Source organism: Emydura macquarii, unplaced genomic scaffold (genome assembly GCF_026122565.2).
Source record: "Emydura macquarii macquarii isolate MOO-44397 ecotype Brisbane River unplaced genomic scaffold, CSIRO-AGI_Emac_v2 contig_1451, whole genome shotgun sequence".
Classification (NCBI taxonomy): Eukaryota; Metazoa; Chordata; order Testudines; family Chelidae; genus Emydura; species Emydura macquarii.
Genome location: NW_027131588.1, coordinates 9,991,561 through 10,568,276, shown reverse-complemented (window position 1 = coordinate 10,568,276; position 576,716 = coordinate 9,991,561). Strand labels below are relative to the sequence as shown.

The following is a 576,716-nucleotide window of genomic DNA, read 5'->3' as shown; positions in this document are numbered from 1 at the left end:
ACACAGGCCATAGACTATCACCCACTAACTCTTGCAGTGGAGAGAACTGTGCTTCCCTTTTGCATAAATGAATACAATGAACCCAGTGACTTGTAGCTAAATAAGATCTCACAGCCCACTCATACAATGAGCTAGTCACTAGACATTTTTCTACTCCTAATGTTTTTCTGCTGTATGTAGCTCTATGTAGCTGCCAGAGACAGCCCTGGATCTGTTAAATATACTGATTTTGTTATGTTATCTATGAAATCATTTTCATTCCCATTGTCCATAAACTAAGGAATAAAGCCCTCTTTAGTAAGTATGTCTAGAGACCTGATCTATCCGAGGATTAAGCCTGAGGTTTTCAAAAGAACCAGAGGATGTTTGTTCCTATGGGATTTGGGCACCTAACTTCCTTAGGTCTTTTTGAAAATCCCAGTCTAAGTATTCACGCACTGTGGCTGTATATTTAGGGCTTTCTTCCCATATTATATTTTGTTATACTGGGCACTTTGCTACTACAGATCTCCATCAGTTGGGCAGGAGTTTTTCAAAATCGAAGGTAGTAAGTGAAATCCTGGTCCCACTGAAGTCAATGGCAAAATTCTCCATGACTTCAGTGGGGCCAGGATTTCACCCAGCATTCTGTATGAATCAGACTATAGAGCTTGACTTTCTCTTATATTGGTACGAGTGTTTATTTTGTAGGTGTAATGATAGATTCTATCTTCTTTAGGGAAAAGGAGAAGAGAACAGATGCCTGATCTAGAACGTGTCTTGTCTGAATGTACCAGAGTCAGACAAACAATACAGGTCACTCTTGCTCACTCAATGGTTAGAATTTAGCTTTTAGAGCTAGGATTCACAATTTTTTAAATCTTACTTTTGTCACGAGTGGTATCTAGGCTTCTACTGGAGTGCAACACCAGTGGGCCCAGGCATAATTCCAGCACCTTTAGGCAAAATTCCCCACATATTTATCTCTTGTTCCTTATGCAAAAATCTTATGGAAATTACATGCACAGAATGAATACAAATACAACAGATCTGCACTGATCAGAGAAGAATTTTGTCTTTAGCTTTTCAAATTAATATACTGAATTAAACTTCTCACCTGACTCGGGTGCATAAGTCTATATGCTTTTCGTCTCTAAAGTATCTATTACCATCATGCTTAGGTACTCTTAATCCAAAAATTGGGGTTTTGGCCTCATTTAAAATAGACATTAGTAATACTTCTGGAGCTTAACAACCTTAGTTAGAGAAGGGAAGATCTTTCTGATAATAGATCACTCTTTAGTCTAGCAGAAAAAGTCATAACAAGATCCAATGGCTGGAAGCTGAAGTTACACAAATTCAGATTAGAAATACATTGTAATTTTTTAACAGGGTGCGTAATTAACCACAAAAACACTTTACCTAGGAATGTACTGAGCTCTCCATCACATATTTAAATCAAGTTATGAGCTTGATGCAGGAATTACTGGATGAAATTTTATCATCTGTGTATGCAGGAAGTCAGATGGGATGGTCATAATAGTCCCTTCTGGCCTTAAAATCTATGAATCATTTAGTAATCTCCAGAATAATATAAAACACTCTGGTAACCAGAATTAGATTCAGATGTTTATAGTTATTTTATCCCCAGGGAAATCTGTTCCTTCAGGTTAGGGGTGGTAGTAGTATGGGAATGGTCGTTTTCACTCCTCCTTTCTGAACTAACATCTCTTTTGGTAAAGAGGATTATAGCATACAGGGATGGAAGAAGCCCACCAGAGTATGAGGTCCATCTCCTTGCAAATGCAGGAAGCCATAATACGCTGACAGAGAATAGATTTCTAACTGCTGTACACACCATCTAAGCCTAGCTGACATTATTGGACTTCTACTGTTACCCATGCTTTAACATTCATAACATAGAACTCCCTCCCCACCTGTGAAATATGCACCCATTCATTAACACCAATGCTTTCAATGGAACTAAATGAAAAACAATAAGCCGTGTGTCTCCTTTAATGTAAATTTAAAATAGAAATAAATTAAATGACCAGAATATTAAAGTCTGTAACCTTCTATTCCAAAGGCATCTATCCTGTCCCATTCAGCCAGTTAGCAAAAGGAGCATAGAGCTTTAATAATGAGAGAGTGTACATATGAGTTGTTGTGTTGCAGGATGCCTTAACGCACAAGGCTTAAGGTCACCAAGAAAATAAATGGTGCAGTTTTTTTTTTCCTGACCATAACTTTAATGGCTGTGTGCCAAATGAATAAGGGTTATTACTCCTTTGGAAGCACTCTTGGAATTTATTTCAAAGGCTCAGATTGGCCAAACATGCATATTGACCCATTCTTTGCCTTATTTCCTGTTTTAATTGAGTGTCAAAGGTTATACATTGCTATTAGAGTAAGACATGAGTGGCAGCAGGGGTCAGGGACTCTGTGGCATTCTATTAGAGCCATAAAAACAAAATAGAATGATAATTTCACCTGTTCTAACCCCAATTTTTTCCAGGATGGGATAGACATTGACCTTATTGTTTGACTGCCATTGACTATGTAAACGGCAGCCACCTTAATTCTGCTTACTAAACAATAAACGTGCCCTTCACGACCAGGATGGAAAATAAAACAATAAAAAATACACATAGCTGACTTGAGAGAGACTAATCCGGGTGATGGAAAATGATAAAATAACATCTCCTTTATTTGGGGGTCACGTGCTCTGTTTGACTTGTTTACCACAATAGCTATTTCCCCTCCCAACTGTCAATTTCATCTTTTTGCAAAACATCTTTTGGCCTCCTCTATATGTTCAGGCACGGGTAATGAATCTAACATACTAGCTAAATCCCATTTATGCCATTTCAAAGGTTCAAAGGTTTATGTATCTCTGCCAAAAGTGTGCTTTGGTTTCTTTTTTATTATTATTATTAAGGGAAAACTTTTCGCTGAAGTGCAGACAGCTTTTCAAAGATATTACTCCCCGACAAAAGATTTAAACTGGGCAGAACGAAGGGCATGAGAACCAAAAATCAGTAATTGCATTAGGAAATAAGATAAGGTCCTCATTTATTTTTTAGAATAATTTATTCATTGTCATACATTTACACCTTTTAATGTTTGCTGTGAGATTATAGCTTTAACTGTGGCCAGATCCAAAGCCTACTGAAGTTAGTACAAAAACTCGCGTTGACTTCAGTAGATTTTGAACCAGGCCTCTTGTGAAAGAAATTTTGGACAGAAATCTGAAATTCCATTCTCTCCTAGTCTAAAACTCTAGGGCCAAATCGCAGTGGCTTTATTCAGCCAAACAGTCACATTTACTCCAACTGGACTGCTTGTAGTAAGGTGAACAAGATTTGTGCCCAACTTCATTAGTAATTACTAGGGACGAGTGATATTCAGAAGGTTCTGAGGTTCATTCTGGATTTTACTTTTTCAGTTTTGACAGTTCTGCTCCTGGTCCTGACAGAGGCATGTGAAAATTAAAATGAGAAGGGGTATCAAGTTATCAAAGCTGACTGCGAAGAATTACAAAGTTATCTCACAAAACTGAAAGACTGGGTGACAAAATGGAAGATGAAATTCAATGTTGATAGCTACAAAATAACGCACGTTGGAAAACATAATCCCAAGTATACATACAAAATGATGGGATCTAAATTAGCTCTTACCAGTCAAGAAAGAGATCTTGAAGTCATCATGAATAGTTCTCTGAAAACATCTAGTCAAGGTGCAGGAGCTAACAATGTTAGGAACATTAGTGGCTAAAAGCTAACAATGTTAGGAACCATTAGGAAAGGGATACATAATAAAACAGAAAATATCACAATGCCACTATATAAATCCATGTAAATGTCCACACCTTGACTATTATGTGGAGTTCTGGTCTTCCCATCTCAAAAATAGATATATTAAATTTGGACGAAGTACAGATAAGGACAACAAAAATGATTAAGGGTATGGAACAGCTTCCAAATGAGGAGAGATTAAAAGGACTGGGACTGTTCAGCTAGGAAAAGAGACTTCTAACTGAGGTCTATAAAATTGTGAACAGTGTGCAGGAAGTGGATACGGGAAGTGTTATTTACCTCTTCTCATAACACAAGAACCGGGGGTCACTCAATGAAATTAATAGGCAGCAGGTTTAAAACAAACAAAGGAAGTATTTCTTCTTACAACACATAGTCAACCGGTGGAACTCCTTGCCAGGGAATGTTATGAAGGAAAATAGTAACTTGGGTTGAAAAAAAAATTAGTACGTTTATAGAGGACAGGTCCATCAATGGCTATTAGCCAAGATGATCAGGAACTCAATCCCCATGTTATGGGTGTACCTAAACCTGTGACTGCAAGAAGCTTGGACTGAGCAACGGGATGGATTAGTCAGTAATTGCCCTATTCTATTCATTCTCTCTGAAGCATCAGGCACCAACAACTGTCAGAAGACAGGATACTGGGCTAGAAATATCATTAGTTTGATACAGTATGGCCGGTCTGTTCTTATATGAAGTATACCAAAGCTCAGAAAAGTGTCAGTCCCAGTTTGAGTGATATTTTGTGTTGGTGTGTATTCTGTCTGACTCAGTTCACTCATCCCTATACATTTTCTCTGTATAGACTGCAGAATTATTAACCTCCTTCCACCTTTTCCTCTCCCCCGCAAAGAAATGGAAAGAAAATGACAACAACATCATCTATAAATTATGCTATAGCAACAGTTGGGAACCCCAGTGGGTCAGAAAAGAGGACAGGCCTCTTTCATCCTCCACTGATGCTAGTATCCATGGAAACCCCTTTTAGTAATATCTACATCAGGCTGGGAAAACAGGTAGGCTCTCTTCTAAAAGTGAGTGCGTTAAAAGAATACAATCCTTTGCAAAGAAGGTCGACTCTTGAAAGCAATGAAAAGCTTCCTTAGCTGAGCAAGCTGAAAGACTGTAAATCCTTAGTTTCTTGGCTAAGAAGCTCAGCCCCTGAGAATCACATCAGTGCTCTCTAACTCAGAGAGAGGAAAGTAAAGCCTTTGTTCCCTTCCTAAAATGTTGCACTCTTGAGAACTCACTTCCTTGACTAAGAGAATATACAGTAGAGAGGATTACGTGAACCTAGAGATTAATTATGAATAGAAGTGGATGGGAAAAGACTGACATAAATATATGTACTGTATGTTTTTTTAAAAAAAAAAAAGACTGACTTGCGAAAATGCCAGATGGCAAGTGCCTGTAGAACAAGAACATGTACAAGGAAATATTATTCACATGGTAACATTTTGAAAATATTTGTAATCTCAGCATTTTTCCTGTGATAAATATGTGGAAAAAACCAGCCCCATCTCCCTTTCCCAATTGGGTTATTCAGTAAGCTATTTGAGTGTAAAAACAAAGGTTAGTGTGCCTTTAAATCACAACAGTAGCAAGCCATCTGAGTCTCCCACTTCCCAAACCCTCAACAAAATTAGCACTAAGCATGACTTTGAATAAGAAAAGGCCACAGCTTTTATTGCTGCACAGATCATTTACAAATAACTGCAAGGCGCCGAGATAGTACTTAGTAGGCCGTATCTATTAATTGCTTTTTAAACCAAACTGAAATATTTGTTTAGTTTTTAAAAAGTATAATGAAATATGCAGTGGGCCTCCCGCAAAATGCATTGACGTCTGTGGGAATCTTTCTATTGGCTTCAATGGCTTTGGATCAGGACCTGTTGTATGAGTCCATATATGTAGCAATAAGCAGATGAAAAGAGAGAGAGAGAGAGAGAGAGATGGACATTTGGCAAAGGGCTGGAAAAGAGAATGAAATAAAAGCTTTTTGAGACACATGGCACATGCTTTACATGTTTCGATTCTCGTCAGTTCTCCTAATGGTCAGTTCAATTTTTTCCACTCTTTAGATCTACGTCACAAAAAACATGAAGTGAGTTTAGCCTCCATGAGCACTTGCTTGACTGGCAAGGTTTGATGGACTAAAGATGGTGTTTTCTGGCAGCATTGTGCTGTCCATATTTTAATCAAGGCTCCCACAAAAACATTCTTGCTTAGTTTGTGATAAATTGGTTCATACCAGGAGTGTGCATGCTTTAGGAAAGGATGGGTAAGGTATTGGGGGGGTCTATTAATTTGTTTTTGTTGTTTAACCAAAAATGTTTTCTCGCTACTAAGGAGGGAGGTGACATCTCTTGACAAACATACTCGCATTAACCTCACTTTGCCTGAAATATTTGTATATTGTTTTCCTGAAAAAAATACTGTTGCAGATCTGTGGGTAGCGTACACTGGGATAGACCCATTGACTTTAATGGAGCTACCACACTTTACACTAGCTGAAGATCTGATCCAGTAAGTATATTATAGCACAGTACCCAGTTTAATTTGAGTTATTTGAATGACTGGGGAAGCTTCTTTTAGAATACACTTGACATTTGAGTGCAAAACAAAATTTACCATGCATTCATAAATACAATACGGATCAGGAGGCTGGGAAATCACGTACCCCAAATCTCCCTGTAATTAATTCATTAATTGATTTTGGTACTGAAGCCTTGTCCAGCACATCACTAGTTTCTGGAATTAAGAGGGTTTAGGGCCATTTTAAACCAAGATGAACTACAACTCCTTTCTCCAGTATGGACCCTTCTCATGGAGGAGAAATTCATACAAAGGTAGGGCAGGTGCCTTCTCTTTGGGTTTGTGCAAGAAGAAGGCAGTTTAATTCTTTTTAGGGAACTCCTAAGGCTTGCCCTGTCCTGGACAACACTACCACCTTTAGGGGTTATACTGGCTCCTATTTGTCCTCTGACAGAGTGGCATTAATAGACCTATTTCCACCATAACAAATTCCTTCTCCTCTTGCAGAATGTCCACTGTTAGTTATCCATGAAGATCCACACTGGGAGAAATCAGTGGAGACCCTATATGTTCACCTCTGTGTGGGTGCTGTTTCTTTGTCATAATTATGTTGTATAACACCACCATATGAAAGAAAAATATTTGAGCTCGCCAGATGAGTCAGTAGTTCCTAGAATAATATAAAGATTGCCTATTCCTCATAACACAAACTGCAAAGAAAACAACGTGAGGTCTAATATGATACCTTAATCATACCATGGGAGTATTTGTGTTTTTTTAAATAGAAGATTTTATAAATTTAAACAATGTACCTTTGGAGCATGTTCTAGAGGAAGATTCCTGGATATGAAATAAATCCAATGAAGAGTGTCCAAACTTTGCAGTGCTATGGGTTGCAATGACAGTTTATCAGGAGCCTGGGTGCAATTCACCTATATATGTGTTAACATGGTATTTTTTAAATAAATGCACATAACCATAATATTTGCTTATATTTACGTCACTGATAGAGGGATAGTGATTGAAGAAAAGCAAGGTATTCACGGGACCGTAAAAGAACCACCAAGTTGGGTTTTAGCTTATTAAATTTATTGGACTAGATTTGTCCATGGAGTTACCCCAGGGATGAATCTGGACCATAGTCTATTTGAGCCACAACTCCATCTCTCAGATCCTGGGGCGGATGTAAGCCATGACTTTCAGCCCTTCAACCTTTCTCTGTGGGTGAAATCTGGGCCTCACTGAAGTCAAAAAGAGTGTTGCTATTGACTTCATCAGGGCTGGGATTACACCATAGAAGTTCCTGATATTTCTATTTTATACTCCGTAGTTTTAGTGCAATTTGCTTTTCAGAAATCTTTTATAATTGCTCTGTTCACTAATCTACATCAAATGCAGCCGTTCTGTTCACTAATGTGCACCAAATTTAAGGGACGAGTTATTGTGACTAAATAACTTGAAACTGACCGTTACTCCCACAAACACTTTTGCCAATTGTATTATTAACTGAAATATCTCAGATAGTTCTAATTTTGCAGTTAAGCTCCTGTCTTATTTCGTATGATTTCCAGAGTCTTCATTAATAATTACATACTTTCTTTACGATGACCACCTGGGCAAGGATTTATCTGGAAAACTTTGTCCAGTCCTTGAAAAGACCTGTTCACCCCTCCCCATCACACATACATACTGTTTGTACAAATATTATGGGATATCTAACATTTATCAAAAGTAAAAGAGTTTCTGTAACACACTTCTTTTGTTTTAACTGAAATTAAAAACAAAAATCAAAACCAGTTATTATTTAGAGTCAAATATAAAAATAAAATAGCAAGATCTTTTGGGTAATTTCCCTTTTATGCCTCACATATATTGGTCTCTTACAGGGAGATCTGAATGGTTTTGGGTTTTGTGAAAATCTGAAATTGATACATAGATCTGAGTGAAACTCATAATTTCTGTCAGGAAAATGAGGGGAGAAAATTTTGGGGGAAGATCAGCGTAGCCCCCCTCCCCTACAAACCAGAAATGTAAGGCAGGCTGTGAAATGTATTTCACAATGGCAGCAATATTAGGAGATCTAGATTCTGGCAAGGCATCATAGCAAATAAGGGGACATATAAACAATACCATTTCTACAAGACAGAGAGAGACCTGGAAGTATCCATGTTTTGCTGATGTCCAGGCCTTCCAGGAAAGACCAAGTAAACACTGTTTCTTTTATTTGTATAATCCTTTGCTCTGATCATGATGGGATGAACATCTTTTGAAGAACGTCTGAAACAAAATGGGAGTGTGTTTATATGTGTATATTCTTGGCCTGTATTATACAGGAGGTCACTAGATAATCTAATAGTCCTTTCTGACCTTTAAAATCTATGAATATGAATGTTCTTTTTACTGCCTGTGAGCCAGGTTAAAATAAAGACCTCCAGATAGGGAGAATCTCCTTCTTATAAATTCCAATGATGTGTCTTTTTGTTGTTCAGCCTAGCAAGGTCTCTATTTTACAATGTAAAGCAAGAAAAAGTTACTAACACCTACCTTAAGGTGTCCTAAATTGATTTACAACACAAGTATGAAAACCCCCGTCCAGAGCTTGTCATCTTACTCCTATATCACCTACAGAGGTAACCTGAGTTCTATAATTAGAGAGCCATGTCTATGAGAAAATATTTTGATGAAGCTAACGCCACTGCAACCCTGCAACGTAACATGAGAAGTGCTTGCATTGGAGTGCAAATAATCATACCACCCTGCGATTGCACTTGCATTATGCAAGACCCAAGTACCATGAGTTCCACCATATCACCCTGCACTGTTCCAGTACCAATGCTGACATTGCGTTAGTGTGGCAGTTACAATGGTTAGTTTGTCCTCCCCATGTAATGCCACAGTGAGAGCTTTACAGTCCACAATATTTTGGGTTCTTTCTGTTTGCATTCCTTCCCTTTACGCCCTACTGTATATCTACTTTAGCTTGCAGAGGTGCTTCTTTATCCACACAGCCATTATGCTCCTACACCAAGCTGGTATAGTGGTGTAGATGCAATAGTCCACAAGCCCTGCAATGTTTGCATGGAGCACTGTGTCTGAATACACAGCACTGTGCACATCCAAAACAGAATGGTTGTCACACTGGTGCATCTTGCAATGGAAACATTCTGTAGTCTAGGTGAGACTGAAGAGGCCCCCTTTGATTGTGCAAACCACCTCTCTTCATAGGAGATGATTAATGATAACCCTCTATCTAAAATAATAATAATAATAATTTTATTTATTAATGATGTGTGTGGTGATAGCACAATGGGGTCCCATTGTACTAGGTGTTGGACAAATATACAACCAAAAAAAATGGTCCTAGCCCCAAAGAGCTTACAGTCTCTTCCTCTTCAGCCTCCTTTCCTTACTAAAATCAAAAGAGCTGCAAACAGATCAGAAAACTCAACTTTATCATCACTCTTTAATACAAAAATTCCCTGAATAAATTTACATTTTTCAATGTAGAAAAAACCAGGTCTGCAACTAAGTACCCCAAGTTTTTGAACTACATTTCCCATAACACCATGAGGCTGAGGTGAACAATCACATCACCTGTTGGGGTATCAGGAGCCCCAACTTCTAGCTACACCACTATTACATGGCGCTTTATGTTGCAAGGAGGATATCTGGTAGGTCGTATTTTCCCATGTAACTGGCCACATTATTGTATTAGCCGAGGCACAATTTACAAACCACCAGTATCAAAACAATGTTTCATAGACAATTTATAATCGTTACATTGTAAATCAAATATCTTTGGACCACATAGTATAATGGTAATATAATTATTATGATCTGTTACCATTCATCTTTAATTTGCTTGCCTTCATGCCATTTCAAGATGTGTAGCTAGCACAGGATGCTCGCATGCTGTACCAGTTAATAATAATGCAAAATGAGGGACTGGAAGACGTTGTGTAGCATTATGCTCAACAGTGCACCCCAGTGCCAGTGTTCTGTGATCTCTAGTATTTACCAATTTGGATCACTGGCGGATCCTTTCAGCTATTGCGCAGGTGCTGGTGTAATTTGTCCAGCGTGATGTTTGTGTGAGTCCATGCAGTAAATTCTGAGAAGTCTATTAAGGGATGGCATGCATACAGTTTGTGAATCATCTTGACTAAGTCTCCATTGTAAAAGTTAAACTTACTCTAAATGGGGGGGGAGGGGGGGGCAATAATCTGTTATTTTTCAGTCCTGTCTCCATTAAGTGACTGACTATATTTATTGTGGAGTGTCTTTCATAGCATTTAGTGGCTTCAGCTGATATTCCGTTGTTCGACAGTAGGATCCAAAAGCTAGTACTGGATGAACTGTAAGCCGTGTGGAGATTCAGTTCAGTCACCTGACCCTGATTCGTTCTGTCTTTAAGATGCACCCTAGCCCCATATCAACACATCATGCCTGCCTCATACCTTTGTCTATGGTGTCCCTCCACCTGTACTTGTATCCTGCTAGCCTGTTCCTCCACTGCACTGCCTTGGGGAGGCAGGATCTTTGTCCTACCTCTGTCAGCCTAGCAGAGCTCCGCTTGAGGGAACAACCTTACTTCGACTGTAGGCTAGTTAGGGTAGGGACCATCCCTTTGATATGTGTTTTGTTCAGTGCTTAGTGCAATGGAGCCCTGGCCCATGATTCCTCAGGAGCCATAAGGCTTTTAGGTGCTAGTGCAATACAAATAATAATAATAGTCTACTTCTGTCTTACTCCACTACTTCAGATTAAAGAGCCCTTCTCCAGGAGAGCTGCTCTGCCTGCTTTTTCTTCTGGTGCAGCAGGACCCACTAATCTTCCTCCTCAGCCTTAATAACATCACATGAGACTATCAATTTATGTTGAAGGGTGATGGTAGATCTGTGTTGGTCCTGAACCAAACTTGCCTGAACCTCAGAAATACTTGGGATCCACTTTGGCTTTGAAGATGACCAAAAAGCAGAGTCAGGGTTTATTTTAACCAATCTTGTTCACCCATTCCTAATAGCAAATCTAGGCATTTGCACACCCTCTTTGCCACCCTCAAATCAGATATTAACTTTATCTGTACTGACTTCTATAGATCACAAATTAATGTTTTAATTTTTGAAACATACAGAAGGATAATGCTATGAGCAGCTGAGATCAGAGAGACTGAAGATATGATATAGTCTATGACCTCAAGCCTAATTAATGTAATAAAAACAAGAGATTTGCAGGAACCGCTTTGGAATATTTTTTGCCAATAATAAAGCTTATATGCTGCTGTCGAAGCCTGACCTGCTAATTACTTGTACAAAATCGCATGCAGTCTATGTTCCCATTTATTAACACATGTCTATGGAAGATGGAGAGGCAGCCATTTAGGAATGAATGAATATATAAATAAATAAACCCCTGGCTTTCTGGCACAGTGGACTAGCCCTGCCCGGCATCCCCAATCTTGCGGGAAGAAGTCATCATTGTGTCAGCCACTATTTTATGTTAGCTATTTAACCTTTTGTATCACATCAAATTCAAATCCCGCTGTTCCTGTTACGACTCTTGCTAATAACAACAAAATCTGATTTCATAATGTTCCCCAGTACCACATTAACCTTGTATCAGATTAGCAAGTATATCAGCGAAAACAATGACTAATGCAGCAGAATGTGATACATTTTGATAGGCGGGAGCAGCAGAAACATGAGTCAATGGAGTAGAAATCTGTTTAAGGGCTAACCTTGTTGCATGAAAACAGATGTTCCATTAACAGTTTATTGCTGAAGAAAGGCTTTACTGACGCTTTTTTTCCTAAACATATTTTGGTTTGGTATATGGGGGAAATTAATATTAATTTAACCTTTTGGGGCACTCAAAGTTTCTTTTAATGAGTTTATTCCTACTTAGATCATAGTCACGACAGGTTTCATGCAATATGGAACTTCTCTGTGTTTTCCCTCTGCCTCCAGCTACCACAAAGCAGCACGTGCTCACCTCCTGATAAAGTTAAACTTTAACATTTTCAGCCTGTCTTCTGGTTTCCAGGGGACCCATCTGTTCTTTGCAACACTGGGTATTTTACAGCAAATAGCACTCTTGGTATATAGTTATTTCTCCTTTTTTTTTTTCTCTTTCCTTTTACTCTTTCCTTTGTTGATGTTAGGAGACTAAACTACCTAGCCTTCTGCAGGAAAAATGTGCAGGAGGGAAAAAGGCATGTTTGATGGCACAGAAATAGTAATGCATTGTCCCTTGTGGGGCACAGTTTATCAGGGGCATGGACACTAAACACTGGATCTGCAAGAAATCCAGATGCAACTGAATGGATTGCAGGTCACTTGTGCAGAGTTCCACTCCATTCTTTCACAATTACCTGACCTTAGCAACATATCGAACTGAGTGGCTGTGTTGTGACTGGCTCTCCACCAGCAGTTGTGTGCTACCTTGCTATTTCAGGGTGCTAAAAGCTAGAGAATGGATTTAATGCTACAAGGAATTGAACTGAATTGTGTGGCAATTTGCCCCATACTTTTGTAAGGAGTTGCTGACAAAGCATGTGACATAGAAGGGAGGCAGTCCCAGCCAGTAGATGGGATATAGCTTTGCCACTGACTTACTGTGTAGGTTTGGGCAACTCACTTCATCTTTGTCCATCAGCTTCCCAATCTGTAAAAATGTGATGTTGATACTTACTCAGCTTTCTAAAGTGCTCTCAGATCTGCAGATGAAAAGTGATAAGTTATATGCTAGTGGGGCCTCTATCTTCCTGGCCTGTCGCCTCTCTTCACCCATCCTACCAAACCTCAGATGTTAATATAGGCATCATTGCTACACAGGGACTGCTGGCAGCTGAGCAACAACAGGTACCTTACACTAAAGCTCCTATCCTTGGCCTCGTTATATTGGAATAGCATGCCTTTGTTCCTTCCATAATGACTATCTGAAAAGAAGAGCTGCAGAATTTTGCTATGTTTTATTGGAAAGAAAAAGCTGATTTAAGCATATGTACATGCAGTATAAATTGTGGCAGGTTGCATATAATGTATCCTTATGGTGCTATTTAGTTTCTTCAATAATACATGAGAAAAAATGTGTATTTCTTTATCAGGTAACAGGGATCCACTGTTTCCCTGTATGTTTTTCCATTTATGGAACAGAACATGTATAAAAATAGGTTTATTTCTTTCTGGGAGTTCCCTTGAATGGGTTCAGCTGAGAGATTTAGCTATCCACATCCCCTCAAAGGTTATGTCTGTCCTGGAAAAAATAAAAACAACAACATGGTAGTGAGTGTCAGAGCCCAGCTCTACAGACTTAGACTCAGGCTCCCCGCCTCTCCCCTCCCCCAACCAGAGTCAAAATGTCTACATGGCTATTTTTAGTGCTGTAGTGGAACCTGAAGAGCTGGGCGCTTTTTTTTTTTTTTTTTTTTTTTTTTTTTTTTTTGCAGTCTAGATATGCAGACAGTTCCCACTTTTTTTCAGGAATGCAAGGCAGTCCTTAGTGTTATTTGAGGACATTTGGTTATTATTGTTGTGGTTTTTTTTTTTAATGTTAAGGTTATTGTCTCAGAACCCTAACAAAATAGTACCTTGAATAGAAGAAAACTCCAAAGCCAAATCAAGTCAATGAAAGACCCCATTGGGCTTTTGGATCATGCTTTCAAGAAAGAGATAAGCAAACTGTCTACTGAAAGGTAGAATTAGTCAGCTCCAAATGGAAGTAGTTGGGAGTCAGTGGGGTGCCATAGTTTTGGAGTAGTTTGGTAAATTTTTAATTAGGACTGAAAACTTTCAGCCATCAGATTTGTAGGTTTAATGAACTAACCCATGCACTGAACTATTGTGCTGATTTCTACCAATTTATTTCTAATTTATAGGCATTTTTTAATTATATCCAGGGCCTCTTTTTATACTGTCTAGCATAAAAAAATATTGTTAAAATTAAATGAGCAGCATTTTTATCAGTTCTGTTCAAACCACAGATGCTAGGTTTGATTTTATTTCTAATGCTGAGATTGAAATTCTATTTTAATATGCAGAACTACAGTCTAGGGAGTCATAAAATACAGAGTGTTTTCATTAGATGATGGCCCTGCACCTCTAGTTAACAAGAAAGCTGATTCATCAAACAGTAGTGATCAAGACACTAAGACCTGGAATGAAAACAGACCATGGGGGAAGGATGAGGGGGAGTGAGGGTTAGAGGGTGAAGGAGAATATTACCTGTTTTTCAATTTATAATTGTTAAAACTAAGGGATTTAACCAAAAATCATCATTAAAACTTTGCTTTAGAGATATATCCCTTTGCCTTCATGTTGAGAAGGTTGAGACACAGATTACTTTGTCATTTTAGAGGATATTAGCTCTGGATTTTTGATAGCTGATTTTGAATAGGCATTCAACCTGGCCACTCTTTTGGTGCCTCACAACAGATGTCTTCTGAGCATTTAAGGTCTTGATTGTTCCTGAAAATCTGATACTTAGACTTTGAAAAGTTGTGCCTGCCCAAAACTGAAGGTGCAAATTTGTTCCTGCAAATTTCAGGTAAAAAAAGAAGATGGTTTTGCAGAATCTGTTCATTGTCTTCCTATGGCTTAGAGAATTCAGAAATATATAATCATCACATAAGCCAAGTTCACCAGCTGAATGAAACACTGCATTCTAGTAACAGTTAATGGCAGCCTGAGTTCCTGGTTGCCGTACAATTTGTTAATAATGGAGATAGGTTTGGTCAATGTTTTCAGTCTTCATTGAAACTGGTGGTGTGAAATGGTCATTCCAAAATCCCTTTATGTTATAGAGAAAGTACAGATGTTCTGGTTCTCTATTTTGGGTTGGGTTTGAGAGGATGAAAATTCTGTCTTTGTCATGACTGGAGCGTCACTTCCTGCTATTTGATGTTAGGGAACATTTCTGCTTCCCAGCAGAGGACTATTGTTCTGACCCCCCCAAAAATGATGAACTTTCAAAGAGAATCTGTAAGTGAGAATTGTCAGCTACTGATGGTGTAGTCTGTCAAGGGCCTACTAGAACACTGATTGTCTTATTTTCTTTTACCATCAATATGGTGGCTCCCAAGTGTTGTCTTCTGCTATTTTCATGGATCAAGATGACCAGTTGGTTAGCTAATCCATTTTATGTACTTTTAAGGCCCCCATTACCATAGTATTTGAACTGTGACAGATGAAATGTCTGAAGTAAAATGTCAATAGTGGAACTGGTGCTCAGAGCCCAGTCTACAACGTCACAGAGAGATTTTAAAGTTCTATATGGTAGCTGTGATGAAGCACAGCTCATTTATTAAGCATTTAAACTCACTGTTCATCATGGGGCCAGTGAGGCCACTCAAGTTTGCAATGATGAGCAAATCTCCCAGTTATGAAAGGCAGCAACTTTGAGTCAGCTTGAGTTCTGAATAACATGTTGACCAGATCTTGAGCAATTCTGAGCACCCCCTATCCCTCAGCAGGAGTTGTGGCTGCTCAGCTCAGCTTAGTTAGGAACCAGAAAGGCTACCTAGATGAGAAAGTCCACATGAATTAAACATGTTTTAATGTTGCATTTGCATTATATAGCATTGTAACTATTTTACTCCATAAACTGTGGTGGGATATAATTTGCATCCATATAATTTGTTAAAAGTAGCACCTGATCCCACAAAAACCTTTCTGCAAAGTAGGGATCATCAAAATATTTCATTTGAAACTTTTTTGGGGTCAAAAATGGCCTTTTTTGAAAATTTTTGTAGATTTATTTGGGGGGGGGGGGGGGGTGTATTTATTTATTTATTTTTAATTTTCAACAAAAATCCAAACCCTCCCAATTTTTCCAGGTTTCGGTTTTGTCCTCTTGCAGTATGCATGTTTTAAAACAGAAACAGTGATGCTAACCGTAGACATTTTTTTCAGTGTTGTGCTTATACCATAAATTCTTCATCTAACTAATGAAGAGAGCCAAATTTTTAAAAACAACTTCTAAACACCCATCCACAGATATTTGTGCACATACAACCCTGTGGTTTCGTTCACAGACTACATGTGCATGCCATTGGTAAGGTGTGTGCTGGTTCTTTAAAACAAGCTCCAGCATTACTCTGTGGCTTGTTTTAGTCCAGACCAGAGCAATGCCTTTCTTAAAGGGCCAGCACTCCCTGTTATAATGCCCAAATCAAGCAGGAGTAGCCATTTTGAAAATGTAGCATATAATGTCTTATACATGTCACCTCTCTTTTCTTCCTTTTTTAAAAAAGTATTTATACAAAATTACTTAGTTACTACTACATTTTTCATTTATTTCATTTTACTTCCTCCAAGAAAACCATGAGTACATGCTGCATCGTGAATTGAGGCTACACATGTCCAGATTTGCAGTTTCCCTGCAGCAATTTATCAGCAATTATATTTTAATTGATCCCTACAGTATAAGCCAATTTAGGATGATATCAACTAGGCAACATCATTTGAAAATCCTTTGAAGTGATGAACGCTTGTGTTCATATTCTCTCCTTCTGCATGCATTTGTTTATAAATGAAAAAAGATACCATTTCTGTGATTCACTCCCCAAATGGCAATACAATCCTTTGATTTCTCCCACAGTTTCAAAATATGAGATAAATGATAACTCTTTCCAATTAGAATTTTCTTAAACAAACAAACAAACAAAAAAAATTCTTCTGAGCACAGATCTGAGCCCGTCCTTCAGATTGCATAGGTATTGTCTGGTAACCTATCCCTGTATTGTTGAATCAGAAGACAATTAAAAATATTTTTCAGCTCTTAACAATAATTTGCTGAAATCAATCTGGGGCCTAATCTTTTTAAATTGATCGAAAGGTGTCCAATCACTTCACTGGGATTCAATGGAACGTTTTAGAATCCTTGATGACTTCTGTTTTAAAGGAAACATAAAACTAATGTAAATGGCTAGAATGTGTGTGAGAATCCCATGGCGCTGTTTTCCACTGTTTATTTTTATGCTAGTGTAAATCCATTGATTTCAATATAGTTATGCTGACATGAACCTGGTTTAGGGGAGTGGAGATGTAAACCATATGTATCCAAATCCCCCATTCATTCCATTCAGCTAACCAGAGTTCTAGTGTCACAAGGCAGGTTCAAAGTATTTACAAAAATTAACTATAATCACAGAGCAAAACTAAATGTAAAAAACCTAATTTTTCTGAGATTAGATGAACTAATTCAGGTAGATGTATCTAGGGAAGTTTGTTGATTCTGGAACTATTAAATGTATGCAAGAATTAACACAATATTCAGTATGTTCAAAAAGGTGTCAAAGGAGCTGAACATGGAGACAGGCTGATTTCAAAGTTTGGCTCTGGATTCAGATAAGACTCTGTATTTACTCCACTTCCATGTCTGTGTGTGTGAATCAAGTTCAGTTCAAAACAACTTCTGATGTTCAAAGTGGAAGAAAGAGTTTAGAATGGATTTGTCTCCATCTTAAAGATTCCTTTCCCCCCTTCGGTGTCACTAATGCTTTATGTATGGTAGGTAATAATTCAGCTGAGTCACAATAGTAGCACCAACTTCAGGGTCAGAACCTAGTCTCCATTCTTGTACTTGCAAATACAGTTTTCCCACCCACAATTATTTATGCTTGAATCATGTAGAATCAGTAGCACTTCCACTTCTAGATTCACAAGAACAAATACTGCATAACTTGTGGGATGAACCTGCGCACCCCAATAAAACATACCCAGCCATGCAGTTTCAAGGAAAATACACCACTCTAAACTACAGTGTCTTGGCAGCTCCAGTACCAGAGCTGTAGTGAGCAGATGGCTACCCCCAACAAATAGTGAAAACAAAGAAACAGGTTCTCTCCTACATTCAGCTTCCACACAGAAGAATGGGGTGGCTGTCAGAGAACTAGTTACAGTTCCTCAGTGTAGGTTAGCACAATCTAGGGCCTAATCTAATTTGTGCCAGCATGTCCCCTAGATACTATGTGCCAGCTGGGAGCTACTGGAGTGCATCGCACTGCAGTCACTCCCCTGACACACCCCTCCGTTTCTGCCAGCTCTACTCCTCCATGGAACACCCCCATGATAGCACAGCCCCTAGTAAGGGACTCCTGGGTAAGTTCTGCTGCTTTTGTGCCACCTGAGCAATGCAAAGAAATGGCCCGAGTGATTCCCTCTTGAAAGTCCCAAAAGCTAGGTTTCATACTGCCCCTGGTTTCCATTCACCCACCATCTAGTCAACCTAGTGAAGTCAATTGGCACCAGAGGTGGTGGAGAAGGAGCAGCAGAAACCTGTGCCCATATCAATGAAGAGGCATTTTAAAATGAGCATCCCCAGTGAATTTTATGATCACGAATTTTGCTTTTTGCTTCTGAGCTTCACTAGGTTTTATTTTTCCCTGCTAACCCGAATTGGTGATGTGGCACTCATTGTTCAAACAGTGCGATTAGCGGAACTAAAAATTCAGTGGCTTCCACTGGAAATATGTTAAGAGCGTTGTTAATTCATTCCAAAGAGTGGGAGACACATTGTGAATTACTGATTTTTGCCAATTAGCTAGCAAGAGAACAAACCCTAATGTATATATAATATATAAAATCAAGGATAATGTATCACTAGATGTACTTTGTTCATTCAGTTGACAAATGTAATTTGATTTAAATTATTTATAATACAGCACTTCATAGTGTACTAGTAAATGTTCAGGAGTACAATTTGTGAAAGTAAGGGAGCTGGTAGTAGGAGATGTCTGCTTTTAACAAATTCCTGAAACAAGGGGAAATGTTGCTGGGATTAGTGTGTATGTTATTGGGGGTGTGGTTTAGTGAGGTACTACTACTGTACCTGCTCTCTGGGTGCAGTCTAGAGTTCATTCCTTCTGCTCTCATTATTTTCACTCTGGACCTCGCCTTATATGTTAGTTATCAGCTTGCTTTGCTGTATTTGTGCCTACCTGGCAACTCTCTCTTCCAGCATGGAAGGATCTACTTCTCTTGTCTGGAACAGAGAACCCAAGGCAATGAAAACAGAACTTCCAACAATATCTTTGTATGCAGAACATATTTGCTTTGTGGACTGTGAGACTATAAGATTGGACAATGTAGCTCTGTCTGGTGGGTCTATTCCTAAGGGCATTTACCACAAATTCTCAATGTCTGACCCATTCCTAAAGAACATAGGTCACTTTTAAATAATGGGGGGATTGGATGTTTTTCTAAGAGATATGCTCTAGGAATTATTTTGGGGACGTTTTATGGCCTGGGCTATATAGGATGTCAAACTAGATGATCACAGTGGTCCATGCTGGCCTTAAACTGTGTGAATCTATGTCTGGGTGGCCAAACTTACTGACTCCCTGAACCCTTCTCCCTGCTGGGCAGAATCTTCTAGCCTGCATAATGCTGGGCCCCACCACCCTGCTGCAGGGCAGAAGCTTCGAACTCCCCACCCCAGCTTGGTAGGTGGAGAATGTGAGGGACATAGGGTCTTTGCAAGTCACACTTTAAGGCTCATGAGCCACAGTTTGTCCACCCCGATCTATGTCATGCTGTGAATCAATAAGAGTGTTTTTAATGTATTGGTGGTATTCAATAATTTAGGAGCACAAATCACATTGACTTCCAATGCTCCTAAATGACTTAAATCTTTTGAAAAAACAACGAGAGACCTGTAGCATTTTAAAGACTAACACATTTAATTTCTGCAGGCATAAGCTTTCGTGGGCTGCAACCCACTTTGTCAGATGCCCATGAAAGCTTATGCCTGCAGAAATTAAATGTGTTAGTCTTTAAAGTGCAACAGGACTCTCGTTGTTTTTGCTGTACACAGACTAACACGGCTACCCATCTGGAACTTTAAATCTTTTGAAAATCCCACCCTATAATATAATAGGTGCAATGAAAATGGTAAACAAACCCTAGGCCTAACTTTCAACACGAGTCAGGTGCAGTTGCTCACGTGCACAAATGAATTTCTAACTTACGGAAATATCCAATCTGCATGCACATCCAATATTTGCAACAATTCACAGCAGGTATTTTGCACAAACAAATTAAGTGAACACTATTGTATGCAGCTGTCTATGCTTAATTTTTTTTTTTTTTTAAATCAGGCCTCTTAAGCTCAGTGAAAGATTGCATGACTGGGGAACTAATAGGAAAATAACATAGGCCTCCTGGAGTTTTCATTTGAGCATTATGTAGGTCAGGGATGGCCTACTTAAAGTAGATGAGAGCCACAAAATCTACTCAAACTCTTGGGTGGGCCAAGGGTGAGACATGGGGGGAGAGGGATCCCTGTGGGGAGAGTGAGTCTGCCCGCCCCATTCTCTACCCCACAGTGGTGGGTTCTGTCCTGAGCCCAGTTCCCTGCTCCAGCCCTTTGGCTCTGCCCATAGCATCAGATGACAGGTGGGGTTCTCCCCCAAGTACCCCACGTCGTTCCTGGCCCTTTCATCACTTGATTGCCTGCAGCAAGGCCGTCTGTAGTGGGCCAAATAAAATGACCTGGCAGGACATATGAGAGTCCTGGGCTGCCACTTGCCTGTCCCTGAGGTGGGTTAATATTGTACAGAACATGTTAACCCATAGTGTATGACACCAAACCTCTCTCCACCCCCCAATTCTAAAGAATTCCCTTATACTAACTGCAGAATTTCAGAAACCTTGACTCTATTCCATAGCTGTCTGCATATGGGGGCACACTGAGTTCATGTGTCTACTGAAAGTAACACAATGGGCCCCAGATTTAGGTTAGTTTTAATATTATGTACATCTTCCCCTTCAGTATCGGAAAACCTAAAGGGTGCAGCAATGTATGAAGGCGTGAGAACAAGGAATGTGAAACTGGCTGTAAAGAAACTAGCTTAGTTTCACTGTCTGGGTTTGCTGAAGGGGAAAAAGGAAACTTCATCAATTTATCTGGGCCTGCAGTACCTGAGAATCTCCCAATCATTTATGGATTTTATCCTGTCAACTCCCTTGTGAGACAGGGAAGCACTATCCCTATTTTACAGATCTGAGGCATAGAATAGATTAAATGACTCACCAAGGTAACCCAGGAGAGCCTGTGGCTGAATCAGGAAATGGACCCAAGTGTCATGAGTCCCAATCCAGCACTGTTCCATACATGCTGAAATGTACATTCATTTTTACATGTGTTTAATAATCTCTGCCCTGATCCTGTAAATAGATCCAAATAGGTGCAGCTCTATGGATGTAATGGGTTCAGAGAACCACACCCATGGCTGTGATTACAGAGTTGGGGCCCAAAAGTGTAAGCAAGATTTTTTTTTTTTTAATATAGGATTTCTCTCTCTACAGCAGTCCTTTTAATAAATGACTAAATAGAAATTCTGGATTGGAAATGACGTAAATCAGAATCTCTGTAAAAACAATATAATAATGGTGTTAACCAGTTTATTAGAAAGATTAAGATGTATAAGGTTGACACTGTTCACACTGATTCTTCATCACAGTGTCTTGCATCTTACATTGGCAAATTCTGCCTTTTCTTCAAAGATGGTGCTATGATTGTTGTCTATGGGTCAAAATGCAGGTTTCTGAAATCAGCAGGAAAGACGGGGGTCCGGGGAGAGAATTACGAGAGACAATCTGAGTAAAGATTGTGGTTTGTTCAACTGCTCTTTCTAAAATTGCCTGTATTTGCAACATTACGAATAGGTAATAGAGCAGGCCTATAACTCTGGCACTTAAAAATCCATTTTATCATCAATATTGTGTTTGCTTTATGTTCTCTTCTCCCAGAGAAGCAGAAAAGATGCTAAATAGTGTTTGTGGCGAACAGTGCTTACTGCAGAAAAAGCTGGAGTGATGCAAGAGAGTTTGGAGCTAAAGAGGATTCGGATGTGAAAAATATATTTTAGAAGAATCAAAGTAACCTGATTGACTAATTTGGCCCTTTGATCTGTACAGAATCTCACAGACTTGCCTTGCAATGCACAAAACTTTAATTCACACTGAAGTAACCCACCACTTGCTTTTATAGTTGCCGGAGAAGAAGAAGAAAGCAGAACTACCTCTATTACCACTCAGTGCATGTAGGACTTGGAGAGAGCAAAGAAAGAGACTAAATCAAACACTTAGCTGGAGAGGAGGCAAAGAAGGCAAACAAAAAAGAATCCAATTACTTTATGTTTATTTTGCTAAATGGTTTTTCTGTAAAAGAGTTGGGAGGAAAAATATTTTCAGCTTGTTTTTCCTCTGTATTATACTGCTGGGAGCAGACAGTACCGTAGGACTAACTGTACGTTGCAGCTGATAGTTCTGCTAATGCCAATTAACCTCTTGCTACAAATATCAACAAAGCACAGCCTGGGCTTTGTTGGCGTGTGACTTTTTTTTTCAAAGGCCTAACCAAACAAATCTTTCCCGATCCCATTTCCTTTCTTCCTCAGTTGAAATGCTTCATTGGCTGAAGGGGAACCCTCTTCACCTCCACCAAATGTTTAACCAGTTCTTTTTATCAACACAAAGGAAAGTTTGCAGCTGGGGTTCAAAGAGCAGAAATTCTCTAGGCTTTGGGCCTTCTGCTGCTAAAGACCTTGGGTAAAATATTTGAGGGCCTGATCCTGTGAGGTGCCGAGGGCCTGCAAACTGCCCCTGGATCCCAAAGGGAGTTGTGAATGTTCATTACCTCTGTCAGGCCTTCACTCCTTTTGATTCATCTTCTTTTGAACCATCAGGGTGCATCAGAACAGACAGAATACACTGACGTGTCCTAATGATAAGCAACACACTTCAGACGTAGAAGCTCTAACGTAGAGGTATATTCCAGTGGGAAGTTTTAAAAGTTAAATGAAATAGTAACTGTTGTGTGGCAATGGAGGCAGAATCAGAATGGGGGTTTTTGCTTCAGTTCTGAACTCCTTAGCCTGGGAGGGCTGTAAGAACACCTGGGATCTGATTTCTTTTTTTTTCCCCCAGGAGCAGTGATACAGGAGTGGTGCAGGGTAGCAACCAGACACTGGCAGTAGTATTTGAATCCAGGACCTTCAGTGTGGGAGTACAGACTTTTAGCACTTGAGCTAAAGAACTAAGAGCCAGATCTAAAGCCCACTGAAATCAGTGGCATGACCTCAACTAAGTTCAATAGGCTTCATATCAGGCCTTGAGTCCATTAGCTGAGAGAGAGAGGTTCCTAATTGTAGGTCAGCTACAGACGAAAGAGATGTAACACAAACTGAAACATAGATAACATAAGCATCTAGAAAGGCAGCCACTCAATCAGGCAGCGGCACAGGAGCCAGCAAAAAGAGCTGAAAACAGGGGAGTTTGAGTGGGAGTTTGGGGAGGGAGTGTGTGGTGTTCTGGTATTGTTGGGGTGCTCATTGGCTCATTTTGGTGGGGTTTTTTGTTTTTATGTCTCTCATTGACAGGAAGTAGGGGGAAAGGCTATGACAGATATAGAGGCAGTAGTGGTAGTCACTCAAGCAGTGGAAGAGACAATGAAGATGACTGGATGTGGAAGCTGTTGGATGTACATGATACTGGAGGGGGTACCTCAAAAGAGCTACGTTTGTATGAAGTGCTGCCTCCTAGAGCTGATGGAAGAGAAGATTCGAGGGTTGGAGATGCAATTGGAAACTCTGGTTGAGTTTAGGAGGAGATTCGAGTAGATGATGGAGCAAAGGAATGAGGAGGCTGAAGAGAAAATCCCAGACCTGCAGATGGAAGCAGGACCAACAAACTCCGAGGGGAGAATGCTGGGTGAGGAAAGTGGCCAGTGGAAGCATGTGACTGCGAGAACCCGGCAAAGGAAAAGACGGGCTAGTGAAGGAGAAATAGAGCTTAGAAACAGGTTTGCGGAGTTAGAAAATGAATAAGGGGCACAGCAGGTGGTTGCTGAAGGTGAGAGGGCAAGGAAGAAGAGAAGAGCAGCTAGTACTATACAAAAAGCGGATAAGACAATGGAGATAGCACCAAATAAGAGATGCAGGAGGATACAGGAATGGTTGCAGAGGATTGCAAAGGAGAATAGTAGATGAGATGACTTGCAGCCAGAAAGAACAGGGGATAGGCCAGAGAATCACACAGTTACTAGGAAAAGGCAGGTCTATATGATTGGGGACTCCCTGCTGAGAAGAACAGACAGTCCTGTAACCAGGGCTGATCCAGAGAACAGAAGGGTGTGCTGTCTGGTGGGTGCTAAGATACAGGATGTGGACCTGAGGCTGAAGAGGATCCTAACAGGAGTGGGAAAGAATCTTCTGATTGTCCTTCGTGTGGGTACAAATGATACCTAGATTCTCTCTGGAATGTATCACAGGAGACAGTGCCAGACTGGGGAAGACTCTTAAGGAAATCGAGGCTCGGGTGATCTTCAGTGGGATTCTGCCTGTCCCTAGAGGATGACAACAAAGGTGTGGCAAGATTCTGATGATCAACAGATGGCTCAGGCAGTGGTGCTATAAGGAGGGCTTTGGGATGTATGGTCACTGGGAGGCATTCATGGACAGAGGACTGTTCTCTTGCGATGGACTTCACCTGAGTAGGGAAGGAAACACACTTCTAGAATGGCGGCTGGCACAACTGATTAAGAGAGCTTTAAACTAGGGAGCTGGGGAAGATGGTTGGGAGATGCCCAGGTAATCTGCTCACCTGATTGTAGCACTGAGAGGGAGGAAAATGAAGTAAGAAAGGACACAGCAGAATGGACATTAAGAGGAAGGGTAGTGTAGATACCAGTCTAATAGGCGATATTGGCAGTAGAATGACTGTGCCAAATCAGGTAAGGAACGTGATTGAAGCCAAACAGCAAAAATTAAGATGTTTGTACACCAGTGCGAGGAGTCTGGGTAACAAAATGGAGGAACTAGAGCTACTGGTAGAGGAAGTGAAACCAGATATTAAAGGGATAACAGAAACATGGTGGAATAGTAGTCATGACTAGTGTACAAGTATTGAAGGGTATGTGCTGTTTAGGAAAGACATATAAAGGCAAAGGTGATGGAGTAGCATTGTATATCAGTGATGAGGTAGACAGTAAAGAAATTAGAAGTGATGGAATTGATAAGACAGTCTGTCTGGGTAAAAATCACATTGGGGAAGAAAACTACTAGAGTTTCTCCTAGGTTAGTTCTTGGGGTGTGTTACAGGCCACCAGGATCTGATCTGGACATGGATAGAGACCTCTTTAAGGCTTTTAATGAAGTAAATACTACTGGAAATGGTGATTATGGGAGACTTTAACTTCCCAAATATAGACTGGAGGACAAGTGCTAGTAGTAATTAATAGGGCCCAGATTTTCCTGGATGTGATAGCTGACAGATTCTTTCACCAAATAGTTACTGAACCAACAAGAAGGGATGCCATTTTAGATTTGGTATTGGTGAGTAAGGAGGACCTCATAGAAGAACTGGTTGTACGGGAGAACCTTGGTTCGAGTGACCATGAGCTAATTCAGTTCAAACTAAATGGAAGGATAAACAAAAATAGATTTGTGACTAGGGTCTTTGACTTCAAAAGGGCTAACTTAAAAAAATTAAGAGAATTAGTTGGAGAAGTGGAAGTGGGTGGCAGAAGTGGGTGGCAACCTAGGCAGCAGTGACCATGAGATGGTCGAGTTCAGGATCCTGACAAAAGGAAGAAAGGAGAACAGCAGGATATGGACCATAGACTTCAGAAAAGCAGATTTTGATGGGTAGGATCCCCTGGGAGGCTAATTTGAGGGGGAAAGGAATCCAAGAGAGCTGGCTGTATTTTATAGAAACCTTATTGAGGGCGCAGGAACAAACCATCCCGATGTGCAGAAAGAAGAGCAAATATGGTAGGCGCCCAGCTTGGCTAAACAAAGAAGTCTTTGGTGAACTTGAACACAAAAAAGAAGCTTACAAGAAGTGGAAGCTTGATCAGATGACTGGGGAGGATTATAAAAATACTGCTCAAACATGCAGGAATTAAATCAGGAAGGCCAAAGCGCAATTGGAGTTGCAGCTAGCAAGGGACGTGAAAGGGAACAAGAAGGGTTTCTACAGATATGTTACCAACAAGAGGAAAATCAGGGAAAGTGTGGGCCCCTTACAGAACAGGGGAGGCAACTTAGTGACAGAGGATGTGGAGAAAGCTGAGGTACTCAATCCCTTTTTTTGCCTCTGTATTCACAGACAAGGTCAGCTCCCAGACTACTGCACTGGGCAGCACAGAATGGGGAGGAGATGAACATCCCCTCAGTGCTGAAGGAACAGGTTCAGGACTATTTAGAAAGATTAGACATACACAAGTCTATGGGGCCAGATGCAATCCGAGGCTGCTGAGGGAGTTGGCTGATGTGATTTCAGAGCCATTGGCTATTATCTTTGAAAGCTCATGGCAATTGGGGGACGTCCCTGATGATTGGAAAAAGGCAAATATAGTGCCCATCTTAAAGAAAGGGAAGAAAGAGGATCCAGGGAACTACAGACCGGTCAGCCTCACCTCAATCCCTGGAAAAATCATGGAGCAGGTCCTCAAGGAATCCATTTTAAGGCATTTGGAAGAGAGGAAGGTGATCAGGAAGAGTCAACATGGATTCACCAAGGGCAAGTCATGCCTGACCAACCTGATTGCCTTCTATGAAGAGGTGACTGGCTCTGTGAATATGGGGAAAGCTGTGGATGTGATATACCTTGACTTTAGCAAAGCTTTTGATACAGTCTCCCACAGTATTCTTATCAGCAAGTTAAAGAAGTATAGGTTAGATGAATGGACTATAAAAAGGATAGAGAGCTGGCTAGAGCATAGGGCTCAATGAGTAGTGATCAATGGCTCCATGTCTAGCTGGCAGCTGGTCACAAGTGGCGTGCCCCAGGGGTCGGTCTTGGGGCTGGTTTTATTCAACATCTTCATTAATGATCTGGAGTAGATTGCACCCTCAGCAAGTTTGCAGATGACACTAAGCTGGGGGGAGTGGTAGATACCCTGGAAGGTAGGGATAGGATACAGAGGGACCTAGACAAATTGGAGAATTGGGCCAAAAGAAATCTGATGAGGTTCAACAAGGACAAGTGCAGAGTCCTCCACTTATGACGGAAGAATCCCATGCACAGCTACAGACTGGGGACCGACGAGCAAGGCAGCAGTTCTGCAGAAAAGGATCTGGGGGTTACCGTGGATAAGAAGCTGGATATGAGTCAGCGGTGTGACCTGGTTGCCAAGAAGGCTAATGACATATTGGGCTGCATTAGTAGGAGCATTGCCAGCAGATTGAGGGAAGTGATTATTGCCCTCTATTCGGCATTGTTGAGACCGCATTTGGAGTATTGTGTCCAGTTTTGGGCCTCCCACTACAAAAAGGATGTGGACAACTTGGAGAGAGTCCAGCAGCAAAAATGATTAGGGGGCTGGAGCACAAGACTTGTGAGGAGAGGCTGAGGGAACTAGACTTATTTAGTCTGCAAAAGAGAAGAATGAGGGGGGATTTGACAACAACCTTTAATTACCTGAAAGGGGGTTCCAGGGAGGATGGAGATAGGCTGTTCTCAATGGTAGTAGATGACAGAACAAGGAGCAATGGTCTCAAGTTGCAGTGTGGGAGGTCTAGGTTGGATATTAGGAAAAAAATTTTCACTAGGAGGGTGGTGAAGCACTGGAATGGGTTACCTAGGGAGGTGGTGGAATCTCCATCTTTAGAGGTTTTTAAGCTGCGGCTTGACAAAGCCCTGGCTGGGATGATTTAGCTGAGGTTAATCCTGCTTTGAGCAGGGGCTGGGCTAGATGACCTCCTGAGGTCCCTTCCAAGTCTAATATTCTATGATTCTAAGTGGATTGGACTGAAAAATTCATAAATCTAAAGGTGGAGGAGGCTTCGAATTACTTCAAATCAAAGGTGCAGGAACTATCTGAGGTCTGCATCCCAAGGAAGGGGAAAAAATTCATAGGCAAGAGTTGTAGGCTAAGCTGGATGAGTAAGCATCTCGGACAGGCGTTTAAGAGAAAGCAGAAAGCCTACAAAGAGTGGAAGGTGGGAGGGCTCAGCAATGAAAGCTACCTCTTGGAGGTCAGAACATGTAAAGATAAAATGAGAGAGGCCAAAAGATGACAAGTGGAGTTGGACCTTGCAAAGGGAGTTAAAACCAATAATAAAAGGTTCTTTAGCCATACAAACAGGAAGAAAACAAAGAAAGAAGAAGTGGGACCACTAAGCACTGAGGATGGGTTGGAGGTTAAGGATAATCTAGGCATGTCCAAATATCTAAACAAATACTTTGCCAATGATTAGCTTGGGGATAGTGGTAGGGTGGCTAATGGGAATGAGGATATGGAGGTAGAAATTACTACATCCGAGGTAGAAGCCAAACTCTAACATTTTAATGGGACTAAACTGGGGGAGGCCGGATAATCTCCATTCAAGGATATTAAACTAGCACATGAAATTGCAAGCCCATTAGCAAGGATTTGTAATGAATGTGTAAACTCAGGGGCTGTACCATATGACTGGAGAATTGCTAATATAGTTCCTATTTTTAAGAAAGAATAAAAAAGTGATCCGGGTGACTATAGGCCTGTTAGTTTGATCTCAGTAGTATGCAAGGTCTTGGAAAATTTTTTGAAAGAGGAAGTAGTTAAGTACATCGAGGTTAACGGTAATTGGGATAAAATACAACATGACTTTACAAAAGGTAGATCGTGCCAGACCAACCTGATCTCTCTTTTTTTGAAAAGATAAGATTTTTTTAGACAAAGAGAATGCAGTGGATCTAATTTACCTAGATTTCAGTAAGTCATTTGATACGGTTCCACATGGGGAATTATTAGTTAAATTGGAAAAGAGGGGGATTAATATGAACATTGAAAGGTGGATAAGGAAGTGGTTAAAGAGAAGACTGCAACTGAAAGGTGAACTGTCAGGTTGGAGGGAGGTTACTAGTGGAGTTCCTCAGGGATCGGTCTTGGAAACAGTATTATTTAACCTTTTTATTACTGACCTTGGCACAAAAAATGGGAATGCGCCAATAAATATTGCGGATGACACAAAGTTGGGAGGTATTACCAATACAGAGGAGGATCGGGATATCATACAGAAAGATCTGAATGACCTTGAAAACTGGAGGAATAGCAATAGGATGAAATTTAATAGTGGAAAGTGCAAGGTCATGAATTTAGGGACTAATAACAAGAATTTCTGCTATAAGCTGGGGACGCATCAATTGGAAGTGATAGAGAAGGAGAAGGACCTGGGCATATTGGTTGATCACAGGATGATTATGATCCGCCAATGTGATGTGGCCGTGAAAAAAGCTAATGAAGTCTGTGGGGGTGCTGAGAGCCATTGAACCAAACTATAAGCCCTGTATATAATAAAAACCACTTCAAGTCAGCACCCCTACTTCCAGCACCTATGCTGCTGTGTGTCTCAAAGCAGGACTCCATGTTTTCAGGTGACCTAAAAAGACAAAAAGATGGGCTTGTTGACCAACAGAGTTGAAACAAAAGGTGATTTTTAAACCAAATTAATTAAACTGATGCAGAAGGCGGTGGGGACATTTTCAGATTGGTTTAAATCATGCTTATTTTTACAGCTGGCAGGAAACCAGAATTTCTATTTGTTGAGAAATTCTGGCATTAAAAAAAAAAAAACAAAAAAACAATCTGTATTGGAGTGAAAAGCTGAAATTTTCCCTGGAATGAAGATTATGAAAAACCTGATTTGGAATCATCAAATAATAGAGTAAAAATGTTTTGACTTTGTCATTTTGATCAATGTCATTTGACTCTTACTCCTTAAATATTAAATATATTGAAACCAGTTTTTAACATAAAGGTTGAAATTGATCCATGGTAAAATCAAAACAAAGTTTTGACTTGTTGAAAATGTTATCAAACACACTCCTGTGAAATGTTGGTTTGAAACTTCATTTTTGACAGAAAATTGTTCAATCAATTTTCAACCAGCTCTACTAATTTTGATTTAGTTTAATTCGATCAAGAAAAGGTTTAATCTTTATCGGAGACTAGATATTAGGAAATCTAGGTTCAATTCTGGCTCTGCTGCTGACAGTGAGAAATAAAAATGGGACCATAAATGACTTTCAGTTTCTCCATCTGTAAGACAGAGATAATTGGGGGATTTTATTCATTAACATTTATAAAGTGTACTATGACTCTCAGATGGAAGATACTGGAGAAATATAAAGTTGTTTCAGTTCTTGCAGATCACAGTTATAACTGTTTGGCTTGAAAGTGGTATTAGCACAAAATGGTGTCCAATGTTCAGATGTACCTGCCTCAGAGTCATCGTTTTGTTTTGCAGAGAAGGCGATTATGTGAAACCAAAGCAACCTCAGCTTTTATTAGCTAGCAGTAAATTATTCCATATCTTGTGCTAGGGTAGGAAATACAGCCCAAATAGTATTTTTCATTTAAAGTAAATATTTTCTGTAACAACCAAAAACTCAAACTATCTTGAGATGATGTGAAAATAAAACCTGTTCAGAAACTTAATATGGCACAATATGTATAATACTGTGTGTTCATTTAGTTTCTACCTTAGTATAAAGATCTCCATATGCATTATCTTCATACCTGTCTCATTTTCATGAACTGAGAATTTGAACAGTAGTATCTTCCACAGAAGTTAATTCTTCAAAATATCTTTTTAGGTGCCTGATGCTTTACATTCAGCACAACCAGACATAGTAGAGAAATCTCTCTACCTTTGTCTTGTAAGATTTGGTGTCAAGCTGTATCTTTTAGCTTGCTAGCAAGAACTCATATGGGGCAAAATGTCAATTTATCAATCTTAGTTCTTTCTCACAGCCAGAATCTGCATTCTGCTTTCAGCTATCAGAATTAATTACCACAATTCTTATACTCTGTGTCTGCTTCCTGGTACTCATTTATTCAGAAATAAACTTTTGATTTAGAAGTGGTTCTGGCTGAAAGAAAGAAACAATGCAATAAAATCAAACATGAATAATTCCTTTTTGCACCTCCTGTGAAATTAAGGACCATTCTATTCCTCTGTTTTAGTAATAACAATACATAGTGCTTATGTTGTGCTTTTACAATGTTCTTTGAAGTTAAACATGAGCTTGTTAATTCTCCTAACATCCATGTGATTGAGGTGAATATTATGATACCCATTTTACAGATTGGAAAGTGAAGGGGGAGGGAGGCAAATTCAGCCATGATGTGTAAATTACATGGTGGTCTAATTTGGGGCTTATCTACACTTAAAATTTTTGATGCATTAACTATACCAGCATAGTTAAGGTGGCAAAAATGCTCCCAACATAGGGGCATTGTACCGAAATAGCTTATTTTTGGTCTGGGAACAAAAAAAAGCTATGGTGCTATATAAAGCAACTATATACTGGTATTACTGAGTCAATACTAGGGTTATCAATATGAACAGTAGAGGGAAAAAACAACAACAAAAAGAGTCCCCAACCCAGGATAGTTTATGTCTATACAAGTTTCACAGAGTAAACCAGCCCCTGTTATCTTATGTGCTGAGGAGTCAAAGGCAGTTGTAAATTACACCAATTTAAATTCCCTTCTTTATCCTCAAATCTGAATGCATCCCAGGATGGGAAGAGCCTATATTATCAATCTGTTTTGTGTGTCCAACTTGAAACACCCACCAGTAAGGTCTGATTTCCAGAGGTGCTGAGCCTTGCTGATGAGTTGGATGGGGCTCATGGTGACCTTTTGTTAATGGAACCAGCCTTTGGTCCCCAAGAGGAGAATCTCAGTATTCATTTGAATAGTCTTAGCCTTCCGCCCCACCCCACCCATTAAACTATCCTTGGAAATATAAACCAATGTGTATAAGTCAGCTGTTGTAATGGAAGGCTGCTGGTTGTGGCCGGAAAGCTAAAAGAGTCACTTTTCTGCATAGAAATGCAGAGCTCTGGTTGCTGATCAGAACAGAGAAATTCCTGATGAAGCTAGGAGCAGGCTCTGATTTTTGTGCTGCTGGGTTGAGGTACAGTGAAGCATAAAAGAATGTATTTGTTTCACACAATGTGTGTTCTCCACAAACAGAAAATCTAGAACAGTTGCTGATGCTTAAAGGCACCAAGGGCAGGGCTCTATTTCTGCAGCAGAAAGCTGGGGAATGGACAGAACTAAAGAACCTCTCCCAACCCCACACTTTAAATACAATAATTCAGTTACGTTTGGGGTGTAACCACAAAACCTGAGAAGTATTCCTTCCAGTCCTTAGCTGGTCCTGTGCATAGTCAAGTCATAAGGATGGGCAGACTCAATTTACCAGTGCCTTTCAAGCCTCAGCCTAGAGATTGAAGAGAAAGTAATACAATGGACACACCCAAAAGTCGTGAACACTTTTGCAAATTTAGGCTCGAATTATTTGCCCAAGGCAGGAAGGAAAAGTGACTTTCAGATCCTAGATCAGAGTTCAGGAGTTACTTTTCCCCAGGCTGTTCTCACATCATCTGATCTAATCAGGATCTGAGTGGTTTTCTTTGATCAGTGACAGAGCAATTTGGGTAGAGTATTCTGGCTGCTGATCAATCGGAATAAAGATATATGATAGTGCTACCTCTAGTCCAAGCTCTAGCAACAGTCCTATCATTTAGCAGAGAATGACTGCATTTAGTCATGCATTTAGTAGAGCCTGACTGTCCATTTCTGTCACTTCTTCAGATATGATCTACGATTTCCATTAACTTTAGGGAAAAGATGGTAGTTTTTGCCAGTTAACCATCAGTGGAGTCAATTGGTTGCAACTGAGATGGGTTTTGCATTGTGGACATTTGTCAACAAGGAAGTGGACTAAGACTATACGGTAACTTTGTTTGTACCACGGTGCAATGATTAGATACTGACAAATTCCAATCGCTTTTATCCTAGGATGGATTCAATGTGGTGGCCTAAACTTCATAGTCCTCTAAGTGTATCTGGTCCCTCGATTTTATGTATATTCAAAGGGGTGATTGTGACCTCAGCAGCTATTATTAGCAGTAATCTCGGCAGTAACCTGAGCAAATACAGCTATAGAATATTAAAACAAAAACTCAGATTTCAATGCAAAATCTACTCTAATGTTATGACCTAAAGTCTGGGCTTTTAAAATCTAGAGATGCTGGGCATTGGCAGCTCACACTGATTTTAACTGGAGTTCTGGGTCCTTAGCATCTTTGAAAAATCAGTTCCTAAAGCACTAATTCAGCACAGTATTTAGCTGACATGGTTAACATTAAGCATATTCTTGTTTGCCTGACACTGAGACTTACATGCCTGAAGTCATGTGCAGCGTTGTTGACCTGAAGAAGAGCTCTGAGTAGGCTCAAAAGTTGGTTCAATAAGAGAGATTACCTTACCCATCTTGCCTCTCTAATATGTCTAAAGTTAGGCACATGCTTGAATACCTTGCTGAACAAGGGGCCTAAATGCCTAAAGTCGAGGGGATTCTTCCGAACCCCAGTGTAACTTGTAAATCATTCCTTTTGCATGTAGGTAGTATTCTTTTTAAAATACTGCATAGTATATAGTTTGAACTTTAATACTTTTGTACATGCATTATAGCAGAGGTACAATTGCTGTGGAAGTCGTCATTTAGAATTTTCTCTTGGACATTTAAAATCTTAACCACAACATTACGCTAACATATTTGCATTCACGTTTCCTTAAAAGAAAATCTAAGCCAAAAAAAAAAAAAAAAAAGATCATTATGTAGCACTAATATCATGCTCTATAAATTGTAGCTAATTAACCCCCTCAACACCTCTCCACACAAAACCCAATTACTTGGGTTTTGTGCAGGGAGGAATGAATTTCACCCTTAAGGATTAAATGCCTAATTAAATTGTTTAATAAAACTTAATGTTGATAATTCATTCTCTTCTGAGTGAAAAAGGAAACTGAGAGTGTTTGCCCATAGTGATGCTTTTCAAGTAGTAAAATATCTGAACAGTTCATTTCTTATCTGGATTATATAGAATGATTTGTCTGATACGTTAGCATTTTATGTACATACTCTGCCTGTTTTGCTTTGCATAGTGTGGTGAGCACTTGACAGCCTCTATCCCAGTTCATTCGGGAACATCTTGAAGTGTTATGGTATGCCAACAAAAATCATCATCAGGGCTTTATATCAAGGTGCAGCATGCACAGTTAAAATAAAGGCAGACTTGAGCAAATGGTTTAACATAGACTCAGATGCCAAAAAAGGATGCATTATTTCACCTCTCTGGTTTGGCATTGCCATTGATTTTATTATGAGAAAGTGGAGGTGGAGACAATTGTACACTAGAATATTTAAATTTTTCTGATGATGTAGCGCTTGTAAGTGATAGCTTAACCAACGTGCAAGTAAAGACAAAGACTGTCCAGCATTGCAAAAGAGACAGGACTAATAATTTGTTATGAAAAAAATCCTAATGAAAACTCCAGCAACTCCCAACTCATTACATTAGAAGACGAGAGAATGCAAGAGGTGAGTCAATTCATATATTTTGGCAGTAATGTGCAAGCCAATGGGGATTTCTAGAAGGAAATAGTGTCACAAGTTGACAAGCTGGCAGCTGTGTTTACCAGCTTAACCAAGATATGGTCATCGAAAAATCTACAGCTTAAAGACCAAACTACAAATCTTCAACTCAGGTGTTGTTTCCTCATTAACTTATGGATATGAAAGCTGGAAATCCACCAAAGGTATAGACATGTAAGTGCCTTTGAAAACAAATGCCTGAGGAAAATACTACATATTAAATGGAGTGATTTTTAACAAATACAATGATTTACCAGAGTTCAACAATTCCTTATCTCCAAAGTTATTCAGAAAAGAAGATGGAAATATTTGGGACATATTAAGAATGAAGCCAGCATGTCTCCCCTGGCAGGCATGCCAGTGGGCAGCTAGAGGAACACAAAGGGGCTGACTGAAAATATCCCTCCATTGAATAGAGAGGGTCTTAACATTGAGCACATGCAAAGTGTGGTTCAGGAGAGACAGCAGTGGTGGAGTTTTGTTTAATGGCACAGGAAGTGCTCAGGTTCCGATAACGATGATGTATATTTAAAACATTTCAGTTTATAACCACACCTACTCAGTGTGGTGCTTTGTCACCCTCTAGTGGTGGTTGTGCCACCCAGCAGTTGAGGAGTCTCTACTACCTGATCTAAATGGTAAGTTGTGAAAATATAACTAGGGCAGGTGTGTGTTTTACTGCCTTCTTCGGCATTTTAACCCTGTATTTCAGTAAATGTTTTCATTAATTTTTGTTGTATAAACAGCAATTTGCAGTGATTAAAAATTGGAGATTTTAAAAAAACCTGATTTTTTTTGCCACAGTATCTTTCAGACATATTTCTCCTATTTGCATTTGTGACATCCTCTTCATTTATTGGGCCAAATTGAACTATTTTACTCCAATGTAAATTCAGAATAACTCCACTGCCTACATTACGATTTCAGTGGAGTAACTCTGGATGTACCACATGTAACAGAATTTGGCCCAATGCGGATGCACATGAGTTTGTTTAGAGTAGAGTTTGACCAATTAACGCTATATTTTTAGTTAAACCCATGTGTAGATTCTGACAAAATCAACTTTTGTACAGCTTCAGGCCTTGTTTGAATAACATTTTTGATTTATTGTATTAAATTACTTTCTGTATATTTTGTGAAGTGCCCAGCATTCAACATGGGGACAACTAATACTTTTGAATAAATAATTACATTTTTTAAATGACTAGCTTCTTTAGAGCATGGTATTCGTCTTGATCTGTTTTATAAAGAGCCTTGCGCGCACCTATGGTGCCATAAAAATTAGTATTAAAAGACTTCATTTATACACAAACAGGCATTTGTGAGCTCAGAACCTCTTGCTTGCCTAAGTGCTCAATTCCATGCCGGCAAAATGGAAGCCCTTTGAAAGTTTGGTCTCAAGTGGCTACATGGAGCCCAATACCAGTGGTAGGGAAGTGCAGAGGAAGGCAAGGAAGAAAAGCACAGAAAATAACCAATAGTTTTCTTTCTTATTAAAGATGTTTATTGTGGTAGTGCCTAGACCCCAACTGAAAATGGGACGCCATTGTACTGAACAAACCTAGAATAAAAGTTCCTACCCCAAGAACTTAAATAGTCCAGATAGTCACAAGTGGGGGAGGGGCAGAGGGCTGTACCATAAGCAGTGTGAACAATGCAATGGTGGCAAATATCATGTTAATTTTGGAGGGGTTTTCTTGGTTCCTTATTATTTAAATCCCTTCAGTGGGGTTATGTTGGGAGGGGGTAAGCAGAAAGCAGTCTGAAGACATCATCATCTGTTAGTCCCTGCTTGAACTGTTTTCTGAAGTAGCAGTTCTGCCTTCAATCTTTGCCTGACTCATCCCTTCAGTTTCTTTTCTACAAAGCCACATGGTTATGAGGGAGAGTTGCCCCCAGGCAGTACGTGACCAGCCAAGGAGTCCTCTACTTATCTGAGACTTATCTGTCCTGTGGTAGTGCTAGCTGTAGCATCCTGGTCACATAGGTAATTGCATAACAGAAGATTACAGCCTTAATTGGAAGCAGTTAACTGGTGAGGTGGAGATTGGTGACACTTGGGGGCAATGATTGAGGTAATGAGCTCAATAAGGGAAGATATACAGGTGGCAGGAACGGAAAGTAAGGGGGAGCTCAAAGCTTGACCTGCATGTGGTAGAGAAAGCTGAGTGGAAGGCTCCTTCGGACACAGATGTGCAGTATGTTCTGTGATACTGGGAATCTAAAGATTAAAGATACACCTGGGAAAAAAAGAAACCAGACGTGTGTGTGGGGAGCCAGGCAGAGGGCAGATATGGTAAGAGATCACCCAAACAGGCCAGGCAGACAGTGCAGTACATGGTTTAGCTGAGGGAGTGTGCTATAACTTGTCTTAACATTTTTCACCTGTGACATTTAAAAACAAATGCCAGACTGGACTTCTGAACCCATCAGAATGGATTTTTTTTATAGGAACCTGGTCCTGTGTTCTTTGAACTCCTATCAATTAGAATAAAAGCTATAAGGGATATAAACAGTCATGCTTCATTCAAGACATAAGCAAACCATTAACTGCCTGGGGATAGAACAAAACTTTCCCAATGACCAAGTATGACAGATGATAACGAGGGTTATACTTTCCTTGAAGCATTTGGTAGTGGCTATTGCCAGAGAAAGTATGTATGACAATTGGCCTGATCTGCTAGTATGATTCCTATGATGCATTCACTTCAACAGGTGCTTGGGGTGTACAAGGAATAAAGAGGTGGGGCTCCGGTGGATGTTGTAGTCCATTTAGCTCCACTCCCTTGGTTTTTTCTGGTGCCCGTATTGCTTTGCCATTTGCTGCAATACTTGTTAATATTTACAAATAGTAAATTTAAATTAAAATGTTTTTATCGAATAGATTGCAACAGAGGCAAAACTGAACTCTGGCTCCCCAAAAGCAAAGGGTTTTACTTATTTCCTATATTCTTTTTCCTTCTCCTCCAACAGTGTACTTGGGAACTACCAACATAACACACACAGTCAAAGGGACTGCTCATTTTCTTTAAACAACACAGTGTACTGAATATATTAGTGATGAACAAACTTTAAATTTCAAACCCACTTAAGCAACGCATTGTGGTTTGTTTCAAGTCCAATAAATTAATGGGATGTAAGATGCAGTTGGTTGGATAGAGCTGTTCCTACCACTTACCAAAAATAGTATATTCTGTGTTTGTGTGTTAAAAGAAAACAACATAAATAAATCACTGAATTCAACATTTCTATATGGGATTGAAGTTCTAAGGGGATTGTGATTTATAGGTTACTTTAGGAGGACTGGCTAGAATTTGAGTGATAGTAGAATCACCCTCCTCTTCCTCAAGCCAGCCATTCAGAAGTTTTATTTAATTTGATTTTGATGTTTTCATTTTCAAATATGTAGTCCTTTCAGGCTCTGGGGATGTTTACAAATGCTCCAACAGAGTACATATAAAACAAAACTCAAGAAACAATAATGGAATCATAGAAAGGTAAGGATGGATGGGACCTCAAGAGGTCATGTAGTCCATTTCCTCCGCACCCCTCCACTGAGGCAGGCAGGATTAAGTACATGATGACTTGTCATGTCACTCAAACTCTACCTCTTCCCAACACTTAGTCACCTCTCACAGGAGGAGCCTTGGAGAAAGAATAGGCCTTGTAGCAGGATCTGAAGGTCAACTAACATGGGCTCTGGCAAAAGGAGGTGGAGAGTGAATTCCACAGTGGTAAACCCCTCACTAAAATGCTTACCCTGTCCTGCCCCTGTGTGATTGAATGGAGGGCTGTTGGCATAGGAGAGGTCTCCCTTGATACTCAAACACAGGAGATGGTAATATCACCTTAATAGCCTCCATCTCCATTTCAGTCCCAAAGTGCAGATCCTAGCTAGATGAAAGCAATAACCATCAGAGAGTCTCCTAAGATGTCAAGGGGCCATGAAATTCTGAGTTGGTCCCAAATAATAATTTAATTTACCCAGAGCAATACATCTCAGTGACTCTAGAGGCGTAGTGGTGATGAACACAATCGGCTTAGCAAGGAATTGGTGGTGAAATCGCAGGGCCTCAGACACCAAAACTAGTCCCTTTCTTTTCTCCATCTTGGGAATGTCATTATCTAATCTCATTTTGGATTGGGAAACCTCCTGTGTTTTAATGTTAGAATCAACCATCCTATCTCTCCAGTTATCTTGCCAGGGGGACTGAATAGAATACCCTGAACAACAATGCAGTGAGAAGCATCCAGAAAAAAGAGAAGAGGGAATGCAACTGAGGAGCAGAATACAGGGTGTGAATTAACACTACAAAGTTGTTTCCTTCCTGTCCTCCTATATGGTTCCTGTAATAGTCTTCTGGGCAGGCAAGCACAATACTTCTTTCATTGTTGGAGAAGCATGCCTGACTTAGCGTGGGTGTCACCTTTGTAAGAATGGTGTAACATGTTTCCTCCACATGAGGTTAGGTTCTCACTGTGGAGAAGGGGGTGGAGTCATAACTACCAGGCACCCACTGTAATACATTTTTCTTCCTTTCTCCTTCTCTGATCCTAAGCTAAAGGAAGCCATTTGATTTAGGGAATTTATACCTCCACCTGAAATCAATGCTCTTGATAAGAGTTTTCATTCATTCCTTTGTACCCTCTTGCTCTCCAATATGTATTACCCATCACTGGTTGCTAAACTACTGTGGAAATTTACTGTCCCTATGCACTAGGTATTCATTGCTAATGTGCTTTATTATAGTATTTTTTTAAAAACAAGAATGGTGTAAGAAGCCATGGTATCAGGCTCTTTTCTGTAACCAAAGGGTCTGAGTGGAACTTGAAAGCATGACCAATGTGTCTGTCCTACACTGGATTATTTTGAAAGCGTCTCTTCAGAGGCATAAAGCAAGACTTTACACGGCTTGACTTTGCTTAAAGCATACTCATGAAGAGCAGTATACTGTACTGCAAATTGGGTACCAGCAGTCATTACTGGATTTCGGATACTCAGAAGCAGGGAATGATGGCTTTAAGGCCAGAGTGCATGCTGAGAATCTGAGGTAGCAGATGGAAATATATTTTATAGTGAAATGCATACCACACTGAAAGGGGATTCTCTGTTCACCACTGCGGTGCTATCTTGTGGCTGCATCTGAGGAATAGCTTTGCCTGGTCTGATGCCCCCTTCTAATTCTCATTTGCATCCCCTCTCATTGTCCAGGAATTGCAGCGCTTCTCTTTGTGAGACAAGATGCTCTCTCTCTGTGGCTTGCCTTTCCGGACAGACCACTATAGCTTTTCCCTTTTGGGATATCAAAGCCTCATTGGGCTGGGTGACCGTATAGTTGCCAGCAGTCCTCCAACTCAAAGCTATGGCACTTCCTCAGTGGCTGATGGAGTAGTGGATGGGCCTGGGTTTCCCTAAGTTCCAGCTCAGGGACCCTTGAATCAGCAGCCAAGGTCTGCATCATCCCAAACTTTGCTGCCATTGCCTATTCCACCTCTGTCAGGTTTCTGCTCTACCACTCTTCCAGGGTCAGGATTCCAGGGCTTTTGCTCTCCTCCTTTGCCTCTCTAAGTCCAGAGAGTGACTGCAGGCTTCCACACCACAGCCCCCTCCTGTCCTTGCTTCCTGGCCTTATACCATCCCCACCTGTTCCTGCCCAGCTGGATCCATCCTCAGTCAGTGCTTGTCAAGCCTAATTCTCCCTCAAATGTGATTTATCAGGTTCTTAACCTCCTGTGAGCCATATTAACCCTTTTCAGGCTAGTGTGGGGTGAACACCCCATAACACTTACATAAAGGATCTGATCCTGCATTCCTTACTCAGGCATATGGTCCCGTTGGCCATATTCTCTGGTCTGCTAAGGCCCTTTGTCATGTGTCCCAGCTCATCAATGACAAGTGGGTCATTACTGTTAATGTTTGAGTTCCCTAGTTCCCTGAGTAGGAGAACTCTTTGCTGGTGTAGCCACTTTCTGTGCCAGGCGCTTTCCACCACCTCTGGTATGGGGGAGAGGGGAAGTGTTCTGGGGTGGGAAAGAAGCAGAATGGAGCTCTGCTCTGCCCAATTTCCCATTGACGTTAGGTGCCTGAAGGATCTTATGCCAGTGGTGTAAGTTATGGCTGCTCCAGTGCCGCTCTCACTTGTACTTGAGCTTCATGAGTCTGGATTGGGGTGTTGCACTGGCTCCCAGAGACCTCCCTCCCCAGCTCCTCTCCATCTGAGTGAAGCTTGCATGGAATGGAGAACTGAAACCATTGCCTTTAAGAGGAGTTGTGGGTCTTCATAAAATGTGTGTTCAGTCCTAGAGTGACCAGTGCATCTATACCAGAACACACATACACACTAGTGAGTATCTGAGTCTCTCTGCTCTTGGTAGTTATAAAACACTAGATATTAAAAATCATAGCATGCAGTGCAGTAGTAACAATTCTGAAGACTCAAGTGACAGCAGATTTGTTGCAATACAACACAAAAATGAAGGCATTAAACAAGGGATCATTTCATTAGAAGAATGTTGGAGAAGTTGAACGGATGGTTAGTCTTGTGGCAGGGTATCATCAGTAAATTACATGTTGTTATTTTGCATGTAGTTGCATTTATACATTTCAGGGACTGGACTCTTACAGCATGTTTGTTTTTTTCTGTTGTACTGTTCCATCTCTTCAGCACTAATTTATATTATTCTCTACTCATTTTAATTGTCAAAAAAATCAGTTTCCATCTGTATCTTCCAAAAGAAGATGGCAGAATGATGGAATCAACAGCAAACTCTACCTGATAAGCAATGCTAGCTATCATAAATGCTTTGCAAAATAATCTTAACTATTTTAGGACCTGTTCCAATACCCACTTAAGCCTCTAGGAGACTTTCCCTTGACTTTAGTTGGGTATTTGATCAAGCCACTAGTGTATGTTTATGAGGTGATTAGGTTGGAAAAATAACTTTTCAATCTGGTTAACATTATGTGGTATAAATTCATTATTAATACAAATACATTAAGAGGATGTAAAAGGTATTTATTGTCCCATCTTGCCCTATGAATATATCTATGTACAATCTATTATTTGCATGCATGCGCATGTACAAAAACATTTACTTGTTTGGGTGGGGGAGTGTTTGTCTCCTATGTTTTCTGGACAGGTCATTAAAAACCATGATGTACTTAAAATGCAGGGTAATTCCACATGCCACCCCCCTCAACAAAATATATTGTACCAAAATACCAATTGACACTACCAAAATATATTGTATTAAGAGCTATAAATGGATATCCTTAGAACCATATAGTTAATCCTCCATCTTTGTCAGAATTGCAAGTATTTCATAGTTCATAACACTTGCTATCAAATATTAAAATCAAACACAAGAAAATCAATAAAAATTGTGTTTAAAAATGTGCACAAAACTTTTACAGTTTCATAGTAAGGGGTCTCTTCTCTCTCTGAAACAGGAAATGCAGAGTCATCATGCAACTGCTATGTACCCTGTATACAGGATGGAGTAGGAAGAAGATTCCATCCCTCTGAATCTATGCATGTGTTTCCATGCAATGTCTATTTTCTTGGGGATGAAAATTTGAGCTGGATTTTCAAAGGAGACAAAAGGAGTTACATGCACTGAAATTCAGTGGGAGTTGGGCACTTAACTCCCTTAAATCCCTTTGAAAATGCAAGCCTTGGTCCTTAGTATGTTGGCATATCAAAAATATTGAACATACCTCTTTGGGGTCGCTTCCTTGCTTTGTGTGCAGACATAACTCCCATTGCAGCCACTGAGCTTTAGTAGTAGGTGTGATACGCTCTCCTTTCTCTCTCTAAATATAATGTTTTGGCCAGAGGATCTCTGCAGTTCAGACTCGATGCCTTTTCTTTGGCATCTCCACCACACCTGGTTCCATGAAGAGAGCCACATTGCTGTGGCATGTGGTGCTGCTTCATGCTTTTCCTAGAAGGATGGATAGGTTTATGCACCTAGGCTGTACTTTGCTGGAAATGCTCAACCTCTCTCAAACTTTTTCTAAATTTTGCAGTTTTCAAGTAACTTTATTTTCAGCAAACAAATGCACTGAGAAGAAATTGCAAGTGAGAAGGGGTATGATATGCCAGTGAACTAGCCACTCAGAAGTAATCCTTCCCTGATTGGTAGACCCAGTGGAGCATCACTGAAACTGAAGAATTATCTCAGGTCACCAGAAATGATTGACATGGTAGGCAGTAGCCTATCATCTCCTGGCAAAGTGAGTTCATAGTGCTAGTTTGCCCAGGAGATTTTCTATAAGTTGTCTGTTGTAATTTAAAAATGAACGTTTAGGCGCTAGGGCGCCATGATTGCTGTGCAAAACTGCAAATACCATCCGTACTACACAGATTGGGGTGTTTTGTGCAAACAGATGGAAGAAGTTTTTTTTGGGGGGGGAGGGGATGTTCCAAAACCTTTGAGGACTGGCCTTATTCCAGCCCATTGAAGTGAAACCCACATTGACTTCAGTTGGGAGCTGAGTTAGAGCTAGGCCAATACTGAGCACTAATAAGAAGAACATTGAGTATAATGGCAGGGTTAAATCAGCATCACAAAAAACAGCTATGTTGCACGATCACTTCTAAACATTAATTCCATGAAACAGTTGTTTCTTATAAAAAAAAAATTCTCCAGCTTTCCCTTTGGAACTTTTAATTACATTAATAATAGACCTTCTTTGTATGATATGTTCATCAGTCTTTTTCACTTAATGTGTTTTGTTCATATAGTCATGCTGTGTGGATCAAAATATAGTGATTATTCAGGCCAGGCGTACACTACAAAGTGGTGTTGGCACAGCTGTGTTCATTAGGCGTGCCACACCCTTAACCAACATAGCTATACCAGAAAAAATCCCTGTGCGGACACCGCTTATGTCAGCAAAAGAGACCTTTTTATGTCATTTGTGGAGATGGTTTAACTATTCAAGCAAAAGAACTTCTTTTGCTGGTATAAGCTGTGTGTCCACTAGGGGGCTTTGCCAGTATAGCTATAGTGATGCAGCCTTTGTAATGTATACTCGCCCTCAAAGCTTTTGTATCTACATGATGGAATCCTTGCTATATAACTGAAAGTGAATCTAAGGATGATCACATTTTGTGCTATTTGTGTGTTGAGATTACATTTAAATGGGAAGAACAGAAAATACAGTGAAAATGACATTAATTTTCAGAAACAATTGTGGAAAACATCCGTTTCGACTGGATGATACAATAGATGGGGAGATACTTTATATATATTTATATGCACTATATATAAACTATGTTTTTAGTTTAATTTACTATGTAAACAACGGTATATCTCTTTTAGATAGTTCATCTAATACTGCAAGCTTTAAGGGGATATTTTTTCCCCTCACTTTTTTCTTTGAAAACACAGAAATATTACTCTAATTGATAAAATGTAAGTGCTACCAAAGCAAAAGAATTGAGGCAGAATAAGTAATTCTTGCTGCTTGATTATCCAAAATGCTGTACAATTAGATTTGGTCTCTTCCTGGTTTAATTTAGTTTATCCCCTTAGGAGAGATCCATTCACCATATTTAATTTAGCTGTAATGCAATGTAGTAAATATTTTCCAAAAAGGAAAGCTTAATGGGTTGAAGACATGCATGAAAAGCTTCTTATTTTTGTTCCTACCTTTTTTTTTTAAGCTACTTTATTTCAGTTGCATTAAAACTACTTAAGGGGAAAATTAGGCCTCCCAAAATAATCTTGGTTATGTGTCCTTAGTGCAGAGAGTCTGTTAATAGACATTGCTGGTCACAAGGGGCCCTGATGCAAGCAATGCTGAAGTCATTGGAGTCTTTCCATTGACTTCCATGGGCTTTGGATAAAGTCTCCAAAATCTAAGAACTACAATTGTCAGAATCACCTGCAGCAAGTAGTTCTGCTCAGGTGAGGGAACACAGAGATTGTCCCAGCCGGGCTTGTAAGGTGGAGAGGCTTTTTGTACTCTCTGCACCCAAGCAAGGGCTGGATAGAACACAGCCCTAAATTGGCATCAAGCATGTATGCACTTTTATTTAAGGATCCATTCTGGATGTGTTCACTATTGCCATCCCCAAGCATACAAAGGCCATGAGATTTAAATAAATAAATGGTATGTGTCTGTGTGGGGGGGGGTATATTTGTATTTGTCTCCTGGTTTTTGAGACGTTCCGGTATAATTTCAGTCTTTTCTCTTCAATAATAACTTACTTTTTAATGGAAGTTGAGAGGCTCATATAATCACATGACTCCAGAAACTAAGGCCTTATTAAAAACAAGAACAAAAGAAATTTCAAGAATGAAAAAATTGTAAGAGTTGTCAATACTGTATGGGAAATTTTGGTCCCAGTGAAGTCAATTGGAGTTTTGCCACTTGGGCCAACATTTTATATTGTCTCTTTTTTCAGTTCTTACTCAGGCAAATGTTCCACTGAAATCAACGGGAATTTTTCCAAAGCAGGATCCTGTGCACACAATTTTCAGCTACTGTTGAGGCAGTATTTGTCTTAGACACATGTCAATGAGCTATGACACTGAGCCTGTTTCTTTTCTTTCATTTCCAATCGTAGCTCTTTGTTCTTTTCTCTTTTTTTTTTAAGGTGTCAGAAGTGACCTTCATGCATCACTAAGGTTGCACCATTACAATTTTAAGCCATCAGGAATGCAAAAGTTAAGGGGGGAGATCTTCAGGTGATACAAAGTCTCCATGGAAGCCAATTTCTACAGCAGTGTTAACTGAACTGCATTGTACACATATAATAATTTTTATTCCTGTTTTCCCTTTTAAATGCATAGCTTAATAAACTACTGTGAAGTCAATACTATCAAGAAAATATGATGTGAAATGTGGTCATGTCAGCATTGCTGTTACAGCTATAACTTTTGCATTTTCTGTTTGTTTTTTTCTTTAATTTTAATTGTGCAAGCTTATTGTTGCTGGGCCATAGTTGTTATTTTTACTTTTAATATCTTTTGCCAGACTGATGACACAATTGCCTTTGTCAAGAGTAGATGCCGAGATTGATGCATTGGGACCAATGACTCAGGCACTGCCTCGCTTGAGCAGAAATGTAGCAGTCTATAGTTTTGATCTCGTTCAGCTAGAAAGGGAACACATTATAAAAACATTAGCACTTAAGCAAAGCTTTAGGCTAGGCAAATGTGAGAACAGTAGGAGAGGATAGCTGCTGAAATTCAATCATATATCCTAGTAAAGGTGTTTTATAGCCCCAGTTATTCTATCAGTGGACCTCACAGGTGTGCAGTTGTCTCACATGTAAAGGTGAACTCACGTAGAAACAGGATCACTTTGACAAACTGCTCACTGCAGTATTGTATCCATCATCATTAATGAAACACTTTACAGAGCCTCTTGCTGGCCACCAGTGTTATGGTGAGACCTGTAGATGATGTGGAAATGTTTGGGGTCATGGGGGCCAGATCAGGTCTGTTGATCCCAAGAAAGCAGAGTCAGGGCCGAGGAGGAAAAAACAGAAATGAATGTGAGGAGAGTTGGGGACAGTGCTGATTCGGAGGGTTTGACTAGACTAGGATTTAAAGGTGTGATATTAGGTGTTAGCTAAGAGATTCTAAAACTGTAATGTAGTCAAGCAGTATAGGTGTTAACATGTGCAAATCGGGTTGAAGCTTAGGCATTTGACAACACATCTTTAAATCTGAGTCAAGACAGCAAAAGGTAGAGGGCTAGTCAGATATTGGGGCAGTAGCTGTGGGAGGTCTAGGAAGGCAGAAGGTATTGGATTGGATCTTCGATTCCTATCTCACTTCACTAGTCAATAAATGGAATTCTTCATTCCTGCTAGCATTGACCTTCTCACTTGTCTATTTACATAGGGATGTGGTGTCACAGTTCTTGAAATTAAGCTTCCAAGAGTGATGAATGACCTCTGAGGATGTTGTGGTTTGGGTCAGATATTCATCTAGATTTATAGACTCTTATTTGAATTTTATCATAACTTCATTAATCTAGTAAATCTGTAAATCTGTAAATCTTGCATGTGGCATTTCTGTTTTCTGACCTGACTTGAAGAAGGGCTTGCAGATGTAGAATTACTTGGAAAATAATGGAGGGAAGATTTACACCAGTTTCTACTTCTTTTTCATTCTGAGCTCCTTGGAAGAGGAATGTGGGAAGGGAGAAAGGGAGGATTCACATTCTTCTGAGCCCAGCAGGTAAGGCCTTGTGGACATAGTGCAACTTTCTTATTTTTTAACTTAAATAGTTTTTGAAATGCATTTAGTGATACTGGTGTAGATACCTTATCTTTGTTTGAGTGATTTATTTGATTTTACTTATATTAATTCCTTAGGCTTGGTATATAGTTAAAAGTCTTACCAGTATAGCTAAGTCAATTAGAACGTAATTTAAAAAACAAAACAGAATAAAACCTGATATAATTTTAGTGGTACAAACCCTAGTGTGGACACCAGTATAAATATGACATACTGATATTGGTTACTCCCCTTCCTGTACTGGAATAGCTATGCCAGTATAAGCATCTTTATACCAGTATATCTGTGTCCATGCTAAGAGAAAAGTACCACTTTAAGAACTCTGGGATAGTGAAAGTGGTGCCATTTTCTAGTGTAGACAATGCCTAATCAATTGAAGCTAAACTGCAGTAAGCCTGGTTTAAACCAAAGTAAGAGTGTTCACAACATTTTGAACTGCTTTAACTAAATAGGTTTAAAATCTCAGCCTTAGTTAAACTGTCACAACTTTCGTATGTAGACAAACCACAAGGGGCTGATACTGCCCCTTTGAAGTCAATAGCAAAATTCCCATTGATTTTAGTGGGACAGGATTGGACCCTCAGTACTTGGGCAGTCCCTTTGTTTAAATTGCCGTAGTACTGTTTGCAGCTAGAGGGCCATACACTGATGAGTTCCCCACTCTGCCCATGATTACTGTGGGTGGACTTCCAGTCCTCCTGGTTCAGACAGAAAGGATTAGTAAATCTCCAGTAAATCAACTGGAGACAATTTGTGATAAGAGGTGTGTGGAACACTTATAAGGAAACCTTACATCTGGTAAAGCTTGAATCTAAAAACTTTTTAAAAAGGCCCTATTCTAGCCCTAAACCTAGGAACCCCAACCCTAAGGCACGGATCCCTATTCATTGTAACCCTAACCCTAGCCCCCAATCCCCTACCATAGGAACCCTAACCCTAAGCTGGGACCTTTACTTATAGGAACCGTAATTCTAGGGCAGGGACCCTTACATGTTGGAACCCTAACTCTAGCCCTAAATCCCCTAACCATAGGAACCTTAATGCCAGGGCGGGGACCCTTACCCATTGGAACCCTTACCTTAGCCCCAGGTCCACTATCCTGAGCCGGGACCCTTACCCTTAAGAATCCTAACCCTATAGTGTGGACCCTTAACCCTAGACGCAGGTTCCCAGCCAGTTGGAACCCTAACCACAGAGAGGTGACACCTAACCATAGGAACCTTAACCCTATCACCACGACCACTAACCTTAGAGACCCTTACCCATAGGAACCCAAACCCTCTGGAGGGGGCCTTTACCTGAAGGTACCCAAACTCTATCCCCAAGTCCCCTATCTGTAGAAACCCAACCCCTAGCCCTTGGTCCACTACTCATAGGGACCCTGACCCTAGGGTGGGGACCCTTATCCATAGAAACCCTTACGCTAGCCCACGCTCCGCTACCCACAGGAACCCAAATCCTAGGGCAGGGACCCTTACCATTGGAATCCTTTACCTAGCCCCAAGTCCCCTATCCATAGGAACCTTAACTCTAGCCACAGTTCCTTAATCATAGGAACCCTAATTCTAGGGTGAGGACCCTTACCCATAGGAACACTAACCCTAGAGTTAGGACCTCTGTCCATTGGAACCGTAACCCTGGGGCAGGGCCCTTAGCCATTGAAACACTCACCCTAGCACCAGGTCCCCTACTCATAGTGTGGGGACCCCTACCCATAGGAACCCTAACCCTAGGGTGGGGACCCTTACACATTGGAATCCAAAGTCTAGCCCCAAGTCGCCTACCCATTGGAACTCTAACCCTAGGACAGAGACCCTTACTTATAAGAACCCTAACCCTTGGACGGGGAACTTTACACATTGGAACCCTGACCATGGGGTGGGGACCAAACCATAGGGAGAGAAGAGATGCCACTGAAGAGCTTACAATATATATATAGACATTACTGAAAGGGAAACAGAGGCCTAGGGAGAGAAAGTGATCAGGATTACAGAGCGAGTCATGGCATAGTTAGGAATAAAACCTAGATTTCCTGACTCTCAGGATAGTGTCCTGCTGTGATATTTTGGGGAGCACTCAGACCAGTAAGTGGTTCTGTCACCAGTTGCCCTGCAACCCTGGGGACCTTTGTGATGTCCAGCTATAGTTCAGATCCCTGACTCTAGTAGGCAGCCCACATGCCTAAGGTCTCAGCCTGGCTCTCATCAGCCCTTCCAGTCCTGAGTCTCCCCAAATCTATCCACCCTGAATTCTTAACTACTTGACCTTCAGATGGTCCCCCTCTGGTTTGTCATCCCCGCAGTCATGAAACCAGCTCTCCAGTTGTCACCTCACTTTAGCATGCATACTCCACACAGTCTGTACACCAGAGGCCTGCTTGTGGTGAAAATAAATGAAAAATGTAGTGAGTAGAAAAACCGCAGATTCAAAGATGAAATAGTACAGGGAAGCAAACATATAGACGCTACACAGAAAATATACATAAAGATGCAACCTCAGGATTTTCACTTCCATGTTAGATAGAATCCCTTTTCCAGTGATTGTTAGCTATTGCCTCAAAACCGTTTCCCAGTGTATCCCCTAGCTATAGAAGGGATCCAGCGTTCATGGGCAGCCTCATGCCTTGAGACTGTTCCCCACGTTTGGATAAAAAAAACCTCAGTTCCAACTTCCAAGCCTGCTTTTAAAAGAGTTTTTCCTTTTTTTCCCCTTTCAGTCCATGGTGACTTAATCAGAATGGGGAAACTCCCTTCTGACTTGATGTTCTGGAGCTAGGATGCGCTTTTCAGTGTTGAGTTGTCTCAGTATGTTTCCATTAACTCCAATGGCCCACCATTGTCTTTTCTGGGCTGGTCAAGGGATAGTTACTTCAAGCGAGTTCCATGTAAACAACTGGTTTGGGAGGTCCCCTTCCCTGCTTGACTGCTCACCACTCTGCTGTGAGGTGCAGCTGAAGTTGCACCACAGATTAGGAGCGCCATTTTCTATATTCACAAATGCATAAATTCATAACCACAGTCTGGTATATATACCTCATAATGGCCATCAAGCTCAAAACATTCCAAGCTTCCATAAAAGATCTTACTCGATATATTTTTATAGTGCAATAACATAGTATGCAATCAGTTGGTTTAATTGCTTATTTTGGGGGCTTAAACCTTCTGTTTTCTCCTTGGGGGTGTCTGGACCCTGATTATCATAATTGTCCACTACAGCACACTGCCTCTCAATGCATAATGCATATACCATACTATACATTATAAATAAACATGCAGAGCTAAATATCTTTGTCCTTTTGGCTTATTAGATCAAAATAAATAAAATTGACAAAACATTTTAATTTGTGTGATCTCTGCTTTTGAAACGAGCCTCCTAATACTAATCCTGACAGATTAATTAGTTTTTCACATCCATGAACTCAGAAAACCCACTGGAAACATCTCTGTCACTGAAGCAGGCTGCACACTCCTCCATGAATTTCACAATATATCCTCTTCCCGCAGTATCTGCAGATGCAAAAGCTGCAACAGGGGAATTTAAAAAGGTCTTTGCTGTACTATGCAGTTCTGAAGGTGTAATGCTATAAAGCTAATTCATTTATAAATTAACGTCCTCTTGTTGTATTGTTAATGAGAAATGTTCTTTTAGCAATCAGGGGCTAATGCAGTTGTAGAGTTTTACTGGAATGAAATTGAAGAAAACAAATTGTGAACTCATGCACAGGTATTCATGGAAAGCAATTTTTAAACATGGTAATAAACAAACAAGGAGATTAACATACCGTCCATAACCAGAGCTGAACATACAATTACTTCATGTCAGTGGCTGCAGAAATTTAGAGACCAGCAAATGAAATATCCTAGGAATATTCCATGCAGAATGGGGAACTGCTTGACACAACAGGAGTCCATCAACCCCTTGCTAGTGTTCTGACACAGCGGCAATTAATTGATGCAGCAAGGAGCTCACCACACCTTTCATAGCCAGAACTGCCAACATAATTACTTTGTGCGAATGAGAGAAATTTAAATGTAACTTCTGCATCCAGCCAATGCATGTCACAGGTCCCTCATTTTTCTAGCGATGATGCCACAAGCAAGGTATGAGGGGCTTAAAAAGGAAAAGATTAGAGCTCTTCACCCATGTCTGGGCTACACAAGAAAATTACATAGGCTTAATTGGGTTGCTCAGGTGTGAGAAATCCACACCCCTGAGGGGTGTAATTCAGCCAAACTAACTCCCAGTGTAGATAGCACTAGGTCGATGGAAGAATTCTTCTATTGATCTAGCTACCGCTTCTCGGGGAAATGGCTTACCTATGTCAATGGAAGAACTCCTCCCATTGTTATAAGCCCAGTCTACACTCAGGCATTTCAGCAGCACAGCTGCAGCAGCATTTCAAATGTAGACAACCACCCAGTAGCTCCCATTGAGGACAAAGGGGACTGAGTGCTTTAGAAAATCTGGACATTCAGCTTCCACTTAGATACCAAAATGAGTCTTCCGAAAATAAAGCCCCATAATTTTTAGTGGCTTCTGTGAACACCGTTTCCAAACTTTTTGAGGTTCATCTAATAAGACTAGAATAAATACATTTAGATGCAAGAAAAATATGTCACATTATCTTCTGTTGCTTCCCATTTGAACATGCAACATTCTAGAATCTCTCTGTAATCTGACCTATGAGGAAAGATTCACAAATAAAGACAAAAGAAACAAATACTTCCAATTAAAGTTTTACCATCTACAATTTTTCTTAGATTTAGAGACCAAGATTTTTCAAAAGTAACTAGTGATTTTGCATACTCAAATTGCAACCCGTTAAAGAGGCCTGGTTTTCAGAGAGTTTGTGCTATGCAGTTTCTTCTGCCCATCCACAGCTTTTCTGAATCTCTTTGCTTTGGAAATTATTCAGAAGGTGTCTTTCTCAGGAGACTATCAGTACTACTAGCTTTGGGTTTAGCTGGAAATACCACAGGATGAGAATTTCAATATATCCAATCCAATTTACAGAGAGAAAGTTCAGATCTCTGGCTATGTAGACAAACAAACACACATGCTTGTCTTGCCTTTTAATTTTAATGACTACCGGAAGAGTTGGTACCCTCTTACAACTCTCCTTTCATTTCCCCCTTGTCTTCTAAGTTAATGTTTATAATGACTTTGTATTGGTTCCAGTTAATACCACTGAATAACGTGTATGCAAAAGGTGAAAATCCATATGGTAAGAATTCCCTAGAGGGTGGGGATTATTGCTGTGATGTTGAATGAAATGTGAGTGTCTTGTAAATCGGGTGCTGAAGCAAGTCTTCCAAATAGTGTGTCCACAGATAGACTTTTATTAATGACCTGTAATATCACAAAGCAGTTTGAAAAATGACTAACATGCTTCCATTATTGTTTAGCTCACTTTATAGTCAGTGAAGGTTGTCAGTGAAAAATGCAGGAGATTAAGTAGAGGGAAATGGCTGCCAAAGAAAGCCATGGCAATTGTGGGAGCACTGGACCTAGAGGTGAAACAGGGGCTGGCTGGCTTTGGGGGCAGCCTGGTGGGAAAGGGGAGCAGGTGCTAGGGCTGTGAACACAATTCTTCTGCCCAGCTCCATGCAAGTTCTTTAAAAATGAGGCTGTTCTTTCGTGGGTTTGGTTAGGACCCAGTTTTGGAAGGGTTCTTGGCTGTAAGTAACCAAACGTTTTAAATATCCCTGCTCACCTCGTATTTCAGCAACAATGTTATTCCTGTCGACTGTATATTTCACTTGGGTTGTCCAGTCCAGAATGCACATCTTTCTCTCTTCTGAGTGCTACTGCATGAAAATAATTTCCTTTGGACTTTCCTATGAGGTGCTTCCGGTAATCCTTACTCACACTCTTTGTGTTTTATTTTTATCTTGGTTTTTCTTTGAGACTGCATCTCGATCGGATTTCCTTGATAAATCCATTGCATTGATAACCCAGTTTAACTGGACTATCATTGTCTTCTCCATGTTTCTCTTTTAGAGAGAGGAAATCCACTTTCATGGGAATTTTTCTCTCACTGGCCACCAACTCAGGGGCTTCCATGTGTGGGTAGTATCAGTTATGTAATAATAACTTGCTTTTGGTGGGAAAATGAGTTATACTTCCCAAAATAATAAGTTACCAAATGGATGGAGGACTACATGGTTCAGGAGATTGGTTGTAAGATATGAAATCTTTCACTCCTAGGCATTTGGTTAAAATTCAGCCCAGTTCAGTAAGAGCCAATGTAATTATCATCTGAGCACTTTTGCCACTAATGCGAAAAGTGTAGGTGGTTCATTCCAGTTTCAAGAGGAATATTGTGGCTCAGATTCACCCTGCACAAGTGAATTTCCACCCCTATGTGCCCACGTTACAGAAACGCCAACACAGTTAGCACAGAATAACACTAATGTCAGCAAGGAGATGAAGGACCAAATAAGCATGGAGACTGAATTGCTCTCTCCTCCCTAGCATTGGTACGTCCAGGTCAGAGTGGAGGCACATTAACGGGGGACCAGATGGAAGCTTACACTGCCATTGCCCATGCAGTAAATCAGTTCCCAGAGCTGTCAGGCTGGTACCTTCTGCCCGAATTAAATTTCCTTTAAAAAGATAAAAGCCACTGTGCTCAGAGTATTTATAGCAGTCTATTAAATAGCCTTAGATCCCTTAAATATTATCTAACCATTTTCCAGTAATTTTGGTCAAAATATTTTGATATTTCATCAGGGAAAAGAAAATTATTTCTGAACTGAGTTGACTGTAACAGATGAAAGAAAATTGTAGTGAATATATGAGGATTTATACTTGCAAATATGGTGATTCATTTGAAATAACTTCCAATACTTCAAAAATTTGATGCATATCTTTAAAAGAGACATTCTAAACTGAGCATATTTATCGTATAATAGAAGAGTACAATCTCACTGTTATTGATTGGCTACTTAAAAAAAACAACTTTTTCTTAGAAACATACTTGAACTTTCTAGTATTGACCAATCTTATTCATAACCCATGTTTATTACCTTTTTTTTTATGACTCATTTGTGCTTTGGTCCTCTAACCATTGTTTTTGTATTTATTTTGTTCAAATTCAAAAAATGGAAACCATATATTATAAAATCTACTCAATCCATATTTTCTTTTTGTAGTTGAGCTACTGTATGTATTCTATCACAACTGCTTTCCCCTAGTTGCCAAGGCATATTTGTGGGATGGACTTTTTGGTCTTCTTGGATTGAGATCCTATTCATTTTACTTTTAAATATGTTCTGCTTAGCATTACACTTGTCTGACTGTTGTGACCAATGTGCAATGCTTTACATTTGTCAGCAGTATTTCTCATTTGTTCAATGTCAATTCCATCCCCAGAAGATCCAAACCCTTTTGAATTAATGGATGCTCACTGTGTGTTTTTATTATAGCTGTTTTCTTTTCTTCTTCATCAGCAAATTTTAATTTACCTACTGTCATGCTATTGTTTTATAATTGTGAGTCTGCTGACTTACTATTAACAGAAAACCAGAAAGAGAAGCTGAAAATATTGGTGGTTGTTGTAAGAAAAAGAGGCAAAAAATCCCCGATGCCTTGACTTTTTTTAATACAGTAAAAAGGCGATCTAATTTAATTATTACCCTGTCATTGTGCTAATGACTATTTAGCCCTTACAGATGAGAATCTACACTAAACCATACAGTTGACCCATGCTTTTAAAACTAGATCCATTTTTCTCTTTTGTGCTAATTTCAATCAGAAGGGAAAATTGTATGTAATGTTATTACTTAGATTGATTACAGTCATATATAAAGATCTTTCAAGCTCTATGCATTATATCATTGAAATGGGGTATTTTTGAGAGAACATGGAGGATTTCTGTTCATGGTTTCATCAGGAAAGATTGTAAATGTATTTAAAAATGGGAAGTTGAACTAAAACTCTCTAAACACTATATTCCACAGCATCAGTATGTGCTGAATTAACACCAAATAAGGACTAAAACACTGAATTCTTGAAGCAGAATCATAGCAGCATTAGGTGCAATAGCATCACAAATATTTCCTTTTATATATGTAGAACAGCGACCAAAAATTATTTTAAAAACAGTCATCGATCCAGATTCTCATTTACACAGAGGGAACTTTACGCCTCTGGAGCAGTGTATAAGGGTCTTCAGTGGGTGAAAATTACTTTTAAGCCAAATAATTATGAATTTTATTTTAAATGAGATGCCGGCACATACAGTTCACACAGATAACAAAAAACAGGCCATACTCTGGTTTGAATATGCAAACATGTATTACATATCAGAATGGAGCAGGCTTCGGCTAAGGCACTATTTGGTTCTTTAGCTAAACAGGTTCATCCACTCCCATTATAAGCCTATGCATATTGTGTGGTCACAACCTTGTGATGTCTCAAAACAGGGAGCACTTCTGCTGTGCATTTATTCTAGTTGTAACACGTTAACCACCTGCAAGGGCTCTTTTGTTGCTGCACCACAAAAGACGCCATCACAAGTCCCAAAATCTCAGTGAGACAGACAGCTGTAACCCACCACCGTAAACTGTGTTTCTGAATGAGCGTCTCTGTTAGAGTGAGATGCCACCTTTGACCAAAAGCATGGAAATTCACGTTAGTGATTTAAAGGCCTCATTGTCTATCTCTCATTGAGCTGAACATGTGTTTCCAAACCTGGACCGATTTTTTATTTTAGGGTGAAACTTGCTTTTACTTTTCTAATCTATACACTCAGCTGCCCGCCCAGAGCAAGCCACCCAGGGTAATGAAGAAACTGAGTACAGGCCTTCATTAAAAGGGATGATGGTCACAACAGGAGAATATTTTAAAAGTTCATGAGGGTGTGGGGAGAAAGGGGATGCTAATCTATAGTAGTTCTAAATTCTAACAGATAGCCTCAAACATCTTAGTGCCTTATTAATCTGCTGGTTTTGTGCTGTCTTTGAATGTGCAGAGGGGGCAAAAATGTGATAGATGTGCTGCAGGATATGCACTTTTTGCATTTCTGTTAACTATAAAACAAGAACCATTTTAATTAAGTTGCTTCCAACTTCAGGTGCTCTATAAAAATATAATGAAGCAATTAAGATGTGTTACAAGTGACTGAGATAGCCTTTTCACTTGGAAATGTTAAAGTGGAAGTCAAAGAGGCTATTTATTTATTTATTTTAACAAGTGACCCAGTCTCCAGGGTGAGGAAGGATGGAGTGGATTGAGATAATAGCTTGTTAGAAGTAAATGACAGTTTTAAAAATAATTTGTGTACTAAAGAGATCAGGAAAATGGTTAAAAGATCTCGCCTCTTTGTTTTATTGTTTCTGAGTGTGACAGGTGTTGTTAATAGCTATAAAGTGAGTCTCTTTTGGGAGCCAGCACCCCCTGAGCACTTAGAACATGCAGGGCACTGCATAGCTAGAGTAGAAGGGAATCAGGTAGTCTGATTGGGTTTGGGGGTTAGTGCAGATCACTTGCACCTGTAGGGAATCTAATGAGCTAATGAGGTAATTAGCTCACCAGCTGGTATAGCTGAGGAAAAAGAAGCAATGGAAAAAGCTGAGCTAGGGAGCAGAGCTCTTCTTTCTATTGCTCCATGGCATTGTAGCTGGAGCATAAGGTAAGAAATAATAATAAAATGATGAAGATACATTGTTGAATGTGTGTATTGTTTGATCACCAGGAGGGCTTCCTAGTGAAGGTTTCCAGGGCTGAAGGAGGAATCTGTTACAGTGAGGTAATAAGGACATTATTCCTTGTAAAAAGAAAGCCTTGTGTGTCTACCTATGTATAACATTGTAAAAGGACTTTATGTGCAAGGTCACCTATGTTCAAGTGAGTATAGTCCATTGTGTGTGCAGGTGATATAACACACGTATGTAAATCTTCCCTGAACAAATCGGCTTTTTGTGCACAAAAAGCCCATCCCCTACCTATATGTGGACTTAACAATGCCCCCAAATTGTTCTCTAAAGTTGTGCCTGTGCAGCTAAAGGCCCGTTGGAGCCTCCACAGACAGTGAGGCCTTTAAATCACTAAAGTGAATTTCTGTGCTTTTGGTCAAAGGTGGTGTCTCACTCTAACAGAGACGCTCATTCAGAAACACAGTTTACGATAGTGGGTTACAGCTGTTTGTCTCACTGAGATTTTGGGACTTGTGATGGTGTCTTTTGTCGTGCAGCAACAAAAGAGCCCTTGCAGGTGGTTAATGTGTTACAACTAGAATAAATGCACAGCAGAAGTGCTCCCTGTTTTGAGACATCACAAGGTTGTGACCACACAATATGCATAGGCTTATAATAGGAGTGGATGAACCTGTTTAGCTAAAGAACCAAATAGCGCCTTAGCCGAAGCCTGCTCCATTCTGATAAGTGGTATGTTTCCCCTTCCCACCAGTGTTCTCCTCTCTGATATTTAGCTGATAAAACTCAGTCTGGAGTTGTGCTTGGGAGTTTTTGTTTAGTTGTAGTCAGCTCTCTTTTGGGCAATGGTCCTAAATACAAAACAGAATGATCTGGTGTGCTATGTACTATGGGAATCTGCACTATGTAAAACCTTTGGGAACGTGCAGTTTACAGGCTGGGCAACCAGAATAAAAGCTGTCCTATGCCTCAACTCATTTGAAATTGGAAGTGCTGAGGCATAAGAGGTGTTACAGCTTCTGTCCTTTGAAGACCATGGAAGCTGTGCATGTATTTCCAAAACTAGAATAATTTGTAGGGAGAGTCTGCTGCCCTTGTAATTTTATTAAATAAAGCTAAGGGGGAAGGTGGAATGCCTTAAAGCAGTGGCTTTCAACCTTTCCAGGAGTCTGATTTGTGTTTCACTTCACTTAAAAGCTAGTTGCTTACAAAATCAGACACAAAAATACAGACCTGTCACAGCACATTACTGAAAAATGGCATACTTTCTCATTTTGACCATATAATTATAAAATAAATTGGAATATAAATATTTTACACTGAAATGTAAGTATAGCATATAGAGCAGTATAAACAAGTCATTGTCGGTATGAAATTTTAGTTTGCACTGACTGCGCTAGTGCTTTTTATGTACTCCGTTGTAAAACTAGGCAAATATCCAAATGAGTTGATGGAAGGCCTCTGCATGCCCCCAGAAGTAGACAAACCCCTGATCGAGAACCACTGCCTTAGAGCTTGTGGCAAAGGGGGGTTGGAGCCAGTTCCACACATGAGACCTGGGGTGCCACAGGAGATTGGAATTCTTTGTTTGGGAAAGCCAGTCAAGGGCATAAGGGGGAGAGACTATTCAAAAAGTGTGCTGCAGGATCCTGAGAATTGTGTGGATCAGCATAAGGGCTGTGGGGTGCCAGTTTGGATAAAAACCCAAAGTTTTCAGTGCCCCCTTGAAACTAACTAAATTGCAATATTGTTTGAGTTTTTCCCTTGGCTAGTTTATATTCCAAAATTTCTGCATATCTGACTAAAGCTTCCTAGAGAAACTGAAATCTCTGGAGCAGAGCAACACAGCAGTCAGGATTCTACTGGAACAGATGTGTGAATGTTCTTATGGCCAGTTCCAAACTGGATGTGTGAATATCTGACCTGGGTGTATTTGTGTTTTCACAATCAAATTTTCTCTGCCTAGTGCAAACAGATTTCCCGTAAGATGATGATGTGCCTATTAATAATGTAAACACTTCTCATTGCAGCTGGTCCTATTAAAGTCATGCACTATGCCTGGTAGTAATGGCAAAATCAGGCCTTATGTGAAGTTCTGAAATTTCCTTCTATATCCAACCCATCAGAAGCTTACAACAAACCTTCTCTGTGGGTATTTGTGTCCAAGGTTCTCATGTAGTTCACCAACTTCCTGCTGCAGCTACTGGGAAGTCCCATTTTGTTCTTTCTGCCAGTGACCTACTGCGAATGGAGCAGTGTAGTGTACTGCACTATAGTTCTCAACAGACTAGACTGAGGCAGCCTCAGTAACATATAATTCTATTGAGGCTGCATTAGGTGCCATTGAGAAACTTAGATTGAGCTCTCTAGGAAAATGCACTAAAACATTCCCAAGATAAGATCCTGGATAGCAAAGGACCCCTCTCTGGGAATTGCAGATGAGACCAGGTTAAAGGGTTGATGGTGGGTGGGTGAGTGAGTGAGAGAGAGAGAGAGAGAGGGGCGGGCATAACTGAAAGGCCATGAGCTTGCTCTCCTGTTCATACATATGTTTTGCTGAGATGTTTAAGGGTCTCTAAATCTCTTTGGTCCCTGGGCTCCACACTCTCTGAACCTGGCATTGCCTGCAGAGAGAGGGGTTGGGGAGGGAGATGGGAAGTGGTGTTTTTGAAACACGGCTGTGTGGTATATTGTAAATTCACTCACCATTGCAATCCCAGTCAGATTTGTAATGAAGAATGAACTTGGGCAAAGCAAGCAAGTTTGTTGCTGGATTGGGAAAAAAGGCCTCCTGCTTTAGTGTTGCATTTCAATTCTAAGCTCTTCACTATCGTTGTTCAGTTGTTTGTGAGTGCATCTCATTCATTAAGAGATGCACACAACAGTTATTCAGCACAGTGGAGTCTTGGGACTTCTCACTGAGTTAATATCGAATGGGCAGACTAAACAGTGAGTTTCTGGAAACCCACAGTATTTCCAGTCCATTAAGTTGTTTCAAGTTCTTCTTTCTTACAAAGTAACTTGAAAAACATGCACAAAGTATTATAATGAAAGTAAAAGCACCATGGGGCTTAAAATAGTGGAAATTGAAAATTTCCAGTGTGGGTCTTACTCACTGTATTTATAAATTAATTGTGACTTGCTCTCCATGCCTTTGGGTTCTGGTCTGGCCAATGTTATTGTACAGTGGATCTAAAGAGCTGAAAATTTGATATTAATCTGTTAATTTCTCTATTCTAATTTTTAGGAGATTAATTTAAAAGGGATATTGAAAATCTTAAATTCATAGGGTTCAATTAAAAAAAAAACCAACCAGCTTTTAATTTTTGAGCTGCAATTTCACAGGCATGAATGATCACTGTAGACATCTATCTACCAAATATCAGCTGCTAATCCAGCAATTAGGTTTCAAAATACTGTCAGTTGCACCTGGAATTGCTTGGACCCACAGGTGATTGAGGACACAAAATTGCAAGCAATTAGAGGTTGGATTGAGGTCCCTGTTAAACATGTGGGCCATACTATGAAATATTTAGTCTGCCAAAAATAGTAATTATGACTAGCATAATAGGTGACATCCATTAAGTCACCTTTCTATAACTCCCATTATGAAGAACAGCAAGAATTGCAAGTGTGTTCATTTTGGAGATATATCTTTAGAAGTCAAGATAACTTCCCTCAGAAGTTCTTGACCCCCCTTATAATACTATTTCTGTTCTGTTCTGTCAGCATCACCAATGAATGTAGCTACTGTACTGTATAAAATAATTGTATTATATGGCAGATAAAAAAAGGGATATGCATCAGATTATAAATAATTTAATTTTATAAAGAAATTTTACATCTTAATCTGCTGGACTATCACTTTCACTTAAACTCTGAAACCAAATTAAGTTGTTTTATTCCTTGATATAATTTAATAACTCACCCATAAGGAAATGTCAGGTCACATTTGTGACAATCCAGGGGCCATTAAGCTAGATTGGAAGGTCATTCTGTATGAGCATTGTAAATGAACCTGTCCAACAAAGTTTTGGTTAGGGACAGCCAAGGACTCATCATGTAGTCAATTTACCCAACCACCAGTAAAAAGCAATGCCCCGGCAGTTACAGTGTGTCCTTTGAAATGAACTGTAGCCTATAGGAACTTACGCATTTTTGAGCCTAGAAAAAAATTCTATTTTGAAAAAAAATCTTTGTATAAGCCCTTCCGTATAGCACTGCAAGCAATATTAGGGAAGTTAAATACATTGCTAAAGTATGACAAGTTGTATGTCAATACCTTGACAATTGCATGCATTGATATATTTGTTCTCAGACAGGACTGTCTGTAAATACCAAAGAAAATACAAACAAACATTGGACTGATTTGCCACTGCACCACTCTAGTTTTACATCAGTGTTATTCCATTGCTTTCAGTGGCATTACACCTGTTTACAACTGGAATTACATAGTGGTGAATCATACACAGGGTTTGAAAACTCGGCGTCTGATCTTCACGTTACTCAAAATGTGTGCGTCTTCCATACCAGAGATTTGTAGTGATGTGTTACTTTTTCTGAAACTCCAGTGTTACAAAGATTAATGTCCTATAAAGTTGTCATTAAATTGGAGTCTGTGTTGTAATGGTAGTCTTTGCAGCACATCTGTTACTCACCCTTATTGCGCACATGTGTATTCACAATACACCCCTCAAATCCTGAAGATTGTTCATACTATTCTAGCACTACTAAATAACTTCTGTTGACCAGTGTTAAGACTGTGAACTAGGAACAACTGAGTTCTAATTGTGCTCTGACAGTGATTCTCATTAGCTGGGCTTGGACAAGTCACTGATTCTTCTATCTCAGGTTCCCCAAATGTGAAAAGAGGAGAATAATTAGAACTCACTGAACATTGGAGTGGGAGATGGGACTTAGCAGAGATTCAATTAAAGTTTGCAAAATAAATATTATGTCACTGGACATCTCTTAAATGGTATTTCTCAGGGTGGCGGAAAAACACTAAGTCTCTTCCGAATGTCACTATGAATAGGCCAGATACTTTGAAATACTCACTGGCAAACTGGGTCAAAGTATTTCAGTGCCTTTCTTTTACTAATTGTTTGTAACAGTCCACATTCTCTATCTGCTTAATGGATTTTAGCATGTTGATGTCGATGTATGTATAGGATAGAGAATTTGCACTTTTTGGTTACCATGTCGTTTTTAAAAAAAAGTGTAATTGCTGCGCTGTGACTCTGCCACATTCATGTACTCAGTTGCTTGTGACTAGAGCTGGTTATAAAATGGTGACAAATCCTGGAAAGTGTGTTTTTTTTTTTTTGTTTTGTTTTTTTTTTTAAAAACACAAGCTTACATCTGGGAAAATAGTGTGGTGAATTTTCAAATCTGTGACTGTTTGCCAGAAAGAACTGTCCTTTCAATTGCTATATTTGTGATGGTGTGCAGTGGGAGAATCCCAATCTGACCAGCTCTATTTAGCTTTGGGACACAAGGTAAGTAACCTTACCAGGAGAGGACCTGTAAGGAAGGAGGAAGGAAAATAGTTTCTCCTTCAGCAGTTTCACAGTCCATTTTGAACTTTTTTTGGAGTGGGGGTGTGGGGAGAGGGCAGATACTCAGCTGGTATAAATTGGTGCAGCTGCATGGACTTCATTTGATATGAACTGATTTATGCTAGCCAAGGATCTGACCATTCTCTTTCCTTTATCTTCTTACAAATTTAATTTTCACTATGACCAGTTTCAGTATGACAACATGAACATGGTCCCAGCTAGCTCATCAAGAACCATATGCTAAGCTAACAAGTCCCTTCAGTCTTGGAATTTATTCAGACTGGAGTATAACACAGAACCCCGGAGTTATTCTGATAAACTGTTGCTCTCCTAGGAGGAAAGTGCAGTTTACTCATATTGCCAACAGAATTTTATTTTTCTAAAGAAAACTGCCCTTTCCCTTCCTCCCCTACCGATAAATAGGGTAATGTTAAAAACCTGCCCTTTCCCCCTCACTCCAGCCACTCAAGTTTCTGATTTGTGAGCACTGGACTTCTTTCACTTTTTTAGAAATTGCTGCCTTCCAGGGTGGAAATCCCTCAAGTCACATGTATGATTGTGCAGTAAAGTGTGATAGATTTGGTTCCCTGCACAGCAGGGTGCTATGAGGTTCTCTAAGGAAATCAAGCATCGTGCAGCAGCTGGTAATGTTTAGTGATCCTCTGCCCCACCAGTTTATTTGACACTTTAATGGGTTTTTTTTCCCCCATCTTAGTCTATGAGAAGGTACAACAACAGACAAGGTAGAATGCCAACGAGGCAGCAGCTGACGTGCAGTCTGTCTCTTCCCAAACTGGCAGCAAAGCCTTGGCATGGCAGTTTTCCCTGGTGAATGTCGTGTGTTGCTTATGTATTTTGGGATTGAAATTCTCACAGCTTTCAGAGGTGCCCGTACCTCTTTGATCACTGTGATCTACTGCCATTAACGTTAATAAGTAACGTGAAACAAGCTACTGTAATACTCTGAGGCAGATCCTCCGCTGATGTAGCGGGCCCACACTCCACTAGAACCTAGGTCTCTAGCTGAGGTTCTGCCGCTTTAACTTTTCTCCGTAGCCTTTAATGAGAGAGTGTTGATGCAGAAGCACCAACTTGTATCACTTTTCCACCTTTAAAAGGAGCAACAGTTATATTTTGTTGCTTTGGATCCCTCCTTTCCCTCTACCATTTAATATTTTTAAAGTTCATGTATTTTGTTATATTGTAGGGTCAGATTTTGCTCTAAGATGTGTGCACCTCACGTGTGAAGTCAGAGCAACCTTTCCTGAGGTCTGTGCACCTATCTGACCCTCTCTGTGGCTGGCAGGAGTGCGTGGAAGGCTTCCTTGCTATCCTTTCTTGCCACTTTCCAGAGGCACTGTTACTATATCTCCAGTGGTTGGCGTACAGGGGAGGATGAAATACTTTAGCACTCCCATGCCTGTCTGAAACTGAGGTGGCTCCAGAAGAAAACTAGTTTAAAATCTCGTGGCCTGTGATGGCATTAAGTCCCTGCAGGCTTAGCTGAGTGTAAAACAACACTTGGTACTTTCCTTAAGCAATAAGAATACCCAAGTGTATGCCTCAGGCAGGACTGTCAGGCGTACGGCTGACAGCCAAAGGACTGTAACCACCCTGGAAGTATAATCCTCTCCCAGAAACATACTGATCGAAGTGTCGTCTTTTCATTGCAAAACATTAAGTACAAAATAGAGGGAGCAGTTAATGGTGCATTTACTGGTCATATCTAACACAAATACAGCATGGTTTAGTCAGAAAACTTCCTAATTTCTGTACAGTTCTGTAGTCGTTTTACAATTAAGCAAGAAGACACAACAACTGCTACATTTCAGGCCAATTATTACAAGCTTCATAGGATGTTATGTAGGATTGGGCCAAAGGCCAATCAGCCAGCTCTGTAGGTGTCCAGGTATCAGAAGCCATTTCATAATTCCCTGTGGGCTGTAATAGCAGTTAACATGTGGCAGTTTCATTGAGGTAGCATATAACCTGGGTATCATATTAATTTAAAAAAGTAAACTCTGCACCTGCCTGAGATCCACTTGCATTCCTGGTTGCAAACCAATTGTATTGCAAATGTTCTGCGGCTTCCAGCCTTTTTTCTGCATGATAAAATTTTGGATTCCTTGTGCATAGGTTTTTTTTGGGTTCTTTTACTAAATCAGTCCCTGCATTTGACATTTTGCAAACTAAAAACAAAGTGAGCTGAATCCCTAGTTAACGTCTATTTATTAAAGATGATCTTTCATGTATAGTATTACCAGGACATTTGCACTGATTTACTATACTAACATTTCCAACTTGGCTCTGAATAGGCAGCTCTGCTAGTAATGCTGTACCCTATGGTGAAATAGTGCCTAATCAGTATTTATGAATAGGGTTTTGAAGTCACTAAAGAGCAAAGCTTTCACAATGGAGCTGGGGAAGAGGTTTTACCTTCTTAAAACACAAATATTGCTGAGCTTTGGGAATCTGTATGGCACATTAGGATTGAATAGCTTTCATTTCTTAAACTGCGGTTAAAAATGTGTAATGTGATACTGTCAGTAATTTAAATGGAGTGTTCCTCTTTCTTCCAGACATTAATGCTATTTGTTAAACTTTAATTACTATGCAAATGAACTGCTGCACTTAAAAAATGGCAGTGCAGTGAGTACAACAGCAAAAAACAATTTGAAATTCAAACAAATACAAAGAAGCTTCTTAAAAAAAAAAAAAAAAAAAAAAAAAAAGTTTTGGGTGTCTCTTCCCCACTCACCTGAAGATTGCATTTTGACAGCAAAACAGTACTGAATGAAGATTTGCAAGGTAATTCTATACACCCATAGGGCTCTAAACCCACGGGATTGGGTCCTATCCTCCAGAATCTGTAGGGAGAGACTGATGGGGCCCTCACTCCACAGAGTTTTTAGGGATCTGGGCTCTACAACTTCTAAGTTCAGTTCTCTCATAGACATTGTAGTCAAATAGAGCCAGATCATGCCTCCAATCCATAGGTACAGCTCAGTGTCCTCAATGGGGAGTGGGTGAGGGGTATGTGTCAAGGTTATCATATAACACAGAGTGCCGCAATATGCATGCAACTGAGCGTGGAAGTTGATGAGTTTCACTGCACTGGGCTAAAAGATAGGAGGCAGTGGTGGCTGCGTGTGAACCTGCCTATAGGGGGCTGATGCAGTAGGTGAGGTATGAGCACACTGACCTGCGGGTCCTGCTCTGATGACTTAGGTGGAACAATGCTTCTCTTCTTCTAGCTTAGGCATCATTTCAGAGATTGGGCATCTGAATGCCTGGCATGAGGCTGCAGTGTTCTTGCTCAGAGGCAGATGTCTAAATTAGCTTAGCTTCTAGGTATCTACAGCAGTTGGGGGAGTTGAGTGAAGGCTTTTTGAATCCCAGTGTGGTCTGATTCTGGGATTTAGGCACTGAAGTCCTTTTGTGACTCTAGTCCTAGGTGCCTAGGGACTTTTGAAAATCCCATTGGGTTGCCTAGTTGCATCTTTAGAAGCTTGCATACCTTTAGAAATCTGGTTCTAAGACCCCTTTAGACTATTCTGGCAAGGGGCCTTCATATAGCTGAGAACTCTGGCCTTGTATAAACATTTATCCCCATGCAAAAGTTACTACTTTACAGTTTACGTCCACCTTGCATTCATTTTGCACAGGTGTACATAGTTACATGAGGTGCAATGAGAATCCAGCCAATGTTCTTGATTTACACTGGTGAAGGAGACAGAAGTATCAGACCCTGCATATATTCGTTGCACAGAGAATCAGACCTCCTATATATGCATGGCATTAAATAACAGTAAAAAACCAGACCAAACTACAGTTCTTCACAAAAACATTTAAAATAAATAAATGGGATCAGTCTTATTTCTGAAATATGATTATTAAATGGGACTTTGTGTAAGGAATAATAATGTGAGAGATCTGAAACCGGGAAGAATGGAGAGGAGAAAAATCAAAACCAAAATGTAACTTTTCAGGGAGCACATATTTTGTTTATCCATATGTGCACAGAGCTATGGAACTGTGTTCAAACTCTTTTTAAAGCCTAAATTGTTTCTAGTTCAGTTTGAGTACTTGTCTTTTAGCTTTTTCAGATAAAGCTGCCTGCTGGGTAAGTGGCAAATGGAAAATCAATCATCAGTGCAGAGCTGCGCATATGCCAATGCTGTCATCTGCACAACCTGCTCCATGACCACTGGTCTGAGGGTGGACTGCACCAAAGAGGCCACAGTATATTTCAGGACCACTTTTTTTCTTATCACATCTCCTTTCAAAAAGGCAGTGGTGGTATTTTTGGCTACTATTTTATTCCAGAAAATTACTGGCAAAGTTGTGCAGCTTCTTAATATTTGTGCCAGACTACAGCAATTCATAGTGACTCAGCGCTATGACTGAATGAAAAGACCCCCCATGATCCACTATTCTCTGCCAACGTCTCCCTGATCTATTCATAGAACGGCCAGTTCAACAGTTTGTCGTCTATCATTGTTGAGGTAGCTTGGTTCACCTCTTAAAAACAAAAAAAGAGAGACTGCAGAATCCTGTCTTATTTATGCCATGCACACACTGCTGTGGGCTGATGTGACTATTAAAGGCCGGAATGAGATCACATGACTAATTTCTCTATACTTCTGTCCTGCTGGCTCTTGAAAGTTATGACTCCAACATGAGCTTAATTCAACTCACGGTAAGAAATTGTTATCACGCAACCAAGGAACACATCCATTATACCACACAGTCCATTATACCACTCAGTTCCTCACCTTGTTACTATATTGAACACTCTCACAAATCATGTGTCTTATTTAAATATTTTCTTGCACTAGCCCATAGTGCTGTAAAGGTCGTAGTTAAAGGCCTGAAAGGAAATACAAAACATGTATAAATCTGTGCGCTGTGCCTTACGTTGTATGTGATATACAATTTTGTATTTATCTTTAATGATCTTATAGTGACCTTTCCTGCTCTGCAGCCTAATGCAAGTGAAACACTGGGGAAAATGACACCATTTGTATCCGCAATAACTGGACTATATAAAAGGCTTTATGCACTTGTTAGATGCTTCTGACATCTTAGTAATCACGAACGTGCAGTCTTCATTGCTCCTATCTGTCAAACCAAAACTCAATGAAGTATTACTAAGCTTCTTTAAAGGAAGTTGGCTATGGTTTCCAGGTTAAAAGTGCTGGGATGTGCCAACCTGGTTAGAGTTCTGCTTAAACCATCACTTTCGCTTTGCAAAGACTATATGAGATTAGTATAAAAACTGTCAAATATTCTGTAGCCAGACTTCACTCTTCCTCCCCAACCCTGCTCTCTGGAAAGGGCTAAATTTGACTTCCATGACACTTCACTCAGCCTGCTCAGTTCAAACACTGAGCTTTGGAACAAATGGAGAAACAAAATACCTTCTCTTGGGAACCGAGCCCTCACGTCTGAGTCTCTTGTTGCGCTTTTAAGTTCCAAATTCTTGTTGTTGGTTTTAGAACGTCCCACAGGGCATGTCAGTGCTGCAATTAGACATCCATGCCTGGCCTTTGGCAGCTGATTGGGGCTCAGACTCTCAAGGGCTGTTTAACTGGGGTGTAGATGTTCAGGCTCGGGCTACCGCCTGAATTCTGGCACCCTGAGAGGTGGAAGGGTCCCAGTAGTTGGGCTGCATTTCAAGCCCAGTGTCTATACAGCAGTTAAACAGCCCCTTGCTTAGTCTTAGCCCCAGTCAGCTGGTACAGGCCAGCCACAGGTTTTTAATGTCCTGGCTGGTGCCTAGGTCTGTCTGAACTTTTTTTCCTAGAAACCACTAGTGTTGCTTGGAACTTGGGTTAAATTTCTTTAGACATCTTTTAAGCAAAAGATTCAGCTAAACTCAAGAGACGTGAGTTTTCCCTGCTGTGTGTGAAGGTATTTCCCCCTGGCCAATCTGGACATCACTAAAAAATATTTTTCTGGAAGTGTCAATGTGCAAAGATGGCACAACTTAACCAGTAAGGATGTCATACCAGTCCTTAATTAGTCCCTCCATAAGCTGGTTTATTAATTCAGTACACTTGTTTTAGTCTAGTCATTTTCTTATCAAATAGGAACAGTGATCTAAATTTTTAGGTTAATTTTCTCGTGCATGCACCAAGGCATAAAGGATGAGAATACTCTTTTATCATCGTCACAGACGTTCTGCACAGAGTTCACCAATAATTCTATTCAGTGCTCATTTAGTTAAGCATGTTGTACTGGCATGTTTGCCCCACGCCAGCTTGGAAAGAGTTAATGTGGCTGAGGGGGTTAGGTAACCTGATAGTCCATGCTTGATGGAGAGTGAGGCTTGCTAGGCGAGCACTGATTGAGGATGGAGCAGGCTGGGCGAGTATGAGGCCAGGAAGCAAGAACAGAAGGAGGCTGCAGTGTGGAAGCCTGCAGTCACTCTTGGGGGGAGGAGGAAACCCAGGGAGAGAGTAGATGCCCTGGGATCCTGGCCCTGAAGTAGGAGTTTACCCATGGGTGGGGGAGAGGGACAGGAGAGAGGTAAAGCAGGAAAGAGCCCAGGGGAGTGACAGCAAGGTTTGGGAGAGTACAGACTTTGGCTGCTGATTCAAGGGTCCGTAAACTGAAACCCAGAGTAGAGGGAGGCCCTAGGTTCCTCTACCGGCTACTGGGGAAGTGGGATGGCCTTGAATTGGCGACTGTTGGGAACTCTACCTGGTCAACCACTCCACTGAGACTTTGGTACCCCAGAAGGGGAAAACTTTCGTGACCCTGGAGGGTCAAGCCATGAAGAAACAGGGCTTGCTCTTTGAGTCAGGATGCTCTAACTCCTGGAGCATGAGGGGGAAGGGGGGTGTCAGGCCAGGTGGAGCTATTCCCCGGATGAAGCCACCAGGGGCATCCCAGAAGTGAGTAAACCCCTGACGCATGTACAAAAAGAACTCGGTAGAAGAATTTCATTAAAATATGCTTTGGGAACTTATTGATTGGCATTCACCCAACCAAAAATATCCATTAACTTGTAAGATTTATGCCTTGTGTCTTACCTACCTACTACTACTCTTTGTTTGGTTTTAGTCAGAAGGGTGACTCTGTAAATGGGGCCTGGTATTTCAGCTCCATATGTGTAAAAAGCCTACCCTTACTTAGTTTGTGGGTGCAAGGTGAATTGCAGAGTTTGCTATGCAGATGTTCTCAGAGCTAGGGATGGCAAAGGGGACCTAGTACAGGAAGGGATGTATTGGGTAGCACGATATATTACTTCTATGGAGATGGTGAGCACGTCCCTTTAGCATGTGCTGCAGGAAGTGTCATAGTGCAGGGTTGACTGGCTATGCTGAGGGGTGATATATCAACAAGGATGTTAAACTAGAGAAGTCCCCCTCTTGTTGGAAGTAGGAGGAGGGTATCCTGCCATGTTGGGGTTGAGAATAGACACCTTGCATTCTCTCCCTGGTACTGCACCTGTAACAACAAAGTAAAAAAAAACCAAGTGCAAGTGCTTGTAACCTCTCCCCTGCTCAAAAAAAAAAAAAATTTGCCACTCCAAAACAAAAAGAATTTAAAACCATTCCAGAGCGAAGAGGATGTACCACGACATCATCCCTACTACCTCAAAAAAAAAAATAGACAATTTTATACCTTATTGCTACTTTACAGTTAGCTACATCTTATCTATCAAGGCTACATAGCTTGCTTAATTCAGCCGAGGCTTATCTCCTTCTGCGTTCCTCTCCTGTATTCCAGCAAACTTTCCATGATCCTTGTACAGAGTGGAACAGCCTGGCCTGCCTCTAAAAACAAAGGGGCTAGCTAAAATGGAGTAACTGTGGTCAAGCAACTAAAAATCAGCTTACAGTACACATCTGCACCCCCATTCCCCAAAGGGTAGGAATTGGCTTTGTGCCCTTAAGTCATATTTCTTTACTTTTATGGAAAATAGCACCTGAAGGGTGCTGATACACTGTGCACCCTCAATTCCCGTGGAAGACTGTGGGAGCTGAGGTCATTCTGCACAACCCCCATGTTTAGTTCTGCAGTGACAGCATGGTTATAGGAGAGCAGGATTTCATTCTGCCTCCATCATTGACAGCTAAGTTTTTACTGCAGGATTTTTCTGATTGGTGATAAGACAGAACACAGTTTGATTTTTTGAGATCCCAACTTCAGTCTGCAGTCTGGATGACTGGTAATTGGACACTGTGGAGGAGGCAATCAGTCAGAAAATAAACTCACTCTCAGACAGTCCTACAATGTCATTTTCAATAAGGTTTATCTTCTCTTGAAATGAATGTTTAAAACCCACTTAATCTTTGTTTTTTCTACAAATTTTTTAATGGTTTCTCAAAGATCCCAAATATTAGTAACCATGAGCAACTTTACAAACATCAGACCACTGTCCAGGCCTTTCAAGAAAATAAATGAGAAGTTTGTTTCAAGAGTTCAATGGATTATTATAATACTTGAGATAAATTTAGTTTTCAAATTGGAAATAAAAATGCTGTCCTTGTAAGACTGATAAAAATGTACAAAAACCTGTAAATATGCAGTTAGGGATAAAACCTCTAACGCAGAGACTTAAATGTATGCAGCAGGGTAGCTGTAACCTTTGTGTCCTCTATCAAGGCATTTGTGTCATGCCCATCTGAGCACCTTTGTAGTACAAGTGCCTTATATCTAGTATTCTACATCCATCACTATAGGGCCCGAGTGCCTTTTAACTGACACCATCCTATCCCAGTCCTCCTCAGTTTATTACTGGAGTTTTCATCCTTTTGCTCTACTTCCTTGGTTTTGTGTGACGTCTCCACTAGAGTGTGGTGAAACTTGGAGTTTTTGATGGCAATTTTCAGGCCATTCAACCAGCTCTCTAACTTTGTCCTTAGATCTGTTTCTTGAGTCTAGTTCTTGAGGAAGGCATCAGATGAAAGTCCTCTGTGCAGCCACAGAAAATGTATATTTTAAGCTCTTTGGAGCATCGACCATCTTCTTTTTCTGTTTGTTCAGCACCTAGCACTGTGGAGCCTAGGTCTATGACTGGGACTTCTTGGTGCTATCTCAATACCACTACTAACAACTGGCAGTACAAGGTTCTCAAGCTGTCCTGCCTGAAGGTTAGGGTTGAGGAAGGGTGGCACTATCTTTGATGAGGGTAGTTCTATCTGCATGGCTAGTCATCCTTGGTCTTACTGTCAAACCTGCCAACAAAGTTAACAGATACTGTCCAATTTGTGTATGTCCATAATGTGAATGCTTGCTATTTAAGAATGTGATCGAGCCCACCAAACTGATTCCACATAAGCCACTGAATGCTGCTATTAATTAATATTTGTTAAGGTAGCAGCTAGAGGCTCCAACAAAATTGGGATTTCCATTGCACAAGGATTTCTTCAGACATATAATAAAAGACATTTCCTGCCCCAAAGAGCTTACAATCTGAGCTCCAAATGATGCCTCTTCCCTGCCATCTTGGGAGGGATTTGAATGAGCCTATCAGCTTTTTTAAAGGGAAATTTTCACTCCTATTCAGTTAGACAATGTAAGTTCAGAGGCAAGAAGCATGGGGAAAAATCCCTAAATGTGGGCATGTATCTGCAACGTATTGATGTGCTATGTGTTAACCGCAATTGGCATTTATGAGCCTCCTACTGGCAGAGGCCATCTTGCTGAGACATGACACTGATGCCACTTGTGGTGCATGTCACAGACTGTAAACCAGTTTCCAACCTGCTGTAATACTGGTTTAACATTAAAAAGAAAATGTCATCTTTAATATTTAACCAATTGTTTAATTATTAAACATGTTCGTTTTATTATTGTTCATCCAGCATTAAAGGAAAATGGAGACTTCCCCCCCTCACAGCCTTTGACATGGGGTCTTATATTGTTTGACATTCTGTATGCTGAAAGGGGAATTTACTTACTTACTTATCTATCAGTTTGCCACCGTGAGAGAGAGAAGCGTTAATAGAATTCATTGATACGTATTCAAAATAAGTGACTATTGTATTGTCTCTCTTGGAGAGGAGCCCATGAAAGGAGAGAAAAAAATCCCTTGTACAGTATCCCTTTCAGGGTAAGTTGTTCATTGCTTTAACCAGGTCAATGTGCAATTTCATTCCACCCTTAAGAAATACTGAACATTTCCTGCTCTCCCTTTGTTAATGAAGATCTCATGGTGGCTTGATTCAATGCCGACTGAAGCCAATAGAAAGATCCTCATGGAGGGGGCTGGATCAGACCAAAGGGCTTTAGTGGCAGTGCCTTCAGGTCACTTTGACCCTCTTTGTGCCCAGAGCCACTGGTCTTTCTGAGGCACTGCTCTGGAAGAAGACCACAGCCTTCTCCTATGCCTCTGACTGTTGCATGGGCAGTCATCTGCAGTTTTCTCTTCCTCCCTTGTGAGTTCAGCATTCTGTTTCCATCAAGAATACCAGCACATAACCAGCTCCAGACAAAGTACAGTTAAATCCCAGTTCACTTCATGTTAACTAGCATTTTATTTTTCTGTTCTGCTAATTGCCATTAAGTTATTAAACAATAGTTATGCTATCTCTATTGTCTGCAGATCTAGTCCAGAATCTTTGCTATCAGCTGAGAATGGGGCCCTACCTTTGGGGAAGGGGGGGATCTCATTTTGTGGCTGTATCCCATACAATGGAGACCATAGGAGGTATACTGCAGCGTTCTTTGATTAAAAAAGGGCAGGCTGCACCAACAACAGATTGGTGCAATGCTGGCCTTGCTAGGTAGTGCTACCCTCACCACGCTGCTCATCTGTGCACAGTCCAGGTGTAGCACGGAGAAAGAGCTTAGAGACCAGAAAGGCAGGCATAGCCAGATGGAACCTCTTCCCCCGCCCATCTCCTAACAATGCCCAGAAGTACAATGTGTAAATTAAAGCTGTCAGTGGCCCCGTTAATATGTGCAGGTGGCAGCATACACTACTCTGCCAGTGTCTGAAACCAGGGACACGGTTCAGGTCTGAGCACAATGCAAATGAGTAGCAGAAGTATTTGATTCCAGTTGTAAGTATCATGCAGTAACAGTCCTGGTCCCAACTGGGGTGCAGGATGGGGCCTAGTGGGGAGATTCATAAAGAGGATTAATAGAGGATTATGTTTGGATGGTTTTTGGGGGGGTGAGAGAGACAGACAACACTATATGCACAACTCTTCTATTGCAACATCCCAATGTGCTTCTGCTCAGTAACACAGCGCTCATATCAGCCATGTGCTCCCTGCAACAAGGAGTTGTCCTCCTTACACTAGACTGCAGCTAAGCATCCAGGGCTACGTTCTGGTCCTTGGCCTGGAGCAGTTTGTGATCCCTGGTGTCCTGCTAAACCTCAGGCTCTAAGTGAGATCTGGGGGAACATGGTGATATTAATTTATCCCTAGGCATAATAATATCTATTGTGACAGAGCCATCTATAGGAGAGTGTTGGAGGGTATATATATTCGCCCCAGTATCAACAAATCCTTGTTCCCTGGGTGATTCAGCTGGGGTTACTCCAGGGCCAGCTGAGGCCAATTAAGGAACTTGCCCCAGCAGTTAAAAGCCTCCCTGTCAGGCAGATGGAGGCAGCTGAAAGGGAGTTGAGAGGAGGAGCGGAGCAGAGCTGCTACAGAGCTTGGAGTGATTGCTGTTGCTACCACAACACAAGGTACAGGAGTTAAGGAGAAGCCTGTCTGTGCAGGGCCAAGGGTCATAGGCACAGAGGCCTGAAGGAGGACCCGGCTGCCCAGACAACTGAGTAACGGAGTTGAGGTGGAGTGACCTCACCCAAACGGGAGGTTCATAGGGACAGAGAGACCTATAGCATGGGGGGGAACCTCTCCCCAGTTCCAGGAAGTGGACCATAAGCAGTGGGGTTAAGGACAGGTGACCCAAGGAAGGTAGTAGCTCTCACAAACTAAACAGTTTGAGGCTACTCCTCACAGGGTCCCTGGGCTGGGGCCTGGGGTAGAGGGTGGGACTGCGCACTTCCCCCCTTCCACCCCCCCCCACTCCCACCCAGCCATACCACCAGCATAGCTGAAAAGAGTGCAGGACCCGCAGAGGGGCAGAACAGGCCGCCCTCGCCACACTACTTACTCTACTTGGTCTGTGCATTTGCTGTTTTGTATGGCAAGAGAGCTGTCTGTCTGTCTGTCCCTCCCACCCCAAAGTGTCAGCAATGCTTCTGTAACATGTAGCAGGCTATTCCTTGTACACATCCTCTCTGCTTACCCATCCTATGTGTTTGGGCTCATACCATTTCCAGTGGTCATGCCTGGGACAAAATGACTAAGAACAAGTGTCTGTGGCCAGCTGGCTTCTGTTCTCAACCGTATTTGCCACTGCTTTTGTGGCTGTCCTTTTTTAAAAAAAGGGGGGGGGGGGGGAAGCATAGCAATGTTTGTTAGGGTGGGAGGCACCAGGTGGTGACAGCAAATAACAGCACTCTGAGCCTTGTATATTTGGGAAAATGTCTGTGCCTATTACACTCTACTCGAGCCATTCATTTTCAGCTGTGTGTGTGTTACACGGTCATATTTTGGGACAAGCTGGACCAGAAAAAAATTGCCTCAAGTTTTGCCTTGGAAGCCTGACTCTCTCCCTTTCCTAAATAGCTGGGCATTTTGCTGAGCTGGAGGTATCCCTCCAACAATCTTTCGCTCTACTCCCAGCCCTTCCTAACTGGCGTTTTAGCTCTAAGCATACAGCTCTGCAGTGGTGCAGCTATACCGATGCATCCGCTGAAGAGGCTCTCTGCTGATGGGGGAGAATTCTCCTGTCGGCATAGTGAAACCCCTGCATGGGTGGGAGAAGCTCTCCCACTGCCATAGTGCTGTCCACACTGGCACCCATGTCACTGGAGGAGGGGTGTTATTCAGCCGCCTGAGCAATGCAAATTATGCTGACATAAACTGTTGTGTAGCCATCGTCCCAAATCCTGGGACTCTGTTGGAACCTGCTCACTCCTAGCCGCCTCTGCTCTCCCTGATCATACAAACCTCCCTCACTGCAGCTTCCAGCTGCTCTTCAGAGGGGAATCACCAGACCCCTCGCCAATGTGCCTCTGCATTGTTGGCTAATCCCAGGAAATCCAGTCTTTACAGGGCAAGATGCCATGTTACATTACACCTTAGAACCAGCTTCTCACATTCTAGTTTCCTTATAAGCACAGCCAGCAGGGCCGTGTTGCTATAATTTCCTCTGTGCACTTGTGGCTTTCATTTCCCTCCATTCCTGCCACTTTTCATAGACAACAGGCTTTTCATAAGGAGCCATCCTATCCACACCTTAGCCAAAGAGTGTCGTCCTGCCCCATGTCTTTTTCATACCTTTCACAAAGCATTATCACAGAAGATTAGGGTTGGAAGGGACCTCAGGAGGTCAACTAGTCCACCCCCTGCTCAAATCAGGATCCACCCCAACTAAATCAACCCATTCCAGCCTGGATTCCCTGTAACCTTCCTGCTTCTCACCAGAGGTCAGAAGTATAACTTCCCCTTCTTTGAGACTGGCCTTTAGTTGTTGCTCCAAGTTATAATACCAAAATGATCTTAAAATTGAGAGGAACACCAAAGTGAGCAGCATAAAAACCCTGCTGAGTTCAAGATCTTGCTGACAGTCTCACTAGGCAAGCTAAATCTTGTAGTGAGAATGGATTTATGTGGAAGTACAACTTACACGTGTAGTTTGTCTGTGCTGTCCCTGTCCTATGACTGTCAGCCTCCCTCTGTTAGCAGCTGAGTTACAACTTCCTCTGCAGTGAAGCCCTACTTCTCCCTCACAGTTGGCATCTGTCTGTGTGACATGCTCTTGTTGTTGGACGGGCTGGCAGAAAAGAGCTTCTTTTTCTCGTGCTCTTCTTTATACTGTTCAGGTCACCGTAATAACCTCTCATGTTACCACTTCAGACATGAAATTATCTGTTGGAGTCATATATGGGTAATGAGATGTTCTCAGTTACAATACCCTGAAGTAAGCTTATTGCTCTCTCTCTTCTGGCACCCAGACCCACTGTATCCAACTCAACATCACTAGAAGATAGGCTACTCTTTTCTTTCATTGTGTGTGTGTGGTACTTCAGAGGCACTCTTTGAACTGAGAGAGAGGTCTGACTGTAGAGACACTTAACCTTTCTATATACCACTAACTTACTATCTCCTGGAAGATGTCTTGGTTAGGATAAAGTCTATTAGCAGCCTGATAGTTCTTTCACCCCAGGAAATTGCTTGCTGTCTCTGCCTGAATGACCAGGCATAATGCAAAAATGAAAAACCCTTCCTTATCATATGAGTTATCATATTCTCTTAATTTCAATTTGCATCCTATATGACTTGACTTGGACAGTACCTGGTTCATTGCACAGGCACAAAAACTGACATTCTTACTTAACTTTTACTTCTTCCTTATAGGAAAAAGAAATAAAACAAAAGGACCTAGTTTATAATTGTGATCTAAGTCAGTGAATTTGGTGCCCAAGAAAATGGAGGGGACAGTGCGCTACCCACTCTAGTGCCAAAGAGATGTATTATAAAATGGAATCATGCGCCGTTCCTGTTAGTGCTCTAACAAGAAGCCTGCCTTGTAACCTGTACCACCTTTGCTATTCCATTCCAAAATCTTTCTTCATCTGAGTCTCCCAGTCATGCACACAGAGACTAATAGACAGACAAATCCATTTACCCTGTCACATGCCCCAGAATGTGAACCCTAGCCACCATAGGTAGGTCTACTGTATCGGGGCCCTTATGAAATGCAATGATATGGAGGTGTATTTGAATTTTTTGACAGACACTAACAATGTAGGAAGATGCACGCTGAGGACTGTATTCTACCCTTTGATGTGTGCTGGCTCCCACTGATGATATCCTGACTACCTTGTTCTGTTGCTAATGACAGAAGGGCTGCTCATATCAAGCTCCCTTCTAATGGAGGGCAAGAGCCGCCAAAAATTTGGGCACTGCTAGGGAGGAAGGGAACATGACTAAGGCATTTCACTAGGGAGTGAAGTGTTTCTATATAATTCCCTCATCAGGGCAGCTGAAGGACTTCCCAAGTATTTGTGAATTTAGCCTTACAACACTCCTGCATGGTAGGGAACTATTGTCTACATATGACACTTTGAGGTATCTGAGCCCCACAGTCAGATTGTGTGACTAAGGATAAATCACAGTCTTCAGCAGAAATGGGAAATGAACCCATATTTCCTGAGTCTCCATCTTAAACAGAAGACCATCCTTCCCTGCTCAGTGGCTCCAACCAATGGAATTTACACAGTGCCTTGTCCTGCACCCTTCAGATCAATGGGAGCTATGAAGAGTGGTTGTTTCTTGGGTTAAGTCTTGCTGTCACCTCCTTGAGAATGCATCAGCATGAGAGTTAGAATAGAGAGAGTCCTGATCAGTGAACTTCAGATTTCTTTCTGGATCTGAACTTCCTCAAAGCTTGTGAGTGAAAGTATCTGGCATTGGCTTTGTCATCAGTGGTGGTCAGTTTTATTTTCCTGTCCCCAATGCATTATGGGCGGGGCTGGTAGCACTATCTATTAATAGGTTGCCTGCTACTTTCCATTATAAGACCCTGTTTTCAGTTGCTTATAACTTTTTGCCAAACTTTAACCATTCAGGCTGACCTTTTCCATGCCAGATGTCTGCCTCAAGCTGAATTTTTTTGTTAAACTTCAACAAAAATGGTTTATCCACTCTTAAATTTGTATTTTATTGGGGAAAAATCCCCCCAAATGAGGGGAGAACTTGGTGAAGATGAAGGGAGAGATGGGGAGGGGGAGTGACCTCTTGTCTTCCATCCACTAGAAATTATTCAAAGGTTTCTAAAGAGTTAGACCAAATTTGTCAGAGGTCCCTCGTCTCTGAAACGTTACCTGCTCTTTAGCAGATTGCACAGCAACTTGGCTGACCAAGCTTCTGTCTCTGGAGACAGCCTGCTCTTCTATATAAGTCATTTGGCCGTAGCACTACTCTAGAGAAATAAGCATGCCATGAATTGGAGAGTTTCCACTATGATGGGAGATATTCCAAAACGCAGTTCTGGGAAGTCATTTTTAAGGCTCCATTATCTCATTAATTCTCCCACTTTTACTTCTAGCCAAAAGGATTGTATCCTGGGATGGTCCCAAAACACGTGAGCCAGCGTTGCTCTCGGAGACCCACATCTCCAGCAGCCATTTGTTTTGGCAAGGCCTCGGCCCTGTAACCTATGTGAGAACCAGTGTGAATGAAATTTCCTGCTGTAGCAGCTGTAGATAATCAGTAGAATTTTTGTAATGTTTTACGAGGCACTTCCCCGCTGGCTAGTGTTCAAGGATGTGCACAAATCTTTGTTCCAGGCCTGATGCAGGGAATCTAAATTAGGGAGTGTCTTTTGGGCCAGGAAATCATAGCAGACAACTGCTAGCTGGGTAATCGTATGGAATACTCTCCACATCAACAGCAATTCTGGATTTGCTGGTGCAGCTGTTTCTGAGAATGAGGATGGGGGGGGGGGAGGAATACATAGCTTTGCCCATGTTAAAAATGCTGGTGACCTTTTCTGAAAAAATCTTTTACCTATGTGGGTTGGAGCAGGAACCTGGAGCAGGAGGGTGTACTTTGTCAGATATGTGCCTGGTCATACCTGTGAAAATCTACCTGAATTTGACCAATTTATAAGCCTTTGGGGGAAAAAAATCCAAATTTTCACATGCTGAATAGAGAGGCTTAGAATTTTTAGCTGTGAAAGTCTACTAAAGATTCTTTTTACTGAATATGCTCTGGCTGTGAGCATTCACAGCTGCAACTGAAGTGAATACAAGCTGTGTTTTGAAGATATTAAGCGCTACATAATGCTAAGCACTCTGAAAAATCAGGTTCTAGATGTCTCAAATAGGGCACCAAATATTAGTGGATAATTTTGACCTTAATCTCCTGGTGTTTTAGCTCCCAGTCTGTAAAATAGGGACACTAATACCATCATCTGTCAGGAGTGTTATGAAAATAGATCAGTTAAAGTTCTTGAAGCATTCAGATGCTAAAATAAGCACCATGGAAAAGTCTATGAGGAAATTAATAATTCTGTGTTTAGAGCAGGGTTTGAATAGTGTGTAGTAAACAAGGCCTAACTACATGTTGAGGAGAAAACAAAATATTGAATTGTTACTGATTAAGTGACCGTGCATTGAATGAGGTAGCAGTCCTGTGGAAAAAGTAGATTGTAATCATGTAATTAAAGAACATCATAATACAGACCATACGTAATACATGCAGAAAGGGAGTGAATTAAAGTTCCACGGGGTAGCCTCTATTCTAGCATTCTTGACTTCTGAGTGCTTGCCTTTGGAATGCTAATGTTGATAATTATATTTGTATTGAAAACTATGTAACACACAGATTGTGTTATGCTATAATATTAGCCTGGAAATGGGCTAGTTATATTTGCATGGGAAATGAAGTATCCTTTCCAAGAGATGTTCAAAACAGAAGCTAATATTTTATATTGGTCATTTGGTCACCTTTCCCGTTAAACACTTTTTTGTCAGAAATGGAGTTACTGTTTTTATACACTAATGGTACAATAAATAAGAAGCTAGCAGAATGCAATGGTCAGATTCATCCTTTGATACAGTTATTGCCCCCCTCCGTGGACACAGCAGCCCTGTTTAGTTTGGGGCATTTACCCCTTGGCTAAGTAAGTTGATGTTTTTACTATTTGCTGTTGATTCTAGTAGTTGAAGGCAGCTTTGATTGCTCCTGTGGACTCCACAAGCACTGCAGTAGCACAGGCTGTAACGGGATGTGCTGGATCAGTTCATTCCCATTCAGTTGCCTTACAAATGTGCCCCTACATGGCAGTCAAGGGGAATTTGTCCCAATTAAGGACTGTAGGATTATATACAGTTTATAGGGTGGGATGGATGTCCATATCCCTGTTTGTTTTTTTTGGTACAGAATTTCTAAACAGTGTTTAAAATCTCATTCCCAAACCCACATTTGCTGCTGCTGGTCGTATCACTCTTTAGTATAATTTGATTTATCACAATAAGGATATCTTTAAAGGATTAAGGCTATGGTTGATGCAACCTTAATTCTGCTTCCTTGTGTGTTTTGAAAATATTGTCTTTAATTACAGGTTCACATACGATTTTTTTCCATATCCCTCCCTTATTTATGCACAGACTGGATGCAAAAGGAGGCAGAATTAAGGTTGCATGGAGTGCGTGCAAGTGTGTGTAATCTATTATAAAAAAAATTCTCTTGAAACATTTTTAAAATTTTTGTCCCTTGATTTTTTTAGATAACCATAGTAAACAGTAGTGAATCACTGTAACAAAAATAATACTAAAACAATATTACAAATGCTAGTTAACTTCCCAATAAAGAGGTGAGACTGTCCTCTTATCCTTAACCGACCCAGCTCTACATAAATATTCTAACACATTATGCATTAGTAATGTGATGTGCACTATATTCTAAAAGCCTTACAATAAACCATAAGCATAACCGAATGAAAAATAGGAAAGATTTGCAATATTAGAGCAAGTCTATGACATAAAATTAAGACAACCTAAGTTAAACTGATGTACAGCCAATGCAGTAATTGGATCAGTTTTACATGTCCACACTACACTCCTTGTCTCAGCACTCCTCATGAGGAGTGATTTAACTGCAAGTGTGGGGCATTGTGGAATGGTTTCTGAAAGGCAGCAACAGTCAATGTAAGCAATGCAGTGTCTACACTGACACTGTGTTGACCTAACTAGATCGACATAAACGCTATGCCTCTCGCAGAGGTGGAGTTAAGTCAGGCCTGCTCTACACTGACAGTGGAGGTGGACGTAACGCAGCTTACGTCGACCACCTAAAGTATGTGTGTCTACTGGCATGTCAGTTCCGCTGACCTAAATCGTGGTAAAAGTCAGCCTAATGAAACCACCTCTGCAAATGGCATGGCACTGAAGTTGAATTGTATGGGTTGAATGAGCGTCCGTGTAGGAAGAGCACAATGTAAATTGATGTCATTGGCCTCTGGGAGGTATCCCATAATACTGTGTTGTGACTACTCTGGACATTTGCACTCTCCTGCACTGTGGCCATGTAAACAGGAAATAGCTCCTCCCCTCAAGCCCTGGGAAATTTTGAATTCCCATTGCTTGTTTGTTCAGCTTGGAGAGAGCTATGTAGCTGAACTGCTCATGGTGCCTGCATGACCCAAACACACTCCAGCTTGGAGTCGACCTGAGGTGTTTCATCTTATCAGCCTGTGGGGCGAAGAGTCTGTTCTGGCTCGGCTCCGAGCCAGCAAAAGAGATGTAGATATCTACAAGAAGATATCAGTGGTATGGTAGAGAGAGGCCACAACGGGTCGCACAGCAGTGCTGCATTAAAATCAGAGCTGAGGCAGGCGAACAGTCATTCTGGCTCATCATTGAAGACGTGCTGTTTTTATGATGAGCTGCATGCGATTCTTGGCAGTGACCCCACCACTGTGCCACCACGCAGCATTGATACCTTCGAAGAATCCCAGTCCAGGATGTTTGAGGAGAACTCTGTGGACGAGGACGCTCTTCTCATCGAGAGCGAGGTATCCATTCTCTCAGACAGCCAGGACCTGTTCGTTACCCCAGAGCAGCACAACCAGGCACAGGACAGCATTCCAGACTTAACTGCCGAGGAAGGCGCATCTGGTGAGTGTGTATAGCAAATCGCATTTCTGTGGTTACGTCTCCAGTCCAGCTTCTTATTTTCTTGTGTTTTTGTGGGGATGGGCTTCCTGGGGGTAAACGTCAGCAGAGGATTACTCCGGAACAGACTATTTATGGGCACAGGGATGCTCTGAGAATCCTCTGTGGATATCTCCAGGAAACTTTCATGTAGGCACTCTGCAATCCTTTGCAGAAGGTTTCTGGGGAGGGCAGCCTTATTTCTTCTGCCACGATAGGACACTTTTCCCTGTCACTCTGCTATTAGATGAACAGGCATCATTGCGGAGCACAGCATAAGGGCCAGGCCTGTACCCTGATGCTTGCAGGAAATCTTCCCTTTTCATCTGCGTTATCCTCAGGAGACTGATATTACACATAGTCACGTAGGGAAGATGGCGCCAGTTTACAGTACACAACCAATATAGTCACTGTGTATTATTCACCTGCTATGGATGGTGTCCCTGTGCCCCTACACAGACCATTCCTAGCTATGATATTGTTGGCATGGGCGTTATGCGTCTGGGAACTGTTGCCCCTTTTTTTCCTTCAGCGACACTTCACCCGCACCATCCTCCAATCCCTTTTGACCACCTCCTCCCAAACCAGTCTTTGGGAGAGTAAAGGGGAGCCCAATGATCCTTCTCCTTGGTTAAGTGTGGATTGGGGAGTTTAGTGCTATACAAACTTCCCTGTAATGGATGCAAGGGCCCCTTACTTACTATGTCTGGAATGCCATTCTGACCCATGCAATAAGTACAGATTGGTATGCGGGTCTGGCTTTGCTTTGTGAATATGAAAGGGAGTTCTTTTTACATTGTAACATGTCTTTTACTCCATGGGGTCAGCTAACAATGGCAGCTTTGTCATTGCTTGCCTCACAGTGGACACCTCGGCCTTCACTCCATCTTCTACTCCCAGAGTGCCTTTCCCAGATTGGGAAGTGGGGGGGAGAGGAGAAACCTCAGGATGACATGTTCAACAAAGTAATGAACGCCTCCGTGGCTGCTGAGAGAGCTCACAGCCTGGAGGATATCCTTGTCAGAAAAACTAAACATGGAACACTGAAAATCGGAAAGAAAGAAAACCAGAAAGAGCAGCGGCAGGACAGACTTTCTCTGCAGCCCCTCCAAAATGCTCAACCAACAAGCACTTTCTTACCAGCCTCCACCCCCAAGCACTCTAGAAGGAGGTTGAGCAGGATGCAGCATGTGCTTCACTCCACACTGGTGGACGGGAGTGGAAAGAGGCAGCAGCCCATTTAAGAACTGGGAATGTGCATGCTTTGCTGTTTGCACAGTCACACTTTGCTCTGGATGACTAAGCAGCTTGATGAGAATGTTAAATTATTTTCCTTACCCCCTCCGCCCCCCCTCACTGAAACGGGTCACAAATACAACTGTACTGCTTTTAATGGAATAGAGATTTTTAAAAGAGCTTGGGGATTGTCAGCAAGGAAAGAAGGGGAGGGGCCGGGCCGATGGTGCGTGGGTGGGAGATGGGAAGGGAAGGCACAGCACTGACAGACGTACATCACTGCGGTTCATTCCAAAAATAGGTTTTCAATGCTTCCCTGAGGGGCAGTGCTCCACGGTTGTCTTAGCGTAGCACTGAAATCTGGCTGCTCAAAAGGGCAATCAGCCTCCATGATCCAACCCTGGGGGAACTTCCCCCTTTGTTTCACACACACTATGGAGCACACAGCAGGCAGAGATAACAGCTGGGATGTTGCATTCACTGAGGTCTAACCTAGTGAGCAAGCTGTGCCGTCTTGCCTTTAAGTGGCCAAATGCATATTCCACCGCCATTCTGCACTTGCTGAGCCTGTTCTTGAAACACTTCTCCTTGCTCTCCAGGTATATGGCTTCATTAGATGGGGAGCAGGCAGTAGGCAGGATCCCCCAGGATCACTATTGGCTTTTCAACATCACCAATGTTTATTTTTTGGTCAGGGAAGAAAGTGCCCGCCTGCATCTTTTTTTAAAACAGACCTGAGTTCCTAAAGAGAGCTCATCATGAACCTTTCCACCCCCACCCCACATTGATGTTGGTGAAATGTCCCTTGTGATCCACAAGGGCCTGCAACACCATTGAGAAGTATCCCTCCCGGTTTATGTATTCTGTGGCAAGGTGGTCCGGTGCTAAGATAGCTCCCCCGCCACAGTTTGGGAACCCCATTGCAGCAAACCCGTCCACTATGTGCTGCATGTTTCCCAAAGTCACTACCCTTCTTAGCAGAAGTCTATTAATGGTCTGGCACACTTGCATCACAGCAGCTCCCATGGTGGATTTACTGCCTCTGAATTGATTTCCAGCTGACCAGTAGCAGTCTGGGGTTGCCAGCTTCCCCAGAGCGATGGCCACTTGCTTCTCCACTGTCAGAGCAGGTCTCAAGCGAGTATTCGTACACTTCAGGGCTGGGGAAAGCTCTGTGCAAATTTCAAGGAAAGTGACCTTTCGCATATGAAAGTTCTGCAGCCACTGCTCATCATCCCACATCTTCATAATGATGTGGTCCCACCAGTCTATGCTTGTTTCCTGAGAGCAGATCCGGCGCGCCACCAACTGAAGATGCTGCGTGACAGCATGCAGCAAATGGGAATTGTTTCGCCCTATGGCTTGTAGCAGGGTGGCCTCAGTAACATCGCAATTTTCCGTGCTGCGGCTCCTGTCTCGGCCTTGAAAGTGCTGCGGGATAAGTCTTGAGGTGTTTGTGATGCTCACAATAGTGCAGAGCTGAGCGGGCTCCATGCCTGTCCTGCAATGGCGTACGTGTGGCAGAGACTGAAGGGTTTAGAAAAACGGCACAAAAAATCATTTGTCCATTTTGTTTGGGGCAAGAAGGGAGCGGGAGGGAGCACGTTGCGTCATGGGAGTACGACAGCCTTCCCGAAAGCCTCTGCACATAGTTGCACTGTGGGATAGCTACCCCCGGTGCACTGCTTTGATTGTTGACCCAGACACGGCTACACATGATTTACATGGGTGGGAGCAACACTGTAGTGTAGACGCTTATAGAATTAGGCTGACGTAAGCTGCCTTGGCCTTAGCTTTGTATTTCAAATAGCAGATTTTACAATATTTGAATGCAGGTTTTCTTCTGCCCGGTATGTTTAAAAACATTTTGACAATTCTAACAAGATTAGTGGGCCTGGTGTCACCCCTTTGACTTCAGTGAAAGGATATTTTTGGTCTACTTTAGTTTAAAAAACAATCACGTTTTGCATGTGCGAATAAATGAGGGTAAATCTTTAATACACCTTTTCTGAGCAGGTAGTATGTCAGGGTTTAATTTGTTGCAGGCCAGAAAGTAATCAAACATCAGAGAGATTTTGCCGAGAGGTATGATTGTTCATAGAGTTCACTGTGAGAGAATATTAAATATGGTGGATAATTAGTAAATCAAAGACAAATATAGTTTCATTATAAATCCAACTAACAGTTGCAGTTGTCAATCCTGGATTTCAGTATGATGATTTATTATAGTATTAGGGTTGTGGAAGTGTCTACAGGTCCAAGTCAGGGATCCAGGGCCCTTTTTGTTCGTGTGTGTGCGTGTGTGTGCGCGCGCGCGGGAGCACAAGGTAAGTGAGACAGTTACAATTAGTGTAATAAGCAATATTGTCTTCTTTCAATGTCAAGTCACCCAGTCTGTGTGTATTGTCTTTTATAATATTGGTAGGTTTGAGGCCATTATAAATTATAAGATGTTCATCTTTGGAGAGCCCAAAAGTGGGCTAAGGCACTACATAGAAACAAGCAAAGACTGTTCTTCCTTTGAAGAGTTTAAAACCTAAGCTCTGTATTGACAGCAGTAGTGAGGGTCCTAGATGGAAAATACAAATGCCTAGAGGAGAAGATTGAAAATTACAAGGGTAAGGTTGTGCAGTTAGTCAGGCATTGTGCACATTTTGGCATTTCCATTACATTCAATTTTTTTTTAACCTCACTTTTCATAAGTAGCACAACAGAAGCGCTTTCTCTCTTCCTTCCTTCCTTCCTTCCCCCCTCCCCCCCAAAAGTGAGCCCCTGATCCACAGGCCAGTGAAGTTGATTGTCTTGGAGGAGGCCCTACATGACATTATGGAGGTGGCTTGGTGAATAATGTTTGGGGAGGTAGAGAACTAGAGACTGGGTATGTTGTATGCATATGGACAAAGAAGTGGGAGAGGGTGAAGAAAACTAGGAATGGTTATTTGTGGTGATCCTTCTTATCTCTGAGTTGGGTTGACCTCATTCCTATCCTGTACGTTTGGGTTGATATAACGTTGTCTGGCCAGATGAGACCCAGAAAAAATGCAATACAAGCCCAGTGACAAGGCTCTCTGAGGTAGCAGAGTACACACAGATATAATACAAAGCATATTACTTTTCAGAGCATGGCTGCTTTCTCTCAGGCCATGTGCGTGTGGTGTGCTGCTCTCCTGGGATGAATGTGTCCCTCTGCCTCTGCATTAGTTTTAGCCAAAATCTCTTTGAAGACTTTGAGAATTCATGAAGGGACAACTTGATGCAATATTCATATTGACCTTTCTTTACAATGTTTTCTATCCCATTAAAAAAGCTTCCTTAGCAAGCGTTGCTAGCTCTTGTCAATGTAAGGGAGATATAATAATTTGTTTTCTGTGTATTGCACTTTTAAATGTAGGAGGCCAGATTTATCTCTGTTCTCGTGTAGGGACCAAGGAAGAGCATTTTGCGTCTGCCCTTATCAGCATCTCTGGGGGCCAGCGTGGCCCTTGCACACTGAGGGTTGCTTTGATTTGCACTGCTATGACCAGTATGGGCCACTGCAGGGTGCAGAAGTAGCAAGACTAGGTTTGCCCAGGCCATTGCCCCTGTTCTTCCTCTCTGGGCATCCAGGGCTCCTTTGGAGGTAGTGCAAAAGTGGGGAGCCAGCTCTGCAATAAGTTCAGGGGCTCCCTGTGCGGGCAGTATTCTTGCTTGGGTTTCTGCCTATCTTGTGGTGCAAATGGCCAAGAACAAGTAAGGCCCTAGTTTAAAAAGAGTTTCATGTCTGTTTTCACTGTAATAGCACTGCCCCACAGAATAGTACACTGTGCGTGCATGCATGAGTGTAAGTGCTCTTATGACAGTTTATATTTGTTTTTCCTCAACTGCAAATAAGTCATTCAGACTGAAAGTACATGTTTTCCTCTTTTGTATATGAAAATCATAACACTTAGGAATGTGCAGGATCAGGTCCCAATTTACACAAGTTATTTTCATGACCATAGGTCCATTTAAAGCAAGGTCTTTGGTAGTCTCAGACTTGTACATGGTTTTTCTCTCTTGCCCTATTTGGGTTTGTATATTTTACCAGTTCCTAGAATCCTTATTCTTTCTGAATTCTCTCCTTTTCCTTGGTGGACTTCATGTCCCTTCATTTTAGAAGGGACTTCTGGCTACGATAGAAGGCTGGTGTGGCTGGGGAGGCGACCTCTCTTATGGGATGCAGTATGGCTGAGTGGCTAGTGCACTGGACTGGATTCAGGAGAGCTGATTTCTAGTCCCAGGTCTGCCACTGGCCTGTAGGGAGTCCTTGAGCAAGTCACTTGACGTCTTTCTCAGTTTGCCCATCTGTAAAATGGGGATGACACGTCTCTCTTATTTAAAGCACTTAAAGATCTGATGCACTGATGAAAAACACTATATAAGTGCTAGGTATTATTATTAAATGTGATAAGACTATAAATGTGATAATCTCAATAATGGCTAGGAAGCTGATGTTTTGTGACTTTGCTTATCGCTCTGATCATGTCTCGTTTATGTCCTTCTCCCCATATCTGTTTGTTGCATCCACATATTGTCTGTCATCTTCTATTTAGATAATTTTACAGTCTGACTATGGTACTTATTTGGCCTTAAGTAATGTAATATATGAGCACTTTACAATCTTTGTATTGATGTCTCTGTGAGGTAGGGCAGTGCTAGAATCCCCCTTTTACAGATGGAAATGAAACACAAGTTAAGTGACTCGCCTAAGATCACACAAGCTGTCTGTGGTAGAGGAAGGAATTGAACCTGGCTCTCCCAAGTTCCAGACGAACACTCTAATCATTGGACCATCTTTCCTCTGCCCGTTTGGTCAGCAACCTCTTCTTATTCTTGTACAGTGCCTGGCACAATGGGATTCTGGCCATTTTATAATAAATCAGTTAGTCTTACAGTTCTGTTCTGTGCATTTAAGGATGAACTTCACACCATTGAGGAGAGCTGATGTAAGGTGCTCCTCCCACCTTAAGCTGGAATATAAAAGAGGCGGGACACGTCAGCACACTTGGGGGTGAATTCCATCTTTCCCCATCTCCACTAGGCCCCTGAACAAATGCCAGGCAATCAGTCTTTGAATAGGAAGTTCCAGAGGGTTTATTGCAAGACCGATTCTAATATGACAAATAAGTTCTTTAAAAATGATGTTTTAGTTTGAACAAGACGTCTTTGCCACAGTCCAGTTTGCTGGTTTCACAAGTTTTGACTCCATCATGAATGCCACGGGGAGGCTTTAGGGTCTCTGAGCATCAGGCTTGAAACATGTACTCTTCCTCAAACAGATTTGAATCACAGCAGCAACAGCAGCTCTGCCTTTTATCTTTGCTGATTCAATTCAATGAGACTTTATTGGCATGCCAATACAACTGCTGCCAGTGTGCAAGAGGAAAGAGACAGGTTTCCCCCCTCGTGTCCGTGAGAGGCATGTATGACCCATCCAGAAGGCGTTACACATTGCTTTTGGAGTTTGAGCACCCGTGCCCATTTGTCACTATTAGCCATTACTGATTTGGTGGCAATTTGCTACATAATATAATGCCATTTCTGTCGTGTCTCTTTGTTCTCCAATAGTTAGGTCTAACCCTGGAATTACATACTTCATGTGGCTTTCAGGTGACTTTTTAAATAGTCAAGCTATGCTTGTTCTGCTGGAATACCAAAGTTCTCATAGCACTCTGTGAGAGAGAGGATTTACCAAGGTGTCCATTCAAAAAATTCTTACCCTTGTTCATGTAGCTGCCAACCTCCATTCCAAATATGACTGTACATCAATGGTACTGTATATACAAGATATAGTTTGTAATGTGCTTTGGGATGAAATGTGCAATATAAGTGCAAGGTATTTTTATTATTGTATTATGCAATTTATTACAGATGTCAGTCAAACTGCTTTTGCTTAGAATAGCAATCTTGCAGTAACCATCAAAGGGAGTAGGTACAGGATGTCTGTATAATAATTGCTTCATTAAATACCTCAACTTTTTAAACAATATATTCATAATGTGGAAATTGCAAATGTAGATTGCCCTTGAAAATAAGGGTCCCAAGCATTTCCAGTGGTGTGAAGGTGCATAAAGACGGGCACTGTGAAGTGGTGCAAAGAATGACACACTTCTCTACAGTGTGTGATGGAGTACTACAGATTACACTCAGGGTGGAGTTCAGTAGGACTTGGGTATCTATTTATTGTGAAGCATCGTCGGGGTCCTAGGGCACTTTAGGTGCATAAGAAGACTAAGACTGATTTTCAAAACTGACTAGAGATTTTGGGTGCCTGATTTCAGGGGCTATAAAGGGGTTTAATTTTTCTCATGGCAAGTGTACAGCACTTTGAGACAATCCAAACCCCTGAATGTGTCTCAAATCAGGCATCCAAGTCATTGGTGAGATTTGAAAATCCTGACCTTGGCCTTTTTCCCCCAGGAGCCTACAGTCCAGTTGTAGATTAAAAAACCAACCGTGTGTCCAAGAGAATATACCATAAAAGCAAGCAGGTGGCTCGCAAGGATATCACAGAGAGGTTTCTTTCACTGTACCTGTAGGAAACACCTGAAGATGATATATTCATTGTTACCCATCACTAGCCATCCAACAGCTAACCTGGATGGCAAGAGAGGGCAAAAAAGCAGAGCTATTAAATTATTTTCTTTAGGTAATGGATGAATTAAAGGTATCCATGCTGTTTTGTTTGATCCCTAAGCTGTGTTTGAAAGCAATGGTTATTGTCCTGACAGGGTGAACTTGATTGCTATAGAGGAGTTCAGTTCTTTCCTTCAGGGATGGTTTTATTTGGTGGTGATGGAGAGCGTCATTTCTGCCTTGAAGGCCCTTGTTCAGGGAGCCCCCTTATCTATCAATGCTGTTCAATGGGCAAGTGAAGGCAGCCAGATGATAATAGATCAATAAACTATGATGAGCTGTGCATTAATAATGCATTGGCTCACACCTTGGCTGAGTTGAAGTAAAAGGTTGAAATGCCTTCAGCCGACCGGAGTGTGTACCACAGCCTCATAATACATACCTTTGATATTGTTTGCCCTTCAAGTAAGGGACTTGTTAACTAGGTATATAATATTTTTTTTAAAAACCCTTCTTTAAAATCCAGGTAGGTTTTTCTTCTTTCAATCTAGCCTTCCAACATGAAACAGAATTCCTAATAAAAGGATGAGAAAAATAACGGGAAAGGGGTGTGCTGCCACTGGACCGGAGGGGCCTGGCTTTCTCATTTCCTTCCTCCTCCATATTCTGTTTAGAATATCACACTTCTCACATTTTTTGTCTGAAAAAATTGCCTTTTTGAGGTCTAATTCATACACTGATATTTAAATTACTTTTATCCTTGCACCCAGTTAGAGTGACTCTATCTTAAGGACTGTCACTTTCTGCCTGGCTGAAATCCCCAGAGAGCCAGCTGGCTGAAGCTCAACCCAGATGAAAAGGTCTCTGTGTGTGCAGGATCTTGCTTATTGCTCTGGCTGCCATCTTTGTCAGTGAGGTATGCCCAGGTGGCTTTGCAAGGATTATTGACGTTGGCTATCTTTGACTATAAACCTGAACATGGATAACTAGTCTTCAGGGGTGTAGTCAAAATTGAATTTATTCATCTCCAAAATATTTTGAAGTTTTATAAACTTCCAGGTGCAGTTAGTAAGGTTACAGAAATAAGAGATCATGTGATTACTCAACTTAAGAATGTGCACGTGTTACTTAAGGCAACTAGTGGTTCTGGCTCCCTAAGGGAGACGGGGGCTCAGGACAAAAGGCATTTGGTAAGATCCAGCTCCTGTGGGAAGAGAAGATAGGACAAAATACATGGCTGACTCAAATGACTCTGGTGTCGGTTATACAGTGACTCACTAACGTGCCGCTTAGGGAGCTACTGTATAACTGACTGAGCTCACTGTAGTCCGTTTCATTACGGGTCTTAATGAAATCTGAAAGGGTTAGATTTAGCCACAGTGGGAAAAGACTTAAAGGATTTTAAAAAGTAAAACTCACAGGCTGAATTTTAAAAAATAGACTAGTATTTCAACCAGGTAAAGAAATAGCATAGTTAGATTTGTGAGTTTGATGTTTATTTTGATAGGGGACAAATAGCATTGAACAACATTTTTAAAAAAATTATGCAACTAACTAATTTAGAGCAGTGAGTGCAAGAAAGCCATACACTCTGACTTTGTATTTTATTTATTTTTATTTTACTCTCCGCTCTCTGTAATAGCTTCCTTTTCCATCATGGCACAGCTACTCCTTCCTGAGTTGGAAACCATAATGGATCTCTATATCATACAGAGTTTGGAGGACTTATTCATTTTTCCTGCAAAACTTAAATAAAGTGCAAAACTTTCAGCCCATCAATCCTTTAGCAAGCTGTCCAAGGTGACATTTCATTAGCACATTTTGTCAGTGGATAAATCGTACAGCATGCACTGAAGAGAAGGTGGAAAACATCCAGTCCTTTTTCATTAGATCCATCCAACGCTGAACCACTGGAGATTACATACAAAAAGCACACGAGACAGAGGAAGCGCTATCCTGTCTATAAACTGCATTAATCATTCATTCTTTTCCCAGTGCCTTAAGTCAGTCCCATGTCTCTGGTTAGGCCCAAAACTGGCTATTCAATTTTGAGCTGCATGACAGATACATTTCAAGGAAAATCACAGACATAACGACTCCTGCCAGGCTTGATAAAGTCCTCATTCATCAATTAAGAAGTTTCCAATAAAGTGAGATGGATACAGCACAATAAGGCAGATCACATGGTAATATGTACTGGTTTTTTGTTTCCCCCTCACCCCCCGTACACACATGCTCTTGCTTGCTCACTCTCTCTTGGAACTTTTGCTGATCTTGAGAAGAGAAATAAGGATGTCAGCAGGGAGCTTTGATTCACTAGGATGCACTAATTACCTAAGGGACTGGGACTACTTTGCTACTCCACCTACACTAAGTGACAAAGGGCTAAAGGAAGATAACAAATACCATAGGGGTCTTCCATTTACTGAGGTGTGGAAATGCTGATTTTTCACTTAGTAAAGTTTTCTGTGGTCAAGCTGAAAATATTTTGTGCCAACCAAAGGGGATCTGTACAACCAGAAACAGCGCTGTGGAATTGGGTGAACTTCTATAAAATATACCATGCTAGAGTTACTAGCACACGCTGGGATAGATTGGTGAATAGTTTTAAACGTGAGAGAAGCCAATTAAAAGGACACTGTCTGGTAAAAATCATGGGCCACTTAGTAGTTCTAAATGACCAGCTGGGGTATTGGGTAGTGAGGGGCCATGCTGCAGTTAGAAATTCCTGGAGAAATTCTACCAGCATTTCTTCTGGGTCTCCAGGGGACAAGGGGGTGGAACATGGTCTTGGCTTGCTCTCACCCTGTCCCCACCCCATTGGGGCTTGCTAGCAGCAGATTTAGCTTAGCAGAGTGCTTACTACTAACTACCAGGAATGTGGCTGGCCTTTCTGAAGGCTCCTTGTGCCTTCTGTCCCCTCAGGCATCTACACAGGCCTAGTCACAATCTGGTCTCATGTAGGCTAACATCCAATAATCCATTCTTATTTAGACTATTATACAAATTAAGGGGCAGTTTTCCATTGACCCCTGAGAAGTGTAAAGGGGATCAAGAAATCCCCTAGGGAGCCCAGTGCAACAGCTGGCTTCTTGCAATGACTCTATGCTATCCCTGCTCCCGCCTTCTGCCCAGCCCTTGATGTGCATGGGAGGCTTCAAAGGAAAAGGAGGGCATGGTCAGAGTTCTGACAAGTCTCTCCTTCCTGCAGCCCATTGGAAGCAGAGTGTAAGTTAGAGCGGCCATAGAGCTGCTGTAGTTGATGCTGGGGTCTTATGTTTTCCTCCACCCCATTCTTCTGCTCAGCTCAGGAATAAAGGAATAGATCATTGTGTCTCTAGTTTTCACTGTTTATATAGTCTCTAGTTTTCACTGTTTATAAAATGACACACATTAGATTTACTTTTATTTGTAATCCCTGTCACTTTGTGTTCTTCTAGCACCATATTTCAATATATGGGTTGTGCTGGCTTCAGGGTTGCTGCCTAAAAATAGTTTCAAATACAACTTTAAAAGAAAAAAACAATTACTTGGTTTAGAAAGACCTCTCTCACCCTTCCCTCCCTCGCCACGCTCCCCCCTCCCCAAAATATAAAATAAATGTTGATCTCTTAAGAGTAGATTTTTCCTCTTCTAAGTTTTTCTTACTCATGTGATTGAATAAAGATAAATCAGGCATTTGGAATTTTTTCCCCCAAGTTCCCAGAAATAACAAAATAGAATTGTGACATTGTTTCAGTTTTCAGCCTTCCTTCAGAATGTCTCAGAACTACTTGACTGCTCCGATATTGATGTCTGTATTTTGGGCAGCAGGACCTTTTCATTTTATACAGCTACATTAGGGAATTACATTAGATTCTGGCAGCTGGAGGCTCTCGAGGTGTGTGGCAGGGAGAAATGCATCTTGCTTTAAAGAGATTTTCACACTGGAATAAACTCAGTCTATATTTTCTGGGTTCCTTTTTCTATTGCTTCTGAAATTGATTTTTCTAGCACCTTCTCCACAATCTCTGATGTTACAGCCTACATTTATGACACGACAATCCATTATTATTACATTCCTCTTGCACCTCTTTTGGTGCACAGGGTGGAAACTAGACTCTTGGATCCCTCTCTGTCATCAGCAACTGCTTTCTTCCATTCAGTGGAGTTGAGATCGACTATCCTGCTCTCCTGCTAAGGGTTCTTTTTCCCATGGGTGTCCTACTTTCTTCACACTAGTTGGTTTTCACTTTACAACTTCATGTGGCAGTCTGGCTGTTGTCATCCAGAGTACATGCCCCAGATATGTCCAATACTTCCTTCTGATTCAAGTGGAAACGAACTGCTGGATGGCAATTTCTCAGTTCTTAGTTGGTGGTAAAGTTTCTCCGTCCAATGCCCAGAATCTTTCATAGACACTTATTTTCAAAAGCATCTAGTTTTTTTTATCTAACACTTGAATAGGTCTCGGGCTCTTGCAGACGTATGTTAGCATTAGGGTTACATTTGAATTGAAAATTCTCAGCTTTGGGGTCTGGTGCAATATATTGCTGATTTCCATACATTGTTTATTGGATGGCTTTCCTACCATTGATTTCACTTCTTCCTTACAGTTTCTGTTACTGTGGAAATAATTGTGCTTTCCTACCTATGTAGGTTCAAATAGGTGCATGAAATACTCTACTTCACAGCCTATCTTTTTTTTATTCCCTGAGGTAGCTTTTGATAAATAACAAATGTTTCAAAAGTTACAGAAATGATCTGAAAAGAAAAGGATTTGATTTAATTGATTATAGTTTTCCTGTTTTAAAGAAAGTACCTGTTGAAAACTCACCCAATTTAATCTGTAATATGTAATCTCTGTCCTGGAGACTCTCTCTAGAAGAGTGAAGTTACTGTGCAGGACCCTGGGTGTTCCAAGGGTGTGAATAAAGGACTAATATTTAACTGGTCGGAGTATTTATTTTTTTTATTGTTTTAGTTCAGGTTTGTCACAATGATAAAACTGCATTGCATTAAATTGAATTGCACTGAAAAGACTGGTAGGAAAGCACCAATGCCAATAAAGTTACTGAAGCAGCAATCTAGGTGTGCAACTGCGTGGACGAGAGGGCTTCATTCTCAGGAAAAAAAATTGGTCTTAAAGGTCTCCTGTGTATAGTCTCAAAAATCATTGGAGGAGCAGTTCTCATTGGGTAGCTAGAGCCACTAAATATTGCTACTGCTCATTCAGCAGTGCGACTGATGTCCCATTTTTTGAAGTATAATTCTCCCGTGCCCCAGAGCTTTTTTTCCCTCATAAAATTATATTTGGATTATACATATTGTAATAAAACCATGGTAACTATACAAATGCTAATATAAAATTATGACCCAACATGTTTTACCTCAGTAAGATCTTTGTTACTCTGGTAACGACAGGTTTATTATAGTTATAAATACAAATAAACTATACTGTAGTTTTATCTTAGTATCTCTATTATAACCCAAATTTGCTTCAAGAGCAGTGGCTTTTGTCACCGTTCTTTGCAATAAAAGCAATCGTTTTCTTTTGTCGTTGCTCAGATCTCATTCCTCTGTTCATGTGGCAGATAGCACTTACAAAGATATTAACAAAGTTGGGGGCAGGGAGGAGGCAGGTTTCTTTATAAGGTAGAAACCATCTTAAATGTTTATCATTTTGCATTGCAGGGCCCACTAATTCACTGATGTTTGTATAGCATTTTGAAATCCTTGATGATGTATACGTGCCACTATACTATATGCAAAAATATTATTTATATTATGGTTGAATCTTGATATTATGATTGAGCTTTTTCTTTATCTAACTCTAACAACTAAGAGTCAGTGGGTACTGCTTCCTTTCATGTGACAGTGGTATTAGCTTTTGGAACCCATACCTGTGTCGGGTCCTTATTATAGCCAGGTTTGATACAAGAGTCTTTCATGATGATAGATGCTGGTTTTCACTAGCGTTGGTGGAAAATTTTCCATCAATTTTTTTTTGGACGGGTCATTGGTTTTATGACCAAATGAAAACTTTCCATAAATGTCTACTTTCCCCTAAAGATTTTGATTCCCCCCCCCCCCCACTGGAAAATTGAAAACCTTAAATCTATTCAGTTTTCAGAAGAAAAGTTTTTCACTGTCTCGAGGCTGTTGGGATTTTAAAAGGAAAGGGATGGATGGCATAGCCAGAACATGCTTTTACTAGCGATGCTGTTTAAAACCAGGGTGAATTGATTTAAATAATTGATTTAAGTCAAGTTTCCCACTGATACTTTTTCACATATTTCTTAAACAATGGTGCAAATCTGATGACTAAAACATGTTAATTTATAACTCAATACACCATTTTACAACAGCCTGGAGGGTATACTTTGTGTAATTTTTTTAGATAAATTAATAAAAATCAAGTTAGGAAATAGTACATAATACTCATTACCTGTGTCAAGCTGCAGATGCAGCAGCAGTACGTTAGAAATGGTAAGACCCAAATCAAACACAAACATAGTAGCTTAATAAAATAAGTGCTGAATCTTAAATGTTACATAAATGTTTCACATTTGCAATTGCAGTAGTCTCCTGAGTTGCTGGCTGACAGCTGTCCTTAAAATTAAAAAAAAAAAAATTTAAAATTTTATTAACTCTAACAGACAAGTCATCACAACACTGAATGTACACTGTCCTTAAAACTTCTACAACTAACTCGCATCTTCCCCCTCACTCCCACTGTCATTTTTATTGATAGACTGAAACAGAAATACAAGTTTTCCTGTTTTTTCAACTCCCAGTCGATTCCTTAGCTTTCAGTGAATAATACCAAACGATGAAAATATTCTCTCTGTGCCTCCATAGGAAGCTACTGCTGTGAAAAGTTGGCTTAGCAACTGAATGAACTCTGTTTCAAGGCTAATGATGTCCAGCAATTCAGGGGAGTGACTTTGTTCAAATCATCATCAGTAAACATGTACTGTTTAAATGGTTCTCCTCCAGTCCTGAAATTTATTATGAGTGGCATAACTAAGGAGTGATTTTGAGATGCCCATGCCATGGCAGCAGCATCTTCTTCAGAAGATAGGCATCCACTTTTATATCTGGGGTCAAGAATGTTTGCAAAAAAATGAGGTGGAGTTAGTGCTTGCTCCATTCGCTTCTTTATTGCCTGCAGTTTAACTTTCTGGTGGGGTATTTCTTTCTTCAATGTCTCTGGAAGTGCCTTCCAAATTTTGACAGCATCAGCAATGCACCAACAATTTATCTGAAGTTTGTTTAAGGCTATGGATGTAGGATTCAGTATACTGAGCATATCCTCTACATTCCTCTTTAATCCAATGTTAGATACTTTGGATGAGATACTTCCATCTATTTTATCATGGTTTTCTTCACAAAGAATTGTTTAGAGCAGCGGTCCTCAAACTTTTTTTCCCCGAGTACCACTCGGGGGGAGGGGAGAAAAAAGGATGGGGGGACTTTTGGCGGCGGCGGGCCGGGACTTTCGGCGGCGGCAGGGTTTCACAGCGGGCTCCATGTCGGGAACATTGCCCTCCGCCGAAACCGTTCCACCGTTTTCCCCTTTTTGGCAGCACACTTTCGCAAGGGTGGGCAGGAGGGCCCTTCCCGCTGTGGCACATTCGGTGGTGCGGTACGCCTTGCGTACCACCCAGCTTTCTTCCGCGTACCACCAGTTGAGAACTGCTGGTTTAGAGAATAGGTCAGTTCTTAATAAATGGCTCAAAACAATCAACCACAGAATTCCATTGAACATCTTGAGGGAGAATTAGTTTGGATCCTTCTACTCTTTTCAGTGAAGCTGAAGTAAAATGGTTGTTAGGGAAGTATTTTGTAACTTCAACAACATTTTCTTTTATTCCTGGAGAAGACGTACTGAAGTCTTTGGCTAAAAGATGCATTAAATGGGCACTGCAGCCATATGTTAAGGAGCATCCTTCTGTTTCTTCTTCAAGTATCTTCTCATCTTTGCCACGTTTGCAGCATTGTCTGTGGTAAAACTGCGCACGTGACAGTTGAATTTTTGTTCAGTTTATTACAGCTTTCACTGCCATGTCTTTTAAATATTCTGTTGTGTGGGCATTTCCTGTATCTATTGTTTCTGAAAGATATGCAACCCCATCTTCTGTTGTCACACAGGCACATATTACTGGATCATTGTGTACACTGCTCCACCCATCAAGGCTTAAATTAGCAAATTTCCCCTCAGTATTTCTTGCACACTGTTCAAGTTCCTTCTCGTACACTGTATCCAGCGACCTTCCACCAATGTCTGCTCTACCAGGTGGAATGGAGCCTAGTCATAAGGACTCAACTATGTCAATGAAGTGTTTATTGCGAACAATGTGAAAAGGAGAATTTGTGGCATGAATGAACCGAGCAATCTTCATCTATGGTGTCTTGTTGGTATTTGCTGGTCCCTACTGAAAACGCATCCATGGTGGTGGTTTTACTGGATGATTGAAATCTTTGGCTTGCTACTGATACTTTGTCTGAAGTACATTTAGTTGAAGCACTGCTGCTAAAAGTACCAATGGTTGACTCTGAAATTGTTGCAGATAGACAGTCACAGTCAGTCTCTTATGCTTAAATGGGATCCTGAAATAAAATTTAGTATTTTATTGATTTAAAAAAAATTGAATTGAATAAACCAATTTTTTTACAAATCCAGAAGAAAACATGCATTTTCATTCTTTTTCCAATTGATAGAATTTTTTCTCCACAGCTCTGATGTATAATGAGTCATTCATGTCTGTAGATGGATATTGGTGATGGGCTGATCTCAAGAGGTTCAGAGACCGGTGTTGTTTCAGTTTGGTACACTCAAGCACTAGATAACCATTGAAACCCACCTAACACTTTTAGCCACAAATTTTGTAAGCCTGAAAATCTCACAAAAAATAAATGTTGACATCACTATGACTTCCTTCTTCTGGTTGGACCAGAAATACTACAAAACCAGCCTCTTTTCTGGTATTCCAGCATTTGGGTCTCATCTGCAGCACAGAGATGTATGAATGTGAAATACAATGCAGGGGGAGCGAGAAACCTAGGTTGAAGTTTAGCTTGGTTAAAATTTGGTGTGGGTTTCTAGTGCAAATGGGAATGTTAATTTTTCTAAACTGTTCGGCTACACAATTCTTACATATCAACTAAAGGTGAAGATGGCACATCATAAAAGCATAATAGCAGGTCTCAAAGCTGTAATACAAAAGGTTAAATTAATCAGATATTTTTTAATAAAAGCTCTAACAACTCTCCATGTAAACCACATAGAACTAAACTTTGATTTTTAAAATGTTAAATTGCAATATTGGGGGACACCTGGGATATTTTCATGTCTGGGCACAAGGGCAGGTTTCTTCTTATAACTAACAGAGTAGTTTTTTGTTCTCTCTCTTTCTTACATTTTATACTACAGTCCAATTAGCTGTGTTGCACACTACCATGTGGTAAGCGAGAACTTTGCCTTCATTATGTTTTCATTACATTTCCAATAGTCTCTGATGCAACAGAGATGTGGTTTATAATATGATCAAAAGCCTTAATGTGCCACCTGGTCTGTGCCATAATACTTACCCTGTTTAATGGAATAAAGGTCGTAGTAGGAATTCCTTTAACCATCCAAGGAAAAGAATTAAAAAAGATAATACTGTGTGCTGTGGAATATGAGACACCCACACTATATATTCTATTTACTCCTTTTCTTTTTGTGCTTTTTATCCTTTATTTCAATCTCTGAGAGAGAATGGTAATGTTTTTAAACCTAAGTTTGGCACAAAAAGATCTATTATTGACAAAGGTGGGTTTTTCTTTTTCTTGAAGATTGTTGCACAATGCTGCATAGGAACAAGAACAACCTTGAAAAGTTCTTTACGTTCCAAAGCAGTTTACAACTTCTCACATAATTTGTTTTATGAGGTAAAGCAAGGTATAGGATACTTTGACCATAGGTCTTGATTGACTGCTCTGTGACTTACTAATACTTGATGGTAAGTGACCCAATTTAGAAGCAAAAAGAAAATGACAAGCAGGAGAAACTTTTTTTTTTCTGAAAGTAATTACCGCTCTTCTATAGCTAGATTACAAGGCAACCTCAGATGTAAACAGAAGTTATTAAAAATAAGTTATTAAAATAACTTCTACATTAAAATGTCTGTGTGACTAATAGTAAGCAAGCAAATGTGTCTGTATATAACTGAGAAAAATATCAGTAATGGCACTGAACTACCCCCTACTCAAAAAACCAAAACAAACAAAAACACCACATTGATTTGTATGCACTGATTAGGCTTTGGAATTTTTGAACAACAAAAGGTAATGTTTACTACAACAAAAAATATTCTTACCATGGAGCTAAATGGGAGATCTTTTTGAGAGCCTAAATGTTCAAATAGGTTCAAATCAGCCATCATTGTCCCACATATGCTGACATTAGGCATTTGAATACGATTGGGTTTGGGTTAGCTATCTGTAGTAATGATGTACTGATTCTGTCCCTAGAGACTTTACATACACAGGGATGTGAGAATAAAAGAGGAAGTCTTTCATTAATCTCTGGGATGTGCTCTAATGAATACCTGAGTTACTCTGAACACCAGGGGCTTGATTCTGGTCTCAATTGCACTGATTTAAATTGGGAGTAAGTCAATTGATGTCACACCAGGTTTATGTTAGTGTAACCCCATTAAGTGAGCTCAAAACAAGCCCATGGGACTTGATTCACTAATGCCATGTACTTTGTCTTGTCATTTACATCTATGAAAGTGAATTATTTTCAGAGAGTAGGTACCCAGTATTTCTAAAAAATCAAGCCCTTTCAAGATGTCAGCAAAATTGAGGTATCCAAAATCAATAATCACGTTTTAAAATCTAGGTCTTCATTTTCACATCTGCCAGATCCCATTATCTTATGGCTCCACAATGGGGAGGGACATTGTCTAAACCTATTTTTTTCTCTCCTCCAATGCCTTTGCACTTGAACTCTTGTGTAGTTGGGCGGTGTGGCCTCCCTCGGAGATTGACAGCGAGGGAGAGCCAAACCTCCTCTGGGGGGCAGAACCCAGAAGTACACCCCCCACCTGAACAGAAGCAGACAGGCGGGACAGGAAGCATAAAGGGCAGGCCTTCCAGCTCAGTGTGGGGAAGGCGGCCAAGGGAGAAGGACGTCTCTCCCTTGGTGCCAGGGCCTGGGTCTGGACCTGACCATCACACTGAGGAGAGGCTGCCAGAGCTGACTGGGGCCCTGAGGACCTGCCGGAGCTACCTGAACCCAGCAAGCCAGAGGAGACCCCTTGTGACCTGGAGGAGCTACCCGAGCTGCCAACCCCCTGTGAGCCAGCCCTGTGACCTGGAGGAGCTACCCAAGCTGCCAACCCCCTGTGAGCCAGCCCTGTGACCTGGAGGAGCTACCCGAGCTGCCAACCCCCTGTGAGCCAGCCCTGCGACCTAGAGGAGCTGCCCTCCGCGGACGACTCCGAAGAGTTCCCGGACCTGCCGTTGAGCGACGAGGCCAAAGGATTCGGGAACTTCACTTGGGCAGAATATCCTGAGGAAATGGGGAGCGATTTGGGGGACAAGGTACTCTTGGAAAAGGGGGGGAAGGAAGGAGCCCGGGGAGCCAGACACCCGTCTGGCTGCGTTATGGCCTGTAGCCAAGTCAGCACATTTTGGCTGGAGCCCCACTGATTCAGTGACGGGACAGCCCATCGCTGCCAGGGCCCTGGGCTGGGACGCAGTGGAGTCGGGTGGGTCTGTATCCCCTCCCCTTCTTACTCTGGCCTAGGGGTGATTTCCCCCACCACCACCAAATGCTCACCCCGCTGAGGGCTAGAGACTCTTTCCTTCTGCCAGCCGTAAGGGCTGCGGATTTGAACCACTTGCTGAGGGCTGGAGAGTGTCCCTTTTGCTTGGCCCCCCTGGCCTAAGGGCCGGGGTCGTAAACTGTTGCTTGTCTGAGGAGTGCTCAAGCCTCCTGCCTGGCCCCAACTTTGAAATCAGCAGAGAACAAGAATACAATGTCCACAGGAAGGAGACGCACTGAGCTGGGAGCATTAAGACTGTGTTCTAAACCAATCTCTTTGCTCATGCTTTCTGTATTTCTAGGCACTTCATAGCCCTTACTATCGAATGATGCCCTATATCCCCTACCTCAGGAGGGAGGCAAGTATCATTTCTCTTATTTTACAAATAAGATAACTGAGCACAAGGTCACTTTTGGTAGCACAGAGATTAGAGCCCAGGTTTTTAATATGACACTCCTAAATCTCATCCTCATTACCACACTGCCTCTGAGTCAATCTACGTACTTGTAAGTCTTATCCTCTAGACCATGCTTGCCTGACAACATTCTACCACAAATAGCTGTGGAATCTATTGGCAAAGTGTGTTCCTATATATAGTGAACCATTTACAAGAACCTGATTTAGCTGAGTTCAAAATGGAGTTGTAATTAGCCTTACACAAGGCTAGATTGTGACTCAGACTGTATGTCCACGAGGAAGTAATGACATGGACTACCTGTATCTTCGGTCTGGGCACATACGAGTTAAGCTGGTGCTTGATAACTCTCTCTTTGGAACAAATGCATGGGAAATGGACAGAGACTTCAGTTTAGTTAGCTTCAGTTCAGTTACTCATGGGAACATAACGAACTGGTATAGCCAGCAGTAAATTACAACCGGCCCAAGAAATGTTGGAACTGTGACTCAGAATTCAATTTTGTGTCAGTGAAACTCAATTAGCACCCTTTTCTCCGAGTTTCAGTGAAAGTCACCATCTACCCCAGTTTGTGTGTTTTGGGGATTGAGTAGTGCCAAGATGCGTAAAATCCATGATTTGGTCTTTTAAAAGGGCAAGACCTCAACAGAGGTTGATAGGTTTCTTCGGATTTAGCAAATATCATGGTAAAAAATTTAGCCATATCTATTCTGAAGCCAGAGAGAGGCCCAAAATTTTCCATCAGTTTTAAAAGTGAAAGCACTAATTTTCTTGGACTGGAAGTAGATTTATCCATCAATACTGCACTACAAATGTGTTCATTATATAACATTTATCTATGTAATATACTCTCCATGGTTTTATACAGTAAGGTTAGGAAATCTTTCTGTATGTGAGAAATGCAAATAATTGCTTCATAACCAAAAGATGATCATGCAAAAATTATGCTCATACTTCCTCCTTCAGATTGAGTGAATGTAAAAAGCTTTCAAGTGGCTTTGGTTACTGCCTTGATCTACTGAAGAATCTGTTAATGGGCCTATTTTAAGGACTGTTTAGCGATCTTTGATCCATTAGGTAATGATTGAGCATTTTAATGTATAAGTGCTCAGCTGCTTACGTCACTGGGTATCAATGAGACAAAACAAGGCTTTTTTGTATTCAATCAATCCATTTCAACTACTCACCATCTGTCTCCACAAAAGTCAGTGATGACATTGATGGTCTAATCATGTAAGATCTTGGAATCAGTCTGCTCTTGGCTACTTAACGAATGGAAGGGTTTGTGCATCACCTCCTGCAGGAGCAGCTACACAGATAGCTGTCTCACATGCACATTGGATAGGAGGGGAACCAAAATGATACCCTGTGAGATACCACATATGTGGTGGGAGGACAAGGAAGTGCACAGAATTATTTTCTGGAAGCCTATGGAGAGGAATGAATAGTGCCACTGAAAAGCAAGGCAACTTAGCCTGCTAGAATCCACAAGTGAGCCAAAAACACTTAATGAGCAACGGATCTGAAGGCAGAGGATATATCTAAATCTATCTGTATGAACGTCTGACCTTCACTCACTGGCATGAGGGGATTGACCAAGGGAACCAGTACAGTATCCATGCAATACCCAGGCCTAAACCCAAACTGATAAGGAGCAAAGACATTTGAGGCCTCCAGATTTTGCTAGAATTATTTCAAAACCAACTTCTTGATCACTTTATCCAAAAAGAGAATGTTTGAGACTGTGAAACAGTATTATCCTTGAGCAAGTGTCTTCCCGCAAGGAGATGGTCACAATCTTCTGCAATACTGGGCCCAAACATCAAACTCCCAGATTGGCTTTGGATTTGAGCAGTGATGAGGTTCTTGGGTTCAATTTATGTGTTGTAGAACCATAGACATTAGAGTGAAAATATTTATTAAGTCACCCAGTCCATTTCTCACTGCCAGTACAGGAATTGTGCCCTACCATATGCTTTAGTGTTATGCTCTGTCTAGAGTTAGACATCTCAAGCCATGGAGGCTCCCATTGCTTTCCCGAGGAAACTATTCCATAGCCTAATATTAGAGCTAGTAAAAAACATTTCAATAGCAATTTGTTTTTGACAGAAACTATCCTTTATTTTTAAACAAAAATAGTAACTTTTCCTTCATTCAAAATTTTCATTTTTTAACAAAAAAGAAAGTTGAAACGTATTACTAGAAATATTTCAATTTTCAATCAAAATTGACAGTTTTCAGGTTTATTTTTCATTTAAAATAAGTAGAAAATGCCAGCTTTTTTTTTGTGTGCATCTTTAAATTTGTTTCACGGAAGGCACCATTTTCAACCAACTTTAGAGAATATAATTTTCTCTTAGTTGTTACACAGTGTAGCTGTCATTATTTGCTAATTTTGCTGTTGTTCAATGCAAATACAAATCTTTATGTGGGGAAAAAAATGGCTTAATCTTCAGGACATTTTTCAACTACTAGAAATAAATGTTTTTCAGTGGGATAGAGGTCACATAATTACTCCATGCTCTAGGAGTCTCCCATATGTCAATTTACTCATGATATCTATTTTCTTGCAGTTTTTGTGCAACACTTTCCAAATCGTAACAGAATTTAAGAGATCTTGCAAGTTTAGCAGGTCAGACTATATCACTGTTTACATGGGAAACCTCCAATGAGCAGTCCCTGGGCAATGTAAGAGGTGGTACTGGTGATACAGCACTTGGCATTTTTCCCTCTGAATCTGTAGTAATCTAGTGTGTTAATGCAGTGGTAGGACATGCTTTGCAGTGTTCAGATACTACTGGGTACTTTCTAGATTCAGTGTCTGTTTGGCATGTATCCGAATGCTCTAATTCTGCAGTGACTCTGGCTCCTCATTCAAGTGAGAGATGGCTAGCTGCTTTGAGAAACGGAGAATCACTTCTTCAATATCACCACTCTCCACTTGCTTCATATTTTGTCATATAAAGAGTGTATGTGTGGTGCTGTTGTCGGACATAAACAGCCATTGTGGCAAAGAAAATATGGAACAAAATAAGACAACCTGTTTGCCTTTTTAAAGGCTTTTGTTTAAAGGAGAAACCTGGGGACTGTCTAACTCTATATTTGCATTTTCCACAGATTATTTTCTGTGTGCACAAATTCTTTTTGGCCCTACTTAAGGCAAACACATAAGAGATGTAATCAGGAAAGCAACCAAATCATCATTTTTAGGGTAGTGAAGCAAGCAACACTTCCTGCATTGACTCTGAGCCAGTGGCAGAAATTAACAGTGCCATCTGCAGCACTGACTATGCACTTAAAGTACTCTGTTCTTTATGACATGCATTATGATATTCAAAAGCAATTTTTGCTAGGCTAGCCATAGTTATATTCATTTTCTAGAAAATTAAAAGATCCTGGGGCTATAAAGAATTTCAAGACAGGAATATGGCCACCTGGCTAAACTCAACAAGTCTGGCCTATCTCAGTTTATCCCACTTTCTCCACTTCATCTGAGTGCTTTTTTCCCCCCACTGTATCCTACAATCTCCTCTGTCTTTCCAGGAATAAATTTAGTAGCTACTAAATGCGGTTATATTATCTGCTCCACTGGTATTACTTGGAAACTTTTATACCCTATCTTAACCATTCTTTTTGTGAACTAAGTGTGTCTGAATGTTCTATTCATATTAGCTCACTAATTTTTAGTTCGTTAACTCCTCTGGATTTTCTGAAGCCTTTTGTCTAAAAACCAGATTCTACAGACTCTCGGCTAGGCATAATGATTACTTTGAGGCATCGTGCTTACTGCCAGGCACCTTCCTATTAACTTCATTGGCATAATGCCCAGTACGAAGCGCTATACCTGGCACTATGAGTTTGTAAGATTGAATAGTAAGGCTGCAAGTTCTGAACAAATACTTGAGTGTTTTTATCAGGTAATTCTTGGGTTACTGGGATGTTTGCTTCAGTCCTTTAGGGAAAAAAAACAGGATTAAAATGTTTTCAAGTGTCATAAGGCTTGCCTTCCAGGCCCTTGCTGTCTAAATCAGTTTCCTTGTTTTAAATTATTCTCAGGTGTTCCTTAATCATATGAAGGTCTTTTATTTTATGTTTTTTCTCCTTATATCTTCCATTATAAGTGTAGGTCCATCTACCTTGTTTTGGTTTATTTATTTATTTATTTTTTTAAGCTTGGAACCTGGAGAATTGGGGTTAGTATTATAACATCAGATACAAGTGAAACTAGGGTGAACAGATAGTAAATGTGAAAAATTGGGACACTATTTTTTCGGGGAGGAGGGAGAGTTATAGTGTGTATGTAAGACGCAGTCCCTAATATTGGGATGGTCCTGATAATATCAGGGTTTCTGGGCACCCTAAATGAAACCCAGTTGAATCATAGAATCATAGAATATTAGTGGTTCATCTATATTCAAAGCAGGACTGCTTCTGCTATATCATCCCAACTGCTATATGGAAGTGGTTTATATTCAGACTGCTTACATCTGTTATCCATCCCCCCCCCCCCCCCCATCAGCTATTTAGTAGCAAATTCCAGTTATCAGCAAATTCCTGAGAAACAATTAGGAGAAATGTTGTCTTTGGTAACATCTCTGAACACCAAGGAATCTTCCAGGATAATCAAGAAGACCTGATTTGACATTTTTCTAGCAACTGGAAGGTAAACTATAAGCTGAATACTGACCCCTAAGTGTGAACTTTTACAGCCACTTTTATGCATGATGAGTAAGCAGCAACAGAAACAAACTTGTTTTTCTCCTATTGTAGATAGCTTTCAGAATGCTAATATGACCAGAAACAGATTGGATTTTAGTTAAGGATTCTGAAATCTTAAAAGATAGAAAGTTTAAGGTGAAGTTCCAAGTGATTGCAGAGTTGATAGAATAGCCATTGAAAACTCTCATCCTTTTCTTTTGAGATAGTTTAGGAAGCCAAGGTGGCTATCAGTTCATTAGCGAGCCTACAGCTTACATAACATTTTAAATAAAAGAGGCAAATAATCTGATTTTATAATTTAATTGCTAAACTAGTCAATCTCTCTCCCAAAAATACTATTTCACTTTAATTTGGAGCACTTCTATCAGGTCAATGTAGAATCTGCTGATGTGTGCTGAGAATAACTTTTTAGCCTTTCCCTTCCCCGTTAGTGGTTTTTTATGGTTCTTTCGATTTTCTTCCTTACCAGATTGCATACACTGTTGAAAGCTTTCTGATTATCACATGCACTGTTGTTTATGTTGTTACTTAACTGCATTGGCCTCTGATGCCTTTTTACAATCATTGGACTTCACTAGGATGCATTTTAATTGCAGTCTCTCCTTCTTTCTTAACTGCTTCTTAAACACTTCCTCCTCTTCTGCAATGAAATTCCCATACATCACAGAATTCTAAACGGACTCCTTGAAGTTACATTGCAACACTTCACAGTTTGCCTTTTTGAAGTCCTGATGCTTTTGCGTTCCTTCCTTTAGTGCTGTCCTCCGGAGCATTTTAAATCTAATGATATTATGATCACTAGATATAGATGCTCCCCCATGTCAGGCTTATTTATCATACCTGGCTCACTTCCAGGAATTAGATCCAGAATAGTTAGCCATGTTGGCTTTCAATTAATTTTGTGACATAGCAACCCTTCCCATTGTGGTTGTTACGGTGTTACTTCTAGGAACAGACCCTTTCTTGGTGTTTGTTGCATTTTCTCAAATTCCTATGGCTAGCGCTGAGGACTTACACATGCCCACACCTCCAGAGTGAAAACGTCACTTCATTTACCAGCTCAAATTGCCAGAGAAGCTGTCTTGTGTTTGGAAAAAGATTCCAAGTGAGGATCGTTACCCTGCACCGATAAGAGACCCACACAGGATTTCAGTCAGGACAGTCTCCAACAGCGTTTATTCTGCAGAAGGTCAATTCCCAAGCCCACAAGTGGACAGTGGAAAAAGACCCCGAACAAAGGATTACAGACAGTTTTATACCTTATTGCTACTTTACAGTTAGCTACATCTTATCTATCAAGGCTACATAGCTTGCTTAATCCGGCCGAGGCTTATCTCCTTCTGCATTCCTCTCCTTCTGTATTCCAGCAAACTTTCCATGATCCTTGTACAGAGTGGAACGGCCTGGCCTGTCTCTAAAAACAAAGGGGCTAGCTAAAATGGAGTAATTGTGGTCAAGCAACTAAAAATCAGCTTACACTTGCCAACTTAATGTGGTGGTGTCCTTTATTATAGTCAGTCCAGTAACACATATGACCCGTCCGTGCCTAGGGTAGCCACCTGAAAATGCCAAGGTCAGAGCAGGCTGTAAAAGGAGGGCAGATTCTCCCAACACTGGTGGGTGACACTGAAGTCAGACTTCCCAACCAGCCACAAAAAGTGTTTTTGATTCCCCACACTGATTATCAAGAAGCTAAAATAAAATATACAAAGCCCCCTTTACTGCATTCCAGTCTCCCAGTCAGCCACTAGGACCAGTAAAGAGACCAGTTATTTAAAACTCTATGCTCTTTATCAAAAAGGTTTCTCCTGACCCCAAAGGGTCAGCCACAGTACCAAATCAATATAAGTTTAGATCTTACCCAAAATACCACGCTGCCAGCCAATCCTTTAGTAACTAAAACTAAAGAAAGAAACAAACTATAAGAGAAATGTTAGAGGATTAAAGCAATCAGACACATACAATTGATTTGAAAGTCCATATATATCAGGTTTCTAATAGAATTGTGGAGTTTGCAGGCTTGTATAGTCCCTCTGGTGTACATCCAGTATGTGGATGGGTCTCAGTCCTTTGTTTCACAGCTTCAGTTCAGTTGTAGATGAGTTGATCCGGAGGTAGGCTGAAGACCAAAGACAAAATGGATGTGGTGCAGCTGCCTTTTATGTCCTTTGCCATGCTTGTGGAAATTTACAGGAATAAGATGGAGTTCAGAGTCACATGAGTAAGTCCTGGTGACTCATCCGGTATATCCCTGGCTTCTCCCCTTGGGCCCCTTGTATCTGTGAATTTCTTAATGGTCCATTAAGCAGGCTATTGCTGCAGCCATCCTGTCTGGGGTGTCGCCCAGACACAGCACAATTTGAAATACAGAGATATCAAACATATCCATAACTTCCATTACACATATAACACATGAACATAAACATTAGCATCTTACTTAGCACATTATAGCCTTTCTAACGGTAACTGACATGGCATATCTCACATGAATTGTTATGATTCTGATGTATTGATGTTAAAAAATATATTAAATGACACATTCCCCCCCCCGCAATCCAGCCAGCGTGACATGATACAGAGTTGGTAGGTAACACACACAATCAGCACTATGACTGCCTAGTTCCTCCTAGTACTGTTCAGTAATGGCTGCCCCTTTTCCACTGTATGCCTTTCCAGGGACCAACCCTTTAAATTTGGCAGAGCCAAGCAACTGTAACCCTGAAGTGGCCATTTTGCAACTGCCTTTGATTTCCCATGTCTCCCTGTCTTCTAGCTGACATGCATCCTGTTATGTTTTCTTATTCTTAATGAGGTGTGTGGTGCTGGCTGGATAGGGGGGAACATTTATGATATTAATTAACATCCATATGTCATAAGTACAATAATTCATGAGAGGCCATGTCAGGTACCATTAGAAAGATTATAATTTGCTAAGTATGATATTGTTTGTGTATGTCATATTTGCATTGGAAGTTATGGATATGTTAGATGTATCTGTATTTCAGCTTGTGCTGTGTTTCTGGGTGACACCCCAGACAGGATGGTTGCAGCACTAGCAGCTTGATGGCCGAATAAGGGATCTCATAGATACAAGTAAGCCCAGGGAAAGAACACAGAGGCTACACCTTATGAGTCACCAGGACTTACTCATGTATCCTGGTCTCCATTTTATTTCTGTAAATTTCCACAAGCAGCATGGCAAAGACCAAGGGACATAAAAGGCAACTGCACCACATCCATTTTGTCTCCTAACCATCAGCTTTCATCTACCTGTGCATCAACTCATCTGTAACTGAAGCTGTAAAACAAAGGACTGAGACCCATCCTGTGTGTGTGTGTGTGTGTGTGTGTGTGTGAGAGAGAGACTCTAAGCCACCTTTCTGCTGCCCTTACCCTGGCCTGATCTGGTGCAGAAATGGAAGCAGTGTAAAGCAGCCTTTGTGGGAAGGAAAGTGGGATATAGTGTAGGCTCACTCAGACCTTCAAAAAGTCCTGCTGGGAGCTTTGGGAGACATGCCCAATAGCAGCAGTGCAACCCCAAAAGCCCCACTGGTTCCCACTGTTGTTGCAATGCTTCTTTGCCTCATTCTAGGGCTTGAGATTATCCAGACTCAATCGACTCAATCATAGGTGTTCCTTGGCGTACATTGTTGCTTTTGCCTCGTGCTGGGTCCTGAAATGTTCAAGAGTATGGTAATAGTCTTTGGTGCCATTAGATATTCTGCACTAACATAGATTTTTGGATCCCCTTGCTGGAAGGGGGATGAACACTGACTCTCTCACTAGGAATGTCTAGATGAGCTACAGGCAGGACCTTAACATAGCATTACAGAGCTGGATATCAGGAGGCTGTGTGGAAATACCTGGTGAACTGAAACCAGCTTGACAAAGGATTTTGCACAGCAGCACATGGTCCAAACTCATAAATTTTATAAAGGGGTTAAAACTATTCCCGAGGACCATCTTCAAGCTATGATCTGGCAAAATAGAATCACCTCTTTCCTAGCTAGTGACACTGTATAAGTTGGTTTGCTGTTTTCCAGGTGTTGTGACGGTGCTGAATCGTTATATAGTATCACTTCGGTGAGCCTGGGTGCTAGAGGATTCTGGGAGCAGGGCCTCGTAGCACTGGACTGTGGAAAATCACTGAAAAGGCCAGACTTGCCCTTGGCATCAATATGTGTCACAGATGTTTGTCCAGACCCTGTGAAAGCAGCTATGCTGATGTGGAAGACCAATGGTCACGGTCAACCAATGGCCAGTTCACCTGCTATGTACAGGTGGAGGCGTGTAATGGCAAATCTGGGGTTAGCTGACTGGGGTCAACTGACCCTATAGAATGACAATGACATCGGGTGCCTGGAGGGGAGTAGTCCGTGATCAGTGAATATCAGCCAATCCCTGCAGCCATTTCCCAACTTATAAATTAATTGAAATATGCTACATCATTCACTGGCAAAAGCATATTTTGGGGACGTGACTTCTTTGGGAAGAGGGTATAAGTACTGGGAAGATCACATAGTATCTAGCTTTTTCTATCTATATCTCATATCGAAGAGGACTGGTGATACTGTTGGACAGAAGAAGCATTAAGTCAAGAGGGCCTCGGGGTAACCTAGACCCTGCTCTGAGGGATCATAGATCAGAGGGCCTCGGGATAGCCAAGACCCCACCACGAGGGACTCAGAAAATAAACCAAGGATACTGAGGGAACCTGAAAAAGGAAGAGAGAGTCTTCACCTAGGAGTAGTAGCTATCCCGTTTTGCTTACCAATCAGGATGCTTTGTGGGGCCAGCATAGTTACTGAGGGTTTATGCTTGGGGAAATTGAGGCTTACTAAGGAGAGACATTGTATAGTCCTCTCTATTTGTCTGTGATACCTGCTCTTCAATAAACAGCTCTGCATTGAAGATATTGAGTTTTTGGCCTTCACTGGTATGGCTACTGGATGCCTAGCTGTGGGCACATGAATTGATCTGAATTGGTCCCTGGCTCAACTCTAGGTATTACAAAATATACCTCTATGTGATTATTCTTGTTAATATGGTTATTTTCCAGAGAGCGAGACATTCAAGTGATGGGTATTAGATCGGTTCTCAAAGAATTGAGACAATCAACAAAACTCTGGGATATTTTATCAATGAAACAGATCTAAAGTTTAAGCTGAACTGTACATGAAGAAAAGGCATTGATAGTGCTACATGGAGGATTAAATGAATAAGATATATTTAAAAGAGAATAAAGATCAAGAGGAAATGAAGTGTTTGTTAGAGTTTGAAGGATAATTTTGGTCTCTAGACATTCTATAGGCCTTGTTCTCCATTGCTCTGCACCATATATAGTTATTTATATCCATGCAAAGCAAGTGTATAAAATGTTACCAGATCTGAATACCAGCATTTTACACCCACTTGCACTGGTGAAAATGATTACTCCATGTTCAAAGCATTGGAGAATCAGGTCTTTTTGAATCTAAGATTCCTCCCTCTCGCCTCCTCCCCCCTTTAAAAATCATGGTTCCCTTAGAGAAACTGTCTAGAGAGATAAGGTAAGTAAGATGGTCCAATAAAAGATACTATCTTCTGTTGGTGAGAGAGCCAAACTTTCAGTATTACCCCACCTTGTCTCTCTAATATCCTGGGGCTGACTTGGCTATAACTAAACTCATAAGAGAATGTTGTCAGTTATATAAGACAACTGATTGCATTCCATCTTGACTAAATTGAAAAGAATTTATAACTGAGGGAAAAATACCAAATACTCTGGGGGTTTTTTGGGTGTGTATGTTTGGGGAATTTGGTTACTTTCCATTTTAAGTTTTTGTGTGCTAATAACTCATCTTGTCTTTTCTCCCATAGGCAAATAGGCATTTTATCGAAATATTTCTTTAAAATTAAGGGCCCAAATCTACTGCCTTTACTCATGCAGAGTAGTTATTTACTCCATAAGTAGTTCCATTGATTTCAATGGTACTACTTGCTCAACCTAAGAGCAGTGAATTTTTGCTATGAAGACCAGATTCTGATTCCCTTACTTATTTTGAGTAGCACCTTACTCCTTTTGTGGCCCAGTTGACTTCAATGAGACCACTCAGAGCATAAAGTACTAGTCAACATATCAGCATCTGGACCTAAATGACTAAACAAGTGAAACATATTGTAGAATATTTACTTTCCCTTTGGACTGTTGTGACTTGAACTACACCCCTTCACAAGGAAATAAGGGTGAGATCCCTGTGTAAGCTGCCTAGGCCATGGTCAGGACATGTAGGAGTTAGTTGGTGCTGCTCACTTCAAACCTGAACCAGGTGAGCTTTGGCTCCACCCTTCCAACAGTGGCCAGTGGTATGTTTAGCATGCTAATACCTTGCATGTATGTATGTAAATACTTGCAGTGCCAGCTACAACAGTGCCATTTGAATGACTGTTCTCACTTTCTGGTGACATTGTTAAGAAGCAGGAAGCCTTATCTCCCATAAATGTAAACAAACTTGTTTTTCTTAGCGATTTGCTGAACAAGAGGTAGGACTGAGTGGACTTTTATGAAGTGAATTGAAAAATACTATTTCTTTTTTACAGTGCGATTAATTGTGACTATTTTTTAAATCTAGTTAATTTGTTTTGTACTGATTGCATGCATACATTAACTGCGATTGACAGCCCTAATTTTAAGTTACTCAAGTAATAGAGCATCTTCCACTTCCCTCAAGAGAATATTTTACCTTCTAGTAGATATCCCTGTTAGGCCACTTTTCCTGATTATTTTCCCTATATTCCCCTTTTCTAAAATTTTCTTGTGCTTAATTTAAACCAAGTTACAGCCCTTGGCCCATCCTAAACATTTTTAATAAGGATCCATACTGTGACTCCATAATAGAAATACTGTATCAGGGCACCTTCACTTTAATTTATTACTTGTATTAGGTAAGACATTTCTCACTAGGATTAACCTTAAAGTAGATCCATACAAAAGTTACAGTGGAAAATATATAGGAAAAATGTTTCACAGCATGGAGCCACTCTATAACAGGAAGGTTGAGCTAAGGTGTTAGGTTTTTTTTATTGTTTCAAAGCACTTTATAACCTTAAGACATGTCATGCTTTTATATATCTGTATGGCCCAATCAACACAGTGGCAGAGTATCTCACAGAAATTAATACAGTTATCCTCTCAGCACTCTGGTGATACAGAGGGGGAAAAACCCCTCATTTTTCAAATGGGGAAACTAAGGCACAGAGCTTTAGTATGGGATTTTCAAAAGCACTTAAGTGGATTAGACATTTCCCACTGAAATTCCATAGAATCTTTCATCCTAACTCTTTGAGGTGCTTTTGAAAATTCCACTCTGAGAGACTTGGCCAAGCCTACATAAACAGATTTCCCAAGTCCCAGTCCAATGCTTAAGTTCAAGACCATTCTTTGTCTCATGATACATCATGAAAACAAACAAAGCATATGAAAAATGTGATTCAAAGCCCAACAGAATCTCATAAATTAAACATGTTCACAGTTGTTGTGGTATGAAGATTTTACAGAACGCTAGAAAAATATGCTGCAAAAACTCAAAATGGAAATGTCTTATATTAAAGCTAGCTCATGTATGTCTACGTGAGCTGAAATTACACCACATGATTACAGTGTAGACACCCTATGTTATTGACACTACATTTTAATATGCTCATGTTTCACTGATTTTTAACTATGTATATGACAAAATATTTTGTTGTTCAGCTAATTAGCTGTTGAGAAATTGACTGACTATAATGCAGTACAAACTTGGCCCAAATCCTACAAACATCTAAGGCATGTGAGAATTCCCAGCAAATTCAATGGGAATACTTACTAACCTGAGTAACTTCTCACATATAAGTGTTTGTTTGCCAGAACAGGACCTTGGTTTATGGAGCTCTGGTGGTCAGCTAAACCCAAATTATGTTTTCTGGGGTTGCAGTGCATGAAAATGCTGGCTTATATGTAAAGAGAGCCCGTGCTCTCTTCACTGTATTTTGGGATTGGAAATCTGATGAACAGTCTTTTGATTGATTCCCCTCTTCATCCAAAATCTTGTTTTATCTGAAAATATCATTCAGAATGGATAAATGGGATTGCATTGTATATCCAAAGGAATATAATGATAGGTGATATTCTGCTTATTCCATGCCTTCTGCAAAGTAGAATAAATAAAATAAAAATAAGAATAAGATAATCAGATGTAATAAGGGGAGAAAAGGATTTTTTTGACCATCAGTGAAAATGTTCAAAGGAAAAATTGCTCAACCTTTAGAAAGGTTGCAGAATGCTCGTTAGTTTTTTGTTTTTCCTTTTGCTACTCTGTACATTTTGCAAAGTTGGAGAAGTTTTGAACAGTTAGAACAGAGAGAGGAAAAAGGGGAGGTGGGGAGAGGGAGAAAGGAAAACAAAACAAAACAAAAAAAACAAACCCCAAACTCTGGAAAGAAAGGGTGGGGGAGGTAATCCAAAATTTCTGAATTTTGGAATTTCAGAATACTTTTTTGCCTTTTGAATACTGAAACAAAGTGAAAATTTCATTTCAAAACTAAATGATTTTTTGTAAGTTAAAATTTTGAAGTCAAATGATATTTTTTTTCCATGAAACAAAAATCTTTCTGTAAAACCTGATTTTTTTTTCAATAGGAAACCTTTTTGGTCAAAAATTTGGACCAGCTCTAGATGGTAATTGGTACAGTACTATTAGTTAAGGCATGTCACGTCTATTTAGATTGCAAGCTGTTTGTGGCATCTTTTTCTAGGCATTTGTGCGTGGCATGATGTGGCCCTGATTATAGTTATATCTACTATAAAACAAATAATAAGTAATAGTAAATGATGGTATCATTTTGGAGACAGCAGAGGAACAGAGAAAACAAGCAATATAAAGCTAAATTGAACATTGCTAGATATGTAGTGTCCAGTATTGGTCTTTAGCTGACAGGTTTGCCCTTATTTTAGAACTCTGAAACTATCAGCTTTCATATACCTTTCAGCTATTTATTCTTTCAGGGTCAGATCCTGAAGTCCTTACCAGTTTAACTTTTAACTCTTTCCTCCTTCTGGCAATCCCCACTGATTTCAAAGAGAGTTTTGCATGGGTAGGAACTTCAGGATTTGACACCATATTGAGTATGTTTTCTGCTGCATCATGGGCCAGTGTGTTTGGCCTCTCCGTTTACAGCTGGATGAAACTGGGCCTACTCTGAATCAGAAATTTGCTAACTTTGTTCTATACTTAGTTTTAGGTTGATACAGCTAGTTTGCTCAGGGGTTTGTTAAAGCCACACCCGAGAGTACCTTAGCTATCCTACCCTAACCCCCATCAACAGATAGGTTGATGGAAGAAAGCTTCTGTCCAACCTAGCTACCATTGCTTGGCAAAGTGGTGTGCACACTATGGGGTTATGTTGGCATAGCTATGGTGACGTAGCTATGTCGTTGAAGTCCTTATAATGTAGACATGGCCTTTGTTGGCTGTTTGCACCACACGACTGGCAGATTCTGGTGACAAAAAGTGGAGAAGACCATGGGAAGATCTTCCCAGTGCATAATGATACTGCAATTACTTAGATTGACATACAAGCTCCTGTGCAAACTTCATTCTCTGTTGCTGGTACTTAGGGTGTGACTGGATAATAGCTGATCTTTGGCTGTCTTATCAGCCACTTGGAGGACTGGCTGCTGGCATAATTTAGAATGGCTTGAAGGATGCTTTAAATTATGCTGAGGGACTGGCCTAGAGCGCACACCCCTGATCCAGGTTTGGAGGAGTAAGAAGATCTTTGCAACCTTCAAAAACCATTCATGAGCTGTTCTGTGCGATTTTCAGCTGACACTGACGCTCTGAGATGATGGATTCTAATAAGCCTAAACCGGAGAGAAAAGAGAAGTCCCATCACTGAGTCCAGGGTGTGAAACTGGAGTGTTTTGAAAATGAGATTCCCAGTTCTAAACAAAACCATTGAACAAAAACCGAGATTAGTGCTGGAGCAGATGGTAATGTTTGCAGCTTTGGGATAGACTTTAGGCACATATTCACCATCTGCCTGCACAGCATTTTCTCGAACTTAGCATTTAGCAAAGTTTATTGCCGCTAAGCTTATGAGCATTATGAGACAGATTACTGAATTCTTACATTCAATCAAACACTTTTTTTGGTAACATTGTATCATGAACTAGATAACAAGCTTATGTGGGCTATGTAGAAAATACCTCCCATTGCTACTCCCTTAAACAAATCCCCCTCTGTTTATTTAAATTGCCCCTCTGCTTTTTTAAAATCATTGCCTTTATAAAATATGCAATATGTACCTTTTATGGGCCTCAGTGGTTCCTTACTGGGTTTTGTGTAAAATGTGTATAAGTTAATGGTGCTTTAAGTGCTCTCTGATACTTTGACACCTGTTGTTTAATTTCCCCCCTCATTTTAATAGATTTCTTCAAACATAAAAACTGTTTCCATTACAGATGAGCAAATTACCCCAAATTACCTTTACCAAGCGTCCATCCTGGAGAATAACTTTAACAACCAGAGTAATGTCTGGCAGCTACATTTTAAATAAAGCAACAGTGGTGTCCAGAAGGTGGTTAATCTGAACCTCATGGAGTATCTCAAGAAGTATTAGCTGCTTCTTGTTACTACCTTTCAAAAATGGGGCTCTCAGAAATACTGTCATGTTGAATATCTATTCGCTCATCCTGGTTGGTTAATCTCTGATTTCCATTCCCTGTCCTGAAGTTCCCTATTTGTTTTTGTTTTTTTTACTGTCTGATTACTACTATCAGAAGCATCAAAATGCACTCATCACTTGGTATCTGAACAGTTGAGAGAGAATAAAGTCTGAGCCACTCAAGATTGCATTTTCGTGTTTGTCAATGGGGAGTTAAACTAATCTGTATAAATTAACCCATGTTGAAATCCTAGTTGAGACAAGGCAACTTCCATTTTAAACTGTGTTGGCTGATGAAGGTAAACCCCAAGTTCCCCAAATGTTGATTTGCAACTAAAATAATTCCAGAAGTTCATTATAAATTGTCATTTGTTGGTCTCCTGGTTTTGTTTTTGTTTCACTCATCCAATCATGGAGCAGATTCGATAATGTGGTTTAGGTGAGTAATCAAACAAGAATACTAAATATAAATATTCATTGCACACAGTTGTGAACAACCATAGTCTTCAGATTGATTATTGAAGCTGTTTACCTGATACATAAGAAAAGCAGATAAAAATGCAGAAATCAGGAGCAGTTTATAAATGATGATAAGAAGCTAAATATGTAACACATTTGAAATAAGGGATAAGAAAAGGCAGACCCCATCATTTTTTTCTTCAATCCTGGTTACAAATCCCTGTTTTAACATCAAAAAAAGTAAGGAGGAATAGGAAACCTATTCTTCTGGAGGATCTGTTTTGTTTTGAATGAATGCACAGGATTCTCATGACCTAACAGGCCTCAGCTGAACTCAATTAGCAGAGGGTGAATGGGAGAAGAGTACAAATTCAATTTTGCTAAATTTTGTTCTCTCATTTGAATTTAGGACTGGAATACATTTCTACACTGAAATGCAGTTTTGCATTTGGCGCGCACAGAGTTTTCTGAAACTATAGAATATGGCAACTGAATGAACCTGGCGGACCAGAGAGAAGGCTGGGAATAACCAGTTTGCATGATAATTCTGTTTTGTGAGGGGGAAAAGGTCCTTTTTTCCAGGTCAGCTATGTAAAGCTGAGAGTTATGAACTATGCAACAAAGAAACTTTAAATAAGCCTCAAGCCTCCAGAGATTGTCAGTTACCTTATTTTCATATAAAAATAAGTTGTTGGAAATCCAGAAATAAGTACTTTGGTTATGGCTGTTTCTTAGCCCTAAAGGGTGAATAATAGTAGTCTTATGTAATAGTAGTTCGTATAAATATCGAACATTGCTTTGTAATCTGCCTCTATTGAATTGGTGCTAATGGCAAGGTTCTCACTAATCAGTAGTAATGAATAAGAAACCCATTGCTGAATTCTGCAAATTAGCAAGTATGCGCGCGCGCGCTCTCTCTCTCTCTCTCTCGCGTGTGCGCGCATGCACACACAGAGGACAATGCATCACAAAATATACTAATATTTTTTATGACTGTGGTCCATCTTTAACGGTATGGTACCTCCAGAATGCATTGCATTGTTACATTACAGTAGCAAATACACTGTAGCACTGTATTTAAATAATATCTTAATAGGTTAGCCTAAGTACACCAATCAGCTATTAATCTTTGCTGAAAAAGGGGGCAAGGCAGTTGGTTTTGCTGCTAATTACTGCCTATAGTGTGAAAACTAGCTAAGTATAGAGTAGCAAATTAGTGAGCTTCATTAGCAATTGCTTTCTCTTTTGATACAGTTGTAAGATATTCATCTACTATTGGGTTACACAGGTTCAATTAAATAGTAAACATTTATTATATTGAAGTATTTATACCATACAGTGGTATGCATTCCAATATAGTTTATACAATCAACACTGTGGTATGATATTTATTTGCTTTTTAAGGACTTATCCTGTGTATATAGAGTGTCTATTATTATTTCTTATTTGTATTTTGGGTTGTGCCTAATGATCCTCAAATGAAGCTTCAAAGTGCTAGGCATTGTACAAATATAAGAGTCCCTGTCTCAAAGAGCTTATGGTTTAAATAGACAAGACCGATACAGGGTAGGGGTCGGGATATAATGGACAGCCTATAAATATCCATGTGGAATATCGTTATTTTTCTTAGAATCTGACATTTGTTTTTGCATGTGGCCACTCTGATTAGGTACAGGAAAAATTTTTAAAAGATTGGAGGTTCATTTCAGTTTGCATAAGCACCTGAAGTTCTCACATCTTATCCCAACCTTGGACTGGATTCTTATTTCAGTTACACTGATCTAAATCTAGATTAATTTAGTTATTCTCAATGTACGCATTAGATCAGAATTTTTCTTTTTATCTGAACCTACAAAATTCCTACCTTAAAATCCAGCTGGAAATGGCTTTCCCATGTAATGAGTAGGGTCAGCTGACACTGTTTTAATTCTCTGGCAGGTCTTTGTGGGAGGCTGGGAAAGGGCATGACATTCACCATCAATGCTGGATGAAGGTAGCTGGCCGCTGTTTCCTGCATATGCTGCCTCCTCCCCAAGAAGACAGGTGTCAAACCCCTACTTGGTGGTACTGGTAGGAGAATATGCAGCAGGAGCTGTTGGTGGGGAAAGAGACTTGGTGAGAGTCACCACAGGATTGGGTAGTTAGATAAGCATTCCAATTCAAAACCTGTTGGAGTTCAATGTATTTTTTTCATAGCTGAGATTGGCTTAGTCATTTTAGATGTATTGTTGAAACTGACTTACTGTGCGGTTTTGTGTGTGGAGAGAGGCAATTTACTCATCATTCCATATCTAATTTTGCTACTGGGAGGTTTGGTTCATTATCTACTTTCATACATAGCATAGCTCTGGTATTTTGGGAATTGCATGCTTTTACTTATATGGCCTTTGTAGTTGGAAAGCTGTCAAATTTGGGAATCACAAGTGAGCAAAAAAAATCTGGAAATCTAAAATACTTCCTGGCATGCTGCTCTCTGTACTGGCTCCCCATTGAACCAAATCCATTTCACACTTGCTGTCCTTATCTTCAGAGACCTGATGGAATCAGTCCTGGCTACCTGAGAAATCATCTTTCTATCCCTGACCATGATCTCCCAGCCGCATTTCACAGGAACAATGATGCTGTTGAGCAATGGAAGGAGGCTCATGACTACCGGAGCTTAGAACCTTCTCAGGAACTGGAACAAGAATGAGAAACTCCCTGACGGGAAAAAAAACCAAGAACCACCACTAAACGTTGCAGCTTTCTGAGCTAAGTGCAAAACTCAGGTCTTCACACACGAATGTAAGAACATAAGAATGGCCCTACTGGGTCAGCACAATGGTCCATCTAGCCCCATAACCTGTCTTCTTACAGTGGCCATTGCCAGATGCTTCGAAGGGAATAAGCAGAACAGAGCAATTATCAAGTGATCCATCCCTTGTCATCCAGTCCCAGCATCTGGTAGTCAGAACCCTGGGATATCCCTGACCATTTTGGTTCAGTGAACTCGTCTAATTCTTTTTTTTAAATCTTGTCATAGTTTTGACCTTCACAACATCACCTGGCAATAGGGTGACCAGATGTCCCAATTTGTAAAGGGGACAATCCCGATATTTGGGGCTTTTTCTTATATAGGTGCCTATTACCCTCCACTCCCATCCCAAGTTTTCACATTTGCTGTCTGGTCACCCTACCTGGCAACAAGTTCCACAAGTTGACTCTGTTGCCTGAAGTGCTTTTGTTTTTGTTTTTTAAACTTGCTGCCTATTAATTTCATTGGGTGATCCCTCGTTCTTGTGTTATGTGAAGAAGAAAATAACACTCACTTTCTTCTTGATTTTAGACTTCTATCATATCCCCTGCCCCCTTAGTTGTCTTTTTTCCAAGATGAACTGTCCAAGTCTTAATCTCTCTGTATATGAAAGCTGTGCTATAACCTTAATCATTTTTGGTGCACTTCGCTGTACTATTTCCATTTCTAATATATCTCTTTTGAGCGTGGGTGACCAGAACTGCATGTGATATTCAAGTTGTGGGCATACCATGGATTTATATAGTGGCATTACGTTATTTACTGTCTGCCTATCTCTTTCTTAATGGCTCCTAACACGGTCATCCTTTTTTTTTTTTTTATTTGACTGTAACTGCACATTGAGTGGATGTTTTCAGAGAACTATCCACAATGACTCCAAGATCTTTCTTGACTGGTAAGAGCTAATTTAGACTTTTTTTTCCCCCATGTATGGTTGGGATTATGTTTTCCACTATGCATTATTTTTCAAATATCAACATTGAATTTCATATGCCATTTTGCTGTTCAGTCACCCAGTTTTGAGAGACCCTTTGTAATCTTCATAGTTTGATTTGAACTTAATTATCTTGAGTAATTTTGTATCATCTGCAAACTTTATCACTTTACTGTTTACCACTTTCCCACAAGCTCCCAGCAAAATTCCCTAGATCGGCTTCTTGTTAAGGAAGGAAAAGAGAGATCACTGACATAATTTAATTCATCTGAGCCTGGACAGGACTGGATATTCAGTATGCCATAAATCCAACACCAAAAAACCCACCTTCCCCCATCCCTTCATTCATGTAGCTAAACTACAGTAATATTTGACACCCACTTTTATTGATAAACTCATCTTTGGATGTACAAAATTGCCCAAAATCAAAGACACATTTTTGCACACACAAATTCACACTAAAGTCATTGTATATCTCTAGTCTCTACTGTCCTGGGCTTTATTCAAATCAATGAACTAGAATTAAAAGGTTCATTAACCCCTTGCTTTTCCCTGTTCTATCCAGTTACCTTGAAATAAACGTTACCTCCTGCATGGTTTGCTTTTATATTTGTATATCAATAGGAAAACAATTAGTTCTTCCTTAGAATAATATTTAAGCTGTAGGTGAAGAATGGATTTATTAAACTCTTGATGTGTGACTGAATTTTTATCTTCATAGGTAAATCATATCTCCCATGTGGTTGATTTTTTTAAATATTTTTACATATCTATTTTTCTGTCATACATTTATCTCCTGACTGAATTATAAAGAAACTGTGGTTGGCGGGGGTGTGTGTGTGTTGTCAAGTTTGGAAATCACACGTGAGTAAAATATATATACAGGATTCCTGCAGCAGCTCTGGAACTCGGCACAGTATTTCTCAGTGGATAGCTCATAGTGTCTAGTCTCAGCTGTGACACAGACTTGCTAGGGGCCTGGTTTGAAGCCCACTGAAGGGAAAAGAGCCAAAGCCAATTGAACTCAGTGGCTTTTGGATCAAGATCTGACTTTTGGGTAAGTCATTTACTTCCATGCATGTCAGTTTTCCCATTTGTAAAATGGGTATAAAGCTACTTACTCCTTTTTGTAAAGCATTTTGAAACATATGGATGAAAAGCACTGTATAAGTAAACATAAGAATTGCCTATGGTACATCTAGCCCAATATCCTATCTTCTGACAGGAGCCAATGCCAGATGCTTCAAAGGGAATGAATAGAACAGGTCAATTATCAAGTGATCTTTCCCCTGTCATCCAGACCCAGCACCTGGTAGCCAGAGGCATAGGGACACCCATAGCGTGGGGTTGTGTTCTTGAGCAAGTGCTAAGAATTATTATACTTTCACTGAATTCACAGCTTGAGTTTATTTTACAGATAGTCCTTAGTGAGAGCCTGTTACCTTGTGTGAGTCACTATGGTCCCCAAGCCTGGGATGAGCCCTTATTGCTCTAATCCAGACCTCTGGTAGTATTGTAAAGGCCAGTTGTGTAATCTTCACAATTCTATGTAATCCAGCTTTTCTTAGTTGAAATTTCATTTTTCCCCAGCTTTGATCACATTCCTCACTTCTTTTTGAGCAGTGCTAAGAAAGACATGCAATATGTACATATTTGCATCTGGCTTGAAAATACCATGTGCACCTTCTTATTTGCATGTATAATAATTTATTTTTTACTAGTTTAGAATTGGAGCCCAGGCTAAGGTTCAGAGTTTGGTTTTGAGAATAACCATCAGTGCTAATGTTCAGGTGTGGAATCAGTGCAACTAAAATCTTGTAAGACTCTGAGCCAAGAGGGTAGAAATCTAAAACAATCAGCTGATTTAATGAAATGTGTTTGCTTGAGCCTACATCTTATGATGATATCAATTCTTGAGAACGATTGGAAATAGCCACACTGATAATGGAAAAAGATTATTTCCAGCTTTAGATCTGGCCCTAAACCAAAACTGAATGCCTGGGCTTACATTGTGGGATTTGAGTCTGAACCCTCCCGTCTCTAAAGTTCTTAGTGTCTGGATTGGAGATTCTGATACATTTGGCCCATATCTCCTTTTTCTCAGACAAATTGGGAGACTGTTGTTCAGTTTTTACAGTCAAAATTCTCACTGAAATCAGTGGGAGTCTTGCATGAATAAGGCTGAGTCAAACCTAAATACAGACTTTAGAATCTGGCCCCACATGCTTAAAATTTACTACAGTATTGCCCTTTATTCATCAGCAATTAAAACTTTTGTAACCTAAGGATGAAAATTTAATTCTCATAATATGTACGTAAGCCATGTGATAAAGTAACTTACTGATGTTGTATATGACTTCTTGCATGGAAGCTGTGGATAAAAATGTTTCTTTTCTGTTCTGTATAATTTTTTAAGGCTACTTTGTGAGCGGATTTGATAGGCTTAACTAGCAAATATGTAAGTTTGACTGATTTTTGAAAAATTATCTCCTTTGAACAATAGGCAATTTCACTGCCTCATTTGTGGAATAGTCAACAACTTCTGTCCACTATGTAGAACAATCAGCAACGGGGCTACTTTACCAAATAGGCAATAAAATAGCTTATTTAGCAAATGGAATTAGAAAATTTCATTTGCTGTCTTTGCAAAATCAGCAACAATGTGCTGCTGGAAGATGTGCTTTAAATATTTTGGTAGAGATGCTATAAATCTCAGAAAATATCCTAAAGGAAACACAAAGCCATTTCTTTTCAATCATCCTAAAAATTCTTTATAATGTTTATGATTTATTTCCTTTTCTGTATTATAACCTGTAGGGAACTTTGTCAATCCATTTCCCCAGTGATTTTAATTTCTATGGTCTATGCGAACACATTATTTCAGACATAATATAGGTATTTGCATATTGATATTACTGCTCTCCTACTACAGAGCATAGAGATGTAGAAAAACAGCATAAATTCCACTGCTTATACGTTTTGGGTCAAACTCTGCCTTATGGTGTGTGGGGGCATGAAGGAGTCACACAGCACAACAGTGCATCATCAAGGCAAGACTACAATTCAGCACTCAAGGGCTTAGGGAGGCAAGCAAGCCTGCCTCCTGATTCACTTAAGAATTAAGGCATGGTCGGCCGGGTAAACATCTCAGCAAATAAACTCTTTTCAGCACGAAGCAGCTAGAGGTGTGTACTGCATCCTTTCAGATCAAAGCTAAAGGATGCCCCCTTGATTTACACAGAGCCATCTTAATCTGTGCTTGTAGAATGGTCCTGGTACCTGTCTGATGTCTAGTATAGCTCCATTCTGCACATCTCTCCATGTTAAAATCAGACGTTCCAGACTGAAAGCAATGGAATTGCAGTCTGTCTGCAGCCGACTTTAGGTGCAATATAAGCAGCAGCAATCAGGGCCCAAGCATAATTCTTTTGGGCCCAGTACAAATTTGTAACACGGGCCCCCTCCCACACATACCACAACCCCCATCCCATACATACAATCTCATAAGCCATGAAAAAACTTTTTCTCATGGTAATGGGGGTTGCAGCCTGGACTGGGTTCCCCAGGGCGTCCGGGCCCTGGTAAAGTGTACCCTTTTTCCCCCTCTATGTGGGGGCCCTGGCAGCAATACAGGGACCTCAAAGCATTTCACCAATTTACCTGAACTATAGCTTGTAAGCATCAATTCTAGGAGTGAAACAGTTGAGTGCTAGTCCCAGTAAGGCCTGGTCTACACTAGAGACTTCTGTTGACCAAAAGTCAGCTTTTTGCACCAAAGCAGTGGTGGTGTACACACTGAAATCACCCCCCCCACACACACACCCGCTGACCCAACTCCCCTGATTTTGTGACCAAATAAAACCACCTCGACAAGAGGCATAGAGATTTTTGTGCCAAACTTTTAGTGACAAAGCATCAGTGTAGATGCCGTGTTTGGTTATGTCATGGTAAATGGCCTCCAGGAAGTGTCCCACAATACCCATACTGACAGCTCTGGCTAACAGTTTGAACTCTGCTACTCTTCAGTCATCCGCCCCTCCCTCTTTAAAGTCCCAGGAATTTTTGAAATTCCACTTCCTGCTTGGTCGGCCTGGAGAGCTCACATCTCATCTTCCCAGTTGACCATGGTGGCTCTACACACCAAATGCCCACCCGCTTGGAGCACACCGGAGCTTTTGGATCTGATCGGCCTTTAGGGAGAGGGAGCGGTGCAGTCCCAGCTCTGCTACAGCTGAAGGACTATGATACCTGCTTTCAGATTTTCCTTTTTAATGGTGCAGAAGGGATATGAACAGGACACGCTGCCGTGTCATGAGAAAATCAAGGAGCGGTGGCGGGGTCCTTTGTAGCAGACTGTGATTAATGGCCTGAACACTTGCAATAACACAGCTCCAGTGGTGGACTTCCTGACTCCAAACTGATTAGCAATTGACCGGTAGCAGTCTGGAGTTGCCAGATTCCACATGGCGATCGCCATGTGCTTTTTCACTGAGACAGAAGCTCTCGTTTGGGTGTCCTTGCGCTACCATTTGGGCAGGGCCGAGCTCTGCACAGAGTTCCATGAAGGTGGCTTTGTGCATTCAAAAGTTCTGCAGCCACAGCTCATCCTCCCAGGCCTGCATAACAATGCGATCCCACCACTCAGTGCTTGTTTCACGTGCCCAAACGTGGCAGTGCACCATGTGCAGGTGCCCCATAAATGCAAACCGTAATCTGGCCGTGTTCTTTGCATGGCGCACAAGAGGCCAGGCGCCTGGGATTCCAGTTCTGATTGGGAGCTGATGATTTACTGCATGAGCAGCTGTGAGGTGTTCAGAACATTGACAACAGCAGTGGAGAGCAGTGCAGGGTCCATCCTTTCAGATGGAGATGGTGGGTGCTTAAAAAAATAGGGCCATTGAAAAATGCCATGAAATGCCGTCAGAAACCAATGGAATGATAGGAGGGAAATCATTGCATCATGGGATGTTAAGCCTGAACCCATGCTGCACTGTGATCCTCTCCGCCTTCCCAGAACTCCTAGCGGCACAAGGTGGCAAGTTGCACAGTGGGATAACTGCCCACAGTGCACTGCTCTGACTGTTGTTGCTAGAGCCCCAACTGTGGGTGTGCTTCGGTGACACAATGAGTGCAGTGTGCACAGGCACAAGTATTGTAATTGCAGCATGTTTTGAACATTGCTGTGACTTGTGTCAACAAAACCTTCTAGTGTAAACAAAGCCTAAAGCCTTGATGTGTCTACTGAGATTGCTCAGAGTCCTTTTGTGGCAGTATCTTTTGTGATGTGACCGCCGTTCTCCACTAGGAACTAAGGTGAGACCATCCCTCTTATTTCACCTTGGTCACGCAAATACAAACAATGGGTCTATAAAATGAATACAAATAATTAATTAACTAATCCACATCAGTAGTAATCTCCTAAACTAAGTTTTCAGATCATTGTATTTGCTATATCTGAACAACAAGGTGTATGTTCTATTTGTTTGCTTCTTAAAATATTGTTGGCATCTGTGATTTTACTTGGAAGATACTGCACATGATTACCTGAATCCTTGTTCCATCAAAAAAGGCAAAATTGTTGTAATGGTAACAAATGGCTCAATTATTTTAAGACAGAGGGAAAAATCTTCTTGCTTTAGGTGAGAAAGATACAAAAATGTATTTATATCAGACATAATGTTTTATCAGATATATTACCAAACACAAATGAAGAAGTCTCTGACAAGCTATATAAAACAGAATCATCTGGGATTTTAAAGGTCAGACTTATGAGTTGGTTTCAGTGGTTCTTATAGGCTCATTTAAAAAAATTATTAAAATATTACTGTATTTTACTGATGCAAGGAAACTACAGCTGGGATGCCAGAAGTTACACTTTGCTTAGCAAGTACAATTTCAGACTGGTTACCTGCAGAGTGTTTCGTATCTGCACTCTATGGGCCAAACTCTTCTGTCCCTTACCCCATTTGTCACTTCTGATTTACAGCAATTCTATATTGCCAAAAGCCTCAACTCTAGGGAGATGTTGAGTTGCCTCAGGAACAGTCCAGCAAGTGTGACTCGGGAGCAATCTGCCTCCTATGTCCTTGTGCCAGTCCTATACCTGGTCCGGCGTACATCCCCTGGTGTGTTAGTGAAGCTGTACTGCTTACAGCAGTGGCAGCATGGAGCCAAGACTGTCCTCTCACCTCCTATTTGTGTGAGAGGGGTGTGGCAGCTTTGTGGCAAGTGTTTCCCTGGATGTTGGTGACTGGCTCAGGGGAATAAAGGACTACTTATGTGCACAGGACTGCCCATGGTCTGGACCTAAGTGAGAGATGTGTGTGACAGCCATCACTTCAGTTATTAGACCTGCTTTGCTCCTCAGCCTCTAGTGGAAATTCTTATAACAACACTTTTTGTATAGCAGATCAAATTTCCTCATCAAATGCTCCCACCTTACCTGCAGGAATTTAGCTCTCCTACAGTTTTCCACTCTTTCAATTTTCCTCTCCAAGCTCCAGTTGACCTATTTTACGTGAGCTGCCAAATCCCTTATTATCTTTCATTATTTCAGATTTATTTTCAAAATTCTCAGCTTGACTTTTTGTATCTTTTATCTGATTATCTAGCGATACACTTTTTATTAAGGGAACAGTGTCTGGTGGCTAAAGCACAGCACAAGGAGATCTTGGTTCTATTTCCAAATCTGCCACAGACTTTCTTTGCAGTCTTGATCAAGGCACTTAACCTCTTGGTATCCCTGTTCGCCATCTGTAAAATGTAGATTATAATACTTCCTTTACTTGCAGGCATTTTTTGAGGCCCTAATGTCCATAAAGCGTTCTGAGATTTTTGGATGGCAGTAAAATGTTAATTCTGATTTACTTTCAAAGTTTGTTGTTAATATCCGGCTGTCCATGAATATTTTATGGTGGAGATCTAAGGCCAGGTCCAAAAGCCCAATGAAATCAATGGAAGCATTCCCATCAACTTCAGTGGGCTTTGAATCAAGCCTTGTAAAGGATCTTGATCAGTCCTTTCTGTTTTTGTACTGGTTCTTTAAATCATAGGAATAGTCAGTGAGACAACACTTTATATGCCCTGCATTTCAGAAGTTGAAGTATGTAGTTTTGTGTCTACTTTATCAATTTTCTCTTTACTTGTATCACTTTCCCATTTATTGATGGCTTGTAGTACAGACCACTTCAATTTTATTAACTATTTTTAAAATTAAAAAGGACAGGACAAATTGTTTTCTTACGTAAGCAATAATAGATCCACTCTCTATGTGGGGATGGTAGCACTGCTAAATACTTCCCTTTATAAGAACCTGTTTAAGTTTCTTATAACTTTGTCATGCTTTGACTTTTGTGCTGAAATTTTCCATTCTGTCTGTCTCTGGCTGAATGGTTCTGGAAAACATCAGCCAAAATGGTTCAGTGGTTTCAGAGAATGAAGGCAGTGATGGATGTGAATTTTGTTTTTATAATTCTCTTCCTATTGTTGTAAATAGATAGTTAAATGTCCAAGTTATGGCAAGGGCAAGGCAAATCACCATAATGGAAAAGGCAAACAATAGCTAGGACTCCATCTTGGAGTACCTTCTTTAAGGAGCTTTTCCTGCCTTTCTAATCCTTTGGTGGGCAAAGCTGGGGAAATCTGCCTGGGAACAAGAGAGTTTAGTGTCCCCCAGTGATTTCTCTTGTAACAGTAGGAAAAATGTTGATTTGCACATGTTGTCTTTTTTAAATTTCCTCTGAGAAGCTTTAGTGACGCCATGCTTTGGAACAGGAGCTTGAAATTTGGGAGGGATGTGGTCTTTTTTGTCAGGGATATGTCTTTTGTCATCTCTCTGCAAATCTTCCCATGTTTGGCTAAGGTATAAACCACTGAAAAAATTGCACTACACACATGTCCAGTACAGATTTGCTAGAACTTCACAGCTCAGAACATTGAGGATTCTGTCTATGCTGACAATGCTCCCGCCTGGGGCTGCAGCTTGCTGAGCAGGACTTTCCTTGCAATTGCAGCTCCGGGCTTCTGTGGGACAGGCTGGGTCCGTTTTCTGGGCACTGGAACTGAAAGCAGGGAGCCTGCCTTTCCTATACTCTGACCCCACTGATTGGCTCAAGCATCATGGAGGAGGAAGCAGTCTGACTTGAATGCACAGGACAGAAGAGCCAGAGCTGGGAGAGGGATTTGGAGAGTCAATTGGGATAGGGAGCCTTGGGAAGGGAGAAGACTGGGAGTGGCTGAGGAAGGAGAACAGGATCTGGATAGGACAGGAAACTGGATCTAGGAACTGGAGAGCTGACAGAGGAGACTAGGACTGGGAGCCAGGGAGAAATGGCGGGATTGGGAGCCCTTGGCTTGAGAGACAGACAGATCTGGTGGGGAGGTGTGAGAGGAGACCCTGAAATTGGATCAGCAGCACTGGGAGCCAGTGGGGACAGGGAACATGGGGGTGACTGGAGGCCAGTGCTTGGCTAGAAACAGACTGGATGAGGAGCTCTGGGGGAGCTGAACTGGGACGAGTTAGAAATTTGAGCAGTAGAGATGGACTGGCTAGATTAGGAGACTAGGGATGGGGTGAGGCAGAGACAGGGTTGAGGAAGGACAGCTTTGAAGAAATGGGCAGAAGTCTGTAACCAGTAAAGGACACGCCCCTCCACCAGCTGGAATGGAAACCAAGGTTTTTCAGAGTCTCACCATTCCTGTTGCTTCAGCAAGTATCTGTGGAAATACTGGCAGATTCACGGCCCCTGCTAGTGCTAATCACACAGAGGATGACAACTTACTGCTGCTTTCGGTCACTCGAGTTAGCTCAAGTGACTGAAGTCTGGGTAGTGGATCTAAAGGTTCCAACCTAGCATGTGGGTGACTGTGTGATGCCACATGATGGAAGTTGTTTTGTTTTGTTGTTTTCGCTTGCTTTGGTAAAAACCTAAGTTTTTTTTTTTTTCATGTGTGATTTCCTATGTTAAAAGAACATTAAAGTTGCAAAGTCAAGCATTCAAAAGGTGCCTGTGCCAGCTTAATTTGGCCTCCTTGTACATGCATTTTGATATATTCTGTAGGCTACAGATGTAAACACAGAAGGGCACCAAATTGAGATTGCACAGGCAGGTTCTGAAGCCCCCGACCCCACCCGGCGCCGTATAGATACAATTTTAAAGTGATGTCTATTCAGCTATTTTTAGAGTACCAGTGACCTGCGCTGGGACGCTTGCTGCCACGGGCTGTGTATATACCCGCCGATGGGAACGTGAAACTGGATGAAATTTTTTGGCTGAAACTTTTTTGGACCAAAAAATGCAGATTTGGGGACACTGAAATGTTTTGCAAATTCATGTTGGCTTTGCCATGTTGGTGTGGGGTTTTTTAAGCAAAATGGTGGGTTTTTTTTAAGGTTTTGTCTTTTTTAAACAATGTTTTGAGGGGGTTTTATTTGAAATATCTTTTCATTTCAAAATTTCCATTAATTTTATTTTAAAAAAAATGCAAAATAGTGGGGAAAATGTTCACATTTAAATCACAACATTTTAATATTGTTGATATGAAATGTTTCATTTCACCCAAACCTTATTTTGACTAAAAACTAATTGACTCAGAGATGAAGGATGGTCTCATGGTTAACAACTTGCACTGGGACCCAGGTGACCCAGTTTCAATCCCTGGCTCTGACACAAACCCCCTATGTGATTTTGGGCATATCACTTAATCTTTCTGTACTTCAACTCTCCATCTGTAAAATGGGAATAATCCTCTCTCCCTCCCTACTTCCTTCATCTGTCCTATCTATTAGACCACCTTAAGCCAGGCACTGTCTTTTATTATGTATCTAATTGGCAGCTAGCACAGTAGAGTGCTTATATTAGATGAGGCTCCTATGTATGAGTGTATTACAAAATAAATAATAATACACCATCCAACTATCTCCCCCACCCTTTAGTTCTTGTGAAATGTTCAGATCTGGACCTGAAATTTGCAGGTGCTGGGAAATGCATGGTAGTACTCACTGTGCATGAGACTTCTGTCCCATGGTGCTAGAACTTGCACTGTTATCATATAACTCTTTTAAATAAAAAAGTGAAAGATATGTTACAGGCAAAGGGCAATGGAATACCGAGTCCTTAGAGAAAAAACACTATCTCTAGTGGCTCAAGTTTTTGTGTTTGGGCGGGGGGAGAGGGGGAAGGAGAGGAATCTGCGTGGGTACACTCACCACCAAAGATGTGTAATTTTGCAGGCGCAAAAAGCTTGAAACAGGAAATTGTGCCTCCTCCCCATATTGCTGTATAATCGTAAAAAACTATTGGCAGATGGCATTTTAGTTTTTGTTATGTGCCTTTTAAAATTGTGACATAATTCAAATGATCATTGAAGCAAAATAAACATAACAAGGTACCCAACTAAACAGAATACCATCAACACAATATATATTATTTCCAGTTTTCTGAGTAGCGCTGTGCAAATAACCATTTTTTCCATTTGCTGTCAATTCCAAGAAATTGGGGAAAAAATGTTTTATGTCTGAGAATGTATTTGTTTATAATCTTTTTTAATTTTCAGTAAATTGAGAAGCTGGGGGAAATTATTTTGGGGCAAACAAAACATTTTGCTCAACCCCAAATGAAAAGTTTCAATTATTAGCTATATATGAATATACATATGTGTATTTCAAGCTTTTTTTCTTAAGTTTTGCATTTTACAAATAAAATTGAAGAAAACTTCAAACCAAAAAGTGATTCAATAAGAACATACTGAGTCAGAGCCGCGGTCCATGTAGCCCAGTATCCTGTCTTCTGAGAGATGCCAGATGCTTCAGGAAGAAGGAACAAAACAGGACAATTTCAAATTATCCATCCCTTGTTGTCCAGTTGAAGCTTTTGGCCTGGAGCATGGCATTTCAAACAAACAAACAAAGCAAAACAATTAATTTGAGATGTCAAAATTCAACGTTTTGATGTTTTCAGGTTTGGGGGCGGGGGGGTTGACACAAACATTTTGGTGAATCTCACACACATTTGCAAAACGCTTGTTGCCAAATCTGCATTTTTTTCACCAGAAAACAGTTTGACTGAAAAATTTTGCCAATCTCTGTTTTCAAAGGATGGGAAACATACAGGTGATATTCTGAAGGCAGGTACATGGTGATTCAGTGTTTTGTTGTACTATCTGCCATTATATTTATATATGTAAATGATCTCTACATATCTCTTGTGCTGCTATACCACAACTTTTCACAGCTGCAGCACTAGCACCCTGCTGTTACTGGGATTTCCTTTGGATGCCTGTGTATTTGACTTGAAGCTAATTAATAAAATATTAGAAACAAGTATGGAATCTACTCCACAGATGATTTCAAACAAGCCAGCAAGGGTATAGCCTAGCATCAATGTCAAGTTAGTCATGTGGGGACTACTTTTGTATAAACTGTTTTGTATAAATATCAGGGTTGGATTAACGAGATTGGAGGTTTATGCTTTTCATAGGCCTCATTTTCATGAATACTGTATTAATGAAAGCAAAAAAAAAAAGTACTTTTATAACATTTGTCACATATATTACTGAATAAACATGAAGAGAAAATCAAAGACAATGAACATACTACCTGGATAAACATAAAACATTGAGTCAAATAAAATGCTGCATGTGCAAGCTTTTCTGTGCTGTAAATTCAGTTATTGTTTCCTCAAATGACCATGTGTGAAGTAAATCCCATTCAACTGACATGATAGCAAGATCATTAAGCTGCTTTTCTACCAAATTGATTAAAAACAATTTTTATTAAGGCAAGTTTGGAGAACAATTGCATTGACTCCTCACTGGCAATGGATAAAGTCCAATACAGTCTCAGTGCAATGAAAATATTTAGGAAGACATTACTCAGATCTTTGTCATGCAAAACTGTGATGATTTCAGTAGCACTGTTGTCTTGCATGTCACAATAAATGCTGAAAGTTGATATATTTTGGTGAAAAGCTTAGGTTCTAGGTCGTTTGGGTAAGCATTAAGCAAGCATGAGTGCACATTTTCATCTCTTCACTTCATACTTGATCAAGAGACGTAAGGAAACCAAACCTTGTGGATAGTCCAGTATAACGTTCACTTCTTTTTAGTTCTAAACTTACCTAGTCAAGGATAACATAAAAGCATGCAACATCAACTTTCTTTCTTCCTCAAATTATAGTGTCACTTTTGATATCTGAGAAATATTTTTGCTTGCTACTCAAAATCATCAAACCAAGACCGTAAGCTTGTGGCAGATTTTTGCTAGGAAGTCAGCAAGTTAAGAGCAACAACAAGATCCAGACCCAGCTTTAGAAGCTTTACACTAGTTTTGTCAAACCTTTCTATGAGAGAGTCATATATGAAGTTTCCAGTCTGCATATTTTCTTGTACAATGATTGTGCTTCCCTTCAAGTTTCACTGTTTTCCTCTGCATTGTCCTGATAGTTCACTACAATTGTTTTACAAGATTCAGCATGATAGGACTATTTCATATCTGACAGAGTTTGTAGGAGGTCCAAAAAAGTTCTTTGTTCGTTCTTGGTAAGATTGTTGCACAGAAACTTCCATCGTCTGAGTGATGCCACAAAAAAATAAATAGTTTCTGAACAAAACTGAAAAGGTGTATGGTTTCCTGTGACAATCAGAGTTGAGACACCCTGGGATGGGGGAGCAAGGGGTTTGAACCCCACGAAATATGCAAATGAATCAATTGATTGTATACGATATTACTCTACTGTAGAAGTGTATTGAGTCAGGTCTTTTATGAAAGCTGGTGCCCTGTTGGTCATGAATATGCTTGTATAAGGTATGTACAGGTGCCACACATGATACTGTGTGTCCAGTAAGAGGGACTGGATGATAGAGAGAGAGATCCTTGGGGAGCTGGGGTTCATTGATTGTTACCCGCAGGGGAGAGTCTGGAAAAGTTAGCTGGTGAAGTGGGCAGACTGGTATGGCAGGGAGTTGACACAGAGTTCAATCTCCAGCAAAGCTCACTTTTGCTGAAGCAGAGGGATAACACACTGGCTTACGGTACCAGGCTGACCTAAGGAGGACATCACACTGCCAGCAATGCTTCTTGCATGGAAGTTCCAGCTAAGTTCACAGAATGAGCTATGTGTGTGTCATGAACACGGCTAGTGGGTTTAATCTTTTGATCTGAGCTTGAAGACCTTCATCCTTTCCAGACATGTTACTTGTGTTTATTGTGTGACTGACCTCTGCAGTTTTCAATAGCAATGTTTGTGTCTGGAAGAGCAACTTGCCTGTGTGGCTTTGATTTGGTATAAACCCAATAAAATGCTCATGTGTGGCACCATATAAGCAGTATTGTTATGTGACACAACTGATCAACATGAGCAATATCAGGAGTTGAATCTAGTGTCTCAGAGTAATATTTCACCTGTTTTGATGTCAGTTGCAATGAATTCCAAACTTTACAGCCCATTCGCTCAATGAACTCATCATAGATAACCCATCCTACTTGTTGAAAATGATCTTTCCCTTTTGTTTCCATAGTGTTTAATATGCTCACTTAGAAATGGGTCAAGTTCAGCGATGGCTTCAAGATTACCAAGATAATTTCCACTCTGAGGGCCAATAACTTTTTCTCTCTCCCTCAAAATGCTAAACCACATTCAGCAAGAAGCTTATCTACTGTCACGATACCTTTTAAAACGTCCTTCCAGTAATCTGTTTGTGTTAGAAACAGTTGTACTGTTTTCCTGTTGATGTGATTCTCGTGAACATGCTAGCTATGCAACCAGGGCATTGCGATGTTCCATGCTGTTTTCATAAGAACAAGTTTTCTTCTCTGCTTTTCCCAGTCAGAAAAGCCTAGGGTTATGAATGTGCTAAGACTTTTAAGTGACGAAAAGAGTTTGCGCACACAACAGAATACCGCTCTGGTGGATTTAGAATACATCAAACAATGCCTCTGATAACTCTCCCCATTTGGTAGTTTTCATTCTAAAAGAAGAGTTGGGAGATACAGTGTCTGGTGTTTGTATTCAGAAGTTATAAATTTGTCATTATGATTCTGCAAATAGAGCAGACCTTTCTTGATACACTGCGTGTGAAACGCCTGTTATCAAAGAAGGCCATTTAGCCAGAGCTTGTCTGACGCTAACAGCAACATTATTCTCTTTATCACTACTATTTTCTCCACCTTCTGTACAGATGGGTGGTAGGAGAAGTGGGTTGTCTATTTCATCAATACTTTTCCACTTAATTTCAGGGATACTTGCCTTTTCTCCTGCATTCTCTTGAGGGAACGAGTTCATATCCATATCTTCACTTTCATTATCGTTTTCTGAGAATGACTTCTTTGGAAGATGAATCTGAAGCAGTACTAGTAGAGAAATTGTAAGTTAGAGTAATTTGCTTACCATTTTCTCTCATTCTAACTCAGCTTTTCTTTTTTCTGCTCCAGTTAGAAATTGTTGCCCGTACATCTTGTAGAAATGAGGTTAAAGCAATACTAAAGTACTGTTCATTAGAAGCCAGTGATTAGCACCACCACTTCGCACCCCCATCATCAGCAACTGAAAATCTGGGAGGGGGGAGAATAAAAAACCAAGAAATAAACTTTAACTGTGAAAGCTTAAGAAACTGGGACAATATCAGTGTCAGCAGGGGACATGAATTTTTTGTTCTCTTCTTTTTAGTGTTAGCATGAACATGATCAAAATCTGTATTTATATCATTTCCTTTTCAAGGGGTTGAGACCCTCCTAGGAAAGCAGAGGTTCAGGGCTGCAGCTTTCCCTCTTCCTCCCCCCTCTTGATACAGCACTGAGCTATACTCATAAGTGAGGATCCAGTTGACTGTTCCTTCACTGGCAATGGTTTTAAGGTTAATCATTATCTCCTGTTCTTTTACAGAGGTTAAGCTGAGGTTTTTTTTGTAAGGGTGCTTCTTTTTCTATTTTTAACATCTTCTGTATCCTGTTTCATGATTAAATCTAATATCTAGAGATACTTGCAACAGGTTGGCAATAATAATTCCCACCATCTAGTTGTAAAAGAATCTGGAAGTTTGGTTCATTTATTCATTATAACTTCTGAGTATGGAAAGATATTCTAATGGTGAAATGTAACCTATCCATCAGACATCACTAAAAGGGCATTAGTAATTTGTATCAAATTTCACCCATTCAAGTATTTTTGCAGGTGTATAAGGAGGTAACAAAAAGAAAACCTAAGTTAGAAAGAGAGAAAATTGTAATGTATATATTTTGGAGGAGGAAAGTCATCCAAGATTGTCAGTTATGCATACTGGATTTTATGCAACACCAGTTGCCAAAGGTGAATGAAAGAGCTAAAGACACCAATCTATATAGCTACCTCCTCTCCAATGGAGTACGGCTTTCAATTAGGAAGGATGGATGGATGGATAGGTGACATTTTGCTGAGTTTGTAAGTAAGGGCAAGTCTACTCTAGAAGCATTACAGCAGTACAGCTGTGCCACTGTAGAGTGTCTGGTGAAGATGCTGTATGCCACGGGAGAGTGCTTTCTTCAGCATAATTACTCTATCTCTATGAGAGGCAGAAGCTGTTTTGATGGGAGAGCATCTCCTGCCAACATAGCACCAGTGTAGACAGCGCTTAGGTTGCTGTAACTTGTGTTGCTCGGGGGGGTGTCTTTTTTACACCCCTGAGTGACATAAGTTAGATCAACTTAAAGCGGTAGTGTAGACCTGCCCTAACCCTAAATAAAGCCTCATCTGATTTGCTTTGGATTTAAAGGTTTTTATATGGCTTGGGGCCCATCCACATTCTTACAAAATTCTCTGCTGAAGTAAAACAAGGGCCATATTCATCTTTCTAGGGCCTGATCCAAAGTCCATTGAAGTTGATAGAAAAACTTCCATCAATCGGGTCTCTAATCAGTAAGACTGTGTTAACCAAACAGATCTGTTTGAGACTTGAGGAGTTTGTCAACACTCTATCCTTTTGATTCTGATTTTTTTAATAAAGGGGCTCTCAACTTAAGAGTCATGACCCCAAGAGAAAGGACACACAAACAGGGGTCGGAAGCTCACAAGCAGCATTCCCATCCCATAGGTCTCACGTAGAAAGGAAAGGGATACTGGAATGGGAAAAGGGAGCCAGGGTATGGGGAGGATTGAGGACCCCTGTTTTAATGAAAAAGAGAGCCTATTGTTTCCAGCTTTTGCTTATTACTATATGCCAAAGGGAGTCCGGTAATTTTCAGCTAAAATCCTAGGGTGAAATCCTTGTCTCATTGAAGTCAATGGAAGTTTTGCCATGACTTCACTGGAAACAGAATTTCACCCCTGATCTTCACGCATTTATAGTGCCAGTATTAGCTGTAATTGAAGGATCAAATATTATTTTAAAGAATGCCTAAAAAAGAAAAGTCCATATTCAGTTTTGTCACAACTGCTGAAAATTGAGTGCAAATAGATTAATTTTTATTATCCAATCTTATTGAGATTTTAAAATCCTTTTTTCCTCTTTCTACCATCTCAACATTTGTTTTTAACTGCAGCAGTTTTGTCGTCATTTTATGGAAACCAAGTTGCTTATGGCATCTCTTGCCATCCTAAATGTAAATACACTATTGTTAGAAGTTGTAAAGCCATCGTAGAATGTTTTTTGCCTACATGTTCTACTGTTGCTTGTTACTTTGTTAGAATGACAGTGTGAGTGAGTGCTTTTTTCCATAACATGTTTGCATAAGTCTGTGACTTTTAAAGGAAAAATGTATAGGGTGGAATTCAAGAAAAACATTGTTTAGCTTTAGAAAGAATATGATGGGGAGGGATCTCTGAAGTCTACTTTTAAGTATTTTGTTAGTGAATTTTTTTCTTTGTGGTGGTAAAATGTTACAGAAATCTAACTTTCTTCTTATCTGTTAGAATAATTTAGAACATTTGGAAGAAAGTAACATACACAGTCTTTAAAAAACATCTGTTTTTTTGGTCTTTTGTGATAGAGAACAATCGATTTGGCCTCAGCCACAACTACAGTGAAGTAGGTTCTAATCCAACTCTCATTATAGTCTATTGCAAAGCTCCAAACGTGGGGTGGGGGTAGATCACTACTAGGGGATAGTGTGTACTACCCAGAGTCATTCCATTGCCTCCAGTCGGACTGCTGAGGGGCATAAGCACTATGCCTGGTAGCAAATGTTTGCAGGACTCATAGACTCAAAGGTCAGAAAGGACCAATATGATCATCTCATCTGAGCTCCTGCACAACGCAGGCCACAGAATCTCACCCATCCACTCCTGTAATAAACCTCTAATCTATGACTGAGTTACTAAAGTCCTCAAATCATGGCTTAAAGACTTTAAGGTACAGAGAATCCACCAGCAATTGAGCCATGCCTTATGCTACAGAGGAAGGCAAAAACCGCCCAGAGCCTCTGTCCATCTGTCCTGGGGGAAAATTCTTTCCTGACCCAAATATGGTGATCAGTTAAACCCTGAGCATGTGGGCAAGACTCACCAGCCAGATACCCACGAAAGAATTCTCTGTAATACTGCAGAACCCACTGCATCAAACATCCCATCACAGGCCATTGGCATATCTACCACCAGTAGTCAAAGATCAGTCATTTGTCAAACTAGGCGTCCCATCATACCATCCCCTCCATACATTTATCAATCTCAATTTTGAAGATTGCTAGGTTTTTTGTCCCCACTGCTTCTCTTGTAAGGCTATTCCAGAACTTCGCTCACCTGATGCATCCAAGGATTGCATTAGCTTTTTTCATGGCCACATCACATTGGCAGCTCATTGTTATCCTGTGATCAACCAATATGCCCAGGTCCTTCTCCTCCTTTGTCACTTCCAACTGATGCATCCCCAGCTCATAGCAGAAATTCTTGTTGTTATTCCCTAAATGCATGACCTTGCACTTCACTATTAAATTTCATCCTATTTCTATTACTCCAGTTTTACAAGGTCATCCGGATCTTCCTGTATGATATTCCAATCCTCCTCTGTATTGGCAATACCTCCCAACTTTGTCATCCACAATGTTTATTCGCACATTCCTACTTTTTGTGCCAAGGTCAGTAATCAAAAGGTTAAATAAGTTTGGTCCCGAGACTGACCCTGAGGAACTCCACTAGTAACCTCCCTCCAGACTGACAGTTCACCTTTCAGTATGACCCATTGTAGTCTCCTCTTTTTAACCAGTTCCTTATCCACCTTTCAATTTTCATATTAATCCCCATCTTTTCCAATTAAACTAATAATTCCCCATGTGGAACTGTATCAAATGCCTTACTCAAATCTAGGTAAATTAGATCCACTGCATTCCCTTTGTCTAAAAAATTTGTTACCTTCTCAAAAAAGGAAATCGGGTTGGTCTGGCATGATCTACCTTTTGTAAAGCCATGTTGTATTTTATCCCAATTACCGTTAACCTCGATGTCCTTAACAACTTTCTGTTTCAAAATTTTTTCCAAGACCTTGCATACTACTGAGCTCAAACTAACAGGCCTATCGTTACCCGGATCACCTTTTTTCCCTTTCTTAAAAATAGGAACTATGTTAGCAATTCTCCAGTCATACGGTACAACCCCTGAGTTTACAGATTAATTAAAAATCCTTTCTAATGGCCTTGCAATTTCATGTCCTAGTTCTGTTAATATTCTTGGATGGAGATTTTCCGTCCCCTCCCCACTCGATTTAGTCCCATTAAGCTGTTCAAGTTTGGTTTCTACCTCGGCTGTGGTAATTTCTACCTCCATATCCTCATTCCCATTAGCCACCCTACCACTAATCCCAAGGACTGAGCCTTTGGTGTTCTTTCACTTAGTTAACTAAGTCATTTGGTCTTAATAAAAGTTATATTGATGATTTTTTCCATACTTTATTTATAACCCCAGTGGTTAAACAGAATCCAGATCCCGTTCTTATTCACACCAGATGCAGTCCATGAGGTTTCTTACACTTCAGTTCCTTTAATTCAATAGGAGACCCAGCCTCCTGATGGAAGTGAGATGTGGGGGAGGGGACAATGCCCCCTACTGTGCTGGAAGCCATGTAGATATCACTCTCTGCATGGTTAGACAGGCAGCTTACAGGAAAGGCAGTTGATTAATGAAACGTGTGTGTAGGGAAGAAGTGCAGGTGTCTCGAGCAGGAGTTGTTTTTGCAGTGAAGAGTGATCTTATTGTCTGTAAATGCAAGATTGCTATTCTTCTGGATAGCTATTTTTCTGTTCTGGGAGACAGACCTTGATGACTCAACATGTGAGGAAGTGCTCTTAGGTGTGGCTTAGCGTCTGAATTTGGGAGAAAAGTCTTGATTCTCCAAATCAGGGGACTTTGTGGATAGCCTTTGTCTCGTATCAAATGGGAAGTCCCATTTTGAAGGAGTGGGGCCTACACTTCTTGAGTGATACTTTCTCCTCCCATTAACCATCGGCCTCCCCAATGACATTTCCTGGGAGCACAGCTTGTATTTTAATTTTCTTTTGCTCCAGACTCTGGCAACAACAGATGGGTTTGTGTATTAGATGGAAGATCTGGTTTTTGTTCTTCCATAGTATATGAAAAACAAAAGAGCTGATGCAAGGTGCTGGCCTGTCCAAATTAGGTTCAGGAACAGGATTTGATTTATCCAGTTTAGCATCTGGTGGTTAGCATTTCAGCTATGTCACCATCTCCCAGTTAACATGTGAAGTACCAGTTCTCAGAGGGCAACATGACACAGCAAATCAGATGTCTGCCAAGTGAAAGTAAGTTTGCTTTGAATTTTCCCCCCCAAAGCTTTTCAAATCAAATTCATGTTCCGCGGACGTTTCCTCCAGTCTCTGAAGCCATTATGAATATGAGCAGTAGGAAGCTGTCGAGTACATTTCAGTTTTCTAGTCCAAAAGGATAAGCCCCTAATTAACATTTCAGAACATAATCAAACAAAAGAGAGAAAGAGAGACTTTTTTTCCCCAGGGGGTAACTTTCAAACTATCCTTTTTACTGCTACTTTTTAAAATCTGCACTACATGAAAAGTAAAGCTTATTAGTATGTGCTCTATATTGTTCTGCATAAGTGACTTGTATAAAATAATATACAGTAATTAAATGATTTTTAATGTCTGCTTGCATTTAATGATGGGGTATGTAAAATCAAAGAGCACTTTTATTGAGCATTTCATTGATATACAAAACAACTTTGCCAAAACCTTTATTTTAAGTTCATGACCTTAATTTATTTAATTTTTTCTTTCAAAAACCGGGAAGGGAATTTTAAGGTCTCTGGAGGCTCAATCTAAGAAAATCTACATTGTGTTACTTAGGGCCCAATCGTGATCCTTTTGAAGTCGTCGTCAAAACTTCCATTGACTTCAATTGGAGCAGGCTTTGACTTGCTTTCACAATCCTTGAGCTGGAGAGAAGTACAAAAATTCTAGTCTAATATGAAAAAGAGCAGTTCTTCTCCGTAGGAATGTGACTGCATGCTAATGTTTTAGATCAGCTTTGCAAAACAGAATCAAAATTAACATTTTATCTGCCAAGCTAATTTAGACCCTAAAGCAACCATTTCTGCTGCTGCTACGAAAGACTTTTGTCCTTTTGTGTGTCATGCTCTGTACTCTAGGATGTTGTCATACTTCACCCCAAAACATGCCTATGACACAATATTAAACAACAATTAGCAATATTAAATGACATTGTAAAATTGTAGAGATGTAAACATGTAAGTTTGTTTCAGAAAGTGTTTTTCTTAAGTGAGAGGGGAGGTGGGGGAGAGAGAATATCCACCATCCCTTTGGAGAACTTTCCCAAAAGTCCTCTCATATGGCTTTGGTTTCTCACCAATTGTTGGTTTATTTTGGAATGTATATGTGAAGTTACTCAATAAGCTGACAAAAAAACAAGGGCTGAGTTATCCTCTGTATGTTGGGGATTGCCATCTCTATATTTCTATTTCTTTCCTAATGAAGGTTATGAGATCCTGATGCCACCTAAGTGTCTGGCCAAAACTGGATGTGAGGAGAGAAGGGAGGATTAACCCTCAGTTGGGAAAAGTTTGAGTCTTACTGGTACCATGTGGGAATCTCACTTGTTCAATGGCAGCATTATTTGTTGTTAGAGAGTACTCCAAGCGAAAGGATAAGGCACACGTATTGAAGGTGAAGGGTTTTATTTATAAACCAGGAGCCAATCAAAATCCTAGGTTTCAGTAGTGTTCAAGAGAGGATGTTTTCACCTCTGAATATCCAGAAGTTGTGAAGTTTCTTCTCACAACAGCAGTTCATAACCTCCAGGCTGCATCAAATGGAAATCACTGCATCGAAAGAGGTAGAGCTGTGAAGCTAATAACTCTGTTGAAATAACTATGTGAAATCAGAATCCATGTAAGGAGTTAGCAGCTACTGTAGGCACACCCAACATGGCACTCAGTTTACTTAATTGGTAATGAGAAGATGTGCCTTTGAATTGGATGTACTGTTAACAACAAATGCCTAAGCCCTTGTGTTGACGGTGGATGGTTGCTAATATCAGAATTTATGTAGGCATCCTTTTTTATTGTAGAGCAGAGGAGGTCATATGTTGGGAGAAGAGGCCACTTTGGGAATTGGAGCATCCATAATTAGAGTTTGGTGAGAGAAGCAGTTAGGGAAAATATCTGGCTGGAAAACATGGAACAGAGCTGTTGAATAGACAACTGAGAGTTTATAAGTGGCATGTTATGTTTGGCATCTAATATAACTGTCCAGGAGTGTATCCAGATTTGTATATAGATTAGACGAGAACAGGGTATTTCTCTCCCAACAAGGAAATAATGCATTCTGGAATCCAAATCTACCAGACTACTCGGAGACCACAATACTCTTCCTTTGGGGCTGGTCTTGAAAACCACACATAGGTTGTACCTCCTACAGAATCCAGCAGCACAACTGCTAAAGGTTCCACGCATGAGAGCCAATGAACTTCATATCACATTCTACATTTTTTTATTTGAATTACCGTAGTGCCTAGACTGTTATCCAGCAAGTGCGCTATTTACCTAACAATTGTAACGTTGATAAAGCTTTAATATGACCGCTCTGAATGTCTGTTATTCTATGTATCATCGTAACCATTCATATCAACACAGATAGCGTTACCGACCATTTTACAGCATAGTCATGAGAAGACACTTTACTAGTTTGTATGTGTAGAAAAAGGATGTGTGAGATGGTGTAGTATATTTTTTCACACTGTACCAGGTTTATTATGACTTTGGCCTTTGGACAGGAGGTGTTGTATAAATAAAAAATGCATTGTTATTTTAGTCTTGTTGTTGTTTATATCTGCAGTGCCATAGGTGTGTATGACAACTATAAAGCATGGGTTTGTAATCTAAAGACTTGACTCTGATAATATTAAATCCAAAGGTGGCAGAAATACCTCATACCTAGTTTAGATGTCACATAAGCAAAGAGTACAATACATAAGGAAGGAACAAAGTTTTCACAAGTTAAGATCAGTGTCATTGGTTGGTTTTGTTGTGTACACATCACGTCAGTACCACTTATCATTTTTAAAATGTAATTTTGTTTTAAAGTGGGGGAGGGTGGCAGGATGTATCAGTTGAAAAAAGAAGATTTTTAAGCAGAGATTTGATGCAGAGGGAGCTTACATGGCCTAGAGGGCTGCGGAAATTGTTTAACACGAGCACAGGAGAAAAGAGCAGAGGCACTAAATGGGAAAAGACTATAGGAGAAGAATGAAAGGTAGTGGAACTGTGCAGAGCCCAAAAGGCTTAATTCTTCTCCCAGTGACCACCTACGCATCCCCACTGAATACACTGAAGGTAACATCAATATTGTTGAGAGTAGAATTTCTCTATTATGAACAATGCACAGAGGAGCAGCAGCCCCCTACACTCATTATATACCACAATTATATGGCTATAATTTTTTGAGAGCATATTCTGTAATTTTCCATTGAAAAAAAAGTTATGAGCATGAGGGGGAAAAAAAGTTTGCAGTTTGTGTTGTATGTTGTTCCACTCCCAATTCAAGCAGACTCGTTTTTTCTCCTTGTTTACGCTGGATTTAAATGCGTTTTGTATTAGCATTAATGAAATGAGTAATAATGCAATACCTTTACCAATGCATTGTTTCAAAGGAAAATCAGTAAAAGTGCAAGAGATCATCACCGTCAATACTTTGTGACTTATACAAGTAAACATAGTGTCAAGGGAATACATTTTTCATAATGATGTATGGAAATTTAGTTGAGAGTCGTCCATGAATAGTGTCACAAAAAAAGCCAAGCAATCCTCATGAGCCTTTGGTGAGATTCCAAAGAAGTTCTCAATTAAAACGGTTCTTTGCTTTTAGATTTGTGTTAAAATTAATTTACATAAACACAAACATGGCAACAATCAAACCACTAGAGCCATAAGGTCCCAAGCTGGAATCTTGGTTGTAATGTCCCTCAAGGGCACTAGGGCACAATGCCAACTTGGATCCACTAGATGTTATAACTCTAAAGACACATCAAGAATATTAATGAAAATGTTGTAAAAGCTGAGATTATGACTTAGCTACATTCTCTCAAAATTGGTTCAAAGCCACCTCCTTTTTCAGTACTTTTCATGTTATGAGGCTAATTCTAAGTGAACACATTCATGGAAAATATAGCTTATATTTAAAACAAAAAACAGCATTTGAAACTCACATTTACAAATATTTCAGCTTTGAATAAAAATAAATCGTATAATAATAGCTGCTATTGTGATTGATGTGTATGGCTACTTTTATTGCAAGGCACTATTGCATGTGTTTGGGGTTGTGACCCCATGTGAGATGGCAAACCTTGCCCTCTTCATTTAACTGCCCGGATGATTCAGCTGCATCTTCACAGTCTTGAGTTTGCTGCTGCTATCCACATTCAATCCCCTTCATCTTTCATTTAGGAGAAGGCTGATGTCAGATAAACAATCAGCGCTAAGTCTTGTCTGTCTATAGTGGCTAATCGGGCCAGTGTGTTACGGCTGCAGAGAGATGTATTTGTATGATTATTAGATTTAAATATGCAACTATACAGTTCTGTAATGCTTTTGAAATTTTAATGCACATCTTAACAACATTCTTTCTTTCTGATGAATATCAGATATGGTGGAATGGAAACCTGAGAAGGAGAAAGGTCGAAGGCACTATTTTAATAATGTATTTGTTTTAATGTACCCAAAGACAGAAATTCTCAAAATGTTCCTGTGATTTAAGGACCGCCAGTGGTCCATATATCATTTGTTGGTGGTTCATAGGGTGCTGGCTTAGTTGGATGGTACTATCTCCTCCTTATTTCCACCTGGTAAATTGTGTTTAAAAGACAGCTAAAAAAATATTATATTATTTCTTAAAATGACTTTCCCACATAAATAATTGCTGTAGTTGCTACTGGGATATTGTGCTTTCATAAATAGGAAGAGAGAAGGTTCAGGCCATTAAAGGAGTTCTTCCATGAGATAATTTCTCTATTAAGATGTGGCCTGTGCTTGTTAAAAGGTCGAGAACCCCTTCACTAAGGTTTTTCACTTGTCTTGAAACTTGGGTGACCAAATAGCATATGTGAAAAATTGGGCTGGGATTGGGGATAATAGTTGCCTATATAGGAAAAAGACCTGAATATTGGAACTGTGCCTATAAAATCAGGGCATCTGGTCAGCCTACTTGGAATCAATCTGGATAGCTGGCATTTTCTAGAATTGACTTTGTTAAGCTTCATTGGACAGATTTATTTCAGAAAAGTGGTAAGTAGAGGAGGGTTTGTCCAGGTCTTGTCCTATTCAATATCAAGTTTGGTGGAGAAAAGTTTGGAGAAACCATTGCAGTTTTGGCTCATCTCAATTCTAGAAAGGGAGGGGCAGAACTGGAGGACTGGGTTTAGTTTAGCAAAATCTCAGCATTAGATTTGCTTTGTAGAAGTAAATCAGGAGTAGATTATATCTGGTTCCCATTTTATCTGAAAGCTCCAAATTTTAGAGGAAAAAGGTAGGACTCAGAAAAGTGGTTCTGGTTTTGGCCCTGGCCCATCACTGTTTTCATTACCAGGGACAGAGAGGGCTCTGGATAGAAGAGAATAGGTAAAAGTTAGTTTATGAACTTGTCCCATGAAAGAAGAATAGAAGCTGAAAATACTAGTCATGATATAAACAGACCTTGTACAATCCACAGGGGCAGCAAACAGTTCAACCATCTCTTTCATTGTAGAACTCTCTGCTGACTTTACAAATGAAACGTGGTTTGCAAGTAATTTAAGAAATGAAAAACTAACAATTCCCTATCAAGATGTAATACTGGCCTGGCATTCTTTGCTACGGGATGTAGCCTCAAGTAATTTAAATAGTGCCTTTTTAAAATGCAGAACTGGGAAAGGGAAGGAGTTTTCTCTTTTATGTAATGTCCTAAAAAACATGCACTGGGTTTGATGCATTTTTGGCAGACATTTAAGTGGACCAAATATGCTCTAAAACTAGTCATTTGAATAATCTACAGCTAGTTTAAAGCCATGGATAATTCATTACCCATGTCTCTCTAGTAGTTAAACATAGCATAAGGATTACAAGAGAATTTGAATTGCTTACTGTCACTTCCACTTTACTACCTTTAGCTTTGGCCCTACTTTTAGGCCTTCACAATTAGCATGCACATTGTCTCTGCACAAAGCAATTTAACTCACTCAGGATGCCTGATTACCAGTTGCCTTTCTTCTGAAGGCTTCCCTGTTGATGTGGGGCTGACAGTTCCAGGTTCTTGCCTCAATGCCTCCTATATTGCGCAGGTAATCTTTTCCGACACTCCATCTATTTTAAAATAATCTGTCTCCTTGTTTTTTCATCCTTCTGTTTTGACTCCTGACAAAAGCAAATATTCCTCTGAGGGGAAGTGTTAGGGTGGGAGAAAGAAAGCATATTAGAGTGAAAACTTTGTTTAAACAGCATGAATTAATCCCCTATCATACAACGCAAGTGCAACAAAATTGCTTGTTATCAGTCATTAAACCTTGAAAGCTACTATGTGAGAGAAGAGAAAAGTACATACATAATAGAGATGCACTCCTAAACGCTGCTTGTGTTTGCAAATCTATTATGAACCATGTTCTGGCTTCTCTGGTGCAGCCCCTACTGTTCTCCTGCCAGTGTCTCGTACCTTGTCTGCTGTCTAACTAGGTACTCATGATGCCCATCACCATACTACCTGAGCAGCTGACAAATATTAATGAGTTTATCCTTGTAAAACCCCTGTGAGTTATGGAAGTATTATCCAAATTATGCTGATGGGGGAACTGACTCAGAGAGAGATGAAGTGATTTGACCAAGGTGTCACAGCACGTTTATGGCAGAGCCAGGTATAAAACAAGGGTTTCCTGAGTCCCAGGCCAGTGCCTTAACTACAAGACCATCCTCCCTCCTGCCATTTGAATGCACGGGATAGGGGATAACAGCATATCAGTGGCACTAGACAGTTAGCCACCATCTGGAGCAAACTGGAGTGAGGCTAGAATCAATGGGATATGCTGCTCTCTCTTAAAGCACTCCTGCATACCCAGCGTCCATAGAAGCACTCTCTTTTCCTCTCTTGTCTGCAGGCAGAATTTCTTGGGTTACAGAAGCTGCTTGTGCAGTGTCAGCCCACATGCCCTTACTATGTTAGTGGCTTCTTTGACCACAATCAAGCTTCAGAGATACTGCATTACTCCTGAGAAAGTCCCAAATAAAAAGCCGTCAAAAACCATGGATACAAAACTGTTCCTTATGATCAGAGTGTCCTCAGCATATTCATAAAGATATATATTTTTCACCAGGTGGCCTTTAGTTTTGTTTTTAGGGTTTTTTTAAATTATTTGGGTGATGGGGGGGGATATGAAAGAGGTCTACAAAATCATTAATGATTTGCAGAAAATTATAGGGAAGTATTAATTATCCCTTCACAAAACATAAGAACTAGGGGTCACCTGATTAAATTAATCGGTTTAAAACACACACAAAATATTTCTTCACACATGCACAGTAAGCCCGTGGAACTTATTGTCAAGGGATGTTGTGAAGTAGTATAACTTCAGTATAACAAAAGCATAACTGGGCTCAAAAAAGAACTGGATAAGTTCATGGAGGATAGGTACATCAATGTCTATTAGCCAAGATGGTCAGAGATGCAATCCCATGTTCTCCATGTCCCTGAACCTCCAACTGCCAGAAGCATCTGGCAAAGACAGGATACTGGCCTAGATGGACCATTAGTCTGTCTCAGTATAGTCATTTTTAAATGATCAATATGGGTTACATTTTTTCACAAGCAAGTTGGCATGTCATTTTTCCATGTAATGTCCACATCTGCCTCTGAACACAAGGAAATACAGCTTGATTTTCAAATATTGCAGTAAACATTCTATGGGATTTGAAGATACTGAAGACAGCAATATCGACATGCTTATTTGTTTCTGCATTTCTCCTGCAGCCAGACATCATCTGCACGTTGATTCTACACTGTGATTTTCACTTTGATTAGCACACATTTTAGTTTTGTTCTCTCTGGGTTGAATTATGCCCTGAGATATGTGACAACTACTTTTACTGAAGTCAGTGGCTGTTGCTTGTGGCAGAAGTTAGCCCTCTAAGTTGGATCATCCATTTCTCACAGAAAGGTAACTAGTATGTAAACATTCCCTTGTAGAGTGACTGGGCTTATAGACATATGCTAATTGAATTGAGTTCCTTTGTAAAGTGACACTACTATAAATATAATCAAATTCAGTGTTGTGCATAGTTTAACATAATGTGCGTGTTTAGGTTACACTGTAAAACTTCCTGACCTTTGAATACTGTTTCTCTCAAGTCTAAATAAGAGTTATTCTTTTGATGACTGATTCTAGGAATTTGTCCATTTCATCCAAACTATGACATTTTTCAGCACATGGCATTTCCAGCTTTGAACAATGAAATCACTTCAAATATTTTTTTCAACAGCTTTTTATTTTCACTTTGAGCCAGATGGTTATGTGGCTAAAGAGCCTATACAGCAGCAATTACTGGTGCTGATGATTAATACAATCCTTTCATACTTTGCTATCGTAGTTGTAAATTGAAAAGACAAGTTCATTTATGATATATTCTCCTTAGAATATCATCAGAATGTTGCTGCTGTTTCAACTGAAGACTTTTGCTAAAACATTACAGGTAATTGGCATCATTTCAGGTAATTCAAGGCTCTGCTCTGTTTGACTTTTAAAATCTTATTTTAGAGATCCAGAATAGTCTGATTGTCATATCTTTATCTGCACTTTGTTCTTCTGTGAGGTGTAAAGGGAATTGCTACAATATTCCTAGTTATCAGTATTGCCCCAGAGAGATATTATCCTTCTAAGGGCCCTTCTTCATCTAATCTAACCCCCTAGAGGCATTTTAGCAATTAAAATGAGTGACTAGATGCTTTCATGCCTTAATTTATACACTGTTCAAACATTAGGCAATGCTTTAATTTGGCTAAATTTGCTTGAGCATAATGGAAATTTCCCAGTTTTCCTTTGAAAATAACAAATGCATCACAATAATAGTCTCTCCACACACTCGAACCAGTGATTTGCATTGTGCAGAAATGGCCAATCATTTATATACGTGCATATTTACACTAGTGATGGGTAAAACTCAAAAGGTCCAGACTTCAGGGTCAACTCAAAAACCAAAACGAAAAACACCTTTCAGATGTGCAACATTCGGCTGGAAATCATGAGAACAGCCTATCCCATATTCGCACATTGAGTCAGGCTGGTAGGTAATACTTTCTTGCTATAATAGCACTTGCTGCTCACCACGGTCATTCAGAATTTCACAGAAATAGTGAGGATGGAACTCGTATGCTACTGCTCCAAAACATGGGTCCTTTTTATTTGTCCCAAAGGAGAATGTCTATTAGCAGCATTTAATCTATGACACACAATTGATCAATCCTCATTTTATACAGTAAAGGGCAGCAATAAAAAACACACCAGTCTATTTCTTCTAAATAGTAAAAAGTAAAATATGGTGAGTCTTTTTCTTTGGCTCTCCAAAACTTGCATTTCTCAACCTCAAAAATGTGACAGGTCAGTTGGATAGTTTTAGGTTCCCATTTCAAAAGAGACAATACAAATAAGCTACCTGTCATCTAAATGTCTAGAGATTCAGGAAGAAGTTAGTGGTAAAATGGCTTAGTATTTTTTATCTGAATTGTTTTATGCATAGTGTTAATTCAGTTCAAATGAGCCAAATGATTTAGGCTGGATTTTCAGAATGATTTTGCACCCACACTGGAGCCAGATTTTCCAAAGAGCCAGGCATGCATTTAGGCATCAAAATGTAGTCGTTTTTTATGACAGCAGAATTTAGGGTGTTGAGGAAATCTGGCCACACGTGTGTCACAATGGGAGTTGCTGATTGTTGAGCACTTTTGAAAATCTGACTCTTATTCAGGTGCACAAATGGAAGCTGAGAAAACTGATAGCAAAATCATGCTTGCATAGCTTTTATGATTTATATTTTTTGCTACTCTTAAAAATTCTTTAAAAAGTAGACTTGTTTGGGTAGGGAAAAAATAGTATGTGTGTGTCTATTTGTTTAATCTTGTTTATGTTCATTATTTTGCTTGCTTGGGTGTAGGATGTAGCTAACATTTTAATAGATGTACACTGACCGATTCTAAATATTGTGCACTGTCTGGTACACATACAGAGATATTCTGGATTAGCCATAGTGAGCATAGGTTTATTAGATACGGGAGAGCGAGAGAGTGTGAAACAGATTTTGTGCAAGTTTCTTCTGTGTACCTGACTGTGCCCTGTTAATAGATTTTTCACTGGTGTTGGATCTTAATGTTCACAACCTGCTGGGTACATCTGCTACACTTCTTGCCAGTGGCTTAATGACAGCTAATTGCTCTTCTGTGCTTTTACCTTGAGTTCTGGCCTACTCAATGAAGTGTGACGTGCTCTCTCTCTCTCCCCTGCCCCCACCTCCCTGAATTTGCTGGTCTTAACAAGGGAATAACCTGAAAATAAAATCATGAATTATTCTGCAAATGTGATAGGTGTGAAAGTCCCAAGTAGTGATGAAGCTGAATTACAGAAATAGGAACTTCAAAGGCTAGGCTAAGTATAGGCAGAAAATCCACACACAGTCTAAATCCCCATCCAAACAGGATTTAATTCACATCAGAGAACTCATTATTTACTCATTTTCCCCCTCTGAAAGAAAAACAAAATAAAGATGCTAATTAAAAATTAGCTTAGCTGAGAGGATATTTTGGAAAACAATACAAATAGCTTGAACAGGTGACAATTTGGGTGCGTGTTTCTGCCAAGACAATGAATTCTCAATATGAGCAATTCACTCATGTCCCAGAGCCCCTCTGGGGATAAACACTCAAGTACGATGATATGAAAGTAGTATTCTAATGTTGTTTTAAAGACTCATGCTTGTATCTATGGTTGAAAACCTGTAGATATATTTTTCTTCTAAAGCACTGAGTTCTAGGCAGTAGAGTTGGATCTCCCATTAAACACACTTGGTTAGGTCCTCAGGTGGTGGAAACCGATACAGTTCCATTCACTTCAATGAAGGAAAGCACCCAAATTGCCACTCTACAGGAATAATCACCCAAATTGTCATCTGTTCAAGCTAATTTTGTCAACTAAAATAGTCTCAAAGCTAACTTAATTTTTAATTAGTGCATTTATATGACTATATTCTTCAACCGAGCTATGGTGGTTTACTCTAGCTGAAGATCTAGTTCTGGGTATTTGCTTGTTGAGAATGTTCTCTATCACTCGGAAACACACAATAGTAACAGCCTGTAAATACCCCTGTGAGGCCCTGATCACCTCTTTACACTGAATTTGTGCTGAATTTCCCATAGTGTGTGCTGTTACAAGAGAGCTAAAAAGATTACGGATAATGTACTTTATTTTTAAACTCATTTGTTTGGTACTGCTTTCTCATGTTGAAGGATAACATACTCTTTTCACCTTGAAAATACTTCAGGTTGGATTAATAGTTGCTATGGAAACCAAGGGACTGTTTCTGTAGTGCAGGGGTTAGGGCAGTGGTCTGGGAAATCAGGGGTCACCACTTCAAATCCTGCTGCGCAACAGCAATGCCTAAATGCCTTTTAAAAATCCAGTCCTTGGACTCTCTCCACTTGCGGTAAAGTTTCTTTCCATAGTGCGGAAACTAATTAAGACTGAATTTTGCCTAGAATTACATGGAACCTTTCAAGTTTGGTTAGAAACCAATGTGTGTATGTCAGAACCAGTTTTATATGGATTCAGAGGCCATAATGCTAAAAAATAGTTCATGTTGAAGTGAATTTAATTTTTCTTGGGTGACTCCTTGCAAACCCATAGGCAAGGTTCATTTTCACTGATTTTTGAGGAACTAGAAGCAAGGTTAGGTTTCAACAGCAAAATAAAATGAGACCATTCCCAATAAATTGAGTAATTATTGAATGATTGTATAAATCTCTCCCATTAAGAGAAAAATCTAGGCATCATTGCTGATGTAATAGATCAACTCTGATATCTAGGAAAACAAATTTCCGCATTAAAACTGGGTTATAAGTAGAGGTGATCCAAAAAAAAAAAAAAATTGTCCAAACATTTTTTGATGAAAAATGTATTTTTAACCAAAATGAAAATTTTAATGGACAACTTTTATTTTTTAGTGGCAACTTTTTTTTGTGAGAAATGTTGGTGAAAATTCTCAGTTTTGAGGGGTTCAAAAACCTATTTTTTACTGAAAACCAAATTTTATTTTTTGTACAAAAATGGCTTTTAAAATATTTTTGTTTTCAATTTATTTTTCTTTAAAAAAAAAAAAAAAAAAAAAGAATATTTTACAAGACCTTAAAAAAATGTTTTTCCCAAAATTTCCCATTAAAAAATAGACATTTTTCATACAGCTCTCGTTTTCAGCATGAGAGCAAAGATATAAAATAACGAGGCGGATGGTCCAATTACTGGTAATTACAGAAAGTGATATAGTGTATTAGGATCTTACAGGCAACTAGTCAATGAGATTTATTTTTTAAATTTTTTTTTCCAGATGCATTAACACCAATTCAACAAAACATTTAAACACGTTCTAAGTACTTTGGTGAACTGGGGCCAAAGTTCCATTGACGTCAATGATACTTAAGCACGTGAGTAAGTGATTTGCTGAATCAGGATGCTAGAGATTACAGTAATAATAACCAAGGCCTTATGTACTATATTGCAAATTCTGTGGCACTCTAGAAATTCTGAGATAGCTTCGGTGAAATTAAAAAATGAGCTTTTAATGAATTAAATATGAAAGTGAATGATCCAATTAGTGCAATGGTACCTTGTTTACTTTCATAATTAAAATGTACTTATTTACCCTATATCCACATTTTCATTTTTCTGTCCGCCAAAGATTTTTGCTTTGACAATATTCAGCTGCACTGTAGAAGTTGATGGAGGGCAAGCTGGAGTTTTTGGCATCTGGGAAGGGCAGCTGGATCTTTTAAGAATATAAGAATGGTCACACTGGGTCAGACCAATGGTCCATCTAGGCTAGTATCCTGTCTTTCAACAGTGGCCAATGCCAGCTGCTTCAGGACAGAACAAGCAATCATTGAGTAAAGCTGTCACCACGCTCAGCTTCCTGCAGTCGGAGGCTAGGGACAGCTAGAGTAGGGGGTTGCATCCTTGACCATCTTACCTAATAGCCACCGATCGACCTGTCTTCTATGAACTTACCTAATTCTTTTTTGAACCCTATTATAGTTTTGGCCATCTACATTCCCTTGCGATGAGTTCCACAGGATGACTGTGCATTGACAAGGGCAGCATGGCATGCAGTTTGAAATTGCGGGGTAAACACATTAGCTGGTTGCTTCTGTTAAAATCATCAGTTGCAAAATCTTAAATAGTGTTTAGACTTTAACTCCTCACCTTTTGGTTTCAGAATCAATATCCCCCCAGGATACAAGGAGCAGTTCCTACCCTTTAGAGCTATTATTTCACCCAATAATTATCAGCTTCAAACCCATAATTGCTGATTGAACTAGAGCATATCTATACTTGGATAATTTTTTAAAAAGTTGAAATTATTAGGCACATTTCTGCACCAAGAAGTGAATTTTAGGAAAATTCTTTCTCTACAGAATCATGATATAGATTGGATCCCTCACCATAATGCAGCCTTTCTTATTTTGAGAAACCAAGTAAAAATGGCTTCCATTGCACTCACCTTGCCCTCCTCATCTTATAAGCTAGGCTCAGCAATTAATACTATGGATGTAATACCCTATGACTTACTCTATCTGATCTCTCATTGAACCTGGTTCAAAGTAGCAATGTACTATGAATACCAGATCAAAATATTGTTGATACCCAGATACAAGATAATGGACAAAAAATAGTTGTAATGAACCACCACTGTTTCACAAATGCAGTTTGAATTAAACCAAAACTGACATGAAGAACTTTTATCACTTGAGTTAAACTTTTCACATAGTAGTGTTTTTGTTCAATGTTTTCTTTCAGTTGTATATATAGATGCAACAATCTCTCTTACATCATTAAAGTTGAATATTGGTACTGGAATTGATCAGCTAGAAATTAATTTGGTTATTTTCTTCTGAGAATACAATTAAGTGCCCCTAAACTCGACCAGTTAAATTTTTCAAATCACCCATCTGTAGTTGTAAAGAGGCATTATTAGCATGTACAAAACCGATAATTGCCTGAAACTGACTTAGTGCTCTTTTGCATGGTGCAAATGGGTATGTGTGTGCTTGAAATTTAGGTATCCTGTTTTGAATTGCTGCATCAGCTTGCTTTTTTGCTTCAATACTTGGGTGTGATCTTATGCAGGAATGGAATTTGAAACATTATGTAGACTGCCCACCTAATTTTTTGAGGTAGATCTTTACCCATTCTAATGCCACTAAAGAGGTACAAAAGAGATCTTAAAGTTGCCTTTAATGGGCAGTTGAGGATTCCCCCTGTGCAGAGAAATTCTTGGCTATCACGAAGCCAGCCTCCCAGAACTCCTAGTATAAGAGGTGTCTCAGGGTTGACTGCTCTCTGACAATCCTCAGGAGCATAATGGTCCCACGAGGCCATTACAAGCCAGTGCATCTTGCACTGGGGACTGTCTCGATCTCTGCTAGCCCCAGGATCAAGGAGGGGTAAAAAGGTAACTTAGAGCCTTTAGCATAACTAATAATGTAGCCCATAGCTACCTTGACCCTACACAGTAGGCTAGAACCTTTAAGAATGCTTAAGTTTTAAATCAACATTTTTCTTACAGAAAGAAAGTCTGAAGGCAAAATTCCCTCCTGCATTTCCAAATGACTGTTAGTGCTGACTTTACACAGGAGTGGCTGAATGGATCTATCAATAACTACTACAACTCTGACCAATATCATTTTTTAAAAAATAATAAAAGAATGCTTCTATACTCAGCAGCCTTATGTTCATGGCTAATTTGAAGAGGAGTGCTAAGTGTGAGGAGAAAGGGATTCTAATAATCTCCACAAAAGATGAGTGAACTGAGTCATGCATCACTCAGCTGTAATTAAACCTATCTTGAGGTTCAAAAATTATTTTCTTTTATGCACCACTTTTCTTCCTCCTTTCTGCCAGGAGGCAAATTAGAAGTTACAAAAGAAAAGCTGTTTTCTGAACCAAGCAGAATCAATACTTTCTAGTTTCCTTTCAAGAAACAGCATGTCTTTACCTCCTATGTACCTCTCAAAATCTTCAAAGTTGTTATGAGAATAGGGCAGTGCTATTATCCCCATAATACAGATGAGGAACTGAGGTGCAGCAAGACAAAGTGACCTGCCCAAGGTCACACAGCAAACCTGTGGAAAAGTGGGGGCTTGAACTCAGATGTCGTGAGCACCAGCTTAATGCTCTAAACACCGGGCTATCCTTCCAAGAACAACAGTTATCATGAGATTTCTAGCCTGATTTTTCCAACCCGAAGATACTTATTTGGCCTTTGGATGCTCTAAATGAAACTTTTAACCATTTGAACATTGCCTGGCAATTTCAGTGAATGATGAAAACAGACTTACTATGTGTAGTTTTCTGTTTCTTCTAGTCAACATAGCAATAAGTTAAAAAAAACATCCAGTGAAAATTAAGGGCCATATTTTTAGAAGTGGCCTTGTTTTCTACCAAAATTCTGTATACCAGTAGAGTAAATTGCAGGTCTTACTACCTGTTTTTCAGCTGCAAATTAGGGATGGGCAATTTCCATGGAGTTTTGGGTTTTGCAACCCTCACAAATAATATTTTGCTCCTGTATGGGCTTCATATGGGCATCAAGTTTGTGATTAGTAACAAAATTGGGTTGAAAAATAAAAAGCACTATTCCCATGGCAGCATGGACAGGGGTGTGTGAACATCCCTGCTCAGCCTCTTCTCAGGGGTCAGAGGAGGAGAACAGGCCCATGGGAAAAGTATCCATATGAATAAAGAAAGAGGTGAGACTCCTGCACAGGAAGCCAAAACCATGGGCAGTGGAAAAGAAGAAGCTCTCCCTATGTGGGAAGAAGACACTCCCAACGTGAGAAGTGCAAACTTACTCATCTCTGGAATGTGTAATGTGAATAGAAACACACCAGACTCCAGATGCTTAAGCAGTAAACCAGAGAATGACTTGCCACCTGGAACCTACACATATTCTGCAAATCCTTAGTAACTGGAGGGCCAAAATTGAGTTCAACTAATCTCAACAGAGTTCAAAACTCAGGTAGGGAGTTGAAAGGAAGACAGACATCCCTGGTGTCCAACCACAGAATGGAGAGGAAAAGAGGAGACTCCCTTCTGCCTCACCCAGAGCAACTGAGCCCTGGGTGGAGGATTGGCAGAGGAAGGTCCGCACCCAGGAAGTAAAACAATCAGTGACAAGAAGAGGAAATAACCCTTGTCTCCTTCCTGAGAAGCTCAAACCTCAACTTGCAGTGACCTCAAGTGGTTTGAGTGTCTTTGATAACATTCAGATAAGCAATCAAAGATGAAGGGCGCCTGCTAAATTGAACCCAAATTGCAAACATATGGAGGTTCATTCATCCTTAGTAATTCTGAGCCCCTGAAGTTTCTGATACTTTCAGATAATCTTGGGAAACTATCAATAACTAATTCATTACTAGTCACTTTTCCCTGCAACAATAATGCATTAATTAAGAGAAGATACTAATGGGGCTAACAGATTTTTTTTTGTCAACAATAATGAACATGAACATTTTTAATAGTATTTTTATTCCCCTGTTAAATGTGTGTTTAGGAAAGATCTTGGATTCCGAAGTTTTCCTTTGGCTTATGAGCAAAAATACTTTTTCTGAGTGAAACTTTTGTGAATAAGCATGTTTTCTCCTAATTTAGAAACACCCAAAGATGTAGGGTCAGATCTTCAGCTGCATCTTTAGTGCAGATCCATTGACTTCAGCTCACCTCTGGACTTTGAAATACTATTTTTTTTTAAATCCTTCTTAAATTACCCTCATCTGCATTCTTCTCTCTGTGCTCTCCTTTCCTAGATGCTTCAGGAAGTGCACTCCTTTGAGCCTGTGTGAAGGCAATATAAGTTACGTGTATCCTATGGTGGGAAAATAGGTCTTCTGCTGTGTAGAGCTAGAAGGATACAGTAACTTAAGCACTCTGGCAGTACACATCTTTCTTCTTGCAATAAGATGGGAATCAAAGAATATCACTTCACACACATCTCTTAAGGACATTGCCTTAAACATTGCAGCACTTAAACCATATTTTCTCATGCCATTTTTTAAGGTTACAGTAAACAAGTCTTTTACAGCCAACATTTTTGTAAAAAGTATGAGAATACAAAGTGTATCACAATCTATTGCCTGGGAAGAAATGCACTTTCATAAAATGGATAGCAATGTTGAAGGTAGGAGACTTTTTGGAAGTGAAGAGAATTCCCTGCGACATCTGTGAAAGAGATTTCCTTCCAATTGTGAGAATTTTAAAGCAGAGTAAAATGAATAGAGCCATGGCCAAGCTTTTTAAGCTGTCATGTTAGGAACAGCTTGAAAGAAATGTAAAGCACCTCAGAGGTCATTTAAGGTACCAAGTTATCCAAATAGTACAGCCACATAAGGCCATGCAAAATGTATAGCTCATCAATGAGTCTGAGATTGAATCAGCTTACGGGAATCATTTCCTATAAATGAACCATTAATTTCTAATGCATGCTTATCATCATCATAGCTACATCAGCCCCCATTATAATATTTTGACTAAATTGCAGGTTGGAACTTAGGGCAAAGAAGATGGTCCTTATGAGATATGAATGCAGAATAGGCAGACGGGTTTTCTCCCTGTTTTTAATTATCATGTTGACACAAAACATAATACAGGATAACTATTTGTGTGGCCACTTTTTGATTCTATATGCTATAATTTCAGTATGGTTTCTGATTTAGCATATCGTGTGTGTGTGTGTGTATTTATATATTACAGCCATAGTAGATATCTAGGGCACAGAAAGATGCCCATTGACTTCCATGTGAGTTGCATAAGGTCTTGGGGCTCAAACCTAACAGGTTTCTCAGCTTCTCTTAGAGAATGAGATGAGGGTGCTGAGCATTTCCCAGAAGATACCTGGCAGAATCAGGCTCTTACCAAAACGATGGAGTGGAAAAGGAAACTTTATTTTCTTTTTTGGCTGTTCCCCAATAAGACATTGAGTCAAAGCCTACAGTCCTCCCGCAGGCTCCAACAGCAGCTTCACCCAGGTATGAAGGACTGATGGCCTGACATAGCAAGTTTCAGATAAGTAATCCTTACTTAAACCCGTAGCTCCTGTGGAAGTCAGTGGGACTACTGGCACTGAGCCAGGATTATTCACAGGCAAGTGTAAGATTTTACAAGATTGGGCCTGAAGAGAGACTGCAGGGTTTGGTCCAAAGGCATTACTCTTAACTTCCTCATTTTGTGTTTTGTCTATTGAGGGGAGTATTAAGCAGTTGGATCCACCTCAATAATTACAGGGTATGATGCGAGTGTTACATATTGCAGCACTGGTCATGCTCTCCACACCGTTTCCATGCTCCATACTCATTAAATGGCTGTGTGTGGATCCCCCGTGCTGGGATCATGTGTTTTTTGGCTTAGTGAGTCTGAGTAGAGTCCAGGCACTGTCTCTGGGTTTCTAGGCACATTCTTGGGGTGCAGGTTCTATATCGAGCACCATCTTCTGATAGCTGACGGCCTGTAGTCCACCTACTTTGGCCCCCCAAGACTAGTGCTGGCTCTCCCAGCCTCCCCAGTTGCACACCCTTTCCCAGAGTGCCACCCTTGTGGGCACTCTGGTTTACAGTTCAGCTCTCCAGGGCCGTGTGATAGTTGAAGCAAGCAGATGTAGGAAGTGCAAAAAGGATCTAACAGAATTACTCTTCATTTTAGACAGTATGAAAGAGAGACGGATCTACGTGAAACAATTACCATACAAATCCAGGAAAAAGTGGTCACTGAGCCGGATTCATTGGTGCACCAGAGCGACCTTGAAGCTGTTTTAATTTTCACCAACTTGCAACAGATTTATGAGGGGCATTACAACAGCGGTCAGTGCAAAGCTGCCACGTTCCTTCTCATTTCTAGTATGCCCCTGACCTGCTTCCTAGGCTGAAGAATGCTGGTTCTATGTCAGGGAAGGATAACTGGCACTTGGGATCCCATTTAGGAGGACATAGCAGGATCAAGGGTCTGGCCTTTTAACTTCATATTCATGGCATATGAAGTCAATGGAAGGCGTGGTTCTTTCCTTCCATTTTTTTTTTTTTTGGTTGGCCTCCTAAATGGCGTCCCTTGGGTTTGCGTTTATGCGCACACATGTTGAATTCACATTTCAATGCACGAAGGTCTGTGTCTGTCTTGCCAAATTTGTACTTGCAAATATTTATTTGTGGGACAACCAATTTGCACATTCAAAACGTGGGCACAACGTTGGAGGCAGACGTGAAGCTAGCTGAAAACTTGGCTCTGTAAAAGCACTTCTTGCCCTATATAAACTGACTTTATATTGCAGAGCACATGGTATGTAAGATCACACGCTGCTCTATGTCTCCTGCAATGGCTAGGAATAGCATGGTGAGTTAGAGCAAGAGAGAGTATTTATTCTAAATTTCCTGACATCTTTAGTTGACGTCAGACCCCCCCAGTTTTCATTACATTTTACATTTAGTATTATTTTAACCCAAACTGACAAATGCAAAGAGGTGGATAAATGATGTTCTTACTGCATCCACACCAGTGTGGCTAGATACCAGGAGCTCATCTCTTTGTTGTAAGTCAGATCTTGAACCACTCTTCATACCTCTGTATTACCTATGTATGGTAGTGTGACTTAGGAACAGAGTTCCTTAGAGTTATCTTCTGTGTTTATCTGTATGTGATGTGGAAGGGGAGAAAGGAGAGAATCACAAAATGGGATTTTCTAACCATTTCCAACTTTTAAATTACTTCTATCTGCCTAAATTAGTTGTACCCAAAGTTAAAGCATATGTGACTTAAAACAAAAATCCTTTTCCGCACTTTTTCCCCTGAAATCAGTTTTTATGTATAATACATGGTTACAAATAGATTGTCTCTACTGTACCCTCTAAGCGATCTCAAACTACAGAAATGTTAAATCTGAGAGAGCATCATTTCGTACAGACTCTTTCACACAAACTAACTCTCGAAACCTTTTTGCAGAGTTAAAATGAAAAATAATAGCAGAGGGAATGAGAAATAAACAGATACATTGGATAGTGAGAAAATGTATGACTTCTGATGAGATCCAGAAGTAAATGGAGGGATAAGACAGACAGACACACAATGGAGGCCTGTCACAGAAGTCAGGAACTCCAGAGTAAAAGACTACACAGGGGGCTGGTGTTAAATGATAAAGGAGCTTAGATAGACTTAAGGAGAGAGAAGGTCTAAGAGAATATCAATGTAAGCTTATAAAAACAATGAGTTGTTTGAGGAGCTGGTTGATCGGTTGCTCTCCTTTGTACATGATAGAAGTTGGGCTGCAGCATTTTCTGCATGTTGCACTGTGGGGACAGATGGGTCTTGGGAAGGCCAGAGTTTCTGGTTAGCAAAGCACTCATGCACATGTTTATGTGCCACTGATGTCAGGCTGTTTCAAGCTGTACACGTAAAGTCATTAGTCACTTTTGAAAATGTAAGCCTTGGTCTTTAACATATAACAGTTAAAAATTAACTCACGTTTTAAAGACTATTATGGTGATGTGCATCATGACCAAATGGTCCAATTTTGTGATCGTCCCTTAGTATTATTTATTTTAAGTTGTTTTCTGTATTTGATTTCTTTGACTGTGTGTTTGAAATATTACTTTTCACTTTATCCTTTCGCTGTAGGAGTCATGTTTTTTGGATACACTGTTTTCTTTTTGGAAATAGAAGGACCAAATCTGCTGGTTCCCAAGTGTTATCTGGATTATGGTTTAGTCCCGTGTCTTCCCATGCCATTGAGAGCAAGTTGTAACATAATCATATAATTTGCTAGGCCATGAAGATTGTTATTACAGAGCAACATGGCTTGTTAATTATTATGAGGAATGGGAGAAAAATCATTTTGAGGGAGAATCAGGTCTGTGTAGAACTGCACCTGCACCCAAAACTGAAATTGAACCAAGATGGTTTAAGGTGGCTTTAAAATTAAAAAAGATTCAATTAACTTTTCTTTAATCACTTTTAAAATGATTTTCACTTCCTGATTCTTTGATGCTATAAAGGTGCTGCCAGCTGGCTGTCAGTGTTTGGGAACAAAGTGCACAGAGGTCCTTCACTACTCTTTCTAAAGGAACTATAGTACCTGCTGTAACTATATGCATATGGGCTGTATAATCAAGTTGCCCTGGGTATCCTGAGGAAGAGCATTGCAACCATGTAAAGAAATTCTCTTTCCTACATTTATTTCCCTTTAATTGTGCCAAGTGTCCCCCTATTCTCCCTAAGGGGACAATGCTATATTAACCAAGAGGCCCCACCTAGGTTATGGTGGGCACTGGTTTGGAGAAACAGCCAGACAGCTTGGCAGGAGAGTAGCAGCAGCAAGAAAAGCTGGCTGAGCAGACCTCCTTTCCCCCCCCAACACATGCATAAAGATAATAAGATGGCTGCTATCCAGTTAGTAGCTGCAATTCTGCTGACTGCCTTAGTAGGGGAGTCTCAGTTTCCTGGGTCTGCATGGAGGAAAGGAATTAAAAGTGGTGCTGTGGGGAAGGAGGTGGCGAGATGGGCCAGTGGAAAAGCTACAGAGACACTTAAAAGGGCTGGTTCTATTAAATAAATAGTCACAGCAGAACAGAATCATTTGATCTAAGAGCCATTCCAGACGAATTGTTTCAGTGTTGTCTTGGGAGCAAAGGGTTAAGAAGATGGATTGGCGAGAAGAACACAATTTTTGGATCTCACTGGTTTGATCTAGACCTGAGGGAATAATCAGTTTTCACAATGTACTTTATAATTCAAGTCCCTTTTAACTCCTCTAATTCCCAGGATAAATAATAATTATTATTATAATTCATAATACTTTGCAGTTACACAATGCCTTTAATCTAAGACTTTCTCTCTCCTCCTGTCTCTCTCTCTCTCCTGATCTTTCCATCTCCCTAATCTATCACATTAAAAAAGCACTATCAATTCACCATAGCCCCAGTTTCAAAACAAACATTCATTTGAAAAGATCGCACTCTCCATTCCTCTGTTGATACACAGCTATCTAAAAGGATTTCTCATTTGCATGACTCTCCAAATCCCTCAAGAGGTAGCATCGACCCTACAAATAAACACATGCACCTGATTGTATGTTTCACTTTGTTTCCCTACTGTGGGAAGCTGGCACTGCTCGCGGGTGTGCTGCTGTGTATTAGAAGAGACCCTCAAATTTATTGTGAAGCAGTCAGATACTAATTTGTGACAGGAATGTCTTTTAAAACAGGACATTTTCCATCCCCCATCTTACAAACGAGTGTTTGTAAATTCATAGTATAAGCTATAAATATGTAACCTCACAACTATTCTTCTACAGATGTGTGTTAGTACTATAATGCTGTTCTTTCTTACACCTGTGGAACATCATTGATGTGAATGGTTACTGAGAACAGAATTTTTCTTATTAATTAGAGGCTTCTCTTAAGTGCCTCTCTTAGCCCTCTAGAGAATTTAAAAGAACATGTCTTTATCTGACTCTGTTATATGTTCCCTGTCTCTTTTTCTTTTGTGTAGTGTAACCTAATGAGACTATGGGCCAGACTCATGGGTATAGTCCAGCTGCTTTGCATCAAACCAACAGTGCAAAGCAGTCATTAGCTGAGGCTAACCAGTCAGTTAAGTTGGGTTAACAGGCACTTTGACAAAACAGCTGGAACATATTGGTGACTCTGGCTCTGTATCACCTGTAGTTTGCACTCCTAGTTTGGACCAATCTGTAGAGAACATGGAGGAAAAACCTCATGTTTTAGAAGGAAGTATTTCTGAATAACACCAGGAAGCAGAATGATAGCAGAGGGTATGAGGAATAACTTGAGGAACTCAGATACAAATGAATTATTAACCAAGTTAAGGTCCTTGCAGTTTAGCATAAGGTGCATGAAACAGGGCTTAGACATGTTACAAGTGCTTTTCTTTTTAAGAAAAGATCAACAAATTACATCCATTAGGAGCCATCTAGATTATCTGCCCATTCTCATCTACCACCAACAAAACATGCTTTTCTTCATGATTAGAGGTCTTAATTTTTAGAATAAAATTTTAACTGTCAGTAAACCAGACTGGACTGCAGATTTTATAATTCCCAACTTCCTAGCCTTTACATTTTTATATTTGGAAAAATAAACATATCCCATAAAATACAGAACATTAAATAATTCAGTGGATCATGAACACTGCCTATGTGTTTTATCCCTCTTTCTCACTCTTCCTGTCTCTTGCCTTTTTTAGATGAGAAGCTCTTTGGGGCAGGGATTGCCATGTATGTGTACAGCACTTAACACAACGGGACCTATTCGGTTTTCCCATAATATAAATAATAATTGTCATAATTTATCCCAACTAATGTTGTCCTTTTTAAAATTCTCCAGCTTTCCCATCCATTAGTGTGCCTTCCATTTGCTACTTTTCATCACTAGTTGGTACAAATGTGGCACTGTTCTATGCGGTCAATATAGAAAGCAAGTGGCTCTTATTGGTGCTGAAGCAATGCTAATTATTGCTTAGCGGATTGGCTTTTAGGTAGTAGAATAAGCAATTCCCCCTCTTTGTGGCATAATTCATCCAACCATACTAATACAGGGCATGGAACCTGCTTCCTATAACAAATCCTTTCCTTGACATCATCTAGCTGGCAATTGTTTGTGTGTACTCTTACCTTCCCCCTCCCACTTTTTATCAAACTAACTGCAATATCATCATTATGAGAGTAACTGGAGTTCTCATAATCTTCCTCTGAAATTAAGATATAGCAACTGACTAGTGCAGAGGAGTTATTTGCTAGGAAGTGTATTCTACAGTCATATGTTCTCCATTAAATATTATTCAAATTAGGCACCCAAAAACACTGATCACATGACTGGCCTGATATCTATCTTGGCATTATTTATGAATGTATTTACTTTGAATTTGAGGAACTTGGTGTTGGGTGCATTATCCTTTTTTTTTTTTTTTTAAATTCCTTTTTGAGAACTGGTTTGACTCCCTAGCTGAAGTCCTTCCTAGAAAATGATGATGATACTTGAGTGCATCATGTTTATCCATCAAGAGACACATCACTTCACACCACTGATGCACTTAGTATCAGCTGATCACTTGAGACATCAAAGCATTTGTTCCCTTTTTGTAAGTGAGAGACTATACAGTGTCATTTGTATTCACCTCGGGCAGACGCTGAGCCTCTGCTCATTTCATCAAAGAACTATTTATGAGGCTGTAAAAAAGATGAGTTTCTCCGAATAGTCTCCAAATTAAACTTTTTAAAGTTTAATGTTGGCACACAAGAATAATTACAGTTATAAACCATTAAACATTTAGAGGAAATTTATAGGATTGGAGGGAGAAAATTTACAGCTGTGGCCTAATACAATAAATTTCCTCTGTAAAAGCAGTTCCACAGAAACATTTCTATCAGGGACTTTAAAAAAAAAAAAAAAAAAAAGTGCTTTATTAACATGACTAAAATGCACAGGTAATATCTTCAGACATGATTTATACAGAAAGATGAATACCTTTGTAAGATACTGTTAATTAACCCTGCAAGAAAATGTCAATGTTTTTATTTTTTTTAACATCAGCAAATATAGTTCTCTGAGTTCACTTGTATATAGTGTGTAATCCTAGAAGACCATCCTGTAGCCTCTAATTTCCTTCTAAGACTTATAATCTTGCAAGGATCACATGCCCATAGGACAGTGCACATCTATGAACCTGAATCAGGGCTTTATTTTTCTCTACTTCCATGTCTGTGGTTTAATATCACCAAGGAATTCTCTCTTTTAACCTCTAAAACCTCCTTTTATCTTTTGTCAGAATTTATGGGATGTATCTCAGCTCAGTCCTCACATTACATAGCACACATGTATTCGCCTAAGATATAAAGTAAAATTAGTTTAAACGGTGTCCTCATTTACTGATCAGGGACCAGATCCAAAGCCTGTTGAAGTCAATGGGAAGGCTCCCATTGACTTCCCTGGGCTTTGAACTAAGCCATTGTTCAGCCTCTTTCATCCAGCATCTAGTTGTCTTGGAAATGAAATATTAATGAAATCTAATTTAAACAATATTTAAACCCAAAGAAAGAAATAGAAACCCATAAAATTCTTGAGAGATCTCTTGATTTCATAGAGTTCTCACTTTAGGATGTGTAGAGCAAATGGATGGCCATGTTCCTAATTAAAATACTTTAATGTGAAGAGGACAATCAGAGAGGCAATAACTGTAAGTCATAACTTAAATGCAGAAGATTTTTACTGAAGATGATGATTATTTTTAGACTATAAGTGACTTGGAATTATATGGACCAGAATTATATGTTTGTATAGCACAATGGGGTCTAACCTAGCTGTGGCTTTTAGGCCGTACAATAATATAAATGTTAATAATATTAATAAACATATTACCACAGAAATCAGTTTTATCAGTGGATGGGTTGTGGATCCTAAAACCCCAACTCTGCAATATGTTTTAATAGGAATTGAGGTGACTCAGCACCTCACAGGATCAGTCTTAAATCTGTGCTGGCATAACCATGCTGTATCTTTTAATGCCACACCAGCAACACTGGGGTTATGGAAGAGTAACTGAGAACGGAATTTTGCCCCAGATACTAACAAGTCTGCATGGCAAACACTGATGTGCTAAAGCCAATACGGGCTGCTCATGTGCGTAAAGTTCCTCATGAGTCTAAGTGTTTGCAGATTTAGGGCCACTGATGTGGAAGTTAATAGTCAGCCTGTAAAGAAGTTTAAAATGGGGCAGCTGGATGCCTGCTATTATTGACATGGCTGTTTGGTGACATAAACAGGAAAATAGCTTGTTTTAGCAACTCCAAGACTAAAAAAGGTCATATGAACCTGTGGTCTGAACGTCTGTTGAGAGCAGCTATTGGTATGATGATTGGTGGAGAATGCTTGAGATATGTGAATTAGAAATCAGGAATGGAGAGTAAAACCCTGCATTTGCCCTTTCCCGATTTAAACTCCTCTCTCATTCAGAAGGGTTATTGTTCCATTTTACACAGCAGCCAGCAAACCTTCCTGCTAAGATGCTTCCTGCTTTATGGGCCTCAGTCCATGTGCACAAGAAGACTCAGCCATTAGCGAAGTCATTTCTCCATATAAAACTCTGAGATACTTATGTCAGGTAGGAGCCAAAACTAAAATTAAGAGAATTCCCAAAGAGACCACAGGGAGTAATAACTCTACTAGGCCACTGCTCACAGAGTTAAACACAGAAGCCAAGAGACTATTTTCCCCCCTGTTTATTTCTTCATTCTCCTGTCATGCTCTCCTGGTCTCTCACGTATTTGCAAATTGTTATGATTGTTTCTTAGAGAGTTTAATTAAAACGCACCAGCTCTCTAAGAAACCCAGTGGAAAATGGATTCTGCCAAGCTGATTCTCCTGCTCCAATTGGGCAGAGGCTCAGCCTAACAAAGGCACAGGAGAAATACAATGAGACATGCCCTATGACGTCTACCCCAGCTGGAGGTAAAAATTCACCAGAAACAGCAGCCTGATAGCATTTGCCAGTGTCCAGATTGAGAAAGACCGTCTGTTTAAACAAACAAAAACAAAACAAAAAAACCCACTTTTGCCGGAGAGACATAGTTCGAACAAACTGCTGCTGGTCAGTGGCTATGGCTGGGATTCAAAGTTTGATTTGGAGCGCTTTTACAGTTCGAATCAAACAGTCCCTACAGCACAGGACTGACATAGAAAAAGAGGGAGGAACTGAGAGAAGATATGAAAGAGAATGGGGAGAACAGAAGGCTGATCTGTGGCCCATTGAAGTTAATGGGGGGAGAAACTCCCACTGAATTCAGCAATAGAGGATTAGGCCCTGAAAGAGAGGGGGGGGCGGGGGATAGGAAAGCAAGATTTAATGGCTTGGGCTTTTAATGCTCTCTCTTTTACAGTCTGCATGCCCAGGGTTTGTTGGCTGGTGTAATCAGCTGAAGGAGCAACAGTGATGGATATCAGCTGATTATAATTTCTATGTTGTTGTTCGAGCCATCATAAGTCTGAAATGTTTTCTGAATTGCTGCAGCTGCAACTGATGCCATTTCTGAGCAATGATCATAACAATTTGCAAATATATATGGATTAGCACGTTCCTAATGTGAAGCTTTGAAAGAGGCAAGTTGTACAGCTGCTCGTTTGCAGCTTGTAAATGTCCAGTCTTCTGGGAATTGTGCCTTCTTCTGTATGTGAGGGCAGCTGCCAGAGGCCCTTTCAGAATCATAAAAATATAAATAATACAACAAGTATCTACCTGAAAAAATCATACGTTTAACCCCTCTTCCTCCCTAAAATACACAGAATGCAGTAGGAAAGTAAAATTTGGGTTTCAGTTTCCATCTGTGTGCAGTGTATGCATGAAGCCGCTGATTGATTGACTGTGCTAAGCTAAAGGTAATAATTACGGCTTTTATCTTTATGCAATTGAAAAGCTTCCAGGAAATCTGTGCCCAATAAAAGTGAGTTTTGACTTTCATTGGCTTGATATACAGTCAGCATCCAAGTGTAATAACACTAATTTCTTTCTTTTTGCTTATTTATCCAAGATACTGCTCATGGAATGATTATAGTCTTTAACATATGAGAAAAAAATATTTCTTTGTTTCCTCATTTATGCATTGCATTAGTTCCCGCTTCTCTTAAATAACCATTCATGTATCAGGACAGCAAAGTGATGTATCCCAACCTCTTGGTGGTAGTCTTTTTTTTTTTTTTTTTTTTTGGAAATAGGTCTAATTTAAGTACTTTTTATTAGCTTTCTGTTCAGCCTCTAAATTGTTTCTCTAATTAAACAATCAAGAAGTATATTAAACGTGGAGTTATCTAAAGGGCTTTGGTGTTTCTTGTATCTTCCCTTCTTAGATCAGTTTGTGCTTTTCTCTTTGCTGTTCTAGGTGCTAAACACTGTGTTAGAGAAGCCAGCTGGAGGAAAACAAATTTGTAGTGCATTCGAGGTGTAATACTAGCTTATTTTTGTGATAGTGACTGTTACTGCACACGCACCATAGACCTGGTTCTTCAACAGTTCTTCATGCCAGTAGTCCTATCGATTTCAATACTACTATTAATAGGCTGCAGGATTGAATCCCACGGTAGCAGCATTTTTGGACATCTAAGCATGTAAGGACTGGGAGACTAGCACTATAATTCCTAGCATGGTCAGTTTGTTTGCTGTCCGCTTTCCCCTTTCTTGATCATCCCACAGTTCTTGACCCAGGCAAGTGCACGTTCAGTTGCCAGTGCTGCCAAGTCAGCTGTCAGAGCAACATATTTGTCGAGCATGATGAATGTTCAAATTCTAAGGGGTTACTTAAAAAAAAGAAAAAAAAAAGTTAATTGCTTTTTAAAAAATTCCCAAGGGATGGGGTTGATTGGGATTGGAGCCAAGGAGAGGTGTTGCTCAGGAGGGCATGTCAAACCTCCTGGCCAGGTGATAGGGCACAGGAAAGGAAGAAAATGACCTCCTAAGACTGGATCAGGAAATATCTTAGATCAGGAGAACATCTGTATTGACTCTATTCAGACCTTCTATTCAGCCTTCATGAGTGCTGCTTCCACTCTTAAACCCTTTAGAATTTATGCAGCCTATATTTATATATTACCCTGGACCTCAAAGGATCCCAAAGAACTTTACAAATGCTGACATCTATTTCTTTCTTCCCTTTCCCATTGACAATGGATTGTGAGAGGATGCACTTGGTATGGGGATGATTTATATGTAAATCCTTCCACCCACTGCTGAAATGCTGGATGAAACTTGGCAGTTGTTTTAGCATCACATACCACATCACATCACATAGTTGAGGTAAGAAGCGAAAAGGAATACTGCAGCCCACTGAAACTGAAGTAGTTGAATTTTAATATTCTCTTTCCTGTCGTAGGGGTTCTGCTTTAGCCTGGCAGATGGTAATTTCAAGTAAAAAGTTGTATTTAAAAATTAAGATATGATATGAACATGTGAAATCTTCTTTCTCACGTCTTACACCTGTGGGAGGGGGGGTCTGTGTTCAGGGTGTTTTTTGGTTGGTTGGCTTGTTTTTACATGTATTCCTGATCCTGTGGTGCAATTCTTGATAAGCAGTTCACATGTTCAAACCGATCAGTTATATTTTATAATACATTGTCCCTGACTCTGAGCTCTGGCCAAACTAACCTCGGTACAGCTAAGAGGGGGAGGACAAAGGTGTCTGCACCTTTGTGGCCCTGTGGGTTCTGGAGCAGCTCTAACGTACTCTCAGATACCAATAGTTCCCAATGGGCAGTTCCTACAGCCAAGAATAGATGGAGCATAGCCGCTCTCTGGCCACATCTCTCATGCTAGAGGCTGCAACGGGATGTGGCAGAGAGCCGTTGTGTTGCCTGTACAGTGGCCAGAGAACCCTCCTATATCAGGGGTAGTACCCAGGGGGGTTGTTCCCACCAGCTTTTGGCCCCTTTATTTTGCGGAGGGCAGAATCAAGGCCAGTAACTTTAGCAGACTGTAGTTACCCTGAAATTTCACTGTAGCTATGTTCTACAATACATGCCATTACCACTAACTCATATAACCACAAAGCTAAACATGGGACTGAATCACTTACTTCTGACCTGGAAGTGCTGCATGGTGGGTGTGGAGAGGAACAGCGACTGCTCTTCTAGCCCTTAGACATCAATAAAAGTCTTGCCTCAGTAAGGGATTCGAGAGTTATCTTAATAGTGTTCATGCAGTGTTCTGAAGCATCACTTAAAGAGTTCTGTAGGATCTATAAAAGGGTTGCATCCCCATGTTCTGTGAAAGCAAGTATTGGGCCAGATATTCAGCTGGTGTAACTCAATGTGGCTCTACTGAAGTCAATGGAGCTTCTTCAATTTAGGCCAGCTGAGAATCTAACTCACATTTATTGTTTAGGGCGTTAGCTTTCTGTGCATTCTGTTAGCTGAGTGTGAAACGGTAACTTTGGCCTAGATCTCAGATTGTGAGGTGATAGGTCATTGTTCCCAAGTCAGTAAGTATGCAAACAGCTTCTAACAAGTAGGAGGCCTCAAATCAGGCATAAGCTCTGGCACTCCAGACGTGGTAAAGGGAAAACATTACGTCTAAGTGTTTAGCTATTTATAAAGTAAAAAAATAAGTCTCTGGTTTTATTAGACAGTTGTGTCAATTAAGCATCAATTGACAGTTAAAAGAGCATTTATTGAGATTTAATAGGAAAGATGATGTGTAATCAAGTTAAAATTATAAGATACAAATATAATTAGATTTTCAGCACATAAAATTGTAAGGAATATTTAGGCACTTAATTGGAATTTAAAAAGACAGCAATATCGAGTTAATAATTGTGACAACTAATAGAGCATCCAACTAAATGTCAGTATTTTTATTAATTGATATTTAATTTGCTGTAGACTGTCTTGGTAAATGTTAATTAAATGCCAGAAAATTCCTTATCATTTTAACATATTAATAATCTTAAATTATGCCTTTATTGCTTACATAATTGTGAGTTAATCACACAGCTACTAGACTTACTCTACCCATTATACAGTGCTCAAGAGAATCTGTCTTTTTACAGGTCAATAAACTCACCTGCTTGTTGGCTACTCAAATGGAATGCAAAAAGCTGATCATGAGTAAATGCATTGTTAGTGCACTGTAGCACAGATCACTCATCAGACAATTCTCAGCTTGTTCCAAAGGACTTTGGATCAGGCACTATGTACATTCTTTCATATTTTGGGGTATTTGTAAAACAAGTATCTCAATTAATCAGGGTACTAAAGGTTTGTAATTCAGAAAAGCAGTGAGAAATTAGGGTGCTTACATTCCTGGTACTTAAAATCTTGCTGAACGTTTTCAAGTCGTCTTAGTAAGACTACGAAGGTTTGCAGTAAACTAGCCTTAGTGTTTGCAGAATTCAAGTTATTTATGAATAGGGGAATAGAATTCAGGTATAAAGCAGCATGAAAAAATTATATTCAGGTACTGCATCAGTTTATCTTAGGGAAAACGAGCAAATGTTTCTGTATCAATACTGTATCTGAAACTATGGAGGCTCCTCCAATCCTCTGTCCACAACAAATCTCCTTCAAACGCATGTGCCGATTATCTACCGTTATCCTCTTTTGGCTAATATGTTTATTTCCCTGTCTAGGGACAGTTGGTGTAAGTCACTGAAATTGCCTGTTTGCAGGAGTGAGGATATGATCCTCAGTGGCCACTTACAGAACAACTATTTCTATGTTTTAATCATCTCATTTTCCTTGTCTTGATGTAAGAAAACAGCTTCTTAGTAAAAAGCCCCATCCGTCCCTATCCCATCTGTCTTGACACAAGGACAAAGGAGACTGATTTGGTTCACAGTTGGAAATTGTGGGCAGATGTATGAGAAAGGAGAACATGGACAGAGAAATTTTTCTTCCTTTAGAAGTTTAGGTGACATTTGCCTGATTATTTATTTCCAAAAGTTTGGATTCTCCTTAAGTGCAGAAAATAGATAGTCCACAGATACTGAATTGTGTCAGAATCTATTACCTAAGTATCTGCTGTTTTGTTTTGTTTTAACATGTTGGTTTTTCTTGAAGTTAGTGGGTATCTTTCTGCTGACATCAGTGGGCTTTGGGTCAGTCCCTAATGAACCATTTGTGCACTAATTATCGGTGACCCCTGAGATGTGAAGGTCATAAATAACTACCAGGAATGCCACGTACTCATTGAGATTCTACAGATCAGAAATATCTACCTTGTTATCCCTTCATGGATGCCCTGAAAAATATTTCATTATGTAAACTACAAAGACTCAGACCCTGCCCCAGCCTCTTACAGGTGTGGACAGCTTTAAGCACCATGGAACTGCTTCTTCCATGCAGAGCGAAGGCACAGTTCTGGTGAGCGGGAGAACAGTTGTCCATGGACGGGCTATGTGTAGCAGCATGGTGGGGGGGAACAGAATCTGAGGGTGTGGCAAGGAAGGGTCAGGGCCTGGCAAGTGGATCTGTGCCAATGTGGACTCACTGGCCAAACCTCCCACATCTAGGGGGAGTGGAATCCTCTACTATAGCAACGGTGCCCGAGGAGCAGCTGTGCCATTGCCATATACCCTGCAGAGGAGTGGTCTGTTCCCTTGATCTGTGCAGAAATCCTCTAAGCAAGGCCTGTTTACTCAAGCTTTGCTCAAGAGGCCAGGATTTGGCCCAGAGATTCTAATCTGTACGTTGCATTGTCCAAATCAAAAAGCAAAGCTGACCTGTTGTGAATGGCTTTATATCAGCCAGCTGGGATGTATTGTTGAAATTGATGGGTGTGTGTTTAGCACACAGTGTGCACTCTCACAGACAGGGGCTTTGCTCTCCTAAATGCCTGAAGATGTTCTGAGAAAGTATGTCAACTGAGTGCAAACTTTGCCATCTTGTTGGGGAAGAACATTTTTGATAGCTCAGCAAAGGAACACGTGCTTGTATTAAAAAGCTAGGGGAAAGAAAATCATCTGGATGAAGATGCTTTAATCCAGATTTTTTCCCCCTGTCCCGCTGGCATTTTTGCACACATTGTTTTTTCTCTAATCACTCGCCTTCCACAAATACCTCTGAACACTGTGCAGACCTGACTTCAGTCACCCCTCTTTCCTCTTCTTCCCCCAACAAGCACTTTTTGTTAGTTTTTCTCCTTTGGCCCCAGCCGATAGCTCGAATCCTCCTTTCCAGCTGAATGAGATTTGATACCAGATTCAGCCTCTGTTGAATTCCAGATATCTCAGTCATGCTAATTACATTACTGGTGACTGGTGGAGGAGGACTTAATGGCTCAGACAAACCGCTTCTTTTACATGCCAACTCTCATTTCTGTCTCAGGCTAACACTTTGTGATTCACTTCAGTGGTCTTACAAGACATATGGCCAAAAAAGCAGAAAAAAGGCCTCTCTAGGCACATGGGGTTAGATAACTGCCTTTCTGAAAAGCTAAAAATTAGCTAAAAATCTAAATCTATTTATTTATTTACTTTCTTTAAACCTTTTGGTTTTTCTTTAAACCTTTTTGGTGCATAAAACATAAATTAAAATGTGAAATTACTAAAGATCTAAACCCACAGAAATGAGGCCATGTCTACAGTACAGAACCTATACTGGCATAGCTATGCCAATAGTGCTATGCCAGCATAGCCTCCTAGTGTAGATGCTGGGTGTGCCAACAGTAGTACTGCTGACAGAGGGTCTATCTGTACTACGAGCGACGTAGCTGCGGTCACACCACAGTAGGGTGGCAGTGGAAGCGCTTATTACAGCAACAGAAGGGGTTTTCTGTCACTGTAGTAAGTCCATAACCTCGAGAGGTGGTAGATAGGTCGATGGAAGAAGTCTTTCCTTCACATACTTGAGTCTACAGTGGCGGGTTAGGTCAACCTAATTACATCACACAAGGCATGAAACTTTTTCACAGCCCTGAGTGATGTAGCTAGCTTGACCAAAATTTTAGGTGTAGATCAGGCCCTAGTAGCACAACCTCCCTAACAACATTAGCTAACTGACAGAAGCATTCTTCTGACAACCTAGCTGCATCTACACTACGGTTATGAATCAGAGGTATGAATTTCTATCTGACATCGCTATGCTGGCGGATTTTTATAGCCTAGATCAGGCCAGAGGCTATGCTGCTCTCTTTTAGCCTTGCTGTTAGGATGATGTCTGTTGTTACCATGACTCTTCGTTTTTCTGTAACACCATACTATGTACAGGAAACAACAGAGAGGGACTGGTTGGTTGTTAACAAAGGTGGCTTTTAAATAAGACTATATGGTTTTCTTGTCTAGGAAGTCTGTTCATATTACCTAGCAGAGCTGTGCAAAAACTTCTAAACAATATTTTCAAACCTCAAAAGTATTTTCACATTTCATTTTGAATTTTCAAAGTTGCTTGAAAAATGTCCTATTTTGAAGGTAAAAATGGATTTAAAAAAATGCAAAATATTTGTGAATATCATGAGGTTTCAAAATGTACAAACTTTTATTTAAGAATGGCCATCTTGTGGAGACTTCGAGCAGGAAATCTATTCAATAACCCCTTCCCAAAGAATAAGTTGTTCCAGTATTTTAAACTCTCACAGCTGTGTTCTTCCCGCAGCATCCATCAGAGGATGGCACCTGATGACAATATTATCTAGTGCATGCACCTTCTCTGTACATGTCTGGATAGTGATACAAAATAAAGAAAAAAAACGATTGTTATCCTGATCTGCAAACACTTATGCACGTGCTTAACTGGTGAGACCTCCTCTGGAATGCTGTGTGCGATTCTGGTCTCCCATGTTTAAGAAAGATGAATTCAAACTGGAACAGGTGCAGAGGAGGGCTACTATGATGATCCAAGGAATGGAAAACCAGAGAGAAACTCAGAGCTTGGCTTGTTTGGCCTAACCAAAAGAAGGCTGAGAGGAGATATGATTGCTCTCTCTAAATACATTAGGGGGATAAATACCAGGGAGGGAGAGGAATTGTTGAAGTTCAGCACCAATGTGGACACAAGAGCAAATGGATATAAACTGGCCAACAGGAAATTTAGACTTGAAATTAGATGAAGGTTTCTAACCAGAAGAGGAGTGAAGTTCTGGAATAGCCTTCCACGGGGAGCAGTGGGGGCAAAACACCTAGCTGTCTGAGACTCAGCTTGGTAAGTTTATGGAGGAGATGGCATGATGGGACAGCCCAATTTGGTAATTAACTGATCTTTGGATACTAGCAGTAAATATGGCTAATGGCCTGTAATGAGATGTTAGATGGAATGGGATCTGAGTTATTACAGAGAATTCTTTCCAGGTGTTTGGCTGGTGAGTCTTGCCCCACATGCTTAGGGTTTAGCTGATCACCATATTTGGGGTCAGGAAGGAATTTTTCCCCAGGGCAGATTGGCAAAGGCTCTGGGGGTTTTTCGCCTTCCTCTATAGCATGGGGCATGGATCACTTGCTGGTGGATTTTCTGTACCTTGAAGTCTTTAAACCATGATTTGAGGACTTAATAACAACTCAGACATAGGCTAGGGGTCTATTACAGGAGTGGGTGGGTGAGGTTCTGTGTCCTGCGTTGTGCAGGAGGTCAGACTAGATGATCATAATGGTCCCTTCTGACTTTAAAGTCTGTGAGGCTATGACATCAGTGACACTACTCACACGCTTGAAGTTACGCATGTACATGAGCGTTTGCAGGATTGGGGCGTACGTGTGCGGATATTGCTGAGATGTTTATTTCGGTTATGCCACAAAACTAAAAAAGGGGGAAATGGAGGCAGCGCAAGAATTGTCGCCCAAATATAAATACTAAATTACTGAATACCTGAATGGCATTTTATCGAGAGAGAAACCTATGCCACATCTGCCTTTTCTAGCACCACCACAATTCAATCTGCACTGCAGTGGGGTGCCACTTTTATTCTTAGGTCCTCCTTCAGAGAGGTAAAAATGGGATGGATCCAAGTCGCATTGACTTCAGTGGATTTAGGATCTGGTCCTAAGAGAAAATGGAATTACAGGAAGTGGATTGTGAAAGTTCTTGGACCTGATACAAATGAGTGACTAAAAGCAATGATTAACTTCACTGTCAGTGAAGTTATGACCATGATCTGTCCTATGACACACAGCTTGCTGTTTTTGTTTTCATTTTATATTTCATCTGAGTGACATGGTAGCAGGGGAGGCATTTTATCCATTTCATTTTGCTTACAATTATGATAATTCATTATGCCATTGAGGCTGCACATTTATGTCCTACTGACTTAAAGCCAAGGGCTCATCATTGACAGAGCTCGTGAAAGTTGGCTGAAAAGAAATATGGCTTGATTGTTTGTCTTCACATACCACTTACATGGATGTTGCTCTATTATTTCAAATTTTATTGAATATTTTAATGGCGGGGAAGAGGAATGGGTTTGGCCTCCTGCCAGGATTCTAAAGATTTGTCTTATTTCCAACTGTAGGCACTTTTTGTTGTTGTTTCTATAGCTGTAAATGTATATGATACTGTACTATAGGTGAGATTGACCCAAACAGTTAACAGACTCTGTATTGTTGACTATCTAGTGGCCCTTTTAATGTTTGAATTTTAAGTTGCGGTACCTACAAATATGGCAACAGAGAGTAAACAATGGATCTGTGTCCATAATAATGATTCTCAGGCCTTTTTTCTTTATAAAACAAAATTAAAAATAGTTCACCTTTTGTGCTTGTATATCATTGTCCACCATAAAAAAAAAGCCTGATACTGGCAGTATTTAAATCTATGGCAAAAATCCTATTGACTTCAATGGAAGCCTACTGGAACCATTAGAAAGCAAGGACAGTTCACAAAATATAAACATAGGGTTGTCCATAGAGATTAATTTGTCCTGGGTTCATAAATATTTCCTGTGGTGATGTACTGAATCTGAGAAGTTTCAGTGAAATGTGTTTTTTATAGAGCTATTAATGCTGGTAAATGACATACATAGTACCATTAATAAAGGACAGTATCCCCACATCCATTGGAGTATTGATCACAGTAGCGATAGCAAAAGGATAACCAGTAAAACTAAATTAATCAGGAGAACAAAACATAGCAGGACAGCACTTCAGCTGGCATAAATCATCCTAGCTCTGTTCACTTGAATGGAACTATGTTGATTTAAATTAGCTGAGTGTCCAGCCAGTCATCTATATATTTTAACATCTAGGTAGCCTTCTTTCTTTTGTACAGATGTCAAGTACATGGACTAAACACAATATGTATTTGGGAATGAGAAATTCTTAGCACCTCTGAGCATGAGCCAACAGCATAATTGTTCAGACACAGCTCTCAGATCTTGTGTTCAGATATTGCAGTGGTGGGCTCAACATAAATACACTGGGCCAGATCCTCAGCTGGTGTGAATCAGGGCTACTTCACTGGCTTCAGTGGTCAGCTAGATTGATTTAAACTGGCTGAAGATCCGCCCAAAGTCAGTAAAGTAAATAACTGGATAGTGGAGATGGTTGGAAAACTTCTATGAAAACATACTTTTGTGACTGTATTCTGACCAGGTCTAGCAGTTAGCAAGAAAAGTAAAGAGCACATATTTCATGGAATATCTATTACTACAGCAGTACATGGAAAATTGATTGGAGGTAGTTTTGAAACATGAACATCTTCACTGCATGTCACTCTTTGTACTTTGAAGTAAATATGAGTGTTGCTTCAATATTTTTCTGCCAAAAGGCTTGCTTGGGAGGGGGGACGGGAGGGGGCAAAGAACTAGAACTCAGATCAAGACCATTTAAATTCTAGAATGCCTCTGCATAGGGTCCTGTTGATGTTTGACTGCATCTGGTCCATATCATGAACATCTGATATTCTGTTCCCAATATTCCCATGAGCTCTAGGCTAAAAATTTTCCCACTGAAAAAAATGTGGTATCATCAAAAACAATTTTCAGATTTTTTATTGATTTTTTTATGGGAAATTTCTAAACAAAACATTTTTTCATTTTTGTTTTTTATTAAAATTTCTTTTTTTTTTTGGTTTTCATAAATTAAAAAAGAGTAAAAATTTCTTATTTTTCTCCCTTCTCTCTTTTTTTCCTTTTCCCTCTCCACTGCAATAGAATGAATGATGTCTAGCTTTTTATTTTCCCCCTCCACTTTTTCCTTTTTCTTCTTTATCTTTTCAGAACTTCTCCAACTTTTGAAAAGTCAGAGCGGTAGAAGGAAAAATGAAACTATGCACTATTACCACTGTATTCTGTAATTTTTCAAAAGTCAAGAAAAACTGAGAATCAAAATTTGAAATTATTTCATTTTTCAAACTTCAGTGAAAATTCTGATTAGAATGAAAACAAAATTTTTGTTGAGTTTTAAAAATCAATCACAAAAATTTTAAATAAGAAATGGGGGTTTTCAACTGGCTCCAGTTTTCATTATTGATTTTTGTTTATTTCTTCTCGGGCTAGTAGCTCTGATGGCCCATTTGATGCAGACTGTAGGAAGTCTTTGCTGATATACAAAAGTAATACTTTGTGTTTCATATAGAAATAGTATTACCAGGAAACAGCAGGGAGCATATCCTCAGCTGGTGTAAACTGTCATAACTCCATGAAGTCAATGGAGCTATGACAGCGTACACCAGGCCTTCTATTTTCATACGATACTGTAATGATCTTTGTTATACGGCCCAACAGGATTTTCAGATGTGATAACCTTATAATTCAGTTTTTAATTTTCTTTAACCACACAGCCTAGCTACTGCTTGTTCCTTTTAAGGTTCTCATGCTGTACATTATAATGGAGCTTCTTAAGTTTGTCCTCAAGATTTTCATTTCACATCCAATTTGAATAATTTAGTTTGTCAGCTTTTCCATTCTGGCTTCAGCATTATTAACTCTGTCAGCTGGCTAGTTTATCGTCTGATGTTTTATAAGTCAATTTTTCTAAACATAGTCTCTGTTTGACTAGTTATACATATATAAACAGAGTTTTGTGCGTGAAAGTTGAAGGATATGGGTTTTGATGGGTTTGTGCATGTGATTTCTATAATTTGTATGTGAAGGTGAAAGTGCAAAAAATTGTGCATGCATAAATGTAGTCTGCAATGAGGCCTCTGAAATGTTGGCCCTATATATTAAAATATTGTGACATCAGCAAGGGTGAGATTTCCTGCTGATTCTTATAAATTACACTGAATTAGAAAGGTCAGAGATCCTGATCTGTGGTTTATAGTATAGGAATCTCAAAAAAAAAAGTATACTCAAGTACATGATTTCCAAGAATGTAAAATACATGTTTAATATTCCTTATTAGAAATATTCTGAAGCATTTCCAGCATGATTGTGACATGTAAAATGTATTGTTAGTTATAATTACAACAATGAATTTTATAGGAATTTATATAAAATAAATCCTGCAAGCCACATATGAATATATTAAAAAATAAATAAATCCTGCAGGCCAAATGTAATTATTGCAAATGGACATAGATTCATTTCTTTTATGTTTGTATAATCTGTTAATGAAATCACTTGTCATAACTCTTTATTTTTAACTAGGTAATGCAGATAGACTAGCTTGTATTTATATTTCAAGCCACTTTACCGTATAACATGTAAATATGAAAAAATACCAAAATGTTATAGTAATAAATTTGTTTGAACCATATTCTGAATAATATTACAGTTGTGGGATGATCACTACAGTGCTCTAGGACAAATTTTCAAGTTAAACATTTGTTTAAAAAACAGAAGACTAAAGTTTATATGTTTTATGCAAAACTGATATCTCCTCCAGGAAATCTGCAAATGCTGTATATTTTTTTTTTTCAGGTCAACTAGTTCTAAAGATGCAAAACCCAATATTCAGGGTTTTCAGCATTGCATTCCAGATACCTCCTAGAAGGATGGAAATTGCTCACTGTGTAAGTACACCTGACAGGAAAGAGAGTTGAAAAACTGACAATTCTAAGCCATGGGATAAATACATTGCAATGCATAAATAAGTACGCTTTGAAAACATGTTTTTCTCTTGCCGGTTCAATATGACTTAGGAAAGCAGTGCAAGGACCTAACGACCCTATCTGTACCCTTTGAGGTTCCACAGACCAATTGCATATTAAGGTGTGGTAGGTTTTGTGAGGAAGATCTTAAACTGACAAATGAATTTTAAAAGATTATTAAAAGTTAGTAAGGCTTGAGAAGGTTTTACAGGAACTGGGCAATGGATAGGTGGAGGCCACATCTCAGTACTCAGGCTCACCAATCTCTTTGCGGCTTTTGACTTAATCAGCCACAAGATGATGCTTACACACATAGCTGGTATAAACCAAAAAGCAGTACACTAGCTCCAATCAGTCCTTTCTAAATGGACCCAGAGAATGGTGATGTCAACTGCTCACCTTCTCCAAAGGCCCTCACCTACAAAGTCCCACAGGGGTCTATGCCATTCCCCAACCTCTTCAATATCTTAGAAAGGTGTTGAGATGCTGTAGGCTCCATTGCCAACAATACACTAAAGGCACCCAGGTGTATATCTCATTTTCAGGAGACATAATGAGCACCATCACCGGAGATCAGCATCTGGATGATGAACAGCTGACTCAAATTGAACTCAGGGAAGTCCAAAGTGAGGCTGATATGAAACGCATTGAGGAACTTGCCAGGACACCACTTTCATCAGTGGAAGTTAAGCTGACTGGTCTATAATTTCCTGGGTTGTCCTTATTCCCCTTTTTATAGAGAGGTACTATATTTGCCTTTTTCCAGTCCCCAGGTATCTCTGCCATCCTCCACAAGTTTTCAGTGATAATCACTACTGACTCAGAGATCTCTTCAGCCAGTTCCTTGAGAATTCTAGGATGTATTTCATCAGGCCCTGCCAACTTGAAGACATCTGATGTGTCTAAGTAATTCTTAACTTGTTTTTCCTATTTTAGCCTCAGATCCTAGCCCATTTACACTGATATTCTCTGTTAGTCATTCGAACACTATCTTTTTTTGTGAAACAAAAAACATGTAACACTTCAGCCATCATCACATTTTCTGTTATTGTCTTTCCTTCCTCATTTAGTAATTGGCCTATCCTGTCCCTGGTCTTCCTCTTGCTTCCCATGTATTTGTAAAATGCTTTCTTGTTACCCTTTATATCCCTAGCTAGTTTAATTTCGTTTTGTGCCTTGGCTTTTCTAATTTTGTCCCTATATATACTTGAATTGTTTAATATATTCATCCTTTGTAATTTGACCTAGTTTCCATTTTTGTATAACTCTTTTTTGAGTTTCTGATCACTGAAGATCTCTTGGCTAAGTCAGGGTAGCCTCTTAACATATTTTTTTCTCTTTCTTATGCATTGGTATAGTTTGCCCTTAATATTATCTCTTTAAAAAACTGCCAACTCTCCTGAACTCTTTTTTCTCTTAGACTTGCTTCCCATGGGATCTTACCTATAATTCTCTGAGTTTGCTAAAGTTTGCTTTCTTGAAGTCCATTGTCTTTAATTCTGCTGTTTTCCCTCTTACCATTCCTTAGAATCATGAACTTGTTTCATGTCCACTTTCACCCAAGCTGCCTTCAACCTCCAGATTCTCAACTAGCTTCTCCCTGTTTGTCAGAATCAAATTCAGAATAGCCTCTCCCCTAATTGCTTTCTCCACCTTCTGTAATAAAAAATCTTCTCCAATGCATTCTAAGAACTTGTTGAATAATTTCTACTCTGCTGTATTATTTTCCCAACAGCTGTTTGGGTAGTTGAAATCCCCCATTACCACCAAGTCCTGTATTTTGGATGATTTTCTTAATTGTTTTAAATAAAAGTCTCATCCACCACTTCTTCCTGGTTAGGTGATCTATAGTAGATCCCTACCATGACATCACCCTTGTTTTTCCCCTTTTATCCTTACTAGAATCTTTCAACAGGTCTGCCTCCCACTTCTATCTCAACCTCAGTACAAGTGTATATATTTTTGATATACAAGGCAACAGCTCCTCCCTTTTTCCCCTGCCTGCCCTTCCTGGAGAAGCTGTACTCTTCTATGCCAGTATTCCAGTCACGAGAATTATTCCACCAAGTTTCTGTGGTACCAATTATGTCATATTTGTGATTATTCACTAGTGTTTCTAGTTCCTTCCTGTTTATTCTCCATACTTTATGTATTAGTATACAGACATAGAATCATAGAAGCATTGGACTGGAAGAGACCTTGAGAGGTCTTTTAGTCCAATCCTCTGCACTCAAGGGAGGACTAAGTATTATCTGAACCATTCCTACATCTAAGGCGTTTATTAGATTTGTCCTCTACATTGCCTCTTTTGTCTTTATCCAGATTGTCTCTCCTTTATCCATGCTACAATTTCCTATGTTCACCCCAAGTTCTGACCCTTCACCCAGGTCTCCATGTTTTGGACTTGCCTATGGGCTTTTGTCTCCTGCCCCCATCAAACCTAGTTTAAAGCCTGCCTCATTAGGTTAACCAGTCTGTATCTGAAGATACCCTCCTCCTCCTTTGACGGGTGGACCCAATCTCTGCTCAGCAGTCCTCCTTGAAACAGGATCTCATGGTTGAGGAAGCTGAACCCTTCCTGTTGATACCATCCACATAGTAATGTATTTACCTCCAGGATGTTTCTGTCTGAACACCTTCCCTTAACTGGAAGGATTGATGAGAACACCAGCTATGCCTCCAACTCCTTCACTCTCACTCCCAGAGCCCTGTAGTCACTTCGGATCTGCTCAGGGTCACACCTTGCTGTATCATTAGTGCCTACATGGATGGCCAGCATGGGATAGTAGTCGGAAAGCTGGAGGATCCTCAGCAATCCTTCCGTAATGTCTCGGAGATGGGCCTCTGGGAAGCAGCACGCCTCCCAGGCTGCTAGGTCAGGTGTGCAGATGGATGCCTCCATCTCCCATAGAAGGGAGTCACTGACCAGCACCATCCTTCATTTCCTCTTGGAAGTGGTGGCTACAGGCCTTCCAGTCTTGGGAGTACATGGCTTCTCCTCCTCCACCTTTGGAGGAGATTCTCAACCCTCGTTGTCAGGGCAGCATACCATTTTTTATCTCTATGGACAGTCAGTTGGAAGCAGGGATGGAGCATTGCCTGCTGCCAGAAGTAACCAGAAGTCAGGTTCCTCCCTGGGAATGACCTCCTCCCCTGAGGGTGCTACGACAGTCCTCGCCAGTTGCCATGCTGCTTTAGACCTTCACAGTTCTCATTTCATACAAAAAAGATTTAACGAGACATTGAAAGGAAAAACTTCCTCCACCACGCCCAGAGTGGAATCATCTCATCCTTATCAGTCTCTGTACCAGAGATGACCTGGACTTCTCATTTCAGTCCTGGGAGATGCTACAGGACAATTTCTGACCTTAAAACTCCCTTCGTGATCATATTGTATTTTTGGTCCCTATGATACAAGTGAGAGAATACTTATTTAGTCTCCCTTCCCCCTTTCACCCTGCCTCTTTCTCCTCTTGCTTTCTTTCCTTCACTGTCTCACTTATATTTTTCCTTAATTTCCTCATTCTTCCTTTTCTTCGGTTTTCTTTTGACACAGGACAGTGATGTTCATCCTCCGGTGTGCACAGTAGGCGCTGTCCTTGTACTGTAGGCCATGTAATCTGCAACTCTCCCCAGCCTTTGCATATGGTGCACCAGAAGTGGGCTAGTACTGTTGAGCAAGGGTTTAGTCAGGCCCTTTCACTGGAGTAGAACGGATACCTTTGTTCATACAGAGAAACACTTTGTTCTACAAATGGTCCCACTAACTTCCCTGGGACTGTTTGTGTTAAAGTGCTAAGCATGAATACGATATCAGAATCTGGGGACGGACAGACTTTCAGTTGTATAAGCTACTGGAAAAGCACTACAATAATAAACTGAATAGGTAGAGGGGAATAGCTTAAACAAGTTTAAATGCCATCCTAACAAAATATACAGTGGTTTTTGTAGCAGTGCTGGTCCCAGGCTACCAGAAAGACAAGGTCTGAAGAAGAGCTTTGTGTAAGCTTGAAAGCTTGTCTTGTTCCCCAACAGAAGTTGGTCCAACAAAAGATATTACCTCACCCACCTTGTCATCCTAAAACAATATTCTTGTATGAGTCATCTCACACAAATCTAATCTGTGTTTGGGCTAAGCAAAACACTGAAGAGTAAGTGTGAAGGACTTGCTTAGATAATAAGCATGCAGAAGTTGGGATACTTCTTTGAACTATTAGAACATTCTCAGTCTGCAAAATTGGGCTGGAAATCTTAGGAGGTTAGTGGTACTTCTCTTTTCAATCCCTTCTTAAACCCAGCAATGGGGAGATACAGAAAAATTAGGAACAAAAACAAAACCCAAAACTGTAAGGTCAGGTTTGGTTCTAAAAACTAGTCCAGGAGGTGTTCTTATTTTTCTGAGCCAGTTCACTTGTCCCTAATCTGTGTTAGGCATTTATATAATTTTTGTTTGTTCTGTACTGTCAGGGTGTGATTAGGTTTTTCTACAAATTACAGACCTCTCCCAGGGTGGTTAACAACTGAGTAACTCAGAACCTCTCCGGTGTCGCTGCAAATGCTTCCCTCAGATGCTTTCACTCAGGTATTTTTTTTCCCAGGGTTTCCACAGTGGGTCCTAAAACTTCAGGCTTTTATTTTTAAACAAGCCACATGATGACATGGTGTAGAGGGAGGAAGTCAGTGGGGGATAGTACAAGTGTGCTGTGAAAATGAGTAAGCCAGATGCCATCATCGCTTCAGCTCAGTTGTGGATATATTCATTTTCCTGTGAATCTGTGACCGAAGCTGGCAGGCATAATTGCTTGCCCCACACATATTGGTGACACAACTCAGAGCTCATAGGGATTTCTGACAACTCATAAACCAAAGGGGAAACATGCAACAGTGCTTGAACTAAGACAAATAGTTTGTTACTGAATTAAAAAAAAAAAAAGAAAATGTACATGAAATTCAAGCAAGTGTGAGTATGTAAAAGTGTGTGCCTTAGGCTCCAGTCCTGCAAATATTCCTGTACTATTTAGTGGAACCACTCACATAGGTAAAGTGATGCCTGTGTAGAAGTTTTTGCAGTTTCGGTGCCTTCTTTATTAATGAGATGAATGATTCCAAGATAGAGTCCAATTGTCTTTGCTCACCTTGTAATCTATACATTACTCTCTCTCATATGAAGATTTCTATTAATATGAGTTAAGTGGATTTTTTTTCTAAGCTTTGAGACATATTCTCATCTTCATTATTCTAGTGTAAATATTGAGTAAATCCAGTGAACCCACTGGATTTTCTTGGGGTTTATACCAGTGTACTGGCATATATATCATTTTGTACTAATGGTTCTTGTATTTATTTGTAGTAGATGCAGTTTTGATGAGTCTTGTAGGTTGAACACGTTGTGGAACAGACACTGTTGAATGCTAACAGGTATTGTATAAGTAGTAATGTGGCTAATTTCCTATAGTATAGCTTACATATATAAAGAAAATTGTTACTGATTCTTATATGATATATGATCCTTATATAAGGAAAGTTATACTATAGGAAATTAGCCACATTACTACTTATACAATACCTGTTATCTCTCATATATAAATATATTTTCCAGAGGGACATCTTCTAAACAAATACATAGTCACAGGCACACCAACATAGTGAATCTCTTTGGCCAGCCCTACATGTTTTAGATGGACTCCAGTGTAGTCTATCCATAGGGTCACCTTGCCCTTTCTTTCATATACACACAAACAGTGCATCTCTTTTACAATCTTAAATAGTGGTAGGTACAATACTAAGTTAAAAGGACACTCTGAAGTAGTTAAGGCCCAAAGTTTAAACATTGTAACACCCAAAAAAGGGTGGGTTTGCTGACACTTAATATGAAGAAAAAAGTTAAGTTTCAATAAAAAAGGACAACTTTTTTAAAATTGTTGTGATGCCAGGCAATGTCCTAGCATAGAGCTTCTCTAACTATGGTCCACAGACCGTTGGAGTTCTTCCGAACACTTGCTGTTTGGTCACATACTGCTGGCTTGCTTCCATGTTTACAGCTGCTGAATTGCATTAAAAGACAGCTACAACTATTTGTAATGCCTTCCTTTCTCTTTTCAAATAAAGCAATTGTTGTTGCCATGGGATGTTATGTGCCCATGAATAGGAGAGGAGTTAGTCCATGCGACCCGACCATGATGTCAAAAGAGCAGTGGTTTTCAAATTGGGGTATGCATACTCTTAGAGTACCCAAGCTCTTGTCAGGGGGTACAGGAGAAAAATACTTTAATGGAGGACAGGGGAAGGGAGTGCAAAGATGCATGCCTGCATAGACACTCTGTACAGGCACTGTCAGGTAGGGCAAGTGGATGCAGAGCTAGCCTTACAGGTGGACCATGTGGGACCGTTCAGGGTGCCATGATCAGGGGTGCACAGTGGTCAAGAGGCAGGGAGTGGTTTGGGCATGGGGTGCAAGACCGCGGAAGGGAGTTTGGGGCAATGTGGGTGGGGGGAAGGCAGTGCTTAATTTCTGCTCCAGGGCAACACACTCCAGAGCTTGTGTGTTGAGTTGCATCATGTTATCCTTTACAGACCTCCCCCTCCCCTAAGAATATGATGACCCTATCTCAGATGGGTGTACATAGTAGACTAAAGAGGTATGCAGCCTAAAAGGTTTTAAAACCACTGCAGTAGAGTTACAAGATTGTAACATTGGCGTGTGAAAGCCACTATGGCTGTAGTCTGCCTCTCCCGCTCTTCAGTGGCTGCTGAACAGACCATATTCCTCATAATAGGCAGCCTGCATTCCGGTAATGCCCACGTTGGCCCCCTGCTCTGTCACAGAAATGTTACATCACCCCATTGTAATTGTGCCAACTTCCGCTATTGCCTGCAGACAACACTACATGGCCTCCCTAGTTCTTCTGCTACACCACACACACACACACACACACATTTCATCACAGCTTCTGCTTGCATTGCTGTCAATTGCAATCCTGTATATTAGCTTGCGGTTTGCAGCCGACAGCATATTTCCTTTAAACCCCACCCACTGCTGCCTGTGAAAACAAGTACATAGGTGCTCTGTGAAAGGATGGTTGGCTTGACATTGAACTCCTCTGTAGCATCATATTTTTGTGTGCATCTTGTATCATTCCATAGATTAGGCCAGGCTGTTAGCAGATGTCCATTGAGTTCAAACAGATTGACACCAGCTCAGATTCTACCCTCCCCATTCCACCCCTTGTTTAATGATATGGTACAATCAGGCCCCATGTTTCTAGTCTGAAAAAGGCGAGAGGGTGAGAATTTAAGGGAGGGGAGAAAGATGATTATTGGATGGAAGGGAATCTTAAACTGTGACGTTATGTTTGGCTAAAATTTTTTAATCTTATTAAAGTCAATAAAGTAAACGATTCTCTGTGCTTCCCTCATTCTATAAGAGACCAGAACTCTAGAAACTTTTATTTTATTGGATCCATTAAGCAAAGGGATAGCAAGAAACAACAGGGCTCAAAATAAAATGCTTTATTGAATAATAGAAGAAGGATGATATCAATATGTTTTTATCTGGTCAAGAAATTTTTCCATAACGGCCTTATGGTGCCCAGTGCTCTAATACTCGTATGGCTACTAATGGCTTTCTAATCTCATCGTCTGTAATGCTAGAGTTTTAAATCTATTTACTTCAATTTCATGACATGCATCAGAGACAAAAGGGTGTATTTACTGGCTTTGTGTTACATTTTTTTATTAGATTAGAAGGTGCCCAGACTTTTGCATCAGCAAGTTAACTTGAAGGTTCTTGGGCGGTGGGGGGAGAAGGGGGTCACTTTGTAAGTAGATTCAGTGTCAAATGAAGAATCCAGAATCAAGCTTCAGGTTTGAGTAACTGCTGTATCTGGTCAGAGTTTTAATCTTAGTTTCTCCCTTCCCTGGGCTGTGATTGTTTTTGATTCTCATGGAGGACAATTTGAAGAAAATTCCCTGAGGTGTATCTTACAGAGCCTCCTGCCCTGTGCAGGTATCAAGGGGGAGGGTACAACATGGTCCATGGTCTTTCATGATTCTACTCTTATTCCATGTGGCCAAAATTTGCCTTGAACTTTAAAATTTGCATGTGACATTTTTGCGTCTCTTCAGCAGTTATTTGAATCTTGTTTTCCCTGACATGTCAGTCAACATAAACCCTTATTAATGAAATCCTCCAGCATTTTTCTCCTCCTTCATACCCCATGTACAACATGGCACAAGGTATCTAATTGTAGTATGCAGGTTTTTGCTTTCCATTTAAGCATCAGATGCAAGCCACTATCATTAGATGCGGAACAGGTGGTCTGCTCAAGTATAACTCTTTTATATAGCTCTGCTGTTGCCGTTCTTGAAATGTGCAAATGCTGTACCTTTCCACTAGGATGTACAATACATAACATTTCAAAAATGTGTGAAAGGAGCTAAGATGTTAAATCACATGGTGGTGCATTTATTCATAGATTTTAAGGCCAGAAGGGACCCTTAGATTGTATAGTCTGACTTAACACAGATCTTAGAATTTACCTAGGCGTGGTCTACACTGGCAACAGAGGTTGATGTAACATGGCTTATGTCGAACTCGTAAAGTATGCGTCTACACTGGCACGTTAGGTCCATTGATTCAAAAAGTCGACGTACTAAAACCACCTCCGCAAGTGGCGTAGTGCGTAATTCAAACTTCATGGGTCAAATTTGCATCAATATAGACAGAGAGTAACGTAAGTTGACGTTACTGGCCTCCGGGAGCTGTCCCATAATGCCCCATTGTGACCACTCTGGACATTTGCGTGCTGCTGTTACGTGGCCATGAAAACAGGAAATAGCCCCTCCCCTCATGCCGTGGGAAATTTTGAATTTTCATTTCCTGTGTAGCCAGCATAGCAAGAGCTTTGTAGCTGAACTTGTCATGGCGACTGTAAGGCCCAAATGCGCACCGGCATGGAGTCGACCAGAGTCTTAGATCTCATCGGTCTGTGAGGCGAAGAGTCCGTTATGGCTCAGCTCAGACCCAGCAAAAGAAATTTGGACATACACGGGATGATATCCCAGGGCATGTTGGAGAAGGGGCACAACAGTGAAGATAAAAGAGCTACAGCAGGCATATCAGAAATCTAGGGAAGCTAACAGCCATTCTGGTTCCTTGACCAAAAAAAAAAAATGCCGCTTCTACAAGCAACTGCATGCAATTCTTGATGGTGACCCCTGCCGCCATGCAGCATCAATACCTCCGCTGGATATCACTCCAGGGAGAATGACGAGGACTCTGTGGACAAGAAGAAGAAGGATGAGGAGATCAGGAGGCAGGAAAGCAGGGTGTCCATTCTCCCAGACAGCCAGGACCTGTTCCTGACCCCAGAGCAGTCCAGCAACACACGGACAGCATTAATGACCGTGATCCCAGGGAAGGCACATCTGGTGAGGTTTTTTTTTCTTCTTAGCGATTATGTCCCTGATCCAATCTCTAAAATGGCCTTTTTATTCAGAGGGAAGGGTATTTCTGGGTGTTAGTGGACTTGACTGGAGGGTTACTCCCGGAACAGATTGTGCAGAGGTATGCTCTGCGAATCATCCGTTGATATCTCCAGGAACCTCTCATGCAGGTAATCTGTTACCCTTTGCACAAGGTTTCTGGGGAGGACAGCCTTGTTTCTTCCACCCTGGTAGGATATTTTCCATGCCATGCTGCAATTAAATGAGCCACTATCATGGCAGAACATAGCATAGCAGCATAAGAGCCAGGCCTGTACCCCCATGCAGCAACTCTTCCTTTTCCTCCTGCCTTACCCTCCGAAGACTGATATCGCTCATGGTCACCTAGGGACGATGGCGCACATTTAAAAGCAGTCAATACCCTTTACTCCTCTATTCCCATTTCTATGGGCACAGTGGGTCAGTTCAATAATTGTCCAAAGGTATCTGATGATACAATTTACCGGCCGTGTCCTCTGATCAACTCTGCCCTGTTCCTCTGAATGTAACTGGTGAACCCGGTGAGCCCTCTCGTACATTAATTTTGGACTGTGGTTTTTACCCCTAATTAAGCCTCTCTATAGCAGCTGAAAGGGCCCTTGGCTTACCATCGCTGTAACAGCAGTCCGACCCAACCCTTCTGAGATGCTCAGAATGGAATACAGGTCTAGCTTAGCCTTGTACACACAAAGGGGAGTACTTTTTACATTATAGCAGTTGTTGCTTCAGTTCTTTGGGTTTGCTAACAATGGCAACGTTGTGCTTTTAGTGTCTTCCTGGAGACAAATTGGCCTTGGCCCCCTCCTCCGGCAAGAACTGCTGCAGATAGACTTTCCCAGATCAGAAAGAGGACAAAAAAACAAAACGGGACAGCATGGTTGGAGAACTCATGAACACCTCCACGGCCGCAGTGACAGAGCTTAGAGCGTGGAAGATGTCCTTGACCCAGAAACTGGACATGAAGCATAGAAGATCTGCGCAGGAGCATAGTACATAGCAGGAGATGCTGCGACTAGTGAGGGATCAATCAGACATGCTCAGGTGTCTTGTGGAGCTCCAGGAAAAGGGCTGGCAGGACAGAGTCCCTCTGCAGCTCCTCCAGAATGCTCTGCTGCCTAATGCTTTGCTGATCTCCCCTACCCCCCCAACAGTCTTGGAGGAGAGAGGGCAGGCTGCAGTAAATGGTGCACTCCACCCCAGCGGAGGCACGCAGAAAGATGCGGTGGCCCCCTTAAGAACTGAACTGCAAGCACCTACACTTGCTTACACAGTGTCACTTTAAACTGTGACTTGACCCTCGTTTCCTCTTCCCCCCCCCGGAATGTTAATAAAGACACATGTTTTGTAACACTGCAAAGTTTTATTTATAAATTCATAGTGTGGTTAGGGAGAGAAGTGGAGGGTGCTGATATTGATGTTAAGGGGGATGGGAAAGAAAGGCACAAAACATACAGACATCACTGCGGGTCATTGCAGAACCGGTTTTTCAATGCTTCCCGAAGGCGCAGCGTTCTGCAGTTGGCTGTGAGGCATATTGCTGCTCTCTCTCTGCACAACATTTGCAGCCAGCCTTTCTACCTCCACAGCCCAACCCTGGGGGAACTTTTCCCCCTTCGCTTCACACACATAATGGAGAACACAGCACGCAGATATAACTGGAGTGAAAAAAACATCCCATATGTCTAGCCTAGTAAGGAGACATCTCCATCTGGCCTTTAAATGTCCAAACGCACATTCCACCACCATTTGGCAAGTGCTGAGCCTGTTATTAAAATGCTCCTTGTTGCGGTTAAGGTGCCTGGTTTAGGACTTCATTAGCCAAGGGAGCAAGGGGTAGGCAGGACCCCTCAGGAAAACTATTGGCATTTCCACATCTTTGATGTGAATTTTTCGGTTTGGGAAGAAAGTGCCCGCCTGCATGTTCGTGAATAGACCCCAGTTCCTAAATATGCATGCATCATGCACCGCTCCAGCCCACCCCACATTGATATCAGTGAAACGACCCCTGAGAGCCATAAGGGCCCGCAACACCATTGAAAAGTACCCCTTGCAATTTATGTACTCTGTTGCAAGGTGGTCAGGCGCTAAGATTGGGATATGCATGCCATCAATAGCTCCCCCCTCCCAAGTTTGGGAAGCCCATCGTAGCAAACCCATCCAGTACATCCTGCACATTTCCCAAAGTCATTACCCTTTGTAGCAGAAGGGTATTGATGGCCCTGCACACTTGCATCACAACACCGCCCACTGTAGATTTACCGACCCTCAATTGATTCCCAACTGACCAGTAGCAGTCGGGGGTTGCCAGCTTCCATAGAGCAATGGCCACTTGCTTCTCCACCATCAGAAGTGGTCTCAAGCGTGTATTCACGCGCTTCAGGGAGGGGGACAGCACCACACAAAGTTCAAGGAAAGTGGCCGCTTACTTACAAGAGTTCTGCATCCCACAGCTTCATACCAATATGGTCCCACCAGTCTGTGCTTGTTTCCTGGGACCGGAACCGGCGCTCCACTGACTGCAGATGATGCTTGACAGCCTGCAGCACTCAGGAACTGTTCCACTCTATGACTTGTATCAGGGCAGCCTCCGTGAAATCGCTTGTTTCTGTGCTTCGGGTCCTCGCTCACCTTTGAAAATACGCCAGGATAAGCCACGAGGTACTTGTAATGCTCACGATAGAGCCCGTTCAGCTCTGCACGATGTCTCTGCAGCAATGGCAAGCACGTGGCATAAACAAATTGCACGAAAACCCATTTCCTGTTTGTTTGGGGCAGGGAGGGGAAAGGATCATAGAATGATAGAGTTGGAAGGGACCTCAGGAGGTCATCTAGTCCAACCCCCTACTCAAAGCAGGCCTAACCTCAGCTATATCATCCCAACCAGGGCTTTGTCAAGCCTCAGCTTAAAAACCTCTAAGGATGGAGATTCCACCACCTCCCTAGGTAACCTATTCTCGTGCTTCACCACCCTCCTAGTAAAAAACTTTTTCCTAATGTCCAACCTAGACCTCCCGCCCTGCAACTTGAGACCGTTGCTCCTTGTTCTGTCATCTGCCACCACCAAGAACAGCCTAGCCCCATCCTCCCTGGAATCCCCTTTCAGGTAGTTAAAGGCCGCTATCAAATCCCCCCTCACTCTTCTCTTTTGCAGACTAAACAAGCCCAGTTCCCTCAGCCTCTCCTCATAAGTCCTGTGCTCCAGCCCCCTAATCATTTTGGTTGCCCTCCGCTGCACTCTGTCCACATCCTTTTTGTAGTGGGGGGCCCAAAACTGGACACAGTATTCTAAATGCGGCCTCACCAATGCCGAATAGAGGGGAATAATCACTTCCCATGACCTGCTGGCAATGCCCCTCCTAATGCAGCCCAATATGCCATTAGCCTTCTTGACAACCAGGGCACACTGCTGACTCATATCCAGCTTTTTATCCACTCTTCCCAACAGCCTCCGCAGTTAGTTGCACTGTGGGATAGCCACCCACAATGCACTGATTTGAATGTTGACCCAAGCATGGCAAATGTGGACGCACAAGCCCGGCGCAAGGAGCATGTGTGAACGCGCTCCTGCGATTTCTAAATAAATCAGCGGGTGAAAGTCGCTTTACCGTACACTGACTCCACTCTGCAGTGTAGACATACCCCTAATTGCCCCTGTATTGTGTCCGCTAACTTGTTTGATTTCAAGAGATGGTGAATTCATGACACCATTTAGTAATTTCTACCAATAATTAATCAGCACCACTTTTTTAAAAAAAAATCATGCCTTATTTCTAATTTGAAATTGTCTGGCTTTACCTTCCAGGCATTGGTTCTTGTTATGCCTCTCCCCTAGATTGAAGACCCCTTCCATCCTCAGTAATTTTTCCCTTTTGTGTGCACAAAGATGATGGCTTAAATCAAGTCCTGGGTATAAGAGATGTCAGAATCAGCTCGGCAATTTCTCTGTACATGCTGGGTTTTTGCATGCATTTGTTAGACAGAGCAATGTAGTTCCTTGAATAAAAAAATTGGTTTAATCTCTTCCCCCCACCCCCTCCTTCCAGCTGCTGAACCTTTTATAGCAACTAGAAGAGACTTTCAACACTACCAAAGAGTGTAATTAACAAAAAAAAAAATACTACTGGTGTGAGAAATATCTCGGACCTCAAAAGGCACTGGAACTGAGCCTCGCCTTATGTTTATTTGCATTAATGAGAGAGCAGTGGTTTGCATGAATTTTGTTTGCATCCACAAACTTGTCATCAAATCAGGATACAGCCTTTTTCGCTCTTGAGTATTTGTGACTATCCAGAGGTTGCAATTTTCTAGTGCAATTCTAGTTGGAACCATATTCATTGGCAAAAGGTCATATGGTGCAGTAAAATATATATATATATATAATCCCACTTCTGGTTCTGGCATAGTAGTGAATCAATGCCATCTTGTCCAAGCAGACACAAAGCAGACTTTGCTGTGATGTTCAGCCTGAAGAGGGAAGTAGTTTATTCCATCTTGAAACTCTTTTAGGAACGGAGTAGTTCAAATGATTCTTGGAAACTTGTTTATAATGAAAGATTACCATGCACTGTTTCACATACAAAGTTTTTGCTGCTATTTTACATTCTCACACAAACTGCTAAAATATCTTATGTATTGTAATAGTATTTAACCCACTGTTGCCAACTCTCAGAATAGATAGTGAATTTCCTAAAACCCAAGCTTCTGGAATCAGGGGAGTGGAGGAGAATTTTAGCTTTCATTTAAAATGTAAGCTTTCAGCCCTTCAGGTTGCAGAGAAAAGCTTGAAAATGTGGCCCAAGTGTATTCTAAAGTCTCATAGAAAATATTTTAATTCTTTTAAAAATATTATTTTAAGCCAATCATGAGTTTGGGGAGGAGAGGGCACTGATGCATGATTTTTTCTTAATGCTTGGGGTTGAATGCTTTGGGTATTAACCAACCCTCCCCCTGCAATAAACCTAAAGGATTCCTTATAACCTAGATGAATTCTTCCTCCTACTCAGGACTGTACAAATACTAATACAGGTATACAAAGATGTAATGACTGTAGGAGGGGGAGAACAAAGGATATGCTCTGATTTAGGCCAGAACACACGTATATTTCGGAACATCTAAAAAGCAGTTTCTGATCACAGATCCCTGAATCCTGGAGCAAATGTAGTGGCTAGATAGTTTGTCCTAGATTTATAAAATAATTGTATTAAACTTTGCTAGGTTTATCATTTTCTATGTATTTGATGCAGAATGAATAGGTTTCATTCATTCATTTAATTGTGAAAAACAATTTTCCAGATTTAATTACAAAATATGAAAAGGGCAATAACACCATGAAATATTTCAAGCAGTATTTACCATTAGGTTTTTGTCTGCTTGTGTTATTAATTTGTACGTAAGCTGCATTTATTTATAATAAGCCAGACTCTCACCTGGTGCAAACTGACATAGCCCCATTATCAATGGGGCGACATTGATTTACACTAACTGCGGATCTGGCTCATTTATTGATCTATTTATTTAACTAGTGAAATATAGTAATGACATGTACAACACTAAAACAGTCATTCCCCTTGATCTCTACTAACTTTCCTTGGGTCAGGACTTCCTTGCTACAGGAACATTTTTCCCATCCTTTTAAATTCGGTAGAGCCTTGGAGCTGCAGCCGTAAAAGAGCAATTTTGCAACAGAGTGCTGCTTGCTGCATCTTCCTGCTGGTAACAGTATTCTTAGCACTTTGTGTTTCCCTCCAGTTCCCCCCCCCCCCCGCAATCTTTTGACTGAGCAGAAATTCCCATTCTCAGAGTATTTTCTCCACACTATACTTGGAAGGAAATTCTGAGGCTGTTGCAGGGGCCATTGCTAAACCAGAAAGAGGAGAAGGAGGATTTGAACATAAATTCCAACACCAGCTACCATTAAGTGGAATATAAGTTATACAGAGGAGAAGGACTGAAGGCCCATAGCTCCCAATTCATCAGGGTCTAAACATGGGACTGTAAACGTTCCCCTTAGGCAGGGCAGCAGGCAAAGAGGAGCAGTCTCAAGCTCTCCGTCAGGCAAGCAAACAGTTCACGGCCCAAGCTCTGATAGGTTGGGGCCCAACAGGGTAAATGGGTGGTAGGCAGGGTGGGCAGACAAAGCCAGTAGTCTATAGCCCAGTGTTTCTCAACCAGGCTATTGGGGGTGGCAAGAAAGGCAATTGCCTGGAGCCACAGGGGCGCCATGAAACTAAGTTACATGCCTCAGCCCCGTGGGGGTGGGACTCAGGCTTCAGGGGTACAGTAGTTTGGAAAGGTTAAGAACCACTGCTATAGCCCTTGGCAGGGCACACAGTTTACAGCCCTGGCCCTTCAGGCAGGCAGAGCCACAAGTCTCTAGCACTAGGTGGGGCGATCACCCCGAGGTCAAAGTAGGCAGGGGGAGGGGATGCAGGCCCACCCGACTCCACTGCATCCCAGCCCAGGGCACTGGCAGTAATGGGGTGTCCTGTCACTGAGTCAGCAGGAATCCAGCCAAAATGCGTTGCGTTGGCTATAGGCCATAACACAGTCAGACTGGTGTCTGGCTTCCCTGGGCTCCTTCCTTCTCCCCTTTCCCTGGAATACCTTGTCCAAGTCACCCTCCATCTCCTCGGGGTACTCTGCCAGTGGGAGGTTCCACAGCCCTTCAGCCTCTCTGATTGGCAGCAGGTCTGGCAGTTCCTCAGGACTGTCCACAGATGGCAGCTCCTCCAGGTCACAAGGCCCAAGGATCTCCTCTGGCTCACAGGGCTCAGGCAGGTTCTCAGGGCCCCAGCCAGTTGGCAGCCCTGGCAGCCTCTCCTCAGGGTAGCAATTGTGATCAGGCCACAGCACCAAGGGAGAGACATCCTTCTCCCTGGGCTGTCTTCTCCCAAATGAGCTGGAAGGCCCGCCCTTTATACTTCCCCTTCCTGACCCGCCTCTCTGCTTCCAGCCAGGTGGAGGTGGACTTCCAGTTCCACCCCCAGAGGGGTTTGGTTCTCCCTTGCCATTAATCTCCAAGGGAGGCCACACCTCCAAGCCCCTACAGTGACATTGACCTATACAATGTGTAACAAATACCCTAAATAAGGAACACAACGAGAGAAAGTGGGCCTCATGTTCCCCTCTCTCTTGCACTGAGGCAAACCAGGAAAAACTGTGCTGAATTAAATGTAAAACTGGTGGATCACGTCCTGCAGTATTTACTTTTGTCACATAAGCATGACTGAAACCTGCCTCTTTCTACAGGAGTAATAAGGTAGTGATGGAGAAAAATTCTCAAAATTTCAGTTTAGAAAGGCACCCAAAATACAGATATTTATCTAAACATCTTTGGAATCAACACTTGAGGGCTGATGCTGATCCCATTCCAGTTTTCATCAGTGTAACGCCACTCTGGAGTCATTCCTGTTTTGACTGATCAGAGTTGAAATTAAACTCAGGCTTGTGGCCTGGAAGTTTCCCACAATCAGGCTCTCAGGTATTTCCTGTGCCCTGTCTGATTTAAAATACTTTTTGTATTAAGATTGTTTTTTTGTTCGTAGGAGCTATTTCCCCAAAGTATTCACCTCTTTGACAGCACTAGTCTGCTAACTTAAAAGAAACCTTTACAATAAAAACAAGGCTTAGTTTTAAATCCATCTGGCACGTCTCTAGACACAAATGCTACTGCTTAAATGATGTGGCCTTCCAGTACCCTGGCTCAAATTACAAGATAACTCTTAGGAGTTCTTGTGAGTTGTTCAATAAATTCTCCATTGAAAGCTCAGGGCAAGTGGGTTAAATCACTCTTGAAGATGATTTATCTTACCCCAGTGCCCTTTTCCATATAGTGGAGAATATGAAGCAAATACTTCTGTTGGCCCAAAATGTAACAATGGTTATAAAATTAAGACAATAGTAAAGTAAAACATGCATAAGCTTAGCAACAGTAACAACAGGAGTAGCCTGAAGGCAAGGATCATGTCAGAGTTTTACCAAAGAAAGAGAGATGGTTTTAAATACTTTGACAGGCTACAATGACAAGAACTTATTAAATGAAATGCAGTTTGGCCATCAAATCATGAATATTGTATTTTCTTGCATTACCCGTGAGACTGACCCTCTCTCTAAAGAGGTCAAAGAATGAGTAGGAACGGGGACTTTCTCATTGTAGCATCAGAATATACAACAGGCAATGCTGGAAAGGATTCAGAGAAGGTTAAAGTCTCCTCTCACACCGGTGGAGTTATTCCTGTTCTACACCATAGGCCCACTGTACTGACCACTAAGCAAGCTACAACATAAACAAGATTGAACGTAGACTTATTCCTCACAAATTATTGCTACGTAAACTTAAAAGCAGCTAAACTTTAAAACTTGTTATATAAAAATGCCTGCTAAGAAAGGTGATTTTAAAGGCATCATTAAAGGCTTATCATCATATCTTATTAACAGGGCTGAGCATATAACTTGAGGAAGTAAAGCTTTATTTTCTATTAACTTGTCCAAGAAAGACCACAGATTTCTCATTTGTTCAAATTTGTGAATTTCTTGAACCAATTATTCTTAACCTATAGAATGTATGAATTGCAAATATTACAAATGAATATAACATTCCACATTCAAGTTGGCACTTATGTAACTAGCTTTGATGTCCAGCAAAATAGGAGGATCAAATTGTATCTTGTAATGTTATCAGTTTTTGCTGCAATGCTTAGTTACATGTAAGTCATCCAGTCAGGAAGCAGAACCAATACCATATCATTTAATAACAGCATGAAATGGGCATTGCACATTGCAAAATATAAAATTTGATTGTAGTAAAGAGTCAAACATTTGAGGTCAATGCAAAGATTCCTATTCATTTCAATGGCCTTGGATCAGGACCTTACTGCATTAAGTCAGTGTAGTGATTGTACTGCCTTAAGTTCTTAGATAACTTGAGGGATTTTTTTGGGGGGGAGGTGGGTTTGTTTTTGTTTTTCATTTCTTAAATTAAAAAAATCCAAGAAAAATATTTGGGGCCATTCCATACCATTGATTATGAGGTAGGAATCCTCACTGATTTGCATGAGGAGTTGAACTTAAAAAAAATGCCTGGCCCTTTGTTAATGTGCAGCATTAAGTTTGCACAATTAATTTCTTTTCCCTTTTTCTTTTCTTTTCAAAGACAAGCAACGTGCAAGTCATTCCCACAGCAACACTCACTTGCCCACATTGCACACGTGTCAAATTTTTTAGTCCTATTTTTCCTCTCATTATGTATTGTGTGTAATCCAGTCGCTCCTGCAGGAATCGAAGCCCTATTGTGCTAGGCACTGCACACACAAATAATAAAAAAGACAGTTCCTGCTGTAAAAAGCCTACAATCTAAACATACGACAAAAAGCAATGGGGAAAAAAGCCACCAAACTAAGGGGAAAACAAAGTGACAATAAAATAATTGTATATGGTAGAGTAAGCAGTAGTCACAGCATCCCCATTGCCTTGTCAAATATTTTAAAATAATACATCCGTACAATGTAGCTGAGTTAACATTGCTGTAGGGATGTTCCTTAACTGTTGATCTCTTGGCTTTTTAAAATTTTATCTCTGAACACTTAATATTGCATTAAGCTTTCTCTGCACTGAATGTGCACAGTATTTAGAATCTTCCTGCGTTAGCTTCTATATTTTCCACCCAACTCAGTCACTCCAGGAGACTTCTTATAGTACATTTTTATGGCTAGTTAGCAGTAGCAGGTCTTCCTTTTAGTATTTTTAGGAGCGGGTGATTTAGATTTAATCAGGTTAAATGTGAATCGTTGGCTAGTCCACATCTGATGTACCCTATGGATAACTGGAGCCAGTTTTATCAATATCACTTTTCCAGTTCATTGACTTCATTTAGCCAGAAGGGCTAGAGAGCATTTTCATGCACCTCTCCACCAGCAGTCTCTTCTTGTAAAGCTTTGTGGAAAATGGGAAGGAATTGTCACAGAGCTGGAGTGGGGACCTTTTAGTACAGCAGCTGTTCTGCCTGGCCTTCACCTGTAGATTCCTTTTATTGTTTGCCATGAGTACAGGAAGACGTACAGCGTGGTTCTCCTGTTTTACAAGGAGCTGGGCAAGCCCCTCCCTCCTCTAATAAATCTGAGATCAGTAATTCATAATACCAAGCAAGGGGTGCAGCTTGCTTTCCATAAGAATGCAGTTCGGGGTTCAAAGAAATGACTTGTTTGGAATGGATAATTAGAAAAATGAAATTTAAAATGTATAAATTAAAGTCAGACAACATAAGGGGCATATTTTCATTCTGATTACATGACTTCTCCGCATATGGGGCATTCAGCTACACTTGACAACACACTGGCCCCTATGATATTTGGTGCCCCTCCAGGTTTCACTATTTAGACTTTCATTATTCTGCAGCTTCTCATCCCAGACAAGTTTGGAGTCCTCAGATCCATGTGACTTAACAAAGGAGGACAGTAGCTACCTCAGCTGTGTTAGTGGTAACAGGAGCTGAGCACCCACATCTGCGTGACCAGCATTGCTGTTTGGAATCTCTCAGAAATTGGGCATTGGAAAATGGATTATTCTGACTGGGCAATGGGAGTTACAGACATTAATAACATACAGCAAATACCCACTTTCAGGCATTCATTATTTTTTAAAAATCCATAAATTGCATCATCACATTTCCTATGCAGTTAAAAGCATTCCAATTTCCTGCCCATTTTTGTTTTTATTTGATAGTCAATGGACCAGTTGAAAGGCATCGTCACTGGATCTCTCTATTTAATATCAGCGCACCAGCTGCTGCATTCAATAGCGCGGAAGGTGACTAGTTTCCTACAGGGTTTTCGTTTCTGCTCGAAGAATCTAATTTGATGCTTTTCATTAAAAAAGTCACTGAAATCTGAGCGAAATCTGCCACTTAAAATGCTTGTTGATGTTCATAGGGGATCTAGGCAGCTTGCAAGTTACGCTTGTTTCCAAGAAGGCTATACTGAAAGCTGATAACCTCTCATAACTTAGCTTTGTACATGCAAAGTCACATGAAAGCAGCGTATTCATCTCTGAAGTGCAGCAGTGTGCAGTGCCCAGGAAAGGGTGGAGGGAGAAACATAGTGTTTTCCATTGAAGTTTGGCCACCAGAGATCAACAGCAATTGGCAAGTGGATAAACGTCTAAAGAGAAGGATGGGGGATCTCCTCCAGTCTAGCTCCCTGCTTCAGAGGCAACAGGGCTGCTTTTGGGTTTTACTTTTACCTAGAAATCTAAATTGGTAGCATATTAACAGATTCTGGTTCAACTTTCTTATGTGGGAATAAAACACATAGGATGCAAACTACTCTGCAGCTCAAACTCGGGAGCTGAACAATAATGTCTGCCATAATGCGGAAGCCAAGATTTTTCAAGAATGCTTTGTGATTTCAGATTCCTCAATTTTTGAGTGTCCAATCTGAGACTCCTTAAGTGGGCTTGAGTTTCAGAAAGTATGGAGCACCCACCCTTTGAAACTCAGGCACCTCGTCTTAAGCTGGCCACCCAAAATCCCTCGTCACTTTTGATAATGAGCCAGATCCTCAGCTGATGTATTGCATTTTTGCATGTATTGCATTGCAGATTTGGATTTTCAACTTTTAATTAGAAATGTAATGACCTTTCTGTTAAAAATGAAAAACTTTGCCTGTCAAACTGATAAGAAATCTGTATTCGAAGCAAATAGTCCCTCTCAAACATCCATGGGTTTTGGCTATCTAACGGTGAAGTCCAGCAGCTTAAGCAGCCGTACTTTTGGGCCCTGCTTCCTGTGCAGCATTATAATTTCTTGTGCTTTGGGGCATGCAATACAATCTGGAGTTTATAGCCCCAGAGCACGCAAAATGTTAAGGCCTTGGTCCTGCACATTCTCTCTCTGGCAACACTCCTAGTGGAGCCAATGGAAGACTTGTCTGAGTAAAGGAGGTCAGGATAGAGTCTTGAGTGAGGAGTCATAGCTCCCATCACAGTGGCTGGAGACCAACTGACTCTTTCTGTGGCTGCAATCTCAGGAGATAGGATTCTCAGAGAAGCTATATGGGACTCCAACCATCACCCAGATGAAGACTAACACTTGACCAGATCTTCAAAGACAGAAAGGTAGGTCTGGCTACACATATGGAAAAGCCAAGCCCAAAGGAAGAAGACAGAGGTCTGGGAGACTGTCAGAAGGTTGTGGGGACAGAGTGAATAGCTGTTGAGATTGCTGGGAAATGTAAAAATCCAGGAGATATCCAAAGTTTTGGATGCTAATTTGAATGTGACCTCCAATCCTTTTGAGATGTATTCTTTGTATCCCTTAAATCCTTCCTGGTCTAATCACCCTCAAAATTTTGGGAATTTTGATAGTCCACAGTGGTTTTGGCTTTTAATTATTGTGTTAAGAAGTCACCATTAGCTACCATATGGTATCTTTTGTGGTGGAATGGAGGAGTGCCTGGAATAGAGTTAAAGGATAAAGAAAACACATTTACTGAAGTGAGTGGTGATTTGTAAATTCATGAGAACATGGAGAGAAACTATTAGCTTTTTACCCCAGATTCTAAAACTTGGGACATTTAAAATTGTATGTAAGTACAGGACAATGATTTGTGACCTCAGCTTCTCCCTTTTTTTCTTTTTGAATGCTTGGTCTTGCTTATTAATGTATTAATTCCAGTCCTTACAGACTTGCTGGGACTTTATAGATTATGAAACAATAAATTGTAATATTAACATAGAAAATTTCATGACTCATTAACAAGAAAAAAAGTGCCAAAGATGCTGTAAAGTGGGGGAAAAACCTTTCAACATTCTTTTTTTTTTTTTTACTGTAAAAAGAGAATCTAAATAAAGGGGACAGATGTAAAAATAGTCACTTTCTAGTGCTAGTTTCAAAGAGATATCTAATGATGTACATTGTATTTAAATTCTTTTATATTAGAAGGTCTTTAATTTATTAAAAAAAAAACTTGAAGTGAAAAAGAAGGTGGCAACCGAGGTAAGGCATTTTTGGTGGAAAAGAAAGGATTTGGGGCAGTCCGAAGTTTCAAAAGTGCTCCAACATTTCTATCTTAAATAGAGATGTTCAGCCTTTAAAATCTATTTTATACTTTGTGAAGTGATGTTTTGTTAATAAGAGGGGTTTTTTATGTTAGCCTTTATAACTCCATTTGTTAAAGGATCTGAGGCTTTGATAAAAGCATTCCGGAGATCTGACCACGGGAAAAAAAAATCCTAGACAAAATCCTGCTCCCACAATTTAGTGGGACAATCCAGGGAGGTAAATAGAGAAAGTAAAGTCAATTAGGAGAGAGCATTAGGGAATAGTCAAGAAATAGCTTTGGACTCTAGAAAGGTACAGGGTCCTGATTCACCATTGCCTTGCCCCTTGGTAGTTATGTACACTCGTACTGGTAAACTGCTATCTACATGTATTTTAATAATAGCGTTCTAACTTTGCACAGATATAAATGACTACAGTAATTGTTAATCTGGCCTACAGTAATTTATAGGAACCAGAGAGGAGCACCACTTTATCAACTGCCTAATGCTAGAGATGTTTCCACTGGACAAAACTGGAGAAGCAATGTGCCAGCATACAGGGCCACAAACCGACGTCATTACATTCAAAGTCGGTAGCCCTGTTTTGGCAGTTGCTGTCCGTAGGCACCAGACAGAAAATCTGTCCCCAACAGGGGAGATGACATTTTGCTACTGCAATGCTGGAAAAACAAACAGCAAACCTGGGTGAGACAGCCTTGGGTCCTCCTTGCTTGGAAGAGCATTTTAGGGCCATAAATCTGGAGTTCCATCCATTTGTGTATGCATGTGGTCTTCATCAATGTAAAATCTGAGCACCTTTATCATGACTTTGACCTATACTTCCCCATCCTGATTAGGAGAGGGGAGAGGCTCCACATGATGAACATGATCAGGCTTTTGTAGGACAGAGGTGTTCCTGTTTTCAATTCAATTTTGTCTTTAAAACATTTTCATGATGGAAAAAAAATGTGAACAGAGAGCACGGTAACAAAGTGTGCTAAACAGAGTCAAATAAGGGTAATGGGAAGCTGGGATTCATAAGTAAGATACTTATGCTTACATACCATGTACTTATGCTTGCATATCACTGTGAAGTACAGTGGCTTAGGAAAAAATGAGAACTGGACTGAACTTTTGCACATGCCTTGATTTGAAATAGAAACACTTTTGAAGTTCAAAACATTTATAGAAGATTTATTTGTTCATGTCTCAGCATTCCCTGTTTTGGCATGTATCTGCTACCCCACCCATCTCCCAGTGCAAGCTCTGGCTGTAGAAGCCAGACCAGAGACCTAAGAGCTAGGGCTTGTCCCATTGCTACAGACTGCAGTAAGGGACAGTATGTATCTCTGCCGCATCCCCAATCTTTTTTCTCATCGCTATATATGTACAGTGACCCTTTCACAGTCCCATAATGATTTGATATTTACTCCAACACTGAATATTGCTGAATTAAAATCTCTTTGGCTTTTCCATCTACCAGCCCAAATTGCACCTTTTTCCCCTCTCTCAACCCTTGCCTCACAGATATTTAAGAGTTCATTACATTTAGATTCTCTGGACATTTTCCATAGCAACTTTCACGCTTTGCCCATAAAATTAACTTGTCAAGCAGTAATAACAAAAAGAGCCAGGGGGGAAAAAACAAGCTTACCTGAGTATCACAACCCCCTGTCCACAGCTACACTAAAGTTCCATAAAATAAACAAATGAGAACTTGCTTTCTGGCTGGAGCGTGGTTAAGGCAAGGCTCCTATTGATATTGAACATACAAGATGGGACGTACCCGATGGAAACTATGCACAGTGGGCTCTTGCAGAGTGCTACTGACCTTCTTGGAACAGGCCAAGGGACTCCTACCAATTAAATTTTGTTTCCACCACCAAATAATCTCTTGCAGTGTGGAGAAAATGCACGCCATTGTGCACTTTAATATACTATACTCCTTTTCCCTCTCTCTCTCTCTCTCCACACACATCCTATAAGGGGCTTTCCTGGAATGGCAGCTAATTATTTGGAATGACAGCACTTGTGCATTAATCTTAAACCCTACCAGGGAGAAATTTTCTAATTACATTTTCAGAGAGTCTTGATAAGCAGTAGTTTACTCAGATTGTTCGGCGTGTGGGTTCCCTCCCCTTTGAGGTTAGTACTTTATTATGGCAAATTCAGCTACTAAAATACTTGATTCATTCATGAATAAAGAACATATAGCTCTAAATAATTTAAAGAAACCTTGTTCTGGGGATGTGGGATGAGAGGGGAGGGAACTCTTTTTGGCATGAAACCTTGATCCTGAGCTGGTACTACATTAGAAGGAGAAGTTTCTTTCTCCCACTAAAGGGCAAAATTAATGAAGGGTTAAAAATACAAACACACCCAAAAAAAGAAAAAAACCCACAAAGCTGTTACTTATCTACAGCAACAAGCACATGCAGCAGTTATCTTAATGTACACATAGCTTTGTGACATAAATTTGCCATGGTTGAGCAAAGTGGACCTTGGCACAGCTGTTCACATCACATCTGTCACGTTCAATGTATTATATTCAATTCACAGGACTATCTTATGTATGGCACCTGTCCATTAAAATGTTATTTTTGGCAAGTTCTGTCATCCAGGGGAAAACAAAACCAAGCAGGATTCACAACATCAGTTTTTATTCACAGGTACATTTTCATCGGCACTGCTGGGCTGCACATTTTTTGTGTTATGTTTATTCCCAGTGGCTTATTTACCCCCATTCATTTAATGCTCCAGCAGAGTAGTCTCACCCAGATAAATTACTTGCAATTAAACCTGAGTCTAATGAAAAGGGAGACTTTATATTCTCCTGTTATCATTATTACTGCTCTTGTAAGAGCTTTGATGGCTCAGGGGATTGTTAATTGGAGCTGGAGCCTTCAGCCGTAGGTCACTGATTTGAGTCCGGGAGTGTGAGGAAGAGGGCTGCTAGCGATTAAGCAGCGACCTGTGTGAGATGTGTTTTATGTTCTCGGGCCAGCTCCTAGTGGATAGATGTCTGTATCACATTGGCAGTCTTAATCCAGGAGCCAAAACTGAGTGGGTGTGCAAGTTGATCTACCATCTAATTACTTAAGTTGATCGTTTCAAGGCTCAGCACAGTGCCAGGGTGGTTGCGGAAGGGGTGAGCGTGTAAGTGCTTTGTCCCCTTCCACAGCATGTGATTTGGAAGAAGTGCTCTGGCTAGGGAAAGCATTTAAACAATGCTTTCTACCCATTTTTGAAGCAGACCCAAAGGGTATTTTCTGCACAGCGGCTGCAAACATGCCTTCTAGCCCTTCCAGCTGGAGTTGGCACGCGCAGAACTGCATTGTGGACATTGCAGCATGGACTGCCATACAGACCAGCCACCTGAGTCCAAGCCTGCCTGACGCCCTGATTCCAAATTTGGGTGGCTAGCCCATGCTACAATGTCCACATTGCTATATTTAGTAGGTTAGCTTGACCAGAGCTAGCGCAAGCATTTATCCAGCCTGGGAAGCGTAGTCCCAGAGGTGCTGTAGACATATGCTAGGAGTCCAGCACTAGAAGCTGGTACTTTCTATGTATAGAGATGACTTTATGGGCATCCCATGCACATTATAGGTGCCATCAGTTCTAAAGGTAGGCTGACTGGGCAAGATCTTCTGTGAGTAATGGAACATTAGGGCTGGTGTTTAATGTTCCACAAGACATGCAGAGATGATATATTGTGGGCGAAAGCCTTCACAAATCTTGCATACTAGCTTTGTAGCTATCAAAATTCACTCCCAATCTGCGAGCAGGGTGGAACGTTCCAGCACCTCATTGTCACTGCTTTCGCAAATGCTGCATCTCTGGGCCTCTTCTGTTGGGATTCTTGACTGCTGAATGTGTGTAGGTGCATAGGCAGTGGCATCTTCTAATAGTACGGCACGCCTCAGTGGCATGTTTTACCACTGCATGTGACCCACACACCTAATCTAGAAGGTGTAAGTACCCTTCCCTTTTGTTCCTCCTCTGGTCCAAAAATGACACACATTTCGCTAAGATGTTTAAAAAAAAAAAAAAAAAAAAAAGTCACCATTTTTGCTGTAAAAGCAGATTTTAAGCCAAAACATTCACTGGAGTGTCAATCTTTAAAGCATTCACGACAGCTGTATTTGAGACATCTTGCGCTAGGTTAAAATGTTATATGCCACGTGCACATGAGCATTGTATATTGTATCCGCTGTCCTCAAAGTACATATATCATTAATTAGATAGGGGCCAAGACCAAAACCTTAAGTCTACATTCCTTCAAATTTCATGATCTCTGGATTTCAGATCTAAATCTCTGGTTCTTGTGATTTTGGTTCAAGGTCAGATAGAATCATTGAACCATAGAATATTAGAGTTGGAAGGGACCTCAGGAGGTCACCTAGTCCAACCCCCTGCTCGAAGCAGGATTAACCTCAGCTGATAGGTTCCTATTTTATTGTTCTGGTTGACATGGCTGAAGTCTCATATGAATCACCTCACTATCTGCAAAGGACAGCTGATTTGGGGAAATTTTTCACTTTTCAAGATGGTAAGAATATTACAAGATCAGTAGGACTTCTTTGGGTTCCAAATGGAGCTTGATGTACCCTCCAGCAGGGAAAATGGGAGCACATATCTGGCTCACCCCTTTTCTTAAAGCAATGTACTCCTATTTAATGACTATATTGTGTTTTGTTTAATGTAATTCTAGAATGAGGGGGGAAAGCTATGGCAATTCCCCCACAAGAAAGTGAATAATCGTTCAAATGGGACGTAGTTGAAAATAGGCCCAATGTTCATTTTGATTAGTGAGTTTCTATGAGTTTAGAGGTACCTGAATCTTTCTTGAGGGTACACTTCAATACCTTAAATAGGTAAAGGAGTCACGTATATTCTATAATTTAAGACTAGGGATAGGAAGTGAACCTGTATATTTAATCATGCTCAGTGGGGAGAGCTTGGGGGGATGGACTAGATGACCTCTTGAAGTCTCTTCCAACCTTCTATGATTTTTATGTGAGGCTTTGTGGCGATGGCTTTTATTTTGCTCTCTGCCTCTGTTAGTTAGATATAGAAAACAAAAAGTGATACAAGTGAAAATTAATTAGGAATAGTACAAGTATATTCAGTAAAATCTGGATACTGTTACATGAACAACAGGTAGGCAGGTAAGATGCCTATCAATGTGTATTAAGGAGTAGCAAAATATCACAATCAAAGTAAGCTTGGTTACTTTGCACTTTACTCAGCTCTAGAAAAGAAACAATGTTTAAATGAATACATTTGTATTTGGGCAGTGTGGTGTGGAGATCCCCAAACACAAAATTACACAGTCAAATTAAAGCAAAGAAATAAATTAACATATATCAAAGTTTAGCATATTAAAAAAAATTCCAACGCTCAGTCAGTGAGGAAAAAGCACATCTGAGCTATTTTTATGAGCTATTAAAATTCTATAGTATGTACAGCTTTGATGCAGTCATGTCAGATACAGAACAAGTGCTGTCAGGATTCTATTCAATTATTTTTTCAAAGCTTTCAAATTGAATTTCTGACTGGATCTGAAAACCTTTAATCATGTACATCTAATCTACAACAGTTTAGTACCAGAGGTAAAAATATGGAATTATTGTGCAAAACTAACCGAAGAAGCTCCTGCTATGGTATCCGTTATCTACTATCCAAAAGTCATCACCTACTGGGTTCTCTACAACTCCATTCCAGCATATATCCCAAATCATATTTAACTTTCTGGTGTGTGTGTGTGTGTGTTACAGGTTCCCCTGTATGTGTGAACAGAATATGAGTCTGTTACAACCTCAGCTAGACAGATTTTGGCTCTCCAGAATATGTTTTTAGTTCTGGAGACCCTGGGCTCCAGCCTTATTGTGTCAGCCATATCACATGTTTAATTCCTTCCTCTCACTTTGCTCTGCCAGCAATCCCAGTCTGGACTCACAGGCGCTATTTGTTTACTTGCTATGTTAGGTGTGGAATGGTCTCCCTATCTCAATTCACCAATCTATCATCATCTCCTCATTCATAGCCTTCCTGAAATCTCAGCTAGATAAAATGTTTGTAGAGGATATAGAATTGTGTGCTGTGGCACTTACAAAGGCATTTTGGCATGAATTTGGGATAGTCCATTATTCAAAAATGCCAATGAAACCTTTGTATTACACCACCATGTACACAACTCTCCACTTAGTCACAAATTGCTTCCACTCATTGGAAAAACTTGGCAACAGCTGCCCTGTTTTTGTGGCTGCTGATACCAATGACACCTCAGCTTGGTTCCACCTTGATCAAACAGCAGGATCTAGGAGTTGGGGTGGGGGCACAAAATCTAGCACAGATCTTTCTGCCCCTTCCCCGGGTGGAACTAGAATGGACAGTTTCCTGGCCAGTTCCATTCCAGCCTGACCTGCTGTCTGAGTTTGTATGTGTAAAGCATCTGAGATGTGTAACAGGCTAGGTATTGTTACGTTGTGACCTATCTTCTCTCTGCAAGAAAAATTGTCAAACATGGCTGCCATAGAACTTCTAGTTGAACTGGGAGTGGATTTTATCAGCTAGTCATATGAAAGTCTCAGTCCCTCAAAAGTGGACACAGAGCAAAATTCTGAGGATGTGAAAACTGGCTTCATAACCATGGTAAATGGCTTGGATGTTTGCATTTAAAACAAGCTATTTTTCATCTGTTTGACAACGGGCTCAAGTAGAAAGTTAGAGGAGAACTAGTACCATTGTCTTCCAAAACAAAAACATTTCTAGGAAGCTGAGCCATTGTTTTGCCTTGAGAGGCAAAGCTGCCCTCTTTTGATATTATTTATTGACAGCAAAGAGAATAAAACTGTACAGGAAGAAAGAAATCACAGTTGTCCTACTGAAACAAGAAAAAGGAGTGTGTCTTATTTGGTTTCTGTCCACTCCTCCTCCTATACTGATGACAAAGAGTACTGCATTTTGTATCTTAAGCTGAGGCTAGATAGATGGACTCAGTTTTGCTTTATCATTCTTATTTACATTACAGTAGCGCCTAGAAGTACCAACAAACATCAGGGCCCCACAGGTCCTGGGTGTTGTGCAAATGTGTTCTAAAGAGTGTATAATCTCTACAGACATTGGGTATAAGACAGGGCAGTATTGTTATCCTCATTTGATAAATGGGAACTGAAGCACAGAGAGAGGAAGTGACTTGCCCAAGGTTACACAGTAAGACTTTGGCGTAGATAGAAACTGAACCTAGATCTTCTGAGCCCCAGTCAGTGCCTTATGATAATATTCAAAGACACAGAACTACCCTTTCTCTCTGAACTGCTTGAACTGACCCTCATAATTTGGAATCATCTACCACTCTGTCTTTATGGGTAACTGTCATTGAAATCAGTGGGGTTTTCTTGTGCTGATAGAGCAAAATATATGGCTTTGGATGGAATTGTACTGGGCAACTGGGTCCCTGCTAACTGCAGCTTTTAAATTGCTCTGGGGTTTTTAAAAATGAAAAACACAATTGAATCCATTATACAAGTCTTCAATGTCAGTGAATAAAGGGTTAATGAAAAGGTTAGGTGGGTCAAATTAAATTCCTAGATCTGAACACCCCTGCAATTTGGAAAATTTGGATCTAGATTCAGAGCCAATGTGTGCCAAGATTCATTCAGCACAAGAGATGGAAGGAGGGTAAAAGCAGAAGGGATCTGATTAGTTAATTTTTTTATGATGCATCTGTGCCAGCCCCCATCCTGGGGAAGGACAGAGCAGCACAGGAGCTGCTCTGAGTTCTGCCAGTTAGCATCCGTCTCTATGGAGCCATAAAACAGCAGGGGTTAGTACTCTAGCACTACTCCCTGCCCACCCAGGGCCAAGTCATGGTAAGTGGCACAAGCAAGAGTACACCAACTCTGTCACTAAGAGTTCCCCTGCATCGGGGTATTTAGCTAACCAGATCCAGCTGCTGTCCAATCCCTTTGTGCTGCCAGAGTGAACAAAGGAGCTGGAAGATGATAAACAACTCAGACTTCAAACTTCCTGGCTGGCCCATAAATCTATACAAGATTGAACTATAACTGAGGATCACCACATCCCCAAAGTTTGGAGCTGGAGTAATATTCAAATTTTTCCAGCTCAGACCTCTCTTTCATACGTAGAAATGCATTAGGTAGCAGAGTTTTTACTATCTACATATTGCTAAGAAGAATACTGAAGCACTCGCTTATTTTTTAAAATCTTCTTTAGTATTTACAGTAAACTATATTTATGAGCAACTCATTCAGACCTTAAAATTCTACAGTGTCCATAAATATGGTAATTTTAGCATTTGCCACTTCTTTTCCTCCCAGAAGTGATGCTCTCAGCAGGCCCACCACTTCTGACATTTTCTTTCATTTTACAGAGATAAGTAGCAACCTGGAAGCAACTTCCCCCAGTCCCCATCCCATTAGCATTCATAATATTAATTGCCAAAAATTACCAGCTGCAAGAAGTTTTATCTAACAAAGCTGCTCTGTGGCTTTCTCAAGACAATTTAATAGCATTTATGTCCCAAGCAAACACTTAAGTATGTAAATAGGATGAAGCCCACAGTATAATTAATATTTAAAAAGTAAAATGTCAGGCTCAGCTAAGCAGTTTTTCAACATCCATCTTCCCCTCCCCCCTGCCCTTAAATCACAAGTTCCTCATAGAAATGTGTTTTGGGACTTAACTGAGCAAGTTACAATGGATAGAGCTAAGTGTTTTACTGTAAAGTGCCCACAGTTCCCCAGTTTGGTAGAAGCTGGATCTAGGGTTGAGGGGGAAAAAAAGACATTTAACTGAAACTACCAGACATTTATGTATAATATTTTAAAAAGGAATAACATATATATACATACATAAATCAGGACAAAAGAAACATGTTACTAGATGCCGGGAATAGCAAAGGGCCAATTGATTAATTGGATGCCAATACAAAACTATATTTTGTATTCTTCTGGAATCTATGAAAAATCAAATGGTTTCTATTTCCTTAACAATCTTACACATATAGCTGCTCCACATGTCAGTCACTTTTTTTCCCCAGTGAAGAAAATCTTACTCAGGTCAAGAAGGTCCTAGATTTCAAAAAGTGATTTATAAATACTTTTTACATATCGGGTCCCCTCCTGCCCACCGTTAAGTACATGGATAAGTTTACTTGTGTCGGAAGTAGTTGCACTGAATTTAGTGAAACAACTCATGTATAAAGTTGTTATATACATTGGTGTTTGTGTGACCAGGACCAGCTCTTGCGGGCAGGCCCCATTCTTTTGTTCTGTGTTTATACAGCACTTAGCTTAATGATGTCCTAATATCGTAAAAATAGCCCCGTAGACAGTGGTTGGTGGGTGTCAAACCCTGAGCTCCAGTCTGAACCATGGCTTCCAAACACGGTCTACACAGCGATTTTTTAGATGGCTAGCATGAACTCCACAGTCAAAGCTTATCGGGGTGTGTAGATGTACCTGTAGGTGCTGCAGCAGTACAAATATAAATATATTATCACTGTCCCCCTGAGGATTTCAATTGTTAACAACTTAAACCTTACAACATTCTACCAAGGAAGGGAAATAGAATCAATCTCATTTTATAGATGAGGAAAATGAGGCACGGGAGCTTAATAGACCTGCTCAAAGTCATAAATAAAGTGACAAGTTCTGTACCAGAACCTGCAAATGAACGTACTTCTTCTGACTCTCAGTTCTGGGCTTCAGCCATAGGAGTATCCTTCCCCTCAAAAGTCTGACAAAAAAAATAAATTTCCATGACCTCATAATGAATTCCAAGGCTACACTAACCTGAATGCACTTCTGTTTTGCTTTCCAGTGCTATATTAAAGATATGATTTACCTGAAAGTTCAATGTATATATGAGAGTGTTGCAGAGTCTTAGTTCTCTTGAGCATTTTGACTGTCTAAAGAAGCCAAAGAAAGAAGACTATAGAAGTTGGCATAGTGAAAATGTGATAAGAAACAAGTGTTTGATTCCTTCAGTATGCCTTTGGGTAAATGACCAGTCTCACTTACAAGTATCAGAAATATGTTTCTGGGAAAAAAACAAAAACAAAACAAAGCCATTTTCTGTAAAGAAGGAAAACAGACAAAAACAAAAAGACTCGAACAGACTAGCAATAAAGAGGGAAAGAGATTGTTGTCTGCTAATTAGAACATACTGAGAGTCGGAACCCTAATATTTTTTCATCCCTACCAATGGTTAGCTGTGTGACTGTGACACTTAACCTCTCTGCACCTCAGTTTATCAATGGTAAAAATAGGTACAATTACTGTAAACATTTAGAGTGTGATAGAACCTAAAAGCCACAGTCAGGCTGAGCCCCACAGTGCTAGGTGCTGTACAAACAAACATAGAAAGGCACATTTAGCTCCTTCTCCTTCTCCTACATGCTCATGTCCACACACTCCATGCATAATTTTTGTGCTGACTTGACTTTCTGAACCCTGGAAAAGCATAATTTCTGCTATCATGTTGTGATCATGCAGAATTTCTGAACTATATAATGTGATATAATAATGCAGTTAGCCTTAGGGAGCTGGGTTGAAAGTACGAACAGATAGGTATTTTCATTGACACACATTCACTCAGCTTAAACTTTCCCCAAAATGTTCACCTTCAGGCAATGAACAAATATGTCATTAAAAAAAAAAAAAAAAAGATTTGAGTGACTTCAGAAAGTCAGGTCATATTGGAAAGGGTTTTGCAGAGCAGTCACTACACACACCTGCTATAAGCCTGAAAATATTTACAAATTTTAAAGTTCAGTATTAAAAATAAAAAGCCTTAAATGGCTTCAGGGCTTCAAACTGGGCTGGCCTTCTAAATAAGGGATATGTACTATATGTCACAGCCATATATAGGGTAATATTATGTGTGTTGAAAAAGTAAGAGATTTCTTTTGGACACTACGGCTTGTAGCTGTAATAACATGATATAATTAATATCTCGTGATAGAAATTCAGTTAAATTAACATTTACAGAGTCACCATTGTTGTTCTTGTGAAGCAGTATAGGTGGAAGAGAGGACGGATTTCCCAGTGGTTAGGGCACTAACCTAGGACTTAGAGATAGGAATTTAACTCTCCACTCTGGCTCAGACTTCCTGCATAACCTTGGGCTAGTCTCACATTCTTCAGTTCCCTTTCTGTATAATGGAGTTAATAAGTCTTCTATACCTCACAGGGAGCTGTGAGGATGAATACATAAAAGATTGAGGCACTCATACGTCCCTCATTACAATAGTATATAAGTACATTAACTTTAATGTGGGACACTAAATATCAATAATGGGGCAGTCCCTTAAAAAAAAGGGACCATTGAGAAACATACAGTGCATGGTCTTGCCTTCAGGTACTTAGGAAACATCCATGAATGTTCTATTAGTTATATCCTCTCAAGAGAGCATTTGTTTACAATGATGGCATACCTATGAAATGCAAGTCTGTTTTGTTTGTTCCTTGAAATAGCTTCCACAGGTAACAAAGTAATATTATTTCAGCAGGTTTTCTATTGTTCTCCACTCTCTGAATTAACAACAGCAGAGAGTTTGGGAACATTTGTTTGATGGAATGGAGACAGCTAGTGCTGATAAATGGTTTTGTTTCTAAACTATGTGGGTGGCTTTTGTGCTTATTTTATTGTATGTATGATTTCCACCCCTGTAGATATTTGCAAGTCAGTAGGACCATTAGCAAATTACAGATACTGTGTAATTTTAGGTACAGTGTGGGCACATTATCAATTTCATACATTATGGGTCAGATCCTTAGCTGGTACGAATCAGGGTCAGTCAATTTACAGCAGCTGAGTATCTGGCACTTGCTCTTAATTTGTGAAGTACCTTCCCTGTATGTATTGCACTGCCTTCGCAATAATTCTCACAGGATGCTTACTACAGTGAGGCGAAGCATGAATAGCTGCATATAAAAGAGTTTGCTTTAGCTCCACAGTATACTGGCTTAAAAAGAGAGTCTGGCACATGACCTTCAATAATTTATGAAGTGTCTTCACAGGCACCAGAAATAATTAAAATATGGTACCAAAAGGCAGTGTTTATACTTTAAAAATGTACAATGTGTGCCAGAAGTGGGTGAAGGTGAGTCAGTGATGAAAAAGGTTTAACTAGAAACACAGACAGGAGCAAACTGCGTTTCAGCACCACTGCAGATACCTGTGTTGAGCCTTGCTGGAGATGATGAGAAGGGATTTTTCCTCAAGGAGTCAGTCTTTTTGCAAGGTATGTGAAATGATAAAGTAAGAGGTGGTAACTTGGGAAGTGTTCTGTATGTCCAACTCAGTTTTTCAGTATATTGAGATTGTTTCTTTATCATTCCAAACTCCTGCCCTTTGGTATTATAAACAAAAGTGTGTCACTTAATTGTTAATGAACTGAGTGAATATACTGAAAAAAGATGTTTTGAAAGCTCAAGGACCTTTCTATCATAAAGAATGTTAAACAAGGTGAACCAGAGAGAAGGAACTAGGAGAAAGAAGAGTGCTATTGCCCTGTAATCACAGATACCCTAGTTCAGATTTAATTGACCAAATAGAATGAAAAATATGCAAAGTAAATACATGCACAAAAATGAGCACTGGAAGAGTTGTGTTTAATGTGCACCCTAGTGTTCTCCAGCACCCCCACATACAGAGCATACATAGAATGGGAGGAACGGTGGTCTTGTGGTCAAGGGATTAGACTGGAATCAGGAGAACTGGGTTCAATCCATGACTCTGCCTCAGACACCCCATGTGGTCTAGGGGAAAATAGACATCTCAGTGCCTGAGTTTCTCGTCTGTGAAACAGGGATAACAATTCTTCCCTTCTATTTAGTTCTTTCGTTCTTTTAAAACAAACAAACAACCTGTGTGTGTGTTCCTAACACAAATGGGCTCTGATCTTGTTTGAAGCCTGTAGGTACACCTGTAATATGAGTAACAAAAATAGTAATAGTCAGTGAGAGAAAGGGTGAGCTCGGGATGCATAGCATGCTTCTGTTTGCCAAAGCATAGCAATAACTAGTGTAAATCTGGCTGGAGATGAGGTGGGACTCAAACCAATGTGGTTCATGGCCTACGATAAATACCTCAGGTTCTCTTCCCCAGAACAGCAGACTGCAAAGCAGTCCTCAGCATCATTACTAAGCCTGAATGCACAGGATGCAAGTAACTCATAGACTCTATGGTCAGAAAAGACCACTATAATCATCTAATCTGACCTCCTGCACAACGCAGGCCACAGAACCTCACCCGGCCACTCTTGTGATAGACAGCTGACCCATGACTGAGTTACTAATGTCCTCAAATCATGGCACTGAAAAAAGAGGCAGTGTTTGGAAAAAATTACTCCCCACAATGCTAAAGTCATAGTTACAGGGCTAGTTGCACATCTATCCCCTTTCTGGTCTCTCCGAATGTATCCCTTCCTGGACTGTCCTGGGCTACTGTGCCCTTTGGATCCATGTGATTACTCACTAGGTCATACTGGGCTCAGGGACCTGTGGGTCTTCCTTTCGGGAGTCTGTGATCAGACAAACTTCTTAAAGCAAAGCAGTGTTTAATCTCAACGGTAGGAGTCAAGCATGAAGATAAAAAGGATTTTCAAACAATGAACAGTCTGTATGCATATTTATTTTACCCAGAAGATTATCGCCACCTGATGGAAACCTAGGCAGGTTTAACTTCTGCAGACACCCCAGCAGGCGTCGTGCATGTCAGGCTTTCCTGGGAACAGCAGTCAAACAACTGCCTCCTGCCTTCAGAGAATGAGTCACTTTTCATCCAGCCAGAGTTCTTTGTTTTCTCAGATTCCAGGCTTTTTAGCCTTGTCGTCAGAAGCCAGTTTGGTAGGCTCAGTGGAAGGTTGAGCCAATCTCCTCAGGGCCAGCTGCTCTCCCTTGTCCTGTAAAAATACCCCAAGGATTTTCTGGGGAAAGTGGGTGCATTATCTGGAGTTATTGTTTTGTCCGCCTGCTTGTTTCCCCCAAAGCCCTGCTGATTTAACCTAGGATAGTCTTATAATAAACATCCCCCTAACTACTGACACTTATTCCTAAATTATTAGATCAGCTCCACATCCATCACACTTACTGCAAAGAGTGAATCTTTGTAACAATCTCTAACAATCTCTCACACATTGATATAATGCCTTTCAGACCGAAGGATCCCAAGTCACGTTAGGCCCCAATTCTGTAATGGCTGACACACGGTTAACTTTAATTCTGTGAATAGTCCTAAAGACTTTAATGGGAGGACTTCATACATGACCCAGTCATGTTCATAAATCATTGCAGGAAAGGTCATTGGAGCACCATAAGCAAACAATAGTAGAGGTCACTTCATCCACGAGTGACATCCAGTCATCTCTGGAAAGAAATACAAATATCTGTTTAACTACACAAAACAGTACTATGCAACAGTTTAGGATAAGGAAGTGAAGAATACCTTATCCAGTGGAAATTATAGTTACCCAGATTGGAACCTAACCAGCCAGATGTGAACACTCAGGGAGTGAGTGAGATGGAATTATTGTTAACGATAATTTATATTAATATAACACCTAAAATTCACAGTTACAATCACATTCCCATTGTGCTAAGTGCTGCACATAGTGTTAGGTGATCCACAAAAGGTTTGGGGGGGCAGGAGGTTGGTTCGGTTCGGACAAGTATCCAAAATTTCCGATGTTACTTTGAAGCTCTTCCTTTCTTCTTCAAAACTCTGGTTTGAAAGTCAGGCTAGAATTCTCTTGGGGACCAAATTCCTGATCATGGCTTTGTGTGAAATACTTCAGCATAGTATTTTCCATAAAGGAGCTGTTGCTGCCACTCTGCTTCAGTCTGAGTTGCACAACCAATGGCAGTGCTCAGGTGAATAATCCTTACTTACTCTGAACCTAAAGTTATTGTGCCTGATTCTGTATTATCTAGTTTGTGTATATAGCATTATCAGACAATGTTGTGCTGTCCAGCAAGGGAACTACAACACAGTAAGTCCATTCCCCAAAGAGCTTATATTTTAAAGGATCCACAACTGCAAATAAAGTCAGTGGGAGCTTCAAGTGCTCCGCTGGAATGTTTAATGGAATAGGTATAGTTTTAGGTTTTTCAAGGTATTTTGTAATTTTTATTCCAGCCCTGGTCAAAACCTCGTGATGTGGAGGCATGCATAAAAAATAAACAATGGTTCTCTCTTTTTAAGGTTCAAGTTTTGTTTGAATTTGGAGCAAAGTTTCAGGTTGGCTCTTCTTTTCCCTCAATGGGTTCATCTAACCCTACAATCTATATGGATAGGTATGTTTAAGTTTTGCATTAGAGAATTAGTATTTTATGCCAACTGCTCTCTTCTCCATATGTTCCTTTACATAGCTGGGGACACCTGCAACATGTAGTAGACTCATTGTCCCATTGCAAGCTGAATAATCCACATTCAAGAATACGCATCTACTTGCTTGGAAAGGAGTAAACAAAGTGGCATTCAGAGCAAGTAACATCCCTAAAAGAGAAAATCTGTGTAATTGCTGCATAATTAATTCCTGGTTAGGGCCCTAAATCAACATCTATGAAAGTGACAGATTAATTGCATGACGACTATAATACAGGGGTAGAAACTTCAATGTCTTCTGAATTGAGAAGCAGGCTGTGTACGTGTTTGCCAAAAACTGATATTCTGTTGATAATGGGGTGTGGTCAATTTATTTATGTCTTATAGCATTGTGTAATATTGTTATGGTGCACTGGCAGACAGCTGCCACACTACACTTCAGAGGTGGCTGCATTTCATTAACTAATTTCCATATAAAGGACCAATTTCTGCCCTCTATTTCTTCCATGCAATCCCGTTAAATTCAGTGATTTCACACGGCTGTACATGCGGGTAATTTGGATCAAAGTCTGAAAAGCTTTGAAATAATTCTTGATAATGTGAAATTAGTGTCCATTTATTGTTTGCATATGCATGATGCACAATGCATGGACCTAGAATTTCTTTTCCATTTTGAGAATATTACTGTCCAAAAGCTACCTCCTTATGCTATGAAAAAAAATCTTCCTTTCACTTTACAGCTAGGGTAACCAAACATCTTGACTTACTCAATTTTAAGAATTTAATTTTGAAAATACTTTAAAACTTCCCAATGGGATGAGATAGTTGAAATATCCAAATGGAAAGTACTTGATTCTTACTTCACTGGCTATCACTTCTCTGTCAGTGTCACCTATATACCTGTGCTTCCACAAAGGGAGGAATCTGCATCAGACATTCAGTCATAAGCAGACTGTCAGTGAAGTTAATTATGATTTAGCATTAAATATTTTTAGGGGATTCCAGCCAAGCTGCTGAAACACGGATGGCTACTGGAGCTGAATCAGTCAACTTGCTGATAGGGCTGACCCATGATTTGCAGCCTACTGATAAATCAGTGCATCTCTTAGCATTAGTGCCTACACAAAGCCTGATTTTTCTACCTGCAGTCTTGCCCTATGGTACAAAATCACAGTCTCACACACACATAATGTAAAGCACACCTAGAACTCAGTTGTTGCAGCTTTTATCAGCAAACAGTTTAGGTCACTCTCAGACTGAGAAGGAACACCAAGCACATAAGCAGGTATCCTCAGTTTAGAAAAGGCTGGCTGACAAGCAAGAGATGAAAACTGAATTATTAGAGAACAGAGAAGGCAAATAAGATTTGCATAAAGAAAGGAAAATGTCTTCTGATCCAAGGAAAATTCTAAATCAGAAGATGGAGTGGTGCTAGAAAGAGTGTGAACACACTCCTCTAACATCAGGAACCAAATTTTCTCCACTAATGGATGAGCAATTCCCATTAACTTTAATGGGAGTTACTCCTATCCTAGGGGCTGTAATTCAGCTCGAGACTGGAAGAGAAAAAAGCACATAAGAGAAACAAAGAAGGAAAGCCATCTTTCACACTCACATACAACTGAAAGATAGATCATTTAAAGAGCCAGGTAAACTTCATAGTCAGCAAATAGCAAAAGGAGATGAAAGACCAAACAAAAACACAATCCTAGCACAAAGGCAAAATAACTTAGAGCAAAAACCAGAGAAAAACCATAGGAAATACATTTAAAAGAGTAAATAAGGAAAAAACTCTCTACAATAGGAAGATAGAGACCAACACTATGACCTGTCTACATTATGGCCAGATCCTCAGTTGGTGAAAACGTGCGTTGACTTCAGTGGGACTAGGCTGTTTTACACCAGCTGAAACTATCATTCTAACTGTGCCAATGCAAAGTTAGGCACCATCTTGTTCTTGCATGCCTTTTGTGGTTTGTGGTGTCTGTGGGCAACATGAATATAGAAGTACATTAGGGGATTCTGTTAAAGCTTACTGTATTTCATCAGAATGAAAAATAAAGGAAAAAATTAAGACAAAGCTCAAGATAAAAAAAAACAAAAACAGGAAAGAGAATGAGAGAGACAACTAGACATGAAAGTTTAAGGAAGGAGGAAAGCAAAAATCTCTCTAAAACTAGGAAAGAAAAGGGGGAGGGGGAAATCCCATCAGAAAGAGATAAATTATTTCTCTTTGCCTTTGTGATGTTTAATTTTCTGATACTGAACTTCTACCATTTGAGGATTTTTAGAGAGCCTTTATAGCAACTTTTTGTTCCTTTCCAGTTGCATCACTATTTTATTTTTGAGGATACACGTTCAAACCATTCAGAATTTGAAGTTAGGGCAGAATGTGCCAGCCAGTATATTAAGCAGAGTTCAGCAAAGAAAGCATGTTATATACCATGGGATCTGCATTGGCTGCAGATTGGTTACTTATGAAGTTTAAGGTGGAGTCTTTTACCTATAGAATCAAACCCCAAATGGCTAGGGTTTTGATGACCTCTTTCTCTTTGTTATACTACAAAATGTATTTTCCATCCAAGGTGCTCAAGCTGAAAGCTCCTTCCAGCTGTGTATTTACTCTGCCAAAAACAACTCAGATACATCCCTGTCTTCATTGTAGCTGTTAGATGTTGAGCCAAACTAGAAAAGTTGTCATTTGAATGGACATTGATAACACTTCGAAAAATCAGGCGGGGTGACTTCAATAACATTATTCTGTCCAGCTCAATCATGGTTTTCACATTTAATATAGGATCATCTAAGCAAAAACCCCATCTTAATTCATCAGGGAACTTGCACAGTAGATGGACATAATTAAGTTCAGCTTTGGAGTAGCACATCTCCTGCGCCTGAGGTCTGGTGCAATCAATATAGCCACACACAACCTGACTAGAGACATCTGTATCAAGAATGGCTCTGCCATTGCACTTGTCCTGGTTTAGAAATACATGCAAAGCCAGGAACCTCATACAGTTATGGATGAGAATAACTTTACTAACCACTGGTCTTGCATTAACCAACATTAACTAAAGAGTGCAATTCCTGTCAGATGGAACCATCAACTCCCATTTGGGAAGTATATCATGGGCAATATAATGGATAGTTTACATCTACTCTTATCCTGCCCATCACAAAGGACCCAGTCCCATCCACAGACCTCTAAAACCAACCACTTGGCTGTATTGCTTAACACTGTGTTGTTGTAAATGGGCATTTGCTTCCCACATGCCTCCTCATAGCCACAGGTGTCTCTGCAGCACCCTGCCTCAATTTCACCTCGTCAGGGCTCTTCAATAAACACCACACACAAGCTTCTCTCTGTTCAGGCACTCCTTCTCCTTAAGGTCTGAATTTAACCACATCAAAGTTCAACATAAAACTGCAAATCCCAACTTAAAGTCTACGAAGTTTAACTCAAATTTCTACTTTTTACAGGCTACATTCAGCCTTTCCGAACTGAAGTGTTCTTTTCTTTTCTCTTGGAGTCTGCTCTTGGCAGTTCTTCCTACATTTCTGTCCTATCTGCCCTTCCTAGACGGACTGTTCTTCAGGTGCAAACCCTTCTCCCAGTAAAGGATCTCCTGCAGGAGCCTCCTGCTCACTGCAGCTCTTCTGTAGCCTCTACCACTGCTTCCTCTCTCTTTAGAGAGACATGCTGCCTTCTATCAGGCCCCATGTGAGACATATTAATGAGACACAGGGGAGCTGGACCACTTCCCTCTTAAAGGGCCCAGCTGTTCCTGTGACGGTTACCTTAAAGTGGGTATTAAAAGAGTGCCACTGCCCTGGTTAGATACATAAATAGGGACTTCCAGGACAAACTCTTCAAAACCATCTACAACGCAACACTAGCTTCCCTGGCTCATGCTGCAAAATAATCCTCATTCACACGGCAATACAACTCCCATTGATAAGACACCGCTTGAGTCTGCTTGACACATGCTCCATCCCACTTCCATTGGATCTCGCTCACCCATGGAATTGGGTAGAACCCTCTGCCTCGCTCCAATCAGCCTAATGTCCACAAAAACCACTTATATGGATCTCTCACTTCAGGGGGGATGGATGGCCACCGTAACCCTTGACTTCTCTGACAATGAAGCCACGATGAATTTAAGGAGAGAGACCTATACTAACAGAAATTGCTATGGTGCATCATTCAGACTGATGGTTATTATTTTAAATGATTCAGAAATAGTGAGGAAGAAATAGTCACATAGCCACATAAACATCGGAGACTTACCATGAGTTTAGTGTCACACTCTGCTCTGTGATCTTGTGAAGTGGTCTGAATAATCCTTGTGCTTTTTGCTGTGTTCAAGCACATAACAAAAGAAATGTGACTTCTTCCTCCAGCTCTTGAACACTGTATTCATAAGAAAATCTGCCATCACCTTGCATTCTCTGAAGATATAAATGCAACTTGAAATGCAATTGCTCAAGTGACCCCAAGACACTTTTAATGTGCATGCTCTCCACTTGATGGCTGCTTATTGTGTACATTCTGTCTTCTGCGACTATTACTGTAAATAGCATGTCGCTTTTTGGAAATGCAACAGAGCAGCAGCACATGCCTGTTAACTGTCTACAGTTCAAGCTTCACACTGGGCAAAAATTCCAACTGATACATTGGTTCAAGTGGTGGAAGGGATTTAGTTTGGGATGAAAGGATGGGGCTATATTTGTAAAGGTGTTTAGATGCCCACAGATGAAGAAAGGTCATTTTGAAAAGCCCACTAGGTGCCTAAGCACCTAACACCTACTGATTTCAATGGGAGTTAGACACGTAGATGCTTTAGAAAATGCCAGCAGGAGCCTATGTGCCATATCAAGTGGAGGAAATGTAGCTGCCTAAATACTGTTAAAAAGCTGATCCTAAGCAACTTGCCTAGAGTCACACAGGAAATCTGTGGTAGAGCAGGAAATTGAACCGAGGCCAAGAGGAGTGCCTGCACCACTAGACCATCTTTGGAATGTGACCTTTGTTTTCAATGGGGGCAGAATTAGGCCAATGTTTGAGCACTTTTGAAATCCCATTCTAAATGTACAGCAATAGAAACAGCTCAGCACAGACCCTGAATATTACTTACATAGAGCTTAATCCTACTTCGAGGTGTGCCATTAGCTTCAGTGGAGGCGGAATTGGGACCAAAGAGGGGGTTATACGGTACACATTTTCCAAAGCATATTAGTTTCTCTTTACATGGGTTGCAACATTTTGTATGTTTTCAGGTCATAGGGGTTTTAACATCCCAGTTTTCATTTTGAGTCTGGGATTGAAATAAACTCAAACTTGAAAATCCAAACTCACCCCTAGCCTTTTTTTCTTCTTTCCATCCCAAAGCATCTTGTCAGACACGAGGAGCAGTGCAACATCACCATTATTCCTGTCCATGACTCATTCTTCTATTTAGCCCTGCCTGGTCATGTCCCCGTGTAGGATGTCCCACCATCTAGTCAGCAGTCAGCCTCAAGGTCTGACTCACCTTGGTTGTGTTCATATTATTTTCAATGGCATCTTATCATTTGTCTTCAGCAATGTCCCCAGATGAACACAATTTATTGGGGAAGAATCAACACAGCTTTTGTACAGGGAAATCATGCCTCACCAATCTATTAGGATTATTTGGGAGGGTGGTCAACAAGGGTAATCCAGTGGATATAGTGTATGTGGACTTTTTGAAGGCCTTTGACACGGTCCCTCACCAAAGACTGTAAAAAAAAAGTAAGCAGTCATGGGATAAGAGGGAAAGTCCTCTCATGGATCAGTAATTGGTTAAAGACGGGAAACAAATGGCTAAAATAAATAGTCTGTTTTCACAATGGAGAGAGTTAAGTAGCGGGGTCCTTCAAGGGTCTGTATGTTGGACCAGTGCTGTTCAACATAATGATTAATTATCTGGAAAAGGGGGTAAACAATGAGATGGCAAAGTCTGCAGATGACAGAAAATTATTCAAGACACTTAAGTCCAAAGTTGACTGCAAAAAGTTACAAAGGGAGCTCACAAAACTGGATGACTGGGTAACAAAATGGTAGATGAAATTCAATGCTGATCAATGCAATGAAATGCACATTAGTAAACATAATCCCAACTGTATATACAATATAATGGGGTCTACATTAGCTCTAAGAAATAGATCTTGGCATCATTACGGATGGTTCTCTGAAAACATCTGCTCAACGTGCAGTGTCAGTCAAAAAAGCTAACAGACTGTTAGAAACCACTAGGAAAGCTATAGCTAATAATATAGAAAATACTATAATGCCACTATATAAATCCATGGTATGCCCACATCTTGAATACTAAGTGTGGTTCTGGTCTCCCATTTCAAAATATATATTAGAATTGGGACAGGCACTGAGAAGGACAAGAAAAATGTTTACAGGTATGGAAAAGCTTCCCTATAAAGACAGATTAAACAGGCAGGGACTGATCAGCTTGGAAAAGAGACAACTAAGGGGGTATATGATAGAAATCTATAAAATCATGAATGGTGTGGAGAAAGTGAATAGGGAAGTATTATTTACCCTTTCACATAACACAAGTAGCAGGGGTAACCCAATGAAATGAATAAGCAGCAGATTTAAAACAAACAAAAGGAAATAACTTCTTCACACAAGGCACGTCAACGTGGGGAACTCATTGCCAGGGGATGTTGTGAAGGTCAAAACTATAACTGGGTACTAGGTCAGATGGACCATTGGTCTAACCCAGTATGTTCTCATAATCTTTTTGATTGCAGCCAGTCTGGTACCTGGCTTCACATCCTATTCTCTTAACTTTTTCATTTCTCTTAAAATCATTCCACTTTACATCTACTATCTTCTGAAGAACTCTCATCTCTACTGCCTCCAGCCTTCTGATGTCTGTTTCATTAAATACTGCTGCTTCCAGACCACAGAGCCATACTGTTCTTATACTGGTTTGAGAAATTTTCTCTGTGATACCAAACAATGTTTTTATCTGTCCATAATTTCATGTAAAATTTTACTTTACTAGGTGCACATAAGATTTTACTTTTTCTATGACTTCACCACTGCTGCACTTCAACATTTTATGGTCCCTTTTTCAAAAGATGCAACCACTTTGTATTTTTGGTATTTATTGTAAGTTCAAGTGAACTGTGCCAATTTTCTAAGGTAAAAAAAGAGTACGGTCATTCATTCAAATGTGTCTGCCAGTAGTACAATGTCACCTGCATAAACTCAGGAGCTTAGCTCTAGATCATCCAATGTCACGCCCTCCAACTAATCTAACATTCTTAATGTCCAGTTTAAAACCATGATGAAAAAATAACTGTGTTTTCATGCCTCTTGTCTTTCACCAAACGGTGACTTGAACCAGTCAGTTAATTTTCCACCAGTTCTTAAGGCCCAGCAGGAGTCTTCATACATAGCTTTTATAATTGCAATTATATGATCTGGAACGCTATATGATTTTACTACTTTCCCATAATACTTCCCTCCAAACCAAATGCCTTTGATTTGCCCTGAGTTTCAAAATCATGGGAACACACACATTTGGTACAAATTCTAGGTTCCCACATAAAGACCCATGTACTCTAGATAACTTTTTGACAATGAAACCATAGGCCAAACTAGGCAAGTTTCTCCTGGTTTGCAGTTTCATTCTGAACATTTCTCCCAGGTCTCAGAACAGCATGTACATCTCAGTGTCAAGGAACTATGCTTTGGAGAGCACATATAATATGCCTAAAGGAAAAGTAGATTAAAATCAGATGAAAAAAGATGACAATTAAAGGGAAAAAGGAGGGGAGACCTAAGAGATTAAACAGGGTTAATAAACTCATTGCTGTTTTGCCATTCCACATCTGAACTGGGGATACATTCAATTACATTGTGTTTTAGGTCTTGTGAACATGTGCAATCATTTTAATATCTGCCATGAACAAGGTAACACTGAAGGATTTGATTTTCTGATTTTTAAGGCCGGGAATAACAACTTCTCCACAACCCAAAACATTGCCTAATTATTTCAAAAAATATATAATGTATTGGAATTGCATTTAGAACAGTTCAGTGGTGAAAACTGAAAAATACTGAAATAAATATACTTTCTATGCAAATACATTACAAAAGGTCAGCGAGAGAGAACCACAGAGCTCTGTATACCTCACCAAGCCTAAGATTGTATGTTCCTACCTGCAGAGAAGTTGGCATTTTTATATTAAAACTGAAGGACCAATGGAAATAATCAAGCTGTTGACTCAAAAATGGCCTTAAAATAATTACAGGAAGTAAGACCACTACAATTAACAAAGACTAGATTGCTTTGTAAGAGTTGTGGCCAAGTCGGACAGAAACAATTAGACTTAGCATTGTCATTAACTTCAGAGGGGTCCTTTGATCATATCTGAGTGGAAGCAGAAGTTTTGAAGTTGAATGGTGGCATAGATATATATAAAGTGTACTCTCCGTACACTGTTATTGGACCATTATTGTCAGCAATTATTTCAAGAAGTGACCTTAGAGAGAAAGTGGCCTACCTTGCTGCAAAAAGCAACCTCGGTGGCAACACATGGAAATGCAATAGATTTTGCAAACCGCCAAAAGCTCATTAGCTGTGCCTTTAGATTTCCCTCTTCAAAAAGCCTATCTTGAACCTAATGTTCAGTTTAATGAATCACTCAACATATGAAGTGCACAGCAACTTTATGGAAAGCTGAGTGACAGAATCACCCAATTTTGGCATTAAGCTACCAATGCCCCAAAATAAGTTATGCCCCTTGACAAAGCAAAAATCAACAATCTTATTAAAACCATTTAATACAATGAGCAGTAATATTGCTCATAACAATTAATGATAGTAAGCGGAACAGTCTCTAAGCAAAATATAAGGGGAAAAAAACCTAAAACCCAAACCAACAAAAAACCCCTCAAACAAAACATTATGTAGAAACACTAAGTCAAAGCTGTACAAAAACAAACAAAAAACAAACAAACCCCAAAACAAAGAAAAGAAAACAATGTTTTTAATAAGACACTAAAGAAATAAGGCCAGAAGAAAGGTGATGTTTTCCACAATACAAGCCTCATGGCCTGTGCACTAGACTGAGTTATGGGACATGTAGGATCTATTTCTGGCTTTCAGTTTCCCCACTTACAAAAAGAGAATAATGAAACTTGCTGCCTATATAAAATGCTTTGAGATCTATGAACGAAAAATGCTTTATAATAACTAGGTAGTTCTTTTATTATAAAATTTTTAATCTTGACACTTTCAAACCAAAGGTTCCAGGATACAAAATATCACACTGATTTAGATTGATAAAAGACTATAGGAGCCCATCTTATGCTCTGAGTGCCTATTACATACATTGAAATACATAATACAAATAACATCTTATGGGTTTTATAGCACCTCTCACCCTAATACAGGAATGATTTTATTAGCAAAATGTAAAATTAAAACCAGGGGAGTGGAGAAGGAGAGAGACATTCTAGCCAAAACCCACCTACCCTCTCATAGAAGATGGCAGTGACTGTGTCACTAATTGTATATAGCTACCAGCGAGAAATACAAACTTATACTGTGCTTCAGTTGTTTGATTACAATATTTTTGCACCCAAATAGTAAAACTGGATAAGCATTTAACTGGCTAGAAATAAAGATCCTTCTTAAACACACAAGTGTAGAAATTGAACCTCACCTGTGCTAGGTTGTCTTTTCCATATGCTGTGATAGTCTTCAAGCTTGGTAGCTCTTAAGATCCTATAGATCATCTTATTTTTCCTATAAGATCATCTATTTTCGTATAAGAAAGCTGATGTGTTCAGAAAAGCCTTAATGTAGTGTTCATTAGTCAACGACAGGGTGTACTTTCAAAGTGCTGAAGAGTAGGTATGTGTGATCAGAAATCTCATTATCTTTTAATGGGATTTGTGCATCTATAGCCCATACACTCCTTTGAAAATCTCCCTCACAAAGAGGACAAAGATATTTCAGTTTCAGACTCTGTTTTCCAAGACTTGTTTTCCAAGACTGAACTATTCTTTTGCTGACATAGGTCTTTGGTGAAACAAAATAATACTCTGTAGAAGTACACCTTCATTTACATAACAATTTTTTTTTTAACCAGATGCTTTTATCCTGTCCCGTCACGTCAATTTTGGCATGCTTTGGCACAAACACTAGAAGAAACTGGGGGAGAGGGGAGGGCGTGGCAGGGACAGTCATCTAAAGGTTTCTAGGAAGTATTTAAAAATCTGGTCATGTTGAAAGCAAATGATCACAGATCAATATGTTGACCACATTTTTTTTTTAAAACAGAGCTCTTAAAAATTGTCAGACAGCGCTGGTCCATCACGAACCTGCATGAACAGGAACTAGAATGATAGATCATGTTTCATTGTTGTTGACAGCAAGAATCTCCAGCTGAAAATGCGAACGTCTCATGCCATTTTGTGTTTTGGTGCATAGATGTCTCATGTGTGCACATGCGTGTATAAATTATGCCATGATAGGTGCTTGTGTTCATAATGAAAATGATGGCTTAATTAAAATAACCACTTCCAGTTCACTCGGAGAGGCAAACTTTTAAGAGTTATGGGGCATAACACATTTTCCACCTGTCAGACTATAAACTGAAGTTTCACTTTTCAAGCTAATGTTTTACTTTTCGCCTGAGGCTCAAATAAATGTGCATCAGTGACAACTCAATCCTCCCCATGGAGGTTCTGCAGCCACTGAAGTCTTACATCAGAGATTTTGATATCTGCAACAGAGAGAAAATATCTTCAGCCCAAAGAAGGGGAAACGATACACAGCATAGTCACATGGGTTATACTTACAGATGGATACGATTGCCTGTTTCTGGTAGGGGCTATATACAAGCTTGCCCTGTAGGGAGGAGGCCTGTGTTCAATATCATCTGATTTCAGCCTGGGGTGCAAACATGTCAGTTCAAAAAGATCAACATGTTCCAATCAATACGCCAGGTCAGATTTCCTGCCTTGTCATGCTTCCTTTGTACCACTCAGGGATGTAAGGGAGGAACAGTGGCTGTAGAGTGTTCTACTCTGACTATCCCCAGGGGACCGCTGCCAGCTAGGGTGACCAGATAGCAAGGGTGAAAAATCGGGACAGGGAGTGGGAGGTAATAGGCGCCTATATAAGACAAAGCTCCGAATGTTGGGACTGTACCTATAAAATCAGGACATCTGCTCAACCTACTGCCAACTGGCACAAGCTTTGCAGCTTCTCTAGCATGAGCAGGGGCTGAAAAATCAAAGTGCCATAACAGGTTGTTAGCTCTCAGCTTCGCGTCTTTATCCACTTTGGGCTGCCATGGAAAGTGGTGTGTGTGGGAGGTGAGCCATCCCTGACTAGTTGAGATCCTATCCTGCTATTTCTGGGGCTCTCCCATCTCATGAGGGAAGCAGGCAATGGAATAACCGGAGCTTCTCTCCTGCCTCCCCAGCAGATGGTCAGCAGAGATGCTGATGAGCAAGTTGATGGAAGGAAAAGACAGCCGTTGCTCTGAGTGCTCCCAGCTCACATCAGCCACAGAGCTGCTCTTGGGACTGCAGGGGAAGTAGTGGAGAGCAATGTGGAGAGCCTTGTCCTTTACGGCCCTTTCATAGCAATGCAGCTGAATTGCACACTTCAACAGTAGAAGGCAATGTTCAGGGGACATGTTTTCTAGTATAGTCATTCTTGAGAGCCAGAGGCTGGGCATCCTGGATGTAGAAAGATTAGTGGCAAGAAGCTGCAGATGGTACTAGCTAGAAGTGGAGCTTGACAACCATGCGAGGTCAAAGAGTAGAGTTGATTGAAAAATGGTGCATATTTTAAACGAATATGTTTTGAAGGAAACCAAAACAATTCTCATTGCATTTGAAATTTGTTACTGAATGTTGCAGTTTATCAGTCCAAGGGACAGTGCAATTGTTTTTTGCCCCTTTCTTCCCCTGTTCTCCTTTAACCCATTTTCTGTGCAAAATGTACATTGCACTCAAAAAGCCTTTTTCTGTCAAAATTATGTTATACTTAAGATGGACACTGAGGATTAGATCCTCAGTAAATCAAATCAATAGGAATTGGAAGTCAATGGAACTACTCAAATTTACACCAGATTCTGACCATGCATGTGGTTAAAGCCTACTCAAATATGTATGTATCCTAGAACTATAATTTGAAGAAACCACTGTGATACGTTAAACAATAGCAGAAATTTTTCCTAATCACACAATCATTGATGTGAAAAGCAAAATATCATCTGTTTTTACTAATATAACTGCATCTTGCCACCTAATACTTTATATACTTACCTAATACCTTATATAGGGTACAGCTGTAAATACTGATTGCTTCACAAATGTCATAACTCATTGAACATATGAATACGAGACAGGGAACAAGAATACGAAATGCTATCGTATCCTGTTTTAAAAGGGAAATGAAAATATGAGCTGCCTTTCAAGGGTCTTGAAGTTTTACATCAGCGGCACAAGATGACATTTTTCAAATTACTGAAATTTAGATGATTTTTAAAAATGAAAAATATGAACCATTTTTCATCTAGCTCTAACCCTAGACTAATTTCCTGCATAAAAACATACCAGCTTCATATTCATTGTGACTATGGCACAATGGTTGCAATATTGCATTGGCAAAACCAATTTTTGGACCTAAATTTTCCCCACTTTCAGCAAGCTCCATAGAATATCAAAGAAAAAAAAAAAGTCCTTCAGTTCCCTCTGTTCCATCCATTCACAAGTCTTGGTGATGATATTAGCTTCCCAAATCAATAAAGAATGATGACGGGTGAAAGAGAATAGGGGGAACTGTGATGATGTTCCTGATATCACAGTCCAGTGAAGGTGGAAGGACAGGTGATGGGGGCCTGTCTCTCCCTTGACTCTACTGGTCCTATTGCTCGTACTGCCGAGTTGCTTGTTTTCACGAAGTCTAACTCCTCCCTGGACTCTTGGCCATTTGTAGCCACCTTGAAGCTCCTTCTCCATATTGATGGCAGGCTCTGTGGCCCATCAGTTCTGCTGCTCCCTCAGCCGCAAGTCTAGTGGGGGAGCAAAGATGCAATTTCCGCCTAGTCTCACTTACTCCTTGGTGCCCAGATCCAAAATATGGGTAGCCTGTGCCTGGATGTAAAGGGAGTTCTTAATCCTTTGGGTGGGTATGTATCCAAATTCAGCCCTGTTTATATTGTGGTAGAACTGAGAGGCCCCCAATCAGGGTTTTTGTGACAAGCGTCATAGAAACACAGAATATAATATACTCTATAGCCTCTAATAGGGCCACTAGCACTGAATACTATGATTACAATAGTATGTATAACTGTTTATAAATATACTATTTACAAGCTATTGTATATGTGCTGTGCAGTTTATGTGCACTAAGCTAAGTAATAAAACATTAAGATTGATGGTAGGCACTGACTATCACACGCTCAGTTCAGCTAATGAGCAAGCCAGTCACAGTCAACAAGCTCCTAAATTCTGCTACAGACTAACAAAGCTGCTTGAAATTATTTTGGAGTATAATGAGCTATGATCAATTACAATTATTCATTGCTGGACATCTTGGTCTATTATTCAGTCCAGTGTAAGTGTAATTGTCTTATTATAATGATATGAGTAGAGGTTCATAGAGATAAGAAGACTAATGTAGCTCTCGGAGACAATTATAGTCTATTGTCCATTAGCCAAAATGAAGTAAGCTCAGTTTTCATTAGTGAGAACCTCAGACTACAGCATAAGAGGGTGAGAGGGGAAGAGGAAGATGATCTGATGCACGAGTCATCCTGTTTGTCCTCTTTTGGCTGGGCTCCAGCACTTAACAGACTCGAAACCTTATCATTGCATAAGACCCCCTTTCTCTTCCCATCCAAAAATCAATTACATGTTACTGATAATAAGCATGATGTCTTGCTCTTTTCTGACTGGAACAGTGACTGGTTGCTTTCTAGCTACATTTTCTTCACCATCTATTGCTCATCAGTGTTGGGAATCTAATTTGCTTTATGTATGATATAAAAGTGACCTAATATGACTGGATTAAAAAAACGCCTCACATAAAAAAACTCTTTATCATGTAGCTTTATTTAATGAGATGATTTATTACATATTTGGAATCTTTAGCTTTTATATATTTATTTTCTTACGAGGGAGAATTTTGTTACATGTTTTAGTACCTCATCTCTCCTTTCTCTATATATGGTAGAATTGTTGAACAGATGTATACATAAACCCAGGAAACAATGAAAAATCCATAAACACTGGTGATAAGATAAAACCAATGTCGTTAGTGTATCAGAACACACATTTTTAAGACTGGGAGCTACAGTTATTTACTAGAAACAAAGGCTTGTGTCTAAAATAACCCCGCTGTGAGTCTGTTCTCCAGTGACTTGTACCCATTCTCTGGAACTTAAAAAAAAAAAAAAAAAAGGCAGCAAACTGCATAAAAGGCTTATGTGGCGTACAGTGAACATAACCTGCTCAAATGCAATTATGCATGTTTCCATTTAGATGTGTGATCCTCCTGATGGCTTAGAGTATTTTCTCCTTTAATAAGAGAGAGCATTTACATTTCATTAACATGCAACTCCAAGATGGAGCTTCCTCAGAGCATTCTGTGAGAGAATGAAAAAACCCTTCCTGTTACCTATCTCAGAAGCAATAATACTAATGCAGTAAGCTAAATGGTGGCCATTTAATGGAGAAAGCTCTTTTCAATTTAAGCTAACTGAACAAGGTGTGTTTTGCTTATGTCAATATATATAACAAAGAGATGGTTAATTTAGATTAGAGGTAGACTCGCTCTGGGACATCTATTACTCACATGCCAGCTGAGACCACCTATAGATATCCGTGAACCAGCCTATTTAATGCTACAGTGATGCTACTGTACAGATTTCTACACAGATTTCTGTCAGTCTGGTTTATGAAGAGGGTTGGATCACTGACCAACATAGCTGTGCCAGCAGACACCCCTGCTGTATATGCAATTACACTGGCAAAAAACTGTGCTTGTACTAGTGTAGCTTGTTTTGCTCATGGGCATTGGTTTTACTATGCTGGTACAAAGTGCAGCTTTGCTGGTATAGCTGCATCCTCCCTACAAGTGTTTTGCAGGTATAGTACGCCAATATTCCCACACCAAAAAAGTGCTCCTAATGCAGACATAGCCTAGGAATTACTGACCTGCTCGGGATCCAGGACTGCTTACACAGTTTTTGTGCACAGACTTGACTGCTTCTTCTTCTTCTTCTTACAGCTTTTCCTGCACTAAGCAGGGTCACCAAAAAGGTTCATTATGGTCCTCCTCCATCCGATATGATCTTGTGTATCTTCTATCTTAAGTCCAACACTTTCCATGTCTCTCTTCAGCACATCCTTCCAACGGGTCTTTGGCCTTCCTCTCTTCCGTGGTCCAGGGGGCTCCATTTCCAACATTCTTCTTGTCACATGATCCTCGCCTCTTCGCATTACATATCCATACCATCTCAATCTCTTCTCCTTCAACTTTGTTGCTACTTCTATCACTTTCAGAGTCCCTCGAATGTACTCGTTCCTTATCTTATCCTTCTTTGTTACACCACAAATCCATCGCAACATCCTCATTTCATTCACATTCAGCCTAGTCTCCTCTTTTAACGTTGTCACCCACGCTTCTGCACCATAAGTTAGTGCTGGTCGCACAACAGTTTTGTATATCTTCCCTTTCAGTTTAACTGGTATTTTCCTGTTGCAAAGCACACCTCTACATTTTCTCCAGTTGTTCCATGCTGATTGTACTCTTTGCTTTATTTCTGCACCCATACCACCATCCTCTTGTACCACAGACCCAAGCTTTCTACCTGTTTGATTTCTCGTCCTTCAATTTTCACTGGTGCCTCCCATTCCCTATGAGTTCCACTAAATTTACAGTTCAGCAATTGGGTCTTTGTTCTGCTGTTCAGACGTGGCTGCTGAAATGATAAAACTGCATGCTCAAAACTCAGGCACAAATATGTTGAGGCCACTTTGAAAATTTGGTCCCAGATATAATCCCCTCCAGAAAGCCAGTGGGCCTGATTCTCAATTAAGTAGGGTGATTTTAAGTCCTCTTCACATTAGCAGAATGGTATAAAGTGGGAGAAAATTATATTTGTACTCATTTTAAGATTCCTTTATATGACTAGAGCAGTATGAAGGGGCCTTAGTGTAAATGAAAATGAGGTCCAACATATGGAAAAGGCTACTCCTGCTTTCATACTGAAGTCAATGGCAGCATGATGGGGCTGGAAGTATTGTCTAACCCATATAATTCATACATCATGAAAAATGGTTGCTGGAGTCTGATGTGAAATATTTTCTCACTGCCCGTGGTGTAGCCACCATGTTTTTTGTGTTAACTCAATTTGCTCAGTGGGAACAATTGGTGCAATGATGTGATCTTGACCAGCAGTTGTGGAATCAGTGCATGTCATGTCTGTAGGTGCACAAAACCAGGGGAGGAAAAGGAGGCTGCAGTATTCCTAAGTATTCGATTGCAAATGGAATATCCTGCTATGCGATGGGATGGGATTGGTTTGGACCTGAAAGCAGCATTGTTCTTGCAATATAATCAGCTATGTGAGCATATGCTCTTTCTCCTCTTCCTCTCTCTTGCTGTGCTCTGTCAGCATCATTTATGGAGAAAATCTTGAAAATGTGAACCCTGAATATTAAAAAAAACTAGAAGGGAAATAAAAAGAACCCCTTTAATATTTTTTTTAAATCACAGTTTTAAAGCCATGTCCTGATTGCGGGGGGAGGGGTTGATTTATGATTTGCAAATGTCTGGAGCTGGCCATGCTGAAACTGATCTTCTTGTTGGCAATCTCAGCAGACAGGCCATCAGTGGAATAGGCTAGGAGAATGAGCTGCCTTCACATCTCTAGGCTTGCCCTGCTGCTGTTGCTTAATGAATATAGAGAGATCTTCAGACTGTGGAGATAGCACTGTGGCACTTTTTGTGAGGCTTAAACTCATTTAAATATTGCTTAGAAAACAAAACCAAAAAGGAAAATCTGTGACTGAACGACTACGATTTTATAAATAAGTACTTGACTTGTTCCAGATCTAGAATTTCAGGATCTTTGTTTTGTTTGCTTTTTTCCTCTGCTACAAGGATATATACAACATTTGGGGCCTGCTCCTTCTCCTTATGAAATCACTAATTCTTGGATCAAATCCTTAGTTTGCAGCCAAGAAATATAGGGAGGAAAATGAGCTATAATAGGCCATGTTTCTGGTTTCTTTCATGAGGAAAGTTTACTGGGTAAGCTTTATTTAGTACTACGCAATCACAAAGCCATTTCAATCTCTGTTGGGCTCTCTTTCTCTAGTGCACAACTCACAGTTTACTTTTAACCCTTAACATTTTGCAGCTTTTCCATTGCACCAATTGACTGGATGTTGGGAGAAAAGCTTCATTTTCTTGTGAGTGTCTTGGTGCTTTGAATCAAAGGTGTTTTCTTTTCTGAAATTGACTCACATGGCGATGAGAAGAGAAAGTTGGGACTCATTCAGACAAAAGACAGAGTTTGTCTTCAATGCAGTCTGACATCTAATGTACTTTGGGCTTCCTCTTCTGCAGCTGTCTTTCAGCCTCCTCTATTGAAAGGGACATTTGATCCTGATTTGGAGATAAAATGACAGGAAGGCATAAAAATAAAAAGTTACTTACACGAGTGCTTCCTTAGCTGCTGTTCCTTGATCCTGATGGGGTTTGAGAGCAACCTACTGCAAGATGTAGAACAAATATATTTTATTCCTGAAGTCCTAACTGATGACGTATAATGCCTGAAATACTCTTTTTGACTGTTTGTTACCCTGTGAAGATCCTTAGGAAATGGGATTTTTTGTGATCAAGCTTCCTTAGCAGAAATTTTTTCTGTCAAAAACTTTTTTTGGTGACTTTTCTCACTGTTGACTTTTCTTTTCATAGCATTTCCATTGTTTCTATGATTTCTCCTACCAACATTAGAATGGAGGATGCTGATCCGAAGCAAAACACTTTTCTTCATGTTTGCCAAAATGTTTATTATTTAGCTATTTTTTCCCCTTCAAATAAATAAAATATTGGGGCCAGATCCTCACCTCCTTGTGCTGCTGGAGCTACGTGGGGAATTCCCTAACTGGCATACAGCTGACATAACCGGCTTCAAAAAATAACTGGATAAATTCATGAAAGATAGATCCATCAATGGTTATTAGTCAAGATGGTCAGGGTTGCAACCCCAGGGTTGGGGCAGCCCTAAATCTTTCACAACAGAAGCCGGAAGTGGAAGGCCAAGTTCTGTACACTCCTCCTGAAGCTCTGGTACAGGGAGACAGTATACTGGGTTAGATGGACCATGGCCTGACCCAGTATAGCAGTTTTTATGTTCTTAAGCATATGCCAGCCCCCACCGGCCCATCCTAACAGAAGGACATGCCAGAGCCAGTTGCATCAGGGTACAGAGATGTAGAGCCTGAGAATGACAGGAGGCAGGTCCAGAGTACTATGTGCTCAGCTGATCCCCATCTGACAGAACATTCTAGCTAGTGCAAGTTAGACCAGCCATATGACTGTTATGACTTGCTCCCGGGGTCAGGTTGGGATCAGGAAAAGCATAAGGGTGACTTAGGGTACATCTACACTCCAACCCCCTCCCCCCCCATTAAAACACAGCAGCAAGTCTCAGAGCCCTGGATCAACTGACTTGGGCTTGCACGCTGGGGCTAAAACTAGCACTACAAACAATCCCACTTGGGCTTGAACCCAGAGACCCACCCCCTTTGCTAGGTTTCAGAACCCAAGTTCCAGCCTGAGCCTGAATGTCTACACTGCTATTTTTACCCCCCTAGTGCAAGCCTCAGTCAGCTGACCTGGGCTCTTAGACTTGTTGCCGGTTTTTTTTTCCCTCCCCGTGTAGGCACACCCATAGAAGCCTGGCGTGCTAGAGAATTGCACCCTTGGTATCTGACAGTCAGGGGTCAGTTATTTAGTGAAATGTCTGATTTGCTCAGAATTGAGCTACAGGGTCTTTTCTTCAAAAGACGTTCATGAATATACTGTAGATAACTATTCAATACTTTAAATCAGCCAGCATGGAAGGGCAAAGGAAGGGAAGGGGGACAGGAGCGAAGATTAATTGCAAACCACAAGGAATCCTACATGCTGCAGGAAAACTTTGATCTGAAATCATGCCTATAAGTCAGCACAAGAGAAAAATTTAACCGAGACTGCAGAAAGCATATGAGAACTGATGGGGTATTTGAATATACTGTTTGTTTGGTAAAGAGTTCCAAATGAACAACAACAAAAATATTATGCCAGCTGGAGAAAGTGCTTTCTGTGACTCCAACTCAGTGGAACATCAAACCTTGTGGCTTTGTCATTCATGAATTATTAGGTCTCGTACGCTCCAGAGGGACTCTGCTGTCATATCGGCAAGTACAAATCCCAGCTGATGTTAGTGTTAGATGTGACCCATGGACTGCAGATCATGAACACAAAGAGCCCCTGTTCTCAGGGAAATGGCTTATTGAATTTCACTGTTTGCCTACAGACTGTGAACATTGCTGTTTGGTCCTCAAAGAAAATTCAGAGTGAAAATGAGTTGTACAGACCAGCCTGAGAGTAGTCCTTGAGGGCAGTTTGCACGACCCAGTGACACTTATCTATTCATTAAATACATCCCTCACACCTTGATTTAAATAACAATAAAACGGGGATACAAATCAACAGAACACCCTGAATGGACACTTCAAAGAATTCAAAGTTAAGGCTGATGGTTTGTTCTCATGTTGTTTTGACAAACTGGCTTGATTTAAACACAGGCTGCTCAGCTTAACTTTCAATTTCCAAGCTTGTGGGCTTAGTGTTACTTAAAGATAGCTTGTTGTATCTTTCCAAAAATAAAGTCATACTGTTTATAGAACTTCATGGAGTGTACCATTAACAGCTTCATGTAACTCTGTCTATGGGTAAATAGACAGTTTTTTAAAAGGGGTCAGTTTTTAAAAGGACCGAGGACTGGCTTCCTTCACCTGCAAAATGTAGACTCACACAATGAACTGCAATTATTATTACATGTGCCACTTAGTCCTGATCATAGAAGGTGCTGCTAAGCCCTCTCATCTCTTGCGGCCTTCTGGAGTCATTGGGGGCACTCAGCATTGAGTCCCAAGTTACTTGATATGTGCCCATCATAAGGTGGTTAAAAACACAAGTATTCAGATGTGCTGCTGCAAACTAATTGCATGTGCAGAAATGAACAGAAACTACAGCATGCAAAAGGGAGGTCATTCTTTTGAAAATGTGGCACTTGTAGGTGACGTTTGGAATGTGAATAATTCAGTTGTGCTTCCTTATTTCCTTATGTTTTGGAATAGGGTTTGTGGCCTGGGGCTGCTCTATCTTGTTTGTGATGATAAACTAGCCCCTAACTTCCTGAGAACAGGGGAATCACAAGAACGGTTTAAAGCCATTATGGCCTACCACTTTCCTGTTCCTGGGATGAGCACAGTTTAGCCAGAACCGAGAATCAGGCCGCAAATGATTTTGTCTATGTGATATTTCCCTTAAGCAGCCAATAAAAAACGTAACTGTAGTCACTGAAATGCTGGAACCCATTGGCTGGAACCTAGCAGCTCCATTCCTGCACATTTATACCAACATACATTCCAACTGCCCCTTGTTTCGTAGTGAATTCCTTCTTTTTTTTTTTTTTTTTTTTAAAAGCAAAATAGTTACTTTTCTCCCCTCCTCTATCCCTCTCCTAACTCAACGTATTAATGTACATCAGTGGAGTTGCAAGGTATGTCCCTATTTTTCTCCCAAAAGTCTTTGTAAATTTTGGTGGTATTGTAACAACTAAGACTTTGTGATGGTCACTGTGCTTCCCACAGCAACAGCAGGGATAGAACTTAGAATGTTCTGCAACACGACAACATGCCCCAACCACCTGGAGCTAATGCAGACTTTTCAGAGTTCTTAACGGTATAAGTCTAGAACACACAGTGCTAAATCCCTCCAACAGAAGGCAGTAATACAGACACTCACTGGCTAGTTCATTACTGTATTTACTATTATTGTGGCATGTTATGGTGTACCGTGAAGATGTTAGGTCATCTGGAAGGCCTCTCTCTGACAGCCATGTTTCTGAGGAGAGCTACCTAAAACTAACAGGAACACGTTTCACTCACGGTAGCTCAATTAATTTGTTGTGTCTTTTGAAAATAGCTACAACCACTTGAGTAATTTCCCTCTTACAAGCAGTCCCACTGGGTCCCTCCACTGGGAAGAATCACACAAGTACAGATATTCACAGACATAAACATTTGTTGGCCTGTGGGCTGTAATCAAGGCTTGGAGAGGTTCAGGAGTTCTGTACTAAATTGTGACCTTCACATTTTATTATGCAGCTTACTTATGTACTGTAACATGTGTTACCTAAGCATTCCTTCCCTTCAGACATACCACACAAACGGGTCTGGCACCACTCTACCTGTTTCCTAGGCAGCTCCACATTTGCAAGACTAAGGTATATTCAATTCTCAAGGCATATCTAACCCATTGTCCCTTCTCTTGCTTTATGATGGGTTAATGGTGTATGAACCAGCTCATTAAAAAGCTCTGTCTAATGCTGCTGCTAAATCCAATATCAGTTTTTTTCCCTCAGCCTCAGGGCTTTTTTCTTTTCACATGAAAACCAATCTTCAGAGTCCAGCATCGTATAATGAATAACATAAGCAGTGGCAGGATTATCACACAAATTCATTGGTATAATGATAATGTTTCCTGAAGCTTTCAGAGACTTGTTCTGCCCTCACGCTGGTCAGGGTACCACTGTCAATATTTAATCTGTATTGACCTATGGCTTGATTACAATGCATAATGCTGATTACATCTATCTTCCCATAAAGCCTGGCTGCTGTTTATGACAAAACTCTATTGATACATTTGATTTATCCTGACAGTGCGAAGTTGAGAAATTGCTGAGATTGCCACTTTCCACTGAATTTCCTGTATATTAACACCCTGAAAGGATGCATGACAATGTCCTGTAAAGTTAGCTGCTTTTTCTGTTTACCGTTTTCTGTTTCAAAGGCAAAAATTTCATATAACTTTAAATTGTATATATATATTTTCTAGAAAATTTATAATTTATTGGGGGGGATAAACAACCCTTCACATACCCCATACCCACCTACTACAAGCCCAAATTCAGTAAAGCATGTCTACTCAGCCAAGTGTTTAAGCATGTGCTTAAAATTAAACATATTCTGACATGCTTTGCTGAATGGGTGCACATTTAAGCACATGCTTAAATGCTTCTTGGACTGGGGCCAAGATCATCTGTACCATAATCCTCCTATTTTGTACTCTGATACTGTAAACTGGTATATTAGGTTGCTATCTCATTCTCTGACAATCATAATAAAATTCCCCAGAGTAGAAATGTGTTTACTTTTCAGGCACATGTATTTGTACATTAAAGTCCTGACTTCCGGACTCGATGTATTTGCATGAAAAGCTACATATACTCATACATGTACTTTGGGCCTCATCTGAATCCAACTAAAGTCAATGAAAAGGGCATTCCCTTGAAATAGTTGGTGAGCCCTCCAGTAGCGCTCACTTTCTTCTATGTTCCAGAAACTACCAGAACCCTGCCAGAGCAGCAGTATATATGTAGCTAGGCCTTGTATGTTGTATATAATTAGCAAACATGGTTATTTGGACTCCAGAGTACCCATGTGGTTCCTTCATATTACATTTGTTGTGTACAAAGCAAAAGGCTGAGCTTAGTAAGAAACTTCTCTGCTGAGCATATAATAACTCAGGCCACGTCTACACTTGAAGTTATTTGCAGCTTGTTGTTGACATACTTGTGATAACTCTTGTCGAACTAACGCACTAAAAATAGTAGTGTAGCCACCGCCACAGCAGCATGGGCTATGTGCCCCAAGTACATACCCAGGGAGTTCAGGTGGGTTTGTACTTGCGGTAGCTAGCTAGTGCCACTGCTCACCTGTAGCTACGCTACTCTTGTTAACACACTAGCATAATGAGACCAAGCTTGAGTATGCTTGTGTGAGCTGGGAATGTAGATGTAACTCACAATGTAGATGTAACGTGTATGTTCCCATATGGTGACTTTATACCTTCCTCTGAAGCAACTGACACAGTCCATGCTCCGAGATAAGATATCATACTAAAAAGACACTAGCCCAATCCCATTTGACAAGTCTCATGTTCCAATAACACCCACTCCATTTTCTAATGCTCCTTGTGGCACTGATAACTTTGGCTCTCATTAGAATTCCATGGATCAGAACAACATTTATAGCACCCAAGGAGTTTACATCTATGTTTCCAACTGTCTCCGGCAGTAATAAGGTCCCTACTACCATAGCACCTGAACACCTTATGTTCTTTAATGTATTTACCCTCAGCACACCCCTATACAATTAGAGATAACGCCTTTTTTCCAGATGGGGAAGTGAAGCACAGGGAGGCTAATGCCCAGATCCTCCACGATATTTAGGCACTACCTCCCATTGATTTCAATGGGATTTGAAATCAATGGGAGGTAGGCACCTAAATACCTTTGAGGATTTGGGCCTAAGCGACCTGTCTTCATAAAACATTGGAGTGAATTTGATAGTTATGATAGATGAAGACCGAAACATACTTGCTTGAGGGTAACTTGGAGCTGTGCAAAATTCCACCATGCGGCCTAGTATTCCTGACCTGTGACATCCTTACAACACCAGTGCCAGCCCCTCCTAAATAGAGGCTGCCAATCCTGGCAGAAAGTGTGATATTTTTGTAATGTGGCCAAATGTGCAAGACCGGGTTAAACCACCCAAAATTGAAAACTGAGACTTACAGTGGGGAAATGCAAATGTCTTGACCCCGGTAAGCATATTTCTCACATGACTAGAACTATTCTAGAAATATCTAAGGTAAAGAACACTGACTAAAGCTGTGATGTCATAAGAGACAGACCAGTAAGGACAGTATTGCAGTGAAAGACAATATTCAGGGTGAAGGCAGCCACTACTTAAGAGATAAATTGATCAGGCAAAATACTGCCCCACTCCTTGCTTCTAAACGGAACTGCCTCAGCTCTGCATGGCACTGAGCAAATGTTAACACAAGTTCTTCTTTGAGTGCCTGCTTGAGTCCATTCCATTACAGGTGTGTGCACGCCTCCGTGCACGGCTACCAGAACTTTTTCCCCCTTAGCAGTTCCTGTAGGGCCGGCTCGGGCACCCCGTGGAGCCCTGTGCATATGCCGCGGTATATAAGGCGCTACTGGCCCTATGCCCCTTCAGTTTCTTCTTTCCGCCCGTGACGGTTGCTGGAGCCATCCTTGCTTGCTTTGCAAGTGCTAATTCCCCTTGTTCTGGACTTTGTTTTTTCTGGTACTGTATTATTAGATAGTTTTTAGTTAAGTAGTTGTGAACAGTGGTAGTTAGAGACTTAAAGTAGTCCCAGCTGGGATTTAGCCAAGATTGGGGTATGCCCCGGATACCAGGTTTCAAACCGTGTGCCTCCTGTGGGAATGTTTTCCTGCTTAGCAACCCCCACGACAACTGCCTGTTTGGGGGAAGCCCATTGTAAGGACAAGTGTAAGATCTGCAAGGCTTTCAAACCAAGGACTCAGAAGGACAGAGAAATCCATTTGAAAGCCTTGCTCATGGAGGCAGCGCTTCACCTGGCCTCGGAGCCGACCCACTCGGTCTCGGTACCGAGCGTGGAGTCGGTACAGCGTGCACTGTCGGCACCGGCCACAACTTGGCACCACACTGCTTCCCCAGCGCAGAAGAAGAAGAGGAAGCAGCTTGGGGAACGTGGACACTCCTCTGCACCGTCTAAGCAGGTGGGGTCAAGCACTGAGCCGCACTGAGGTCATTCCGTGAAGACCATCTCACTGGAGCCAGTGTCTCCAGTCAGGGAGTGGGGGAGCCCCTCTGTCCCTGCTGGCGCCGTCGACACTGGAGGCCTTTCAGGTGGCAAGAGCCTTGTTGGCCTTGCCTATGCCACCTCTGCCCTGCCCTACGCTGAGGAAGAAGGGGCTGGTGTCACAGGGGAAACCCGTGTGGAGCCCCCCGAGTGGCTGAGGAGATCCCCGGTACGGGGAGGAAGATCCCCTGCCAGACGGTCACCTAGAATGGAGCAGCGCCGCTCCCCTAACAGTTGCTCCAGGTCAGGGTCGTCGGACCGACCTGCACCGACACGGGATGTAGAGTCTCCCTCCCGACGCTGACTTCAATCACCGGCACTGGAAGCAGCTCACTCCAGGAGATGGCACTGATCGAGTTTGCCCGCTGGGCACCGCTCCACTGACGGTTCCTGCCATACCTGTTCCCCGGCACCGAAGATTTCGCCTGCACCGAGGCGGCGCAGAACCCAGTTGTCGGAGGCAGATCTGGCACCGAAGAGTTCACCCACACTTAGGAGGTGCAGAACCCGGTCGTCAGAGACGAACTCAGTACTGAGGAGTTCGCCTGCACCGAAGCGTGCCAGAGTCCCCGACGCAGGTAGGCCCCGGATGGCCTCAATGGCAGTGGCCACACCAAAGGCCATATTGGAGCCCCTGGGGTTTTCAGGTGGGACCGGGACCCCAACCGGTTAAGTCCTCAGGGGTACCATCAATGCCTCTGGTACCGGGGAAGGTCCATCACTTGCCCTCGGATGATGATTCGGACCCACAGGAGGGGACCTCTGTGGGTACCGCTCATCGACTGGAAGGGGTGCCACCTCCTGCTGCACCCCTTCAATCCTCCTCCTCGTCACCGGACGAAGCAGTCTCCCAAGGCCACTCAGTGCCATTGGATGATTTCAGGGCGCACCAGGAGCTGCTCAAAAGGGTTGCCACCAACTTGGGGCTGGAGGTTACGGACAGTCTTTTCAATGTGCTGGCGGTGGCTGCCCCAGCTTGAGTAGCCCTCCCTGTCCATGAACTGGTCCTCAAAATAGTGAAGGCACTGTAGTAAACCCCTGACCTCTAAGGCGGCCGAGAAGAAGTATTACATCCTGGCTAAGGGGTTTGAGTATCTGTTTACGCACCCCTGCCCTGGACGCAAGCCTACAGTTTAGGATTGCCAACCAGCAGGCTCTCTTGGGCAGGTATAATTTTAACCTGTGGGACTCTCTGCTGAGGCCCTGGACCAGGTATTGGACTTTAATACAATCGTGGAAGAGGGTACCACGGTGGTTAGAGCTCCAGGAGTCTTCGGATGTGGCTGACTCAGCAGGCAGGACTATAGCCTTAGCCATCTGCATGCGCAGATGCTCGTGGCTCCAATCCCCCAGGCTGTCCCAAGAGGTTCAGCAGTCCATCCAGGACCTTCCCTTCAACGGGTTGGCCTTGTTTTCTGACTAGACTGATATTAAGTTGCATGGTCTGAAGGACTTGAGGGCCACGCCACAAACTTCTAGGTGTCAGTCACATCCCCAGGCATAGCAGCATCAAAGGTTCCAACCTCGACCATTCCCAACCTATAGGCAATGGGAGAGAAATAGGGGGTATTGGAGATGCAATCCACCTCTGAATTCCTCCTCAGCCCCACAAGCAACTCCTCATGCAGGAGGTGGATACTCTCTTTGGCCTGGGAGTGGTGGAAAAGGTTCCTCAGGACATGGCAGGGAAAGGGTTCTACTCAAGGTACTTCCTTATTCCGAAGGTGAAAGGGGGTCTAAAGCCCATATTAGACCTGCATCGTCTCAACAATTATATCAAGAGTCTCAAGTTTTGCATGGTCTCCCTAGCTTCCATAATCCCTTCCCTGGATCCAGGAGACTGGTATGCTGCCCTCGATCTCAAGGATGCATATTTCTACATATCTATCCTCCCCAGACACAGGCGCATCCTTCACTTCATGGTGGCTGGCTCCCACTACCAATTCACAGCCTTACCCTTTGGCCTATCTTCGGCCCCAAGAGTGTTTACAAAATGCATGGCGGTAGTAGCTGCACACCTGAGGCAAACGGGGGTACAAATCTTCCCATACTTGGACGATTGGCTAATCAGGGGCAGGCCCAGGTCCCAAATTCAGGGCAGCGTGACCTTCACTTGTGCCACTTGCTGCAGGCTGGGCTTATTCATAAATGAGCAAAAGTCCACATTAAATCCAGTGCAGCGCATAAAGTTCATTGGTGCAACCCTGGACACTTCCCTGGCCAGAGCCTTCCTGCCGCAACCACGCTTCGAGGCGATGGTCTCCATTATCTCCCACCAATGCCATTGCCCCATGACCACAGCCAGCCATTGCCTGCAGCTGTTAGGTCACATGGCAGCCTACACCTATGTGGTGAGACTCGCTCGTCTGAGGCTCAGACTGCTTCAGGCATGGCTGGCCTCAGTGTACGTCCCGAGCAGACACCCCCTGGATCTGGTGGTCACAGTTTCCCAGCCCATACTAGCCTCCCTAGACTGGTGGAGGACCCCCCGGGCAGTGTTGAAGGGTGCTCCATTCGAGGAACTAGTCCACTCGATCACCCTAATCTTGGATGCCTCGGACATAGGGTGGGGGGCCCATATCAGTGCCAACCTCGGCACTCAGGGGATCTGGTCAAGAGAGGAGAGGTGCCTGCACATCAATGTGAAGGAACTGCAGGCCATTCGCCTAGCGTGCAAAGTGTTCCTCCACTTCATTGCAGGCAGCGTGGTACAGGTGCTGACAGACAACATGGTAGCCAGGTACTACATCAACAGGCAGGGGGAACCCGCTCCTCAGCCCTCTGCAAAGAAGCTATCCGCCTGTGGGACTTCGCCGTGAGGCACGATTTCCACATAATAACCTCTCACCTCCCGGGAGTGAGGAACGACGAGGCGGAGCACCTCAGAAGGTCATTTCTATCCCACCACAACTGGTCACTACATTCAGAGGTGGCGTCTATGATCTTCCCAAGGTGGGGGTCTCCCCAGGTGGACCTGTTCACGTTGGCCTGAAACAAGAAGTGCCCACAGTTCTGCTCTCTCTGTGGTTGAGAGACCGGGTTGATCTCCGACGCCTTCCTCCTGGACTGGTCGGGGAGCCTCATTGTACGCGTTCCCACCCATTCCGCTCCTGCTCAGGGTCCTGCTAAAGATCAAGAGGGACAGAGCAGACGTTATCTTGATAGCTCCAGCCTGGCCACTCCAGCATGCTGCTGGACCTCTCGATCGCCCACCCCTCTGGAGCTCTCAAGACGGCACGATCTCCTGTCCTAGACCATGGTTGCCAATTGCACCCGGACCTGGACTCCCTGCACCTCATGGCGTAGAGGCTCTGTGGCTGACGGAAGGCGAGTGAGCCTTCTCAGCGCAGGTCCAGCAAGTCCTGCTTGGCAGCAGGAAGCCTTCCACACAGGTCGTGTATCGGGCTAAGTGAAGACGGTTTACCTGTTGGGAGGAGTCTCGGGGTATCTCGCCCAGCCTCTCGCCTATACAGGCGATTCTGGAGTATTTGCTTCAGCTAAAACTCCAGGGTCTGGCAGTGGCCTCACTGAAGGTTCACCAACGGCTATTTCAGCTTTCCATCAGCCGCTATAGGGGAGATCCCTGTTCTCCCACCCAATGTTGGTCAGGTTCCTCAAAGGGGTGGAGAGGCTCTATCTGCAGGTCCGTGACCCAGTGCCTCCCTGGGATCTCAACCTGGTCCTCTCGTGACTCACGGGGCCCCCCTTCGAACCCATGGCTTCATGCCTTCTGCTCCTGCTTTCCTGGAAGGTGGCTTTCCTGGTGGCCATTACCTCTGCAAGGAGGGTCTCCGAGATTAAGGCATTGACCTCGGAACCCCTCTATACGGTCTTTATAAAGATAAGGTTCAGTTGAGGCCACACACAGCCTTTCTGCCCAACGTGGCTTCTCAATTTAATTGTAACCAAGATATTTTTCTCCCCATGTTTTTTCCCAAACTGCACTGTTCAGAGGAGCAGAGGAGATGGCATTTGCTGGACGTGAGACAGGTCTAGGCCTTCTACATCGAGCGCACAAAGCTGTTCCAGAGATCGACGCAGATCTTTGTCGCAGTGGCCAACTGGATGAAAGGCTCACCTGTCTCCACGCAGCGCATCGCCTCGTGGATAGCATCGTGCATCAAGTTCTGCTACAAGTAGGCAAAGGTGCCGCTTCCAGGAACCAACACAGAGCACTCAACCAGAGCTCAAGCTTTGTCTACAGCCTTCATGGAGAGAGTGCCCGTGCAAGACATCTGCAGTGCCACCACCTGGTCGTTGGTGCATACCTTCACATCCCACTATGCCATCGTCAAGCAGGTGCTAGAGGAAGTGGACTTTGGCAGAGCGGTGCTGCGGGCAGCTAATCGGTAACTCTGACCCACCTCCAAGGTATTGCTTGTTAGTCACCTATAGTGGAATGGACATGAGCAAGCACTCCAAGAAGAAAACAAGGTTACTTACCAGTAACTGATGTTCTTCGAGAGGTGTTGCTCATGTCCATTCCACAACCCACTGCTGGAGTTGGCAGAAAGAAGGGACTGAGGGGGCATAGGGCCGGCAGTGTCTCATATACTGTGGCATGTGCGCAGGGCTCCAGGGGGCGCCGGAGCCAGCCCTATGGTATCTACAAAGGGGAAAAAAATTCCGGTAGCTGTGCACGAAGGCGTGCACACATCTATAATGGAATGGACATGAGCAACACATCTCGAAGAACAGCAGTTACTGGTAAGTAACCTTGTTTTTTCTCTGTGGCAAGACTGTCCTGAAGTTCTGGTAACTGTCATTGTTCAGCAATCACAGATGGATAATATCGTGTGTGTGTTTGTTTCTGCAAACCTCAACTCATAAATCATAAGAATGGTTTATAGATGAAAGTACTTTATTATACTTAAGAGATTAGTCCTTTAGAATGGAATGTTGTGATAGCATCTGGAGTCTGACTGCGAAATGAGTCAAAGATTTCAGTAAGGCTTTGATATGGTTCCACATGGGGAATTATTAGTTAAATTAGAAAAGATGGGGATTAATATGAAAATTGGAAGGTAGATAAGGAACTGGTTAAAGGGGAGACTACAACGAGTCATACTGAAAGGTGAACAGTCAGGCTGGAGGGAGGTTACTGGATACTAGCGGTAAATATGCCCAATGACCTGTGATGGGATGTTAGATGGGGTGGGTTCTGCGTTACTATAGCAAATTCTTTCTGGGTATCTGGCTGGTGAGTCTTGCCCACATGCTCAGGGTTTAACTGATCACCATATTTGGGGTCGGGAAGGAATTTTCCCCCAGGGCAGATTGGCATAGGCCCTGGGAGTTTTTCATCTTCCCCTGTAGCATGGGGCATGGGTCACTTGCTGGTGGATTCTCTGTTCCTTGAAGTCTTTAAATCATTATTTGAGGACTTCAATAACTCAGTCTTAGGTTAGGTTAGGGGTCTATTACAGGAGTGGGTGGGTGAAGTTCTGTGGCCTGAGTTGTGAAGGAGGTCGGACTAGATGATTATAATGATCTCTTCTGACCTTAAAGTCAATAAAGCAGCAGTGACATTTCTAAGAACCAACTATTCCATTGCGGTTTTAATGACACCCCCCCATCTATCTATATATATATATATATATATATATATATATACTATATATATATATATATATATATATACCTCACACACACATGACATGCATCCTGTGTAACACCATTGACTCCAAAGCAGAATTTGGCCCTTAGCATACACAGGCCAGAGCCTCAGTAGATGTACATTGACTGCAATTAAGTTATGTTGATTTCCACCTGTTGAGATCTGGTCCTAGAGTGTTTCTTACATTCAGACTACAATCACTTAAAAGAAAGGATCATGGTTTCATCTGTGTGTTGTACAGAGCCAATACAGTGATGGTACTCCAATTAACAGTACATAATAATGACACCATACCACAATACATTCAGATAAGTAGAGAAGGCATTTGGCAGCATAAGGCTCCTGGGTCTTGCCAACCCAAGGAGAGAAAGCAGGATTGCATTGGTGCTGCCGTTTGTGCCTTAATGCAGACATCAACAGAAACCATGTTGCAAAGTCACAATAAAATTATGAAAGTTGTGCTGTCAATAATTTCTTATTGACACCATTTATTTTAGGTATAGGGCACTGTCAGTGTAGAAATCATGGGAAATCTCAGATGCTTTGGTGCAACTCCTGACCAATTAAACAGAAAACTTTGAAACACTCTGTTTCTTTTTATGTTTTACTTCTCTCAGCTTGGACAGAAAGGGCTACTCTGTGCCTGGCTTTAGCTTAGCTTGGGAGGAGTCGCAAAGAATCTTCTCCTCCACGTAGCCCAGGCAGGAGCTCAGGACAATCAAAATCCTTGCACTTCAACTCCCTCTAAGCAGCCATGGGGGTGCAAACTGACCCAAAGGAGGGTGGAAGGAGGTAAGGACCTACTGGCTGTGGGACAGCTGGCCAGCAGTTGTGCAGTTTATGCACTCCCCCTGTATGCCAGGGCACTGGATACAGGATTATGCGCCTGAGACCCAATCCCTTATGGGGATCCCTCTGAGTTGGTGCAGCTGTGCAGCACTCTTGACTGAGGCCTGTGATTAAATGCTACAATCGAACCCTAAAGTGGACTGACCTCTTCAGTCAGTTTCACACTGATTTTCAAGCCTCATCCCATTTTGGGGTTTGATTGGTTGGGTTTTTTTTTTTTTTTTTTTTTTTTTTAAATAAAGATACTGCAAGGGAAGATTCATATGTAAAAGAAAAATCCCCTGTTTTGTGAAGCTGCTCTAATTTCTTAGGCGGTTGGTTCATCTCCTGGAAACAGATTGTGAGATGTGGAAGGGCAGCACAAAGTCCCTCCCAGGTGCAACAAGCATTGCTCTGAAACACCTGGGGATCCAGCACTGTATTTCCTTAAGTGCCCATGTATTTTTTGCATCTTCAAGATAAGTGACCCAGATCCTGGGCTGTGTCCTGAGGCTGCTCCACGTTATGGCCAGCTGCTCACACAGTACCAAAGGGCCATTCCGTCATGCACAGGTCACGAGGGTATGAAGATGCTCTGACCATGCCTGCTTTCCCCCTATAATGGGGGCTCAGAAGGGGGTGGCAGAGGAACCATTACAGCAGCCCTGTGCATCTGGAAGATTCCATCCTACATGAAGGAATCATCCATTTGTCAGTTAAGCTGGCTTTAACATTACTAAATACCACTGGAGAGGTGCCTTAGTGAGCTCAAGATTTGGCCTGAATGTCTCTGTTTCAGTGAGAGCCAATAGATCAATGTGCTAAGCCATACTAAAAACAAAATTAAAGATCAAACCTACCTTAAAAATAACTCTGACTTACAGTAACCCATAAAAGAAAAGCAAGGGTAATCAAAGTGACAGGCTCCATACATACCAGTGGGAAGCTATTTATTTCCACAATATGACTTTAAGCATGTGAATAAATATAAATAGTTTATATACTGCACACGCTACTGTATTACCAGCTCTATGGTAGATAACATCTCTGTGTGCTGTGGGACTTTTGGGGAGAGGTCTATACAAGGTATGCACCAATGCCTGCCCAGCAGGGGGCAGGGTTATGGCTGGGCAATATGAAAGCTTTAGCAGAGTTTCCTTATTTCTGCAAGTTTAACTCTATCCTTTAATGTTAATAGAATACGTTAACCCCTGATTTAAATTGATTGCAACTTCCCCTTTATATGAGGACCTGCAGGTAGGCAGCTCACCTCCTATGTTAGGGAAGAAGTGAATTCCCGGCAACCAGAGGATGCACTGGTTTTAGCACTAGATACACTTCTCTCTTTGTAATTGCACGACATAACTTTATGCACAGTATTATTCCTTGATCATAATAAGGTAGGGTAAAATCCTGGACCCATTGAAATCAATGGCAAAGCTCCCACTGACTTGAGTGGATCTAGGGACCTCACTCGTTATTTTCTTTCCTCTCTCTTTGAGCTGCATGGGCACACTTGGAAGAACGTTGTTTTATCTTCACGGTTTCTTCCTGGTGAAAATAAGTAATAGATTTCTATGGTTATAATAAGCAAGTCCTACCCTACAGGCCCAGTCGACTGCTAGTTTTAAAATGTCTTTAAGATGTTCTGAAAGATGGTGGAGACACTGACCTTGATCCAGCAGTGCATGTGCTTATTGATTTCAGTGGGTCTTAAGCACATGTTTAAGGATAAATGTGTGCATTTGCTTAAGCACTTTGTTGGATCAGGCCAGAAAACTTAGCACCTTACAGGATCTAGCCCTGTGGACATCTGATTTCATCTGTGGTATGCGGAAATTGTCCCTTGGAGTGCCCTTTATGACGCTCTTCCCCATCTCCCCCTTATATCATTGCTGCTGTCTGAAACCCCATGAACATAGGGATCTGGCATCATTAGTTCACTAAGTAACAAAAGCAACTCGCTGCTCAGCCAGAGCAGTAAAATGCTGATGCGCTGACTACTTGGTAGGATGCAGAATAGAACAATTATAGGAGGAAATGCTTGTAATTTAGCTGAAATCAGTTCTTTATTTTACAAAGAAATGAATGCAGCTCAGATATATTTGTCAATATAATCTTTTAATTTATACAATTAGCATAGTAATTGTGAAATACTTGTTTTTTTTAAATAAAACATGCCCAAACTAAGTGTTTCTACTTATCACTATACTGCAGTGTACAATTTACATTTAAGGAGCCATTTATGCCAATGCCATCTTGATTGTTACTAATTTACTATTTTTCCAGCAAATTATCAATTTAAACAATTTGAATGTGCATCAATTCACTATAATGTTCTTAACTTGTGCTTTCAGCACCATAAACCCATTCGGTAAACTATTCTCTTTTAGCAAGGTTCATTCATTTTGCAAAGTCAGAGAGGATAGGTTACACACACAGTGCTGGCTCATGCAACATATAGGACTTTTCTGCCTAAGCAGAGGCTGATATAGTGCATGCATGGTAATGGTGGGGTGTATATGCAAACACACACACACAAACTATGGAATTTCACCCTAGTAAAACTCTGCTTATTTCTTAAAGAGATAAAATCCCCAAATAATTAAGGGCCAAATCCAAAGACCACTGAAGTCAATGAGAATCTTTTGAGATTGACTTCATCAATGGATTTTGGACTGGGCCCTCGGTGCATTTCAGTAGACTTTTCTCTCTTATTGTAGGGTCTGATCCTGAACCACTGAAGACAATGGGAGCTTTGCCACTGATTTCAGTGCACACAGGAACAAGACCATAGTGCAGATTCATGCTCCTTAAAGAGCCAGACCTGATCCTGCTTCCCCAACAATAGAGGTACCACTGGCAGTGAAACTGGTGCAGTCCTGCCGTGCAGTTGGGGAGCATTGTGGGGTGTACGCTCCCTGCATGGTGATTAGCTCTGTTCTTTCCAACATCAGGGAAGGGGTGAGCAAGAGGCCACAGAGTCTGCTCCAGCCCAATGGCTGGAGTAGCCTTCACAAAGCAGCTCTGCAGCCTCCACATGACTTGGGAGGTGATATCATACCACGTATATCTGACCAACTACTCAGCAAGGCATTTGACTCAAGCCCATTGCTAAGCTGCATGTCTGAGAAAGACAATTCTGTTTCTCTGGTCACCCTTCAACAGGAAGGTGCTGTGTGCTGTTTCCCCTCTGCAGCTGGTGAATGCTTCCTCCTTTACTTCTCTGAGTATCTCACTGCAGAAGAACAGAATTCATAATCCTATGGTGGAATCTGGCCATAACTCCAAAGCAGCTTTTATATTACATAGGGGCAGATTGGCAATGCTTAGTATAGCTCTTGTTACTCCAAACTGGTAGAAGACGACACCGGAGATAGTGAGATATGATCAAGTAGATTGCACAGGAATGGACTATCTGATACCAGGGTGAGAACTTGGGCTTCCTGGCTACCCTCTGAAGACCAGACCAGTTGCTGGAGGAGGAATAGTTGGTCACAGAGTTGATCCAGCAGGTATGAAGCAGAGGGAGTTGCTGGAAGGATACAGAAGGTACTCAGAACTGATATTCTAAAAATGACATGTGACATTTGCTGGAGGATGCCATCTTCCAGCCCTGAGGTGGCTACATTTCAGTTATATTGCATACTGTGTATCATTGTGAAACACTTTGGGATCCCTGGTGATGCAGGATATCATATAAAAGATTAGCTATGTTGTATTACAATCTTACCCCTCAAATATTTCATGTTTGTCTTCAAATCAAACTTAGAAAACATCTCAACTGACCAAACTGAAATATATATAAGAATGTGACATAAATGTATACATTTAAAGATAGTTTAGGGAGTTCTTTGCAAAATAGTGTGTCCATTTCATCAAATATTGTGTAAAAACAGATCACAAGTAAGTTGTGTGTGAAGCATTAGATACATCTTAGGGTTCTGACATCACAAAACATCCTTGAACTTTGCTATTGTGCTATATCATCTTATGTGTATACAGAACACGTACAATTACAATGTGTAGAATTTTTACTAATAGACTCTCTCATCTTTTATTATATTAATCTTCTTGAGTGAGCTACTATTTTTCTGGTAAAACATTTTTTATCTATTTCTTTCCCCACTTCTTACATTACTGTGCCTAAGCAGAAGGTAGCTTTTTATTTTTGACTGAGGTTCCACATCTAGATAGATTATTTAGTAAGATCAGTCTGGTCTGGTGGTCAATTCCCATATATAGTTATGCAGTCTAGTGAATATATTGACCTTTAATTCTACTATTCCAATACCTCATTTCAATGACATTCTTCCATTGACTAAAATACGTTTAGTAGCCAAGTAGTTATAATACCCCCAGTAATCTACTGTGCACTCAGGAGGGGTGGTATTTTCTGAGATCATGACTGATGCCACAGATCTGGGTCCCAGGCTAAGCAAGGTCAGCCTTATTGAGGAGGAACTTTAGCTGTCCAGGAGGATATGAGTAAAACTGACCATCAAATACATTGCCAGAGCACTTTGTGCACTATACGCACATGGGATACTTGGAGAGCTGCAAGGTCACCACTTGAGGGCTAAGCCTCTATTTTCTGGGGAGGTTTTGCCCCCCAACCCTCATTGTAAATCCTAGCATACACAATGGCCAATAGAGATAGAAATGGCATCTGAAATCAGTTGAGGAACAAGCAACAAGAATACAAACAGCTCCCTGAATTCTTACAAACACCTTCATTGCAAAGAATCTGGCAGAACACAAGATCACCATGATCAACAGCCAGATCTAAACTAAAAGATTTTCATAGACACCAAAAACCAACTTGCAACCCCTTCCTGATGGCCTAGACCAGTCTCTATGTTCTAATCCTGTGCACAGCCCGGCTTTCCGAGGTCAGAGGCATCCAGAATGCATTGCATGCTTCTAACCTGAGAATGCCCTCTAGCCTATGAATTTTGAATACAACAGCTGGACTAGATCTAGAGGAGGCTGCCAGAACTGCTGGAAGGCAGGCACCTTACAATGGAGATATTTACATATCAGTCAAAACTATTTGGAGTCAGGGAGAAAAGAGGAGTTTATCATGAGAAGAAAACAAGGCATATGGTAAAGAGAATGTCAGAGCTCACTAGGGGCATGCTAGGAGAAAAGATGATTATAATGAGCATAGAAAGAACAGCTATGGGTATTTGGAAGGGCTATTAAACCTCTCACTTCAGTGCTTAAACTGATCTTTAGCAATTAGAGTGGAGGATGAGTAGTATGTGCAGGAAGATTTTCCCACATCTGCCTATTGCAGGGTTCTTACACCTTTGTTTCTGGCCACTGTCAGGAACATGGACCTTGGGTCTGATCCAGACTGGCAATTCCTGTGGTAGCAATGAGTGTATCTAGAACTTGGGACCACCTAAAATTGTCCATGCATTATTTGGAGGTAAGTCTGAGGTTGATGCCAGTTCTTTAATTTTTCAGGCCAATTTGTTCTTCCTTAATAGACAGAGACATAAATGATGTAGAGTACAACCATGATTAGCCAGTCCCCAGCTAACTGAAGTTATGTAACATCTACGTGTATCGAATACTGTATCCTTCCTTATAATTCCTCCGCCTCCCCCAGCCTTATGAAAAAGACAGGGTTATAAAGTATTTATATGATCTCTGCAATATGCACATTGTTGCTACTATGAAAATGCACAAATTCAGGCACTGTAAATAAGTTTGTCTGGCTAATTACACAAAACCACATATTTTTAGAAAAAAATCACAACAGTTAAAAACAAAACACCTTCGAAAGCAGAAGTGCTCTAATCAGTGGAAATCCACCCAGAAGCCAAAAATTCAGTTGTTCTTATGATATATGGCTTCCTTGGGACTAGGACGCTTATGGTTCTTGGGTAGCTTGCATGAGAGCATGACGCCAAATGAATTATTTTTTAAAATGTAGCATTAGATTCAGTTACCCATCAGAACGCTCCCTTTCTAGTAAGTGAGTGACATAACATCCCCCAAGTGGGTATGACAGTAAAAGAAAATTAACTCTTATCATTTAGTATCCTAGCTTTACCTTACATTGAGGCTAGACTGAACAACTGGAGCAGCAGATGCTGCTATTGGAAACAAACATGCGTGTGCTGAAAATAAAGAAAGAGTACAAAAGTAATGGGATTTTGCTTCCTGTTTCCCATGTGCATAAAAAATACATGGAATTAGCCTAGTTCTGGGTATTTATATCTCCTTGTTAGAACCTGTCATACAGTATTCATGCAGGATAGGCAGGTCAATTCAGGCTTTACAAAGCTTGCAAGGAAAAGCAACTTGGGGGATGATAAAAATCTTTCCAGAGGATTCATGTTCATACTGTGGATATTGTGTACTTCTGAGGAAAACAGGGATGGGTGGAAATTTGGAAATTTTAGCTTTGCCTCTGATTCCAAAGAAGACAATAAGACCCTGCCAAAAAAAAAAAAAGGGGGGGGGGGGGGCTGGAGAGGGCAAAGCTAGGTGATATAGTCACACATCCAATTTGAAAAAAAAAATCAGAGTTTATTCATAACAGAAAATAAACTATTTATATGGGTTTGATCAGCTAGTTCTGTTCAAGAATGGTCTTTCTGGGGATGTTGGGGGGACAAGTATCTCGGGGTGTTGGGGGGAGGAGTATGGGTGCAAACATCTTTTAAAGGTAGATGGGATAAACCATTCCAAAGTAGAATGCAGAAAACAATCTGGCAGTGGGGTGGGCAAGATAGCTTAATGCTGTAGGCCTGTTCCATCTCTAAGAGTTGCATAAGAAAAAAGTGAGGGACGGTTGAGGGGGTATTTGCTTGTAATTTCTATGTATGATTTTATTTAAAATGTCTCCTGAAACTTCTGATGGAATGTTTTCAGTTTGTATTAATGGTCAGTGTTCTCCATCAGATCTATAACCAAGGCTCATCAATCAAGTCAAGGCACCATAGCATATTTGAATGAGGCTGGGAACGTGTCTCTCTCTCTCTCTCCCTTCCTTCCTCCCCCACACCCTCTCACATCCTTCCCAGAGTCTGGAAATAAGAAAAATAAGGTCATTCATAAAGTCCACAGCAAAACAAGCAAGTAAAATTGAATTCCTGATACTTATACTAATGTGCTATTTAGCATTTTAAATAAATTGGTTGTCCATTAGTTATCTGTGCTGCAAGTCGTCGCTGTTCCACTTATTTCAATTACATCAAGGCCAGATTTGAGTTTCTAGTGTCTGGTCTACAGTGGCATTTTAGCCAGTAGCGTAGTACCTGCTGAGTGCAGACACAATTTATCTCAGTTACAAATTGGTTAAGCTGTACTGGGGCAATCATTGCAAAGATTGTATCGTATTCAACGGTTGAATCAGGCTTTAAATGTGGTTAGAGACAGTACAAATGTTTTGTTCCAATTTTCCCCCTCTACAAGTAAAAAAGCTTTTTTTTTTTTTTTTTTTTTTTGGCAGAATAGGAATTTGTATTGTTTTCAACTAAATTGTTCTGGTTTTCATTTAAAAAAAATCAATCCCCCAGAAAACCCAGAAATTTTTCAGTTGCTGAAAACAGAAAAAAAAATCAGCTTTCGGTTCCTGAAAACTGAAAAACTTCTGAATTTTTTTTTGGACAAAATCTTTTGCTTTCATCAAACTGTTTCTGGCAATGAAAGCATTTCCTGATGTGGTCTATTTGTGATACTTGAGGAATTAGGTAGGGCCTTGAATCTCTGCTCTGTTGTACCAGTTTTATGCTATGCAATGCTATTCATTAATTCAGTGGATTTATATTAATATATAAAGTTGGACTAACAAAATGGAGGATCAGGCCCAAGAAGTTTTATCTTGTTTCCTTACAATTTGAGGCTTATAGTGTATCAGTCTATTCACTCTGGTTTTGTTTGGAGTTTTGTTTGAATCAAGAGCTCAATATGGCCCTCAAAATACAAATCAGTCTGCTAACATAGACCACACACACGTACAAATCACTTATCAAGGACAAAGACAATGAGGATCAAGAAATGTTTATTAGATAGTGATATCCAGCTACATAACTGTTGAGCCTCATAATCAGTATGAAGATAGGGTAAATAATATGACTGCCTTTTTAACTGTGCACTAAATCTTTATTTGATCCTTGACTGAACATGTGACTTAAAGGAGACATGTTGACAAAGAGCTAACACTAAATCTTCACAGTGCATCAGCACCAAGTTATTTAGCACAGGTGTTTCTGTAAATGTGATGCATTGGGACATTTCACTGTTCAGTGACCCTCATGCCCACTCATCAACTTGTGTAGGGTAAGTGGTCAAATGTCAGCACTCTACACTGAGTGGTCATATAAAACATTTAAGACTGCTTAATTTTCCAGAGTTATTACTCAATCCTTGAAGTCATTCTTGCAGCCAACAGAAATTTTTCTTGAGTAAGGACAGCAGAATGAGAGCCTAAAAGTGTATTTTCTTATTATGCATGTGATTTTCTTTACTCTACACCATGCAGCTCTCCATCTGCAATTCTAACATATTTAGGGACTAAATTGCTTTTTCCACAAGGGAACTAATAGCTTAAATCTCTCTCCTTCTCTCTCTCTGTTTCTCTTATTGAGTTCTGCACTTCCATAGGCTACTGTCCTCTGGAACTGCTTCATCTGTAGAGCCTCAGTTTATTGTCAGTGAGTCAATATGACTTTAGGATACCTGTCTCATAGGTCTTTCTTCATTGATTATCCTACTAAGTCAATTGCACTTATGGTAGATCACTAAATTTGCTTTTTAAAAGATAATAATGCAAAAGAAACAATTTTGAAGTCATTTTGGCTATTCCGCCATTCTGCAACTCTTATGCCCACTGACAGAGAGACTTCTGCTTGTCCCAGATGGCTGCAATGTTTATGTTTTATTATAAGAAATAGTTTGCTGGCCCTTCAGTACGACTTTGTCTTTTTTAGGTTTAGGAATCTACATTTGCACACACAGGAAGGTGGAGATCAGCCTATATTTATTCATTGGGTTCATGTAAGAACAATGTAGAAGTGGCTCTAGAAACAGCGGCATGAGTTTTCCTTTACAGTGAACTATACGTGATAACAATTATATTGAAACACATCAATCTGTGTATGAATGGATACATTCTCTCAAGCACTTAAGAGAAACTAACATACAATACTACAGAAGTGCACCACTGTAGCACTTTAGTAAAGACGCTACTATGACAATGGGGAGGCTTCTCCCATCAGCATAGTTCATCCACCTTCCTGAGGGCCAGTTGCTATGTTGATGGGAGAGCTTGACGGAAAGGTGTGTCACAGTGCTGTTGACACCGGGGCTGTGTCCCTTATAAATACATCATCCAGGGGTGTGAGTTTTTCACACCTCTCAGTGACATAGTTATACCAGTATAAGTCTGTAGTGTAGACCTGGCTTGAGGATACTGATTAATTATCATTTTCACTTTGCTGTATGGTATAGTCTATAGGTATAGTTAAAGGGTCATCATGTAATTTGTGTGTAAGTTGAGTAACTGAGCATTTTGATTGCTTTGGTCCATAGTGGTTACAAAATCTCTTTTGGTTGTTTGTAGTCATTGTTTTCCTTGCTAGTTCTCTTGTGATCAGAGGTTTCAGCTCTGTCTCCTTATCCTTTGTTGATACAAAATTAAAGATATTTGAGGAGTGTTTCTAACATCTTTTGTCTGTGTTTCATGTAATCTGGTGTGTTCTCATGGCTTCAGAACCAATGACCATATTGTCCCTGCATCTTTATACTGTTTATCAGAAAAGGTTTCATAATGGCTTGGCAATTACTATCATAATAGGATTTTTGTCTTCTCATTCACCTGGTCTCCGTTTATCATGTCTTTTGTTTCATTTGCTGCTGTCTCAGTTTAGTGGGTGTTAGGCCATACCTTCTGCTTGTCATCTGTGCTGGTGAAGTCACTGGTTCCACTGGCATACTTTGGTAGCGTAATACTCCTAGGCTTTATCACCCTCCCCACCCCACCCCTTCACTCTATTATTTACTTAGTCATGTGGACATGTTTTTCAGTGAGGCCATTAGTCTGTGGAGAACATACTCATTGTATATATATGAAACCCCATTCTTCTGCAAATTTGCCAAATTCTTCAGATATAAATGTAGGTTCATTGTCTGAAATGAGCATGTCTCAAATACTATATCTGGTAAATATTGCTGAAGTGTAACTCACTGGCTAGGGCATTAAAATGGAGTTATATGAGGGAAATGGCTGAAATAGTCTGCTAACAGGAGGTAGTTCTTTCCTTAATATATCCCCAAAACCAGAAGGCCTCTTTATATTGTATTTAGCACAAATGTGATATAATTAAATAGGGGCTTATGCCAAAAATACTCCCATTAAATTTGACGGGACTACTTGTAGAGTAAGGCCAGATTTTTAAAGGTATTTAAGTGCCTAACTTCCATTGACGTCAGTGGGAGTTAGCTGCCCAAATACCTTAAAAATCTGAGTGTAAGGTTCTTTTCAGTGTAAGGGTATCACATATTGGACCCTTAGAAGGAAAAATATATGTATTCTATTTCAGTAGATCCTGATTCTGAGAATTGTGTGTTCTGGTTACTTCAGATTTTTAGCTATGACCAAACTGCTGATACTATTTTAAAAGATATCAGGGTGGGAAAAATTTTTATAGCAGGAAGCCTGGTTTATAGATTCCATAATTGTGTTTTGTTTCTAGAATTCTTGGTCATGTAGTCTGTACCAACTCCCTTCCATTTTGGGGAAAACATTTCCCTCTCTTTTTCCTATATAAAAAAGAAACCGCTTTTTTTTTGCCCTCACAAACCAGAATCTAGGGGACTCAATAGTTCTTCCTGGAGTTCTAAAATAAGCAGTCTGAATCTATAGTGTGACAGGGTCAGACTAGATGGCTACCAGAGAGTGCTACTATTTGACATCTGGGAAGTGCTAAAGGCCCCTCCCCCAGCCTAAGGGGAGGAGCCACTGGACCCGGGACTCAATTGATTTTGGCGGACAACTAATGAGAAAACAAGAAAGGGTGTGAAGGTCAAAGGGTCAAGTGGAGGGAACTGGAAGGGGACACTGAGCAAAGAACCCCAGACAGCTCCCACTGCTCCCAGAAGGCGTCTAGGGAGCCAGAGAACGCTGCCCAGAGGAACTCTGCCCAGATTCATGGATGGATGGAGGAATGGAAATAGGCCTCACAGTCCAGAGCACCCCCTCTCCCTGGTGTTATAGATGGCCACCTTGGCCAGCGCTAGGAGGAGGTTGACAAGGAGGTCTCATGACTTTGTGGGGTCCAAGTGGGGTGTGCATAGAGGAACACATGAGGGGAAAAGTGTAGCCAGAACCTCAGCAGGAGGTTCTGGAGGAGCCGGAACAGGGGCTGCAGCCTGGCACACTCAAGGTAGATGTCTGCCAGGATCTCCCTCATGCCGCAGAAGGGGCAGGTGTCGGGGCAAGGGGTGAACTGCACCAAATACAAGCCCATGCTCACGGCTCTGTGAAGGAGCTGCCAACTGATGTCCCCGGTGGGCCGTGGGGTCAGGGTGGAATAGAGACTGGCCCACCGGAGGTCCTCACCCTCCATAGGTGGTATCAGGTCCTGCCATTTAGTATCTGGGCAGGACACGAGGGTGAGGAGATGAAGGGTGTGGAGCACGAGCGTATACAGATGGTCCCTGGGCACAGTTTGGAAATGGATCAGCTGCAAGTCTAGCAGCCGTCTCGGTGCATGGGGATAGGGCGGACAGGGGGGCACGCAGGGCTGGGGCCCAATGAAAAGCTCTGGAGGGCTAGGACTGGGGGAAGGGAGGAGAGAACAGGGAATGCCCTATCACAGGACCTGCTCGAGGTAAACCTGAGCACTGGGAGGGAAGGCTGCCCTCACCTCCTGGAGTACACGCTGGGGGGATTGAAAGGGTGGAGAGCCCCATGCGCCGAGCCAGTGACTGGGGAGCTACCCAGTCCCCCTGGTCGTAGTCGAGGAGATCTGATCCTGGTGATGCCTGCCAGGACCATCCTCCGTTGCACCGAGAGGGCCTCTGCCACCTGCACACAGAGTTGGGGGTTGTGTAGCAGGGGCTCCACAAGGAGGTCCTCCCCCTCAGCGACCACAATGGACCTGGAAGCCGAGACCAGCCGCCCGGCCCGGAGGAGGTCCTGGTAGAAGACTAGCAGCTCGGAGAGTTCTCGCAAAAGATTTATCGGATAGAGATAAAGAACTGCCGGTCGTATCGGAGCCCTCAGAGGCAGCGGAGGAAGGTGTGCACCACCATGCTCCATGCTGGACTACCTGCACTATAAAGGAGTCTTTGCAGGGCCTGGAGGCGGAAGGTGTGGACCTGGCTGTGGAGACAGCACAGGCCCTGCCCTCCTTCCTCCAGGGGAGACTTGGGATTCCTTCAGAGACCCAGTGCAGTCCTGGCCAAAGGAACTCCAGAATCGTCTTCTGGAGGTAGGCCAGGAACCTAAGAGGAGGGACCAGGGTGTTGAGAATGGGTAGGACTAGCTGGTTGAGCACTGGTGCCCTCCCCCGAAGGGAGAGGCAATGGAGCAATCCTGTCCATCTCCATGGTCACTCAGACACCCTGCCCTCTAAATCGTGCCAGTTCGCCGCCAGGGAGGGATGGGTGGCAGAAAGGTAAACGCCCAGATAGAGCAGCGGATCCGTGCTCCACTGGATGGCTTGAAGCGTGGGTGGGAGGGAACTCATCAGGCCAGAGCTCTTAACCCAGTTGACCCAAGCAGCGGAGGCCGCCGAGTAGACGGCCAGGCAGGCCTCCAACCGTGCCAGGTTGCCCGGGTCCTGGACCACGAGGAGTACGTTGTTGGCATATGCTGACAGGACCAGCCTCAGTTCTGGCTCACGGAGCACCAACCCCATCAACCTCTGGCAGCAGAGACAGAGGAAGGGCTCGATGGCCACAGCGTACAGCTGGCCTGACGGCGGACAGCCTTGATGCACTCCTCACCTGAAGCTGACCAGTTCGGTCAGGGTCCAGTTGAGCCTGACCAGGCACTCTGCGGAGGCATACAGCACCTGAAGAAAGCCCACGAAACAGGGCCTGAAGCCAAACGCATGCTGGGTACCCCAGAGATACCCGTGGACCATCCTGTCGAACGCCTTCTCCTGGTCCAGGGCCAGGAGGGCGAACAACAGACCATCCCTACACCTAAACTCCAAGAGGTCCCGGACCAAACAGAGGTTGTTGAAGATGGTACAGCCCAGGACGGTGTAGGTCTGGTCGGAATGGACCAGGTCCTTCAGCATGGACCCCAGCTTCAGCGAGATGGCCTTGGCTATGATTTTATAGTCTGTGTCGAGAAGCAAGACGGGATGCCAGTTCCAAAGGTCACGGAGGTCCCCCTTCTTCAGCAGCAAGGCGAGCATGGCCTGCCTGCACCAGAGGAGGAGCACTCCTTTGCTTTCAGACTCGGCCTAAATTATGGCGATGTCTGGGCCGAGGACGTCCCAGAACACGTGGTAGAACTCCACAGTCAGCCCATCCATGCTCGGAGATTTATTCATGGGCATGAGATGGAGGGCTTCCGAGAACTAGGCCAGAGTGAGAGATCGCTCCAGGTGGCTTTGATCAGATCCAGGGAGAAGAGACTAGCGTAGAAGGCCCTGGCCCTTCCACGCATCTCTGCCGGATCCGTGAGGGGGACGCCATCCTCTGCTAAAAGGCAGGTGACATGCTTTTTATCCCCCCTCCGTTTCTCCAGGGTGTAGAAGAAGTGGGAGCCGTGCTCCATTTCCTGACGGAGATGGATTTGGGATCAAACGAAGACGCCCCGAGCCTGAAGGTCTTCGAGGGCCCAGAGCTCCTCCCGCTTCTCCCAACAAGCTCCTCAGAGCGATGAATCCTTGGGGCTGGCAGCCAGAAGCCTCTCCAGCTCTAAGACCTCCCTCTCCAGCTGCTCTATTCCCACATCCCTCCGCTGGCTGGCCCCCCCCAAGTGTAGTAGTGGTAGAAGACCCGGGCGCACACCTTCCCCACATCCCACCACTGCCATGCCGAGGGAAAGGCATGCCTCTGCCCCCACCAGAACTCCCAGAAGGATGCCACAAAGCCCACGTCCTCCAACAAGCTATTATTGAAATGCCAATAGGTTGGCCCCGGCCTCTCTGCAGTGAGAGAGGTTGTCACGGTAACCATATAGTGATCCAAGAACAGGGCTGGCCAGCTGCCGGAGGATTTGGCCTGCGAGAGATGGTAACGTGAGAAACAGATTCGGTCCAACCAGGAGTGGCGCGACCGATCTTCCCCCACCCAGACAAAGGTGAAGGTGGAGACGTCATCCGGGTGGTGGTCGTGCCAGACATCCACCAGGGAGTGATGGTCGATGATCTCCTGGAGGATGTCTGTGGCAGCCTGGCAGTGCTCAATTCCCGTGTGATCCCATTCTTTGAAGGTTGTGTTAAAGTCCCCGCCCAGGACCAGGCACTCCTGAGGATCCAAGGTGCTGAGGAAGGCAGACGCCTGCTAGAAAAACATACCCACTCCAGACCCAAATTCAGGGCGTAGACATTGGGCAAAATCAATTATAGCCCCTCCATATGAACCCGGAGATGCAGCAGGTGACCCGGCACGATTTCGGCAACCCCCAGCACCTTGAGCTGTAGGTTGGGGGAGAACAGGGTGGCCACTGCCATCGCATGGATAGAGAGATGGCTAAAATACACCCTGTTCCCCCACTCCAATCACCAGCTGGCCTCAGCGGCTGGATCTGTATGGCTCTCCTGCAGGAATACCACAGAATATCCTCCTTCCCGAAGGAAGGAGAGCACCTGGCACCTGCGCAGACCCATCCTACAGCCCCGGGCATTTAACGTGACAAAGATAGTTGGGGCCATGGGGAGGGCTGGGGGAGGATCCTCACGGGCAAGAGCACCCGTGGCCCCCATCGGGTCCCGCAGCAATCCGTGACCAACCCCGAAGGAAATCAGGGAGTCACGGGCCTGCTGGTAGGCCACAACATCCTGCCTCCCAGTCTCTTTGCCCTCCCTTAATATAGCCCTCACAGTCCGGAGGAGGAGGTGGAAGTCCCCCCAACGCTGAAGGGAGAGCTGCACCCTGTCCCTGGCCCCTTGGCAGTCAGTCAAGAAAGAGTGCAGCTTGTCCTGCAATGCAAGGGGGTCCGGGATCAAAGAATCCCAGCCACCTTCTGGCCAGGTCCCCATGGCAGCTCTGTGGCCAGCCAAGACAGGCAGACAGGGGGCTGATCCCCGACACAGCACCAATGTCGTGGGCGCCGCACTGCCTGGCTTGGCCCCTGGCACAAGGGAGAGCAGTGGAGGGAAAACAGAAGCCCCAGGTGGAAGGGGGAACACAAATGCCACCTCCCCGGAGTTGGTAGATGGAAGGGGAAATGACAGAACCCTGGGGGCGGCAGCAATACGGGAGGTGCACGGGGAGGGGATAGGGGTGATACTAAGGGCAGAAGCGGGATCAGGGTCGGGGCAGTGATGGGGACAGAGGCAGGGACGGGGCTGGGATCAGGGGCCCTGGTGGTTGAGCCACGGGGGCTCAGCTCCACTTGACCCGGCACGGGGGTCAGGGGCATGGGTCCGGGGTGGGGGACCATCATAATTTCCCACTAAACTCTATAGGTATCAACAGTAATTTCTGTAGAATCCTATCAGTTTGAAACTTTCCCAACACACAGGTCTCTGAATAATAATGACAATAATTAACAGTAGTTATTGAACCATAGCAGCAACATCAGTATAACAACTGGTATTCAGCATCCTTCACTCAAAAGTGCACATCTGCTGTTACAAACCATGGGCAAGTTGTGGTGGCTGCTGCACAGTCACCCAAGTGAGGAATAGGCACAGACAGACCAGAACCAGCTCTAATTTTCTTAATTAAATTATTGCCATTTATATAAGCACCTAGAAGCCCTAGTTGTAAACTCTTATTCCAGGAGAGGATTGGGTGTTGCCCCTGTTCCACCCCCAGAACATCTCCAACACATACTCTCTCTTCCCTTAACATAGGAACATGTGTGCCTATACTGCGTTAGCCAGCTTTACACTAGTGGAGAGTTCCCATACACATCTGTCTCAGGGATGCTCTGTGTCTGTTTTGCCCCTCTGATTTCCCAGTGTAAATCAGGAGTAATGCCATTGATATCCATTGAGTTATACCGATGAACAAATAGTGCAAGTCATCTCAGACACAGTCCTTCTGCCTATAAATGACTGCTTCACAACAGCAAGATGGAATTTAAAAACAACCTTTCCCCCTTTTAAAGAGAATACATTTAACTTAATCTTGGCAAATGCACCAATGTTCTCTTCTTAAACAAACATTTCCAAGAGTAACCACATAGACATTAGCTATTTTTTCCCTCCCCTCTGACCTGATTGATAGGAATGAAATGTGGTTATTATGCATCCCAAAACTATTATTAGAGCAATACTGGAAACACAGGAATTATGAAAGATGTTTAATAGACTTCTAAACAGGTTTTGATTAGCCTTTATACAGGGAATGTTTGGTCAATGAATCAAACACCAGTATAGACTTAAATTACCTGCCAACCATCCCAAAATGCTCTAACAGCCCCTTTAACAATGTTTCATTAGCCATTATCCAGAGTGCTTTTTATAAGGTTTTAATTGACGTATTTATAGAAGCAGGTCTAGTAAATAACAGCAGCTCCTGATGACTATATTTAGAAGCAAATTATCACATAGATTAAAATGGCCAAATTTCCAAAATACTTCATTCCAGCAAAATCCCATTTCTATCTATCTACTAAACTGTGTAACAGCTCACTGACTCACATCATTTAGTTATCATTATGAGATGGAATTTGCTGTGGCAGATATCTAAAAAACACTCCCAGCCAACAGTCATGTTTTTCTCTAGAGAAATTCAATGAGTCGTCACAATATGACAAGTGTGTGGTTTCTTGTTAAAAACCAGTAGCTATTGTAAAACACCAAAATTACAGACTTCATTTCAACAAGATTGAGGTCTCTGAAAACACTTCATTTAGAGAAAGTTTAGATGACAAAGGCTGTAGAGAGGCAGAAGGAGAGAGACTGGGGGAACAGGAGCAGCACACACAGCAGAAGGGTGCTTACCTTAAAAAGCAAAATCCAAACTGAGGCTGCACCAAATGTAACTTCAGGATTCATGGGCAGGAAAAAGGCAGCATATTTAGCATAAGTTAGAAACAATTTTGTGTCACTCTTGAAATATAAAAATCATAACCCCACAAGTTCAGACACCTTGAATGTAATGAGTGATATTTTAGCAATAACCCAGCCAGAGAGTTGGCAGTTTAAAATCCATTTCTTGGTTGGATACAATCGTATATTTTGACTTTTCAATCTTCTGCCCACCATAACTATTGAAAGCGCATAAGAACTTGCAAACTGTGCCTCATCTTAAGCAAATGGCATTCATTTGATCACTCCATTCCCACTCCGCTTGCCCCTGTTGAGGGAGCCAAGTTAGTGCACCATAGAATATTTTACATAATTTTATTTCCTTTTGTTTCAAACTCTTCCTTCCATTCAAAATTTCCCTAGTAGGAAAGTTTTCTCTTGTTGAACCTAGACCACTGGTTGACAGCCAAGCTGCATCTTATTTTTCTTACGTATTCAAATGACTCAGTGGGGAAAGTTCCTTTAGCGGGAAGGTCACACAAAACTTTCTTCAAGGACTGGAGCTTTTCCTCCTGAATATGGAATAAGAAGTGCCTCTTTTCCCATTTTATTTAGCTATGCAAAGGCTATCTCTCCCCGATGACCTGACACAGACCCAGCCAACACCATCCATAATGAAAATCAATGGCACCAAGTCACTAAACAATTACTCCGTCTTCTTTAAAAATGCACAAGTCTTCAAAAAACAAGGATTCGGAGACTGATTAATTTGCCATTTGTCTGGGAGATTGCACAAGTTGCATTATTTAAGAAGCTGCCTTGTCTTCATGCCCTCAAAGAATGGACCAAGATCCAAGTCTCAAGGGTCACCGTGTCCACTGAAGGACATTTGATGACAGTATGATGAGCAGTACATAGCTATGCCATGTAGCAACAATTGTTTTAACATCTATCTTCTAATACGGTCCTCATCACTGTAGTATTTATGAATGAAGAAGGCTCAAATTGTCTTTCCAGTTTTACACAAACAGCAAATGTGGGCTGGAGTTGGGGGAGGAATTTCATATATGGTGTATTAAAAGGAAATACTCAGTTGGATTAAAAATAATTCAAAAACTATAAGTGACTTGGACTAGAATATACAGATTACTTTCTTAAGGACAATTTTAGGATGGGATTTTCCAAAAAGCATTTAGGCATTGAAAATCAATGGGACTTGTGCTCCTAAATCAATCTGCCTCCTTTTGGAAAAAATCCCACCTTTAATTCTTTCTGGTATCTACATTTCATCAGCATCTTCCAAATGGGCAGTCCGTACATTTCTCCATTTCCCATGCGGTCCTGTTAAGTCTCTCTTATACTGTGCAACAGGTATGTGTAATTTAATCAGAGCACCCAAATACAATAAGTTGGGTTGCTGCTGTCTTTTCTCTTACTAGGCACAGCACAAATCTCTAAACCTCCTGTTCAGAGCTGCTGTAATGTATTCAGAAAAGCCTGGAACTGGGTCAAGTGCTTGATTTTACTTCTTATCTCTCAACAAGTTATTCTGAGTTATCATTGACAATGGAAGGAAAGGGTCCATCAGGCCTTTGCACCGCCCGTAGCGTAAACTTCTCAAGCACAAATACACATTCATATAGATCAAATACAGAAAGAAAATACAGCTGAAAGGTAGTGAACATGCTCCTTTTTCGAATGAAAAGACAAGGGTGATGGGAGCTCTTTATTCGCTATTTCATAGAGTCCAGAATGAATGAGAGTAAAAAACATGACTGATTTTGGGTCCTGCTGCAAAGTCCTGGCAGCAACTGAAAGCTGTACTCTACAAAATGCAAATTCTCAGAATTTAAGGAGTGTAAGAGCTGGTATAAGTGGGTGGATAAACATGAAGTGAAGTGACAGTGATTTTACTTAAAAGAGGACACATTGGCCATTGCAGCAAAACTACCAGAAGCAGAGTTTGAAGACTGTTATAATATTAGGGTCTAACTTTGCTCTCGGTGACTCAGGGAAGACTGTGGCCAGTAATAATCAATGCTCTTTGACAATGAGCAGTGAGTCTGCCACAGTTGCTCAATATTTCAGATCTGATCTGTCGTCCCCCCCCCATCTCTCCCTTCTTCCCAAGTTACTTCAGTGGCTTTGGATCCAGCCGTTACCTCCTTGTTAAAATGGGGTTTTATTTCACAGTTGTTTTCCTTTTCCATTCTGTGTCTAATCTCTATTCATATATGTGTTAAAAAAACTAGTGTGGAAATAGGTGCTGAGTTCTTTTTACTTTACTGTTTTTCTGTGTACCATTTATTTATTTCATTCCCTGGGATACCAATCTATGGCTCAAAGTACCTCACATCCTTTCTAAAACAAACAATTAGATAATCTGCATTTTCCCCAGAATGTGGCGGTTATACTGAATTCCCATCTCACTCTCTCTCCCTCCCACCTGATTAGTGCCTCCCACACCTGACTAGTGGCTGCCTTTGGCACAGAAATCTGAGTTTAAATCAGTTTTTATTTCTTCTATGGTTCACTTTTAAAATGGTTGTCATTGGCTTTTGACAGGTGTGCAATTCCTTTGCCAACATGATCACTTTTGCTGGAGATCATTTGTAACCACACTGGAAATACTTAAGTGCCGAGTGTATCTGGAATCACAGCATCTGACTTCACTAGGAAGTCAATGAGAAATGCTGGGTCCTCTAGGCTTCTGAAATTCAAGCTACTGGTTTGGGTGCCTAAATCTGAATTTAGGAGTCAAACTTTAGGCTCCCATTTTTGGAAAACTTGATCATGGGGAAGATCACGTGGAAATAGCAGAGGTAATATACCAACCAGAAAACACTAAAAACAAATTAAATTAAAATGAAAAAGAATGTTTCCTCCTTTCAGTAAGTACAAAGATAGGTTGCAAGTGCTTTGTTTGTTTTGGGGGCAGATTTTAAATATTAAATTCTGAAATGTTAGAAGAGTGTTATTCTTGCAATGCAGGTTTCCCCCCTAAATCAATTGGTATGCACTTTAAAAGATTAGTCCCTTTGCACCTGATGTGCCAACTCTGAGAAATACTCACTGGGATATTTTCTGTTACCATGCAATCATTTCATAGAATTAGACTATTAGAGTTGGAAGGGACTGGTTCTAGTCCAACCCCTGCTCAAAGCAGGACTAACCTCTGCTATATCATCCCAACCAGGGCTTTGTCAAGCCGCAGCTTTGGATGGAGATTCTCACCCATTCCAGAACATTTTTTTGCTCCCTCCTTGTTCTTAACCACCGAGAACAGCCTAGCCCCATCCTCCCTAGAACCCCCTTTCAGGTAGTTAAAGGCCGCTTCAAATCCCCCTCACTCTTCTCTTTTGGCCAAATTCAAGGAGCTACTTACTGTCTTTTAGACAATATTGAATAATTCATGTACCAAAAATACTTCACTTTCTCTGCCTATAATAAAATAATAATAATAATAATAAAAAAATAAAATCCTCAGAGATTACTCTAGCATTGTATCTAGATAATGTTTTAGGATTACAATCTAAATCATACTGGGGTAACTGCATTAGAATTGCCTTGTTTCTTCTTTCCAATGTACAGGCCTACTACAGGAGTAATCCAATAAAATCAGTAGGTCCCAGAACTGAAGCCAAGATGCCAAGGTTCTGAGCCTGTAAGAATAGTTATTGTATACACAGATGAGTGGAATTTGTGGTTTTGACACCATTCAAGCATACTGATGCTCAAAAGGGGAATGTAGAGTTCAGGAGGGGAAACAATGGTTGATTATATAGCCTTATTTCAAGTACATGAAATATACTGTGCAGGTCAAATATGCTGGGATACAGGAGACAACTAATCTTGGTTAGTGCTGCAAATACAAATACTGCAGAAAAATGTCCACATATATTAATTCAGATTTTTACATAAAATTTTCATCCAATCACAGAAAAGAAATACAACTTAGCTAAATTATGTTGGTTTGAATAGAAGAAGGTTAGTTTTGTGTTTAGGGCACTAGACTGGGACTCAGGAGATCAGGGTTCAGTTGCTAGCTATGCCACAGACCCACCGTGTTTCACTGGGCGAGTCAATTCCCCTCTGTGCCTGAGCTCCCCATCTGCAAAAAATCTCCCACCCCTTATTTTGTTTATTTAGGCCCTGATCCTTCAAACACTTGGACATATGCTTAACTTTATGCATTATGAGAAGGCCCATTCGGCCTATTCTTAGGCTTCAATGCAGCAAAGCACTTACTTAAACATATGCTGAATTTTCAGGGAACTCAATGAGACTTAAGCATGTGCTTAAAGTTAAGCATATGCTTCAGTGCTTCACTGAATTAGGGCTACTGTGTATAAAATTAAGCATGTGGGTAAGCCTTTGCAAGATTAGGTCCTTTCTCTGTAAGGTATTTGGGGTAGATACTGTCTCCTACTAGTGTTTGGACAGTCCCTCGCAGAAGGCGGCTTTGGTTTCAGTTGTGCACTCAATGTACTACTGTGAACAAAACAAAAATAATAAAAATTTGAAGTTTGAATAGTGGATATATGCAAGGATATGCTCATGAACTACCTACCTACCCACCAAGAATTATTCACAAACTTTTTTTGAACAAAAACATTTTTAAAAATTACAATCTGATCACAGAAAATTAGCAAACAGAAAAGGAGCAGAATTTTTTTTGAATACATTATTATTTCAAAAAGAACCCTAGATTTCATCTTGGTTTAGCTTTGTTTCACTTTTGTTTCTAGTATTTTTTCATTGTCTAATTCTCAAGCGCTAGCACAACTCTACCATACCTGGTTTGTAAATACTGCAGTGATTATTTAAAGAAAAATCAAAATGTGTATTTAAACTGATGAAAATATTTATATTAATATTAGGTTTTTTTAACTTTATTTTTAAACAAAATCTAAACTTTGGACCTAAACTACATGGCAAAATCACTTTAAAACTATGCTAGCAATTTGGCTAGTAACCTCCTTACTACTTCTGGGACAAAAATACATGACCAAATAAATCAGGAATACACAAAATGCCAAAGTTCACTAACAGTGACACTACAGAATCAGTGCATTTCAGAGCTGCTCCAAAACAGTATCAAGATCACAGAAGTTCTATTTTTACCATAGAGAAGCAAGATGTAGCCTGAGATGGTATTTGAATTAACTATGATGCCTGAAGGAATCATACATGAAGTTTGCCCTAGAATATACTCTTATATAAACATGTCAAACTTTTCTTTTGCCCTCCCAAATTCCAGCATTGACCAACAGTCTTCATTGTAAAATAAGGAGCTACTTCAATAGAACAAGGATTTAATGGCCCTAATTTTCAAGTATTCATCATAGTTTTCTATTTATTGCCCCCTAGGAATTTACAGGTTGTTCATGATTTTCTCTCTGAAATCAATTACATTTTCTTCTATGAAGATACCTACAAAGCATTCTCTTATCCTATCTATCTTCAAGTTTTAAGGTGGAGAACCTAATGGGGAAAACAGATTGATTTGTCGCCTGCCAATTTGTCATGCCGCACAGCCTGCTTGTGTCACTCAGTGCCAAGGGACAGCCACTTAATCAATGCAGCCGGGACACTGGTGTTAAATACAGATGCACACACCTTGTGTAGTTGATCTAAAATGTGATCAGCTGAATTGGTGATACCAAAATGTATGGACACCCTCTGTGGAATAAAAATGATGCAAAACTTCGGCATCATTCTCCACATATTTCTTCTCTGACCGTGTCGTGCATGTGTGCATGCGTGAGACAGAGACCTTCTAAAATCCCTTGTGTTAATTAAACAAACAATGACAGGGGGGAAAAAACCCCACATCTTCTGATGAATGAACCTCCTGATCCAGTAGCTGGATTTATCGTAAGAAAACTGAGAGCGAAACTCAGACCATATGGTCTATGATAGGCCCTATACGTAACAGTTCTGTTAGATGAGTCAAAATGGAACCTCACATTAGCTAAGTGAGTTGGCCTGAGCTGAGGTTGTTACAGCTCGAAGTCATCAACTCCCAGAAACAGGGCTTTGTGCATAGATCTCGGTGAATTTGTTGAGGATTGAATTCTCCCATCAGCCCTCTGGCTAGCTGGGGGGGGAGGGGAGGGCTAAAGGAAGGCCCATCTGAGCTTCCATTTTCACCTGTGGGACTGAATAGCAGCTGCCTTGCTTCCCCCCCAGCAGTGTGTCTGGATCTGCATAAATACAGATCTCATGGCACTGGGTTTGACCATAAGCTCTTTGGAAAAGAGGTTTTCTTTGTGTTTGTGTTTCTTGCAGTACTGAACACATCAGCACTCAGTGAACAAACAACAGTAAGGAACAATACACTCACTTTTCACTCCATCTCCTGCTCAAAAACACATGGAGAACGTCTCATTAAGCAATTATTTTCAAGAATGTGAAAGTTAAAGAAATTTCTTCTTTAAAAAATGCCTGATATTGATTTTATTTATTTGTAAATATACATTACAACAAGTTAATAAACAATAAGGAACAGAATGACCTGAGAAAAAGACATAAGACCAATAATGCAAAGAGAGATCACTTTAAGATGGCAATCATCATACAATCATTAACTGATGTTACACACTGTTATCACTATATAATTTCTGTCCACAGTATAATTGAACTGGCTGAGAGGGATTGAAAATGGTTCATCGCAGGATACAGTATGCGCATATAGCGCAGGGCCCAGTATGCACATATAAGGAGATTGTTTACAACCCAAACAGTATTTAGCCGGGAGATCATACTCATATAAGATTATATGGCAGGGAATCAATGAACCTCAAAGAAAGATTTTTCTCTCATATGCGCACAAGTGCCATCTAATTCTGTGTTGGCATGACTGTGCTCTTGGAGTAAAAAGTCAGTCATTACAACAATTAAGGCTTTAGCAAAAAAATATCTAATTTTTTGGGGACTTATTTTTCTTCTCTTGAAGTTGGAAGGACTACAGACTAGACTTTGACTTGAACTGCAGGCCTGAGCAAGGGGAATAAAGACTCCACTTACAACACCACCTCAACTTTGGATCCAGGAGTGTAGGAATAAGCAGGGTTACTCAACACTTCCTCCTTCAGATGGGCAGGAAATGTCTAGAATCAGGTCTCCACCCCCTATTTTGTAGACAGAAAAACCAAGCTAGCCTGGAGAGAGTAGTAATTTATGTATGTTATATACCAACAGCAAATAACTACCCCATAGAGAAATCAGGAAGCAGGGGAAGAATTCAGTATGTCTCTAAGAAACAAACCCTCCCAAGGCTACTTCTAGGTTGATGTGGCTCATGCACTACCCCTAGATCAGGGTGGTGCCTAAAGTCACATTTTGCCCTCATGCAATTCTCTATTTCGTGCAGTTATATTTAAGTCTCAAGACGACAACACAAATAAATAAGGCATTTCAAATGTGACTCTGAACCAAAAGGGATTGATTCTAATACAATAGTGGTAAATGAATGGCTAATTCCCATACACCAAGCTGAAAACATCCCCTAATGTGGTTTTATTATATGGTCCAGCTTTTCAATTCTATCATTTCCACACCCTAGGAGTGAAAAACAAATCCAAAATGTCTCCTAAAATGACAATCTGTTCTGCCCCTAGCTATTGAGCTCTGAAATCCTGCTGAGCATCTCATTAAAGGACTCTAAATTACGGCTGGCTTTGTCTGAAATTTCCATATGAGGGTCGATAGCTAGCCTCGAGGACCTTTCTTCTTTTTGCCCCGAAAAATGAAAGCAAGTGACAAAAATGTTGCTCAAGCTACCCACACTTACAGTACCAGTACTGACCAGTGCACAGGTTTAGTGTCTAGAATAGTAAGTGGTATCATGAAGAAGGAGGAGGAGAAAAAATAATTCCCAAGTTTGTGGCACTGCAAAGGAGTGACTCTGCAGCCATTACTCCCAACCCAGTGGCTGGAGCAGCCTCTTCATTAACATTCCTCCATATTATTCTTCTAGCAAAGGAAAGAAGTAAAGAATCCAAACAGTTGGCCCTGCCTCTCCCCCAACACAGCTTAACGCCTCTCCTGAGACAGCACACAGGAAGCTACCCAGCCTCTCCAGATCCTGCTTGTACTCCATATGTAGTAGAATCATACCACTTCCACTGCAGAAGGCCCTATGCACATACAGCACAGAGTAGGATTTTCCCATTATTGCTGGCATATTTGGAAATTCATAATGTTTGCCTTACTCACGTGGGTGGTCTGATTGCTTTCAATGGTGTTTCTTTCATGAGCCAGGTTTCAGGATTTGGCTCACACTATAATTCTTAATATAAAGGGAATATTTCTGCATTCATGACACAATACATTCTCTTCCTTTAAAAATTTCACTCATCTCTGACTCTCCTTATTATAATGACGCACTTTGGTGTGAGCATGATCATATAATAAGGTGTATATCACAACGGACTACTGTACCTATTTCCCTCTTATTAAAAAGAAATTGCTGTCAAGTTAGTGCAACTATTTTACCAGCATTCTATCTAACACATCTGGCAGAATAGTCTAGAGCAAATGCTTGCAGGATCCAGTATTTTTCCACTGCTTATAACAGGAGAAGCTTTAATTCACTGTAAAGGGGGGTCTGGGAAATGAGTAGTGATTTCACAGCAAAGAAAATGGAGCAAACATTATTTTATATTAGCACTAAATTAACGTTGCATCAGTGCTAAGCAGTGCAAAAATTATATCATGTCAAAGGGGAAATGAAAAATTGCCCTTTTTTATTTGCTTTCACTAGCACACTTCCCATTTTAAATAGTAACATCTGAATCACACACATGATTTGCAGGGATAGCATAAAAGTAGTAGATTGGCAGACACTGCAAGTGCACTAAGCATTAAAATAAAACTATTTAGTGTCACTTTAAAAATGATATTTTTAAACATAGAAAATTATTTTTTTTATTTTCAAAATTACTTGAGCTTTAAAGCTCAGAGAGGAGCTATCTCCATGAAAACTGACTGCTTTTCCACACATTTTCAACTGTAAAATAAACTGCCTCTGCCACCAAAATGTGCCTTTTTGCATAACAACTGTAACTGAACATATTAGAACATACTAAACATTTATTGGAGATACTATAGTTCTGTTTACCTTAAAATAAACGGTGTCTATTTTTTCCTTTCTTCATCCACTTGCAAAGTGAAATTTTTGTTCAACCTCCCCCAAAATCAGTTTTTTATAGAGCTAAGTTGAGGTGTTTACCATTTAAAAGAGGAAATTTAACATTTATACTTTGCTTACAATAAAGCCCATAAACTTGATATAGAGTAAAATAATTAATGTATTTTGTTATACTGCTGCCAATAATTTGACCATGAATTTATGGGATTTAAAAATAGAAATAGTTTAAAACACAGTATACTGGAATATTAAAATGTTTTCAAGGAAGATTAATAACATCCACAAGATGCTTCTTCCTTCAATTTGCAGGCAAACACATTATCTATTCCATAACAACTGATTGCTTTTTCTCTTGGAATGCCCTTGATTTTGTGGTATTCTACTGGCTTCCGATAATAATCTGGAAGACATTGTTAAGAAAAAATTTCAGCTCATCAGACATTCTGCACAGAATACAAACGTCTCCGTCTGATAAATCAGCCCTATTCTCAAAGTGACAATTCTTACTTTGAGTACAGGGCTGTACTGAAGCTCAATACATTTTGGAAACCAATAAATAAATAAATAAAATACAAAATCAGAGACTGTCTAGAATGCAAACCCTAAGATAATATTTTGCTGAAATATGGAGGAACATTTTGGTCTAATATTTGATTTCTTCTACCTCATTTAGCTGCCTGAATTCTTTTTCCTTGTCCTCTTCAAGCCCTTAGTAGCAAAAATTGTCACTGGTTTCAGTGAAACTGGTCAGGGGGAAAGAATAAAACACAGAAATCTCTCCTGCTGCTGTGCTGAGCCTGCCAGCAGCCTATTGTTCCAGCAGATGTTTCTGCTTTAAACTAAAGACAATCAGAAACTTTGTAGACTCATTTTCACTACTCAGCCAGGTGTAAATCCCAGCAGTGTAGAGCTAGAAACTTGCCACCTGACACCAGTAACAAAGTGCTGACCTGAACGGTAATATCAGGACGTGAATCGAGAGTTCAGGACCAGAACAACGGAGATGCTTCACCAAGGCACAATGCAAATGACTAAAGTTGGTCAGAAATTCTTTGACAGAATGCTTTTCAATCGGAGAATGATAATTAGTCAAAATCTAAACGTTGCACAAAGACAGCTTGTTTCCTCGCAGCAGAACTCAAGCAGAGTTTGAAACTTGCCTGCCAGCTCACCCACCCAGCTCCTTGGCTGACAGTCCTGGCTCTCAAGCTCTGAGGTTCCTGCTACCCTTCCCCTGACAGGGACTGGCTCCCAAGCTTATGGTTCCTCACCAGTGGGACTACCAGTGTTTCCAAGGTCCATGGCTGTAGACCAGCCCACGAAGCAGTGTTTGCTGAAGCCAGGGTTGCATTTCCCTTTCTTGAAATTTTGAGGTTTCGGGTCCAAATCAGAACTAAACCAGATTTCAAAATACCTAAATCCTCTGTGAAATGGAATTATTTTGCTCCACACGGTTCTGCAAATGACATTTATTTTCTACTGCAAGATTCTCTCTCTCTTTGGGCCCAGTTCTGTGGGGTGCAGCATACCCTTGATTACCATTGAGTACAATGGCAGTGCAGGGCACTCAGCACTTTGCTGGAGGAACTCACACACCTACAAAGAGGCAGTGTTGCATAGTGTACAGAGCATTGGACTAGTATTTGGCAGATCTGGGTGCTATTCCTGGCTCTGCCGCTGGGTGATCTTGGACAATTTGCTTCACCGCTCTGTGGCTCTGTTTCCCCCTTTGTACATTGGGGTAATGACACAGACTTCCTTTGCAAAGCATTTTGAGAGCTAGGAATTATTATTACTACAGGATCAGGCCCAAACTTAAAATTCCTTTCTTCTTTCTAAAAGTAGAAGCTCTTCTCCAATCACATACCTTTCAGCAATATTCATTGTGTTTTATATTTACCTTTAAAAAGGCAAAAGGCTTCATGTATTCTAATAAATCTCAAAAGAAATGATCCTTTTGGCTTTATCTTTAAGGTACACAGATAAGCCCCCTTTCCCTATTCACAACATGACACTCCTTGGCCATTTTTTATTAGAAATAAAATATTAATCCATTAGATTCCATGATCTCCAAGGGCATGAAGAAAATCCCATGTATATTTTCCCAGTGGAGAAACAGTTTTACAAAAGAGGACCATAGGTTTGTCTTTAATGCTTCTTGCGTGATCCATAGGAGAGAGAGAGTAATCCCATTTCTTTTCACCTAAATACCTAAAGCACATTTCATTTTAAATTTGGTGGGATTACATTAAAAGTGAAGTATATGTTTAAGGGCTTTGCTGGATCAGAGCTAATTGTTCAACCTTCACACGAGGAATATTTAATAAGCAAGACTCCTCTCAAAAAGGAGAATGGTTCAGTGGCCAGGGCAGTAGGTTAGGCCTTGAGAGATCAGGGTTCAAGTCCTTACTCTGCCACAGGCTTTCTGTGAGACCCTGGACAAATCACTTACTCCTGGATCCTTAAGGGTACTTAGATGTTGCAATACCTAGATGGCCTGCCATCCAAGAAGATATTCAGCCTTGAGCTGGGTGCCCAGGCTCCCTCTATCATGTATGGTGAGTGTTAGACACATAAAAAGGAGATTATCAGAAGCTAGGGAGCTGCCTGAGATAGCCAGAACTGAAATGGCAGGAATAGGAGAGGGTTTGAGGAGCTGTCCTAGTGCACTTGACTGACAGTTGCCTCCCTCTGCATGAGATCTCCTGGCATTTAGTATCTAATCCAGATCATCAGATTAGGTAGCTCATGCTCTACTAGTCAAAACCATCTTTCTCCTGCTCTTACTCAATATCTCTCTTATACTCACCCTATATTTCCTTGTGCCCCAGCTGTCTTTAGTCTGAGTGATCCACTACCCCTCCATGTATCGGTTGCCTGCCTTTGGTCCTCTTGATTCTGGGGCTGGCAGGTAACAGATATCAGGCATGCTCTGAGCACTCTTACAAGATCAGGACCCATCAGGGAGAAAGGTGTTCCCCCACCTCATTTGAGAATCCCACTTGGTGGACTTAGCTCCCTAAAGAGGCAGACAGGCACCTATGTAGCTATAAGGACCTGGGCCTTAGTATCTCTGGGCCTCAGCTCCCTATTTGTAAAATGTAGGTAATAGTACCTCACAAGGGTGCTGTCAGAATACTTTAAAGATTGTGACACTATGGAAATCGGCACCATATAAGATAAAATCTCTGTCAATGTGAAGTTAACTCAGTCTATGTTGTTCTAAGCCCTAGGAAGGCTAACCATATTTTTATCTCAGACATATATGGCCTGTATAGTTATCCTATATTCCCAAAGGAGATTGAATATGAAATGAAGATACTCAAGAAGGGAGAAAAATGGAGCAATTAAAAAAAAGAGACTATGGAAATAAAAAACAATGAAGGAGAGAGAGGAAAAAAACTAATGAAAAATGGAATATATCTATAGAGAGAGATGTGTACGTAAATAATAATTTTAAAAATAACAGTAACAATTTTAAAATTCAGGCCCGCTAGAAGTGCAACAGAGAGAGCGAGAGAGGATGTTAATTTTATATATAGATATATATATATATATAGATATATATATATATATTGCATCTATAGGGGATCCAAATTTTAAAATTGCATCCACATAATTTCACACACAAAACTACACACATTTGTGTCCCCAATAAGTGGGAACAATTACCACAGCTAGCGAATTGTCTTCCCTTCTCATTTACAATGGGGTGACATCCCTGTGAATAAATGGAATATCATGAGGAAAGTATTCTGTATATTTAGGCATCTTGATTACAAGAAATCTTTTTGTCCTTTCAAGAAAACTTTACATCTTGCACATTACTTCTTGCTCTTCATTTCATTCCCCTCCACACATCTCCCTCTGTTGTCCTCCTCTCCTTCTGCAGATGCCTCCTTTTCAACTGGTCTCTGTTCCCCAATCGGAACATCTCTGATTTGTGGTCTTCCTTTTCTTCTGAACAAACTACGTGTTTCCATTTTCCTCTGGACTGGTTGCCCAGTGCCCTGGTCTCTCTCTCTCTCTTTGCTCTCTGAATGTACTGTCCAACACCCTGCTCCCTTCAACATCTCTTTCCCACAAGGATTTCCAGTCCTATTGGCAACTCCTAGCTCCTGCTGACTCCAGTCCCTCAGGTTGGTTCCCAATATCTCTCCTTCTATGTGTCAGTGGCTCTCTAGTATTGGGTCATCCTTATTTACAGTTACAGATGTCCACTGCAAAGAAGAGCCTGAATACCTGTAAGAGTAGTTGAAGAAAGACTAGCAGTGCAGATATGGGACCAACCTGAGAGCATGAGTTGCAATTGGGGCTACAGTTATATACATAGCTGAACAAAGACAAAGTATTCCTTATTACTACATGGAATATGCATTTTAACCTCTTAAAAACACCAGTCAATTAATTCTGACCTATTTCCTATTTGCAATGGCAGCTCTTATAACTACTAGGAGAAATATGCTAAAGATCTCTGTAAGCCGATGGCACGGTCCCGCTGGGCGTCGCGACCCTTACTCGGGCCCAGGCTCCGAGGAAAGCCACAGCGCCTTCCTTTGGGGGAATAAAGAGTGCCTGTTTACAAGTCTTTAGCCCCGGCCTCCAGTGGGGCGGGCTTCCTTCCCAGTCTGTAGCCCTCTGGCCCACCCGTAGGGCAAGGCTGATCTGGGGTCTGTAGTCCCAGTCTTCCCACAGGCGGGCTAGCAAGCAATTTGGTGCCCCCAGCCCTCAGGCAGGACGGGGCAGGCAAGCAGTCTATAGCCCCCAGACTTCCGACAGGCGGGGCAAGTGCAGCAGTCTGGTGCCCCCAGTCCTCAGGCAGGACGGGGCAGGCAAGCAGTTTGCAGTCCTTGGCCTGCAACCCGGGCAGGGCTGATTGGGCAGTCAGTAGCCCCCGGCCTTCCCACATGCAGGGCTAGTAAAGTAGTCTGGAGCCCCTGGCCTTGCAGGTAGGCGAAGCAGGTAGAACTCGGGACCCTCCATCTCCCAAACTCAGAGGGTGTCAAGGCCCTCCCGGGGTGGCTAGGGAAGGGGGGAGGGAGACGCTGTGTTTCAGCCCAGGGCTCTGCCTTGCCACTGAGTCAGCGGGGCTCCAGCCGCAACATAGTGATGGGGTTTAGCCCCTGACTCAGCCACTTACTAGTCGGCTGTCCCTGGGCCACTTCCTCCCACCCTGTCCCTAGGTACCTGCAGGCATTAGTCTCCTTTTGGGGTATCTGGGGTACACGGTGAGCAGCAGACCCACAAGTCACTCTCCGTTGACTGGCGGCAGGTCCGGGAACTCCTCTGCATCATCAGGGGAGGGCAGCTCCTCCAGGTCCCAGGGGTTCCTCTGATCCACAGGGTTCAGTCAGCTCCCAGGGTTCCCCGTCGTCAGGCAGCTCCTCCAGGTCAGGGCCGGCCTCAGGTGGTATTTCCCACCCAGGAGTCTTGGGTAGCTCGTTCCAGTCGCGAGGGCTCGGCGGCCCTCTCCAGTCGCAAGGGCCCAGCAATCCGGGCAGGTTTTGGATGCTCCGCTCGGTGGGGCAGTTGCTCCAAACAGCCTCTGGGTCTGGCCCAGACTGTAGCCTCCGGGAAGACACGTCTGCCTCCAGCAACAGCTTCCCCTTTACTGAGTTGCTAGGCTGGCCTTTTATAGTTCCCCTTCCTGCCTTGGCTCCGCCCCTCTGTTGCTGGGCAGTTTGGCCTGTAGGCCCCTGTCCTGCCCAGCAGGGGCGTCGCAACCCTTCCTCGGGCCCAGGCTCTGAGGAAGGCCACAGCGCCTTGCTACAATCTCCCATAAAGGAGGGCGCCGCAGGTATGCAAACTTCACATATTTGCTTAGTGAGGTCCCAGTCCAGCAAGACACAAGCATGTGCTAAACTTTGAGCATGAGGGTAGTCCAGTCCCTGTTCAGCAAAGCAATTAGTATTTGCTTAAGCTTCCCTGAAGTGCTTTGCTATATAGGAATGGGATTACTCCTATGCTTAATGTTAAGCACATGAATTGGGACCTGTAGACAAAAGTCTTGCAATTAGAGCTTTGGGCTATACCATTATTTTTCAGTTTTATCCTGTCACTGCAGCTTGTTGACTATTTCTTTGCATAGCTGTGAATCATCTAAGCAGCAGCAGCAGATGAACTAAGTGATATTTCAGTAATGTTCTGTGTTCATTAATTGCTGATGGAGGAAATCCAGCATGAAGCAGTAGATGCAGACTGATTCACACAGGACAAATGCTCTTTGCCACAGCCTAAGAAGTAGCAGCTCAGGGGCTGAATAGATAATGAAACCTTTGGCATTTTATATTTAACTGATTTTTTAATACAATCTCAGTCTCAGTTTATGAAGAGAAACACATAGATAGACGCCTGAAACACTTTTATTTAGTGCTATGATAGCAAAATTAAGTACATTACTTGCACACCAGAAAAGGAACTTAACAGGATTTTTAGCTATATCAGTGGACAAATATGTTTAAGTTTGGCAGAATGCAATTTTTAGCTTTTTATAATTTCAACAGATAATATCAATGTTTATTATTAAGTATTTTTTTTCAATATTTATCCATTTAAATTTCCACGTTTGCAGGAAATTATGGAGATGGTCAGACAATTGGGAGTGGTTAAACACTAATTATTTAATGACAGGAGACATTGAGATTCAAAAAGTTAAAGCTTTACAAATGTTAACACACAAATGGTCAACATCACATGTATTAAGTAAATATCCTTAAATCCAACTCTGATCATTTCTTAAATAGCATTTTTCTTACTTTGTCTATCTGTGAATTTTGATTATTATCAATGACATTATTTTTTCAGCAGTTTGTGTCTATATGGTGAAATCAACATTTACCAATAAAAATGTAATCCTTCCAAGCCTAAATATAATGTGCCAAATCATTTGCAAGCTGTTAAAAAGTTATTATTGAATGGATAGGCCAGTCTTATGACTCAGGAATTTTCCAAAATATCCTCCAAAATCTGCAGCAGACTGGTTAGACCCCTTATAGAGGTCAGGTTCAATCTCACAGCTTGGATTCAGATCTGAAGGTCCCTGCAGATTTGAGGAAGAAAGGTCTGATTTGAAATTTTGGTTCAGGCAAACCTACCATGACTGGTAGGACAAGCCTTTTGTTTTTATTACTCTAGGATTGTGGATAACCTGTGTGAACCTCAAAGATTTTACAGCTGTGGTTCATAAATGCTTACAAAAGCCAGGTTGTTGTGATTATTGCCAACTGGAAATATCTCAAGTCACTTTTTCTGAAAATAAAAACAAAGCAAAAATTACAACTCCCTCAGCCCAAAACTCCCACCCACAATGTTTCCAGGAAATAAAACACAAAGCATATGCTGTACCATCTGGGGGAGGGGAAAGATGGGGGGGGGGTCACCCCTCCCTCCCAGATCTTTCAGACCCTGTGCTATACAGGGTTACTTCCCCTCACCTATTCGTGCATAAGGAGCCATGTGGCACCCAACTCGAGAGCCATGTGGGCTGGGATAAAAACAAAATTCCAGAGAAAGGAGGCAGCCCCGAGGGCCAGAGATATTCTCAAACTGGCAGAGCAGACATGACAGCAGTTTGCAGCAGGGACTGTGAGGCACTGAAGTCATCAGACTACTTTTCAATACTGTTCATTCTGGATACTCTCCCCTGGGCTGATTTGCTGGTTGCTCCAGCCCTCTACTGCCTCCATTGCTCACAATTTGTTTGTTCACTGCAGTCTCACCTCCACCCGTCCTCCATGCTTCCCTTCACTTCCTCTGCTCCCCTGTCCTATTCCCCTTACCTCCCTCCCTTCTATGTCCCCTCCCTTCCCTGGTCTTTCCGATTAGCTAATCCCCTCCCACCCAAACCCCACCCAACAAAATAAAAAAACCAAACCATTACTCAATTAAAAAAGAAAGAAATCCCCTCCCACCCTCCAAATTAAAAAAAACTAAATCATTACTCCCATAAGAAAGAAAGAAAAATAATTTTACATGTCATCACCCATAGAATCATAGAAATGTAGGACTGGAAGGAACCTCAAGAGGTCATTTAGTCCCTCCCCACCACATGGAGGTTGAATTAAGTATACTTAGACCATCTCTGTTTGTCTGTTCTATCCCTTTCCCCCACCCTTTGCCTGTTTTATACATTTTTATTGTCATCTCTTCAAGGCAGGGGCTGTCTATTTGTCTATAACTGTACAGAGCACAATGGGACCCTGATCTCAGCTGCAGTCCCTAGATGTTAGTGTATATAAATAATAAATAACAATAATAGACTATTATTTTGTAAGATTATTTATAATTCCATATGTTAAAAGCAAGAACACATCAACTGAGTCATGTAGTTCCTTTGTATCTGTCCTTAGATACTGATATGCCCCAACCAATGTATTTTCTGTTTTAGTACTTAATCTATTCCTAAATTCAGAAGAAACTAATCTGAATGTGATACAAACATGCACAGCCAACACAAAAGTGGCTGGACAGGTTAAAAAGTCTTTTAAATATTGACAGAATTGTGAATTCATCTGCTTTTGTCTTCTGTGAATTTACTTCCATAATTTTCCACCATTGTTGTGCAACAGTCTCTGACTCAGTCATAGATTTAGGGTAGAAATCTGAGTCTCCACTTATAAATGCTAGGAGTGAAGGAAGGGAATTCATTTGGGTACATTTCAGCCTCTTGTTCCCATTCGGACATAAACTAGACTTTGTATTTTGGATTAATCAGATTGTAAATAATGAAAAGATACCATTGCATCTCTGAATTGGTTTTTGATTTTGTTCTAGTGTGTTTCCATCTCTCTGTTGTTAATTAGATCCAGACAGATCTCCACTGATACTCCATCAGTAGGGTCATCAGCCTACAATATGTTAATCCTTTTGAAAACTTGTTCAACTGCTGTGGTAAATGTAGTGCTTCTGTGTAGAGTACCTCATAGATGTGTTTTATTTCAAAGTTCCTCTCATGCTTACATATGCTGAAATTTGCTCTGTGGTAGTTTGATAAAATGCAGACATGCAATATACCTGAGAGATCTACTGAGTATCAGTGGGAAATTTAGGCATCACTCCTTTTTTTACAGTCAGCCAACCAACCATTAGTTTGATGGCAGTTATGAAAGAATTTTTGTACTTTCACAATGGGATGTAGAACAGTGTTAGATGTTGAACACTGATATGCCAGCAGTTTAGGAAGACTGCACTAAAAGAGTTCTCCCCTCTTTCACTTTCTTTTCATTGTTTGAGCAAATGACACAGACTTTCTTATAATTGTTTTACCTCCATTCTTAAGAGACATCTTCAGCAATATGGATATATTCTTCAGTTTTCTTTTCAGACATAGACTCAATAGCATTAAGTAGGAATATAGATATATAGATGTTACTTGGGTCATTTCTCAGGTTTCACCAACAATCTTGTATTAATGACAATATTGATTCTTTTTAGTTCTTCCTTCAATTTTTCCTCTCTCCTCATTTGCAATACCTAGTAGTGAATCAGTGACTTTAAGTCTCTCTGCAGGAGTGAAAACAAATGCCTTCAGTTATTTATTTTAATTGCTCATTTTGCCCTATGTTGAATGAGATGTTAACTTACAAGAAGGTCGCAACTTTTGTGTAAAGTTCAGAACTCTGCCTTTCAGTGTTTTTTATGCATAATCACTAATTGAGTTTTGCAATATTTTGTTGTTGAAGGCTACCAGCGATCACCCCTGAATTAAGCTGATTTTGAATTGCTACTAGAAGGCCTGGAAGTGGAACTTAAATGATCATTGTGGAGCTACATTTTAGTGATGCTAATGGCATCAGAAATGTCTCACTTGTGGGATCATCAAACTCATTGATGCTTCACCCTTCTGCAATGTTTCATTCAATGGCACATTTGCTCTTTAACAATTTGACGGCACCAGTTTTCTACACCTTTTATGATGAGCACAGATACTTTCTATCTTGCTCCTTAAGAACTTTTGACAATGTTTACATTTTACTTTAGCAGAACTATCTGTTTTCATTAGTTAAGTCCATTCAATCACTTTGTTCCTATCACTTCCATCAGCTTCAGCCATGTTGCATTAAATAAAGTCATATATTAATATATGGTAACTATGACCTAATCACCTTTTTGCAGTATTGATTAGCAGCTTTCACATTTACTACAATTAGAATGAGAAACAACTAGTTAGTGAATTAAATATCATGAAGACTGAAAAATAAGAATGAAACTAGGCAGCTTTATGTACAACCACACTATCAAATGCCGTGCCCACTGTCCAGAAGTTTCTAGCTTCTAGCAAACGACATCCCTTCTTAGAGCTCACCACTTCAGTTGCTCTACCTTCAATATACAGTGATAGCTTATTCTGTCCACTAGCAATACCTCTCTCTGCCTATGTCCACATTTGCTGCCAAATTCAGCGGCAGTCAACAGGAGATACACAAGCTACATAAAGAAGCTTGCGTATTTTTCGTCAACTTCCTAACTCCTACTTACCGTGGTGTCTTCAGTTTGCTGCGCCAATGGGAAATGCACTGCTGTTGATGCAGCATTACTCCACCTGGCGGAGGTGGATTAATAGCATCGATTTCCAGGTCAATTGAGCAAGTCTCCACTTCCACTCAATCAATCCAGAGAAATTGATCTCCATCAGTCTAAACATAGCCTCACTCTCTCCAGTCACCAATGACTCCACCCCTTCCACTTCCCTTCTTGGCTTATACACAGTTCTGTAACTCTCTTATTGTTTCCTAACAAGCCTAATAGGCATAGCAAGAACTTTGGTGTTTTTAACACTCGTCCTCTAAATGTTTAGAATGAAGATTTTATTCACAGGTTGACATTACAGTTTAATATTTATAGTCTTAAAAACCTTTCAAATGAATATTATGTGTATGCCAATCATTCAGCTTCACATAGAAGTTAAAAAATGAAAAAAAAAACCCACTTTTTTTTTCATTTTTTCCCCGTTTTTGTTAATTAAGATTGTAAGATCAGAACAATTGCTTCTCTGATTGGCTTTTTGCACTGTTTTCTTCATAACAGATTTTAATGGTCACAAACTTAGTTGTACAGCAGTAGAAGGAGCCGCAGAACCTCTTTTCACAACATTATTTCTTGTGCTGTTTCTAGGGCAGCTGGTTACACTATGAAACAGAGAAATTATATTTGTACCGTTCCGACAACTAGTACGGCAAATGTCATGCCACACTTTGGTATGTTGAGTAAAAAGAAAAAAAATCACTATTGTTCCTTTTGATGCTTGTAGTCATATATACATTATCTCTTAGTTCTTGTTCAGAGCACCTTTTGATCTCCACCCTTAGGCCCACAACAGTTCTGGGCAAATGGGAAGTGATAAGTTGGGCTCTAGTGCTAGCAAGTTTGATGGTAAACACTAGAAATAGCTCTAAATAAAAGTCTTTCCATTCAAAAGGATATGCTCTTCAGTCCTGGTTTTGCTGTATCTGACAAGTCGACCAACTCTATTCCTCAGAACTAATGGGTTCTCCCTGTTTTCTTTTCCTGTCATTTAAAAAAAATTGGCTAATGTTTGAAAGCTCCAGTATGCAACCAATTTGTTTTGATGGTTCCTCCTTTTCGATCAGTAAAACAGGTAGATTTTTCTGTAAGACTTCCTATCCTTCTGCCCTTCTTTTCCCCGCCCTGCCTCCTTCCCCCACCCTACCCATTCTATGTTCTACTTTTATTGTTCCCAAAAGAACTGGGATTATTCTCTTCCTATACATCTCATTCAGTTCTCAGTATAATCTGATTTATTTTAAAACACATCCTGATTATCAGTCAGACCTACTTCAATAGCATGAGAGCTGAAGTTCCTGTTGAACTGTTTCTAAATAACTTAGATTCATTTCTCTGTCATTTTATATTTAGAGGAGGACGACATAATATACACAAGGTAGATTTCTACCCAGACTTCAATAGATCTGAGCTTTTCTGTTTTAAGAACAATGGAAAATATTATCCAGTCAGGTTTTAGTGGTATTGATGGAAATAGGTTATATTTTCATTTTCCTACCTCCAGTACCAAGTTAGCTACCTGTGACAGTGTTGATTCTACTGGGTTTAAGTAGTTCTGTTGTCTTGTTCAATTTTCCTAAATCCTCTTTTTATTACGATGGCTTTGAGAGACAGACTGATGTGTGCGATTTGATTAGATTGCTATTCTGTGTCCATAACGCGTGTGTGCATGTATGAGAGAGTGACTATGTTGTAATACGAGCTTTATAAAATTGATAAGCACTATAGAACACAGATGAAAGCAAGGAGAAATTATATGAGCCTAATATTCGTGGAAGTAGGCTAGTCCATCAGAAATAAAAGTTAGTTATCTGCTTCAAATACACAGTGTTATTTTTAGTCACAGAGCAGGGAATTTCTTTTCATTCACTTATTTATCCCTTATAATCACTCTATTTATTGCATGTATTCCATCATTTTATCTTTTTATAGATATATTTATTTTCATATGTTTACAAAGGAAACTTTCTTATGAAGACACACTGCTTGCTCAGTCTTTGTCTGCACCGTTGTGACCACACATGATCAGGATTTACATCCTACTAGCTTTATTTAACCAGTCACCTTTGTTTAAAATCCAGTAACACCTGTGAGACTCAGCTTTATTTGTGTATATTTCTGTGTTTCCTAAGGTTTGATGGGGCATGGAGTAGCCTCCTAAGGCTTGCAAGAGTTGGTTTTGGAGGGCCCATTGATAAGCTTCTGGTGGCTTAGGGGGGTGAAGGTAGAAGGCCCTCCAGCAAACTTCCTCAAGGCTCTCGGAGATGGAATTCCAGGAGGACACCAAAACACCTTCCTAGACTCATAAATGGTGATGGGCCACAAGAATCTTAAGGATCATAGGAAGTAGAATCTGTTAGGCTTCTAGGACTCTCAGGATGGCCTACTAGCCTCCCAAGACCCATTGTTGAGGGAAACGGGGGGCCCTGATGAGCCCTCTCAAGTTTTGCAGGAGTTGGGGAATGGTCAGACCTCACCAGCAAGTTGATGCACTTGCTCTCTCTAGGGTTTATTCATAAGGTTGCCTGTGGTTGTGATATGCGCACCTTTTTCAGACCTCTCCTAAATCCTAGATCTTCTGACTGCAGCATAAGCAGAATGGTGCTCACCTGCTTTCTCAAACGTACAAAGAAACATAACAACACCAACACCATTGTCAAGCAACTCCACTTTCCCACATTCTACCATGAAATCTCTATGGAGATGCTGCAGTCTGCTACTCAGATCTAGTCTCTCTCTCTCTTTGGCTTCTCTTACCTATTTGTCATAGTGCTAGCATCTTCTCTGTCCCTACTCTCACCTTCTCCACCAGGAATTTGAAAATACTCCCATCTATATCACCTTGAAACGCTCCGCCTTGTCTCTCATTTTCTATCCCAACCTAAAGCACAGCTTTTCTCCCTTGCTTGTGCCACTTAGTGTCTCTCTCCATCTGTTATTGGTTTTGTTTCCCAATACATTCATTTATTCACCATGCAATATTTTTACAGCACACAGTTGTCTGTAACTGATACCACATACTGATTTAATTCTGTGAAAGATACAGTATGTTCATAAATAAGGTTGTACTGTGTTGCATTGACCGGTATTATATTGTACAAAAAAGGTGGTTGCATTACTAAGAAAGATGATAATTGTGTGACCCTATATCACTCATGTAACCAGGAAAGATATATTTCATAATATATTAATTTACATATTACAGTTTATTCTTGCTACCTTAAAGATACCAAGGGTATTTTTATGTGGAAAACTGAACAAGGTATTTTATCTGACAGCTTCAATGTATCTTTCTTACACATGAAGATCTACCATGGCTATAGTTTTAAAGCAGTAATCAGAGGCATTTAAAGTCACTAATAGGGAATGAGGGAAATAGATAAATATAGATAGAATGAAAGTACCCATTGCTGGTACCCAATAAACACTTTGGGTACAATTCTCAGCTAGTGAGAATTGCTGTAGCTCCACTGAAATCTAAAGGTGGGCTGATATTACTGCTGGATGCTTTCTCCAAACAGTATTGCATTGCGTGGGAGAGTGGTATGAAAAAATGTGCATTTGCTCATGTGCATATAGACAAATCCCATTATAAAATAAATAATCAGCACTCAAATAGTCCAGCTGTTCTAGAGGCTTTATTATTCTGTTTAAGGAATTGATCCTGAACAACTAGCAGGATTGGGAAAGACTCTTTCTAGGAATGAGAAAACTAAAGCTAAAATGTGTGATTGAGAGTCAGGGTATGTCTACGCTACAGAGTAAAGTTGATTTAATTTAAATCAACTTTCACCTGCTGAATTGTAGAAGTCACAGGAGCATGATCACACCATGCTCCTTGCATTGGGCTCTTGCGTCCCCACTCACCACGCTTGGGTCAACGTTCAAAGCAGTGCACCATGGGTAGCTATCCCACAGTGCAACTAGTCGCAGAGGCTTTTGGGAAGCTTGTCATCCTCCCATGATGCAATGTGTTTCCTCCCCATCCCTTCTTGTCCCAAACAAACTGCAAACACTTTTTCATGCCGTTTTTCTGTGCCGCGCACGTGCCGTTGCTGAAGAGGCATGGAGCCCACTCAGCTCTGCACTATCATTGTGAGCATCACAAATACCTCATGGCTTATCCTGCAATATTTTCAAAGGCGAGACAGGAGTCACAGCACAGAAAATAGTGATGTTACAGAGGCCGCCCTGCTACAAGCCATAGAGTGAAACAATTCCCGTTTGCTGCAGGCTATCACACCTCATCTTCAGTCCATGGAGCGCCGGTTCTGGTCCCAGGAAACAAGCACAGACTGGTGGGATTGCATCATTATGAAGGTGTGGTATGATGAGCAGTGGCTGCAGAGTTTTCGTATGCAAAAGGCCTCTTTCTTTGAACTTTGTGTGGAGCTGTCCCCAGTCCTGAAGTGCAAAGAGCTCTGACAGTGGAGAAGCGAGTGGCCATTGCTCTGTGGAAGCTGGCAACCCCAGACTGCTACTGCTCAGTTGGAAATCAATTCGGAGTCAGTAAATCCACCGTTGGAGCTGCTGTGATGCAAGTGTACAGGGCCATTAATAGACTTCTACTATGAAGAGTAGTGACTTTGGGAAACGTGCAGGACATAGTGGACGGGTTTGCCGCAATGGGGTTCCCAAACTGTGCGGGGGCAATAGATGGCACGCATATCCCTATCTTAGCACCTGACCACCTTGCCACAGAGTACATAAACCAGAAGGGATACTTCTCAATGGTGTTGCAAGCCCTTGTGGATCACAAGGGACATTTTCACTGACATCAATGTGGGGTGGTCAGGAAAGGTGCATAACGTGCGCATCTTTAGGAACTCTGGTCTGTTCAATAAGATGCAGACAGGCCCTTTCTTCCCTGACCAAAAACTAAATATTGGGGATGTTGAAATGCCAATAGTGATCCTGGGGGAATTCTGCCTACCCCTTGCTCCCTGGGCTAATGAAGCCCTACACCGGACACCTGGAGAGCAAGGAGGAGCATTTCAATAACAGGCTTTGCAAGTGCGGAATGGTAGTGTAATGTGCATTTGGTCATTTAAAGGTCAGATGGAGATGTCTACTCACTAGGCTTGACGTCAGTGAAAAGAACATCCTATCAGTTATATCTGCATGCTGTGTGCTCCATAATTTCTGTGAAACAAAGGATGAAAAATTCCCCCAGAGTTGGGTCGTGGAGGCTAGTAGGCTAGCTGCAAATTTAGAGCAGCCAGGTTCCAGCACTATGCTCAGAGCCAACCGCGGCGTGCTTCGCCTATAGGAAGCACTGAAAAACCAGCTTTGTAATGAACTGCAGTAATGTATGTCTCTGCTGTGCCTTTCTCTTTCCCATCCCCCACCCTCGCACCAGCGGCCCCCTCCCCTTCCTTCCCCACCCAAGCTATGAATGAATAAAGAAAAATGTTTTTTAAAGCTGCAAAGTTTTATTCGTGACCCATTTCAATGGGGGGAAAGGAAGATAACATTGTAAAGTGTCACTGTGCAAGCAACTGTGGTTGCGTGCAGTTCTTAAAAGGGCTGTTGCATCTTTCTGCTCACCTCCACCAGTTTGGAGTGCAGCACTTACTGCACCTTACTCAGCCTCCTCCTAGAGCGCTTAGAGGTGGGGGCTGATAAAATGGTTGGTGGTGGAGCATTTTGGAGGGGCTGCAGAGGGGAGTCTGTCCTGCTGCTGCTCTTCCTGGAGCTCTACCAGACGCCTCAGCATGTGGGACTGATCCCTCATAATACGCAACATCTCCTGTTGCGAATCACGCTCCTGCTCCAGTGCAGATCTTCTGTGTTCCATGTCCATGTCTAGTTTTTCGGAAAAGGACATCCTCCAGGCACTGAGCTCTGTGTCAGCAGCCGTGAAGGCGTTCATTAGTTTGCTAAACATGTCATCCCACTTTTTTTTTCCTCTGTTTCCTAATCTTGGAAAATCTTTCAGCAGGAGTTGTGCAAGATGCGCTGAAGGCCGAAGTGTTGACTGTAAGAAATGCAAAGCACAAAGTTGCCATTGTTACTGTTAGCTACTATTGTTAGCTGACCCAAAGTAATATAAGGAAATGTTACAATATAAAAAGAACTCCCCTTCATGTTCACAAAGCTAAGCCAGACTTGCATTCCAATCAGGTCACAGTGGCGTTCCAGATATGGTAAGCATTTTGGAGAGGTTTAGTTAGCACTAAAATCCACAATCCACACTTGAGTGAGGAGAGGGATCACCAGGCTCCCCTGTAACATCCCAAGGACCGGTTTGGGAGGAGGTGGGCACAACAGATTAGATAATGCTGTGGGTGAAGTGTAGCAGCAGAAAACATAGGTCAACCAGTATTCCAACCCATAATGCTCATAGCAACAATACGAGTACTAGGAATTGTCTTGGGAAGGCACCCAGGGACACCGGCCACAGCAGAGGAACAACATGGAGTAACTGTATTGGTTGGATATTTTAAACTTGTGCCCTCTTCCCTAGGTGACCATTTGTGATATCAATCTCCTGAGGGTAACACAGGTGGAAAGGGAAGATTTGCTGCAAGCACTGGGGTACAGGCCTGGCCCTTATCCTGCTATGCTGTGTTCTGCGATGATGCCTGCTCATTTAATAGCAGAGTGGTGGGGTAAAGTCTCCTAATGTAGTGGAAGAAATAAGGCTGCAGAAATCTTCTGCAAAGGATTACAGATTACCTACATGAAATTTTCCTTGGGATATCCACCGAGGATTCTCGGAGCGTACCTCTGCTCATAAATAGTCTGTTCCAGGAGTAACTCTCCACTGAAATTTGGCAACACTCAGGAAGCCCATCCCTTCAAAAACACAAACTCTTTTTAAGAAGCTGGACTGGGGACATAACTGCAAAAATTAATTTTACCATACACAGTCACCAGATGTGCCTTTCCTGGCATCTCGATCAGTCCCGCTGTCCTGTGTGTGGCAGGGCTGCTCTGGGGTAACGAACAGGTCCTGGATCTCAGGGAGAATGGATACCCCATTCTCCTGCACCCTGCTCTTCATCCTCATCCTCCTCGTCCACAGAGTCCACCTCATTCGTTCTGGACTGGGAATCTGTGGAGGTATCAATACTGCATGATGGCACAGTGGTGGGGTCACTGCTGAGAATCGCATGCAGCTCCTTGTAAAAGCGACATGTTTTGGGCAAGAAGCCAGAATAGCTGTTAGCTTCCCTAGTTTTCTGATAAGCCTGCTTCAGCTCTTTGATCTTAACGCGGCACTGCTGCACATCCCTGTTGTGCCCCTTCTCCAATATGCCGCGAGATATATTCTCGTAGATATCTAAATTTCTTTTGCTGGCTTGGAGCTGAGCCAGAACAGACTCTTCACCCCATAAACCTATGAGATCCAAGATCTCTGTTCGACTCCATGCTGGAGCGTATTTCGGCCATGCAGTCACCATGAGTGGTTCAGCTACAAAGCTCTCTCCATGCTGTCCAAACCGGAAATGGTCATTCAGAATTTCCCGGGGATTGAGGGGAGGAACTATTTTCTGTTTATGTAGCACATTTCAACAGAGCGCAGATGTCCAGAGCGGTCACAACAGAGCATTATGGGATACATCCTGGAGGCCAATGGCATCGATTTACGTTGCGCTCTGCCTACACTGATGCAAATGCGACCCATGGAATTTGACTTCAGCGCTACGCCACCTGCAGAAGTGATTTTATTAGGTCAACTTTTACCGCGATTTAGATTGGCGGAACTTACGTGCCAGTGGAGATGCATACTTTAGGGGGTTGACGTAATTGGCATTACGTTGACCTCCATTGCCAGCGTAGACCAGGCCTCAGAGGATGTTTTCAGAGGAAGGAGCAATGACTATTCTGTAATCTATTCTTCAGACAGGGCTGAACTAGTTTTGTTTATTTTTGAATCAATGGCAGGTTGCTTCATGGCATGATGCTATTTCTAGTAATCTCTTTTGTGCTACTGGGATTATGCATAACTTTTCTCATTGTTTTTAATGGAAAAGATTTTATGATTTCTGATCATCAGAGGAAAAAAATCTGCCTTCTACCTCCTTATATTCTGGAGTAGAAAATGTTTTCCTTTCTCCCCTTAACACATTAGTAGCACAGACATTTTTTCTCGGTGTTTGTACTGTTTTATACCATCCTATTGCTACCTCTAGTTTATGGTCACTAATTGTGTATTTGTTAAGAGTCTGCCTTAGTTTACACACATACACACGCACTAACTCAAGAAGTCAATTCAGTATCATTCAGAGTCATTTGCTTACAATAAGCAATGCTATTACTGCAACACCGTTTAAACATCAGAGGGCATATTCATTATTATTATTATTATTATTATTATTTCCTTCTTCCCACCAAGGAAAAAAGAACCCAAAACAAATACTCCAAAGGGGTGTGAAGTGAGCTCATTGGTACAAACATTACAAGAACCTTTCTAACTGTCACAAAGAGGTGTGTGATCTGCTTACTATCTAAAATTATTGGTGAAAGCACATCTGCTGCTACTACTATCACAAGCTTTCAACTTCTGTCTCTCCTTGTTTCTAATTATGAACATTTCTTCCTGGACTGCACACATCTTTGGCTGAAACTCAGGTTCAACGCTAGCATAGCCAATAGAAATTGACATTTCCCACATCCCAAGGTTATCCTAACATTGATTAAAACAACACACTGCATTGCATTATTAACCTCTTTCCTTATTATTTTCATAGATTTTTATGCTGTTTTAAAACTAAGGTATTAACTAATACAACTCCAAATAGAACTGAGCGTCAGGATCTATTCACATCATTACCATGGCCATACTTACATTTTAATGCCATTTACAGGACTGATACTTGCAGAATGCAATAATTCTATCAGAGAAATCATAACAGGTACCACTATCAGGAAACATTTATTCCCACAGAGACAGACTGAAAACCGTGAACCTATCAGAAAGAAAAAACCCAAAGGACTTAAAAACAAACCCCATCCTGACAGGTGCATATTGAAACAAATCTATCACCAAGGGCCAAATTCTGAGTCCTTACTTGAACAAAACTTCAATTTAAATTAAGAGTTTTGTTCAAGTAGGTACGGTGCCTCCCAATCAGCACATCATGCTATATGCAGTATGCAACATCCAAACACAGAATTCACTACTGTGTCTTTAAGGAATTTGTACACTGTCATCTTAGAAGTAGAAATGGAACCAAACCACAGAATTTGCATCCAAACCTGCATCTGAACTTTCCCCCCAAGGATCACCATGCTTGGATCTGGGATTTGGTTTAATCTGTTGTAGATATATAGGCCGGTTGTGGAGCAAGATGTTAGCCAGCATCATGTATATTTCTAGATAACTTGTACTTAAGCTAAGCTGTTACAAACCAAACTCCCAACATGCCAGGCTTTATTATGTAAACTTAATTAGCAGGTAAACTGTTTGTGTATGCAGAACCTTTCAGAAGTGATGCCACATATAAACAGTGTGCTGGGATAATTGGTACAGATCTATTTAAATAGATATGGTGCTAGAAATAATTGGGGTAAGTGTTTCTGTACCCTGAAAAACAGAAGTACAAATTAGATAAGAGAAGAGAAGAAATGTCTGTAATAATTGGGGTCTTTTCTATTTGATAAACAGATAGGATATAAATACAAATTGAAATGAGCTCATACTTTTGAAGCAGTGTGAATGTAAGCTGCAAGACTGCTCCCCAGACTGGGTAAAACTCTTTCTGTATAGTGCTGATCTATTTTTGATTTATAATCTGATTGAGCCTGGCTATTTTATTATGAGAAGAGGCTAAGGGAAGTGGGTTTATTTAGTCTGTAGAACAGAAGAGTGAGGGGGATTTGATAGCAGCCTTCAGCTACCTGAAGGGGGTTCCAAAGAGGATGGAGCTAGGGTCTAGAATGGATATGAAGAAAACATTTTTCACTAGGAGGGTGATTAAACACTGGAACGTGTTACTTAAGGACATGGTGGAATCTCCATCCTTAGAGGTTTTTAAGGCCTGGCTTGACAAAGCCCTGGCTGGAATGATTTAGTTGAGGTTGGCCCTGCTTTGAGCAGGAGGTTGGACTAGGTGACCTCTTGAGGTCCCTTCCAGCCTTAATCTTCTATGATTCTATGACCTGAGATTTTTTCAATGGAAGAATCAAAGCCATTGGTATCAGAAAAGGACTGTCCAAAATTCAGAAGTGTTCAAGTCTGGAGTTTGGGTTCAGGTTCATCTCAACTTACACTGTGGAAATTTTAAAGGGTTCTTTGCATCCATTGAATCTGAAATGCAGGAGATTAGAATTACTTAACACATACAATTTCTGTATTTCCTGACACTAACTGGAATGTATGAATAGAGTACTATGGTACCTTTCTGTTTCTGGTTCCATTTCATTAGCTCAGAGCCATGATGGGAGTTTATGTCACAATCTCATCATAACTACAATAAATTTGTTATTAGGTACCAGGCATCAACAGACGGCTGAGAAAAATACCTGAAAGATCTGGTGGGAACTTCCAAATAGCTCAATTTTCAAATCTTTTGGAATTGGTTTGTTCAGTAAAGACTGATCACACTACCTCTCTTTTTGACGACACATTTTTGTGGTCTTGCCTTTTTGTGAGGATTAGAGAGAATTTGTCATGGGTAGAAAGTATATCAAGCTATGATTAACATGGTACACAAATGCGTGATGTATAGCACAAAACAGCACTACTACTTATTGTCTCATTCTTCTAAGCCAAAGGTTTTCAACCTTTTTTCATTTGCAGATCCCTAAAAATTTTTAAATGGAGGTGTAGCCCTCTTTAGAAATCTTAGACAGTCTGCGAACCCCCGGGGGTTCGCGGACCACAGGCTGAAAACCACAGTTCTAAGCCACATATTGCACTGTAATATATTTTATTATGTGACTCAGACCCTGTTCTTTTACTCAGCACATTCACAGGCTACCATGACTTAGGCTGCTTCTATCCTTACTTTGTTTCTCAAAGTCTGACTAAACAGTGTGGTTCAAATATTCTCTCCCATTATTTCAGATGGTGGTTCCCAAAAAGAGATGCAGCTGCTTACCAAAAGGGTTTTACTTGTTCTCTGGCACTAATCATAGGTTACATATAGTCCCCACTGTTTTTGTGAAAAGGAGTGCCTACCCATTTATATTTCCAAAGTCCCTTCAATGATACGCACAGATCTCTTCTTCTGATCTGCAGCACAAATCTGAGCCCTTGATGCAGCTTGCTCACTAATTCAGGCGTTCTCCTGTGTGTCCCTAGTTCTCTTCTGTATTTCACACCTTCCCCTGTGACTTCTACTCTCATCCCCCTTCTTCCTGTAATTATGTACTAAATCCTGTCCTAAAGCAGCCTTTGTGGCACTGTCCTGTTACAATGGCATCGCCCAATCAACCTACATGCTGCACCGATGTGAAAGATTCCATAAAGGCACTGAGGAAGGAACAGAGCTGAGTAGCTTTGCTCTTCTCTGAGCTACCTACAGGCCTTTCGCTTCTGAAAGGTGACAGTGCCATGCACTCTGTTATACCCCTAAGGCAAAGGTGTGAAATACCTTTGAAATGAATCCATCCCCCCATGATCAGCACAGTGCATAACCTCCAATCAATCACAAAGCTAAGGGAAAGGGCAAGAGAGATGAAATTAAGATTTTGAACAGCTCCAGTTCTCTCTTCCCTAGGTTTCTTATAGCTTAAGAGAGGCTGAGCTGGAGTGAGTGCTACAAGGGCAGTAAGTGCAGTAATCACTGACACATGCTATAGAGGTGAACACCACAGAAAAACATACATATGACATTATTGATATTATTATGTAGTTGCGTTGTGGTAGAATCTAGAGGCCCCACTGAGAGAGAGACTGTACAAACAGATAAACAGTCCCTGCCCTCCAGATGTGTAATAAATAAACACACCATTTCATGAAGTGTTCCAACTTTCCCTTCTCCACACTAATAAGTGCCAGCACCTAGTCCTATCTCCAAAAAACAAATGAACAAACAAAAGTCTCTCCCAGTGCACCAGCATCAAGCTCCCTTCTTTGCCTCCTATGCAACATTTTAATGCCCACGGGCATTATAGTCATTTGTATTAGTAGCTTCAGCTTACTTCTGGGGAGAACGGGAGAGGGCAGCATCATTAGTCAGTTTCTGAGTGTCTGAGCCTCAAAATAATTAATATTACGATCGAACATGCGTAGCCTTAGCCCTTGATGACCTTGAGGTTATTTATTCTGATTTAACTGCACCCCTAACATAGATTGCACTGCACGAGGGTAAACCATGCCTTCCACTGCTGCAGCTCTATGATAACACCACTGGTGCAAACCCCTCCAATGTAGATGAGACCTTATTTTCTAAAGTGAGCACCTAAAGTAAGACGCCTAAGTGGATGATTCTCTGGGGAATTAAAATGGCTGTTGAGGAATCCTATAATGCTGTTATAGGGCCCTAAATGCAGATTTCAGTGCTGAACTTTAGTCTCCTGTTTTTGAAATAGGGCCTACAGTTTGTTAGTGCCAAAACCCTGATTTAAATAAGCATAGAATTGGAACGTCAAGGAAAGTAAAGGAAAAGGCAAAGAACAGCAATTCAGGAGCTCTCAGATTGCAGTGTGGTACATTAGTGTGGTATGAGCTGTCAGCAACTTGATAGTGGTTGTAGTCATTTTCAAAAAAGACTTCAGCATCAAATTAGATTCTAGAAAGTACTCAAGGCTGAAGAGTTAGAAAAGGTAGCCAATGGTAAAAAGATAGTGTCTATTAGTTTTAGTGGCCTATGCTCTTATATCTCATATTCAGCCTTATATTACTATGAATGCAAAATACCAGAATGAACACAACATTAAGTTTTAGAAATGAAGGACTTGAAAGTCAAAAGATTGCCAAAATGGAGGTAGCTCCCATAAAGTTAACTCAGTCCCTCGTGCATCTTATATATTTAAGAGAAATACAAAATACTACATGCTTGTAACATGATGGAGTTCACATTGTGGGAACATCTTTAATTTCTGTAATTGCTTGGCCATGTTGGGGAAATTCTCAGCTCATGGGTTATACTGCATTCCCAGCCACTTTGCACCACTACAGACAAGGGGCCAGAATAGTACTGAAGATCTGCCCCTAACAGTTATTTCATTACAGTAAATTACTCCAAAGGTTTAGATAATTAAACTGCTTAAACCATTTAAAACTATGAAGTGACATAGTGGCATCTATACTTTAGACTGATTCAAGCGTAGGCACTTGATGATTAGCTCTAGATCTTGATGACACCTACTAATGAAGCCAAGTTTAAAGAAAATTGGCAGAGAAGTTACAAAGTCATTAATGTATAAAGTTGTAAGTAAATTAAGTCCTTTTAAGATATTTTTAAATTGAGAAATGTTTCATGTTTAAATAGTGTGTGTTTGTGAGCTTGTGTGCGTGTTTGTGAGCGTGTGTGTGTGTATATTCATCACTAACATTTCATATAGTGGAACACAAACTGAATGAATATGTATGAAGTATCTACCTAAAATGTGTTAAAGAAACAGCAAGAGCTTTGTGTGCTTCTAACACACTACAGAGGGTCTTCTATTATGATAATATCTTTCATTAATATAGCATATTTCATCCCAAAGTACTTTGCAAAGCACTTGCATACAAGAACCACAATGAAATGCAGAAATGTGGAGAAAAGAGAGAGCAGCAACTGAGAGGAAAGGGATAACAGCCAAGGATATTGGGGCAAATCCCTACTCTTAAAAAAGCATCATCCTATTTTTAATGTCCATGCAAAAAATACAGGACCTTGGTTTTTATCATCTTGTATGAAATATTCTACACTCTGCACTGCATGGAATTCAAGTGATCTGCCTCCAAACGTTGAAGAGCTGAGCCAACCCTATCAGGACCTGAGCTCCTGTTCCCAACGAGTCAGGTACCACCAACTGGAATTTTAAGGTTACATTTTCTAAAGCACCTAAGTGGCTTGGGACAGACACAGTTCCATTTTCAAAAGTGACTTGGGCACTTTGGAACATAAGTCCAATTAACTCTCCATTATGATGATATTATTTATTATTTTTATTATTTATTTGTATTCCTGTAGTTCCTAGAAGCCCCAGTCATGGACCAGGACACTATTGTGCTGGAACAAAAATACAGTCCCTGCCCCAGGCTTTTAAGTGTTGAAAGTCACTTTTGAAAGTGGATCTTTGGCTCCTCAGTCATGTAGGCCCTTTTGAAAATTCCACAGATAGCCCACCACACTTTTTCTTCAGCCTTCACCTCAACTACCTAGAATCAGATCCAGAGAATGCACACTGATTCCATTCTTAATGGCAGAAAATTAGCTTTAAAAAAGGTTCCGAACATTTGCATGCAATTTTGCTGGGATGAGGAAATATTTTACAATTCTTTCAGTTGTAGATTCCAGTGGTATTGTGGTCTTTTCCTTCACTCAGCGATTACATACATTAGAAGTAGAGGTTCAATCAGAGAACTGGATGTTTTTCTAAAAGATATGCTCCTGTTCAAACACGAATTATTTCAGGGAATTTCTGTAGCCTGGCTTATGCAGAAGGTCAGACTAAATGATCACAGTGTTCCTTTCTGGCCTTAGGCTATATGAACCTATGGCATCAGAATGGCTGCCAGTTTTCCAATCCATTTATACATTTTGCAAAAAGAAAAAATGAAACATTTCTGCATTCTAAAAAACCCCACCCAGTTCCTTGAATATGCCTCATACTAAACCAAATTGCTTGGATTTAAAAAGAAATCCACATCTCAGTTTCACAGTCACTGAACAATAGCAGCAGTAAGTTACAAAATGCCAGACATATACAATTTAGCACTAAATAAGCCCATAGGAAAGGTTTCTACATGTGAAGAGTATACAAGACGTTTCTTGTATTGCAGAGGCCTACAAGTATTCATGGGTTTGCCTGCTTGCTGCAGTGATAATCCATCTTGTACCATTCAAGCCCACAAAGTTGGTGTCCAAAAAGGCATGAGATGACACACCTTGCAGCATGAAGACCTTGCCTGAAATGTTGGAGTCAGAGAGGACATGGTTGTTTTTATGTGTAACCCGTTGCTCAGAGTGGCATTCCGTGCATGGAGTGTCAACTGCGGGGATCAAACCTGAGAATCTCTGGAGCTTAACACATGAGCTTCTGCCACATGAGTTAAAAGACACCTCTTAGCTAAGGCTGTAGCAGGCTTATCATTCTCTATGGGGTGAAGTCACCTGTAAAGCATGACAGAGTGCCACTCCAGGCAATCAGGGGTTACCTATGTTTGCAAGACATTCGGAGAGGTACTGAATCATATGTTTAAGAGACTGTGATCCAAATTCACCCATGCTTTAACTCCAATTTCTTCCATGGAATTACAGCAGAAATAGATTTGCCTATTACTGTCTTGTTGGGTTTTTTCCCCTTCCCCTTTCATGGCAGAGTATAGAATTGTAAAATAAGTCAGATGTTTTTATGGGGTTGGAAGTCAGTTTATCTTCTTCTGCCACATCAGGCAGGCTACCAGACTAAATGTACTATTGGTATAATCCCATATTAAAACACTTTTTTGCTCTCCTTACATCTGAAGCTGAGATTTTTTTATATACTTTTGCAAAACCAGTTTCCATGCAATTACATGAGAGAGCTTGCATGTTATTAAAACTAGCTTGTGACGTTTCTTTTTCAAGCAAATGGGAGGACAAATGTGTGTATGCTTGTAAGCATTTGTTCTGATTCAGATCTCTCTCATGCTGGTTTTACACCAACATCACTCCTATGAATTCAGTGGAATGGCTCGTCATACACATGGCCCAAGGAAAATCAGAATCCAGCCCACAGTCACTTAGTGGCAAAGTTCTCAAACACTTCTTGACAAAACATTTAATGAAATTCCTATGTGAAATAGCCTCTGATGCATTCGAAGTAATGTCCATGCCACTGAAAGTGTTCACAAGACTACAAACTTACTGAACCAGCTGTTTCCCCACTCCTCAGGTAATTGCATAGTAAGCTGCTTATATTGCAAATATATTGACTGTTGTTAAAAAGTCAGCATTTACCCATCGTTACAACTAAGCCTTTTAAATAAGAAGCAACTGAGTAGTATCTGTTACCAAATGTTGACAATTTTTTTTTCTTCTCTCCTCCCTCACTCCACCTCCCACTCAAAAAGCCTAAGGTAAGAAGAAAACAAAACATAACAAAAAATAAAGGAATGTAAAGGGAGGGAAAGGAAAAGAAAGAAACAGGTCAGTTCCATCCACTAAGAATTAATCAAAGATTTAAAGAAGCCAGACCAAATCTTTTCAAATTTGTCTGAGGTCCCTCTTCTCCGAAATGTTACCTGCTCTTTAGCTACCAGGTCTTTTAATCACAGCTACTGTGCTTGAACTGTGGACAAACTATCCGTCCTCTTAACAACATAACTGCATGTCATAGTGGGATCTAGTTGCCTAACCTTATCTGCAAACTGGGGAAAACTACAGAATACAGAGGAACTTGACACATCTCTAAATATAACCACATGGCATTTTTTCTTTCAAAACATACTTTCAACTAACTTTCTGTGTCTGATGACCCTTTTATTCACTTTTATCTGTATCCTTGCTCTCTCTTTTTCTTAAAAGGTGAAATGTCCTTTTGAAAATCGGCCTTCTCTAGTGAGTGTGAAGTAATTGGTTTCTTTTATGTCAACCTTTTAACCACAAAAAAAAAAAAGTATAGGGCACTGTGAAATTATCAAGGCAATTGAACCTGCGTGTTTCACACTGAGAATTAGCATTGTTAGGTGAAGCTGTGAAGATAAAATCTCTAGCCTTGAGAATTTTTTATTGTGAAATGGTTTCCTTATCAGTGAGGTTAATGAAGATGTCAGCAAATGGGATGAGGTTTTGCCAAATGGAATTGCTTTCACCTCCAATCCAACTTGGAAAAGGTGTTAATCAGTACATTAATCTTATCAGCAGCTGAGAAGACGGCTTTGGAACTGGCCATTTCTACTTTTCATTAGGAAAAACTGAAAAGATAATTGTTCTCAAAATCCATATTACCAATATTATTGCACCTTCTCTCTTTACTTCAAGTGCATACCTTTGCAAAACAAAGACAAGGATGGATGGATTATGAAAGGATGGCTAGAAGAATTAGTCACAGACAGATGAAATTTGCTTGAGAGTTTTCGCAACTTATTTGAACAGCCTTGTATTTTTCCTTCACAAACAGGCATAGAACTATTTGCGGCATTTTGCATATTCATCCATACCAAAAACATCAAACAAAATATTGCATAGCTATATCTTCAAAAAAATAAAATATATAAAGCAATGTAAATCAGGGTTTACATCGTTGCAATTGAATTGTTGGTGAGCAATTTGTCGGTTGGATAACAAAAAAATATGGTTGTTGTAATTGTGATTTATACAGTATAGCAGTTATCTCTAAATATTAAAAGGAACCTATGAGGAGGTATCTTGGTGTGTTGTACTTGGATTATGTTGATAAATTTAGCTAGGATTGCCACAGAAGTAATGTATTATTCACAACTGTGAAGCACTGTTTCATGTTATCAATGCTCTTTGAAAACAAAGCAATATGAATTAACTAGTAACAATCAGGTCTATGGGAGGTGTTCTGAAAAAGAAATACTAGTTACAGTGTATGAAATATGGTCATTTTGTTTATTAAGTTAGTTTGTTTTAAACTAAACAGGTTTCATATTTATCATTGGCTAATTCAACTAAATTGTCAGTCTCAAAATATTTTGAACTTCTTATTAATACCATACAGAATGGTTCTTGTGTTTGTTCAGAAAGAGTTCGTCCCTCCCAAGCTTACTCTGTGTAATGTGGGCCTTGTGTACACAATAAGTTGTACCACTTTAACTATACCAGTATAGTTACTGTGGACACAACTATATCGGTACAAAAATACTTATGCTGGAGTAGCTTTTCTCTGTATGGGAAAAGGAATAAGCTATACTACTATGAGCATTTTTATAATCAAAATAACCACATATAAGGAGTTACACTTGTATAAATATTTCAGTTTAAAAAAAAACACTGCTAATTAAAATATTTATACCTGCACAAATTCTGGGTGTAGCCCAGGCCTTAGAGACAGGATTTAAGATGAATTATTAAAATCCAATCTTTTTCTATCACTTCTATCAAATCTATTTGCTGAACTGAATGGAGATCCCCATGTAGGACCCAACATCTACATTTCTAAGAAAATACTGAGAGTGTTTTAACTGGAGTTTTCAAAAAAATAATAAAAATTAAAAAAGCTATTGTCTGACAATAGCTACTTGGCAATTTCCCAAGTGTGTTTGAATATATGAATTGCTGAATACTCACTAACAGTCTCTGCTATTTCTCTACTGATTTTGATTTCTATCTTTCTAGAATATGGATCCTATCATCCTAGAATCAGGATGACTTAGAAATATATGTATCATCCCAACACCACTCTAAGATTTATTTCTCTGTTACAAATGGAGACCAGAAAGGTTAAGTGACTTGTCCAAAGTCACAGAGAAAGTCTGTGCAGAGCCAGAAACTGATTCCAGATCAGAGTTCTGTTCCAATACCTTAATCACTCATTCAAAATCCAGAGACCAGTAGATGGCATGTTCTGGCGACCTCAAAAATGTTTGATCATCTTCATGCATGCATTAAACAATGCAAAGGAAGGTGAGGTTGACGATTGAGAGAGTCTGTTTGGATTACAGAGGGTCATTGCATGGTTGGATATGTATTTTCTTTGGGCCCAACATTTATAGTTATTATGAAGGCAGCTGTGGACTGCACTGTAGAACTCTGTGGACCATGATTGATCTGTTGGCTATCTCAGCCTGCTTTTATTGTAGGGAGCCACACAAACACAAGCCTCTGTGAAAGAAAGCTCAGTGATTCTAGCTTAATGAGACTGTGAAGGAGACTCCTCAGAGTCCAGAGAGGGACAGAGTACAGTTTTGGTAATGTAAATATATCAGGAAGCACTGAAATACAATCTAAAAATGAGTAAAGAAATAAAACCATTAAAGTGTGTTTTCCTGAAATTTAAATTCTTTTCTCTTCCTAAGTATAATTTTACATTGAGCCACAGTCAAATAACAAAAATGGAATAATATAAGAGCAGTTAGTTACACAGCAGCACAATGGACACTCTGAGGAAAAATTGTAGGGGTTAGGAATGTTCTACCAGCCCAGCAATTTGATTCCCTTAACATCCTTAAAGTGCTTCAAAATCAGGTTTTACATAGTCTGGTCTAAATTCTACTATCGGTTGCTATACCAATGATGTCAAGAAAGTTACAGTAATTAAGAGCAGAATCTGGCCCTACATCTTTGTATTATTTTATTTTTATTTGAGCAATGCTTCGCCTTCCATGTTTTTTTGTATTACACAATTATTGGTAAGTGTGTCACAGCATTTTTTTGTTAAAAAAATCCTGCTTTTATGATGTATAAAACTCAGACAGATAAATGAATAGAGAGAGATTCACTCTGAGGGTCAACAGGGGATGAAAGTTTTGTGAATACAAGGTGACCATATATACATTATTAACCCCATCACAGTGTTCTGCAGTAATGTCCCATGGACACTTTGGTTCAAAATAGTGACTCTGTAGGGTTTTGCACCACTAGTGTAGATTCAGTTATTTATTTATTTTAATACCTAATAATAAATAAATAAATAAAGGGAGGGGCCTCGAAAAGCTCCTCACACTCCTGTGCTCAGCTGAGGAATGGTGTTGATCAGTTCCCAAGGGAGTCCATTCTGGTTCCTCATTCAGCCAGGTGAATGATGGCTTCACAGAGGCTTTCGGCTTGTCTACACATACCTCAGAGATTTGGCGGCAGTCGACCGTGATTATGCAAACTACGCAAAAAACTTGCGTAACTCCCGTCGACTTCTGCGCTCCGTCTTCAATGCACTGCGCTGATGGGAACCATATTCCCGTCAACGCAGCACTACGCCACTTGAGGAAGTGGTCTTAATATGTCGATTTCTAGATCGACTGAGCGGGTCTTCACTGACTGCTCAGGCGATCTAGATAAGTTGATCTGACGGCAGTGAATTTGCTGCCGTCAGTGAAGACGTAGCCTTTGTGTGTAATAGAATACGGCAGAGGCATTCTGAAAGCTCTGACAATAGGTGGAGAGGGCCACAAAAGGGGGAAAAAAACCACTGACATTTGATTTATAATGTCTGACCCTGAGGAAAAGTTTAAGTTTAGCTAAAAAATATCAGCTTGAGATACAGGAGTATAATAAATAAAATAAACAACAATAATAATAAATTAATTCATAATAAAACTGTCAGGAGATTAAGGGGTTTTTTTGGACTACAATAATTAAAAAATTCTGAAAATACAATTTTGCAGAAGATTAATCCACAATGTGTGGACTAACCACTTTGGCTAGTGTGTTGATTTTTTTAACAACTGAGTTACTTCATTTTAATAATGATCTACCAAGCATAGAATCGTAGAATCATAGAATATTAGAGTTGGAAGGGACCTCAGAAGGTCATCTAGTCCAACCCCCTGCTCAAAGCAGGATTAACCTCAGCTAAAGCATCCCAGCCAGGGCTTTGCCAAGTCACAGCTTAAAAACCTCTAAAGATGGAGATTCCACCACCTCCCTAGGTAACCCATTCCAGTGCTTCACCACCCTCCTAGTGCAAAACGTTTTCCTAATATCCAACCTAAACCTCCCTCACTGCAACCTGAGAGCATTGTTCTTTGTTCTATTATCTACTACCATTGAAAACAGCCTAGCTCCATCCTCCCTGGAACCCCCTTTCAGGTAGTTAAAGGCTGCTATCAAATCCCCCCTCATTCTTCTCTTCTACAGACTAAACAAGCCTAGTTCCCTCAGTCTCTCCTCATAAGTCTTGTGCTCCAGGCCCCTAATGATTTTTGTTGCCCTCCACTAGACGCTTTCCAACTTGTCCACATCCTTTTTATAGTGGGGGGACCAAAACTGGACACAATACTCCAAATGTGGCCTTACCAATGCCAAATAGAGGGGAATAATCACTTCCCTTGATCTGCTGGCAATGCTCCCACTAATGCAGCCCAATATGCTATTAGCCTTCTTGGCAACCAGGGCACACTGCTGACTCATCTCCAGCTTCTTATCCACTGTAACACCCAGGTCCTTTTCTGCAGAACTGCTGCATTGCTCGTTATTCCCCAGTCTGTAGCTGTGCATGGGATTCTTCCGTCCTAAGTGGAGGACTCTGCACTTGTCTTTGTTAAACCTCATCAGATTTCTTTTGGCCCAATCCTCCAATTGTCTAGGTCACTCTGTATCGTATCCCTAACTTCCAGGGTAACTACCACTCCCCCTAGCTTAGGGTCATCTGAAAACTTCTTGAGGGTGCAATCTACCCCATCCTCCAGATCATTAATGAAGATGTTGAACAAAACTGGCCCCAGGACCGACCCCTCCATGCCAGCTAGACATGGAGCCATTGATCACTACCCATTGACCCTGATTTTATAACCAGCTCTCTATCCATTTTATACTCCATTCATCCAACCTATACTACTTTAACTTGCTGATAAGAATACTGTGGGAGACTGTATCAAAAGCTGTGCTAAAGTCAAGGTATATCATGTCCACCACTTTCCCCACATCCACAGAGCCAGTCACCTCTTCATAGAAGGCAATCCGGTTGGTCAGGCATGACTTGCCGTTGGTGAATTCATGTTGACTGTTCCTGATCACCTTCCTCTCTGCGAAGTGCCTTAAAATGTTCAATAGTTTTTATTTTGTTTCACTGAAAAAGCTGTTATGACCTATTGGAGCAATTATCTGTCATCTGAAAAATTCACTAACTCAGCCTTGACAGGATAGACTATAAGGTGCATCAGAAGAGGCATTATAGTCCATCACATCAATGGCACCAGCATTGATCTGAGAGTCTGTGATACATGAGAAGGACCTGGTGCCATCTGAGTAATGTTACACACTTTTAAAAAGTCCTTAATTAAATATTTGCATGACAATTAAGATGAGCCTGAGAGGCTATCTAATCAATAACACACCTTAAAACCCCTCAGTTATATAGACAACAAACAACCCATAATTGAGCCGACGGAGTCATTTGTGACAATTACTGTACTTAAACAACAGATCTTCGCTTTTCGCACAGGACCATTTTTGCCACATCAGATGAGACCACTGGTCCATCAAGGCTAATAATCTGCCTCACAAAATCTTCAGTATCAATAGTGTGGCTGATGCTTGCCAAAAGGAAGGCAAAATAAATTAAAACAGAAAATCCCACAGTGCAAATAACCTTGTGCGTGGTGCTGTGAATGGGCCAAAAAGTCCTTCCCAATTCTGAAGGCATTCGCTTTATACACTGGAAAGCAGGTGACCTGATAACTTTTATATTACTTTGCGTATTGGGGTCTACAAATCTTATTGTTGCTCTTAAAATGCAAGTACTATCATAAGTAATGCAAGAGAAAACTGCAGTATATTAAGGAAAGGCATTAATTGTATATGCAAACAGCTGTGGTGGGCACATTTTTACGTGCAGAGTTCAGTTCTCTCTTTTGGAAATTTCAGCTCAGACTCTTCTGTTTTGTGTAGGTTGAAGATAGAATGTGAATGTTACTTAAGCAGAGTTCTCAACACTGAGTAACATACTACCCTAAGTTATTGAATGAATTACCAAAAAATTGTATATGTTACTCAGGTTTGTACACGAGAGAATTAGCTGAAGTATTTCAATGTCTTAGCCAGGCTATGATGGCTGATATACCAACCACCCACAGCAGAGTGGCTATTTAAGTGTAAGTCATATGATGACATGGATAAATGAAGGAGGTACACATTTGTCCTCTGGGTTCTTCAAGCTAGTTGCCCTCTTTCTTACATCTTTCTTTCTATTTTCTGAGAAAGCCATTAATTACTAAGCAAAAACAAACAAGACATGATTAAGTGGACATGTCTTGCAAGAGGGTTTAAAAGTGTTGAATAGTGGCTGTATTCTAGCTATAATTACTGCCAACAGCACATCATTATATTGGCCCCAACAAGATGGGTTTACATCTACATGACAGATTTTTTTTCCCTGTTAATTTAGGATTTGGGAATTATATTGAACCTGTTTCCCCCCCTTTATGAATTATTTTTATTGGCTTTAATTGACAATGTCAGACGTATATTCCATGTATTCTTGAAGCATACTATAGCCAGCCTGAATGTCCAGTATCTACTATATACATTTGAAGATTTTAAGACCACAAGAGACCATTATGATCACCATTCTATGACCTCCTGCATGACATAGGCCACAGAATTTCACACAGAGATTCCTGCATCAAGCCCATAACTTCTGGTTGAATTAGAGCATATCTTTTAGAAATACTAATCTTATTTAAAAACTTCAATTAACAAAGAACCCACACATCCATAAAACACTGGGCTCATCCAGGATTGGATACTATTCCTTCTTGTGATTTATCAACAGAATTATTCACTAAATAGTAGTAAATTCTACCTGTGCAATGACAATGCAAAGACAATGGGGTTGTGTGATAATTTGGAGAATCTGTCTATGTAAAACTTCTGAATTCTGGTTGATGTTATGAACTTGTTATTATGAAATTGTTGTAGCATAGAATGCCTCACAGTGGATTTGGAATCCACCATTTGCTGACAGTGCTGTATAGCATGTCCTTCCCAGACTAGGTACAACAGTGGGTTGTTAGACTTTTAATGGTCACCTTTTCAGGTGGAAGCACCTTGTAATCTCTCTCTCTCTCTCTCTCTCTCTCTCTCTCTCTCTCTCTCACACACACACACACACACACACACACACACACACACACACACACACACACACACACACACACACACACACGATTGGATGAAGCCTACAGAAACCAGCAGGGGACTAGAGAAGTGTAGGGAAATCCTCAGCAGCAGGACAAAGAAACCAGGTGTTGTTGATGGAACCTATAAACTTGAGGGATTTACAGAGACACACTGGAAGTTTGGGCAAGAGAATGGGGCATATTTTCATATCAGGGACCCTGTTTAACTGTCAAATCAGCCAGTGAAGAAGAAAGCTAGCTGAGAGAGAAAAGAGACACCCCAGGATTATGAGGAGAAGCCATGAGCTGCAGGAAAAGTATCCTGGATAACCCAGAGGACTCTTCCCTATTCCCAAAAAACTCTTCAGAGGAAGTGAGGAAACAGAGGCAGGCAAATGTGTTTATTATTTTGTCTAGATCTGTGTATTTCTTGTGCTAGCTAAGTAAAGAATAACGATCATTAGAATCCTGTGCAAAGTCTGTTTGCTTCACCTATTGCATGCCCCTGCAGAGTTAAACCGTATCCTAGGAGACTCACATGGCTGGAGTCACAGGAGAGGACATGCTTAAGCTATGAGAGAGTTTGAAAAGTCAGCACTGGTAGCAAGGGCTGGGCAGTTGAACCATAGATCTCAGCTCTCAGAAGGGAGTGTTAGACAGAGGATCTGCACCCTGAAATGTGCCTAGAGACACCAGCTAGGGGCAATGCCTGGGCTTCATTCTGACTCAAGCAGCATAAAGTACAAGGGCCCCAAAGATAAAAGTTTGGTGAGAGTCAAATCAGCATGGGAAGTTCTATCAGTGTTGTGTGTATATGACAGATTGTATAGGTATAACTTTGGGCCTAATTTAGCATGAAGAACCTTTGTTACAGGTGATCATGCACAAGAAGGGAAGAGTCCAGTTGGACTCTTAGATCCCAGGGTGAATTATCAGGTCCAACAGTTAGAATAAACATATTTTTATTCACACTCTGACCACATTTGCAGTGGAAACCTATAGACTATAGAGATGGAAGCCATCACTCCCATTTTACAAGGTCACTTTTCCAAAGTGGAAACACACCTGAAGTTTGTCACTAAATATAATGTGCCTTGTTACCAATAACATGCCATAACGTGTAGGGTAGCAGATAATTGTTCACCTTGGGTGGATACTGTTATACTTCTTTGTAAAAAAATAAAACAAAAACAAGCCAACTGTAAATAGGTAAGATCAACACTTGTGTGCTGTTCAAAAGCCGTAGCAAGAGACAAAAAAAATAACTGATTATGTTGCAGGTTGCACTGAGCAGAAATGATACTGATATTCCAGTATATATTGTGACAATAGCCTTTGCTATTATCACAGGAAACAGATCAACAAATCTGGAGCTGGACTCAAGACACGCCGCTTTGATATTACTGGCTCATCACTTCTAGAACCTGGAGATGATATCCTGGAGCAGTGTGGGAACCAGCAGGGAGACCGGTCATCTTGTAAGATAGGGTTTTAGTTGAGTTCATGAATACCTAGCCCATCCCATACTTCTTAGTGGCAGATGCATCCCAGCTAGACCCCACCAAGATGGGTCAAGTCCTAGTATCGAAAAGGGGAGAAGAAAGGAGGCATGAGAAAAGAGGCAGATAGAGCTTCCTGGCTTGGACAATGCTTCTCCTGCCAGATGTTGGCCTGGCTCCCCATATCTGCAGGAAGGCTTAGTACCTTCCACAACTAGGCACCTGCAAACTCCACAGCCGGGCACCTGTTCCTCTGCTGCTACAGATTCTCCTGTTTGAAGAGCCTTCCTTTCACCAGCTAATGAAGAGGCAGGAGGAAGGGGAGTTGAACTCCATCACATCTAGGAGAGGAAGAAGAACTCTCCTGCTTTTACCTGTGGAAGGGTAGCTATGCTGCCTAATACTCTCCCCTTGTTTTAACCCTCAAACTATATTTAACAATCAGCATAACAATAAGAGAAACTATCTTATGAGGCTAGGCCTTTAGTGAGGTGGGAAGAAGAATTATATATGCTGCAAACACAACTATCATATGAGACTTAGTGGACTCCCAAACAATGGACTCCAAATACACATATTACACGGCAAAAATTAAGACATTAATTAAATAATCCGTCACATACACTCATTTTGATTAGGGACACACGACTACTGCAGTTTCTGAGTCAACATTCTTATTTCTTCAATTTACAAATATTTTCATGCTACCAAAAACAATTCCTCACTGAAAACAATTGATGTTTTAAACAAAAAGAATTATTCCAAGTGAACACTCTCCCAGTGGGTCTCTTGTCTTATCTGAGTCTGTCTTTTAGGATGTAATCTCCCCGGGCAGGGACTGTCTCTATTTACATCTCCTATAGCACTGAGCACACTGTCAGCACTAAACGGGTGAAAAATAAATAGGTTTGATAATTTCTCTCCATTTTTCTTGTGTGATTTGTTTGTACTTGGCATATTGATATCTGATGGGCCAAATCCTCTCCCCTGGATGAAGCCAGATTGAATGGGCTTTTCAAAGGGATACTCTGTGACGGACAAAAATCCCCCTGCCCCATCTGTGGCTTGCCAGTAGAGCCAGTAAATGTCTGGCAATATAGCTTCAGGGCTGAAGTAGAGTTCCCAGCAGATCAGCCTCCTGCATAAGTGGGTGGCTGGTAGATCCTTAGAGATGCAGATATCAAGGTTTCCTCATTTTCACCATCCCATTCTAGTCTGACTCCTGAAACGTTCCTTTGCACTAGAGTGGAAGGAGTCTCTCAAAGCTCAGCTTCATGAGAGAGAGAGGTGCAGCCCCCTCTGCGGAGAGATAGTGCATCTATTCTGCTGCGGCGAAGGCTGGACTCTCCTCGTTAGTATTAAAAATAAGGAGCCATATGAGAAGAATGCAATATATATGTAAGCAAGGTCTGAGTGGCCCTCCCCTTGCTCAGTCAGCTGAAGGGGAGGCACTTTAGAGGTGCTGAGCAGCATGATGGGAAGTGGTCAGTTGTGGCTGGTGTTGGGTTACAAATCACAGGAGTGGTAACTGCAGGGGTCATGAAATGTTGTCTCCCTATTGTATAAATAAATGGCAGCAGAACTGTGCTTAGTCTGTTGTGATGAAAGACGCACTCTCATCTGAACAGAACTCAGCAAAGGAGGCATTTGGATGCCAGAGACTGTAAAATCAAGCAAGGGGCCACCAATCACCTTGGCTGAGGTTGCATTAGCCCTGAGAAAGGGCTACCCTCAGGCATGGATTGATTATCTCCTCCCCCTGTTAAAAGGTAGAATTGATGATTCCTTTTGGAGTCCTTTGTTTTGTTAAAAAAGCAGGGACATTGCTCCTGTGTCAGTAGAAGTTTTCCCATGAATGAAAGCTGACAGCTGAAACTTACTAAGAGCTGAAATCATTAAAGGACCTGGGAAACCTCCAGAGACTGACAGGAGCCAACAGAGGGGATTTGGCGAGGCCATGGAAGCCATCGGCTGTGGGAGCCAACACAGGGGACTCGGTGAGGCCCGGAGGCGACAGAAGCCAGTAGAAGGGACTTGGCAGGGCCCAGAGGCAGCAGGAGCCAGCAGTGGAGGGGGCCTGCAGCGGTTGGATGGTGGCAGGTGCAGGAGAAGGGACCAGTCAAGTCCATGTCTGGCCAGCAGCAGGAGCCAGCCAAAAGAAGTGGCGGAGCCCCACAACCGAGAGGTGGACAGTGCAACTATGATGGTCAGTAAGGGAGAGGCAAAGGACATGCCCCACGTACTCTGGGAGAAGGTGGGTTCGGCTCATTGTGTTTATGAATTCTGTTTGCACTGTTTTCCCAAACCAGTGCTGTGTTACTTCCTTCCTTTTATTAAAAGGTTTACTATCTACTATCTACTCAGAGTCTGTGCTTGCGAGAGGGGAAATATTGCCTTTTGGGGGTCCCAGGTGACTGGTTGGGGGTTCAAGCCAGTTTGGTGTTCAATCATTGACAGGAACCCCTAGATATAGAACCCGGCCCTTTGCTGCTGCCGGCTCTGGCAGAAGGGTTACACATAATTGTCATTCAAATAACTTGTGTCAGACTTTATCTCTTGCTACCATCCTTTTTTGCATGTACCCAAACCTTCAGCTTTCCTGTCTATCCATATAACTGGAAGGTCGTTTTACATTGGTTATGTGAAAATTGTGCACTTGTTTCAAGTCTCCCCATAACGTCCACAGCACACAGCCTTGAAAGAGGATAAATGAATAAATTCAGGCTAAGCATGCCTGTGCACAGGAAGAAGCAAGTGGAGTTCACCTGTAAAGGCATCATGTGTGTGCATCTGAGACTATCCTCTTGCAGCGACTGATGAGCAGACTTGGGACAAAATGTGTGAAATGAGCAGCCGTATCTGTTTCCATGGTTGCCGGGCTCTTAGCATTGAGCAGTATGATAGCACCATAAATACAGTAATAGAGTTCAGCATGATCGAGTGTCATGAATACAGCAAGTGGGTAGTATTAATTGCAGAAAGCCACTCATGTGTACAGTAATCCTGCTGCCACACTAGAGAATATGGTGCAGACAACAAAACAATAGCACAATCTTAGTGGTTTCCAGGTTGTCAATTAGGAGCCTCCCCAGCATATTGGACAACACCTGACTTCAAGAATTCCCTCTCCCCCTACACTTCTGCTGTGTGCATAACAACAACATGAACTCTTGTCGGGCTCTGATAAAAATGTGAAATGTGTTAGTTCATGAAATATGCTGCTACAGAGATCTTAACACCAATATAGTCTTGATCTCATTGTAGCGTTGCCTAAGGGAATGAATTCATTTTTGCATTGTTCCAGTCAGAGCTTTTCAGCATAACATAAGAATAATATAACAATAATATAATAATAAATGTAAGTCTTTCTGTATATCTGAGTTACTTTTATATATACTATATATTTTATACACACACACACACACACACACACTTTGGGTTTTTTTTAATTGAGTGGCTTTGGCCATCTCTCCTTTCCCTACAAAGGCCCAGATCCTTGGATCCAGCTCAACACTGAACCTGATTTAGGAGTAAAAGGTGACTTAAAGCCACTTTTGTGTTCCCACATTTCTGGGAGCAACTGGTGGCTGATTCAGCCCCCATGTAAGTGTGAACAGCCTCAGGGCACTCTAACTTATTACAGTTTGTATGATATTACACCAGCTAGGAACCACAAAGCGCTCCAACCACATCTTCTCTCTCTCAGCACCCACCCTTCAGCGGATGGGCTAAAAGAAAATTGCATAGAGTCAGCCAGAAATTGCACTAATGAACCCCCCAGATACATTATTAGGACACCTTTAGGTACCGTTTGTACCATGAAGTAGCCAGGGTTGTATCAGGGTCTGAGGCTCTTGAAAATGTTCACAATCCCATTAAGTTGTATGAAAGCACAGAATGGTCATCTAATGAAAATGTACTGTAATGTAAAGGACTGGAAAAATCAGAATTATACATGAGAATGACATAATTGATATTTCCCCTTTTAAATTAATTCATCCATAGTTAATCAGATAAGATGGAAAATTAAATGGAATATTCCCCATTCATCATGGCATAAACCAAACACGAGCTGCATGGGCTAAGGGAGAAATTTCTACCATCAGTAGGTTATTGCATAATTGTTTATTTCAGGGCTTCTAACTTCATCTTTTGAAGCATCTGGTTCTAGCCACTGTTGGGGACAGGATACTGGATTAGAGGGTGTGATTTGGAATAGCAGTTACATTATTGATTTAATTTTGATTTCCACAATGCACCAACCAGTTGCCATATTTCCAGTACTAACAAAAGATCAATGTGAACCTTATCTAAACTATTAGAACCTCATGATTCTGCAAAATTGAACTGAAATTCCCTTAAGAATATAATACTTTCTACTTCCTGTTGGACTGAAAATACAGAGAAAAATATAGCAATTTTTCCTTGCAATAATTACATACTTCCCCTTGCAGCCCAGGCTGGAACTTCTTGGTTGGCTTGTCTACGCATCAAATGCTACAGCAGCACAGCTGCACCCCTGTAGTGTTTCAATGTAGACACTACCCACACTGACAGGAGGGGTTCTCCCATTGGCATAGGTAATGCACCTGCTTGAGAAGTTGCTTTAATTATGTTGTTCAGGGGCTTGGATTTTTTCAACCCCCAAATTACACCTAGTTAAACAGATTTATTTTTCTACCGTAGACCATGCCTGCTATATCCTATCAGTTTTTATACAAAGTTCCAGTTGACTTCAGTAGGGTGTTCAGATTACAGTGATGGAAATGAAATAGCAGTTGGTGCCTCCATGGGATTGTACAGAGTGAGATGCAGAACTTGACTCAATGTCCTTATGATATGCTGCACAAGGAAAAGAACATTGTAGATGACAGCAAATTTATAACTGAGCAGACAGTGGGCAATTTACTACAAGAATTATATGTTATCATATGCTCCTTGAGTGAAATTCTGCTATACTGTGGTTTTGTGAATAAGGCATATTAAGTGAGCATTGTCCATGGAGGGCAAACTGGATACAGCGCTATTACATTGTGTAACAGTCACATCTCCTTGGGCAGTTTTAGTCCGGGACTTTTCTCTGTCATAATGTTTACAGCAAAAGACGGAGGACCAAATCCTCAAAGGTATTTAGATGCCTAACTACCATATGAGTCAGGTGTCAAAATGCCTGTGAGGATCTGGGCCTAAGAGTCCAGACCAAAATAGAAGAGCCTTCTTTGCCCAGCTCTGCCACTGATTAGCTTTATAATCTTGGATAAATCAGTTAATCCCTCTGCTGTTCAGGAAGCCACCTTTTCTTATAGAATCATAGGACTGGGAGGGACCTCGAGAGATCATCTAGTTCATTGCCCTGCACTTATGGGGACTAAGTATTATCTAGACCATCCCTGACAAATGTTTGTCTAAACTGCTCTTAAAAATCTCCAATGATGGAGATTCCATGACCTCCCTTGGCAATTTATTCCTGTGCTTAACTACCCTGGCAGTTAGAAAGTTTTTCCTAATGTCCAGTCTCAGCCACCTTTGCTGCAATTTAAGCCCATTGCTTCGTGTCCTATCCTCAGAGGTTAAGGAGAACAATTTTTTCTCCATCTTCCTTGTAACCACCTTTTATGTACTTGAAAACTTATGTCCCTCCCACCCCGTCTTCTCTTCTCCAGACTAAACAAAGCCAATATTTTCAATCCCTTATAGGTCAAGTTTTCTAGACCTTTAATCATTTTTGTTGCTCTTCTCTGGACTTTCTCCAATTTGTCCACATCTTTCCTGAAATGTGGCACCCAAAACTGGACACAATACTCCAGCTGAGGCCTAATCAGTGCAGAGTAGAACAGAATTACTTATGTCTTGCTTACAACACTCCTGCTAATATGCCCCAGAATGACATTTGCTTTTTTGCAACAGTGTTATACTTTTGACTCGTATTTAGCTTGTGATCCACTATGAACCCCAGATCCCTTTTGCAGTACTTTTTCCTAGGCAATCATTTCCCATTTTGTATGTGTGCAACTGATTGTTCCTTCCTAAATGGAGTACTTTGCATTTGTCCTTGCTGAATTTCATTCTATTTACTTCAGACCATTTCTCTAGTCTGTACAGATCATTTTGAATTGTAATCCTACCCACCAAAGCACTGAAGGTGCCCTGACAGGGAAAAGATGTGCAGAATGGACAGAGCTGTGCATTGTTATAGAACACTTTCAGGACCTGCTGTTGGTGCTGTCTGTTTCAGGGGAAGAATATTTTCCTGAAAAAAAGACTTCTCTATGTAGGCCTGGTGGGATGTTATAATAATCTGTTGTCCTCAACCATCAGACATATCTTCCCTAGCTTTACTTTGTTATTCAAATAGCTGGCAACTAATGAAGCAGGAAGGAAGACAGAGTACAAGTGGTAAAAGTCCTGGATTTTGTATTGCATACAAGTTGGGGTTTTTTTTAATGCTATGCCATGACTGGGCAGGAAGAGAAGATGATGTCCCTGCTTTCAATGTGGCGCCCATGAAATCCTGATCAGGAGAACTGTTCCAGGTGTTTCTCAGTTTAATTAATATTAGTTGTTTGTATCCAGTGACAGAGTAAAGTGTCTTTCGCTCTGAGGAGTTTTGAGTTATTTGGTGGAGAAGATTGCTTGGCTCTAGAGACAGCTTTCTTTTGTGTATAAAGACACAAAATCTCTGTTTGCCTTTCAGAATATAAAGTTTGCTGAGGCTGTAGAGGTACTGTAGGATGTATGGACCAAAACCCAGGGGTTAGGCCCTATCTCAAACCTTTTCTTAGGCTGTTCACAGAAGCTGTCCATAGCCTGTTCTGAGGATACTGTTGGGCCCATGTGGTCTGTGACCTGCCACCTCCTCTTCCTGCTTCTTTGATCTTGGTGTGTTTGATATGGGCCTAAAGGAGAGCAGGAAGCATACCGATGCTGAACAGACTCAAACGTACTCCACAGGAAGTGTCTGTTTGCCTCAGGAGGCTCTTGTTTGGGGCTAAGGTAATGAGACCATACAAAGCAGATGACATGGACTTCTCCCCAATTATTTACAGGGGCATCTTATGGCACAACCTTTGGCTCCTCCACTTACTGTTATACTTGTGCCAAGGTGGGTGTGCATTTTAGATAATATAATGGCAGGTGCATTTTCTTGGCCATGCACCCAACACACCAATCCTGCCACATCCGTCCCATGTGCAACTTCCTCTGGAAATCAGCTGGGACCTCAAACAATATTTGAACACGACTGCTGTCGGTGCAGTTTAGTTACAGAAACCCTCTGAAATTGTAGCCTTCAATTTAAGATTCCTCTGATGGAAATTTAACACAGTTCTAGCAAGCAAAAGGGGAGGTGGGAATGTAACTTTCAAATATCAAAGTTTATTTTATAACCCATTTTGTTGTTCTGTGCAATCAACCCTCGCCCAGTAATACAACAGTTTGGTTTAAACTGATTGGCAAACATTGATGGAGTGGATAATTTCAAATATCACAATATTGTATTTTGGAGCAGTCCAAAGCAAACACTACACAATGGCACCACATTACATCTTTGACTGAGTGTTCATGACATTTACTCAAAAGAAATAGCTTCCTCTCAAAACCTGTGGCACCACTGGATCCCAAGTTAAGCTGAACGACAGCTTGCCAGTGTCACAAGTTATAGATTATTCCCAACTTCCAACTATAACTGCCTTTATCAGCTTAATCCACAATGTTTTCTGCTATTATAAATTTATCACACATTATTATTCATCTGTGTGGTTTGATAATTATAATTAATTTACGGATGGCTCATTTTGCTGCTTCTTTTCATGTGGATCTTGTGGTCAAAAACCTAGCGAAGAACATTGAAATAATCCAAATTGGCAAAGCAAGGCTAGTTCCTCACATCACAAAGAGTGAATATTTAACTCGCTAATCTTACATGTGGCTGCAGTGCTCCTCACCTCCCTTAAATATGGCTGACAGATCATGCAAATGTTTCTCTTTCATATATTTAAAAATCTGCAAAGAAAGTCACATTGTAAATGGTCAAAGAAGCCTCCCACCTAATAAAGATGGAGGAGGAAGGGCTCAATGAAATGTTAAAGGATTTTAGATTTCCCACCACTTCTCCATTCGTTGTCAGAGAATTTAATCTAATGATCTTTGTAACCATGTTCCCGTTTCATTAAAATGCAATGGCAGGAACCTGAACATCTTTTAAACACTCATTCTTTTTCCCCCTTCCTCTCTCAAAAGTAAAAATTGAAACCAATAATTATAAAAGGAGCACTATATCCTAAAGAAAACAGCAGGGAAGCTCTTTGATTATTTATTGAAGACACTTTTAAAGAGGGTAGCACTTTGATCATGAATGCCCTTTTTCAAAGAATTCCTAACCCTATTCAAGAAGAAGGAAGAGAGGACTGTATTGCGATATTAAACAAACACATAGTTTTTCATAACAGCAATGGGCTCTTTAGTGTCAGTGTATGAACTGAAAAAGGGAAGATATCCTTGTAGCCTCAAGCAATGCCTACGAAGCATTATTAATGGCCACATGAATTTGAGCATGAACCATGTAAAAAGAGACAAGGGTTTTCTAAACAGATGATTGAATATGAATGCTACCTTATCAGTGTTCCCCAGGAGAGTTCCACAGGATCTCAGATGCTCACTTATTGTTTATATGGTGTCATAAGAGAGTCAACATCTATTTATGAGCTTTCCTTCTCCACACCAGAATGAACAGAATACCCCTTGCATTCCTAAAAATAGAGAACTACATTCTGCATGAACAAAAAAAGAGAGCTAGAATCTGATCCTGCAAGGTGCTGAGTAGCTCTTGTAAGTTTCTGAGCACTCTCAACTCAGTTTATGGCACCCCATATCTCAAAAGCTCAGACTGATAAGACCCATTGAAGTCGATGGTGAGAATCCCATTGATTTGAATGGGAATTGGATTAGCTCCGCTGAGAACAGAGGTGGACTGAACTCATTAGGGAAAAGGTAGGATATGCCAAGCAGGTGTCCTTGCCTACTTGCTGTTTGGGTGTGTATAGTAAAAAGCACAACTCTACTGCTTACCCTATCCCCAAGTGGTGCACTTTGGACTAGTGACTTCTTAAAACAGCCTGCAGAGTTTATCTGAAGAGAAACTTTGTGATGTCTGAGGAGACCATCTCTTTTCTCACAAACCTTCTTTCTTCTTATTTATTGTTTGCTGATCATTGCTGAGATCCTTGCCCCAAAGAGCTGAAACTTTGTGACTTCTCATTGCTGTTAGCAGCCATTACATTCATCTCTGACAGTAAGACAGGAGAGAAAGCATTTGGAAGACTGGATAACAAAAAAATGCCTCAAACACACTTAATCGAGACATTCATCTACCAGGGCCCAATTGTGCTAGGCATTGCACTGAAATAAACAGTTTAGGCTCCCACAGCATTGAATTCAGCCATGGAAGTCACTAGAAGCCAGGGTGGCCCTCAGCAGAGCCACCACTGAAAAGAAGAACACGGAGTGGCTGAAACCTTTCTAAAGTTGGCTCTACCCTGCTCAGAGCTCTTGTTGAATAGCACCGCCATAAAACGGAAGAAGAGCAATGAGAATGGCCAGTTTTACTTAGATTGGTTCCTCCCACATACATAGTTCGTGGCCCCTAAATGCTTCAATCAACTGTCATTTACTGCTACCTCACAGTGGCAGCTCTTCAGAGAGAAAGCAGTTGCCTCAGCTCTGTAGTAGCTGCTGACTAAACTACCCCCTTAGCTGAGTTGCACTGCTTCATCTCTCCCTGGAATAGTCTCTCAGCTGATCTCATCTAATGGGGTTGTAACTTTTAAAACCTCTTCTTCCCACTGCAGATATTAATGTTCTATTTATGTTTAAGAGGAGACTTAGGGCACAAAGGGTATGGACAGCTCCCACATCTCTACAGATCCCCAGTGTCAGGGAGACTTCAATGAGCACAGAGGTGGTATGACTGGTTCCTACAGCAGCCTCCCCTCCTCACTGGTGTCAGTGGCAGCGAGGGAACATAGCAAAACATAGTGTGTTGTGGCAATCCCCAGCTGGTGTACAGTTCTCTGGGGACCACAACAACACTTTCAGTTGCCAGGGATAACCCACAAGTGTAAATAACATTTTATTACTCCCCTTCAAATAAAAAAATTAACTACTTCTTAAATCAAAGAGAAGCCATTTTTAACAGAGTGCAGGTGAGCTGGTTTATGATTTTGGGTACTCCAGTAATGTTGTCCTCAGAAGTCCCATGCCATGAATATCTCCTTTATCTTTCCAGCAATCCCCTCAACATCACTTCTTTCCTCTCCTCCATTAATCTACTCCATTGGTTTTTATATAGTGTCTAAACATCCAAAAGAATATAAGAAATTTCTGAAAATTTGTATTACAAAAAAATGCAGTTGAAAATCTTGTCCCCGCTGGTGTACTCTGTCTCTCTCTGTGGCTACCTAAGCTCACTGTTTACTATCTACAGGAGCCAGCGTGACTGACAGCAAATTGAAGAACATGCTAGCAGAGAGGGTCCTTTTTCAAGCTAGAAAATGTTACCACAAGTTGTTCTGAGGATCCCTGTTCAGCTACAAAACATCACAAGACAGAAAGGACTTAAAATATGAGTGTTTAAGTTAAAATAATTTAAAGATTTTCATTTCACCTATATCCTACAACTACCTTCCCCCCACCCCCCCTTCTCTTCTCTCACTTAACAACTACATAGTTCATAGGCCAGAAGGGACCACTGTGATCATCTAAGGCCTAGTCTACACTTCCGGGGAAATTTGGCGGAAGTCGATGGTTGATACGCAAGCTACTCTACGTAAATTCTAAATAGACTTCCTAAATTCTAAATAGTGCGGCGTCCCCACTACGCTGTGCCAATGGGAAATGCCTTCCCATCAACATAGCGTTAATCTTTTTGCGGGGGTGGATTTATTCAGTTGACTTCCTGATTGAGTGGCAGTGGAGACCTGCTCAAGCAATCGATCCTGCAAAATTGATCCGATGGCACTGACAGTGCCGCTGTCAGTGTGTACTATCCCTAAGTCTGACCTCCTGCGTAACCCAGGTCATTGGACTTCCCAAAATAATTCCTGTTTGAACTAGAGAATAGAGAACTAGTAAAGCTTGAGATCTAAACAGGATAGATCTAAGTCATGGAAACAGAGAATTAAATGAAGAGAGTTACTCTTTTACCAACTCTTTCTATTATTAGTCCAGTCCAGCGAGCTACTGAGCAACCCTTTACAAAGTATTCAGTAGCTACAGCTCCTGTTGAAGTCAGTAGGAGCTGATGGTGCCCATCAATTTTCAGGATGAACACATGTTTTATTAACCCCACACCCACCCACACTTATATTATATATATATGAAAGGAAGAGGTTTCATGTAAGATTTCTACATTCTCCTAAAATGGTATTTATTCACCTATATTTTAATTAGCTTGAAAATACAGGATAAGAAACAAAATACCAAATATTCAGCCAAATATAACAAACTCAAAATATATTTCATATTAGCATATTTAAAACTGGCTTGTTTTGTTGTTTTGGGGGCTTTAATGTGGTTATATACAGGGCATAGATGCAATTCCACAAAACTCCAGTAAGTTCTAAATGAGACTTTTCTGCATGATAAAGTTAACAATGGGAACCTGAGACTAATACAATCACTACAGGTGCCCACCATAAAGATCATATGTATGTAAATGATCAGGTCCGAGCTGCTAACTTTGTAGCATTATTACTTAAGCGATTTGATTGCTCTGCAATTCAGAGAGCAAATTAATTCTCAATATTATATATCAGTTTGAAAAATAAAAAGAGCAACATCCTATTGTGAAAGGCAACATACTAATGCTATGCATATGAAAGAAATGGACCAACAGTAAAAATTGTGGGCTTTTATACACAATATACTCTGCATTATTTAAGGTTATGAAAAGTTCCTGAGCTGTACTGGGCAGCTGACTTGTAGTAAAAAATAATTTCAAATGTTTTAGTCAAATCAAAGATGCATCCTGGAAGCATTCTAATGACCAAGTGGGAGACTTCTTCACTGCCATGAGGAAGAACTGGGTTCTGATTCTAGTCCCTATTTCTTCTGTACTTCCAAGATGAGAAGAGACAGCACAATAAGGGCAAAACACTTGTATATAGTCATTCCTTTGAGCTGCCCTGTGGAACTCCATTGCATGAATTCATTCAATGTTATGAGTATCCTATTAACATAAGAGGAGCCTTGGCTGAATGAGGGGTCTGATCCAGTCCACACTGAAATGAATAAGAGCCCTTGTATTGACTTCAAAGGGTGCAGGACCAGGTGTTAAGGGCACAGATTATACAATAGAAATTGACACTGAAGTTCAGAGAGCAAACTTCTCTCACATTCCCAGGCTGTTAGGGTATGTCCGCATTTCAGTTAAACACCTGTGGATGGCCCATGTCAGATGACTCTTGTTCAGAGGCCCGGGATGTAAAACTGCAGATTAGACACATTCGGGCTCAAGTTGAAGCCCAGGTTCTGGGACCCTCCCTGTTCGTGTAAAACTGCAAAAATGTGACACTGAAAAGTGAGTGCCTTAAAGCACTGGGGAGGAGAGGGGGGAAACACACACCCTGGATGCTGATTGGCTAATGATTATGCTAATGGTTTATTATGCATTTCATGAGGGTCGAAGTGACAACCAGACACAGTGGTTGTCATCTCAGTCACACTAGCGTAGTTGTGGAGTAATGCTAATTAAGTATGATCCTGTGCATGGCTTAGAACATTAGGCTGGTGAGAGTTTACTTTTCCTCCTATTAGGATGTCCCTTGCCTATAAGAACACTCTCCATTTTTGAGAATTGCATGAGTCAGAATACATGACACTAGTAAAGGACACGAACTGTAAAAATAAATTGAAATAAAAGAAAAGAAGATGGAACAGCTGTTAGTTTTAATAGGTGAATTTAATAGGAAATTTTAAAGCATTTTCCTATAAGGTGTCTATCACACTGATATACAGTTAAGTGCCTTAAACAATTTAATTGTTAATAAGGTGCTAAAGTAGTAAGATCTTGTTTGAACAGAATTGTCACTGCTTTTTTATCTCATCTTTGATTCCTTCTCCTGCCCCAAGAATCTAGGCATATCTGTTTATTTCAAAATCCTGTGCAGGCACTTAATTTTAGTGTTAAACATAAAAGACTACATCCTCACACCTTTGCAGAAATCAGCAGACTGTTGTCTTAGAGTCTTCTCCATCCTTTAGAATCCATATATTTTATGTATCCAACAAGGTGATCCCTCCAGTCTATGCCCTTGAAACACATCACTTTGTTGACACTTGTCTCTCTCATGATAGTTGCTTATAAATGCACATAACCTACTCTTTTAGAGTCAACAGAAAAATCTAAGCTATGAAAATTGTGTTTCTGTATCTTTGTTCTATTCCACATTACCCAGATCACGACTTTGCTTCTTCCATTTTTTTATGCAAAGAATCTAAAAATTCTCCATCCTTTTCTCATGTAGTTATAAGGTGGTGGTTGTTGTGCTATCCATTTGTTTTTGACAACCAGCAAAGATCATTTCTGGGAAAGTGGAGAATTGGGGATCTTACTTAGTCCCAAACCTTAGTTTCTTCATTTTGCCATGTCTAGTTTACTTATGTCAGTATTGAAGTTGTATCTCAAATGACTCCTGCATGTTGTCATGTCCTGCCAGAAACAATCTGTTTAAAGTGACTGTCTAGAATATACTTTCCTGGTCAGTCTAAACACAGCAAATTTGTTTCTGCAAATGCACCATCATTCTTTATAGTGCTAGTGGAGAAATTAACTAAGACCTTGCGGGAACATTGAATCTGTGTGACCAAGATGGGGTGGGTGTTTATACCATGGATATCTGAAGGATTGAGACCTCCAATGGGGAATAATCATCAGGATCATTGGTCAGTCCTAAAATCAAGGAGGGCAAATGGCTTCTTGGGAACTCATTGTTTTGGAGAACCCTGCACCCCACGCCAATTCTGCAATTCAAAGGCTGATTCATTTCCTATTGCAACAGTGAGAGTGGAGGTGACTGAGTACTTAGGTCTGTGCAACTGTAATTTATATCCTTGTGCATATGCGTTATGATATAGTCTTTAATTACATGATGACATACAATTTTACCCACAGGATCCCTGCCTCATTTAGTGCACAGTATGAGCCTGCTGTGTGGATGAATCAGGGATATGTAGTGAAGGGGGTTCTTTTCTGTAGGACCCCGCCTTTCCTTTTAAATGAAAACAGATTCTCCTTTACAGACCCTAAAGGCTGGTTCTGTTAACAAGGGGCTCCTCCAGCTTATCAGTGGTGCATCCCATCTTCACCAATTGCCATAAACTAAGTTATTGAAAGGGAAGCAGGGGAACTTGGATCTGAGGGTACACTTTTCTCACATCTCTAGTTTTAACAGAGTAGTCAGATTTTCACTGGGCTTGATATTTATTCTATTTCCACCATGTTCCATTTTTTCTAAGAAGTGGGGTAGGAATTTGCAGTAGGTCCCATTCATGCATGTGTGTACGTGTGTATGTTTAATGTGACCATGAGTCTTTTAATGAGAAAAAGTGACCATGCACCTCCTAGTCTTTCATGTAAAGCGGCACAGTCAGTTACTAATTACTCTGTCACTAGGTGTAACTAATACCCACCATGGCTGTAAGCTGCTGATTGCCTTCTGAGCCTCAATTCAATGTCATGTCAGGCAAAATTATTGTGGCAATGTAGCAAAACTAATTAGACAATGATGACCTCAGTGGTGGGCAGCTATCTTTGGTGTCAGCCTGGGTTTGTTCAGTTTTCGGAAAAAGACGACAAAGTGCAAATGTATTTACAGTTGCAAAAACCTTGGTATGATCATCTTTTATTTATAAGGACATGTGAATAATTACTATTTTATCAAACCATCCAAGTGAATTCAGAGTTCTTGGCAGTTTTGTCACATACTGATTTGGCTTAACTGAGTGAGTATGTGTTTGTGTGTGTGTGTATGTACATACGGGGCCTGATTCTTCTCTCACATCCTTTTCACACGGCTGTAAATTCATTGACTTCAGTGCCGTTATTCTGGATTTACACTAGTGTGAGTGAGGTAAGAATCAGGCCCACTGTACAGATCACATTTTCTTAAATGGCAACCCTCTTTTGTGCAAATGCAACTTGTATCTACAAAATTTACCTTGCACTTTGTGCCAACAATTCAATCTCAGGAGAAAATCAGCTAGTTCCAGGTGCAAGTTCTCAAATTAGCACCCACGGGTAATTTTGTGAGCACAAAATGCATCTGCAAAGAGAGGGGTTAGGACTCATCTGTTTGAAAATGTGACTCTATGCCTTTATTACAAATGGCTCTGCTGCATTATTTTTTACAAAGCTATGTTAACGTAAAACCAATGTGAGAGTTTAGTTTCAAAGCAACTTCATAATATGGGAAGCGTATTTCAGTAAATGGTTTCCAGCACAAATCCAAATGATTATTATTAACTATTTGTAATATACTACAAATAGCACAACCCAGAGTCTCCACATGAGATCATGGGCCCATTGTACTAGGCACTATGCAAACACCTCTACACAGGGCTACAGTTCTCTCTATTTCCAAATCTATTTGGAAACTGAAGTTAATACACAATGTGCCAGCCTCCTTGATAAGTTATGAGTCCATCACACAGGTGCCCTGCTGTCTGCCTACTGGTTTTGACCACTCAAACCCTGAAGGGCTTGGGACCTGCCTAATGGAGAAAGCTACTCCTCTCCTCATGTGGGACACCACAGTTGTGATCAATAGAAACTCTCAAGTGGAACCCCCACTCTTTAGAGCCTGCATGTTCATTTTCCTAGCACACCTAAAGAATTTAATTGATCGTAAGAGGACAGATACTGATCTGATGCGTATGCCCATGCAGGAGAGCAAAGAGATACAAGGGGCTTGCTCCCTGCACAGGCTACCCAGATTGTAAATCCAGCAGGAAGAGAGTTGCCTCTACAGGGCAAACAGACGAGAGGAGAGAGTGAGTGGGGCCTGAATCTACCGATCTGATCGTGTCAGCTAGTACAGTGGAGACAGCATGGAGGACTAAGTAATCTGTGCCCCATGTATTGCTAACTCCGATTACTTCTCCAATGGAGCAAGGAGAAAACTATAAACCAGATTGTGACTGAGTCACATTCTGATCCCTGGTCTACTCCCAGAGCAGTGCAGCTATGGGCTTAGTCCAGGCTTGGGGCAAAGTCCCAATCTAGCCCATTACGAGCAACAACTATATACAACAGCAAATAACCTCAGGTGCTCACACTTTGTGCAAAAACAAGCATCAAGTTCTTTCTCAAGCTTCCTTCCTACCTCTTTAGCTTCTGTGCGTTCCCTTGAAAGACTGGATTCTGAAAAATCTCTCCATGTGACTAGATTAACATTCCAGGTGGGTCAGCTCTGAACGGCATCCAGATCTCACACATGGGCGAATCTGCAAATGTACAGGACCGTTTGGCAAAAACAGAATAACTGGTGTAAAAACGTTATGAATCAGGATGGATTATTCTGTCAAAGGTATATCCAAAGATATCCTAAAATAAAAGCCCTGGTCAGTGAGAGTGATCTTGGGCCTGTTAAGACACACAAGGCCAAGGAAATGGCAAAGGCCATGGATCTGGATGCCAAACTATTCATCATCAAACCTGGGCACACCAAAGGGCAGAACCATGTTCTTTTGCATTGAGTCTGTACATTGTTGTGGTAGATAATCTCAGGAGAACATACAATAATCATCATAATTATATTTTGCCCTGCTATAACCGTTTCCACCTGAGGACCTCCCCATGCTTAAGCTACTGAACTAGGCCTCCCCGGTGAGGTACATAGAGTCTCTCCTTTGTACACCAGGATGCACAGCCACCTGGGTGGGAAGGGAAAAAGGGGCAGTTTGTCCCAGGCCCCCGACATTTGAGAGGGCTCCAAAGCCTATGCAATCTGAGTGAGTGGTGTTGTAACCTCACATAAGAAGTTGCAGCATCACTCAAGGTTGAACCAACCATTGCAGGTGCTGAAAGGTACTGTGACTGCCTGGGCCAAGTCACCATGCTGCTCAAATTTGGCCCAGCTGCCCCTCCGTTGTGTTGGAGAAGTGGATGGGCCAAATCTGAGTGAGTGGCATTGCAATTCTGGGTGTGTGATCCCTTGGATGCAAAAAGGAGGTAGCACTATAGCATGGAAATGAGAACAAGGGACCTTCTGCAAGAATCTGGGCTCTGACTCCTTCTGGGGCCTTGGTCAAGTCAAATAAGTTTATTGCCTTTGTTTACATATTAGCAAAACAGGTCTAATAATGATTTCCTTCCCTACTTATCTCACTGGAAAGGTGACATGCTACAATGCACTTGAACGCACGTGCGTGTGGACACACAGACACCCCTCCAATTTATTTACACAAGCTTTAAAAATTGCAGCTAGTATTCACAGACGCCAACCCAATTAGTGGGTATCCTCTTCTGCATTGGAAGCCTTTTTTTTTTTTTTTTTTTAAAGGGAGACAATTGAGTTTGGGGAATATCCCAAGAAAAATTGTTCCAATCCTCACCAGAAGCCTAAATAGTGACATGGTCATGGTGGAGAAGAATCAGCTATGTTGGGGTGGGGGCAGAGTGGGTGGTGAAATATTGCTTCGAAGGCTAATCCCTGACTAGCTGCATGAGAAGGTCTCCGGGAGAGTTTGGAGAGTGAAGTAGCCCAGCCAGGTCTATCTGGTGAGTTCCTACTCATTCCAAACCTAAAACTATGTGAGCAAGGGGTGGGGTTTCATAACAAAAGCTGGTGCAGTCCCATATTTACAGTCAATGAAAGGCTGCAGAAATGGGAGTTAATTTCCATCGCCTGAATCAGATTTACTCTTCCTGGGTGCCCCTCTGTGGAATCCTAAAGAACCATCTCGGCTACCACCTTGAGGAATCTTATTCCAACGCCCAGAGATCTGTGGTTTCACATTTGCTGTGGAAATGCCAAAAAGTGAAATTCTCTGAAGAGAGGATTTTGCAGGAAATCCGCATATACACGTACCCAGAGCTTGACAGGAATAGATCAACACATTAGTTCCTTTTTAAATTAAAATTAAAATTAGTCAGCAGGGGGCATTGTTTAAAATTAGAGAAGACAAAAACAAGGGAAGGCAATGATAAAGAGGACAGCCACCGGGTTGGATGTACAGACATGTCAGGGATTGCTGGAAGTTTACACGTTTTGGGGAGGATTTCATGGAGGAGGTGGTTGGCAGACTAGAACAGTAATAGGAAGCAGCATGATAGCAGGCATAGAGTGAAGAGTGGAAGGAGACAAGGGAGCAGTAAGGGAGGAGTGAAGGAAATAGAAGCAGAAATGTAGGGAAATGAGAGCAGAGATGTACAGTGGGTGGAGGCATGTTTAAAAATGGTTTCTGGAGGCAATGTCATGAAGCTTGAATTTATAGTGGTAACACAAAGGAAGCCAATGGAGACATTCAGAGAGAGGGGAGATGTGTGACAGGACAGGAAGATTCTCTCACTAGCAGCATTTTGGAAAGGCTAGAGGAGAGAAAGTAGGATCATTTGATATAGAGAAGAATCATCCAGAGCACCCAGGCAAAGCCGCCCTTTCAGAAGTGAACATTCTTCTCTACTTCCCCATTTCTTACTGAGCTGGCTAGGATCAGAAGCACTAAAATGATAAAAGGAAGGATTAAAAAGGAAGCTAACCTTCACTGAGAGCAATGAATATTCCCTAATTTAAATTTCTTTTTTTCTGTCCATATTACAGTCTTCATTTTGGGCATTTGTCCCACATTTTATAGGGTCAATGTTCCATACTTGGTCTTCAGTGGAGTGAGAGGCATGATGGGTGAAGAGATCAAATTCAAATGAAAGTTACCATAGGGACCTGTAATAATGTTAATAAAACTTTTTATGATAAAAGCCTATAATTATAATGCTTTAGTTTTCTGCATAAGTTATAAAGTTCTAATTTGCAAGAACTACTGTTCCATGTAGCAGGTCAAAAGCAGCTCTAAATGCTAAGTGAAAGTCCGCTTCTTGAACATGAGAACAATTTCCATAACACAGATTATTGCTGAAGATCTGGTGGTTCAGTGGAGAAAAGACAATTTTTGAATTCCAATTGTAGCCTAACTCAGCTCAAGGTAAAACAATTTTGACAACCATCTCAGTACTGATTGCATGGCATACAGAGCTAGATGAAAATTCAGCTTAACTATATATGTTTAAAGAGACATGACCTGATATAAATCTTTATTAAAAATTCTGTTTGGAAAAAAATCCTGTTTACAGAGCACATAGTTTCTGCATTTCTTTTTGATTTTTTATTAAAGACAACTGTATGAAAATAGGATCGTTGGTTGGTTTCTGTTTGTGTGTTTAAGAGAATGATGGTGGAAGACAGAGGAAAGGGACAGGAAGATGAAAAAGCTGAGACCAGAAAGCAGGAGAGCCAGGGTGTTTTGGAAGGGGAGAGGATGAGAGCCTGTGTAATGTGGATGAGGGAGAGGAGTGTATGGTGGACAGAGGCAAGGGGGAATATAAGAAGGAGAAAAGAACAGAGGTGTACATTATGGAGCAGTAAGAAAATGAGCTGGCTGGGAGAAAGGGACTAACCCTGAAACAAAGTCTTCTTATCACCTCCTCAGTGACACTTGTGCAAACCCTATTATTTTTACGTATTTAATACTGAATTGGCCACCTAACTCACATGGTACAGTTTCAATTCTCTGATTGGCTGACATAAGCATTATAAATTACTATCACTTCCATCTCTAATGAATTTCATTTCATTGTTACGTTAATTCCATTTGGTGTTTGTAGACACATTTCAAATGTATAAGCCCCAAATTATTTTTTCTGAAACCATTCATCTCAAGAAAGCCTTGCTTGCATATATGTGCATGAAAAACCAATTATAAGCTGCAAGCAAATAGTTTAAACTATGAGTCATTATGATATATGAGTATATCAGTCTACTCACTGTCATTTGGGAGACAGATAAAATAAAATATTTACTACAGCAATGAAAGAATCTCTTAAGGTTAGCAATGCAGCTCATTTGAGCTACGCATACAAAAGCTTAAGAGTGAAATCCTTTGACGTCAGTGGGAATTTTGCCATTGACTTTGGTGGGTGGCAGATTTCATGACAGATGTCTATGGATCTGGAAATGAACCTAAATTATTTGTGAAATTAGGCTTTATTAAGAGACTTCCAGTTGCTCTTGGTTTTGGGTCAGAAATATCACAAGATCCGTCCTTTCTGCCTCTGAATCTGGCCAAACCCAGGAAGCATAGAGAAGTATGACATTCTTTCTTTAAAGTGCAGGTTTGGTTTGAGGTGAAAGTTCAAGTTGGTCTTTACTTTATTTGGACCTCTTTCCAGTGGGCTGAACTAACGTAATAGATGTAATACAGGATGGATGGCTGTAAATACGTTGCTACTATATTTTGCACAGACTTTCAATTAATAACTGTACCAAAATAAAATCCCTTCACTGATTTTGGATAGAGGAATGAGAAGACAAAAATCAATGGAACAATAAAAACTGCAATCTCTTTTCGTCACATTTTATGACCTCATCACAAAGGAGATCCTCAAGGTTATCATTCTTCGCATTACTCTGTTAATGGTCTGGGCTTGATCATCCTATTCTATTGCATTACCTTTTGAACTAGTGTATTTTACAGTATAGCTCCATAATGGTCTGTTGTTGTTGTAATGAAATCTATAAGTATGATGCCATTAGAGTGCTAGATAAAGCCTGTGCATCTGAGGTCAGTATGGGGGGCTGATAGCAATCATAATCCAGATGGTTGATACTGGACAGCCATGTTGATTTTTCACAGCCAATAGTCAGACCTGCATTAAAGCCAGTTGGGATCATGTTATAGAATACTGCATATCAAAGCTGGCCCAGACAGTAAGTGGCTGATCATTTTATTATGAGTTCATTTAAAAAGGCAAGTGGAAAATGTGTCTACCAGTTACAGGATTCTTGGGAATGAGTGAAAACCAAGATCAGTCATTCGTTTACCTTGCTTTTGTTTATGCTCATGTGTACTACAGCCCTTCTTTTACTCAGTCACAGCAGTGAAAATCATACTTAGCCTCTTTATAAAATATAGATACTTTGCGACTGGTGTGAGGGTTTAGTTTAGGAATATTATGCGCTTCCACAAGGAAGATTTACATTTGAAGCGTGTTTGATTTTTTTCCTCCCTTGGGATAGTGTGGGCTCAGTGTATAGAGGTATCACATAATTATTAGTTCCTTCTACCCCCCCCTCCCTGCAATGGTGTAAGGGAGTTGCAGCTTAAGTTTGTATTTGTGTAAAACTAAGGTTGCATTGTTGAATTCCACTACTAACATAGCATGTAAATAGGTGGTTCAATTTGGTAATTAGTCCATCTTCCCCCCCCCCCTCCCATCTCAGTGCTTCTAATCAAATAGGCTGACTACTAAGCCATGCCAATGTGAGCTCTTTTAAAATGAGCCCTTTAAATTGCTCAAGGATCTCAGTTACACCTCTGATTTCCATTAACTTCAACAGGAATTGTATTACTACCTACTGTGCACTACTTAATAATGGGGGAGGCAAAGGGTTTCAGTCTTAACATGTTGCAGAGAGGATCAAGATAGGGAAAGGAGAAAAATTTAGGACTCTCATCCCAATCTTGCTCCCATGAATTCAATGGAAGTTTTGTCATCAATTTCAATGGCAGAAAGACCAGACCTTCAGCATGAATGTAACAGTCACGTTTTTAACTACAGAAATGGAGAAGAATCCACTAAGGCACCATGGTTTTTTTACTCTAGCTCTCACAGCAGTCATGGAAGTAGCAGCTGCAACATAAGCTGTGTTGCTGTTGAGTTTCACATCTGAATGTGAATGTGCCCAAATTTGGGCTTCCTAAAAAACATCAGAACAGAAGCTAAGACTGGGCTGAATTTGTAAGAAACTCGTTTCAGTTCAATGAGCTAAAATCTGTTGACCAGATCCAGTTTTGCCTGTGTAAGGGATAAAATAACTTTAAAAAACCTATTCCTTTGACCCAAATGTTTCCAGACTAACAGCATCATTCCCTCTCCCTCCAACATCACAAAAGCCTTTATATATAATCACCATACATTTGGGGCTCCCAAGTTTTGTGGGGAATGGCTGAATGAGCATTGTAGGAAGCTGGGGGAAAGAACCACTCTTCACAGCATCACCTCCCTTCAAACCTATGGGAATTTCCATATTAAACTGATGCCGTCAGCATTACCTTAAGCAGAATTCATTCTTCCCTTCTATAAGGTTAGATTTAGGTCCAGATGTAAGTGGGAAACTAATGTGAACATAACTTCTGAAAGAACTCTGCTGTCACAGGGGCACGAGGAAGAGACCTTGTAGCTTGCAGGTACTTGGTCCTTATGAAAATGTATCAGCTTCCTATGATGTAGTGGGAAACGCGTGATTTTGGAAAGCCATGGCACTTGCCTGCTGCTGATCCCCTGACAATATGATCCAGGAAGAACTCTGAGAGTTCCAGAGTGGGGAATTTCCAGGCCCTCCTGCAGATTTTCCAGCAGATGGTAAAATCTGGCCCTATGTCAGACCAAACCCAGAGGACCTTCAAAGCATGGGTTGAAAAAATATTCTATGGAGGACTGAACATTGCCACCTCCGTCCTGTATCCCAAATGTCCTGATTTCCTATGCCCCCCCACCCTAAGTTTTCTGGTCAGGTAGTGGGAGCTCATGGGCCTTCCTGCTCTCCAAAGAAAATGTTAATCAAATTCATTATAATTAATTATTTTCAGCTACTGCATCAAATGGTTGAATTATGAGGAAATCTTCTAAAGGATTTAGTTCAAGTTGTGAACCCTGGGAATTGTTAACTTGCTTTAAAGTGAATATCAGAATAAAACATATCAGCACTAGAGGGACAATCTGAAGAAATTAAGATAAATGAAGGAAGACATTAAGAAATTCAGAGAATTAAGGAATTCAATAAGAAGATTAAAAGATTCAGTTGGTGTCTTGGGATAAACAGTCCCTTATCAATAATCCTTCCCACCAGAAACCAGTTAGCCATTAGCCAGTCAAGTCTTTTCCTTGAGGGAATTCTACAACAAATAATACTGATACAGAAATCAGCTAAAAAAAATTGTTTCCAAAATGCAAATGGAAAAGAATGACAGGGTGAAATTTACTCTGAACCACATAGAAGCACACTTTAACTTCAGCCTTACTTAATTTACTGGGACCGCAATGCAAACAGTTCACAAAAAGAATGGACTGGGATCACCAATATTTTTCAGACCATTGTACAGTTATTAAATGGTAACAACATTCAGACGCTGCTAATGTACACCTGATTCAAACTAGAAATCTTGCAGTGACAAAGTCTCATATCCCTTGAGCCAGTCAGCCCCATAAGTAATCCCATTATAAAATTAATTACCTATAAAATGTGTGTGTGTGTATGTGTTTTGCGGTTAACGGAAACTCAGTTCTTATTGCTCTACAGAAGCCACTTGTCAAATTTCAGTGCTTAAAAAAAGAAACCTACCACAAGCTGAGCAGCAACAACAACGATAAGCGACAGTAAAAGGATGTGATATTCATAAACATATATTTTGTCCACTAGCAGCACTATTATCATCATTTCAATCTTCAAAGTCTGTTCACTCTCTAGTTGCCTCAAATTTAATATCAGAATCTCCCGCTACTAAATTGAAGAAATCAGTGCCATCTTCTCCTAAGCGGGAAATTTATTCAATGTAATTTGATGTAAGATAGCTTTTGTACCTGTGGCCACTGTGCCCTCCCATATTAGAGTAATAACTGAATAAAATGAAATACCAGCAGAAACTTTACAATAAAAATCTGTTTCCTTGACAAAGGTTGTGATGGTGAAAAAAATGGAGAGAGTCTCACACACAACACACAAAGAGTGATCTAATAAAGTCCGTGATACTTGGCAATCATTCATATGGCTCCAAAACACAAACCCAAATTTACTTTTAAATACAGTGGCATTTAGCAAGTATGTCCATGTAATATAAAGCATAATGCAGATACTTGTGACGGTTTGGGGGACCTGTATATATACAATTAATGAATTCCAGTTTAATTTTATGAACTCTCTGCCCATTTAGACATTATGGCTGTTTTGCTGTAATTCGGCATCACACTTCCTGTGTCAAAGAGAGTAGTGTCTGGTGTCTGCCTCTGAATGAGATGGTCATTAAGAATCATCAACAAATCAATAAATATGTCCTGCCATATCGGAACAATGGTTATGCTGAAGGGTGTGGCCCACTGGAAATAATTCAGTTTTCCAGTCTGGAAGCCAGGCAACAGACCCCTGACAGGGAACCTTGATCACCCGAGGGGTGACTCGAAGCTGACTAGAGAGTCATATGGCACAGGACCAGGTGTGCTTAGAGCAGAACCAAGACAAGGCTGTGCTGGCAGAGTGAGGTCCAGGAGAGGGGACCTGGAACCTTGAAAGGACATTGTCCCAAATCCCAAAGAATGCTCAAGAGTGGTGAGGAAACTGAGGCAAGAGATTGCATACGAGTGTTTCTTATTTTGCAGGGAACTGTGTATCTTTTGTGCTGCCCTAAAGTAAAGAGTGATTTCTTTTGAAATCCCTCTGCAAAGTCTGTGTCTGAATGGCTTCAATTATCATCTGTCCCTGAAGGGTTAACCTGTGAATGGGAGCACCCATTAGGGTGGAGCCCTGGGGAGATGTGCTTAAGGTACTGGAGTGTCTTCAGGGGTTCAGCACTGATCTTGGGTCCTAAGGCAGATGGACTATGGGGACCCACTTCTAAGAAGCGATGCCAGATGGAAAGTTTATGCTTAGGGCATGAACCTAGAGGTCAAAGAAAGTCAATGTCCGGAGTCTACTCAGATCCAGGAAAGCTTAAAGCACATGGATCCATCATGTGGATCCAAACACAGCTGACTGGTGAGTGACCACAGCTCAGGGTTGTGACAATACAACAACAACTTCTTTAAAAAAACCCTCAAGTTCAGTTGAAGTCGCTTAACTGACAATGTTAAAATGACACCATGCCATGTAGATTTATTCTCTCTTGTGGACTTTTATGTCAGATTTGCTTATCTTAGAAATCAAAAGATGATTACTAAATTTCACCCCTGAAAACTCAGCCTGGGATACTAGAATCAAGCTGGGTTCTTTTTGCCTCTGGCATTATTACCAACAATAAAGATTATATGGTCAGAACTGAGCCAGCAATGTTCCTGTTGGTACGTGAACCAAGATGTGAGAGAGAGAGAGAGAGATTGTAATTACACTGCAGTTACAAGGCAATTATAAAGTGTATCCCAAGCAGTTTATGTTCTAATTATGCAATTTTATAATAAGGTATATTTATCAAAAATGTAACTTCTGAGCAATTGCAGTGTATTAAATATTAGGCTACAGGGGTAATAAGTAATTCAGTCACAATTAGTTTTCTAGCTATCTGTATTAGTGATAATTGCAAGCATTAAAAGGCATAAGCACAGTGCAACTGCACTCTCCCCTTCCTCCACCATACTATCTCTGGGCAGCCTCATCTGCTCCCATGACTTTAATTACCACATCTATTCTGATGACTCCCAGCTCTCTCTGCGGCCCTCACCTCTTCTTTTGTATAGGAGACTTGCATCTCTGGCTGTCTCTCTGACATCTCCTCCTGGACATCCTACTGCAAGTTCATAGTCAAGATTTCAATCACTGAGCTCCTTTTAAATCTTTCCCTTTATATCCTCACACATACAGATCCCTTTCTTCTTCTCAGCTGGTAACTCCACCATTCTCCCAGTTCCATAGCCTGGCCGCCATGTTCTCTCGCCATACATATATGGGATCAGATCCTTAGCTACAAAGGAACTATATTGATTTACAACTGCTAAGAATCTGGCCCACTGTCACTAAATCCAATGTATCTATCTTAGGTACTTATACACACTATTATCTCCATTTTACTGATGGAGAAATTAGTCATAGAAGACTAGGGTCTAGATCCTCAAAGGTATTTAGGTGCCAATGATTTCAATAGGAGTTAGACACCTAAATACCTTTGACGATCTGGGCCTAAGTGAATTTTCCAAGGTCACACAGAAAGTCTGTAGTGGATCAAGTATTCAAACCCAGGTCTCTCAGGTCCTAAGATACCGCCCCAACCAGTAGATCATGCTTAGTGCTAATTTTAGCTGCACAACATTACTGTAATCTGCCTACATCCTTTATTCAGGTGTTGATCACCTCATACTTTGACTCCTGCATCTCCCTCCTCCTTTCTCACCACTTCCCCCCACACAACACTCCAATTCACATACCCAATCTCCTCTGCAAACAATCATCCTCTTGTCATGCACCACATTGAGCTCTCCACTGGCTTGTTACTGCCTTTCAGATCAAACTCCAACTCCTTGATCTGCCTCTGTGGAAACCCCTCCCCACTCCACTTAGCTCCTTACTGCAAGTATGCTTTTGTCTTATGTCTATTGCCCCATAACATCTTCTTTCAGTCTAAGGAGCTCATCTGGCTGCCTCTTTTCTGTCCTTTTCCATGTCCAACTTCATGCCTTCTTTCTTGCCACCCTCTATGGCCTTGTCTTCACTGCTAAAAAAGGTGTGGGTTCTTATTCTTAGGGTAACTAATTTTCACTGAGGTAAAAACACAGGGAAGACTAAGGGCCTTAGTTTTATCAACAGATAAACTAGGTAAGGTCAGGGCTATACCTTCTCCAAGGGTTGACCTTACATAGTTTACCTTTCAGTAAAACTCTAGTGTCTTGCATTCACTGTCTTTCTTCTTCAGAATGGCTCATGTACATTAGTTACCCCAAGGTTCACACACACACACACACACACACACACACACACCTCTATTTTAGCAGCGAAGACAGGGCCTATAACGGGAATTCTCTTCCAAATCCTGTCTGTCATGCTTTCTCCCCTCCTTTAAGCTGCCTCTCAAAACTTACTTCTTCAAGCGGGCTTATGAGCTGTATTCATATTAATAACTATAGTAATTGCTTGCATGGAAAGTATAGTAATATTAGGAAGCAGTCTTCACTGTGGTTTAACTGTTACAAACAAGGAGGAGATCCAGTACCACATGCCAGTCAACTCTCTGTGGACCAACAGCAACTGCTTCATGATTCACTGATGGTCCGCAGACCACAGAGTTTGAACCCTGCCTTAGGTCCCAGTTCTGCAAGCATTTATAGATATCTTCACCCATATGGAGCCCAAATGATTTTAATGGGGCTCCGTACGATTGTGAGGATATGCCCACGCAGATCAACTTGCAGGATTCAGGACCATAGTGCTAAGCCTTAAATCATCTCATAGGGGATTACGTAGTTCTTGCTGCTATTTACGAGAAGTAGTAAAGGATTCCTGTCTTCCTCTTCTTTATTTCTGGGGACATTGTCTTAATTTGAACATGAGGTACCATATAAGGATGATGTGAAAGATTTCCACCCATTATAGTCATTCTACCACAGCTCATAAAACATTTAACTGATTCCAGAACAAAAAAACTCTTTTCTTTTATCAGGATATATAAATAATGGAATTCAAAAAACTACAGGATAGAATCTATTCTTTATATGCACTGACTTTGGAAATTACATGGTTTCTCATGCTGCTCAATGAACCACATTGGAACACTTATTTCACATCCTGAAATTGTTTTTGATTACCACCAAAGAAGTTTCTGCTGACACCATGTCACTAAGGTTACACCATGTCACTGAACTAAGCTCTGTTCATTGTATGTTAAAAAAAATGCAGAATTTAAAAAAAAAAAAAAAACTAAAAGGAATATAAAATGTAGCCAACTCAGGTTTGCCTCAAAAATGTGCTTGTCCATTTGACCCTTAAATAAAATAATGGTATAACATAAAAACTTGTAAATCACTATGATTTAATTGCTCTTAAATTCCTGCTTTGAGACAGATAACTCCCAGCTATAGATATAATAGACACTATTGGCAATATTTAATTCATGAAGTACAGCACAATGATGCTGAAGGAAGCTCTTATTTCCTTTTTGTCTTGCTACTGTGCATGCACCTATATCCAGAAGAGAGGTACCCAGTATAGAACATCAAGCACTCTGTTGACAGATCAATAGGCACTGGTGACAGTGTATCTGATGATGACTGCTGGAGTCAGTTGACAGAAATAGAAGTATCTAAATGGAAAAGTGTGATCAACATTTCAGCTGCTTTGCTATTCATGAGAAGACAATGCTGTCTTAAAACAAAACCCTTTTGTCTTGCTGTTCCAAGAGAAGCATTTAGCTATGGTCAACACTGCAGTGAACATTAAGAATCCTTCCATTTATATGCACAAATGTCTCTAAAACAAAGAATAGTCATCTCTCTGAAAACAATCTACCAGTACAATCCCAGAATTTCACATCTTGAAAGTGGAATTTGCCCATTTTAATTCACCATAAATCAATGTCAATGTTAATAAAGCAAAAAGTTCTAAGAAAAGCAAATCTGCCTAAAGTAATGAGGGCTGATCAGCCTACGTATTTTAATCGAATCCAAGGGGTTTTATCACTCTGCAGGAATTTTCTCAAGACTTAATATTCTCTTATATAAAAAAAAATTGGAAAGCATGATTGGGAATGATTAAAATATATAATTGGAGGAAAATATTCATTTCAGCCATAAATGAAAATTGGCAATGAATGAGCAATGAATTTCTGCAAGTGCTCAGTGATGCTATTTAAGAGAGAGCTATAGTTCAGATTAAAATATGCTGAAAGAGATTTGGGGGGGGAAGACATGCAGGTATTTTAATTTCTAATTAGATACTTAGAAACAGTGAGCAATTTCATTGAGGCTAAATTGTCCTTACATCTTAAAGCTTTAAAGCCAGATTAAACAGTCGAACAATTCTAATCATTTCATAAAAGAAATCCACAGATTAAAGTGGAATTCTTTTAGGCCACATAAAGGGAACTTTTAAGTAGACACAAAGGCCATGTTCCTGGAAACAATTAGGCCCCAATTCAGGACTGTACTTAAGCGCACGCTTAAATTTTATTGAAGCAACTCAGACTAAAAGCACAAGGTTAACGTTAAGCGTGTGCTTAAGTGCTGTTCTGAACACAAATGTACTTAAGCATGTGCAGTGTTGTCAACTCTTAAGTATTCAAAAATCATGAAACAGCCGCTTCACCCCCAGACAAAAAAAGCACGAGACTGTCTTAAAATCATGAGATTGAAATAAAATGGCATTGCTTTTTGCCTTCCATCTGGACTTTTATCTTTAAGGTGAATCTGCCTGTCCTCAATTCACATGTGATCATTTCAGATTCAAAATTCACCCTTAAATACATACACAAAAATCAGGCCTCCCTGTTCACTACTCAGAAGGGACACTATTTAATCTCTTCTCTCTCTCCTTGGGTGTGGAGAGCAGCCATCCTATCCTTCTTCCTAGCTGAACTTGATAGGCATGTAGCGCATTCACATTTTCCCTCCATGCATCCCCACAATCTCCGATACACTGCTTTCTGTCTACATTCACTTGCCCCTGATATTTCCTTTCCTTTCCCCTCACTGTTTCCTACCTATTACATTCTCCTCTCTGCCAAATCACATCCTTATGCAGCTCCTCAGACTCCCCACATTTCTCTGCAGTCCCTCAGCCTACCTCTTGCCACCCATATTTCCCTGAACCCCCTTAATCTTCTGCTGCTACCCGCATTCCTCTGCACCCTCTCAGTATGCCTTATGCGCCTCACAACCTCTGACAGACCGACCCTTCCCCCAAATATCGTGGGACTCATGATAAAATTAGGAGAGCTGGCATCATTGCATGTACTTAAGTGTTTTCCAGAATCAGGACCTTATCTAAGTGCTTGAAAGACACCTCCTCCAGCAGAACTACTTATCCGTTTAAAATTAAACGCATACATAATTGTATGCAGGATTGGGGCCAAAAAGATTTAGAAAATGTTAAACAGATAGTAAAGCTTCTTGAATATCCCTCAGGGATTAGCAGGCCTGTGACCGCTAAATTAACTGGTAATATTCAGGGATGTAAGGACAAAGTGAAGGAATTAAATTTGCATTGGTTCTTCACCAACATACACTTTTTTGTGTAAATGCTCTCTGCTGTTCTTTACATGTTGTGTTACCTGAATATTTTTAACAAAAGCGATTAAAATGCTGAAATGACAACATTTATAATACAATAATAACAGCACAGTGACAGGACCAGAAATTAAATGCAAGGTAGGACTCCCTGTCTCCTCTGGTAATCACAAAATAAGACACTCCTCCTCCCTTGGTACAGATCTACAAATAAATATATAGTCAAAATACTTCAGCACATTTTAAAAACATTTGGTTTCTAGACTGTATTTCCTCCTTTTCTCTGTTTAATTTCCTTTCTGGGGGTTTACCTTCTTATTCCCCCAAATTTAAATTTTTTGTTACCACATAAAAAGCAATCAACTGAGACTATATGCTCCCCTCCAGAGAGAAAGCCTGTAGCAAAGAAAAAATTAACTCAGAATTCTCTGTAGCTTCAGGCGGTGGTAAACCTAAATTAACAGATTCTTCCTTTCATGGCCTGGGGTATGCAGCAGTGCAGAGAAGTTACAGAGAACTCCACTGCCAAATCCATGGATCCCCATGGTCTGCCCCTTTATATGGCCACCAACCACGCCCTTCCCTTTGGCAGCATAATATTCCTAAATGACTGCCCCAGCCATAACAATACATAAGGAATGTGCATAGTGCAGATGGTTCTACTGAACATTATTAGCTCTATCTATATTTCTACCAGTCAGTGATGGGCGCATATTATGCAACCTCCCTAACCCTCTTTCTCCTCATCCTCCAGAGTCACAGTAGTATAATAGCTGCACAGCAACACTTCCACAGCCTCCACACCCACAGTTAAAGGGTCTTTCTACTCCTCCTTACTTTAGAGTTCCCCTCCAGGCCGCACAGTGGAAGGGGAACAGAGGATCCTAAATACCCACAAATGTTACCACCTCTTCGAAATGTTACAGAAAACATTTCTAGGAGTCTTTAAAATGAAGACATCTGAGCCCTGAGTTGATGGTGAATGTTTCCATTCAAGTAAACTTCTTCAACATCACAAATCTCAAAGTTTAATAGAGGTAAGGGAACAAAACTAAAATTTGAGAATGGGCATGTGAAAGACAATGAGAATTAAATCCAATCTCCATTACACCATTTCAAAGGATGAATCTCGCCATGAAAATGTAGTACAAAGGGTGCAGAGATCAATCTCAGAATGATCAGAGATGCATGTATATACCTTTAGTGCAATATTTTGATCAAGCCGTTTATGTGATCTGGAGAGATGAAACAAATCAATTGTGGAATATGAATTACAAACCCATGATCCTGTTACTGGGGAAAGAATCTCTCCTGTTATCAATACATTGCGTATGTCCCAAATTGGCCAATTGATTATTAATTACCTGGATGCTGAAAAAAAGTGAGATGGAATGTGGTGCTGATGTATCTAAATGAGGACAAAGAATGCAACTGCAGTATTACACAGGATAAGAGTCTTGGTAGATTGAAAGTGACAAAATGATAGTATGGAAACAAAGATTTACTATTCAAATATGAGGGATATACACAAAATTATGTAGTGTACCAGATAGATCGGTTTCAGTAACAATGCTATTTTGAATCCTCCATTAGGATCTGATAACAAATCATAATCCCATCTTTAGGCATTTATAAATGAATCTCAAAACCCTTTTGCCTCAAAGGCCGCAAGCCTGAAAGCTGCTTCTTGTGGTTATGTGGGTCTGCTCACACAAAGCATCTTGCGGGATGGGGGCCTAAAGATAGAGGTGACATGGCCCAGAAAGGCTTTTCCTAAGGTTGGGTTCTTCTAAGTTCAAATATAGTCCTTAAAACAAATTACATTTTACTGTTTTTTCTTTTTAACATGGAAGAGTTGTACATTTTTGGATACATATATTTAATCAAAAAATATGCTGCTTTCAAAAATAATTTTCATTACTGTCTAACCACCTACAATGTTGCTATTGTTATATGTGTGTCAACCATTTCCATTACAAATCCCTTTTTTTCATGGGTATAAAACTTGACCATCCATAGGAGGTACTTTGCTTATACTACCGTGTGTTGATGTTGTGGTCCATTTTATTCTGATGCCATGCTTTATCGTGTTTTAAAGCTAAGGTACCAGCATTCGAACCACAAACTGGAAAGAATGGTCTGTCCTTATTTACTGAGTTTCTGCCGAAGTGCCCCTTGAAGCCCTCAAAGTGATACCTGATCACTGCTGTAGTGAAACACACACCAATCTGTTCATGAAGATGACATTATTATGTACAGTCCCTGAGACTCAGTTATGCTGCCTGTAAAATGGGGTTGATAATGCACCTGGTACTCAAAGAAATGTTGCAAGTGCGTGTAGTGTCTCTGAAATATTAAGTACTATGGAAGTGATCATTATTCTTATGAAATGCCAGCACCCTGCCATTTTTGGACTATTAAGATTTTATTGCATTTTGTTAGAAAAGATGTTTATAGGAAAGAGAAAAATATAGTAATAGGGTATGTACAGTTTTGATAAAATACAGTGATACACCTTACACATTTGTTACAAGAAAATATTTTCCTCATGGTATCAGTGGTCTGGTCTCTGTTTAAAGGAGGTAGGCCTTAACTTTTAAATTCATTTGCTTTTCATAACATTTTTCACCCCTTTGCACAGATCCACATGACCACTCGGGGCACAAGGCATTGGCGAATCAGACCCTGAATATTTGATATTAGCTTCTGGAGTTATGGGGAGGAATTTTATAGAATTAAATTATTAAGTAAGTTAGGTAACGCTCAATAGCTTTCATAAACAAGAAGGGAATTAGCTATGTTGAAATAAACTTTTACAGGTTTAGGTAGAGGGCTGTGTCTGTAATCACAGCATGTCTCCGAGACTAGCTCTCAGGGCTAGAATGACAGATCTACCCGCCCCTGACCCTCCTCCTTAACTGGCTGCTGCAATCAATGCTCATGTAGATACCTCACCCTCAAAAGAACCATCTCCTGCTCCCGTCGACCTCTCAAAACGGCTCCCAAACTGGAAGTAGGACAACACCACACATCCTGTGCTGATACTACCCAAAATGCTTCCCATTTCCAACACTGTGCAACTGCAGGGGAGACTCCCTACCTCCCCACATTGGCTTCCTGAGAAGGGTAACCTGCGCCTGCCATAGTGACTCTCATGGCCCTAGCATTAGCCCTGCATAATACAGGGTCACCTGTTACCCCTGCACTGGCTCCACCAAATCAGCTCTCAGTCCCCACCACTCATCACAGCACCCTCTGTTTCTCAGTTGGAAAAAAAAACAGTACAAAACCTGCTTATCGCAGAGAGGAACTGAACTCCCAACCTGCTAACACGAACTTAACTCCAAAACCAGAGAGCTCTTTCGTAAGAGCCTTTAGCACAAAGCAAATGGGAAAAGAAGGCAAAGTAATGGCATAATTACAAGTAGTGAGAGGTAATATCACAGCCCTACTGTGACTGTACATTATTTCCTGCCCTGAAATAGTGTGGGTGCCTACTGAAAGAACAGGTTCTTCTTACACATTCATTTGAATTTGAACACCTGTGTTCACACCCATTTTTGTATTCACACCCATTTTTGTATTCGCCTTCCATTAATATTCTAATGAACACATTTACTAGCAGGAATGTTGACTGCAGCAACACATTTTAAGCAAATGTTGCAGAATATTCACAGACAGCAAAGTTGTCATTCACAATCATCCTTCTTTGTACCAAAAGTCTGATTCTAAGCGTTATGTTCATCCTATCAAAGAACAGACATATAGCATGTGACCTGCACGCCAAATCAAAACAGCTCAAAATGTGAACATCAAATACTCACAGAGAACAGTTTGCAAGCAATCTGCAGACTGAAACAAGCTAGCATAAACCATTCATAGAATAAACGTGAACAAGAAACAAATGGGGGGAAATCATAAGAAGTTGGCAGACAATAAGGCTAAAAAGCTAAATTGGATTAATAAATAGCTCGCTGCAAATAGCTCACCAGTTCTAGTCTCTTGCTTCATTTAAATGACACTCAGAAAAGAAGGAATCCAGCTGGATTCACACACTTTCAATCATTTTTGGAGGATACTTTGAGACGCAAAAAAATATTTCAGTTAGGCCTGATTCTGTCAAGCTTACAAGAGAAAGCGGTGGGGAATATTTGATAAAATACATGTTCTGACTTACAACATGCAAATAAAATACACTTTTACTCCATCTTTACTTCTTTAATTTGTGCCAGTGCAGTAGTGATCCCTTGCTGAAAAGAAGGCATTTTCTAATTTGAATAAACACCTCACATAGTGAATGCAGGTTTACTGTAATCCTATTGAGCAGAACATTCAATTCATCCCAGTCTGTCATGTACTGTGGTCTCCTCAGAGGGAAATCCCAGCTTCCACGACACAATTTCACTCTAAGGAAAAGACTGTTTCAGTCTAAAAGGATTTAAAATGAATTAGGGATCTTGAGAGAGAGAGAGAGAGAGAGAGAGAGAGAGAGAGAGATTTAGATTAGTTTCTCAGTAAGTCTAAAATTGCGAACTAGAAGCACATTTAACATTTGCACCAAAAAAAAAAGTGGAACTCCCATTTCAAACAATTAATTCATTAGCTAGTTTAGATTAAAGAAACATTCGTGCATAGATGCTGGGAAGTAGGTAGTATTAGGGACCACATGCAGTCTTGCTCATTGTTCAAAGAAATTTAAACATATAAGGTACAGAACTAAAAGGATATTAGAAAATAACAAAACCTATGCAGTCATCCTGGAGTTGGGAGAGTGTTATAACAATTTACTGAGCACCCTTGATGTGCTTGACTCTGAACAGACAAACTCAGTTCCTGTCCCTTAACATCCCATCCCAAACACAAAAAGGCACCATGTCCAAAATGATGCACAGATTTGGGAGAGATCATCAGCGAAAATCTTTGAGGAAAAAATGTGTTTAAAAGGCCATGGGAGAAAGCATGTTCTATGCTATGTAAGAATGACCAGGGGCTTGTGACTTGGAAATCCTGAGATTCAGTCCCAGAGCTCTGCCATTAACACACTGCATGGTACTGGGCAAGTCACTTCACCCCTGTGCTTCAGTTTGGGCATAAAACAAATTTAATTATGGGGATGATATATGGATTAATTAATTAATTAATTATTCAATAGTCTGTTGAACATGGCCCTTTGTCCAAAAAGCACCCAGGGTTGGGCTGCTGTGTTGGAAGGTTAAAATAATCATTTATGATAGGCTGAGTGTTGGAGCCAGAGTAACAGTCATTATTCCCTTCTTGATGCTGAGTTACTGTATAGTCTCCTTGCGTGGTGCGTCAGCTTCGGCTGAAATTAGGAAGGCCCAGGTAGTACCACCTGTAGTTAATTTTTTTCTTCTTTTAGCAGTATTAGTAGTTGTGGATTTTTTGTATTTCTAATAAAGTTTTAAAATCCACAGTAAGCCTGGATTTCAGTTTCCGAAATATTTGTTCACTGCTTTTCTAGGTTTCATGACCAATAGCTTATCAGCATGAGGACATCCTTGTAATTATATCCATAATTAATTATAATACTTAGCCTTTACTTGGCACTTTTTATCCATGTATCTGAAAAAAAATGTTTTAGAAAGGTGGGTAAACTTTAGAGGGGCACTGATTCTGCAAACATTTCATTTAGATTTCAAGCCTTTTAAAATGTTTTTGATCTTTTAAAAATAAAATTAAAGGTCATTTTCAAAAAGCAAAATGTTGTTTTGAACCAAAAAAACCTAAAACATTTCATTTAGAAAATGTTGACTATTTTAAATCATTTCAGAGTTTGTTTGTTTGTTCTTTGAAGAGGACAATGTGGTGAAACTGATATGAATTTGAGAAACGATTCGGTGTTACTGAATCTGCATTTTTGCTGAAAAATGTTGATTGAAAACTTTAATCCAGCTCACCTACTAAATAATAATAGTAATAATATTATCATACATTTATATATCACTTTTCATCCCACTGCCTGCTCTCCTCAGGGGTCAATCTTCTAAAACATCTGCCTCCACTAGGGTACACAATTTATTTCTCCTCTGCTCCCACTGAAGTAAATAAGTCCCCATAAGGTCAACAGGTGCAGAATGAGATTCATATGTTTCAAGTTACCAAAATGTATCCCCTAAAATAAATACCTGTCCAATAGAGAGTAAAAACTGTTTTCTTTAAATCACTGAAAACTTTTGTATTGTATCATGTTCCCTCAAGAAGTAACTCATCAGACTTGAATATATTACCAACAGACAGTACTATAACCTTGCCAGATAGAAAAATGTTCGTGGCAAAATAACGTGGCTTCTAAAGCAGGCTGGTAATTAGAGCAGAGCAAACAGTGGAGAAATTTTTATGTGAAAAGTTGTCTGAATTCAAAAACAAATTCTCATTCAAACATCTCAAGAGGCTTCAGTGTTCACTTTCTATGAACCTTCAAAGGCTAAAGCTTTACTAGCATGAATACTCATGAAAAGATCATTTTAAATTTATATAAAAATTTCAAGTTGTATGGTATATATGGTTGTAAAAATTGCAGTGAATGCTTTGCTATTTAGTTATAAAATGCATATGCTATAGTCTCTGTTCCATGATTAGGTATATAGCAGGATAGTTAAACACAATATGATTAATATTACAACTGAATATACAATTTGAAATATGTTGTGTTGGTAAATTACTCATGAATTTACATAAATTAGTTACATAAGCCATAGCGCAAACTGTAAAATGTGTATTTGATTGTAATATTTGCAATCTGAATGATTTGAAGGACAGTCGAAAACCATCATGAATAATTCAGAACAACGAACACGTTTGAGAATTTTGTGATCTGTTTGCAGACAATTCAGGAACAGGAAAAAAAAAAGATGAAATTCACTGAATAAGTTATTTGTTGACTTCTATAATACACTGAACTCCTCTATGTTTGTTAGCTAAATGATGAACAGAATGAGTCTATAGTGATGTTGTCACCAATGCTTACCAGAAGCTATAAAACAAACTTCTAGCAAAGCATAAGAAGATTGCATGCTCCCATGTAAACTGCACTTTTTATTCATAAGCATAATAATGTCTGCCATTCTCTTATGGCTCAGCTACTGCTGAGTCATAATGAGAATAAATAGCATTTCTTCCCAACTACTGCTGTGTAAAAATCTTACCATACTAACAATTGTCTATAACTTTGATATAGTGTTTTTGCTCAGTGGGCTTCTGAGTGAGAAATGTTTTATACTTTGCTTAGTATTTTAGAGCAGATGAATTCTCCAAAAGAGGTAAGGCAAATGGGACAAACTATTCCAATTTAGATGCCTAACAACAAGCACCTAAAGAAAGCTGTCTTCTTTTCCAAATGTGCTGGGCACACGTAGCTTCCGTTGCATATATTCAGTGCTGTGACAAACAGGTCACATATTTTGCAGCCTCAATAGAGATCTGGGTACCTAGCTTTAGTTACTCAAGTTAGGAAATTGTGGCCATGAAGAATATTGTCAGTCAGTCTCCATGAGGCTTATGTGTGTGTGTATGTTTTAACTTTATTGTAAAATACCTATAAGTGTAACAAGTTCTGTACAATTTATAAGCTATTAAAATACATGTATAGCTCTGTTTTCCTGCTGTGCTCCTGATGTTTCTAGCTCAGACTCACTTCATATCTGGTTTGTTTTGCAGGGGCTAACCATTCATTTATGATCTGTAGCCTCTTTGGATGGCTTTCATCTCTTTATTCTGGGTTTTTCTTAGACTTTTTGTATTTTTAAGTTCAGTTTTTGATAATGAATTTTGGAGAACTGAAATCAGTAGTGTGGATTTTTAGTTCTTTGATAGAAATTTATTTTAATGTTTTATTACCACCTTTTAATTTTGTAACTATTCAAAGGAATATATTACAGTTAATTTAACAGTAACATGTCTGACTTCTCTGAAGTGCACTCTTAGAGATACTAAGAAGCCCTTTCAAGTTTTGTCCCTCCTTAGTGATTTGATTAGTGATATTTTCTGCTCTCGTTTCTTCCCATTTGTGAACTGTTAATTTTTTTTTGCCTTTCTCAAACTTCTTCTTTCTACTTTAGAACGTTTTCCAGTAGACATGCCATCATTGGTTTTCATTTTGCACAAAATTCGTATATTCAGTTGTTACCTGCTGTAGGGGATTCATGTATGTGCAGTTTACAGAGTGCTTTTTGTGCCCCTAGTTTTAAACAATATTAAAACTCATAATGCATAACCCAGGCTGATCAAAATCCTGATTTGGGCTTTATTTTCTCTTAGGATTGTGTCAAAAAAAGTTAGTTTATTCCCATTCCCATGTCAGTTTTCAGCTTTACGAAGTGAGACACGAAACCAGACAACAGTGGCTAAAGATAAAATATAAATGGTAATTTTGGATTTTAGAAGGGGCAAATTGTAAGCAAGCATTCTGGGAAATATTCCAGTTATTTCTGTAATCTGGCAGGAGCAAAGTATGCTGTTGATAATGCAGCCAATTTGGACTAGCAATCAAGATATGAAAGGATGAAGGAGTTGAGCTCCAAAGTGCGTAGTTTTGCTGGTCTTGTTTTGGGGGAGGAGGAGGGTAACAGGGCAGTAAAACTAGACATCCCTTTCTTTTCCCCACCCCTCTATTATTGGAATCTTGATGCCCCAAAATAGGTAAAGTCTTTAGCATCTCTACCATTCCTGTTCTTCTCTATGAATCATCATCACTAACACTCTATCCCAAACTCTATGCACAGTTACACAGATGTAACCGCACTGAAGTAATTTACTCCAATAGCCCCAATCCATTCCTTCCCCCTCCCCCCATCTTTATCCCTTGATAAGTGTTACAGGGTAGCAAACTAAGTCTCGCTATATAAATGCTGGGCTTTTCTGTTGATTCATTTTAGGGTAAGATGTTAATATCCTTCATTGAGTGTCAGGGTAATTATTTCTGAGTCATGCTGGCAGATGGTTTAGTTAGCTCCAGGAGTTTAATATTTTTGTGGGAGAAAGGTAATGATAATCTCCCAAACTCCATCCACAACATTAACTCCTCCCACAGGAAATGTTGCTCAGAACAGATTGTGCAGTTGTTCACATATGACTACACATGCTCTCTGGGCTCAGCTCCGTCTCAGTGAAGACTAAATACACTGCCAAGCTCTGCTTGGTTCCCAAGGCTTAGCTTCCCCTCATCAAGGCTAATTTTCTGTGATGGCTTCAGGAGCTGGGCTCCCATTTGTGAGGCTCAGATGCCCCACTGGGCTCTTCTAGGCTCTTTACACTTGGCTCCTTCTTGGTCGGTGGGAAAATAAAGTGGTAGTATCTCCCAAGCTTGCTCACTTGTGAGGACAAAATGGGCTGCCACTTTAGATTGTGCAGATTTTCATAATACGATCGAATATGACCCTGCCTCCTTTTTCTTTTATGCTCTGATAGGCAGTGAATTAGTTTTAATGTAGACATTTAAAAGTATTATAATTGGTATCTGAGTTAGCACCCACTGAAATGAATGGGGCAAGTCGCACCCCTTGGAGCTATGATTTCAAGTTCTGCAAATGCAGGCAGACATCACTGCGTCTCTATATCAGTTACACATTTGTGGTTTGTGTTCTCAAGATCCTCTGGGCAACCATAACACCTAGAGTCTGTTGTCCAATGTTATACTGTAATATATTGGCCCAATACAAGACCAGATTAACGTCTATCAAGATACAAAGGAGGTGGGATGGTCAATGTGGACCATAGGAAGCTAGGACAGATGAGGCACTCAAGGAAAACATGAGGAACACCCAAGCTTATTGAGGACACTTAGGTTAAAGCTTATGTTCTCTTGTTGCTGAGTTTCTCTGTTGTTGTTGGGTAAAGACTCTGTCTCCACAGAAAAACCTTCCCCAATGACAATGCTAGTTCTTTGCAATACTGAATATATGATATGATGGTCAAATACAGACCTGGTATAAGTAGGTGCATCTCCACTGACTTCGGTTATCAAACATCTGAATTCGGCACTTAGTGTTAACAGGGAAATATCTCAGTGGACTGGATATCAGGTACCTTACTAAAATTCTGGCACTCTACATAGTATCTGGGATGGCAAAGATTTCAGATTATGAATATTTTGTTTTCATTTAGTTTGTACTTTAGTTTTAGTTTTAGTTAGAACCTGGATTACTTGGTAAGGATTGAAAAACATGCCCTATTGTGAGAAATTTGAGGAGTTCAATCTATTTAGCTTACTGAAGAGAACATTTAAAGTTAACTTGAAAAAGTTTAAATGTACCTACTGATAATAGAGGACTCTAATTTAACAGACAAATGCAGAACAAGATCCAAAGGCTGGAGGTTGATGCTTGACAAATTCAGAGTGGCAATAAGGTGCACATTTTTAACAGTGAGAGTAATTAACCATGGGAGCAACTTATCAAAGGATGTTGTCAAGAATGCTGGGACAATTTTTATAGTGAGGGTACCAAGAGCCACTGACCAAACTGTAAACCATGTATATAATGGAAACCGCCTTAAGCTGGGGGTGCCGCACCTATGGATGTTGTAGATTCTCCATGTCACCTGAAATCTTTGACTCAATATTGGTTGTCTTTCTAAAAGATATGTCCTAACTCAACCAGAGGTTATTGGCTTGATGCAGGAATCACTTGTTGAAATTCTATGGCCTATGTTATATAGGAGGTCAAACTACATAATCATAACAGTCAGTCCCTTCTGCTCTTAAAAAAAACCTATGAATGTATAATGTAGTGGCAAAAACTATACAGATACCAAACAGCATTCAATATGCAACTTTCCATATTCAGAAGAAAAAATATGCAAAAGCATTTTCGTTTCTATGCATGAAGTCTTTAACCACATAAATCGTATATGAAAGTATAGAGTACCTTCTGAACAGCACTGAAATGCTTGCTCTATCTGAATTTCCCCTCTGGTTTAGCTTAAAGCAAATAATTTATAAGACATCATCAGCCCATACTATTAGCACTCTCTTGAAGGACTTTTTCAAACAGTGGGTGATCACATAGGTATCTTATGTGCTGCAATACCCAAAGTGTGCAGAATTTACCTCATTATTACTTGTGATGTGAAACCTCAAGTTAAAGTAACATATATTCATACAGTTTGGGGGAGGGAGGGGGAAATCACACAACTGGTTTATTGTTTTCTTCCCTGTCCTCCCACAAAACATGAACTTTCCAGAAATAAGGTGATAAAAATTATTGTGATTAAGTTTTGTCTTCTCCTGGAGAGAAGAGGAGGAAAGGCTCTAAATATCAATTGTGCGCATTCTGTTTCCTGTTATTGCATATCATTTTATATATTTGTTGTTGTTGTTTTAAATAAATTCCAACGAGTAGAAGATTACACAGTAACTCACAAAAGGATACTAATAAATTCAGAGGTTACCAATCATATCCACAGGGTGAAGTGACTCCATTCAAAACACCGAACACATTTATATGTAAAAAGGTCAGCTAACAAATAGCGTGAGCTAAAATGCAATAGTTAAAAAGTTTTTAAAAAAAGAGGTTTTCCCCAATTGGACAAATCCATCCACTCTGTTCTACCTCTTGGTCAGCCAATCTCTAAGGCAAACAAGTTCATTCACATTTACAGGAGATAATGCGGCCCACTTCCTATTTACAGTGTCACCTGAAAGTGAGAACAAGCGTTTGTTGTAGTCGGCATTGCAAGGTATTTACATGCCAGATATTCTAAACATTCATATGCCCTTCATCTTTCAGCTTGTAGGCTCTGAAGTTTTATATTGTTTTCTTTTTGAGTGCAGTTATGTAAAAAAACAGTTCTAAATTTTTAAGTTGCTCTTTCATGATAAAGAGATTGTACTACAGTACTTGAATGAGCTGAATTGAAAAATACTATTTCTTTTATCTTTATCTTTTATACAGTGCAAGTAATTGTAATAAAAATAATATAAAGTGAAGCACTGTGTTGTAACTGAAATCAGTATAGATTTGAAAATGTAGAAAAATATCCAAAATATTTATAAAAAATGTAAATTGATATTGCATTATTGTTTAATAGTGTGATGAATCGCAACTATTGTTTTTAATCTTGTGATTAATTGCAATTGCTTTTTTTAATCATTTGACAGCCCTATTCAGAACCTCTCTCTCAGCAGGCCTTCCTGACTCTTCCTTCCCTCTCAACAGATTAAACTGATACAGAATGCAGTAGGCTACCTGCTGAGCAACACAAATTGCTCACAGCACATCAGCCCAGTGCTCCACTTTCTGCACTGGTCCCAGTCTTGAAATTCAAGGCTCTCCATGGATTTGGCCCTTTGCTATTTTCCCTCAGTGACAATGACCGCACATGACAGCTATACGCCATTGGAACAACGAAACTGTTGACTACTAGAGGAAGGTTTCTGGATGCCGGAAACAACTTTCTCAACAACTGGACCAAGACTGTGGAACTCACTACCACAAGAGGTAAAAATAGCCAAACCTCTCCACTTTCAGAATTAAGGTTCTTCAGTGGGACTACTTCTATGCTCAAAAGTAGGCATGTACTTAAGTGCCTTGCTGAATCAGGACTCAAGTACAAAATTTATTTCTCCAATAATTTCTTCCATAATTCAATGACTGCTTTAATTAATAATGTATTACAATCAAAACATGCAAGATACTCCTCCCATGAAGGGAAGAACAAGAAAAACATGCTATTTTATATTCTAAAATATATAAAGTACTCTCACACTGTAGTGATAGGTGTGATATAAAGAAACTAGATAGAAAGTGCTGAAACCTTTCTGATAATTCCATAATTTAACATGTGTTAGACTCTAATTTATAAAAATATTTTAATGTATATTTGCTTCCAGTAATGTTTGCACTACTTACGTTCCAAATAACACTGAAAGCAGTTTTAGTCATTTATTGACTTTAATTAAATAAAAAGTTCTCCTTGATACCATTAAAATGTACACTCAGTAAATTCTAACTATGCCATCACTCATCGCATTATGACTATATTATCTACTATATTTGATTAATCTATTCATTTAGTAAGGTCTTATGCCTAAATACTCTTAAATACAAAACAAAAATGATCCCTTTAAATTTTGACACACGTTTTAATAAATAAAGGTCCAATGTGGCAGAAGAGGTAATTTATGAAACTGCTTATAGCGCAGGAAGTGTAGAAATTGGTTCTAACAGACTAATAGGCACTGCCATTCTTATTATTGTGTATCGCCGCACAATAAGTATAAAGCAAAAACATCACAGCACCGGGTAATGCTGATTACTGAACAATATAATTCTCACAAGGTTACTATCACCTTCCACTGATTTGAAAGTACCCTTACTTCCCTCCCTGTCTACAGTGTTCAACCTATTGTTGTTTATATCACAAATGGAAAGCCAGCTTCCTCACAAAATTCACATCCACAGCAATTAAATAACATTGTGTTTTTCTAAGGCCTGCACCTGCTGAATAAATTCATCAAGAAAAGGGTAAAGTTACTCTGTGTAGGGACTTTTCCAAATTAAACACTTTGTTAAGGCAGAGGTCTCTTTTCCTTGCCTGCAGTTTTCACCCCTCACTCTGCTGATTGAGTGAACTGAGTGAATTGTGTGTTCCTTCCATCACCATTCAGATACACAAAGATTGCTGCCTTCATTTTCCAACCTGTCAGGGCCAGTTTAAGTGGTGATCTGGAAAGCCATTCCCCCTGTGCATTCCCACTCCCTATTGCAAGGTCCATGATCTAATGTGCTAATTTCTCCCTTCTACTTGCCCCTAACTATTTTACTAGGTTCTATGCTACAGGGATGGGGGAAAGGGTGTCTACAGAGAATGTGTCCAAAACTCAGAGTTTCTGTAAGGAATTATGGAGTTTATAATGGAGGACGTTTTCCTGTTAAATCAAAAAAGAACTGAGGGGCAGGAGAGGTAAGGAGGATATCTGATTTTCCACAGTCAAGAAAGGGGGAAACACTATGATTCCCAAGGAGTTTCAGGATATCACCACAGGTATTGGTGGCACAAAACAGCTCAGACCCCACACCATGCAGTACTGCAGCCTGATTAGTAAACATCCCACCGATCCCTCTTGAGCGGTGAGAGCTCTGTGATCCAATGACCCCTGGAGCTGTAGGCTTGGCAGTATGGTCTGAACCAGTCTAACAATCAATCCTCATCATCCTTTTGTTTGCCTTGCAGCAAACTATGTGCCACCTAGAAAAGGCTGGTTGTGGCCTATCTGTATTTTACTGACAAATCCCCCTTGCAGCACATCGGAGATTTCAAAACGTAGTGCATAATAAATGCTCCTCTGTGAAGCTCTATATAGACAGGTCCAATTGATATATCACAAGAACAACTAGTGGCCATTTGGAAGAGAAGATGGTGCAGGTTACAGTACTGTGTGAAGAAACAGGCTGGAGTGATGGCAAAGGAACCTGGTGCACAAGCAGAGGAAAGTTGGAGTTACAAATAGTAAATGATCATACATATTTGTCGACTGTGGTACAAAGGCCCTTACGCTCCACTCTTACACAGGATGACCTAGCAAAATGACAGGGCTCATGATATAAATTAAAGGAAATATGTCACTTTGTTTTTTGTCTTGAATTTTGAGGGCCCCAGGAACAATGTTTTTACAAAGATATGTTTAAGCTTTCTTTTTATTAATGTTGAGAGTGCAGAACATGCGTCTAACTTGTATGGATGTGCATACAAAAATTACACAATCCCTTGCACCAGCAAGATATATAGCACATAGTTCAGAGTGGATAAACAGTCTAACATAACCATTGTTTGCCAGTATTCCAGACACATTCTAATACAGCAGTCACTATTGTGAAATAAAATCACAATTGCCTGCAGTACTAAAATGTGCTGTTCTCTTAGTCAGTCTATGGAGATAACTACATTTGCAGACATTTTTACTGTGTACAATCCCCACATCCTTGCACAGGCTGGTCACCAGTTCTCATTTCTGAACACAGCGAAGTTACTCCCCAAATACGTGCACATGATCAATTGTGCCATATGGCATGAGCATGACTTGCACACTCAATTTGCCACTGCACCTGTTTTGAATGGGCTTATGGGTTCACTAGCGCTAAGTCCAATCATCTGGAACTCAAGACCATTGTGAAACATCAAAATGATAGACCATCTCTTTTCCACACACACGCAACTAAATACAACATGTGCACTGCAGATATAGGGTGAGATCCTTATTTGGGGCTGAGGAGTTCTTGGTTCAGTTCAGGAGCGAGAGGTGCAATGGTGGGACAGTTCAGGCACCTATCCTCCCCTCAGAACCAGTTAGAGCAGCTAGTGAACAAGAGAAGGATGCATAGAAGCTGTTGTAGAAGCTCTATGGTACCCAACTATTCTCCTTCACAGAGGAAATTCTCCACAGTGGTTAGCTAAGTCAGATTTAAGATTGGTTCCATGGCTTGTAGCCACAATTCAGAAAAATAACTGAATAATTCATATTACCCTCTTTCATTACCTGTTGCATGGTTAATATCTGCTATCAGGTTCATGCTGTTGCAGGGACATAAATTAATAGCACACCTAAGAAACATACTTAGGTAACCAATAGTTTCTGTCCTTTCCTAAGGATTGCACCTTGAGGCAGCGGGAAGACTTGCACATTCCAATGACCCTGAGTTATACTGGCTGGAGTGTGATAGCCTGGACCCCCCATGTTCACCCCTTTTACAAGATTATGACTTATTTTGAACAAAGTATGTCTTGTGAGGTATAATTTAAACAGTCATAATTTGCTGACCATTATTGTCCAGGCAAAATATATGTGACAACATTGTGTAAAGTTATAAGATTCTACTGTATGATATTCCTGGAAGCAGCCACTAACCAGTTCCCCAGGGACAACACCTCAGCCAGGTGTCAACAAAATCAAATGGATTATCTCCTGGTTAAGCAGCCATTCTTTGGCAGGAAAAAGGATATAGGTGAAGATTTATATTTTGACAAAGAAACAGCTGGGAGTCCCATCCATACCAACTTTGTCCCTGAAACACAACTGGAGATGATTCTCAAAGAAGAGAGAAAACATATAAGAAGGGAGGACAAATGCCCCAACTTATCTCTCCCTTCATCTCAACTCTTGGCATTGACAACACTTGAAGGACAAAGGAAGCATCATTGTACTCAGGCGGGATTCTGACTGAGAGGAATTCAGTCAGTAAGACTGCTGGAATATGTGGGGTGAGAGACCTTTGCTTTCGTTCTGTTAAGCTCATTAAGATAGGCATTGGTTGTGTTTTGCTTTTATTTTCTTGGTACTAATTCTGACTTTTATGCCTCATTACTTGTAATCACTTAAAACAAATACAGAAAGACAGATTTTATCTAAACCAGTGTATTTGGATTGAAATGTTTGGGAAACTCCATTTGGGATAACAGGATCTGTGGAGGTCATTTACTATTAATAAAATGATGGCTTTCTATGAGCTTGTATTGTCCAGAAGAAGAGACCTGGGCAGTTACAAGACCCATTTTTTCTGGGGGCAAATCTGGGATAGGGAATTGCTGGTGTTGCTCTGCAGTGTGATTCAAGAGTGGCTGGCTATAGCACTGTTACAGTATAACTGGGGGTAACTTACAGGCTGGAGGTGGTGTCTGAGCAGACCAGGAATGGTTGCTCTCACAGCAAAATGGTGCAAAAGGCACCCCGGAATGGAGTTAAAATGGGAGCAAAGTCATGATAGTACAGGTGCACAATTCATGTCCATCACTGTCTTGCTGTTTCCCATGTCAGATGATTATGGGATTTATAAAGCAAGAGATGAAACTCAATATACTAAACCTGTGAGGTATTCAAACAATATTTTGAGATCTGATACAGATAAACTTGGAAAGCCTGCTCCCTGATTTTAATTTTCCTGCAACTGATGAAACCAGTTTGAATAGAAAATAGTCCCAAATTGCTTGGGAGAAATCCAGGAAACTGGGCATAAAGGCAACACCTCTTGTTAAGTCTAATTAAAATAAAGTGAGAATCCAGAACAGAGGCCTGTTGCTATCACTGATTTGAGATAGATGGAATTTGCTAAAGGATGCCATATGAGCATCGGAAAGAAGCATCATGCAGAGAACGGTGCAGCCATGAATGAAAATCCCAGATCCAAACAACTATGAACTTTATGAATTGTACCAGTCTCTAGTGAGGAGCGAGAAATTGATGAGTTCCCAGGAAAAAAATTGCCCACTCCATGTTCTCTCTTTCCCCCCCTTTTTCACCACTTCCCAGTGTGTGCAATACATAGATGCTCACTTACTAGATAGTCAGCAACGGTAGTGCTAAAACTGTAAAATAAAACAAGAAATTACCTAGTGTTGCAACATCTTGTTCCTCCTTACTCTAAAAGTACAGCTGTTCTTCCTTACAGATATTGGGCCTGATTTTCCTTTATGCTAAGGATGGTCTATACTTGAAAGTTGTACTGGTATAACTGTCAGGTAGGTGTGATTTTTACCAATACAGTTCTGTCAATACAACCCCTAGCATGAAGCAGTTATACCATATTCTTAATCCCAGTGTAGCTTTTTCCACTTCCTGTGTTATTCTGATAGAAGGACTTTTTACACTGATATAACTGAGTGCACGCTGGGAGATTGTAGGGCTTACCTGTACCAGTATAGTTAAAGTGGTGGGGAACTTCTATGTGTACCCAAGACCTAAGGCCCTCTACACTCTTCTGGCAGCGAGAAGGGGGTCTTAATGTTAAATAAAATTAGATTTCGACTCACTTTAAGATGTCTTCCGGCTGCTAGAAGAATATAAAGGGGTCTTAGTGTGTGGAAGAATCAGGCCCATTATCCTCCTCCTCCATTTCTGTCAACCTGAGTTTTTCATACTCTACAAATAAAATGCATAGGAGGTTTAGCTCTAAAAGGAATCTCCTTGTTACTTCAAATAAGGGATGTTAAGCATAATACTCAGGCAGCTGCTGTACCATGTTCACTGCCTATCACACTGACCAATACTGCCTCATTGTTTCTTTGTTCTCCTCTTTCTGTCTTTATCTATCTGTTGTCCTGTTTTATACTTCATTTTGGGACACAGCATCTACCACAATGAGGCCTTGGTTTATGAGTAGCGCCCCTAGTTGTTACCATAATATAGATCAACAGTAATGATGATGATAATCATTGAAACAATAACACAACTTTTCTAAGAGGCTATAATCTCCTCAACATTTTGTATCTGTTCTTTAAAATTAGTGGTGGACAACCCTTCCCATGCCCAGGATAATGTTTTGCGTCAACAAGTTGTCTTTAACAACAACATGGATATAGCTCGCTGAAAAGTTCTACAAATCAAGAGGTTCCCTCTTTTATCTGCCAGAAAGTACTAGTAATGGTTTCATCATGTGGAACATCAGCAGCATTGTACTGACTTTCCTTCTTGTTCTGTACTGTGCTGTTTCTTTCGCTTTGGAGATAACTAGGTAGTGTGTGCCTGTTCATCTTCCATTCCGGAAGGTGGGCTTGTCAGAGAATACCCCCTTCTGCCAGAAACACCCCAAGCCAGAGACCAGGAGACAAGTGCTGGCATGGAAGCACTAGGTTGGCTCTATATCACTTGGGAATTGCCCATACACAGCAGGTTTCCCCAGGTAGCCGGCTACATTTCTTTTCCCGGAGTGGCATATGGGGACTGTAATGAGTGCAAAGATCTGGTCCATTATGTATATACGTACCAGATGCCATGTTGCTTTTCTGCAGCACCTTTATAGGCTTAATTCAGTTCTACAATGGATCCTTGCTTGCATATCTATGTATCTCTACAGGACAGTTTATTTCAACACATTATACTACAAATTTTCAGTTAACAGGTCTGGATTTTTTCCTGGGAGAAAGGTAAGAGAGGTAATATCATCCTGGGATAGTGCACCATCTTCCCTTTCCTTACATGGCCTGCACTCAGGATGCTACCATCAGACTCCCTGTGCTTTACACAGGCAGCTCAGTAATGGGATGTGAAGAAAACTGAGCAAGTTTAGAGAAGGACAATTTTAGCAATGACCTAAAAGAGCTGTGCTAGAAATATACAAGTACATCTGGAGATTAAAAGGTGAGCAAACTCTCTCTGTCAATCTGCTTTCAAGCCGCTGACAGAAATCTGCCAAGTTTGTATAAGACATGAAGGTGTAAAAAAAAAAAAAATCAAATTGTATTCCTAAAACATACTCTCAGGCTAACACTAGATATTAAATCCACAGTTACTCTTTGTTATTGAGAAAACCTGCAGAGAGAAAGAGAGGGTATGTGCTCTCAAAATTATACCAGCTTTCACTCTGGAAATGTAATTGCCTCCTATGTTGTATGCTCTGCACACTTGAACTGTGGGTGGAGACAGTGCTATATGTATCAGGCTTTCAGCATAGTATTTTTTCATTATTTTGTAGCGTTAATGCAGGTTTGTCCTTGCAGTCATTTGCCAAAATTAAAATTATGGCTGTGTGAAAAACCCATATCAAACATTTCAGAAACTGGCATTCTTAAGGCAGTTATTCAGTAACACAGAAGAGGGTAGGGGAAATCAGCTAATATGAACTTTCAAATCCCTGTGACAATGATGGCATCAAAATATTTTAAAGGTGGAAATTAAATTAACTTTTTTCCATTTAAAAAAAAAATAAAAATAACTGTGGTATCAGTGGAACTCCTAAAGTGCCCCAGGATATACAACATATGTCCAACAAGAGAGCATCGGTATGCCTCTATGGATATATGTTACATGTACTCATGATCAGCTGCTGAAAACAGAAATACCTCTTAAATACCATGACCCCAGGAGTGCAGGGTTGAGGAAGGATAAGTGAGCAAGACAATGAGAGAATGAGGCACAAAGGATTAACACCTCGCATATTTTTACTTTTTCATTGTGGTGAATTGTGACCCTGAACTAGCTTTGAAAGAAATCTGAAACAGATCCAAAAACTCAGTTAAATCTTCCTAGGTCTATGCCACTGGTATAAATGGTACAAAGCAAAAGATGAGACTGTTTAAAGATACTAAAGGGAAGCATTTTAACTTTGAGAAAGGATGCACAAAATTGTCTTGCCCAGTCGCAGGGGAGGGCAGCTTTGCTTTTTATTCCCTGGCTGGGTATTATGCAGTTGTGGAACTTACTGAGGAGGGCAGGTGCTATTATTATTATTCTCAATGCACACACATGACAAGTATTACTTAGTTATCCTAAATTCCTGTAATAGAAAGCCAATAATATTTAACAGTTTCCTTTCAGTTATTTGACAGCCTAGAATTTTTATATAAGAGGCTCAGCAGGGTCATAAGAAAACCATGTTCCAAAATTGAAAAGGTTGCAGCCAATTAGAGATAAAAACTTCCAAGGAACCCAGCTATTAAATTGGAACCTATTCCTAAAATATTCTCATTTTATTCTTATTCTGGAGTAAAGACTGTTTGAAAAGGCGCCTGCCTCTCAGAAGGAGAGCTCTCTGTTGCAAGATGTTTATTGTACATATGCACTTCAAAGTAACAATCACAAAAGGTCAGACATTTCATATGAATAAATATGGTCAGTTTGCTCTACTCGTGCTAATATCTAAAATTTGAGCCCTGTAAATCTGTGGATATCCACGGCCCATTTTTGTGGATCGCAGATGGATGTGGATACAAATTTTATATCCATGCAGGGCTCTGTCTATAATATGACTACACTGTATGTTGTTTTCAAGTTTTCAGATGACTACCAGCTTATTCACAACAAAGTGTGCAAATGCTGAAAATTTGGCAGATTTTAGCACCGATGGTTATTTGTCTGGAAATTTTACCAGAAATGACTGAACATTGTTTGCATAAAACTATTTGACACACAGATTCATAGAAGTCAGGATTAACTTGTGAATTATTTACAAACAGAAGACAGAGCTAAGTTTAAATAAAAAAAATGATAATTTTGCCTGCTCTACTCTAAATGCATATGGTATTTACCGGCCAGCTGATAGGTCAGGTATTTTCTATACCCCACCAGTTCCCAAAACCTGTGTCCTACCAAATGCAATTATGTACATCACATTTTTGCATGCATTGTTGTTTGGCATCCTCAGGCATAGAAGGCCTTTGTAAGCTCTTTGGGGCAGAAGCCATCTTTTTGTTCCGGGTTTGTACAGCACCTAGCACAATGGGCTCCTGGTCCATGACTGGGTTTCAAACACTATGAATAAATAAAACAGATGACAACCACCATGACCACCCCTAGATAGAGTCATGATGACCAGACTTTTTGAAGGAAACAAAAGATGAGAAGGGCCCTCTGACCTATCCCCTCATCTCCACCTCCTGGTTGAGTCATGGAACCACTGGATGTGTAAGTCTACTACCTACCCCCACTGTATTGGATGAGTATTCTGCAACTCATCGCACCATCTACCCCATTGTACTGTTGTCCTGTTCACACCATATTGTGATTTGTTTGTTTGGGTTACAATATAAGTCACTTGGGGCAGAGATGGTGAGCCAGTTCCTTAGCCGGTGTAAATCAACATGCCTCAACTAAAAGACAGTGGACTTTTGCACTAGCTGAGGATCTGGTTCCCTGTTTTCCCTCAAGGTTTTTACAATGCCAAGAACGCTGTTGATGCTCAATAAATAGTAGATAAAATATTCCCAGAAGTTCTTATTCCCAAGGATGTCATTACAGTACTGGAAATGTTAATTCTCTCATACTATAAAGTTACTCCCAGAAATACCACTGGGTCTTCTAGGAATGAGAATCTAGAACACTAGGTCAGAGACATTATGTGCAAAACATTATGCCAAAAGCAGTTGAAGGGTGCAAGGGGTTAATGCCTGTGGAAGGGAAATGGGTTTTGTAGTGAGGAAAGGAGCTGGGGGCTATGGAAGGGGAAATCTCGAAGAGCCTGGCAACTTTTGGCTACTTTTTTAGGAGGTTTATCAAAATGAAACCAAACACAAATTTCAGATCTAGAACTGAGCTGAATTTCAGATAAATTTGAATAATAAAAAATAGGAGAGGTCCAGAGAGAGATGACACAAATCTTTGGGTATGTGGAAAAACTGAGTATGAAGAGAGATTAAAAAAAAGTCTGGGGCTGTTTGGTAGCTAATATAAATAAGAGGGCATACAATAGAGTACTACAAAATAATGAACAGTATAGAAAAATTGGGTGATTTTAATTTGAAGTTATTTGAAGAACAAGGGGATATCCAATGAAAGGGAATACATTTAAAACTGATAAGGGGAAGTACATTTTCACACAATGCATTATTAATCTCTGGAACTCATTGCCACAAGATATCGAGACTAATAATTTAGCAGAATTCAAAAACAGATTAAACATTTACATGGAAAATTAGAACATCCATAGTCATATATGATAGGAAAAAACAAATCAATTTGGGGTATAAATCCCACTAACTGCTGGTGGTTCGGAACAAACTCCACCAATGCTGTGGGTAGGTTATTTCTATAATTCTCCATTATGATATTTTTCTTTGAATCTCTCTCTCTCAAGCATCTAATTCTGGCTACTCTTGGAGAGGGGATAAACTAGTTAGAGCACTGTTCTGATCTCGGATGGCAATTTCTATGTTCAAACAAAAAATGACAGTTTCAGGTTCTGATAAGGATTTATGAATTAAAAATACAATTAACTCATGTAGTAATAGAATTTGTATGTGTGTGTGCATTAAGATCTATAGTTCTGATATAGCCAAAGTGTGAGTAAATGAAAATAATAATAATGATGCCAATTTAAGTAGCATGACATCTTTTCAAAGAAAAAAAATCTGCCCTTTTGCTCACTTCTGATCAGAACCAATTAAGGTTTGTGTATCATTCATCATTAAACTAAGTAATTAGGTCATATAATTCTAATCTCAGAAGTGCCTCAAACAAACAGTTTACATTAGTTTGTTTGCTAATCTTGTAATCTTAAATACTAATCATTATAATTAATATAACTAATAATACTTTGCACTTCTGTTGCATCATCTATTAGAAGATCTCAAAATGCTTTAAAAGTATTAATGTACTTCGCCTCAATATTCCTGTGATGCAGGCAGGGAATATTATTATACAGATGAGCAAATTAATGGGTTTCATACAGGATTAACTGGATGAAAGTATATGGTCTGTATTACACAAGAGGTTAGACTAGGTGATAGAATAGTCCCTTATGGCTTTAAACTCTCTGACTCTGTGAATAGAGAAACTGAGGCACAGATTGATTTAAGGCCTAAATTTTCAAAACTGGTCTGGAGGAGGAGAGATCAAGTAGCTGTAGGGGGAGGAAAAAAGAGTGAGTGATTATTTTTGATGGAAGGGAGATCGAAATGCTAAGGCAGAATTTATTTTATTTTTATGCATGTATGTATTTATTTATTTTGAGGGAGTCCCTTGTTAAAATGTTGGCAGCATGTCACTGATCACTCAAATATGTTGAAAGAGCAATTTCTGACTAACCTGACTACTGCAAAGAATCCTGTAGTAGTACAACAGCACGTTTAAAAGAAAAAATGTGTAAAAGCCCGACAGAGTCTGGGGACATAAGAAGAAATAACTGGGGGGGTGGAGGGAAACATCTTAAAGGAGCACACAGATTTCAGACAAATGGTTACACACTGGTTGTATGGTATGTGGTTGTTACATCTGGTCCGGAAAGGCCAGGGGTGAATGTTCCTCTTGATGGCACGGAACTGCGATCTTATTTCATTATTAGTAATTGATTTAAAATACATGCCATAGTTGCAGAATGAGTCAGATCCTATTTCAGCTTGATTTTGAAGGACAAAGCAGACCTCTCCTTCTAGTGTTCAGTCTACCAGTCCAGCAAGCATTTCCATCTCATTACTCCATAGGTTATTAAATAAAACCTATTTAGCAAACACAAAGGAGAAGAGGCATTTGCAGCAATAGCAGTAATGGGAAGAAAGGAATTTTCAAGCTATTTAGCAATACATCTATGGCTTTGTGTAGCCCTAACTCACAGCTCCCAAAGGGCATCAAATGTAACTCCTCAGCGGAAATGACTTAAAATATGTACAAGAGACAAATCTAGAAGTAAACTATGACTAAAACAAGGGGGGATTAATATATTAATTATTACAGCTAAGCAAATAATTCACAGCTGATACGAATTTAGCCTCATTTTATGCTTGTGGAATGACCGAACAGATCATAATTTCCCTGATTCCACTTGCTAATCTAAATCACTTGTTTTTTGGGTGGACTGATCATAAACAGTTCACTATTAGTATTCAATATTCAAAATTGAAGCTGTGTTGGCTAGTTGTGATTGGTCACATAAATCACATGGTATTGTTTGTGTTCCCTGATTGAATGAGCACAGTTTATAAACAAAGAGAGGCCTTGAAGAAGCCACTAGGAACTTAAATCTGTCAAGAAAAAGAACAAATAAGAATGATTAAGGAATTTCACTACATTTAAAACCCTTTCTTTTGGGGGCACACAGGCCTTGTCTGAGGCATCATTACTATAAAGACAAGCTACTGTAAGACATCAGTGGGGGCAGAGTTTACATTTGTGTCTTATCACATTTACATAAAGTAATTGCACATGTGTACAGATTATTGTTGCAAAGGATGCAGTCAAATCCTTGCCTGGATTATTTTAATTGCCAGTTATTCCATCACTTATAGCAGTAGGATTCTGATGTCACCCTGCTTTATATTTCCCTCTCTTATAACACTGACATTTATCCTGTGTTTAATGGAGAGTAGGCCATGGACAAGGGCTGGCTGAGACTCATCCCAGGTAAAACTGAGATGGTTCCTATAGAACTGGGTGGAGAGAAAATGGAAAAAATGGAGTAGATTTTATCAAAACTCCCAATTGAAGGGGTATGGCCTGCCATTTATCACTAAGGGTCAGCTGTTTCTGAATATTCAGGTATAAATGCTCGCTAAAAGTGCTTTTTAACATCTGCCTTTAAAAAAGGCTGCAGCCTATTTTTCCAGGATGGGAAATTCACTGCAATTATCCATACCTTTCTCATCTCCGTATTGCATTACTGTAATAGCTTCTACATAAGCATGACCTCAGCACAGATTGACTGCAGCACATTCTGCATGAGTGTGAGCTGATCATTGCATTACGGCAATGGTATTAGAAACCACTCAGAAATTATACCTAGTGCAGAATGTGTTTGCCTGTTTACAAAGTAGGATTTTCCATAGGGGCACATTATGCCGTATGATACAGTTTCCTTAGCTACCAACTGTTTTCCAGGTGAAGCTTAAGGCATTGGGTTTGACCTATAAAGAACTCAATGTTTTGAATCATGGTTACTTGAGAGAACTCCTCTTTCCCTGTGTGACAGTGCTGCAGATAAACTTGATTAACAAATTTGAGCTAACACCACCATTGTCTGATAGGGAGAGAGCTGGTAGAAGAATTTTCTTGGTGCAGGTTTCTTGGGTTTAGAATTCACTCTCTCCTCTTCGTCCTCCAAGCCCACGTGAGCCACTGATTTCAAAGAAGCAAAATAATACAGCACATACCATGCTCCAGATATAAACCATAAAACTAATTTGTTAAGAAAAACTGCTTAAAAGGTGAACAGAGAGCTATTCTTTTGGAAACGTTTCAGAACAGAAATTGACAAGAGCCAATCCCAGGTTCCATTGAAGCAAATAGCAGAACTCCCATTTGACTTCAACAGGAGCAAGAACTGACCCCAATAAAATATCAGCTGCTCTGGGAACTGGTCCCATACAGCGTATAGGAAGACTGACTCCCACCCATGGATGTAGTGAAATTAGGGTTATGCCTCTTGCACTATGGAGAACACACTAAGAATCCCAACTGTGGCCCACTCAGAAATGCAGGACTGTGCTCCACACACACACACACACACACACACACTCCCTCTCTATATATATATTCTGTAGACAAAAATTATATACATTTATTATAGCTGGTCAAAAAACTGGAACATCTCTCTTAAAAAAACCAAAAAAAAAGAAAAAACACCACAAAAAGTGTGTTCTTTTTTATGGAACTTTAAAACTTTAAAGAGCAAAACTTTCCCCCTTCCAGCTCTAATAGTTTTACTTTAGCACCAACAATCTGAAATGCAGTTCCTCCTTCCTCCACCTCAGATTGCCACCAACTAAAAGAGCATAGGGAGCATTTTCCTGCTATGACCTCTCTTCAGTGGTCTTGGTGAGGCCTCGGCTGTTGTGAAGGTAACACAGAACTGTGAACTTGGCAGGTGAGTAAGGGAGAACTGATTTGCTAGCCGCACACATTTTATTCTAGATGTCAATATATTTACATTTAATTTTTTTTTTTTTTTTTTTAATTTCAAGGCTGCATTTCTATCCTGGGAATTAATTTGGAACTTAAAACTTTATTTTTTTTTTTAAATAACTTTGTTGCAGCTCAATTTTAAGAAGTGAATAGTTAGGAAATTAGTTTTTTTTTAAATATGTTTGTAATATTTTATCACCTTTTGCAACACCTAAGGTGTGCTAGGTACTTTACAAACAAATAAGTAGTCAAGACCCCTGCCCCTCAAGTTTATACATTTTGGGCCAGCCCTGTTTGCTTTACTCACAGGAGTAGTCTCATTAACTTTAAATAAGCAAGTCAAGCAGGATACGGCCCTGTCTGCCTAACAACCCGTAATATGCACATTTCAATACTGTGGAGGTGGCAGTAAAGGTGACCACAGTAAATCACTATGCTGGCTTTCCCCCATTAAATCAAAATAACTTTTGAGGATGGAATAATCTAGTTTTAAAGGGGATATTAAATGTAAATATTGGAGATGTGTGTGTATATTTGCATATGCAGTATCCTCTGAGGAACAGTAAGTGTCCTTTTGATTTTAGTAGATGGGCGGGGCTTATACTCACTCTTCCTTTAATGTATCCATTTAAGTCTCAATTAAGCATAGGAAGAAAGAATACTGAGCAGTTAGAAAAACTAATATCCAGGCAGCAGCTGGAGAAGATAATGGATGGACTTACTTTTTACATTTTTAATCGCATGGACTGGATGAATTATTTAGGAACCTTAAATATATAATGCTTTCAAAGCAGGGAAATGGACCAGGTTTCTAAAGATATTGACTTCCAAAGTGCTGGATGGAGAGGCCAAGTATTAAATTTTTAAATATTCTGATCTTAATCTTTACATTACAGACTATCAGTGTATTGATTGGAGCAGTGTTCATTCTTTCTTCTAGTGAAGGCCATTTGCAGATATCACGAGCTGTCATTCTGGGAAATGCATTATGGTATCTTCTTTATCTTCCCACATAATCAGAGGCTTCCAGAGTTTGTTTTATCAGAGTTGTTGGGGTTTTTTAAAGCATGATGTGTGGTTCTAATTTTCATGAAGAATAGCTTTTTTGTTCCAGTGTTCAGTGAGCATGGACATGTCTGTTTCATTGCAACTTTGTATTTCACGAAAGTAAAGGCGCTGGTCCAGATCTTCTCTGCTAGCCAACCCAAATACTCATTTAGCAAGTGGGAAGCTGAGTTTAATTACTAGGTCACCTTGGGAATAAATAGAAAGTGACTGCTAAGAGAAAGAAAAGGAACCTCTTTATGGAGGTATTAAGAATGTTAGGATTTCACACTGTAAAAAGAGATGTACTGATTCGTGGCAGACATGCTACATCAGCATATGCCTTAAAATATCAAAATGGTCTTAAAAAGCTTTAAATGAATGTTCCAATTTAAGTAAACTCCAAATCCCTTACAACATCCAACAAAGAAGAGGGGAATGTGAAGATGTATCCTTAAACTCAACATCTCTAAGCAAAAGCACAAAAAGCCTGACAAAGTTCTGCTTCTTTCTTCCCTTGGGACTTACATATTGCTTATAGCATAGATGGTACATAGCTTCCTGTGATATCAGATGCAGTGGGATGAATTAAGAGCCACATTATGGTTTTACTTTGAATTGTCTCACTTTTCATAGATCATCAAGCCAGAAGGGACTATGAAGATCATCTAGTCTGACCTTCTCTATAACACAGGTCATAGGACTTCCCTGAATTAATTCTCATTTGAACTTTTGCTTGTTTGAATATCCTTAATGGGTTGTTCTCCTCTGACAAGTGACTCTGTAATAAATACATTGTAGGGAGCACCTTGTGGAGATATATACTTTAGTGTCATCTTAATGACACCTATAACACACACCAGTGGAGACAGAGATACTGGTGAACATGCACAAAAAAAAATCACATCTTATTTTTTTAGATCACAGGACTAGTGTCTTTTTACTTGTATACTCAGTAAATTTGATCTGGGAATCCCTGAGATACAGTAAATATGGTATTTACCAATGCAACTTTTACCAAGGGGCACTTCTCAGATTAACATCACACATCACATACAAAAGCCATCCAATATGTTTAAACTAGTGAGGGGTTATCCTAAAAAGTTTTGGTTCAGGTAACTGCCCAAAAATTCAGATCTATCTATATTTATCTGATCTGTCCAACTCAGTCGGAAATCTTCCCAGAGAAAGGTTTGCTGGTGAGATTTCTTTTCCTCACTTCCAGTGTCTAGGCTGAAATACAAAAGCCATCTTCCTCAAGGTTTATGGAACTATTACCTCCATTCCTCCGTAGTACCCAAAAGTACTGAGGCTCAGAACATTGATTTTTTAAAAAATCAAATAAACTAAAAATTTTTGAGCCTCAGAAAAGATTTGTTTCAAGTTTTCGGACACAGTTTAGGGTTAGTTTTGACTTTTAACATCTTTAAATTATGTATGGCAATGAGAGCTGATCTGCTGGACTGTTTTGGTCCATACACTACAGTACTCAACTCCATTATGTAAGGATATTTAAATTCTCAATTTTAGAGACCTAATAAAACATTGTCTTTTCTTGGCATTTCAGCTCAGATAAAGTATAATGCCAGTTTAGCAGCTGATATATTACCTAGTGGAAAGACAATGTCCTTATATACATGGATATGGACTTGATGATCCAATAGGTCTTTGTGATCTCTAATTTCTATGATTTATAATGGCTCCTTCCTGAACGGTTTTGGCTCAATGTGTAATGTTTTTCAGGCCCACATTACTGACCCACAGGATTACAGTGGCTCTCAAATTTTCACATTGCCACATTTAGGAACTTCTTAAAATACTATTTATTGATTAAAAAGTACACATATCTAAGGAAGCTTTTCTAATTCAAAGCATTGACTCAGCAGATGACAACGTCACCGTCATGTAAATCATTCACTGCGCACAGATTGCTGTTCAATAGATTCGCTGATACTATAATCATATATTGCAAATACAGAGGGAAAAGGCATTGTCACCTTTTATTGTCGAAACAGATTATGGCTGATGAGTAGCAGAATTTTTTTCTTAACAAGGCAACCCTGAAAAATCCTGGCCTCAGTATATCTGCAGTACAAGGTGTCTAGAACGGAGAAGTGTGCAGGGGTTCTAGGACTTTAGAAGCTAAAGCAGCTCCTGAGGGAAAAATCATTCTTTCACACAGCACTTACATGGTTACCAAACTCTTTCTTCTCCTCAGGTCAGAGTCCATCCCTCAAGCTCTTGGGAATGACATTTGGAAGGAGCTGCATGTACATGCTTCCTTAACACCAGATGGACAAATCAGGTTCTTATCAATCAATTTTACATGACCTGGGAAAACTGAATGGATCTCCAAGGACAAAATAGGATCTAATGTAACTGTGGATGTTCTCGTTACCTACATAAATGTACAGAACTAAAGAAAATGAAACCTAATTCATATGAGTTAGCAGAACTTTATTGATTCTAGTGGAATGTCATTACCACAAATCCTGTGCAAAGCAAAAACTAGCCATGAAGATTAGCTCATCGACCAAAACCACAGTACCAAATTTGACCTGCATAGAATATTCAAATTATTTATATATCAATAATTCTTTGTGTGATGCATCTAAACAATTTTGCTTGGTTCTCCTTAAGTCATTGTATTTTGCATCTACTAAGTGTAATTCTTCTACTTCCAGTTCATTATTTTAATGTACAATATACCACATTTTCTTTGTCTAGTGTATGATCAAATTTTTTCTGAAAATAAACTTTATAAAGAGGAAAAGTGGAAAATATATCCCATCATGAGAAAGCTATTTGCCAAAGTGATCATAAAGTTTAAAGTAGTTGGTGTGAAAAACAAACGGTTACTCTAAAAAGATTCCAATGTATACTGAAGTCCACAAGATGTATTCTATCTTGTATTCTAAGATAATGAAAAAACAGCATGGTCTGTCATCACTGTAGTAGCTGATTGACTCTTAGATATTTATTACTTTGTATTTGTAATACCCTTTTAAGGTAAGAAAATATCATCATTTTACATGGAAACTGAGGAACAGAAAGATTAAGTGGCTTGTCCAAGGTCACAGTTGAAATCTGTTGAAGAGCTGTAAACTGAGCCTAGATCTCCTGACACTTCAATCTAGTACCTTAACCATAAGGTCAACTTCCTCTCTTTTGTAGGGAAAAAACCAAAATATCTGGAGACTTACACAAACTTGTACGCCTATACCACCACATCACCACACCAGCACATTTATGAAATGCAACATACTCCATTCAGATGACAAAATGAATGCCAAACATGAATGTCCTCAAATGTGCAGATCGCTAGTAGTGCTTGTGACCTTGTGACAAAATTTCCTGCCAGAAAACATGCTTTCATTGAAATTGACATTATCTAGTTGAAAATGTCAATTTCAGTTACCTTTTTAAAAAAAAAAAAATCTTCCTTCATTTTGAATGAACATTTTAAAAAACAAAACAAAAAAAGTTACATTTTGGCTTTTGAAAACCCAAAGCATTTCAATTTTTTATTTTTGGACTTTAAAAAAAGAAGAGAAAGGCAAGAAAATATTACTTTCTCTCCCTTTACTCAATAAGAAAAGGGAAGAAAAGTGGATTTTTTTTTATTTAAAAAGAAGACCAAGAAAAAATGGGGACGATCACAATTCTCCCACCTTTATGCTGTTTTCCAACTGAAAGAAGTTGGAAAATAGTACACGTGTGAGAATAATACCAGAATGAAAAATTAAGTCAAAATTAAGTTAAGTCAAAATTAAACAAAAATGTTCATTTCATTTCAATACTGAACTAAAAGTAAAACCATTTGCAATGTCATTTTGAAATGAAGTGAAGGTATTTATTTCAGTTCAATTTAGAAATTTGAGGAAAAAACACGATTTTTGACTAAAAATTTCACACAAACATTTTTCTTGGTACCATGTTGTGGGAAAAATGTCTGTTGTCTGACCAGCTGTAGTCATTAGGCACTCTCGGACTCAGCATGGTACACAGCTTGGAAAGGCTCCTTTAGTTTCCTTTGAAAATCCCAACCAGTCTATATATTATATCCAAAAAATGCTATGTTAAAGGAACATTAAGTCAGGCAATCAAAATTAGGAAATGGCACAATTAAGGCATCCATGCAGCCTTAATTCATCCCTCTTCTGCATTTGGATACTCTGAGTACATGATTACATACTAGTTTTTCCACAAGATCTCTGCCTTATTCAGTGCAGACAATGGATAGCGCTCACTGAATATGGTAGCTGTTCCATATTTCTTTTTATCCTCCTCATTTAGTAGATGGGCCTGTGTATTGTTTATTGCACACTATCCAAACCCTGCAATGAATACAGAATTATTAATTTCCTCATGGGATTTTTGAGGGTGCTCTTGCCATAGTACCATAAAATCATTGCCTGTAAAGAACTATCTTCACAACACCAGTGAGTGAGGTGGTATCCATAATTCTCCATGTGTGAAATGGAGATGAGGCACAAAGAATAAAGTCAACATTGTCCAAAAGTGTCAACTAATTTGGGGTGCTCAGGTTAAAAAGCCTAGCCCCTGACTTTTCAGAATACTTAGCACTTTGTATGTTCAGAGCAAAGATCCCAATGACTTCATTTGCCATTGAGTACTCAGATCTTCTGCAGATCAGACCCCAGATGTATCAAACTTGAAACCCAGAAAATGGGAAAACTGACTAGGCACCTTTGAAAATTTTGGTTTATTTGACAGCTTCACATCAGAACTCTGTGGCAGAGCCAGAGACAGAATCCAATTCTACAAGAAGGTATTCAACTGCCTTAGCCACATCCTCCTCCTCTCTCTTCCTGCAGTTCCCTGCTTCATTCCCTCCACACCTTCCAACTTCTGCTAATAAAATATAAAAGTAAAAAAAATAAGGCAGGGGTCCTACAGACAACAGCCTCCTTCATTACACAACCCTGATTCATTCCCAGGGCAGATACCATGCTGTACACTGAATGAGGCTGGAATCCTGTGGAAAAAATAGTATGTGATAATGTAATTAAAGATTGTACCATAATACATAGGTGCAAGGGGGCCAAATTAAGGCTACATGCGCAATCTTTATTCTGGCATTTCCTAACTTTAGAGTGCTTGACTTTACAGTCTCAGTGGTTTTTTTTAGCACAGGAAATTACACCTCAAAAAACCTACGATTTTTAAACAACTTAAAAATTAAAGAACAAACAAAAAATGTAACCATGTGGCACAACATTGACCCTACACACACACACACACACACGTCATCAGCAGAGTCAGGGTTTTAGATCCACAGCATGGCCCTCTGCTGCTTGAGCAAACAGAGTAACTGGAAGCAGTTGAAAGCAGTTATTTTCTAATATACCTGCCACTAGAAGGTGATGGAGACACAAACTTTGCCAGGGGTTTCACAGCTGCTTGCTGACAGCAAAGGAAAGTTGAGACTCAGTAATAATGTGTTCCTAGATTACACAGTCCATAATATGTATATCAGATACATGCTGGTGCTGTGTGGTATAAATATTTTTATAGGTGAGCGCATGGGATGAGCATGTAAAAGCGGTAAGTTATTTACGCGGGTTATCTCAAACAAGTGCCAATAAACCCTTTATAGGGCACCATCACATATTATCTATTTGCCACGTATTTGAAAGGAAAATAACTTATTTGCAAAATACCTGAGGGAGTTTTAAAATGTTGTATTGCTACTTTCCCCCCCATATTCTTCCACCTGTAAAGCCAGGCATCTTAGTTACCATGAATCCACCTGTACCAGCTTCAAAGGGAAAGGAATACTTATGTATGCAGGGCCTGAATGAGCTCTCCCCTGACACCTAGCAATGAGCTGGGGATGAGGATTTCAGGAGCTGACCTTGTTTGCATGGGCACACCCACCCTACCTGGGTGCTCAGCATCATGGGGCGGCTTTACACAAATAATCGCTTTTGGTTGATGTTGAATCACATTGATGTTTGGCTGATGATGGATGACAGGTCACTTTGTTGCTGGGGGTAGAGATACTAAAGGGTTGTTTTCCTTGTTAGTTGAATCAACAGCAGGGCAAGAGAACTGTGCTTGGCATACTCTGATTGAGGGACTCGTCCTCAACTGAACTTCGCTCATAGGCAGGGAACATGGGGGCCAGAGCCCAGTGGAGTTGAGAGGGTGGGGACAGATACTTTTGCCTGGTGGTGTGGGGCCCTGCTTAAGGGTCCCAGATATTTGACTCTTCCTCTCTCCACTGTGTAAGAGCAGAGCTGATTAAGACGCAGTTGAGAATCTTGTTACATACCACAGAGCTGAAATAACTGATAACCAGATCTAATCATTAGACCTGCTTTGGGAGAGCATCTCTGATGCAAGAGATGCCCAGTGTGCATTAACAGTGAGGCTCCACCAATAACAGCTGAAATCACTGAGAGCTGTTTTAAGTCATGGGACTTCAAGACATCCCCGAGCAACGAGCTGCCAGCAGAGTGGCTGGCAGACAACAAGTGAAGGGAGGGGGCACGTTAAAGGAACTTTTGGTTTCTGTATTTAAGAACCTCATGCAAAAGGAGTTCTGAGAAGGAACTGTGGTTTAAAGATGCACAATTCCCTCCCTGCTCCCTTCTTGTTCCAAAGGGATTAGTAGTCTGCTGCTGGTCCTGCCAATATCCTGTCACTATCCACCTCTCTGTCAGCTCAGCATTGCACTGGGCACTTCCATCCATTCTTTGCTCACCTGCCTGGCTGTAAAAGATGAAATATTGATCACACAATCCCTGCTTTCCTTCCTGTGTCTGCAGTAGTGATGAGGGGAGGCTCCACAAGTGCATGGGAAGTGTTTTACCTTAGACCCTGGCATGGCCACACAAGACTGGGCCATAATATGGCCCTTCTTTTTTACACTGACTCACTTGCTGTGTATATTATATTTTATCTGTTAAATATATACATAGTCTATGTGAGCTACAGAACAGGTAACAGAGGTGGGCAGAAGCATCTGGGTTTGGATTTTGCAAAATCTTGTTAGCTGGAGCTTTGTTTTGGCTTCTGTTCCATTTTTGAACCACTAAAGTTGGTGAGAGGGAGTAGATAAAAGATTTCTGTTTTGGCCCATGTCTAGTATTTATTACTTTCCGTGTTTATTTTTGTGTGCTATAGACTAAGTTGAATTTGTGTGCATTTTCTGTTTCCTAGGACACAATGTTTTCTGTGGTTTCTGACGTTATTTTTTCTTCGACGTGTTTTCGACAGCAACTTTCCACTTATAACACCAAACTTTTGAAAACTCTAAAATTAGAACAGTGTAATGAAGTCAAAACTCATCATATGCAATGTGTATCAATTAAAAAGACCAAAATATTCTTCATAAGCAGAGACTTGCTAAACATAGTAGCTAACAGTAATACAATAGCATAGCAGTGTTAATTATGCTACTGGTTCAGTCACAATAAGTGTTGATTTTACAGCAGAAATAACTTTTATCAGAAAATATTAAAGCATCTGCAAGAGAAACACCTTTAAAAAAAGCACAGATCTACAAGAGCTCTTGATGCACTGATCTTAAAGGTCATGGGTATTATGTATGTTTTGCCATATTTGTTAGGCTTCATGGCTTTAATAAGGTGCAACCCAAAGATAAATGAAATTATAAATTCAATATACGCAATAAGAGCATATTCTAAACTCATTTCAGATGCCTAAGTCAGAAGAAATCAATATGTTTAATCCATTCCTGGGAGGACTGTGTACATAGTCATGAGAGAAAAAAAGTGTTAGAAATTGTAACTGATTACTTGCAAATCATTGAAAGTTGCCAGTAACAGTTGTTGCTAATAGAGGTAAGTGAAATATCAAGACAACATCTTCAAAACTGTAGACTTCCATTTGTCAAGAGATCCATTTCCTAATTACTGTCCCCCTTACCTTGCTTATCTTACCTTAAGGTGCTGTTCTGAAGCTTATCAATAAAAACCACCTTTGAAATGGGAACAAGCAGTTAACAAACAGATGCTTCTGAGAAAGTAGTTGTACCATCTCTTCACCAAAATGAGCTTGGACTAATAACTACTTTGAATATTCATCGCGAGAGTACAGATGTTAAAAAAAATTGTAGCCTACCTTTTTGTCCCATCAACTTATGTGATATTAATATTTTGTTACATCCCTATTGAGCATACCATGAGAATGCTGGAAAAATGGAATGAAATGTTCTTAACTTGCAACAAGATATCAATTAAGTTTGTACGCATTGCAAGATTTGAAACGAAAAGTACCTCCCAAAAGAATCATATTACTAATTACTGGTAGGTTAGAGGGACAAAAAACAGATTCTCGTACATGAATAAAAAACAGATAACTGAAAATACCTGAGAATCAGTGGCTATTGTTTTCTCCTGATTACTGAAGTTTCCACTTTCTCAGTTCTGAGCCCCAGTTATGCTCTGTTCAGACTTTCTCCCCCTTCAGGTTTCCAAATACCTTGATAAAACCTGCAAAATACAAATGCACAAGTAAATTTTTCCTTGGGGAATATCCACTGGAAATGCTGGTTCATTTTGTAAAACTTATTTTGGGGAAAAATTCTAATAAGATTTATCTGAGTAGAAACAGTTGTGTGTTGCTGTGAAACATTGCACTTCATATTAGTGACCTGATTGTACTCTGGTTTAGTCTTGTGTAAGTAATTTAGCTAGAGTCACTCAAATTACACCAAGTGTAGAACTGGCATGAGAAGACAATCAGGCACTTTATGTCTGTGGTCGCATCACCAAATGAAACTAACTGCCACATGTCAGAAAATAAGGATAATTTTTTAACAGGAAAAAGCACCAGGAATAAATTTAACAGGAACCTACTATCCACACATATTTGCTTTAGGTCAGATTGCCATTATCTGTCTCAACAGATAACAAATGTGCAACCTGTTCAAACAGTAACGGATGCAATCCAAGGACTGAATTACAGTGAAGTACAGGAGAACATTTACATGTAAGATGCCTTAGTACCGAAGAGACCAATCTCTCTCAAACACTGCACTTTAGCAGCCTATGGAATCCGGTGTTAATTCTTTGCTGTGTAAATGGAGGACTTTGGAAACTGATCGAATCAGCTAGTATATCCACTGCTTTTCACCACCATATGCTATTTTTACCAGATTCAGGGACATTCCCGATTTTAAAGAGAAAATTTCTTCCCAAGTGGTAGATGATAAACACCTTTTTTTTTAAGACTGCAACTACCTGCTTCTTCTTGAACTAGAGTGTCTTCAAAGAGTCTAGCATGGAGTTTGATTAAGAGCTAATAAAATACTGAGTTCTAAACAAATAATATGGGTCTATTGCAGTCACTGGATCTAATATACTACACTTTACATGCCCCATTACTTACATTGCACTGTACTGCACTACACACACACACCTCAAAATACTGCTGCTAAGATTCAGCTCTAGGAAAAACATATCAAACTAGAAGTCAGGAGTCCTGGGTTCTATTCCCGGTTAAGTCAATGAGCGACTGTAGTGATGTCTATGTAGCATTTTGGACTCCGCATCAGCAAGCCTCCCAGCCTTGGTCGATAGACTAAGGTTAACTGGGCTCACACTAGTGCTCTAAAAATAACTACGTAGACAGTGCTTCAAAGCTGCAACTTGGGCTTCAAAGCCTGAGCGTCAGCCCAAGAACTAGGTGGGCTCAATTTCAAAACACTGTCTACACACAGTTATTTTTAGAGTGCTAGCACGATCCTTGCTAGCCAATGCCTCTTAAGCTTGGGTGGGAGTCTCATTCCCTTTCACTCCACAATGCTGGGGGTCCTAATTGGTTCACAGCTTCTATATAAACCCAGCACAGGAATAAGAAGTGGTCCATGCAACTGGGAACTACCTTGCTCTGGACTATGTGCCTCTGCTTCCCTGGCAGCCCAACCTGGCCTGACTCTGGTTACTGACTCATGCTTCTGCTTTCAAATTTGTCTCCTTAGTCCAATCTCCTGGTCACCTGCCCCTATCTGCCTCTGGAGACTTGACTTTTGGTTTGCCCTCTGGCCTGTCTTGGACTTTGACCTCCTGGTATCTCACCTGGCCTGACTCCCAACTACTGCTCCTGCCCATGCCCCAGTCATGACACCCCTCTATGACTGGAGCGGTGTTAGTGGGCCACTACACCCAGAACGATCCCTTGAAATACACGTGTATTACTTATGCTAAACAGTCTGTTCTACCTTGTATTTAGCTGTGACACACTTGAGTACATTTCCCAGACAGGAAGAAGAGCTCTGTGTAAGTCTGAAAGTTTGTCTCTCTCACCAACAGAAGTTGGTCAAATAAAAGATATCATCTCACCCACCTACTCTCTCAAATCTTAAATATTGGAATTGCCATGAGACAGAAATGCCAATTTTCAGCCAGCCCTACATGGAATCCTACAATGCTATATTTTTAGTCACTTGTCAGAGTAGAACTGAAATGTGAGTCCTGTTTTATCTTCAGAACGTAGGGTTTACACAGCCTAATAGCAAGCTAGCATTTCAGCAGACTGAGCTGAAACCAACTGCCCTAAAAAGGCTGTCTGGTGACATAGCTAAAGGTTATATTCTGTAACTGATTCTTTTTTCAGTATAAAATGCACCTGTTTCACTGAAGACTATGTTTTACTAGGTAGTGTGTCTGTTTCAGTATGCAGTGTACACAGTATGGTTTTCTATGTGATGTATACTTTTCACACTGGAGTTTCTGAAGATGAGAGGATGAATTACATTCCCAATGGACCCTCATAAAGGTTAGATTCAAGAGGCAAGATTCAAAGAGGAAATATTCAGAACAGAACAACAGACAAGCTATTATTGTAATTTACCTGGAGTGTTTTTTAATAAAGTTGTTAATAAAAATCTATCCAAGTACTGAGAGATTTCAACTATGAACAATATGCATTGCAAGAAAAGAAAAATATCAGTCAAAGGTATATGCCTACGTAATTTGTATTTAAAAAATCCACAAGAGTTCTGCCTGAGAATTTGCTGTTCTTGTGTGGGGAATTTAAACAGAAAATAACTGGCCACCTAACCTGTTTAAACGTCTACGAGAATTCTTGCTTTGTGACGGTGTCTCCTTAATAGACTGAAGAGCAGAATAAGACAAAGATACTGCTTAGAACAGCTCTGCCCTTTCTGCAATATCTTTACAGTGCCATTTATTTTTTGTGCAGAATGTGCTTTATGTCCTACCTCGTCTTGATTTCACAACGTAACTGGAAATCTTTGTATTCAATAGCTAATATGATTCTACACAAGCCAATTCTTTGAGCATTTGGTAGGCAGCTGGAAAAGTAAAAAAGCTGACAACTGCAGGGTAAGCTGGGCCTACAAACAGTGTTAGTTGATGGGCTCCATTATGTCCTGTACTCTTTGTTCTTCCCTACAAATGAGGTAAGAGCAGATAGTGAGGTGCAACCATTTGCTGAAATAATGTGCGTGGCCCTATACATTGCGGCCATGTATTAACACCACAAAATAAGATTCCTCGTAGAGAAAATGAAACTCGATAAGAAAAGAACAATCCCAACAAAATGGTACACATATTTATAACCACACAACCAGGCTTATGGCATAATGCATTACAGCTTCACAAACAATCAATACAAATTATTGGATATAAAATTACTTTTTGATTACCACTGTGAAAATACAAGCTGTTTGAGTCATTTCTCATGCCATTATTGATTTTCCTCTACTTTTTCTATTGCATTTTTAAAGCACTCTGTGTCAATTTTTGAGTCTCCATTCTATAGTTAAATGCTAAGCAAATGCAAGAAGAATAAAGCTGAGAAGTTTTGGGGGGAAAGTTCTAAATACTTCTCACATTTTCCTTTGTGTAACAATCTGTTAAAGAGTCAAAAATATTTTCATAGTCAGACTGTACTTGTGAGCCACTAGAATGTTTCTAACCTCTTAACCCCTTCATTTATTTCATGTTATTAGCCTTTGCCATTCAGCAGCAGCTTCCATCATGTGGCACTTTGCTTCCTGCTGGTTCCCATAGCAATGGTCAGGTCATCTGTCAAATAACTGAGCAATACGCTATCGTCAGCCCTCAAAGCTGGTAAGTGGGTTGTTTTATTTTTCATTTGTCAAGATGTCAAACATTCAGCAACAAACAAGGCTCTTCCTGCACCTCCTTTCTCCACTGGGAGACTAGCTGGGGGTTAGGGATCAGGGCGGAGACTGTCAGGCCAATCCATGCTGATTTTATAGCTGGATTAACTGAACAGTCACACTGGGTCAGACCAGTGGTCCATCTAGCCCAGTATCCTGTCTTCCGACAGTGGCAAATGCCAGGTGTTTCAGAGGGAATGAATCAAAAAGGTAATCATCAAATGATCCATCCTGTCACCCATTTCCAGCCTCTGGCAAACAGCAATCCCTACCTATCTTGACTAACAGCCATTGATGGACCTATCCTCCATGAACATATCTAGTTCTTTTTTGAACCCCATTATAGACTTGGCCTTTGCAATATCCTCTGGCAAGGAGTTCCACAGGTTGACTGTGGGTTGTGTGAAGAAATCCTTCCTTTTACTTGTTTTAAACCATTTGGTGACCTCTAGCTCTTCTGTTACGAGGAGGAGTAAATAACACTTATTTGCTTTCTCCACACCAGTCATGATTTTATAGACCTCTATCATACTCCCCCTTAGTCATCTCTTTTCCAAGATTAAAAGTCCCAGTCTTATTAATCTCTCTTCATATGGAAACTATTCCATAACCCTATTAATTTATTTGCTCTTTTCTGTACCTTGTCCAATTCCAATATATCTTTTTTGAGATGATGCGACCAGATCTGCATACAGTATTCACGATGTGGACGTACAATGGATTTCTAAAGAGGCAATGCAATATTTTATGTCTTATTATCTCTCTCTTTCCTAATGATTCCAACATTCTATTAGCTTTTTTGATTGCCGCTGCACATCAAGTGGATGTTTTCAGAGAGCTATTCGCAATGACACCAAAATCTCTTTTGAGGGTGGTAACAGCTAATTTAGATCTTGGAAAAGTTCCTGGAGTGTACAAGGTTTCCACTGGATCTGGTGTTTAGCAGAATGGGAGCTGGCCAATAGACATAAAATGTCTATTGTCATTTCTCCCATGCATCTAGACAGTGGTGGATATGGGCATCTGTTGTTTTCTCTGTCCGGTTGAATAGCTATACATCTCCATCCTGCTACAGTTGTAGAGATGAACTCTACTGAATCAACTTGCTCCTCTTCTCTCACATTGCAAGGATGGATGTCAGGTTAGAATTTTTCCCCAAGTATATTTATACAGAGACAAAGTCGCTTCATGCACTATTGGAAGACACCTCTGGAGTGCAATGCAACAGCTATTTAACAAGCACACAGCAACACATTACACAATAGTTTAGGACAGACAATGGGAAAAGAACAGTGTCCATTTAAAACTTCAGGGTGAATAACTTATAGAAGAATATTATAATTACCTAGGCTATATATTTAGGCCAAGACACCAAGGCTAGTAACCCTACTCTTGCAAAACAAGAGGATACACAATCATGACAAGTGACATGGTTTTCTGGAGGGATGAGAAGGTATGAGATGGTATTAAATGAGGATATTGATAAAACAGGCATCAAAGAATTTTGGTAGAATGATAATTGATGGAACACAGTAATACTAGGGTAGAAAATACATAGGAATGACAGGGTAGGTAGGAATGTGGCACTATACGTGAAAGAAAGCACAGGAATCAAATATAGTAAAAATTTTAAGTGAATCAAAATGTATTATAGAATATCAATGGATAGAAATTCCATGCTTGAATAATAAGAGCATAGCAATAGAAATCTACTACTGACCAGGATGGTGATGATGATTGTGAAATATCCCAAGAAAATGAGGGATGCTACAAAAAAAAAAAAAAATTGGGGATTTCAGTTATTCCCATATTGACTGGGAACATGTCACCTCAGGACAGGATACAAAGATAACATTTCTAGACAGCATTAATGACTACTCCTTGGAGAAGTTAGTCATAGAACGCACAAGGGAAGAGGAAATTCTTGATTTAGTCCTAAACAGGGTACACAATCTGTCCAAGAAGTAAATATAGCTGAACTGTCAATAAGACGACCATAATGTTAATAAATTTAATATCCTTGTAGGAGGGAAAATACTAAAGAAGCCCACCAAAGTAGAATTTAACTTAAAAAAGGGGAGCCACACAAAAAGGAGGAAGCTAGTTAAACAAATCAAAAGGAACAGTCATAAGGGTGAAATGCCTGCAGGCACATGGAAACTATTTAAACACACCATAATAGAGGTTCAGAGTAAATGTATAGCCCATAATTAAAAAAGAAAACAAAACCGAGGACCAAAAAATGCCACCATGGCTAAATAACAGAGGGAAAGAGGCGGTTAGAGGTAAAATTGGAAGTGAAATCTAGTGAGGAAAATGAAAAGGAACAAACTCCAGCAAGCCAAGTGTAAAAGTATAAGTAGGCAGACCAAAAAAGAATTTTGAAGAGCAATTATCAAAAGACACAAAAACTAAAAGCAAATTTTTTTTTAAGTACATCAGAAGCAGAAAGCCTGCCAAACAAACAATCAATGGGGCCTTTGGATGATCAAGGTGCTAATGGAACACTAAAGGAAGATAAGAGCATTGCAGAGAAGCTAAATAAATTATTTGCATCAGCATTCACTGCAGAGGATTAAGGGAGATTCCCACACCTGAGCCATTCTTTTTAGGTAACAGATCTGAGGAACTGTCTCAGACTGAGGTGATAATAAAGGAGGTTTTAGAAGAAATTGATAAAGTAACTAGTAATAAGTCACTAAGACCAGATGGTATTCATCCAAGAGTTCTGAAGGAACTCAAATATGAAACTGCAGAACTACTAACTATGGTATGTAACCTATCATTTAAATACCAGCCTCTGTACCAGTTGATTGAAGGGCAGCTAATACAATGCTGATTTTTTTAAAAGGCTCCAGTGGCGATCATGGCAATTATAGGTGGGTAAGCCTAATATCAGTACCAGGCAAATTGGCTGAAACTATAGAAAAGAACAGAATTATCATTCACATCGGTGAATATGATATGTTGGGGAAGAATTAAAATGGCTTTTATTAAAAAGAAAATTATCCCTCACCAATCTATTAGAATTCTTTTTGGGGTAGGGGGTCAACAAGTATGTGAACAAGGATGATCCAGTTGATATACATACTTGGACTTTCAGAAAGCCTTTGAAAAGATTCCTCACCAAAGGATTTTAAGCAAAGACTTAAGTAAGCATTACAAAGGGATCTCACAAAACTGGGTGGCTGGGCAACAAAATGGCAGATGAAATTCAATGTTGATAAATGTAAAGTAATGCACATTGGAAAAACATAATCCCAACTATACGTACAAAATAATGGGGTCTAAAATTAGCTGTTACCACTCAAGAAAGAAATCTTAGAGTCATCATGGATAGTTCTCTGAAAACAGCTCAATGTGTAGCATCAGTCAAAAAAGCAACAAAAATGCTTGGGGGTATGGAAGAGCTTCCAAATGAGGAGATATTAAAAAGATTGGAACTGTTCTTCTTAGAAAAGAGACCCCTATGTGGGGATATGATCTTGGTAATAAAATAATGATTGGTGTGGAGAAAGTAAATAAGGGAATGTTATGTGAAGGAGTAAACACCACAAGAACCAGGGGTCACCCAATGAAATTAATAGTCAGCAGGTTTAAAGCTAAGTTAAGTAGCCCTTCTTCACACAATACTAAATCAACCTATGGAACTTGTTGACAGAAGATGTTGTGAACGCCAAAAGGACAACTGGGTTCAACAAAGGTTTAGATAAGTTCATGGAGGATAGGTCCATCAATGACTATTGGCCAAAATGGTCAAGGATTCAACTCCATGCTCTGAGTGTCCCTAAACCTCTGATTACCAGAAGATAGGACTGCACAACAGATTATCACTTGATAATCCCTGTTCTGTTCATTCCTTCTGAAGCATTTTACACTGGCCACTGTGGGAAGACCAGAAACTGGGCTAGACATTGGTCTGACCCAGTAACGCCATTCTTATATTCTAAAAATGGGGACATATTGGTAATCTGCATATTATATTAGGGGCAATGGGGATTTCAGTGAAAAAGTACCATGACAAAACTGTTCACTGAAGTCATATGGATTGTAGAATGACTCTTATTTAAGATTTGAATTGTTTTTTCTCTGTGGGGATGAGGGAGGGACACAAAGTGCACCCAAAGTTACACTGCATTGGCCAGAAGTGTAGAGATGACATTACCAAAGGATCCAGAAGTGAAAAGATAAAAAGCCTCTTTGCTTCTTTTTTAAGGACAGTGCTTACTGATCTCAACTTGTTGGGTGCTTGAAAAAGCATTCACTCAAAGGTTTGGTGCTGGTATTCAAATAGTAGTACCATGGAGATAAATATGAACAAAAAGCCAAATCAGCTAAATTTTGAATAAACAAAAATTTCACAGTAGTAGGGTTTTATTTATTTAGCTTTCCACCTAATAGATTAATTCATATCAAATAAGAACAGTAATAAATCATCAATAATTCCATTCCATAATGCACATTAAAGACAGATGCAACTGATGTTGCAAATTAATTTGCAAAGGCAATTGCTATATTTAAAGAATACTTATTATAAATGTATAGAAGCCATCTTAACAATTAAAAAACCTATCAAAATTCTCTCACTGAGTAAGTTAAGTAGGCAGCCAGCACCAGCTGAGTCACTTTTTCTCATTTAGTTTCTATAGCAAAGTGATCTTAAAGGAGTTTCAAGGTTACTTTAAATAAATGTATATATACATTTTGATAAAGTAAACAAAAGTTTATTTTTCTCCTTTAAATACGGTCAGTACTGATCCCTATTTTTGGCATGTGTCTGTGCACTTCATAACAATCCCAGAATCCTCCTGGGAATCTGACCTTATAAGCCATGAAATAGGTTTTAGCGTGGTTATTTATATAAGGACATTTGAACCCCACATGCTGTCAGTTGCTTCCTGCAGCCAGAGCAGCAACTCCCCCTGATTCTTCAACTTGTCAGCACAGTAGTCATTTCTTCCTTGTTTTTCTCCACTCACTATGACCAGTTTTTTGCCAAAAGTGCCTGAGTGGTCTGGTAGGTCAAAAGACACTTTGGTCTCCATTCTGCATTAAAATATTCTTCTGAACAGGGAAGGACATGCACTATTGGAACAACTTACCTAGGGATGTGGTGATTTCTCCACCATATAAAGTTTTTAAATCACAATTGGTCTTTTTCCTAAAAGATCTGCTGTAGCTCCACCAATTATGAGCTTCATGCAGGAATCACTTGGTGAAATTCTATGGCCTGTGTTACCCAAGAGGTCAGACTACATGATTATAATAGTGCCTTCTGCCTTAAACTTTATGAAAGTATTGATCTTCAGCACCAGGAGACCATGAAAAGAAAAGGAGTGGAATCTCCAGATTCCCATCTCTACTGTAAAAAAAAATCTGGAGGCACTGGATGGCATGTCATCATTCATATTTCATAGTGATAGCACTAAGGGAGGCTACTTCTTCCCAACAATTATTAGAGTGGATTAAATTCTGCATAGGAACATGCTATCTACTAGTAAGTATCCCATTCCCTGAAGGGATTTTTATGCTTTCAGCAAGACTTCTGACATCCTCCAATGCAAGCCTTTGGAATGTTCCCATTGTCAAAATACGCAGAGCTGCTACCTGGCGCTCGCTCACCACTTTTACACGAACATTACCCCCTTGACATGACCTCAAGATCTGATGCTGCTATTCAATCCTTGCTCAGTTAAATATCATCCTCATTCTCACTTCCTTCTGGGTTTGTTACTTGTGGGTGACAATGCGCTAACAAGTAAGAAGTTACTATAGTCATTTATAATTGTGGCTAGAGTATACTGCCATTACAGATGCTCCCTCAATGCTACATGTACACTTTTATTGAATTTATGTTCCATTCTGAGTGAGCAGAATGAAACAAGGGTGTATGGAGCTGTCTCTTTATACAAACTCTGTTCTAGACTTCCATGCCTCGAAATAAGATTTTCACATGAATACCAGGTATTTGTATACACTTATGAGCTGTTAGCTGGGCACATTCATGGAAAAATGTCTGATTTACATATGCACCTACTGTGAAAAAAGCAGTTCTCATGGCACTTGACTGGCTTGACTGGAAACAGAATGAACCAGGATTTTCATGAAAGATCCTGTGCAGTTCCCTTAATTTTCCTATCCAGTTTTTCAGGCTTTAGATTAAGCTTTGTATAAGAATCCATTCTGATGCTTAACTGCATTGAAATTTGGAATCTTCTGACCTTTGTCCAGCACTAATGGCTCATCTGCTAATGATCTTCAATTTACATTGAAGTGCTGCTATGTAAATAGTTTGAAAGAAAAAATACCAGAAAGGAAAGATTCTTCTTCGCTTACATTTCCTTTTAAATGTCTCTAATCATTAGCTAATTAACTACGGACAATGTAGAATGCCCTGTTTGTCTGAAAAATTATTTCAAATGTGTTTTTAAAAAGTATATCTGCCATTTTTCATTTCTTGTAGCATACAACTGTGCTTTTACTATGAAGATGTTCTCCATTCTGATTAAAAGACATGAGGGTTGGGTTTGATTGTCGCCAGAAAAAAGTTTCTACAAAGATTAGAAAATTCTCAGACAGTGGAATTCTCTGAACCAGAGAGTTAAAATAATTAACTATATTTCTAAATTGGGCAGGTGTTTTATCTAAAAGTATTCTCTCTCTCCCAGTCATGTCATGCCAATACAGATACATGAAGGAGCATGTGTTTAATTAGCATCCCACTGGAGTGATAACCTGGGAGAGAGTATAGGGTCAGCTCTTGGATGACAGTTTAAAAAAAAAAAATCTGTCAGCCAATGACATGATGGGACCATTGCCTAGAGACCAGGAAGAAAGCATGAGACACCCCCAGTAACTCTCCCAGCTACCGTCCCAAACAATCTGACCTTAGGGATTCCTGCACATCATCACCTTTCCCTTCCCCTCCACCAAAGCTCTGTGTGGATACAATTTAATCTCTGAAGCACCAACAAAGGAGAGAGCAGGCCAGGAGCAGTGGAAGTTTGCTCAGGAGGACAAGGAGCTCATTTAAACAAGCAACCCCCTCAATGAGCATTGAACCTCTGGATCATGTAGCAGAAATGGATCCCTTCTCCCAAACATATATACACCAAGGACATCATGTCAAATATTGGTCAGACAATATTTACACCAGCAGCTGGTTACCATGCTCCTTTATGCTACAACAATCTGGGGCCAGGATCTGGCCCTTTATTACCTAGAGATTTTTTGCGGGAGTTTTGTCACTGAGTTCAATGGAGCCAGGAGTTGTCCTAATCACTGAAGCTCTCTCCCTTTTGCCAATTTATTCTGTATCTGACCCTTAACAAGACTGGAAATTGAATTTTAGTATTTTATCATTGCCACAAGTGTATCCACAAGCATGGCCATTCTTTAAGATAAGGGTGGCAGTATTTAACAAAGGACACTCGAAGCTTAAGGACACACAAATCTTAAACTAGCAACTTGTGAATTTTTGCTGTTAAGGAACTAACGCTAATAGACAACTTTGCCATTTGACTTTATCTGTATTGGTCTCTTCGTCATCTGTGTTTGATTTCCTCTGAGAAGTCCCAGACATTCACCTGTGGTTTCAAAAGTGCACCACTTATCAGTAGTTTGGACTGGATTTTTATTTTTATTCATGGTTAATTGGTCACCTGCCCATTGCTTTGACCATGTCACCTCTCATCCCTGCACTGACTCCCCATTACCACATCAACCGTAAGCTGTTGTGTTCACTTTCAAGGCCCTTCACAGTCTATCCCCACCGTACCTAACATTTGTCATTCGCTATCGAGATGTCAACTCTTGCCTCTGACTGGCCAATTATGCCAGTCCCCATCATTCACTTATTACATTTTCAAACAAGCACTCCCATGCTTTCTCCCATGCTGCCCATTATGCTTGAGAGTTGCTTCTCATAAACATCCACAAATCTACCTCAATATCCTCCTTCAAATCCCTCCTGAAAAATATCCTTTTTGGTGAATCCTACAAAAAAAACAAAAAACAAAACCTTGACAATGATTAGGACACTGGTATGCAGAGACTGTCATATTAATCAATACTGTTTCCTTATACTCCCCCATCTCTTCTATCTGTCTCTTCTCTTCCTCCCTCCGTTGTCTCTTGTTTATGCTTTGTTCGTAAACTCTTTAGGTCAGGGACCATCTTTGTGTTCTGTGTTTGTACAGCGCCTAGCACAATGGGGTCCTGGTTCATGATGGGGGCTCTTAAGCACTCTGGTAATACAAATAAACAATAATAATAATACCTCCTGTGACAAAAAACTCATGTTCCCTTCATAGGCTTTGCTTATTGTGCCTATCTGATTTTCCAAACACATGCTGCAATGCAAAAAATTAAATTGCCTATAAAACAAATAGATTTATAGTGTTCCTAAGAGATTTGGGAGGGGAGGGAAACCTGTCACAATCAACTTAGAATCGGAAAATATTCAACCAACATGTCTGAATACCCCATACAATCACAGGTAACAACATCTTAGGAAGTTTTTCAGAAACAATTTTTTCAGTTTTCCCACTTGCTCTTTTCTCTGATCAAAAAAGGTGAGGACAAGAATTATGCATCTTTCTCTGACACCAGATTTTACTGTGACAGGTGATAACCCACAAGTAAAAATAAAGCATCATTATTCCTCTCCCATAAACAGAACTACCTTGTCTTAAAATCAAAGGCAAACTGCTTTTTGCCATGTACACCCTCTGTATCTCTCTCTCAACACACTGCCTGGCTGTCAGCTAATGCTGAAGTGTTAAGCTGCACATCTTTAGGCATCACTTGATCAAACTGAACAAATGGACAAAGTCAAAATCCTAAAACCACTGCACTGTGGAACAGCAGCATGGGTTTACCCAGTATAAATGTGTGTGTAACATATTACACTTCTATGACTTCTTGTTTTTAAACCTATTTTGCTTTGTACAGACTAGTTAGCTCTTGCATTCTCTGTTTCCAACCTTGACTGCTGAGGTCCTCCATATATTTAATGAAATCTGCTAATAAATCTCCAGTTCTCCTCGAGTAAGCAATCCTGCTGCAGACTCAGCGCTCTCTCCCTTGACTTTACTAGAGACCAAATAAGATTTGTGCTCTGACAGGGTAAGCATTTACTTTATCAGAAAGCATATTAGTGTGGGCATGTCTCAGCATAATGTGCACCAAAATCAGAGGGTATGACTAATTTGTTCTGCTATTAAGCAGATGATAAAACAATTTAGGCACATAGATAAGGGGCAGGGGCACTTTAAGAACTACATATAATGTACCTCATCCTGAATCTGTCAAAGTCTCAGAGCCTTTAATGTATTAAATGACATTTACAGGAAAGACAAGGCTTTGCCCAGAATTTAGAAATGTTTACCTAAGACAAGAGAAGATGATGAGAAGTAAGAGTTCTCTAGTAGTAGTCTCCAAGGCTCCAGCACTATGAACTTACTTGATTTTTGTTATGTAGTTGCATTAAGCTTTAACTGATCTCTTCCACACAAGAATACAAAGAGAGTAAAGAGGGAGAAAATGTAACTAGGAAATCTATTTAAACATCTGGAGAAAGGTTTTATTCATCATTCTTCACCAGTGGGATTATGTAAATTAAATGGCTGAGTCAAAAATAAGAAAATGTCAGATTTGTATAAATCCTATAGTTATTTAAAATGGGATGTGACAAATAACTGAAAACTGGTGAATATTGGTTGTCCTTGGTCCTTTGTTTTAAATGATCAAAGCTAATGAAAGGCCACTTCAGTTGGACAAGAAAATGTTGGTCTTGAAATCCCATTAAAAGCCTACTTATGCTCCCACAGCCATATTAACCATCTCCAGGTTTCACTTCAAATGTCTCCTTTATCTACTGAAAGAGAAGAATAGTGCTGTACCATAACTGCTTCTGCAAACTGTTAGTTTGTTAGGAGCTCTTTCATCCTGTAACTGTCATCGGTTTTCATTTATTATTTGTATTGCAGCATCCGCCCAGGACTCCATTGCACCAGGTGCTACACAAATACAACACCAGAAGATGGTCCTTGTTCCAAAGGTCTTACAATCTAATTCATAATAGTACTATTACTGCTAACATTAACAACATTGCTTCTAGAGCACTTTACATTGTTTTTGTGATTTACTAACGTTATTGAATAGTTGTAATGCAATAGCCTCCCAAAGGTTCCATTCAGAATCATGGCCTCTTTGTGTTTCCTGTAGGAAACCCAGGTCATTGTACAAACACATTAGAAGGCATTGATCCAAACAACTTACACATTAAAAGTGGACAAACAGTATCTCTACCATTACTGACTCTACTGCTTTTGAAAAACAAACAAACAAACAAACAAACAAACAAACCATACACAGACACAGACACACACAGCTTCCCAGGTACTTTGTTTTCATGTACCCTTTTGGTCAACTCCCTTCTAAACTGTAGCTATGCATTTACTTCAGTCTCTCCTTACAAGACCATGCCCACTAATACTTTAATCGTATGTGTAGACCTTCTTCTCACCCTCTTCAATTTATCAATGTCCTTTCAGTATTGTTTAACCACAATTCACAGTTCTAGTGAATTCCCTTATAAAGAGGAATCGACACCTCCCTAGACTTATCAAAAAATGTCGCTACTGTAGGGGGTAGAAAGAGAAAGAGCGCACGAGCGTGCACGCCTGGAGCATGACCTGAGGCCTGAACGATAATCAGCAAAGTCAGGCCATGCCATGAACCACAGTCAGGTCACGTATTAAAGTAGATGCTTACAAGTTCATTGTCGGATACATGACCTTGGCAAAGTACTGCTAGTGTTGCTAAAACACAGGCACTCCTAAGAAGCAATATATACTGGGTATGTATGCGGACACATTCCAAAAGATTAACACAAGTACATCCTGACTTAGCACCAGATAAGTGTGTTTGTCAGAAGTGATGAACAGGGATGTTTTGTCAGAGATATCTGGAGCAAGATACAAGGGGTGGTAACAAGCAAATGTCATGAAACACGTAAGAAGGTATGTAAGTTGTTTGTCTCAGTCTATAAATGTTGGGGAACCTCGCCTTAACCCTGCATACAGCAGAAATTCCTGCTGCTAACTGAGCTGTTCCTTGCCACGGGGTACTCATGTGTTAGTATACCTGTAGCTCCTATGGGACGCTAGAACTGTGCAATAAACCTGGATGAGTGCCTTGGTCACTGAACCATGCCTGTGGTCTTTCTTTATGAGTAACACCGAGATCTGCTGAATTAGCAGGCTGCAGTATTTACTAGTGCTAATAACACCTGAGCTCCAAGAACAGAAGCACTGAGCAGCCATAACAGTGTGGCAGCAGTAACAACATTCTTACCACCACCTGCAAATACAGTGCATCCCATTACATTTCCTTTATAAAATTACATCACAGCATGCCCTTATGCTTAGTTTGTGATCTAGTATCAACTCCAGATCTTTTTCTGCTTTGCTGCTCGCTCTCTCTCACTAGCTTTCTGACATTTGTGTTTCGACTGGGTATCATCTCCCCACCCCAAGTGGTACTTACTTGCAATAGTCCATGTACTGACCCTCATACTTTTGCTCCACTTAAAACTCTCCCATTTCCTTTGGCAATTTCACATTAAATTCCACTGTCCGCACACCTCCTCCTAATTTGACTTCATCAGCATCTTTGATGACTTCACTAAATCACCTCAGGTTTTATATGAAGACTATATCTAGCACTGACCTCAGTACAGATTTGTGAGGAAGCTAGCTTCGTACTGTAAGTTAGGCTGCACTAGAGCAATCTTTCCCAAGGGCATTTCCACTGCAGTCCTATATACTAAATAATGCTAAAACTTAGCAATTGTATTTTCCCTCTAAGGGAGCTATTAGGTCCTTCCACAATCCCATGAGAGTTCCAAGAATTTCCTATTCCGTAAGGCCTTCTGTATGTCAGAGAGATCATTCGATTGTAATGTCTCTTCATTATCTGAATTGAGCCTTGCATTCACATGCAAAAGTGGTTCAGTCCATTAATGGGGAGGCCACAATCAAAGGAATTCACCCCAATAATATGATACAAGGTTCCTGATTCTCTTTTATTGTTGCCCGGTCCTATCAAATCCACCCCCACTTGTTTGTCATTTTTGCCAGCTTGCGGTGAATTGACATCTATATTGTGAATGCTCAGGCAGAGGTTGTCCTCTTAGTTATTTGTCTGGACACAATGAGGCCCTGATCCTTCACTGGGTATTCAGGCACTAACATAACGTAAATAAAAACCAACAACTTGGGGCAAAATGTCAGTGGACTGAGACTCAATTACTTATGGGCAAGTTTTGATGCAACGCAATAGTACAACTGATGCAGTCGACCCTGACAGCTCCCTCAATCTTCTCTCTATCCCTTGTGCCCTTCTCCCCATGCCCCCTTTAGCAAAGCCTCACTCAGATTCCCCAGCACAGAAATGCCCCCGCCATAGTCTCCCACCCTCTCAAGTGTTCCCCCCAGCTCTTGTTTTTCAAATCTTTAGCCAGTAATCTAATTCCTCAGCATATTCCCTCAGTCGTGCTACTTCCCCTATGCTGCCCCTCATTCCAGTAAGGCCCCGCTCTGCTGTTCTCCTGCGGAGTGCAGCTGTACCAGCTGCTCTCCTCCTGCAGCAGCTCATCCCCTATCAATGATACTTCTTTGAAGAGAATTCTGGGGCTTAAAAGGATGTCAAAAGAAATTTGTTTTCAGGGCGAAGGGGACTATAAGAAGGATAAGAATTCACATTCTGCCCACATGGGGTAGGTTCAACCCCACCAGGGAGTCAGAATTTATATTATATGACTACCTGTGGGACTAAACCAATTATGCTAAGAACTCAAAAGTATACTGGGTAAAGCTGCCCCCATGAAAAAACCAAACTGAAATTTCCCCAAACAAAAAAGCAGGAAAACGTTCCCACCTTTAACCATTTCCCAGGAAAAAGCTATATTTCCACAGAAATTCTGCAGAACTCAAAGACAAATTGGGGTGTCTTTTGTTTTGCACAGCTGTCATCTAGAGTGAACCCAGTGCACTTTCCAGCACCCATTACAGGCTCCAAATCTTTAACACCATAACACTCCTAAAGCCAGCTGTTCATATCACAATTAGTTCCTCCTTTGTCACTTATTTCCGATATGAAGTTATCCTGAAAGTAAGAAAAGAATGCATTCATCTATGCTAAACAGAGGTCTACAGAAAGTTTTCTAGACAGTTTCCTGAAGCTCTGTATTTTTCTAGATGTTGATATTCTTGTGGCCATTAATCACTATGGTATATTGTTACATTTTGGTGTGAAAGTGGATTGTTTATTCAACGATTTAGGTGTCTCCTCAAGTGCCTTCACACAGTGTATTACTGTAATTTACCTCCCACCTAGATACATCTCCAAACATCATTATTAATTTTTCTAATTTGCTAACAGTGCTCTCTTTTTATCTGGTAGAATGGTATCTGTTATTAGAGCTGCAGAATAATTTCTTTCTGGCAGTTACTCCACCCGATAAGTACTACAATGTGGACCTCCATTGAGGTTATTCCCATATACTTCTGTTATATCCAATGAACTATAGCATTAAAGAGCATGCTTATTCCTAGATCTTCTGATGGTAAAGGCATTTTTCTATATGGCCGAACTCTACAAGGTGCTGGACATCTCTTTAAAGGTGCTGAGCACTCTCAGCTCCTTCTCACAACTCAGCACCTCATAGGACTTTGTCCTATGACTTCTCAGTCATTAGACATTGCTGAGGATGAACTATAGTATGTCCTCTAAAACCCAGGGGTAGCTTCTGAGAAACCAAAAATCCGCTAATTAAATGAAACAGAAAAACAGACAAAACACATTTGTTTTGTAAAATTAAATTGTCTAATTTCCAACGATGTAAGGAGATTTAAAAATAGTATTTAACTGGTTAAACGCATTTGTTTAAAGGTTATTTTAAAAAAACCTGATCTTGTAACAGTTTCCTAAAAAGACATTAAAAGACCACATTTTCTAACATTAGTCAGGCCCGACCATGCCTACAGTCAAAGGGCCTGATTCGCTTCCGTGTTACTCCATTACACTTGCATTATGACGTTGATTTCTATGGAGTTACATCAGCAAAAAAACACAGTAACACACTGGAGAATAGCAGAAGTCAGACATTTAGAATTCGGCATGAAAATAGCCCCTGGTGGGAAACAGTGCATGGAGGACATTGTTCTGGAAGAAACTGGACTTCATTTGTCCACAGTAAGAGCATTTGAAAATCACATGCCAAGCATGCATAGTAGAGTTCCTTGCTTAACCAGTTAATTGTTCCCCTAATAAAGGCTGTGTCACACATGTCAGTAGTTTAAGTGTGCATGCACTAAGTCCTTGGGCCCCTTGCTGTGCTCCAAATTCAACTAGAAATACTTTTCAAAGTGTTTGGGAAACCAAAGATCTGGTCAAATGAATCTAGATATTCCTTTGATTTCTGCGCTCCTCCTATTTGCTGTTGCTATTTGGCAATTGTTTTGGCAATTCAGAATTGGACTTGGGTAGAAGGCGTAGTGGCTCACTCTCTCCTTCCAGCATCTCTTGGTGGCCAGTCAAGAAGCCTATTCCTAATGTTCAGCATTACGTATTCTTTTCATCAGACAGCTAGATGGCCTGTTCCAATGGTGGAAAACACAGCAACCTTTCCACTGATCCCTAGTTGCTGATTTACGGCACGCTGAGGTCTCTCAAAAATAGTTCATAGTGCAGTAAGGGTGTGCAAAATCCCAGCACATATATGAATATCTTGTTGTGGGAGGGAGTTTTCTCCCTCCCTACTAGCTACAACATATTGAATTAGGAAGAACTCCCCCTTCTGCACAGCAGAGTTCCAGATTTCACCTTCCTCTCTCGAGCACCAATAATGGTGAGGAGTATTAAAAATGGTGTTAAAATGACAAGCTATCAGTTTAAGTCGACCTCTACACTTGGACCTTTAGTTGTGATTAGCCATGTAGCCATACTCTGGGAAGATAGCTGCTTGCTGATGCCCATGTTACAATGGCTACACTACTATTTTGAGAGCTAACATGAGTAGGTCTGCTTTAAACTTAGCCAAAATTGTAAGGAGTTTCTTAGACCTGCTTGCACACTAGGGAGCTCTGTATAAAACGTGTAATCTGGGGTCTTGAGCAGTTAGTCTGTACAGAGCCATCTTACAGCACGTTGGGATAGGTTGTGCCTCTCTGCCTTAGAGAGCAGCCTGCTTTCTCTCTCTCTTTGGTTCTTGTGCATTTGGGTTCGGGGTTTTAAGAAATAAAGCAGTGTTAGACTCTTTCTGGAAGGTTGCAATGTTTTATGTTTTTCCTCTAACTTCTCTGTGTATGCCATGAATAGAGCACACGGCAATCAGACTACTGGAGATGGTGTCATGCGATTTCATTTAGCATACTCAGGCAGTTTTTCTGAAATCCCAATATGAGTGTGTTTGTCATCAACCGAGAGGAAAACAGTGTCATAAGGGAAATGTTCAAAAAGGCCTCAGAAGACGACTGAGGAGTGGGCACAGTAATAAAAATGTGGCCACTTTTGTAGGGGCACTTTATGTTCCTCCCACAGACAAAGGAGCTCACTCTCTCAGCCCAACCCCAGAGGAGTTCTGTGTCCCCACCAACTGCGGGGGATATGCCCTTGCTTCTTCCCCCCGCCCCTTGTGCACACCCCTGAGACTGACAGACTTTTGCTTGGCTGACTTTACTGAAGAGTACACAGAAGCTACTGAAGGCTGGTCTTAAAAGCTGACTCTCCCTGATAGCCACAAAAAAAAAAAAAAAAAAAAAAAAAAGGAACATAGATGGCCCAAAGATTAAAATAAGGCAGCAGCACCGGCAGACTTTCATCTAGCACTAGAAGAAAAGATCTGCTTTTTAAATTAAAAACTGGAGCATCAGAGAATAAGTGCACAGCTCACCCATGACCTCCCACTCACGGCCACACAGAAGCCTCCTCATACATTTGGAAGGGCTAAAGGCAGTTATATCAGGAGTTTTAGAGTGGGAGGCATGGAGAAGATTAGTAAGAGCTCGGCTCTTATACGGCTCCACAACTTGCAGTTGTACAAGGTCCCCATTCCTTTCTTTTTTTGCAACTCCTAAGGCAGTCTTTTCTTTCTTCTCAGGAACTCAGCATCCCATATATCCAGCCCTCTGTTTTTTTATGAAGCTTGAATGGTCGCAGGTGTCTTTGGCCAGATCTACCCAGACATTTAGCTTCTTCTCTGTGCAATGTAGACACTAGCTAGTATTTTACTCTTGAATTGTTTCTGACTCGGCTAATTCCATCTCAGATTTACAGCTGGAGCCTGGATATTGCAATATCATGTGGTCTGGTAGTCTGAAACTAATAATTACTTCTGCTGTCATTTCTGATCACAGCTTAATCATTTTTAGTTCAGATTTGCAATTCCACCCATCTATCATTTACCAAACAAGCACTTAAGCACCTTGATGTTTTCTTAACCTCCGTGGCAGAGAAGTCCTTATGGCTAACCCACCATTATCCATGGATACTGCGAGTACAGCATCCAACAGTGATGGATTTGTTTGAAACACACTAGACCCTAACACCCAAGCACAAATATTTTTGCTACTCATGAAATAACCATGCATTTTCAATTTGAATTTTAAAGATCCCCTGGCTGTTTTGCCTCCATGACAGTGCCCCCAAAACCAACAAGCTGCTTTTCTACTAAAAAGTCATTTAGTCATTACTTAAATCCTCCAACCCACCTCAACCTTGTTTACCTGTTGTGACGTTCCCCACCTACAATCTGTACTGGTGTGTTGCTGTGTCACCCCAATTCCTCACTCCTGGGACCCGACTTACTCTGCTTTGCTGTGTGAACCACTCACTCCTGGGTCAGCCCACGCCCAGCATCCTGTGAGTAATCAGTCCCTGACCCACTGAAGGAGCGCTCTGGCCAGCCACTCATGGGATAGAACCCCAGCAAACACCCCCAGTCCCAGATGCTGCACACTGCACCCTGCAAGCTCATTTACATTTGTCTGTCAATTTGTCAAAGAAATTGATATGCACCAGCTCTGTCACTCTAAGTGAGGTCTCTGCAGACACTCAATCCACATTCATTGTTTTAGATAAAACGAACAAATAAGTTCATTGACTACAGCAAGATTTTAAGTGAATCTAAGTCAGATTAATAAATAAAAAGATTAATAATGAGTCAAGGAGTTAGTCACAATCAACTAAAAGATAACTTGCCTCCTAAACTAAGATTAATGTTTCAGTCTGTATTCAGCTTACCACACTGGCTGGTTGTGATGCCTTTAGCAACCAGGCTCACCCACAACCCTTATAGGTAGATTTTCAGTCTTTGGTGTTACTTAGAAGATGGATTCCAGCAAACACCTCAGCTTTTAACAAGTTTCCCCAGCACTCCCTGGGGTCAGATGATCGGCCCTGTCCAGCAATAGGCACAATTTCTTCCAGTTGAGCCAAAGAGCTCACAGGTGCTTAGTCCAGTCCATTGTTCTTGTATGCATGCCTCTGCGGGGTGTGGAAACACAGCTTTGTGTTTGTCTGCATCTATTCAAGCCATGAGACTCTCACATTTGCAGATATGACATACCAGAGTTTCATATCTGTACATATGTATGACATTTCAGGAAACATGCTATCCTAACAATAATGTTCAGTATGTGATGAGCATTCCAAAAACACCTTACATGGAATACTTTGCATCAGACAATACACAGTTACGCTGTAAGGGTGAACATGAATGATACACAAATCACACCACAAGGATATGCATGGGGCACAGCATGTCACATCTATCATGTTTCTTTTGTCATTTAGATTGAGTTCTCTGGGGCAGGGACTTTGTTACATGTCTGTGCTACTGCAATACAATACATAATAATGCATGCATTTTTGGATATTCTGGATGAACCAGTCCACTACACCTGTACAATCAGTCTACAGTCTTCCTCCTTCATACTGCAGCAGATAGACGACAGTGTGAATGTTCACCTGCCACTCATGGCCTACACATTAGATGCCTATCTTTTTTAGTTAGAATAAGTTGCTTTTATAGAGGCCTCTCTAGCCTTTCCATTGAAGTACACAACCCTCCCGCAGTGTTTCTTTTACATTAGATCAATTATGCTCAGTGGATACACATTCAGTTTTATTACTGCCATGAGGACCATGATCTGTACCCCTGACCTTGTGTCCATTAGAAGTCAGATGTTTGTTAAAACACATTATGGGAGTAAGGATTAACACATGCACACACAACATGTAAATGCGTGTTATTTCTTTCTGCCTACAGATCTTACCGATCTGCCCAGTTTTAATTCCTTTAACACTCACAGACTAAAGAAATTGACCTACCAGTGTCTAATGTTAATGTGGATCTGGATGATCTTAAACTCTCACTTCAGACATAAAAAATGGTAACATCCATAAACCAGTCGGAGAGCACTTCAATCTCCCAGGACACTCTGTAGCTGACTTGAAAGTTGCTATACTTCTACAAAAAAAACTTCAAAAACAGACTTCAAAGAGAAACTGCAGAGCTGGCATTCATATGCAAACTTGACACAATCAAACTGGGTCTAAATAGTGACTTGGAATGGTTCTCTCATTAAGAAGTAATCGTCATTGTTCACACATTCTCACCTCCTAATCAATGGTTGTGAATAGGCCTCAACTACTTTAACTGAATGGACTTCGCTTATAACTAACTTCCCCATTGTTGTTCCTTACCATTAGATGTATATATATATACCTCCTATCTGATTGCTATTCCTTACATCTGAGGAAGTGGGTTACAGCCCACGAAAGCTTATGCCTGCAGAAATTAAATTTGTTAGTCTTTAAAGTGCTACAGAACTCTCGTTGTTTTTGCTGTATACAGACTAACACGGCTACCCCTCTGGAACTTTTGACCATAATTTTGACACTTTACAGCTGCACCAGAATCCTATCAGTGAAAAACATTACATTACATAGTGAAATAAATATAATTAAAAAAAAAAATCACCTCTGGAAACTATTACCTGAGAATTGCTCCCTTACAGAAATACAAAGTTTGACTCTTCCCCAGCCATACCCATGGGGTCTGTAATATGCAAATATATGTTTTTAAAGAATGCTGCGTAAGAAGAAGGTGCTACTAGGACCAGAGAGGGAAAGAGAAGGGATGTATGGCAACTATGAAGATTTATAGTTTGATAAACGTGTTCTGTGATGGAATGCCTGTAAGAGGCTCTGAGTCATTGGAATCAACTAACTTCTGTCTCTCTAAGTATTTTCCTTTGTTATATTTTGCTAAAAAGTATCTAACATCTTAACCATTTATTTTACACCTTTATTTAGGTGGATTGAAGACCATGAACTGCCCTAACATTTTCGCGTCTTTTTTTTTTTTTTTTTTTTTTTTAAACAACTGAGCAGGGCATGCCTGCACCAGTATAGGTTACCCTTCCTTTTCTCTGTAGGATACTTACCTCACCTTATCCTAGAAAATTAAAGATATCTTCATTCCTTTATGAGCCTAGCAATGGACACACACTGCATATATTTACATTATAACATTACCTATGCCTGAGTTTGATCCATCAACATGCTGAACTCTCTGGTCCTAATCCTGCAAAGTAGTTAAGCATGTGTTTAATATTAAACATATGCTGAAGTGTTTAGGTGGACTGGGCCCAGAGTACTTGGCATTTCTTGGCACCTTGCAAGATCGAGCCCCCTATGATTTCAGTAGGACTGCTGATGTGAGTAAAGGTTACAGTATTGGGCCGGATGGCATTAACAGCAGGCATATTTGGTCCAATTTATTCAAATATACTGAATAAAAAAGAAATCACTGAGAACTGGCCAATATTATATCAATCATATAACTTGTGCAGAAACTCCTTCCCAACCCCATCCTCCTCCCCCCCAACACACACACAATTTAAAATGGATGCCATATTTTTCTTTCATTTGGTTACATTACAATTCTATTACTTACATTCACTTTGTTAAAGAAAAGAACAAATGTGCATTGTTAAAAAGGTAGTGCAGAGAGATGAAAAGAGTCTTTACACCTTTCAATCCTTTCCCTCAGTTATCCCTTCCTAACTCCTTCAGAGAAAGAAAACTATGATAAATCATTTGCAAATGGTCTTTTATTACTGCTATTTGTATTGCCATAGTACCATAAACCAAGACTCCATTATGTTAGGCACTGTACAAACCAGAACAAGTTGATGGCCCCGCCCCAATCTGAGTACCAGATAGACAAGAGATAACAAGCAAAGACAAACAAACAGGGGAGCACAGGAAAGACAGGAGGAGGAGGAGCAGGATTACAGTACAAAATCATTATACTCCCAAGATCAAATTCAGCTCCAAAATAAGAAGCAGCAACTCAGCTGGAAACCAGTGGAAGAACACCCTCTTAGGCAGGCCCAAATTTGATTCCAAGAGACATCATAAACTATCCTCCAGACAGCTCCAATATTGTACCTACTGTCATCACCTCAGTCGTTTCCTCGACAAGAAAAACCAAAACAAAATCCAAACATTTATAAATTAAAGGTAAGGTAAATCCTTTTTTCTCTTTTGGTGTCTGGAACTAGGTACTGCACTGGTTAACTCAGCTCTTCAACTTTGGAGACCCAGTTCAAATATTGGATTAGATCATAAATGAAAAGGGATTTCATCATTTTAACCCAGCCACAAATGGATAAATCTACCACGCTGCTGGTAGCCTCTGCTCAGGAATGGGCCAAGATTTGAACAGAAAGGTTGATGAGGGTCAGGAAAGAGACGTACAGACAGAGCTATGTCAGGGAAGCCTGCACAGTCCCTAATTGTACTGTACAGTGACTGCTTCTAGCTTCTGCTATAAATCCTTTGTTTTCATAAGCATTGAAATCCATTGTACATTTCTCATTAAAATACATTTTCCTTGCCTTACTATAGTTGCATTTTATGATTTTTGCCACTGATTGCATGTGCACATTTTCACAAGTTTCATCTGACTCATAAGTTGAAATTCAATACTATGCTTCAGGTCTTCCACGGAATTTACAAATCTAACATTTTAAATATAAAATATTTCACAAGCATACAAAATGAAGAGAAGGGGAACACAATCTTGTGTTGCATTTACATTGAATTTGATTTTTAATATTAATGTCCATTAGGCTTGGTGTCATTTGCAGACACTGCTTATTATTTTAACATATTTTTATGCATTGCAGTTGGGTATAACTTAGCACTGAAATTCAGCATAACACTAATAACTGGATTATTTCTCCAATAGATTGCATCTGGAGGAACTAGAAGCAATGGTTTGAACTGTATCTACTTCCAAAGTAGATCTTGATCTATTTGATCTTCCCTAATTCCCAACATCCCAAAGGAAAAAGCCTTACAGGAAGACATAGGAACAGAGCTTGAAAAATAAGCGTACTTGATGGTATGTTTTACTTTAGTGTGCATCTAACTCATTTATGTGAGCCAATCTGGATGCATACAGAGTCAGTTAGATGCCTATCTAACCATGTTCATGTGGAAATATTCAATACATGTCCTATATGGAGTATTTTACTAGACAAGTTTATTGAGGTCCATCATTTCAAGGTCCATCATTTTTAGCAAGCTTTCTAGGACAGAGGGACCTGATGGGGATGATATATCGGGAGAGGGTAATCTTTGTAAGAGAAAATTTAGTTGGAGGTTAGCTGCTGGTTTGTAGCTGGATTGCAGTATTAAATTTCTGTAAAATGTACTAGAGTATATGGATAGCTGCCTTTTTTGCCTGCTTGTAAACACAACATCAAAAAGAAAAATATACAATTTTTTTTTTAAAAAGTTATACGCAACTTTTTGCAGTTACACACACCTGCTTTTGAAATTCTTGCCCACAACAAATATTGATGGGGTTATAGTTAAACAGAACTCCCAAATCATAAGGCAAACCATCGTAGGTTACCTGTGAGATACAGAGTGAGACAAGGCAGGCGGGGAAGTCTCAAAAACATGAAGTAATGGCAGATATTGATGTAGTGGGAGACTCTCAGAGAACCCGGGGTGCTTCAGTAGTTTTAGAAGGAAGACTTGCCTAGATCAGAAAGCCAATAGAAGAATGAACATCTCCAGAGGTTACAAACAAACAGTGATAAAAGATGGATAGCCCAAAGAGAAGAGTAAAGTGACACATGAAATCAGAAAATAGTTTACCTGCAGAGAAGAAATCAATGAAAATGATGAACTGCTATTCAAGGGAGATAAACTGATTATTCCAGCTTCCATGAGAAGGGAGATACTGCAGATAATCCATCAGGGCCATTGGGATTTGAGAAGGGAAAGCAAGGAAGCTATGGTATTATTCATTAGCCAAGTATTTTAGCCCATGTTCTTGAAATCCAAAATGCTTAAAGTGTTCTAAACCGTTATTGAGTGATTTAATTCACAGACATCCTTTGCAAACTGTGGATACAGATCTATTTTACTAGAATGATGGGACCGGATATACTTCAATAAAAAATTACATAGCACACATGCCTAGAAGAGAAAATTATAGAACTACCATTAGTATCATAACAGAAAAGTACTATTATAGCAAATGATCTTAAGCAAACCATTCAGTACTCTTTGTATAATTCATTGAATACAAAGTATCAATATACCAGCAATTAGCTACAGAAATGTTGGATGGAGTTTGGGGATGGGCATATAATATGAATGCGAAATGGACATATAAATAGTTTGAAAAAAGAACAGTGCAGCCTGTTAAAAGTATAGTATGGACTGGAGACCCCAGAGCAGCACTGGCTTTCACACAAAACACCTATTCTCATTTACACCAAGGCCTTTTTACACCTCTCTGCCACTGTAGAGGGAAGTAGACACAACTATAAATTTCTCCCAGTTCAAAAGTGCATTTACACTGCCAGAGTAGTGTAAAAGGGCTTTAATATAAATACAAATTAGAATCAGACTCTCCGACCTTTCTGGAAACATGGTTCTCTCTCATAGGATTCTTTTCCCACCCACCTACATTCCAATCAGACGTACAAAGAGGTTAATGGCAAGTGACTTGCCCAACATACATAGTGGGGACTGCAGCAGAGCTGGGATGAGAACCCAAGAGTCCTATTTCTCTTTCCCGAACTGTAATGATCAGACTACAATTCCAAGGTCCAGAATGGCTTTCAAGCACTATTTACAATCAAGCCTCTTCGTGCTCTGAAATGCTCTCGATAAAGAATTTCCTACAGGGTTTAGCTTGCACTGCAGAACTCACTAAATTAAAATGATTTTATGTTATCTTTTTTCTGTCTCACTGTGGAAAGTCTTCCTACCATTCTTTTTCACACAGATATCCACTACCTCTTACCACAGCAGAAAAAAGGAATTATCTGATTAACGTTATTCTTCAACAGTAACTGTGGCAGAAATAACTTTTGGAGGCAAATGTGTGCATGAGCCTAAGGCAGAATCAGTTGGTGTTACATACATGTAAATCAGCTGGAAGTGTACGTTACATCACTGATAGGGTATGTCTACACTAGATCCAGCGGTAGAGGTTCCCACTTGAGTAGACATTCCTGCACTAGTTCTGATCAAACGACAGCACTAAAAATAGATATGTAGCAACAGTGGTACAAGCAATGGGAAGGGCTAGCTGCTCTGAGAATGAACCTAGCACCTTGGAGGGGATCGTACACGAGGATGCTAGCCCGTCCCACTGTATACACTGCAGTAGCTACATTCCTATTTTTAGCACACCAGTTCGAGCGGAGGTAGTACAATAACATCTATTCAAGCTGGAACTCACACCTCCATCCCACCTACATCTACAGTTGGAATGGCAGTGCAATTCCCAGCTGTTGTAGATATATGCGCACTAGATCTGCTCAAGTTAGCATGCTAAAAGTAACAGTGTAGTTGGGGTAGCATGGACAGTGTCTCATGCTAGCCACCTGAGCACATACCTGCCCAGCCCTCTTGGGTATATATTTGGGTAGCTAGCTTGAGCTGCTGCCCATACTACCCTGGCTACACTGCTATTTTTAGCGCACTAGCTTGAGCAGAGCTAGTGCAAGTTTGTCTACATGGGATGGGAATCACACCTCCAGCCCCAAGTATAGATGTAACACCCACTTATTTACCCACCTCCTTATGCATCACATCTGCCATTGGTACACTAATCTAAGAGCGTAAAGAGCCTGAGGTAATGTAAATCACAAGCCAAGGGGCCAGAAGAGAGCACAATAGCAAGAAATACAATTAAGAGAGCGGTGACTGCAGTATTGTAACCAATCCCGCTGCAGGGTGTCACTGGTCCCTTCTAGTGTACTCTGTACATCAGAGCCTCATGGGGGACAGAATGAGCACTCCAAGCACTAGGCCCCACAGACCTGAGACCCTGATGGATTCCCACCCATACACTCGTATTTTGAGAGGATTCTTTCCCAGGGCTGCCAGAAGCTCAAAGGTGCAAATACCCTGGTCACAGTTACAGTAACTGCCCTTGGGCAGCCTAGCCCAGCATGCAGAAGAGAGTCTCATTAAAATACTCAGCATCTTCCTGCTGTCTGCAGGTTGCTGACCTGTGTTTTCCTGCTATGGCAATGTGCATCCTTCTGCTTGGCTCTCAGTTTCTGAGACCAGCTCAAGACTGCTGTTTCCAGCCTCCTGCTCATGTTTCCACACATGCTTCCAGTTTCCTGCTGAATTCACTCCATTCCAAGCTTCCTCTACCCGTACTCTAGAGATTATGGAGCCCTCCACTAGTTGGGTGTTGAACTGGGTGACAGTGCCCTCCATTAGCTAGATCTTCTCCGCCCCTGCTCAGGCAGGGTGGAGAGAGTACCCAGTAATAAGCCATTCCAGTTGGCTAAATTACAACAGAAATTACAGGAGGCCTCATGTAACTTCCATCGTCTTTTGGCTCCTCAGCATGTCTATCACACCGACTCAGACACCTTTATTCTGGTTTACACTTTGATAAGTGAGTTTAAGTAGGTCTCAGGTTTTCAACTAGAGTCAGAAGCCTGGTCTCAATTAGTAAAGTTGCTTTTTAAATTAAATTGATTTAGTTACTATGTTGAAATCTGGATACAGCCCCCTAACATTGACATATTTAATTGGTTTAACCCTTGTTGCACCAGTGTTACTAGGTCAATTTTAATACAGACAAGCCCTAGAGACCATTTACAGTACAGAACCCAATAAAGTTTTATTTTTCAAATGTTTTACAATTTCTAACACTGGTTCAGTTCTACTAGGATCAACCAGGATAGAAGCCTTGCTGCAGAAACATCCTGGAAGTCTAAATCAACATGGTGCTTAATATGGTGTTGTCAGCCCACACACAGATGGTATGTCTACACTGCAGTAATAAGCCTATGGCAGTGAGTCTCAGAGCCCAGGTCAACTGACTCAGGCTCATGGGGCTCAGGCAGTGGAGCTGAAAATAGGCATGTAGATGTTTGGGCCCAGGCTTCAGCCCAAGCCTGAATGTCTACACTGCTGTTTTTAGCCTCGTGAGCCCAAGTCGGTTGACCTGGGATCTGACACACATGGATGTGGGTCTATTATTGCAGTGTAGACATACCCAGAGAGGACTCTAACACACCATATATTCCCATCTGTGTCAGCCATTGCTTAAGCAGATAGTTCGTTTAACCACCAAGACGACAGACTGCAAGAGCTTCACTTCATAAAACTTTGCCATCATAACCAGAATGACATTGATAACAGACACCTAACTCCTCCCCTCCCAGAAAAACCCCCAAAACAAATTAAGAAAAACCTATCCTCTACCCAACACAGATTTTCCTAGAACCAGAAAAGACCAGAAAACTCCATAAAGTCTACCCTGGGACCTTGTTATGCCAGTTTGTTAACTGGAAGGCCCTCAGATACCATGGTGATGTGCACCAGTACAAAACCCTAACATTCCAACATAACACCCATTGTTGCTTCCAGACACTTGTTCGTGGACATTCATGTTCCAAGTAGGTTTTGCACTTTAAGGAATTTCTTTGTTAGAGACAGAAGTCAGAATTGGGCCCAAAGGAAAACTTCAGATCTGAATCCAAAGTCAAGTGAAAATAATTTAAAAATAATATTTTCAGTGTCCTGATTAATAAAATAATAATGATAGTAATAATATTTGTGTTAAATCATCACTAGAACAAATCATCATTACTGCCCTACCCTTTTACACAAGAACTTAGAGAACGGCCCAAGCAATAGAAATTAGATGTGGATTCAATTCTAAGATTCATGTCCATTTCTACTTAGAAACAGTTTCAATTTAAAACAGAGGAAACATTGAACTGAGTTGTACTTTTCTCCTACAGCAACAAAAGCATTGGTCACATGACTTTTACTCTCAGATTCAGTTTGAATCTGTTCTGCTTCCCCCAGTTCTGCTTACAGAACTGTCTAAACCTGGAAGTGAAGATGTATATGAAAACAAAAATTTACAAAAACTGTCTTCAGTTGGTTTAGACTGACATAGCTTCACTGAAGTCAATAGAGCTACACAGATATATGCCAATTTAGGATCTGGCACTAGCCCTATACTTTTGAAATGTTAATGCTCATTTTTTAAAGCTCAAGGGAGGTTGGGTTCTGGTACAATGTGAGATTTAGGCAAAGGTTTGGGGAATGAAGGATGATCTTGTGATTAAAATAATAGAAATGGGTGTCAAGAGAGCTGAGTTTTATTTCTGGGTCTGCAGTAGATTTCCCATGTGACATATGTAGGGTGACCAGGTAGCAAGTGTGAAAAATCGGGACAGAGATTGAGGGGGTAATAGGTGTGTACGGAAGACAAGCCCCAAATATTGGGAGTATCCCTATAAAATCGGTCACCCTACACATATGGAGAAGTTACATAACTTCCCTATGCCTCAGTTTACTTCTATCTAGAAGAGGGAAAATAATAGTGCTTTCCAAGGATATTGAGAACTTAAATTCCAGGCCAGATCCTCAGCCAGTGTAAATCAGCAGAGTTCCACTGAAACCAATGGGGCTATGTGGATATACACTAGCAGAGGATCTAGCCTACAGTTTTTAAAGGTGCTTTGAGAGCAGTGAATGGAAGGCATTGTAGAAGTGCAAGAGTTTATTGTATGTGAAGGGATGAGCCAATCACTTCACAGTGGCCCTGCTCCTGCTCTCAAAGCCAAATGGAAGCCTTGATTTTGATTTCAGTGAGTGCACAACGGAGGCCACAGGCAAGTGTGACCTTTCCCACCCAACAAACCCCAGCAGAATGTGTTGCTAAAGTACTGTTGAATACGAGTAGACTGAAAACTGAGTGACAGTACAGTACAGTGGTTAGGGTGCTAGCATGCAATTCAAGAGACTCAGTTTGATTCCCTACTTCTCCTGTGATCTTGGGCAAGTCATTTAGCCTCACTGTGCCTTGGTTGTGCCCGCTATAAAGTGGAATAATAGTAACTTCCCATCTCATAGGGATGGTGTAAAGACAAATACATTATAACTATGAGGTATTCAGCTGTTATGGGGATGGTGGCCATATACCTACATAGGGTAGATAGCTAAAAGGATATCAATTGCACAGAGCACCTTAAAAAAATAGCATAAGCCTGTTAAGCCCCTGAACCTATTTACTCATGTTGCTCTCAAGTATGAAAGGAAAGTTGTGTGGGTACAGGCTGGAATGGCAAAAAAGGAACTCATGCTACCTGATACAGGGATTTTTTCAGAACACCAGATTTGCTTTCTCCAATATTTAGAAAAGATGATACTTGAAAAAAAAAAAATACCCAGCATTAAGTGGACTTAAATGATATTACAAGAAAGATGAGATGATCTCATGAAGATAAAGGATTTGAGGCTGGCCTTTCACAACAGCACTGTTCTTATATTCCTAAAGCAGGATGTGTGAACTGTATAATGTTTTGTGGCCTACAGTTGATGCACAAGGTCTGATGTGCTTGACAAGTGGCATATTGGCAAGGTTTACAGAGCTTGAAGGATAAGCCAAGGCTAGTCTATAAATAATATTAAACAGGAACTTATCCCCTTTGCCCCCGCTTCTTCTGTGTACTCTTGCCTGAATTCTAATAATAAATCTGAGAAGGGACAGTTCTGCTGGTATTTCAAAACCCTTTGAAACACTGTAAAATATACACACTATATATTTCCTGAGGTAGAATGCCTCTCTCTTTCTCTCTCTTTTTAAACGGTAAAGGTATATACACCATAAGGATGTTATATCATTCATGTAATATGTAATAAATCTCTTTAGCACTGCCTTCACAGTAATTTAACTGAGATACAAATCAACCTCTTTGAGCACAGGAGGACGGGTGAAAAGAAAAGGTGAGATGAAATCAAAATCAAAAGTACATGCCAGTTTATTTACAAAGTTCACACTTTGTTGTGGTAATAACATATCTAAAATAAAGAACTATTAAAATAACACTAAGGACCCTCTACATCATTTGAGCAGTATAAAGTAGCTCTAAAATGAATGTAAATGTAAATGAAAGGCCAGAGACATGTAAACGGGTTTTGGAGTAAATGGGAATTCAGGCCTAAGTTTCAGAAAATATAATTTGATGAAAGCCAAAAATTCACAACCATGGCTCACACTTCATTATTTACTATTTTAATTTATTGAACATAACTTTTTTTTTTCTATTGACCAAAACAGACTGTGATGGGGTGGGGAGGGGTAATCAGAGATTTCAGACATAAAACTAGTACACTGAGTATTGTGCTACGAGAGGAAGGCAGAGTGGCTCTCTTTTCTGAGCTTTTTATCCCATTCCAACTGGAGGAAAAGGTTAAATGGTTTCTTATAGTGGGGGATGGGTGGCAGCAGATGCTTTGACAGGTGGGGGCGAGGGAGGTTTGGCAATTGGGATGAGAGAGAGTTTGCGACAATTGTTCCTCAAGTGCCGGAGGCTTCTGTGCTAGTCACCCTCTCACAGCCAGACCCCTTCAATGGATGAGCTCTCAGAGCATGAGCCAAACACTGGAGCTGCCACTGAAGCTTAATTTATGACGTGTGGGTTTCTTCATCAGGTTCAAATACAGCTGGTTAACTGTGTTCCGAAGGCACAAAATCTACTAGCTGGCACCACTGGGGGTGGAGGTCGGACTTTAAAAAAGAAAATCAGTAATACACCTAGATGTTAAACACCATGAAAGAGTAATTTTGTCATGGCCAACTACTCAGGCATAATTTGGTACATTATCGCCCCCACTAAATGCACAATGGATAATTTACTCCCAGAACTCTAAAGAGGGTAGAATATGAGACGCCTTTTGTAATAGTAATCTTTAAAGAAAGGCCACAGAATGTTATATAGGCTGGCATAAATTTGAAATCAATAGAACTATGCTGATTTACACCAGCTGGGAATCTGGCCCCTTGTCTCCTGACACTCTTAGGAACACAATTAAATGAAGAGGAGGAGTGCTCGGAAATGATGTGGAAAGGAAAGAACCGAAGAAAAATATTTAAATAAAAATCTCTTGGATGTTATAAAATCTGTAGGGGAAATGATGCAAATCTCAGGGCATGCACAAAGAATCAGCCACTCCAAGCTATGCCAACGGTATCCATATCCCCCCTGGCATCACAGTACCATAGGGAATGTATGGTACCAATGCTTCCTGACTGTACCTGATCTCTACCCACTTCCTAAGAGGATAAGAGATTATTAGCATTAATTTATGCAGAAATTTCTTCATGGCTTTCTTGAGGGATGATGCCACAGAAAAGAGCTGTCACTTTACTATCATCATCAAACATCAGTATAGCACTAACAGTGTGAAAAGCACTTTGGCCCCTACCCAAATCTGACCTAAACCAGCAAAACTCCAAACGGGTGATGTTCATACAGAGGGATTTCTATAAGGTTGAATGGTGGTTGTGTGCGGCAGTGGGGAGATAGATTTGGGACCATTTTAGTGATTTATTTATTTATTTATTTTTGTTACTTTCATCTCCGCCGTGCCTAAAAGCAGAGAGGATATTTGTCTCAGGGAGAGATTTAGTAAACAATTGTCTGCCAAAAATTAAAAGGATGCTCAAGATAAGTAAGATACAGAATAACGTAACAGTGGGATAAAAGTTAAGATGTTTGGAATGTCCTTTGGAGGAACAAGTCTCTAAAGCTGGCCTACATTTTTCAGTCAGTCTCATCAAAGACATTGCCTTCAAGTTTTTTCTATTTTGCTCCTGTGCACTGTCATTCAGAAAGGCTAGAGTTAGAATATTTAGAAGTTAACTTTACCAATTTGTATGTTAGCCACCTCTCCATCAAGTTTTTAGCTTTTAATTTCATTCTTTATATACTGTAAGCATCACATCTGGTTATATATACTTTATAGATGACATACACATTACTTGTCTGTATTACATATTGGCTCATATTTTAGGGTCAATGACAGCACTTGTGGAGTAAGGTATTCAGGGAGAGTATGGCTGTCAGAATCTGGCCCAATGAATCAGGGCAGTTTGTATTCCTGTGAAAAGTTGAATTTAAATTCAAATCACTGCATTTTTTTTTTTTTAAATGTTGGGCAAAAGCTGCTGAATGTGTTTTCTTGTTCATTAATGCAATGCTCTTCCTCCAACTCATTTTGTGTATTTCTAAAACTTCAACATTTTGATTTTCCTCTCAACTTTGGAACACTTTGGGACAACTTTGGGACACAGGACTTAACAGTGACTCTCACGCAAAAATAAAAATAAAAAGCCACTTAAACTTCAAAATTATATTTACAATTTTTCATCCAGAATAGGTGTTTTGATGTTGCCTCCTTAGAGGGCATAAGGTATAAGGACTAGGAATAGGGACTGGGAACTAAGCTTTCTCTCACTGACAGTCCTTCATAATACTGTGTATTTCTCTAGCACTTCACAATCATTTATTTATTCCTCACAACACTCACATGAGGTAGGTACTTATAATTTAAATATGTTAAGGGTTGTTATAAAGAGGATGGTGGTCAATTGTTCTTTATGTCCACTGAAGGACAGACAAATAGTCATGGGCTTAATTTGGAACAAGGGAGATTTAGGTTAGATATTAGGAAAAACTTTAACTATAAGGGTAGCTAATCTCTGGAATAGGCTTCCAAGGGAGGTTGTGGAATCCCCATACAATCATAGAAGATTAGGGTTGGAAGGGACCTCAGGAGCTCAACTAGTCAAACCCCCTGCTCAAAGCAGGACCAACCCCAACTAAATCATCCCAGCAACGGCTTTATCAAGCCAGGCCTTAAAGACCTCTAAGGATGGAGATTCCACCGCCTCCCTAGGTAACCCATTCCAGTGCTTCACCAGCCTCCTAGTGAAAAAGTTTTTCCTAATATCCAACCCAGACCTCCCTCCCACCCTGCAACTTGAGACCATTGCTCCTAGTTCAGTCATCAGCCACCACTCATAACAGCCTACCTCCATATTCCCTGGAACCTCCCTTCAGGTAGTTGAAAGCCGCTATCAAATCCCACCTTCCTATTCTCTTCGGCAGACTAATCAAGCCTAGTTCCCTCAGTCTCTCCTCATCAGTCATGTGCTCCAGCCCCCTAATCATGTTTGTTGCTCTCCACTGGGCAACTCTCTCCAATTTGTCCACATCCTTCCTGTAGTGGGGCGGGGGAGCCCAAAACTGGACACAATACTCCAAATGAGTCCTCACCAATGCCAAACAGAAGGGAAATAATCACTTCCCTCGATCTGCTGACAATGCTCCTACTGATGAAGCCCAATATGCCATTAGCCTTTTTGGCAATAAGGGCACACTGTTGACTCATATCCAGCTTCTTGTCCACTGTAACCCCCAGGTCCTTTTCTGCAGAACTGCTGCCTAAGCAGTCCGTCCCCGGTCTGGGATTCTTCCATCCTAAGTGCAGGACTCTGAACTTGTCCTTGTTGATCCTCCTCAGATTTCTTTTGGACCAATCCTCTAATTTGTTTTGGTCATTCTGTATCCTATCCCTACCCTCCAGCGTGTCTACCACTTCCCACATCTTATTGTCATCTGCAAACTTGCTTATGGTTCAATCCACTGCATCCTCCAGATCACTAATGAAGATGTTGAACAATAAACCGGCCCCAGCACCAACCTCTGGGGCACTCCACTTGTTTCCGGCTGCCAACTAGACATCGAGCCGTTGATCACTATCAGTTTAGCCCGACAATCTAGCCAGCTTTCTGGCCACCTTATAGTCCATTCATCCAACCCACACTTCTTTAACTTGCTGGCAAAAATATGGTGGAAGACCATATCAAAAGCTTTGCTAAAGTCATCAGTGGAGGTTAAGAACAACCATCATTGGAGGTTTTTAAGAACAGGTTAGATAAACACCTATGAGGAATGGTTTAGGTTTACTTGGTCTTTCCTCCACACAGTGGGCTGGACTTGATGATCTCTCAAGGTTCCTTCCAGTCCTACATTTCTATGACTTTATAATTGAACCCATTTTATAGATAAGGAAATAGAGACTTTAGAGCATAGGTGACATGTCCTAGGTACACATCAACTAGGTGTAAGAACCAGGGGCCTGATTCACCTTCTCAGGATATGCAGGGAAAATCTGGGCCCAGGACTGTATAACTAGAATATCTTTGGGGGAGGACCAGAACCTTATAAACTCTATATTTGGCTTCCTATATATAAACAAAAAAACAAAAATTGCTAGGCAAGACTATTTCCAGCTGGAATAAATAGGTCACAAGAACAACTAGAATGTCAGGTGGATAAGGATGGCCTAAGATATTACAATAACTATACCAGTAGTATTAATTTTCCCAGTGAAAAGGGATAGCTATTTGGAAACTGTATTTTAACAGTCCCTGAGGTTATTTCCTTAATGAAAATATCTGTGTGGGGGTTTTATTTTATTGTTCTAAAGTCATTGAGCATCTTTGGTTGGGGCAATAAAAGTCAACAGTAAATATATGCTGTGTTAGTGGATTTTGAAATCAAGCTTGACCAACAATACTAAATAAAGCTCAATTTCCAAAATCCTGGGAGATTTCACAGTGTGCTGCCAATAATAATAGAAGCTGGTCAAATTAGTCATTCCAAAAAATTTAGTCTTTTTTTCTCTACAAATAAGTCAAATAGGTTGTGAGGTTTGCAGATTGGTTCATTCTTCACAATTATTTTATTAATACTTTGTACAAACAAATTTCAGCTCATGGTTAGTTCAGAAAATGGTCTCTCTGGGTACTGGCACTTTATGATTTGGGTCACCTGAGTCCCACAGTGTTTTCTTCTGTTCCTTGATTAGAAGACATAAGCTAAATTAACAGGAACAGTGTATTTCTCTGTAATTAACTGAAGACCTTTGTAGTTGTTTAAAGAATATATTACATTGGTAACTATTTTTCAAAATGTTCACTACAGCACTTGCAATTCTCTCAGGAATATTTGCATGTGTTAACATTTGCAATAGTTTTGCTTTCTGTGAGCTTTTCTGAGAGTAAATCCACTCACCTGAATGTTAGCAAATAAGTAAACCACAGGGATTGTGAATTCTGCACAGGAGCAGAGTTTATTCACAAAAACATCCATACATACTTGTTTGCTGTCTTCACCCAGCTCTATTCTAGATATGGACCCCAATTAATCAAGATACTTAAACATGTACCCACCTTTACATATGTGAATAAATCCGATTGATTTTCATGGGATTACGCATGTGCTTAAAGCTAGGTGCATGCTTAAGTACTTTGCTGAATCAGGACCACAAATGTTGGTATATTTGGCAGTATCAAAGCATGGGATCAAAATAGTGGATGATCTGACGTGTCTCTAAATCAGAGTGTCTCTTTTAGAGAAAGAGTTTGCAACTTTTTCAGAAACTTCCCAAACTTTTGGGATGTTTAAATTTGAGCTTGACTGCAGATCTGAATTCTTCAAGTGTTCTTTATGTCTAAAAAAGTCTCCATACAGCAAAGCACTTAAACTTAAATTTAAACTAAGTCCCACTGAGTTGAAGTTAAGCACGTACTTAAGTGCCCTTCTTAAATAGGGTCTATGCAAGTGATTCTATGGGCTATTTTTATTTTGCATATGAAGGCCTCATCCAACAAAACACTGATTTCAAAGTTAAAGCATGTGAAGTTAATCATGTGCTTGAGTCCTTCAGTGAATCAGGGACATGTTGCACTATAGAGCATCTACAACCTTGAATACGTACCAAAAATATGCATGTGTATGTACAAAGGTCACCGTTAAACGTTACTGAAGGATATTATTGTTTGGAGAGAACTTCACCTATAGTTAAAATAAGGAATACTGCTTTAAAACATGATCTCTCACACAGTGGAACAAACAGTGTGATCATCGTATACAACAACTTTTGCAGATTTGAGTGACTCCAATGCCCATGAAAGATGTGTGGTTCTAATAGCACTGGAAAATGAAGTCTACCGTACATGAACAGATTGGAAACAGCACTGCAAGAAAGCCTATAACAAACCTCTGAGAGCACCTTCATATTTTACTCCTCAGTGAAAATACTACAGAAAGAAAATTTAAAATATTGTTAAAAACAGAGCAGAAACAGGCAAATTTTAAGTGTTCAAAGAACAGAGAAGATTCCGCTCTGCAAGTTGTTTCACTAAGGTGGCTGCTAAATGGAAAAGATACTGATAGCCTACAGGCTGACTGATTTGAAAATACGTAAACATTGTGAAAAAAAGAAAAAATAACCCTGTAAGGTGGAGAGAATAAATCTGACAGACTTAACCTCAGTAAAAAGTGTTTGGGTAAGATTAAATTTACTGGAAGAATCAAAAGAAATGTAAACGGAGGAGTCTGCACAGTAGATAGCATGAAGTGATACACCATAGCAAAAGGTGGTCTGAAAAAGAGATCCAACACAATTGCAAGAAAGATATAAATTAAGGGGATTTATAATATGGTTTGGAGATAGCTGTGATGTAACTAGCAGGAGGAGGTTTGGAAACTATTTAATTCTCTTTAAGTGAAGGCATCCATCAGACCTAAAACTTCTTCACAGAGCAGATCACTATACCACAGCCAAACATTTTTATGCACTTGTTATTACAATACTAATGAAAGTACAATTGGATCATTTAAACATATGTTAAATAATGTCTCTATTTCTCTCTTGGGCCAGTTAAGTACTAGCAAGCACCTAACTTCGAAACGCTGGCCCAAAACCTCCGTCTATATCACAAGGTGAAAGACTAACTCAATAGGGGTGCGGCTGGAACATGAAATGATGCAACTAATCAAATTCATAGACATTAGAGAAGGAAAATGTAGTAGCAGGGTAATGCACAGCATCACCCAACAGTTTATTTGGAACTTACTGCACCCCTCCCATAATATCTATTCAACAATCGTTCTATTACTAACTGGACTTCTAGAGAGCTTTGTCATCCAGTTTAAATGATCCAAGAGATGGGGCTCCAGCAATTCCCTAAAGTGACTGTTCCACAGTGTAAGAGACCTCATGGCTAGAAACTAATTCTTCCCATGCAACCTAAATTTTCTTTTCCTTAATTGTATGTCATTAACCCCACTATGCTCATAGTCCCTTAGATCATCCTAAATCATTCCACTTCCTCATTAGTATACACACCCATCTAATAGTTGCAAGCAATCATCTTTTATTCTTGGTCATCCTTTGGCCAAATTGTACAACCTTGTGCTTCTAATATTTCTTCCTAAATAAATCTCTCCAGCCTTTTAGTCCCGGTCATTGTTTCTCTGAATTGTCTCCATTGTTTTCTGGTACTAAGTATTCATTCTAAGTGCAATATCACCAATGCCAATGAGAGGATCTGCAATTAGGCAGAGCCAAAAAAACCCCCAGCCTGAACTTGACAGAGTTAATCTGAAAAGCAAACAAAGCTTTTTGATATTTAAATAAGTTCAGATAATATTTTTCCTTGGTTTTTTTTTTTTTTTCCCCAAACTTCTGCATTCCTCAGGACCGGCCAGGCCCTAAACCAAAGAATCGCTGTATTTACACAATTTACATCCCAAGGGGAAGCAGGAACAATCAGAAATCAATCCATTTAGGTATTTCTAGTATGCCCCAACATAGAAGCATCCAGGCACACATCTCATGGAAAAATCAACTTGCACAACTTCCTGATCACTTTTGGAGGTACCAAATTGGTGAACAGTCTTGGAAAATTTCAGAAAGGGCCCTGATCCAAAGCCCACTGGAGTAAATGAAAAGACTCGCATTGACTTCATTGGGCTTTGGATCAGGGCCATACGCATTCAGATTTTTGGGTGCTTATTTAAAGAGAAACTTCTGAATCTTTTGAGATTCGCCCTTCTCTAGTGATTATCTCCCTGATCCATGAGGTGACATCTCTGCATATGCAGCCCAGCACCACAATACTACAATGGCTTTTTAAAAATGACATATGTTGTAAACGGATATGTAATTTGCTATCCAACATCAACCCTGGTATCTTTTTGACATAATTTACTTTGTTATTTCCATTCAATTAAATATCCATGGTTCAGATTATTCTCTCCAGATGTATTACAGTAACATGTATTTTTCCAGCTTTAGTCTCATTTTATTTAGTTTCTATTCTAGCCTCCGCAAGTTCCTTTAGATTATTTTTCGGTCCTCCCTGGTGTCCGCAGCACTTTCCAATTCTGCACATTTAATTAATTTGCTGCTCAGTCTTTCTAGATCATTAATAAAGACATAAAATAATACTTGGTTCAAGACTGATGTTTACACGACCCCACTGGACATCTCCTTGCCTAGCCCCCTCCCTTCTTTCACACACAAGGGACTGTTTTTTATCATTACACTTTGTTTACAATCTCTCAGCCAATTTTCAAGCCATTTGACAGGGCTCATATCCAAGTCAGTTTGAATTAATTTTTATAGAAATAATAATTGGAGGGGCACTGTGTTAAATGCTTTGTTACAGCATCTTATATTTACTGCATGCCATTCATCCAATAATTTTTCAAGCACAGAATAATTTCATTCTGGAGCCTCGTATCTTAACTCCCAAACCAAGAGTTGGGGTGTGTGCACATATGTTAACATCTCTCTCTCTCTCTCACACACACACACTCACACACTCTCTCTCTCACACACACACACACACACACACACAATGGTTTTCATTGTAGATTTCAAACTACTTTACAAAAGAAATAAGTCCCATTATCCCCATTTAACAGATGGGGAAACTGAGGCCACAGCAGTGACGTGACTTGCCCAAGGTCCCTCAGAAAGCCCATGGCAGAACTAGGCATAGAATCCAGTCCAGTGCTCTATGAATCAGGCCACTATGCCTCCCATTTCTATGTTAATTTTCTTACAGATGGCTAAAACGGTTAAAAGTTCTTTTAAAAGTTAAAAACCAGATCTTTGCCACTGAAAAACAAACACCTGGTTCAATTCATGACATATATAGAAAATAGAGGTTTGAATGATACCGTATTCATCTAGAACTGATTTAGAACTACGGAGGCTGATTGCAGAGAATTTACATATTGAAATATTTGGACAGACAAATTATCATTATAATAAATGATATGGGGAGAAACTGTCCTCTACGATGCACAACTCTAACATGCCTTCACAGGGAGTAGTGTACATGGATTTAAGGCAGCAGAAGCCATGCTAATATATATTTGTACACAACTTTCTTTGTAAATGACTGTACATTTTTTCATCATTGTGAATGCTACTGTAGCAAAGATTCCTGGGCCAGTTAAGTACTAGTATATGTGCTTTACAAACATACAAGAAGGGACGGTCTATGCACCAAGGAACTCTCAGCCTGAGGACAGGTAGGAGGTGTTTAGAGGAGGGAGACTAACAAACGGCTGCAGCACATACAGCTGCAGAGTGGGGGGGGGGAAGAGGTAAGTGACCCAACCAGTGATTACCTCCCTCCAAGCATTCTCAGAACTGTAGGGGAAATTCACCATTTGGGGACAACAAGATGCATGCAGCCCCAGATCTCTACCAAGCTATGTGAGCTCAGGGAAAAGAAAAAGCTGCTAGAGAGGAACCCACCCAGAATCCAAGTTGGAAGGAGCAGAGACAGGAAGACGCACCAGAGACTTTCCAAATCTGATTAAGTCATCAATGCCTGACCAATTTTTTCAGTTCTTACATTGTCTCCTCTTTGCTGATTGGCCCTTCATGCCAGCCCTCCCCATCACACTTTCTTCACATCAGCCTCACTCCTTACACCCTTTCCTCCTCACTCCTCTTTTCCCATCCCCCTTTTCCTTCAATGTCCTTTCCCCCTTCCTCTATCTTTCTGTTTCGTTAATTCCCTCTTAATACACACCTGCCCCCATTACTTTGTTCACGCTGCTTGTTAGATCCCTTTCCCCAATCTTTTATTTGTCTTCTCTAAATGGGTTATAAGCTCTTTGGGACGGCAGCCCTCTATTACAGAGCTCAGCACAGTGGAGCAGAGTTCTCAGTCGGGGTGCCTAACTGCTGCTGTAATATTAACAACAAACAAACAGAGATACACCGAAGTAGAGCTGGATTCACTGTAGACATCCTTGCAGAACTACAGCTTTAAAAAGGATTTAGACACAGAGAGGATAGGTGAGCCTTGTGGATGAGCCTAGGGAGGTTGTACCACATATAGGGGGCCCCACAGAAGGTGACACAGAGATGAATGCAGGAGAAGCTGACAAAAGAGCAGGCAAGTGTGGGGATGTTAGCATAGCTCAGGGACGACGTGAAGCTTGACAAGAGAGGATAAAGAAGTGGGGGCCGAATTAGAAGTCTCCATTCCCCAATTTACATGGGGCCTATTTTGACACCCCTCACGATGGGAAAGAACTCCCTGCACACCCAAGCACAATCATGCGGGCTTGTTCCCAAAGCCTGGATACAAACACCCCTATGGAACTGCTCACAGCTCTCGAAGAGTACGTCTACACTGCAATTAAACACCCACAGCTGGCTGCGTCAGCTGATGTGGGTTTGCGGGGCTCGGGCTGCAGGGCTGTTGAACTGTGGTGTAGACATTCGGGCTAGAACTGGGGTCTGGGACCGCCCCCCTCACAGGGTCCCTGAGCCCAGGTTCCAGCGTGATCCCAAACATCTGCACCACACGGAAACATTCCTGTAACCCAAGCTCCGCAAGCCTGAGTCAGTCGCACGCTGGGTGTTCCATTGCAGGGTAGACATACCCTAAGTACTGGCATTCCGAAGAGTACATCAGAATATCCCCTTTTGGTAACATCTATTAATATAAATAAGGTACCACAAGTGGGCCCAGACTGATAGCCCACTCCAACATCAGCTGATGTCAATGGAAAGTTTCCCATTTACCTCAACGGGAGGCCGATGGGAAGAACCTTAGATCCAGACACTACATCCAAATGACGTGACTCTTCTGCAGGGGGAGTTAGGTTCAGGTTTCAAACCACCGTATTTGGGTGTGTTTGCCTCCTGGGTTTTGGCTCCATCCCTTTTGGATCATATTCTAGAGTTCAGACTCAGGGCTTTGTTTGGTTTTCATTCTGTACTTTCGAGGGTGGGAGATTGGTGGAGAATTTAAGCAAGTCTCTGCACCTGTTTTGAGCAGTGAGAGTGTGTGGCATATTTTCCTCGCTAAAAAAGACTACTGAGACACTTCTCCTCATACAAACACAGAGGTAAGAACAGGCATGTCCGGACCAGCAGCACAGTATAGCACATACACCCAGAGTGGTCACAACTGGCCATACTGACAAATACTCCATCTTAAGTATAAATGAGGGAAGAGACAATGAGTCACGTATAACTCCAATAACCCTGTGATCTATTTGGAACAGGCTGTCAATTTTACAAGAAGTTCTGAATGCATTTCTTGTTGAGCATTCCCTTCAGAATTCTACTTCTCGAGGAGCTCCCTCCACTCGTAAAGCAGCAGCTAGAATGGTGGTATGAATGTCTGCGCTATCAATGTAGCTGGGACCTCAGTCGGTGTCTACTTGATAAACAATATTGACTTCCTTCCCCCTTTCCACAATGGGGACACAAAGAAGAATCCCTTCCCACTTCTATTCCACCGGTCTAAATACAGTGAAACTAATAGATTGCATTGAAACATACTGTACATCACTACTACTACTATAGCCACACAGCCAATCCATTGCTTTGCAAACAAAATTGTTGAGTAATTGAGACTTGCTGTGTCAGTTGTAGAACCACTCCTTTAAAAGTGGAAGTCACAGAGCTATCAAAATCAGTAATAGGGTGGTAAGATCTGCAGCAGAGATCAAAACCACCGGATGGCCGAATGCATCAACAGGCACTGAAGTACTTCAGAAAAATTCAATTGGTCATTTTGAGATAGATGATTAAAAAGATAAGTTTTTCATCTCTCTCTTCAGTGGAAAGGGTACGTGCATTTTTATTTTGCCCTCAAATGCTGCTCTTTGTGCTTTGAAAAAAAAAAAACCCAAAACATCATGACAGGAAGGTAATAGTCAGCATCCCATTTATTCAAAATCTATTAAACCAAATTAACTCACTATTGATTAGGCCCATACAGGGTGATGAGCTGACAATTTATGCAGATGCTCCTGGTGTCAAAGAAACAGACAGTTGTACATCTAAAACAATCCCTTCCCATAACAATTGCTGAAATTTCATCCATCATTCAGCTCTCTTACAAGAGTCTTTCAGAACCTATTGCTATTGCATATACAAAGAGCAGCTCTGTTACTCTCAAACTGTTATATATCTAGAAACACTGATGTCTACTTTGGCAACAGCAGTACAGATTGATTGCAGTAACAGTTTCTAAAGTGTGAGGAATGCTGCAAGATGGAAGGTAGGTTTTTTTATGTTTTTCCTCTCAGAAAAAAATAGGAAAGTACGAGTAAAAATTATGTTAATACAACATTCACCATAAAAAGAAGTCAAGATTGGCAAAAGTTAGGGATCCTACAGGAACATTGGGACATGTCCTGTTCTCATGTACATCAATGTAAATCCAAACTAAAGACATTGTAGCCATGAAGTTACTCAGAATTTATATCAGTGTAAATGAAAAGAAAATTCTGCTCAATAATCAATAATCCTGAACAATGTTTTTCTGTTAAATGTGCACTTAGTACACCTATTCCTTTATCACTATTTATATCACACATTGTAAAACCCTGCTCATCTCTGTTCTGCATTTAACAGCACTCTCCTTATAACTGCACTGTCAATTATTCCAGCCTCCTCTTTCTATTCGACACAATCACCATACCATTCCACACGTGGAATGCTCTTCCTGTGCTCACCCACAAGCCATTGCTCTCTTTATTCAAATCCCTTCTGAAGACCCACCTCTGTCATGGTGCCTATGGGAAAGTTGCTGCTGCCAGTGTCAAACTTGGAATGATTTAGAAATGTTCTATTTCAATAATAACTACACATAGTTCACATAACTTACCTGTACATATGTTGCTCCCTTTCCCCTACCCTCTGTTTATGTATTTATTGGTCTTTAGATCCTGAGCTCCTCAGGGAAAGTATTGTGCCTCTTACTCTATTTGGAAAGCGTGTATGAGACCAGGCGCACCACTCACTGTTAGTCTGGCACTTCCTCCTGGCCGCTCGGGACATCAGCGCATCAGGTCAACGGCCATTCCCATGTTTGCATGCCGTCACTCCGTGTCTCTCTCTCTGGTCTGCATCTCCCCTCTCTCACTCCAGGAACTGCAGTGTCCTCTTCATGACTCAGTCCTCTAGCCAGATCACTCAGTGTTTCCCCCCCTTCTGAGGTTTATCAAAGTCTTTCCTTCAGCAACCCTAAGCAGTCTTCCCCTTCACTGCCTCAGTTGCCCCTCTTTCAGTAGCTGGTAGGGGAACCAGGGCCCACCCTCCACTCCACGTTCCAGTCCAGAGACCCCCAACCCAGCAGTTTGGGACTTTACTCTCCTAACCCTCGCTGCGCCTTCCCTGGATTGCTTATACCACTCCTGGTTCTCCCCTTTTCTCTGGGAGTACCAGCTCCAAACCCTCCTCCCTCTTCTCAGGAAGTGACTGCCCCTTCCCAGCAGGAGCCCCTGTCTGTTGCCAGCTGCCTAGTTTTATAGGCCCCACCTATTCCTGCACAGCTGAACCTGCTTGCAATCAATTCCCTGCTCCCTGGCTCCTCCTCCAGGTGCAGCCTGTGGGTTTAATAGGCTTACCTGATCACCTTAACTCCTTCCAGTCCAGTGTGTTGTGACACCCCAACACAGTGTAACATTTTGTAAGTGCTACTGGAAATAATTAATAATATTGCATGGGACATGCAATATGGCCAGGTAAATGTTGCTAAGGGAACTTTTTTGTGTTTGTCTGACTTCCAAAGATTTCAGTTGTTCAGCCTCCTTATTGCATTAATGTAGCCTTTCATATTTCGTATTAAGGAGTTTCTTTCAGATGTACTGATTGGCTTTATTATATTGATGCTGCTCTGTTTGTATTGCCTTATACGCTCAACTAAGCCCAGGAAATTTATACTCGCCTGCATGTTACTGAAAATAATGTGTACACAATGCAGGAGTCAGACTGGAAGACTGAAGTTTTCAGGCCCGATTATATAAAATTATATGTATCATATTTTACTTCTATAAATGGAATCTTCCAATGTCGCATTCATCTGCCATTGCATTACTTTTGCTAATAACATTTCCTCAGGCCTATTTTCAATTATGTAACTATTCATTTTTACACACACACACACACACACACACACACACACACACACACACACACACACACACACACACACACACACACACACACACACCCCCCCCCCCCCCCCCAGTCAGAATCCTTTTCTATATTAACCAGTAGTGCGCATAAGAAAATAAGAGGGAGATGAGAAGGAGCTAAGAGGATTTCATATTATTTGTGGACAAGGTCCCCTTTTGGGTGATTAATAACTGGAAGTTATCTGGTTTCAATTATGAATTTGAATTATGGATCAGGGCTCTTGTCATTTCTTGCGCCTCTCTTTGCTTAGTCGGTAAACTGCAAACAGATAAATAGCCGTCTTCTGTTAGCAAGTATCTTCTCTGTTTTTAAATTGAATTCACATTTGTCCTAATAAGAGGTATGGTTACCAGACACGTGACAGCTCTTGGCTCAAAGATGCATCATTGCTATCGATTTCCTAAATGACCATCTCAGCTGGAAAAGGAGGGGGAACCCAACTGGCTAGCAGATTCTAGGGCGTAATGTTCAGGAAAAGTATTTTACAGTGTATTCAGCATACTTTTTCCCTTTTGCAGCTCTAAGGTTTTCTTTCAAGTTTATTAAAAGGGCAAATTTCCATTGGTTCAGCAATTAATATTTATGTTTGCTCACACTAGCAGAAATTATCAGCAGCAGTGTAAGTGTAATTGCAAGGTCTGAAAGCTGTTTATGCCACACATGGTAGTGTAGTGCATTTGGAAAAGGAACATGTGGCAGGTTACAGTGGCTTAAGTCTCCAATTTGTTAAACACCCAGCATTACCCCTCATTCCTTAGCTTTACAACTTCTCCTGTACTTATTCTTCTCTCAAGAGCCCCATAATATTTCTGCTAGTATCGCAATAACTGAATACTTCATATCAGTTTGTGAAGTCACAATATAAAAGTAGTACTACTTGTACTACTCTTCTATCGAACATGGATAATATGGTGCCACAGAAAAGGCCTCTTTTTATTTTATGTTTCCACACCCCAGGGGGCAGATGGTATTTAGAAGGTGGCTTAAAATAATGGAATACTGTCCCACGATGGACAAAGGCTTGGAAGATGACCTAAATGATATTCTTCTCTCTGCTCCCCTTCACAGAATATGTGAGATTCCATCACAAAAGGAGTAAATGTAATGAAAGACTACCAACTGATTCAGAATATTTAAACAATAATACATGATGAATACAGTCTACCGAGATATATCATGGCTTGATGGATATTCACCACATTTGCCTGAGTGAGCTTCAGAAAGTAAGAGCTAAAAATGAGAAAAAGCATCCAACATTGTTATGTGTTGATAATGAATAATGACATAGCAAAAGTCTGTTTAGAAAAATAAATGACTGTATTGAGTCTCATGTAAACCTGTATCCTCTCTCTTTTCTGCAAAAAACTCTTATGTCATGGGAGTTGAGAGAAAGAGAGGAAGAAACCTAATACTTCACTAAGAAAATTCTCCACATTTTAAAATAAATAATACAGTAAATTCCCCCCCCCCCCCCCCATCATCATTATCCCACCATAGTATTGTTTTGTCTCACAGTTAGAATCATCCATCCAGATTGTGCACTTACCAAAGAAAATGGTATGACACTCAAGGAAAATATACTCTGCTTTATAAAGTGTGTCTCAGTTCTATTTCTATGGGTAAGTCACAGATAAAAGCCAGGAAGGCCAGGAGTTGCTAGAGATAATAGAGGATCTAAATGTAAATGAACTCTAGTATTTGAAATGTTTGAGTGCTTTCCTTTAGCTACTGAGACATCAGTGGACTGTCCTTTACTAGTGACTGTATGATTTTAGTTGGTTCACATATAGTCCTTACAGAGGCCCAACTCCCAAAGAACCAAGAATTTCAACTACAGAAGGATTACAGCATCAGAGCTCTAGGTATGGTCAGCCATTTAATGATGACAATGAGAACATACACCATTTGAAGTAAAATACATTTGGAAAACTATGAAGTGATAAATATACAAATTGAAAGCCTATCACATATAGACACAGAGTCAAGGATTTTAACACAACACATGGGCCTACACTTTGGTTCTCAAGTCCATATTATGGCCTCTATGGCTCTCATCAATTTAGCAAAATTTTGCTGGATGTTCAGCTAAGTTTGCAGACATAATAAGTTCAGACAATTTGGATAAATTATGGATACCTACAGACTTGAACTTCAGGGTGTTCATCTGAAATTTACTTAAATTGCAAGCCTTTAGAAGTTCACTCATTATTGTTATGGACCAGTTTATAATTTTGAGCCTGAGCCGATATCGAATTGTAGAGCTCAGAGAATTAAACAATTAGGATGTCGTCTCATGAAAGTTACTTACTAAATACAGAGGTTACTCTTTATTCATAAAACAGTCATTAACATTAAAAAATTTAGATGTAAAGTAGTGTTTTCCATCAAAGGATCTCAAAGCATTTTATAGACATTAAGGAACTTAACCTCACAACACTAAGTATGATCAATTCTCAAGTTACAGAAGATCTGGCAAGGTAAAGCAATTTGCCCACTGTCACTCAGAAATTCTTTGGCAGAGCCAGGAATAGAATCAGATTCTCTCATTCCCAGTCCTTTTGCTTTACCTGAAGACCATTCCTGAGTATGTCTGACAGTCTGTCCAGTACAGGGCAGGGTACACTGGTAAACTGCTCAAAAGTTATCAACTAGTTGTATGATGCTGCATGTTTAACTAAACTTTGTATTTGAAAATATACTGAATATCCAATTCTTAGGCTTTAAGCATGCAAGTTGTACATCAACTAGCACCAAGGGCCTAGCACTATACAATACCTTACAATCTAGACAAGATAGGCAAATAATAGAAGCAGAAACAAAGTCACAGAGAGGTGACGTAAGTTGCCCCAGGTCAGAGCAGTCAGCGGTAGAAACAGGACTAGAACTTAAGACTCCAGGCTGCCGGTCCAATGGCCACTATACCACACGATGTCCCATCAGAGTGATAATGGAACTGGTGGATCATCTCTTGCGCTCAACAGATGGAGGACAGACATCCATTCTCTGGCTCTCTCTGCAGTACGTGACAGGATTGATCATGAGATGCCTAACAGAGAAGGCAGGAGCCCTGGGAAATGCACTAAAATGAACTGATTCCTTCCTGGAGGCACACACCAAGTAGGAGAACTAATAGGGAGATGAGAGGGCACCTCTCCGCAGTAGCCTTTAGATATATGTGTGATAAAATGTAAATTAATCATGTGTTTAAAAATAACAAAATAAAAAATATACCACATACATACACAAAAAACCTGCTAGAAAAATTCCTCCTAGGCAGGTCTCCCATTCCCCATTTCCATCAGAAAAAAATGGTGCAGGATCAACCCTTCCTGACTGCCAGCTGGTGCCAAGGCACAAGGCTATTGAGACTTCAGCAATCCTTTCTTACTGTTTCTACAGTACTTTGTTGCTTCTTTTTAAGAAAGAATGCCTTGTGCATCAGGCCTTTTTATCACGTGCTTTCATTTAACAACTGGAAGTAGCATTTGAAAGGGAACAGGGTGTATCTGTTGGTCCATCTGAAACTCACTCTCCCTTCTCAGAGTTAATGGGAATGCTCTTCCAGAGGTTTATTAAATTCCTTCAGCAGTTAGTCATTTTCCCCTCCTGTTCTGATATTAAGAAAATCACTTTAAAAGGGCAATTCATCATTAAGTCTGCAGATCAGACCCTGACAAAATTCCATACAAGCCAGCAAATGTAGCTACTTTACTCCCAGCAGTAAAACAGGTAGACTAACAAAGCAGAATTGCTGTTACAAACTCGAGAGAAAGAGTGTGTGTGTGAGAGAGAGAAACGGGGTGGGAGGGGGAGAGGAGAAAAGAAAAAAAGGCAATTAAGCTAATGCAAGTTAGGTGTCACAAGGTTATAGATATTTCAAGAGCTGAGCAATTTACCGTCTGGAAAAGGAGGAGAGCTCTTGCATAAAATGTCCCCCAGTTCAGATTTATTATGCTTTTAGTTGTGTTATATGTGATACAATTAGCAGGAGGTGCCAATAAGGCATTCTCTCAAGGACGTGGTCATTCCGTACCATCTGTTATTAATTGCATTGTCCTTTCCACAGCCAGCTAGAGGGGAAAAAGTTCTCTAGAAGCACCTGCAAAATTCTCACTGTACAATGACTAGAATTTCAAAATACCCAAACCAGAGCTGGGGGGGGGAGGGGGGGGGGAGGAGGAGGCTAGTACGTATCTGCAGATCTGCTTATCAGACGTCTGAGAGGAAAACAAAACATCTCAATAAGGATCCTGGTGGAGCCTAGCCCAGGGTTGCACTAATTTTTTTATTTAAAAATTTAACTTCCAACTTCATTGATATCTGCTCTGTAAAAATATATTGCAGAAATGAAAAAGAAACAATTAAAGCCTTCCACTGGAAATATAGCTGTAGTGTACATGGTTTAATGATGATATGGAAGTTTTAATAGCCTTCATTTGCATGTCCCTTATGCGGCTCATAAAATCAGGAACCAAAGATAATAAAGACTGAATGCTACTTTTTTTTTTTTTTTTTTTTTTGGCAGGGGTGGTGTGAAGGCGGGAGTAGAAATAAAACCTGACACCGAAAAGCATCACTTTCTGAAAACTACTGGTGGCAATAAACTGTGCAGTCATATTGACCGTGTATCTCTGTTATTCTGGTCACTGGTGTCAAGATACAATGCTGAAGGATGCCTATGGAACAGCTAGATTTAAAAAGAAATGGACTAAGTTTCTATATTAAACAAAACTCCTTTTACATATCACCACTATTAATATTTTACACAATTAACATAGAAAAGATTCTAAACATCTCATTTATTGATCACTCTTCAGGCTGCTTTTTCTTTGCACGTCACTCATCTTGCGGAGTTCTTATTGACTATTTAGGATCAGATTGTGACCCATCCTATGCACAGGAGTAAGACACTGTTTTATTCCCCTGCACTGGCTACCAGAGGGAAGCAGCCTTCAAGGGATAGCCACGTCCATCCAGTATGTATGTGGGTGAGGAATAGAAGGCTCTGACCTAAACACTCCAGGCAGCACAGCTGAGCTGATGTATCACAAGATCTATATCGTGATGTATACAGGTGCAAGATACAGCCTCTCTGGAGAAGGGGGAAACCAAGACTCAGACAGTCACAATCATGGCTTGCTCCTAGGCAAATGCAGCTACACATGGCCCCATCCCAGGGGGCTTCTAGCAAAGCCACAAGTGTCATATCTGCATAGTCTTTTTGAGGCAGTGATGCTGGATTCTTACTTCAGATTTATGGCCATTTAACTAAAAAGGCAAATTTGGACCCTTGCACCTGTAATTTACTTACTAAATATCTATGCTGGTGTTAAAAACAAAATAGTTTCAATTATAAATAAAAGTTTTTAAAATAAAGAATAATTACATCAGTTATGGCAAAACTTCAACAAGTCATACTTTAAGGTCCAACTCTGCAAGGTCTTAATTCTCTTCTGAAAGGTGTTGGGTCCCCTCAAATCTCACTGACTGTAACGCAGATTGAGGGAACTCAGCATCTTGCGAGGTCAGGCCCCTCAACAGAAATAAGAAATAATACACAGACCATGAAGGATAAGGGAGAAAGGAAGGAAGAGAGATATCAGCCAAGAATAGGCAAGGGAGCAGAGGACCTTGTTAGGTGCGTGGGTTTGTATGTTTCTGTTTGCTACTTTGGCCATGTGCCATAAGCACACAGGTCTGGAACAGAGATTTGCATGGGAAGTGAGTCTAAAGATGTGAGTCTTGAGGAGGGATTTGAACGAGGAGACCAAGGTTGCTTAAGGTAAAGGGAAAAGGAGATGATTTCAGATGTATGGGGCAGCACAATAAAAGGCAGGAGGCAAGCAAGCAGCATGATTCTGCAGTCCCTATTCAAGCTAAACTCCCATGCAGCAGGCAGAGAACAGGCACAATGTGCAGCAACAGGAGTGCAACAGGCAAGGCAGGGAGACGCTTCTGTCGGATTCTCACGTGTACTCCTATGCAACACTGAGGCATCTGGGTTTCCCACACTGAGGCAAATGTTTACATATCAAAAACACCGCACACAGAAACCCACGTTTCTCTTCTCACTACATTATGTTTTACAAACCACCATTAGACACTTTGTCCTTTTTTTTAAGCCCCAAAATAATCTGATGATTTCCTTTAAAAAAAAAATATCACAATCTACATCCTATAAGTAATTCTGCCGAGTTATAATGTTTAAAAAGAAATACAATTTCAGGAGTATTTAACCTTGGGTGCTGCACAGTGCAGCTACTAAATTAACTGTACTACACCTCTGTAATTGTTACATTAAAAATCTTTAATCAAATTAAGGTTGCATGTGAAAGCCTGCAAGAGTGTATCATTGCATCCTTATTGCATGATATGAGCTTAACTCTGGACTGGCCTTCATTGGAAATTGTTAAAAGAAATGAGCACCACAGAGGACCTAGCAGTACTGCTGTAATTGGTTTAGTTTGTTACCACTAGGACTGAATCCCTGGTTTTAAGGGTTTGTAATTCAAAGAGTAATATGTAAAGCTTATGAAATGTGGTGGTGTTTGCAGGTATTATATATGCATGATCTAAATATACAAATCAAATACCTTCTGAGAAGCCAACACATACCTATCAGAATTCATAATGTGTGGACTACCAGGAAGAACTCTGCAGACTACGGTTGTCCAATGACACTCCCTGGAGAACCATTTGTCTATTGGACAGGTAAGAAATTAACCCGCATATGGAGTCAGGACATCCACTCCCACAGAAAATAATTGGGAGGGAGGGATTTTTGCTTTAGAGGAAAACTGTGTGGCTGCCCCAGGTGGGCACCATAAAGCTACAGATCCTGCATAATCCACCTAGATCTCAAGTTACCTGTTGGCAGTCATGACTATCTGCACAAAGACCCTATTATTATTCATTCATATGATAGAAACCAAAGGCCCCATCTTTCTGGGTGTTGTGCAATTGCAAATAAAGTAAGAGTTCCCTACTCTGGAGAGCTTACCTGTGCTTTTGCATTGCCTCCTGTCCCCTGCAGCTCTGCCAACCCCTTGTCAGAATACCTCTGCCCAAGCTCTTCTCTTTGGCAGCAGCTATATTAGGATGAGGGGAATTGGAGAAGGAAGGTCTGTTTCAGGAGGGACCTTGTTTGGGGTGACACCATAGGCTCCTGAATGCACACTAGGGTTGGGCTGCAAGTTCACAAATTCTAGAGGTTCAGCACATAACAGGCTGCTCAGGAAGCTTAATAAAAATCTCTGTCGGTCTGTTGCATCACTTATTACCAAAGGAACAGCAGCTGCCCTTGCAGCCCTTGTTCTGCATATCTGGGGATGGTTAAACAGCTCAAAGAGGCAGATGTACTCGGAAGTTAATGAAACCTTAGGCACAACACAAGGCCTGTCCTTCTCCCCACACAGAAATCCCCAATCCCATGGTGCATGATCCATAGGTGGAGTTAGTGGTACAGAAACCGCTGATCTCACTTCCATGCAAGGAGAGGGGACAGCCTCTCTGTGCAAACCCAGGGACACAATCTGAGCCTGTATTTGTGAAGAATTTCATAGGGCCCTCAACTCTCAGGCACTTCCATATTTGTTGTTTTTTAAATTTATTTACTATTTTACCCCATTTCCCACACATCTCTAACCACATTTTGCACATATACAAAAGAGAGGCCCTCCCAGATCCTCCCTCTTTGTTGAAATACTGCATTCAGCAGCAGAAAGAATTCTGAGGGGAATATTCTCTGTGCCCATCACATATGGCTCTGATAGGGATAAACTAATATAAGAACACTAAAAGAAAGGATATGTACTGCAAGAAGTCCATTGATGTAATGCCGAGAGACTGGAAAAATGGTCTCAAAACATGGTACTGGATTGAAGGCACTAGAGACTCTACAGTGTGGCTAGATAAAACACTTGAGAAAGGCCACCTGCCTCCTTCTGTTCTGGGGAACAGATGGGCATAGTTTATGCCTGAAAAATCATACACAGAGGAAATGCAGCTCTGTGGTATCATGCCATGGAGCACCAAGAAAACCCCACCAGATATTCTATACTACTCACACAATAATGCTGCAGGGTATGGTCAGAGAGAAGGGTGAATTACAGTTGCAAACCCTCCAGGATTGTACTGGAGTCTCCAGGAATTAAAGATTAATCTTTAATTACAGATTAAGTCATGTGATGAAACCTCCAGAAATATGTCCAACCAACTCTAGGAGAAATAGCTGGTGTGCAGATTATTGTCCCAACACAGAAGCCTAGTTTATTCTGAAATATACTTTGTAAATTAATGGTGACCAAGTAATAGTGCAAAATAGGTTGAAACCATCTATTCACATAGGTGCAGAGACTTACAAATGCCATTCACTGCTGTCAGCTGCATGGGTAGGTCTTCTGGAACAGAGAGGGGCCTATCAACATGAGCAGCATGGCTAGACGTACTGGCTCCATTGACCCACTGTATTAGCAAAGCAAAGCAGACCTGACGTGCAATACTGTTGTTTCTCCAGTGGAACTTTACACCGTTGGCTCTATTTATATTGGGTTTGCTCAGCCCCTCCAAAAAAAAATGCAACGTTTCGTGGTCGAAGGAAATGATATGATGAGGTCTCAAACTGCTTTGGAATGTCTAGGAACAACATTTGCACTGGAAATGGGTGAACCTTATGGAGTAAGAGTCTGTGATCCTCTTGAGTTGATTAAGTTAGTCAAGTTGTTATCCATATTCATGTCCAATGCTGTGTGAATCCAGGTAAGCTCTTGCTCTCAATGATCTCCTTTGACAATGAATTCCACAGGCTAAGAGTGCATTGTGTGAAAAAGTATTTCCTTTTATCAGGTTTGAACCTACCACCTTTCAATTTAATTGAATGTTGTGGTAGAGCAGGGGTCCCCAAACCATGGCCCGCGGGCTGCATCCGGCCCGCTGACACATTTTGACCAACCTGCTCCCGCCCCCGGCCCCGTCCTTCTCCCACGTGGGCCCAGCGCACTGCTCCTGGCCCCAAGCAGCGCTGAGCACCGGTCACGCCCCCCTCCTGGCCCCGCCTCTTCCACCCCGCCCTTCTCCCATGTGACCTGGGTCCAGCCACTCCGCCCCACCATAAGAGCAAGACTAAACGGTGTGGCCTTCGCAGCTGAAAGTTTGGGGAACCCTGTTGTAGAGCAAGCAAACGTGGACAGATGATTCCTGGGTCTACCTTCTCTAGCCCAGGAATTATTTTGTATAATTTTATCAAGTCCCCCTCTGATACAGCAGCTGTCTTTGTAATCATATCATAATACAAGCACACATCTAGTTGCTGCTCCTTGTAAAGCCTAGGTCTTGTTTGGCATTTAGTATTTCCACATCCATGGAATATCAGTAGAATATTTTAAGATTATTTTCCAGGTTGAATCTCATGTTGCTATTTGCTGACATTACTTCTATACTCTCTAGGTTGTATTAATTTTAGGACCTTGCTGGTGTTTCTATCACCCCACCTCCTCCTCACACCAATTTAACATCATCTGCTAATTTAATGAACAAGCCCTTCACTTATTCCAGTTTATTAATGAAAATGTCATATCAAACCTGGCCTATCACAAATCAAGAGACCCCAACAAACACCTCCCTCTGCTCAGTACACTTTTTCTGAGTGTGCACACACATGTATCATTTATGGTCCTTTAGTCAGCTTCCATATATTTAAACTAATTTGAATTATTTATTTTTCAAAGTGAGATTTTATGCGATTCCCATATCAACTATTTTATTGGAGTGCAGATGTATCACTCACTTCATTAAATTCATCCACTAAATATATAATTTAATTAAAAACATCAAGTTTGAACATTTGTTCTTTATAAAGCCATCATGCTTATTGCTCATGTTTCTATTATCCTCTAGATCCTTACAATTGTCTCTAGTATTTTACCAGAGATTGAAGTAAGATGTACTATGGGGAAGCAATTCAGGAGACGTGCGTTCTATTCCTGTCTCTGCCACTGGCCTGCCAGTTGTTCTTGGGCAAATAACCTCACTGTTCTGCACCTCATTTTCGCCCATCTGTAAAATGGGGATAATGATACTGGCCTCCTTTGTAAAGTGCTTTGATTATTAGTAGTAGTTCCAAACTTCAATAACCAAGTACCAGTACCATATTTGCCTTAGCCCACTTGTTTTGTACCCCCTCGGCTTCCCATTAGTTTTCAAAATGAATGCTAGTACTACAGTCAATTCCTTTACCATCCTGGGAGTTTGTCATCTGAAATTGCTGCTTTCTTTGCCTTTCCAAATGTTCCTTTAATTTCTTAAAATAAATGGCTATCTTGACAAGATCTGTAATACGTACTGAGGAGATGAACCTATTCCAAGGATGAATAAAGCCCTCAACATGCAGAAGGGATGGAACCATCATGGCTGGACTGTATCGAGAGACCGTATAGTGGGACTCCACAATTCCTGTGGTTCTCACCACCGTCGTAAGCATAGGTTTGGAGTGGGCCAGCTGGAGGGTGGTTTTGCTAGTAGTGATTGTAATATGGAGACCTCTCCAAAAGAAAATGGACTGAGGCGGTATTTTCACTGACAAAAAAGAGTGTTTTTACCACAGGAAAACTAACTTGCTTTAGTTAGAAACATAGCACTATGGTTTTTACCAAGAGGTAAGTTAGGCGAGGTCAACCATGGTGCTGAACTCACCTCGCTACTTTGTGGTAAGAACTACAGGTGCCTTTTCTGCACTTAAGATTTTACTATGAGAACTAACACACAATAGTTATCTCACTGTAAAATAAAAAAAGACATTTGAGTCAGTGAAGACACAATCTAAAGACCACCAGTCATTTCTTATACCACTAGACCAAATAGCAATGACTTTCAGGCTAGATTTTAATCAGGAAGCTAGAGGTGAAAAGTCATGCACAAAACCATTTGTAACTCTGAGGAGCAGCAAGGATCACCTTGGGGCTGCCAGTTTGAAGACAAATTAGTTGGTCTGTAATTTATTTAGAATAGGAATAACAGACTAGAGAGGGAAACTTTGCATGGGCCTAAAACCAGACATGGCACTATATCCTGTTAATCATCCTTCTCTACTCTGATCCAGCAAGTCTCCTAGTAAAGTTGTCTGAAACTCCCTCATTATCCCACCTGTGCCTTTTTGTGCCCAACCTCAGGGCTGCAGACCCCATGTTCAAAGGTATCTTCTAACACCTACATAGAATGAGATTTCATTGCGGTTTCAGCCTTAACTCAGAGGCTTTGAGAATCACCACCACATCTTCAGTTATTTTAATATATTTTTGCATTTAATTGTATATTTTACTTTTGTTCAGTTCCTATAAATGCACACAGATGAATTTCTAAGGCTTTTGCTTATTAACTGAACCTCTGAATTCTAAATTAGCCATTGCAATAAATATATCTATAAGAAATAAGCAATATTCTTGATTAATAAGATTAAATTTAGATTAAATTGACTCTTTTTCTTAATTTGTTTTCACCATATTAATTTTATTAAAAATACCCCCATGAATTTAATTAACATCTAAACATAGAAAATTGTGTTTTCTAATTGACTTAATTTTTTTACTAATTGGTTACATATTAAATCCTCATTTTCTAAGAACACTGCTCATTACCAAAGAATAATAATTCTAGTCAAGAAAATATTCGTCATTTTGGTGGAGCGGTTTTCTTTTGAAGTTAATAAGGAAAAATTTTTATTGAATTACCTCTAGGTTAGGAATATTAAGTCCAATAACTCAGGCCCTCCTATCATCTCTGCATTCTTGTATATAATATAAGCACCAGAACGTAATACTTCAATGAATATCACTGGAGCAGCTAGTAGCAAAATTCTATTGTTATGAAAGTAATTTGTGTTTGTTTAAACAAAGATAATTACCAGCCATAAATGCAAGTTGGTTAATTGCTTAATAATTGTATTTACTGGTGCAAATTAAAACATTGTCTTGCTTTCAACTACGCAATGGCTGATGAACAACACCTATAGAGAAATTAGGAAAGCATTCTGTGATATGTTCTAAAAAAACTATTTGCAGTATGTTTTTGTTAGTCTGATGGTTCATGTATATGGTTAATACTGTGAAAACAGACCCATCAGTAAGATGCTGTTCTTATTCAAGTGAAAAAGTGCATAGCAAAAAGCAACAGCTACGAGTATCTCGTTTTATACGGTGTTGCATATAAGAAGCATAATTTCTATGGCACTAGACAAAACAGAATATAACCAGGTTTAAATCTCAGGACGAAAATTTGGGCCACCATGGAGATGTACCTAACTCAGCTTAGGTGCTATGCTCCAAATATGCATTTGGTATTTGGGATATCTGCAGTCCCACTGCGCAGAATATTCCCACCAGGAGCAAGAGTAATCTATACAGACAAATCAGAATAAGTGGACCACCTGCCCTGTGCTCTATGGGTTGTGGAGTGACCCTTGGATTTTCAGGAATGTGCATTTAGAGAGAGGCAGAATACCTGAGTACATAAAAAGTGGGTTCTGACCCTTGTCAGACCAAGCCAAACTTCTCCCTCAGCGTAATACTGTGTTGTACTCACTGGAATCTTAATCAAATAGCACGCGAACGGTAGCACAAAACTACTGAGCTCCCAAGTAAGTGTTAGTGAAGGCCAAGGATAGGTCCAAGCAAAGCCAAGTATATTTCTACACGTTTAGCAGAATTGCCAAGCCCCTATCACGCCTAGTCCCTTACTCTCAAGAGCACGCAGGCAGAGTGTGTGTGGAGAATGAAAGTTTCTGAGGAGACAGGCTTATGTGTGATTCTTGTGCTAATTGGGCACTTAGAAATGGAGCTCCCTCTTTGGCCTTACTCCTGCTACTACAGCACTCATTATTTCAGGATTAGGTTCCCCTGTATTCCCTGAAAGATCCCTTCACTCTAGGGATTAATTAGCAGAGCTCTGAAGATGAAAATCTCTATACAACAAACAACAACAACAAAGTATTCAGCAATTTTATCTCAAACAAGTATATACTTAGCATTTTGTATTATTTTTTTAAAGAGGAACCTCCTGATCTTTACTTCTCAGAATACCATACATGACAGGGACTAAAAGGGAAAACATGTGTTGCATCACATGGCATCTTCTCCCGAAGCTGTGTCTCTTAAGTAATGCAATACCCAATATGGACAAACTCAGCTCCAAGTCCTTATATTGTTACTCTGAGTTAGTAGCATCTTGCTCCTGGATTAGTTTCATTGATTTCAGATGGATTGTCCATGGAATAAAATGCTATTCCACACAAGCAAAGGTATCAGAATTTGGCTCTTATATAGCAGATATGTTTCTAGTCCTGTTTCTCCAGCTCTTTGGAAAAAAGTTCTCAAATTGCATATTGGCAGATGAACATAATTTCATTTTCTCTCTTACATTGACTGTTTTTAAGTGCTTCTGAGCAGATATAGAGATCCTTTCTGCTTCCCTTTCATTTGGTATTCCTGAATGTAGGGTTTGTTTGGGTTTTTTTGGATAAATCACCATTTCACACAGATTATGACAGTGTGTCATTATAAAATACTTCATACCTGATGACCTTTGAGTGTTCCTTATTCAAAGATTCATGAAAGCTTAGCATGTGGTATGTCTAATGATTCCTGTATAAACACACTGAAAACTCCCTCCTACAAAGGCTGAGGCGGATAGAAGACACATTTACGACACTCAGTCTTCAATCTAAGGTTCATTGGTAGTGCCTGACAGCTCTCATTTGCTAAATAAAGTACAATGTGTCAATCTGAAATAAATGTAAATTATCACCTTTCTATCTTGCTAATTAAGGTCTGATTAATGCATTCCAGCAGTTGTTGCTAGTACAGTAGGAGAATGGCTTTTGTTGCAGAAACAAAACTCATATATAAATCATGGTTCTGCCTCATCTATCGAACTTTGGGTTAAAAAAGGTTACCTGTAAAGATTTGTATTGCTTGACAATGTAGAGATTTTGACATTCCAGCCTTTGAAGAAATGAAATCAAGGAGGACTGAAAAGCCACCAAATCTTCCCTCTCTCTGTTCATATTATAACGATTTAGCATTAGTAATCTAAAATATGGGCACCTGGAAAACCGCCAGTAAATAAGAGCTTGCTGGGCCAATAAGAATGCAAAACTGCATAAATAAGGTTGCTTCTGAATTATTCTTTCCAGGGTTCAAGACAAATGTGTCAAACTCTCTAGAGTTATTTGGAACCACCAGCTGTTTGTTGTGTCTGCTTCTAGGCACACACAGAGGAGGCTCTGAAACTGTGCCAAAATAATATCCCAAGAGTGGAGAGTATCTGGTTGGCTATTGGATTATCATCTGTTTTTCCATGTATTTTAGACGTCACTGCTTATTACGTTTTGATACATTATTTTTCAGAAGCCCAGTACACAGACACATTCATGCACAATACATAGACAGAGATTCTGTAGGCCTTAGAATGGGAGAGGGAGTGCTAAGGGTGATGGAGAAAATGCTAAAGACAGCTAGCAGGAATGTGGGATCAGGAGAGGAGGTAAAGAGAGCCAATGAGGGGGAAAGGCTTTAATGTGCAGAAACTTAGTCCTGCAAAGTGGCTAAAGTTTGAAAGTGAAAAGGCAGAGAGGAATCAACCGAGCTGAATATGAATCATATGAACTAACCAATGAGCTAGTCAAAGGGCTAGTTTAATTACCCCTAATAATGGCATTTCACCTTATTACCTTCCCTTACAACTCCTGCTGCTGCCATCATTCTACCATGTTAAAACAAAGGGGTTGGGGTTGGGGTAATCATTCTCAGTGGCAAGAGGTTGTACAAGATAACCTACCGCTCTGATCCAATATGCCAATTCATCATGTCTGAATAAGGAGGATGACAAATATCGAGATATAGTTTTTATATATATATAATTAACCAGTATGTCAGTAAATTAATTCCATGCCATTAAGCTCATGATACCTTTTTTCTGTTGTTGGGTGCTGGAGAAAGATGAGAAGTATTAAACATTTCAGGGAACAGCTCGAGGAACAAGTTGTATAAACAACTTTTCTTAGGGCTCCATCCCTTCCCCCCCCCCCCTATTTTTTTTTTTTTTTTAAAGAAATGACTTCAGTACTTGTGAAAGGTGCCTGTCATAGAGATGGAAATTCTCAGCTAGCCAAACAACAGGTACCAATAGCAATAGGAAGACATGGTCTAACCAGTGTTCCTCTGCTTGGTTTTAGAGATACCATCTCATGGGGTCAGGAAGACATTGCAGTATTCATGTCCCTTAAATGCTTGGCCTCTCTGCGGATACCTCTAATAAACATGCTAGTCTTGCTGGAGTTTATGGGATGGAAACAACTGTCCTCTAAGAGCATCAACTCACATCACATCAAACAGCCATCTGGTGGTAATGACTTTTGATCACTACTAAGGTGGATGAGAGATTAAAAACTCTGTAGTTCATTACCAATCTCTGAAGTAGAAGCCAAAAAAGAGGTACTTAGTTTCATGATAAAAGAGTAAGCCCTATTTGAGAACAACATTAAGTTTATTAGCTTTATTTAGCCCATGAACCTCAGTACACTCGGGGACTAACAATGTGGTGCAGATCTATTTTGTATCTTGAAGCCTAAAGCAGGACATATGCCTATGACTATGGATTAGCAGTCGGATGTATATATAGCAGATTGGATACTGTAACACTGCTTCATTTCAGTGGTAGTGATTCCTGTATATATGGTGTGTAATGTTTGTGCAGAGTTTTGGGATGAAAGGTGCAATATAAATGCAAGATATTATTACACATATCAGATTGTTGCTGGATCATAAATAATGATCCCATTGAACAAGGAGGTGTGGTAACTAATAACCATGACATTTAAAAAAAATATTTGTATTCACCAAGGAAATAAGAGCCCTTGGGTCATTTCCTGTGGTCATTCAAAATGAAAGTAGATATTAAAGGCGGCAGGTCCTAAAGGGCTGGAGGGTATTAATCCATACTACCAAGTATAGAATGCTATTTTATTTATTTAAAACAACAGCACCACCACCACACCAGATTTCCATAATGTGCGGCTGAAGATGATTACTAAGGGGAGCTCACAGAAGAGTTTTTACACTTTCAGAGCAGGGATAGATACAACCATTTTTAAACACAGTTGTTGTCAGAAGGTTTCTCATAGACTCAGACTATAAGGTCAGAAGGGACCATTATGATCATCTAGTCTGATCTCCTGCACAACACAGGCCACAGAACCTCACCCATCTACTTCTGTCATAGACCACTAACCTAAGACTGAGTTATTAAAACCCCCAGGGCATATGCCAATCTGCCCTGGGGGAAAATTCCTTTCCAACCCCAAATACGAACTCACCAGCCAGACATCCAGAAAGAATTCTCTGTAGTAACTCAGAACCCACCACATCAAATGTCCCATTACAGGCCACTGGGCATATTTACCACTAGTAGTCAAAGATCAGTCAATTGCCAAATTAGATTGTCTCATCATACCATCCCCTCCATAAACTTATCAAGCTCAGTCTTGAAGCCAGCTATGTTTCTTGCTCTCACTGCTCCCTTTGGAAGGCTGCTCCAGAACTTCACTCCTCTGATGGTTAGAAACCTTTGTCTAATTTTAAGTCTAAACTTCCTGATGGCCAGTTTATATCCATTAGTTATTGTGTCAACATTGATGCTGACCTTAATAATTCCTCTCCTTCCCTGGTATTTATCCCTCTCATGTATTTATAGAGAGCAATCATATCTCCCCTCAACCTTCTTTTGGTTAGGCTAAACAAGCCAAGCTCTTTGAGTCTCTTCTCATAAGGCAGGTTTTCCATTCCTCGGATCATCCTAGTAGCCCTTCTCTGCACCTGTTCCAGATGAATTCATCTTTCTTAAACACAGGACACCAGAACTGCACACAGCATTCCAGATGAGGTCTGACCAACTCCTTGTATAACGATACTAACACCTCCCAATCTCTACTGGAAATACCTCGTCTGATGAATCCTAGAACCGCAATAGCCTTTTTTCATGGCCATATCACATTGGCAGCTCATAGTCATCCTGTGATCAACAAATACACCTAGGTCCTCCTCCTCCTCTGTCACTTCCAACTGATGTGTCCCCAGCGTATAGCAAAAGTTCTTGTTATTAGTCCCTAAGTGCATGACTTTGCACTTTCCATTATTAAATTTCATCCTATTTCTATTACTCCAGTTTACAAGGTCATCCAGATCTTCCTGTATGATATCCTGGTCTCTCTCTGTATTAGCAATACATCCCAAGTTTGTGTCATCCTCAAACTTTATTAGCACACACTCACTTTTTGTGCCAAGGTCAGTAATAGAAAGGTAAAATAATATCGGTCCCAAGACCGATCCCTGAGGAACTCCACTAGTAACCTCCCTCCAGCTTGACAGTTCACCTTTCGGTATGACTCATTGTAATCTCCCCTTTAACCAGTTCCTTATCCACCTTCCATTTTCATATTAATTCTCATCTTTTCCAATTTAACTAATAATTCCCAATGTGGAACCATATCAAATGCCTTACTGAAATCTAGGTAAATTAGATGCACTGCATTCCCTTTGTCTAAAAAATCTGGTATCTTCTCAAAAAAGGAGATCAGGTTGGTCTGGCACGATCTACCTTTTGTAAAACCATGTTGTATTTTGTCCCAATTACCGTTAACCTTGATGTCCTTAACTACTTTCTCTTTCAAAAATTTTTCAAACACCTTGCATACTACTGAGGTCAAACTAACAGGCCTATAATTACCTGGATCACTTGTTTTCCCTTTCTTAAAAATAGAAACTGTTAGCAATTCTCCAGTCATATGATACAACCCCTGAGTTTACAGACTCACCAAAAATCCTTGCTAATGGGCTTGCAATTTTACATGCCAGTTCCTTTAATATCCTTGGATGGAGATTATCCGGGCTCCTTGATTTAGTTCCATTAAGGTTTCTGATATGGTTTCTCTGGTCACACTGAACAAGGATTTATTTTCAGATTGGTGCCAAGCAATTATGCTGTAGGATTACCCTTTCTGCACTTCCCCAGGAAATATATAGCACAGTTTTATAACATTGTTCTAACATAAGCAAGATACAGGGTCAGAGTTAAGGTTGTTTGCACTTTATCCACATTGTCTTTCAAATTGTTCTTGTTTTATAATAAAGCATTCTAAACAATATTCTTTTAAACTGATATATATTTACAACTTGAATGAAGTTTGACTGGGAGTGTTTTACTTTCTATTTATCTAGCTCCTTTTTTTCAATTGCTCCTAATTTTCTTCAAAAGTAGTCATGCTGCATAGGTGAATCTATGTATAGACTTGCATTTACAATTCCTATTTGTTGTTCCCCTTCCCCTAAATTGTCTTCTTGCTCTTCTGTCCTTAAACTGTAAGCTCCTCAGGGAAGTCTTCTTCAACATCTAACACAATGGAGGTTCTTACCAAAAGAAAAAGGAACAGCCATGCTGAGTTAGAAGCTGAATAGTCCCAGTTTCTTCAATCTCTTCTTGTATGGCAGCTGTTTTATAGCCCTAAGCATTTTTGTTGCCTTTCATTTGGGGCTAGAGTTTTCCATGTTTTGTCTCAACTAAAATGTATTTTTAATGTTCAAAACTAATCAGCTGATCTGTTTTAAGTTATTAGAGTTGGGGTAGAAAATCCAAAACTAAGATATATGGTCTATGATATGATTAGAAAAAAAATTGTGCTCAGATTATTTATGAGAGAACTGAAGCTAGACTTTTTTAAATTTGGCTTGTTATGTAGATCAGATGAAGATGTAAGATCAAATCCACTATAGGTTTGAAAAAAAAAAATCTGTTCAGTTGTTTTAGAGTTACAGGTGCCTGATTTTCATTTACTCTAAGGCTCCTTTACATGACTCTACCATGCAAAAAGGAGCTAGGGTAAATGAAAATCAAGCCCACGAATCTTTAAAGTAGACAACTTCTACTGCAGTCTATCTATTTTTGGTCTTTCCAGTTCAGGATGCATTTGCTTACCATAAATAATAATAATTCAATAGTAAATCAATTTAGCAGTTTTAATCTTCAACCAGGTCTATAAAACAAAGTAATTTTGAAGAAACTCAAAGTTATGAATGTGTGACACTGGAACCTGTGTTCTGAAATGGACAATGGATTAATTGTAATAAATAAATAAAAATTTCAGGATGCCTTAGTTAAGGATGGATTTAGTTAAGAGCAGTGAAGTCTGACTGCATCAAGCTAAACAAAGAATTGTATAAGGGATTCTTAGAGATAAGGAAAATATTTCTCAGGTCTTTCTTCTCCCTACCAATGATGGATTGTTTACTCATTCAGTAGAAAAATATCAAATCATAAACAAGTTTCTAATGTCTCTGGGTTAACACTGCAGTTTTTGGTCTTCACTAGTATTCTTCTCAACTCCTCCCAGTTGGTATCATTTGGGAATGTTATTCTGGTCTCTTTTTTCCTCTTCTAAATCATTAATTAAAATGTTAAATAAGTCTTGACCAATAACCAGTGCACCATGAGACACTTCACCTCCTCAGTTTAGTACATTGCTATTAATTGTTACATTTTGTTTATGGTCTTTTACCAATTTTTAATCCATATAACATATCAAAACCAATTAATATTTCAAAAAAGATTTAGTCAGTATCAAATGATTTAGTAAGTCAAAAGTATATACAGCATCTACTGCCTTCCCTTCATCCACTTATTTTGTAAATCAATCCAAAAAAAGCAATCATGTTCATCTGGCAGGATTTATTCTTTAAAACTGCAATGCTTGTTGCTCATGGCATCACTACTCTCTATCTATCAAGGCCAACAAGACAAAACTAAGCTGGTGTTTTTAGAATCTGATGAGCCAAATAAAAAGAAATAGAGAGGGAAGAAAATTGACAAAATGAATTACAGAAATTTTTTAAACACCATTATTTTCTGTACTCTCCAATTGTTCCCAGCAAAATACTACCCAGAGATGATTTGTGCAAGGTAAAATGCAGGGGTGAGGTGGGAGGGGTCGGAAGTGGTGATGGTGCACACTAAAAACCGGTTTATAATGGGGTGCTAACAAACTATCTATGGAGTAGTAACTTTCATTGGTTCTATATATGCACCCAAACAGACAGTGCATGCGGCACACCAGGCATACTGAGCATTCACTTTGTGCTGACACACAACTGTCAACCACTTCTAAGGGTTAAGCCTAATAAATCCTTTTTTGCTTTTTAGGAATGTTTTGCAATGTACACTTCGCCCAGAGCAGCTTGGGTTTCTGATCTTGTTAAAAAAATACTAAAGGAAGCATGCATTGGTTGAATGTGCTGGAAGGATATACAGCAGTCATGCCATGATTCACTGAACAAGAGTTAGCAGCAGCATTGAAAGGGCCAAACAGCAAAAAGTGCTTGCTTCAGATGAACTCTGGAGAAATGATTATTACAATAAAGCCTCAGGTGCTGTACTTTTGACCTTATGTCAACAGTTGAAACTTGCTGTGAAATGGCTTGGCATTTCCTTAAACCTCAAGTGGGACTGTTAACAATAGATTGAAGTACAGGTTTTCCTATTTATAAGAAGGAACATGACAAGGAATGGAAATGAAAAGTAGAAATTTACTGTTGACTCACATCACCACCACCAAGCTTGGGATCACAGAAATGCTCCCTAGCCTTTAATTTTCCCCCAGATCCAGCTTTTTGAAACCTTTTCCCTTAAAAAACGGATTAATTTTATTGATCGCTGAACTGATGTTCTACTGTGACTTAAGACACTGCCAGTTTCTGTCTGAGTAAGAAGAGTGGACCAGTTGGAGCAAAAAATTAAAAATAAGACCTTTCTGTAATGGAAAAATGATGATTACTTTTATGTTCTGTATAGAAAAGTCATGAAACTTCTTGGCAAAAATTAAAGTCTGATATTCAGTGGGGATATTTTGTTCCCAGCAGATCACCACCAGATATAATAAAGTATTAAAATAATAATAATAATACCGGTGTGCCACCCTTTATACATAGAACACTTTGAGGGCCCTCAAGCACTTTACAAATTATATGGGCCTGATCCTGTAGTCCTCTCATAATCAAAGCTCTTGGGCCCAGTTCATCCCACACACACACATACTTGTGAGGGAGAGGAATTTTGAATGGAGAGGGGGGTTCCGCCCTCCACAGCACGGCTCCTCTTCTCACAGCACCGTGGAACTCCCAGCACATTAATCAGGAGGTGGTTGAGTTAAAGACTGGCCACACTCATTGGCATTGTTCCTACACATATCACAACAGGACTGAATGCTGCTTCTAGCTTAGTTAACTCCTCTAGGGTCCTCTCTGCAGACACAGAGGATATGACTCCACCAACTGCTCCTTGGCTCTTCATGAAACCATGCACCGGGGTGAGGAGGGGCAGTAGAAGTTGCTCAACACAATCCATCACCCATGGTAAAACTTCAGCATGCCAGCCTGTCTCCTCATATATTTAAGAGAGTAGCATTGTGACTTGGTGCACTGGGTCATAAGGCTACTCAAATTTGGCCCGGCCACCCCTGCACCATGAAGAGGCGGCCACCCTACTCAGCTGCCCAAAAATCTGCATTTTCTTAGTTTGCCTACAGCTAGAGCCCCAGCAGGGCAATATAACAAGGCTTCCACCCATTTTAGGATTCCCTTTCCTGGAGACCTGCAGGGCTACCAGACCACACACCCCTACCCACTCTGTAACCTCTATTTTATCACAGAAATTCAGTCTGCTTCCCCTTGGATAGTTTACTGGTCTCTTTTCACACCTCTTGCAAGTTTGTTCACAGGAGAGGAAGTTATATCCTCTACAGTATTCCTGCAGGAGGACTGCTGGATCTGGCTATATACACTAACCTCTTCAGTCTTCATTGAAGTGTAGCCCCCTTTTGCGTGAAACATGCCAGTAGTTTAACTGTACCCACTGAATCTACAAAACAGCTTAAGACAGGAAGGGAAGAGTTTCTTATCCAAATGAAACTGATGAAACTGCAAGGAGAATCTGGGATGGTAGATTGACAAACTGAAATTTGATCACAACAGGGCGAGGCTCCCTACTCTTTCCAAAAGGGCTTTCAAAAACCTGAATGTCTCCTAGTTTGTCCTTTGAGCAGTGTTTTCAAAAAATGTTTCATGACAAAACATCTTGTTCTTCCATTTTTTCATATGTATACTCTATGTATAATGTTGAATTACATCTCCACAGTGAGAGTCTATACGGGAATTCTTTATGCGATACACTAATGGAGAGCAAAGAATAAAGCACTGTTAGGATATTCCTTTTATTTATATTTCAAATATTTTGGTCATTGAAATTAACACAAACGTACTGAAATAATTAAGCATGCCTCGGCTTTGTGACTTTCATCAGATAAGCACTGCAATCAATTAACACTTTGGAGACTTTGCTGATTAACATCTACCTCAATAGAATTAAAATGAATTAATCAAACTTTGCTGACACTTGCTGAATTCTTGAAACTTTGCTTTTTAAACCCATTTTGATACATGTCCCTTATTTCTATCACGTCTCTCTCTAGGAGGAAATAAGTAGTGACCTTAAAAAGTACTGGATAGATAGGTGGAGATCTATGCCCTAGGAATTTGTGCAGGGTAAAGCTGAACAAGAAGAAAATCACTGGTAAAAATCTTCATATAATGTATTAAGGGCAACAGTATATTTTCCTATAATATTATTAGTAAAAAAAAGTGACAATACTTCAAATGTAAGAAATTCGGAAGTTCCTATACCAATTTTAACACTGTCCCTCCCTTTGAGCTCAAAGGCAAGAATTTTGAGTAAACTCAGCTTAAATTTCTCAACAATTAGGGTTGTGGAAATACTTGGAAAAACAAAGTTCCATGATTACTCACTTCAGTAAAAACCTGAACTCAGATAATCTGTGTTTACTTTATTTATTTTGTATTTGCTCACCGAGGACAATCTATGAACAAATTTTTTGGCAGGAATTTTCTTAAACGCAACATAATGTAAGCATGTTAGAGGACATTGGAAGAAAGGAAATTCTGAAGTCATAAATACAAGTATTTGCAATTGAAACCTGTTTTACTTATCCTATCATGGTTCAGAAACATGTCATATGACCAATCCATCATCAAAATCAACAGCTTGAATTTCTAATATTGAGTGTTCACAAAACACATTGCAAAAAAAAAAATAAAATTCAAACCTCTGATGTAATTTAGAGATGGATTTCAAATGACAATTACATTCAGGAAACCAAACTGCTCAAAGACAATTCATGAACAAAAGAACAAACTAAATTGAATAATGACTTTAATTACTTCTACCAACAATTGGTATCTCTCTAGAAAGTCAAAATATATCTGAAAACCTAGAACAAGTTTATATGGAAGTGCAATATGTATACAGCATAAATGCACACAGTATTTCAGAAAACATGAGAAGAGAGAAATATTCTTCCTTCAAAGAACTTGTCTACCCCACAGAATTGAACTCTCTCTACAAGAGTCAGGTTCAGCACTAATGCTTCACTGCATCCACATGGGAAAAAATTAATCCAGTTCAGCATGGCCGATGTCCATAATAGCACCATCCTAAAACCACTGCAGTTGTATTGCCTTCTGGTTACCTATCTAACAATTCCTGGCTCAAGCCCCAGAAGAAAGGCATTTTAGGAGTTTTTGCAAAGCCAGAACGGCACAGTGGGAGAGCACTGGGGTACCAGTTGAACCATTTCATCTTGTCCTCATTCACATTGGTGCTAAACTGTTAATGAAACCTGCTACTAAAAGTAGTCCATTCTCACTGGGTATTAGGCCAGTTTAACACAATCTGGAATATTTGTTGTGCATGGATACCAAATATTCGACAAATATTCTAAGAGCTTTAACCACCAGGTCAAAGAGATTGCAGACTAAAGCCCTGTCTAAAGTAAGGAAATTCTTACTGGTATCTGGAGCAAAACCCTTACATAGATGTGCTGCACCAGTGCAAATCAGGGTTTACATCAGTGCTGCTTGACCTAGTGACATACCAAAGAAAAGTACGCTGCGGTAAGCCCTTCCCCATTAGCAGGCCAATGCAGCTACATCTATGTAATCAAACCCAGGCAAATTTCCTTAATGTGAACAGGGTGGTGGGGTCTGATTCCATACACTCTATTCAGGCCTCGAGACAAAATTCATGGATATTAATTGAAAGATTTCCTTTGATGTCAGTGGCCTTTGAATAAGGTCTTCATTGAGACCACTCATCACCCCCAAAGAGGCACTTGGCAGGATCAGACATTAGGACAGCAGGATGCTAATGATATTTTTTCCTTTCAATATTTTCCTTACCATCCTCTCTTCTATACCCATTTATTGTTCTTTCATTCATTGCTTTCCTTTTCCACAATTTGTGCTAAAAATATCCTTCTATCCCTGCCTGGCTTTCTATCCGCTCATTTCACATTGTTGGCCATCGAACTTCTTACTATTTCTTTCACACTTACCTTTTCATTACAGTGCTTTTAGTTGTTAAATTCATTGTGTTCTACTGTTAGGGTTATTCGTGTGGCTGGTACTGATAAGTGGACAAAAAGACTTCCTGAGATATTGAATATGTAATTTTTTACTCCAGACAAGAAACTAGCAGCCCCAGATGAATTGTTTTGTATCCATTTTACTTGATAAATCTTGGCATCAATATACCTGCAAAACTGAGCTATCTCATTGGTGCCCATAACTGGATCTTTTCAGGGTCTGAATAGTGTAGGACTGGGTGTTTTCTAGATAGAAATGATGCATCACATCTTATATGCCCATTGTGCAATGCTGAATATACCCTCGCATCAGATAACAAAATAATTGGAAAAACAGAACTCTCTTTAACAGGACTTTTACTAGTGCTGTTTGAAGTTACCAGTTTCAACTTTGCATGTACATGGAAATGGCATAAACAAATTGGGATAAAAGTCAGAATTAATTTTCCTTTTTGGAAATCTGACTGTGGTTCACATTTATTTATGCTTTCTGGATGCTTGGTGCCAGGACAGCAATTAGTTGGCAATTAAATTGGGTTTATAGATGCTTTATGTAGCTGGAGTGGCACAAAACAACTTGCACATACCAGTGAATCTGGACCCACTCTTGGGTTTCTGAAAGTGTTTTTGGCAGCCTTCCAGACAGGAGAATTCTCTAAACAGACAGATCCATATATTCTCTAGGGATGGATCCAAGTAGCAAACTTCTCATCTGAGTTCCTAAACCATTCCAGAGCTCAGGAGTGCTGAAGGAGAAACTTCATTAAGTGGGAGCATTATTGGGTTATTATCCTCAAGTGCACCACCCACTTTTATCAACGTTACCCATTCTCCCATTGAAGTCAAATGACTTCCACTTACCATTTGTACAAAAGTTTAAACATTACTAATGAGATACTATTTATTTTACAGACATCCAAATATGTTTACTGATAATATTTCCAGCCATAACATGAAAAAAATTAACATTATAGCATAATTTAAAATGAACCTTTACTGTCAGAGCAGATATATGTAATTTTTCATTGAACCCTCTTGGTTAACATTTTATTTTAAGGAAAATGGGTAGCAATTGAAATGTTTTAAACAACCCATTTTTTTCTTGTAAATCTGTTCATTAAAATAAAGAAGGCATACATATTCATTTTTACAGCTCCACCATAAAACAAAGCAATAAATGGAATACATATACTGAATCATCATTCGGAAATGTAAAAAGTATTTTTGTGGTCAAAAAATTATTTACAGGCTTTTTTTTTAAAATGATCAGGCTGATATTTCCCTATTATGACAGGCACATTACATTTATGAGAAACCAATGACCTTTTAGGTGCATCTAGGTCCTAAATTACTGTTGGGAATTTTGGCACCAATTAATTATGGGGAGAGTCTACCCTCATTCCCTATTGATTTCAGTGACAATTATGCACACACAGAGAACTTGTTCCTGCAACTCTAACACAGCCAAAACTCCTACTGAAGTCAATGAGCATTTCCCAGGAGTCAGGAGTACAACATCATACACAGAGCATCCAGTAGTTGGAGGAGTGCTCCAATCACATTAGCATAGATCACTTTTAGAATGATTTTCGATTACATTTTTGTCATTTACATTTCTGAATAAAGCCTAAAAGAATAATTCTTCCTTCTATTCCAAAATGTTCATCTGGGAAAGAATTTTAAGTAGCTAGGGGTCTTACTTTTCCTGCTGGAACAGGGCATTTTGTAAATTCTAAAATACTAAGTCAATGGTCAGATCTGGGGAGCTCTCTATATTTATGGAATATGTTGAGATTAATAACATATTACAATGATCTGTTGTCTTTTGTGAAGAAAGCTGTGTTGCTATTCCTGGAAAGAAATAATTGGTACAGAGCTTAGAGTCAACATCTGAACTTAATGGAGCATAAAGAGGGTGGTATTTCTCATGAAGGAGGCATATTATCCATTTAAACAGCTTTCAGTCTTGTACATAAATTAGGCCTTAGACAAGCCTCAGAAAAGGAAAAACCACGTGGTAATGAATGAACATGCTTGCATAATCCTAACAAGGAAATGCACATAATTTTGGAGGAAAAACAACAACAAAATCTACCCTTCCTTCCCTCCCCACACAACTATGGGACAAAATCAGAATTTAATTATTGCCTTTCCCATCTTGTTGCAGCTATTTTGTGTCCTTTTATTATGCAATGTATGTACTGCAATTGTTTTATAGGGAGCTATCATAAATTAATTGGATATATTCCAAGTGAGATACTCTATATCCCACTTACAGTGTATGCTCATCAGCCTTCTAGTTATGCTTAGCATAAATGTAGAGAGACTATACACTCTTTATAAAAGATTTTTTTTAAAAAGGCGGGATTTGTGTGCTACACCAGAGCATGTGTGAAACTGATTCTACAAATCAAGATGATGTAATATTTGCTAGGCAGAAAACATTGAAATAATTTTCATCTTTGTAAATGTCACCGTCTTCCTTTTTGTTATTTCACCCTGCCCTTTGTTCATGAGGTTGTAGATTGGTACCCCTTGTAGAATCTCCTATTCTACAGCAATGTGACCCTATTTTTCCAGATCTCTTCTAGGCACTTCCAGTACGCATCAGGCACTCATTGCCTTGGTTCATATTTAGGGCAACATTTCTGCCTTACTATGGTAAAGCTATGAATTATTAAGACCGAACAAAAGAACCATGTGGGGAGGACAGGATGACTGTGCCACAATGATGCTTTGCATCACTCCTTACTACTACTGCAAAATGAGTGTTGGGTGCCTCTAACATGCCCACATCAATCAAACGGGCAACAGATGTAGAATACTAAAGGGCACATCAGCAGTGCCTGCTAGTGCTTGCCATACTTACAAAAGTGTTCGTGAATGACACTATTTTTCCAGGAAATTTCTGTCCCTGTTCATTATGTGCTCTCTGGCGGCCATTCTATACTGCATTCCTCTTGAGATACTACATAGGCAATGCTCTTCTGAGCACCAGTCACAACACAATATTTATTAGAGTTGACCAAGTAATGGAATGTCCATTTCATCTCATGACACATTCTGATATTTCAACATTAATTAATGAGACGTTAAAAAAAAATTCAATATAAAAATATTTTGACATTTCGTTTGGGTTCGACATTAATCTGCATTTGCCTGACCTACTGCATGCCTTGTGTCCCCATTCTCCTTTGTGAGCTTGGCCCCCCTGGCAAGACTACATCTCCCATAATTCACCACGGCAGCTCAGGCAGAGTGGAGACTGCACAAAAGGGCTCCAGCCTCATTTGGAACTTTTAGGCACTCTTGTAATACAAATAACAGAAACACACGTGTAATCAAATGTTTAGGTCTTCCGTACATATTACTGATATGTCTAGTATCTGCTAAATTGGTTACCTTGATTAATTATAGTAATGAAATTAACTAATTAACAGATTCTGGTAAGAAGGACCTTGGTTAAGAGGGCTTTGAATAGACAGTATTACCGTGGTTGCTATTTACAATTTAGCCACGCCCCTTTAACATAATTAGCTTTACAAACTAGGAAAGCTAATCATGAATATGAGAGAAAACGGGAAAAAAATGAAATAGAAGGAACCAGCCCCTTTGACAATTTACCAGCCTCAGAATGAGCAGCGAGGCAGCCATGTGCTGCATGATCCCAACGTCTCAACAAATAAAGGTAATTATGGATGAAAAATAATGTTTTTATCTGAATAATAATATTTATTCAAATTAATATTTATATAGGTATCCGCACTTCTAATGCTTTTGGCTGATTTATTATTTGTTTACAGGGTAGGTTTGCCCCGAGATGTAAAAAGTCATTAATCTTCATGGACCTCGGTGAAAAAGGGCTACACAAAGGGAACCTCCACAGAGTTTATTTGCTTGAGTGAGGTATTGGTAGTTTCTGTATATAGATGAAATTCTGCTAATATTTCTGTTATTCAATAACTGTTTAAACATCAATGATTCAATAGGGGGCACTGTTCCCTCGGAGTCCATACTGAGCCAGGGCCTCTGCTAGGCGTCAGGGGCACTCCCGAAGATGCAGTGTTTTAGAGGAGATAAAACCTGAGGTTCTAGTAGTCTCTAAAGCACCTCTGACAACACTTTTTGAAAAAGGCAGGAGTGAATTGCTGAGTTTGAGAGTAACTGAACAAGGCAAAACTGGAAACATTTTAAGCAGAACCACTGTAATTTTCTCCTTTATTTTGTCAATTGAATTTGAGTTTCAGTTGTTTCATAATATACTATTAAGTATAAGACTGTACATTTCGCAAACATAACATTTTAGTAATACAAGCTTTCACCAAGAATCTAATATTAAATCTTTGTTGAGAGTTAGGCAGAGACCAACATTACATTGTGCAGATTATTAAGTATGTGATTTAGTGACATGCAGATTTCGCAAAGTTTTAGTGTGTGGGCAGATACAGTACATTAGATAAATAACCTAAGTAGAAGAAATTAACACGTTGCTGTATTATGGAGGTCTGTGTGTTTTGGTATGTGTAACATAATAGTTTTATATGGTTATGTTAACTTAAAATGGTTTGGGATTTAGTTTTAAACCTAGGGGTTTACAGTCATGAGAAACAGAATGCATTATTTGTGTAACATGAGTATGAAAAAGCACAGCATGAACTGAGAAGAGGTCTTGAAAGAAAACTGGTTAGTAAATACTTGAAATCATCAATTCAGTAACTCTTCATTTGTTTACAGAGGGAATGAGAGTTCAGGCTGATTCCAATGGCAGCAGGTGTTTAGCACCTTTGTAAATCAGACTGCTTATTTAGATGCCTAACTTATTTAAGTACCCACATTCAAAAAGGCTGGTCATAAAGCATTCAGGGTTTGGAGCAGAGCAGCACTGAAGGAGAGAAAGATTCAAGAATTGGAGAACTCTAACTGGAAGGATCCAAAATTGGATGGATTCAAAATTTAGAAGATTCAAGACAAAAGTGTTATGGAGCTACACCGATTTACAACAGGTGGGATGTAACCCACACTGACTGAGAGGAACTGATCAAACACGAAAGAATCTTCATTTGGCTTCAGAGTCTTTCCTGGAACTTGGGTGAATAGAATTGCAGACGCTAACTGCATCAACCTGGAGAACTGGTTATATTCGCCAAAACCCGCTCCTTTGCAAAGAAATCATTGAACTAGAACTTTAAAGGGGTTTTAAGACAAAACCCAAGATGATTGTGTTTTGATCCAGTTAAACTGCAGACTAATCTACAAGAGTCTGTGATAATTTTATGTTTTTCAAGTGTAAACATTTTGTAAATCATCGTCCTGATTTAAATTTGAGCTAACACAAAATACAAAGGCAAACATTTAAAGATCTGTTTAACAAACTCATTTATACCACCATACCATAGAGGCATTTCTCTATGTACTGAAGACATTGCTGGGGATAGAAAGCCAATGGGATTGAGGTGTAGCTACTGAATCACGCTCAATTTTAAACATAATGAAATATAAATAATCAAAAATGAATTTTATAATAAAACAGAATTAATATTCTTCTGCTAAGAAGCAAATACACAGTGCCAGTAAAGATGATTCTCACACACATACACAAAGACTGAAGGATCAGAGAAAAACTATCAAAGAAGCAAACAGATGCATGCATGCTAAATCATCAAAATACATCCATTCACAGGAACAGGAGGATGTAGGGGAAGTGGAGCCTAGTGGATATGCATGGGACTTGGAGTCAGGAGACCAAAGTTCTGTCCCCAGTGTACCACTGACCTGCTATGTGACCTTACATAACTCCCCACTCTTCATCTATCTTGCCTATTTAGACTGTAAACTCTTTGGAGCAGAGATTGGATTACCAGACAGTAAGAAACAATGTGCCTTACATAATGGGTTCCCCCAATCTCAGCTGGGGCACTACATCAACACGAATAATTAAACAACAACAAAATACATGTTGGAGAGAGATCGTGTAGGTCCAGACAGGGAGCTCTCCACAAATTGTCCCTTACCCATATTGCTACCTATGGCAATGCCCAGTTTGTACTGCTCTTTTAAAAATTCTGCAGCTTGTCACTTGGCATATACACTTAAAGGAGGGAGTATGCCAACAGACCAGAACAGAGAAGTACAAGAGGAACAGGTAGCAAGAGGATGTAAGAATGAGTCAGTTAAAATAGATACCATCCTATCTGAACTCAGACCCTCTCTATCTTAAGAACACTCACGCTCATGTAAATCCTGTTTGCTGCTGAGGCAGAGAGCTTACAGGAGGGATGTCCACTGATGCAAATTTCCCTTATTTACTCTATCAGACTTCCTTACAATCACTAAATATTTTTTTCCACAAAATGGAAATTTTTCATTTCAAAATTTCAAATTTTGCTGATTCCCCCCCTCCCAGGGAAAAATCAAAATGACAGCTCCCAGGCCTCTGCTTGGAAAGATCTGGTCATTTTCACTTTCTGCCTGCAGGGAGCAAATGTAATTGACAAGCACCTTCTAGGCAGGCAGAAGGGGAGCCAGAGACAGACACCCTGGAGAAGGCAGAAGTCTGAGCTCTGCAGCTCTCCTTCTGCCTCTCTTTCAGGGAGCAAGTGAAATTGACAAAAGCCTTCCAGGCAGGCAGCTGGGGTGCTGTGAATTTCCTGAATGGGATTTTTTTCTGGATATTTTGCTACATGGTTCTTCATGGCTGATGGGGAATAGTTTCCACAGGGTATGGCTTTGCACACATTACAGTCAGCTTTTACCATGTTAGTCACAGTCTGAGTAAAACATCCATCCTGTACTGCACTTCTTTTTGCTCCTCCTATCCCAAAAAGAACAAAAAACAAGACCACCAAGCCAAGCTCAGCCTGATCCATTTCTCATGGCTTAAAAGCCGCAAATTGGAGGCCTAGAGTAACTGGGTGTGATAGGTCATAACCAGACCACTGGGACTAATCTGATGCTTTGGATCAGAAGCCCCAGTTCTGAATGTTTATTTTTGTTTTGTGTGTTTTAAAACCAACTAACTCCAAATAACTTCACTGTCAACAAATCCATGTACAAATCAAACTGAAATTGGGTACTGGACCCATCAATACTTAGACATTTATATGTGCATCTGTTAAATATAGTTACACTGGTTCTTTACAAACCTTCACTCCAATTGTATTGCAGTTTTCACTGAAGCTCCTCCATAAAGGCAGAGGATATTTTTACAAATTAAGATCCTAATCCTGTTTCCCTTACATCGAGCAGTATCTTGCAACCCAAGCAACACCACTACTCAACATGAGTGACGGCAGCAGAATCAGACCTCAAGTATTTCAGACTAACACCACTGGGTTCCATCTTACAGCTCTTAGTCACACAGTTAAAGCTAGCAGCATCAGACCTATTAAGTAAGCAGCTCTGGGTAGTGTTTGGAAAACCCTTGTGGGGTTAAAACCTAAAGTGCTAAATGAGGAGAGTCTACCTGGTATGTTGATTTTGGTTCTGAGCACTCTGGAAGGTGCTGTTTGTCTCAGAAATAGGTAACAATTTTTCCCCCTTTGCTTTATATAAGTGACAAGTTAATTAATCCCTTGAGGACAAAGATGTACCTTTTAAAACAGAGAACAAATAAGTAGTTTTTTTGTAATGGAAGCATGATGTCTTAGAATTACAGTCCAATTGAGCTTACTATTTCAAATGCTCAAAAAAGACAACATTGCAATTAGGCAGATTTTCTTCTAGAAGGCTAGAAAAATCTATTAAACATTGTTAATTCTGCAAATAGCAGGTTACATGTTCTTGGTACAGATGTTCATAGACATTATATGAACCATCCTGTGTTCTTCAGATGAAGAGATTTATAACAAAAATTGCTGTTTTGCCTTTTAGCTTTTGCAGCAGCATCGTTCTGTCTGCATGTCTGCAATCTATTTATTCCCTTCCATGCCCTTTTCATTTGCTCTGGCTGAACACAAAATATTTTGTGCAACGCACACAAAACAATTTTTTTATTGAGAAAAAGAAGAAAAAGAAGAGCAGATGGCTTTTGCTGTTCATGTACATTTAGATGTATTGTTTTCGTATTCTGACTCAAACCAGTGTTTATCTTCTGATATGGGGTTTTCATTGTAATTTATTGTATGCCACGCAAATAAGATATGCCTTGTAAATCTTTGGAACAGAGAAAAAAATTCCAATCTATTTCACTTGGTAGAAGTTATTGATACACAACAGATGAGCACCCTAACTGCAGTCTCACACAGTTTTCTTATGACAAGTTCTTAATATCTTAGAGGGGATTACCAGAACAAAAAAACCCAAACAAAACTAACTTATCACACATTTTATAATAATATGGGCACTATGCTGTATCTCTTCTAAATGTAGATGGACCAATTCAAGAATAGTAGGGACAAACCACTCACATCTCCTGCGAAGAAAGTATTATATATGCTATAGGATATTTTATGTTTTCAGATCTTTACATTTGCATTGTCAGCAAACTTACAAAGGCAGACCCACTAGTTCCACAGGGACAGCTGAATACCCTTAATCACATTTTAACCTGATCCTTGAAATGATACTGCTTTCGCATAATTACCTGTCAGTGAAATGTGGTACTGATTTGTCCTTTTTAAAAACATTTCATCACATAACATCTTCTAAGCTCCCTCAGCAAATTGAATTAAATATTGCTGTGACAGTTTCAAAATGAGCAATATTAATTTTTAGAACATCCTCCCTTTTATTCAAATGTATGGAGGTAGGGTTGGTTGGTTGGTTGGTTTGGCGGGGGGGGTTGTGGCATTGAAAAATCTCTGGCATTAATCTGTGATTTAAGGAATAGTTTTTTTCTACAAACACAGTTCAGTGAGATACTGAATGTGCTATAGACATATTTACAAAGAGAATATATCCAGAAGCTATTACAATGTCATGCATTGGTGCACTTGTTTGCCTATGGAATATTTTTCTGCATGCTCAATGGTGCATATCAAGTTAACAGCCACAATTTATTATTTAATGGATTGTGTGATTAATTGAATATATCATATTTTAATCAGCTCTAGATTTCTCCTCAAGACTAATATGGTCAGAGAAATTCATTGTGTGCACTTATATTTACTTTTTTCTTTTGTTTCAATTATTATTTCAGTACAGATGAGCTTAAACAGTTCAGTACCCAACACTACAATCCCGATTTATGTAAATAATCTCTTCCAGTCACACATAGTCCTATTGACTCCAGATCAGTGGTCTTTAGTGAACTCCAGGTGCACAGTCTTCAAACCAGATGGTGCTGAGACATTCACAAGCAGCTCTGATAGGCCACAGCTATTACCTGACATATCTGAGAGCCAGTGATCGTCACTATTAAACAATCTGGGGTTTCATTACCAACTCAAAATTCAGTCTAGGCTTTTTAAATAACCTTTCAAGTGTATCATGTATCTAGGCACTTAGAAGGCCAGCATCATTACGGTATTTGAACACCTCACAAACACTTAAGAGTTTTATTCTCACTTTAACTGAGCCACACGGTTAGATTACGGGATCTACTCAAGGTCATGCAGGGTGTCTAGGACTGAACCAGGAATTGAACCCAAGTTTAAACCTCATCCCACTCTCAATCGAATGTTGGTTGACTTGTGTTTTCATGTGGAAATCATGTGGAAATCATGTAAAAACCGACCCCAAAAACCCAAAACAAAACAGTGAAACTTGGTGATCTGAGCTAAGATTTGCTTGAGTTTTGGCCCAAAACTCAAAGTGAGATTCTGATGATGCAAACTCACGTAAAGTGAAACTGGAGAAGGGGATTAACACAAACATGTGACCTGGACCTGCCGTGCTTCAGACAGACCTAGTGATTATCTGGGTATTCTGAGGAATATTGGTTTCAACTGCAAGCTACATAATAATTGTAAAATCCTGATCCTCATTGAAGTCAACAGCAAAACTCCCACTGACTTCAATAGAACCAGGATTTCACCCTAGATCTCTCCATCTCTATCTACATCAAGATTTCTTGCTGACTTATTCTTCACATAGTTGGAACCCATACTATACAAGGTTGTTTATATTTGACATAGTGGTTTACTGAAATACATACTGGGATTATACGCATTGCTCTTCCTTAAATCTTTCTTGTGGGATTTCTTCCATTACATGCCTATTAAAAAAATTTCTACAACACAGAAACTGATGAAATGGTATATTATGATCAGCTATTTCTTTGCACTGAACAAATGAAAATGATGCAAACAGTTCTCATATAAATAATTGCTAATATGTGTATTGCACCACGAGAGCCTTTTTAGCGTCACTTTTATTCAGGCCTGTAGGACATTCTCTTTGCAGCTGTATGGGCATTCAGAGAGAATTTTCTGTTGCCTTCATCATTTTTTATGAACTCGCTCCAACCTGTATTCATTAAATACACCATACGTTGCTGTATTCATTTAGGGCTAGATTCTGCCATTCATACTGATGCTGAGTAGTCTCTCACCTAGCAAGCAGCCCCGTTCTTTTCTGTAGGGTTACTCCTAGAGTACAGTGCTGCACAATGTGACTAAAGGGTGGGAGTTTGGGTGGATGGTTAAGGGTGCTTTCTCTCTCTCTTACACATATACACAAACCATGCAGCCCTCCATGTGCAGGAACCAGTTCATGAGACAGGGGAGAGAGAGCATAGCATCCAATCTCCCAAATTCTGTTCCAGGAACTTGGATTGCAATGGTTGGTTGGCTGTTTTATGTTAAACCAGGGGATGCAAAACAGTAGCTGAGCTTCTCTCTCTGAAAATGTGGGAGTCCCAGGCCCAAACCTTGTATGGATAGCTGCCTGATTTGCCACAGATGTTGATTCTAGGAGAGGGAAAGCTCCCCCCACACACCCCCAACACACACACACACACACACACACACACACACACTTATAGTTTGCATTAACAGTTTGAAGAGTTCTGGGGACACTTTGAAGGATATATGTAAGTGAATTTTGGTAACAAGATAATTTCAGTTATATTTATCAGATCAGAGTGGGTATTGTTCTGCTGGATTCTGATCTCCGTTACACCAATGGCTTCAGGGGAGTTATTCCAGATTTATAGTAATGCAACATCAATCAGGCAGCCCGATTCCCAGACGGTGTAAGTCAGGGTAGCTTCACGAAAATCAATTGTTTTCCAATTTACACCATCTGAGAATTGGGTCCAAGGCCTCCTACAGCATTAGATACGAGAGAGCCATGCAATCTTTTGAGCTTATGGTGTCTGTGATGTAACAGTCTCGTACATTCTAGGATATCTTTAGTAGACTGATAATTGCCATTTCACTGAAGGGAAAAAATAAGTTTTAAAAGGTCATTTAAAACTTCTCAGTGTTGAATGTCCCCCACAGCCTGGCCAGCGGGGCAGTCAGCACACATTTTCTGAGCTTAACTCAATTTTCATTCCACTTTCGCAGTTCACCTTTAAAACAACTGAGTCGAATATAGAAATTTATTGGCAGCTTTCAGGCTTGATTCTCCTCCCCAAGCATAATGGGCGAATGATAGTGATTGCAAGAGCATTTCCAACTGAGCCGAAGGGGCCTGTTTGCCAAAGTTTGGATCTCTGTCAAGCAACGACACCACAGCCCTTACAAAGCAAATTGCCCAAGTCTATCTTACAGTTCATGGAGAACGATTAGCTGTGATTCATATTTCTGATTACATGCTTTCAGTTTGCTATTATTAATGACTTATTCAAGACCGGGGGGGGGGGGGGGGGGGCAAATACAGTATTTCCAGAGATTTGGAAAAAAACTGGTGCCAAAAATGGCTTCAAATTGGCTGACGCCCCTGGGCCAAGCCTATGAATCAGTGCCAGCAGCGCAACCTCATTTCCCATCTAATGTAAATGATCCTGGCATGATTGCATCACTAAGTGTTTGACTAGCTCTAATGGCTTCCTGTACTTCCAGGGCTCATATTTTTTAAAATCCCAGTTGTCAATTTACTGATGCAACCACACTAATGTTAAGCTTTTTGTCCAGTCATCACTGGACACATTAAGGAGTTTGCTCGACTCTCCTGAGCCCTTTGGACACCAAAGGATTGCCTTACACCCCACTTTCCCCCTCCGGCCACCATAATCCTTAACTTTCCTAAGCCTGAATGAATGAGGACTCTCTCTCTCTCTCTCCAAGATATTTCACAGCACTGCGTGTGACTGTATTTCCAGGATGAGACGGCATCATCAGGGAACATGATAAAAGCAAGAGCTAGATTTTAAGTTAATGATAGTTCTGGTTTAGATAAACGTGAGTAAAACAAAAGTAGTAATACTGAAGGAGGGGAAAAAAAATCCCACTTGATTTGAATTCAGAGGTTCTGAGCAGTTCAAGAAGCTAATAAAGAAACTGGTAAGAAATACAATTTGCAGCAATTTTGGAGACGGAGGAGAAAAAACAACTTTACAAATAGCTCTGGGTTTATATCTAGCCAACCAAGTAGGAAGGCAGAGGCAGATAATAATGTGATTACTTTGGTAATGATATGCATTAGATACATTATGGGAAACAATAATACTCCCTACTGAATGCAGTCAATCCAGTTATTGATTTTTCTTAATGGTAAAAGCGCTACTCCAAAACCGAAAAGAGATATCCTTTATTTATTTCCCCTCCCGCCCAAGCCGCGTCTCCCCAGACCCTTTGATGCAGAGTAGTATACAGAGATAATGGAGTAATATATATCTAATCTGACACCTACTGGGCCAGGCTAATGTTTCAGATAAAAAGTGCTTGGATCACTGCTGCTGTTGAAAACAAAATATAAAAGATGAAGAAAAGAAAAGCCAAACTTTTGTTTTTAGAGATTTTTTAAGCTTTATTGCTGTCTAAGCATATGCTTCCTTGAATCTGCTCAGCTATATATTGCATTGTATATTGAAAAACAAACTGGGCTTGTCTGATGGGCTGCTTTGATGTCCTTTCTCCCCCACCCCAAACTCCTGACCGTCCCTTTGCCTCAATATATATTTAATATGTTTAGGCTTTCAATAAGCTGGCAAAATATACATTCAGCAGAGCTCTTTCTTCAGCCTGCTATTCAATACTGAGAAACATATCTGCCTATCAGAACCTGACCAACCAATGGAATGATATCCTATAGCAAACTGAAGCTTTGGTCTTGACTCATTACTCACCATGATAAAAAAAAAAGTCTGATTTCTTTATCAGTTCTAGCTACTGCAGAAAGTAGTCGCTGTCAGCTGAATAATTAAACAAAAAGAACAGAGCTAAGTCAAAAGGCCCTTGTATGACTGATCTGATACAGTAGTAAAATCAAACAAAGTATTTGTACCAACTATTTGGGCAATGCCTGATTTTTATTCTCATTCATTTCAAGTTTCATTTTCTGAGTGGGAATAAGAATAAAAGAGCGCTATTTCTTTTTGCTATCACTTGGGCAATTTCATTTAAACTTTCCCCAGGGGATTGGAGACAGCATGTCCAAGGTGACAAACCATTGATCAGCCATAGTAGTTTGGTCATCTCAATACCTTCCTCTCTTTTAATCAATGGAAACTATACGGTAGGTGCATTACTAATGTGTCTTTCCATGTGTAGCACTGAAGGGTCATTATGGAGACACAAGAAATTCACTTTAACGATTACGTATGGTGACAGTTAAAATGATGATTATCCTAAAGTATTAAAATTGTAACTTTTTCCTTAAATTGCAAGTCTTTGTTTATTTAACTTGTTTATTTATGTGTGCATAGCCTGAAGCTAATTTGATTAACTGAGTAAGTGGCCTGGCTTCCAAAAAAAAAAAAAAAAAAAGAATTATTTATTCAGTTTTTCTGCCTGGCTTAAGGCCCAGTTAGGATTATTGCTTCCAAATTGAAATAAGTATTATTATAATAAAGTATAATCCACTTAAAATAAACAATAGTTTGTCTTCAGACAACACAGCTTTAAGGAAATAACTAAGAACAATGAAATCAGCTCAGAGTATATGTTTTCCAAGTTAGGTGTGTACAGCTAGGAACTTTACGAATAGCTCTGGGTTTACATCTAGCCAACGAACTAAGAACACGGAGGCAGATAATGTGATTACTTTGGTAACGATACATTACGGGAAACAATAATACTCCCTAAATAAGTAGCCTTATTTTCATAGCTGCTGAACACCCACAATTTCTATTGGCTCATTTGTTTAGATGCCTCACTATGGGTTTAGGAGCCCAACTTGAGACATCCAATTTGAAAATAATGGCCTAAAGGATACTCCACATTTTCTCCTCTAGTTTGCTCACGTACCCTCATCAGGAAGACTCACCAAGGAGGGCTGGATAGGACTCCCTTGAAAGACCATTCATGATGTTTTTAAATCAGCCAGAGAGACTGCTGCAAAGCATGTAATCTCTGCAGTACTTTTAGGCTATCCTGCAGGAGATCATATCTGGGAACGGGAGGCGGTATCTTCAAGAACTGCTAAGTTGCAAAATCTTTCAAGATGTACAAAATACATGCAAAGCAGCCATCTTCAAACCATGGCCCATGACCACAAGGTTCAGTCTCCTCTTCATTGCTTCCACAGGCAGCCAAGGTCTTCACTGCAAAGTCACATGCAAAAGTAACTGGAAACAAGGAGCAGCAGCAAGCGGACTTGCCTCCACGAAGACCCGTGGTCAGATAAGAAGGGGAGAGGAAATTGGTACTGCCCTCAGAGATTGGAGCTGTGAACCAGCACACCAAAGCTGCCAGGAACTGCCAATGTGACTGGGGCTTCCAGTGGAAGAGGAAGGTCAAGAGAAGAAGGCCACAAGGTAGCATGCGAGGCAGGGAATCACGTACAGGGAAGCTGGGGGAGAGAAGGGAACAGAACAGATGGAGGAGGGAGGTGAAAGGAAGAGCAAAAGGAGGCAGGAAGATTAACTTTGCTCTAAAACAACACAACTCCTCTCACACAGAAGACAATTAAAAATGCAGATCTGTCTTTCTAATATCCCTTGCTTTTCTATGTAAGAAATTGTCATCATTGTGATAGGGATGTTGTGCACTCATATGGAGGTGGTCCCAGATCCCTTCCCTAAGGCCTTGTTCCAACTTCCCAGCCCTCTAGCTCAAATCCCTGTTCCTTCTATATTGGAAGAACAGTTTGGTAGTTACATGTTCCTGTGTTACCGTTATCATTTGCAAGAATAAATATAGGGTCCCACTGAGAGTAGGGGAGACTCTTCCTTTAGGCCTGTCACATGGCCTGACCACCCGAAGAATCTGGAGACTTATTACAGAAGCTCCTTTAAAAGAAACTTATACAAGCACTCTGTTCTATGCAGCAATTTGGTCACAAAGGAAATCTGTGGTGAAGCAGGGAATCGAGCTCCAACCTCCCAAATCACAGGCCAGCACTCTAACCATTGGGCCATCCTTTCTCTCAAGAACTTCTTGAGAGTCTGAGGAAGCTCAACTGATGTCATGTGATGAACTAAGGCAGTAAGGGTGATGGGAGTTAGGCACATAAGTACTTTTGTGAATCCCACCCTAAATGTTATGATGCTGGTTTGGCCATGATCCTGCACCTTGATGTCAATGGGAGCTTCAACACTGACTTCTAGCCCTTTCACAAGTGCTCATCATCCATTTATTTACCCCAGAGACTTCAACTACACTTTTGGATGGTTAGCACCTCTGATGGTTAGTACGCTCACCAGGAAATGTTTGCAGCATTGGGAGTTTAGAAATGTAAGTTCTTCATTTGTATTGCTAATGACTGTGCGCATCTGATGTTACATAAACAACAAATAATAGTCGTGCACCAGATTCTCACGCCTATACACCCAGGCTGAATAGTAACTTACTTTGAGTAGTCCAACTCAATTCACTGATACATTTCACAGAATCAGGTCCACTCCGTGTGAGTAAGGGTATCAGATCTGGTCTACTCTTTGCAGGAATCAAAGTTGGTCATTAAATGTCACTTTCATTTTACTGGATGGTCAGTGCCTCATAAAATATCAATACACACAAGCACAAGGAATTCTCAACAGTTCTTGTATGAAGAAAATAAAGGGGTTCTCCCTGCCATGTGCTGGAATTTCACTAAACAGATTTCCATCAGCTATTGTTTTATATGTCCCTGCAGTATGACTCATCCTAAAAAAAAGAAAAACTGCACACATTTCTTCTGAATGATTAATGATTGAGAATATATTATTGAACACATAAGAAAATCTTCCTCTCCCTTATAATCTATTTCATTTTCACTGACATTCAAATGAGTAGGTAAGACACCTCCGTTTGCAACATCACAAAATGTTTTGCTAGAAAACATCATGTAAATATTCCTCTAGGAGTAAACAAGAAAAGCATGCCTCACCCAATGCAACAGCTTTTCTTATATGGATTAAACATTTTCAGCAAGAAAGGGCTTGGGGAAATGAACAAGCAGAATATAGCTGAGGGGAGGAGGGAGGAAGCCTAGAATCAAAATTTTCTGCAAGTAGAATATTATAGGGTACTTTCAATCTAAACATCCTTATTGTTATTTAAAAGTATCATCTCTGATTCTCTTTTAACTCCTCTTTTTTTACAACTCTGCTAGCTTGATGATGTAACTAAAGCTCCAATCTAAATGGAGATTGTTCTGCTGTGACTAACTTACATCTTAATATAGTGCTCTCATTTTTCACATCCCCAGCTAAAAATGAACAGTGAGCTGTATCAAAAGTGCTTGTGTTGATCTGGACTAGAATAGAACCGTGGCATTTTCAGTGGTCAAGTGTACATTTCCCAGAGGACCTGGAAACGCACGGAAATCCTTAATTCTGCAGTTGCTTCTGAACAACTACAGCTTCCTCAACTTCACACACATTGAAACTTGAACTGTTATTTCCTTTGTTTTGGGTCACTGGAAAGCCATTATGTTTCTGTTTGTAACTTTGTTAAAACAGGGGCAGAGGGGAGAGAGGACAGTTCTTTAAATTTCTTGCTGTTGCACCACAGTAGAAATCCTGGGTTGGAGTTTAAATTTGCTTCACCATATTCTGAATCAGCTATAAGAGTGATTTTTTTCGTTTTCAATATGACATTGGAATCCAGTTTAAGCAGCCTGAACTAGCAATGTCATGTGTTTTGGGTTTTTTTAAAGAAGCTATAAGTAAATCCAAGAGCTAAAGCACCCATGATGTGTTTTGTCAGCGAAGATCACCACACAAGAACCATTTTAAGAAAAGAAACAAATGCTGTTTGTTTTCCCCCCTTCTGAATACTGAAACCTGTTGCCACTTTATGGACTAATAACTTCCTTAATGTGTTGCTTGTTTGTTCTTGGGGGGAAGGGGAGGATGGAATATCTCTGTGGGGGAACAAGACCCCGTAACTGAAAAACAAGCCAAGGAGAGAGTCACTGGCTGAGGGTTTAACTAAAAAAGGTTGATGTGATCACATCACTTTCCTGAAAGTGAATATGGAGAGCAAGTGGAGATTTAGGAACTGATTTGCTAGTGCCTGCTGTTACCTTAAGTATCCAGGCACCCCTGCAAAAAGTGGGGGTAAAACTTTATTCAACTGAGCTGGTAGTATTCTGCACACACTTACTGCTCCCTTTTCACCCAAGGTGCTAGGCAGGGGAGAACCAGACCAATGGAAGAGGCACCAGGTGCACAAATGAACTCTACAGACAAGGTCTCCATTATCCTCAACAACCCCACCCACCCACAAATATACTGGAGAAACTGAGACTGGAGCACAATCTTACCTTAGAGAAATGCTTCCCTTGTTCTGGGCCTGCTAGCATTCGCGGGAAGCCAGCCACCCTAGAAACAGCAATTTGAAACGACCTTCACCTGCAGAGCAGCTTGTTCAGAGCCTCATACAGCACCACACAGTGGCAGACGTGTAGTATTGCAGTCTCCCATTGTAAGATATGGGAGTTGGAAATCCCAGGTCAATTGTTGTGTTTCTTCATTTTACTTTTCTTCTGTTTCTGTCTCTTTCGTGAGTGGATGGTGTTTCTTTCTGCTAGGAAGCAAAGGAGAAAGATGGTTTTAATGGTTAAAGAAATCTCTCAAAATATATAACATGTGAGAGGAAACAGGGAAAGGTGGAGGGGAAGATCTAAAGTAGGTGCATCATAAAACTGCTGTCCAGAGCCTAAGCAAAGTAGTTCAAGTCCAAGGCCATGATTCTGCAAACATTTACATGTGTTTAGCTTCACTCACGTTACTTTAGGTTGAGGACTGAGTTCTGTAAGTTCGTAAGTTCTGGAGTTCTTAAGCAGAAACTTGGTAAAGTGTGGTCATTAGCTGAATTCACATAAGGCATTCCAATCCATTTTTCAAGTAACTTTAAATAAGAACATACTGGGATTTTTGCTCATTTACACATCAGGACCTTTTCCATCATTCTGGCTCTTTAAGGTCCCTTTACACTAAACAGGTGGTGAACAGAGGTTCAAACGACTCACTTCTGTTTATATAAATGAATAATCCATCCTTCTTCCCAGAACTGAACTAAATGTGAGTCTACAACCGCCCACTTCCTTTATTATAGCTGTTTTATTTTTATTTGAAAGAGAACCCCATAACTGACAACTCAAAACTTTGAGAAAGTTCAGATCCAGATATGAACTCTCCTGCTAGGTTTGTCTTTTCATATTTTCCAGGATGTTTTGTAGAGAAGCACACAGGATAGACATGTTTATTTTGCATTCTGAACTTGAACATGAGGTTAATTCTGACTGCCCCACACATCTGACATTCAGGAAAAGTGCAGAAAAGTCCACCGAAAATACCACATTTAAAAAAAATGCACACACAGAGATATAGCTATATAATAAGGAAAAAATCGATAGAATGCTAATGGGAAAAGAGAGGACTTCCCCTGAGGAAAGTCGAGTAAGCTTTAAGGTGAGCCAGGTGATCTGTGCAGGGTGAGGGGGCAGATATGCTGGCAGCACTTTAAAAGGGTTTTGATTGCAAGCTGCTAGTAATTTCCCAAGTGTGGAAATATTACACTGCTTGTACTAACAGAAATTATATTCCACTTTGATGAACTAATTCTCGAATTGTATAGCAGAAAGGCAGAACAAACACAAAGGGTTGAAGCCAGCAGCAGGCAGGCAGTCTGCTGATGAGGCTTCTGGCCTCCTATCCTTTTGGCACATTCTGTACATTTCGAAAGACCAGCAAACAGATTCAATCTGGAGACCTTCTATACTGCAAATCTGAATGCCTGCTGGACGGCCATGGCTGAATATGAAGCACTGCTTAGTATTCACCCCGCACAATGTAAACAAATGCTCCATATAATACAAAGCATAAAAGCAGCATGGCATATAATTTGACTAACCCAATGATATTCAAGCTCCTAGGGCAAGCCGGATTTTATAAAGCTGTTACTCTGCTTTTTCCCCCTCTTCACTGGATTTGTTTCAGTGCTTTGTTACTCCAAACAATTATACTGAAATGCTATCACGATGAGCTAACTGAGTCTACACATTAATCATCAGCATGGGGAAACAAAAGGGGAATTGTAAATGTGTGTGCACACCTCTACGGTAGTGTGTGTGTCCTGCACCTATTCTATTGTACAAGACTTCTACTGTCAATGAACTGCAGTTTGTTGTGGCTACAGACAGATTATTTGTCCACTTTGGAGACCCTCTTGGACCAGCCAGCAGAAATACCATTGATGTCATTTCAAAACAATGGTTGATTCTACTGGCAATTAGACCTTAATGGGCTCCATCCCTACAACCAGTAGCCTATGAGTTTTTTAAAGATGGTCTCAAACTCTCAAGCAGGATTTCCAGTCAAGGTGTCAAGTGGGCTAATAAAATAGGCTCCCTTGTTCAAAAACAAACATAAAACTCGCCAGTGTGAAAGTATCCTCAGGTAATAGCAGCAGCTATTAACCAAAAGAACCTGTTTTATACTGGAATTTGTGCCAGTTCTACTTGTTACACAGAAGCCAATCAATCTAGTATTGAGGTCAGGTTTAAATCTCCTTTTTAAAAGCACCTCTCCACTTTTAATCTTCATGCAACCTTTTTAGGATTTTGTGGTTTTTTTGTTTTTATACAAGGAGGATTTCAAAATCAGTTGCTCCTCCCTTTGACTAGGATAGCAGGTTTTTGGAGTCAAAACTACTGAATGTATTTTTTTATTTTTAGAAAACAAAATATTTTTAGAAAACTGTCCTCAGAACAGTGTACATGTCAACGTTAGTAATAAATGCTCATTCCTTGCTCTAATATATCACTTGTCATCAGTAGATCTCAAAGCACTTAATAGAGGCGGTCAGTATAATTATCCCCACTTTACCGATGGGGAAACTGAGGCAGAGCCGAGCTGTAACTTGCCCATGGTCACCCAACAGACCAGTGGCACAGCCATGAATACAACATAGGTCTCTTGAGTCCCGTTCCAAGGTTTTATTCACTAATGCATTTGCAGAACTTTTCCCTTTCTGTCTGAACTATTCTTCCTAAGAGGTCATATTTAATAGTTTAGCACACTGGTTTCCCTTGTATTCTGCTTGCTTATCTGTGCAGTCGCTGTTGGCATTTGTTGACTTCTTAATATCTTCTACTGCCTATAGGCCTTGTTGTCATCAAAGTGCCTTACAAACATCATCTAATTAGCACAGCAATCCCACTATGAAATAAGGTATTCTCCCTAATTCACTGATGCAGAAATTTAGACAGACAGGTTTATACCATGCCTCTTTTGTGCTTCAGCTTTCTTCATTGGGTTTTTCAATAAGGAGACACTGTTTTAGCCTTGTGACAAGATAAAGGCATTGTAGCCTGTAAAGGGATATCAGGTCCGGCTGGTGTAAGACTTTCCTGGGTAGCGTATACAAGGAAGGGGAAGCAGACTCAAAGGAGAATCGGAAGTGTATATTCTTTCTCCTGCTGGCTTGCTAAAGCAGGGAAAGCCTATGGAGTTATTGCCCTGTGTTTCTCTTCTAATTGGCTTTTGTTTTGTGGAGAACAAAACAAGTCCTGCATAACACTGTGACACTGGCAGACCAGGTGTCAACTCACGCCAAGGTGCAGGGCCTCACTGAACACTGACAAATGCATGGCTGGAAACCAGTCTGGCTCGCCTGTGGCTTAGTATAGTTCAGACAGACGTTGGTATAATAATAATGTGTTTAGCCTTTATGGAATGTTGGAGGGACGCCGCATGTAATCCTTCTTATAAAATCTGTATCCCATGGCACACAGTTATATCGAGCGTTTGCCTCGTAAACCTCTGTCATTGTATAACTCACCAAAGAAGAAAAGACGCATTAACTAAGGCAAAGTGCTTGTCCTGCACACAACATGGTCCACTGAAGGCAAGTGAGGCATTGAATAGCATCAAAAGACAGAGACCTTGTTGGCTGCATTCCTCGCTCCCTCAGGAAGGGGAGGCCTGCACATGAACTCATCCCATCAGCTTGGATTCTGGGGTGAAGGAGATAAAAATCCCTGACAAGGAGAAACTGGGACCTTTGTATTGTCTGAGCTCTGAGGGGCAAAGATTCCTAAACATAAGCCAGAGATCCCTACAGTGCTTGGCATGGGTCAACCCGAAAGGACAAACAGAGCTGCTTATTATAGAAGCTACATTACCTTTTAAAGTCTAAGAATGTAACTCATTTGTGTGTGTATGTTTCCAGTTGCAGCCTTGTAAATAACTCTCTTTTTGTTTTCTTAGTTAATAAACCTTTGGTTAGTTTGTTACAGGAGTGACTGCAAGCATTGTCTTTGGTTTGAGATCTGAGTACAATTGACCTGGGGTGAGTGGCTGGTCCTTTGGGACTGAGAGTAATCTGAATGTTGTGGTTTTTGGTGTGAAGTGACTATCTGCCACGTAGTCCAGCTTGCTTGGCTGGCAAGATAGACAGAATGTCCAAGGGGACTGTCTGTTACTCCATGGTAAGACTGGTTTAGTGCATTAGGAGTTCATTCTTGACACTGGATTGGTGAAATCTAATTATAAAATACACAGCCAGTTTGGGGTTTCAGCCCTGCGTTTTGACAGTCTGCCCTGAGCCAGGCACTCATGGTCATGAGCCACTCCAGACAGCATGACAAACAAACCTTAAAAAGACTACTGCTTGGAGCTTTATTCCCCTTCCCTGGCTATGAAACTACCTCCTGGTTTACAAAGCCTCAGTTCTGTAAAGACTGTAGATATGTCTACACTTTCAACTAGAGGTGTGAATTCAAGGTTGAGGAGCTAGTGATCCTAGCTAGTGAGAGACAAATAGAGTGTAGCCGCCACGGGGGGCACAACTGTGGGGCAGGCGGGCGGGGGGAGGGAGGGGGAACACAAAGGGGGCTAGCACTCCTGCAATGAAAATATTGCGGGGCAGAGAACTCACATGCACCCAAGGGGGCATGAGCAGGACCCAGAAGGGCTGGAGCATCTGCTATGGGGCCTGGGATCAGGCCGGGAAGCAGGGATCAGGGTCTGGAGGGGATGGAGTGGCCTCTGCAACACTTGGGATTTGTCCTGGTACTAGGGAGTAGGATGCAGAGAGACTGAAATAGGCCTGGGAACAGATAGGAACCCCCACGACCCCCCTTCCCAGCCAAAAGCAAGCTGCCCCCATCCCTCCCAGCCAAGTCTCAGTACCTCCCCCCGGTCCTCCTCCATCGCCCATTCGCAGGGAACTTCTGTCCATCTCCTGCGGTAGCCAGGGCAACGCAAGGGATGGGAGGGGTTAGCTGCCTTCAGCATGTACCTGTCCAAGAGCCCTCCCAGCTCTCGCACCACCATGGCAGCACTCTATTTTAGCATGCCAGCTAGCACGGGCTAGAGTCACAGAAAGACATCAGTGCCTACCTGCCCCTTTAGGTGCCTTAATCCCAGAATTAGGATCCACTGGGACTCACAAAAGACCCCTGAATCCTGTAAGTGCCCAAACTCACTTGGCGCCTACATTTTTGCAATAAAAGTTCCCTAGGTGCCTATGCTCTGCAGCCCCATGCCAGGCAGCGATACACAAACCAGGAGATAGGTATTGTTCCACCTGAATCATCCATAGGCCCCGATCCAGAAAGCATACTCAAACCTTGCCTACCAAAGGTTGCTCTATGGGCGAGCTTACACAAATAGCCTAAGGAGGGTGATATGCAAGAGGAGAACCCCCCTCATAACTTCAGCTCAGTGGTTAGAGCACTCGCCTGGGAGACCCTGGTTCAAGTTCCCCTGTAGCGGAAGAGGAGAAGGTATTTGAATTAGAATCTGTCACCACTAGGCTACGCTGAGAATGGAGGTCCCTCAATCTTTCCTGTTGCAGCTGTGGCTAATTAATAAATTAACGAGGTCATGGGAGAAGCAGGACTGAATCCTGGGTATTCTACGTGAGTGTTCTAACCAGCAGGCTACAGAGATATTGGCTGGCTGGCTGGCTCTCTTCCCCTGGCCCAATGAGGCTTCCATTATCCATCCACAGTGGAACAGCTTCAACAGGAGAGACTGAGGAAGCCCAATGTCAGATGAATTTTATCCCTGGCTTTGCTAAATACGTTTCCCTTTTTAACAGTTGTTCCTTTGATTAATTTTCTAAACTCATTAAACAGTCTTGAGTTCCTCATTGCTTAAAATTGTAGTCTGGAATCCATTGTCTGTTCTCCTCTGAGTGCATCAGGGATTAGCATGCGTAACTCCTATTAGTATTAACGGTGGCTGCCTGTGTAAATCCCCTGTGTACCAATGAGAGAAATGACCCTATAGTGTTGGCTTGTCGAACAGATGAGGGGATTGTGCCTGAATTGTTCCCACTCAGCATGAGTGATACTCTTTCTTTTTGTCATTGTTGTTTTTTCAGTCTGGGCTAATCAATGAGAATGAGAACAGAACATTGACTTGTGACAGACACAGAATAGCCAGATCTATGGCTCTCTGACAGCTTTCTATACTGTGTTTTCTAATGGTTCTCAGGACAGATTGGGTAAGCGGAGTTTATTCTTTCAGCAAACATTATGCTTCTTGTTTGTACATGATCTAGTTAGCTGGTGCTGTTTTTTGCAAAGAGACATGGTAGACCCCAAATCTGAACTACAGGTTTGGTTTGGTTTAAAATCTGATTGCAAAGGCTGTGTAGTTCTGAACAAGTGTTATGTTTTCATAAACAATTGCCTATATGTTTTTATATATAACACTCCATTCACAGCACCCTTGTACTATGTGCTGTACAAACACCAAACAACAGCATATTTATATATGATTAATTGCCACTCAAAAGCAACACTACAGTAACAATCCACTGTGTACAATGGGAAAATATTTTAGGACTCAATCCTGCAAATACTTTGGCATGTACTTAATTTTCTGAATGTAAGGAAAGCATAAATAAAATTACTCACATGCAGAAAGTTAAACACTTTCAGCAAGATCAGGGCCTTAGCTTCCATTGGATTATAAGAAACAGAAAGGAGGATGTGACTCTGATAGATCAGCTCAAGACGTGTAGGCCTCACTGGACACTGACAAATGCGTGGCTAGAAACCATTATGGCTCTCCTATGTGTTGGTATTGTTAAAATAGATAGTAGAGTTATAAGAATATGTTTAGACTTTATGAAATGCTTGTAGGAGGTTTCATGTATTAGTCTTACTTATAATATCTGTATCCCATGTAATAAGGTAATATTTAAGTGTTTGCTTTGTAACTATAAAATGGTTGCTAAGACTATAAACCCACACAGTCAGGAGAGAAGCATTACCAAGTGTGAAATACTAGTTTACCACAAGAGGTGTCATCTTCTCCCCAACACAAGAAGACCTATAGACACCAGACAAACTATTGTGGAACATCAGTGGACAAAAGACTTTACTGATTACTTTCCCCCCAGACCCATGAAGTAGAGATGTGCACAAATCCTTGGGTTTGAGCTCTGGAGGAAGAGGATAAAAATTCCTGTCGAGAAAAATTATCATCACTCTGCTGCTTGGAATTTGGAGAGGGCAATATTTCTAAGCATAAGCAAGGGATCTCAAACTGCATAGCTTGGGTTAGCCCTAAAGGCCATATAGAGCTTGCATATTACAGCAGTGCCTATTACCTTTTGAAACCTAAGACTGCAACTCGTGTGTGTGTACCGGCTTTAAACTTGTAAATAACTCTCATTTCTTTTATCTAAGTTAATAAACCTTTAGTTAGTTTTTTACATGATTGGGTACAAGAGTTGTCTTTGGTGAGAGATCTAATGTATAGCTGACCTGGAGTAAGTGCTGGTCCTCTGGGGCTAGGAATAACTGGAGTGTTGTCTTGACTTTTGTTGTAAGGCACCATCTACCACAAAGGCAGGCTTGCCTGGGTGACAAGACAATCCTGTTGGGCGTTCCAATCTGTGACTCCATGTTAAGTGCTTTAGGAATTCACACTTGTTATTTGGTTGGTGAAATCTAATTATAGAATATACAACCAGTTTGGGATTTCTACCCTGTTTTTTCCACCATCTTCCCTGAAGTTGGCACTCATACTTGTGCAGAAAGTTAAGCTCGTGTCTAAGTGTCGGCAAGATCAGGGCATTAGCTTCCACTGGGTTATAAGAAATAGGAAGGAGGGTTTGTTTTAAATGAACTCATTTGGAAAATAGCTTGACCTTGTCCTTCTTAGGTTAATCTTTAAAGGCTAAATTTATATTTTAGATATGTGGTTTCTCAGATTTACAAGGACTCAGCTACTTCTAACAAACAAAAAATATATATGCATCCTGAGAGAAACAACTCAGACTTCTTTAAAGGACAAATCAACCACTGCATATTTTGTTGTTATTACTATTGTCACATTTCCTCCCCCTTTAATTCATCCCACAAACCCCACAACAGCTGCTTTAGAAGCAAGCTGCTGGGAAAGACAGAGTCTAAAACAATCTACCATTTAATTCCTATCCTTAGTTATGAATCAGTGAGCAAGTACTACATGGTGTTCTGCCTTAAACATTTTCCTTCCTCGTTGCATTTCTCCTTTAGTAGTAATTGCTCCCAGGACCAAGAACACTGAGTTCCAGAAAACAATCTCACCAAGAGACTGAATCCCCAGCTGGGACTTGAACTTGTAGCACCAAAGGGCAAGGGAAAAATTCATTGAAGCAGTACTAGAATTTTGCATTGCCAAAACAGGAGCTGCAGCTCTTCTGTAATTAACTCGGTGTTGGCTGATTTCTTGTTTGCCTTTCAACAGAAGGGGATCTTATACACTAGCTTGAAAAATGAAAGGCCTTCTCATTTACACATGAAAAACTATCCTCCGCTCTAACTCAACAAGACAGACTGTGGCGCTGTATATATACAGTGCATTTAGGCGCTTAGATCTTTGCACACATGCTGTGCTCCTACAGACCCCCACTAGTTTGAATCCTATAGAGCAGCAGACTTCTCAGTCACATCTGATTTTGTTTTTTCTATCATCTGAAATAGTGCATTTAACTGAGCTTCCAACCTGAAAGCTGCCAACTGCTCAACTCCTGAGCTGAGATTTAGAAGTTGTAGCCCAGTTTAAGCACCACAGGGGCCAGAGCCACCCTTCGTCAATGAAAAATGTAAGACCGGGGTATTGTTTCCATGACACTGCTTTTAAGAGACAAAGCATTTTGTGTATTACTATATAAAGAGATTTATGTTGTTGATGGGCTGTTCATAATGGGCTTGTAGTGTTGCTGAGCTGATAAAAGGACAGTAAGCATTTCCCAGTTAATAGAGTTATTAACTAAAGCCAAATTGGTTCAGTAATCTGAAAGCAGTGGGGAATGGCTCTGAAATGCTTTGTTCGCCCACATGGAGGAGCATCAGTAGAGTCACCTGCATGGCCTAAAGAAAGCCATGAGACATCAGTCATACTCTCCATGCAGAGCCAAATTCTCAGCAGGTACAAATTGGCATCGCTCCAGTAACTTCAGTGGTCTATGCTGGTTTGCACCACCAAAATAGATTTAATCCAAAAATAGATGTAATGTTCTTTCCCCTCTGAGAATAGCTGCAAATAGCACATATGCCCCCCTGCAACTCCCCCCACCCCTAAACATCCTTGAGAGAGACACTGATCTAAACCCCCCCAAACAATACTTACATTTTACCTTGAGAAAGGAAATGAGCAACAAAATGTTTTCAATTTTTTTTTTACTGCTGTTTGAAAACCCTCCAAAAATTGATTTTCTTTTTTTTGTCATGGGGAGGAAAAGGGGAAGGGAGCAGGAAGGGAAGGTGAATGGGAGCTGTCATCATTCAAATTTTCAACAACAAATAAACTGACAAATAAAAAAAAGAATAATTGGACCAGCTCTAGAAACCAGCTACAATGCAGTGTCTTGATTTTACCTGTCATGCTAAGGTCTATACTGCACTGGCCCTTACAAGGGTGCCCAACGTGAAATAAAGGACTAAGGCATCCACCCCACTTGTGCAGTCTCAGTAACAGCGACAGGAATAGCAGCCGGTGCACTTGGAGGTGCTCACGAGGTACACTATTTCCAGAGGGGACAGGAGAGGCAGGCAGTATGCAGAACTGAGGATTACCTCCTCTTTGTGTTGGCAAGCTCTATTGACCGTCTACACAAGCAGGAGAAAATGCAGTTTGTGTCTCCTTTGTGCAGCAGGAACCTCTGGCAGGAATGAGGAATGCCTCTAATGCTTCCCCTCAAGCTGTGCAGCTCCACACCACCCCTTGCTGCGGGCCAAGTGGCATTAGTACCATCGAGCTCAGTGCAGTCAGACACCCGGTAATTTCAATGGAACTGTACAGTTATTACATGGCTCTCTGAGCCATGTAAAACAACAGGAATACTTTTAAAATGAGGCAGCAGGAGGACATTTTTTCAGAGGACTGTAACTGAGCAGGATGTGCCAGGAAACCTACTCTTGGCTTGAGGAGAATACTTGTCAGGCGTGTTTGATACAGTAATAAATAGGCATGTGTTTGTGAAAGGTAGTTTCTTTGTGTACTAGGTAATCTCAAGTGCTGACTGCGAGTTTGTCATCAGCAATGCGGTGCAGTCCCCATTTGTTCTGAATATTCCAGCGTCATGCTTGATTCTTTCGCTGGTTGCTTACTAAATCCTCAGTCTATTTGTTCAGATTTAGCTACTTATGACTCTGCCACTTCATGTTTTGATACCAGAGGTTTGCACTGTGTAATGGTAAAGTTGAGAAGGGCTTCTCCTTGAAATCCCTGTTGTCAGTTGCTCTTCCCCCTCCTTTCCTTTATTCATTTTACCTTTGTTCTTTGTCTCCTTTTCCCCTCTCCTCCCTCATTTTATTTGACAATAACAAATAGAAAATAGAAAAAAGACACCCTGCAAAAAGGATGCCTTAGTGCATAATAATCTCTAACTGTCCTGAAAGTGTTCACTTCTGATTTTTTTTTTTAATGTAAGGAAATTACAGTGGTAGCGGAAGAGGGTCAAGTGAGGAAACCTGAGAGGACTTGGGAAGAGCCAGAGTAGTGTAACATACAGAAGTGGGATAAGTAGGCGGAGCTAGATGAACGTTAGAGGAGTAAGCCAATGAGGCAGGTGGGAAAGATAGGTGGGTAGGAGGCTTGTGTGATCGAAGTGTTGTAATGCAACTGGAAAATATTTTAGACAGCTTCTTCCTGATGTGTCACCGATATTTGTTCTTATAGGATCTTTCTGCTCTGGCTATTTCTTTTTCTTTTCTTTTTTTTCCTCTTTTTTTTTTTTTTTTTCTTTGCTTTGGCCAGAACTGGAAGTGCCCAAATTCTACAATAAAGGTTTTATTATGGCAGTAGATCTGTCCTGTATGAAATCAGAAAACACAGGTTATTTCACAGGTTCTCCAGTTTGGTTTCCAGATCCAAGATGTCCCTTGCCCATGGTTGAATATACATTTTGGAAAAGCCTCCGCATATGGGGATTGTTATCCAAATGGAACTTCCTCTATTCAGCGTTGGTGAGGCCATATTTGGAGTATTGTGTCCAGTTTTGGGACTCCTGCTACAGGAAGTATGTGGATAAATCGGAGTGTGTCCAGCGGAGAGCAACAAAAATGATTAGGGGCTGGAGCACATGACTTATGAGGAGAGGCTGAGGGAACTAGGCTTGTTTAGTCTGCCGAAGAGAAGAGTGAGGGGGGATTTCATAGCAGCCTTTAACTACCTGAAGGGGGGTTCCAGGGAGGATGGAGCTAGGCTATTCTCAGTCATGGCAGATGACAGAACAAGAAGCAATGGTCTCAAGTTGCAGTGGGGGAGGTCTAGGTTGGATCTTAGGAAAAACTTTTTCACTAGGAGGCTGGTGAAGCAGTGGAAGGAGTTACTTAGGGAGGTGGTGGAATCTTCATCCTTAGAGGTTTTTAAGGCTTGTCTTGATAAAGCCCTGGCTGGGATGATTTAGTTGGGGTTGGTCCTGCTTTGAGCACAGGTTGGACTTGATGACTGCGTGAGGTCCCTTCCAACCAACCATCATCTTTTATGATTCACTGAACGTTTAGAACTTTGGCTAGCAAGTAGCAACTTGGTTCTTCTGATATGAAATGGGTTATTCGTTGCTGTAGCAAACTTCTCTCACCCACACTCTTCCATGTACATTTTAGCTTAATGTGAAAGTCTAGCTTTAAGTATTTAATTGGTCTTTTCCATTTTGTTTCTCTATATTGTATTGCATTTCTATTGTTTTACTGCAGACAGGAACAAATTATTCTGCCAAAAGAATAAACCAAGTCTTTAATGAAGTTTTTGGACTGTAACCATGATTGATTTTAAACTAATACACCTTCTTGTAAAGACTTTGTTCTTTTGCTAGCATTACAGCATTTGACATCATAATGGCTCAATAGCATCTCATGTAAAAGTGATCACTGGTGGCTTCAGAAATATCAATGGTAGCATATAACTTAATGGTAGGAGCCTTGCACCTTTCCTGGTAGTTAAGCCAGAAAGTGCATCATCTCCACTGGAATAAAACTATTTGTAAATAATACCTAATTTGTCAAAGAACTTATTAGGATCTTAACAATATCAGCTCTCTCAGTCAATTTTATAATCTTGGGATTTTTTCTCTGTAAGAAATAAACAGCTTTAAAGTTTTAAAAAACCAGATTTTTAAATCCTGGCTTCTGCTTTTGAGCAGTTCGGCTACTGGACATAACTGGGGTCATCGTGCATCTCATTATGCTTACGTACATGATTGCACTCACAAATCAGCTACTTAGACCTCTAAATGACCCCCTCCAGCTTCCATAGAGGCCAATGGGAGTCTTTCCACTGACTTCATCCAGAATTGGATCAGAAACCCAAATTACTCCCAGTCCCAGGCTGCAAACCAGGCTTTTAAAAGTAATTCTACCTGATAGTCCAGGTTTTAAAATACAATTGTAAAATTTCAGTTCCAATTTTTTTTCTCTCTCTCTCTCTATTCCCACCCCATTTCTCTCCTTTCTCTCTTCCCAATACTTAAGAAGAGCTAACTGTTCTCCGAGAACTGTTTGACAGAGGATTACTTAACTATATCAAAAGCTACCAGCCTAAGCCTATCAATGCAGTAGTTTTTCCTGTACTTTATAGCTTAGTGAAATCTCCTCTTCCCAGCCTACACTCACCACCTATTTCTTTAGGACATTGTCCAGCTGAGGTTCCAATCAAAAGAAGGGATGATCTCAACAGAAAACATTAAAGGCATTAACAGCAATGATTCCTACTGTTAACTATACCATCAACCAAAGTATTTTACATTACTTCCTTTGCTGCTGGTGGCTCCTGGAGATCTATCAGGCATTTCTGCAAAAGACCAACATGAGAAGAGTAACAGAACTAAGAATGAACAGGCTTAAATCTTGGATGGATGTGGGAGGGTCTCAGGTTTTGGATGCCTAACTTGAAACACATAAAAAGGGCCTGATTTTCAGCGAGTGTTGAGCACCCACCTTTTGAAAATCAGACTCCCTTATGGTGCCTCAGAGTCGACACCCAAAACCAGACATACTCAAAAGCAAAAATCAGCTCTGAAAATTAAGGTCACAGTCCCTCTCTCCTGTATTGGATGGATTATTAAAAGACCAAGATCTGTTGTAAATTATCAAAATGACAACAAATGTTCTGAGTAGCCACCCACCCATGACAAATTCCAGCATAGTTAGAGTTGCTGTCAGGCTAACCAAAGGCAGCTCCTTCCCTAGACTTGCTTCAGGTGTAGACTAATTTCCACTGATTCTTTGCTTCACCCCGTCAGGTAGCTGAGGAGCCAAGGTTTCCCCTGTTAAAGCCCTGTAACCGTTTCACAAGTTTCCTGAACCATCCTGCACATAGAGCTTTAAAGGGGAAAGCTGAAATGCCACAATGATGATCATAGCTTTGTTACTTCCTGCCCTAATCATGCATAGGTATTTCCCCATCACAAGATCATATTTCATGCAGCACAAGGGAGTCATCTTTAAAAATGTTCTTTACTGAAAACCCATTTTAAATGTAATCTTTTAATAACTATTTTTCATAAATTCATTGATTCCAAGGCCAGAAGAGATCACTGTGATAATCTAGTCTGACCTCCTGCTTAACCCAGGCCATAGAACTTCTAAAAAATAATTCCTAGAGCATATCTTTTAGAAAAACATCCAATCTTGATTTAAAAATTGTCAGCGATGGAGACTCCACCATGATCATGGGTAAATTGTTCCAATTGTTAATTACTCTCACTGTTAAAAGTGTATGCCTTATTTCCGGTCTAAATTTGACTAGCTTCAACTTCCAGCCATTGGATCATGTTATACCTTTCTCTGCTAGACTAAAGAGCCCATTATTAAATATTTTTCCCAATGCAATTACTCAGAGACTGTAATCACAACACCCTTAACTCCCCTTTTGATAACATTCTTTATGTTTATGATAATTTTTTTTTAAATAATAAAAAGGAACACTTTGCAAAAAAAATTAAACATTTCAGTAAATATTTTTAAATACATAATTCTGGTTTTAAAAAAAAAGACATTTTTCAGGAAAAAAAATTTCATTTGAAAAACTTCAACCAGCTCTATCAAAAATGTAATCTACAAGAGTGCTATAAAATGCACATGTTCCTCCACCACACAACAGATCAGGCACATTCTCTGCCCCAAAGAGCTTACAATCCAAGGCTTGACCGTACTACTGACAGTGCTTGCCAGATTGCTGCTTCTCCACAGATTGCCTTTCATTTCAATGGGACACCGAAAGGGCACAGTAGTCTAGTCACTTGCTACCAATTGCAGGCTCAGACCTAAATGGATATTAATAATATTTTGGGCTCTCATTTCCTTTCTCCTCATCCCCAACATGTACTAAGATTGCCACCTTTGGGATGGCAGAAAGGGAAGCTTTTTACAAATACACACTCTAGATCCAAAAATAAAATACTGGCTGGTGTGGTTTTTTTGCCCGTTATGATCTACACTTTCCAAGATGCCCCTTCTGACTGACCAATCCACCCAGGAGCTCTTGTGCAAAGAAGAAAAATACGTTCCTCCTGCCCCATCCCCCCACCAAAAAACCAAACCAAATGACTTCCACTGGAAAACAGTCTGAAAAATAACAATACTTGGCACAGGAGAATTGTGTTAACTTAATTGGTTTAAAAGATTTTGAATTTCTTTTTAATGAAAAAGGCTTGTTAGAACTGGAGTGATATTGTATCCACTTAGGACTAGATTTTGCCACCCTAATTCACATTGAATAGTACATTACTTTGAGAGCCATCCCCCTGATTTCAACAAGGCTAGTCTCAGCGTAAGGTACTATTCAATGTAGGGATTGCAGCGTTGGCGTGAGTTTGAGAGAGAGGGAACGAAAGACACACACTCACGTAGAGCCTGTGAAAGAGAGAAGGATACTAATGACCTTGAACAAATGCATTCATTTTTCTTTCTCTCTGTGCTGTTTAAATCCAAACCAATCTTGATGGTGCCATGGGCAAAATTTAGTTTGGACAAGCGGGAAAAAAATGTTCCTGTGGGGGCTGGCAGGCACAGCTGCTTTATTCTAAACCAGTTCCGAGTTCTAAGCATCAAATATTAGAAAAGTTAAGTATACAGCAGTCACTGACTTCAAATTAAGTGGTAATGAATGCAGATTTCCATGAAGTTTCTACGAGTTAGTAATTAGTTTTATTGCAATTGGAAATGGTGAAATAAACTCAGTCTCCACTGTCCCATATATGTAATTGATGAGTTAATTTGTCTTCAGCACTCTCACTGTTCTAATATTTCTCCATCGATGCCATGAAAATTAATAGGATACAAAATGTATAAAATTATACCCACCAAGAAACCACTGTACTGTACCAGAGAGACATATTTATTTCATCTGCCGATACTGCAGGGTCACCATCTTTTCTTTTTCCCCCTTCCTTTTCTCTGTGACATTTTCAGACTTGACATTCTGTGACATTTTCAGTTTAATATTGCTAATACTCTGGCTGCAGAATTAAAAGTACACCCAGAGGAAGGGTTGAATTCAGGCACATCAGCAGAGGATTACAGGGGCTCTTTTCCTAACAAATATTTACATGTAAACAGCTCTCACATTAAAATGTTTGGTTGAACTTTTTGCTGTTGTCGCTGCGGTCATAGATTCCATTGCGATTCACGTCGTCTGTGAAGCCCGTGGTTTGCTAGGGTTCTTCTAAGATTCAACCAGGAGATAATCAACTGGAATAAAAGAAACTGCTGTTCTGAGACATACCACGGTTGTACCTGGGGAGAGAAGGCTTTCATAGAAGGGGAAAGGAATGGCCTTTATAGAATAATCACTTTTGCTTTCTACTTTGCATGCATACAGAGAGATGAACATGCTTATTCCTTTCTAGCTGGCTGTTGTAGAAAGATATCATCCACAGTTCTAGAAAAAGCCTGTATGATTCCTACGAACTGCTGTGTAGCCTACACTGCTAATCCAACATCTGTGGTTCATGAGATTTATGTCTGTTTGGATAAGTGCACTCTTAGATTTATTTAGAAATAAAAATCTGTAGTGTAGACCACCACTCCCAAAGAAATGCAGCACGGTTTAACCCCATGGGGCTAGAAAGCAGGGCTGGGTATGTGGGGAGAGGTGAATGAGGAGTGTCTACATCTCTTATGGCTGCTCTCCTTCAGATTCGAGGCATGATTCTACACCATAGAAGGCAATGGAAGTTTTGTCCTGGACTTCAACGAGAGGAGGAACAGGCACTTCAGTGATCCATGGGACTACTTTCATAAGGGCTCTAAAAATTGTGCTAACCTTGTTTGGTCCCATCTATAGCACCAGGACAGAATACATTATAAAGAGATTTAGCAAATGCCTCGTTTGACCCATATTTAAACATTGTTCTCAAAGCTTAAACATGGATGCAAGGCCATTTTAGACAGTCGAGGTGATTGAAAATTTCACATCAAAACTTTTTTTTTTTTGGGACAGAAAATGGCTTTTCCACTAAATGAAAAAAATGCATAGAGAAATTTCAATTTTCATCTAGTTGCAGGTATTTATTGAAAAATTGAATATGAATTTGGGGGTGGGGAGAGGTTCTATTTTTTGATGGCAACTCAAAAAGAGTTTGATGGAAATGAAAATATTTTCATTGAAATGGTTCATGGGGAAAAAACCTCGCTCTAGGAGACAGGGATCAAGAAAATATTTCTGGAGTTCTGCAAGCCTGTTCCCACTTTACAGTGGAGTGTGCAATGGGATTGGTACACATTTGGTAAAAGCTTATTCATTTTTTGATTAAGGCAAATTAGTTGGATGTTAATGCAGGAGGAGGCATAGCAATCATCTTGTTAGCATTAAGAGGACTGAAGGGGGAGCCAGCATAACATGGAAGCAGCCCCCGCCCTCTTTTTCTGTTATCAATAGCTGTCTCCAAACAAGGCCTCAGACTGCCTAGTGATATATACAATGAAGAGGGGAGAGCTAGAGAAAGATATAGGTCTTTAGACAGGCACAGCCCTCTGGCACATTAAGTGAAATTCATTTCTACCCACACAGTGAAGTACTGCAGTTTTCCTACAGTCATTTCTTTTATGGAAGAGATCTGGAGAAGAAGCAATCATTTAAAGTGATGGGATGAAACTTCAACAACAATAAGAATGTCATAGTTAGTTATTTATATTTACTTTGATTTATTAAAAGCACCTAACCAAGTTCCAGGCACGTGTATAAATATTAAAAATTACAAATCAAAAGGCTGTAGCCCCCCAAGGATGCCTAACAACAGAGACCATTTAGTATCACAAATGGCCCATTTAACCATTAAGAACCCCCCCATAAATAATAATACCTCACAACTAGCCATCCCAAATCCCCTGGTGTACACCTGCCTGAGACGAAAGATGAGCTTTGCAGTTCAGCAAATGCAGGTCGTGCCTATCTAACCAAACAAGGCTGCGTCAGACTGTCTGACCTCGCTCCAGCCCACAGTAAGCAGCAAAAGCCAGGAATACATCTCCTATTTCCCAGGCCATGCTGCCTCCCCATTTTACAGGAGGAGATTGGGGATATGCCAGCATTTGCAAGCTTGAGCTTAGCATTACTAATGCATCTATATACATATCATCCATGAAGCGCATTTATATTTTCTTTTGCAGCATGGTTGTTTTAATGATTATACTGCATACGCTGGAGAGGAGAAATCTAAAACACTCCCATTTTCTCATGATTTTACTGAGCATTCAAGTGTAAATAATAGCTGTTTTTCCCCTCAGCATCTGTCTGCTATCCTCGTCATATTTTTCTTTTGTAAATGTAATCTTCTGTCAGCATACAGAGCTCCATCTATTTTCATTAATCTCTAGCTTCCCTTGTCGCTCTAAATATTTTAAATATAACAAAGATCAGACCTGTTACAAAAATAATTTCTTAAATATAGGACTAATTTTATGCTTGCCTTTTCATGGTGCCGAGATGTGCAAAGTATAGTTTCAGGTGTATAGTAAAAAAATATCAAAAGGAAAGAGGCTGAGTGGCTTAGTGGATAAATCTCCCCTCATGGCTGTAAGCTGCTAGCTAGCAACGTATGTGCCCATAACTAGTTATTGGGCTCCTCCCATCCCATTAAACCATCTACATGCCCTACTCATTACCATAGCAGAGACTCAAGCCACAATGGTGTAATCAATAGTTGAAGTTCCAAAGAGCAAAAGACAACTGAATCAAGAGAAGCTGTACTCAGCTTGTCTGAGCTGTAAGTCTTTCTTTGCCTGCCTTGTATTTGCTCGCCCTTCCTGGAGTTGCATGTAAGAGGAAATCCCACATCATAGCAAATTATGTCTGCTGGATTCTGGTTAGACACTAGAGTAAACTTGACCAACTAGCCCATCCACTGAATGGAACAAAGAGCTGGCAGAATAAAAAAAAAAGTGCCTATGTAAAATATTTGAATTATGATGACCATATTCCATTTTACCATGTTCTAGCCCTTTTTAATTTGCCATTCTCAAATACTTCGGCAAATGGACTATTTTACAGTGCTTGGGGAATTCATATGAATACCTGTATTTGAGTGGTAAGTATATATTTGTGCATGAACAACAGTATTCAAAATACAAAATTTTTCATCATTTACTATTTTCTTGTTTAAAATGTCTGCCATCCACTTAAGAAAGAAAAATAATAGTTTGTGATTGTTTTGACTATTCCTGGTCCCCTAAAACAGTGTGCAAACAAACAATAGGTTGAAAATGGTTCCAGCAAACTGATGGACAGTTGCAAATAACAAATAAATTAAGAGAAATCAGAATCAGTTTGCGAAAACTTGTAAACTAAAAATAAAACAAAAAACCTAAATTTGTCAGATAATGTATTTGCAATGAATAGTTCATCTAGCTGTATGGGTAGAGAAGGGCATGAGTCTGAATAAATGGCATGAATATCATGTTATTTGGAATGTTCTTCCGAGTGGTTCTTCCAGAACTACTATTTCAGAGAAATTCATGGCCTGATTTGCAAAAAATATGTGTGTGGAATTAGGATTGTGTGTGCAAATTAGGTATGCATGCATACAAATAAACAGTTAGATATCATTGTCCATTTGCAAAAGTAAAATACACAGATTGTTGGGGACCTGGCCTGCAGGAAAAGAAGAAATTATTAGAAAAAGTCCAGGGAGACAAACAAGTGGGTTTTGTCATTTACTTGGAATCCAAACCTTAAAACGAAATTCAAACCCCTGAAAAGGACCAGAGGTCAGACTGAAAATAAATAATAGTTCTCTTCCTACCTCTGCCCACCATCCAAGTTCTAACCATTAGTAATGCCAAAATAAGATGCCACACACAGTACATTGTGTAGATTTTAAAAGAGAGTCATCCTTCTCCTGTCTTGTGAGCATTGGTAGGTAGTGAATTAGTAAACAACGCCAACATGTAAGCTGTCATAATTAGTTTTCAGTGTTGACTCCTAGTTAGGACCCATTTATATCTTTAGTAGTATATTTACAGTGCGTTTGCACTGAACATGACTTCACCTGTAGCCCAGACAGTAAGCCTTATGACTCAGAGAGGCAAGCATTTCCAGGTGAGCAGGAGGAATCCTTTCTCTTTCTGAACCAATAGCAGCTTTGTTAAACAACTGCATCTCAGCCATTTTTTGCTTACCTCGAACCCCTCACATTTCACCTCGTGTTTGAATCCTGGCAGATTCCACATACAATTATTTTAGGAACACTCATTTCGAACCCAGCAATGGAGATATACCCATAACAAACTGACGCACATCATAATTTGACATGTTTCTAGGTCTGTGTGAATGCAAGGTCAGAACTGGAAAGGTACGGGAATTGAATTGTCACCCCTACAGATGGTTCTTCCTCCAGGTCGCAGCAGCAATGTCTTTGGCACAGGAGAGCTTTTATTGCAGTTGTCTGAATGCATCTGGCCTGTGAACACACACAGAGAAAATCTCCCAAAAGACACACATCCATTGCTGCCTGTCTCTTAATCTCCATGAGCACAGATAGACTAGCAAAATAAGAATGTTAGAAAAACAGGAAAAGTAAGTAAAATGTTAAAATGAGGAACGTAAAACTAGCAGGAAAGCCAAGAGAGTGACAAACCAGCACACACTTAGCTTCTGAGTTATAACAACTGTCCCTAGCATTTTAGATAAGTGGAAGGATGTGTGGTTTTCATTTTGAAACCATTTGTTTCCAGAAACAATGGTGGAAGAGCGTCAACTCCTTCATTTGTTTAACAGCCAAAAATATGCTCTGGTTTTTGGGGATGCCCTGTTGAGGGTTTAAGTTAATCCACGGTGCGGAGCAAACTGAGGGCTGCACACAAGCCGTAGCTACTAAGGTCTTAGGAAAACTTTTTTTCTTTGAGCACATACCATTTGCTTCCTCCCTGCCCCTTCTTTTTTTGGGTAAATTCTTAAAATTCATCCACAACGGACAGTGAACATAGGGAGGAAAGCAACATAATAAACAGACATTAAAATGTACATTTCCAAAAGCAAGTTTCCTCAGTTTCTTAGGGACTGATGCATTCATGGTTTCAGTTTGAACAGAAAGACAACAAATTTGTAAACAAAGTGATTCCTAGGAAAAAGCTATACTCAATGTGCATGCAAAAAGTTTTGAATTGGGTTATTTTGTTATGGATTTTGGTGCTCCTGATATACAGTGGTAGCATTTATAAGGTGGAGTGATGGATTCAACCACTCGGCATGTTATGTTGTGCAGGACACAGTTCAGCTCAATGATACTGCATTGGCATAATGAGCTAGGCAATTTTGTCACAGTGTAAAAGAAACAGACCGCTCAGGTATCTGTCAGAAGTAGGTGTGAGCTGCCCAGGATGGGAATTCACACTGCGTTTTGGGTTTTATCTCATATCCACTTGTCATTAGTGTCCATTCCTGATCTGGTGACAGGTTGTTACATAGCAGGATGCTGTCTTTACTGTCTCTGTCCTTTCTCTGAGGGTTTTCATAACTTTTTGATTAAAAGTCTTTGATCCTTTCTGATAATCTGAGGCAATTAATTTATTAACTTCTGAAAAGAATTTCTTGCACTCCCTTCAATGAAATGCCGAATTGCAGGTTATGCAAATCAGTCACCATAAAAGGGCTACAAAAATGGCTTGACTGGCCCCTGGGGAATATTCCTAATGCAGGGACAGCATACTAGCCATGCCAGCCTCCTCTGGGCAGCCTTGGTCAGAGCTGGCAAAGGCATGTGAAGGGCAGTGGCCAAAGCAGTTTCTGAGCTGTGGAGTAGCCCATTGGTAACTGTTAGCAGCTTGGAGCAGTCACTAGAGCTGTTCTAATTTACAGGAGGGGCTGTGCTAATCCCTAGCCTGGGTGTAAATCCACTTTTGTCCCTTTCTGTGAGGCGCAGCACAGAACCTGGCCCAGAACGTTCACTAGACACTGCCAGTAGGGGTCTTTATTATAGTGCAGCTGAGAGTCTCAGTGCTACTTTACACTGCAATAACACAGTTACTACTTACCAAGGAACTTGCATGTTGAGAAACGTATAGTCTTGCTCACGTCTAAATACCTGTAAACCAGTGCTTAAGCTCTTCGAAACTGTGAAGCTGTTTGATGCTTATATTTTGATACCAGAGGTTGTTCATAGACACATTTCAGATATTCTGCATGTCAGTCCTTAGAACATTGGTCTAATAATTTCCTAATTGCAGAGGGAGCGAGTGTCACAAAATTTCTGGACGAAACCTCTCGTGAGACAAGTGCATATAATGATTTTGAATGTATTGATTTCAGCAAAAACCAACTGGAAAACAAGTAAGGGTAAAATAAGTTGCTGCTGACATCAATAATTTTGTTCCAATTTATCAAATGTAAAAATAAAACTCAAAGTTCTCCTTTATTTAAAATCTACTTTAAAGGGACACTCTCAAGACAACAATTAGCTTGGAGTCAATAACACAAAATGGTGTTGATGAACATTTAGTGGATAGATCTGACCATATCTGTATGCTTTTTGGTTTGCATTCATATGGTCATTTGTCTGAATGTGGTTTTGTTTACACAAACATCTGGGAAATGCTATATTTTTTATGTTAATACTCTTATCTAGAGACTGTTTCATAGCCAAAGTAGCAGCAAGAGTCATATTTAAGGATGCATATTAGTTTTCATCCTAAGCCCTTGTTTGCAGAAACTTTCACTGGGTAGGATTTTCAAAAGCACCTAAGTGATTAAGATGGGACTGCTGCTCTTAAATCATGTAGGCATTTTGAAAATTCCCCTCACTGCAGCGTCTGAGCACCTCAAAAATATTAATGAATGCAACATCTGGACCTCTCTGTGTGGTGGAGAATCATCATCAAGCTGGTTTTACACATGGAGAGTTGAGACACAGAGAGAGGCTAAGTGACTTGTTCAAGGTCACACCAGAAGTCTGGGAAAGAGCTCAGAATTGAACTGATATTTCCTGAGTTCCATTGCAGTGCCTTACTCATAAAACCTCTCCTCTGGCATTTCCTGACACCTAAGTACTAAGGCTTTGTCTATATTAGCTCTTTTCCTTAGGATATTCCATCATTACGACCAACAGTGTACTCCACTGCTGATAGCAACAGGAGGATTGCTACCCATCAGGATTTTTAGCACAGTCTCATCTAGACTTGCTCTGAGCAGTCAGACAATATGGTGGTAAAAACAATGGTGGATGCCACATCCTTGTCTGCATTAAAGCTATCAGTGAAGGAGTTGAAGTGGAGTTAACAGTGGGAATCTTGTAAACAAAAAGGGATAATGTAGACATAGTCTAACTGCATCTTGAATGTTTTCTTAACATCATTTTTGTACTGGATAAAGTTCAGTCATCCGGTCAGTTACAAGAAACACCAAGAACAGCAAATAGTCAAGGCAAATAATTCATGAACAGCCCATAGGCTGAAATAGGCAGCGTGACCAGTTTCTTAAGAATTCATGCCTCATGGGCCTGAATCAAAGCCTATTGAAATCAGTGGAAAGATTCCATTGAGTTCCATGGCTTTGAATCAGGCCAAATTCATAGTTGGTGTAAATCAGCATCGCTCCACTGACTTCAATAGAGCTGTGCCAATTTATACCAGCTGAGAATCTGACCCAATGAATACGTGTGTAAAAATCAAAATCTGTTTGCTGACAATTCGTAAACAGAAAAACAGAGCCCCATGAAAAATCGACCACTGTGCGTGTTCACACATTAATAACTGAACATCTCAGAGTGGAGTGTAGAGTCCATGCAATCCATCACTGCAGAGTTTCATCAGTCCCCATTCTGGTTCATTCTCTTTCACGTTTCAACATGGAACTGAAGCATTAAGGTGCATCAATCTAGGAGTTCAGGAAGATTTAAATGGAACTGAAGGAGAGGGTGACAAAAGGGAAGCTGTCTCAGCAGGTCTCTGTGATAAGTACATGCGATATCCCAGGCTAGGCAGTCAGGAGATCTGTGTTCTATATTTGCTATGAGAGCCTCAGATGGAAGGTTCTATATTATTATTAAAAATCATCACAAACGTGATGGAAATAGGGCACAGGAAAACACATTTCATATCACTCTTCCCACCTGTCTGTATTCAAACAGCAGATTGAAGATAGGTACTACAGTCGGAAGGTAATTCTATTTCGTGGAGAATTTCAATATTTCTAAGTTTGGTGTCATTCCAAATGGGAAACAAAACCCCAAAATTCTGAAGTTCTCTGCAAAAAGGAATCAAGCCCCAGCTCCAGGGGAGTCTGCATGGTGGGCTGCCCTGCAGTCATTAACCCTGACACCAAGGCCATCTGGCAGGTGGACTGCCAAGGAGCTGGGCAGGCAAGCTAGCAGTTAAATCATGCAGGTTTCTGACAGAACTGGCAGTCAGAATTCTGTCTCCCCTCTGCCTGTGTTCTGTTGGAAAGTAATTGAAATTGAACCATCTCCACAAAACATTTTAATTTCAATGAATCAGCAAATTCTTTTGAAAAAAATATTGTGCCTGCACTTTTCCAAGCAGCTCTAAAGAACAGTTCCACAACTGTTCCACAAGGTACAAGACTCAATAATTTCTGACTCGTTTTGGGTTCTGGCTTCCTCTGCTTGAAATGGGTCCTGAAAGTCATATGATACAAACAAAATCTGTTGTTTGTAAACTTTCTTTGACAGTATAATTAGGTAGAATATCAAAGAATAGATTTCTCTGTACAAAACAGTGAGCTCTGATTCTAATCAGTTTACACCTTGGGCTTTATCCCGAAAATTACATAGGATAATCATCATCCTGACTCATCTACCATTTACCGTAACCAGAAAGGGACTAATTATTTATTTATTCAGGAAGTTTCAGCAGGTTTACAAATCCTTGCCATGTAAATATCAGAGACAAAACAATAATCATTACAACAGTGAGCTTTTGTTTGAGTGAAACATTATACAGTAATATAATCAAGAGATCTCTGTCAACAGGGTGTTAGCACATTACAGAGTGAGCTTACTTACACTAAGGACTCTTTTTTATATAGACCTTGGTTTCTTCTCCTAAGGTACAGAGTGCAGCCAAGATTTTGTTTGTGGTAGGGCTCTCACCCAGTGCCAAAGAATGGCACTGACCAGCTGCTTTCTGGCTTCTACCAATGGTTACTGGAGTCTGATCATCCTGTTTCGCAACAACACAAAGTCATTGTTCCACTGCACGGCCCACGTCCATTGTGGTAGCCGTACTGATGTGTGTGAAGGTGCTCTCCTGGGTAAGTTACAGTGGTAACTGTAAGAAATGGGTAAGTTCATTTGTATAAAGGGAACTGAAACATGAACAATCTCACTCATGTATAGTTCCAGAGGGGTAGGCGTGTTAGTCTGTATACAGCAAAAACAACGAGAGTTCTGTAGCACTTTAAAGACTAACAAATTTAATTTCTGCAGGCATAAGCTACAGGACTCTCGTTGTTTTTACTCATGTATAGGTTTGGATTTTACCTGTAGATGTGCAATGTAAAAACTGAAATGTGACAAAAATGCTTCCTTGTCTTGTTACAAGCCCCAATATTTTATTCAGGTGCCTTAAAAAAAGTTTGAATTTGGGCTCAGTTTTGAACAAACCAGAACTGATTAATGATTTCCAATGCAAAGCATTAACTTGCCTTTGCTGTGGTACCTGCAAATGATCACCCTCTGGCACTGGATAGGCTGGTAACCACCTGCAACTACTAACTAGCAAATGCATTTGTCTCTAGTGTTACTTTGTCCTTTCATCTCACTCACCATCTGTCTTATTCACCTGTTGCATATTGTTTAAACTCTAGATTGTGAGCTTTCTGGAGTGAGGAAGGTCTGAGTTCTTTGTGCAATGCCTAGAATAACAGGGCTCTAATTTCTGTTTGGCTCTTTAGGTGCTACTGCATTAAAAATAACAAATCATATGAATGCAGGGGAGATCCAGTGGTGATTTTGCATAGTTTCAACCCTATGAAGGCTAAAAATCAGTGGTTTCAGCTCCTTCCTTCAAATCCAAAGTGCAAAGCAACACTCACAGTGTACAAAAGCACATAGGCCCATTACTTTGTTTCAGGCTAATACAGAATGGTGCTGAGCACTTACAACTCCAGTGGAAGTAAAAGTGGAAGTCACACTTCTTCAGTACCTCTCAAGATCAGCTCCAAGGTTAGGACAAAACTCCTATATATTGGAAACAGTTTGCACAATTCTAGATGAACCACATTATCCAGCAAACTTACACCCAAACAACAATCTCCACCCTAGGCAGAGAGCACTGATGTAGAGCAAACATCTGGGACTGGTGATTCAATAAGATGACAGTTGTGTCCTATTGCAAATGCTATGGTATCACATTGCTATATTAACCAAAACTGAACTCACAAAAGATTGCAACTGCCTGCTATAAAATGTGCATTTAGGTGCAATTCACATTCTTCTCTGAACTGTTCATCCAGCCCTAATCCAGAACCAGGAAAGGGTCACAAGCGGACAATGTTTGCTCATTAATGGCTGACAAAGTTGGTCAAGACAGAGATAGTCTTCCCATTTGACACGATAAAAAGGCCATCAAAATTAAGCTGAAATGTTTGGATTTTGAGGAGTTAGAATCCAGTTTACCTTTTGCTAAACTTCAAGTATTATGTTGCAGAGGCAGGTCAGGCCTGAAAGTTAACAGCTGTAAAGTTGATGGCTATCTGAATTTTGCCAATAGGAGAGGTTAAATTTCTAGCCAGGGCATTCTATATAAGAGATGAGCTCAAGTCATGTTGGGAGCAGGAGAGAAGAAAAGTCCATGTCAGTTTGGATACCTGTATACCAATTTGAAAATGCAGAAGATACTTTTCAAGAACTGTAAAGGGGATTGTGGGCTGGCCAATGTATCCTTTACATTTGATCAACAGCTTTATTCTGATTTGACATTCAGAACAACTTTTGCATTTTAAGGGGTCTTGGTGCGCAGTTCAGTGCTCTTGGCAGAAACGGCTCTTGGCAAGGGGAGGGAGACATCACGTATTTGGAATTTTTCCCTCCGCTGATGGCAATAACCATTTGGGGCCAGCAATTGGCAAACAACAGAGTTTTGTTCAGCTCTGACAATCTGGCTGTAGCGGCAATTGCTCATAAACAGTCAGCACGCTCCAGTTCATTAGTGTGTCTGCTGAGGCTCTTTCGGTTGTACTGTCTGTTAGGTAATACCCAGTTTCTGGGAAGGTGAATGACTCGCTTTCATTTCTAGTGGCAACATTTCAACCCTGAGCTCAAAATGTGGCCTTGAATGCTAATGCCTAAATTTCTTCATCAGTCTGGAAACTAATGTCCCCTCCCCCAGGATCCCTCTTCTCCTGAAGTGGCCCCAAACACTTTATGGCTTCATGATAAGATTTTGTCAATATCTCTCACATTCAGAATTCAGGAATGTTTAAGAATTATACACTATGGCTTTTCTCCTTCTGAATAGGTGTTACCATTTATGCTGGCTCAGAATGACAGAGGGACACTTACCACCCTGTATGTTAAGTTGGATGCACACGTTTATTTGCTCAGTTTTAGGATTCCAGATTCATTTTACTTTTTTTGTTTATAAATATGCTTGTGAAATGGGCACGTTGTATGTTGCCTGCAAGTGAATTATGGATACCTACAGGACCGGCTTATCAAAAGGAGTTGTATTAGTCTTTCCTGAAAGAATGCCTGTTTTGTTTAAGGAAATTTTGTTGTTGGTTCTCTTTTGTGCTTTCTGGGTATCATGCAGAAAATGTTATCAAACTCTGTGGTATTGTCTTCTTAGCCACATTGATGAGCGAGCAATCTCTCATTTTTGAGTGATCAGTTGTGAATCAAAGTGAGGTACTCTAAGACTGACTGAAAAGGCAGATTCTAGCTATGGATCTGGTCAGGGATATCTGTCAAGTCTGCAGGGGAGGACTGTCTACAGGTACCTGCCCAAATTAACAATATATATTACTCCCACCTAAAGTGAAGGTCCATTGCTTACAGTCTCTCACGTGTGTTGCTCTTTTTAAAAAGAGATATTTGTTTACATTGGTATTGGGGAAGACATGAAGATTAATTTATGGAATTCCTTGGAATGCTAGTTCTATAATATACTTTAGGAAGTGATGAAATAATCAATGTTTTGCTTAGAGGGCTCTTATAGCTAGACATCTGCTATGGCTTATATATTTTTTACCAATTGCATTTTGTTCTTTCAGACTGACAAAGAAACCACTGAAAATTCCAGTTGACCACATCTGGGACCAGTCTTAGATGACCCAAAGAGCCATGCTTTTATGGCTTCAAGTGGGCATTTCTCTAGCTGCCATAAGATTACGGGGAATTAGTAAGAGACCAGTGTGTTGGGACTATTTATATTGACCCATCAATCTATATCTGGAGGTGCAAGTTTCCCCAGCAACTTAATTAATAATGATAATTAACTAAAATAACTAAGTAGTATGAATTTACAGACAGGCCTGAAACTTTTATTCCCAATTAAAGGGAAGCCTGTTGCCTGGTTGATGATCATGATGGTCCCTTCTGGCCTTAGGCTGTATGAGCAGGTGGTTTTCTGAAACCACGCTGGGCTGCTCTGCTCTGCCCCTAGTTGCTGAGATGAATGTGGTGAGCAGCCAAGCAACCCAGTGGCAACAGAACAGACTATAAAAAAAGGGGTCAGTCACTTGGTGGCATTTCTTCTACCTTTCTGAGTATTTTAATACTGGAGTAAATTTCATTAACTATGACTGCCTCCAGCCTGTTGAAACTGGAAGGGGTTTGCCAGTCTGAAACTGGGTTGTAATTGACAGACAAAGAGGGCTTCTTTTAGTCTGGGTGGAAACCAGCATATCAAAAGGGGATTTTTTATTTAATTGTTTTTCTGTATCATTATGGTAATTAATGCTCTATATACACAGAACACAGAAGTGATGTGTGGCATACTCACACATATATTGCCAACAAGGTTTCATGTCATTTGTCATTGTGGACCATTTGTCATGGCAACAATTTATCTCAGAGGTTGTTTTTATTACTGCACAGTGACTTGTGGGTGACATTTTGCCATGGCAATATTTTTGGTCCATTATTACGTGCTCCATCTACAATGTGATTTCAATGGAAGTTACGAGCCTAAATGCCTTTGTGGCTATGGGGTATAGTCAAAGCAAACACATGGATTTATCAATTGTGGTACTATCCAGAGGTCTGAATCAAGTTGTGCAGAGAGACTCAGTGAATGGCCCAAGGTTACAGAGAAAGCCTGGCAGAGCGGGAAACTGAGCCCAAACTGAGTCCTACTTCATTGCCTGAACCACAAAACCATCTCAATTTCACACAGTATTGAATGCATTGCCTTTATCCCCATATGCATGGAATATCACAACCACATCAGAAGTTGTTGTATCTCATCAAGGTAATTGGGAATTCTAAAACTGAACAAATAAAATTAATCGGTGGGGTGAAGGGTTGTCTGTAAAAAGTTCCCCCAGTTTCAGTAGGTTCCAACGGGGCCTTTCCATTAGAACTGGCAATATCTTTCAAATTGGTAAAACTATTTCAGGACAACCACTGTAAATGATGATTGCCCCCGTATAAATTAGGCACTTTAACGATGTAAATACCTAGAGTGTATAATTTGCACACTGTTGCAATTTACTGGGACTGTACATGTATGTTTTAAATATCTCTAGTCTTTAAAGGTGTAGAGGAGATGGCATAAGATTCAAATGGGGTGTGGTAAATATGAATAGGCCAATGGTTTTGGGTACTGACACCTCTGGTCATTGTAAGGTACTGTAAACAAGCTTGAGGTGACTAGAAGAGGTGTTTACACTAAACTAATCCCAATCCTATTTTAAAAAATTAGGTCCTTTCCCCAGATCTATGGGATCCTTTCCAATGCTAGTAATTACTGGACTATATACCCTGCATCAGTCACTGCTGTGGTCCGACTAAAGTGTTGGTTGGTGGAATCAGTTTATATTTCTAGGATGAAATGTAAATTCCATATACTTATGCTTTATGCTGATGAATCCAATCCACTTTAAAAAGATTCAGTGTGTTTATACTATATTGTATGTATTTATTTATATCTTTTTCACACCATGATGCTTACTGTGACTTTGATACATCTGTGGCCTTCTTGAACCCAGTTATTTCCACTATCTCCAGCTTGTGTTTTGAAGCAATGAGACTGATTTATTCCTTGCCACCCAGAAACTATCTTCTGCACATCAGGTTTACCTTGTAATATATGACTAATAGATAATATATCTAACAGCAAAATATTAGCCATATATTAAGAACAACAAGCACACTAATACATTTTATGTTCAGTGTAACTCCATCTTAGAATACCATGACCCATTATCATCATCACAGAAACACATTGCAAAAAAATTAAAAACCAAAATGCTTATAAGATTATTTTAATTCTGTTTTTAATCTGAAAGGATAGCACACAAAATCTACTCATTGTCCCGTGATCAAAGCCTTGTGAAATTAAAAGCTTTAGAAACCTGACCCTCCACCCTCACAGGGTCTCAGGGCTTTGGCTCCAGCCCAAGCCTGAACAACTACACAGCAGTTTTTCATCCCTGGAGCCCAGGCCCTGAAAGCCAGAGTCATCTGACCTAGCCAGCAGCAAGTTTTTTAATCCTTGTGTAGACATACCCTTACTCTCAATTTTTAGAGAGAGGCAGCATACATCTTACATGCTACACAAGTAAAAACAGTACAGTGTTGTACCATAATAGTCCCAAACATGATGGCCCTTTAACAGCATCATTGTAAGCTATGTGTCTTTACTATAGAATACCATAGGGCAGTGGTTCTCAACCTTTCCAGACTACTGTACCCCTTTCAGGAGGCTGATCATCTTGTGTACCCCCAAATTTCACCTCTCTTGAAAACTACTAGCTTACAAAATTGGACATAAACATACAGGTGTGTCCGCACACTATTACTGGAAAATTGCTTACTCTCTCATTGTTACCAATTATAAAATAATTGTATGGTACAAATGAATCATTGTCTGTATGAAGCTTTAGTTTGTACTGACTTTGCTAGTGCTTTTCATGTAGCCTGTTGTAACACTAGGCAACATACCCCCTGGAAGACCTCTATGTGCCTCCAAGTTGAGGAATCACTGCTGTAGAGTTTTAGTTGTTGCTTCTGCTACTTTGTTTGTATAAGGGATATATGGGGCAGCAGTTCTTTCAAGATTGCTAGGACCCACTCTGTTAAGTGCATCATACCGTCAAAATAAAATCAAACTCAGTCTGTGTCCATGCAGGCAGCCCGTAAAGTGATCTCAGCAGCAGGCAGGCACAATCCCCTCTGGCCACCCCAACAATCAAGCTGCTGAATTCTATGCTAGCTTCAAGCAATGGATCAGTCTCCCAGGTAGTCAACAGTAGAGAGGACTGCTGTAGTAATCCAACCTTGATGTCAAAAAGGCATGCATTACAGATGTCAGTTTTTATTAGAGCTATGCCTAGAGTCCAAGTTGTACTAGCCCTCCGAGATGGCTCTGAAAATTTCTAGGAAAGTGCTGTTCTCAGGATTCAGCATAATTCGGGTTTCCCTGGTTTCAATCTCAGCCAATTCCAAGTCACGTTAATATGGATTTCTGTGATTCCGGTTACAACACACTACTTATTCCTTTCAAACTATCATGAGGACAATACACAGTACAACTAGGTGTCATTAGCATGGCAGCGCAATTCCCAGCTCACAGTTTTCACCAAAAGGCAACATATAGAAACTAAAGAGCACATAAACCAGTGCAAGGTGCAAATATAAACCCTGCAAGGCTGGCTGAGAATTCACCATGGTTAAAGCTGACAGGATAATACATTCTACGTGTCCATTCAGTGTGCTACTTCTCTGCTTCCACTGTCAAAATAGGTACTGATTATGGTTGTTTTATGTTATGGACACCTGTTTATTACAACCTGAATTTTCACATCCACCACTGAAGGCCCATTTTATGATAATGACTTTTGGTCAGCATTCTCCTGTTCTGGTTTTAAACCAGCAATCTTCAAATTAAAGGCTTTCGATCCCATTACCAATTCCCTAAGCACAAGGGGAGGGAAGTGAGGCCATTATAAATTCCCTGAATCCTCAAACAAAGTTATTCAACCGAAAAATACAAGAGCATCCAAATCTTCCTACAAAGGAAATACAACAAACAGTGGCCTATTTGCAAAAAAATGTCCACAGCTGTAATGAAGTCAGAAGCATGTCAATAGTTTTTTCCTATTTTCTTAGTAAATTTTATATTACACTGATGAATATGACAAATAGTTTTTGTCTCTGGGTGTCTAAGAATACCAGAGATGAGAAAAACGTGATTATTTTAGTTTAATATATTATTTCATATATATGTTTAAAATGTGTTTATTTTAGTGTTTTGTGTGTATATAAATTGTAACTTTAATTCAAAAAGCATACATAACTTCAGCTCCTCTATTAACTTGTTCACCCTGTAGAAATTGTTCCTGTCAATATTTTAATTTCACTGAGACTAAATGGGAGAAAAATGTGGCATTCTAAGCAGATGGTTGTCACAGACTGCGTACCACAATTAAGAATTAGTATACAAGTTTATGCAGCTTGATACACTATAAACAATTCCTGCATATAAATGCTGAATGAAATCGGCCTTGGAGAATACTTTAGCGAGATAATTCATTTTTGTTATTTCTCTCTCTCCTATGCACTCGCTTTTAACATTTCTAAATATGAAATAAATAGACTATCCAGTGGCAGATGCAGAGTCTGTCTTCAATGTTGTGGCACCTGCGGCAAGTTCCCAGAGATTGTGCTATTTAACTAACTGAGGACATGGCAGGTAGCCTCTGCTCCACGAAGTGTAGTGCAGAGACCCACAGCACTAACACGGAATGCAAGAACCACCAAAAGGCTCTGAGATATAACCTCTAAATCTATTCTGATTCAGCTTTTCTAGTTCTTTTCTAAACACTGGAACTATTGGCTTAGGAAATAAGAAAGAAGAAAAAATAAAGTAAGAATATTAGGTTTTTTGCATATTTGACCAGCTATGTCTCAAAACTGGATGTTTCCCTCATTGTAACCCTTGTTAAGACTTGGTTAATCCCCATTCGCAGGCAGGCAAGAGGACTCTGGTAAGAAGCCAGGATTCATGTGCTGTTTGGGAGCTCCTGTTCAAATACGTGAACAGTAATACCTGGTTCATGTTTTGCCAGCCTAACACACACCCAGCTGAAAAACTACATCTTCCATTTACCGTCTCTCTGTCTCCAGCTACTGCCTCTGTCCATTCTTCTCGGCTCCTCAAATGGGCCATTTCCAATCACTGCATTAGCTTTCTTATTCTTTCTTTAGGATTTGTGTGATACCAACATCTAAAGACCTCAGCCAACCTCAGCATACCTCATTATGCTACACACTGTATATACACATATTGAGTAAGACAAAAGCTACTATGGTTTAATAGATAGGTACTGTGCTGAGAGTCAGGAGATATGGCTTCTATTCTGACTCTGCCATTGATCTGCTGTGTGGCCTTGGGCACTTCTCCTCCCACCTTTTATCTGTCTTCTCTACATCGATTGGAACCTCTTTGGGGCAAAGTGTCTCTTACTTTGTTTGCACAGCACCTAGCACAATGGAACTCCGATCTTCGATGCTGCCTCTAAGTGCTACTGTAATATATAATAACAGTACCTGCTCTGAAGAGCTTACAGTCTAAATAGACAGGATAGACAAAAGAAGGGATTAAAGGATACAATGTACAAGCAGAAGATTGAAAATTGAGGCACAGAGACATTAAGTGACCTGCTCCCAGTCTCACAGGAAGTCTCTGGCAGAGCTAGGAAGGGCTAACAGGTTTCCTGAGCCTGTGTCTAACGCCCTAAATAAAAGGACATTCTTTCCTCCTAAAGACTCATTCCTTCCATGAAACCTAAAAACACTGAGCTGTGTATAAATCAAATACACTCTTCACCCTATCAAGGTGACTGTATCTGCAAACTGCCCTACTTCCTTGCATCAGTTCCAAAATGCATCTGTTCTAAGAGTAAGTACTTCAATTAACTGCTTGAGCTGGGGCTAAAGCTGAGAAGCCCTGGTTTGATACACATGCTGCTGTAACAGTATTCGTTAAAACACTGGGACCAGACCTGTCCGGCCCCCAAGACTGAAGGGGGAAAAAAAACAGTAAGGCCCTTAATGTTAACTTTACCTGTTCATCTCCTCCCCCCCACCACACCAAAGTCACATGCTGAGCACAGCAGCCTGCTGTCTTCTGGAAAGGTAATGTCCCAAATTACATAACAGCATGGCAGATTGGTAGATTTCAGAGGGGCACCCCTTGGCACCATGATGGCATACTTGAACATCTGTTAGGGTGTCCCAGCAATATGTAGTATAGCATGTTGGCAAGTCCCCAGCATACACTGTGTCAGGTAAGCAAATGTCTGTGGCACAACGATACAGCAGAGCCATTGGGGTGTATAGTAAGCGCCTGCAGCTAAACCGACTGGTGGATATCTAGCTATACAAGTTCTTTCTAACTGTTCTCCCAGTCACACATCACTTTGTGGCTTCAGTCTGCAAACTCCGGTCTTTCTGATTGGGTGGTTTTTTGTTTCTTTGGTTAGGCAATCCACTCCTAATACAAACAACCCAAATGGAATTTGTTTAAGTAACTAGTGGGTGGATTGTTAGTGCTCATGAACAGAAAGCAAGAAAGGGAATATTTCAATCCCTGCACATCTCACCTTTGAAGGAAAGAGGACAGCAGTGCCACGGCTTTCATTTCTATTAAGTGAGAGACTGCTGATTTGTCAGTGGTAACTATTCACACAGTAGCATCCTTTCAAACAACAAGGGAATGGCTTCACTTTGCTTTCAGGAACATATCAAAGAATCCAGACAACAGCAAAGCAAACACATTAGTACTAAGTATTGTGTTTATGTCAAAATGAAAAACACTTGATGTTGATGCACAACAGGTATCCTTGTATCTTTCAGTCTCAGTCCATCATATTTAATTGTGGCTGATTTACCTGGTTTAAACATTTCAGTTGACTCTTGAGGAGCCTTCCTAGGGAATTCATTTATTTATTTATTTTATAGGTGCTTCTGGTTTGGCAAATATGCAGATTGTCCAGCTGGTAAAAAGTGTTTTAAATTTATAATCACAGAACTTTCAAAATGCCACCTGACATGAAAGGCAGTGCCTATGCTGAGGGGTGATCTCCAATGATTACCACCAAATTCCTGTACGAAGACTGCACTGCAAATGAAATTCTATGGTTCCAACTTGTAGTCTCTAAAATGTAGAGATTTGCATTCAAACTTTTATAAAATAAAACAAAAAACAACAAAGAATGGCCTTTGGTCAAAAATAGAGGATTTTTTGAAAAAAAATGTCAGCCTCATAGAACTTTGTTTGTTTTTTAAAGAAGTCATGCTTCCTTGTAATATTGGTTTTCAAAATGTATTGAAAGAATTATTGAACACATCAACATATTTCATTTATCACAAACTGAGTTTTTGGTGAATGAAATTTTGATCATCCTTTCAATACTGTTTTCAATAAAAATATTAAGAAAAACAAAAAAATCACCTTTGGTTTTAATACAAAGCTTTCATGGCCATGTTTCTCATAAAACTAGTTTGCCAGTTTTCAGCTAACGAACAACCACCAACAAATGACATGCACTGCAAATGACTGGATGATAACAGGGTCCTGTTAGTGGTTCTCTTCTATATTTTATCATTACAGCAGCCGTTGTTTCTCCTGAAAACAGTGGTCTGCGGATAGTGCTCTATGTCATAAGGACGCATGGCAACTCAAACTCCGAGCTCACCACCACACTAGACTCAGTGCAAGATGTACTAAAATATATCACACCTTTTTAATCAGATGCCACTATTTGTGTATTATAGAAACATCATCTTATCCAAATTATTTCATGTCTTAGAACAAGGGCAAAATGGTCACCTATACTGTGAGTCAAATTCTAGGCTGCATATGGGAAGACCAGTGCTGACCGTGCAAAGCTGCCCTAAAGCCCAATTACTCTGCTACTGGAAGTTTTTCTTGTGTAAGTGGATCCCATTGGGGGGTATAGGCCTGCCTTAATAGCCCTACCCTACTATCACTTTCCTGTGGCCAGGACAGAGAAAATCAAAGCAACATGCAAATTCACTCTCATTGGGATCTGAATCTGCAGCATCTGAACCATAGAAGAACTGGTCAGGATTTTATCTTCAGAATGATTCCCTGATAGAAAATACAGTTACCGCAAAAATCAAAATTTTCTGTGGGAAAATTTCAATTTTGCCAAACTGTTACAATTTTCCACCAGGTAAATGAAAGGGGACTATTTCATTTTGGGTTGGCTGAACCCAAACTGGAATATTTTGGTTTATTGAATTGACCTGAAATGATCAGTTTCAAGTCAGTTCCACATGAAATTTCTTGTGGGACATAAATTCTGATTTTCACTCAGTTCTGATCCAAACCTTCAATAGCAACAGGTGTGCTGTCACTTGCAGTACCACAGCACTGACTGAGAAACCAATTCTCCAAAGCATTCCACATTTTCAAAAGCAGCCATCTACCAAAAAGCAAATATATACACTGTACCAGCAGAATATGTTTTTATAGGCTTCCGATCACTAAGCCAATTGCTTAATCAGAACACTTCTGCTAACAGCCATATACTATTTTCCTCAGATATGCATAATTCAGAGCATTCTAATGTATAGAAACCTAAGAATAAATGAATAATGTAATAATAAAAATAAATAGTAATACAGAGATAAAATAATTAAGGGCTGATTATTGACAGGCACCACCTCTCACCCATAAATATCATTTAATTGTTCTCTTGGAATTTATTAACATTGCTAGCCAATCCCAAAACCTGAGATTCCTTGCTTAATTCGGCAATGATACATGATATAGCTGGGCAGTTATTTTTAAGTGGTGGTTAGCAATTGTTACACAGACTACTGCATAATCTGCAAAGGTAACGTTGCTGTTTTTGAAAATGTTTTCAAAGAAAGGTTTCAGCTGTTGTGTTTGCCGCTCAGATCAAAACAGGCTTGGAGGCTTTGTCTGAGAGGGCTGGATTTAAAAAGAGTGCCATTGCCACTGACTGTTCCCTGATGATCTCAAAAAGACTGATAAATGGCAAGAGAATCATTGATCAGAAACCAGCAAGTCTCCTGGTCAATGTATATTTGCTTCGGCTTCCTTCACCTCGCTTTACATACTTAATCTGTGTATTGGTCCTGAAGTCTCTCAAAACATACTATAAAATATAATTTCCATCAAACCTCCTGGCCTGATTATTTGCATCACAATAATATCTGGAGTTACTGAAGAAACACATAGTAAGAGACGGTCCTTGCCCTAAAGAGTTACACTGTAAGTAGTCAAGACAAACAAAGGGTGGGAGACGGTTATGCCCATTTCACAAATGAGGCATAACGACAGACAGTCCCAATTCAGCAACATACTTGAGCATGTGCCTAATTTTAAGCATGCCAGTAGTCCCCATTGACTCCAATGGGACTGCTCACATGCTTAAGGTTAGGGATGTGTTTAAGAAGCTTACTGAATCAGGGCTTACGTGATGCACCAAAGGTCACACAGAAATTCTGTGGCAGAGCAGAAACTGAATCCAAAGCTCCAGAGTGCTAGTCCAGTACTTTAACCACAAGACCATCCTTCCTCTTTTTCATTGGCAAGCTGAGTGGCTTTGTGCCAAAGTTAATAAAATATTAAATGTACTGTGAATCTCCACTAGCTCCAGGGACAGGTGGTACAAAACCATAGAGAACAGCCCTTCCCGGACTTCCTATCCATGGGGGATGGAGGGGAGTGAAATCTGCAAATGGATTCCCTGTGGAAAAGTGGGGCCTTTCTTCCTTCCTCTCTCACGTCAGACAGCAGGCTAATGGAGAAGATAAAGTGAACTTCCTTCCGCTACCCGGTACTAAAACGCTCTTTAATCTAGCAGAGAAAGACAAGAAGCAATGGCTGGACAAATTCAAATTAGAAATAAGGCACAATTTTTTATTGTTAGGGAGATTAACCATTTGAACAAACTACCAAGGGAAGTAGTGGATTCCCCATCTCTGGGCATCAAACACAAGGTACCAGGCTCAGTACTGGGGGAAGTGGGTGAAATCCAATGGCCTAAGCTATACAGGCGGTCAGACTAAATGGTTGAACGGTCCCTTCTGGCCTTATACTCTATGAAGCTGCTTCCCATACAGCAAGCAGCCTTGATGATGTGAGACAGAGTACTATGCATAGTCTGTGATCCATTCAAAGCCTTTAATACAGAAGTTAATCCATTTTCTGATGATGTGTGTTTTCAGCTTATTGGATGAAGGGACTGACTTAAAACCATCCTTATTATGCTTACTTAACATGGAATCCACTGCTTGATTCCTCCTCTACACATCAGTTATGACTACATGAATTTTATGTCCTATTCTTATTTTCCATGCATGACTTGTGTAATACAGCTTCAGAAATCACCATGAAATTACCTTTGCAGAGAAGAAAAATCTTGAACATTAGAGGTTGGCTACAATAGTTGCAATAAGCAGTTAAGGCTTACAAAACATCTGATCCACCTAGTAACCTAAAAAGTATGGGTTATACTCGTACCTGAATCAGAAATACCAGTAAAGTTATTGCTTAGTATAGAAGCCAGTATTGTTTCATCAACATTTAGTACTGCTGCCATAGTACAGAGCAAGCAAAAAGCCCAAAACAGTACATAAGACGAAGAGAAGTCATAAAATGTGTTCTTAATTGAAATGGGAAGGGGAAAGGAGAAGGGCAACACTGAAGATATGGATTGTGGCTCTTTGTTTATGAGACAACCTTTCCAGTGAAGTACAGTATGTCTCCATCAGCTGGTATGGTGCTTTGACTAACGTATTTTCAGCATTTAGGGTTGATTGTAAAAATATATATGCAGGAATATCTGAGCAGCGGATATGGCGTGGTATAGCTATGGCACATCTACCAATCTTACCTGGAGCTATGTTGATTATGCGGTCATAAAATATTTCCTAATTTGGTAGTGGTACAATATTTCTAGTGGCCTGATCCTGCAAGACGCTGGGATCTGATTGTGCTCAGCACCTTGCAATCATACCTGATCCAAAGCCTACTGAAATCAGTAGGGAGTAGGGAAGTCTTTTCACTGATCTCCATGGGCTCTGAATCAGGCCTGAAGTCTCTTGTGGATGCCTACTTCCAGCCCTTCCACGTCGACTGTTAAAAACCGTATGTGATATGTCCTGTAGAAAAAAATTAACAATGGAAGATACTGTGCAGGCCGCATTTTGCTCCCAGATACATCATTCCAGTTTTATTGTTCTCACTAGATTTGAGTGATAAATGCAAGAACAAAATTTAGCCCAAATATAGGCCAGACTGTAAACCCCGGGGTACTCAAATGCATAACTGCTCACCAGTTGGAGTAAAGAGTATTCCATCTGGCCCCATGTAACTAGGCATATCTGGCAAGAGGTTATTTCCTTTTTTGTTTACTACTTAGGCACTAATAGCTGGCAGGACTGGTCTCGGGATTTTGGGGAGCACAAGTGATATAATGCTTTGGAGCCCATTTTGAATCAAGCTGTGCCCCATCACATGGGTAACACGTGACAAATGGAGCCATTTGAAAAGTAACTAACAATGTTATATTTGACTGAAATGTGCATGTCCTGTTACTCATTGCCCGCCTTTTCTTCCTTCCTTCTCTATATTTTTCTTCAATATTTTTCCTAAACTTCTGGAAAAAAAAAACTTCTTACGATTGCTTCACAGCTGTTTAAAAATGTGCACCTGTACAACAAGTAAAAATCAGATCTCCACTCTTATGTACAGAGGGGCAGGCAGTAAATGGTGACTTCTATATAGGTACATAAGCAACAACTCCTGTGGTATGTAGGGGAACACACCTGACTCAGCTGCACTCCTGACATGAAACTTCAAACAAATTTTTTTTTTTAATTATTTCTTTAAAAGGACACTAAGCACTAGGCCTGATAACCACACTCACACACCCAAGAGTAGTAATAATTAATATTGTGGTAGAGCCTACAGGACCCAACTAACATCAGGGCCTCATCACGCTGGGTGCTGTACTTAACCTTGTATTTCTTTTCACCTGTTCTCTCTAAGTGAAATTCACCCCTGTGCTGAGAGCCAGAACAGTATCAATGCACCATTTACGTTGCACTTGTACTCTATTTTGAGTGCTTACGTGATGCTTAGACTTGTGTCAGCCCTCTGTACTGGTGAATTTTACCCTTTCTATTCAGTAGGATGATGGATTTGTACCATCTCCTATTGCAATATTGCAGTGGCATGGAATGTCTCACTGATGGTATTGCCACTGTATTTTAAAAGGCAAGAAACCAACCAAAATATGTTTTTCTTCCCCTTTCTTTGGGTTACTCTTGTACGCCTTTGTAGAATTACTTTAGCAAGTTGTAAATGACATATGCTGGGAAAATTCACTGCCTGCTCACAGAGAACACAAACTGGGCTGTTTATTGACTGCCATGCTAGGAGACACACGTACACAGCTTTCAGTTCAAAGCCAGAGAAGTCCACTGATCTGAGGAGGAGGATGGCATCCTCACCATCCTCCTTACAGAACTAAGCATGTAAAGTTTTTATTGTTTTCCAGTTTGTGTGTTATCCAGCTTGCCACTCCCTTGGTTTTTGAAATGTATGAGTTGTAGCAGGCACAGTGGTTTTTTTCCACCCAATGTCACGAGCACAATGTTGCCTGTCTCTACAAAGTCAGACATTCTGAAATGGCTGCCAAGATGTCTGAGAAGTCAAACACAGCACAGTGACAGCTAAAAATGAGCATATTTTCTCTCTTTTTTTTTTTTTTTTTGCACGCTATGAGAATGGTGCACTGCCAGGTGGCAGAGCTGGATTTTAAAATCTTTTCACAAAAGGAGAAAACTTTTGCAAGCAATCCATGTTCATTTGTAGAGCTAGTCAAAAAAACTTTCAGTAAAACTTTTGTCTGTCAAAAAAAATGCCATTTCGTCTTAAACAAAATATTTTGTAGAAATGCATGAGTGTCAACCAATTTTTTGTCAAAGGTGTCACAGAAAGAAAAAACCAACCCCCCACACACACAGCCAATATCCCAGTGGCTAATGCTCTTACATAGGTGAGGAAGACACTGGTTCAAGCCCTGCTCTGCTTGATTCGAGCTGGCACTTGAACATGGGTCTCCCACTTTCCAGGTAACCATTGGGATATTCTGATGTGGGTGTTTGGGGGAGTTGCAAAACAAATTCTAAAGGTCTCATTTTCATTCTGCATGCAAATGTAAACAAATTTTGAAACTTCACAAGTGCTCACAAAATGGAATTGTTTTCCAGCCAGCATTACTCATTTTAAATTCCACTTCAGTGGTGCAGGGAGAGGGCACGGAGATGAAACTAGGGAAAAACTGAAGATGATCATCACAGGGCCAGCCTGGACTTCTTATCCAAAAACAGCTCTAGTAAAATCACCACCTTAGGTAGAGCAGTACTAGAAGGGGTTAAAGGAAGGGGCTTGTCTACACAGGGAAGTTAGTGCAAAGTAAGCTAGAGTGTGAATGTAAAGCATACTAGCTACTCCATACTGACTCCCCCTGTGGACATCCTGCTCTGCATTAACAGTGCCTTTGTGAGCTTTAGCTTGATACACCACTTCCAAAGTGTGTTAAGCTAAACCACACAAAGGCACTCTTCATGCAGCGTGTCACCAGGTCCACTCACTGCATACGGCGCCTCCTTCTGACTGCTCTAGGGATTAGCTCTAGTCAGGCCCTGCCCTTCTCTGGCAGTGTCTCTATCTGTCATCTCTTTCACCCTGCAGCCCCTCCCACTCACAGAGTTGCAGCTTCCGGTTCGTGGCTCAGCCTTCCAGCCAGGTCACTCAAGTTTTGGGAATTCAAAGTCCCTCCTGTTCAGCTGGAATCTCCAAAGCCCTGAGCCACTTCCCAGTGACTGGCATAGAGCCCAGACCTCCCCTCCACCCTGGGTTCCAGCCCAGGGACCTTATAGCAAGCAGCCAAGGTCTGTACAGTCCTACCCCTTGCTGCTGTTTCCCTGGGCTTATTCCTACCTATCTGGTTTCCCCTCTTTGTGGGTTGCCAGCCCAAGCTCCCTCCTGTATGGAATGACTGTAGACTATGTGGTATAGCACCCCACCCCCCTCACCTATTGGTAGCAGTGGGGCCTGAGGTAACTCTGCCCCCACCAAGTCAAGTCTTTTGTCTCTTTCCCTCAGCACCTCTCACATGGAGCATTTGGTGCAAGCCTTATTTCAGGCCTGTGGAGTGTCCTTCAACCCTACAGGGGAGGGGCAGGTAGTCCCAGTCCATGTATATGACCCAGGGCAGTACCTTACCACGGCTCCTTCTGAGGGCTGTAGAGGTGGTGGTAAAGCCCTGGAAGATTGGAGAAACACCAGTCCTTCCTGCAGGCCGGGGCCAGGATCTTTCCTTCTCTGCTTCTCCAGATGCAGAGAAGCACTGTCTCCTAGTCTGCAGGACGCTCTCCTGCAACTGCCAAAACCTGCGAGCAACTCCTTTCTCTCCTTCTCCATTGTCTCCCCCCTGCCCTTTGGGGAAGGCAGGGTTTAAGTAACCTGGAGTAGTCCTTAACTGGGTCCAGGTGTCTCTAACTGACCTGGAGTAACCTCTCCTCTGCCTGCAGGGAAAAGGGCCTTTAGCATTCTAAAGCTCACATACCAGCCCTTGTATACCCTTTTGTAGCCATCTAGCCTGACTTTACCACAACTACTTCTTCGTAGCCCCTTTGCTGCTCACAGCTCCTGGGCTTTATACAGGCCCCTCCAGTTCCTGCCCAGATGAACCCATTTCCAATTAGTGGCCTGCTCTCTGTCTCCTTCTTCAGGTGCAGCCTGAGCAGTCCATTGGCCTGCCTAGCCACTTCAACCCCTCCAGGCCTTGTGTGGGTGGGCATCACATCACATGGCATAAGAGTTTTTGGGGAGATAGTGTGGAGTAGCTAGTTTGAACTAGGTACTCTGGGCTTTTTCACAGTCTAGACAAGCTCTCAGAGAGGGCAGCGTATTCTGCTAAAAGCTCCCACTCCTCCATGCCTAATACAGTAAGAGCTCCTCCTCCAGTTTTAATGTACTTTAACCACTGGGAAAAGTGTTACATGCAATAAACCAGACTGTTTTTGTCCATCTGCAATCAAAACACAGTGTGGGGTTTCAGTTAGAAGCCATTAAGGTACAAATTTCTGTCACTGAAATGCACAGTCCAAAGACATTATAACGTTTCCATTATAACATGGAATTAGATGGAATTAACTGGTTTGTAATTATATTCCTTGGAAACCAAACAAAAGCTTTAGTAGAGATTGACAACACTCTCTTAGATGGGTTAGAATTAATAACCATACTACTAGTAGGAAACTCGCAACACAACACCAAGGACTGGTCTACACTAGAAACTTGCATCAGCTCAGCTGCACTGATGCATCTGCATCACTGTAACACTTCTGGTGAAGATGCTCTGAGCTGATGGGATTCAAACCCAAACATTCCCACAGTTCAGAAGGTTTCAGATTTAGTCCTTTATAGAGGCAGGCCGGAGGCAGATCAGAGTAGAGAGTTAGGTCCAGTCTTCTGGTTGGTTTCCTTTCTAGTTACTTATATATGGCCAAGTACCAAGCAGTGATGAACACCAGCAGCTGCCTTCAAAAGAAGCTGCAGTTGATTTCAATCGGTGTTTCAAGTACTCAGCACCCCTTAGGATTTAGCTCCAAAATGAGCAATGCATTTAAGGATATGCTTCAAATTGCAATTACTGCTTGAGATGATTTAACTGAGACTAGTGAAAACATATTACATAATTTCATTCGTCAATCACCACTGTATATTCTCTCTCCTGTGCAAACCATCTCTGCTGCTGCATGTACTCTCTATGGGCACACCATGAATGCAGATAGTCTGAGCCTTTAATAGGAAGAAAAATTAAATAAAAGAAAGGAGGGACTAAAAATGGTTGTGACACAAAGAAACAAAAGGCAGAAAATTCAAATCAGAGGCTCACACTTCCTCCTCAACCTTTTTATTATTTTCAAAGTGCTGTGAGACGATGAAAATTTCAACTTAAAATAATTGGATATTAACTTTTTTCCCTCCCCTCTCCCCCCACAAAAGTAGGTGTCTTTTGTGACACTGTTTCCATTAACCCCTCCCCCCCTTTTTTAATAGAGGGATAATCTTGTGAATTTTGGTTGTGTACAGTGAAAGTCTTCTCTAGTTTGATCCCAACCTATTTTAGTCAACACAGCAAAATAATACAGAGAGAGGGGGAGGGATTAGTCAGTCAGTCATAATGTAATACATGTAAAAAGCCTCACTTCAATATAAAGGACACAAAAATAACATGCTCACTAAGACCCAGAATTAAGGGGCCGATCTTGCAAGGCATAGAGGGAACTCAGCACATGGCAGAGTAGCGTTCTTAACATGTTCAGTGATTGGAAATGGCCTTTAGGACTCGGTTGTCATCCCTGTGACAAAGGGCCTAACTCATGAGAAAAATGTTTGTCCCATTTCTGTGAGTCTCATGCATGATTTACACAGCAAAAGTGCAAGCACAGTTTTCTGCACTATTTCCTCTTAAATTATATCATAAATCATAAATTATACTACATTGACATTCATCAATCCCCGTTTTCCTCTGAGCATAAAAGTGGTCACCTCACCACACGCATATGCATCTGTGGGATGCACAACTCTAAAAGTGTAAAGGAAAGCAAGGGAGTGGAACTGGCAATAAAGAGGGATTAGTAGAGCATGTGTATGGGAAATGGATTTATAAAATAAACCATTTCCTGGGTGTGCAATTCAGGGCTGCATCCTGACTTATCCTCTACCCTACCACAGCACTTATTCTGAGATCCTGTTCACAATCAACTGCCATGCTACAAGGAAATTAGATTATGTCAGAGGTGAAGCATGTTTTCTTGACTAACTACAATGCATGCAAAATTTGCCCATTTCTATCGCAGATTTAAGTAAAGATGCCCATATGCAAGCAGGAAAATTAATCAAATGTGTGGATTTCCCGATAATACTCTTTCTTCCATTTCAACCAATAGTGACTAAAGAAGAACCAGAGAATATAATTTATTTAGACTTTTAAAAGGCTATGTCATAAAGTCCCTCTCTCCAGAGGGTGACTATGCTTAAGTGGTGTTTGAAACAATTCCTTGCTATAAAGTGCTCTGAGTCTTTCGACTGAAAGGCACTATCATATACAAATGTGTACTTATTATTATTTATTAAAGGGACTTGATAAGAACGGGCTGCAAAGAAAAGTCCCAAGTAGAAATAAATGGCCAAGTCACAACAAGAGAAGAGGTTAATCTACTGCCCCTCAGATCACTGGCTCAAAGTTGTTCGGTTATGAACTCGAAAGCGGGATGAATGATGAGCAGTGTTTTGTGACCCTCAATAGATTCAGATGAGTAGACGTACTCGAACTTTGACCGCTTCTCCACACCTTTTCCAAGCTTCGGTGTTTCTTGCGTTTGCAAAACTGAGCTGGAAATACAATTAAGACCAGTCTCCCTTGTGATATTTTAGCACTTACCTTCCCTTCTCAATAGGAACCAGAAAGGGCAGCAATGTACAAAAATGGAGGGAAAACCTTTGGAACCACACAAAGAGGTTCATTTTCAGGATGAGTGAACCTTCCTGTTCGACTCAGTGCTCATTTTATCTGAACTGATTCTTCCTGTCATAGTATCAAGATGATAAACTTCCTGGGTCAAAACGAAGAGAAAAAAGAGGTGGTCTCCTTTCATACCACACTTGCCCCTTTTATTCCCCCCCACTATCCCTTAGTGGTTGCTATTTTTCAACCCCCTTCCCTCCTTCTCAAGCGGTTGCTACCTGTGTTTCGCCTTTCTCTAGCAGTCACTGCCATTTTCACCATTTTTTTCTCCCCTGGAGGTTCCACCTGTGCGCAGTCTTCTTTGGTAGCTGCTGCCACTACACCCTCTTCCTCTCATGGTTCCCATTGGTCTAATGTCAGTGGCTAGGCAACATATCTTATTCATGCCTCTCATTTAAAACAACAAGCAACTACAAAAACTACACTCAGCTAAGATATGTAGCCTTGTGTTCCTGTCACTGTCACATTTGTCTTCTGATCCCCATTGAGTTCAATACCCCTTTCTCCCTATATAACTTGTATGCTGTTCAGGTCAGGGCATACCTCCCACTTTATGTTTTTCCAGTGCCCAGAGCAATGGGCACCTGATCCTGACTGGGGCCTTTCAATATTAATGTAATAAAAATACACTACTTATTATTAATAATGAACGTCAAAGGTTTTCAGGTCTAACCCAGTCTTATTGTCTTCTTGATGCCATAGATAAAGGTGTCTCATCTACAACCTCAGATCTGAGTAAAGGTGTTCAGACCTACACTTCTGCCTCCCTCCCCTCTGCCACAAAGTCCTGAGGCTGGCATCTAGCTCTTTTGAAAAGCTTTTTATTTTTCCTCTCTCTCTCCCTCTCCAACTTGGTAGTAAACAGCAGCAAACTTTCAGTTTCTGAAAATATGTACCAGTTTAGCAGGTCACTGTGTACTTTCCTATTTTCCCTGTTCTTTGTTAGAATTATGAGTTGGTACTGGTACAGTAAATCTGCAAATGAGATTCTGTTGAGAACCACAAGTCATGCTGCAGAGATGCTTAAAAAAGCATGATTTCTTCTATTGTCCCAGCTAGTGATAATTCTGCCAGATCCAAGATTGATAACAGGCCGGTTTAATGATACTTTTTATCAACAACTTGAGGGATTAGGAGGTTTTCACACAGATTTTATTGGCAACCAAGAGACAGATTTCTAGTTTCTAAACTTATTCTGAATTGACAACTAATGAGTAATTTTCTTTCAGAGCTCTGTCAGATGTGGGTATAGCCAGTGAAAATCCACCACAAAGACATCTTGCATTTGTTTATTACTTTCAACTTCATGTTCCATTTTTTTAATCTAAAATCCTAACAGCCTTATTAATTTATCTATATATAAAACACCCCTCTCTTACCTGTCCCAAGCCATTCCCTCCAAGCATATCTCTTCTCTGTTTCAATGTTTCTTAGAAAGTAAATGCAAGCATCTTCTTACAGCATTTTTGCCACTTGATACAGAGAACTCTGAAAGAGTGCATCCTCATGTGTCACCAAGTTAAATCAATGCCATAGCTCCCATCGACTTCAATCAGGCTTAACTGACACAGTTAAGGATGATAACATTTTATTTTCAAAGAGTGAAGGACCCAGATAAAGAACCCCCCTTTCTCCCTCCCCAGCACCACATTTTGTATATGCATAGATTTTAAGACCAGAAGAGACCATTATGATAATCTAGTCTGACCTCCTGCAGAACAGAGACCATAGAATTTCACTGATTCCCACATCAAGCCATACATTTTGGTTGAACTAGAGCATATCTTTTAGAAAGACAGCCAACCTTGATTTAAAGAACAGCAGCATAGAATTACATGAACAAGGGCACAGGCACTGCTGGGTCATGCCATGATGCTGGTAGTCAACTGGTTGAGAAGAACAATGCTTCACAATTAGTGTAGTGTGTTTTCAGCTTCCCTGAGGGCACATATATGAATATCGCTTTTCCTCTACACATATATGAAGACGGTTTTTAAAAAGGGACTGAGGTACCACGGAACAGGGGACACAAAGAATTAGCGTTCATTTATGTCATGTGGATGAACACAGATGGGAGACTAATTTCCTGTCAATTTAACATTCAGTGAGCAAAGGAAGAACCTAATGGCTAGTTATTCCATATACTTATTTCCTGAGGCCCTGTTTCATATGTGGTGAAGGCAGGGTAAATTCAAAGGAATTTACACAAGATCTGAACTGGGTCTTAACTCTATCTTAGCTTCCTCATATATATGGGATTTAGGCTGTTGGTAATGGAGGCCCTACTCCAGCAAAGCACTTCTGCATCTTTAACTCTGAGCATGTGAGTAATCCTCTTGACTTCAAGGGTCTACTCATATGATTAAAGTAGAGTTTATGACCAAGTGCATTGCTGGATTGGCATCTAGATTCATGAGCTCTCTGACCTAGCAGGTTCTTTGCTGGCTCACTGAATGTTATTCTGAAAGGCTTAATGTCTGGGGTCTTTCACTGGCATGGAGGCCTTTTACAGAAAGCAGCCAAGGAGAAAACAACAAGCTATGCAGATTTAAAACAACCTCAACAACCCTCCCCAAAACAACACTGTAGTCTATTGCTTCCTGTTCCATAAACAATTAATTGGAAAAGAAAAGAATCAGAAAGGTACCCCATTCATTCCTTCACTTTCAGAATAATTTGTGTCTTTTTCATTTGTTTTTGCTTTTATCAGTGGGAGTTATATATCTATAGCTATCTCTATCTATATTGCAGAAACCAGAAATATTTTATTGATCCTACCCCTTAGGTAGTAGATGTATTTTTCATTAAAGGCATAATTTATCTTTTATTGTTAGGGAAAAAAATGATTTGTTAAACACAGTAACTTTCCTGCTGAAATTAGGTGCCAGATTGTGTCATGATTTATATTCAGTGCAACCCCAATGAATCCAAAAGGCTGCTTGCTTTGTAATTAAGAGCAGAATCTGGCCCTATGTGTAATACTGTCTAATGTTGTAGGGGCAACTACACTGGATCTTGTTATTAGTTATATTTTTTTAAAAGGTTGAGATGGACAAGAAGCTACAATATATAAAGCCGAGTGCTAGGATTTTCTCAATGTACATTTTAAAATGAATAAAAACAGTTCCCTTTTCTTCCCTGAACAAAGCTCCTGGCTGACTTTGAGCAGAATTCTTCACTCATAATAACTTGATGAGCAGTGGACTGTAATTGAATTTTTGGGTGATAAGGAATCAAGGATGGGGCCCTTTCATTTGGACATCCCTCATCCTGCCTGAAGTGATGACAGGAAGGGAACCTAAATATATACACTAGAGATGAACCTGAGCCCAGATTACTTTAATTGGTTTACACTAGGGATGAATAATTGGTCTGTTGTAATTAAAAACACATCAAGAACCCAATAATGCACAAATCCACAATGCAAAGACTTTGGGACACACACACAGAGCACACAAAATGACTACTTATGTGTTTAGTAAATTAATCTAGAGGGCTATTAAATTGATGCTATTAAATCTGAGTGATTCCATCTCCATTTCCTTTCTGAGCTACCAAGCAGCGTTAATCAAAAACAAAAACACCTGTTCCCCAGCCACAAAGGAAAGAAAAAATGAATCCAAATATCAATCCCCCAAAAGGTCTTTTCTCCATAATTAATGCAAACAAAAATATGTTTAAATCTTCCTCATGTGTAAAATAAATCAACACCATGCTTGCAGCTCTCAAATGAATTCTTGAATCAATTTCACAACAAAAAGAGAAAAGCAAAGTTCATCTCGGCATGATGCATATTTCAAAGGCAACTAGTATCATTTCTCTATCTCGTACAGAACCTTTCCATAAACTTAAAAGGAAAAAGGAAAAGAAATAAACAATTTCACTATCCCAGAGGATAAAAGATCCCATTTCATAATTGTAATGGTATTTATAACAAGAGATCTTCTAATCAAACACTTCTTCCACTCAGAAAACAGGCAAAAAGTTTGTCCAGGAAGGAAAGGCTTTTTCTTTAGAAATATTTTTTTTAAAAAACATTAAACCTGGAAAATTTCTGTAATTTTGTAGCATTTGTACTTTTTAAGGCTAGAAGGAACCATTCAGAACATGTAATCTGAGGCCATAGCATTTCACCTAGTAACCCTATAGTATACTGAGCCCAATAACTTGTGTAGTGGGAGCTCTTCCGTTGACGTCAATGGGTTTTTGATCTGGCTCCAAATACTTAAGGATTTTTCATGATATATAAAAAAGGTGGGCCAAACACTTTCTCAGACATTCATTGAGGCCCTGTTGGAGCAAGGTACTTAAGCATGTGCTTAATTTTTAAGTATGAGCATACTCCTATTTGTGAACTGCAAATGTCTGTGTCAGTAGGGCTACTTTCATGTTTAAAGTTAGGCATGTGCTTAAGTATCTTGCTGACCTCTGAACTGGAGAATTGGTATGTGAGTCAGGTAGAGACAGGACAGACAGAAGAATCTATTCCTCAAGAAGGATAGGTATTTGGCTTTCCGCCTCTGCTTCCAAATAGCATGACTGTCATTCCCAGAAGTACACTCTCTGATGGATGTAATGTCAGCAGTATTGAAAGACCAGTTCTTTGACATTATTTTTAGCCTTCAGAGAAGAGGCACCTCTAAGAATGACATTGTGCTGACACAGTTTGGCATACATGGAGTTACGTGCCTGGTTATTTTATCTATTTAGGCAGCTGCACATTCTGGTGGGCATAGCAAGTATTCCAATTCATTTCCAGGCCCTCTATAAAGTCTTTTATCTGCTGGAAATTCCCTTCTGAGTGCACTGGGCCACACTGTCTCTACTTCCCATGAACAGTGCAGACAATCCTAAGAGAAAATGGAAGCAGAGATAAAATGGGTGAGAAAGAGACGAGCGGTTCATAAAAAAAATGCAATATTTACAAGTACAGATGGCAAGTATTTTCCATGAACCTAAAAGCTAACAGGAGCAATAGAATGAGGTTTCAGCCAATAGTAACTGCCTCCATATAGCTCTGAACAGGGAGCTAGCGGTGAAATCTCTGGACTGTCTCATTAAGAGGGCTTTATTAAAGAATTGCAAAAAACAATTTGCACGACTTAATCTTCTGAATCTGGATGAGACTCTAATAAATTACAGCCATTAGCTGTGGATGCATAATATAATGAGGAGCCTAATACATTCCCTAAATAGTAAGGTGGGTCACTCTTGTTTGCATCTCAGACAAACATAAATTTTTTATAAAACATCTAAACAATGTATATACTTGGGAGAGACAGATGGGACCATAGGAAAGTAAGTGGTGTTGTTATGGTCCAGAAACACAAAGACTTCAATAGGACTATGTGCATGATTAAGAGAACTAGGATTTGGAATGTATGTGATACATCCTTATAGTTTTCTAAAAATGCAGGGTGTCAAGATGATAGGAAAGGCTTGAAAGCACCTAAATATATATGAGTATTCTGTGGGGTGAAGAAGAGACAGATGGACAGATTGGACAGACAGAGTCAATATTGGGAGAAGTGATTAGTGATTTGGGGAGCGGCAGGTTTGGGTTTGAAGCCAGCAAGTCCTTAGCACTTTCTGAAAATCAGGCCCCTTTATGATATCTAAAGGTGGGCACCCAAATGAGGAGTTATTCAAAACCACCAATCACTTTTTAAAATCTGAGACTACATACGTGAGATAGAGGAAGACATATAAAACTATAGGTACAAATGAGGATATAAATATTCTTTATGAAATTTGGTGTAATATCTGAGAAATGGATCGATTTTAATATGGAAACACAAAATGTTTCATGCATCTATGAATGTGGACAGTAATGCTAACTTCATGCAGTTCTGGGAGAATTAAAGTCAGGAGTCAGGCCTGAAAAGATCAGCTAACACAACAAGCATACTTGGCTCTTTGTCCTTTAGCTCTTGCTTTTAAAATAAAAACAAAGAAAAGTAAAAAACACCCCCGGGGGGGGGCCATATTTTACAGGAGTGGTTTTCTTTCTTGGAGGACAGTTGTGGTTATTGGGCTTTGAAGCTGAATGGGAGTAATTTCAAGATAGCTGAGCATGAAAGCTGAGACAGGCTAGCTGCATTATTGCTAGTTCTGTTTCCAGGAGCTGTGCATTGATCCACAGGCAATTCTAATTCAGAATCCTTGACTTCATGCATTTGTCACTGAAGTTAGAACATACATAGAATTTGGTCGGCTTGTTTGTTTTTGATATGCCACTAGCAATGGCGCCAAGAATATGGTGGTCTCATTGCCCAGAAGCTGCTCAATTTCTGAAACAGGCTTAATCTAAGCCATCAAGATGAAAGCAACAGCTTCTTAGGGACTGGCTGGCTAATGGAAATAGTAACAGGAAAGGATCCCAAAGGCTATAATTTCTAGGTCTCTAGACTGAATCCAGCCCAGGTTGCTAGATGCTGAAAGAAAGCTGTCCAAGAGCTTATCAGTCCAGGTGCCCTTGTTACATAAAAACCTTCCATTATTCACACCCTTGAGTGGAGAAGTCAAAAAGTGAATGAAAAAGTAGACTGATCTCATTCCTAAATGGGGTCCATCCAATTCAGGGTTGAGGCATATCGGCACAATGGTATGGGAGAAACTTTCATTGCCACTCCCCACACTATACCCGTTCTATGAACAGAGGAATGCAATCTTCACGATTGCTATACTGGCCTCGTTTACAAAGCACTAATGTCTATTATTAGTTCAAAGAAAGCAGCAGGTTTCCACAGAGTCCACCTGTCTGGCTCATAATCACAGCTGGTCAAACTTTCAATAATATTGATTCAGATTTTAGCCCCTTTCTTGTCAGCAAATCATTCACAAGTTGACCCAGATTTTTTCAAATATACTTCTTTAAAAAAAAAAAAATCTGTTGAATGGTATCAATGAATAATTTTCAGCGCATGGGTCATTTGTGAACAGTTTGCTTCAACAATTCCAAATATTAAAAAGCAGCAAATTCAAAACTGATTAAAGGGAATAGTTTTTTCACACAACACATAATTAGACTGTGGAACTTATTACCACACGATGTCATCAAGACCAAGAATGTACCAAGATTAAATGAGGCACTGAACACTTAAGTGAATAACAAGAATTTCAGAGCTATAATAGTTAATGGTAAAAAAAAAATTTAGGAAGGGATGCTTCAGGATTAAAAGTCTCTTTCTAACTATTAAGGGATGAGACCTTCATGGGGGCAGATTATCCCACATCTGCATATTGTACATTTCACATTCTAGTGATGGTCTCTGTCAGAGAAAGGATACTGGACTATATGGATCAGGGGTCTGAACCAGCAATTGCTATGTTCCTATGACCATCTGGTATTTGTGTGGTATGGCTAATTACTTAAGTTTTATGCTATTGTTTCTTCTCTGTGACTTAATGACAAACATTATAAACACGAGAACAACCAACAAAGAGTGAATAATGAACTTCCCATATGAATTTTTGGATGAATAACGATTTGTACTAAAATCCCCAAACATATACACAAATACCCAGCATTTGTCCAAATACCATTGAATAATGAATAATAAGACCCCATGAATCACAGCAAAGTGAACTTGGTACATTTATTTTGCAAAAATATTCACAATCTATTTTTTTAAATAGTCAACAAATTCCATTCTTATTTTGATGGTAAGCAACCTTCTACTACCTACCTTTCTTTTTCTCTTTTCCTTGGTACTTAAGATTCAGTTTATTATTTTTTTCATCACTGCAGATGAGCAGAAAACTAAAGTGTGAGTTTTATGGATGTTGGAAACAATCCTGTTCTGTCTTTTTTTTTTTTTTTTTACAAAAGATGACTTTGTGTCATAGAATAACTGTGTTGCTTTCTGCTTTCCCTGACAGTCCAAAGAAAGAATAATGCATACAAATCATTTTACTGTTTAAAAGTTTTGAATAAAACATGCTAACCTTGTCATACTAAGTGACAGACAGAAATGTCACCATTGTTTGCCTACGACAAATAATCCATATACTTCATGTATAATTCATCTGATCTTTAAGAATGTTTAACAATATTGAATTTAGATAAATTTCAATGTTATGGTACATCAAGCTCCCTTTATCAATTTACACATGTGCCTCATCAATTTAAGTCTTCATCTATATCACTGTATCTCTATATTAACCCTGACAGGTTTGGAGGTTGTTCTTATTTTACAACATACCAATACCTGTATTGTTGAAATGATATCATTCAGTATCCTCCTTATGACACCCCCCGGCTCCCTGCACACACACACACTCTATCCTCCTGAACTCAGGAACCTATAATGAACCAGAGCTGTAAATCCATCATGGTGGCAATAGCCGCAGGAACAGGTATCCAGTAGTAGTTTGGCTCAGAGCCTTTGGACTCTAAATAGGGATTGAGGAACTAGTCCAGATAAGATTTCAATCCCTTCCAAAATAAGATTTCAATCCCTTCCAAAACCTCCCTGTCAATCAAACCTAAAAGAGGACAGGGCTGAAAATGAAACTAGATGGTGGTAAGGGAGATGAAAAAAAATTGTACTTTTTTTACGCGCGCGCACACACACACACACACACACACACAAAATCCTGCTAGCATTCCTCAGTCTCTGAAGTGAAAAGGAATGGTCTTCACAGCCTTTAGCTACCCTCCCTTTTCTCAAAGGCAGCAGACTAGCACTGCCCAACTGATAGCTTACCTCAGGACCAGCTCAGTGCATGGCCTGCTCCGATGGCTGTGATCAGATAGGATCAGCAGGAGATATTACATGGCAATGGTGTGGTGGACAATTTTTCTAATCCATTTCTAAAGCATTCAACGTGCTTGTGAGCTAACTGGAAAAAAACGCCTACGTCTGTCTAACGGGGCCGTGTGACAAAGGTAAAGAATCACAGAAAGCCTCCTTTTCATCTATTACTGAACAAAGAGCTTTATTAGGATAAGGCAAATGTTCTCAAGCTGGGAATTCTGTAGAGGTATCACGGGATTACAACCACCTTACCTCCCACATTGCTAAATAGGATGGAGGGCCTAGTGTGGAAAAGGGTTGAGAACCACTGAAATAAGGGAAATGGTTTTGTCCCTAAAGCTATTCTGTCTCCCAGAAGGAGCATCTGCTCTTCCCCCAGTCTGCTCCTGCCTGGGAATGTATTATTGTTCCCAATTTTACAGATGAGGAAAATGAAGCACAGAGAAGTTATGTGATTTTCTCAAGGGCACCATTTGTTACCTTATCAAGCGTCTAAGCATTTCTATTCCTAGGCCCTGGAGTGCCTCCAGAATGTACAAATAAACCCACACTTGCTTGTTCTGTGTTTGTACAGAGCCTCGCACAATGGGGCCCTGGTCCATGACTGGGGCTAATAAGTGCTACCACAGTACAAATAATCAATAGAAATAATAATAACAAAGGATAATGTATTACACTAGGACCTCCTTCCACCATTGCTTAAAAGGATTAAGAAAGACAACGGTAAGGTGATAAAACTCTGAAATATAAATACGGCTTTTCCACTTCCAGATTTTCTTTTCTTCTCCATTTTCAATTCTTTATTTTGTTCCTCATTTAATTTTTTGACACAAAAAATTGCTGCCTTTTTTTCTGGGCAGGTTGACTTACTGCTTGGCACTAGTTCTGATGCAGAACCTAGTGTCTCTCTCTTGGCATAATGTTACCTTTTTTCCCCCCAGAGCCAACAGCCCATTTCACCTTTCCAAAATATTTACTAGTCTTGTGCCAGTGGGTTGAGCAGAAATTGGACGGCTGTGAATATGACTATCTATGGAGCACTGCATATACAGAGGAGAGTGTCTGCAGCAGAAACAGAACTGTTCTTATGAATTTGTATCAGTGTAAACTAGTTAAGCAGTGGTGCGATCCAGTTTAATAGATGCCATCTCAAACACAAACAGCAAATAAAAGATAATTTTACCATACTAGTCTCCCACTCCTCCCAAATTCTGCTTTTGTTGTTAAATACTCACAGATGGACATGTTTTTAGCCGAAGCACCCTAGGAAGAGGGCTGCTTATAGTGAAACTTTTACTACTCTTGTAATGTGCCTACACATCAAAGTGAAAAGGGCGGCACTGTTGCCTAGTAATTAAACCAGGATGCCAGGAGTCAGGATTCCTGGCACAGTCTCTATTCCCGGTTTTGCCACTGACTCGCTGAAGGCTAGATCATGTCCGTTAGGCACAGCCCAGAGAAAGGAGAAGTGCCAATTCATACCACCCAAGAGGAACACTAGGAAGCCTCTCAGAAAGGCAGATTTCCTCCCAGGCAAGCACATGAAGAATGCCTGCTAAGTATACTTCTCTATGGTTCCCTCAATCACTGGTCCTGTTCTGCAGCCAGTATGGAGTGGGAATAGTGATTCGCATCCCCAAGAGAATTGGAAGGGGAGCGCACTCCACACTTTTCTAGGCTCAAGACTGGAGTTCTTGGGCCATACCCGGGGAAATGCAAGAGGAGATGGGAAAGGCTTCCTTCATCCTCCCACTCATTGTGAACCCACCAAGGGGCCAGGCACAATCTGGCCTTGAGTGATCTTGAACAAATCACTTTAATCTTCTGTGCCTCAGTTTACCCCCTTTTAGCAAGCTGTATTACCACAGCACTTCTCTGTCTTAATTGACATTTGTGAAGGGCTTTGAGATTTTGGCTAAAGGCAATAAGTGCAAAGAATTACTACCGGGGGAAAAAATGGACTGATTAAGTTAAAATATGTATTCTCTTAGATATTAGTACTGCCTGACCCTGGGCATGTTATAGAATTAATGCAATTCCAAACAAAAAGAAATACTATACCTTCTCATTTTATAACACCCTATGAAAGAAAATTTGTGGTAGTATTCACACAATTGGTAAGGGTTGAGGGAAAATCAAGTACAAGTTTGCTTTCTTTTAGGCATAGAATTAAAATTCTGGAGAGAAAAAAATCCAGAGAGTTGAATTACTACTTGTTTTTCCTTTTCCCTTTTTGTGATTTATGCAGGTTAGCCTATTTTATTCAATGAAATGTTTCACTAGGCCAAATGTAACAAACTTTTCTGCAGTAGAACAACAAAAAGCTAATCCATCCAAGAGTGCACAGTTATGTCAACAAATAATGCATTTATGTAGTCAAAATCCAAAGCTCATTGAACTCAATGGGAACCTTTCCATTAACTTCAATGGGCTGTGGAGTAGGCCCCTTCCGCCAATATTCTCTTAAAATTTATTCTTTGCATAAATAGTCATGCAAGGAAACTTATTCACTAGAATATTAAAGGAAAACAAACACAGGAGGGATAACGGAACAAAATTCAAGGGTTTTTCCCCCTCATATTCATGAAAATATTACCAGAAACATTGCTGAGTTATTCACTCAGCTGTAGTTACAGACTTATAGACTCTTAGACTCTAAGTTCAGAAGGGACCAATATGATCATCTAGTCTGACTTCCTGCACAATGCAGGCCACAGTACCTCACCCACACACTCCTGTGATAAACCTCTAACCTATGACTGAGTTATTAAAGTCCTCAAATCATGGTTTAAAGACTTTAAGGTACAGAGAATCCACCAGCAAAGTGAGCCATGCCCCATGCTACAGAGGAAGGCGAACCCCCCTCCCCCGCCCTCCGAGCCTTTGCCAATCTGCCCTGGGGGAAAATTCCCTCCCGACACCAAATATGGCGATCAGTTAAACCCTGAGCATGTGGGTAAGACTCACCAGCCAGACACCCAGAGAGAATTCTCTGTAATAACTCAGAACCCACCCCATTAAATGTCCCATCACAGACCACTGGCATATTTATCACCAGTAGTTAAAGGTTAGTCAATTGCCAGACTAGGTTGTCCCATCATACCATCCCCTCCATAAATTTATCAAGCTCAATTTTGAAGCCAGCTAGGTTTTTTTTCCCCCCACTGCTCCCCTTGTAAAGCTATTCCAGAACTTCACTCCTCTGATGGTTTGCAACCTGCATCTAATTTCAAGTCTAAATTTCCTGATGGCAAGTTTATATCCATTAGTTCTTGTGTCCACATTGGTGCTGAACTTAAATAATTTCTCTCCCTCCCTGGTATTTATCCCTCTGATGTATTTATAGAGAGCAATCATATCTCCCCTCAACCTTCTTTTGGTTAAGCTAAACAAGCCAAGCTCTTTGAGTCTCCTCTCATAAGGCAGGTTTTCCATTCATCGGATCATCCTAGTAGCCCTCCTCTGCACCTCTTCCAGTTTGAATTCATTTTTCTTAAACATGGGCAACCAGAACTGCACACATATTCCAGATGAGGTCTCCCTAGTGCCTTGAATAATGGTATTAACACCTCCCTATCTCTACAGGAAATACCTCATCTGATGCATCTTAGGACCACATTAGCTTTTTTCATGGCCACATCACACTGGCGGCTCATAGTCATCCTGTGATCAACTAATATGCCCAGGTCCTTCTCCTCCTCTGTCACTCTGACTGATGTGTCCCCAGCATATAGCAAAAATTCTTATTAGTCCCTAAATGCATGACTTTGCAGTTTCCACTATTAAATTTCATCCTATTTCTATTACTCCAGTTTACAAGGTCATCCAGATCTTCCTGTGTGATGTCCCGATCCTTCTCTGTATTGGCAATACCTCCCAGCTTTGTGTCATCCGCAAACTTTATTAGCACATTCCCACTTTTTGTGCCAAGGTCAGTAATAAAAAGACCGATCCCTGAGGAACTCCACTAGTAACCTCCCTCCAGCCTGACACTTCACCTTTCAGAATGACCCGTTGTAGTCTCCCCTGTAACCAGTTCCTTATCCACCTTTCAATTTTCATATTAATCCCCATCTTTTCCAATTTAGCTAATAATTCCCCATGTGGAACCGTATCAAATGCCTTACTGAAATCTAGGTAAATTAGATCCACTGCATTCTCTTTGTCTAAAAAATCTGTTATCTTGTCAAAAAAGGAAATCAGGTTGGTCTGGCACAATCTAACTTTGGAAATCCATGTTGTATTTTATCTTAATTACTGTTAACCTTGATGTCCTTAACTACTTTCTCTTTCAAAATTTTTTCGAAGACCTTGCATACTACTGAGGCCAAACTAACAGGCCTGTAGTTACCCAGATCACATTTTTTCCCTCTCTTAAAAACAGGAACTATGTTAGCAATTCTCCAGCCCCTGAGTTTACAGATTCATTAAAAATCCTTGTTAATAGGCTTGCAATTCCATGTGCTAGTTCCTTTAATATTCTTGGATGAAGATTATTTTCTCCCCTCCTCCCCCATTTAGTCCCATTAAGATATTCAAGTTTGGCTTCTACCTCGGATGTGGTCATTTCTACCTCCATATCCTCATTCCCATTAGACATCCTACCACTATCCCCAAGCTCATCATTAGCCTAATTAAAAATGGAGGCAAAGTATTTGTTTAGATATTCGGCCATGCCTAGATTATCCTTAACCTCCACCCCATCCTCAGTGCTTAGTGGTCCCACTTCTTCTTTCTTTGTTTTCTTCCTATTTATATGGCTATAGAACATTTTACTATTGGTTTTAATTCCCTTTGCAAGGTCCAACTCTACTTGGCTTTTGGCCTTTCTCAATGCTAAAATCAGGCATGGAGATTACTTGGGCATCTCCCAACCATCTCCCCCTAACTCCCTAGCTTAAAGGTCTCTTAATCGGTCCTTCCTAAACTGCAAAGCTTTCAAATATTTCTTTCCTCATAAACATCATCAAAACATTTGGTGCTGACTAAAATAAAGAGAAAAGTGGAAGACTTACTTCTCGAGCATAATATTTAGCAATATACGTGCACTGTGGGAGGAATATTTAAGCATACTCTTAAGAACTTCACTGCTTTGTAAGTTTTCAAAAACATATCTTTCTAGAGCATGGATTATCCTCTGCAATATTTATAGGTCATTGAGACATCTTATATTTCCAGCTTCACTGTATATCGCACCTATGTGTGTCTAGGTTCCTATAACAGAGTTCATTATCATAACAGTGGAACAGCCTTCCCATTCACCACAGGTAAATTGTCAAAGCCCTTACTTGGCCCTCCTTATTTTCCTGCTTGGTCCTGCTCAGATTGCAACTCCAGCCTTGAGGGGGAGAGTAGGAGCTATTTGGCCAATATTCCCTTCTGAGAGCAAGTTGATGGAGATGAATCAGAGAAGTTTAGGGAGTGGGAAGAGCCCTAGCTCCACGTCTTCTGCCTTATCAGCCACAATAGCCAGCAGGGCAAACAAGGGGGAGAAAGCTACTCCATGAAAAGGGGTGAACTTACCCCCTCCCCAGAGCAAGGATGGAAGTGTCACTCAGAAGTGTGTCTGAATCACAGTGGCTCCAGGGGCTGCTCCTAGGATCATGCAGCTTACATACCACCCTTCACTTAGTACAGCACCTTAAATCACAATATAGCCCCAATTTGACTTAGATAATTGGAATCTGAGTACCATATAAACAATTCAGGATCCATCCCCTCAATTATAAAGCTCTTTAATAAGAGGCTTCATAGAGGGGGAAGCCCATTTTTGTTACATATGTAAATATTAACGCCCGTTCCCCAAAGGTTGCCTGGCTTTTGAGCCAATTACCCAAACAGCTGTGCTTGTCCATCTTCGATAAGATTTACCTTTTTATCTTAAAGCATTATCAGAATATTAAAACTGGTTAGCCAGGGTCACATTCTTGAAGGGGAGCAGAGCTGGAAGAACTAATACACTTTACTAGGTGAAATGACACCTGAAAATTCCACATTGCACTTGTGTACTTCTGAGTCAGATTAATTTTTAATTCTCTAATTTCTTAAAGGACAAATGTTAAAACTGCTTTTTTCCCCCCTTCTTCTCCACAATGCAGAAAATGCAGATAATGTCAAGATCGTTGATCAAATAGCCATTATTACACAAGGGTATGGCTTCTACTCCTGGTTCAAGCCTAAATCACTGTGTTGAATAAGTAATGTTTGGATAATAGAATACGTACCATCTACTCTTTCAATACATGCAGGTAGGAATCACAACATAATAACAATTATCATCATTATAATGTTGGTGGATACAGCTAAGAAGACCCAGTTTAATGTACGGTTACATTATATATGTGTGTGTGGATACTCACAGACACACACTGGAGCTGGTTTTGGACACTTAAAATCTACATATTTTATATTATTTTGAATTTTTTTTCTCATCTTTAAAAAACTTATTTTCATGGGGACATCTAGTACTAGGTGGTATGGTAATGCTCTGCATTCCATGCAGGTCCAATTGCCTTTCTCCTCCGAGATCCCAACAGGAGTTGGGGACTACAGAGACAGAATATTTTGCTCTGAAGTTTTCTACATTTCTAACCCTTACTCATGTTGAGTAGTACCTTTCTCCTTATATAATCACAATGATTTCAATTACTCTTGTAGCATTATTTGTCTAAATATGAACGAGTAGTGGAATCTGGCCCTTTAAGAGCAAATCTTAAATTTAGTGGCACCATTAAATAGTTAAGGATTGCAGCAACATGGTCTAAAACAGGGGTTCTCAAACTTTTTTTGCTGGAATCCCTTTTGAAAATATTTCAGGCTGTGATGACCGCTGCCCTCCAAAAAGTGATGACTCCCCCATACCATGCCACCCTTACTGGCATGCATGGGGGCTGACTGCGTGCAACCCCACCAATAACTTCATGACCCCCAGTTTCAGAACCCCTGGTATAAAATCTTGTTACTGGCTGTCAGAGCAAACATAATAGTCAGCTCATCTACAATTACCACTTCAGTACCAAGTGATGTTTCCTAGGTATCGAAGAAGATGGAGATCTGACGGCAGTGATGCTAATTGGAGTAGTCTGTAAAAACTACATAATTGTTTGACCAAGAAAATTAGGCTATATCTTCACTGTCAAAAAAAATAGGGTTTTTTTTGTTTGTTTGGGTTTTTTTACAGTGAGATAACTAACCCACATTAACTCTCTTCTTGCTGTAAAATCTGAGGGGAGACAAGATTCAGGAATTAGGTAAGGTCAACACTATAGCCCCACTGAGGTTTGCCCTCACCTAGCTACATTGCAGTAAAGCGTTTTGTCTCCATTGCAATTTCACAGTGAGATAGCTTAAGTAAGTGGGCTTTATAACAAGCCATGAAGGTTAACAAATGCATGCACTGTCAAGCCAAATTCCAGTTAAAAGGGCCTTACTGAAAACACCCTCAGCTTTATTCTCTGCCTTAAGCGGTGTTATCCTGATGCATGAGGAGAATCAGGCCACTTGGCACTAAAGTCATATCTTGCTAGCTTAAATACCTTAGCCAATCTCGGATGCTGTTGTGTCACAGGAGGAGAGAAGCGGTATGCTATCTTTGTAAAACTTTCTGTAAATATATTTTCAATTTATTCACTGATCTTTCCCAGAGCTGTTCATCATCAGTGTTAGGAGAGCTGCATGTGTGTAAAGAGTTCCTGCAAAGATATGCTACCCGTTCGCTAACACTGGGATTGATCATTTAGGCCTGGAAAGATACCTAACAAGTGAGGGGGCATGCCTTACAAACTGACAGAAAGTTTGTCAAACAAACCTCTTTTGACTGCTTGAGAGCACAAAATGGTCTCTCTGCTGGTGCATGTGTAGACGAAGTGCTGATATTAAACCTTTTCTTTCTTGTATTATTTTTTTATATTATTGTGGTGCCTAGAGGTCCCTGCCCCATTATGCTAGGCATTGTACAAACATTAACAAGAGACATCCCAGCCAGATATTTTTTATATTTTTTATGGTTTTATTGTAAATCTAAGCACACAACTTTATCGTCTGCAATGTAGCCAGACCGTGAACATTCTGTTTTAATGTGCCCTTTAAATTAATATTCCATAACAAATTATAATGGGCCAGGTTTTGTTCTAGGTTACATTAGCATAAATTGGAGTCAGTGAAGTAACTCCAGATTGACACCAATGAAACAGAATTTGACCATTACCTGTCCTGCTGACTAATATTGTCTCACTGTTTACTTGTACTCCCCCATCTGTTTTATCCATTTGTTGTGTGTCTTATAATTAGATTGTAAGCCCCTTGGTGCAGGGACCCTCCTTTTATTCTGTGTTTGTACAGCACCTAGCACAATGGGGAGCTAATTTATGACAGGGGCCCCTCATAGTTACTGCAATGCAAATAAAATAAAATTGATAAAGTAAACAGCTTAACAAATGGAAACACCCTCTTACACCCAGAGTGCTAGATTCCCTCTTCAATGCCCACACAAACTTCAGAAGCTACATTAGAGACACATGAAAAGTCTTCGGGCCAAAGAGAAAGTCAGAGAAGTTTGCCTGTTGGGTTTTATGAACCAGCAGTCAAGAACGAATTACTCTACTTGAAGTTCCTTTGCCAGTTTGGGGCCTGGTTTGCTGCATGGGGGAATGAGGAGGAGAAACAATTAGAAGATGGGATGGTGAGCAAGAAAAGAAGGGAAGCCAGTCCCTGCAGAAGAGGAAGAGATAATGGAGATAACCAAGGACAGAAGTCTAAGGAAAAATAGGGATATTGTACAGGGGACTGCAAGAAAAAACATAAGATAGATTCACACCAACACTAGGAAGAAATAGGTCTATGTGAGCAGAGACTCCATACTCAAAAGATTCAACAGGCTTGATCCAGAGAACAAAAGAGTGTGCTGTCTGTCAGGAGCAAGGATATGAGCTGTGGACATGAGGCTAAAGAGTCATAATCACTTTAGGGACAGATTGTAGAAAAGGTTCCATTGGGATGGTGTTAGGGGGCTGCTAGAGACCAGCAGGGTCAGAGACAATTATGGACAGTAATCTCTTCAATATTATTAAAGAGAGAAATATTTTTGGGAATTATGTCAAAGTGGCAGACTTTAACTTCCTGGATATAGATTGGAGAAAAAATTATAGTGATCCTGGGTATGGCTCAGTTATTCCTGAATGTGATAGATGACAGTTTTCTTTATCAAATCGTCAATGAACCAACAAGAGTTGAAGCTATTTTATGCTTGGTTTTAATAAGTAGTAGGACATCATAGAAGATCTGGCCATAGGAAATAACTTTGGATTGAGTGATCCTGGATTGATTCAATTTAAATTAAATGGAAGGCTAATCAAAACCAGGTCATCAACTATAATGTTTTATTTCATAAGGGCAGACTCGGAAATTAGGGGAATTCGTTAAAAAAAATCAGCTGGACTGAAGAGCTCAAGGACTTAATTTCAGAGGCAGTTTGTAATTTCTTCAAATCAACTGCACAAAAACTCTTGGAAATTTGCATCCCAAGTAAGGGGAAGAAACTTGTAGGGAAATGTTCCAGACCCAGCTGGATGAATAACCACCTCAGAAAGATTATTAGGAGTAAGTAGAGAGCCTATAGGCAATGAAACAAGGGGTTGATCAGCAAAGAAAGCTACATTGTGGAGATTAGCAAATGTAGGAATAAAATGAGAATTGCTAAAAGTCAAGCTGAATTAGCTCTTGGCAAGGAAACTAAAATAAATAGTAAGAAGGTTTTTAGTTATATAACTAAAAAGAACAAGGAATGATGAGGTTGGCCTGCTATGCAGTATGGATGGCAAGGAGGTTAAAGATAATCTAGGTAAAGCCCAAAAACCAAATGAACACATTGCCTTAGTTTTCATTTATAATGATAATATAGAACATATGCACGAAGGCAGTACAGCTGATGGAAATGAGTGACTAGAAATGGAAATTACTACATCTGAGGTGAAAAAAAAAACCGGAAAGAGCTTAATGTGCTCACATTGGGGAGACTTGATAAACCCAGAATATTGACAGAATTGGCACATGATATTGTAGTCCAGTAGCAAGGATTTTCAATACATTTTTCTATTTGGGGGTAGTGCCATATGACTTGAGAATAGCGAACATCAGACCTATGTTTGAGAAAGGGAAAAAAAAGTGATCCAGGCAATTACAGACCTGTTAGTCTGACCTCTGTAGTATGTGATGTTTCAGAACAAATTGTGAAGGAAAGAATCATTAAATTCACAGAGGTAAATGGTAAAGGGGATGCAATATAAAATCAGTTTACCAAAGGTAGATCATTTGATCAGGCCAGACTAACTTGATTTCCTTATTTGAGAAAATAAATGATTTTTTTAAGATAAGGGAAATGCAGTATATCTACTGCACTTAGACTTCAATATAGCATTTGACACTGTGCCAGATGGGAGATTATTAGTTAAATTAGGGAAGTTGGGGATCAGTACAAGAATTGTAAGATGGATAAGGAATTGCTAAAGGGAAAAAGGCAATGGGTTGTGCTGAAATATGAGTTATCGGACTGGAGGGAGATTACTAGCGGAGTTCCTCAAGGATCAGTCTTATTCAATAGAGTTATTAATGACCTTGGCACAAAAAGTAGGAGTATGCTAATAAAATTTGCTGATGATAATAATAGGGAAGACATTGTCAATACAGAGGAGAATTGGAATATTATAGAGGAAGATCTGGATGACCTTGAAGATTGGAATGAAAGAAATGGGATGAAATTCAATAGTACAAAGTGCAAGGTCATGAACTTACGGTCTAATAATAAGTTTCTGCCACAAGCTAGGGGGCTCATCAGTTGGAAGCAACAGAGAATAAGAGAGACCTTCATGTGTGGGGTGATCACAGGATGACGGTGAGCCACCATTGTGATTGCTGCTGTGAAAAAGGCAAATGACAACCTAGGATATATTAGGCAAGACATTTCTGGCAGAGATAGAGAAGTATTAATGCCACTGTACAAGGCACTGGTAAGACAAGGGTGAGGTTATGAATCAGCCTCCCAACAGTAGTTGTAGGGGGCAAACAACTTAATTAGATTTAAGATGGAGCTGGACAAATTTATGAGTGCAGCTGTAGGATGGAGTTTCTTGTGAAGGTAGGGGGCAGGGCTCAGCAGCCCTGTGTCTCACTTCTGGTTTATGTCCTATGTTTCTAAAGCTTATACTTCAGGGTTTCAGCCAGCCAGCAACAGGAGTCAGGAAAGGATCCCTTGCCCGCTCCCCCACCCACCCAATGTATTCTGAGAAGTTTTTTTTTTTTTAATTATTTTAAATCTCCTTCGTCTGGCAAGGTGGGCTCCCTGAGCGGGCACTGAGCATTCTGTCTCTCTGATGATTGGGGGGCTGGTTCTTGCTCCTATGCTCAGGTCTAATTGATGGAGGGTCAGGAAGGAATTTCCACCCAAGGTCAGATTGGCAGTGACTGTGGTGGTTTTTCCTCTGCAGAATGTGGTGCCAGGATTATCTGGGTATATCTTACTTAATCATTTCCATGCCATTGCAGAGGCCTTGGGCACTGCTGCTCCTCAGTCCTTCCTATTTTCTGCCTGTGGCACATAATAATCTAGTCTCCTGTGGGTTGTTATACTTGGGTCTCATTTTGGTTGTTGGGTTAGCATGCGGGTGCTGGGTGTTGCTGGTGGCCTAGTTGATCTAGTGTTCCCTTCTGGCCTTAAATTCTATGACTCTGTGATTCTATGGGTACCCCTAAACTCCCAGTGGAGTCAGTAGGAATTTGGGATGCACAAGGAATGCAAGATTAGCCCTTTTGTGACAGCGATTGGTTAGGTACACTGATGGAGCCTATCAGCTGGAGTTTCTGCACCAGAGTTTCTGATGTTTTAGAATGCATTGGGTACAACAGAAGAAACAGCGTGGTTTGAGAAGATTGGAAAACAAACAGAAAAAAAGGCCAATCTGTGTTACAAGCTGACCTGGTATCGACAGTCTTAAATCCTCCATTCTCAAGGGCTTTTTCAAGGAGCCATTTAAAGAGTTTTCCATCCACCTCTCCTTACCTGATTGGACTTTTAGTTCCCAACTCTTCCTGGTTACTTCATCCTGTGCGAGATCTAAGCAGGGAGTGAATGCCTCTGCTTGCTGGAAAACTAACAGGGCCTCTGGAACCCCTAATGTTCACCAGAACTTGAAATACTGAAACATAGTGGAGATAATGTCAGAGTAACAACCCACCTTGCTGTGCCACAGTTTGACATTTTTGATCAGCATTGCTCACTGGCACCACAGGGTAATCGGGGGGGGGGGGGCCCGACACGACACAGAGAGACTGCTCAAAGGCAGCAGGGGGGAAAAAGAGACTGCTCAAAGTTCAGTTAAAAAGGGTCAAGTTTAGTATGTGTCCAAGGGTGTGAGGATCACAGTTGAACTGCACAGGGCTGAGTTGGTGTCCTTTTGCTTCTTTATGTGGTATTTTTAAAAAGGTCTGCTTGATTTATACCTTGGAACTATTAGGCTTTTCAGTTCTTGTCTTCACTGTTTTTGCTCATGGACTTCTCAGTGAACTAGGGAACAGGAGCTGTTACAAACCTCAGCTAAAGAGCAAGGAATTTGAATCTTTCACAAAACCCTTTTCTCCCAATTATTTCTCAGATGTTGGGGTTAAACAAGAAGAAAGAGAATTGTAAGCAGCAGCAGTATAGACCCCTTTCTCTCTCAATTGCTCAAGTTTCAACCTCTTATCATTGGTGATGTCACCATCCCGGAGACCTTTCTAGACATCCATAATTCTTCTAGTTAAAACAGGTTAAACAAGACCTGAATATTTAACACAAAACATGCAGGAAGAAAAAAGGAAAAAAAAGGCTTTAGAATAAACACCTGCTGGAGAAAAAAAAAAGAGACAGACAATATTTATCCTCCCTTTGCAGGTCATCTTTAAACTGATTTATAATGATTTTCAACATTAATAAGCACACAAACTTAATAGAAAGTTAAAATTCTTCCAACACTAAGAAAAAAGGTAAGTCAGTGATGTCGGAATCCATCCAGCTTCAGAGAGTTTGACACATTCCCTCCAGATATGCTAAGTTCATAGTCTTCCAAACTGTTCCAAAGGTGTGTCATAGGGCATGAAGGAGATGAGAGGTGTCATCGATCTATTGATATCAGTAATCCGTCAGAAGTGAAATCATCAAAAGGTCTAATGCTGTACTTCTAGATGGAAGTATTAAATGAATAGACAAGTTGTGCATTAGCTCTGGAACTTCTGGAACATTCCAGAAACCTGGCCAGCAGATAGTTGAGTCCAAATGTACCCCTGCTCTCGATGCACTCTTTTACCTCCTTCTAAATAATCATACGAGTGCCTCCCCCTTTCACATGAGAATCTAGACCCCTCTCAGTAGTGTGAGGAATCCAATTTACAGTATAATGTAACTGATACCTAGAGGTTCAGTAGAGGATGAGTAACTTGTTCCTTTCACTGTGTGTGTGCAGATGGTCTGCCAGTCCTCCTGAGACCAATTCTGCCCGAAGTCCGCATTTCATTTAATTTTTAAGTGACTGGTGCACTTGTGCAGATTTGTCAAATATCATCCCCTTATAGAGAAAGAGAGAGATGTTTAAATAGACAATCTGTTTTTTTTTTTAACCTACCTAGGGACCCAACCCTTTTGCAAAGAGGAAGTACATGCAGAATTTTGAAGGTAAAGGCACTGATTGAAATAGTCTTGAGAGAAGCTGAATTCTCCTGGCAGTTCCTGAAAAGACTTTAAGTATAGAATCTGGAGCTTTTGGGGAAAAAGAATCCTTTAAAAAGATCATGCACACTTTAATTTGCACAAGAGAGGAGGAAATATTTTTAATAAAGCAGTTAAAGACTAAAGAGCCTCCTTCTTATCTACATTAAGGCCTAGGTCTACACACAACCTTTCATCCAATTAACTAAATTGGTTTCCTAAAAACAATTTCATTATTTTGCTGCAAGTCTGCATGTGGATACTTATTATGGAATAAACGTGGCTAACGCCAGTTTAGCTCTAATCAGTAACAAACTGCCTTATGCTAAATTGACTCTAGCTCCTTTCATTCCAAGGCATCCGCACATAAACTTGCACCCAAAGAACTAAAATGATTTTAATTCACGCCTTTTGTTGTTTCAGCACAAGCATATATGTTGATCAGTCCCAAGAATCCTTTACACTTCTCTCTGGGTGCTCATTAAGCCCAAACTCTAGGTGGGTGCATAGTGACATGAGGGTATGAGAGCCTTTCCAACTGCTGTGCACCACCTAGATAATGGTCGTGGTAGAATTGTGCCCCCTACAAAATGGAACTCACCATGAATATAAAATTAGAAAAATTAACAGCCATCAGTCAAAAGTAGCAAAATAAAAGCACCATTATGAGCCAGATTTTCAAAGCAAGATATTTGCACTGGCCACATGGAATGACAAATACCTGATCTGCACATACACATAGATACATTTTCATGTACCATTAAAAAATGCCCAATGTCTTCTATATCCAGGCCTGAAAACACCATGTCCAGAAGTGGGAAACATGCAGGCTGGATAGTCACAACTTCCTACCAATTTGCTCAGAAATATACCTCTAGCTAGTTACAAAATACTAAATTTGAATATTCAAAAAACAAGTGTATAGTTTCCCTTCTGAATACAAAAAAGTATTTAAGATAAATGATTACCTTGTTGGCAGGTAGGAGGAATCTGGAGGACTTAGGGGATTCAAAGCCTTTAACTTACAGGACAAGGGTTCAAATTTAGAAGAGACCAAAAGTCATTACCGTACTTTGTGCCAGCTGTTTAGTGATTAGTGTGGAATGAGTTTGTTTTTCACACAAATTCCTAGTGGGCAAGTATTCATGATGACAGAGGAAATCACATAACTGCCCAACTGGCAAGCTTCTTTTGAAGCCTCAGCAAACAGGCCAAAGAGCGAATGAGCGTGGAGACTGAATGCCCTCTCAATTCTAGGGGCACCCCCTGTTCATCAATGATAATGCCCACCGGTGAGATGGTGTGAAGGAATCTCCACTTCTGTTTCCTCCTCTAAGACATTTCTGGGGGTAAACAGGACACTTAGGTCTCTATGGCTGTCAGTCTAGCACTATTCACCAACATTGTATTCAGCTTCCTATAGGGAAATAGCTGACAATATGACAATACATAGAACACACTGAAATGTGAGTTCATTAGTGGGAGCCAAGGCTTAGTAAGTGGATAGCCATCCATTTTGTATTTTATATCATTTGTTTCTTGAATGTTTGTCGGTGGGGGGAGAGTGATACAATGCAAAAATGCACTGAATAGCAACACATGGTTTTCATGGGAGCTTTTGAGTTTAGTTTAGAATGATGCTGGAATGGTGCAAAAACAACACATTCAAGAACGTGCTCTGCATCCGTTACTCACTTGAGTAGTCTTGTTGACTTCAATAGAACCACTCATGTGAGTACCACTAAGGAAGGAGGATCAGGTCCAATGTATCTTGAAGTCACTTCCTCTTCAAGCCAGCTGAATTTATGTGCGAGGCATGAGTATCTGATTCACAGAAGATTTCAATATCAGGTTCTTTCCAGAGTACAAAAAATACTTATTTTTCTTTATTTATGGATTTTGGGGGAAGAAGGAGAAGAAGGAACACAAACTAAGAACTAAAAATAATTCTTCAAAGCAAGTGACTTCTCTGACAAAATATACTTAAGGACACACTAGGTGAATTCAATCAAAACAAACTTAAAACCACTACTGCACTTGCTGTATGCCAAACCTCTCCCAGTTCTGAGCAGCCTCTTGAAACATTTCTGACATCTTCCATCAAGTTTATATTGTTATTTCTCTTTTGGAGCAAACACAATCTATAATTCTACAGCCATATTTTCTTAAGGAAATTGTTTTTTTAAATGTTTCTTTCCCTTACTGAAACTGATAAGAAAGGATGAGTATAACTCCCGGTGCCTTCCTCCTCACCAGTAATTCTTATCTTTTTTAGGTAAAGGCTAAAGGTTGCTGTGCTGCAAACTAGATGATAATAAACTTTACAGAAGGGTAGCGAATTCTAAATAAGGGTTATTTCTTCTCTACTTTCACTGTTGACTGGTAGAGACACCTTCCCTATTGTGATCAATAACCAGGATGACAAATCCCCAAGCAAATTCTCTGTTCGGTGCTGTTTAGGAGAGGGGAACAGCAACTACAGCTTCTTAGAATCATTTTAATAAATCATTCATTTCCCCCCAACATACATGATTTATAAACAAAACAAGAAATATATGTTTATAAAATACCCTGCCAAGTCTGTTGGTATACAATGGGCAGCATTTTGGCAATGTAGGGCTTGATTCTGCAAACTCTTATGCACGTAACATGCATAATCTAGTGACATAATGGGACGATTCACATGGGAGTAAGTGTTTTCAAGACTGGGCCCATAGTTATTACCCAGGCTGAGATTGCTTTGGGCAAGATTGATAAACTTACCAAGATACATAAAATCAAGATACATAAAATCTCCATAGAGCCTGCAATTTCTGTTCTAGGCTTATTGGGTGAAACCCCATTTATGTGGAAAATCATTTCTTACATTCTGAAATACTTGTTTTTGCTATATACAGGTGCAAAAACAATAATCCTGAAATTTCCACCTAATATATGCTGTGTAAACAGTACAATGGAAGGAAGAAAGGGCTTGGAATGAATTTGCAAATTAACCTAAGATGTTTGTCGTGTCATTGACTATACTTTGAATCCATCAGAGGTAGTAGTGAGATAATGTTGCCGTTAGAGAGGAGCACAACTGTAAAAATTTGTTGCAGATTAAAAAGTTTAATGTGAGTGAGGAAACCTAACTGCCATACAGCACACAAACACATAAGAAATGTATCTTAATCTTATAGCAAAAAAGGGAGAAATAGGATTTCCCAAACTACTTCCTGAAATTGCTCCTGAGTGGATTGATGTTTTCTCCATTCAGCTTCATGCACTGCTACATATTTTCCACCTATACATGACTCACTGTCTTGTTGCATCCTGTCTTACATCATCAGTATGTAAAAAAGTATGTGAAACTGGTATCCAATAGCATTGATTTTTCACAAGAGATACAGTATGAATCAGGTTTTTTTTTTCAAACTCACACATGAAAGGTTCCAATAGGGATACAGTCACAACTCCAAAAGGGATGGACAATAAAAGGAAAGAACTGTATTCCTCCAAGGAAAAACAATACAAAAAAAACACAAAAACCCACAAAACTGATAATTGAAAGATGAGTGCAAACCAAAACCTAGATTCAAAGTGCAGGGGATAAGATTTTCCCAGCACAATATAAGATTCAAAGAATTATTTGTATCCTATAGGGAAAGAATCAGGACTTTTAATAGAAATAAGGAAAAAAAACCATGTTCTTATAGGTTTGAAATACACACCTTAATCTGAATGTTCCTAGAGTTTGGGTGTTCATACACCTACCTTAGGATTCTGAGTGGACTTTGTAAGACTGGGCAAATCTTGAGTAGATTACCAGCACTTTTTCCACTTTCAGTTTGACCTCTGATATAAAGAAAAGAAACAACCCATTTGCGGTAATGTTCACTTTACATAGTGGATCCAATCTGTTTCCCTGGAAACTGATTTTACATGTGGATCAGGCATTAAAAGTGTGAACAGAACATTTATGTATGATTTACTGTCAGCTCCTCCATCCAAACAACTCAGAAGGGAGGAAATTTCATCCATTTGTGAGGAAATGGGCCAAAACTACCAAACACAGATAGGTATTACAAGTTCAACTGAATTCTCATCCTCCTCATGTCCTCATTTCATTCCATTTCTGATATCAAATTCACCAAAGAAATGAGCAACAGTACACTGAAATCTTGCATCTAGGAATGACTAAGCGCAACAGAAAAGGATACCACTAAGAACCTCCAGGAATTTTTTCCGTCAGATCTGTCTTTTGTGATCCTACCAGGAAAATGGCAGAATTTGTTTGATGTTTAAAAAGCTTAAGCACGTCAGATAGCCAAGGTTCAGGAAAGTAACTCACACTTCGGTCTTGTCAACTCTTCTACTGAAGGCCTTCCCAATATCTATCAATCAATACATTGCTCATCTCTGTATCTCTGCCTATCCAACCTACAGATAGCTGTGGAATCAACATCAGACACAAAGAATCTTACCATTTTGCCTTTTCAGAAAAGTATCAATCGTGGTAACTGGGGCTCTAAAGTCGCAGGATATTCATTTGAATTAATAATAATAATAATATTTTTATTTAGAAAGTGACCCCTCATAAAAGCACTTTGAGTGCTGAACAAACAATTTCTCATCCATTCATTCATTCATTGGAAAGAACACCCCCCATTGCAACAAAATTAAAAACAAGGTGTGTAAATGAAAAAAAATAAACAAGACTATACCCACAGAAGTAGCAATTTGAAAACACCACAGGAAAAAAAAAACTTAGGTGTTTTTGTTTTAAAAGGGGAGAGGGATGTAATTCACTTTGCCTTATTCATTTGAGATTCACAGGGCCACATAGCAGTCTGTTGCACTTCTTCAGTCCCACTGAGTTCAGTGTAATTGAGTGTAGAATTTGACAACTGCAACAACCTGAACCATAATACATTAAAAATACCCTTTTAGAAATTGCCAAATTTCAATGACTTACATAACACTGAGCAAACTAAATAATTTAAAAAAGGCTGCCCATTACTAAAATACTGTCTATGTAGATGAAAAATATGGGATTGTGTCAGGATATCATTAACAATTTATTCTGTTGCCCTTTACATATTGCCTTCCTGAATTTAATGGCAAGATTCCCATTGACTTCAAAGGGGCCAGGATTTCACTCTAGCTATTTATCTTTCCTTGTGTTGGGTATCTACTTACCTTGAAAAATCCAGCAATTCCACTACGTTAGTATTCTTGAATTGTTCCTTGTTGCTTTTGTAATCCCATTATTTTCAGTTTTTCATACAGGTCTCTTTGTTTTGTCTTCATGTGTACGTTGTATATAGTATAAATGTGTTGGTCCCTTTATTAGTATATATACTCTTCTGTGGCTGACAGAAGATTCCTGTTGAATCTCCTTTTAAAAAATTTATTGTACTTAAGCATAGATTAAAGCCAAGATTTTTTTGTTAACTGGAGCCTTAAATTCAGATCCTAAATTTATATTTAGGCACCTGTCTGATTTTCAAAAGGCTCATTAAGCAGATCGCATTTAACTTAAAGGCATATGTGTGGGTGTAACAAACTAGAATTTGGCACTATGAATCTCCTTTCAGCTAAATTTGCTTGAAGAAACAATCATTTTTTTCTGAGTGGTTATAAAATTAGCTGATTGGTAATTGTATCGTCGACTCAAAGTTGTATGGAAAGTCTTGTTAGAGAACAAAATCAGTGCTTAGTGCAGCTTCCCCATGGGAGCTGTTGAGATCTCAGACCATTTGGGAAAGGATAAATATGGATTTAGTAGACTTTAAACTCTTATTTGTTTTTTCAAATCTTGGTCAGATATAGTCTGATTTGTACAGTAGTATTACCAAAAATTTACTGTAATAAATCTTTAGTTATATAAAACATTTTCTTTAGAAAACAGTGAAAGGTAGCAATCTGGATTGAGAATTGTGATTTTCATACTCCATACTGAATAAGAGGAGAACTGATATTAAAATAGGTTGCTTGGCTGACTTTGCAATCAATTATCTTTCCCTTTGTATAGCTGTAGTGCCATATTCAGACCTGATAATAAACAGACAACTCCACTACAGTAATTTCCAACTACTATATTGTGTTTCAGTGCTGCTAATAGCATCTTTGGTAGCAGTAGGATTTGCATACTTAAAAAAAAAAATCTCACAAAGGATACATCTCATCACTGCTCAGTAATGATACCATTATGAGCCTAATTATCAATTGTGTGACAGTGCTATAAAAAGGGCATGTATCAAGCCAAAGAATACATGGTCTCCCCAGAAAATCCTGACCTTGACAACTCACCTGTAAGCACTATGGAGACATGAGAAGACAGGTAGGTGGGAAGGAAGTTCAAATGTAATTGATTGACATTTTTGCAAATATTTCTATGAAGGCCTGTTGAATCACCACTGTGTAATCACTGTAATTCCAAGAGGAGACCTGCTTGGCTCAGCAGTTTTAATACACAGATCAATTTTGCATTACCTCCTTCTGTCTGTGAGTGCTCATAGAGGGAGGTCATAAAACATTTATAGGCCTACGAATGCAAATTGCAGCAAAGAGTGAATCTTCAGTCTGTGGACCCTTGAAAGAGATTTGTCAGAAGAGGTTGTGGTGAGCATTTGCTCTGCCTCAGACCCTATAAAAATTTCATTTTCATTTCCTTTACAGCGCTCACTTTTTTTATTAATATTTGGGATTTTAATATATAATGACAAATACCATAAGTATTTTTAAAATAATAATATACGAATGTGGTTATTGTTTACCATTCATCTTCACCATAACACAAAGGGAAAAATCTCAAAAAGATTCCATTTCCACTGCCGTTGATAAAATCTAAAAAAATGAATTAAATCTGAAGAAAATAAGAAGCTCCATACTGATGAAAGAGCAGCACAATGGCATCATATAGTATAACAGCTGGCCTCTTACAGACAGAATATGAAAGAATGCAGAGTTTACTGATTTTTATTTAATACTAGTGGTTTCCTGCACCTTGAAATTTAAATCAAGAGGCCTTATAAATATTCAGCTTCACACCTCATGCCTTGACTTTTTAAAATCCAAATCTCTTTACAATATAGCATAGTGTGATCACTAAGGCCCAATTCAGCAGCCCTTCCTTCTTCAACACCACACGTTAGCACAGGCTTAAATCTAAGCATGTGCTTGGCCTCTCTGGGACTTGAAGCATACGTTTTAAGTACTTTGCTGAATTGGAGCAAAACAAGGGCTTTTTCCTGCAAAGTGCAGAGCTGAGTGCTTCCTCTGAAGTGCTCAGTGGGAGCTGAAGGGTGCTCAGCACCTTGTAGTTGGGGCTCCATGCCTTATAGGATAGTGCTCCAGATCTGCCACAATAAATTTATACAGTACATGCAATGCAGAGATCGGAGGGTCTGGATTATGCAGAGATCGGAGAGTCTGGATTATGCAAGAAATCCACAATGGATATGATCACAGAAGTCCTGAGCTCCTTTAATACGCATGTCTTCAGTGATTTTTGGAAGCCTTAAAAATATAACAATAGGCATAAATGTGGTGTTTTCTTGAACAGGATTGTTAGCAGCATGTCTACTCTCTGCCTGTGCTAATATAAAAAATGAAACTGCCACCACCCATTCAAAACTGGTGCATCTGGATTAATAAATAAAATCCTGAGAGAGAATGCGGGCATGCACATGCACTAGTGTTCATTAGTAAAAAGTCAACATTTGCCTTCAGTGGTGTCTGAGAGATTGCAGTTTTTTCCCATGCTAAACATAACTATGGGCTCTCAAATACCGCTGGGTAGCAACAATGGACGAATGTAGAAAGAAGAGATGGCATCAGACTACTAGGAATGGATAGTAATGACAAATGAATACAGGGGATCAAACTTCAAATGCAGCATAAAGAGCTATCCAAGGTGGAGGCCTGATGAATATAGGTACTTCTGAGAAAGAATCAAAAGATGTGTCTTATTTAAAATAAAGAAAACAAACAAACAAAAACTGTTGCATGTGTTAGGAGTTCAAAGACCAAAATAGTACTTTTGAATCTGATGAGGATCATGTGAAATAATATCAGAAAGGAATCCTGTACATACATATTGGGAAGCGTTTTTAGATACATTTGCAGAGCTATACTTGAAAAGAAATATCCTGGCTCATCAATTGCTAGCTGATCCTCCTAATTCTGTTCATGTAAAGCAAACAGTGCACTCCAATAATTAAGTTGTATTGCACACGGTAAAGGAGTGAAAGAATCAACGATATAGAAGTTAGTGATGATGGCATTTATTAAGCTCTGAAAGTCTTATTTGAACGTTTTTGAATGTCATATGCTGATTTTACAAAATTTACTTTTATGTACTTTCTATGTTGAAATGACATTTATATATTTTGACTCTCTATGCTACTGAAACATGAATGAAATACATGGAGACTTGACTTGTTTCCACCGCCACTCAGTGAGATTTGAGATCTTTAACCATGACTTAAGCTGGCCTTCATAGTGAGAGATGAAGACTTTCACATCTAGGTAGGTAGACCAGCAAAATGGTGGTTAATGCACAGGCCTAGGAGTCAAGAGATATGAGTACTATTCCCACACCTAGCAATGATTTTTGTTTTCTGGAAGTCTCTTAACTCAGCTGTACTATGGGAATTATAAGACCTACTATAAATAGGAGTTCTGTGAAGGAATTCATTAATGTTTGTAAAACTCTTTGAGATCCTTGGATAAAAAGTACTATAAAAACACAAAGATTAATTTTGTCACTTTAAAAAGGATTTGTATACGGAGTTTGCTTATTTCACAGTTCATGGAACACCTTCCCATTCACATCTTTCATCAAACAATTGTCACAATTCTTCTCTTATATAGAAAAAAACTGCATTCAAAGAACGTTCAGGTTGCAACATCAAGGACTCAAAAATTAGGAAATATCAAAATTAAAGTTGACAATGCAGGTTCATTAGCAGGGTTAGAACCTTTAAATCTATAGCACAGACATCTGTCACTTGAGCTAATGGAACAACTGATAGCTATAGATTGTCTTCTTTTATTTGTGCCAGCCACTAGAGGGAGAAGAGGAACTTACACCAGTAGTTTTCATAGCTCTGTTGACAGCAGAATACGGCTGAGACTCAGGAATCCTAGATTCTTCCCAAGATTCTTAGGGGAATGTACAGTAGCGGTTATAGACTCTAATGTCGCTATCCCCACTAGCCTGTCCTCGTCCTAGTCACTTCCACCTCTTGGCTCCATGTCCTTTGTAAAGTGCTTTAAGATCTACCGATGAAAAATCATGATGTTAGAGTTAGGTATAATATTAGTACATGTCTTTCTGTTTCTATGTTGGTTCTGGGGAGGGAATTGTGTTAATGACATTGTTTCATGTTTCTCAGTCAAAATGATGATCAATCATCAAAATTATGATGAGAGACAAGGTGGGTGCAGTAATATCTTTAATTGGGCCAACTTCCAGTGGTGAAAAAGACAAGATTTCAAGCTCAGACCATGTCTACACTAGAGAGCTTACAATGGCACAGCTGTACCGATGCAGCTGTAAGATCGCTTGTGTAGCCGCTCTGTGCCAACGGGAGAGAACTCTCCTGTTAGCATAATAAAACCACCTCCACAAGCTTCTCTTGCTGACATATCGCTGTCCACATCGGCGCTTCTGTCAGTGTAACTTATGTTGCTCAGTGGGCGTTTTTTTCACGCTCCTTATCAGCATAAGTTATACTGACAAAAGCGGTAGTGTAGACTTGGCCTTACACAGAGCTCTTCTTCAGGTCTGGAAAACATACTCACTGTCACAGCTGGTGGAACAGATTGTTTAGCATGAGTAGCTAACGCACATTTCAAGGGACATTCGAGGTGAAGTGGCCTGTTAACACCTCTCCAGTCACAGGGGGAAACAAAAAGGGAGGGGTTGTTAGTGGGCTATAGATTGTTGTAATAAGCCACAAAATCCAACATCCCTGTTCAATCCCTTTTAGGGACTAGCAAAATTATGAATTTAAGGCTCATCATCTGAAAGTGTGGCAGAGGGTTTTTTTTGAGGATGAGGATGGATAGATCAGATGTAGAGCAAATGGTTCGTGAAAAGTGTTCATCCATAGGTGATATGGTATTTTTTATCTTTTTTCATTTTCCTGCATGAGTTCATTCGAGGGCATAGTGATGGTCTGCTTTCACCGACATAGTTATTGGGGCATTTAGTGTACTGGATGAGGTACACCATATGTTGTGATAGGCGTGTGTATAACTCATGCATCTTGAAAGGTGTGTTGTGGGGGGTGTTGATCAATGTTGCAGTGGAGATATGTTTGCAGGTTTAGTATCTGTTGTTCTGGCAGGGTCTGGTGCTGCTTTGAGTTGGTGTGTCTTGGTCTGTGGGGAACTTGCTTCTAATGATGAGCTTGGAGAGGTTGCGGGGGTGGTTTGACGGCCAGAAGTGGGGGTTCAGGAAAGATTTATTTCAGGATGGAGTTCCCATTGAGTATGGAGTGTAGTAGTTTGATGATACCCCATATGGATTCCAGTGTAGGGGTGGTAGGTGACAACTAGTGATGTGCAGTCGGAGGAGACTTTTTTTCTGTATTGAAGCAGGTTTTCTTAGGGTATGTGGGTGGCCCATTCCATGATGCCATATACTTCTCTTGTGCAGTGTCTTAGTTTGGTGAAAGCAGTTTTGAGTGTGTTAAGTTATATATCCCGCACTTTCTCCTTGGAGCATATTCTGTGCTATTTAACTGCCTGACTAGATAACAGATTTCTTGATGTGTCTGAGGTGGTTACTGGATCTATGAAGGTAGGTGTAGTGATCTGTGGTTTTCTTGTATACAGTTGTCTGTAAGTCTCACTGTTGAAGCTAATCATAGTGGCCAGGAAGTTGATACTGATGTAGGAATGTTCCAGAAAGAGTTTAATGGATGGGTGGTGATTGTTGAAGTTGTGGTGGAAATCTAGGAGGGAGTTAAAGTCGTCGATCCAGAGGATGAAATATTGATCTCTCTCAGGTATATCATTCATTTTGTGGTGCATTTGTCCAGAAATTCATCTTCAAGGTGGTCATTGAAGAGGTTGGTATATTGGGGAGCCATCCTAGTACTCAGGGTTATTCCCATGGTTTGGACAAGGTGTTTGTTGTTGAATGTAAAATTGTTATGGGTGAGGATGAAATGGATCAGTTTGGTGATGTGTTTGGAGGGCTATCTGAGGGCTGTCCATTGTCTTGTAAATATTTGAGGCAGGCAGCTACACCATCATTGTGAGGTATAGAGGTGTATAGGGAAGTGAAATCCATGGTGGCAAAGATGGTGTGCTGAGGAAGGTAGTTAATGCTCTGGGGTTTGTGGAGGAAGTCAGTTGTGTCCTGAAAGAAGCTGGCTCTTCGTGTGGTGAGTATTTTTGAAGATGTTTTCTAGGAGTCTTGATATTCCTTCAGTAAGAGTGTCATGGCCTGATATGATGGATCTGCCTGGGTTCCCTTCTTTTGAGTATTTTGGGGAGCATGTAGAAAGTCCCTCGGGTGGGTTCTTGGGGGATGAGTATGTAGATTTTCTCTTGGAATTTTTGAGGAAAGGATTAGATCCTTAAATTCCTTGGTAAATGCGATGTGGGGTTTGTTAATGTAGTCAATACAGTTGAGGACTACAATGGTACCCCCTTTGTCTGCCGGTTTGATCACTAGCTGGGGACAAGATTTCAGGGATTGTATAGCTGTCCTCAGCAGTGAAGAGATTGTGGTGGATGTGATGTTTGTTAAGGATTTCAGTCAGTCAATTTTTTTCCTGAAGCAATCGATGTAATGATCAAGGGTGTGGTTTCATTCATACACTCCAGTCGGATGATTACTTTTTCTTTTATGATTGTCAGTGGGGACACGGTAATTGTGAGTGGTGTCATCACTGTTCTGAAAGAATTATTTCATGTGGAGTTGGTGGAAGAATTGTTCTTGTTCTCCACATATTAGTACAGTATCAGGTTCTGTGGTAGGGCAAATAATATATGATGATATATATGACATTCAAGCCTATGGTCACGTTTTGATGGTCTTGCATAAAATAGAATACTGATTTTCCTTCCTCCCACAAACTCAGGAATGAGTTTGTGGTTTTTCTCCATTGTACATTGTCAGGTAGCTATTGTTCTTTGTGTTTGTTCTTTTCTTTCATGTTCTTCTCTTGCTTTTGTTGGTCTTTTCTTCTCAGTCACCTGTTCCTTCACTGGATTCATCTTTCTTAGTCTGATCTGGTATTTCACAAAATGAGCTACTAACCTGTGGGATTCACTGATACAATGTATCACTGAGGACACAAATTCAGCAGGACTATAAAAGGATGATTGGGTATATATATGGATAACAGGAATATCTATAACTAAATTAAGTATTACAAAATAGGAATTTTGAAAGGAATCTAAAGCTTCATGCTTCAGGGCACAAACTAATCTCTAAGGAAGGTGGTTAGATAAAAACTTTCCTTGTGGGCAGGTTATCCCGTAACTGCTTTTTTTCAGTTTCTTGCCCCTTCATCTCAGCAATGGGATTAGAACCACTAGTCTGATCCAATATGGCAATTACAATGTTCCTTTTACTCCATTTATCCATCTAGTTTACTTGTTTTTAAATAAAGTAATAATGCTTAGCACTTAATATATCCTCAAAGCACTGTACAAATATTAATTATTTTTTCTCTTGAAGCCAAGTCTTTTGTTGATGGCAGCATGAGTCCTATTGAAACCACTGTGTCTCCTTGACTGCCCGCTGCATAATGGCTGATTGTGTGAATGCATGAATATCACTTATTTTAGGTGACTCAGTGTTATGTTTATATTCTCTTGCCAAGCTTCATGCAAGAATCACACAGTAAAAATTATTTGCCTCCTCATTCCTTTGTCTTACATACTTCCAGACAGGCCCCACTGTTATCAGTGACTACTAGTCAGCTAAACACAGCTCTTATTTGGCAATCGCTTCTTGAGTCTCAAGTTCATTCTTCTCAGTTTGGCTACTCTTGATGCCCAGGCTTATGAGAACAGCTACAGCTATCAGGATGGCAGAGTTAGAGGAAAAATAAATGAGTTATCTGAAGTTCAAGCTGAATAGTACTGGTAACTATTAATGGCAAACATAAAAATCTGACCTCTCATGATTGTAACTAATGACTGCAATGAATGCCGTGGATGCGGGGAAAAGGTCAAAAGACTATTTAGCATGTATGAAGGGAACAGTGACACAAAGCAGATAGAAGTCTTTTCAAGATTACAGTTTCACTGATCTCTCTGCCATTCTACATCCTACCAAGAATACTGTTCAGAAGCCAATTCCTACTATGTGTCAATTTTTCCCCCTCATACAACGTGTATTCCTCACAACTCCCAATGACCAAACTTGTGTCTTGGCAACAGTTTTAATGAATAGAATGAAAGCCTGTACCTGACAAGTTCCAGTACGCTTGGGACATAAGAAGTGCCATACCAGATCAGATCAATGTTTCATTTAACCAGATATTCTGGTTTTGACAGTAGCTTTTGCACCCTGATCTATAATGCACCAGGCCAATTATGTAATTCTATACCATGTGGGAAGATATTTCTTTCTCCTTCAAATTTTTGCTGGAAATATGATGTATGATGATAGCATTTATCATTTGTACTTTAGTGAACATAAATACACGTGCAGTTCTTAGTCTTTTTAAAAATCTGACCACATAACTAATCTAATCATTTAAATTTGTATTATATAATTTACTATATACACATATAAACTACTAACCCTAACGATAAAACTCAAAACAAATTAACTATGGAATAGCTACCAATCCTACAGTCCTCACTCAGGAAAAATTTTCATTTAAGGTATTTAAGTAATTAACATAATATTGTATTAATTGAAAAATGGTACATGATCATGTTATTAAAGACCATATCATAGTACACAACAAATGTGGCCAGATTACCTTTGCATCTGCAATCTTAATTTTGCCATTTCACTTTGCCCCTTCATTAATGCAGTTGCATTAATGTAATTATTTTGCATATAATAATCTGTAAGCAGGGTCTGAATGAGCTCTCCCCTGACATCTAGAGTAAGCAGCTGGGCAACAGTCGAGCGTGCGGCAAAGGCAAAGGCTGAGCGACAGCTGAGGCATTGCTCAGTGCCTTTCCCCACCCCCTCACGTAAATGCATTTCTGAAGTCTGGGTCTTTGCTGACCACGGACAACAACTGTGAGTTGGGTGCGGGAGTGGCACGTTGAAGGAACTTTTGTTTGTTGGACTTTCTCACTGCAATGTGAGAACCTGAGACAAAGGACACTGCTCAACATACTCCGGTGTTGAAGTTCTGCTCATGGTCATATGCTTCTGAATCAAGCTTGTGGCATTTTCCCAAATTAATGCTGAGTTACTTTTCCCTTTCTATTACAAGTTTCTTTCTACACAAAGACTCAGGGCTTGCGAGAGGAGAAGTATCGTCTCTTAAAGGCACCTAGGGTTGGTGCGTAATTTTCCCAGGTTACTGGGTGGGGACTTGAGGTGGTTCTGTGTTGTATTGTTAAAAAGGAACCTGTAGATATTGAACCCATCCCTTGTCCCTGCTAACTTCAACTGGCAGAAGGGTATAATCAATTTAGATAATTTTGTTCTTCAGTTGATTCTAGAGGCTAAATTTAATAATAATAATATTTTTTTATTTATAGATAACTCTCTATAGTTAAGGTTGCCCAATACTTTCCATTATAAGATGCTGTTTTCAGTTGCATATATCTTTGCCAGACTTAAATAGGTGAAGTTGAAAATTTCAATGCTGGGGTCTGCCTCAGGCTAAATTTCTTTTAAAAATAATTCATCTAAAACATTCAGCTGTGTCCAAGGTGTATTTCAGGTTTTGCAGGCTGAAACTGCCATCACTCTTGACTTCCCCTCTCTCTCTCTCTTTTTTCCCCTCAAAACCAGATCTCTTTCTTAGGACAAGGTTAGGAAAAAACACATTGTTTTGCCCCTTTAAAAAATGTTCTGAGAGTCATTTCATCATTGAGATGCTTTAGCACATCCCTGCCCAAAGCAGGAGTTGAAATTTTGCAGGGGGGTTTACCTTCAATTTGGTCAAGTTATAAACCTTTGAAAAAATCTCAGGTTGCACATGCTCAGTGGAGACTTGTTGCAATTGGACAGTTAAATTCTCTGAAGATTCTGTCTACACTGAGACATGCCACAGAGTGACTGAGCATGCACCATCCCAGGGCGCAGGAGATGAGCAGGATTTTCCAGGCGTCTCCCCACTGCAGGGGGCCAATGTGGCATCGGATACAGGAATTGAGAGTAGGGAGACTGTTTCCCCAGCACCCAGGCAGCATGAAGGAAAAGAAGGAAGAGCCTGACTTGAATGCAGAGGGTGAGGAATGGGGTGAGAGGAATAAAAGAGACAAGGGGACGGGTATAATAAAGCCCTCAGAGGGCCAGTTACCCATTGGGTAACACACCTGTATTGCCTCTCAGCGGGAAGCCTTTCAGTCCAGTTCCTCACCCAAGGATGGGTTTAACATCATCTTGGGTTTGCTGTGTCCTTGCCCTCTTTGTAACAGAGGGGGCGTGAAACTGGAACACAGCTTATGCTCCACTGCAGCAGGGGCAGTTGGTAAGAGAGAGCAGGCCCTCTCGCTCCACTGGGCTGTGACCCAGGACCCTGTGAGAGTCAGCAGTGTCTGGCACCCTGGAACGCTCTCTTCCTACCATCTGTCTCTCCTCACAGCTCCATGTCCAGTACAAAGTAAGAAAAGCAAAGACAACTAACCCTTCAGCCCCAACCAGGCTCAGCTTGCAGCCTCTTTCCCACAGGGAGGCTGCTTCGACACCCTTGTCCAGGAGTCCTCGGGGTTGGTCTGTCTTCCTCCCCACACTCCGCTTCTGAGCCAAGTTGCTCCCTCTTGAGTTTCATCTACAGTTGCGGCATGCTCTGCAGGTCTGGAGAGCTGGGGCTATCTGAGCCCAATATTGTACTTTAACCCCTTCAGGCCCAGTGTGGGATTTGTACACACCATCACATGGGGAAGGAGGGATAGAAACCTGGTAGAGTGGGGGTGTTAGAACCTGGAGTAGGGGACAGGGGAAAGAGCAAAAGAATGGAGGGATGAAAGAATAAGAGTTGGGAGTTGAGACGGACATGGGAAGAAGTTGGTGACAAGGGGGGGATAGGAGCAAAAGTGGGCAAGGAGAGGCTCAGGGAAACAGGGGCCTAAAGTTTTATAGCCTCTAGAGCACAGTCCCTTACAGAGCCTGGAATTGAAGCTAGGACTCCTGAGTCTCAACATTCATCTGCTGTCTAGCAAATAGCTATGAAACTCTCCAGCAAAGTGTCTCTCCCCCCAGGGCTGATCCATACAGAAAATAACAGCCTTCTACTCTTACTTGTTTCTCTGTTTGCCAGTTGATCAGAGAGCTGTCCTGTGGATCTAAAGAGCTCAACCCTGATGATGACCTGTGGGCAAGGGAGGGGGGAGACTAATATAGTTCCATTGAATGAATTTTTTTCTGCCACAAATTTTTAAGTTTTTTAAAATGTAGCTAATTGAAAGAGAAAAAATTCATAAATAGAACATTAAGATTGCAAATTCAAGCACTCACAAATAAGGAAATGCTGGAATTAAGATTGTCAATACAATCTTAGTTCAGCCACCTTGTGCATATGCATTACTATAGTCTTTAATTACATGATCACATATTATGTTTTCCACAGGCCCCTTACCTCACGGTACACAGCCTTGTTAAGAGAGCCTGTGCACCTTTCAGGTAACCCCAACGGTAGGCACTACATCAAAAACTAAACCATGTATATAGACTGATCAGATAAATCCTGCATGCAATGTTGTGTAGCTGTGCTGATCCCAGGATATTAGAGAGACAAGGTGCGTGAGGTAATATCTTTTACTGAACCAACTTCTGTTGGTGAGAGAGACCAGCTTTCAAGTACACCGTGAGTACCTTCCCCAGACCTGAAGAAGGGTTCTGACTTGCTCGAAAGCTTCTCTCTGTCTCTCACCAACAGAAGTTGGTCCAATAAAAGATATCAGCTCACCCAGATACATCCTAGCAGACTTCCTTCCACAAAGCCAAAAATACCCAGAAACTACTCACAACTGGTCCTAGACCCTGATTGTTCCATTGTAGCAAAGAGGTGTGGCCTCCCTCGGAGATTGACAGCGAAGGAGGGCCAGACGCTCCCTGGCAGGTGGAACCAAGAAAGCCATGCCCGCCATGCCAGAAGCAGAGGGGCGGGACAGAGACAGGAAGATGGGCCCTGTAGTTCATTTGGGGGAGCTGCTGAGGAGGACAGACAGATCCCACTGGCTACGAGGGCCAGAGAAGTTGCTGCAGCTTCCACCTGAAGACTAGCCTGAGCCGCCAACTGACCAGGAGCCAGAGGAGCTGCTGAGACTGCTGCTTGCAGTGACCCTGGGGAGATGAAGGACAATGCTGAGTTGTAGGGACACTACAAAAGAGGCATAGGCAATAGCCCAGGGATAGCGGACTACAGTCCAGCTCTGCTCCTGCTGGAGCATAGGTCGGTGCATTTCAGCCGGAGCCCCACCGACTCACTGGTGGAATGCTCCACCGGCAGGCCTGTGTTGGTTCTCACCCCTGCCAGGGCTCCATTGACTGTTCGGTGCCATGCCCTACCTGAGGGCCTGGGCTTAAAGACTCACTACTGCTCTACCCGGCCTGAGTGTTGGAGCCTTGGAGACTGCTAACTCCCCCTGTTGACAGACTGCCATTCAAAGACAGTGTAATGAAGAGGTGTGGCCTCCTTCGGAGATTGACAGTCAGGGAGGGCCTTGCGCTCCTACACACCTACGTCCATGCTGCAGAGATGCCCCAGGGAGGATAAAGGGGCTGTGGATGTAGGTCATCTTGAAATTTTCCTCAAATCAGCCCCTCAAGGGGAAGAAGGCCCGCGGTGTTGAAGGGAAGTTCTCCAGACTAGTTGGAATTTATGCTCTTTCAAGCAGCTTTGACTTCCAGTTTCTTTTTGTTTGGAAATCTGGAGGCGAAGCAGAGGACAATGCCATGAACAGTGCCTGAGGTTCTCTGCTAGTCCTAGCCCTACTCCCAAAACCCTACTGCCGCTACAGCATAGTGGCTGCTGGGGGGCTTCAGGAGTGGAGAGGACAATGTTACGAAGGAGAGTTTTCTCTATCATCATAAACATCAACCCAAATATACTAGGTTTTCATGCCCTCTGCACCAGGGGATGACCTGCTCTCTAAAGCTGGGATTTATCTGTGGCTTCACATAACTTCTGCTAACTACATCTAAAACCTTTGTTCACAGTTGACTCGAAACAAGAGCAAACAATGCGTACTGGTCTGTACATTATTTAATAAGGGATTCAGCACGGCTGAGTGTACTCTAAGAGATGAATAGGGAAGTGTATATCCAGGACAGGAGGAAAAAAGACCTGCTTTCTGCTTTGTTTGCAAGTTGTCAGTAAATATTCCTGTGTAGCACTGGGCTTTTTCCATGCTAGTGGCCTTGCTCTCTCATCCTGCCAAGGCTCCTTTAGTGTCAAATCTCTGTCAGCATCATTCTAACCGAATGAAGGGAAAAAATGAAGCCACCAATTTCAATTATCACTTCTACAAATTTGTATTAAATATATGTACATTATCACCTAGTTCCTTCAGACTTATGAATTTTCACGTTTCAGTTTTAATTAACAGAATCCTGAAGTCATCTACACACATGCTATCAGCATTTTATGGTTCTGGAGATAAATAATTGTGAGAGCTTTTCTTTTCTTTGCGGGCGTGCATGGATGTTCCTTTAAAAGCTGGAAGAACCCATCTTGCAGGCCCCAAATGCAGAGCCTACAATCAAACAAAGCTTAATTTGAAATATTCTTCCTTCAGGTAAAATCTTATGGAGGCACTGAAAATGGCAGAAGAAGAGCTTTGTCTTTGACAGAACATCCAGTCCCCTAAGGAACTGAAATACTTGGTTATTTAAAGAATGGGAAATACTCTTTGAGAGATCTCTGAAGTTTTGAGGGTGTTTTGATCACTGACAAATGTTCTTAAAAAAGAAACAAGGAAAATAATCATATTTTTCAGGGAGGAGTTTGGGCACAGCTGCTCAAAGCAGCCTCAGAAACTCTTCTCCCCACACCTGAGCTGCCTCCCTTCTCAGCCTGCCAAAAATACAGGGAGAGAAAGACATTGTTATTCCCCTCCAAGGATTAAAGCTGGAGTGGAGGTCTCCCATTCCTCCTTAGAGTTAGCCCCACGTACAGAGGGGGAGCAGTTCAGGTGAAATAGTGAGGTAAAAGGGAAAAAGCAGCAGTCAGCTAAGATGTTCCCCCTTGATCTTGAGGAAGTAGATCACCCTACAAGAATATCACACAGGTTAGCCTCAACTGGGTTTGAGGAAATAGGGCCAAAAAAATAGCCCACATGAGAAAACGTTGATCCCAACAAGATTATTTTATGTGGGAATCCCTTTAAAACAGTGACGCTCTTCCTGAGAGAGGACTGTGACTAAGGCCTAATGGGAGAACAGCTCCTGAGGGAGTCATGTTGCCATGGGGGAACAGGGTTTTAAGCTCTATGGATTCTCTGATATGCAAAATTCCCTATAAGTATATGGACAGCCATGAGTTTAGGGTACCAAACTGTTTGTTTCCCCCTTACACATGCTGGGGGGTTGAACCAAGCTACCTCAAAGAGGTGATTTGGAGGCACCTTCATGAAGGTACATAAAATGGAGTTTCCAGTGGAAATAGTCCCTTTCCATGGTTTTTTCTACAGATGATATGGCCGTACATTTCTATGAAAATTCCAGGCTGGGCTTTTCCATAGCTGCTTTGTTTATTCTCTCCCCTCCTTGGCCAAACACTTGGAGCTCAAAAACGCTTGCCGAACACATTTTCAGTTTTGCTTTAGGAATTTCCAAGCGATCCATGCTGCCGTTGAAACTTGGGCCCTTCTGAAAACCTCTACAGGAAATTATCTTTAAACGCTATTAAAGTGTTAAGGAAAACCAATACTGAAATGAGTCCTAGGCTTCTTGTATTCAGTCTGCTGAAGCCAGACTTCCGGAGCATCATGGATTCTATTTATTAAAATATAATTATTACTACTGTATATGTAAATGCCTGAATTACTACAATACCAGTGAAAATGGAATAAAACAAGGCAAAAGCCAGGAGTCTTATATTGGACTTACTAAAAATATTTAATTAAAATACAGTAGACTCCATTTGATTGGCACACAGCCCAGTAGAAAGAGCAACCTGCCAATTAAGCAATGATCCCCAATTATCACAGGCTCAGAGGAGTACATTGTTCCAGAAGATGTTCACTTTTATTTCATGAATTGCTTTAAAATAACCATTGTAGAAAGCAGTAAAACATTTTCAAAAATTATATGAAGGTAAGATTAACTGGCTTAGCTACTGTAGTAGAACAGAAAAAGCAGCCCGAGAAGAACAAAGGACCCTCCAGCAGAAATGTGTTTAATGCCAGCAGCAAATATCACTTCACACATGCTCGCTATGCTAAATGGACTGGAGACAGTACCAGGCCTGACATTTATGTAGACCAGGCATGCCACTTCTATGAACCAGGTGTGCCATTTACCAGTTGCTTCAAGTCACAAATGTGCAGTGGCACCGTTCTGGTCTCTTGAACTATTTGACGCTAGCCTGCATAGTTTAAAACATTTTTAAATGTTAACTTCTGGTACACTTTTTCTCAAAGTAAAAAACAAAACAAAACCCTCTTCATTTGCTAAAGGCTGCAAAACTCCACCCCCATACAAAGAACAAAAAAAAACAAACCACCCACTAAAACAGTCAATTTCATGAAACATTTCCAGCTAGAATGCATGGTTAGCTACTCCCAAAGACAAAACTAATTCCCATTGAGTTTATTATATTCAATATAACCATTCTTTTAATTCTTAAATATATCTACACCACTCACCTTTGTGTTATATGAGAGCTCGGTATTAATATTATTACGACTGGAAGTCCAATCCTTTCTTTGCAATACCCATTTTTCAGATCCTTCTTCCGTCTATTCCCTCTTAATTGAAAGCTATACTCCCTAGTTCATCTGTCCAATAATCTCATCACACTTAATTTTATCATAACTACTTTGGGTAGAATTTGCCAAATTTATTCACTTTGAATAATACTTTACTTCTCAAAGAGTCCTACTGATTTCAGGGGGACTATTTGAGGGGAAAGGTGTACTCAAGGCGAGTAGGATATGTATCAGTATTTTGCCTTTCATTAGCCACTGGAGTTTAAATACTTCCACCATGTGCTGTCATCTTCTTTCAAGACTCACCAATCCTAGCTTTGTCACTCTCCTCAGACATGGGCTCCTTCGTTACTCTCATCAGTACTGTGGACCTATGTTGTACTCGCTCCAATTTACCTAGTACTTCCTACAAACAAGATTACCAAAACTGAACACTGTTCCAAATGGGAATCTAACCAACCCTTTTATGAAGTGAAGCACAATCTCCTCATATTTATATAACTGTTATCCTCTTGACATGAGCCAGCAGCCTATCAGCCGTCATTACTGGGTGCTGCTGCACACTGAACCAAGAATTTAAAGGTCTATCCTTTTCTGCTACAGCACTAGTTAATTCAACAGCATTATTTAGAATTTTTATACATTGGTTTGTATAAAACATTGACAATTATTTCCCCCACCATACAAATACCTTTGAAATATCTTTATTAGCACATTTTGTAAATAATCAATTGCTGTTTAATTCATAAATAGTAGTAAATCCCCAATTCATTCCTCGGCAATGTAAAGGTTTTTTTCAGGCTGAGATGCAGAAAAAAGCAAAAGATTATGGAATGATGGGACAAATACAAGTTGGTTTCAATGCTCCAGGCCAGTTTTAAAACTCAAATTGCAAAGCTAATTTCTCTTATCAGTATTGTGTTGTCAGTGCACTTTAGCCCAACAGGACAAGATTTTCCTGCTGTTTTCATAGCAGGAAACATTCATACTTCTGACGCTTAGTTCCTTGCTCTTTTTAAAAGGCGACTGTCATCCTAATCAGAGTGCATCCTCATCTCTTCTACCAGACTTCTGACATGCTTCACCAGAAAGCTGCACAGGATTGTGCAGATAGCTTGGGCATCACATGTAGATGTTAGGCCAGATCATGTGTGAAGGGAAGGTATGCAGCCATGCAGACAAATTACATCACTTCACAGGGCTGACAGTGAAGATGAGTATGCTCAAACTGGATCTAAACCACTTTCAGTTGCTTTACTAGTGTCACATCCTATTTTTAGTTTTTTCTTGTATTTTATTTTTTAATACAGATTTTTAAATGGTAAAGCTAAAAAGAAAGGGAGATATTCTAGCCCCAGATGATGATTTATCTCAAAGTCTGTTCTGACTAGATATGCCTCAGGTGAAGTCCTCCTGCACAATTTCAGGTACCTAGCAACCAGTTATAGGTAGGTAGTTCAATGTCTGACCCTATTCTCAATGTATTTCTCAATATCATTCCTAGATGGATTGCACTCAGAAAAATGGGTGCCTTTCATTGTTGGATGAATTGGGAAGAAAGTAAGGCATCTATAAGTCACTAATTCATGTTTTACAAAACATTTAAAGGAGATGAACAAAAGAATTGTTTAAAAACAACCAAAATTTAAGGTGACATTAGCATTGCTGTATCTATCTGCACAAGAGCAGATAATCTATTTGCTGTACAGGGGTTGAAAAGCAGTCCATTTGTTTGCAAATATTCAGTGCATGAGTAAGATTTTTATCAAAGGACTTATTTTATAAATGATAAATGCTCTCTGATAAAATCTTACTCATCTACTGAATATTTGAAAAATAATGGACTTACTTTTTAATCCCTATGCTGATAGATGCAGTACTGCAAATATCATCTTAAATGTGGGCTATTTGTAAACAATTGTTTTTATCATCACCTTTAATTTTTCTATATAACATTAATTAGTGACATTGTTGCTTTATTTTTGTCATCCCTTCTTCTTTTCCTCATTATTGTCAAGTCCTCCACCCTCTTTCCTGTCTCTCAGATTTTTCAAATTTGGTGTGATTTTTTTTTACTCCTCTCGCCTCCTTTTCCTCACAAAGACTGAGCCAATGACCACTGAAGTCAAAGGACAAAATTCTTATTGACCTACATGTGCTTTAGATCAAGCCCATAGATATTATCACTAAATCCTGTTGGTTTTGCCGGGACATCATCTCCAGAATCCACCCACCTGCTACTCTCCATTCCCACTGTCAGAACCCTCCTAATATGCCTTAATTGTCCCAAAGTGGACTTTGACTCATTTATACTCACCTTAGCCCTCTTCAACTGACCCAAACTGCTTCCTCAAAAATCTAGTGCCTTGTCCAATGCTACAGACAGACTCACCCTCTCCAATAATCCCTCCCCTTGGTTCTTGTTCATTTTCCAAATCAAACTCAGGATTGTTGTTCACATCTTCCAGGCTCTCCACAACTTATCCTCTCTTCATGCCTCTCTACTCACATCTATTTTAACTCTTCTTCACTCAGCACATGATGCTTCACCTGATGCTTTCATGCTGCCTCTAGAAACTTCCCTCCTAATTCTGTCCACTACACCACCACACTCTCTCCATCAAGCTCCTTCTCAAAACCTAGTTCTTCAAGGATACTTTACCATAATCATATAAACCAATGCAATTAAAAAAAATGTGATCCTCAAAGTGCTTGCAGTAATCTCCAAAATGAGTGCACGACGGCACTGTCTTCGTGCTCCCCAACCATTCCCTCTGGTCTCATCTCTTCCTAGCTGCAACTGTCTTTATAGCCATCTGTAAAGTGCCATGCATGCCACACCTATAGTGCTGCACAAGTAATGAATAATAACGGTAGCGACTGTTGTTTAATCATCTCACCTCTTATTCATCGTCTTTCAAGAATAAATCTGCCAGTTTTTGTTGCTTTCATCATGTATGGGCCCCTACATTCCATTTATCATCCCTATTGCCTATGTCCTACTCACGCTGGCTACACTACATGAACAATCCTTCAGAAAAAAGCTAGAATATACATAACTTGAGTTTTTGCTATTGCTCAGCAGTGCTTGACTCCTGAGCAGAGATCTGGGTTCTTTTCTGCCACTGTTCATTAAGACTTTTAATTCTTTAATTCCTCAGAGAAGCAGGAAACATGACAACAAAATGGACAAGGAACTGAATGTCACCAGACGCTTCCAGTGTCAACTCATCAGGCACAAATTACTTTCATAAACACTTTTGCACACATCATTTAGCATACAAGCACTGGTCCATTCTCTACTTAGTTTACGACCCCACAATACCCTCACTGTACATGTATGTAACTAGTGTGATTGGATTTTCAGAACAGATTGGCACATAACAAGAAGTCTGACTTCCTAACCAAAACTACATGCTCCATGAGCTAACGGACTAGTTTAGGCACAGAATGCTTGTGTTTTGAAAATCTGCCTGCATGTGGACCCACATTTTAAATTGTTTTGCCTTAGCTTTTTGCGTGTAAGGCAAAAAAGGTGACTTGGTATAGCCAGGGCATAGTCAGATGAGCCTATGATTCCTATGGACAAACAAGAGTAGAATTAACAAGCATTTATGAAAATCTAAGGAACAAAACCACAGCAAGGACTTTAAAGATCAGAAATAGAAAGCAAAGTCCAGATAGGCTTGAGTGAGGCTCCGAGAGGATGCGGAGCTTATTATCTGAAAGTGGGTTGATAAAATTGACATGCAAAGGCGAGTTCAAAGCTTAACAGGAAGGGGCAAAGCATAATTCCTCTGAACAGCTTCTCTCATTGTTGATTAAAGTAAACATTAAAGAAAAAAATTAAGACAATGTCATGATTTAGGGTGAGATGGTCGTTATCACTGAATAGACAAATAAAGGCAAAGTGCCTTCCCTGTCTTCTAGCCTTGCAGTAAAGGCCAGTCACAGGCTCAATGCTGTGCTCCTAATGCACAAGGGCTAGGATTATCTAGCACTGACAACACTAGAGCCCTCACAGGGTTCTAGAGCCTGGGTTCCAGCCTGAGCACATACATCTTCACTGTAATTTTATATCCCCTCAACCCAAGCCCTGCGAACCTGAGTCAGCTGACCTGGGCCAGTCACAGGTGTCTGACTGCAGTGTAGACATACCCTAAGAGTCTTGTGGACCTGGCTCCTTTCTCACCATGCAGAAGAGCAGTGCAGAGGCAAGGGCTACTGCATCCTGTCAAATGGTGCTGCAGTTCCCACTTCACCCTGTGCTAACCACAGAGGAATTCCAATGAGTCAGTCAAAAAAGCCTCCAGGGACTGCACTTCTGTGGACTCTGTCGGTAAGAGGCAGAACAGAGTCCTTTATATGTTCTATATTAACTTGCATAAAACCCAAGAGAAGTTCTACAATCTTGCATTTGCATGTGTAGCAAAGAAACATCCATTCTGTCCACATCAAATAAAGGCAGCTCTTTACTTTTGGGCAGCACTCACAACATACCAGATAAACCTGACCCATGACATCACCTTAAAAGAGGACAACGTACTTGGGAATGATGTACATATTGTGTGTCATACATCCTAACTGTTATATACATTTTATAACATATGGCAGAAAACTCTTATGTTTCTTTTCCAGCATCTGATTTCCCACCAGCTAATTTTTCTTCTCTCCTTTTCTTCCAGCTAAATATCACTCCTCTGTTTCAGTCCCCTTTCACTCTTTTTTGCCTCCACCTCTCACCTTGTTTCTTTTCCTATTCTGCATCTTTTCAATTACACTCATCACCTTGCTCCACACCAACATGCGAATCCCCTCTTCTTTTCTATTCTCCCACGTGCCACACATATATGCTCTCCATTCTCTTTTCTCCCTGCGCCCATCAAGTCACTACTGAACAGTTGGCAGAGGCCTAGGATTCATTCCCTCCTCCTTTGAGCTGGACAGACTTCAGAGGGGAAAAAATGGGTTGCCTCATGTGTTACTAGAAGATTCTAAGTCTAAGACCAGGTCTACAGGACACACTTCCTTTTGTATAATTACATCGCTCAGGGATATGAAAAATCCACCCCCCTGAGCGATGTAGTTATATCAACCTTAAGCCCCCGTGTACACAGCACTATGTCAATGGGAGAGCTTCTCCTGCCGACATAACTACCATCTCTTACGGAGGGGGAGTAACTAAGCCGATGGGAGAGCTCTCTCCAGTTGGCTTAGAGCTTCTTCATCAAAGCAGTACAATGGCACAGCTGCAAGGAAGTCCCTGCAAGGGAGAAGAACTGCATTTGAGAAAGTTGCTCAGTCACGTCCTCCTCTTATGATCTGGGAAGAACTGCTGTTTATCTTCCTTCGGCTCCTCTATTAATATGGACCCAACTTCCCTGCAGCTGCACTGGTGAGAGGAAAGCTGCCGGAGTGCACTGATCCACACAATGACTCCTTCCCAGCTTCTTGCCTCTTAGCTGTTCACTCCCTGATGATCAGATGATGAGGTGGAAGTGGGAGGAGTAGATGACAAAATGCTCCTGATGATTAGACCAGGAGACTGGAGTATCCAGAGGAGGAATGGGAGAAAGTCGACTTTGGCGGTCTTTCCCTGCCCCCATTAGAACGAGGTCCAGGACAATATCCCTGGTTTTCTGCCACTGATGAAAACCCTTACACAGAAGTAGTCTCCCGAATAAGCATTAGCGTTATGAACTCATTTCAGTAGGGTGCAAGGATCTCCACAGTGCCTCTTCTGCTCTGATTTACTTTAAATAAAACAATACTTTCTGGGGGTAGAGGATGAGATAAGTACGCACACAGAAAGAGGGAAGATAATGTTTACATTAAAAATACTCAAAACATTTGGCAAAGGATGATTAAAACAAATAAATAAAAAGAGATTTCCTTCTATGGGTGCAGAGGAAGAAGGAAAGAAGTGGGACAGGGTGGCAGCTAGACATCTGTGCAGGAAGAATTGTGCCTGGAACAGTTAGATGTAAGAAGGGTGTCCCTTCTGGCACTGTTGGGATAGTAAAATTATAATTGCATCTCTAAGGTACTTTGTTGCTTTGAGATTATGGAGAAGTTATGTGCTGACAGAGGAGAAATGAATGGAAAGTTGTTTGTTTAATGTAGATTTGTGTCTTCCCAACCTATGTGACAAGAAATCAAAAGACAAAGATGGACTATTCACTTCTTCTGAAACTGACATTCCTTTCATTGATAACCAGTGCAATTATTTAATTATCTTGATAACCAGTGCAATTATTTAATTATCTAAGCAGAAAATGCAAGGATGGCTTTTTAAAAAATCAGGTCCTAAAGCTTCATGGACTGAATATACTTGAGAAACACCCATGTATTTGAGGACAGAAACTAATCTGCAGTGGATTCTGCACCCCACTAAAAGAGGAGACTTCTCATAGATGTGTATGACTTCCTTACTGGGATCAGCACCAGGGATGATGTCCTGGGTTCAGGAGGGAGTGCAAGCCAGTCAACAGGCAGAGATAGCTAAGCGTTGGACTTGATACCGTATGATACTGCCTTTCTCTAACCCTTGATTCTTTGCGATCAGATATTCAAAACAGATAAATATGTCTAATACGTTCGAAAATGAAGCCAAATGTTTTCACATCATCATCAAATGTCTCGTGTTTCCCTTTTTGCACATTTGTATTGTCTCTGCCTATGAAGATCTTTAGTTTACCAAAAATTGGCTTTGGCTGATCTAAACATGTCCAGTGGTGATACTGCCCTCCTTGAAGTCTTCTCACAACTTCTCTTAACCTTTCTTACATGGTTACAAGTCAAGCTTTTCTCTCTCAATCTCCTTCTCACTAAGTCTAGTTCTGAATATTACTTCATCTTTTTGCAGCACTCAGGTGCAGGAATAAAGGCAGTTCCGATTTCCCATAATCTCAGCAATGTGATTTCCCTTACACCCTATTCTTTTATACTCATTTGTTGTCTTGAGTCCTACTAGCACTTTCAGAGATTGCACTGCACTTTCTTTTGCCACCACGGAACAGCAGGCCAAAAGAACAGTGATTTGGATTTAGTAACAATGCCACAGAAGCAAGGAAATTGTAACTGAAAAATGTCACAATCCTGTACCATGAGTGACCACGTTTTTAGCAGACAATATGAGGAATTTCAGCATGGTGTGAAAAGGTATTAACCACACAACTCCTGTTAGTATACATTTTTCAAATATTTTAGTTCCAGGAAGGGGCTATCCCTTGGAAAGACTACCCTGATTTTCAGGGGTGACTTCTCTTCAGATGTCACACATTGTTCTGAAGCAGCAGGTCCCTAAAAAAAGCAATATTGGAGTTTTACAACTTGTAAAGCAATGGTCTGTTGCCATGGAAACCTTTTTTTATTGAAAAGCAGGATACAAAGGAATTCGCTGATAGTGGCTCTATTTCATGATTATACCGGAGTGAAGAATTTCCATATCAGATCACACCACTCCACCATCCATCCACCATAAGATCTTCCACTTAGTTATCTTGTCTTCAACAGTGGCCAGTACTAGATGTTTCACAGAAAGGTGGAAACAACCAAACATCAGATAGGACAATTTTGCAATAATATCTAAGAAGGGAAGTTGGTTTCTGTCCTGAAGAATGAGAGTTTGTCCAGGACATAAAGTCGCTCTACATAATTTTGACTGAAAGTCAATGATGATAAACATGGGGAAACAGACCATCTTAAATCAAGAAAGGAAGCCATATAATTTTCTTAAACTCGATCATAAACCTTTAATATAATAGCAAACCTCTGTCTTTACCTATGTGTTAAAGAAAATCACTTATTTGTTTTTTTTTTTAAAAAAGAGTTAAGACATTTTCCCTCTATATTTAAAGTTTTTTTTTAAAAAAATACAAACTTTTAAATTTTTTTTAAAGAAAACATTATGTCCAAATACTAGAAATTACCTGTTTACATTGTGTCTTAAAAAAAGAGGGGGGCAGATTTTCTACTTATTTACAGAAGCTTAGATAAATTGACTTCAGTTGAGTTATACTGATTTACACCAGCTCAGGCTCAGACCCAGACTCTCCATTTGCCATCACTATTTGGCTGGAGCAAATTGCATCAACTGTACTTATGTACCAACATGGTCTACTTTTTTTTTTTTTTTTTTTTTTGAGGAGATTTCACCCAGGTGGAAGTGTTTCTACTGGTCTTCCACCTGAAGGTAATACCAGGTAAGGATACTTTAGTTTCCACCAGGTGCTCCATTAAAGCATCACCAGCGAAGGCTGTCGTGGGGAAAAAGCTGACTCTGCATAACCACTTACCACTTTAGCCATTCTTCCTCCCAACAATTACTCACATTTGGGGTTCCACTGGATTCTTGAGGGGGCGCAGGGGGATGGGTGGTTGCAGCAGCTTTCCACCAATGCAGAATCCCTTTGGAAGTCTTAGAAGGCTCCACTGAAGTCAGGATTTCACCCAGGATCTTCAAGTTCTGTTTTAAGATGAGGAAACCAAGGTGAAGTGCCATCAAATCATAGTGACCAGTTTCTAAGTTGTCTCTGAGGCTCAAAGTTAATGTACTCAACTTTGGTGCTGGGAAAGACCATGAAAGGCATTGAAACCTTAAAGTAAAAATCTGCCTTGATGGCATCCATTTTGAATATTATCTTTCATGAATCTGTTACAAGTACTCTAGCTTATACTTTATTTCCTCCTCTGGACAGAACACTTACTCATTTAAAATATATGCTACCAGAGAGTTAAATAGGTTGCAAGTATCCAAAGAAAGCAAAATATACATCCAAGGCATTAAAATATTTAGTAAAATAAGTGATTCGTGAAATAATATCTACACCAGGAGAAAAAAAACCCTACTATATTTACACAACTTTTTTGTTCAACAAGAATGCTAATGACGGAATTAAAATATGCCATGGGTAAAATGTAAGGAATGAGATTAATTTGACATTTGAGATTAGACTCAGAGAGCAACATCATCAACAAGAAAAATCAAATGTCTGAGGATAGCAAATATATAAATTTACTTGTTTGTTGATTATCAGCAACTGTCACTTGACCTTTTTATAACAGCAAACTATCTGATTTCACTTCACAAGAGTGAGGCTTGGCACTTGAAAGCTCAAGGTGTTTGGTCATTTGTTTAAAAAAATATATTTCATTTTATCAGGAAAAGGTCTAACATTGAAATCAATAAAGTATTAGCTTAATTTAGAAATTAATGTGATGAAAACAGCAGCTGCAATGTTTTATTTCCTTAGGATAAAAAGTTCCAATAGGGTTACTGCTCTCAGACTTGCTCACAAACATTATATTTTAGGGAATGGGAGGTAGGGCCAATTCTGCAAATTTCTATGCATGAGTGTAGCTTTACCCACATGAATAGAGGGCCAGATTTACAAAGGTGTTTAGGTGCCTAAAGGCACAGATACATACCCAGTGGTAATTACAAAATTGCTTAAGCAGGTTAGGTGCCAAACTCCTATTGAAAGTCGATAGGTCTTAGGTGCCTAACTCACTTAGGCACTTTGGTAAACCCCACTAGGCACCAATTTAATATTTAGGCACCTAAATACTTTTGTAGATCTATTCCATTGATGTTAATGGGAATCTTCATGTGAATAAAGCTTCCCAGGTCCATTAGTGTTCGCAAAATGGAGCTCATAGATTTCAGCTAGAAAGAAAATATAGTGAAAAACAGATTGATCAAGACTGTAGCTGGTAGAATTGTTTGTTTACTTCTTTGTAGGCCTCTCACTCCAGTCAGTCTCCATGCTTGAGCAAGTAGCAGACCTGACTGAAAGATCAGGGCCTATGTGTAAAATGTGGGAATTAATTTCCCCACAGAAACACAGTCAGCTCTAGAAGAGAACATGGCTACTATTTTAACAACATGTAGCAACACTGATCAACAGTCAAGAACAGTAAATGCAGAAGAAAATTTTATTCAGTATAAAGTGTGTGAGGCATTTAGGTGTGCAGTATACAATTACTCAGAAAAGAATTTGGCGAGAACACTGGGCCTAGCAGTCTTAACTCTCCCAAAATAAATGAAAAGCATGGATTTTTTTTTAATTAAAAATTGTATTGAATAGGCATGTAAATGCAGATGTACAGACAGGAATGTAATATATAAATATACCACTGAGCAAAAATAAATGTGCAGAGAATAACTACAAGGTCAGGATAATAATATGAATGCCTCACCAAAAATAGTAAAGACAGAGTGAATACATGAGAGAAAACCTAAAAGATAAGGAACTTGTCTTAGGGTCGTTAAGACAACAGAAAACTGTGAAGAGCGATGTACGGACGTAACAAAAGTAGGTGAATGGGCAGCATGGTGGCAGATGAGCTTCATGATGACAAATGTAAAGTAATGCATCTTGGAAAGGGTAATTTGACCTTCTCATACACAATTTTGGGTTCTAAATTAATTGCAACCACTCTGGGGAAAGCCCTGATTCATCACTGTAGTCAGCTCAGTGAAAACATCTGTTCAAAAAAGCAAACAAAATGTACCAATATATAAGAAATAGAATAGAAAATTGTGAAAATATTATAATGCCCCTATATAAATCAATGATATACCCTCACCTGGGATGCTAGATCAAATTCTCTGCTGGTGTAACTAACTCCACTACAGTCACTGAAGTTACACTGGCAGAAAATTTGGCTCACTGTGTTCAGTTCTGGTAATTCTGTCTCAAATAGAGACACAGCAGAAATATGAATGATTGAAAGTTGGGCATTCAGGCACAAAAAAGGTTTCCATATAAGGAGAAACTGAAAAGAGCAGGTCTTATTAGAGAGGAGACAAATAAGAAAATGTCTGATAAAATAACAAAATTACAAATGACATAAAGACGATAATCATGTGTTCCTATTGGCCCTGTCATAAAACAAGAAACAATGAGAAATTCAATGCAATTGAACGGCAAACAAATGTAAAACAGATCAAAGGAAATACTTTTTTTTAAAAAAACACGATACATAATTAACTTACATGATAGATACAACTTATGAGGCCATCCACAGCTATATTAGATATGATTAAAACAATATTTTCTTTTAAAAAAGGAATATAAATCCTCATGCTTCAAGGATATAGGCTAATATAGGAAGAAACTTTCATGATGGAAGATTATTCCACAGCTGTTCACAACATGGTTTCATGTACCTTCCTCTAAAGCATCTAGCGCTGCCCACAGCTGTAAAGATGGTAGCAGGCTAGGTGAAATATTGGTCTGATCCCATATGGTAACTCCAGTGTTCCATAAAAGACCTGCTCTTAAGTTTCTATATGTAAGCCAAAAGATGACTTATATACAAATACATAAATACATAACAGTACATAAAAGACAAAGGAAAAAATATTCAAGTACAGGAAAAAAGTCATGAAGGAAATAAGGCCATGGAATATAGAAAATGCAAGTGCTGATACATTATAATGCAACAAATATCAGAGGGAGGAGGGCAACCAGACAGCTCATTATTAAGCAAAAAGATTAATAAAAGCAGACCATATTTCATCAAAGTAACCCAGTTTATCAATCAGTTTAAATGAGTATTTCCACTACTAGCCAGCCTGAAACTCCAATCACTAACTGATGGATTGAAAGGGGATTAATTTTGGGGTCATAAGGAAAGAATGAAGCAACCACTCCCCTTGATATTTATTAATCTCTTGAAGAATTGATAGATGTCCCACAGTAAAATAAAAGCTCTAAGATAACTGGACCATTCTTTTTTTTTAAAGAGACAAAGCATTGCATTTGCTGAGCTGAGGGGATGATGGAATATTTTTCTCAATTTACTCTAAAATCACTACATACAATATATTACTGATGGTCCACTAAACCATAAATCCCAAGCTGTGGCCCACAGACACTGGTTACACAGAGAAAATATTAGTGGAGAGCTAGCTGGTCACAGTCAATTTCCAAATGCTAAATTATTGTAACAGAAGCAAAGCATAAAATATATTTTCCTAATATTACTTTTCCTTGTTAGCAAATGGACAGTGATGCTGTGGGATTGCAAATGGAAGGGAGTTGATTCTCAGGATACACTCTGTACTGTATTGTATATGCCACCCTATAAAAAAACTGGGAACTACTGCCACTACTACTGAGACAGCAGTTTGCATATTCCCAACAAAGACTCCTGCCCTCACCAATAATACTTGATGCTCATTGACCATGTAATGGTCTCTTGGCAGCCTACACTCCTGCCCATGTCTTCTGTTGGCACTGAGCCCATTCACAGGTTCTTCTGCCCCTTTGACTAGCTATCAGGTCCCAAGTGATGTTGGCTTTAGATGGGCAGCCTGAAAAATGCTGCAAGTGACAGATTATACTCAGAAGCCAGCTGTTCACATATCTGAGCAGCCATCAGGAAATCTTTGGTAACACATGGGTAAAAAATCACAGGGATACTGCTGGTATTTTGTTTCATTGTTTTTAATCTTCACTGTTAATGACAGGAGGAAAATGGGTATCCACAGGAGACCCGTCAAATGACCACATCCATCCATTTACCACCAGAAGAAATATACTGTGGCCAACTGAATCACCTGGGCCATCACAGAGCATACCATTTTGACAATTACTACTGAAAAGGTACTTATAACACATACCATATTTTTCCATACTAGTTCTGGGCTTTATTTCACCTTTATTAAAATATATTTGTGTAAAATGTTCATTATGTAAAAAAAGTATATTCCAAATATATTTTATATAGTTCAAACAAAAGGGTTATATTTTAAATACATGGACCAGTTCCCTGTGTACTGTTTTAATAATATTCAGATGTAGCAATATATAGATAACAAACATAGCTGATGAGATATAATGGCCATGTTTTCCAGGACTATGATTTAATATATTCTTTGAAAACATTACCTTTTAATTAATCAGCCATGTATCAATATTAATCAGAACTGACGGAATACCTCAAAATATTTCCACCCATTCAAATAAAAACTAAAATAGTTGTATTCAGGATCCTTTTATTTTCTCTTTCTATGACTATTCGAGTGCATGAATTTACTAACTGGAATATTGAATTTAAGTGTATTAGACAATATTTGAGGAAAACAAAATTGAAATTTGTAAACATTCCAGAAACCTGTTTTAAGAATTAAGCTCATCCAGTCACAAAAGAGAAACATGTTATGTAAACTGTATACCCTACTGAAACAGACCAACCTCGCAGTTTTAATACTGAATGCATGCATAATGCTACCTATGGTCTATGAACAAAACTCCTTTCTACCTGGAAAGAGCATCTGACTTGGAAAACTATACTGAGTGAAGGTCAAGAGTTTGTCTATTTCATACTTCTACTAGGGGAAAAATGTGATTTTATAAATTGAGTTAGCAAACATGACTCAAAATATCCCTTAACATTTTATCAGTGTTGCCAACTCTCGCAATTTTATCACAAATCTCATTATGTTTGTTATTTTTCTTATGGTCCTAAATCCTGCAGTCATGTGAACACCCAAATCTCAGGGGGGGTTGGTTGGTTTCCTTTTTTTTTTTTTTTTTTTAAATATTAAGTTTCTAGCCTTCATGGTTGCAGAGATAAGAATGAAAATGTGAACCCTAAAGATTCAAAAGCCAAAAGACACACAGAAGTCTAAAAGTATTATTTTTCAAGTCTCATGGTTTTTTAGGACTGACATGATTTTTGAATGCTAGGTCCTGATGATACTGACACTGTAGAGATAGATGTTGTATTAAACCTAGTCTTGACAGATAAATAGGAACTGACCACAGAACTTCAGTACAAGTGATTATGACTTGATCACATTTATAATGTGAAAACAGAATAAAATTCAAACCAATAATATGCATACACATACACACACTTGGTGCTTTAGAAGGGCCTTTTTCACAAAGCTGAAAACAATGATGAGCCAAATCATCTGGGAGAAAGTATTTAATAAGAAAAATGTGAATGATAATTGGGAATTATTTAAGAAAACTTTACTGGATACCCAAAACCCCACAAATTGAGGAAGAAGGCTGTATTGGTTAAATAACAGAAGAGATTTGGAAGGGAAGGGAAGTGAAGGCAGCTATAAAAAATTAAAAAACAATATAAAACAAATGGAAGAAAGGGGAATGTGATATTAATTAATATAAATCAGTAGCTGAAAATTAATAAGGGAAGCAAAAGGACACAAGGAGAAATCTATGTCCTCATTCTAGTGTTTTAATCAAAATGCCATGCAGAACCAACTCAAACAAAAGGAGGTTTTAAAGTATATAATGAATAAAAAGAATTCTGACAATAGTATTGGTCCAGTACTAGATGGAATTGTTAGAACTATCAACAATAATGCAGAAAGGCAGAACTGTTCAATAAATATTACTGTTCTCTATTTAAAGCAAAAAAAGATGTTGCAACCTCATTATATGATGATCATAACACTCTTTCCATTCCACTAGTGTCTTAGGAGGATGTTAAATAACAGCTAATAAAGTTAAACATTTTTAAATCAGTAGATCCAGATAATTAGCATCCAAGAGTTTTAAAAGAGCTGGCTGAGAAGTTTGTTGAAACATTAATGTTGATTTTCAATACATCTTGGAACACTTGGGTATTTCTAGAAGACTACAAGAAACCTAATTTTTTGCTAATATTTATAAAGGGTAAACAGGATGACCCAGTAATTAGAGGCCTTGATTAGAGACATTGATACCAGGCAGAATAATTTATTAGGTTATATGAGACTTGATTAATAAAGAATTATATGTATAATTAATGCCAAACAGCATAAGTTTATAGAAAATAGATTCTGTCAAATTAACTTGATTTTTTTAATGAGATTTAATGTTTAGATTGTAAATGTATTAGTTTGATGTAATATACTTAGATATCTAAAAAGTGTTTGACTTGGTACCGCACAACATTTTGATTAAAAAATAATAATGACATAAAATTAACATGCCACACATTAAAAGGATTAAAAGATGGATAACTGATAGGTCTCAAAATGTAATTGTAAATAGGGAATCATCATTGAGTAGGCGTGTTTCTAGTGGGGTCCCACGGGAATTGGTTCTTGGCCCTTCACTATTGCACATTTTATCAAGGACCTGAAAGAAAACATAAAATTATCACTGATAAATTTTGCAGATGACACAAAAACTGGGGGAGTGGTAAATAATTAGGAGTCACGGGTCACTGATACAGAGCAATCCGAATCACTTGGTAAACTGGGCACAAGTAAACAAGATGTGTTCATATGGTTAAATGTAAATGTTTACATCCAGGAACAAAGAATGTAGTCCATACATACAGGATGGAGGACTCTATCTTGGGAAGCAATAGCTCTGAAAAAAAGATTTGGGGGCTGGGGTAGGCAATCAGCTGAACATAAGCTCCTAGTGCAATACTGTGCCCAAAAGGGTTAACACAATCTTTAGATGCGTAAACAGGGGAATCTTGGGTAGGAGAAGAGAGATTGTTTTACCTCTGGATTTGACACCAGAGCAACTGCTGCTTGAATACTGTGTCCAGTTCTGGAGTCCAATTCAAGGAGGATGTTGATAAAACAGAGAGGGTACAGAGAAGAGAATGATTAGAGGATTACAAAACCTGCCTTACAGTGATAGACTCAAGGAGCTCAATCTGTTTAGTTTAACAAAGAAAAGGTTCAGGGATTATTTTATTACAGTCTATAAATACATACAGGGAGGATAAATGTTTTACAATGGGCTCTTCAGTCTAGAAAAGAAAGGTATAACATGGTCCACTGGCTGGAAGTTGAAGCTAGACAACTTCAGACTGGAAATAAAGCATTATTTTTTAACAGTTAGAGTAATTATAACCATAAAAACAATTTACCAAGGGTCGTGTTGGAGTCTCCATCACTGACAATTTTTAACTCAAGGTTGGATTTTTTCCCCCTGAAAGATATGCTCTAGGAATTATTTTGGGGAAGTCCTATTGTCAGTGTTTTACAGCAGGTCAGACTGTAGGATCACAATGGTCCCTTCTGGCTTTGGAAATCCATGAATCTAAATTAACACTTAGCTGGTTGTTTTATAAATTTAGGCTTCAACACAAGCAGCTAACATGATTACAAAAGTGTTCATCTGTCAACAGGTGTTAAGGTGTTGTTGTGGCTGTGGCGGTGACTTTACATGAGCTGAAGAAACTGCGTAAGCTTGAAAGCTTGTCTCTCTCACCAACAGAAGTTGGTCCAATAAAAGATATTACTCTAGCAATCTTGTCTCTCTAGCAGGTGGTAAGGGGCATTTAGAATCATAATGGCTATCTGGTTTAAAAAGCACTTTCTAATAGTCTAAACAGCCCCTGATGTGAGCAGTGTGAATGAGAAGCATTAGCACATATCAGCACAAAGAAATGATCAGAAGCAAGTGTTTGCAGGATGAGAAGCAATAAAGAAGGGTATTTGTGTATAGTTACACATTCTTGGATCTAAGGTTTAGAGATCACACAAGGATAGTGTGTGTTTCTGGGGCTGGCAGGAGGTCAGATACTCAGGTAAACCCCAAAATTCAGGAGTTGTGTGGTTTGCAAGGACTACGTGTGTGTTGCTGCAGGACCTAGGATCAGAGTGGTTCCTGCCATCTGTACATGCACACTTATTTTCCTAGGGCCAGTAAATCTCCATCAGCTGGTCACAGAACCTTCACTCTTGAGAGAAACAGTGTTTTTTTACCACTGTTTTTGCGCAACATTGCATCTCCAATAGACAGATATAAGGCCTGATCCTTAGCTGGTGTAAACTAGTAGAGCTCCAGTCATGTCAATTTACACCAGCCAAGGATCTGGAATGTTGCTTTTATGGAGTCCTGACTTCTCTTTCTTTCACTGTATTGTGCCTCAGAGTATCTGCTCACAGATAAAGACACCATGATAACCCCTAACAGTACACTTAACAGGCAGGTATGCTTAGTAAGATTTCACATTTAAATCAAGAAGAAAGTGGAAAGCTGTAGAAATATCTCTGCCCTTTAAATAAAGAAGCTCAATGCTCCAGCATCCCTAGTCTCCAAACCACTCCTGTAATCTTATTCTGTTTTCTTTTGCTGTCTCCACATGACCTTCTTGGGTCTTTTCCTCCTCTGATTACAGCCATTGTACTTCTCTCCAGCATCACTTTTCTGGGTTTCTTCTTCATTCCTTATGAGTCTTGTATTTTATAAAACTTGTGAAAGATTACAGGACATTTGAATGGGGCAGATGTGGAAACCTATTGTGGTACATTGAAAACTGTGTATAAAACCACCAGTTATCACTTTAAATCTTAAGTGGCTTCCTGGTCCTGCTTGCAGACTAGGAGATTCTCTAGGAAGCTGCAGCCTGGATCCTTAGCAGTCAGTCTGCAAAAGAGCAAGTCTCAACTAAGGTGTGTTGGTTTAGTTGTGCCTCTCTACCTTAAGTAGCAGCCTGCTATGTGTCTCTGTATTTGGTTGTTGTATGCTAGATTTCTGGATTATAAGAAAAAAATAGTTACATTTCAACCTTTCAAGAAGAATATTTACATTGTCTTTTAAACTCTGTATTTATGCTGTGAAAATATTATCTATTCATACAGCCTCCTGCCCCAGAACTTTGCACTGGTTCTGCTTATACATGGAACACAGAGACATACCAGTCCTGTGCACTTGTTTTGTTGTTATACCTTTATTCACTGTATATCTTATGCTGGCTGAAAAAAAATCATTAAACTAAAAGCCTGTTTGTTTTTGTATATCTCATTTCTTGTTCTCATTTTGCCTTTTTGCTGCTGAGCACCATATATACTTTTTTTACATTCACTGTCAGTTTCTTCAGATCTGTGGCCAATAAAATTCCTTTATGGAGAGCTGGAAAATGGCTTTTTTTTCTCCCTGCAAAATTACTTTCAAGCAGTTTACTTAATAAATGTCCTTTAAAAATATACGCTGGTTAATGTAGCATTAAAACTGAGAAGAGAAGCTGATGAAGCACTAATGAATAACCACTCTGGCCTCCCACAAGCAAAATGCACATTGTTCCAGAGCTCCCTGATTGAACTTACAGAAGTTCAGAGCAAGAACTAACATATTTGCATTCACTTGCGTGGCACCATTGCTCTGACCTTCCACAGCATCCTTTCCTCGGAGATACACATGTAATTCAGCCATTTTCAGTCAGTGAAGAAAAATGAATTATGCTTTTGAGTCACTGGGAGAAGAATAGATTGAAGAGAGAGAAAAATTATGTGTATTGGACTAAAACATGTCCTGAGAATGAGACAAAAATAGGATAGAATACAAACATTGAGACAAACCAGAAATGTTCTTCTATTTATTTATTTATTTATTAAAATGGAAGAGAAAATTAACAGCACAGCACTGCTATGTGATAAATCCATTTTCTGGTCACCTCATGCTTCATATATCTTGACTGCACTGTTTGTCTATTTAATGTAGATTATACAATAAGCACCTTGGAGCAGGGTGAATGTTCTTTAAAACACCAACTACAAAGTTGGCACTAAACAAACAATTAAACTAGTATTAAAATAATGAGACTAAGACAAATATTCTGACTACTGCATCTATATATATATATTTTTTTTAAATACCGTGACTGACAAAAATACTGAGAGCAAGACCAATACCAGGGAATGAGACAAAGCTTGGAGAAGCATAATGACTTGGATGAAGACAAATATAGTGACAAATGGCAGATACTGAGACAAATGAAATATAGTGAACAAGACAACGACAGGGAATCAGGCAGTTGATAGAAATAAGACAAATACTGTGACAAATCTGTCAGAAATGCAGATAGTATCACACTGTGCTGAAAGACGATGCTAAATTATATATGTAAATGAGAGACTATTTCAACAAAGTCGCAAGTGAAAGGAGGGAGAAAAAAGAAATCCTAGTACAATGCCAAATACAGATCTCCATTTCAGGAGGAGTGCATCAGACTCAATCAGGACAGGGTCAATTGAATAAAGCAGTGTACACAAATGCTGAAGGAAATATTGGCATAATCACTGTCATCAACCTAAATGATACCATTATCTATCTATATATATCCATATTATAGTAGGGTGGCAGTGTTAAGGGTGCATCAGAGATTAATTTCAGTGATTATGTACAAACCTACAATGGGGGAGGGGCGTGTATACACACAGACATGCATAGAGATGTACATATATTTACTGCGTGTGTGTATATTCCCACTGAAATAACATTTCTGATGCAACCTTCACTATGGTGTCACTATCGTTCCATCAAATTACACATAATACATACATTCATGAACAAGCATAGGCATCTACTGTAACCGTGTGTGTGTGTATTTATATACAACACATGAATGAAGAAAAGAAGAGCAGGACAGGTTGGGGTGGGAAAGCGAGAGAGAGAGACAGATCTGAAGAATGGCAGTAGGAAAGAATACAGCTGCCAGGTGGTAAGAGTTTTTACATTGTGAAGTGGCAGTGGTGCTGTTGTGAAATCAAAGCACACTTGAGCTATGGTTGTGGTGAAGGCCAGGAGCTTGCTACTCTCGGCAGAGGAGACAAAAGAAAAAAGCATATAGAGGAGAGGTCCTGGTGGCAGTGGTATTATAGCTAAGACCCATTGAGAGAGAAAATAGTGAACTAATGCTATTAGTTTACTCAACTAGATGGATTATACAGTAATTCCACATTTGGCTTAGTTCAAACAGTTTTACTTACTCCCCAGGAATTGCATAAATATGTGATTATAGCTCGAAGTAAGTTAGCATTTAGTAAAATATGACCAGATAAGAATGTTCAGTTAAATATTCCTATAGGATGAAACATCTGGCAATTATCTATTGGACACTTGGGTTGCATCTACACTGCAATTAAAGACCCACAGCGTAGCCATGGCTAGCCTGGATCAGCTGACTTTGACTCTTGGGGCCTTGGGCTGTGGGTCTAAAAATTGCAGTGTAGATGATGGGGCTTGGGCTGGAGCCTGGGTTCTGAGACCCCTGGGGCCTCCTCTTCACATGCAGGGAGTTATGCGTCTTAAGAAGGCGGAATGGCTCAGCTGGAGAACAAGAAGAGCCACAGTCAGCAAGGTCTTTTCAGTGTTTCTAAAACAACAACTAGAAAGTTAAACAGCAAAAAATCCCCCAGATTGGGGTCCAACTCACTCCTACGGATGTGGAGTCCCACATTACCATTGGCATTCTGTCCGTCTTCCAGACAACCCCTCCAGTGCATTTACGCTAGAAGAGTTAACACCTGTTGTTCTAACAACTACCAGAAATAGCCCAGCTGCCCTGGCAGTAGGCTGCTAATATAAACAGCATTCAGATATTTTTACCACCATGTAAACTAAGCCAGTTGTTTGGGCAAGTATTCCTGGCACCGTGGTATAAATGCCTGGATTACTTTAGGGTTTATACTGTTCTCACTCCAGTACTGCTGCACTGTCACTGGCAGATGCTATAAGGATTATATTTTTCTTGTTTAGATGCAACTATATATCTCTTCCCCTGAGCACCTGTGAAAGGGAGAGGGAAGATGAACTTAAATTAACCCCTTTTTCACTCCGTACCAGGTAGTGCTCTTGCTTCTTCCATATGGATAGAAATACCCATATATCAAAAATATATTATGCAGCTTCATGTGGAACAGGAAAAAAAAATCAAAATGTGTTTTAATTGTGGAACCATCAAGGCTGTATCATTAAGCAAAGTGCTTGACAAGAGGGCAACAGGAAAGTGGTAATTAATTCATGAGTTTAACCAAAATCACTTATTTTAGTGACTCCTTCTCCATTTTAATGTTTCAATGCTAGCCTAAATAAGCAAGTGGTTAACTGTGCAGGAAACTCCACAGCTGAGCAAAACACAACAGCACTCATGCAATTTTGCAGCAGACTGTCAATGA

At 40.3% G+C, this 576,716-nt stretch overlaps 2 long non-coding RNA genes across 2 annotated transcripts; both read right to left on the bottom strand.

The window, feature by feature from the left end:
- Window positions 1–216,890: 216,890 nt before the first annotated feature.
- On the bottom strand, window positions 216,891–466,962 carry LOC137156543 (uncharacterized). The gene is made up of 4 exons (XR_010920790.1): window positions 466,903–466,962; window positions 378,106–378,228; window positions 222,946–223,068; window positions 216,891–217,260 (listed from the first exon to the last, which is right to left on the bottom strand). It is a non-coding gene; the product is annotated as an uncharacterized lncRNA (long non-coding RNA).
- Window positions 466,963–482,568: 15,606 nt separating this feature from the next.
- LOC137156541 (uncharacterized) lies at window positions 482,569–509,188 on the bottom strand. The gene is made up of 3 exons (XR_010920789.1): window positions 508,997–509,188; window positions 505,724–505,868; window positions 482,569–482,826 (listed from the first exon to the last, which is right to left on the bottom strand). It is a non-coding gene; the product is annotated as an uncharacterized lncRNA (long non-coding RNA).
- Between the last annotated feature and the right edge of the window lie 67,528 nt (window positions 509,189–576,716).